Raw genomic sequence first — 521,562 nt, 5'->3', positions numbered from 1 at the left:
CTGGTTGAAGTCTATGAAAAAATGTATATAGACTCACACAAATGTGTTGAAGTACTATTTCCGCATCATTGCGAATATTCCACTTTGATACTAAATTAAATCTATACAGGTGGTATTTTATCAAAGGTTATTTGCAAAGTAAAACCTAAAACAATATCATTGAATATTTCTTATTCTGTTACATTTCCATAGTCCTTTCTTGCATATTGATGGGGTCTTGTGCTAATTTGTGATTTTTTTAAGTAACATATTGTTCCCCTAAGTTATAAAGACCTTCAGTGTTCAATACAGCAGAATCAAGTTATTAAAAAATTGATTTTATTTTTCACCACAAATCCCAAAAGTAAAAATAGTAATGGAAATTGTCAAGTTAGTGATAGGACACAATTTTCCATAATTCGGGTTTTGTCTGAGTAATTTCATTCTGTCAAGGCGAGGTTATTGTCAGTTATCAATTGTCATTTGAAGGTCAGTTTCTTAAAGGAGCACACATTCATTTTCAGGACAATGTCTGCCAATTAACTAAATCCAAATAGCCATAGTTTTTGTCATTCATCCCTTCATGTCAAGATATATTGCCTACAAAAAAAGGGAAAGAAGTCTAATTCATCTCATGCAAATATTTTCCTTGGCACATAGCATCTGGGAAGGCAGCAGAAGTGCTCTGTGTGTACTTGCGTGTCATCACATCAGGTACTGTAAAATTGGATTTGATGATGATAAAATAATGAAGCTAATTTTCAATGCTTCAACCAAGATGTTTTGAAATGAAACTGGCTTGGAGTTGTGTTTCTGAGGGAAGTAGTGGTGAAGAATAACTACTATTGCAGTTAGTAATATAACCTCCATTTTTGCTAAGTTTTACCTCAGCAAATGTCAAAATAGTGAAAAAGCCAAAGATGTCTGAGTCACATTTTGAAAACAGTTTTGACCTCATGGATCCTGTGACAGGTTCTGGGTGACTTCAAGGGCTCCACAGACCACACTTTGACAAATGCTTTTCTCAGTGAACCAGGGAGCATCTCCCAAGTGTTCTCTGCCTTTGTCTCCTCTTCACTTCCCAGCATCCCCCTCCCTAGATGGCTCCTGCCTCCCCAAGCTGCCTCCCCTGAAAACACAATGAAGAGCAGAGAGAGGGCCATGGAGATGTGGATTTTGCCCTCTCATGAGAGATGGACACTGAGCAAAGATGACAAAGACACGTGTAAACCTGACCTGAGCCCCGTGCTAGGAGGAGGGAGATTGTTTATTGTGAAAGCAGAGAAGTGTTATCAGGTCCCCTTCTATTATTTTAAATAATGTCAAAAGATGTAAAAAATACATTAAAAACGGGACCTCCCTGGTGGCATAAGGGTTAAGTCTCAGTACTATCACTGCTTAGGACTGAGTTTGATCCTCAGCCAGGGAGTAACCCACATGGCACAACAGACCTCTCCTGACTCATCAGCTGCGCCCCTCAGCAGTGAATTTCAGTAGATCTGCCAGTTCTTTTCCCCATCTGTCCCTGGTAAATCTTCTCACGATCCCCCACCTGTAGCCTATACTCCAGTTCTTTTATGCATAGTAAATAAATAAATCTTTAAAAAATACATTAAAAATAAATTAAACATAAAGGTAGAAGAGTTTATTTAATATATATAATCATAAATAAGAGCGAACTCTTGGAAATTATAAATTTGTTCATAGAAATGAATAATTCAGCAGATGAACTAGAATATTGAAGTCTCTCTCCCATTAAGTCATACAAATGGAAAAGAAATGACAAGCAGAGAGAAGACCTACAAGAAACTGAGTCTGTCGATCAAGAGTATTCCAATACTGATTGGAATACTTGATTGACGCAAGTCAATCAAGAAAATCCCTGAGCACTCACAGATAAAATGTGCACGCTGAGTGTCCTCCCCAGGTTCCTCCTACAGAGGATGAGCAGCCCCACACCATGACCTGCCTGGAACTTTCAGAAAGAGACTGGAGAAGGGCAGACCTTGGGGCCTCAAGAGACAACTCAGGCCTGGAGGCCAGAAGGCCCTGAAGCCAGGCCTGCCCAGTCCTCAGGGGAATCCAGCCCAGACCCCATGTCAGGCCCAGGTGAGGGAGGCGCTGGGGGCACAGACATTCACTTCAGCTGTGCGTGGTCTCAGGGGTTACTTTCCATGTTCCTCCTCTAGTGGGCAAAGGGGGAAACGAAGATGATGGACACAGAGAACAGGACACAGGAGAGAGGCCCGGGATGAGGTGAGGGATCCGAGCCTTCAGCCCTGCCCAGGTGAGCAGGACCCAGGCCCGGGAAGCAGGACTGAGACTGTGGGACAGGGGTCTGCCCAGGATGAAGCGGGCAGAATAGCTGGCATGTGTGATATGTCCATGGAGAAGATTCTGACCCTGGGGTGGTCTTGGGGTGATTAGGAAGTGTAACAGGGTGGTCCCCAGGAAAGGGGGAGGTTCCCTGCCCCACCCAAGGAAGGGTGGAGTTGAGCAGGAAGAGAAGCTGCAGAAGAGACTGAGGAAGGAAGCAGGATGGAGCCAGGAGACCTGGAGGAGGCGCATGGAGCCTAGAGACACGTGAAGAAACTGCGCTTGTCTTTTGGTCGTGGACTGGGTGACACAGATGTGGGTGAGACCCGTGGGAAGGTGACCATGGCAGCTTTTATCTTGATCTGGATTTTGCTCTTTTCCTTCCGGGCTTGTCCGGTTGTTTGTGACCCTTTTCTGTGGGTCCCCACTGGAAGATACTTTAGACTTGTAGCAGGCTTTGGGGCCTTGTTCTGGGCTGATCCCATATGGATGGACTTTTACCCACGAGGGGATGGGTAATTTTGGGTGCTTCATTTAGAAACTAGATTCTTTGCCTTACCTGTATTGTTTCCTAGTTTTATTAAAGGTCCTTCCCATTAAAGTCTCCTATGTTTTGTGTTGATGCGGCGGATGGCAGAACCCATTTAGAATAGGCAGGTTTGCGGGGTTTGGGCTACCCCCTCCCTGTCCTATAACAGAAGGAGCACAACAGGAACTAAGCTCATGAGGGAACAAGATAATTATAACCCCAGAGAAAAAAAGTTTCCTGGTCTACTCACTGCTCAATTATGACTGGCTCTCATGAGGTCATAAAAATGCAAACCCTGGATCCTTGTGTGTATCTCAACAACCTGCCAGAGAGGTCTTAGGGTACAAATGCCTGTACTGTGGATTCTAAGGGGCCACCTCCCAGGACTCTTGAAACTCAGAGCCAGCTCTGAAGGCCTGGGCAATGTGGGCAGGGATGTTTCCAAGGTCCTGATTGAAAATTTCAATGTGAAGTAGAACAAAGAGCCTCAGGAAGGCTGTGGGGAAGATAGTGACTGGTGACCCAGAGGAGGAAGCTGCTGCAGGGGGCCTTGCTGCCCCAGCCAGATAGGATACTGACAAGCAGCTAAGAGAGGGGGCCTCACACCGTGGGGCTGAAGATCTGGCATCCTTTGCTTTTTGTTCTTGGTCATAGAGAGAGAAAAATTTATCAGAAAATATATTAGGCAATAAATTATATGTATCAGCATACTGTAAGTAAATAGCATGGAAAATTGTTTGTTTAGAAATCAGTTGTTGTGCAGTTTGACGCACTTGGCAATGGGAGGTGGTTTGTTGTGCATGCTTGACAAGCAATCCAGCACAACAGTTGTAGTGGGTCCTTCTTTTGAAGTTTCTTGGGAAAGTTTTTATTTTTATTTATTTTTTAATAATAAATTTTATTTTTATATTCCCCATACAATTGCAACCCCCTTATTTTGACCCCAATCCCTCCCCTCCCACCCTCTACCCCCCATAGAGTGTCTCTGGTTCATAGTTTTTTGTTGATTTTGATTTTCACTTTCTTATAGTTATTCTTGGGAAAGTTTTTAAATGAAGCTATTTGAGTTAAGGAGTTTCTAGGTAGAAAAAGTTCTGATAGCTGAGTAGCAGCTGGTCCCCAGCTGAAGGCCATGAGAATAAGAGGAGTCTTTTCTTGCTTAGGCTTTGGCTGATCAGGATGTACTGGCAGCTATCTACTGTCTTAGGTTGTTGTTTAGCTGAAACAATGAGTTCTAGTGTAAGGCTTAGTTTTTTATTAACCTTGAAGGTTGCCTTCTTACTGAGAGCACATAGTGGCCAAAAGCCCATAGAAAAAGAGATGCACTGATTGTCTCTGCTTTGTTTCTATGCACATGATAATGTCATCTCACTGCTTGCTAAAAATGTATAAATAAAGACCTGCTGAGTCTCTCGGCAGAAGATACTAGCACCTCCCAAGTGTCAGTGTCTCCTCATTCTACCTCATCCCCTTCCCCTCAGCCCTTAAGTTTCAGCCCCTTACAGGTCGCTGAGGCCATCTCATCCTTTCAGGAACCCCTGACATGACATTTTGCCGGAGGCTGGTCCCCGGCAGGAAGCGACAGCTGTCATCCAAAAGAGGAAACACAAAGAGGAAGCAAGTCACCCGGTGCTTCAGAACAGGCCCCACATGCTCCGTGGTGCCCCAACCCTGAAACAAGAGGCATCTCTTCTGAAATATCACATGATTCTGGCTAAGGACATTAAAAATATTGAACAAGACACATCTCAGCTGATGCCGGTGTTGGCAGAGATGGACCAGGCCATCCCTAGCAGCGCCTACTCAGATGTTGCCATGTACTCTCTTGTTGGCCACCTTGTTCCAGGTGTTCCCAAATATCCAAACGCATAGATAGCCCCAAATTCTCACCTTTGATTCCTTCATTCAGTGAGATTTTTTTGCTTCTGGTTCTCTGAGCTTGTGTGGATTGGGGAATTCATCAGTCATAGGTGTAGACTCACAGATTACACCAGGATCAGTCTGTCACTCAAGGGTAGAGCTCCCTCTAAGTTCTTTCTGTTTTTCCACCAATTTCTCTTGAGTGTCCCACACCTGTGCAGTTTTTGGTCAACCAGGGATTTGACAGTCTGTATTCAGATTTGGGATCTCAACCCTCCCTCTCTTGTTAAAGTACATATTAATTAAACTTCCTTGGACATGCTGTATTTCAAGGATATCCTTAAAACCCACATAGAGAAGTCCATGACTTCCATATGAAGATAATTTTATTATATATCATCTTACGCATTACATAGATTAGGGGGCAGATAATGAAATTTAAGAACATTCTACAAATGTCCTGTCCAATATGGTAGCTACAAGGAACATACATGAGATATAATGGAAAGTTAAAGATCTCAGCTCATGAGCCATATCTCAAGTGTTCAATAGCCCCATGGTTACAGGTACCATATTGTTCAGTGTACATGGAGAACAATCCCTTCTCCTAGAACATTCTGTTGCACAGCACAGCTCTTCATGCTTTGGGGATATCAAGTCAAATGCATTAGAAACATACACATGTAAAGTGAAAGGGCCAATATTATCTCCCTTAAGTAATAGGTCAGGTCACTATCTGGATAGATATAAATATTAATCAGAATAAAGCATCTTTTCCTAAATTTTAAAAAGGAAGGCGGGTGTTGGTTATCTAACTCAGCGCAGAGCTGAAGGGCTGGACAACGTGTCAGCCCTTCCTCCCTCCTCAGGACACTGTTCTCTGTGGGGCCCACGGAGGGTCTTGCCCTTGTCTTCTGGGTGTGGCCATTTATTACTATATTGTCAGTTCTGATGCTTTTAAGAAAGTGGCATTTTTCGCTATTTTCAGTGGGAAGGGGTGTCTGTTCATCCAGTCCAAATTTGTCAGGTGGAAATTCTCAGGCAAAACAGTTCAGTGACAAGATGGTGGGTCCTAGAGTAGAGGGCCAGAGCCTGAGAACACTCGGCTGAGGGGATCTCTGGAGTTTTTCATAGTGTCAGGGATTGTCATCTAATTTATTTTTGATAATAAATGGTTTTGATAATAACTAATATTTGTTATTTATGACACACAGAGGCCTCATAAGGACTCAAGAACATACACAAACAAATAAGTCACATCATCCTGTAGGCAACCAAGTCCCCTTTACTCTGAACCCCATGCAGTCAGCAACTTCTCATTTTTCTTCCCAGAAAAGTCTGTGCATTAATGTTAGTGTTGGGTCAGTAAATGAGCTTGGGCCACAGACTGGGAGAAATATTTGCAAATCACAACTCTTATATAATACATGTTTTAGAATATGCATGGAACCCTTAAAATTCAACAAGGAGCAAACAACATTTTAAAATTGAGCAAAACTCTGAACCATTTCCAAGGAAGCTATATTAATGGCAAGTAGGCAAATGAAAGGACAATATAAATGCAAATGCAAGTTAAAGCAACAAGGACACGCAATACACACCTATAAATCCAAACACCTAAATCCAAACACTAGTATAGCAGCTCCCCTTTTTCCATGTGGGATGTATTCCAAGACCCCCTAGTGGATACCTGAACCACAAATAGCATGGAGTCCTGTATACACAGAGATTTCCCTGCACATACATACATATGATACGTTCACTTTATAAATTAGGCACTGTGTGATTAATGACATTTCATTTTAGTTAGTGTCTCTTTTGCCGTACAGAAACTTTTAGTTTTAGGGGTAGTCCAAGCCTTTTCTCTTCTTTGTTTTCCTTGCTTCTGGAGATGACTCCTCAAAGATGTTTCTGAAGTTTATGTCACAGAGTGTTTTGCCTATGTTTTCTTGTATGTATTTTATGGTTTCAGATCTTATATTCAGGTCTCATCCATTTTGAGTTGATTTTTATTGTATGGTGAGAGGCATAGTCTAGTTTCATTCCTTTGCATGTGGCAGTCCAGTTTTCCCAGCACCTTTTATTTATTTATTTATTTTTTTAAATAATAAATTTTATTTTTATATTCCCCATACAATTGCAACCCCCCCATTCTGACCCCAATCCCTCCCCTCCCAGCACCTTTTATTGAAGAGACTTTCCTTATTCCAGTATACATTCGTTGTCCCTTTGTCATAGATTAGTTGGCCATAAATGTGTGGGTTTTTTCCTGGGCTTTCATTTCAGTTCCATTGGTCTGTGTGTCTGCTTTTGTTTCGATACTACACTTTTTATTATAATGCTTTGTAGTATCGTTTGGAGTCTGGGAGTGTAATACCTCTATTCTTCCCACTTCTAGTCAGGAGAGCTTTCGCTATTTGGATTTATTTGGGGTTCTATATGAATTTCATCAATATTTGTTCCATTTCTTTGAATAATGTCATTGAGATTTTTATTGGAATTGCATTGAACCTGTAAATTGCTTTTGTAGAGTGGCCACTTCGATGTCATCTCCTATTTATTTTGAAAGCATTTTGTAGTTTTCCTTGTAAAGGTCTTCACCTCCTTTGTTAGGTTTATTCCCAGGTATTTAATTTTGGGGGGCACAATTGTAGATGAGATGATTTTCTTAATTTCTTCCTTTTGAGATTGATTGATTGCATATAGGAAGGCTACCGATTTTTCGGTGTTGATTCTGTAACCTGCTACTTTACTAAACTGGTTTATTGTTTTAATTATTTTTCTCTGGCATTTTTAGAATTTTATATATATATTATTATATCATTTGCATATAGTGACAGTTTCATTTCTTCTTTCACTATTTGGACTCCTTTTATTTCTTTCTCTTGCCTAATTGCTATAGCTAGGACTTCTAGTATTACACTGAAAAGCAGTGGTGAGACATCTTTGTCTTGTTCCAGATCTTAATGGGAAGGCTTTCAATTTTTCACCGTTGAGAATGATATTAGCTGTGGGTTTGTCACATATGGCTTTTATTATGTTAAGATCTGTCCCTTTTAACCTGAGTTTTTTGAGGGACTTCATCATAAATGCATGTTCAACTTTATCAAAAGCTTTCTCTGCATCTATTGCTATGATCATATGGTTTTTCTTTTTGTTGGTGTGGTGAAGTACATTAATTGATTTTTGGATGTTGAACATCCTTGTGTCCCTGGGATATATCCCACTTGGTCATGATGTATAATCCTTTTGATGAATTTTTGGTTTCAATTTGCTAAGATTTTTTTGAGGACTTTTGTGTCTATGTGCATTAGGGAGATTGGTCTGTAGTTTTCTATTTTTGTGTTGTCTTTATTTGATTTTGGTGTTAGTGTAATGTTGGCCTCGTAAAATAAATTTGGTAGTTTTCTTGCTTTCCTGATTTTTTGTTTTCTTGCTTTCCTGATTTTTTTCCTGATTTTTTGCTTTCCTGATTAATTCATCTTTGTATATTTGGTAGAACTTGTTTGTGAAATCATCTGATCCTGGGCTTTTGTGTTTTGGGAGGGCTTTCATTACTATTTCACTGCTTGTAATTGTTGTTTTTGTTTTTTAAGTTTTCAGAGTCTTCTTTGTTCAGCTTTGGATGATTGTATAGTTCTAAGAATTTGTCCAGCCCATCTACATTGCAGAACTTGTTTGTATATGAATGTTCAGGGTAAGCTCTAATTATCCTCTGGATTTCTACTGTGTCTGTTGTAATTTCTCCTCTTTCATTTACAATCCTACTTATTCAGGTTTTCTTCTTTTTTCTCTTTTGCACCTTACTAGGGGTTTGTCTGTTTTAGTAATTATTATTGAAGAACCAGCTTTTAGTTTTATTGATCTTTTGGATTATATATTTTATTTTTATTGCATTTATTTCAGTTTGAATTTTTATTATTTCATTTTTTTCTGCTGGCTTTTGGATTTGTTTGTTGTTCTTTCTCTAGTTCCCCAAGATGGAAGGTTAGGTTGTTTCTTCAGATTATTTCTTTTAATTAATTAATTTAAATTTTATTTTTATATTCAGATTTTTTTCTTGTTTCTTGATATGGGCCTATAATGCTATGTACTTTCCTTTAATACTAATTTTGCTGAAGCCAATGATTCTGGAATGTTGTGTTGTCTTTGTCATTTGTCTCAAGGTAATTTTTAATTTCTTCTTTGATTTCCTCATTAACCCAATGGTCTCTCAGTAACACATTGTTTAGTCTCCATGTAGGAGGCAATCTCCTTGTTTTCTTTCATAGTTTATTTCTATTTTGATGTTTTTATCATCTGAGAAGAGACTTGGTATGATTTCAGTCTTCATGTATTTGTTGATGTTTGTGTTGTGACCAAGTATGTGGTCGATCTTGGAGAATGATCCATAGGTACTTGAGAAAAATGTGTATTTTGGGCGGGGGGCAGTGTCTTGTAAATGTTTATTAGTTCCGTCTGGTCTATAACTTCATTTAGGGCTATTGTGTCCTCGTTTATTTTCTGTTATTGCTCTGGCCCTTGGTGAGAGTGCTGTATTCAAGTTTCCTGCTACATATGTATTTTCTCCAATGTTTGTATCCAGTAATTGTCTAATGTATTTTGGTGCTCCATCATTTGGTGAGTCTATACTGATGAATGTTATGTCTTTCTGGTATATTGTCCCCTTGATCACTATATAATGTCCTTTGCTGTTGCTTGCCACCTTTTTTAGTTTGAAGTCTGTTTTATCTGCTATAAGTATGGTCACCTCTGACTTCTTTTGGGGGCATTTGTTTGTAGAACTGTTTTCTGAACCTTTACTTTCAATCTATGTTTATCTTTAGAGCTCAGGTGTGTTTTCTGGAGACAGTAGAAGTCTGGGTTTTGTTCTTTAGTCCAGCATGCTACTGTGTCTGTCTATTGGTGAGCTTACTCCATTAACACTTAAGGTGATTAGTGATACATGGAAGTCTATTATTGCCATTTTGGTGATCATTTGTGGTTCTATTCACTACCTTGTTCAGTGCTTCCTGTTCTTGTAACATTTCTTTGAGTGGAGGCTTAATTGTACCACATTTCGAAAGATTGTGTTTGTATAAGAAGGTTCTTATTTTTCCCTCAAAAAAAGAAGAGATTTGCAGGATATTCTTGGCTAAAATCTGTTGCCTTGGAGTGTTTTTGAATATGTTGCTCCATTCTCTCTTGTCTTTAGTGTTTATTCAAAGAAGTCTGCTTGTTGGTTTTCCTTTACATAATATTATATTAAATTATGTTAGGTTAGGTTAGGTTATGTAATGTTATGTTAGGTTAGGTTATATTTTCCTTTTCCCTTATCAGTTTAATTATTTCTACTTTGTCTTGTACTCTTGGAATCTTTCCTATTATGTGTCTTGCTGTAGTTTTCTTTCCATTATGGTACTTTGGGTTCTTCTAGCTTTCTGTATGTCTATTTTTCTTTCCTTTTTCAGATTTGGGAAGTTCTTTTCCATTATTTCCTTGAATAGTTTTAGTCCCTTCATCTCTTTCTTCTCCTTCTGGGATTCCTATGATTCTTATATTTCTTTTTCTCATGGTGTCAAATAATTCATGGAGTATTTCTTCATTCTTTTTCCTTCTTAGGTCTTTTTATATCATTCAATAGTACTGATTCATTCTCCCATTTCACCTGTTCTATTTTTTGTGGATCTTCCCAGAATTTTTTTAGCTCTTCCATTGATCTTTTTACCTCCTCACTTCTTTCACTTTCCCATTTTATATTCAACCTCATTCTTCTGTTCATTGATTATGTTTTTCATAGCATTCTGTTCCTTTTCTGCTTTAGTTTAGTTTAGTTCTTTTTTTTTTTTTTAAATTAAGATGATTCTGAATTCTTCATGAGGTAGAGGAATTCTTACCTATCAGTGTTGGGTTCTGGTATCTGATTTTCTTTCTGTGGTGTATAGTTCCCAGGAAGGCTTGCTCGACCACTTGTGTATTTCTTTTTCTTCACTGTTTGCTTTCACGTTTGTTCTTGGGGTAGGGCCATGTGGCCACTGGTGCCCACTGACATGACCTCTGTGTGCTTTTACCAGGGTGCATATGCATCTGGCTGGGGCTCGGGCCTCTCTGGGTGGCAGATGGGTGCCAATGTTCCTGCTGCTCTGCCTTCAGGTCCCACCTACTGGGCCTCTTCTGATGGCCAGTGGGTGGGTCTATACGCTGCCTGCGATGCTGGTGCAGTGGGTGGATTTGGGGTGGGATTAGGTGGTATCTGTTGACCAGACTGCTGCTGCTGGAGGGTGAGATGTCCCGGACTCTCACTTGGGTGTGGGCAGATCTGCACACAGTCTGGGTCTCTGTGGCAGCTGGGCAGGGGGATCCTGTGGCTTCCTCTGACCAGACCACTTGGGGTATCCAGAGGCCCTTGCTGTAGGGCCCAGCACTGCGAGTCTCCAGCAGTGGGCCTGTCTGCTGATGGGTGCACTTCCTGGTGTAGCTGGGGAAGCTGAGAGTCCCTGGTGCAGGGCAAAACAACTGTGAGGTTCGGGTTTTGGCCTGTTCCTCTTGGAAGGGTGGGCTGGTTGAGTGGTATGACTGGTGCTTGGTCTTTCAAGATGGAGGCTCAGTGCTCAATAGGCACTGGTGCCTGGAATTTTTCCCGTTTGCTAGGTGGTGCCAGAGGGTTGATGGGATGCGCCTCCCAGCAGGTGTTTATTCCTTAGTTGAGTCGCAGGAAAAAGAAGGAAAAATTAAGTTCTGACCACTCCTGGGTTGCTCACCTGTGGGTATCTGAGGGTTCTAGCTGTAGTAGGGTGGGATATTGAGGGTTCCTTGCTGCTACCCAGTCCAGACTTTAAGATATGGGCTGGCTTGGTGGGCGGGGCTTTCCATTCGGCCAGTACCTGTGGAGAATGGGGTCCTCCATTTTTTGCCCCCTTTTTGGTTCTTGGGTATCCTGGGTAATTGCTGCTGTCATATTGCTGGTTCAATGTGTATGTTTGCTGAAGACTCACTATCAGTTCTTTTTTCAGTTATTTTTAAGAGACAGGTTAATCTCAGCCTCTCTATTCTGCCACATGGTTAACATCATTCTCCCAAACCTAATAAATTTAAAAGACATAAAGAATATAAAGTATGTTCAATCACAGGGCAGGAAATTCAATAACTAGAAGAAATATGGGAAACTCATCAATATGTTAAAAATGTACTTTACATAACCAAAAGATCAAAAAAGATATCAAAAGGGAAATTAGAAAATACTTTGAGAATAATGAAAATTAAGAAACAGCACGAGGAAATTTATTGGCTGTCACTACAATGGGGCTTAGAGGAAAGTTTATACTTGTGACTACATTAATAAAGAAAATTCTCTAATCAATTACCAAAGGTCCTCTTTAAACCAAAATAAAAAGAGGAAAAAGCTAAACCCAAACCAAGCAAAGGAAGGAAAAAAATTGATTAGGGTGCTAGGTAAGCAAATAGAGAAAAGAGAAACAAAACACTAAAATAATTAAGTCAAATGTGTTACTTTGAAAGTTCAATGAAACTGACATATTTAAGTAGACACATTAAAAAAGGAAAGAAAAAGACTCTAATTTCTCAAATCTGTATTGAAAGAGGGACTCTACGTGACCATACAAAATAGAGAATTATAAGAGAAATTTGTGAAAAATTATATGCCAAGAATTAGAGAATTTAGATAAAAAGGCAGGTTCATAGAAAATTATGAACTACTAAGAGAAGTCAAGTTAAAATAGGCAATCTGAACACACCTATAATAACTTATAGGATTGACAAGTTATTAAAAACAATCCACATATAAAGCTCTGGCCCAAATGTCCAACTGGTGACCAAATGGTTAAAAAATAAAAAGTAATTCTTTACAAATATTTCCAAAGAGTAGAGGAGGTAACACTACCCAATTCATCATATGAGGTCAATATTATTCAGATACCAGAATAGACCCAGTTATCTTAAGAAATGAAAAACTGCAGGCTGATATCTCTTTGGATATAAGCTCAAGAAATATTCAACAAAACATAGCAAATCCAAACTAGCAATGTATAAAAAGAATTATGCAGAGAGCCTCCCTGGTATCGCAAGGGGTTAAGATGCAACCTATGAAGCGACCCTCAGTCACTGCAGCACAAGTTCGATCCCCGGCCAGGGAGATACCCACATGGCACAGCCAACCTCTCCTGACTCACCCATTGCTCCCCTCAGCAGTGTATTTCAGTCAATCTGCCTGTTCTGTTCCCCACTCTGTCTCTGGTCAATTCTCTGACCCCCCACACCTCTGGCCTGTACCCCAGCTTTTGTATATATAAACAAATAAACCTTATTTTTTAAAAAAAGAATTATGCAGAATAAGTAGAATTTATTCCAGTAAATCATGCTTGAGTTAACATTCAACTCAATTACTCTAGTACACCAAACTAATATAATAAAAACAAAAACCTCAAGCTTATCTCAGAATGTATTGTAAAGGATTTGACAAGAAGAGCCTGGCAAGTTGGCAGCAGAGTGAAGATACCCGGCTCACCTCCTCCTTATATTCACACTAAATTACTGCAGAACAAAATCATATCCCCTGGAAGATAAACTGAAATCTGCAGCATCGAACAGGAGCTAAAATGTGTGTGCAGTGATACAGGGGATACAGTTCATGAGATGTGGGTGCAGCTGTTGTACAGAGACCCTCTAGAGGGACTTAACCACACTGGAGACTTTTGAGATCCAGCTCTGTGGACTTTGGAGGGGGTGCACAGAGTTGGCCTCCAGGACAGGGATGTACTGTTGGAGAACCAGAGTGATGACTGATGACACTGATGCTCCCAATAAAGAACAGCTGGATCCCAAACTGGGGGGCTCACCTGTGATGGGATCACCTGTCTCTCTTACTAGAGGCTGTTATTTCTAGTGAGAGGTTGTGATCATCTAACCAACTACCATCACTGAATCCCCTTACTCCCCCTACCCTCCCATTTTCCTCCCTTCCATGCCCCTGTTAAGGGGAAAGGATGTCCTGCACAAACTTCATACAGGCTTTGCAGATGCCACCCCCAATCCATCAAGACACTGGGAACTACAAATCCCATGATCCCCAAAGGCAGATTGCAAGGACCTAACGACGGAGTCAAGCAGCCATTTTCTCTGTTTGTAAATAAAAACCAGCCATGTTAGTGGGGTCTGGGGCACTTCGCTTGTGCTCTTGGACAGGCAGATTTGGTCTCAGTGGGTCATTTGGGATTCCAGGTCAGAGGAATGGGTAGGATGCATTTAAGAATTTATCTCCCTCTTTTCTCCCTGAGTTGTACATTTCCTCATTTCCCCTTCCCTTGTAAATAAACCTTTGATTAACTTTTTGTGTGTGCCTGCAGTGTAAGTCCCCTTTAAGCACACGGGTGAGGACCCACAGTTAGGCAACCCGTTTTATATCGGGATTGCCCTCTAACATCTTGGCGCCCAGTGTGGTTTCCACATTACACCCGTAGTAGACCAGCCCAAAGTAACTCCTTGCTTTGGTCACCTTAAGTGCACGAGGTCTGCAGGACACTGGTAAAAGTCTTTGTCCCAGGTCTTCAACGGTTTTTTTTTTTTTTCCTTGGATAAAGCTCTGTCTGGTCTTTCAACCATGAGCTTAAGCAATCTCATCCCTAGCTTAAATTCTTTGTTTTTTTCTGGCCTTGACTTTAAATAGTCTTTTTCCATTAAACATCACAACCAAACAAATAATTTGGTGAAACCAGGGCTGTGGCACATGATTTTTCTTTCATATTCTTACCTGAGTGGCTTGCAAGCCATCCTTTTCAATCTGTGCTTCTGGGTGTTTTTCTGGTAGTGGGTGTGAGCACCATTGGCTACATTGCTGCTTCTCTGAGAACTAGCTGCTCCACTCCACCTATTGATACCATAAAGCAACAAATTCAGGCTCTCAATTTAGCTGTGCAGAGTATGAGGGAGGAAAACCCTGAAGTTCTTACAAGTGTGCAGGAGGGACTCCCTGGTGCCTCAGTGGGTTGAGTGCTGCACTGTTAAGCTGTCCGTGGCCTCTGCAGTGCGGGTTTGATCCTAGCCCACCCTCGAGAATCCCATATGGTGCAGCAGGCCTCTCCTGTCACGCCCGCTGCTCCCCTCAGCAGTGTATTTCTGTAGTCTGCCTGTTCTGCTCCCTGCTCTGTCTCTGGTGAATCCTCTCACCCTTCCGTGCCTGTGGCCTATACCCCAGCTCTTGTATACAAATAAATAAATCTTAAAAAGATACAAGCTGCCCCCCAAAAATTGGATGTGGGGGAGGCTAAGCTGCAGAGAAGGAATAAAATAGGACTGCAAGAGGGCAGAATTAAAAGAGGAGGATTATCATTTGTTGCATTCCTTAAACACACCAGGATAGAATCCTCAGTGTAGCAATGTTCCCCCTGTGCAGACTCCTGAGGCTTCACAGTTCCCACTGCTCTCCCGGGAAGAAACAAAAATGGTGTCTCCTCCCCACACTAGAAGCGGCACCCACTTTGGTAAGAAGGGTCACCGTGAGGTAGGACAGTTTCCTTTCCAACAGATGCTGATGGGTGGCTTGAATGAACATGGGTGACCTGCTGGGTACTTTTGGTGGCACCATCCCTTTAGCACTGTGGACCTCCTAAATTGGAGGAGCTCTGTCCCCTCATACTGGCAGGCTCCTAAGAGGATGGCAAACTTGTTTGCCTCTATCTTCCTCTCTCACCACCCTAACTGGGCAGATATACAGTCCATGCTCCAAACTTTGCTGACTCTGGATGAGCAGAGAATGGTTTTCAGGAAAGCCAAGGAGGAGACTGACCATCTCCACCAACAGGACAGAGAATCCCCAGAGCCAGAGATGGTTGTCCCAGTGGTAGATCCCAAATGGGACCCCAACAATGGGGGAATGGTGATGTTAGAACTGTATAAAAAATGTTTATTGGTAGGACTGCAGCAGGGAATCCCCAAACAAAAAAAATTTAACAAAATATTACAACTTGAACAGTGCACTAATGAGAATCCATCAGAGTTCCTTGAAGGAATTATTCAGACGTACACCAACCACACGGATATAAACCCAGATGCTCCAGAAAATGCTCGTCTGATCACTGTGGTGTTCATTACACATAGTGCCCCAGACATAAGGAAAAAGTTAGCAAAGGTGGACAGCATCTCAGAGATGAGTCCGTCCCAGGTAGTAGATTTAGCATTTCGAGTTTACAATAATAGAGAGGACAGGAGACCGAAACCCGCAACAGTTTTCGTACAAAGAGAGCACAGGACAGGGTTTCAGGGAAACAGTCAGGACTGAGAAGTGAAGCCAGGAGAAATGAACCCCTAGGGAGAAATCGGTGTGCTCACTGCAGGGAACAGGGACATTGGAAGTGCAGTTGTCCCAGATTACAGGAGAGCAGGAGACAAAATAATGACAGAAGACAGGACAGAAGACTGAGGACACCACGACATGATGATTCATGCAGGGGTTACAGGAGGGAAGATAGATGGAGCACATGGAACCTGGAACCAAGGAGAGAGGAAAGGAGGCAAATGGTAGCCCAGAGTAGAGGCTCAGGTGATGATAGGAGGGAATACCATCCAAATATCAGGAATCAAGAGCCCAGTACAGAGGAAAGGAGACAAATGATAGTACATGGAGAAGGTTCAGATGAAGAATAGGGGGGTCCAGGGGCCCCACTAGACCTAAAATAGCCCAGAAGGAAACTGACCCAGAGATGAAATCCCATTGGTCTTGTGAACCTATCGAGGACCTGAGATACTTATTTAAGAAAAAGACAAAAACTTGAATGTTACTGACTTCTTTTCCAGTTACTGTTGCAGGATACCCAAGGACTCACTTTTCTGAAGAAACCCTGAGATGACTAACATGCTCTAACCAATCTTTTCTTTCCAAGTTGAGGAGACGTGAAATAACATCTAGAATCACGCATATGCTGGCAGTATTGTTTTCACACAGAAAGGCTTTCGATCTTGATTTTGGTATTTCCTTTTAACTTCATTTTGGCCTATGAGTGAAACTGCAGTTGTATAAGATCTCCCATACGTGATAAATGGTAACTAAAGAGCTCTTTGTGTCTATATCTTGTATGTCTGGATGTCCTTTCCTTGTGTCCTTGTCTGGGCCTCTAGTGACTGACAAATTGGTATACATGGTGCCTATAGACATTGAAAGAAAAACTAAAGGTGGTGGTTTAATTGTCAACATTGTATTATTGAACTGAGCTGATGCCTTCATAGAGATTGAATATTGTTGTTTCTGCTGTTTTGTGATATTTATGGCAAAGCTTCCCAGAAATCTAAATTCAAGTAAAAAATTTGGTAACCTGTCATTTGGGTGATAGAAGGAAATCTTGTGGAACCTCAGTAGAGCTCCTGAGACACTCCACAGTTTCTCCCTTTCCTCCTGGGAAAGGCATTAGATGAATTTGTCCTATTTGGCTTACCTAGTAAAGTAACAGTAGAAGGGAAGCATTGTCACTTGGGAAAACGGGTAACACTTTGGCATGTACAGAAATGTTCACATTTGTTTGCTAAATGTGTTTACAACCTCTCAGTATCTGATGTAAATTGTCAATGGTGATTGTTGCCTTGTAATATTGTATAGTACAGAAATTGTTTCTGGAGAAAATAGGGAGAATAGGCCTCAACAGATTCCTATTAATGGAACTGTTGAGAGTAAAATTTCTTACAAAGAACTGAATAGACCTGGAGATACACCTGATTTTTACTAGGTTTTGTTTGACATAATACTGGTAAATTTTTTTTGCATTTTGTTCTGAATCCACAAGTTTTCTTGTTTTGAGTGACCAGGACCTGCAGCAAGGTTGCATTTTTTTTTTTTCCCAGCAAAGCTAACTTGTGTTTGCATTTTCTCTTCCCTTGATACCAACACAGCATGAAAATAGTGGTAATAATCTTTTACTACTTATCTCAGAGTCTGTTTTTGCATAACTTCCATAGGGATTTTGTCTGCTTAAACTAAAAAATTGGACATGAGTGGGGGGGGGGGCTTGCTGCCCCAACCAGCCAAGAAAGGGCCAGCTGGTAAACAAAAGAAAGGGCCTCACACCGTGGGTCTGAAGATTTCCAAGAACCTCACACTGTGGGGCTGAAGATTCCTTGCACCCCACACCATGGGGCCGAAGATCAAACTGTAACCTATAAACTTTCTTTGTTTTTTTGTTCTTGGTCATATAAGAAAAAACTTCTCAGAAAGTACATTGGGCAATAAATTATACATATAGAATACTGTAAGTAAATGGCACAAAGAAATACCTGCTTAAAAATTAAACACTGTACATTTGGCCTGCCTGACAATGGGAAAGAGTTTGTTATACATGAACATGACTGACAAACAACCCAGGATAACAATTATAGTAAGTCCTTCTTTTGCCTTTTTTAGAAGTTTCTTAGGAAAGTTTTTAAATGAAGTTAATTGTGTTAAGAAGTTTCTAGCTAGAAAACCCTGTTAGCCGATAACCAGAAAGCCGCTGGTCTCCGGCTGAAGGCCATGTGAATAGAAGACTCTTTGGATGCTTAGGCTTTAGCTGATAGGAGTGTGCCGATGGCTATCAACTGTCTTAGGTAATTGTCTAGCTGAAATAATGAATTTTAGTGTAAGGTTTAGTTTTTTATCTATTAACCTTGAAGGTTGCCTTCTTGCTGAGAGCACGTAGGAGCCAAAAGTCTATGGGAAAAGAATGCACTGATTGTTTCTGCTTTGCTTCCATGCATATGATGATGTCATCTCACCACTTGCACAAATGAATAAATAAAGACCCGCTGAGACCCTCAGTAGGAGATACTTGCACAAGACATTGTGTGTGTCTGCCTTATTCCTCCACTGCGCCGATGCCATCCCACCCTTCAGGAACCCCTGACACCCAGTTTGCCGAGGCTGGCTCCCAGCACATGAGTTTCATTGTGTGGTTTTGAGTGGAATCTTCCAGGAAGTTGAAACAGAGCTGAACCAAGAAGAGGAGAACCTGTTGCTTTGTCCATAGGCTCCTGAGACCCCCAAGGGAGGTGAGGAAGCTGCCCCCATGGGCAGGACTGGACAACCCAGAAAACAAAAAAAACCCTGGTACTCTCGAGAAGAGGAAGCCCACGTGGAGTCTGATGAGAGCAACTTTGTTCCTGAAGCCTACATCGACTAGATGCCAATGGTTCGCTCTGATCCTATATGGAGTATTCCAATAAAGCCAGCTAAAATTGCTGTTTAGTCATTCTGCCCTGTGATTTTATGCAAAAATAGCTAATAAGGTTTAAAAATAGATTTAGTTTGCAAAGTTTTGCTATGCTGTTGAAACAATTTGGGATCAATGTTGAGAGAACTTGTTTTTGCATAAGTTGAATCAATTTTAATATTTTTTTCCCTGTGATTTGATATCTTTGCTGTTTTGTTTTAGCTAATGCCTCCAGATTTATTTATTTTTGGCTTGGACTGATAAACTATTTTCCAGGAATGGAGGGCTTTTGCTTTCCACAGTGGACAATATCTTGAGAGACTGGTTTACTTTCAAACTGGAACCTGAGAAAAATTTTCATCTGAGGCTGCACCCCAGCATCCATAATTGATCTTCATCACCATGGAAATGGTGGCAAAAAGTGAAAGGGGGAATTGCTAGGGGTAAAGGATGTCCTGTGCAAACTTCATACAGGCTTTGTGGATGCTACCCCCACTCCATCAAGACACTGGGAACTATAAATCCCATGATCCCCAAAGGCAGATTGCAAGGACCTAAGGGCAGAGTTAAGCAGCCATTTTCTCTGTTTGTAAATAAAAACCAGCCATGTTAGTGGGGTTTGGGGCACTCGGCTAGTGCTCTTTACCAAGCAGGTTTGGTCTCAGTGGGTCACTTGGGATTCCAGGTTGGAGGAATGGGTAGGATGCAGCTAAGAATTTATTTTCCTCTTTTCTCCCTGAGTTGTCCATTTCCTCATTTCCCCTTCCCTTGTAAATAAACCTTTGTTAACATTTTCTGTGTGCCTGCAGTGTAAGTCCCCTTTAAGCATGTGGGCGAGGACCCACAGTCAGGCAACCCATTTTATATCTGGTTGCCTTATAACACCCCCCATCTTCCCCATCCTCTCCCACCTTCCCCAGACAGGGTCAAAACACAACTAAATACACCTGCTAACTGGCATTTAACATCAACTGGATTTTTTCTTTTATTTTATATAATTCTTATATCATTTTTCATTTTTGCACAATGTATGCATTTTCATTTTGGTTATATTCCCCATACAATACCCACCCCCCTTATTTTGGCCCTAATCCCTACTCTGGATTTTTAATCCTAGGAGAAAGCTATGCACTGGAAAGCTCAGTTTTTGTCCAGGGCTGAATTAATTTCTCAAACTTAGCATTGAGGTTAAAATAAGGCTGTTTAAGATATTTAGGGCGAGGTGTTGACCTAGAGGAGGGGCTCACTGTGGACCCCTCCCCACAACTCTGGTACCTACAGCACAGGAGGAAGCTTGATCCCTGACACTCACTGAAGCTAATTCTTCAGGCCTCCTGCCATGGGGCTTTCCCCCCTATTATTCCTTGTCAGTAACATTTCCCCAGGAACAAAAACAGGCACAAAGGGGGCAGTCTGCAATTTAGCCCTGGTCCCTGCTATAAACAATATAATGAAGTGACAGAAAAACAAATCACAAACGCTGGAGCAAACAACAACCAAAACCCTGAGAGAATCCTCAATCCAGTAGACTGTGGCATCTGCCTGAATAGGAGTTCAAGTGAACAACAGTTATAACAACACCACTGAACTTAAAAAAAAATGCATGGGCCTCCCCAGTGGCGCAGCGGTTGAGCGCTGTGTTGCGAAGCTGCCCGCGGCCTCTGCAGTGCCGGTTCGATCCCCGGCTGCTCCCCGGCCACTGGAGGAGTGTCACACATGGCGCGCAGACCTCTCCTGCCGCCCGCTGCTCCCCTCAACAGTGTACTTAGGTCCTTCTGCCTGCTCTGCTCCCCGCTCTGGCTCTGGTGAATTCTCTCACACTCCCGCGCTTCTGACTGTACCCAGTGCATGTATAAACAAAACAAACAAACAAACAAATAAATAAATAAAACATGCCTCTATTAAAAAAAAATGCATGATGTAAATCAGGATCAGAATAAAGACTGCAATAACATACTAATGCAGTTTGAACAAGGATCAAAAATGTTAACAACAGAACCTCCCCCAGTGGCTCAGCGGTTGAGCACTGGGCTGCAAAGCTGCCCGCGGCCTTTGCAGCACCGGTTCGATCCCTGGCCCGCCTGCGAGAGTCCCACATGGCGCGACAGACCTCTCCTGCCACGCCCGCTGCTCCCCTCAGCAGTGTATTTCATCAGTCTGCCTGTTCTGTTCCCTGCTCTGTCTCTGGTGAATTCTCTCACCCTCCAGCGCTTCTGATTGTATCCAGTGCTTGTATAAATAAATAAATAAATAAATAAATAAATAAATAAATCTTAAAAAAAATATTAACAACACATTCAAAAATACAGGGCTTCAATAACAGACAAACACAAGTAATGGAGAAAATTAATGAACTCAAAAAGGACAAGGGGTTAAGTCACAGCACTAACACCCCCTTCCCACCATAGTCCTCCAGTGAACCAGGTCACCTGCTCAAAACCAGTTAGCAATTTATCATATCTCTTTCCTGAAAAATATATGTATGTCTGAATCTGTTGTAGAGCAACCCCTATACAAAACGGGGTGCCTGACTGTGGGTGCTCACCCGCACACTTAAAAGGACTTATCAATGCTCTACTGCAGGCACACGTGAAAGGTTAATAAAAGGTACAAAGTTGGTCTCATCAGACTCCACCTGGGCTTTCCTCTTCTCGAGGGTACCAGGGACTTTTCGTTGGCCGGGTTGTCCAGTCCTGTCAATGGAGGCAAGCTTCCTCACCTTCTTTGGAGGTTTCTGGAACCCTACAAACAAAGCAAACAGGTTCTCCTCTTCTTGGTTCAGCTCTTTTTCAACTTTCTGGAAGAACTCCACTCAAAGCCACACAGTCAAACTCACATCCAATTTTTTGTTTAAGCAGACAAAATCCCTATGGAAGTTATGCAAAAACAGACTCTGAGATACGTAGCAAAAATTACTACCGCTATTTGTATGCTGTGTTGGTATCAAGGGGAGAGAAAATGTGACAAGTTAGCTTTGCTGGAAAAAATTGCAACCTTGCTGCAGATCCTGGTTACTCAAAACAAAACAAAATAAAACAAAAACTTTGTGGATTCGGGACAGAATGCATAAAAAATTACCAGTATCATGTCAAAGAAAACTTAGTAAATGTCAGGTGTATTTCCAGGTCTATTCAGTCCTTTGTAGGAAAGTTTTTACTCCCAACAGTTCCATCAACAGGAATCTGTTGAGACCTTTTCTCCCTATATTTCCAGAAACAATTTCTGTAGATATGAAACAATTGAATTACACAATATTACAAGGTGACAATCACCAATGACAATTTACATACATACCAGATACTGAGATTTTTTTTACACACATTTTAGAAAACCACTTTTAACATTTCTGTACATACCAAAGTTTTACCATTTTCCCAAGTGACAATGCTTCCCTTCCAGTTTTACTTCATTAGGTAAAAGCCAAATAGAACAAATTCATCTAATGCCGTCCCAGGAGGAAAGGGAGAAAACTTCGTGGAGTATCTCAGGAGCTCTACTGAGGTTCCACAAAATTTCCTTGCATCAGCCAAATGACAGACAACCAAATTTGTACTTGAATTTAGATTTCTGGGAAGCTTTGCCATAAATATCAGAAAATTAACAGAAACAACAATATTAAATCTCTACGAAGGCACCAGCTTAGTTCAGTAGTGCAATGTTGACAATCAAACCATAACCTTTAGTTCTTCTCATAACTGGAGACTGTCTCTTTTTTTTTTTTTTCTTTTCCAACGTCTATGGGCACCATTTATACCAATTTGCCAACCACTGTAGGCCAAGACAAGGACACAAGGAAAGGACATACAGACATACAACATATGGACACAAAGAGCTCTTTAGTTACTATTTATCACGCGTGGGATATCTCATACAACTGCAGTTTCACTCATTGGCCAAAGTAACAAAAAAAGCAGAGAAAAAAAAAAAACACCTCAAAGTTAAAAAAAAAGCAAAAAGTTAAAAAAAGAAACAACAAAATCAAAATCAAGGTTGAAAACCTTTCTGTGTAAAAAAAAATACTGGCAGCATATGCATGATCCTAGATGTTATTTCACGTCTCCTAAACTTTGAAAGGAAGAAGATTGGTTAGAGCATGTTAGTTTTCTCAGGGTTTCTTCAGAAAAAAGTGAGTCCTTGGGTATCCTGCAACAGTAACTGGAAAAGAAGGCAGTAATATGCAAGTTTTTGTCTGTTTCTTAAACAAATATCTCAAGTCCTCAATGGGTTCACAAGACCAATGGGACTTCGTCTCTGGGTCAGTTCCTCCTGGGGCTTTCTTAACTCTGGAATGATGTACCCAGGGTTTTATGCCTGCAAGTTTCGGAGAAGTATGTGTGCTCAACAAGACATCATAGGGACCAGTCCATTTTTCTGACAGCTGGTTTTGAGCATCCCCGCTCTGCCAAGTCTTCAGTAAGACCTGATCTCCAGGTCTGAAGGGATGCAATGGCTGATCAGGAGGCATAGAGATCCTCGAGGTTGCAAAGTTATGAATTACTGCCAGAACCTCCTGGATGTGTTTCACATATTGTGTGATCCAGCAATCTTGTGCTATGCCCAGACTGGCTTTCAGAACTGAGGCCTGAAAGGGTCTTCCAAACACAATCTCAAAGGGGCTTAATTGTAGCCCAATTCTAGATGCCACTCTTATGCGGAGGAGGGCAAGGGATAGTACCTGGTCCCAACGAAGTTGTGTTTCTTGGCACAGTTTTGCCAAGGTTTTCTTCAAGGTGTGGTTCATCTTTTCTGTTTGCCCGGAAGACTGCGGTCTTCATGCAGTGTGCAATTTCCGGTTAATCTGTAACGCACTGCTTACTGCATGAGTGACGTCAGAGACAAAAGCCGGCCCATTATCACCCTGGATAGAGTCCGGCAACCCAAAGCGAGGGATTATCTCTTTCAGCAGCTGTTTTGCAACTTCGGAAGCTTTTTCCATCTTTGTGGGAAATGCACATCCTGAGAACGTGTCCACAAAAACCAAGAGGTATTTGAAGTTGCCTGTTGTTCTAGGCATTTGTGTGAAGTCCATCTGCCAGTCCTCAAAAGGACACTTGCCCCGATATTGAACCCCAATGGCTTTAGGGTGGGAGTCAGTCTTGGGGTTATTCCTGGCACATAATTCACAACCTCGGGTGATCCGTTGTGCTATTTTGTGTAAATACGGGCCCTTCACATATGGGCGCACTGTTTCTAATAAGGCATCTCTCCCATAGTGAGATCCTTCATGAAGATGTTTTAGCACCGGATATATCAGGGCCTCCGGGAGGAGTATCATCCCATGGGAGTTTACTCTCCAAGTGGAGCTGGGGTCAAACTCAGTAAATCCCCATGCATGAGCTCTCTCCTCATCCCACTCGGTGTATTCAGGAGCATACTGAGTCAGGTCCACAAGAGGGATGAGTGCACCCTGGAGGGCAGAACGGGCAGAACAGCCAGCGGCCTTAGCCACCCGATAGGCTGCCCTATTGCCCTTTGCCATGTCAGACCCACCCTTTTGGTGGCCAGAACACTGCATCACAGCAACAGCTGATGGTAAAGCTACTGCCTTTAACAGGGCCAGGATTTCTAATGGGTGTTTGACGTCCTTGTTACTGGCAGTAAGAAGTCCCCGCTCCTTCCAAATGGCCCCATGCATGTGGAGAATCATAAAAGAGTACTTAGAGTCAGTAAATATATTGATTCTTTTACCTTTCAAGAGTTCCAATGCACGGGTCAGGGCTATTAATTCAGCTTTTTGTGCTGATGTACCTGCCGGAAGGGCCTTGGCTTCCACGGTGTTCTGGAGCGTCACCACTGCGTATCCCGCACATCGATGGCCTTGGTCCATGAAGCTGCTGCCATCTGTAAATAGCTCCCACTCTGGATCTGGCAGAGGCTGGTCAGTCAGATCTGGTCGGCTGGCATACACTGTGTCTATGGTTTCTAAACAGTTGTGGATTAAAGTGTCATTCTCAGGTCCATCTGCATTGCTTGGAAGCAGTGTGGCAGGATTCAGGGAATTAGAAACCTGCAGCTTAACATGAGGATTGTCCAACAGAGCTGCTTGATATTTTCCCATTCGCCTGGCAGTCAACCAAAGTCCACCCTTCTGCTCCAGCAATGTCAAGACCTGATGTGGCACACACACAGTGATGGGCTGACCCAATGTAAACTTCTCCGCCTCGTGTAGGAGGTCACAAGTGGCAGCTACAGCACGCAAACATGGAGGCCATCCCTTAGTGGTGTGGTCCAATTGTTTGGACAGATATGCAACGGGCTGCATTTCTGGCCCCAACAATTGGATTAGTACTCCTAGGCCAACACCCTGTCTCTCATGTACATGAAGTTTGAATGGCTTCCTAAGATCTGGAAGCCCTAATGGTGGTGCTGAGATCAACTTTACTTTTATTTCATCAAAGGCCTTTTGACATTCTGGGGTCCAAGACAAAGGTTCAGAGTCTAGGCCTTTGAGAGCTTCATATAAGGGTTTTGCTATTAATCCAAAGTTAGGAATCCAAATCCTGCAAAACCCAGACATACCCAAAAAATCCGCGCAACTGTCGCCGGTTGCTGGGGACTTTAAGGGCTGAAATTACTTGTTTCCTTTCCATCATCAAGCTCTGTCTGCCTTTCTCAATTTCAAACCCCAAATACGTCACCGTTTGTTTACAGATCTGTGCCTTTTGAGGTGACACCTTATAGCCACATTCTGCCAGATGGTTCAGTACCACTATGGTATTTTCCAGACAAGATTTGTAGTCTGGACTTGCAATCAATAAATCATCTATGTATTGCAACAAGATGCCCTGGTTTAATTGAACCTTCCTGAGATCCCTGGCCAGTATTTCCCCAAAAATAGTTGGGGAGTTCTTAAACCCCTGTGGAAGCACAGTCCAGCATTACTGGAGAGTGCTCTTGGACTTAGGGTCTTGCCACTTGAAGGCAAAAAGCAGTTGATCCTGGACATCTATTGGGATACAGAAAAAGGCATCCTTCAGGTCTAATACCGAAAACCACCCAAAGTCACCAGGTATGGCAGTTAATAAGGTGTAGGGATTAGGCACGGTGGGATGTAAATCCCGAACAATGTCATTAATGGCCCTTAAATCTTGGACAAAACGGTACTCGCCTGTAAGGGGTTTCTTCACTGGCAGAATCGGAGTGTTATACGGTGAGCCACAGGGCCGAATGAGTCCAGATTGAAGGAACCTTTTCAATACTGGCTCAATTCCCCTCAAGGCCTCCTCCTTTAAGGGGTATTGCTTCCTCCTCGGGGTTCTGCTCCCCTCTATCACTTCTTTCTTTACAGGCTCTGCATTTTTCACACGTCCTGGGGTTCCATCAGCCCATACCCATTTACTTACTCTTTCAACAATTTCTGGAGGTAAAATTTCACCTTTCGGTGGAACATCTTGAATAAGTAACATCTGGAACTGCAGAGCATGCTCTGGAGGCACCTGTAGGTGAAGCCTCTGATGTTTTGGTGAGAATATAATTCATGCGTTGAGCTTACTAAAGGTTGCGACCAAGTAGAGGGATTGGACACTCTTCCATGTATAGGAAGCTATGGTGGAGCTGTGTGGTGCCCAGCCAGCACTCCAAAGGTTGTAGGAAGGCTTTTTGTTGTGGCCTTCCCGTAATCCCAGTGACTGCTACAGTCTCTTTGCTCATTTTAGTTAATTTTGAATTCAAAACTGAGTATGTCGCTCCAGTGCCCACCAAGAAATCAATGAGACGATCCCCCACAGCGAGTGTTACCCGGGGCTTTGAGGGGGTTATTCTAATGGGCTTCTCTAGATCTAGTGGAGCCCCCGGGCACCCCTATTCTGCATCTGAACCTTCTCCATGAACTATCATTTGTCTCCTTTCCTCTGCACTGGGCTCTAGATTCCTTCTACTCTGTCTCTATTCCCTCCTATCTTCACCTGAGGCTCTACCCTGTGCTGTCATTTGTCTCCTTTCCTCTGTGCTGGGCTCTCGATTCCTTCTCTGCCTGTATTCCCTGTCATCATCTGAGCCTCTACTCTGTGCTAACATTTGTCTTCTTTCCTCTCTCCTTGGTTCCTGGTTCTGTGTACTCCTCCTATATTCCCTCCTGTAACCCCTACGTGAATCATCATATCGTGGTGTTCTCTGTCTTCTATCCTGCCTTCTATAATTATTGCGTCTGCTGCTTCCCTGTAATCTGGGACAACTGTACTTCCAATGTCCCTCTTCCCTACAGAAAGCACACTGATTTCTTCCTAGGGGTTCAGTCTCTGTCCATTACTGTTTCCCTGAAACCCTGTTCTGTGCTCTCTTTGTAAGAAAACAGTCGCAGGTTTCGGTCTCCTGTCCTCTCTATTATTATAAACCCTAAATGCCAAGTCCACTACCTGGGACGGACTCATCTCTGTGACACCGTCCACCTTAGCTAACTTTTTCTTTATGTCTGGGGCACTATGGGTAATGAAAGCCATAGTGATCAGACAAGCATTTTCTGGGGCATCTGGGTTTATATCCGTGTGGTTAGTGTATGTTTGAATAATCCTCTCAAGGAACTCTGACAGATCCTCATTAGCTCCTTGCTCGAGTTGCAATATTTTGTTAAAGTTTTTTTGTTTGGGGATCCCCTGCTGCAGTCCTACCAATAAACATTTTTTATACAGATCCAACATTGCCGTTCCTCCATTGTTAGGGTCCCATCCAGGATATTTCTCTGGGACAACAACCTCTGGCTCTGGGGATTGTCTATCCTGTTGGTGGAGACGGTCAGCCTCCTCCCTGGCTTTCCTGAATACCATCCTCTGCTCATCCAGAGTTAATAAAGTATGGAGCATGGACTGTATATCTGCCCAGTTAGGGCCGTGGGAGACGAAGATAGAGGCAAACAAGTTCGCCATCCTCTTAGGAGCCTGCCGGTACGAGGGAACAGAGCTCCTCCAATTTAGGAGGTCCGCAGTACTGAAAGGATGGTGCGACCAAAAGTACCCAGCAGGTCTCCCATGTTCATTCAAGCCACCCGTTGGCATCTGGCGAAGGGGAAACTGTCCTGCCTCAGAGTGATCCTTCCTGCCAAAATGGGTGCCAAGTCTAGTGTGGGGAGGAGACGCCATTTTAGTTTCCTCCCCTGAGGACAGTGGAGGCTGTGAAGCCTCAGGAGTCTGCACGGGAGGGGCCTTGTCACATGGAAGAGGATTTTGTCCTGATGTATTTAAAGTATTTAAAATATGATGCTCTTCCTCTTCTAACTCTGCCCGCTGGCAGTCCTCATGGAAAGAGGAAGGTCTATCCTTTCTCTGTGCCATCAGCCGAGCCTCCACCATATCCAATTTATGGAGGGCGACCTCTATCTGGTCCTGCATATTTTTAAAAGCTTGATCTTGTTTGCTTTTATAAACTGACTCAAGGATGTTACGGTTCTCATCCCCCATGCACTTAATAGTTAAATCAAAGGCCTGATTTTGCTGTTGTATGGCCACATTAAAAGCCTGAATTTGTTGTTGCATGGCTAAGTTAAGAGCCTGAATGTGTTGTTGCACATTCTCAGTATGTGAAGTAGAACATCTACCTCTCACAGAAACAAGAATGTAGCAAATGGCGCTTACACATATTACCAAAAAAACACCCAGAAGCACAGACTGTAAAGGGATGGCTTGTAAACCACCCATGTATGTACACAATAGTAAAATCACGTGCCATACACCAGGCTTCATCAAATTATTTACATTAATGAAACTGGTGGTGATATTTAATGGAAGAAGGCTACTTAAATTCAAGGCCGTAAGGAAACTGAAAAAACTCAGGCTAGGGATGAAACTGTATAGGCTCATGGTTGAGGCCATATTTGAGTCAAAAATGCACCCACAAGGGCTGTACGCACAGGGTAAAAAACAGACTTTTCAGGACTTGAGACAAATATTATACTGCTAGTCCTGCAGAACTAGTGCGCTTATGGTGACCAACGCAAGGAATGTTACTTTGGGCTGGTCAACCATGGGTATAACTTGGAAACCACGCTGGGCGCCAAACTGTTGTAGAGCAACCCTTATACAAAACGGGGTGCCTGACTGTGGGTCCTCACCCATGCACTTAAAAGGACTTATCAATGCTCTACTGCAGGCACATGCGAAAGATTAATAAAAGGTTTATTTACAAGGGAAGGGGAAATGAGGAAATGTACAGCTCAGGGAGAAAAGTGGGAGACAAAAGTTTTAAATGCATCCTACCCGATCAGCCGATCAGGAATCCCAAAATGGTGCTCTGTGAGCTGGCCGCAAGCCAGGAGCCGTGAAGCAGGGAGGCGAGCGATAGCGAGCGCCCCCAAGGCCCAGGCTGCCCAACTCCACCCTCAGGTCCCAGCCACCCTCCCTTTGGTGGTGATGGGATTTGTCTTTCCCAATGTCTTGATGGCTTTAGTCTGGAGTGGGGGTGGGGTCCACAAAGCCTGTATGGGATTAACTTAGGACATCCTTTCCCTCTAACAAATCTAGCCACTAGTGTATACTATTGAATAAGTACTAGGGGGAAAGGATGTCCTGAGCAAATGCCATACAGGTTTTGTGGACTCCACCCCCACTCCAGACCAAAGCCATCAAGACATTGGGAATGACAAATCCCGTCATCACCAAAGGGAGGGTTGCTGGGAACTGAGGGTGGAGTTAAGCAGCCAGAGGGCTCTCTTGACCTCACGGCTCTTTGCCCTTTGCCAGCTCTCAGTGTGCCTTTGGGATTCCAGGTCAGCGGAACTGGTAGGATGCATTCACAAATTTATCTCCCTCTTTTCTCACTGAGTTATTCATTTCTTCATTTCCCCCTTCTTTTGTAAATAAACCTTTTATTAACCATTTGCGTGTGCCTGCTGTTGAGTATTCCTAAGTCCCTTTCAAGCGCACAGGTGAGGACCCACAGTCAGGCAAAATGTTTCGTATCAGGGTTGCCTGTAACACAAGTACAAGAGTTTATTCACAGAGTAGGGGAAAAGACTTACAAATCAAATCATGTATCTGATAAAGGAATTGTATTTATAATTTATATTATAAATGAAGACTTACAACTCAACAGTAAGAAATGATCCAATGCAAAAATGGACAAAATACTTCACCAATGAAAAGATACAGATGTCAAATAACTATGATGTTTGATATCACAAGTTATTAGGGAAAGACAGACTAAAAACAACAGTGATACTCTCACAGGGTGATGCCCAGGAAAGGGTGAGGTTCCAGGTTCCCTGCCCCACCCAAAAGAGGGTGGGGCTGAGCGGGGAGGAGAAGCTGCAGAGGAGACTGGAGAAGGAAGGAAGCAGGATGGAGCCAGAAGGAGACCCGGAGGAAGCACATGGAGCCGAGAGACACATGCGATGAAACTGCGCTTGTCTTTTGGTCGTGGACTGGGTGACACCGATGTGGGTGAGAGACCTATGGGGAGGCGACAGTGGCAGCTTTTACCTTGATTTTGATTTTGCTCTTTTCCTTCCAGATTTCTCTGGTTGTTTCTGATGCTTTTCTGTGGGTCCCGGCCAGAGGGTGCTTTGGACTTGTGGCCTTGGGGCCTTACTCTGGGCCAATCCTGCTTGAGTGGACTTTTACCCACAAGGGGACAGGTAACTTTGGGTGCGTGATTTAGAAACTATATTCTTTGACTTTCCTGTATTGTTTACTAATTGTATTAAAGTTCCTTTTCATTAAAGTCTTAAATGTTTTGTGTTGATGTAGTGGGTGGCAGAACCTATTTAGAGCAGGCAGCTTTTGGGGTTTCTGGGGTGCCCCTCTCCCTGCCCTGTAACAGGAGCATGAAAAGAACATTAGGAAAATTAATGAAATCCAAACACAGGGCAGAGTTTAGTGAAAGTGCATCAATATTGCTTTCTTAGCTACACAAATGCATTCGTTATCAATTTGGAAATGATGTGGGTTATATAGGAGTTCTGCTACCTTTGAAACTTTTCTGTAAATATAACAGTATTTTTTTAAATATTGTTTTAAATTAAAATAACATTTTAAAAACAGCCCTCAACAAAGTTATAGTTGTAGAAGGGAAGAAAGGTCTACTTTCCAGTTTTCCGAGGTATTGCTATAAAAGACTGGAGAGAAGGGTCCTGGGGAGAAAAGCTGGAAACCTCACACACAGGGCAAGCTCCGGAGTCTCCTCCCCTCTGAGCCCCGTTTCTCTGATTCCTCACAGAGCATCTCACCCCCAGGACGCCGCCCTCCAGGACCCCCAACTCTGCCCACCTCAGCCCCCGCCCCGTCCTGGCGGCTCCACCAGAATCCGGAACAGCGCGGCAGCGCCCCCGTGTGGCCACAGGGCTGAGCACAGGAGACCAGAGCTGCCCTTTCTCCTGCTCAGCCAGGCCCTCCCCAGGGCCCCCTGGGGTCCCAGCGGCAGGACAGGTCCACGGTCACGTTAGGGGTCCTCAAATTGACCCCCTAGTGGGTAACTATGGGTATAGGCTTCAGGGAAGAACCAGGTGTCCAGGTCATAACAGTTGCTGTCCCAGGTTCTGGGTCCCCAAATTATCCGGGTTCCCTCAATCTCATCAGATGGGAACTTGGACTCCAGAGTCCCTGTTATTTTTTCCTGCTTCCAGGGATGAAAGTGCTTCTTCCTGAGCATCAGCCCTAAATTCTCCATCCCTAGGGTGGGGGATGGGCTAAGTAAGAGACTCTCAGGCTCTGTTCTAGACCTTCTGAGTTTTCATGAGCGTCCAGGTCGCTCCTGTGCTCACTGAAATGGGGGCTCCCTGGTCTCCGTGTCTTCACCATGTGGGGTCAGACTGTCCAGCTCTCGGGGGCATCTGCTCTGATTGCTCACCACTGTGGAATCTGGGGTTCAATTCTGCTCCTTTTTCATGCTGAGTCATCACTTCCTGGGTGACCCTTACATGCTCAAGACTAAATATCATTGACATCACATCACCTCCCAGATCTCTTTCTAAATTTTTTTTTTTTTTTTTTTTTTTATAGAGGCATGCTTTATTTGTTTGCTGGTTTGTTTGTTTGTTTTTGTTTATACATGCACTGGGTACAGTCAGAAGCGCGGGAGGGTGAGAGAACTCACCAGAGCCAGAGCGGGGAGCAGAGCAGGCAGAAGGACCGAAGTACACTGCTGAGGGGTGCAGCGGGCGGCAGGAGAGGTCTGCACGCCATGTGGGACCCTCCTCCTGTGGCCGGAGAGCAGCCGGGGATCGAACCGGCGCCGCAGAGGCCGCGGGCAGCTTCGCAACCCAGCGCTCAACCGTTGCGCCACCGGGGAGGCCCCCAGATCTCTTTCTTACCTCAGACATTTCACCTGTGCTCAGACTTGTCTGTCCAAGTGCCAACATCACTTTCAATTCTAATTGATCTCATTCAACTTTCCTAAAGTGAATGCTTAGGATGCCCGCATATGAGTCTTCTGGGGTCTTCCCCATGTCACTGAGGCTCCACCTCTCTGCCTGCACAGTCTGAAACACTGGGTGTCATCCTTGACCCCTTACTCACAGTTCTGCAGTAGGAAACACTGTAAAGTCCATGTCTAAATATTCATAATCCTATCACTTCTTATTTTCCCTGCTCACCCCCAAAATGAGCCACCAACCTCTGTGTCCTGGGACCTGCACTGGTTTCCTCCATTTCTCTCCCAACCTCTCACTCTTCCATGCTGCATAGTAGCTAGACTGAGGCTACCAGAGAGAAGTCCCACAGCTATATATCTGTGCAGAAGGTCTTGTCACCCCACATCTTACTCAGAGAGTCAAACCCTCCCAATATCCTCAGGCTGAATGATCTGAGTGCATACAGATCCCATCTCAGTTGGCCTCTGCTCCAGCCCTTGGCCTCCTGCTCATGTCAGTCACACAGACATTCCTGCTCAGATATCTGCATTGGAGTTTCTCCTGTCTGGACTGAACTTCCCTGCACATCACATCCTTGTGGGCAACGTGTCCATCAGACTTTTTCTCAACGATCACTTCAGTGAGACCCACACTGACCAAGCTGGGAAGAAAACCATCCTGTCCCCACACACTGACTCTGGTCACCCTCCCCATCCTTTACCCACTTCTTTTTTTTTTTTTTTTTATAGAGGCATGTTTTTATTTATTTATTTTATTTGTTCGTTTTGCTTATACATGCACTGGGTACAGTCAGAAGCGCGGGAGGGTGAGAGAATTCACCAGAGCCAGAGCGGGGTGCAGAGCAGGCAGAAGGACCGAAGTACACTGCTGAGGGGAGCAGCGGGCGGCAGGAGAGGTCTGCGCGCCATGTGGGACCCTCCTCTGGTGGCCGGGGAGCAGCCGGGGATCGAACCGGCGCCGCAGAGGCCGCGGGCAGCTTCGCAAACCAGCGCTCAACCACTGCGCCACCGGGGAGGCCCCCCTTTACCCACTTCTAACCAGACACGCGTGGTTGACTGTCTGATCTGCTGTCACACAGTCCCCAGTCTCCCCTCCTCACTAGGACACACTCCCCACAGGCCACAAGTTGTGAATGTTTTTAGTTCATTGAGGCTTCCTAGATGCAAAAACAGTCAGTCACACATCTGGTTATCAGTTGTGTCGTCAGTGTAGAGCACCTCCCTGTTCTAGAGACAGTGTCTTTACTAATGTGGCACATTACACCGGTGTATTTCTTTTGAAAAGAGATTCCTAGGTTTGGGTTTTTTTTTTTAATTTATTTTTGCATAGAAGAAATGAGACGTAGGTCAGAAGTGCAGGGATGCAGTTGGTGAGAGGATTCACCAGAGACAAGAGTGGGGAGCAGAATAGGTGGATTTACTGAAATACACTGCTGAGGGGAGCAGAGGCAAAACAGGAGAGGTCTACTGTGCCATGTGTAGGTTAGCTCCCTGGCTAGGGATCAAACTCTAGGGATCAAACTCGGGGTGTAGAAGTGATGGCGCTGAGACTTAACCCCTGTGCTACCAGGGAGGACCAAGTTCCTAGGCTTATAAGTCCTATTTTTCAGCCAACTATGAATTGATAGAATCATTTCATAGGTCCTGGTTAGTACCAGCACTAGGGTTACTGCATTTAAGGACAGGGTTACAGGGAGAAGCTGGAGAGAACAATAGAAATCAGAAACTTATCTAAATCCATCAGGAAATTATCAAATCCTCCTCTCTAATAATACCAGGATTTTGTTGGAGAAGATGTAAAGAATCATCCAGAAAAGTCGTAAAATGAGGCCAAAAATCAGATGAGTCTGGAAATCCATCTCACCAGACTCCTGTGTGCAGGGGACACCCTGGTCCTTGTGAGGACAATGACAGATGCTCCTGCTGCTGTCAGAGACAAGGACCAAGAGGACATGAGGCCTGGTCTCTAAAAGAATAGGCATAAAGGCAAAAACCAACCAAACAAACAAAAACCCAAAGCAGCAAAATACATAGAAAGGCTAGACCCTGAGCTGAGCCTGAGCTGACCCGGCTACACGCAGTCTCCACCCACATCCTGGAGACAGGACAGGCCCAGGTGGGGTCTGAGTCCCTGTGATCACAGGCCCTGCTGGGACAAGTGCTCCTGAAGGATAAGGACAAAGGAGCAGAGAGATGACCCCTGAGGAGTGACCACGTCAAAGCCCACGACGCACTGAGCACCAACTGGACACAGGCCCCGTCTCCCTCGGCTCCTCACAGCCTCTCCCGCCCCCACCTGCACAGACTCAGCACAGCAAACACGTGGTTCTGGAAGGTTTCCCATTTATTTCATCTCAAATTTTAGGAATCATTTTTATTAGCCCACCAAACCCATCAGGCAAGCTTACAAAAAGTAATTTCAGGTTATTATTTCAAGGGGGAAGTAGTTACTATTCTTGAAGAAAACACAATGATGGGTAGACACAGACTAAGCTGCTTCTGCTGCAGTAGGAAAATCATTAGGGAAAGACACAGGTCAGTGTGGGGAGGGGCCTGGTGGGCAGGGCTGGGCCAGTCTCCCCACCTCCTTGCATTATCTCATAAGAACAGAGACACATTCTGATGCCCTTTTGCAGCAAAGGAAACCAGCAGATCTTGAAGCTACAAAGTGGGGGTGAGAAAATATCCGGCATCACTCAGCCCCGACCAGGCAGCTGGCTTACACTGTGAAGGAAAAGGATCATAAGAAATTTCAAAGAAACACACATAAGCGTGGACATTCTCCATAATTCACCGCATCCTCAGAATGTCCCTCTCACAGCTTCCCCATCACCTGGTCCCATCCTCTCTGCCCCAACCCCTCCCACCACAGGCCTCCAGGGTCTCACCTTTAGAGGCTGTCAGACTCCTCAGAGCACTGGGCACTGTCGCTGCCTGCAGGAGAACAAAACAGAACCTGTTCAGAGCCACAGAGATGAGGCCACAGGAGGGACTGATGAGGGTGACCCCCCTCATGGGCTCCATTTACATTGTCCCCAGGGGCTCAGGGGCCAACCCCCTGATCCACATTTACCTGCAGCCTGAGTGTAGCTTCCTCCTTGTTCTCCTGTGGGAAGAAACAGCATGTGAGACCAGGGAGGAGTCAGGCCATGAGGTTCTAAAGGAATCCCCAAGTCTGGACCACAGGGAAGTTTCCAGAACTGTGACTGGACACTTAGGGCAGCATCAGGAAATATGAAGAAAGGAGATGAGAGGGGACTGGACCAACTGCCTCCTGGGTCTGCCCTCAACAGGGACCTTTCCCTCTGCCCTTTGCTGGAATCAGGGCCCCATCACCAGAATTATCAAGGTGAACAATCTTTGATTCATTTTCAAAAATGCTTCACAAAAGAGGGTGAGCAATCAGCTCCAGACTAGGGAACACACATGTGTGGATGGTACCTCCCATTACCAAGTAGGGCAAGTTCTCCCTGTGGCCTGAAAGCCCCCACTAGACAAGATCCCCCACTCCCTTCCCTACCTGAGTGCTTCTTCCTCCACATCACAGCTGCAGCCACCGCAGCTCCAGTGAGCACAGCTCCAAGGAGAACGAGGCCAGCAATGATGCCCACGGTGGGGTTAGTGGAGTCAGTAGGGACGGTGGGCTGAGAAGGTGGCACTGGAAGTGAAGGGACAGGAAGGTGAGACCCTGAGCCCGAGGCTTCCGTCTGATGCTCTGAAGGTCTCCAGAAGGGTCTTGATGCCCCTGAGAAATTCTGTGCCCACATTCCCTTCTTACCCCAAGTCAGGACTCTGGGCTCCTGCAGGCCCTCATGCTGCACATGGCACGTGTATCTCTGCTCCTCTCCAGAAGGCACCTCCACAGCTGCCCACTTCTGGAAGGTTCCGTCCCCCCCAGGCCTGGTCTCCCCCAGCTCTGTGTCCTGGGTCAGGTCCTCCCCATCTCGCTGCCAGGTCAGGGTGATGTCCGCAGGGTAGAAGCCCAGGGCCCAGCACCTCAGGGTGACCTTCTGGTGAGAGGTGGGGTGGTGGGTCACCTGTGTCTTTGGGGGATCTGAAGAGAAGGATGAGAATTTTCACACTTTGACTTTTTCCTCATGGACCTGAAAAACCCTCCTGTGACCATTCTCAGAATGGACAAGGCAATGGTTTAGAAGAGGAAGAACAAAATCTATAAATCAGGCCTGTCTGGGGAGTCTAGAATAATCTCTTATTCCTTAGAAAGTTCTAGAATTAGGGCGGACAGCTCTAGATAGGAGATCGCAGTTTACTAAGGAGAAGAGCAGAGACTTTTGGGGACAGATCTCTGACTCCTCAGAAAAGCAGGAGTCAGATCACAAAAATGCCCTCTGATCTGTAACAAGACCCTGAGGGAAACACTGATGATTCCCAAGAGGGCTGCGGGTCAAAAGGATCCGGTGAAGGGTGATTTCAGGGCTGGTGTCCCCTCAGACTCAGGAGAGACTGGATTCCTTAACTGTTCTGAGGAGAAGTGGGGTCCTCTGGGGAGTCAGGAAACCCAGGAGGCTCCTCCCCCCTGACCAGAGAGGGGGCGCTGCTGTGACCCTGACTCCACCCTCCCCGCGGTGCTGGCCTGAGGGGGGTTGGGAGATCCGCGGCCCCTCTTACCTGAGCGCTGCAGCGTCTCCTTCCCCATGTCCAGGTAACTGCGCAGCCACTGCACGCACCTGCCCTCCAGGTAGTTCCTCAGGTGATCCGCATTTCTGAGCGCCTCCCACTCGCGCCGGGTGAGCTGAGCGGCCGTGTCCGCCGCGGTCCAGGAGCGCAGGTCCTCGTTGAGGGCCAGGTAATCGGCGCCGTCGTAGGCCCACTGACTGTACCCGCGGAGGAGGCGCCCGTCGGGCCCCACGTCACAGCCAGACATCTGCTGGAAGGTGTGAGAGCCTGTCCCCGCCCCGTCACCCCGCAGTCATCCCGCCCGCCCCACCGGGAATAAACCGAAACTGACGCGGGAACCTCGCGGGGAACGTCCCGGGGCTCGTCCCGGGTCGAGGGTCCGGCGGGTCCCCCTGCCTCGGGGGACGCTGGGGCCGGGGTCTGGGATCCCCGCCCGCCCGCGGGGGTGGGGTCGTGAGCGCCCCGGGCCCGCCCCGCTCACCGGCCGCGCTCTGGTTGTAGTAGCCGCGCAGGGCGCGCAGGTTCTCTCGGAACGTCTGTGCGGCGCCCTTTGCTCTCCGCGTCTCCTCCTCCCAGTACTCCGGCCCCTCCAGCTCCATCCAGGGCGCCCGCGGCTCCATCCTCGGACTCGCCGCGTCGCTGTCGAACCGCACGAACTGCGTGTCGTCCACGTAGCCCACCTCCACGTACCGGGGCTCCCCGAGGCCCGGCCGGGACATCGCGGAGAGGAAATACTTCATGGAGTGGGAGCCTGGGGGCGGGAGGGGAGACACGGGCTGACCCTCCTACCTGGGAGGTCCCGGGGAGATGGGATTAGAGGGGAGGGGGCGAGGGGGCTCCTGAGATTGAAATGGGGCAGCGGATGAGGAGGCTGGAGACTCAGGGGCGGCGAAAGGAGGCGGGAGGCTGGCAGGGACAGAAAGAGGGCTAGTGCAGGGTGGGGTCACGGGGGACAACAGGGTCAGCAATGGCGGGGACGCGCCTTTCCCAGGGTCCTGCGCCCCCGCCGGGGTTCCTCCAGTTCCCCCTCCTCAGTGGCCTTTTCCCTCCTGAGCTCACCTGCCCAGGTCTCCCTCAGTGCCAGGGCCCAGGAGAGCAGCTGCAGGAAGGGTGGGGGCCTCATGACAGGTGCTCTTGGGTCTGGGGAGACCCTGAGTCCAGACTGGTCAGTGGAGAATTTGTAACCGGTGCCTCGGAGCTGCTGATTGGCTGCTCTGGAGACCTCCAGGCAATGGGGAGTGAGAACTGGGGTGAGTCACCAGTATCCAGGAAGGAAGACCCCACACAGGTTGTGAGAAGTGAAACTGGGAAGATTGGGAATTCCCAGCAGTAAACTTGTGGCCTCATTTTAATACTTTTCTGTTTCTCATTGTTAACAACTGACAGTGTTTTTTTTTACTACTTCCTGGTCTGAATATGCTTTTTCCCATTTTGTATTTTGTATAGTGAACACACATTTTATACACACACACACACAGACACATCATAGCCAGAATAAACCAGGTCTTCCTAAATTTTGAAAGGAAAGGGGTGGCAGGTGGTCGTCAGGCTCAGCGCAGAGCTGAGGGGCTGGGCTCTGTGTCTGCTCTGGGCGGGGCCCTCACAGCCCTTCCTCCTCCTCAGGACGCTGCTCTCTGTGGAGCCCGCGCAGGGTCTCGCCCTTCTCTTCTGGGTGTGACCATTTATTACTATATTGTAAATTCTGATGCTTTTGGCATTTCACATTGCATTTTTAATATTTTCTGTAGGAAGGTGTGTCCACCCATCCAGCCACCTTTGCCAGGTGGAAATTCTAAGGCAAAATAGTGCAGTGACAAGATGGCCGGTCCTAGGGCAGAGGGTCAGAGCCTGAGAACACGTGACTGAGGCTGATCTGCCAACTGTTTCATAGTGTCAGGATTGCAGTGTGACTTATTTTTGATACTAAATGATTTTCATAATAACTGATATTTGCTATTCATGCACACAGAGAGGATTCATAAGTACTCTAGAACATACACAAATACATAAGTCACATCATCCTCTGGTCAACCAAGTCTCCTCTACTCTGAACCCACTGCAGTTAGCAACTCCTCATTTCTCTTCCCAGAAAAGTCTATACATTGATGTGAGTGTTAGGTCTATAAAAGAGCTTGGGCCACAGACCAGGAGAAAATATTTGCAAGACGCAACTCTGATATAATACATGTTTTAGAATATGCATGGAACCCTTAAAATTCAACAAGGAACAAATAACTTTTTAAAAGTTGAGCAAAATGCTGAGCAGTTTCCAAGGAAGCTATATGGTGGCAACTAGGCATATGAACAGATACTCAATATGTCGAAAGACATACATAAATGCAAGTGCAAGTCAAAGCAACTAGGACACGCAATCCACACCTATAATTTGGCCTAAATCCAAATACTAGTACAGCAGCCCCCCTTTATCCATGTGGGATGTATTCCAAGACCCCCAGTGGATGCCTGAACCACCTATAGTATGGAGTCCTGTAAACATGAAGCTTTCCCTGTACACACATACATCTGATACGTTTACTTTATAAATTAGACACACTGTGATTAATAACAATAACATATTAAAACAGGACAATCAAAATCACAACAGACTATACTGTACTGTAATAAATGTGTGAATGTGATCTCTCTCTAAATATCTTATTACGACTTTGAATCTAGGTTAATTGCAGGAAAATGAAGCCTTAGAAAGTGAAACCTCAGGTAAGGGGGTATGGCATACTGTGCTGAGCAGGATGAGGAGCAACAGGGACCCCCATTCAATGCCAGGAGAAATGAAAAATAGCACAGTCACTATGGAAGAGATTTGGCAATTTCAATTTCTTATTAAGTGAAACACAGATTTACCCTAAAACCTGCTGATCACCTTCCTGGTTAGTCACCCAACTCACTTGAGAACTTTTGTTTACACAAAACCTGCACACAAATGTTTACAGCCGAGCACCCCTTAAGCGTGGGCTCCACATGGTGACGCCTTCCAACAACTGCTGTGTGGAAAGGGACACAGGAAAGAAAGATCTTCCCAGGGAGGAAGTGGAGACCCGGCCTCAGCCGGGGGTGGGAGGGGGGTGTGGAGGGGTGGGGAGGTGGGGGGGGAAGTGACATCGCCAGTGAGGAGCAGGTGCAGGTGACTCTCCAGGGCGCTGTGCTGAGAAGGGCCCTTTATGTTTCTGTTTTTTTCCCCAACCCCATCACCCCAGTCAACCAAACTCAACTTGAGGGCCCTTCTACAACACACCTGAGCAGCGCTCCCCTAAATGCCAAGATCATCAAAACCAAGGAGAGTCTGAGAGACTGACTCAGCCAGAGGAGCCTCAGGAGACACGACTGGGACTTAATGTGGTATCAGGATGGGAGCCTGGAACACACTAATGACATCCAAATAAGTGTGGAGTTTAGTAATAATATCAATATCATGTCATTAGCTGTGCAAACACTGAATGAGGAAGTTAGGAAATAGGAACAAACAGGGAGTTAGGAGCAGGGCCCCAAGGCTCAAGCCCATTTCTCAATCTGAACAATCAGTGGGAACTCGGAGGGGCTCCTCCAAGCCCAGATGTCTCAAACTCATTTATCGAACTAAATGGGAAACCATCGATGGGCATCAGGGGCCACCAACCCAGTTAACAATGGAATGTGCAGGACACGACAATGACAGGACGCTCAGGCCACAGACCAAAGCCGGTTCTGGGAAGACAGGCCAGGAACGTGGACAATTCAGTGGACCTCAGTGACCTAGGAGACCCATGGACTCCAACCAATCAGCAAGACACACAACATGGAGACACCCAGTGGCCAAACACCCCCACTCCTTGCCCACTATACCCTTATAAACTCCTGCTTTTAGGCCCTCAGTAGTAACCCCCTGGGGATTACTACTGACTCCTTTCTGCTCAGAGAGCTTTCCTATCCTTAGTAACTGTCAGTAACCTTCTTGCTTTTCTGTCTAACTACAAAAGAACTGAGAGACTCCCCAGGAGTCCCCAGGCTCCCAGGCCCTATTCATCATGAAAGTGATAGTGATTAACAACAGGGGATATGTGTGTGGGAATTACAGGAATTCTGTGATAATTTTACAGGTTTTCTGTAAATTATAAATGACCCTAAAATAACAACGTTTATTTTGAAAAACAGCCCTCAGGAATGTAGACTGATCCAATCCCTGTGGAAAATAATGTTCAGGCTTCTCAAAACATTAAAAATGATAGAGCATAATATCCAGCAATGCCACCCTTTGCTATTTAGCCAAAGATACAAAAACACCAACTTGAAAAGACGCACGCATCCTGTGCTCACTGCAGCACCCTGAACAGTAGCCGAGTTATGGGAACAACCTAAGTGCCCAAAGGCAGAGGAGCAGGGTAAGAAGATGTGGCATGTATACTCAGTGGGATATTATTCATTATAAAAAGAGATGAAATCTTGCCATTTGCAACACCATGGATGGAACTGGAGGGGATTAGGCTAAGTAAAACAAGTCAGAAGGAAAAAATCATGTATCAGATGATTTAACTCATATGCAAAATATCAAGAAACCAAAAATAGGGGATCAGAAAAAAACAAACCAAAACAAACCTTAGACACTTGACTGCAGAAATGAGGCTATTAGAAGGGTAGAGGGGGTGAGAGCAGAGTGGCGGGAGGCACAGTGGACTCTTGTGAAGGACTTAGGGTGCTGTGGTGTAGGGGGTGGTGTGGTAACATAGATCCAAAGAGATGAGAAACTATTCCCCTAAATTGTACACAGTACTGTAAACCAGTTTTACTTCAATTAAAAAAATAAAATAAAATAACCCTCAGGAAAGGCACAGGGAGTGGAAGGGAAAAGCATCTGCTTTGCAGTCTCCAGGGTGTGGTCATCAAGGGGCTGCAGAGAGAGGCTGTGGGGAGAGAAGATGGCGCCTCAGACACAGGGCAGCTCCAGAGCCTCCTCTCCTCTCCCCAACTCCTCCACCCCAGCCTGATGCTAGGGCTGCTCACAGGGCATCGTCACCCCCTCCCCCCAGTGATGCTCAGCCCCAGCTCACCCTCTCAGCCAGAGTCACACACACCCAGCCTCTCCCCTGGCTGCAGAGACTAGGAAAGCACCCCAGCGCCCCCCCGTGGTCACATGGTCGAACACAAGACCTAGAACATAGAGGAACAGAATTGTGCACACAATGGGGAGCCCTGGTTAAGAGTCAGGTTCAGTATCTAAATTGTTTTCGCCAAATACACGCTGACATGATGATCCCTCCCCATTAATAACCACAGACTTTGGATCAGGCAGGAGTAGATCCCCAGGCCATAACAGCTAATACCAGCACCAGGGTGGGCCCCACAAACATACCAGGTCTCCTCAGGCTCTTGGGATGACGCCTTGACCAAGAGGCCCTGTCACATGTTCCTGCTGCTGATTTTGAAGACCAGAGCTCGGGCCAACTGTCACCACCCAATGCCAATAACACAGAGACAGGAATTGAATTTTTTAAAAAAGATTTATTTATTTATTTATTTATTTATTTATTTATTTATTTATTTATTTATATAAGAACTGGGGTACAGGCCAGATGCGCGGGAGGGTGAGAGGATTCACCAGAGACAGAGCGGGAACAGAACAGGCAGACTGATGAAATACCCTGCTGAGGGGAGCAGTGGGCGAGACAGGAAAGGTCTGCTGCGCCATGTGGGATCGTCGCTGGTCGGCCGGGATTGAACTGGCACTGCAGAGGCTGCAGACAGCTTCACAGCATGGCGCTCAACCACCTGCACCACCAGGGGAGGCCCAGGAACTGAATTTTTAAGTTGTGTTTTAATCAGACAGCGGCAATCTGATGACAGGGGTTAACACCCTAAAGAAACCGCCTTCCCATTTCATTTCCAGCTGCCTTTTTATAGTGAGATGAACACAGACAGTTGGGCAGTGAGCAGGCCTTCACTGCTGCCAGGACCCCATGATGTGCAGCCCCCGGAGCTCCTTATCACCCTCCTAGACACCTGTCCTCGGGCTCGTCCCCCTGTGCTGAGGCTGGTTCAGGTAGCGCTGCTCCCTGCAGCCTCCAGACGTGTGCTTGGGCTGGAAAATTAACTCAGAGCAGACAGACCATAAGCAATGTGTCTTGCCCAACCCCCATTCCTTTCCTAACCCTTCAGTTCCAGAGATGGAGGTATCTTCTCCAGGGAATCAACTCTAAACTCCCCATCCCTAGGTTGGGCTAGAAGAGGGGCAGGAGAGACCCCCAGGGTCATGGGCAAGGCAGGGCTGAGTCTCCTAGAGGAGGACAGAGAGGGAAGAAATAGGAGAAATAAGGGACAGTGGCCAACAGGAGTCAGGGGAAAGGACCCAGAAAGGATGGACCAGGGGAGGGTCAGCTTACTGGGCACCTGGGTGGGAGGGATAGTCTGTGTGGGACAGGCCCAGAGGCTCTGGCTGGGGCTGAGAGAGTCTATTTTCGCCTACATGGTAACTATTAGGGGTCAGCTGTTTAATTGGCTGGGAAACTATACTTAAGTTTAAAGAATTTTCCATATTTAGATGTATGGTAATATTTAAGCACACAGGGAAGAAAGGGAAAAGAAGATAAAGTGGGTTTCCCTTCTTCCAGAGCAGGCCCCCCTTATGCTGGGGTCACAGGGAGTATCAAGGAGCCCAGAAAGGGGGAACACAAGGCCTGGGCCACCTGCAGGGGGCAGCCCTGGGCCCTGACCCTTGATTCCAGAGCCCCTTCCTGTGCTGGGACCGCATAGCCCAGTCTGAGTCCATCTCAGCTCACAGACCTCAGCCCTGGGACACCAGTCTCAGGCACCAGGAGCCCATGCACCAGGCGGAGTGGCCCAGGCCTTGGACTCCATGTTCTGGAGCACAGAGGGTAGAGGTGGGAGGAGTTGGAGTCTGAGGTGGCCACAGATCAGCCAGGAGTTGAGGCCTCAGCTGCTAACTTTTCCCCAAAACAGAATGTGTCCCCCCATCTCCAGACCTCAAAGGCTAGGTGTCTACGCACCGAAGCCAAGCTGCAAAGGTGGACCTTCCTGTCTAGGGTCAACCACCCACCTATGGAGCCTGGGAGGTGGCCCTTTCCCCTCCCCTTTGACCTCAGAGCCCAGCCCTGGTGTCCTGTCTCTCCTTCCCCCTACTGGGCCAAAGGGAGAGGGGCTGCTGACCCTGAAATTAAAGGCCCTGTTGTCCTGAACCAACAGTGACATTTTGGCCCTGCATGACTGTAGTGGCAGGATAGGCACTGAGCAGGTTCTCTATGATCCGCAGACTGGTAAAGGAAGGGTCTTCGAGCCCTCAGTGGCTTTCTCAGGCTTTTATTGAGCTTTACATGCATTGTAGCAACCAGGTACTTGGCAGGCAGGGTGTCTGGGGGGCCAGGAGGCTGTCAGGCCTCCAAGCCCTGGCAAGTTTTCACTCTGGGCTTCTTTGGCTTCTTTCTCCCATTCTCTCCTGCCTCTTCTCCAGCTTCCACTTCTCTTGGTGACTATCTAAATACCCCTCCCATGGCCTACAGAAGTAAAACAAGGTAGTTTGCTACAATGTAACAACTGCAGGTGCCCCATCAGGCAGGGCAATCCTAATGGTGGGAGGGCAGAAAAGCCTGAAAAACCATTTACCCTACAATGATGACTTAGAAGTCCTGGGGGTTAAGTTTCATGCTAAGAATCTCTGGGGCCCCAATAAATTGTAACTGATTCCAGCCTTGCAGCTGGGCAGAATGAGTGGATTCTGGGCATACATCTGGGACCAGAAGGACTTCAGTGAGTAACCACCCCACCGTTTGACCAGGACTCCCCTTGCCCAAGTGCCAGACTCTCAGAGGCAGTGGATGGTCTGGCTTAGACTGACCCCGTGCACTTTTGGCTATGTGTCCATTGCTGAGGGGCACTGAGTTCTTGCTCCCTGCTTTGTTCCTGGTCCATGTGAGCTAGTGGGTTTCTCCTCCCTGTCCAAACAAAAGGACTTGCCCACCCCATCACATACCAGGGAACTCTCTACCTTTGCCATCTCAGCCTCAGCTCTAAGGAGTCCCACACTTACTCTTTCATTAACATATTTATTTGGTACCTACTGTGTGCCAGACACTAGGCTATTTGGGATATTTCAGGTGAAACCCCTGTCCTCTTGCTCCTCTGGGAGCCTGCATGCTGATGGGGCGCTGGACTGTAAAGAGCAAAGCAACTTCAGTCAGTGATCAGGGTCAGCCAGTGAAGAGTGACTTTGAGAGACAGCCAAGGTCAGGGAGATGAGGGAGTGCCATCTTCAGGGGAGACTTTCCTGTGACATCTAAGGTGACATCTGAGCTTCAGGTGAGACCTGAAGGAGGTCCTCCCTGTTACTGTGAGGAAGAGTGTTCTAGAATCACCTGCAACCTAGACAATCCCTGTGCCAGCACCACTTAGTTTTCATCACCTTAGCTTATACTAAGTCTTGAAACAGGGTGCTGTGCCTCCTACATATTTCTTCTTTTTAAAAAAGAATTTTGCTAAGTCATATTTGCATAAGGTTGTGGGGAGAAATTTGTCATTGTTTTTTAAAAATGACCAAAATTTTGACTGGCATCTAGGATTCAGTATTGAATTTACTTTAAAGATCAAGTTTAAGAATATGGAGTATTCCAGTCCTGAATGTGGCCTTTCTCTCCATTTATTTCCTTTTCCTTTACTTTGTCTCAGCAGCACTATGTAGATGTCAGTTTACAATTCTTTTTTTTCCTTAGGTTTCACAAACTATGGTTTTTTTTTTTTTTGTTGTTGGTTTTTTTTTTTTTTTTTTTAGGTAATGTTATTTATATCGCAGTGCATGTCTTACACCTCTACAAATTCATGTGATTTCACCACACCCACCACCTAAACCCCAGTAATCCTGCAATGGTCCCACCTCCCACCTTTGCTCCCAGCAGGTCACTCTCCCCTTCTGATAGCCTTCCTCACAGTCCCTGTGCTCCTCCCCTACCCTTACCCACACTCTGGAAGTCTCAATCTGTGGTCAGTTTTCAAGCTTTATCCTTGTTTGACCTTTTGTTGATTTCCTTATATTCCACATGTAAATTGAATCAGTGTACAAATCTTAAGACAATTTCTTTAACTTGATGTCAAATATTTTATTTTGATACTAAGTGGAATTTAGAATTATCTATTCTTCTAATTCTACATTACTGATGCTTTGAAATACAGTTGACCTGTGTAGGGTAAGTGATTTTCAGGCTTTTCTCCCCTCCTGCCATTAGGATTGCATGCCAGATAGGTGGGCACCTGCATTTGTTACATTAAGTTATGCTATTTACTTCTGTGGGCCATGGCTACAGTATTGAGATATTTGCCAAGAGAAGCGGAAGAGGCAGGAGGGAGAAGGGGAGAAAGAATGCCAGAGAAGCCCTGAGTGAAGACTGCTGGGGGGCTTGGAGGCCTTCCAGCCTCCTGGGCCCCCAGCACCCCTGCCTGCCATGTACCTGGTTGCTGCACTACATATAAAAGCTCAGTAAAAGCTTGAGAAAGCCACTGAGGGCTCCCGGACTCTACTTTACCCAGTCTGCCCGGATCATAAAGAACCAGTTCTGTGCCAACGGGCACTACACGTGCTACCAGTCAGTTCCGGTAAACTCACCTGTTCAGTCTAGGCTTCTTTTGCCTAAGGATTTTCTATGTATGTGATCACATCAGCTGCATGTTACACTTTACTTTTTCTTTATAATTGATAGTCCTTTTATTTATTTTTCTTGCATAATACACTATGTAAGACTCTTAGTATAATGGCCTTGTTCCTAAAATAAGAAAGTATTGCGTTTTCACCATAAAGTATGATGTCAGTTTTTTTTTGTTTGAAAAAATGGTATCCTACTTTCCTGAAAGATTTTATCATCAATAGGTATTAAATAATTAAAATCTCTTTTCTGCATGGAGACAATCCTATGTTTACTGTTCTTTATGAATATAATACGTTAGAGTGATGTCTATATAGTTATTCAAAATTGTAGGTTGAGATAAAACCTAGTAGGATGTAATGTATTGACTTAGATTTGCTAATATTTCCTAAGAAATCAGGAGATGTTGGTTTAAAATTACATTTTGATATCCTTGTCTGGTTTTGGTATAAAGTTACATAGCCACCTAAAATGATTTGGAGGGTGCTTCTTCCTCCACTGTTTTCTACAACAGTTTGGGTAGGTCTCCTGTTAATACTTAAATGTTTGATAGATGCACAGTGAAGCCATCTGTGCCTGAGTTTTCTTTGGGCAATATTTTTAAAATGAATTTCATTTCTTTAGCTTATTCAGGATTATTTAGGGTTCCTAATCTTTTTAAAAAAGGATTTATTTATTTTACACATACAAGAACTGGGGAACAGGCCAGAGGTGTGGAGGGTGAGAGTGTTATAGGGCAACCCCGATATAAAACGGGTTGCCTGACTGTGGGTCCTCACCTGTGTGCTTAAAAGGGACTTACACTGCAGGCACATGCAAAAGGTTAACAAAGGTTTATTTACAAGGGAAGGGAAATGAGGAAATGTACAACTCAGGGAGGAAAGAGGGAGACAAAGTCTTTAATGTGTCCTACCTGGAATCCCAAATGACCCACTGAGACCAAACCTGCCTGGCCAAGAGCACGAGCCAAGTGCCCCAGACCCCACTAACATGGCTGGTTTTTATTTACAAACAGAGAAAATGGCTGCTTAACTCTACCCAGAGGTCCTTGCAACTTCCCTTTGGGAATCATGAGATTTGTAGTTCCCAGTGTCTTGATGGTGGGGGTGGCATCCACACAGCCTGTATGGAGTTTGCTCAGAACATCCTTTCCCCCTAATAATTATCCCCTTTTACTTTTTGCCACCATTTCCATGGTGATGAATATCAAATATATGGATACTGGGATACAGTGTCAGGTGAAAATTTTTCTCAGGGCTCCAGTTTGAAAGAAAACCAGTCTCTCCAGGTATCGTCCATTGTGGAAAGCAAAAGTCTTCCATTCCTGGAAAATAGTTTATCAGTCCAAACCAAAAAAAAAAAAAAAAAGAAAAATATCTGGAGGCATTAGCGAAAACAAAACAGCAAAGATATTAAATCACAGGAAAAAAATATTAAAACTGATTCAACTTATGCAAAAACAAGTTCTCTCAACATTGATCCCAAATTGTTTCAACAGCATAGCAAAAGTTTGCAAACTGAATCTACTTTTAAACCATTTTACCTGTTTTTGCACAAAATCACAGGGGAGAATAACTAAACAGCAATTTTAGCTGGCTTTGTGGGAATACTCCATATAGGATCAGAGCGAACCGTTGGCATCCGGTCGATGTAGGCTTCAGGAATAAAGTTGGTCTCATCAGACTCCACCTGGGCTTTCCTCTTCTAGAGGGAACCCGGGCTTTTTTGTTGGCCGGGTTGTCCAGTCCTGCCAATGGAGGCAAGCTTCCTCACTTCCTTTGGAGGTCTCTGGAACCCTACAAAGAAAGCAACAGGTTCTCCTCTTCTTGGTTCAGCTCTGTTTCAACTTCCTGGAAGAAATCCACGCAAAGCCACACAATGAAACTCATGTCCAATTTTTTTGTTTAAGCAGACAAAATCCCTATGGAAGTTATGCAAAAACAGACTCTGAGATAAGTAGTAAAAGATTACTACCACCATTTTCATGCTGTGTTGCTATCAAGGGAAGAGAAAATGCAAACACAAGTTAGCTCTGCTGAAAAATAATATAACATTGCTGCAGATCCTGGTCACTCAAAACAAGAAAACTTTGTGGATTCAGAACAAAATGCAAAAAAAAAAAAAAATTACCAGGATTATGTCAAACAAAACCTAGTAAAAATCAGGTGTATCTCCAGGTCTATTCAGTTCTTTGTAGGAAATTTTACTCTCAACAGTTCCATTAATAGGAATCTGTTGAGGCCTATTCTCCCTATTTTCTCCAGAAACAATTTCTGTACTATACAATATTACAAGGCAACAATCACCATTGACAATTTACATCAGATACTGAGAGGTTGTAAACACATTTAGCAAACAAATGTGAACATTTCTGTACATGCCAAAGTGTTACCCGTTTTCCCAAGTGACAATGCTTCCCTTCTAGTGTTACTTTACTAGGTAAGCCAAATAGGACAAATTCATCTAATGCCTTTCCCAGGAGGAAAGGGAGAAACTTTGTGGAGTGTCTCAGGAGCTCTACTGAGGTTCCACAAGATTTCCTTCTATCACCCAAATGACAGGCTACCAAATTTTTTACTTGAACTTAGATTTCTGGGAAGCTTTGCCATAAATATCACAAAACAGCAGAAACAACAATATTCAATCTCTATGAAGGCATCAGCTCAGTTCAATAGTACAATGTTGACAATTAAACCACAACCTTTAGTTTTTCTTTCAATGTCTATAGGCACCATGTATACCAATTTGTCAATCACTAGAGGCCCAGACAAGGACACAAGGAAAGGACATCCAGACATACAAGATATAGACACAAAGAGCTCTTTAGTTACCATTTATCACGTATGGGAGATCTTATACAACTGCAGTTTCACTCATAGGCCAAAATGAAGTTAAAAGGAAATACCAAAATCAAGATCGAAAGCCTTTCTGTGTGAAAACAATACTGCCAGCATATGCGTGATTCTAGATGTTATTTCACGTCTCCTCAACTTGGAAAGAAAAGATTGGTTAGAGCATGTTAGTCATCTCAGGGTTTCTTCAGAAAAGTGAGTCCTTGGGTATCCTGCAACAGTAACTGGAAAAGAAGTCAGTAACATTCAAGTTTTTGTCTTTTTCTTAAATAAGTATCTCAGGTCCTCGATGGGTTCACAAGACCAACGGGATTTCGTCTCTGGGTCAGTTTCCTTCTGGGCTATTTTAGGTCTAGTGGGGCCCCTGGACCCCCCTATTCTTCATCTGAACCTTCTCCATGTACTATCATTTGTCTCCTTTCCTCTGTACTGGGCTCTTGATTCCTGATATTTGGATGGTATTCCCTCCTATCATCACCTGAGCCTCTACTCTGGGCTACCATTTGCCTCCTTTCCTCTCTCCTTGGTTCCAGGTTCCATGTGCTCCATCTATCTTCCCTCCTGTAACCCCTGCATGAATCATCATGTCGTGGTGTCCTCAGTCTTCTGTCCTGTCTTCTGTCATTATTTTGTCTCCTGCTCACCTGTAATCTGGGACAACTGCACTTCCAATGTCCCTCTTCCCTGCAGTGAGCACACTGATTTCTCCCTAGGGGTTCATTTCTCCTGGCTTCACTTCTCAGTCCTGACTGTTTCCCTGAAACCCTGTCCTGTGCTCTCTTTGTACGAAAACTGTTGCAGGTTTCGGTCTCCTGTCCCCTCTATTGTAAACCCAGAATGCCAAGTCCACTACCTGGAACGGACTCATCTTTGGGATGCTGTCCACCTTTGCTAACTTTCTCCTTACATCTGGGGCACTATGTGTGATGAATGCCAGTGATCAGGAGAGCATTTTCTGGGGCATCTAGGTTTATATCCATGTGGCTGGTGTACATCTGAATAATTCCTTCAAGGAACTCTGATGGATCTTCATTAGCTCCCTGTTCCAGTTGTAATACTGTGTTAATTTTTTTTTGTTTGTTTGGGGATTCCCTGCTGCAGTCCTACCAATAAACATTTTTTACTCAGTTCTAACATCGTCATTCCCCCATTGTTGGCATCCCATTCGGGATCTGCCACTGGGACAACCATCTCTGGCTCTGGGGATTCTCCATCCTGTTAGTGGCTTTCCTGAATACTCCCCATTCTCTGCTCGCCCAGAGTCAGCAAAGTTTGGAGCATGGACTACATATCTGCCCAGTTAGGGTGGTGAGAGAGGAAGATAGAGGCAAACAAGTTTGCCATCCTCTTAGGAGCCTGCCAGTATGAGGGGACAGAGCTCCTCCAATTTAGGAGGTCCCCAGTGCTAAAGGGATGGTGCAACCAAAAGTACCCAGCAGGTCAGCCATGTTCATTCAAGGCACCCATTGGCATCTGGCAAAGAGGGAAACTGTCCTGCCTCAGGGTGACCCTTCCTGCCAATGTGAGTGCCATTTCTAGTGTGGGGAGGAGACGCCATTTTTGTTTCTTACCTGGAGGGCAGTGGGGGCTGTGAAGCCTCAGGAGTCTGCACAGGGGGAACAGTGCTACACTGAGGAGAATTCTGTAAGGAATGCAACAAATGATAATCCTCCTCTTCTAACTCTGCCCTCTTGCAGTCCTCATGGGAAGGAGAAGGTTTATTCCTTCTCTGTGCCATCAGCCAAGCCTCCCATACATCCAATTTTTGGAGGGCAGCCTGTATATGGTCCTGCATATTTGGTCCTGCATATTTTTAAGAACAGCACGGTTTTCCTCCCTCATACTCTGCACAGCTAAATAAAGAGCCTGAATTTGTTGGTGCATTGTCTCAATAGGTGGAGTGGAGCATCGAGCTCTCAGAGAAGCAACAATGTAGCCAATGGTACTATCACACGCTACCAGAAAAACATCCAGAAGCATAGATTGCAAAGCAGGGATGGCTTACAAACCACTCACGTAAGTATACAAAAGCAAAATCGTGTGCTATAGACATGGTTTTACCAAATTATTTACATTTATAAAACTGGTAGTAATATTTAACAAGGCTACTCAAAGTCAAGGCTGGAAAAAAACTGAAAGAACTCAAGTTAGGGATGAAATTGCTTAAGCTCATGGTTGAAACTCACCCGTAAGAGAGGGCCGTATGCAAGGAAAAAAAAAAAGCAAACTGTTCAAGACCTGAGACAGGACTTTGCGCACTGCAGACCTAGTGTGCTTATGGTGACTAACGCAAGGAAATTACTTTGGGCTGGTCAACCATGGGTGTAACTTGGAAACCACATGGGCACCAAGCTATTACAGGGCAACCCCGATATAAAATGGGTTGCCTGGCTGTGGGTCCTCACCCGTGTGCTTAAAGGGGCCTTAAACTGCAGGCACACACAAAAGGCTAATTGTAGGGTACATGCTTTTTCAGGCTTTTCTTCCCTCCCACCATTAGGATTGCCCTGCCTGATGGGGCACCTGCAGTTGTTACATTGTTATAAGCTGCCTTATTTACTTCTGTGGGCCATGGGAGGAGTATTGAGATAGTCAGCAAGAGAGAGTCAGGAGAAAGGAGAGAGAAGCCCAGAGGGAAGACTTGGGGGGGGGGGTGCCTTAGAGGCCTACCAGCCTCCTGGCCCCCTGGCGGCCTCTGGCCCTCCCCCTGGCCTCCAACCATGTACTGGGTTGCTGCACTATATGTAAAGCTCAATAGAAGCCTGAGAAAGCCACCAAGAGCTCCAGGACTCTTCCTGTACCCAGTCTGCTCAGATCCTAGGAAACCTGCTCTGTGCCATCCTGCCCTTTGGTGTCTTGATGCTCTCCGCTTTCATCGTTGCCGCGCTCCATTGCACTCTGCCACTCTCCACTGTACTCCTCCATCCACTCCACCGCACTCCTCTGTCCTCGGCACTGAACGACACTGCACTCTGCTGTGCCACGCCACACCATGCACACCACGCCACACAGCGCCATGCCATTTGGCTGAGTGCACATGTGCAGTGGGAGAGCGGAAAGGCCTGAAGCTTTTCCCCCCTACTTACCGGTAACCACAGGGAGATAAATTCTTAAATGCTTCCTACCTGTTCCGCTGACCTGGAATCCCAAATGAGCCGCCAAGACCAAGTGCTGCCTGGCCAGGAGAGCAAGCCAAGAAAGAGAGACCCTGCTTCACATGGCCAGTTATAAACACCAGCTGAGAAAATGGCTGCTTAACTCCACCCTTAGGTCCTTGCAACCTGCCTTTGGGGATCATGGGATTTGTAGTTCCCAGTGTGTTGATGGAGTGGGGGTGGAGTCCACAAAGCCTGTATGGAGTTTATGTAGGCCATCCTTTCCCCCTAACACTCTCAGGTGTAGTTCCTGTAAAATTCCCACCACCAAGTCACCCCTGCACCATCACCATAGTCCCTTGTGCTCTTCCCTCCCCTGGAGCACCCCAATCTTTCTAGAGCCAGGGGCCTCCCACAGCCATCCTTCATGAAGGAAGAGTTCCCAGAGCCCCTGGGCCCCACCCACCCAAGGGAGACACAGGAACAGGGAGGGACACACTCACTGGGGACCCAGGGGGCAGCTGGAGGAGGAGCAGCAGAGAGGGGAGGAGGCAGAGCACCATTTCCTCAGGGCTGGGGAGAGACAGGGCAGGAGGCAGCCAGGCCCACAGAGGAGCAGGGCAGCCAGGAGCTCTGGGCTGAGGCAGGAGCAGGGTGCAAGGACCACTCCCACTCCCTACCAGCAGGAACAGGGCCCTTCCTGGTGACCTCTTAGGCCCTAAAACCAAGAAGGACAGACCTGGCTCCTCTCGGGGCTTCTGAGCCTCTGTGCTGCTAGAGACCATGAGGTTTATTGGAGAAAAAAAATCCTCTCTTCCCTTCCCACCCCGTGGAATCCACACCCCAGACCTGCTCTGCTCAGAACACCATTCCCAGCACCTGGGCCTGAGCTGCAAACTGTCCTCCCCTCCCCATCATCACACCCAGTGACTCCCCAGGACAGAGGCCCAGACCCAGGCCCCCATGAAGGACAGGCCAGCGCCTGCTTGTGGTCCTTCCCCTCAGTGTGAGCAGGTGACCCTGAGAAGCATCAGGACAAAGACACTGTCCTCAAAGAGATAGGGTCCCCTCACAGGCTCCTGTCCTGCTTTGTCTGCTTGTTCAGTTCAGCCCTGACCTGCCAGGGACAAGGACAAGGTACTGCCCCAAAGACAGCTGGAGACGGGTCAGATCCCCACTGAGGGCTTCCTCTGTTACAGGGCAGGGAGAGGGGCACCCCAGACCCTCCAAATCTGCCTGCTCTAAATAGGTTCTACTATCCGCCGCATCAACACAAAACACATGAGACTTTAAGGGACCACATGTTACACCTCCTCGTCTCTAACTCTTAGGGTGATTCCTGCCTTGGGGTGAGGGACCCAGTGGAGACAAGCAGCAGAGAAAGGAAATGAGTCCTGATCAGAGAAAACACCCTCAATCAGCAGGCAGAATGAGGGGAACCCCAGGACCCCAGGCCTGTAAGCTCTAAATGGCGTCTACCACGTGTCATATAAAGGCAGAGCACACTCTGAGTGTGAAAGAACACAGTAGAGCAGCTCCATAGAGAGGAAGAGAAGATGGGATACCAGTTTCCCAACAAAACACTGAAAGTTACCTGCCCCCTCAGTGTAGAGGACCAGCCACACTTCCTGGGGGAGGGGCTGCAGCTGCAGGATGTGCCCCAACCCCACCCCAGAGCACAGTCTAGCCCAACCCCCAGCTCCACCCACCCCAGCAGGAGGGGAGCAGGAGGAAAAACTTGAACTCAAAACTGCCCCAGGAGGACACACCCAAGAACATCATCTCCCCCCAATGTTGCCCTTGGGAAGGAAAAAGATGGGGAGGGGCTACAGAGCACAGTACAGTAGTAGGTGTCCCTGGACAACCCTGGGGGACACTGGACACCCTGCAAGAAGGACACTGACTCTCCCCCCCCCACCCAGCCAGGTAGGGATGGTTCTGCTGCTTTATCAGCGCACACTGTTCACTGTTTCCTGTTCTATCTTCTCAGATACAAATTGTCCTGATGCTGGAGGGTTAGTCATTTTCTTTCTTCTTTAATGGACATACACCTCTAACTTTTTTAATTGTTTCAAGCGCTTTTGAAATACTTTCAGGTAAATACCTAAGTTGCCAAAGCACTGGGGAGAATGTAAAATGAATTGTGAATTGAAAATACAACTACTGATGGGAGGAAGTAAACCCCTTTCTCCAGTGTGCAATCCAGGAAAGTTTACGTTGACAAGGTTAGGATGAGGGGTTCACAGGGGAAGCCTCTTCAATAAACAGTGCTGGGGACACCTGACAGCCACGTGCAAAAGAATGAAACTAGACCACTGTCTCCCACCTCACACAAAATTCAACTCAAAATGGATAATAAGCTGGGATGTAAGACCAGAAGCCATAAAATACACGGAAGAAAACAAGGACAGAACACACCATGACACACATGTCAGAGATATCTATGTGGCCCCGTCCCCTGCAGCGAGGAGAACAAAAGGGAATGTGACAGCAGGGGCTCCCGCACACTCAACAGCTTCTATAGAAGGAGGCCATAACGCATAGAGCCCTGTGGAGAAGAAGCACTTGCACACAACACACCTGACAGCGCAGACAGCAAATATCTACAACTGTTAGAGGAATAGGCCTGGGCGCTGCTGCCCGACATCACCAGAAAGCTATAAGCAGAACCAGGAATGGAATCTACAAGCACTTTCACTTTACAGATCACTGACCATTGATCTGAGAGAATGGGGGGCATCACACCCTAAAGGGCCCGTACCCCCATCTCATCTCCAGCTGGCCTTGTTGTAATCAGTCACACAGAGACAGTCACAGCAAACAGCCATCAGAACAGCCTGTCACAGTTGCTGCTCCTGGTATCCAGCACTTTCACCCCAAAACTCATTATTAGCCCCTGGCCTCACTCACTACCATAGTGAGTTTGCATGAATTCAGCAAGAACAGAAATTATTATGCAGACTTTTAATTTTTCTCTGTTGGAATTTCATATAGGAACCCTCAGAATGAGAGCTCCAAAATGCCAGGAGTCAGGGCTAAGGACCACGCCAAGTTCTCACCATCAGATGTGGCCTGCGGTACCTGTATGTTCAGGGAAATCCCTCTCGAGGCTCCCAAGACATCTGTGGTTTCTGGGCCTGTCAAGGGCCTCCTTACCCTCATGGCAGACCCTTTGTACCCCTAAAACAGGTGCCAGGATATTATTTCTTTGCAGGCTCTGAGATCAGTCTGCTTTCTGAAAATACAACATTCCAGACAAAGCCTTGGTAAAATACCTGTATTTCCAACTGTCTATTAAGGAGGGGGGTGGGGGAGGGAGAGAACATTATTGGATTTGTTGAAACATAAATTTTGAAACCAGAAATCAGAACATTTAATGAAAATTTTATATTTTGGGGGGAGAGAGAGAAAAGCAACTGTTTCAGCTTGCTCATAAAAAGATATGATGTATGAGTCAAATGTTGCAGTTTTCTTAAGTTTCATGACAAACCTTCATTTTTTTTCTTAGTGTGAAAGAACTTTAAAAGAATTAATGTGCATGGAGAGATAAGAGAAGAAAAAAAAACAATTATAAATCAGAGACATACTGCAGGGGAGGAGGAGGGAGAGGGATCAGAGGGATGGAGAGAGGAGCACAGGGGACTGTGGTGATGGTGCATGGGTGCCTTGGGGAAGGAAATTCTATGGGGACTCAATCTGAGGGGGTGGGGGGAAGCAAATATTGTCTAAAAATGTAAAAAATTATAAATGTTAAAATAAAAAAAGAAATTGAAAAAAGAAAAGAGAAGGAAGAACATTGGGAATTAAACACCCAAAGTTCCCCAAACCTCGTGGGTAAAGACCCAACCACACAGCCTTGGCCCAAAGCAGGGCCACTACGGCCTGAAAGGTCCCCCGAGTCTAATGCACCTTCAGGTGGGGACCTGGAGAGTGGATGGAAGGACCCAGCATGTCTGGGCCAAAAGGAGCAAAATTAAAGTACTAAAGTACAAGGGCAAAGTTGGTCTCCCCACGGGTCTCTTCCAGGCGTCTCCTTCCAGGTCTCTAAGTTCCTGGTTTAAGACCAAAGCCAAGAGGTAAGGCGGCTTCTCCACACGTCTCGCTCCTGTGTGTCCCCCTGCGCTCTCTGCGCTGACAAACCTTCATGTTCTGAGCAAACCGTCCATCAGAACAGCCCGTCACAGCTGACACTCCTGGTGTCCATCATGATCAGCCCCAGAACTTGCCGTCAGCCTCCCGGGTATCCTGCCCCTGGTACATCAGAGGGCGTCAGTGTCCGGCACTCTTTGGGGCATTAGTAGGGCAGGATCTCAGTTTAAAACAAGAGCTTTAGTTCAAAGAAAACAGATCATAAGTCATGTAGTGTGTACATGCAGCGTGTGTGTGTGCAGATTCCTGTACTAGGTATGGGCCCTCCCTCCCTGGCCCCCTCTCAGAAGGATAGCTAAAGCAGAGGACAGGGCACTGCCTGTGGCTCTCACCTGTGTGCTCAGTTGCAACCACTCAGGCTCAGGGAACAACAATGAGTTTTCTCTAACAAACAGGAGAGCAGGGAAATAAAGAGTCTCTAAGGGCTCAGTGGCCGGCTGTGTCACCCCAGATAGTGACTGCAGTGTCCAATAGTGCCAAATTAAGTCTGCCTGTGTAAGGTGGTACAGTCCCATCGGGGAAGGCTGGAGCTGGTGGCACAGCCGCAAGCACTGGGCCAGGGTCCAAGTCACAGTGGCAGCTGGAGATGCTCCCGGGGGTGCTCCCCTTTGAGGAGACACCCCAACAGGCACAGCCACAGTCTGAATGCCAGGCTGAATGGGAAGGAGGACACAGCACCGGAAGGTGGTGCTGGACACTCAGCAGCAATGACAGGTCTCAAAGGTGACCTTGCTGCTGTAGCCCCATCTGAATCCTGTATTTTTGTTTCCTAGTTTGGCGCTGCGCCTTAGCATTATTAAACAAAGTGAGTTTTTCTTAATGAATGTGGGGGGCTAAAGCAAATAATCTGGTCCCCGCAATAATCTACTTTCTCTCCACCTTTTTAAAAATTATGGTTCAGAAAATATAAGTTACAGGTTCACTGGCTGGAAAGACACAGTCACCTCTTAGGTCACCCCTGGTGTTTACACAGGAGGTTGGTGTCTCTTGGTCTCTCAGCATGATCATCCCTCAGCAGGGCCCTCAATGAGGAGTTTCAAATGCTACCATTGGTATGTCTCCTGGCTGGATGTAGATTATTTTCCCTCATTAAAAATATTTAATAATTGGGCAATAATTTGCTCAGTCTTTGTAAACTCTCCATGGAATAACTTTTCGTTTTTACCATGTCCAGCTGGCTGCTGTGCTTTTCTTCTGTCACCTTCTTTCACAAAACTACAGCATCAAGTACGAGATCCATCTCAGACCAGGCAAACAGCAGAGGCTGGGGACCCAGTGGTGGTGCAGGTGCAACAAGACACAACGGGCAGGATTGACACAAGTCAGCAGGAGTCAGTTTTTGTGGTCAAATGAGCCAAAAAGCACATTAGGCACTACATTATATGCATCAGTATACTGCAAATAAATGAGCCAAGCGAGAGAGGGTCAGTCCACCACTCAGCACTGCAGGGCCAGGAAGTCTGGGCTGGTCTACAGCCCTGGTCAGCCCAGCCTGGGGTGGGAGTTTCAAGGTTTAGTTTTGAAGTTTGGCTTAATCTGGCCCTTTGTTTGGTTTCTCTACATCCATACATAGGTGATATCATCAGGTGCTGTTTTTTTCCTTTTGACTTTTCCCTCTTCCATCCATGTTGCCGCAGGGGCATGAGTTATGTTTTCTGACTGTGGATGCTGTTTCATTACACAGGGACACACATCACCTGTACATGTACATATATGTATACATGTAGTCCCAGCTTCTTCTTGATTTGTCACCTGTTTGGGGCATTTAGGTTATGTCCATACTTGGTTGCCGGGGACCAGCCTCCAGCAAAATGTCATGTCAGGGATTCCTGAAAGGATGAGACAGCGTCGGCGAAAACGAAAGGACTGAGGGGAAGGGGACGAGGTAGAATGAGGAGACACTGACACTTGGTGAGGTGCTAGTATCTTCTGCCGAGAGACTCAGCAGGTCTTTTTTTATTCCTCTTTAGTAAGCAGGAAAAAGTACATTGTCATGTGTAAAGCAGAAACAATTAGTGTATTTTATTCCCATGGACTACTGGCTCCTACGGGTCCCAGCTAGACGGTAGCCTTCAAGGTTAATAGATAAAAAACCAGACCTAACACTAAGACTTATTATTTCAGCTAGACAATTACCTAAGACAGTGGATAGCCGCCAGTGCATCCCTATCAGCTAAAGCCTCAGCATCAAAAGACTCTTCTATTCACATGGCCTTCAGTCAGAGACCAGCTGCTGCTCAGCTATCAGAACTTTTTTTTACCTACAAACTTCTTAACATAGTCAACTTCATTTTAAAAACTTTCCTAAGAAACTTCTAGAGAAAGCAAAAAAGAAGGACCTACTATAATTGTTGTATTGCAATGCTTGTCAGGCATGCTCAATAAGTTGTCTCCCATTGTCAAGTGGGCCAAATTGTTTAATAATTAGTTTCTAACAGATAATTTTCCATGCCGTTTATTTGCAGTATACTGATGCATATAATGTAGTGCCTAATGTACTTTTTGGGAAATTTTTTTTCTCTTTTTATGACCAAGAACAAAAAGTGAAGGAATGTTAGATCTTCAGCCCCATGGTGTGAGGCACAAGGAAATCTTCAGCCCCATGGTGTGAGGCCCTTTACCTTTGCTGCTTGCCAGTGTCTTATCTGGCTGGGGCATCAAGGCCTCCTGCAGCACTTGGTAACTGCAAATATTGCTGAGTGGTGACGGGAGTGCAGGTCCCTTCACAGGAGAGTGTTTATCCTCTGTGAGGAGATCCTCAGTGCGGAATTGCTGGGTCCAATGGCAGAACCACATTTATTCTGTTAAGAAACCTCAATACTGTTTCCATAAGGGCTGCCTCAGTCTATATCCAAAAACAATGCAGGACTGTCGCCTTTTTTCCATGTCCTTGCCAGCACTTGTTGTTTCTGGTCTTCTGGATATGCGTCATTCTCGCAGGTCTAGAGTAGTTTAAACCAGGGGATCCATAAAATGTGGGCAAAAATACATCCTGTATCACTCAGGCCAACACAAGTCTGTCTCACACTGTGAAAGAAAGAAAGTAATCATGAAGAAATTCAGATGAATTACCTGAGTGTTAACATCATCAATAGTCCACTATTGATTCTCAAGATGCACTCCTGAAAGCATCCCCATCACCTAGTGCCAGCCCCTCTGCCTCAACCCCCACCCCCACTGCAGGCCACCAGGGTTTCACCTTTAGGGGCTCAGATACACTTCTGAGCCCTGGGACTCTGCTGCCCAGGGGAGAACACAACAAAACTTGGTCGCGATGAGACCACAGAAGGAACTGATGAGGGTGACTCCCCCATGGGCTCCATCTACACTGTCCCCAGGGGTTTAGGGATCCAACCCCTGACACACACTTACCTGCAGCCTGAGTGTAGCTTCCTCCTGTCCACCTGTGGGAAGAAACATCATGTGAGACCATGGAGCAGCCAGGTCAGAAGTCCTAAAGGAATCTTCTAATCCTGCACCACAGGGAAATTTCCAGAACTGTGACTAAAAACCCAAGTTAGGACTGGGAAAAATGAAGAAAGGAGATGAGGGGGGACTGGACCAAATACCCTCTGGGTAACACACATGTGTGGTTGGTACTTCACATTAGCAAGGTAGGGCAAGTTCTCCCTGGGACTAGAAAGCCCCCAGTAGACAAGATCCCCCCACTCTCTTGCCTACCTGAGTACTTCTTCTATCTCCTCACACATGAAACCAGCTTGTGCCCAATGCTCACACCCACAAAGAAAACCGAACCAGCCAAGAGGACCATGGTAAGGATGGAGAACTTAAAAGGTGGCACTGAAACGGAAGGGAAGGTCAGACTCTGACCCTCTGAAGGTCTCCAGAAGGGCTCCTAATGGGTCTGAGAACAGCCTCTGTGCCCACATCCCCTCCTCACCCCATCTCAGGACTTGGAGCTCCAGCAGGCCCTCACGCTGCACATGGCACTTGTATCTCTGCTCCTCTCCAGAAGGCACCTCCACAGCCGCCCACTTCTGTAAGTTTCCATCCCCCCCAGAACTGCTCTCCACTAGCTCCATGTCCTGGGTCAGGTTCTTCCCATCTCGCTGCCAGGTCAGGGTGATGTCCGCAGGGTAGAAGCCCAGGGACCAGCACCCAGGGTGACCTCATGCTCAGAGATGGGGTGGTGGGTCACATATGCCCTTTGGGGGCCTGAGTGGGAAGAATTGGAAATTTCATGCTTTGTGTTCTCCTCCATGGACACTGAAGCAGCCTCATGTGACCATCCTCCAATGGACAGAACAGTATGTTTGGAGGGAGGAAGCACAAACCCCAGAAACCAGCCTGGTCTGGGAGTCCGGGATAGCAGGTGAGAGTCCAGGGTGGGATGCAGGTCTCTGAGCATTTTGTTGCTGACTTGGGTGAAGGGTGATGACACAGACAGGCAGGAGTGAGATCTCCAAAAATGCTCTCTGACCAAAAAACAAGATCTTGAGAGAGAAACTCATTGCTCCTACGATGGCTGCTGTGAAGGGTGATTTCAGGGGTGGTCTCCCGTCTTTCTCAGAGAAACTGGATTCCTTAACTGTCCTTCAGAAAAAGTGGGAGCCTCTGGGCCAGTCTCCATCCCAGAGCTTGAAAACGTGGCAGGCAGCTCCCTCTCTGGCCAGAAGAGGGCGCTTCCTCACCATGATTCCATTTCCCTGCGGGGTGCGCGCCTCAGGGAGATCAAAGGCCCCGCAGCCCTCTCACCTCTGAGCTGCGGCGCCTCCTTCCCCAACCCCAGGAGTCTGGGGGCCCCTCCACGCACCCGCCGCCCCCGCTGCTCCCGTCCTGCTCTGCCCGACCTTCCCCCTCCCCCTCGCGCCGGGGAGCTGAGCCGCGGGCCGCCGGGTTCAGGCGCGCAGGTCCCCGCCCAGGGCGCGTCCCCGGCGCCGTCGTGGGGAGCTGGTCGTGCCCGCGGGGGAGGCGCCGTCGGGCGCCGCGTCGCAGCCCAGAGTCCTCCGGATCGTGGGAGACCCTGAGCCCGCCCTTCAGTCACCCCGTGGTCTCTGCCCGCACCCGATCTCCCTCCCTGAATAATCCCAAACTTAAATAAAACCTAAAGGGGGAAAGTCCCGCGTGCTCTTCCCTGGTCAAGGGGCCCGGCAGGGGCCACGGCCTCGGGGGTCGCGGGGCCCCGAGACTCGGGGCGGGGGGTGGGGACGGGAGCGGTGACCCGCCCCGGCCAGCGCTGCTCCCCGGCCCGGCTCTGGCTGCGGCGGCCGCGCGGGGCCTCCGGGAGCGCTTGGAGCCTCCGCGCCGAGTGTCTGCGGAGCCGCGTCTCCTCGCGCGACCCTCCAGCCCCGCCCGCCCGCCCAGGGGCCCGCGGCTCTGCGCTCTGGCCCGGGGAGTCGCTGTCGAACCCCGAACTGCGTGTCGTCCACGTAGCCCCCGCGATGCACCGGGACTCCCCGAGGCCGGGCGGGACATCACCATTTCTAAAAGCCTCAGAGAGGGGGAGCCTGGGGGCGGGGAGGGGTGAAAGCCGGGCGGACCCTCCTCCCGGGGCAGGTCCTGAGTCCCAGGGAGATGGGGCAGGGGAGAAAGTGTCCAGGAGGGAGGGAGCTCCAGAGACTGAACATGGGCAGCGGGTCCAGAAGGGGCAAGACTCAGGGGACAAAAGGAGGAGGCAGGGTGGGGGGGCAGAAAGGGACCAGGACTGAGGGGCGCCTCGGGGGTGACAGAGGGGCCTAAGGCAGCAGCTTCCTCTGCAGAAGCCTTTTCCCTCCACCCTGCACTCACCAGCCCAGGTATCTGTCTGGGCCAGAGCCCTGGAGAGAAGCAGCAGGAGGAGGTTGGGGGCCCCATGACCAGCACTGCTGGGGTCTGGGGAGCTTCTGACTCCAGGCTGGTGGGTGGAGACTTACCTGGGAGGGCTGTGATGCTGACTGGTTCTCTGGGAACCTGCAGGCACTGGGACTGAGAACTGGGGAGGAGTCACAAGTGTCCAGGGCCCAGCACAGGTGGTGGAGACAGAAGGGAGGCTAAGGGGGCAGTGGGGTATCCCCAATAGTAACCTTCCTGCCCTAGACACAGCCCTGGGGTCTGGAACTATGAGAACCAGACTGGGGACCTGGGGCTTTGCTCTCCAGCTCCTCTCCTCACCCAAAGCTTTGCTACACTGTCTCCATGATTCCAGTCATTTTCCTTCCTGGATAGTCTCACAGTCTTACAAATTAGGGAGGACACCAAGTATATAATCTTGTGTGAGGTATCTCTACCCATATTTACCACACTTGGAATAAAGCTGTGTTGAATCATGGAACTATTTCATTTAGAATAATAGTAATAATCCAATGCATGTTAATAGAAGGTGTTCTTAAGAAAAATAACTTATTTCTGAAAATAATCAGGGCAATGAAAAGCGTGGATCTTGGGGCCTCCCCGGTGGTGCAGCGGTTGAGCAATTGACTGCGAAGTTGCCTGCAGCCTCTGCAGGGCTGATTCAATCCCTGGCCGCAGAGGAGGGTCCCACATGGCGGACAGACCTCTCCTGTCTTGCCCACTGCTCCCCTCAGCAGTGTGTTTCGTCAGTCTGACTGTTCTGTTCCCTGCTCTGACTCTGGTGAATTCTCTCACTCTCCCACGCTTCTGACTGTACCCAGTGCTTGTATAAATAAATAAATAACTATTTTTTTATAAAAAAAGAAAAGCGTGGATCTTTTCAATTTTTTACTTTTGCAATTGTCTTTCTTGTCTGTCTCACTAGAAGACAGTCGGATTTTCATGTTTCCTTCTGCATTTAGTCTGTGGTTCTGGTTGAAGTCTATGAAAAAATGTATACAGTCTCACACAAATATGTTGAAGTAGTATTTTCACATAATTGTGAATATTCCACTTTGATACTAAATTAAAATTCTACAGGTGATATTTCTCAAAGGTTATTTGCAAAGTGAAACCTAAAACAATATCATTGAATATTTCTTATTCTGTTACATTTCCATACTCCTCTCTTGCCTATTGATGGGGTCTTGTGCTAATGTGTGATTTTTTTTAAAGTAATATATTGTTCACTAAGTTATGAAGACCTTTAGTGTTCATTACAGAGGAATCAAATTATTAAAAAAAATTGATTTTATTTTCACCACAAATCCCAAAAGTAAAAGTAGTAATGGAAATTGTTAAATTAGTGATAGGACACAATTTTCCATAATTCTGGTTTTGTCTGAGCGCTTTTATTTTGTCAAGTCGAGGTCACTGTCAGTTATCAATTGTCAGTTGAATGTCAGTTTCTTAAAGGAGCACACATTCATTTTCAGGACAATGTCTGCCAATTAACCAAATCCAAATAGCCATAGTTTATGTCATTCATCCCTTCATGTCAAGATATATTGCCTACAAAAAAAAAAAAAAAAAGAGAGAGAGAAAAGAAAAAGTCTAATTCATTTCATGCAAATATTTTCCTTGGCACACAGTAGTAGCTGGGAAGGCAGCAAAGTCCTCTGTGTGTACTTGCGTGTCATCACATCAGGTACTGTAAAATTGGATTTGATGATGATAAAATAATGAAACTAATTTTCATTGCTTCAACCAAGACATTTTGAAATGAAACTAGCTTGGAGTTGTGTTTCTGAGGTAAGTACTGGTGAAGAATAACTACATTGCAGTTAGTAATATAAGCTCCATTTTTACTAAGCTTTACCTCAGCAAATGTCAAAATAGTGAAAAAGCCAACAGTGTCTAAGTGACTTTTTTTTAATTAATTAATTTATCTGTTTATTTATACAAGCACTGGGTACAGTCAGAGGCGTGGGAGGGTGAGAGATTTCACCAGAGCCAGAGAGGGGAGCAGAGCAGGCAGACTGACGAAGTACACTGCTGAGGGGAGCAGCGGGCACTGTGGGAGAGGTCTGCACACCATGTGGGGCCCTCGCCAGATGGCCAGGGATCCAACCGGCGCTGCAAAGGCCGCTGGCAGCTTTGCAATCCAGCGCTCAACCACTGCAAAATGTCTAAGTGACATTTTGAAAATAGTTTTGACCTCATGGATCCTGTGACAGGTTCTGGGTGACTTCAAGGATTCCACAGACCACACTTTGACAAATGCTTTTCTCAGTGAACCAGAGAACATCTCCCAATTGTTCTCTGCCTTTGCCTCCTCTTCACTTCCCAGAATCCCTCTCCCTGGCTGGCTCCTGCCTCCCCAGACTGCCTCCCCTGCAGTTACAATGGAGAGCAGAGAGAAGACCCTGGAGACCTGGGGCTTGCACCATCATGAGAGATGGACACTGAGTAAAGGTGACAAAGACACGTGTAAACCCGACCAGAGCCCCGCGCTGGGAGGAAGGAGTGTGTATTTTGTGGAAGCAGAGAAGTAAGAGCGCTAACAGGTCCCTTTCTATTATTTTAAATAATGTCAAAGGATGTAAAAAATATATTAAAAACAGGGCCTTGCTGGTGGCATAAGGGTTAAGTTTCAGCAAAATCACTGCCTAGGACTGAGTTTGATCCTTGGCCAGGGAGTAACCCACATGGCACAACAGACCTCTCCTGACTCACCAGCTGTACCCCTCAGCAGTGTATTTCAGTAGATCCACCAGTTCTGTTCCCCCATTCTGTCCTTGGTGAATCATCTCACCACCATGCCCCACCTCTTACAGTTGTTCAATGCATAAATAAATAATACCGCAGTTCTTCAATGTATAAATAAATAAATAAATCTTTAAAAATATACGTTAAAAAGAAATTAGGCATAAAGGTAGATGAATTTCTTTAATATATATAATCATAGAATAAAAGAGAGCTCTTAGAAATTATAAATTTGTTCATAGAAATGAATAATTCAGCAGTTGAAGTGGAATATTGAAATCTCACTCCCACTAAGTCATACAAATGGAAAAGAAATGACAAGCAGAGAGAAGACCTACAAGAATATGAGTTTGTACAAGAGAAAGAAATACAAGGAATCCAAATAGGCAAGGAAGAAGTCAAACTATCACTATTTGTTGATGATATGATAATATACATAGAGACCCCTAAAAACGCCACAGAAAAACCAATTCAACTAATCAATAAGTTTAGTAAAGTGGCAGGATACAAAATCAATGCACAAAAATCAGTAGCCTTCCTATACACAAACAATAAATATGAAGAAGAAGAAATCAAGAAAACCAGATGGTCTCACTCATAACAGGAATCTAGAAAACCTAAATAAGGGACCAGGAAAAAGAATAACTATAAAAAAGAAAAAATCAAAATCAACAAACAACTATGAACCAGAGACACACTATGGGGGGGGGGCGGGGAAAGGAGGGATTGGGATCAAAATAAGGGGGTTGCAATTGTATGGGGAATATAAAAATAAAATAAAAAAATACAAAAGTATTCGATAAACTATTTAGTGGATGCCTCTGGAAGAATAATGCCATAATGATTAAGGTCATGTATGTATGAATGTTTAAATGTGTGTGTGTGTATGTGTGTGAAAAGAAAAAAAAAGAATATGAGTCTGTTGATCAAGAGTATTCCAATAAGTAAATCAAACAAGTGTCTAAAAAATGGAGAGTGGGAATGATGAAAAAATTCAAGAAAATCCCTGAACACTCACAGATAAAATGTGCACACTGAGTGTCCTGCCCGGGTTCCTCCTACAGAGGATGAGCAGCCCCACACCATGACCCGCTGCCAGGAACTTTCAGAAAGAGGCTGGAGAAGGACAGACCTTGAAACCTTCAAGAGACAACTCAGACCTAGAGGCCAGAAGACCCTGGAGCCAGGCCTGCCCTGTCCTCAGGGGAATCCAGCCCAGACCCCATGTCAGGCCCAGGTGAGTGAGGCGCTGGGAGCACAGACATTCACTTCAGCTGTGCGTGGTCTCAGAGGTTACTTTCCATGTCCCTCCTCTAGTGGGCAAAGGAAACTAGTGGGCAAAGGGGAGACAAAAATGATGGACACAGAGAACAGGACACAGGAAAATCAGCCACAGGGGAGCAGAGACAGGAGAGAGGCCAAGGGTGAAGTGAGGGATCTGGGTCTTCAGCCCTGCCCAGGTGAGCAGGACCCAGGCCCCGGGAGGCAGGATTGAAGCTGTGGGACAGGGGTCTGCCCAGGATGGAGTGGGCGGAATAGCTGGTGTGTGTGAATGTCCATGGAGATTCTGACCCTGGGATGGTCTTGGGGTGATTAGGAATGAGCACAACAGGAACTAAACTCATGAGGGATCAAGATAATTATAACTCCGGGGAAGAAAAGTACCCTGGTCTACTCACTGCTCAGCTGTGACCAGCTCTCATGAGGTCATAACAAAGCAAACCCTGGATCCTGGTGTGTATCTCAACAACCTGCCAGAGAGGTCCCAGGGTACAAATGCCCGTACTGTGGATTCCGAGGGGTCACCTCCCAGACCTTCTTTCAACTCAAAGCCAGCTTTGAAGTCCTGGGCAGTGTGGGCAGGGTCCTTCTCCAAGGTCCTGTTTGAAGATTTCAATGTGTCGTAGAGCAAGGGGAGGATAGTGACTGGTGACCCTGGGGAGGAAGCCACAGCTGTCATCCAACAGAGGAAACACACAGAGAAAGCAAGTGACGAGGTGCTTCAGAACAGGCCCCACATGCTCTGTGCTGGCCCAGCCCTGAAACAAGAGGCAGCTCTTCTGAAATAACACATGATTCTGGCTAAGGACATTAAAAATGTTGAACAGGACACGTCTCAGCTGATGCTGGTGTTGGCAGAGATGGACCAGGCCATCCCCAGCAGCGTCTACTCAGATATTACCATTCACTCTCTTGTTGGCCACCTTGTTCCAGGTGTTCCCAAATATCCAAATGCATGGCTAGCCCCAAATTCTGACCTTTGAGTCCGCTGTTCAGTGAGATTTTTTTTTGCTTCTGTTTCTCTGAGCTTGTGTGGATTGGGAAATTCAGCAGTTATAGGCGCAGACTCACAGATTTCATGAGGATCAGTCTGTCATTCAAGGGTAGAGCTCCCTCTAAGTTATTTCTGTTTTTCCACCAATTTCTCTTGAGTGTCCACACCTGTGCAGTTTTTGGTGAGCCAGGGATTTGACAGCCTGTATTCAGATTTAGGATCTTAACCCTCCCCCCCTTGTTAAAGTATATATTAATTAAACTTCCTTGGACATGCTGTATTTTAAGGATATCCTTAAAACCCACATAGAGAAATCCATGACTTCCTTACAAAGATAATGTTATTATACATCAACCTATGCATTACATAGTATTGGGGGGCAGATAATGAAATTTAAGAACATTCTACAATTGTCCTGTCCAATATGGTAGATACAAGAGACATACATGAAATGTAATGAAAAGTTAAAGGTCTCAGCCCATGAGCCATATCTCAAGTGTTCAATAGCCACACGGTTAGAGGCACCATATTGTTCAGTGAACATGGAGAACAATCCCTTCTCCTAGAACATTCTGTTGTACAGCACAGCTCTTCATGCTTTGGGGATATCAAGTCAAATGCCTTAGACACACATACATGTAAAGTGAAAGGGCCAATATTATCTCTCTTAAGAGGTAATAGGTCAGGTCATTACCTGGATAGACATACATGTTAAGCTGTTATAAAACAAAACCAAAAGAGGTTCTGGTGCCTCCAGACACAAACTGTTCCCAGTTGCAAAGGGAAACATCTGTCCCATCTCCCCTCTCAGATGGAGGACATGCTCATCCTCTCTGAAGATTGAGTTCTCTTCCAGGAGAGTCCAGGAACAAAACTCAAAGATAAGCTTTGAGAGCCTGATGCCCAAACAAGGGAAAGGGATTCTGGAAATGAAGAGGAGGTAAAGTCAGAGAACACTTGGGAGACTCTCCCAGGTTCAATGAGAAAAACGTTTTTCAAAGTGCAGTTTTTGGAGCCCTTGATGTCACCCAGAACCTTTCACAGGACCCATGAGGTCAAAACCATTTTCATAATATCACTTAGACAACACTGGACTTTCACTATTTTGACATTTCCTCTGAGGTAAAACTTAGTAAGAATGGAGACTACAGTACCAACTGCAGTAGTAGTTGTTCTTCACCACCACTTACTTGCAGGAAAAAAAAAAAATCCAAATCAGTTTCACTTCAAAATGTCCTGGTTAAGACAGATTTACAAAAGAATTCTACCAAAAATTCAGAAATGAACTAGTGCCTATCCTTCCCAAACTCTTTCAAAAAATTGAGAAGGAAGGGACAATACCAAACACGTTCTATGAAGCCAACATTACACTAATACCAAAACCAAACAAGGACCGAACAAAAAAAGAAAATTACAGGCCAATCTCTCTAATGAACACTGATGCAAAATTCCTCAATAAAATTTTAGCTATCAGAATTCAACAATGTATCCATAAGATAAATCACCATGACCAAGTCGGATTTATTCCAGGGACACAAGAATGGTTCAACATCCAAAATCAATCAATGTAATCCAAAACATCAACAAAAAGAAATATACATATGATAATATCAATAGATGCTGAGAAAGCTTTTGACAAAATACAACACCCATTTATGATAAAGGTCCTTGAAATTCTTGGGATACAAGAAACATACCTCAACATCATAAAGGTCATATATGATCAGCCCATTGCCAATATCATTCTAAATGTGAAAAGTTAAAAGCATTTCCATTAAGATCTGGAACAAGACAAGGATGACCACTATCACTACTGCTTTTCAACGTAATAGTAGAAGTCCTAGTCAGAGCAATAAGACAAAAGAAAGACATACAAGGAATCTAAATAGGGAAGGAAAAAGTCAAACTATCACTATTCACAGATGATATGATAATATACATAGAGAACCCCAAAAACTAATCAAACTAATCAATCATTTTAGTAAAGTAGCAGGATACAAAATCAACACACAAAAATCAGTAGCCTTCCTATACACAAACAATAAATCTGAAGAAGAAATCAAGAAAACCATCCCCTTTATTATTGAAGCAAAAAAATCAAATACTAGGGAATAAACCTAATACCTATGCAAAGAAAACTATAAAACATTGTTAAAAGAAATAGAAGAAGACACAAAGAAATGGAAAGACATCCTTTGCTCATGGACTGGAAGAATTAACAGTATCAAAATGGCCATCCTACCAAAAGCAATTTACAGATTCAATGCTATTCCAATAAAAATTTCAATGACAGTCTTCAAAGAAATAGAACAAATACTGATGAAATTTACATGGAGCCACCAAAAACCCCAAATAGCCAAATCTCTCCTTAAAAAAAATGAAGGGACTGGAGCTATCATACACTCAGACTTCAAACTGTAATACAAAGCCATAATAATCAAAGTTGCATGGTATTGGAAGAAGGACAGACACCCGGACCAATGGAACCAAATAGAAAATTCAGAAATACACCCACAGATTTACAGTCAACTAACCTTTCACAAAGAAGCAAAGAATATGCAATGGAACAAAGAAAGGTTGTTCAATAAATGGTGCTGGGGAAACTGGGTCACTACATGCAAAAGAATGAAGCTTGACTACTACCTCACACCATCCACAAAAAAAAAAAAAAATCAAAATGGATTAAAGAAATAGACATAAGACCTGAAACCATAAAATATATAAACGGAAATATAGGCTAAACACTACACGACATACACCTCAGTAACATCTTTAAAGACACATCACCCAAAACAGTGATAGCTAAGGCAAAGATAAACAGCTAGAACTACGTCAAATTAAAGAGTTTCTATACAGCAAAAGAGACAGCAACCTAAACAAAGAAACACCCCACCTATTGGGAGAAAATTTTTGCACACAACTGTAACGATAAAGGACCTATTACAATAATCTGATGAGACTCAACAAAAGCTGATGAGCTAATGAGACTCAGCAAAAATAAATAATCAAGTCAAAAAATAGGCAGAAGAGCTAAAAAGACTCTTCTCCAAAGAGGAAATGCAAGTGGCCAACAAGCCTCTTGAAAAAATGTTCAACATCACTTGTAATCAGGGAAATGCAAATCAAAACTACAATGAGATACCATCTTACACCAGTGAGAATGGCACATATTAAAAAACTTGCAACAACAAATGTTGACGAGGATGTGGAGAAAATGAAGACTCCTGCACTGTTGGTGGGAGTGCAAACTGATCCAACCACTATGGAAAGCTGTGTGGAGATTCCTCAACCTACTAAAGATAGAGCTTCCATATGATCCAGCAATTCCACTCCTAGGTATTTACCCAAAGGACACAGAAACATTAATTCAAAAGGGCACCTGCACCCCTATGTTTATTTCAGCACTATTTACAATAGGTAAGCTATGGAAACAGCCCAAATGGTTGACTGGATCAAGAAGATGTGGCATATATACACAATGGAATACTATTCAGCAACCAAAAAAGATAAACTCATGTAATTTGCAGCAACATGGATGTAGCTGGAAGGGGTCATGCTCAGCAAAATAGCCTAGAAAGAAAAATCGGATGGTCTCACTCATAGCAGGAATTTAGAAAACATAAATAAGGGACCAGGAAAAAGACTAGTATAATAAAGTAAAAATTAAATCAAAAACAACTATAAACCAGAGACACACTCCGGGGTGTGAGGGGAGGGAGTAGGGACAAAATAAGGAGGGTGGGAATTGTATGGGGACTATCACCAAGATAAAAATGCATACATTGTACAAAAATGAAAAATGGGGCCTCCCCGTTGGCGCAGCGCTTGAGCACTGGGTTGCGAAGCTGCTTGCAGCCTCTGCAACGCTGTTCAATCCCTGGCCTCCAGGGAGGGTCCCACGTGGTGCGCAGACCTCTTCTGCCGCCCGCTGCTCCCCTCAGCAGTGTACTTCGTCAGTCTGCCTGCTCTGCTCTCCCCTCTGGCTCTGGTGAATTCTCTCACCCTCCCAGACTTCTGACTGTACCCAGTGCTTGTATAAATAAATAAATAAATAAATAAATAAATAAATAAATAAATCTTTAAAAAAAAAAAAAAGAAAAACGATGTAAAAAATATATAAAATGAAAAAAATGTCCTGGTTAAATCATGAAAGTATCTTTTCTATTTTATCATCCTGAAATCCACGTTTTTTTTTAAAGGTCTGAAACCATAGCAAGGGAGTGCACATCAGGCCCATCTGCTACAGTCCAAAGGGCTGTGTCCCCCGGGGAAATGTATGAAGTGAATTAGCCTTTTTTTTTTAGGCTATCCCATCTTTAATTGAAGGAATGAATGACTGAAACTATGGTTACTTAGACTAGCTGAATTGGGAGACACTTTCCTGAAAATGAATGTGAGTCTGTCCCTTTTAAAAATCAACTGATGACACTTGTTGCCTTGATAAAATGTAAACTCCCAGAGAAAACCGGAATTATGGAAAATTGAGTCCTTTCACTATAAACTTGAGAACTTACAGTACAGACTAATTTTTCTTTTGGGATCTGTGGTAAAAAATAAAACATGATTTTTGATAACTTGATCCCAGTGTAATTAACACTATATAGCTATGGAACATAATGAAACAATAGGTAACTTTAAAAAAAAAAATCATACAATTGTACAAGATCCATTAATCTTTAAGAGAGGCCTATGGGGTTAATATAAAAGAATAGGAAATATTCAAAGACATTGTTTCAGGTTTCACTTTGCAAATAATCTTTGAGAAAATATTACTTATATATCGTTATAATTTAGTATGAAAGTTGTAACAAAGTTGAATATTCATAATCTGAAAAGGTTATTAAAATACTATTCCTACCTATTTCCTTGAAATTGTATATTTTTTCATAGATTTCAAACAAAACATTAAATGTAGAAGAAACTATGAAAATAAAAGATTTTCTAATGAGACAAAAATGACACTTGTAAAAATATAAAATGTGAACGTTACCCTCCTTTCATTATCCTTATATTTACAGAAAGTTGTTTTCTTAAAAATGCTTTGTTAGCACACATTGGTTGTTATTATTCTAAAGTAAAGAAGTAATAACATCTTTTAAAAAGGTTTTATTCCAGTAAAGTAAATATTTAAAGCTATAACCCACATAACAAAATTATACATGGAATCCGTAGTAATTTGTAAGACTGTGCAGACATCCTGAAAAAAATTGTCTGAGAATCGCTGACCCAATTCCTGGGCCTGGACTCAGGGAGACGGTGTGACTAAGGTCTTGGTGCAGCAGAGGAGAGGGCAGCAAAGTCCCAAGTCTCAGGGGGTGGCTCTCAAGGTCTGAGCACCCAGGGCGCTGTCTGGGGCTGGAAGGTTACTGTTGGGGATTCCCCATCTCCCCACTTTCGCGCCTTCTCACAACCTGTGTCGGGTCCTCCTTCCTGGATACTGGTGAGTCACCCCAGGTCTCACTCCCCATTGCCTGGAGGTGTCCAGAGCAGCCAATCAGCAGCCCCGCGGCCCCAGTTCCAAAGCCCCCACCCACCCGCCGGGACTCTGTCTCCCCAGCCGGGTGGAGGCGCGTCCTGGGGGATGGGGGGCGCAGCCCTCCTGCTCCTGCTCGCGGTGGCCGCGGCCCCGAGGGAGACCCGGGCGGGTGAGTGCGGGTCGGGAGGGGACAGGGCGCTACCAGAGGCGGGAGCGAGGGCGTGGGCGGGCGTGGGAAAGGCGCGACCTCGCCGCCGCCCTAGTTGTCCCCCCACCTCGGCCCCGACCCGTCCTGGCCCCTTTCCGTACCCCCGAGACCCCAGCCTCCTCCTGCCCCCCGAGTCCCGGCCATTTTCGTCCCGCAGCCGCTTTTCACTCTTACTAGTCTTTCACCCACCCGTCGGCGTCCCCCTGGGACTCGAGCCCCCGAAAGGGGAGAAGAATAGGCCGGGTCTCCCCTCCCGCCCCCAGGCCCCCACTCCATGAGGTTTTTCTACACCACGATGTCCCGGCCCGGCCTCGGGGAGCCCCGCTTCATCGCCGTGGGGTACGTAGACGACACGCAGTTCGGGCGGTTCGACAGCCACTCCTCGGGCCAGAGGGCGGAGCCGCGGGCGCCCTGGATGGAGCAGGTGGGGCAGGAGGATCGGGACGAGGAGACGCGGCACCAAAGGAGCAACGCACAGTGGTACCGAGCGCAGCTGGACTCCCTGCGCGGGCTCCACAACCACAGCCAGACCGGTGAGCTGGCGCGGGGCCGGGCCGGGTCAGCACCCCCAGCCCCACGGAAGTGGGGTTGCCCAGGGTCTCCCCCTCCAGGCTTCTTTGGAAGCTGGCCGGGAACAGCCCGCGGGACTTTCACCCTGTTTCATTTGGTTTAGTTTATTCAGGATGGGAGGGCGGGGCCGGGCGGGGTGACGCGGGGTGACGGGGCGGGGACAGGCTCTCACATCCTCCAGAGGATGCATGGCTGCGACATGGGGCCCGACGGGCGCCTCCTCCACGGGCACAGTCAGTTCGCCTACGACGGCGCCGATTACCTGGCACTCAACGAGGACCTGCGCTCCTGGACCGCGGTGGACACGGCCGCTCAGATCACCCGGCGCGAGTGGGAGGCCCTGGGTGTGGCAGAGAAATTCAGGGACTATGTGGGGAGCAGGTGCTTGAGGTGGCTGCGCAGATTCCTGGAGTACGGGAAGGAGACTCTGCAGCGCACGGGTAAGAGGGGCCTGGAGGCCTCCCGGTCCTCCCCTGCCTGGAATAACTGCGGGAAATGAATCCTCTCTCTAGTCCCGAGAGGGGGACTCCCCTGGGTTTCATGTTCTGCACTAGAGAGACTCCCAGAGACTCCTGCTTCTCCTGAAGGACAGTGAAGGGATCCCGTCTCTCCTGAGAAAGACAGACAGTCCCTGACATCACACGTCACCGGGTCCTTTTGACCAGGAGGCTTATTTGAGAACCAGGAGTTTCTCTCAGTCTTATTTCTGGTCTGAGAACATTTTCAGTTATGTGATGATTCCTGCTTTTCTGTGTCATTCGCCTTCCACCCAGGTCAGGAATAAAAAATCTGTGTTCCTCTCCATCTGCTTCATCCTACCCTGGGTTTTCCTCCTCATTCTAGAACTTTCTAAGGAATAGGAGAATCTCAGAGATTCCCCCAGACTAGCCTGTTTTTTACATTTTATGCTTCTTGCTGCCACACCAGTTGTCTTGTCCATTGTGAGGATGGTCTCATGAGGATTCTTCAGTGTCCATGGAGGAAACGCAGAGTGAATTTTTCTGATTTACCACCTCAGATCCCCCAAAGACACGCATGACCCAGCACCCCACCTCTGAGCATGAGGTCACCCTGAGGTGCTGGGCCCTGGACTTCTACCCTGCGGACATCACCCTGACCTGGCAGCGAGATGGGGAGGACCTGACCCAGGACACAGAGCTGGTGGATACCAGGCCTGGGGGCGATGGAACCTTCCAGAAATGGGCGGCTGTGGTGGTGCCTTCTGGAGAGGAGCAGAGATACACGTGCCATGTGCAGCATGAGGGGCTGCTGGAGCCCCGGGTCCTGAGATGGGGTAAGGAGGGAACGTGGGCACAGAATTTCTCAGGGGCATCAGGAGCCCTTCTGGAGAACTTCAGAGGGTCAGGATGAGGCCTGGGGCTTAGGGTCTCACCTTCCCTTCCCTTCCAGTGCCCCCTCCTCAGTCCTCCATCACCACTGCGTACTTCTTTGCTGGCCTGGTTCTCGGAGTTGTGCTCACTGGAGCTGCAGTGGCTGCAGCTGTGATGTGGAGGAAGAAGCGCTGAGGTAGGGAAGGGAGAGGGGGGTCTTGTCCACTGGGGGCTTTCATGTTCCATGGAGAACTTGCCCTACCTGGTTAATGGGAAGTACCATCCACACACATGTCTTGCCAAGGGGGCATATAGTCCAATCCCCCCCCGCCCCACACCCTTTTTCCTTTCTTCATTTTTCCCAGTCCTGACCTGGGTCTTAGTCACAGTTCTGGAAACTTCCCTGTGGTGCAGGATTAAAAGATTCCTTTAGGCTTCTGACCTGACTCCTGCCTGGTCTCACAGGATGTTTCTTCCCGCAGGGGGACAAGGAGGAAGCTACACTAAGGCTGCAGGTAAGGGTGGATCATGGGTTTGGTCCCTGAATACCTGGGGACAGTGTAGAAGGAGCCCATGGGGGAGTCACCCCCATCAGTCCCTCCTGTGGTCTCATCTCTGACCAGGTTTGTTTTGTTCTCAACCAGGCAGCGGCAGCGCGCAGGGATTTGATGTATTTCTCAGCCCCTAAGGATCTTTTACGACGAACCTGATGAGGCTCCTGTTGTGCACACCCTCGACAGCAGGGTGATGGTATCACTGTTGTTCTTAACTGTGATAATTGAGCATTTGTTCATATTTTTAATTTTCTATGTCTGCATAGTTGTTATGTCTATGGAAGTCAATTTTTTTTTAAATAATAAATTTTATTTTTATATTCCCCATACAATTGCAACCCCCTTATTTTGACCCCAATCCCTCCCCTCCCCTCCCCTACCCCCCATAGAGTGTCTCTGGTTCATAGTTGTTTGTTGATTTTGATTTTCACTTTCTTATAGTTATTCATTTTCCTGGTCCCTTATTTAAGTTTTCTAAATTCCTGCTATGAATGAGACCATCCGGTATTTTTCTTTTTTTTTCTGGCTTATTTCGCTGAGCATGATCCCTTCCAGCGCCATCCATGTTGCTGCAAATTGCATGTGTTTATCTTTTTTGAATGCTGAGTAATATTCCATGGTATATATGTACCACATCTTCTTGATCCAGTCATCTATTTTTGGGCACTTGGGTTGTTTCCAAAGCTTAGCTATTGTAAACAGTGCTGCTATAAACATAGGGGTGCAGGTGCTCTTTGGAATTGATGTTTCTGTGTCCTCTGGGTAAATACCTAGGAGTGGAATTGCTGGATCCTATGGAAGCTCTATGTTTAGTAGGTCCAGAAATCTCCACACAGCTCTCCATAGCGGTTGGACCAGTTTGCACTCCCACCAACAGTGCGGGAGAGTTCCTTTTTCTCCACACCCTCACCAACATTTGTTGTTGCTAGTTTGTTTAATATGTGCCATTCTCACTGGTGTAAGATGGTATCTCATTGTAGTTTTGATTTGCATTTCCCTGATTACAAGTGATGTTGAACATTTTTTCATATGCCTGTTGGCCATTTGCATTTCCTCTTCAGAGAAGTTTCTTTTTAGCTCTTCTGCCCATTTTTTGACGGGATTATTTTCTTTGTTGTTGTTGAGTCTCATCAGCTATTTGCAGATTTTTGTGACCAGTCCTTTATCATTAGTGTTGTGTGCAAAAATGTTCTCCCAGTTGGTGGGGTTTCTCTTTGTTTTTGTTATTGTCTCTTTTGCTGTGCAGAAGCTCTTTAATTTGATGTAGTCCCAGCTGTTTATCTTTGCCTTCACTATCACTGCCTTGGGTGATGTGTCTGTAAAGATGTCTTTGATGTGAATATCACGTATTGTTTCGCCTATATTTTCTTCTATGTATTTTATGGTTTCAGGTCTTATGTCTAGTTCTTTAATCCATTTTGAGTTGATTTTTGTGTATGGTGTGAGGTAGTGGTCAAGCTTCATTCTTTTGCATGTATGTAGCAACCCAGTTTTCCCAGCACCATTTATTGAACAAACTTTCTTTGCTCCAATGCATAGTCTTTGCTCCTTTGTCAAAGATTAGTTGACCATAAATCTGTGGGTTTATTTCTGGATTTTCTATTTGATTCCATTGGTCTGTATGTCTGTTCTTGTTCCAATACCATGCAGTTTTGATGATTATGGCTTTGTAGTAGAGTTTGAAGTCTGGGAGTGTGATGCCTCCATTCCCTTCTTTTTTTTTGAGGAGAGCTTTGGCTATTCGGGGTTTTTGGTGATTCCATATGAATTTCATCAATAATTGTTCTATTTCTTTGAAGAATGACATTGAAATTTTCATTGGAATAGCATTGAATCTGTATATTGCTTTTGGTAGGATGGCCATTTTAATAATGTTTATTCTTCCAATCCATGAGCAGGGGATGTCTTTCCATTTCTTTGTGTCTTCTTCTATTTCTTTTAACAGTGTTTTATAGTTTTCTTTGTATAGGTCCTTTACCTCTTTTGTTAGATTATTCCCAAATATTTGATTTTTTTTGTTTCGATAATAAAAGGGATGGTTTTTTTTATTTCTTCTTCTTCAGACTTATTGTTTGTGTATAGGGAGGCTACTGACTTTTGCATGTTGATTTTGTATCCTGCCACTTTACTGAACTGATTGATGAGTTGAATTAGGTTTTTTGTGGAGATTTTGGGGTTCTCTATGTATATTATCATATCATCTGCAAATAGTGATAGTTTGACTTTTTCTTTTCCTATTTGGATTCCTTGGATGTCTTTCTCTTGTCTTATTGCTCTGGCTAGGACTTCCAGTATTATATTGAAAAGCAATGGTGAGAGTGGACATCCTTGTCTTGTTCCAGATCTTAATGGAATTGCTTTCAACTTTTCACCATTGAGAATGATACTTGGCTGTTGGCTTGTCTTATATGGCCTTTATGATGTTGAGGTATGTTCCTTATATCCCAAGAATTTCAAGGGCTTTTATCATAAATGGGTGTTGCACTTTGTCAAAAGCTTTCTCAGCATCTATTGATATTATCATATGGTTTTTATATTTCTTTTTGTTGATGTGTTGGATAACGTTGATTGATTTTCGGATGTTGAACCATCCTTTTGTCCCTGTAATGAATCCTACTTGGTTGTGGTTAATTATCTAGTGGATACATTGTTGGATTCTGATAGCTAAAATTTTATTGAGGATTTTTGCATCAGTGTTCGTTAGGGAGATTGGCCTGTAGTTTTCTTTTTTGTGTGTTGTCCTTGTTCGGTTTTGGTATTAGTGTAATGTTGGCTTCATAGAACGTGTTTGGTATTGTCCCTTCCTTCTCAATTTTTTGGAAGAGTTTGTGAAGGATAGGCACTAATTCGTCTCTGAATGTTTGGTAGAATTCATTTGTAAATCCATCAGGTCCTGGGCTTTTGTTTTTGGGGAGGTTTTTGATTACCATTTCAATTTCGCTGCTTGTAATTGGTCTGTTTAGGTGTTCTATTTCTTCTTTATCTAGCTTTGGGTGATTGTAGAGTTGTAGGAATTTGTCCATCTCCTCTAGATTGTTGAACATGTTTCCATATAACTGTTCATAGTAGTTACTGATTATTCTTTTGATTTCTGCTGTGTCTGTTGTGATTTCTCCTCTTTCATTTATGATCCTGTTTATTTGTGCTTTCTCCCTTTTTTCCTTTGTGAGCCTGGCTAGGGGTTTGTCTATTTTATTGATTTTTTCAAAGAACCAGCTCTTGGTTTCATTGATCTTTTGGATTTTTTTTAGTTTCAATTTCATTTATTTCTGCTTTGGTTTTTATTATTTCTTCTCTTCTACTGGTTTTGGGTTTTTTTGTTGTTCATTTTCTAGATCTTTGAGCTTCGAGATTAGGTTGTTTCTTTGAGTTCTTTCTTGTTTCTTGATGTGAGCCTCTATTGCTATATATTTTCCTCTTATTACTGCTTTTGCTGCATTCCATACATTAAGGATATTGGTGTCCTCCTTGTCATTCAATTTTAAGAATTTTTTAATTTCTTCTTTGATCTCCTCATTAGTCCAGTGGTCTTCCAGTAGTGTGGTTTTTAATCTCCATGAGGTAGGAAAATTCCTTGCCTTCTTTTTATGGTTTATTTCTAGTTTGATGCCTTCATGGTCAGAAAAGATGGTTGGTATGATTTCAATCTTGGTGTATCTGTTGATGTTTGTCTTGTGCCCCAGTATGTGATCGATCCTGGAGAATGATCCGTGTGCGCTTGAGAAAAATGTGTACTCCGTTTTTTTGGGGGTTTAGTGTTCTATAGATGTCTGTTAAGCCCAAATGCTCTAGGTCCTTATTTAGAGCTTTAGTTTCTTTACTCATTTTTTGTCTTGTTGATCTATCCATTGTTGATAGTGGTGTGTTGAAGTCTCCCACTATGTATGTGTTTTCTCTGATGTCTGTTTTCAGAGATGACAACAGTTGTCTGATATATTTTGGTGCTCCTTAGTTTGGTGAGTATATGTTAATGAATGTTATTTCTTCTTGAAGTATTGTCCCCTTGATCATAATGTAGTGACCGTTGGGGTCTCTTTTTATTTTTTTGAGTTTGAAATCTGTTTTATCTGATATAAGTATAGCTGTACCTGCTTTCTTTTTTGGTCCATTTGCTTGTAGGATTGTTTTCCATCCTTTCACTTTGAGTCTATTTTTATCTTTTGTAGCTAAATGTGTTTCTGGAGACAGCAAAAGGTTGGGTTTTGTTTCTTAATCCAGGCTGCAACTCTGTGTCTTTTTATTGAAGAGTTTAGTCCATTTACATTTAGAGTTAATATTGATAGGTTAGCATCTGTATTTGCCATTGTGTTTGTCTTTCCTTTGATTTTATTTATTCTTTTAATAATTTTTATTTTTGGCCTTCTTTCATTGTTATTCGTCCCTCTGAGGTTCTGGCTTTAGGATTCCTTGTAGTATTTTTTGGAGTGGGGGTTTAGTCGTAATGAAATTCCAAAGTTTCTGTTTGTTTGGGAAGGTCCTTATTCTTTCTTCATAGCGGAAGGAGAGCTTTGCGGGATAGAGTATTCTTGGTTGGCATCTGTTTTCTTGGAGTCTGTTGACTATGTCCCTCCACTCTCTCCTTGCCCGTAGTGTTTCTTCGAAGAAGTCTGATGTCAGCCTGATTGGTTTTCCTTTGGATGTTATCTGTTTCTTCCCTCTTGTCAGCTTCATTATTTTTTCCTTGTCCTGGATTCTTGGGAGCTTTACTATTATGTGTCTTGCTGTATTTTTCCTTTCGTCGTGGAATTTTGGTGTTCTTCTTGCTTCTTCTATATCAATTTTCAGCTCCTTCTTCATATTTGGGAAGTTCTCTTCAATTATCTCTTTGAATATTTTCTCTGTTCCTACATCTCTCTCTTCTCCTTCTGGGATTCCTATAACTCTTATATTTCCTTTCCTCATGGAGTCAGATAGTTCCCGAAGTCTTTTTTCGGTCTTTTTCCTTTGTACTTCTCTTTCCTTTTCTGTTTTGGTTCTTTTTATCTCTGTGTCTTCAAGAGCACTTATTCATTCTTCCATTTCATCTATTCTGCTTTCATTGCTTTTCCCAGAGTTCTTTAGTTCCTCCATTAATTCTTTGATCTCCAGCGTTTCTTTTGCTTCCCCCTTTAGGGATTCAATTTCATTCTTCTGATCGTTGATTATTTTTCTCATATCATTGTTTTCCTTTATGAGTTCTGTCACTTTTTTAATCATGGCAATTTTAAATTCTCTTTCTGGAAGGCTGAGAAGTTCTTCCAAGTTACTGTTGTTGCAATCTGGGGGGTGGTTTTCTTTTTGTGGTGTGCTTTTTTCCTGAGGAGTTGTTAGGTTGTTTGTGGTTCTTCTACTCACTACCATCTGTTTTCTAATTTGCCGTATGCATTGGGACACTGTGTTGCTGGGACTGGCCGGCATCTTGGGTGAACTTCTCTGCTCCCCTCTGGCTCCTCCGGGAGCCGTCTGTCGGTTTCAAGCAGTCTTTACTGAAGAAAGGTCCCTGTTATAAAATGCCGATGTGGGGACACACTCCACTGTGCGCCTGGTCTGCCCCAGCGGTGGGTTCCCTCTCCCACTCTGGGCTTGGACTGCATGCCAGAAGAGGCCTGCCGTGGGTGAACTTCCCCGCTCACCTCTGGTTCCTGAGGGAGCTTTCTGCTGGTTTCAGGCAGTCTTTACTGAAGAAACGTCCCTGTTCTAAAATGACGATGCGGGGCGCACTCCCTGCGCATCCGGTCTCAGGCACACTCTTCTGCGCGCCCGGTCTGCCCCAGCCGTGGGTGCCCGCTCCCCTTGTGGGCTCATTCTGCTGGTCGGAAGGGGCCTGGAGTGGGCTAACTTCCCAGCTGGCCATTGGCTCCTCCAGGAGCCTTCTGCTGGTTTCAAGCAGTCTTTTCTGAAGAAAGGTCCCTGTTCTATGGGGTGGTAGTGACTTTTTTCTGGTCGCTAGGTGGCGCTAGAGATCTCTCCTAGTGTCCTTGGGGGGCTGTTTTTTTCATCCCGTGGGACAGGGAACAGAGTGGAAATGGTAGGGTAAATCTCAACGACTTTGGGGTGCTGTGTCTGCCTTGTGCCCCACCATCATGGAGACCCCACACCCTGAATTTCGTGCCCCGGGTCTCAGTTCCAAAGCCCTCAGGTCCAGGACGCAGGCTGTAGCCCAGTTCAATGTCCACATGAAATGGCGTCTTTTGCACCCCGCACCCATGCCCGGGTGCCTGGTTTCTGATTACTCAGGGAGGGGCTTTCACCTCAGTGAGGGCCCCCGCGTGTCTCCCCGCAAGCCTAGGTCACAGGTGTGGGGACCTGGGCAGCCAAGATCCACATTTGCTTTTCAAGCGCGCCGCTTTTCGGCGCAAGCTTACCGGCTGGCCCGGGGCTGTGTGCATGTCTCCAGAGTCTTTGTTGTTTTCTAATGGCACCCGGAGCCGTTTGCTCACCTCCGCAGCGAATACTGCAGGGTTCTCCACAGCTCCAGTTCATGGGGTGTGGTGGCTAAAATAGTTCCTTTCCACTTCCAGTCCCGCTTGATGCGTAGTTTGTTCTTGTTGGTCGTTTTAGTTTGTTTTTTTCCTCCTTTCTGTTGGTCGGAGAGTGCTGACTTTGTGGGTGGGGGAGGGGAGCAGGGTTCTGCGCTTTCCTCCCTTCTAGTCCTCTTTTATGGCAACTTTCTTCTTTGGGTAGTTTGCTGGAGTCGTCCATTTATCTTCCGTGTCCCAGATCTCACTGGGACCTGCCGCTTTTCCTCCCTATTAACTTTTTTTTTAATGGGAGATCTTACAGCGTCTCCTCGCCGCCATGTTGCTCCGCCCTCCTAGAAGTCAATTTTTTTAAAAGATTTATTTATTCATGCTTCCAAGAACCGGGGTATAGGCCAGATGCGCAGGAGAGTGAGAAAATTCACCAGAGACAGAGTGGGGAATAGAACAGGCAGACCGACGAAATACACTGCTCAGGGGAGCAGCGGGTGCAACAGGAGAGGTCTACCATGCCATGTGGGATTCTTGCCTGCCGGCTGGGATCAAACCTGCACTGCAGAGCGTGCAGGCAGCTTCACAGCACTGCGCTCAACCACCAGCACCACTTCTGGGAGGCCAAGAAGTCAATTTTTTTTTTGCTATGTTTATAACACTGTTTTTGTCCTTATTAAAATTTGGTTATTTCTTGTTGATCATTGAGTTTTAAGCATTATTTGTAAATTCTCAATACAGTCCTTTATCAGTCCTTTATCGTGATATGCAAATGTTTTCCCCCACTCTGTGACCTGAACTTCTGTATTGATGGGAAAACAAGTATTATTGTCCAGACAGAAGCATGGATATATTTTTTTAGAAGAGAAAAAATAAATTGCTAATTGGTTTTGAGCAGATACTGGCTGACTGGGATGTTGGGGGATGGAGGGGAATACTTACTTATGCATATCCTTGAGTGTTATTTAAATATCCTTGTATGAGCATGAAATATACTTTCAAAAGTAAATTACACTTCATTCCTCAATTTATAAAACTCTTCACACATCATGTCCATATCACGTGTTAAGACCAGACTGACACGTGGGTTACCAGTGAGGGGCCCGCATGTCATAGTCCCAAAGGCATGTTTTCTCTCAGGGGTCACTCTGGTGTTGTCCGCTCTGTGGGTGTTGGACAAACGTGTAATGACCTGTGTCCATCATGAGAATATCATGCAGAGTATTTTCACTGCCCATAATGTCTTCCGTGCTCCAAGGAAGCAAAAGCAAAAAGAAACCAATGGAATCACATGAGACTAAAAAGCTGCTACATAGTGAAGGAAACTCGTTAAAATGAAAAGACAGTATCAAGTCGGAGAAAATATTTGCACATCATCAATCCATAAAGGAGTTAATATCCAAGATCTACAAAGAACTCTAAAACAAGAAAACAACTCAGTCAATACAGGGGCAGAGGATCTAAATAGGTACTTTTCTAAAGAAGACACACAGATGGCTGATAGGTACATGAATAAAAGTTTATCATCATGTGCTGTCAGGAAAATGCCAATTAAAACCACAATGAGCTACCACCTCACACCTGTGAGAATGACCCATTGAAGGGTGTGGAGGGAAAGGAACTCTGGTACATGGTGGGTGGGGATGAAGTCTGTTCCTGTTAGTGAGCAGAATGAGGGGTTCCCCGGACCCTCAAACCTGTACACTCTACATGGGATCTGCCATCAGCTGAATAAAGACAAAACATACTAACATACTCTAAAACATAAGACCTTCAAATAGAAAAGAACTTTAATACAATTAGTGTGTAATAGAGAATTAGTGTGCAATAGAGAGAAGAGAAAGAATATAGTTAGAATAGTTCACAAGTGATGCACCCAAAGCTACCCATCCCCTCATGGGTAAATTCCCAGCCAAACAGTTTTGGCCAAAAGCAGGCCCACCAAGGCCTGAAAGCCTGCCAAAAGTCTAAAGCACCTACTGGTAGAGACACATGGGGAGGGAGCCGGAGGGGCCAGGCAAGTCTGGAAGGACAAGAGCAAAATCAAAATCCACATCAAGATAAGGGTTGCCATTGTCAGCCTCCCCATGGGCCTCTCATCCACATCTTTGTCCCTTTCACATGTCTACAGTCCAGGAAGGGAGGGAGAGATGGAGCAGGGTTTGTTGCGTCATGCAACACCACACTGATAAAGAAACAGGAGTTGTGGAGTAGGCTACATAATGCAGGATGCTACTGAAGAGCAAGATCCTGGCTGTTTTTTATTGCGTAAGTTACATGGGGTAGGAGGACAAGGAGGAAAGGATGGGTGAAATAAGGAATGTCATCTTGGGCTTCAGGGGGACAGGAGTCTGCTGACCAGATGATTCTTATCTGCTTGATGATCAAGTGTTGTAATCAAAACCAGACCCCAGACCCCGGACCATGGTCCTAATCTTGTCAATAAGGCAGTTCACTGGTCAGCTTCTGGGGTCCCATGTCATACATTGGTGTTTGGCTCCTTGGGTGTTTCTGGTCATACCTTGTGATGCACACCCTTCCCAGGGAGATCAAGCTTTCTGCTCTTGAAAGATTTGAAAGGCACCTTGTAAGGTTTGGCTCCCATGACTGAGTGACCAGGCAGTTCTGACCTTGTACAGGAATGTAGAACTGCAGGTCGCAAAAATGGTGGCTGAACAGGCTGCTTAAGTTTAGCGGACCCACCAGGGACTACCTCAGTTGCTAGTGGAAGATGTAATGTTAGAGGGGGTGAACTGATGTTTCTTTCTCATTCTGGGGCTCTCCCATGTCCCCACCGTAACCCTCCATGTGCAGTAGGGAGAGCATATCAGGTCAAACCCACTCTGCTTCTCCCACGTCTCTCCCCACTTAGTGTTCAGGATGAATCTCCTTGTATTCATGGCCACACTGGAAGAGAGCACAGAAAGCTAAGTATCATTATTGTATTTGCTACATTGGGATTAGAGGTAAGTTTTTTTTTTTAATGATAAAAGTTCTTTTATTTGGGTTGTTGCTGTAACAATAGTGTGCAATTAGAATAAAACCTGGGAGGGCCTCCCCAGTGGCGCAGTGATTGAGCCCTGGGTTGCAAAGCTGCCCACAGCCTCTGCAGCACTGGTTCCATCCCAGGCCGCTGGCGAGGGTCCCACATGGAGCGCAGACCTCTCCTGCCGCCCGCTGCTCCCTCAGCAGTGTATTTCGTCACTCTGCCTGTTCTGCTCCCCGCTCTGGCTCTGGTGAATTCTCTCACCCTCCTGCACTTCTGAGAGTACCCAGTGCTTGTATAAATAAATAAATATTTAAAAGAAAAAAACCTGGGAGAAGGAGAAAGTGTTGAATTGAGTTTTCATAATGTAAACCAAAAAAGAAAAAAGTCAACAATGAAAATAAGAGAAATATTTCCGTGAATTATTCAGTTTAACCCACAACACCCTGGAAGTTGTCAGATACCATGATCCCAGCGTAACTAATGACTGTGGGAGTGAGACTCAGAAGCACAGCCCAGGCCACACATTGGGTGACCCAGGTTTCTGACCACACAGGGTCCCCCTGCTCTGGCAGTTGTAGTGGGGAAGGGTCTGGTTGCTGAGGAGGCTGAGGAATCAGTGTGGTCAAATCCACTGGAAACATCCAGAGTGAGGGTTGGGTCCTCTTAGTGACAGGCAAACACTACCTGCCCAGGCAGCCGTTCTATTGAGAAGTCAGATTAAAAAAATTCCTCCTGATATTGCTCTGGTGATGGAGGCAGATGAGGTGGGACAGAAAGTGGAGGTGATGCCAGGCCTTGTGAGCCCTTGCTGCCGGGTGTGGGGAGCAGAGAAGGCAGGTGAGCATCCATGTTGAGAAAGGCCTGGGGCGCCATGGGGAGCAGAGATTGGAGAGGGTGAGAGGGTGCGGGGCAGGGAGGAGGTTCCTGCAGCCTGACCAGGGCAGATGTGGTCACCTCTACCCTGAGTGTCTCCTCTGCCCTCCGTTCACCTTCCTCACCCACCTTGGGGGACAGTCATGGCCTTGGGATCACTACTGGACACCCTGTGGAAGAAGTGACCTGCAGCATTTGCCTGGAGACAAGAGACCCCTGGGAGCATCTCCTGTGGCCACAGCCTCTGCCAGGCCTGCTCTCAGCTGAGTCATTCTCAGATTCCCTGAGGTCTTGTGTGCTGTCTACGCTGCCAGGAGCCACCACAGGAGAGAACCGCAGGTTCAGTTTTGTTCTGGTCAGTTTGTCCTCTGGGGGCAGCCTTGCCCAGTGGTCATTTTCCTTTTTCTACATTTAATCTGGATCCCTGCAGCCTGGTGCAAGTAGTGGGGTATGACCGGCTTTGCTGAGGCCGCTTCAGTAGCAAGCCTTGACACAAGCCACGGGAAGAGAGGCACATGGCATTCTAGGCCCAAACTCAGTGTGCAGCCTGTGGCCTCCCTGAGCTCTGGCAGCGTTGGCCTGCGCTGTGCTGTGGCAGGTGGTAGACCGGCCTGGTGGGCTGTGATAGAGGGGGTGCCTGCTCTGGATGCTCAGGTGAGTGTCTGGCCCTGCTGAAGCCCACTCCCACTGTGATCCCTGATGCTGGGGGGAGAGGGGACCTTACTATGTGCAGCCTATGGGCCCATTTGATGCCCTCTGAGTGAGAGCGGCCTGCACTCCAGGGTGAGACTATCTGACCTCAGGCGTTTGGACACATTGGCATGTCTTTCAGTTAGGAATATAGTGCCAGAATTGAAATGGACCGGTCAGATTCAAGCTCTCACAGGTGCCATTCAAGATTTTTTTTTGTTTGTTTTAAAAGAGATTTTTTTCTTTACTTATGTATGCATACAGAACTGGGGTTTAGGCCAGAGGTGTGGGGGGCAAGAGGATTCACCAGAGACAGAGTAGGGAGCAGAAAAGGTGGGTCTACTGAAATACACTGCTAAGGGGAGCAGCAGGCAAGACAGGAGAGGTCTGCTGTGCCATGTGGGTTGGCTCCCTCGCCAGGGATCTAACTGGTGGCATAGGCTGTCAATAGCTTGATTGCGCTGTGTCTTTAACCCCTGCGCCACCAGGTAGCTCCCCTCACCACATTCAAAGTTTTTGAGATCATTCAGGGCTCTAAATGAACCAATCTGATTGGAGCTCCACTGGCACCAACCAAACAGCTGGGATTATAAAGGGACCAATCAGGCTTGGAAGGCGGCGCCCTGAAGAGGATACAAGCCAGAGCAGCAGCCAGCTTGAGCCACTTGATAGACAACTACCGGTCAGATCTGTTGGTACTCCTAGAAAGACCTTTGCCAAGACCTCCACAAAATATGAGACCTTTCCAGAGACCTTTGCTGAGACCTGATTGCTACCCCTGCCTCTGGCCCTGGCTCTAACACCGCCTGCAGACAGCACTGTCAGGCTGTCCCTCGTGTTTCTAAAGGAGCTGTTTGTGGGTGGCGTATGCCCAGCCTCTCTAAGGCTGTTTGCTGATGGTACAACGGCATCTCTCTATCAGATGTAAATTGGCATCTCTGGCACCATTGCCTTCTGGACCAGTGCTGACAGCACTGCTGACCTGTATCCAGCCTCCTCTGAGAGCTGTCCACCACTTCTCATCCTTGGGCACCATCTCCTGGTGGTATTGCAGCAGGGCCTTTTCAGTCCAAGGCCTGGTGCTGTCTGCCTGGCCTTTGGACAGCTGTTCCTGGTTGCTGCAGCATCACCTGAGCAGCCCCACCTGGGATCACCTCCAGGTGCCACTGGGAGTTGGCTCTGTCCACTGCTTACCAACTGTCACCAGCTCCAGGCTGCCATAGCACAGCTTGTTTGATTAGCCCCTGTTTTGAACTGCTGGACACTGAGGACACTGTCTGAGGTAGGACAGATGGCCATTTCTCGTCTTAGACGCTCCTTTGTTGTTTGCAGTCTCCCATTTTTAATAAACCCTGTTGCTTTTACACCCTGAGCCTGAGTGTTGTCTTGCAATTGTGAGCACATGGATGAGGACCCAGAGACAGTGACTGTCCCCAACATTGCCCTGTTTTAACATAACCTGAGATTGGAACTGCACACTGCAGGGTGTGGTGTCCTGTGCCCACCTGACCCCCCTTCTCTGTTCAGGCCTGAGAAAGTGACAAGTGAAGCTGCAAAAATTCATGTGTGAGCCTCCTTGGTGGCATAAGGGGTTAAGCACAGCACTGTGAAGCTATCCTCAACCTCTGAAGCATGAGTTAGATGCCAGCCCAAGGAGCTACCCACATGGCACAGCAGAGCTCTCCTGTCTCACCCGCTGTTGCCCTCAGCAGTGTAATTCGGTAGATCTGCCTGTTCTGCTCCTCACTCTGTCTCTGGTGAATCCTTCCATCCCCCGCACCTCTGGCCTGTTCCCCAGTTCTTATAAGCATGAATAAATAAATCTTGGGCCTCCCTGGTGGCGCAAGGGGTTAAGATGCAACCTAAGAAGCTGTCCACAGCCTCTGCAGCACGAGTTTGATCCCTGGCCAGGGACATACCCACATGGCGCAGCAGACCTCTCCTGACTCACCCACTGCCCCCCTCAACAGTGTGTTTCAGTCATTCTGACTGTTCTGTTCCCCACTCTGTCTCTGATGAATCCTCTTACCCCCCCATACCTCGGATCTGTACCCCAGTTCTTGTATGCATAAATAAATAAATTTTAAAATAAATAAATAAATCTTAAAAACAAAATTCATGCCTGCCAGAGAGTGTTAGGATTTGAGCTAAAAAGAACTTCAAATTCATTCTTATTATCTAGATGAGGGTAAATAATGAAAAGACCATCAGGGCCAGTGACGGCAGAACCTGGACACAGCCGGGACCCTGACTCCCTGTCCCTGCTCGTCCCCTCATGCCTGAGGGAGGACAGAGTCTGAGGGTTCCCGGAGAACAGCTGGACACTCCCCTCCTCCTGCTCGTCTCTGATGGAAAAAGCAGGAACCAAATGGTGAGAAAAGTTCAGGCCACGGGAAGCTGTAAGTCTGTCTCCCATGACCAGTCCTTGCCCGGGGAGGGCTGTGTGTTAGGAGGTGTGACCATAAGGCCGTGAGCCCTGATGACAACATCATCTAGGAGGCGGACCATGTAGAGGAGGGTTCCTGTTTCTCCCCAAACACTTCAAACTCTCTCACAGAAAGGATATTGATATAGAGGGAAATGAGGAATCAAGGTTAAAGCAAAGCAAAAAAATGCCTGTTTTATGAGCCCTGGGTACTGAGGCGATACAACACATCATTAATGAAGCAACAGGGGAATTTCAGGGCAGATGCCCTGTGGACACGCACAGGAGCAGGAGGAAGCTCTCCAGGGTGAGGCCTGTGAGGACACGTGTGAGGACCTATGTAGCGTGCCCAGTCATTGCACACGCTCCTGTTCCCTCCTGGGGGATCTGCAGACAGTGAACAAATGTCTGTGAATGAAACCATGGAAGATGCTCATGGGTTAGTGTGGGGGGAGAAACTGGGCTTAAAATAACATCGGGGGGAGGAACATCTAAGATTCTCTAGTGAAGAAATAGCTTAGACTTTTAACAAAAATGATGACGTTCTTTTAGTGAACAGCAGTCGTGGCTGTCAGCCCAGAGAGAGGCCAAAGGACAAGCAGGATCTGTGAGCTGCAGGGTGAGTGTCCACCTCAGGCAGAAGAGGCCTCTGCAGCCACAGACAGTGAGGATGGACATCAAGGGCAGAGATACCTAGAGACCGCTCTCCCTACGTGGGCACTGCAGACACGGGGTAAGGTCGCCCCCAGGGCCCCATTAGAGCTGCTCTTCTACCCAAGGGAGCGAGTGACCCACAGACCACCCGCTCCTGAGACCCGCTTCTCTCCTGGGGAGGAGAAGCCACACTTTCCTCTTTGCCTCCAGAGTCTCCATGAGCAGTAAATGTGCTCTGTGTGCGCTGTAGTGGTAAATAATTCAAGCTGTTTCAATAACATTCACTACTAGTAATGACATTCCTCAACTTCCAGGCTTAGGCTTGTGCCGGGGAGTTGGGTACATGGAAAGAGACACTTGAAAGAGACAAAGACTGGGTGAGGGACCCATGGGGAGGCTGACAATGGCAGCTGTTATCTTGATGTGGATTTTGACTTTGCTCTTGTCCTTCCAGACTTGCCTGGCCCCTCCTGCCCCTGTCCCATGGGTCTCTACCAGTCGGTGCCTCAGACTTGTGGCAGGTTTTTGGGTCTCAGTGGGCCTGCTTTGAACCAACCCTGTTTGGCTGGGCATTTACCCGTGAGGGGACGGGTAACTTTGGGTACTTAATTGGGAACTGTTGATCTATATTCTTTCTCTTCTCTTTCCCTATTGCACACTAATTCTCTATTGCACACTCATTGTATTCAAGTTTTTTTCTAACAAAGGTGTTATACATGACAGTATGTTTTGTCTTTATGCCGTTGATGGCAGATCCCATGTAGAGTGTACAGGTTTGAGGGTCCCACTAACAGGACCAGTCTCCATTCTCACCCACCACGCACCAGAGTTCCTTTTCCTTCTCACCCTTCAATGGGTCATTCTCACAGGTGTGAGGTGGTAACTCATTGTGGTTTTAATTGGCATTTTCTTGACAGCACATGATGATGAACATGTATCCATGTACCTATTAGTCATCTGTGTGTCTTCTTTAGAAAAGTACCTATTTAGCTCCACTGCCACTGTTTTGATTGGGTTGTTTTCTAGTTTTGGAGTTCTTTGTGGATTTTGGATACAAACTCCTTGTTGGATTGATGATGTCCAAATATTTTCTCTGACTCAGTGTTATCTTTTGATTTTAATGATAGTTTCCTTCACTATATAGAAACTTTAGTTTGATGTGATTCCATTGGGGTATTTGTTAGTTTGTTTGGTTTTGTTTTCTTGGAGCACAGAAGACATTAGGGGCAGTGAAAATACTCTGCATGATGTTCAAATGATGGACACAGGTCATTATACATTTGTCCAACACCCACAAAACAGACAACACCAGAGTGACCCCAAAGGGAAACCATGACTTTGGCAACTATGACGTGCGATTCCATCACTGGTAACACACGTCCCAGTCTGGTCTTAACACGTGATTTGGATGTTATGTGTGAAGAGTGTTATAAGTTGAGCAGTGTCATGTAATTTACTTTTGAAAGCATATTTCATGCACATACCAGAACATTTACATCACACTCAAGGATACAGATGAGTAAGTCACTTCCCTCTACACCCCCAACACCCCAGTCAGCCAGGACATCTGCTCAAAGCCAGTTAGCAATTTATCATTTCTCTTCTCCAAAAAAAAAAAAATATTATATAACTACGCTTCTGTCAGGACAATAATGCTTGTTTTCCTGTCAGTACAGGAGTTTAGGACACAGAGTGGGGGAAAACATTTGCAAATCATGAATCTCATCAAGGATTGTATCTAGAATTTACAAAATAACATTTAAAACTCAATGAGCAGAAAGAAATAACCCAATTTTAAAAAGGACAAAAACAGTGTTGTAAACGAATCGTGCCTCATTTGAAAAATGGACAAAAGACTGTTACAGACACGTCACCAAGAAGAGACACAGACGACAAGGAAGAACATGAACAGATGCTCAGCGTCACAGGGCACTAGGGAAAGACAAAAAGAACAACAGTGACGCCATCACACCTAGTAGGGGCTGAAAAATGCAAACATGGCACAAGTCCAGGTGCTGCCCAGGATGTGGACAACAGGAGCCTCATCACTGCCGGCAGGAACGCAAAATGACCGGTCACTGTGGAAGATCTTTGACTGTTTCTTTGAAAACCCAAAGACCTGACATACAGCCCAGCGATCACTGCCCCAGCTAGTTACCAACTAATTCAAAAACATATGTTTGTACTAAAACCCTGCATGCATGCAAATGTTTATAGCAGAACACCTGGAAGTGTGAGCTGACAATAGTGACTTCCTTCCAAAGACAACAGCATCTAAACAGATGGAAAAAAGAGAAGATTTTCAGAAAGAAATCTGGAAAATTCTGCCTTAGCCCGGCATTGCAGGTTAACACCATCAGTGATGAGTCAGGTGGACATGAAAAGCACTGAGGTGTTGAGTGGACAATGCCCCTACACCCCTGGGGTCTGCTTCCCCAAACCCACAGTCCCAGTCAAAAAAAAAAAAAAAACCTAAATTGAGGACAATACTCCTGAGCAGTGTTCCTTGATGGAGGTTAAGAGTAGAAAATTTAGGGTGGAGGGGTCACATGACCAGAAACTGGAGGTGGGGGCAGAAGTGATTAAAATAGTTATTAAACCAGTTATAGAAATGAAAAACACTTAGGCACCAGCTGCTCTAGCAAGCATCAGATGCTCTAGAATGTATCCGGAGATGCAAACCAGAGGTGGGATATAGGGATGGAGGCTGTTGCAGAGATTTCCAGGTCCTAAAAAATGACACTTGTCACATCATAGGAGTAATTAATTTAAAGATAGATACAATTGCAAAAAGGAAGGAGCCCTCCCAACTAGAACACTAAGTCAGTGCCCTTTCTGCCCTGGGAATTCGCAGCTCTGCTCCCAAGGGTGCTGCCTGGGGCCTGCAGGCTTCTCCTAACACACCTGCCCTCTTCAGGGGCAACAATTCCTGCCAATTGTGTCTGTGCAAGCATCTTCTTCTTTCAGTGTGTGTTTGTGTGTGTGTGTGTTTGTGTGTGTGTGTGCGTGCATGCGCCCGCGCCACTGAAAGGAAGATCCTGGTGAAAATTTTCTCAGCGGCGACCCAAGAACCCCCATCTGTGACCCCAACACCTCTCCCAAACATCACTCCTCACCAATGTCAATGTTAAAAAAACAAGGAAAGTCAGAGAAACTGCCATCCAGACAAACTGGATGGGATTATGGAGCATAAAATGGACATTAGCAAAACCTGAAATGAAAGTGTGGCGTTTACTAATTATGTCAACATTCCTTCATTAGTTGTAAAAATAAACAACTGTGCTCATGTAGGATGTTCACAAAATGGAAATGGTGTGGGATAAACAAGACCTGTACTATCTTTGCAACTTTTCTGTAAATTGAACAGTAGTCGTTAAGTTTTATTTTTTTTTAATGCTGTCAATATTTAATAGGTTATAGAAGGAAAAAATTTTCTCTTTTCCAGTTTTCCCAGGTATCACCATCCAGGGACTGGAGAGAGGGGTTCTGGGAGAAAAGCTGGAAACCTCACACCCAGGGCAGGCTCCGGAGTCTCCTCTCCTCTGAGCCCTGCTGCTCTGACTCCTCACAGAGCATCTCACCCCAGGACGCCGCCTTCCAGGACCCCAACTCTGCCCAACTCAGCCCCCGCCCCGTCCTGGCGGCTCCACCAGAATCCGGACCAGCGCGGCAGCGCCCCCGTGTGGCCACAGGGCTGAGCACAGGAGCCCAGAGCTGCCCTTTCTCCTGCTCAGCCAGGCCCTCCCCAGGCTCCCTGGGCCCCCAGCGGCAGGACAGGGATCTGCACACAAGGGGGCGCCCAAGTCCTGTGTGAGGTCAGAAGTCCTCAAATTTTCTTAGTCCTATGGACAAAAGGACAAAAGCAGGTTTCCAGGTCATGCAGCTGATTCCTAGATTATGGGCAGATCCCCCAAATAGAGAGGCTCCTTCAGCCTTGGAATGGATCCTTGGACTCCAGAATCTCTGTAATTTGTTTCTGCTTCTGCTTGCAGGGGTGAAAGCACCTCCTCCTGGGAATTAACATGAAATTCTACCCAGGAGTCCAGGTTCTCACCCAGGAAAAGGACAAGATTCCAGGAAAAAGACAAGGTCTGAGAGTGATCATGCAAGTCTTGCAACAGCGGGGGAGCTCCTCATGGTATTATGCAGGGGGGAGGGGAGGGAGTTATCGGTGAGAGGGCCACATCTAAGGGGAAAAATACCTATAGAAAGGTGACCCACGATGTAAGAAAATAAATATATATTTAAAAAAAATTCTCCATCCTTTATGGGCATCCCTGGTGGTGCAAGGGGTTAAGCACAGCACTGTGAAGCTATCCACAGCCTCTGCAGCACGAATTCGATTCCCCAGCTGGCCAGGGAGCTACCCACATGGCGACATGGCCCAGCAGACCTCTCCTGTCTTGCTGGCTGCTCCCTTCAGCAGTGTGTTTCAGTAGATCTGCCTGTTCTGCTCCCCACTTTGTCTCTGGTGAATCCTCTCACACACACCCCCGATCTCTGACCTATATCCCAGTTCTTGTATGCATAAACAATTTTTTTTTAAAATTCTCCATCCTTGAATGAGGGGAGGGGCCAAAGAGCTATGGCCAGGGCATGGCTATGAAGATGGGGAGGCTCCTAGAAATGGAGCCGAGGATGAAAATGGAGGCTAGGGGATGGGGCCCCAAAGGAGTGGTGGGGGCACCAGAGAGAATGGATGGGCTGGGAAGGGACAGCATCAGGACACTGTGAGGGGGAAGGTCTGTGTGGGTGACACGGGCTCTGGCTGGGGGCTGGGAGAGTCTCTGTTCTCACCTGGTGGGATTGCAGAGGGGTTAGTGCCGTAACTGTCCAGTAAGTTACATATGTTCTGGGCCTTTCCTGTCGGTGCAGGGCTGGTGTATATCAAACACCCACACTCAGGCTGATGAAGGAGAGAGATGAGGAGAGGACAGATGGTTAGGAGGAGGGCCCCATTTCCTGAGCCAGAACATGCCCCCAATGCTGGGGTGGCAGGGAGATTCCGGGAATCAAGAGCAGGGGAGTACCAGCCCTGGGGGCTGGTTCTGGGGCTCCAGGGCCCCATCCCTGCAGACAGGTCAGAGTCAGCCCCATTCACAGCTCCAGGCCACTGACAGCCCCTCTGTGCCGTGACCCTGCAGACACTGCTCTGGGGATTGTAAAGAAAACAAAACAGCAAAATTAAATGGAATCTAAAAACAGTAGGAACAATTTTTTTAAATCACCTTTATTTTGAAGACACCTCAGGCAACATGGAATCCCTGTCTGATAACTCATTGCCATCAGGACTGTGACTGTCACGTGAGCTACTCTGGCCTCCATTGTTTCTTGCAAGAAAACAGCCACTGATCACTTTATCTCCCGAATTTTTACAGGTTTATACCAAGTCACTTCATACTTTGCACCTAAAACAAAGATCTGGCATCTCGCACTTTCTCTGAGGGGGAGGCAGCAGGAGGAGCCTCACTCAGAGGCCCCAGCTCTGGGTCCCATGAGGCTGCGATGGGGACGAGATGTTGGCGGATCTGAACGGCCGTGATCAGCGTGGAAGGACCTGCCTCAGAGCTCATGCATGTGGCTCCTGGAGAAAACCCTCAGGTCCTTGTTCTGGGGGTGTGCCCTTAGCTGAGGGTCCACCATGTGCAGGGAGTCACCCCAGAGAGCCACTGGAGTTGGGGGTAGCCCAGGCGGGAAGTCTCAGCCCCTGTGAACCTGACTCTGTGACGTGGTGTGTCCCTTCTGCTACATTCTCCTCAAGAGGAAGAGCCAGCAAGTCAGACACACGGGGGGAACTGTCTCCCCTCCTGTGTGTTACTGAATTGGTGGAAAATTGAAAACCAACACAGTCGACCTTCTTGACACTAATTATTTACATTCTGCCCATGTGAAAAACAAGTTGCCTCCCACCCAAGGCCCCTAAAAGTCTCTTCTGTCACAGAAGCAGCGTGACTTCAGCATCTCATCACGTGACTAAGGACCATGCAGAGGAGGCTCCTTGAGGGCATCTGTTCAGTGAAACCATCTGTGCTCAGCTCCTCATGGGCTGAGGCAGTTTCCTGCCCCACAAGCCCTCAATGTGGATACAGTGGAGGACAGACACAGGGCAACTTGTAAACCCATTTTTTTAATATGGTTCTAAAGACTTAATTGAGATATAACTTATGACCATTAAGTCACTTGTTGAAGGCTCACCTCTCATGCCCTTTTGGTAAGCACAGAGCAGGGCAACCATCCCATACTCTATCTTGAGAACATCTCCATCACCACAGCAACCTTGTTTCCTGGGCCTGGGCCCATGGGCACCACCCCCACCTTCTCCTCCCCAGCCCTGGGCAGCCAGAGCCCACGCTCTGCCTCTGGAGACAGGCCTGGGGACTTCTCTTTAAGCACACCCCAAGTGACTCTGCTGACACAGACCACCAGCAGGCATTTGGGGTCCCCTAACCCAACACATACTGGTGCCAGTAACATGCTCCACTGGGTGCTGGGGTCATAGAGAACCACATGACCCCACCCTGGAGGATTTACAGCCTGGGTATGTGAGGAGAGAGGGGCTGCAGTAGCTGCCTCAGAGGACACCAAGGGCAGAGCCTGGGAGGTTCCTTCCTTAGCAGGAAGGGGACATGGGAGCTGGGTCTTGAAAGCCAGATGTGGGCACAGGAACGGAAGTGGCTCAGGTTGCTGATGGAAGGCTGACTACATGACCTCAGCAGTTACTTTCTCTGTGTGACCTCGGGGATTCCTCCCCAGCACTCTGTGAATTGGGAATTGATACTGTCCTGACACCCTCCTCCATTCCCACACAAACACACACACACAATGGAATAAAAAGATGAGATATTGTCATTTTCAACAATATGGACAGAATTTGAGGGAATTATGTTAAGTCAAATTGAGAAATACAAATACCTTTCCCTTGTGGATACGAAGGGAAAAAAGTAATCAACAAACACAACAAAATGGCAGTCACCAGAGGGGAAGGAGGGTGGAGGGAATAGTTTGGTGGAGGATTGTGACTGGACTTTTGCTAGTGGGTATGTGCAATATATGGTTGCCAGGTGAGAAGCTGTACTCCTCACATCTAAGCAGTGTGTAAATTAATGTTACTTCAATTAAAAAAAAAGTTACCAGGCCATCCTGGTGGCGCAGGCAGTTAAGTGCCGCACTGTGAAGCTGTCTGCAGCCTCTGCAGTGCTGGTTAGATCCTGGACCACCGGCAAGAATCCCACATGGCGCAGCAGACCTCTCCTGTCTTACCCACTGCTCCCTGCCCCCAGCAGTGTATTTCATCAGTCTGCCTGTTCTGTTCCCCGCTCTGTCTCTGTGAATCCTCTCACCCTCCCGCACATCTGGCCTGTACCCTGGTTCTTGTATAAAAAATAAATAAATCTTAAAAAAAAAAAGAATCAGACATCACTCTCAATTGTCTCCCTTAAAATATCATTTTTGGTGCATCGCCTTAGCCTTTTTCCCCCCGCAGTGATCCGTTAAGGATCTTATTAAGGCTAGAAGCCTTGTATGGGCCAGTAATGACACTACAGCTCAGGTCATGATCTGTACTTCTAGACCCTAGATTTTTATTATGACCTCCAGACACCTAACATTACGGTGACCACTTATTCTGCTGCTAGCCAGCAAAAGGTTAAAGGTTTTAATGCCGCCTTTCATGCCAGTGCCACATGGTTAACACCTCACATCACTCACCATAACCTCACTAGCCTTAACATTACTCATGTGCTCTTTCTAAGACAAAGAGCTGAGGTCTGGCTGCCTATTAATCTTACCTGTGAGTGGACTGGAGAATCTGCTCTTGAACAAATTACAAAAACTTTAGAACATGCTTTTTTCGGGTGTCCTGTGTCCTCATAGTTGCTATTATTGCTGCTATGGCCGCAACTGCTGCTACAGCTACAGTCACCCTAACTCACTCCACACTGCACAGCAAATGAATCGATATTTTCAAAATGTTACTTCTGACTCAAACTCCTGACTCAAACCACCATTGATCAGGAAATCTTACAGCAATTAGATGCCCTTGAGGCCTCAGTGTCCTCGCTTGGAGAACATCAACAAGCCCTCAGGACACGCATCAGACTTACTGTGATGCCCAGTACCACTCAATGTGCGTTACTCCTGTTCCTTTTACCACCACCTCCTCTTGGGAAGACGTCCAATGGCGCCTTGACGGTGCCTTCCAAGATCATCTGGCATGAGATACTCTAGATCTCAGACAAACTTCAGCAACAAATGTCTCAACTCCAACAAGAGGAAAAAATGCCACCTTTAGCCATCTAAATGATCTAGCCCACTGGCTAAATCCAACAACTTGGTTTTCAGGTATCACTATCAGAATCTGGGTTATGACTGGATTGGATATATTATGTATTTCATGTTTTCATTCAGTGCTCAAGGCCCACTGTCCCTTGTTCCAGGGGACTGGATAAGTCAAGGCCAGGCTGACCCTTCTACAACCATCACAATATCAACCCCTTTCTGTGCCTCCTGCTGACTCCTCTCCTGATTCTCACCTGCCATAAAACAAAAGGAGAGGAAATATGGGAGTTTGGATTATTCTTTGTCTTGACTCATTTGTGCCTCTCAGAGTATGAACAGGGAGAGTTTGAGATAAGGAACCTCTCAGGGCAAAAGTCCTGAGAGTCCTGTTTCAGCAGGTGCTGAAAACAGCAGTAGATGTTGTGCTTAGAGTAGCAAACCCCTGACTCTCCTTGATTTCACAGCCTTGGCTGGGCCAGACAGTTACGAGTCCCCCACACACTTGTGCATTCCCCATTTGCCTGCTTGCTTCGTTGGTCATTTTTTTTTAATTTTCTGTTTGATTCTAATACAAACGAGACTGCCCCTTGAGCTGGGCTGCACTTCTGTGGTGTGGTTCCTCTAGGCTTTTCATTGTCCTGCACGTGGAATCTGAGCAATCCTTTTTCATGCCACCACCACACTTTGTAACAAGACATGCATTTCCTGCTCATTGTCAACACCCCTTGACACTGAGTGATCTCCTTAATCCAATGTTCTCCCTGTAGCGTGAGGTTCAATCTCCATGAAGTGGGAGGTTTCTCCTTTCTTTTCATGGTTTATTTCTAGTTTGATGCCTTTATGATCAGAGAAGATCATTGGAATGATTTTGATCGTAATATTTCTGTTGATGTTTATCTTGTGGACCAATATGTGATCGATTCTAGGGAATGATCCAAGCTCACTTGAGAAAAATGTGTACTCAGATTTTTTGGGGTCCAGTATCCTGTAGATGTCTGTTAAACCCATGAGGTCTAGATCTTTATTTAGGGCTCTAGTATCCTTTTTTATTTTTGGTCTCGTTGATCTGTCCATTGGTGAGAGTGGGGTGTTGAAGTCTCCTACTACATATGTATTTTCTCTAATGTCTATTTACAGAGCTGAAAATAATTGTCTTATATATGTTGGTGCTCCTTCATTTGGTGAGAATACCTGCACCTCTATGTATATTGCAGCATTATTTACAATAGGTAAGATTTGGAAAGAATCCAAATGCCCAGATATAGATGACTGGATCAAGAAGATGTTGTGTATATATACACAATGGAATATTATTCAGCAATCCAAAAAGATAAACTCATGCCATTCACAGCAACATGGAAGGCAACTAAAAAGGATCACACTCAGTGAAATAAGTCAAAAGGGAAAAGAAAAATATCAGATGGTTTCACTTATAGGAGGAAAATAGGAGAATCAAATAAGGGATTGGGAAAAAAAACAAAACAAAATAAAATAAAATAAACAGTCAACTATAAATCGGAGACATTCTGCAGGGGGAGGGGGAAGGAGAGGGATCAAAACAAGTGCGGGAAGAGCACAAGGGACTATGGTGATGGTGCACGGGAGAACTGGTGTTGGGAATTCTATGGGGACTAGACCTGAGAAAAGAAAGCAAACATTGTACAAAAATGAACAGTGATGAAAAATATATATAAATAAATAAATAATTAAAAATAAACAAACCATTAAGGTGGAGCTTCCCTGGTGGCGCAAGGGTTAAATCTCAGCACTGTCAAGCTATGGCCAGCCCTGCAGCAAGAGTTTGATCCCAGGCCTAGGAGCTACCCACATGGTGCTGCATGCCTCTACTGTCTCGCCCATCTCCTGTGTCTTCCCTCCACGTCTCTCTCCAAGTGCTCTCTCCTCCCACACGCCTGTATCTTACAGCTGATGCTCCTAAAGGGCCCTGGCATAGGTTGTCTCTGTCCAGAAATGTCGTGTGACCCCACGTCTTACTCAGAGAAAAGGCAAAATCCTTCCAACATCCTCAGTGACAACAGTCTCATCATCCTCAGGGTGCACAGACCCCCATCTCAGTGACCCCTGCTCCAGCCGCAGCCTCTGACACCAGACACCCCCATCTTGGTGTGTCTGGGCTGGAGGTCGCCCTGCCTGGACAGAGCTTCTACAGACACCCTGTGCGTATGGAGTGTCCATCAGGTCTTCTCTCAAAGGTAATGTCCAGGTGAGGCCCACCCTGTCCATGCTAGGAGAGTAGCCCTCTTCCTTGTCCCCACGCACCTTCTCTGGGTCACCTTCCCCACATTCTTACCCACACCAGGATGCGTCGGAAAATTCATCTCTAACACCAGACTCCTGTGGGCAGGGGCAGCCCTGGGCCTTGTGGGGACAATAGCAGGTGCCTAAGCCTGATGCCTGAACACGAAAAAGAACAGGTGTGCTCCAAAAAAACCCCAAAGAAGCAAAATATAAACACACTGAGGCCTGAGGGCCCAGCCCTGTCTAAGTGTAGCCTGATCCAGCCACTCTCAGCCTGCACCCACATCCTGGAGACTGGACAGGCCCAGGTGGTGTCTGGCACAGGCCCTGCTGGGACAGGTGATCCTGAACGACAAGGACAAAGGAGCAGAGACATGACCCCTGAGGAGTGACCACATCAAAGCCCATGACACACTGAACACCGACTGGACACAGGCCCCGTCCCCCTCGGCTCCTCAAAGTCTCTCCTGCCCCCACCTGCACAGACTCAGCACAGCAAGCTGCAGTTCTGGTTGGTCTTCAGGGCTCCTACTTATTTTCAGTCAAATTTTAGGAATCTTTTCAATTAACACATCATAAAAAACAACCCAGAAAAAAAACATTTTATGTCTGGGTATCTATTTTCAGTAGGGAAGTGGACATTATTCCTCAGGAAAACACAAAGTCCAGGCAGGGGTGGAGCCAGCTCCGCCTCTGCTGGAGCAGGAAAGTCATCAGGGAGAGACACAGGTCAGTGTGGGGACGGGCCTGGTGGGCAGGGCTGGGCCAGTCTCCCCACCTCCTCACTTTATGCTAATGTGACCCCAGACACAGGAGGATGCCCTTTGCAGCAAGAGAGACCAGAGGATCTTTATTGAGGGAGCGGTTACATCACTGCTTACACTGTAGAAGGTCAGGGTCACCCCTCAGGTGCTGTCACTGTAGTACACCCACACCTGAGCCCCAAGGTCCTCCAGCAGAGCCCACTGAGACCCTCCCTGCTCTGCGGTCACCCTCCCCCTGCCCCTCTGGTAGCCACTGTTCTACATGCAGACTTCAAGGGTCAGTGTCTGTGAGTGTGTGTTGTTGATAGTCATAATCAACTTTTATTGGTTTCACATAAATTGCTAATAGTTTGCAAACCATGTTTCTCCAATATATTTATGTTAAAACATATGAATTTATTTATTAGATTTTTTGGCAGAGGAGGTAGAGAAAAAAAGCAGGAAGATTATAATTTCAGCGCTAATCTTCAGTGGCAGGGTTAAATACGTGGCCATTGTTACCCTTCATAGAAAGTTATAGACTTATAACTTCAAAACAAATCAAAACTACAGCACCTGAGTTTGCTTTAAAAAATAATACGAAGGTCCTCCCTGGCGGCGCGAGGGGTTAAGACGTGGCACTATGAGGCTAACCGTAGACACTGCAGCTCGAGTTCAATGCCCTGCCATGGAGGTGACACACATGGTGCAGCAGACCTCTCCTGACTCAACCATTGCTCCTCTCAGCAGTGTATTTCAGTCAGTCCACCTGTTCTGTTCCCCACTGTTCTCTGTCTCTGGTGAATCCTCTCAACCCCCAAACCTCTGGCCTGTACCCCAGTTCTTACATGCATAAATAAATAAATCTTTAAAAAAATAGTGAAATATATTACTTGGGCATCATATTTCCCTTTCTAAATATATTTACATTTACATAATTTTACACTTATTAAGTAATGGTTTTTAAAAATAAACATCAAAATGTTAAATTAAATAATCCCACATCTGATAAATCACGGTAGTATCAATTTTTTAAATTCCAGTTTATTTATTCATCAGTAAAATGTAACATTTAACAATGTCCCAGAGAATAGGGGGACATATGAAATATAAGAAATTCATTTGCATAGTTACTACAGATTCTATCAGACCTGCTGTCACATTGGGGTTTCCCCTTGAACAAAGTACTACAAGGTCATTGCCGGGCCAGCAGGGAAGACAGAACTTACTCCTGACACCAGGCACCATCTGTCACTGTACCCATGTTCCTTGTTACGGTACAGAGCCTTGGTGCTATTAGCACAATGAGTTTTTCTTAACGAATGTGGTGGGTTAAGGCAAAAGGACATAACATGGTTTCCTCAATCATTTATTTTCTCTCCAACTTTTTAAAAATTATTGATGAGACTATGTAAGTTACAGATTCACTGGCTGGAAAGACAGCCACTGCTTAGGTCAATCCCTGGTACTTACACATGAGGTTGGTTTCTCTTGGTCTCTCAGCACGACCATCCCTCAGTAGGGCCCTCAATGCGGAGTGTCAAATGCTACCATTGCTGTCTCCTGGCTGGATGTAGATTATTTTCTATCATTAAAAATATTTAATAATTGGCCTCCCTGGTGGTGCAGGTGGTTGAGCGCAGTGCTGTGAAGCTGTCTGCAGCCTCTGCAGCATGGGTTCGATCCTGGCCAGCCAGGGAGATACCCACATGGCTCGGCAGACTTCTCCTGTCTTCCCGCTGCTCCCATCAGCAGTGTATTTCAGTCAGTCTGCCTGTTCATTCCCCACTCTGTCTCTGGTGAATCCTCTCATGCTCCCGCACATTTGGCCTATACTCCTGTTCTTGTATGCATGAATAAATAAATATTTAAAAATTTAATAATTGGGCAATAATCTGCTCAGTCTTTGTAAACTCTCCACTGAATAATTTCTTATTTTTTACAACTTTCTGCTGGCTGCTGTGCTTTTTTCTGTCACCTTCTTCCCTTCAAAGGAGGAAGGGTTATTGAATGGGCCTCCAACTCTACCCCACAATGTAAAATACTGTCCACAGTTGTAGTTAGAGAAAAGGTGATGGTCTGTCTGATGAGCTGAGTCATTAATAAATGGCCTTAAGATTTGAGGAGACAGAAATCATTGTCATGAATGGAAATTGTGCAGACATTGACCGAGATGTACAACCTAAATAAACCAGCTGATATAATGGAAAGATTAAAGGTAGAGATGATAAGGTAGACTCTGAAGAAAACCATCCACAGGGTGAAAACCATGACTTGCTGGTGAAGAAGGGATCTTCCAGAGATGAGGTTCATGGATTTGCATATCTATAAGTCTATGGCGAAGGTCTGTGTGAATCCAGTAGATCAGCATGTTGGTGAGAAAGAGGAAGGACCATACAGGTACAATGAGTTGAATCCAGTTGTTTGGAAACTCTCCCATGTTGTCATATAATTTGCTGCATCTTCTCAGCCCCACAGTATTCCCACAGATGGTGGGAATACTTACTCCATGGTAATGACCTAACAGTAAACATGATTCTCAGTAGACTTGCTTCTATAAATATTGTGGGTGGTTCATTCCGGAATGACTATAGACAAAATAACGCTCATTGTCACAAAGAGGAAAAAACGAATAAAAGCACCAAGATTTCTTATAACCAGGAGAATGACAGTTTGTTGGAAGATGTCATACTCTGGCCCTGTGGTTGGATATAGAAATAATATAAAAAAATTATCTGCAACATCGAGTATAAGATCCATCTCAGCTCTAGCAAATAGGGGAGGCTGGAGGATCCCCTGGTGGTGTAGGTGCAACAAGATACAATGGGGGACTCAGTCAGCGGGAGTCAGGCTTTGTCATCAAATGAGTCTGATGCCAAACTAGAGAGGGTTGGTCCACCATCCAGCGCTGGCAGGCCAGGAAGCCTTAGCTCCATCCATGTTGCCCCAGATGGCATGAATTTATGTTTTTCTGATAAGTAGTATTCTGTTATTTATATACCACTTCTTCTTGATTTCTCATCTGTTTTCAGGCATTTTGGTTGTTTCCATAGCTTGGATATTGTAATTAGTGCTGCAGTGATCACGGATGTGCAAGGTGTCCTTCACAGTAGTGTATTTGTGTTCTGTGGGTACATACATAGAAGTAGGACTGCTGGGCCCTATGGCAGACACACTTTTAATCGTCTATGAAATCTCAATACTGTTATATATATATATATATATATATATATATATATAATTTTGTACAATGTCTGCTTGTATGCTTTCTCCTCAGGTGTATTCCCCATAAAATTCCCAGCACCAATTCACCCATGAACCATCATCCTAGTCCCTTGTGCTCTTCTCCCCTGTTTTGCTTCTTCTACCTCCCCCTCCCTTGCAAAATGTCTCTGATTTATAGTTTTCTGCTAATTTTGTTTATTTATTTATTACTACTGCTATTTATTTTCCTGGTCCCTGTTTGATTCCCCTATATTCCTATTATAAGTGAAATCAACCAATATTTTTCTTCATCTCTCTGGTTTATCTCACTGAACATAATCCCCTCTAGTTCCATCCACATTGAGAATGGCATGTGCTGATATTTTTAGATTGCTGAACAGTATTCCATTGTATATACACCACATCCTCTGGATCCAGTCATCTATTTTAGAATATTTGAGTTGTTTCCACATCTTACCTATTATAAATACTGCTGCAATAAATATAGGAGGGGCATGTATCCTTTTGAGTTAATGCTTTTGTATCCCTCGGGTAGATTCTTAGGAGTGGAATTGCTGGGTCATATGGCAGCTCCATTTTAGTAGTTTGAGGAAACTGCACACAGTTTTCCATAATGGTTGGACCAGTTTATATTCCCACCAGCCAGTGGGAGAATTCCCTTTTCTCCACATCCTTGAGAACATTTGTTGTTGACTATTTTTTAAAATATTTTATTTATTTTATATATTTTTACATCATTTTTGCACAATAAATGCATTTTCATCTTGGTTTTATTCCCCATACAATTCCCACCCCCCTTATGTTTCCTGTCTTTTTAATATGTGCCATTCTCACTGGTTTAGGGCAGTATCTCATTGTGGTTTTGATTTGCATTTCCCTGATTTAAGTGATGTTGAACATTTTTTCATATACCTGTTGGCCATTTGCATTTCCTATTTGGAGAAATCTTTTTAGCTCTTCTTCCCATTTTTTGACTGGATTGTTTATTTTTGTTGAGTCCTGTGAGTTCTTTGTAGATCTTTGTTATCGTCTCTTACCAGTTGCATTGTGAGCAAAATTTTTCTCCCAATCAGAAGGATCTCTCTGTTTTAGTTAATATCTCTTTTGCTGTACTAAAGCTTTTTAGGTTGATGTAATCCCAGCTGTTTATCTTTTCCTTTACTTTCTTTGCTTTTTGGGTTGTGTCTTTAAAGATATTATGGATGTTTATATCATGTAGTGTTTTGCCTATATTTTCTTCTATGTATTTTAAGGTTTCAGGTCTTACGTTGAATTCTTTTATCAAATTTCAGTTGGTTTTTGTGCATGGTGTGAGGTAGTAGTCTAGCTTCATTTTTTGTTTGTAGCAGTTCATTTTCCCATCACCATTTATTGAACAAACAGTCCTTGTTCCATTGCCTATACTTTGCTCCTTTGTCAAAGAGATTAGTTGTCCATAAATATGTGGGTTTATTTCTGGGTTTTCTATTCAATACCATTGGTCTGTGTTTTTTTGTTCTAGTATCGTAGTGTTTTAATTATTATGGCTTTATAGTACAGTTTGAAGTCTGGGAGTGTGATGCCTCCATTCTCTTTCTTCTTAGTCCAGAGAGCTTTGGCTATTTGCAGAAATCTTGATACTGTTTCCATCAAAACTGAACCCATCTACATCCCCATAAACAATGTAGGACTGTTCTTTATTCGCCATGTCCTTGCCAGCACTTATTAATGTCTCGTCTTTCTGATATAGGCCATTCTCACAGACATGAAGTGGTTTTGTTACAGCAATTTCCCAGAGAAATCTGACAGCACTTAGAGAGGTGGAGAGAGATTTAATGTCACACTAGCGCACTCAATGGGAATGTTCCCCAAAGGGCTGAGCACCCAAGAACAAGAATGACAAGGTTTTATACAATTTATATAAGGAAACTTACTATCCCATCCACCATAGCATAAGAATTCTTTATAGTTTGGGAAGGGGGTTCAAGGGAGTCACGGTTACCACCACGGACATGCAGTGCAGCACACACAGCAACTTCTTCGCTTCAGCAAGCAGCAGAATCAAAGTGGTAGACTCCCCCATGCAGCAGCCTTGGGAAACTTTCTGTTTCATTCTCCCCCTTTTGATGTCCCTACTATGTGCTAGGGAGTATCAAGGTATGGACTCATAGCAAGCAGCAGGAAAGGAGCCTAAGAGCTCATATTGTCTAACTAACATGTGGAGTTTAATAGCCTCCAAACAGGACTGGATTAACCGTGTGGCCAGATTAAAAGCCACGGCCCAAGGGTGAGCATCCCAAGAATGGAGATCAGTGGACCCAGGACAGGAGGGAGCCAAGGCACAGTGTGGTGATGCTGTCCCACCAAGGGAAACAAGAGAAGCAGCCACCACTGGGTCCAATCCAGCAGCCCATAAGCATTCCCCGTGATGCACCTCGAGCTTCACCTCGTGAAGCACCGTGATGCACCTGGCTGTGCGCAGGCCAACCCGCTTCCGGGCTGTGGTTGGAGCAGGGCTGCAACAGGTCACAGTGCTGGGCAGGAGTCTCTCTGCAGGGTCAGTCTGAGCTGGTTTGCAGCGTCCGGGCAGGCCATCCACGGTTCCGATGTCTCATGTGAGCTCACATATCTGGGGAGTCGCGTTCCCTCAGAGTAACACCTGCAAATTTGACAGCAGTAGGGTAGTAAGGATGACAGCACAGGTTCCCACCCAGACAGGTTTGAGTGGCTCTTTTTCCAGTCCTTTACCCAGACTCAGTCCCCAGGTTTGTGGGGATGAACTGGGGATTCCAGAGGTACGGGGCCCTCTGGGTGACAGTTTCATTATCCTTGTGTAGGACATTACTAAGGAGCTGCAGCTGCCAATTTAGTCGCAGTTGGCCAGTGTGTCTGAGGTCTCCCCTCACCACAGACACAACAGGGGAGGCCAGCCAAGCAAAATCTCAAAGGGGGTGTAGCCACTGGCACTGGGAGTGCGCCGAATTCTGAGAAGCACTAAGGGGAGAAGGTCCACCCTGGGCTAACCTGTTTCCTGGCAAAATTTTCCCAGAGTCATTTAATGGTTCAGGAGACATGTTCTACTGTCCCAGAACTCTGTGGCCGATAGATGGGAAGATTCCATGTAATATGAAGTAAACGAGTCAGGTGAGTGGTGATTTCAGCATCAAAGTCTAGGCCAGTATCACTGCCAATAGTCACGGGGATCCCATACTAGGAATTATTTCCCCTTACAAGAGCTTTGGTGACTTCTTGGGCCTTCTCCGTTCTGGAGGGGACGCCTCTACCCACCCAGAGAAGGTGCAGACCAGAACAAGTAAATATCTGTAGCCTCTGCAAGGCTTGATTTTTGTGATCCACCTACAGGTCCTTAAAAGGGAGAAGCCTGTGTGCTGTACACAAATCTGGCACCTGAAGAAGCAAACTAAAGGGACAAAAGTTTATCCATCTGGTAGGAGCCATCACTCCTCCGGTGTTTTCACCTTATTTTTTTTTTTTTAATTTGTGATTTTATTTATTTATTTTTATTATTTTAAAATTATTTGTTTTTTGCATCATTGTTCATTTTTAAACAGTATTTGCTTCCCATCCACCCTCCCCGCCGTGTAGTCCCTATAGAATTTCCTTCCCCAATGCACCCGTGCACCATCACCACAGTCCCCTGTGCTCCTCCCTCTCTCCCTTCCCCTGCAGCATGTCTCTGGTTTATAATTGTCTGTTTTTGTTTTGTTGTGTGTTGTATTGCTATTATTTTTTTACACTGATGCCTTGTTTCGTTCCCCTATATTCCTGCTATAAGTGAAACCATCCAATATTTTTCATTTTTCCTTCTAACTTATTTCACTGAGCATAATTCCTTCCAGCTCCATCCATGTTGCTGCAAATGACATGAGTTTATCTTTTTGATGGCTGAGTAACATTAAGAATGGCACATATAAAAAAAAATAGCAACAACAAATGTTGGCAAGGATGTGGTGAAAAAGGAACTCTCCTACATTGCTGGTGGGAGTGCAAACTGGTCCAACCACTATGGAGAGCTGTCTGGAGCTTCCTCAGTCTACTAAAAATGGAGCTACCATATGACCCAGCAATTCCACTCCCAGGGATCTACCCAAAGGACACAGAAACATTGATTCAAAAGGCCACCTGTACCCCTATGTTTATTGCAGCACTATTTATAATAGGTAAAACCTGGAAACAACCAAATGCCCAAAAATAGATGACTGGGTCAAGAAGATGTGGTACATATACACAATGGAATATTCTTCTTTATTTTTGATGCAAGCTCTCTTTCATCTCAACTCGGGTGTAGTTGCCGGCGCAGGCCCTGAGCCTGAGCACTGGGGGCTCCAGACAACAGTGGCAGGAGGTGATGTCTCAGCTGAGCCACCATGGGTGCTCAGGAGCTGATGGACGAGGGAATGGCGGTACTGGGCAAGGAGGAGCTGGTGTAGCGCCTGCAGCAGGAGGCAGCGGTGCACCTGGTCACTCTGGAGCAGCGAGGCCACCTCATCTAGGTGAGTCGGTAGTTGCAGAGCCACTGAGGCCAGATCTGCGACTCACACTATTTAACTGGCACCTGCAGGCTGAGATCCCCGGGCTGCATGACCTCTGCTGCCTTTTTGCATAGGCATCATACTGTGTGCTGGTGGCTGCTCTCAGGGACCCCAGCATCCCAGGCAGTGAGGACCTAGGTAGCTGTTGGCAGAAGCTGGCTGAGCAGGAGGGTTACCAGGAGGAGGAGCTCTGCCTGGCATTGGGTGAGGAATAGGGGGCCCACAGTGGAGTGGGGGGGTGGCCTCTGGCACCAGGTTGGCATCTGAGTTTGTCTTGCCCCCATGTGGACTCCACGACCTGGACTAAGGACCCAGTTTTCTTAGTACTGCCACCTGCCTGAATTGCTCCCCAAACGCCAGGATTGTGCTAGGCCTGTAGATGTGGACGCCGCCCCAGTCCAGGAGCCACTGGCTTTGGAGGGTCCTGATCAGGGAACAAAAACCTCACAGCAATTTCCCGAGAGAAATCAGAAGGCACTCAGAGAAGTAGAAAGCAAGAGATTTAATTACCACACTGGCAGGTTCAGTGGGATCATTCTTCATTGTTTGGGAATTGGTTCAAAGGAGTCATGGCTCCACCTCAGACAAGCAGTGTAGTACACCCAGCACTTCTCCGCTCCAGCAAGGAGCAGAATCAAAGCGGTACACTCCCCAAAGCAGCAGGCTTGGGAAACATCCTGCTTCTGGTTATCATTGTTTTAAATCAGGGGGTTGTGAATGGATCAAGAAGGTGTGGTCCATACACAGAGTGGAATACTACTCAGTGATCAAAAACATAAACTCATGCCATTTGGGAAATATAGATGGGGCAGGAAGAGATACTAAGCTTGAGAAGTCATAAGGAAAAAATAAATATCAGATGGTTTCCCTTATATGTGGGATATACAGAAATCAAACAAAGTGTCAGAATAAAGACAAAACTTGCAGCCTGATCCTAGATCTGAGGCACACAGCAGGGGAAAGGGAGAGAGATGGTTCCAAACAGGGGAGGGAAGAGCACAAGGGACTGTAGTGATGGATCATGGGTGCTATGGTGGTGAGAGAACTATAAGGACTACACCTGAGAGAGAAATAAAATATTATACAAAAATTAACAATGATGTAAGAGAAAAAATAAATAGATTTAATGAAAATTTTTATATCACTCACTGACAGCTAGAAAACAAATAAGATTAAATAAAGCAGAGGATCCTGAAGTTACAAAATGGGTTGAGAGAAATTCTATAACATTCAGTCCCACACAAGGCAGAGCTCTCATTCTATGATGGAAAATAATATTGAAGAAATTCTGGTGAGTTACATTAAGTGATAATATTCTGAGTAGTCCACTGCACCCTAAGACTGTCCCACTCACAGGTCCCCACAACCTGGCCCCGTCCTCTGGTGTGTCCCAGAGGGTGAGAGACATCCCAGAGTCCTGGGGACTGTTGCTGCCTGAGGAAGCACAGAAGAGACCTGGTCAGAGCCCAGAGATGAGACCCTCAGAGGAACTGATGAGGGTGACTCTCCCTAGAGTTCCCTCTACGCTGTCCTCAGGGGCTCAGGACCCAACCCCTGATCCACACTTACCTGCAGCCTGACTGTAGCTGATTGCCTGTACCCCTGTGGGAAGAAACATCATGTGATACAAAGGAGGAGTCAGGTGACAAGTCCTAAAGGAATCCACAAGTCTAGGTGAGAGGGAAGTTTCTAGAAATGTGACTGAAGACCCAGGTTAGGGCTGGGATATATGAAGAATGGATATGAAATGGACCTGGAGTCTTTCCTCAGCAGGGTCCTTCCCCTGTGACATTTCCTGGGAAACAGATCCCCATCACCACATTTATAAGGTGAACAATTGGTGATTTGCTGCAGGGGGCCTTGGTGCCCTGGCCAGGTAAGACACTAGCAAGCAGCTAAGAAAAGGGTCTCACACCATGGGGCCAAAGATTTCCAAAGAGCCTCACACCGTGGGGCTGAAGATTCCTTGTGCCTCACACTGTGGGGCTGAATATTAATCTATAACCTATAAGCATCCCTTTGTTTTTTGTTCTTGGTCATAAAAAGAGAAAAAACTCTCAAAAAATACATTGGGCAATAAATTATATGTATAAGAATACTGTAAGTAAGTGGCACAAAGAAATACCTGCTTAAAAATCAAACACTGTAAATTTGGCCTGCCTGACAATGGGAAATAATTTGTTAAACATGAACATGCCTGACAAGGCAACCCAGGACAACGATTATAGTAAGTCCTTCTTTTGCTTTTTTTGAAAAGTTTTTTAGGAAAGTTTTAAATGAAGTTAATTGCATTAAGGAGTTTCTAGGTAGAAAAAGTTCTGATAACCAGAAAGCAGCTGGTCTCCGGCTGAAGGCCATGCGAGTAAGAATCTTTTGATGCTTAGGCTTTAGCTGACAGGAGCATACGGATAGCTGTCGGCTGTCTTAGGCAACTGTTTAACTGAAATAATGAGTTTTAGTGTAAGGCTTAGTTTTTATATATTAACCTTGAAGGTTGCCTTCTTGCTGAGAGCATGTAGTGGCCAAAAGTCTACGGGAAAAGAATGCACTGATTGTTTCTGCTTTGTTTCATTGCACATGATAACATAATCTCACTGCTTGCTAAAACATGTATAAATAAAGGCCTGCTGAGGCCCTGAGTAGAAGATACTTGCACCTCATCAAGTGTCAGTGTGTCCTCACTACCTCATCCCCTTCCCTTCAGCCCTTAAAGTTTCACCTAGACCGTCTCATCCTTTCAGGGACACCCGACATGACATTTTGCCGAGGGTGGGCTTCGGCAGTGATTCATTTTCATAAGTGCTTTACAAAGAGTGAGTGTTAGCAATAAGCTCCACACTGGGCAACACATGTGTGTGGAACATACTCCCTATTAACCAGGAAGGGCAAGTTCTCCCAGGGACATGAAAGCCCCCAGTGGACAAGACCCCCCACTCCCTTCCCTACCTGAGCGCCTATTCCTCCACCACATACATAGCTGCAGCCACCACAGCTTCAGTGAGCATAGCTCCAAGGAGAACCAGGCCAACAACGATGCACACGATGGGGACGGAGGACTGAGGAGGGGGCACTGGAAGGGAAGGGAAGCTCAATCCCTGAGCCCCAGGCCTCATCCTGACCCTCTGAAGGTCTCCAGAAGGGCTCCTGATTCCTCTGAGCAGAAGCCCAGTGTCCACCTCCCCCTACTTACCCCAAGTCAGGACAGTAGGCTCCGACAGCCCCTCATGCTGCACACGGCACGTGTATCTCTGCTCCTCTCCAGAAGGCACCACCACAGCCGCCCACTTCTGGAAGGTTCCATTTCCCCCAGGCCTGGTCTCCCCCAGCTCTGTGTCCTGAGTCAGGTTCTCCCCATCACGCTGCCAGGTCAGGGTGATGTCCGCAGGGTAGAAGCCCAGGGCCCAGCACTTCAGGGTGACCTTATGCTCAAAGGTGGGGTGGTGGGTCACTTGTGTTTTGGGGGGATCTGAAGAGAATAGTCAAAAATTCACACTTTGGGTTTCCTCTGTGGATACTGAAGCAGCCTCATCCTTAGAATGGACATGACAATTGCTTTGGAGAGAGGAAGCATAAAGCCTATAAGCCAGCCTAGTCTGGAGAATCTGGGATAATCGGGTGAGAGGCCAGGGTAGGAGGACACAGGTCTCTAAGGAGAACACAGACTTTTGCTCCTGACCTGGGTGGAGGGTGAATGACACAGAAAGGCAGGAGTCAGATCCAGAAATGTTCTCAGACCAAAAACAAGACCTTGAAGAGAAACTCAGGGTTCCCAGGATGGCTGCCGGGTCACAAGGATCTAGGGAGAGTTATTTCAGGATGGCCTCCCTCCCTCAGGAGAGACTGGATTCCTGAACCTTCCAGAAATGTAGTGTCTTCTGGGCGAGTCTCTCTCTAGCACAGAACATGAAACCCAGGGGGCTCCTCCCTCTGCCCATTATTCCATTTTCCCTGTGGGGCGCCAGGAGAGGGAAGGTCTGAGGCCTTGTGGCCCCTCTTACCTGTGCGCTGCAGCACCTCCTTCCCCCAAACCAAGAATCTGAGGAGCCACTGGAAGCACTTGCTCTGTATAATGTTCCTGACGCGCTCGGCCCTCCCCTGCGCCTCCCACTCGTGCTGGGTGATCTGAGCCCCTGAGTCCGCGGGGGTCCAGGAGCGCAGGTCCTCGCTCAGGGAGATGAAATCCGCGCCGTCGTAGGCGAACTTTTCATACCCGCCGCGGAGACGCAGGTCTGGCCCCGCTTCACAGCCACACATGCTCTGGAGGGTGTGAGACCCTGCGCCCCGCCAAGTGGTCAGCCGAGAGGTCGCCCCTCAATCACACACAACCCTCAACCTGAATAAACCTAAACTGAAAATGAAAGGGCCGGCAGGAAAGTCCCTTCCCGGGGGAGGGGCCTGGCAGACCCACCAGCCTCGAGGGGTCAGTGGACCCTGAGACTCGGGACACCCCGGCCTGATGGTGGGAATGGGGGGTGACCTGACCCTGGCCCCGCTCCGCGAAGCTCACCGTCCTCGCTCTGGTTGTAGCGGCCGCGCAGGTCCCTCAGGAGCTCTGCGAACCACTGTGCGTTGTTCCTTTGGTTCTGAGTCTCCTCGTCCAGGTCCTCCTGCCCCACCTGCCCCGCCCAGGGCGCCCGCGGCTCCGCACTCTGGCCCGGAGAGTCGCTGTCGAACCGCCCGAACTGCGTGTCGTCCACGTAGCCCACGGCGATGTAGCGGGGGACCCCGAGGCCGGGCCGGGACATCGCGGTGTAGAAAAGCCTCAGGGAGTGGGAACCTGGGGGCGGGAGGGGAGAGCCGGGCTTACCCTCCTCTCAGCGCGGGCCCAGGGCCCAGGGAGATGGGCCTGGAGGGGAGAAAGGGGCGGGGCCGTGAGAGTGAAAAGGGGGGGGGGGCAAGAAGGGCCCAGACTCAGGGGCCCAGAGCACTCAGGGGAGGCGGGAGGGACAGAAGGGGCCAGAACACAACGGGCCTGAAGGGGATCAAGAGGTTGGGGGGAGATGAGCCTTTCCTGGGGTCCTGCACCCACAGGGGGCTCCTTGCTCCTCCCTCCTGGAGCAACAGTGTCCAGCTGGACACGCACTCACCCGCCCGGGTCTCCATCAGGGCCAGGGGCCCCCAGAGCAGCAGCAGGAGGGTGAGGGGCATCACACCCCATCCAGGGGCCTGGGGAGAATGATCCAGGAGAGTCCTTGGAGACTTTGTAACTGGAGCAGGATGATGCTGATTGTCTTCCCTGGACACCCCCAGGAAATGGGGAGAGAGAATGGGGGTGAGTGTGGGGTCATCAAGGCTGCACCACCCCACAGAGCCTGTGAGAGGGAGACATGATGCTGTGACAGGGTGACATCCACAGAAAGGGGAGGCTCCAAATTCCCTTCCCCTCCTTAGGGAGGAGTGGATTTGGGCTGGGAGAAGCAGCAGCCTGGAGGAATGAAGAAACGTAGTATTTTCAAATAATTGTGAATATTGATACTAAATTAAAACTGTACAGGTGTTAGTCTTAAAGGTTATTTGCTAAGTGAAACCTGAAATAATATCAGGGAATATTTCCTATTCTGTTACATTTCCATAGGCTTCTCTTGCATATTGATTGGAATTGTGCTAATGTATGATTTTTTAAGGTGATACATTGTTTCACTAAGTTACTTAGATTTTTTTAGTGTTAATTATTACACTAGAATCAAATGATCAAAAATGTTTTATTTTTTAATCACAAATCCCAAAAGAAAAATTCATAATATAAATTGTCAAGAGTGATGCACTCAATTTTTCATAATTCTGGTTTTCTCTGAGAGTATTTTATCAGGCAAAGTTATTGTCATTTGCCATTGTTGATTTTCTTCAAGAAACAGATACTCGTTTTGAGGAAAGTGTCTGCTAATTACCCAAATTTATTTATTTATTTTTTAAATTTTTTAAAAAAGATTTATTTATTTATACAAGCACTGGGTACAGTCAGAAGCGTGGGAGGGTGAGAGGATTCACCAGAGCCAGAGGAGGGAGCAGAACAGGCAGAAAGACGGAAGTACACTGCTGAGGGGAGCAGCGGGCTGCAGGAGAGGTCTGCATGCCATGTGGGACCCTCGCCTGGCAGCCGGGGATCAAATTGGAGCTGCAGAGGCTGTGGGCAGCTTCACAGCCCAGTGCTCAACTGCTGTGCCACCAGGGGAGGCTCTAATTACCCAAATTTAAATAACCTTAGTTTGTGTCATTCATCCCTTCAGGTAAGACTGGTGTTGCCCACAAATAAAAAGATTCTAATTCATCTCGTAACAAATATTTTCCTTAGGACACAGGGCTTGGGGATGCCACAGAAGTGCTTTGTGTGTCCTTCCAGGTCAGCACACCACATATTTTAAAATGTGAAGTTGAGGATGATGCAATAATGAAGATAACTTTTAATGCTTTTCCCAGGACATTTTCAAATGAAACTGGCTTTGATTTTCGTTCTTGCAGGTAAGTGCTGATGAAGAATTACTGCTTCAGCAGTGGTACTATAAGCTCCACTCTTACAAATTTTTACCTCAGCAAACGCCAAATAGTGAAAAGACAAATGTGTCTAAGTGATGTTTTGAAATTAGTTTTCCCTCATGGATCCCATGAAAGGTTCTGGGTGACTTCAAGGGCTCCACAGACCACACTTTGAGAAATGCTTTTCTCAGGAAACTAGGGAGCATCTCCCAAGTGTTCTCTGCCTTTGCCTCCTCTTCACTTCCCAGCATCCCTCTCCCTGGCTGGCTCCTGCCTCCCCAAGCTGCCTCCCCTGCAGATACAATGGGGAGCAGAGAGAGGCCCCTGGAGACATGGAGCTTGCGCTGTCAGGAGAGATGGACACTGAGTAAGGGTGACAAAGACACATGTAAACCCCACCTTGAACATTTTCAAGCACACAGAGAAATTGAAATAGCAGTGCAGAGCACACCCTAGATCCAGCATTAGCATTCGCCACATTAGCTTTATCACTCATCTTTATCCACGGCTCCATCTCTCTATTCATCCATCTTATTTTTCTGATGCATTTCAAAGTTAGTTGCACACGTCAGTACCCATCTTTCTTTTATTTTTTTAAAAGATTTTAAAAATTTATTTATGCATACAAGAGCTGGGGCACAGGCCAGAGGTGTGTGGGTGAGAGGATTCACCAGAGACAGAGTGGGGAACAGAGCAAGTGGATCTACCAGAATACACTGCTAAGGGGAGCAGTGGACGAAACAGGAGAGGTCTGCTGTGCCATGTGGGTCAGCTCCCTGGCCGGGGTTAGAACTCTTACTGCAATGGCTGCCAATAGCTTCGCAAGTGCGGAGACTTAACCCCTCATGTCACTAGGCACTCCCCACAACACTTGAGCTAAGAATCTTTTTTTGAGATAAAACTCTATCTGGAGAGGGCCTCCCCTGGTGGTGTAGCGGTTGAGCGCTGGTTCGTTCCCTGGCTGCCAGCGAGGGTCCCACAAAACAAACAAACAAACAAACAAACAAACAAAAAAACCAACTCTGTCTGGAGAAATGCACAAATCTTAAGTACACTACTGAAGGAGCTGTGACCCTTGTCAAGAACATTATGTATATTGGTCTTTTCTTCTCTTGGAAACAATGAACATTTAAATAATTCAATGATGTGTCTCACTTAACAATACAATTTATCTGCCCTCCCTCCTTTTGAGTAACTACCACAGTCCAATCTGAAGCCTCCCTGGCCCCTCCATTCTCAGCGCATTCCTGTGACCACACTCTCCTTGGGACAGAGCCCAGGCCTGAGTCATCTTCATAGTTATTTATTTTATTATATTTATTCTGATAACTTTGATTTTTTCAACCATATGGGGGGGTGGTTTATAGGTGTAAAACTCCAAAATATGTCTTATTGTCCCATATAAATGTGATCTTTTAATATATAATAGTTATTCATCTTTGACCTTTCTACAAATAAGTTTATCTAACTCTCCCTTTTCCTTTCATCCACAAGACTATTAGTTAATCATAAGCAGCAGCTTAGCTGTTTTCATACCTCCACAGCCATATATTATCATTTATATCTATGGCAAATATTCTAATAATCAGATTAGATAAATTATATTTACAGTCAATGTCTTAAGCATAATTTCATTAGAGCAATAGATGATCATTTCTTCTAGAAAAACAAATGTCTGAAGTTAGATGAAAGACAAGAAAATAGGGCACACCTGTAGCACAGATTTAAGTTGCAGCACTATCAAGTTATTGCTAGCCACAATGGCATGAATTTGATCCCCAACCAGGGAGCTAGTCCACAAGGCACAGCAGACCTCTCCTGTCTCACCTGCTGCTCCCCTCAGCAGTATATTTCAGCATATCTGCCTGTTCTGCTCCCCCACTCTCACTCTGTATCCAGTGACTCGTGTCACCCCCACACTTCTGGCCTATACCCCAGTTCTTGTATGCATAAATAAATAAAAATAAATCTTCAATATAAAAGAAAGACAAGGAAATAATGATTTCACTTTATAATTATCCTGTATGCAGTCACCCAAATCACACCAATTCCTTTACATGAGTACTATCTTAACATTATATAACAAGTTATTAAGAGAAAATACACAAGCCAGAAACTTACAGCCTTGAACATCAAATCAACCATCAACTCTTCTTAATTTTTGAAGACATAAAAATAAAAATCATTTCATATAGTATCTCATGGTAGTTTTGATTTGCATTTCCCTGATTACAAGTGAGAATGGCACATATTAAAAAAACTAGCAACAACAAATGTTGGCGAGGGTGTGGAGAAAAAGGAACTCTCCTGCACTGTTGGTGGGAGTGCAAACTGGTCCAACCACTATGGAAAGCTGTGTGGAGATTCCTCAACCTATTAAAGATAGAGCTTCCATATGATCCAGTAATTCCACTCCTGGTATTTATCCAAAGGACACAGAAACATCAGTTCCAAAGAGCACCTGCACCCCTATGTTTATAGCAGCACTGTTTACAATAGCTAAGCTTTGGAAACAGCCCAAATGCCCAAAAATAGATGACTGGATCAAGAAGATGTGGTACATATATACCATGGAATATTACCCAGCATTCAAAAAAGGTAAACACATGCAATTTGCAGCAACATGGATGGCGCTGGAAGGGATCATGCTCAGCGAAATAAGCCAGAAAGAAAAAGAAAAATACCAGATGGTCTCACTCATAGCAGGAATTTAGAAAACCTAAATAAGGGACCAGGAAAATGAATAACTGTAAGAAAGTGAAAATCAAAATCAACAAAAAACTATGAACCAGAGACACTCTATGGGGGGTAGGGGGCGGTAGGGGAGGGATTGGGGTCAAAATAAGGGGGTTGCAATTGTATGGGGAATATAAAAATAAAATTTATTATTAAAAAAAATCATTTCATATAACAGCATGAAAATTCCATACCTTTGTAAAGTGGTGGGACAGTCAAATTATTTCCCAGGTTTTAGCGGAAATGACCATCGAAAGTGCTCAGATTGTATCCAGCTTGTTTTTGTGCAATTTGCCTCCTTGAGCCTAAACAGAGGACAATATTAAAATGCATGAATGATTCCCACCGACACTGTGGTGTAAGGGGGTGTATAGTTTTTTGTGAATCAAACAGAGAAGAAGAATTTCCCCATGGTGGGGGGTTGTATCTGCCCCTGAACACTAAGGAAACAAACTTGGCAGAAAATTTCACAGGTGCTTTGTTACTGTTACCACAGCATTGTATAAAATGTTGGTCTGAGGTCACATTTCCCCACACAAACTGAGAACATAACAGTTGAAACTGCTGTGTTGTACCAGTCCACCTCAGAGTCTATCCTCACAGATTTTCTGTCCCCCCTGGACTGGCCCCTGGATCCCCTCCTTGGTTTCCCTGCTCCTCCATTCAGTCACCACAGATATTGTCCTGGAAGCTGGGAAAGGCTCCTCCTCCGTGTCCTGGTGTCTCACCAGCCCCTGAGTCCCACCATCCAGGCAGGTGCCCTACTGGGTCTTCAGAGCTGTGGAAAGGAGTAGGGACAGGACGACAGGCTGCTGGGCATGGTAAGGGTGACTAAGCCACGGGATGTCTCCTCTCCAACTGGTGGGTGTAGGTCACCTTCCCCCCACAATTCCAAGACTCAAAGGGGTGCCTTTTGGCTACAGGTCAGAGATGACAAAAAAGGGGGTGCTTTTCCTTTCATTCTCTTCCAGGTGGGTAAAGAGCCCTCCACTGCCTGCTCATCCCTGGACTGTGTCCTCAGATCTTCTGAGCTCCTGCCTGGCCAGCTCATAAACGAGCGAACAAAAAACTCCTGGCCGAAGTTTGGAGTATAAATTTCAATTCTTACACCACAACTGAGGCAGGAGGGAGAATGCTGGGGACTACAGTGAGACTCACAGCAGCTGATGGGGAAGCTGCCTTTGTTCTCATGAGACCAAGTGAAAAACAAGGACTTTGGGAAACTAATGTAAATCTTCTGTCTCTCTAAAAGGGCCTGAAGCAACCAGGACATTTCAGCCACAAGCATCCAAAGCGACCACCCAGGGCCATGCCCTCTGTAATAGCAGGATGGGCACGTTGCAGGTTATCTATGATCCGGCAGACGGGTAAAGGAGAGTCCTGGAGCCCTCAGTGGGTTTCTCAGGCTTTTATTGAGCTTTATATGTATTGCAGCAACCAGGTACACAGCAGGCAGGGGTGCCGGGAGGCCGGTAGGCCGATAGGCTTCTAGGCCCCAGGCAAGTCTTCACTCTGGGCTTCTCTGGCCTTCTTTTCTCCCCTTCCCTCTCTCCTGCCTCTTCCCTGCTTCTTCTTCTCCTCTTGATAACTATCTATATATTCTTCCCATGGCCCACAGAAGTAAGTAAGACATTTTGCTACAATGTAACAACTGCAGGTACCCCATCAGCAGGGCAAACCTAATGGTGGGAGGGCAGAAAAGCCTGAAAAACCATTTACCCTACACCCTCTGTGCCCTCACACAGGGCCCTGGAAGAGGAACTGTCCCACTCTCTACAGAGGGAGGGGCAGCCCAACCCACAAGCCAAACTGCAGGAAAAAATGGACCATAAGCTGCCTCTGACTGGGAATACCCCAGTGCAGGAGGGAAAGACCTTCATTAAAGGAGCTCAGAGGTAAGACAGGCTCTCCCACGTACTATCTCTAAGGACAAGAGACCTGGAGGAGGCACATGGTGCCGAGAGACACGTGAAGAAACTGCACTTGCCTTTTGGTTGTGGACCGGGTGACACAGATGTGAGTGAGAGACCCGTAGGGAGGTGACAATGGCAGCTTTTACCTTGATTTTTATTTTGCTCTTTTCCGCCCAGACTTGTCTGGTTGTTTCTGATCCTTTTCTGTGGGTCCCCACTGGAAGGTGCTTTAGACTTGGGGCAGGCTTACAGGCCTTGCTCTGGGCCAATCCTGTTTGGGTGGACTTTTACCCATGAGGGGACGGGTACCTCTGGGTGCTTGATTTAGAAACTATATGCTTTGTCTTTTCTGTATTTTTCTCTAATTGTATTAAAGTTCCTTTCCATTAAAGATCTTCTACATTTTGTCTTGTGCAGTGGATGGCAGAAACTATTAGAGCAGGCAGGTTTGGGGGTCCTGGGGGGCTCCTCTCCCTGCCCTGTAACACCAGTACAAAGGAATGATAGCATAACAGCTCTTACAATGTCTTACCATCTAAAAATTAAAAACTGGGATGTCATAACTCTAAATGTAAATAAAGTGAGTTGTGTTAAAGAATGTAATTGAAATGGATATGGTGAAGGTATTGGGAAACATTGAGTGTTAAAATAAAAAGGCTAGCTTTAAAATGAAATGGTATAAAAACAGTAAGGCAAAAGAAAGTGTTGAAGGTCTGAGAGAGGTATCTGAAAAAAACGTTAGGTGCTCAAAATCTTTTCCTATCAGCATTGCTGAGCCTCGTCAAAGAAATAGCTCTGGGGCTTCCCCCGTGGCACAGCGGTTGAGCACTGGGTTGCGAAGCTGCCCACAGCCTCTGCAGCACCAGCTCGATTCCCGGCTGCTCCCCGGCCACGGAAGGAGGGTCCCACATGGAGCCCAGACCTCTCCTGCAGCCCACTGCTCCCCTCAGCAGTGTACTTCGGTCCTTCTGCCTGCTCTGCTCCCTGCTCCGGCTCTGGTGAATTCTCTCACCCTCCCGCGCTTCTGACTGTACCCAGTGCTTGTATAAATAAAAATAAATAATAATAAAAAAATAAATCTTTAAAAAAAAAAGAAATAGCTCTGTTCTTAAAAATCCTTGTCACTCTGAGTAATTAACTATTTTATAAAAATCTGTAAGTTTGTTAATCCTATGACAACTTCCTTGAGACCAAAAATTCTAACATATTAAAGTCTTTATACATTCTGCAGGGGAGGAGGAGGGAGAGGGATCATAGGGAGGGAGGGAAGAGCACAGGGGACTGAGGTGATGGTGCATGGGTGCACTGGTGAAGGAAATTCTATGGGGACTACACCAGGGGGTGGGGAAGCAAATATTGTTTAAAAATGAACAATGATATAAGAAATAAAATATATATATAAATAAAAAAGTAAATTAAATTAAAAAAATGTTAAAGTCTTTGTCCTAAAGGACTCCGAATGTTAGGGGGAAAGGATGTCTTGAGCTAATTCCATACAGGCTTTGTGGACTCCACCCCCACGCCAGACCAAAGCCATGAAGACATTGGGAAAGATGAATCCCATCATCACCAAAGGGAAGGTTGCTGGGACCTGAGGGTGGAGTTAAGTTGCCAGGTTTGGTATAAAACCAGACACATGGGCCTTGGGGGGGTCTCTCTCTTGGCTTCAGGGCTCTTTGCTCTTTGCCAGCTCTCAGCGTGCCACTGGGATTCCCCTGGGATTCCAGGTAGGATGTATTCATGAGTTTATCTTCCTCTTTTTCTCCCTGAGTTATTCATTTCTTCATTTTCCTTTCCTTTGTAAATAAACCTTTTATTAACCTTTTTGTGTGTGCCTGCAGTTGAGTATTAATAAGTCCCTTTTAAGTGCAGGTAAGGACCCACAGTCAGGCAACTGGTTTTATATTGGGGTTGCCCTGTAACACTAAGACAGCCAATAAAAGTGTTTTCCTTGTAAAAACAAATTGGGTCAATCTGGGTATATTGTTAAAAATACATAACACATTAAATTTTAGTCTTCCTGAGTATTTCCTCTATGGGGACAGGGCATCATAACCAAATTCCAAATTAACAGCCCATTGGCTCTTCTAGCCACTGCTACAAAAGGCAGAAATAATAGAGAAGCCCCAGGTCTGAAATGTAATGATATTTGACAAATAAACGTTACATTCATGTCTCTAAAGACACCTAGTCTGCATTAATTCAAGCCTCGGGCCAAACAGGGTAAACCTGTAACCGTGTCAAAAAAACATGATCCATTATCAGTTTTCATTTGTGATGGGATTCCCATCCCTGCAATGACAGATAAAAGGTGTTTTTGAAGTGATAATGGAGGGCCTCCCTGGTGGCGCGAGGGGTTAAGACACAACCTAGGAAGCTGTCTGCAGCCACTGTAGTATGAGTTCGATCCCAGGCAAGGAGCTACCCACATAGCACAGCAGAGCTCCCCTGCCTTACCTGCTGCTCCTCTCAGCAGTGTATTTCAGTCATTCTGCCTGTTCATTTCGCACTGTGTCTCTGGTGAGTCCTCTGGCCGGGACCCAGGTCTTGTATGCATAAATAAATAAATCTTAAAAAAAAACCAAAAAACTAATAATGGACCTGCTTATATCTTCAAAGCTTTTAATTCTTTCCTGCTAGTTGGAATATTCAACATGTGCCTGGCGTCCCCAAACTACAGTAAAAAGAGCCAACAGGCTCTTCAAAACACAACTTACAAAACAAAACAAAAAAAAAGGGAATCAGAGAACAAGTTGCCCCTAAGGGAACAAATACATAAAGCTCCATTTACTTTAAACTTCCTAAATCGCAACCCCTCCGCCCTAACAGCTGTGCAGGCATCTCACTCCCGCTGAGTCTGGACGAGACCTGCGGTTTGCACCGACCCCGCCGCCAGGACCAGACTGGCCTGGCCTGTCCCATCACTGACCCGGGATGGGGGCGCTGCTGTCTGTCCCCGCAGGCACAGGCTGTGCTCCCTGACCAGGAGTTGGGTCCCACAGGGGTGAACCCCGCTCCGGACACTCACCACAGCGTCGGCTCTGCGTCTCCCCACAGCCCCAGGGCGCGGGCGGGGACCTGGGCAGCCGCACCCGCCGGTGCTTCCCGCGCTCCCGGCTGCCCTTGGCTGTTGGCGGGTCTCCGCGGGGTCCCCGCCTTGCTCTGGGGGCGCCCAGTTTGGGCTTCCAGGCGCCATTGGCTCTTCCCACAGGAACGCGCACGTTTCCCCAGTTCCTGGCTGCCTGGTGAGGTGCCTCTGGTTCCCTTGTGCTCACGGTCTAGCGGGTTCTTGGTTTGCTCTTGTTTATTTCCCTTTCTGTAGGGCGGGGTGAGGAGGCTTTGTGGGTGGGGGAGGCCACAGGGATCTGCTGCTTCCCTCTCTGCTCCTCTGTTACTGCAACTTCCCTCTCCGGGCAGTTTGCCAGCGTCACCAGCTTATCCTATGTGTCCTGGTTCTCGCAGGGACCTGCCGCTTTTACTCCCTATTGATAGTTTTTATGGGAGAGCTCACTCGGAGCGTTTCTTCCCCGCCCTGTTGATCCTCTGACTGTTCAGAGATTGGAATGTTTGCAGTACACCCGCCTCCCCGGAGGGGATGGAAAAGGACAAAGATGCATCTTGTGGACTCAATGGAGCATCTGCTCCACCGCCCTGGGCTGATCTAAAAAAGTTAAGGCGTGAAGCAGAAAAGACTTGAAGGTCACTGGGAAGCCTGAGACCCCAGAAAATCTGTTGCTCTCAATGTTAGCTCACATCCACATAAAATCTAAAGGTTTTAAGGTAATGATACGGGAATTGCAGTTTCTCAGGCCCCGTCTCCCAATCTGGAATGATCCCATGCTGCAGGGGCAGCGCTGAGTCCCAGCCGCTAGACCCCTCAAGAAGCCGCAGCAGGAACTTCGCTGACGCTCAGGCAAGCAAACAAGAAGAGGCAGACTTGTTTAGAGAAAGAAAAAGCTTATTGAGAAAAGGAAGAGAAATAAAGTGGGACTCACAGGCCATGGAGCCAGGCCAGGGAGGGGCAAGGAAGCCCAAGTGGGTCTGCCTAGGGAACATAGACCTTCCTTCCCTGATTACTCTAAAGCCCCACCAGGCTCTTTGTGATTGGTTAGCTCTCCCTGGTCTCACTCACTGCCTGAATGTCTCTGTGCCCAGAAATGAGTGTCTGTGTCCCAGGCATCTCACTGTGCATCTTATCTTTTTTCTTTATCGTCCTTGTCCAGGAATGTCCTGTTGCCCTCAGTCCTGGGGTGTTTGATGATGCCCTTTGGAATCTGTTGCCTTGTTATAGAGCAACCCCGATATTAAACGGGTTCCTGGCTGTGGGTCCTCACCCGCACACTTTAAAGGGACTTATGAATACTCTACTACAGACACACGCAAAAGGGTTAATAAAAGATTTATTTACAAGAGAAAAAGAAATAAGGAAAATATACAACTCAGGGAGAAAATAGGGAAATAAAGTCTTTAATGCGTCCTACCCGATCCGACGACCTGGAAACCCAAAGTCACTCTCAGAGTTGGCCGGACACTGCGAGCTGGCGGAGAGCCAAAAATGGAGAGCCCCCCAAAGCCCACGTGTCTGCCTTTTGTATCCACCTGGCTGCTTAACCCCACCCTCAGGTCCCAGCCACCTTCCCTTTGGTGGTGATGGGATTTGGAGTTCCCAGTGTCTTTGGCTTTGACCTGGGGTGGGGGTGGAGTCCACAAAGCCTATATGGAATTTGCTTTGGGACATCCTTTTCCCCCTAACAGCCTTATCTCTGGAGGCTTTCTTAACCCTCCTGAAGTCCCTGTACTGTCCTCGAGGCTGCCTAATTATCCCTAACTTGCCCTAGGACTCATTAACATGGCTGCTTGTAACATGGCTGCATTTCCTTGTTCATGGGACCATTATGTTCCATTCCATCTATTTTAAGTAATACTGCACAGGAAAGGATGTCCTGAGCAAACTCCATACAGGCTTTGTGGACTCCACACCCACTCCATCAAGACACTGGGAACTACAAATCCCAAGATCACCGAAGGACCTAAGGGTGAAGTTAAGCAGCCATGTTCTCTTTTTGAGTATTTAACTGTCCATGTGACCAGGGGTCACTCTCTTGGCCACATGTGTTTCGCCAGCTTAGCATGTCATTGGGAGTCCACGTCAGTGAAATGGGTAGGACGCATTTACAACCTATCTCCCTCTTTTTCTCCCTGAGTTGTTCATTTCCCCTTCCCTTGTAAATAAACATTTTATCAACTTTTTGTGAGTGTCTGCAGTTTAGCATTAATAAGTCCCCTTTAAGCCCATGGGTGAGGACCCACAGTCAGGCAACCAATTTATATTGGGGTTGCTGTGTAACAATACCACCTATTGGACACATATATTAAACCCACCTGTGTTTAATTTACTCCCATGTTGAAGGTCTGAGAGAGGTAAAGGCACCTATTCTGCATTCATTTATTTACTGGAGAAAATTGGCTTTCTCCTTCGGGTCCACTAAGGAATTGCGGTACTAAATGTAACCAGGAAGATTATCAGGGTGGATGGCATTTCCTTGTTCATGATTCGTTTTTCCTCACAGAAGATCTGCCCATGTGTGCCCTTGCTACCCACAGCTCTGGTCATTATTATTATTTTTTTTTTTTAGATTTTTTTTTTTTTAATAGAGGCATGTTTTATTTATTTATTTATTTGTTTGTTTTGTTTATACATGCACTGGGTACAGTCAGTGAGAGAATTCACCAGAGCCAGAGCGGGGAGCAGAGCAGGCAGAAGGACCGAAGTACACTGCTGAGGGGAGCAGCGGGCGGCAGGAGAAGTCTGCACGCCATGTGGGACCCTCCTCTGGTGGCCGGGGAGCAGCCGGGGATTGAACCGGCGTGGCAGAGGCCGCGGGCAGCTTCGCAACCCAGCGCTCTACCGCTGTGCCACCGGGGAGGCCCTCTGTTCATTATTGCATCCCTTTTCAACCTCAATGGTATATGAATCACATTTATCTAGGTACAAATGGCAAAAATCACAGTAAAATAATGAAACATCAAATTTTCACTCAAACACCAGGAGTAGGTGGTACAACAATATTGGGGGAAAACTTGCCTAAACCTAATGTCCCCATCTGTTCTGGGTACCACTTGGAGAAGGCCTAGACCTAAATTGGGTCATATGTAGATCAATTAATCTTACAGTAAATTCTTTGTTTTCTAACTGGTCCCTAGAAATTGGGGACCTTGAAATGTATTGTCCAGGAAACTAACACAACCTGGAACTGGGCCCTTCCATTTAATTCTTATGGCTATCATGGACACTGGGATCCCGGTTTAGCTGGGACCTCATTAAGAGTCAGACTTCACTCTCAAATGTCTCCCTTAAAATATCATTTTTGGTGCATTGCCTTAAACTTTTTCCCCCCAGTGATCCATTATGGATCTTATTAAGGTTAGAACCTTGTATGGATCAGCAATGACACTACAGTTTAGGTCATAATCTATACTTCTAGACCCTATATTTTTATTATGACCTCCAGAACACTTAACGTGATGGTGACCACTTATTCTGCTGCTAGCCAGAAAAAGGTTAAAGGTTTTAATGCCACCTTTCATGCCAATGTCACATGGTTAACCCCTCGCATCACTCACCACAACATCACTAGCCTTAACATTGCTCATGTGCTCATTCTAAAACAAAGAGCCGAGGTCTGGCTGCCAGGTAATCTTACCCGTGAGTGGATTGAGAATCTTCTCTTGAACAAATTACCAATGCTTTAGAACATACTCTTTTCGGTGTCCTCATAGCTGCTGTTATTGCTGCCACTGCTATGGCCGGGGCTGCTGCTACTGCCGTAGTGGCCCTACCTCACTCCCTTCACACTGCACAGCAAATGAATCAATATTTTCAAAATGTTACTTCCGAACTCCTGACTCAAATCACCACTGATCAGGAAATCTTACAGTGACTAGATGCCCTCGAGGCTGCAGTCTCCTGGCTTGGAGAACATCAACAAGCCCTCGGGACACTCAGCAGACTGAGTTGTGATGCCGAGTACCACTCAATGAGCATTACTGCTGTTCCTTTACCACCACCTCCTCTTGGGAAGTCATCCAATGGTGCCTTCATGGTGCCTTCCACGATCATCTGGGACGCGATAGTCTAGATCTCAGAAATAAACTTCAGCAACAAATGGCAAGAGGCAAATAATGCCACCTTCCGCCATCTAAATAATCTAGCCCACTGGCTAAACCCAACAAATTGGTTTTCAGGTCTCATTATCAGAATATGGGTTATGGCCAGACTGGGTATATTATGTATTTCATGTTTTCTTTCAGCGCTAAAGGCCCACTGTCTCTTGCTCCAGGCGACCCCGGACAAGCTGAGGCCAGGCTGACCCTTCTACAACCATCACAATATCAACCCCTTTCTGTGCCTCCTGCTGACTCCTCTTCTGATTCTGAATCCCCATAAAACAAAAGGAGAGGAAATATGGGAGCTTGGATTATTCTTTGCCTTGACTCATTTGTGCCTCTCAGAGCATGAACAGGGAGAGTTTGAGATAAGGAACCTCTCAGGGCAAAAGTCCTGAGAGTCCTGTTTCAGCAAGTGCTGAAAACCTCAATAGATGTTGTGCTTAGAGTAGCAAACCACTGACTCTCTCCCTGATTTCTCAGCCTTGGATGGGCCAGACGGTTACGAGTCCCCCACACACTTGTGCATTCCCCATTTGCCTGCTGCTTCTTTGGTCTTTTTTTTAAATGTTCTGTTTGATTCTAATAAAAACAAGACTGCTCTGTGAGCTGGGCTGCACCTTCATGGTGTGGTCCCTCTAGGCTTCTCATTGTTCTGCACATGGACTCTGAGTAATCCTTTTTCATCCCGCTGCCACATGTCATAATGAGACACGCATTCCCTGCTCAGTCTGTGGTATTTGATGAACATTTTCAGCACACAGAAATATTGAAATAACAGTGCAGAGCACACCACCTAGATACCAGCATTAGTATTTGCCACATTTGTTTTATTGCTTATCTTTCTTTATCCACGGATCTGTCTCTCTGTTCATCCTTCTTATTTTTCTGATGCATTTCAAAGTTACTTGCACATGTCAGCACCTTTCATTTCTCAACACTTGAGAATTCCAATTAACAACTAGAGTTCAAATTGGGTCAAGATTTTTCTTTGAGATAAAACTTTATTTGGAGAGATGTGCAAATCTTAAGTATACTATTAGAGGAGTTTTGACCCTTGTCCAAGAACATTATGTATATTGTTCTTTTCTTCTCTTGGAAACAATGAACATCTAAATAATTCAATGATGTGTCTCACTTAGCAATACAATTTATCCACACTCCCTCCTTTTGAGTAACTACCACAGACCAATCTGAAGCCTCCCTGGCCCCTCCATTATCAGCACGTTCCTGTGACCACACTCTCCTTGGAACAGAGCCCAGGCCTGATTCACCTTTATAGTTATTTATTTTATTATATTTATTCGGATAACCTTGATTTTTTGACCATATTTTTGGGGGAGGTAATAGGTGCAAAACTCCAAAATATATGCTATAGCCCGGTGTAAATATGGTATGTCAATATACGATATGTTATTCATCTTTTTCTAACTCTCCCTTTTCCTTTCATCCACAAGACTATTAGTCAATCATAAGCAGCAGCTTATCTGTTTTCATACCTTCACAGCCATATATTACCATTCTATCTATGGTAAATATTCTAATTATCAGTTTTATTAGAAAAACTTGTATTTACAGGCCATGTCTGAAGCATAATTTCATTAGAGCAATAGATGATCATTTCTTTTAGAATAGCAAATGTCTGAAGTTAGATGAAAGACAAGGAAATAGGGCACCCCTGGTGGCCCAGGGGTTAAAGTCTCAGTGCTCTCAAGCTATCACCAGCCACTGCAGAATGAATTCCATCCCCAGTGAGGGAGCTGACCCACAAGGCTCAGCAGACCTCTCCTGTCAGGCCCACTGCTCCCCTCAGCAGTGTATTTCAGTAGATCGGCCTGTTCTACTCCCCTACTTTTTATCTGGTGAATCTTGTCACCTCCCACCCCCAACCTCTGGTTTACATCCCAGTTCTTGTATGCATAAATAAATAAAAATAAATCTTTAATAAAAAAGAAATTCAAGAAAATAATGATTTCACTTTATAATTAACCTGTATGCAGTCACCCAAATCACACCAATTCCTATATATGAGCACTACTTTAACATTATATAGCAAGTTATTAACAGAAAACACACAAGCCAGAAATATTATAGCCTTAAACTTCAAATCAACCAACAACTCTTCTTAACTTTTTGAGAACATAAAACTAAAAATCATTTCATACAACAGCATGCAAACCACATACCTTTGTAAAGAGGTGGGACAGTCAAACTATTTCCCAGATTTTACCTGAAATGACCATCAAAAGTGTTCTGACTGCCTACAGCTTGTTTTTGGGCAATTTGCTTCCTTGAGCCTAAGCAGAGGACTATATTAAAATGCATAAATGATCCCCACTGACACTGTGGTGCAAATGGGGGTCTGGATCTTTGGGCCGCAAAGGAAACAAACCCCTCCCCCCCACCCGTGAACACTGAGTGAGCCTGAGCGGTCCTTGTCATGTCATTTCCTGTGCAGGTGGTTTTCATTTCCTCCAAAGCCTGTGCTAAGTTAGGGCCTGTGGCTTGACCTTACTGCAGCTTCTAGAAAAGCAAGCGAGTTTACTTTATCTTCAAATTCATTCTCTCAGGCTTGAGGAGATGCTCCCTGCTTTCCTGAGCCTCCCCGTCCAGGACCCCACAGCTGTTCACACTGGACAGGGTAGTCTCTGTCCATGTCCCTGACTCGTGGTCATGGTTTTGCTTCAATAATCTGTGACTTGTAAATCTGTCCCAAGCCCTGAGATCCACCCACCTTTACCCACACCCCACTTGGGACATAGCCCTGGAAACTATCCTGGTCCCAGCTGGCCCCAGTCTGTCCTCACAGATTTTCTGTCCCCCTGGACTGGTCCCTTGATCCCCTCCTTGGTTTCCCTGCTCCTCCATTCAGGCACCACAGATATTGTCCCGGAAGCTGGGAAAGGCTCCTCCTCCATGTCCTGGCGTCTCACCAGCCCCTGAGACCCACACTCCAGGCAGATGCCCGACTGCGTGTTCAGACTCTTGGAAAGGAGTAGGGGCAGGATGAGAGATGCTGGGCATAGGTAAGGGTGACTGAGCCACAGGATCTCTTCCCTCCCAATTGTGGGTGCAGGTCACCCTCCCCTCACAATTCTGAGACCCAAAAGGGGTACCTTTTGGCTACTGGTCAGAGATGACAAAAAAGGGGGTGCTTTTCCTGTCATTCTCTTCCAGGTGTGTAATGAGGCCTCCACTGCCTGCTCATCCCTGGACTGTGTCCTCAGGTCTTCTTTTCAACTCCTGCCCGGCCAGCTCATAAAGTAGAGAACAGAGAAATCCTGGGGGAAGTTGGGAGTATAAATTTCAATTCTTACGCCAAAATTGAGGCAGGAGGTAAAATGCTGGAGACTAAAGAGAGAGACTCACAGCAGCTGACAGGGAAGCTGCTGTTGCTCTCAGTGAGACCAAGTGAAACACAAGGACTTTGGGAAACTAATGTAAATCTTCTGTCTCAGTTTAAAGCCAAAAAACAATTATTTCTTATAAATGCAAACTTAAAACACATGTTTTCTTATTAAATAAATTTATTAGGACCCCCAAATTACCAGGGCCCTGTGGGCCAGTTAAAATCTATTAGGTTGTCCCATACATTTTGGAAAGTTTTGTCCTTATTGTCGTTTAACTCAAAGCATTTTTTAATTTCTTCTTTGATCTCCTCTTTAATCCATGGTCTTCCCATATTATGGGTTTCAATCTCCAAGAAATGGGAGTTTCCTTGCTTTTTTTTCATGGTTTATTTCTGGTTTGATGCCTTTATGATCAGAGAAGGTAGTTGGAATGATTTTGATCTTAATGTATCTGTTGATGTTTGTCTTATGGCCCAATATGTGATCAATTCTAGAGAATGATCTGTGTGCACTTGAGAAAAATGTACTTGGATATTTTTGGGGGTGCAGTGTCCTGTTAACCCATGAGGCATAGCTCTTTATTTAGGGCTCTAGTGTCCTTGCTCATGTTTTGTCTCGCTGATGTGTCCACTGGTGAGAGTGGGGTGTTGAAGTCTCTTACTATATATGCATTTTCTCTAAAGTCTGTTTTCAGAGCTGATAGTAATTGTCTTATATATGTTGGTGCTCCTTCATTTGGTGAGTAAACCTGCACCCCTATGTTTATTGCTGCACTATTTATAATAGGTAAGATGTGGAAACAACCCAAATGCCCCCCCAAAAAAATGACTGGATCAAGAAGATGTGGTACATATACACAATGGAATTCTATTCAGCAATCAAAAAAAGATAAACTCATGCCATTCACACATCTTACCTATTATAAATAGGACCTGCTGCTTTTCCTCCCTATTAACTTTTTTTTTTTTTTTCCATGGGAGGTCTTACTTGCAGTGTTTCCTCACTGCCATGTTGATCCGGACTCTCCCTTCTTTTTTTTCAGGAGAGCATTGGCTAGTCGGGGTTTTTGGTGGCTCCAAGTGAATTTCATCAGTATTTGTTCTATTTCTTTGAAGAATGTCATTGAAATTTTTATTGGAATAGCACTGAATCTGTAAATTGCTTTTGGTAGGATGGCCAGTTTGATTATGTTAATTCTTCTAATACATGAGCAGGGGATGTCTTTTGGTTTCATTGATCTTTTGGATTTTTTTTTAGTTACTATTTCATTTATTTCTTCTTTGATTTTTATTATTTCCTTCCTTCTACTGGTTTTAGTGTTTTTTGTGGTTGTTTTTCTAGTTCTTTGAGATGTGAGATTAGGTTGTTTTATTGAGTTCTTTCTTGTTTCTTGATGTGCACCTGTATTGCTATGTATTTTCCTCTTATTACTGCTTTTGCTGCATCCTATACATTTAGGAAATTGGTGTCCTCCTTGTCATTCAACTCAAAGTATTTTTTAATTTCTTCTTTGATCTCCTCATTAATCCAGTGGTCTTCCAATAGAGTGGGTTTCAATCTCCATGAGGTAGGGGGGTTCCTTGCCGTCTTATGGTTTATTTCTAGTTTGATGCCTGCATGGTCAGAGAAGATGGTTGGTATGATTTCAATCTTGGTGTGTCTGTTGATGTTTGTCTTGTGTCCCAGTATGTGTTCTATCCTGGAGAATTATCCGTGTGTGCTTGAGAAAAATGTGTACTCAGATTTTTTTGGGTCTAGTGTTCTCTAGATGTCTGTTCAGCCCATGTGGTCTAGATCCTTATTTAGGGTTTTAGTGTCTTTACTTATTTTTTGTATCATTGATCTATTCATTGTTGATAGTGGTGTGTTGAAGTCTCCTACCACATATGTTTTTCTCTGATGTCTGTTTTCAGAGATGATAATAGTTGTCTGAGATATTTTGGTGCTCCTTCATTTGGTAAGTAGATGTTAATGAGTGTTATGTCTTCTTGATGTATTGTCCCCTTGATCATAATGTAGTGACCATCTAAACTTTCCTCATCCTATAAAAGGACATCTTCCCCCCACAATCGGTGCAACTTCTCTGACTCTGGTAGGGGTCGGTGAACCTCACCCAGGAGAGCAATAAATTTCCTGCCTGTGAGAAACTTAGCTTGGCTTTCCTTTTCTTTATGGCAGCAATCCTTTCAAATACCAAAACTTCTCTTTATGAAATTGTACTCCAAAATACAAATCCACTTCTCATTACTTAAAGTTTTATTGAGTTTAATTATAAAAATTTGTTAAATATCAGGTTCTCAAAGTGACATGAGACTAGACTGGGGTCTGGGAAGCATGGAACCCCCTCAGGAACCACTGACTGTGCACAGCCACCACGACAATGCAGGACAGTCCCTCTGGGCTCACTGTAGTTTGGAGGAAGCACCTACAGACTGAGGATGCTCCTGCATTATCTAAGTCACCAGAAATATAGTCAGATTTGAAAGGAGTCTTTGAAGTGGTTAACTTAAATCTGAAACAGTCTTTGCATTTGTCCTCATCCTTCCCAAACTATGAAATCACAGGCTTCTCATCAATCTGACTGATGCTTGTGGGCTCTGACAGTGAGAAGCCCCATTACTCATGGGTTATGTGCCTCTTAAATAGGGATCCCTCCACCTTTGGGGAGTACAGGCATTTAAGAAGTGACTGCATAATCACACGGGTCAGGATCTAATTGAATACTGTAGCTCCAGGAAGGCACCCAGTAGTTTTTTTATGACAAGGGCAGACGGGTGAGGAATGTGGAGCCCTTAGTGGCTTTCTCAGGGAGCCACTTTTTGTAGGCTTTCTTTTTGTAGGGAGGTGACCAGGTGCGGGGCAGGCAGGGGAGCCCAAGGGCCAGGAGACTGGCAGGCGTCCCAGCATCTGGTGTATCTTCACTCAGTCTGGGCTCTCTGGTGTTCTCTCATGGTCTCTCTGCTGGTCTCTGCTGCATGGTCCTCTATGACATCGTCCTTATAGGCTCAGTCTCGGCTGAGGTGCGCCCACCTGCAGATGCCCACACCACAATCCAGAGGTCTGTCATGGATGCTAATGACAGGAGGGCAGAAAAAACCTGATCACTCCCATTCACCCTACAATCCACCTCCTCAGGGTTTTTGCTGTACAATCTACACAATCGTTTCCCTCGGCGAATATGAACACTGCAGCCATGACCCACAAAAGTAAACAATGCAACTGACGTTAGCGATGCACCAAAATACAATAGAATTCAACTAAGCCCAGGGAGGGACTAACCTAGGGGTAAAAAGACAAGATTATTTTTGCAGCAGATGATCCACCAATTCTGCTGCCAAAGGCACTGCTTATGTGAGAGGGAACCACTCTTTACTCAAGGCATCTGCCGTCACACTCCAGGAGCCGACAGGCTTCCTGGCCTTCTTTGGCTGTGGTCTCAGCCACAAACCACACACCACATCCACCCCCAACTTGCACTCATTCTGAGACTGGTGACACTATACTCTTTCGGAGGTAATTGCACAATCTCCAGGGATACTCACTGCTGTCACTCCAACACTCAGCTTTCATAGCCACCAGTGTGGCATGCAGACCCCTGCAGTCAGGCCAACCCTCCGGACACGCACTTGAGTCAAGGACCCATGGATACAAGCTCCACATGTGGCCTCACTCAGGTCCCCTCCACAAGCCACATTCCCTGCCCATCCCCCAAGGATGGGTCCTCTGCTCCTCACCCTTATTCAAAACAAACAGGGCATCATCCACAGGTGATTTTAAGAGGCTCCCCTGCCTTCTTTTGTGTCCTTTCAGCTACTAAACAACCATTCAGGGCTTCACAATATTAGCACCAGCTTTTGCCTTGTCTGTGTCAGCTTTTTGATCCACCTCCTCTGCCCAGCTGTTGAGAACCTCACGCAAGGTTGCTTTGGGCCACGAAGGCCCACTGGTCATGCCTTGATTTTCATCTCCTGGGATGTACACATAATCCCATCCACCCTCGGGGCCCATAACCATGACATCCACCTGCCAGTGTACCCCAGCCTTCAGGCGGGATTGTTATTCCAGGATTTTTATTCCAGGATTTTCCTCATGTCAGCACAGGGCAAGCTCCAGATGATGAATCGTGGTCCTCTTTCTTCTCCAATGAGTCTGCTGCCTCAGGGATCGTGGGCTGGTCCTTGCGGGCCGTCTCCTTCTTCACTCAATGTCTCATCCTACAGTTCCCGGACCTTGTCCACCTCCTGTGATCCTGCAGTGTCCTTAGCTCTTCCTGCAGTTTCTGCACTTGGTCACTTCCTGTGCTGCCACTGTGCATCCAGCATTGTCACAGCCTCATGGTCTGCATCCCTCAGTCCCTCCTGAAGTCTTCAGAGGGCTGCATACCCATCTGCATCCAATCATCCTGCCGACTACACCATTGTAGTGCCAGCAAAGCATGGAGCAGGTTTTCTAGGATCTGGGCAGATGGGAAAAGGAGGAGTCCTAGAGCCCTCAGTGGCTTTTTCAGGGTTTTAATGATCTTTCTACACCATTTATAGTGAGGTGACCAAGTGCAGGGCAGGCAGGGGCATATAGGGGCCAGGAGGCTGGCAGGCTCTCAGCCCCTGGTGAATTTTTACTCTTTCTGGGATCTCTGGTGTTCTCTTGTGGTCTCTTCACTTGTCTCTACTGCATCTGCTGCCAAGGACAGGGATCCTCTGCTGCCCCCATCCTTTGCCTCTGCCCTTATGCTCCCTCTTTGGCTCAGGTGCACCCACACACACAAGCCCATATCACACTCCAGGTGCCACCATCAGGCACGTGTGTAAGACCACAGGGATGGATCATGGATGCTAATGGCGGGAGGATGGAACAACCTGATCACTCCCATTTACCCAAAAAAACCAACATCATGCCAAAGATAAAGATGTGAGTTCTCATACCATAGGGGTCCCTGTGAGTCAAAATCTGATAGAGGGAAAGTGCAAAAAAAAAAAAAAGAAACCTCCCACGTGTAGTGGAAATGGCACTTGCACTTGAGGGCCGGGCCAGGGCCTCTCAATTGCAGGAAGAGACAGTGGCCTAAGGTGTGTTTGTCTCTCTTTGCTCAAACCATATTTGCTCTCAGCCTGAAGACAAATGTGCCACCTGATAATGCCACTGAGTCATGATAAGGGAAAAATAATCAACGATCAGAAGAATGAAATTGAGTCCCTAAAGAGGGAAGTAAAAGAAATGCAGGAGATCAAAGAATTAATATCTGGAGAATTCCCTCCCTTATTTAGTGTCACTTTCAGGGCTGAGCAGAGAAGGAAGATGCCAGGTGTCAGCACACGCCCTGCAGAGACAGTCACCACTTCCAGCCTCAGGTCATGTGGCTGCAGGAAAATGCCCACTGGCCGAGTTTGCCCAGAGGGGAGACAGCCCAGTCAGGGCTGCCCCTCTGGGGGGCTGATGAGGATCATACCGCAGGCTCAGGGAGAAGCCACCATGACTCACTGCCCCTCCAGTAGCTGGATGTGGATCCAGAGTCTCACCAAGGTCATTCTATAAGCCCCTCTACCCCTCCCTTTAGGCTGTGTGCATGGAGCAGCTCTGCGTGGTATTTTCACCAGCCCTGGGAGCAGGACACAGGCCCCATCACCAGGAATTAGATCCTGGGCCCCTGGGGTGTGGGTATTGGGTTCTGCCTGGCTCCCACAAAATATTCACACAGAGGTGCCGGCAGCCCTGCCTTTTCCACTACTCTGTGACCTTGTGAAGCTCCCCCTGGGAGGGAGAGAACAGTGGGCTAAACATGGGGGTCCCCTACCTGCATGTCCCTCCTCCCCAGGCCTGGGGGAGCCAGTGCTATTCTGGGTCTGTCTGGCCCACGTGTTTCCTGGGCTCTGGGCTGTGGGGTTGGAGAGGCAGCCCTTGGGGGTGGGGGCACAGACTATGAGACCCCAGGGGGTGCCAGGGCTGGGGGGCTTCTGGCTCAGCAGACTCCAGGCAGTGGGAGGGGAACATAGGGTGTTTCCTTGAGCATCATTTTCTTTATCAAGGATAGAAGGTGCCTGATGGATTATTGTTGGGAGGATGTGAAATTATGTCTCAAGAGGCCTGACCCACAGAAGGTGATACAATGACAGTCTCTTTTCCTGCCCCTCCAGAGAAGCATCCCTGTGCCTTTTTTTTATAATTAATCCTTTTTATTAAATTTTTTTAATTTATATCTTTTATACCATTGTGTATTGCCCATAAAATTCCCACCAGCAATTCCCCTGTGAGCCATTACTATAGTCCCCTATGCCCCTCTCTCCCCTGTTTTGATCCCTTTTCCCTGCCCTCCCTGGCAGAATGTCTCTGATTTATGGTTGCCTAATTTTGTTGTTTTCTTAAATTATTATTGTTTTTTTGCCTGATCCCTTATTTGGTTCCCCTATATTCCTCCTGTAAGTGAAACCATCTGATATTTTTCTTTTTCCTTCTGACTTATTTCCTGAACATAATCCCTTCCAGCTCCATCCATGTTACTGCAATTGGCATGAGTTTATCTTTTTGATTGCTGAATAGTATTCCATTATGTATATGTACCACATCTCCTTGATCCAGTCATCTGTTTTGGAGCATTTGGGTTGTTTCCATAGCTTAACTATTGTAAATAGTGCTGCAATATACATAAGGGTGCAGGTATCCTTTTGGATTAATGTTTTAGTGTCCTTTAGGTAGATTCCTAGGAGTGGAATTGCTGGGTCATATGGTAGCTCCATTTTTAGTAGGCGGAAGAGCTCCCACACAGCTTTCCATAGTGGTTGGACCAGTTTGCATTCTCATGAGCAGTGGAGGACAGTTCCTTTTCCTCACATCCTCACCAACATTTGTTTCCCTTTTTTTTTTTTTAAAGATTTATTTATTTATACAAGAAGTGGCGTACAGTCCAGATATGCAGGAGGATGAGAGGATTCACCAGAGACAGAGTGGGGAACAGAACAGGCAGACTGACAAAATACACTGCTGAGGGGAGCAGCAGGCGAGATAGGAGAGGTCTGCTTCGCCATGTGGGATTCTCACTGGCAAGCTGGGATGGAACCTGTGCTGCAGAGGTTGTTGCGGACAGCTTCACAGCAGCACTCAACTGCCTGCGCCACCAGGGAGGCCCCTGTTTTCATTTTTTAATTATGTACCATTCTCACTAGTGTAAGATGGTATCTCATTGTGGTTTGATGTTGCATTTCTCTGATTATAAGTGATGTTGAATATTTTTTCATATACCTATCGGCTGTTTGCTTTTCCTCTTTGGAGAAATGTCTTTTAAGTTCTTCTGCCCATTTTTTGACTGGATTGTTTACTTTGTTTTTTTTGCACTCTGTGTGCTCTTTGTAGATCTTTGTAACCAGTCCCTTATCTGTTGTACTGTGTGCAAAATTTTCTCCCAATCAGTAGGAGTCTGTTTTGGTGAGTGTCTCTTTTCTCTTAACAAGTTTGTTTGTTTGTTTAACCAGTTTGTCTTCCTGTATTCTAAGGAAAAGAAAGAACATTCCTCAGATGATAATATGGAAATTAAACACCAAAGGGTTAACAAAGTAGAGTGACTTTTGCCAGTCCCCCCAGATCTCCATATGCCTGCATCAAGAGGACATGCTTACCCTTCCTGTCTCCCCTTTGCAGACCCTTGCCCACCTCCCCTGTTTTTTACTCCTTTTCATAAATACCCCTGCCCTCTGCCAAAGAGCAGGAGAGTGGTATTTCAGACATGAGTCTTCTGCCCACCTCAGTTTATAGACAAATTAAACTACTTTCCTTCTCCTCAAACTCTGTTTCCTTTTATTGGCTGAGGTTAAGAAGCCAGTTTTTGGCATCAAAGTTGTCCAGTAAATTACAACACACTTCCTTGGGCACATGAAGAAGTAGTTTGTTCAGTAGATTTATAATCTCCATAAAACTCGAATTTTCTCCTTTAAGTTTTCTTTTATTGATTCTCCTAGTTTGACGTTGATCTCACTTATTATACTTAGAAATGGCCTAGACCTAGTTGTTGTCAAGTATTTCTTTGTTCTTTTACCAGGTGGGAATTTTACATCTTATGGTTGGAGAATATCAAAGAACATTTCAAGTAGACATGGAGATCAGTGACATGACAAATTTACATTCTCTAATCTTACAAAAATTTTTTTATACATAATTAAAATCCACAGAGGTAGTCACATTGCCTTTTTCTCAAGACCTACTGGTTATCTCCCTGTAGATTCTGAGAATGACTATCAGGGACACTTCGGTCTCAGGAGACTTGTCTCCTGGGCCTGTGGGGATCACAGCACCAGAACTTCCACAGAGTGGGGAGGGAGGGGCCGACCAGCTTGCAAGGTTGCATCACTCAGGGGGAGGAGACGCCCCTCCTCAGGTTATGGCCCAGGTGTGACTCACACTCTTTAGCTCACCAGGGGCTTCACCTAGGGTCCTGGTGCTTGTTCCTGCTGCTGAAACTGCTCCCGGATTTTCCTGGTGTTGCCCCCAGTCAAAGGACGTGGTCTCTGGAAGAAGAAATGGGGGGTTGGTCACAGTGGAGGGAGATTCAATTAAAAGAGGGAGAAGGGACAGAAACCTGCCTGGAGTGACTCTGTCATTGGGTGAACCTATCAAGGGAAGTTTTTTTCAGTAGGCTCATAACCTCAACTGGATTCTGTTGTTTTTGTCAGATCACTGTGAAAAGCTATAGAACATGATGCAACAAAGAACATGATCTCAAATGAAGGAAAACTGAGTTTGAATCCTGACTCTGCTCTCAACAGTGCCACCTTATCACATTATGAGTGTTATAACTTCTCTAGTCAGTTTTATCACAAGTACCATGAAGGGTAATAAGTCATGTGAGCATCTTGAGGACACAGCTATGGGACTGAAAACTGCACCCCCTCCCACCTGAGGGAAAGAACGGCCGGTAATTTGGTGACCCCTACATACCCTCTCCCAGGGTCAGAGGGTCCCCAAACTGAGAGACCCTCCTGCTGGCACCTGTGAGCAGCCTCTGATAAACAGACCCTCCTCCCTGACAAGCTGAGGAAACAGTATGAGGGAGATGGAGGACCTGGGATCATTTCTAGAACTGACTGGCCAGAGCAGTTTGCAATCACACTGGCAGTGGAAGAGGCTCCATTCCCACAGCATCCTCACCAGCATGTGTTGCTTCTGTTTGTTTGTTTTTAATATGGGCCCTTCTCACAGGTGTGCATTGGTGTCTCATTGTGGTTTTGATTTGCACAGATGAGTAGGTCAGGAAGATACTACTCAGAGATCAAAAAAGATAAATTCATCATTTGCAGCAACATGGATGGAGCTGGAAGGATTATGCTAAGCGAAAGTAGTCAGAAGGAACAAGACAAACATCAGATGGTTTCATTTATAGGGAGAATTAGAGAAATGAATGAAGGTTAAGAAGAAGATAAACCTCACAAGCTGACGTAGATCTGATGCATACAACAGAGCAGGGGAGGGGTAGGAGTCACACAGGGGAGGGAGGAGCACAACGCACTGTGGTGACGGATCACAGGTGCCAGGGTGGGGGAGAACTGTGGGAACTACACCTGAGGGGGGAAATCAAATACTGTCTAAAAACTAACAACGACGTAAGAAAATAAATATAAAAAATAAAAATAAAATATTTCAAATGCAGAGAAAAAAATGCAGAACTTTATCTTTCTAGAATGGTATGGGTTAATCCATAATGGAGCAAGTTACCAAAGATTTGTCACAAATGCAGAATGACATTAGGTAATAGACTTTACCTTACAAGGTAATAGATTTTACCTTATAAGACCCAGAACCTTCCCCTTCTGCAGCACTGGGTGACCGTAGTGGTTAAGACTATTGTAAACCACACCCTCCTGATACTCCAGAAATAGAAAAATACGCTTTTCCCACGCAGCTCACAAAACCCCATACCTGTGCTGCATTCTCGTCCCTGGATTCCAGAGCTGGGGCCAGAGCACAAACTGACCAGGACCCAGTGGGGCTGCTATTCCCTCTGGCGTGGCTCCTGGCAGCATGGACAGCACGTGGCACCTGGGTGGGTCTGAGAGTGAGTAGGCTGTTTGGTTGGTGCTAGTTGAGCTCCAATCAGATTGGTCCATTTAAAGCCATGAATGGTCTCATAAACCTTGAATGGCACCCGTGAGAAAGAGCTTGATTCTGATTGGTCCATTTACATTTCTGGCTCTGTATTCATAAATGAAACACCTGCCAGTGTGTCCAGATGCCTGAGGTCAGGTAGTCTCACCCTGGAGTGCAGGACGCTGTCACTCAGAGCCCATGTGACAGGCCCACAGGCTGCACACAGTAAGGTCCCCTCTCCCCATGGCAGCAGGAATCACAATGGGAGTGGGGTTCTGCCGCTGACCGGCGCAGTGGCAGAGCAGCAAGGCTGACCCAGGGATGAGAGACTGAGCTAGGCGGTCAAGGATTCGGCACAGAAATGAGTGACAAACAGACACACTTCAAGAGTGAAGATCTGAATGTAATGTGCTCAAAATCATCATAGACTTTTATACCTTTTCTAACAATAGATGATTTCATACAATTCTTTCTAAGCATAAAATACTTTGTAAGGCATAAGACATCTACTTTGTTATTCATGCTCATGTGATCGATGTTCCATGGCACATCAAACAAACCCAAGGTACTGAATCTACACAATCAGTTTTGTTTACACAGAACAGCATTCTTTAAGTTAGCTTTTCTTGATTCGTATCTCAAAACCACAATTATCAGAAAGAATTGATATTTACCTACTGGCATCTTTTACTTTTAGTGATCACGAGCAATATATTCTCTACGTAAGCACTTTGATCTTTATGGTGTTGTCTCATGTGAGAAGTATTATGATTATTATAAAACTACTATTGCCACACACTATTTTCTTTATCATGCATTTCCTGAAACTGATTGCACACATATAAAGAAAAAGCAAAGTAAGTGAAAAAGTAGTATGATTATAGACAGGTTGCTAAGTTGTTACTATTTCTGAAACAATGACTATCTGGTTAATGGTTAAACTCCTTTGTGGGTAATTCCATCAGGCTTGTTTGCAGGTGACGTTCTTAGCAGCCTTGTTTCATCAAAGGAGGGGTTATTTACTGCGGGCTTATTGCCTAAATTAGGCTTATAGGCATGTAGGCCTTGTTTGATCTGAACGCCAAAGTTTATCATGATGAAGCCCCTCGGGGACTGCGCCTGTCTTAGGTCGTCAGGAGTCACAGACATGAGGCTGGCCAGTGCCTTCTTTAGTCTGCCCCCGATCTTACCCGTCATTGACTGTCCAGTCCAGCGTACAGGGGAAGGGGGTCTTACTCACTCAGATGTGTCTGAGTGAAAGCCTCCCTCTTTCCAGTAAGTTCACTGGCGTTCAGCGGCAGAGGCTGCCGCAGGGTTCAGCAGGGCCAGATGCTCACCTGAGCACCCAGAGCAGGCACCCCTCTATCACAGCCCACAAGGCCGGTCTACCACCTGCCACAGCATAGCCCAGGTCAACACTGCCAGAGCTCAGGGATGCCCACAGGCTGCACGTTGAGCTTGGGGCTTGGCACACCATGGGCCTCTCTCCCCGTGGCTTGTGTCAAACCTTGCTACTGAAGTGGCCTCAGCAGTCAGTCACACCCCACTGAGTGCACCAGGTTGCAGGGATCCTCATTTATGTAGCTACTGGAAAATGACTACTGGTCAATTCTACCCCCAGAGGACAATCTGCCCCTAGAGGACAAACCCACTGGGGCTGCTGTTCCCTCTTGGATGGCTCCTGGCAGCATGGACAGCACATGACCCCTCAGTGGGTCTGAGAGTGACTCGGCTGTGACAGGCCTGGCAGAAGCTGTGGCCACAGGAGGTGCTCCCCGGGGCCCCTCTCTCCAGGCAGATGCTGTAGGTCCCCTCGGCCAGGAGGGCCCAGTTGTGGCCCTGAGGTCATGCCTGTCCCACAAGGTAGGTGAGGAAGGGGAACAAATGAACAGAAGAGGAGAGACTCAGGGTGGAGGTGACCACACCTGCACTGGTCATGCCGTAGAAGCCTCCTCCCTGCCCCACACACTCTCACCCTCTCCAGTCTCTGCTCCCTAAGGTGCCCCACTCCTTTCTCAACATGGACCCTCACCTGCCTTCTCTGCTCCCAACATCAGGCAGGGAGGGCTCACAGGGCCTGGCATCACCTCCACTTTCTCTCCCACCTTTCCCTGCAGCCAGGAGAGCAGACAGGGGCTGAGTGTCCACGATGTGCCAGGCCCTGAGCTGAGACTCACAGGCATCAGCTCCCCACCCTCACCAGGTCCCTAACCTCACCACACACAGGTGAGGAAACTGAGGCTCTGGGGGGGAGTCCCTGTGTGGGTCCCACCCGTGTGCTGGGGGCACAGGCTGGAGTCCAGGTCCAGGGAGAGGCCCACGCCACTCAGCACCTGCTGCAGCAGCTCCAGCTCCTGCGCGTGCCAGCCCCGGACCCGCCCGCACCCAACACCCAGGACCCTTACCCTGTCTCCTCAGGGTGACTCACCTCCCTGTCACCTCCTGCTCCCCCTGGGGGTCAGGTCACCTCTCACCTTCTCAGGGAGGAGGCCCAGCTCCTCCCAGGTCAGGGTCCCCTTGCTCTTTGCTCCCCAGGTCTGTCTCCAGCTGGACCCTGAGTTACAGACACACAGAGTCCCCGGACTGCTCACTCTGTGCCCCAGTGCCTGGAGGGTGGCACCCCAAATACAGGTCATTTGAGTTAAGAAATTAATTAACAAAAAGCAGCTCAGAGGACTCTTGTTTCTGGTTATGACTGGTTAGGACATTTCCATCAAACACATACTGAAAACAATGCCTATTGGTGGCATTTACCCTCTTCAAGAACAAAGATTTCAGGTATTTCAAGGGCTATTATGTGAAGATTTGTATTTACTCTGTTTGAACCCAGAGGTCAGAACCTGGTCATGTCTGCAGCAGTCTCGGGCCCAGCCTCTGTCATCACGTCCTCTCTCCCCTCATCTCCCTCCATCACAAGAGCAACATCAGGAGGAATTTTTAAATTCAACTGAATCACATATGGCTGTCTGGGCAGGTAGTGGGAGCCCGTCACTAAGAGGACCCAACCCTCACTCTGGATGTTTTCAGGGACTGTGACCACACTGAGGCCTCAGACCCCTCAGCCCTGAGACCCTTCCCCACTGCAGCTGCCACAGCAGGGGGTGAGGGGGCTGAGGTAAAATATTAATTTTGTTTCATTTTTTGCCTTTTTGTCCTGCTTTGTTTGCTTGGATTAACATTTTCTCCCTCTCCCACAGTTCTCTATTTCACATCATCATAACCACAAAAGATAGTAGAACTATTACAGCAAAACAGAAAACACTTATCTCCAATCCTGGTGGCTCATGTGGTAACAACACTCTTATTCTGCATCCTCATCCAGTGGGGACCAGGACAGTCATCCTGAGCACAGCGGTGAGGAAGGGAGGGAGGGAGGTGGGGGAACCAGTCTGGGTTTATCTGAGATCCTCTCCCTTCCCCACATGAAGGGTTATCCTCTCCTCCCTTCTGGACTATAGACAAAGGCTCAGCTCAGGAACTGGTATGACCTGGGCTAATCCTGCCCCTGGGCCAGGCCAACAGGGCACATACTCCTCCCTCTCAGTCTGTGGGACTCCCTCCAGCTGAGAGAGAGAGAAAGTAGCTGCAGCCCATGGAGGAAGTGACCTCTGGGAAACAGAGGGGCTGCCAGGCTGGAGCTCCCTGACTCCAAAGGAGATGAGCCTGGAGTGGGCATTAGAGGAGGAGAGAGGGAGCTGTCAGGGGGAGCTGCCCCCACAGCCCAGCAGGGTCCCACCCAGGCTCCTTACATCTAACCATGGGAATAGTCTCAACCCCCTCCTGTCTCCAGATCCTCTGCTGCCTCAAGTCCTGCTCCAAACCTGCTGCTCCATGGAACTGTACTTGTTGGGATGTTGCCTGACACTCTTCACTCTGTGGGACTGGAATTAATTTATGCTCAAGCTTGATATGCAATTGTCCTCCCATTGCCTTATGTTGTGTGCCTGTGTCTCCTGTCACACACACACACACACACACATACACACACACTCCCCTCTCCTTGGGAAGGAGATCCTCACTCAGCACTGGGGTTACTCTGACCCTCTGTCTCTGGTTCCCCTCAGAGCCGCCCTCTCTGCAGCGTCTCTACTCGGCGGAGTCTGAGCAGCCCCAGGAGTCCCTGCACCTCCTCTCTTTGACCTTGTGGGAAACCAGCCCCTCACCCTGCATGACAGTGAGGAGGCGAAGGCAAAGTCCTGAGGTCAGTGATGGATGGAGGAGACAAGTTATTTTTTTCTCTTGGTTTAAAATAGTTTTTTTTTTTTTTTACTGTATTTTTTGCAGTAATACATGTTTACACACTGCACATGACTCAAAATCAGAGACTCACATCCTTAGATACAGGTTCTCTCAACCCCCACCTCCAATGCACCCAGAGTCCTCCACTATATTCCTCTGGACCTTCTTACACCTTTTGTCCCCACACTCAAGCCCCTCTGGGAGCCTCCATTCTGCAGCCAGACTCCATGGTTTTGGTTAGGATTTCTCTGTTCCTTTGCTGGTTTCTGTATATTACACATACGAGTCATGTCATCTGGTATTTGTGGCTCTCCTGATTTATGTCACTTAGCACACTTTTACCTATTTCCATCCACGTTGTTGTAAATTCAAGATTTCATGGACATGTCACAAGAGTTCTCATCATCTATTTTATGCACATAGATTGTTTCCATAATTTGGCTATTGTAAATATTGTTGCAATAAACACAAGATTGCACATAGCCCTTGAAATGAGTTTTGCATTTTTTGGATAAACCCCAAGGAGTGCATGCTGGGTCCTCTGGCAGATCTATGTTTAATATTTTGAGGAAATGCGATACCGTTTTCCATAGGGGCTAGACCAGTTCCCACAATGATGTGTGAAGGTTCCTTTCCCCCCCACACCTTGCCAAAACTTGTTGTCTCTGGTCTTGTTAATATGAGCCCCTCACACGTGGGAGTTGCTGTCTCATTGTGGTTCTGATCTGCATACCCTGATGATGTGTGATGGGAGCATTTTCCATGTGCCTGTGACCATCTGTATTTTCTTTGGAGAAGTGTCCACTTAGCTCTTCTCCCCATTTTTGATAGGGCTGTTTCTGGGTGTTGAGTTATATGTATTATTCATACATCTTGGATGTATGACATGCAAGATGTCTCCCCGCCATAGGGTCTCTTTACATGTAATGACAGTTTCCTTCGCTGGGCAGGAGTTTGCAGTTTGATGTGGCTTCACTGGTCTCTCTTTGCTTCTGTTTCCTTGGAGCACAGAAGATATTGAGGGCAGTGAGTCTACTGTGTACAGCACAATATGGCGTCCACATCATTGTACACTTGTCTAAAATCCACAGCATGGACACCACCAAGGGTGACCCAAATGTGCAGCCATGGGCCATGAAAGATGATGATGAGCAGGTTCATCATGTGACAGACGTGCTGCTCTGGGCTTAGCATGTGATTAAGACATTATCTGTGAAGTGTTATACAGTTGAAGAGATTGTAGTAGGATTTAATTTTAAAAGTATTATTTCATGAGCACAGAAGAAAATTTTATACTCAAGAATTTATGTAGCAAAATAAATAACACCCCATTCCCACTATAACCCTCCAGTGAGCCAGGTCATTTGCTCAGAACTAGTTAGAAATTTATCATTTCTGGGCCTCTTTGGTGGTGCAGTGGGTTGAAAACAGAGCTTTGAAGGTGTCTGTTGCCTCTGCAGCACAGGTTTGATTCCTGGGTGGCCAGGGAGATACCCACATGGCGTGGTAGACCTCTCCTGTCTTGCCTGCTGCTGCCCTCAGCAGTGTACTTTGACAGTCGCCTGTTCTGCTCCCCGCTCTGGCTCTGGTGAATTCTGTCACCCTCCCGCACTTCTGACTATACCCAGTGAATGTATAAATAAATAAATAAATCTTTAAAAAAAAAAGAATAAACACAAATCAAATACAAACAAACAAACAAAAAAAACAACCAAAGTAGCAAATAGGATTCCATAGAAAGGCTAGACCATGAACTAAGCCTGGGCGGACCCAGCCCCACAAGCACTGCCGGCACAGACATGACAGCACAAGGCCAGGTGGGGACTGAGTCCCTGTGATCACAGGCCCTGCTAGGACAGGTGCTACTAAAGGTCAAGGACAAAGGAGCAGAGACACGACCTCTGACGAGTGACCAGTTTAAGCCCATAACACACTGAGCCCCGATTGGACACAGGCCCCGTCCCCCTCGGCTCCTCACAGCATCTCCTGCCCCACCTGCACAGACTCAGGACGGCAAATACATAATTCTGGAAGGTTTCCCATTTATTTCATCTCAAATTTTAGGAATCAGTTTTATATCCCCCCAATCAATCAGGTAAGCTCCCAAAAACTAATTTTAGAACTCAATTATTATTTTAAGAGGGAAGTAGTTACAATTCTTGAGCAAAACACAAAGACGGGGTAGACACAGACTAAGCGGCTTCACGGAGAGACACAGGTCAGTGTGCGGAGGGGCCGGGTGGGCAGGGCTGGGCCAGTTTCCCCACCTCCTCACATTATCTCATAAGAACAGAGACCCATTCAGATGCGTTTTGCAGCAAACGAAACCAGAAGATCTTAAAGTCACAAAGTGCGGGTGAGAAGAAATCCTGCATCACTCAGCCCCCACCAGGCAGCTGGCTCACACTGTGAAGGAAAAGGATCACAAGAAACACTTAAGTGTTGACATTCTCGATAGTCCACCGCATCCTCAGAATGTCCCCCTCACAGCTTTCCCATAACCTGGTCCCGTCCTCTCTGCCCCAGTGGTGGGAGACTGTTCCTCTAAAGGGAGCTGGGGTTTTTGGAGAGCACCTGTTTACTCTGCATAGGAAGTACCAGAACATTAGAAGTGCTGCAAAGAGAACTTCCCAGAACTGACTCCTGGGTACAGGAGTTCTCTGAGGACATGCTAGCGTGTGTGCATGTTCCCCACTAACCAGGAAAGCTTGTTCCAGCAATACCTTATTCATCTGTATAAGTACAAACATAATTGCATGCTATTTTATTTTTCCTTTGTTCATATCTTCAATAAAAGCTTGGGCTGGGCGAGTGAAAGGCAGAGATGCTCTCAATGGCTCTCCCCAGCCTCCCCTGCTGCAAATTCATTTAGATTCCAAGTCTTCATCAATGGCAGAGAACTTCATCAGCTGTCCTGTTGGCAGCACCCCAGCCCCTCCCACTGCAGGCTTTCAGGGTCTCACCTTTAGGGGCTGAGAAACACATCAGAGCTCTGGGCACTGTCACCACCTGGGGGAGAACAAAATAGAACCTGGTCAGAGTCACAGAGATGAGACCACAGATGGGACTGATGGGTGACTCCCCCATCCCATAGGCTCCATCTACACTGTCCCCAGGGGCTCAGGAATCAAACCCCTGATCCACACTTACCTGCAGCCTGAGAGTATCTTCCTCCTTGTCCTCCTGTGGAAGAAGCATCACGAGACCAGGGAGGAGTCAGGCTATGATGTCATAAAGGAATCTCCAAGTCTGGACCACAGGGAAGTTTCCAGAACTGTGACTGGACACTTAGGGCAAGACCAGGAAATACGAAGAAAGGAGATAAGAGGGCACTGGACCAACTGCCTGCTGGGGTCTGCCCTCAGCAGGGATCTTCCCCTCTGCCATTTGCTGGAATCAGGTCCCTAGCAGCAGAATTATCAAGGTGAACAATGTGAATCATTTTCAAAAATGCTTTACAAAAGAGAGTTAGCAATCAGTTCCAGACTGGGCAACTCAAGTGGGTGGATGGTACTTCCCATTACCAGGTAAGGCAAGTCCTACCTGCGGCCTGAAAGCCTCCCAGCAGACAAGATCCATCCCCCCCACCACCACTCCCCTACCTGAGTGTTTTGCTCTAGGCTGCACTACCCATGCTGTCTCTTGACAAGGCCTGGGCATTGGGGGAGACTCCTGAAAGAGGGGAGTTTCTGCACTTTCCAGAAGATCTGAATAAGGGAGTTTCCAGAGCAATGCCTACTAATACTCTTCTGTTTGTTCTTGGTTAATGCAAAAGTAAGTTAGTTATAAATTGGCTTGTGAAAACCTAATTCGTACCAAAGCGTTAATTGGCCTGTTGTTCTTATGCTTGAATTATTACAAAAGAAAGTAAAAATTGCTAAAGGTATAGTTAGGAAAGAAATGTTTTGGCCCTGAGAACTATGGAGAACAAGCTGCCCTATACCAGCTGTGCTTGGAAACCATAGCTTAACCCCAGGGGTAGGTGTTTGCGGCAGCAGTACATTTACTGCTGTATGCAAAAGGTCAATAGTTCGCAGGTTGTGTGGAGGTTAGATATTTCTAGTTAAGAGTTAGACTTCTGTAGAATTAAAATAGATTCGATGAGTTACTTTAGGCCACTTTGAATTAATTGATAAATTAGCTAGATTATTTGTGTGCTAGGGAGATAGGTTGATTTAAGTAACAGAATATAGGACAGGACTTCCACGCCCACTCCGGTATAAGGAAGCTTGAAAGGATGATTAATTGTTACCGAATATTGTGCTGTCTTAGGTAATTGATCATGCTGGGAAAATGAGTTGCACCAAGAAAACTAATTGTCCTGATGATTTTCTTAAGGTGATCTAAGAAGTGCCCTTTTTGGTATGAGACCAAGAGGGTCTCCATATGCCCATGAGAAAATATGTAATGATTTTCTTTCGCTTCATTGCTTATGTTGATGTAATCTCACTGTCTGCTGTGCTGTATAAAGACCTGCTGAGACCCTCAGCAGGAGATACTTGCACCTCATCAAATGTCAGGGTCTCCTCACTACCTCATCTACTTCATTTCCTCCCTCCCCTCAGCCCTCCATTTCGAGGCCATCTCATCTTTTCAGGAACCCCTGACACCACATTTTGCCGGAGCTGGCTTTCGACAGTGTTTCTTCCTCCACATCACAGCTGCAGCCACCGCAGCTCCAGTGAGCACAGCTCCAAGAAGAACCAGGTCAGTAATGATGTCCACGGTGGGGTCGGTGGAGTCAGTAGGGGTGGTGGGTTGAGGAGGGGGCACTGGAAGGGACTGGAAGGGGAGACCCTGAGCCCCAGGCCTTATCCTGACCTTCTGAAGGTCTCCAGAAGGGCTCCTGATGCCCCTGAGAAGCTCTGTGCCCATGTTCCCTCCTTACTTCAAGTCAGGACTCGGGGCTCCAGCAGCCCCTCATGCTGCACATGGCACGTGTATCTCTGCTCCTCTCCAGAAGGTACCTCCACAGCCACCCAATGTTGGAAGTTTCTGTTCCCCCCAGGCCTGGTCTCCACCAGCTCTGTGTCCTGGGTCAGGTCCTCCCCATCTTGCTGCCAGGTCAGGGTGATGTTTGCAGGGTAGAAGCCCAGGGTCCAGCACCTCAGGGTGACCTCATGCTCAGAGGTGGGCAGCGGGTCACATGTGTCTTTGGGGGATCTGAGGAGAAGGCTGAGAATTTTCACACTTTGGGTTTTTGTGTCATACCCCTAAAAAACCCTCCTGTGACCATCCTCAGAATGGACAGGGCAGTGGGTTTGGAAAGAGGAAGTACAAAATCTAGAAACCAGCCTGGTCTGGGGAGTCTGGGATAATACCTATTCCTTAGAAAGTTCTAGAATTGGGGAGACAACTTTGTGTAGGAGGACGCGGTTCTCTAATGAGGAGAGCACAGGCTTTTGCTACTGACCTGGGGACTCAGAAAAGCAGAGTCAGATCAGAAAAATGTCCTCTGACCAGTAAAAAGACACTGAGGGAGAAACTGATGGTTCCCAAGAGGGCTGCCGGGTCAAAAGGATTGGGTGAAGGGTGATGCGAGGGCTGGTCTCCTCTCAGGCTCAGGAGAGACTGGATTCCTTAACTGTTCTGAGGAGAAGTGGGGTCCTCTGGGGAGTCAGGACACCCAGGGGGCTCCTCCTCCCCTGACCAGAGAGGGGGCGCTGCTGTGACCCTGACTCCACCCTCCCCGCGGTGCCGGCCTGAGGGGGGTTGGGAGACCTCGAGGCCCCTCTTACCTGAGCGCTGCATTGTCTCCTTCCCGATCTCCAGGTCTCTGCGCAGCCACTGCACGCACCTGCCCTCCAGGTAGTTCCTCTCCTGCTCCGCCTCTCAGGCCGCCTCTCACTTGCGCAGGGTGATGTGAGCGGCCGTGTCCGCCGTGGTCCAGGAGCGCAGGTCCCGGTTCAGGGCCAGGTAATCGGCGCCTTCGTAGGAGAACTGATGGTACCCGCGGAGGAGGCGCCCGTCGGGCCCCAAGTCGCAGCCACACATCCCCTGGAGCGTGTGAGAGCCTGTCCCCAGCCCAGGGTCACCCCGCCAGCCCGTCCTCCAGCCGGGAATAAACCTAAACTGAAATGGAAATCTCACGGGGGATCGTCCCGCGGGCTAGTCCTGGGTCGAGGGGTGACACTTGGACCCGCGGTCTGGGGTTCCCCGCCTGTCCGCGGGGACAGGGTCGTGAGTGGCCCAGCCTTGCTCTGGTTGTAGTAGCTGCGCAGGGCCCGCAGGTTCCCTCGGAACATCTGTGCATTGGACTTCGCGTTCCTGGTCTCCAGCTCTATCTTTAATGAAAATAATCAGGGTCATGAGTGGATCTTTCAGAGCTTCTATTTTTGCAATTATTTTTCCTCTCTGTCTCACTGGAGGAATGTTGGATTGTCATATTCTCTCCTGCATTTACTCTTTGTTTTGGTGGGCCAATGAAAAAAGATAGTCTATCTGAAATATGTGAAAACAGCATTTTAAGTAACTTTCAGATAATTGTGACTATTCAATTTTGTTCCACTTCTACAATAAATTGAAACTATACAAGTGGTGGCTTTTTAAATGTTATTTGCAAAGTGAGTGCTAGAACAGTATCACTGAATGTTTTCTATTCTCTTACATTAATTCCATAGGCCTCTACTGATTATTAATCTTGAATTAATACATGATTTTAAAAAGTGAAGCATTTTTTAATCGGGTTATATGATCTTTATGTTAACTATTCAAGAATCAAATTTTGAAAATCATACATGTTTTCTGTTCCAAAGATCCTCAAAGAAAAGTAAGAGGAAGTTGTCAAGTTTACAGCAATGAGACACAATTTTCACTACCTGGTTTTCACTTGGAGCTTGTCCTTTATCAAGGCAGCTAATTACTATCATTTATCAACTGTCAATTTTTCTTTTTTTAAAATTTTTTAAGGTTTATTTATTTATGCAAGAATCAGGGTACAGGCCAGATGTGCAGGAGGGTGAGAGGATTCACCAGAGACAGAGCAGGGAACAGAACAGTCAGACTGACTGAAATACACTGCTAAGGGGAGCAGCAAGCAAGACAGGAGAGGTCTGCTTCACCCTGTGGAATTCTCGCTGGCCAGGTGGGATCAACCTGCACTACAGAGGCTTCAGACAGTGAGGTGCTTAACCAACTGCACCACCAGGGAAGCCCTCAGTTGATTTTCTTAAAGGGACAGCAGCTCACATTCATTATCTAGAAAGTGTGTACAGGTTAATCAAATCTAAAGAATGATAATTTTTGTCATTCATGTTTTCTAGTAAAGATAGTAGTGCCCTCCTCCCGCACCTCTAATTCACCTCACACAAATTAGTTTCCTTGGGACACTTTGGATTGTGGCAGAAGTGACTTATATGTGCTCTGTGTCATCAGAAACTGGGTTTACTTTGTGTCCAGATTCTTTCTGTCACGCTTGAGGAGATGCTCCCTGCTTTCCTGAGCCTCCCTGGCCAGGACCCCACAGCTCTTCACACTGGACAGGGCGGACTCTGTCCACATCCCTGCTCCCTCCCTCCTGCTCCCTCCTGTGCAGCCCTTCTCCTCTGGGCTCAGGTGCTGGCCCTGCCTGGGGAAGGTTGACAATGATGAGTCATCTCCACACTTGAGGCCTCATTTCAGTGCTTTTCTGTTTCTCATTGTGAGCAACAGCTAACAGTGTTTTTTACTCCCTCCTGGTCTGAAAATGCTTTGTTTGCAACATTTTATATTTTTTATGGTGAACACAGACTATATCCTAAGGACTTTACTATATCTATGTATGTATATGCACACATGCATCATAGGCAGACTATACCAGGTCTTCCTAAATTTTGAAAGGGATGATGGTTGTTGGTCCTCAGGTTCAGCGCAGAGCTGAGAGCTGGGCTTCCTGTCTGCTCTGGGCAGGGCCCTCACACTCCCTCCTCCCCTCCTCAGGATGCTGTTCTCTGTGGGGCCCATGCAGGGTCTCACTCTTCTCTTCTGGGTGTTTATTACTATGTTGTAAGTTCTAACTCTTTTAAGAAAATTGTTTTGTATCTCACACATAGCTCACATTTTTAGCTCTTTCAGTGGGAAGGGGTGTCCATCCATCAAGCCCACCTTGGTCAGGTAGAAATTCTAAGGCAAAATCACTCAGTGACAAGATGGCATGTCCTGGAGTAGAGGGTCAGAGCCTGAGAACACGTGACTGAGGGGGATCTGCCAAGTGTTTGATAGTGTCAGGGATTGTTGTACAATTTATTTTTGATAATAAATGATTTTGATAATTACTAACATTTGTTATTTACGCACACACAGAGGATTCATAAGTACTCAAGAACATACACAAATACATAAGTCACAGCATCCTCAGCCATCCAAGTCTCCTCTACTCTGAACCCACTGCAGTCAGCAACTCCTCATTTCTCTTTCCAGGAAAGTCTATGTTTGCACTTATGTGAGTGTTAGGTCTGCAAAAGAGTTGGGGCCACAGACCAGGAGAAAATATATGCAAAATATGACTCTAATATAATATATGTTCTAGAATATGCATGGAACTTTTAAAATTCAACAAGGAACAGAAAGCTTTTTAAAATTGAGCAAAACTCTGAACAGTTTCCAAGGAAGCTATATTGATGGCAACTAGGTATAGGAACAGAAACATGACATCATATGTTGAAAGACATATATAAATGCAAGTGTAAATTAAAGCAACAAGGACACTCAATACACACGTATAATATGGCTTAAATCCAAATCTAGTACAGCAGGCCCTCCTACATCCATGTGGGATGCATTCCAAGACCCCCGGTGGATACCAGAACCACCAATAGTATGGAGCCCTCTATACCCAAAGATTTCCCTGCACATACATACATATGATACATTTACTTTCTAAATCAGGCACCATGTCAATAATAACAATAACTTTAAAACAGGACAATCAAAATCACAACAATGTACTGTAATAAAAGCTGTGTGATTGTGATCTCTCTCTAAATATCTTATTATGAAAAAACTTTGAACCTAGGATATTTCGGGAAACTGAAGCCTTGGAAATTGTAACCTCAGATAAGGGGGGACACTGTGCACCAGGTGCTGACCAAGATGGGGAGCAACAGGAACCCCCATTCACTGACAGAGGAAAAGAAAATCACACAGTCACTTTGGAAGAGATTTGGCAATTTCAAATTCTTATTACATGAAACACAGATTTACCCTAAAACCTGCTGATCACTCTCCTGGATATTCACCCAGCTCACCTGAAAACTATTGTTTTTTCACAAAACCTGCACACAAATGTTTATAGTAGAGCACCCCTTAAGTGTGGCCTCCACATGGTGACTCCTTCCAAGGACTGCTGTGTGGAAAGCCACCCAGGAAAGAAAGAACTTCCCAGGGAGGAAGTGGAGACCCCACCTCAACCAATGGGGGAAGGTGACATCATCAGTGAGAATCAAGTGCAGGTGACTCTCCAGGGCGCTGTGCTGAGAAGGGCCCATCATGTTTCTGTTTTTTCCCCAACCCCATCACCCTAGTCAGCCAAGCTCACACTGAGAGCCCTTCTACAACACACCTGAGCAGTGCTCCCCTAAATGCCAAGACCATCAAAACCAAGGAGAGTCTGAGAGACTGACTCAGCCAAGGGGCCTCAGGAGACATGACTGGGACTTAATGTGACATCAGGATGGGAGCCTGGGACAGCAAAAAGAAATACTAATGACACCCAAATCAGGTACGGGGATTATTCATAACGTGACTATTGTCCCATTAGTTGTACAGATAAGATAGAGATATCCATGTTAACAGAGAAAAGGGTGTGGGATATACAGGGATCTTGTACCAAATTTTATTTATTACCAAATACAAATTTATTATTAAATACATTATTTTAAAATAAAAACATTAGAATGTAGCCCTCAGGAAAGGGACAGGGAGTGGAAGAGAAAAATCATATGCTTTGCAGTCTCCAGGGTGTGGTCATCAAGGGGCTGCAGAGAGAGGCTGTGGGAAGAGTAGATGGCTCCTCAGACACAGGGCAGCTCCAGAGCCTCCTCTCCTCTTCCCCACTCCCCCCACCCCAGCCTGGTGCCAAGGCTGCTCGAGGGGCATCTCACCCCCTCCCCCAGTGATGCTAAACCCAGCTCACCCTCTCAGCCTTGAGTCACACACACCCAGCCTCTCCCCTGGCTGCCAGACTAGGACAGCGCCGCAGCGCCCCCGTGTGGTCACGGGGGCTGAGGGCGGAGGCGAGAACCCTGTGATCTCCCAGGTTCTCAGGGGCTCCCAGAAGGACAAGGCTGTGCACACAAGGGGGAGTCCCATACAACTTCAGGTTCTGTGTCTGACCTGTTTCCTAATACACGCTGACGTGATGGTCCCTGTCAGCTAATCACCACAGACTTTGGTTCATGCAGGTGCAGATCCCCAGGCCATAACAGCTGACTCTAAAGACCAGGGTGGGCCCCACAAACATACCAGGTACCCTCAGTCTCCTGGGATGTCACTTTGACCCAGAGTCCCTGTCACTTGTTCCAGCTGCTGACTACAGGCATGAAGGCTCCTCCTCCAGGGAATCAGCACTAATCCCTCCATCCCTAGGCTGGGCTGGAAGAGGGCCAGGAGGAGAGATCCCCAGGGTCATGGGCCAGGAAGAGGGGGAGGCTCCTTGAGCAGTGAGGAGAGAGAGGAAATAGGGGCTTTAGGGGAGGGAGGCCTACAGTAGTGGAGGGGGAGGAGACAGGGAAGGGTCAGCTTAGTGGGCACCTAGGTGAAATGGCTGGTCTGTGTGGGAAGAGCCCAGGGGCTCTGGCTGGGGCTTGGAGAGTCTCTGCTGTCAGTTGGGCTGTGACCACACAGAGGCCTCTTTGTGATCAGCTGGGAAACTTTACTTTAGTGTAAGACCTTCGCTATGCATAGACAGATGGTATATTCAAACACACAGGGAAGAAAGGGAAAAGAAGATAAAGGGGGTAATTTAGTGCTCCCTCTTGCAGAGCAAAGTGCCTTTATGCTGGGGTGACAGGGAGAATCAAGGAGCCCAGAGAGGGGGAGCCCAAGGCCTGTGTTGCCTGCTGGGGACAGCCCCTCCCTGTGCTGGGAGCTCACAGCCCAGTCTGAGTCCATCTCAGCTCACAGCCTTCAGGCCCTGGACACTGTCTCAGGCACCAGGAGCCCTTGCACCAGCAGCAGTGGCCCAGGCCTTGGTCTCCATGTTCGGGAGCACAGAGGGCAGGGGTGGAAGGAGTTGGAGTCTGAGGTGGCCACAAGGGGATCAGCCAGGAGAAGGGCCAGTGACTGCCGACTCACTTCTCCCTAAAAGGGAATGTGTCTCCCCATCCCCATGCTCCAGGGCAGGTGTCCACACCCCATACCCAAGGTGCCCAGGGTGAGACCACCCACCTTTTGGAGTCCGGAGAGTGGCCCCTTCCCCCCTCTCCATACCTGGGAGCCAGAACCTGGTGTCCTCTCTCTTCGTCCCCTTCCTGGGCCAAGAGATGCCCTCTGGGTCCCTCAGGCCTCACTCCCTGCACTCCTGACTCTTAAGTTAAAGGCCTGGTGATCCTGGACCCAAATCAACTTTTTGATCTTCAATATTGACCTAGGGGTTAAGGGTCAGGGAGGAGTTCCCAGGACCCATAGGTGGCAGCCCCAGGCCTCCCAGCTGGGCAGAATCATTGTATCTGGACATAAGCCTGGGGCCAGAGGAATTCAATGCCTAACAAACCTACTACCTGGCCAGGGTGCCCTCCCCAATGCAAGAATCTGCAGAGGCTGGTGGTCTGTCTTAGACTGACTCCTTGCACTTCTTTAAAAAAAAAAATTAAATATTTACTTATTTTCTTACACTGTTAAGTTTTGTACAGTGTTTGATTCTCCTCTCAGGCGTAGTCCCCATAGTTTTCCACCGTTGTGATCCATCATCACAGTCCCCTGTGCTCTTGTTTCCCATTTTCACCCTCTTTCCCCGTTCCCTGCTGAATGCCTTAGATTTATGGCCCGCTTCTAAGTTTTGTCTTTTTCCTGTCCCTTTGTTTGATTTCTCTGTAGTCCACAAATAAGTGAAGGCAAATGATATTTATATATTTTTCTTTCTGATTTATTTTGCTTAGCATAATCCCTTCTAGCTCCATCCATGTTGCCACAAATGGCAGTTTATCCATTTGACTGTGGAGTAGTATTCCATTGTGTAAATACACTGTAACTTTTTTTATTACTACATTTTATTTTTATATTCCCCATACAATTGCAACCCCCTTATTTTGACCACAATTCCTCCCCTCCACGCCCCTCATCCCCCACAGAGTGTCTCTGGTTCATAGTTGTATGTTGATTTTGATTTTCACTTTCTTATAGTTATTCATTTTCCTGATCCCTTATTTAAATTTTCTAGATTCCTGCTATGAGTGAGACCATCTGGTATTTTTCTTTTTCTTTGTGGCTTATTTTGCTGAGCATGATCCCTTCCAGCTCCATCCATGTTGCTGCAAATTGCATGTGTTTATCTTTTTTGAATGCTGAGTAATATTCCATGGTATATATGTACCATATCTTCTTGATCCAGTCATCTTTTCTGGGCATTTGGGTTGATTCCAAAGCTTAGCTATTGTAAACAGTGCTGCTATAAACATAGGGGTGCAGGTGCTCTTTGGAATTGATGTTTCTGTGTCCTTTGGGTAAATACCTAGGAGTGGAATTGCTGGATCATATGGAAGCTCTATGTTTAATAGGTCCAGAAATCTCCACACAGCTCTCCATAGTGGTTGGACCAGTTTGCACTCCCACCAACAGTGCAGGAGAGTTCCTTTTTCTCCACAACCTCGCCAACATTTCTTGTTGCTAGTTTTTTTAATATGTGCCATTCTCACTGGTGTAAGATGGTATCTCATGGTAGTTTTGATTTGCATTTCCCTGATTACAAGTGATGTTGAACATTTTTTCATATGGCTGTTGGCCATTTGCATTTCCTCTTCAAGTTTCTTTTTAGCTCTTCTGCCCATTTTTTGACTGGATCATTTTCTTTGTTGTTGTTGAGTCTCATCAGCTCTTTGCAGATTTTTGTGATCAGTCCTTTATCATTAGTGTTGTGTGCAAAAATGTTCTCCCAGTTGGTGGGGTTTCTCTTTGCTTTTGTTATTGTCTCTTTTGCTGTGCAGAAGCTCTTTAATTTGATGTAGTCCAGCTGTTTATCTTTGCCTTCACTATCACTGCTTTGGGTGATGTGTCTGTAAAGATGTCTTTGATGTGCATAACACGTAGTGTTTCGCCTATATTTCCTTCTATGTATTTTATGGTTTCAGGTCTTATGTCTAGTTCTTTAATCCGTTTTGAGTTGGTTTTTGTGCATGGTGTGAGGTAGTAGTCAAGCTTCATTCTTTTGTATGTAGCGACCCAGTTTTCTCAGCACCATTTATTGAACAAACTTTCTTTGGTCCAATGCATAGTCTTTGCTCCTTTGTCAAAGATTAGTTGACCATAAATCTGTGGGTTTATATCTGGATTTTCTATTCGATTCTATTGGTCTGTATGTCTGTTCTTGTTCCAATACCATGCAGTTTTGATGACTATGGCTTTGTAGTATAGTTTGAAGTCTGGGTGTGTGATGCCTCCATTCCCTTCTTTTTTTTTGAGGAGAGCTTTGGCTATTTGGGGTTTTTGGTGATTCCATATGAATTTCATCAATAATTGTTCTATTTCTTTGAAGAATGACATTGAAATTTTGATTGGAATAGCATTGAATCTGTATATTGCTTTTGGTAGGATGGCCATTTTAATAATGTTTATTCTTCCAATCCATGAGCAGGGGATGTCTTTCAATTTACTTGTGTCTTCTTCTATTTCTTTTAACAGTGTTTTATCGTTTTCTTTGTATAGGTCTTTTACCTCTTTTGTTAGGTTTTTTCCCAAGTATTTGATTTTTTTTGTTTCGATAATAAAAGGGATGGTGTTTTTGATTTCTTCTTCTTCGGATATATTGTTTGTGTATAGGAAGGCTACTGACTTTTGCGTGTTGATTTTGTATCCTGACACTTTACTGAACTGATTGATGAGTTGAATTAGTTTTTCTGTGGAGTTTTTAGGGTTCTCTATGTATATTATCATATCATCTGCAAATAGTGATAGTTTGGCTTCTTCTTTTCCTATTTGGATTCCTTGTATGTCTTTCTCTTGTCTTATTGCTCTGGCTAGGACATCCAGTATTATATTGAAAAGCAGTGGTGAGAGTGGACATCCTTGTCTTGTTCCAGATCTTAATGGAAATGCTTTCAACTTTTCACCATTGAGAATGATACTGGCTATGGGCTTGTCATATATGGCCTTTATGATGTTGAGGTATGTTCCTTATATCCCAAGAATTTCAAGGGCTTTTATCATGAATGGGTGTTGCACTTTGTCAAAAGCTTTCTCAGCATCTATTGATATTATCATATGGTTTTTATATTTCTTTTTGTTGATGTGTTGGATAACGTTGATTGATTTTCAGATGTTGAACCATCCTTGTGTCCCTGGAATGAATCCTACTTGGTCGTGGTGAATTATCTTATGGATACATTGTTGGATTCTGATAGCTAAAATTTTATTGAGGATTTTTACATCAGTGTTCATTAGGGAGATTGGCCTGTAGTTTTCTTTTTTTGTGTTGTCCTTCCTTGTTCGGTTTTGGTATTAGTGTAATGTTGGCTTCATAGAATTTGTTTGGTATTATCCCTTCCTTCTCAATTTTTTGGAAGAGTTTGTGAAGGATAGGCGCTAAGCTAATTCATCTCTGAATGTTTGGTAGAATTCATTTGTAAATCCATCAGGTCCTGGGCTTTTGTTTTTGGGGAGGTTTTTGATTACCATTTCAATTTCGTTGCTTGTAATTGGTCTGTTTAGGTGTTCAATTTTTTCTTTATCTAGCTTTGGGTGATTGTAGAGTTGTAGGAATTTGTCCATCTCCTCTAGATTGTTGAACTTTTTTCCGTATAACTGTTCATGGTAGTTACTGATTATTCTTTTGATTTCTGCTGTGTCCGTTGTGATTTCTCCTCTTTCATTTATGATCCTGTTTATTTGTGCTTTCTCCCTTTTTTTCCTTTGTGAGCCTGACTAGGGGTTTGTCTATTTTATTTATTTTTTCAAAGAACCAGCTCTTGGTTTCATTGACCTTTTGGATTGTTTTTTTTAGTTTCCATTTCATTTATTTCTGCTTTGGTTTTTATTATTTCTTTTCTCCTACTGGTTTTGGGGTTGTTTTGTTGTTGTTGTTCTTTCTAGATCTTTGAGCTTCAAGATTAGGTTGTTTCTTTGAGTTCTTTCTTGTTTCTTGATGTGAGCCTCTATTGCTATATATTTTCCTTTCATTACTGCTTTTGCTGCATCCCATACGTTTAGGAAATTGGTGTCCTCCTTGTCATTCAATTCAAAGGATTTTTTAATTTCTTCTTTGATCTCCTCATTAGTCCAGTGGTCTTCCAGTAGTGTGTGTTTCAATCTCCATGAGGTAGGAGAGATCCTTGCCTTCTTTTTATGGTTTATTTCTAGTTTGATGCCTTCATGGTCAGAAAAGATGCTTGGTATGATTTCAATCTTGGTGTATCTGTTGATATTTGTCTTGTATCCCAGTATGTGATCAATCCTGGAGAATGATCCATGTGCATTTGAGAAAAATGTGTACTCAGATTTTTTTGTGTTTAGTGTTCTATAGATGTCTGTTAAGCCCAAGAGCTCTAGATCCTTATTTAGAGCTTTAGTATCTTTACTTATTTTTTGTCTCCTTGATCTATCCATTGTTGATAGTGGTGTGTTGAAGTCTCCTACTACGTATGTGTTTTGTCTGATGTCTGTTTTCAGAGATGGCAATAGTTGTCTGATATATTTGGTGCTCCTTCGTTTGGTGAATATATGTTAATGAGTGTTATTTCTTCTTGAAGTATTGTCCCCTTGATCATAATGTAGTGACCACTGGGGTCTCTTTTTATCTTTTTGAGTTTGAAATCTGTTTTATCTGATATAAGTATAGGTGTTCCTGCTTTCTATTTTGGTCCATTTGCTTGTAGGATTGTTTTCCATCCTTTAACTTTGAGTCTATTTTTATCTTTTGTAGCTAAATGTGTTTCCTGGAGACAGCAAAAGGTTGGGTTTTGTTTCTTAATCCAGCCTGTGACTCTGTGTGTTTTTATTGATGAGTTCAGTCCATTTACATTTAGAGTTAATATTGATATGTTAGCATCTGTATTTGCCATTGTGTTTGACTTTCCTTTGATTTTATTTATTTATTCCTTTAATAACTTTTTTTTTTTTGGCCTTCTTTCGTTGTTATTTGTCCCTCTGAGGTTCTGGCTTTAGGATTCCTTATAGCATTTTTTGGAGTGGGGGTTTAGTCATAATGAAATTCCAGAATTTCTGTTTGTTTGGGAAGGTCCTTATTCTTTCTTCATAGAGGAAGGAGAGCTTTGCTGATAGAGTATTCTTGGTTGGCATCTGTTTTCTTGGCGTCTGTTGACTATGTCCCTCCACTCTCTCCTTGCCTGTAGTGTTTCCTCAGAGAAGTCTGATGTCAGACTGATTGGTTTTCCTTTGAATGTTATCTGTTTCTTCCCTCTTGTCAGCTTCATTATTTTTTCCTTGTCTTGGATTCTTGGGAGCTTTACTATTATGTGTCTTGCTGTATTTTTCCTTTTGTTGTGGATGTTTGGCATTCTTCTTGCTTCTTGTGTATCAATTTTCAGCTCCTTCTTCATATTGGGAAGTTCTCTTCAATTATCTCCTTGAATATTTTCTCTGTTCCTACATTTCTCTCCTCTCCTTCTGGGATTCCTATAACTCTTATATTTCCTTTCCTCATGGAGTCAGATAGTTCCTGAAGTATTTCTTCGTTCTTTTTCCTTTGTACTTCTCTTTCCTTTTCTGTTTTGGTTCTTTTTATTTCTGTGTCTTCAAGAGTACTTATTCATTCTTCTATTTCATCTATTCTGCTTTCATTGCTTTTCCCAGAGTTCTTTAGTGCCTCCATTAATTCTTTGATCTCCTGCATTTCTTTTACTTCCCTCTTTAGGGACTCAATTTCATTCTTCTGATTGTTGATTATTTTCCCTTATCATTGTTTTCCTTTATGACTTCTGTCATTTTTTTAGTCATGGCAATTTTAAATTCTCTTTCTGGAAGGCTCAGCAGTTCTTCCAAGTTACTGTTGTTGTAATCTGGGGGGTGGTTTTCTTTTTGTGGTGTGCTTTTTTTCCTGAGGAGTTGCTGGGTTGTGTGTGGTTTTTCCACTCCCTACTGTCTGTTTTCTAATTTGCCATATGCATTGGGACACTCTGTTGCTGGTACTGGCCGGCATCTTGGGTGAACTTCTCAGCTCCCCTCTGGCTCCTCCTGGAGCCTTCTGCAGTTTTCAAGCAGTCTTTACTGAAGAAATGTCCCTATTCTAAAATGGCAATACGGCTCGCACTCCCAGTGCGCCCGGTCTACCCCGTCGAAGGGCTCCCACTCCCCCTCTGGGCTAGGACTGCACACTATAACTTTTTGATCCATTCCTCTGTTTTGGGGAATTTGGATAATTTTCATATCTCAGCTATTGTAAATAGTGCTGCAATAAACACAGGAGTGCAGGCTTCCTTTTGATATAGTATTTTTGTGTTTTGGGTAGTTCATAGGCGTGGAATTGCTAGGTCATATGGTAGATCCATTTTTAATAATTTGAGGAAACCCACGCAGCTTTCCATAGTGGTTGCACCAGTTTGTATTCCCACCAGCAGTGTAAGAAGACAGCTTTTTCTTCACATCCTCATCACCATTTGTTGTTCCCAGCTTTGTTGTTTTTTTTTAATATGGGCCTTTCTTACAGTTATAAGGTAGTATCTCATCATGGTTTTGATTTCCATTTCCCTGATTATAAGTGACGTTGAACATTTTTTTCTTATTCCTGCTGGCCATTTGTATTTCCTCTTTGGAGAGGTATCTTTTTAGCTCTTATGCCCATTTTATAAATGGGTTGTTTGTTTGGGTATTTTTTTGAGTTGTGTTATCTCTTTGTAGCTATTTTATATCAGTCCCTTATCAGTAGTACGATGTGCAAATATTTTCTCCCATTAAATCTGGTGTCTCTTCATTTTAGTGACTGTCTCTTTGGCCGTATAGAAACTTTTTGGTTGATGTGGTCCCAGCTGTTTCTCTACTCCTTTATTTTCCATGTTTCAGGAGAGAAGTCCTCTAAGATGCTTCTGATGTTTATGTCACAGAGAGTTTTGCCAATGTTTCTTCTACCGAGTTTTATGGTTTCAGGACTTGCATTCAAGTCTCATGCTTTTGAGTTGATTTTTTCATGTGGTGTTAGGTAGTTATCTCATTTCATTCTTCTGCATGTGACAGCCCTGTTTTCCCAGCACTGTTTGCTGATGAGGCTTTCCTTACTCCGCTGTATATTTTTTGTCCCTTTGTCATAGATTAGTGTGGTTTTATTTCTGGGCTTTCATTTTGATTCTATTGGTGTGTGTGCTGTTATTGTTTCAATGCTATGCTGCTTTTTTTATAACAGTTTGTAGTATGGCTTGGAGTCTGGGAATGTAGTGCCTCTATTCTCCTCCCTGCTAGTCAGGAGAGCTTTCACTATTTGGGTTTTTTGTTATTTTGGTTTTTGTTGTTTCATATGAATTTCATCAATATTTGTTCCATTTCTTTGAAGATGGTCATTGAGATTTTTATTGGAATTGCACTGAATATAAAAATTGGTTTTGGTAGAGTGGCCATTTTGATGTCTTCTATTTCTTTTAAAAGTGTTTTGTACTCCCACCAGCAGTGCAGGAGAGTTCCTTTATCTCCACATCCTTGCCAACATTTGTTGTTGCTAGTTTGTTTTTTTTTAAGATTTATTCATTTATGCATACAAGAGCTGGGGGACAGGCCAGAGATGGAGGGGGTGAGAGGATTCACCAGAGACAGAGTGGGGAACAGAACAGAAAGACTGACTGAAGTACACTGCTGAGGGGAGCAACAGGTGAGTCAGGAGAGGCCTGCTTCACCGTGTGGGTTTCTCTCTGGCTGTCCGGGGATTGAACTCGTGCTGCAGAGGTTGCAGATTGCCTCATAGTGTGGTGCTTAACCCCTTGCACCACCGGGGAGGCCCTGTTACTAGTTTTTTTTTTTTAATTAATTAATTAATTTGTTTGTTTGTTTGTTTGTTTGTTTTGTTTATACAAGCACTGGGTACAGTCAGAAGAACGGGAGGGTGAGAGAATTCACCAGCGCCAGATCAGGGAGCAGAGCAGGCAGAAGGACTGAAGTACACTGCTGAGGGGAGCAGTGGGCGGCAGGAGAGGTCTGCGTGCCATGTGGGACCCTCCTCTGGTGGCCGGGGAGCAGCCGGGGATCGAACCCATGCCGCAGAGGCCGCGGGCAGCTTCGCAAACCAGCGCTCAACCGCTGCGCCACCAGGGAGGCCCTGTTACTAGTTTTTTAATATGTGCCATTCTCATTAGTATAAGATGGTATCCCATTGTACTTTTGTTTTGCATTTCTCTGATTACAAAAGATATTGAACATTTTTTCATATGCCTGTTAGCCATTTGCATTAACTCTTTGGAGAAATTTCTTGTCACTGTTATAAGAAATGGGCAGCTCTTCTGCCCATTTTTTGACTGGGTTATTCACTTTGCTTTTGTTGAGACTCTTCAGCTCTTTGTAGATTTTTGTGATCAGTCCTTTAGCATTAGTGTTGTGTGCAAAAACTTTCACCCAGTCAGTGGGGTGTCTCTTTGTTTTGGTTACTGTCTCTTTGACTGTACAGCAGCTCTTTAATTTGATGTAGTCCCAGCTGTTTATCTTTGCCTTCACTATCAATGCTTTTGGTGATGTGTCTGTAAAGATGTTACTGAGGTGTATGTCATGTTGTGTTTCGCCTATATTTCCTTCTATGCATTTTATGGTTTCAGGTCTTATGTCTAGTTCTTTAATCCATTTTGAGTTAGTTTTTGTGCACGGTGTGAGGTAGTAGTCAAGCTTCATTCTTTTGCATGTAGCAACCCAGTTTTCCCAGCACCAATTATTGAACAAAGTTTCTTTGCTCCAGTGCATATTTTTTGCTCCTTTGTCAAAGATTAGTTGACCATTAATCTGTGGGTTTATTTCTGGATTTTCTATTCAGTTCCATTGGTCTGTGTGTCTGTTCTTGTTCCAATACCTTGCAGTTTTGATGACTATGGCTTTGTAGTATAGTTTGAAGTCTGGGAGTGTGATACCTCCATTACCTTCTTTTTTTTTTTTTTTTCAGGAGAGCTTTGGCTATTTGGTGACTCTATATGAATTTCATCAATATTTGTTCTATTTCTTTGAAGACTGTCATTGAAATTTTGATTGTAATAGCATTGAATCTGTAAATTGCTTTTGGTAGGATGGCCATTTTGATAATGTTAATTCTTCCAATCCATGAGCAGGGGATGTCTTTCCATTTCTTTGTATATTCTTCTATTTCTTTTTAACCGTGTTTTATGTTTTTCTTTGTATAGCTCCTTTACCTCTTTTGTTAGGTTTATTCCCAAGCATTTGATTTTTTTGTTTCAATAATAAAAGTGATGGTTTTCTTGATTTCTTCTTCTTTAGATTTATTTTTTTGTGTATAGACTCCTGATTTTTGTGTGTTGATTTTGTATCCTGCTACTTTACTAAACTGATTAATTAGTTTTTCTGTGGCATTTTGGGGTTCTCTATGTATATTATTATGTCATCTGTGAATAGTGAGAGTTTAACTTCTTCCTTGCCTATCTGGATTCCTTGTATGTCTTTCTCTTGTCTTATTGCTCTGGCTAGGACTTCCAGTATTATATTGAAAAGCAGTGGTGAGAGTGGACATCCTTGTCTTGTTCCAGATCTTAATGGAAATGTTTTCAACTTTTCACCATTGAGAATGATACTGGCTATGGGCTTGTCATATATGGCCTTTATGATGTTGAGGTATGTTCCTTGTATCCCGAGAATTTCAAGGGCCTTTATCATAAATTGGTGTTGTACTTTGTCGAACGCTTTCTCAGCATCTATTGATATTATCACATAGTTTTTATGTTTCTTTTTGTTGATGTGTTGAATTACCTTGATTGATTTTCAGATGTTGAATCATCCTTGTGTCCCTGGAATAAATCCTACTTGGTCATGATGAATTGTCTTATGGAGAAATTGTTGGATTTTGTTAGCTAAAATTTTATTGAGGATTTTTGCATCTGTGTTCATTAGAGAGATTGGCCTGTGGTTTTATTTTTGTGTGTTGTTCAGGAGGAATTTTTCTTATAAGATTAACAATAAAAGGGCTGCCTGGGCAAGTAGTGGGTGCCCATCACTAAGAGGACCCAACACTCACTCTGGATGTTGTCCAGTGTATTGTGATGATGAGAAAATAAGAAAGAAACAATAATTTCACCCACTCTAACATTACACCTTCCTCCAGGAGCTGAGGTTGGCCCTGCTCCATCTTTCCTCTCCTTCCCTGGACTGTAAACAAAGGCTCAGCTCAGAAACTGGTGTGACCTGTGCTAATCCTGCCCTCTGGGCCAGGCCAGCAGGGCACACACTCCTCCTTCCTCCTGTGTGACTCCCTTCAACTCTGGCCTAGAGAGAAAGTAGCTGCAGCCCATGGAGCCAGAGACCCCTGGGAAACAGAGGGGCTGCCAAGCTGGAGCTCCCTGACTCTGAAGCCAGTGGGTTTTCTATAGTGACCCCAAAGGAGGCGAGCTTAAAGTGAATGTTGGGGACTGGGAGAGGATGTTAGAGAAGGAGGGGGGGCACCACATCCTAGCAAGGGGCCCAGAGCAGGGTCCTACCCATCTCCTTCCAGCTCAGTCCAACCAAGACATATTTCTAAACTTCCTCCTCTTCTTCATATCCATTGCTTTCTCAAGACCTGCTCAAAAATAGCTTCTTGATGGAACTTTTGCCATCGAGGTGTTGTCCTGACATTCTTTGCTCTTTGTGGGATTTGAATTCATTTATGCTGGGCTTGATGTGTAATTGTCCTCCCATTGTGTGCCCTGTCTCTCCTGTTACACATACACACACAGACACACAGACACACACACACACAGATACACACACACACACACACACACACTCCCCTCTCCTTGGGAACCAGATCTTCACTCAGCACTGGGGTTGCTCTGACCCTCTGTCTCTGGTCCCCTCAGAGCCACCCTCTCTCCAGTGTCTCTACTCAGCAGTGTCTGAGCAGCCCCAGGAGTCCCTGCACCTCCTGCCTCTGCCCTTGTGGGAAACCAGCCCCTCACCCTGCATGACAGCGAGGAGGCGAAGGCAAAGTCCTGAGGTCAGTGATAGATGGAGACAATTTCCCTTTTTTTTTTAATTTTCTTTTTTCCCTCATTACTGTATTATTTCTACTGAGGCAACATCAATTTACATACTGCATGTGTTCAGATGCACAGGGTCACCCTTCTCAGATGTTTGTTACCACATCACACCCACCTAAGGGCACCCACAGTCTTCCACCACAGTCCATGAGGCCCTCTTCCCTCTTTGTGTCCTGCTCTCACCCTCCCTCACCCATAGATTCAATTCTCCATCATAGTTGTAGAGTTTGTTTTGGTTTAGTGTCATCTGTCTCTGCTTTGGTTCTTTATATTCCACATATGAATGAAATCATCTAGTACTTGGCTTTCTCCTTCAAATGTATTTTACTTAGCATCATTCCCTCCTGATCAATCCATGTTTTGGAAATTCAAGGTTTTATCTTTTTCACAGCTGAGTAGTATTCCCCCGTGTCTATCTATCACCTCTCCTTTGTCCTCATCTGTCATTGGGCACTTAGGTTATTTCCATAGTTGGGTATTGTGCATAGTGCTATAGTGAACATAGCAGACACATTTCCTTTGGAATTAGTGTTTTGTTTTGTTTTTAAGATTTATTTATTTATACAAGCACTAGGTACAGTCAGAAGCGTGGGAGGGTGAGAGAATTCACCATAGCCAGAGCAGGGAGCAGAGCAGGCAGAAGGACCGAAGTACACTGCTGAGGGGAGCAGCGGGCTGCGGGAGAGGTCTGTGCACCATGTGGGACCCTCCTCCGGTGGCCCGGGAGCAACCAGAGATCGAACTGGTGCTGCAGAGGCTGCGGGTAGCTTCACAACCCAGCGCTCAACTGCTGCACCACCAGGGAGGCCCAGGAATTAGTGTTTTTACCTCCTTTGGATAAATACCAAGGAATGGAATGCTCAACCATGTGGAAGGTGTATTTTGAATATTTTAAGGAACCTTCATTCTGTTCTCCATAGGAGTGGGACTGTAACAGTGTGGCATCCATAGGAAAGGAAGGTTCCAGTTCTCCTGCCCTACCCCAGGAAGGGTGGAGCCCACCAGGGGTGAGAAGCTAAAGAGGAGGCAGAAGCAACAAGGTGGGGAAAGAAGACTGGAGGAGGTTCATGGAGCGGAGGGACATGTGCAGGGAAACCTCGCTCGCTTCTGAGCTTTGGGCTGGTGCCGGAGACCTGGGGGACATGGAAAGAAACACTTGAAAGAGACAAAGACATGGGTGAGAGATCCAGGGGAGGATGACAATGGCAGCCTTTATCTTGATGTGGGTTTTGATTTTGCTCTTGTCATTCCAGACTTTCCTGGTTCTTCCTGCCCCTTTCCTGGGAGTCCCCACCAGTGGGGCCTTAGACTGTAGCAGGTTTTTGGGCCTCAGCAGTCCTGCTTTGGGCCAACCCTTCTTGGCTGGGCATTACCCATGAGGGGATGGGAACTTGGGGTGTTTCATTTGGAAACTATTTTAACTATATTCTTTATCTTCTCTTTCTCTATTGCACACGAATTATGTTATCATTCTTTTCTACTAAAGGTCTTACCCACTATAGTATGTTTTGTCTTTATATAACCAATAACAGTACCTACTTAGATTAATCAGGTTTGAGGATCTGGGGAAGCCCTTGTTCTGCCAGCTAACAGGACAAGTCTCCATTGCCACCTACAATGTACCAGAACTCCTTTTTCTGCTCCCCCTATACTGGGTCATTGTCACAGGTGTGAGGGGGTATCTCCTTGTTGTTTCAATTGGCATTTTCCTGACAGCAATGATGATAAACATTTATCCATGTAGGTATTGGCCACATGTGTGTCTTCTTTAGAGAAGTGCCTGTTTAGCTCTCGTTTTGATTGCATTGTTTTCTTCTTTTGGAGTCCTTGGTGGGATCAGTAGTCCTCGGTGTCTTCGATCTCTCTGGTCTGGGATGGCAGTGAGGGCCATAAAACCTATTTGTGGGGTTTGTTCAGGACATCCTCTCCCCCTAACAGAACCTACTACCTTTGCAACTTTTCTGTAAATCTAACAGTATTCTTTAATTTTTTTCTTTAAACTACCCTCAACACTTAATAGGTTGTAGAAGGAAAAATTCTATCTACTTTCCTGTGTTCCCAGGTTTTGTTATCCAGGGACTGGAGGGAGGGGTCCTGGGGAGAAGAGCTGGAAATCTCCCACACAGGGCAGGAGTCTCCTTTCCTGTGAGCCCTGCTTCTCTGGCTCCTCACAGAGCACCTCACCCCCAGGCCTCCGCCCTCCAGGACCCCCAACTCTGCCCAACCTAGCCCCTGCCCGGTCCTGGCGGCTCCACCAGAATCCAGAACAGCGCAGCAGCGCTCCCTTGTGGCCACAGGGCTGAGCACAGGCGACCAGAGCTCCACAAGACCTGTGCCAGGCTCTCTCCCAGCAGCAGGTTAGGGATCTGCACACAAGGGGACGCCCAAGTCCTGTGTCAGTTTTGGGGTTTTTTTTGCTTTCATTTTTAAAAAGTTATTTATATATATTTTACAAGTTCATTTTTTTAATGATCTATTTATTTATGCATACAAGAACTGGGCCACTGGCCAGAGGTGTGGAGGGTGAGAGGATTCACCAGAGACACAGTGGGGAACAGAACAGGCAGACTGACTGAAATATACTGCCAAGGGGAGCAGCGGGAGAGTCAGGAGAAGTCTGCTACACCATGTGGGTAGCTCCCTGCCCGAGGATCGAACTCGTGGTGCAGAGGCTGTGGATAGCTTCGTAGGTTGCTTCTTAACCTCTTGTGCCACCAGGGAGGCCGACTTCTGCCCATTTCTTGACTGGATTGTTTACTTCATTTTTGCTGAGTCTCATCACCTCTTTGTATATCTTTGTGATCAATCCCTTATCAGTTGTACGGATGCAAAGATTTTTTTCCCAACCAGTGGGGTCTCTCTTTGTTTTGGTTAATGTCTCTTTTCCTGTACAGAGCTTTTCAGTTTGCTGTAATCCCAGGTGTTTATTTTTTCCTTCATTTTCTTTGCTTTGGGTGATGAGTCTTTAAAGATGTTACTGAGACGTATGTTTTATAGTGTTTTATCTGTATTCTATACAATTTACAGTTTCTTATGTCCAGATCTTTTATCCATTTTGAGTTGATTTTTGTGCCTGGTGAGAGGTAGTGGTCTAGTTTCATTCTTTTGCATGTGGTGGTCCAGTTTTCCCAGCACCACTTATTAAACAAATTGTCCCTGTTCACTGTGTCAGTTTAAGTGTCATATTTCCTAGCCAGTGGGTAACTTTGGACTTAGAAGATAACCAGGTCTCCAGGACATCACAACTGGTTCCTAGGTTCTGGGCAAATCCCCAAATATATAGGTCACCTCAGTGTCTTGGGATGGAAACGTAGATCCCAGGGTCCGTGTACTTTGTTTCTGCCTCTGCTTCCAAGGAGGAAAGCCCCTCCTCCTGGGAATCACCTGGCATTCTCCATCCTTTGTGGAGGAGGGGAGGGACCTAGGAGAGCCCCAGGGCACTGGCTTGGAATATAGGGAGATTCCTGGAAAAGAGAGTACAGGATGGAAATGGGGACTTTATGGGATAGGGGTGGAAAGTGGGGAGCCAGATAGGGGTACAGTGGGGAGCCAGAGAGGACCGGGCAGGGAAGGGGCAGTATAGGGGACACTGTGGAGGGAAGGTCTGTGTGGGTGACATGGGGCTCTCATTGGGGGGCTGGGAGCATCTCTCTCACCTGGGGAGATGCAGCAGTGCTGGCCTGTGACTGCCCAGGGAACTGTGCACATCCAGGGCCTTGCCTGTCCTTGCAGGGCTGGTGTCACCCACACACACACACACACACACACCCACCCAAGGGAGGGTGGAGCTGAGCAGGGAGGAGAAGCTGAGAGGAGAGTGAAGAAAGGAAAGAGCCAAGAGGAGACCTGGGGGAGGCACATGGAGCAGAGAGACACTTGAAGAAGCTGCAAGCGCTTCTTGGTCCTGGACTGGGTGACACAGACGTGGGTGAGAGACTGCAGGGTGGTGTCAATGGCAGATTTATCGTGATTTTTCTCTTTTCCTTCCAGACTTGCTTGTTTCTGATCCTTTTTTATGGGTCCCTGAGGGAAGGTGCTCTAGACTGTGACAGGCTTTCGGGCCCTGCTTTGGGCCAGCCCTGGTTGGCTGAACATTTACCCACGAGAGGATGAGTAACTTTGGGTGCTTGGTTTGGAAACTTTATTCTTTCCCTTTTCTGTGTTATACCCTAATTGTATTTAAGTTCCTTTTCATGAAAGGTTGGCTTGGGCCATGCTACTCATGCTATCTGACAAGGTCCAGGCATGGGGGAAATTCCTGAAAAGTCAGGAAGCTCTGCAGCTGGCTCCTAATACTTCCTTTCATTTGTTTATGGCAGTTTTCACAATCATGGAAATTTTCTATAAAGCTTTAAAATGACATTATGAGTATTGACGTTAATGCTAAGTTTCGGTAATGCACACTCCAGCAGTTTGAAAAATGTACATTCCAACATAATTGATAATGTGACGATTTCCAGTATTTCTCTATGTCCCCTGATTTGTAAATCATCTACCATGAGCAATGCTAAAATCTTTAACAAATCATGCTTGAAGGAACTATTGGAAACAAGCCTGGTAAAAGTCCTCACAAGAGGAGGCACTGAGGCACCCCAGGGACAAATTGGCCTGAAAAAAATGCACCACATACTGTTCCCACAGCAGGGGGACCCATTGTCCCAGGGAACAAACTAGGAAGCGGCCTTTTGATCTTACAATGCCTGCTTGACCTTTGTGTAGTTAACTAGCTTGACCACATAAGTCCTACTCTGTCTAGCTCTGGTTTCTAGTTCTGAGAAATTTACTTCACTCAAAGAAAAAATGTAATCAGGTTAATCATAGACTAGGAAATTTGAGTAAAGATTGTGCACTGTTAATAATTTAAAAATAACCTCTAGAGAATGTAAAAATAAAATCACGTGACTGCATGATGTAATGATCAAATAACAAATTTCTGATGTATAAACAAAGCTCCGCTGAGGCTATCGGTAGGAGATACTTGTCACCTGATCGAGTGTCAATGTCTCCTCATTCCCCCATTCCCTCATTCCCTCATCTCCACCAACACCATCTTGTCCTTCGGGGACCCTACCCTGGACGGAGCTGGACTCTGGCAAAAGGTCTTATAAGTTTTGTCTTGATGTGGCGGATAGCAGAAAGATGGGGAGACAGACGGTTAAGGGGAGGCCGCCATCCTGTTTCAGAATATCCCCCCACAATTCTCCAATGCTGGGGTGTCAGGGAGATTCAGGGAGCCAAGATGAGGGCAGAGCAAGGCCTGGGCTGCCCTGGAGGACCAGCTCTGGGGGCTGATTATGGGGCTCCAGGGCACCACTCCCTGCAAGTGGGTCAGAGCCAGTCCTGCTCACAGCTCCAGGCTGCGGACAGCCCCTCTGTGCCGTGACCCTGCAGACACCGCTCTGGGCATTGCGTGAAGAAAAAGAAATGAGCAGCAAAATTAAATGGAATCTATAAACAGTAAAAATAATTTTTTATCACCTTTATTTTGAAGGACACTTCCAGGGGACATAGAATTCGTGTTTGACACCTTATTTCTCTCAGGACCTTGACTGTCACTCCAGCTGCTCTGGCCTCCCCTGTTTCTTGTGAGAAAACAGCCACTTATCACTTTATTGCCTGAATTTTCTAGTGGTTTGAAGCAGGAACAGATTGGGCCACGAAGAGGCCACAGGGCAGGAGGCCGCATGGAAGGAACGGCCACCCCCTGCCCAGGCTCTGAGACCAGGGAGCCAACAAAAAGCCCCTAAAGGCCAAAAGGCCCAAAACCAAAACCAGGAGCTACAGACCAACAAAGGGCAGTGCCTGGTATGAGGACAGGCCACTGTCTGTGGGTCTCACCTGTGTGCACAATTGCAAGAGACCTCAGGCTCCAGGAACAACCACCATGGGGTTTATTTACAAATAGGGAATCAAAGATCTCACTGTACCCACAAGTGGCAGCTGCCTCACGAGGGAGCATCAGTGATGGTCGCCACCGGTCAATAGGGGTGCTGGACAGCACCGGCCAGCAGTGATGGCCACAACAGGTCAAACAGAGGTGTTGTCAGAGACGCCTAGTGTTAAAAGCTCTTTGTGAGTGGTTGGGTTACACCAGCAACACACAGCTCTTTGAGACGCCAGGCCCAGGGCCTTTGGGGCTCCTCTCAGGTGATGTCAGGGACAGGTCCAAGGCCCAGCTAGTGACAGAGTCCTTCAGCTTCTCTCCCTCCTAGGACGGGGGCTGCTGGTGTTTCTTTTTCTTTCTTCGGAGGCTAAAACCATCTTCTTTTCTGCAGGGGCTTCTGGCGTCATCTCTCCTTCAGGGTTCTCTTGTCCTCTTCTCTCAGGGCTGGGGTCCTCCTCTCCTTTCCTTCGAGGGAGGGTGGAGGGGCTCCTCAGCAACAGCCAACCCTGGCTTTTATCCTTTTACCCACAAGTCTGATGGGATCGGTTAGCACCAATCTGGTGACAGCTCACAGCTCACACCTGGTGGCCCGTTACAAATGGCAGTGACTGGGCTTTGAGGAGCAGCTGCCACATCTGCCTGTGGTGGAGCAGCAGGTGGAAAACACCACAGTCCTGCCGTTCCCACCACTGAGACCCTGGTTTCCGGTAACAGTTTGTACCAAACCACTTCAAACTTATCAGCTAAACCACAAAGATCTGGCATCTGACACAGTCTCTGGGGTGAGGCAGCAGGAGGGGCCTCACTCAGAGGCTCCAGCTCTGGGTCCCACGAGGCTGCGATGGGGATGAGATGTTGGCAGATCTGAACGGCCGTGATCAGCGTGGAAGGACCTGCCTCAGAGCTCATGCATGTGGCTCCTGGAGAAAACCCTCAGTTCCTTGTCCTGTGGGCGTCCCCTTAGCTGAGTGTCCACAATATGCAGGGAGTTACCCCAAAGAGGGACCTGGGGGGGGGGACTGGGTGGGAAGTCTCAGCCCCTGTGAGCCTGATACTTTCGTGGCAAGTCCCTTTTGCTTTATTTCCTCATGAGGAAGAGCCAGCAAGTCAGACACACTCAGGGTGGAACTGTCTCCCCTCCTGTGTATCACAGAATTGGTGGAAAATTGAAAACCAACACAGAAGACCGTGTGGATGCTAATTATTCCCATTCTGTCCACATGAAAATAAATTGCCTCCCACCCAAGGCCCCTAAAAGTCTCTTCCATCACATAAGCAGCATGACATCAGCATCTCATCATGTGACTCAGAACCATGCAGCGGAGGCTCCTTGAGAGCATCTGTGCAGTGAAGCCATCTGTGCTCAGCTCCTCATGGCCTGAAGCAGTTTCCTGCCCCACAGAAATCAATGTGGATACAGTGGAGGACAGACACAGGGCAACTTGTAGACCCATTTTTTAATATGGTTCTAAAGCAACTTAATTGAGATATAATTTACGACTATTAGTCACTTGTTGAAGGCTCAACTCTCATGTCCTTTTGGTAAGCACAGAGCAGGGCAACCATCTCATACTCTACCTTGAGAACATCTCCATCACCACAACACCCTTGTTTCCTGGGCCTGGGCCCATGGGCACCACCCCCACCTTCCCCTCCCCAGCCCTGGGCAGCCAGGAGCCCACTCTCTGCCTCTGGGGACAGGCCTGGGAACTTCTCTCTAAACAAATCCCAGGTGACTCTGTGACACAGACCTGCAGAGGGCATTTCGGGTTCCCTATCCCAATGCATGCTGTTGCCTAGAAACATATTCCACTGGGTGCTGAGGTCACAGAGAACCACCTGGAGACCTGCAGACTGGGGTATGTGAGGAGAGAGGGGCTTCAGTAGCCTGCCTTAGAGGGGGCCAAGGGCAGAGCCAGGGATGTTCCTTCCTCAGCAGGAAGGGGACATAGGAGCTGGGTCTTGAAAGCCAGATGTGGGCACAGGAACGGAAGTGGTTCAGGGAGCTGATGGAAGGCCGACTGCATGACCTCAGCAGCTACTTTCTCTGTGTGACCTCAGGGATTCCTCCCCAGCACTCTGTGAATTGGGTATTGATATTGTCCTGACACCCCTCCCCCACTTCCTTTCAGAAATAAGGACATGGAGACTGGGAGGTTATGGTAGTGCCCAGGTCTAACCCCAGCTACCTGGCTAATGTCTGGGCCTCCCGCCTGACACCATGCTGCAAACTGACCAGGGGACCTATGAGGCAGTGACTGTGGAGCCATCAGCACCCTCTCCAGATACCACACATTTCTTGGCTGGATTTGACTAAAGACAAAAGGACAGTAGTAACTCATCATGTAATCACCCTTTATGTAAATGAATGGAACTTACCAAACAAAAAGGCCCAGAGTGACTGGTTACACCAAAAAATAAAACCCAACATTATGCTGACTCCAGGAGACAGGATCAAAAAAGCTCTTGGATAAAACACAAGAAAATGGTGCACCCCAAAAATTGCAGGGGCCTGCATATGAGATAAAATAAGCTTCCAGCAAAAAAGGTAACAAGAGACCTTTTCATAATCATGAGTTCAATTCCTAATCATATGAATATCATATGATTAAGGATCCTACATCAGGAAGACATAACACTCATCAATAGACATGCACCAAACAAAGGAGCAGCAAAATATATATGGCAACTATAAACAAATCTGAAAACCGATATTGGCAACAACACAATAGTGGTAAAGAAATTCAATACCCCACTTTCATCAAGGACACATCCACCTGACAGAACTCAGGGAAACTGTAGCTTTAAGTGAGGAATTAGACCGTGTGGGCTGAACAGATATTCACAGGGCACTACACTCCAAAAAAGCTGAATACATATTCTTGTCAGGGGCACATGGAATAGTCTCCAGAATACACCACTTCTTGGTCACAAAACAAGCGTCAATAAATTCATGATGACTGAAATCATATAAGTATCTCTCTGATCACAATGGTATCAAATTAGAATCAACCATAAAAACAAACCAGAGGGGGAAAGTAATACATGGAGATTGAATAACACACACGAAATGGTTAAGGAGGAAAGCAAATGGGTTAAGGAGAATAGTAACCAAGAAATTTAAAAATATCTTGATACAAATGACAGCTTATTGGTGGGGCACAGCAAAGGCAGCACTAAGAGGGGAATACAGAGCAATACAGGCCATACCTAGAATCAAGACAGAGGTCAAGGAAAGAATCTAACTTTACACCTAAAACAGCTAGAAGAACAAATGAAACCAAAAGACAGTAGAAGGAAATAAAATTAAAGCAGAAATGACACAGAAATCAAAGACAGATCAAAAAAATTCAATGAAACCAAAAGCTGGTTCTGAAAAAATAAAATTGACAAATCTTTTTCTACACTTTCAATAAGGAAAAAGGGGGGAAAACCTCTAATAAATAGTATTATTAGTATTAGTATTATTAGTATTAGTATTAGAAACAAAAGTGGAGAAGTTACAACAGACTCTTTAGGAATACAAAGGATAATGAGACAATACTAAATATCTATATGTCGATAAATTGAATAACCTCAAATAACCTAGAAGAAACTGACAAAGTCTTAGAAGTATATAACCTTCTGAGACTGAATCAGGAAGATTCACAACAAAGCAACTACAAGCAAAGACATTAAAACACGAATCAAAAGTTTCCCAAACAACAAAGCCCAGGACCAGACATTTTCAGTGACTTCTACAAAATTTTTAAAGATGAACTAATACCTGACTTCTCAACTCTTAAAAAAAAAAAAAAAAGAGGAAGAGGGCCTCCCCTGGTGGCACAGGCAGTTAAGCACAGCTCTGTGACGCTGTCCCCAGCCTCTGCAGCACCTGTTGGATCCTGGCCGGCTGGCAGGGGTCCCACATGGCAGGGCAGACCTCTCCTGTTGCACCCACTGCTCCCCTCAGCAGTGTATTTTGTCAGTCTGCCTGTTCTGTTCCCCGCTCTGTCTCTGGTGAATCCCCTCACCCTCCTGTGAATCTGGCCTGTACCCAGCTCTTGTATAAATAAATAAATAAATCTTAAAAAAAAAAAAAAAAAAGAGGAAGAGGGAACGCTGCAAAACACATTTCATGAGGCCAACATTCCCTTGTTACCAAAAGCAGAGAAGGACATCACAAAAAAAGAAAATTACAGACCAATCCCTGATGAATATAGATGCAAACATCCTCAATAATACCTAAGAAAACCAAATTCAAATGCACATTTGGCTGAGCGGGATTTATCTCACCAATACAAGGGTGGTTCAACCTTTGAAAAAAATCAATTAGATTTCTGCTGACACCAATAAGAATGTCCATTATCAAAAGTCAAGAAATAAATTTTCTGAGGATCAGGGGATAAAGGACCCTTATGCACTATTGGTTGGATGTAACTGGTGCAGCCATTTTGGAAAAGAATATGGCGGGTTCTCAAAAAAAATAATAGAATTGGAATATGATCCAGTATTTCCACTTCTTTATATTTACCTCAAGAATATGAAAACACTTGTTTAAAATGAGACAGGGGAAGAAACAGGAAGAGAGAAAAGGGCGGAGCAACATGGCAGCGAGGAGACGCTGCGAGTAAGCTCTCCCATTAAAAAAAGTTAATAGGGAGGAAAAGCGGCAGGTCCCAGTTAGACCTGGGACACGGAAGATAAACGGGTGACTCCAGCAAACTACCCGAAGAAGAAATTTGCCATAAAAGAGGACTAGAAGGGAGGAAAGCGCAGAACCCTGCTCCCCTCCCCCACCCACAGAGTCGGCACTCTCCGACCCGCAGAGAGGAGGAAAACAACAAACTAAAACGACCAACAAGAACAAACTATGCAGCCAGCGGGACTGTGAGTGGAAAGAAACTATTTCACCCACCACACCCCGTGAACGGGAGCTGTGGAGAACCCTGCAGGATTCGCTGCAGCGGTGAGCGAAGGGCTCCGGGGGCCATTAGAGAACAAGAGAAACTCTGGAGACCTGCGCACAGCCCGGGCTGGCCGGTAAGCTTGCGCGGAAAAGCGGCGTGCTTGGCGTGCTTGAAAAGCAAACACGGATCGGGATCGCGGCTGCCCAGGTCCCCGCGCCTGCGACCTAGGCTTGCAGGGAGATGCTCCGAGGCCCTCACTGAGGTGAAAGTCCCTCACTGAGTAAGTAGGAACCAGGCGCGGGAGCGGGGTGCAAAAGGCGCCATTCCTGAGGTCACTGTACTGGGCTACAGCCCACGTCCTGGACCTGAGGGCTTTGGAACTGAGACCAGGGGCACAAAATTCAGGGCATGGGTTCTCCACGACGGTGGGGCACAAGGCAGACACAGCACCCCAAAGCCTTTGAGGTTTACCCTACCATTCCCACTCTGTTCCCTGTCCCACGGGGTGGGGGTTGTAACAGCCCCCCAAGGACAATAGGAAAGATCTCTGGCACCACCTAGCGACCAGAAAAAAAGTCACTAACACCCCATAGAAAAGGGAAAATTCTTAAGACTGCTTGAAAAGGGCAGAAGGCTCCTGGAGCAGCCAGTGGCCAGCTGGGAGTTAGCCCACGCCAGGCCCCTTCTGACCAGCAGTCTGAGCCCACAGGGGGAGCAGGCACCCACAGCCGGGGCAGACCGGGCACGCAGAAGAGTGTGCCTGAGACCGGATGCACAGGGACTGCGTCCCGCGTGGCCATTTTAGAACAGGGACATTTCTTCAGTAAAGACTGCCTGAAACCAGCAGAAAGCTCCCTCAGAAGCCAGAGATGGCTCCTGGAGGAGCCAGAGGGGAGCGGAGAAGTTCACCCAAGATGCCGGCCAGTCCCAGCAACACAGTCTCCCAATTCATATGACAAATTAGAAAACAGACAGTAGGGAGTAGAAGAACCACATGCAACCTAACAACTCCTCAGGAAAAAAGCACATCACAAAAAAAAAACCACCCCCCAGATTACAATGACAGTAACTTGGAAGAACTTCTGAGCCTTCCAGAAAGAGAATTTAAAATTGCCATGATTAAAAAAGTGACAGAAGTCATAAAGGAAAACAATGATATGAGAAAAATAATCAATGATCAGAAGAATGAAATTGAGTCCCTAAAGAGGGAAGCAAAAGAAACGCAGGAGATCAAAGAATTAATGGAGGAATTAAAGAACTCTGGGAAAAGCAATGAAAGCAGAATAGATGAAATGGAAGAACGAATAAGTACTCTTGAAGACACAGAAATAAAAAGAACCAAAACAGAAAAGGAAAGAGAAGTATGAAGGAAAAAGAACGAAGAAAGACTTTGGGAACTATCTGACTCCATGAGGAAAGGAAATATAAGAGTTATAGGAATTCCAGAAGGAGAGGAGAGAGATGTAAGAACAGAGAAATATTTCAGGAGATAATTGAAGAGAACTTCCCAAATGTGAAGAAGGAGCTGAAAATTGATATACAAGAAGCAAGAAGAACACCAAACTTCCACGACAAAAGGAAAAATACAGCAAGACACATAATAGTAAAGCTCCCAAGAATCCAGGACAAGGAGAAAATAATGAAGCTGACAAAAGGGAAGAAACAGATAACATTCAAAGGAAAGCCAATCAGGCTGACATCAGACTTCTCTGAAGAAACACTACGGGCAAGAAGAGAGTGGAGGGATATAGTCAACAGACTCCAAGAAAACAGATGCCAACCAAGAATACTCTATCCCGCAAAGCTCTCCTTCCTCTATGAAGAAAGAATAAGGACCTTCCCAGACAAACAGAAACTCTGGAATTTCATTACGACTAAAGCCCCACTCCAAAAAATACTACAAGGAATCCTAAAGCCAGAACCTCAGAGGGACGTATAACAATGAAAGAAGGCCCCCCAAAAAAAGTTATTAAAAGAATAAATAAATAAAATCAAAGGGAAGACAAATACAATGGCAAATACAGATGCTAACATATCAATATTAACTCTAAATGTAAATGGACTAAACTCTTCAATAAAAAGACACAGAGTTGCAGCCTGGATTAAGAAACAAAACCCAACCTTTTGCTTTCTCCAGGAAACACATTTAGCTACAAAAGATAAAAATAGGCTCAAAGTTAAAGGATGGAAAATAATCCTACAAGCAAATGGACCAAAAAAGAAAGCAGGAACAGCTATATTTATATCAGATAAAACAGACTTCAAACTCAAAAAAATAAAAATAGACCCCAGTGGTCACTACATTATGATCAAGGGGACAATACTTCAAGAAGAAATAACACTCATTAACATATACTCACCAAACGAAGGAGCACCAAAATACATCAGACAACAGTTGTCATCTCTGAAAACAGACATCAGAGAAAACACATACGTAGTGGGAGACTTCAACACACCACTATCAACAATGGATAGATCAACAAGACAAAAAATAAGTAAAGAAACTAAAGCTCTAAATAAGGACCTAGAGCATTTGGGCTTAACAGACATCTATAGAACATTAAACCCCCCAAAAAACGGAGTACACATTTTTCTCAAGCGCACACGGATCATTCTCCAGGATTGATCACATACTGGGGCACAAGACAAATGTCAACAGATACACCAAGATTGAAATCATACCAACCATCCTTTCTGACCATGAAGGCATCAAACTAGAAATAAACCATAAAAAGAAGGCAAGGAAGTTTCCTACCTCATGGAGATTAAAAACCACACTACTGGAAGACCACTGGACTAATGAGGAGATCAAAGAAGAAATTAAAAAATTCTTTGAATTGAATGACAAGGGGGACACCAATTTCCTAAATGTATGGGATGCAGCAAAAGCAGTAATAAGAGGAAAATATATAGCAATAGAAGCTCACATCAAGAAACACAAAAGAACTCAAAGAAACAACCTAATCTTGAAGCTCAAAGATCTAGAAAAAGAACAACAAAAACACCCCAAAACCAGTAGAAGAAAAGAAATAATAAAAACCAAAGCAGAAATAAATGAAATTGAAACTAAAAAAAAAAACAATCCAAAAGATCAATGAAACCAAGAGCTGGTTCTTTGAAAAAATCAATAAAATAGACAAACCCCTAGCCAGGCTCACAAAGGAAAAAAGGGAGAAAGCACAAATAAACAGGATCATAAATGAAAGAGGAGAAATCACAACAGACACAGCAGAAATCAAAAGCATAATCAGAAACTACTATGAACAGTTATATGGAAACAAGTTCAACAATCTAGAGGAGATGGACAAATTCCTACAACTCTACAATCACCCAAAGCTAGATAAAGAAAAAATTGAACACCTAAACTAACCAATTACAAGCAGCAAAATTGAAATGGTAATCAAAAACCTTCCCAAAAACAAAAGCCCAGGACCTGATGGATTTACACATGAATTCTACCAAACATTCAGAGACTAATTAGTGCCTGTCCTTCAACAAAATCTTCCAAAAAATTGAGAAGGAAGGGACAATACCAAACACATTCTATGACGCCAACATTACACTAATACCAAAACCGAACAAGGACAACATAAAAAAGGAAAACTACAGGCCAATCTCACTAATGAACACTGATGCAAAAATCCTCAATAAAATTTTAGCTATCAGAATCCAACAATGTATCCATAAGATAATTCACCACGACCAAGTAGGATTCATTCCAGGGACACAAGGATGGTTCAACATCTGAAAATCAATCAACGTTATCCAACACATCAACAAAAAGAAATATAAAAACCATATGATAATATCAATAGATGCTGAGAAAGCTTTCGACAAAGTGCAACACCCATTCATGATAAAAGCCCTTGAAATTCTTGGGATATAAGGAACATACCTCAACATCATAAAGGCCATATATGACAAGCCAACAGCCAGTATCATTCTCAATGTTGAAAAGCTGAAAGCAATTCCATTAAGATCTGGAACAAGACAAGGATGTCCACTCTCACCACTGCTTTTCAATATAATACTGGAAGTCCTAGCCAGAGCATAAGACAAGAGAAAGACATACAAGGAATCCAAATAGGAAAAGAAGAAGTCAAACTATCACTATTTGCAGATGATATGATAATATACATAGAGAACCCCAAAAAATCCACAGAAAAACTAATTCAACTCATCAATCAGTTCAGTAAAGTGGCAGGATACAAAATCAACACGCAAAAGTCAGTAGCCTTCCTATACACAAACAATAAATCTGAAGAAGAAGAAATCAAAAAACCCATCCCTTTTATTATCGAAACAAAAAATATCAAATATTTGGGAATAAATCTAACAAAAGAGGTAAAGAACCTATACAAAGAAAACTATAAAACACTGTTAAAAGAAATAGAAGAAGACACAAAGAAATGGAAAGACATCCCCTGCTCATGGATTGGAAGAATAAACATTATTAAAATGGCCATCCTACCAAAAGCAATCTACAGATTCAATGCTATTCCAATCAAAATTTCAATGTCATTCTTCAAAGAAATTGAACCATTATTGATGAAATTCATATGTAATTACCAAAAACCCCAAATAGCCAAAGCTCTCCTGAAAAAAAAAACAAAGGGAATGGAGGCATCATACTCCCAGACTTCAAGCTATACTACAAAGCCATAATCATCAAATGCATGGTATTGGAACAAGAACAGACATACAGACCAATGGAATCGAATAGAAAATCCAGAAATAAACCCACAGATTTATGGTCAACTAATCTTTGACAAAGGAGCAAAGACTATGCATTGGAGCAAAGAAAGTTTGTTCAATAAATGGTGCTGGGAAATCTGGGTTGCTACATGCAAAAGAATGAAGCTTGACCACTACCTCACACCATACACAAAAATCAACTCAAAATGGATTAAAGAACTAGACATAAGACCTGAAACCATAAAATATATAGAAGGAAATATAGGCGAAATGCTACGTGATTTGCACATCAAAGACATCTTTACAGACACATCACCCAAAGCAGTGATAGTGAAGGCAAAGATAAACAGCTGGGACTACATCAAATTAAAGAGCTTCTGCACAGCAAAAGAGACAATAACAAAAACAAAGAGAAACCCCACCAACTGGGATAACATTTTTCCACACAACACTAATGATAAAGGACTGATCACAAAAATCTGCAAAGAGCTGATGAGACTCAACAACAACAAAGAAAATAATCCAGTCCAAAAATGGGCAGAAGAGCTAAAAAGAAACTTCTCTGAAGAGGAAATGCAAATGGCCAACAGCCATATGAAAAAATGTTCAACATCACTTGTAATCAGGGAAATGCAAATCAAAACTACCATGAGATACCATCTTACACCAGTAAGAATGGCACATATTAAAGAAACTAGCAACAACAAATGTTGGCGAGGGTGTGGAGAAAAAGGAACTCTTCTGCACTGTTGGTGGGAGTGCAAACTGGTCCAACCACTATGGAGAGCTGTGTGGAGATTTCTGGACCTTCTAAACATAGAACTTCCATAGGATCCAGCAATTCCACTCCTAGGTATTTACCCAAAGGACACAGAAACATCAATTCCAAAGAGCACCTGCACCCCTATGTTTATAGCAGCACTATTTACAATAGCTAACCTTTGGAAACAGCCCAAGTGCCCAAAAATAGATGACTGGATCAAGAAGATGTGGTACATATATACCATGGAATATTACTCAGCATTCAAAAAAGATAAACACATGCAATTTGCAGCAACATGGATGGTGCTGGAAGGGATCATGCTCAGCAAAATAAGCCAAAAAGAAAAAGAAAAATACCGGATGGTCTCACTCATAGCAGGAATCTAGAAAACTTAAATAAGGGACCAGGAAAATGAATAACTATAAGAAAGTGAAAATCAAAATCAACAAAAAACTATGAACCAGAGACAGTTTTGGGGGGCGTGGGGGGCGGGGGGGAGGGGTTGGGGTCAGAATGTGGGGGTTTCAATTGAATGGGGAATATAAAAATAAAATTAAAAAAATAAAAAAAGAAACAGGAAAAAAATAAATAAAATGAGACAGGGCCACTATTTTCATTGCAGCACTATTTAGAATAGCCCAAATATGGCACAACCCAAGTCCTGGAGAACAGATGAGTGGGTTATCAAAATGTGACTTATATCTCACATTCATATATCATGCACAAACACACACACACACACAACTGAATAGTACTCAGATATTTAAAAATATGAAATCTTTCCATTTACAACAATATAGATAGAATTAAGGGAATTATGATAAGTCAAATTAAGAAAGACAAATACTGTGTGTTTTGTGGATACAAAGGGAAAAAAAAAACAATCAAGATACACAACAAAATGGCAGTCACCAGAGGGGAAGGAGGGTGGAAGGAATAGTTTGGTAAAGGATGATGATTGGACTTTTGGTAGTGGGTGTGTGAGAAATATACAGCTGCTGGCTGAGAAGCTGTACACGTCACTTCTATGCAGTGTGTAAATTAATGTTACCTCAATTAAAAAAAAGAAGAAGAAAAAGTTTCCCCCAGTCTGCTGCCCCATCAGAGCCCTTGGCTTGTCGAGGTCTGGGAAGGAGAGGACAGGACTGTACTGTCCTCAGGAGCTCCCTGCACCTCCAAAGAGCCACTTCTCACCTGTGCTGCCCCAGTTTGGCCTGAGCCCCTCCTCTCTCACCTGGACACACAGACTAGTCTCTCCTGCCACCTCCAGTCTGGGCCTCTTTCACCTGAACCAGGTCCTGCCCTGCTCACAGCCTGGCAGGGGCTCCGCAGCCCCACAGTCACCCCCCGACCCCACAAGGTGACCCCTTCCCAGGCCTCTGACACCCACTCCTGTGTCCCTCCTTCTCCCTCTGCTCCACTGATCCTCACCCTGCTCTGTCCTTGCACACCTGGCACCAGTCAGCCCCCCACAGGCCATTCCCTCCATGGGACCCTCATCCCCAACACCCCTCCCCAAGGCTTTGCTCCCATCCCACCATCACACTGACCCCCTTGATGGACACAGCTGCCCCCACACGCCCCTCCCTCCCCTGCTGCCTGACCTGCTCCCTGCCTGTCCCTCCTCTCAGCCCCTCTGCAGGTGGGGGTGGGTGGGTTTCTTGTCTTTATTATTCACTGTCTCCTGCATGCAAGCAGCTCTCTGAAGATGGGGCTCTGTCTGATTTATACACAGCACCGAGCATATAACTGACACCCTATATATATATTAGTGGAAAGAAATGAATTAGTGACTGACAAGTTTTTGCAATACACGTAGAGTCAAAAGCAAAAATGAGGGGAAAGGCATGTTCAGTTTTTGATAGTTGTCATCCCTCCCCCTCATGGTCTAGCTCAGTGACTGCTCTTAACTGTGTCATCACATGAGTGGTTGGGGAGCTCCCCCATCTTTTTTTTTTAACATCAGTCTTCACTTTTTTACAATGTATGTTTTCTCCACTCAGGGGCAGTCCCTATAAAATTCCCATCACCAGTTCACCTGTGCACCATCACCATAGTCCCTTGTGCTCCTCCCTCCCGTTTTGATTCCTCTCCTTCCCTGTGGAAGCAACCCCTATCTTTCTGCCAGGGCCCCCACACAGCCACCCTTCCTGAAGGAAGAGCTCCCAGAGCCCCAGAGCCACCCACCCAGGAGAGACACAGGACAGGGAGGGACACACTCACCTTGGGACCCGCCCTGGGGGGGGGTGTAGCTGGAGGAGGAGCAGTGGGGAGGGGAGGAGGCAGAACACAGAGCTGGGGCAGGAGCAGGTGCCATCTCCTCAGGGCTGGGGAGAGACAGGGCAGGAGGTACCCAGGCCCACACAGAGGAGCAGGGCAGCCAGGAGCTCTGGGCTCAGTGGGGAGCAGGGCCCAGGGGCCCCCCACCAGCAGGAGCAGGGCCTTCCTAGTGACCCCTTAGGCCCTGAGACCAAAAAGGACAGACCTGGCTCCTCTCAGGGCTTCTGGAACCCTCTTTGTTGCTAGACCATGAGGTTATTGGAGAAAAAACATCCTCTTTTCCCTTCCCACCCTATGGAACCACACTCCAGACCCACTCTGCTCAGAGCACCAGGACCCTCAGTTCCCAACACCTGGGTCGAGGGTGCAAACTGCCCTCCCTCCCCATCATCACACCCAGTAACTCCCCAGGACAGAGGCCTAGACCCAAGCCCCATGAAGGATGGACCAGCAACTGCTTGTGGTCCTGTCCCCCCTCATTGTCAGCAGGTGTCCCTGAGAAGCATCAGGACACACAACACTGTCCCCAAGGAGTCAGGATACCCCAGGGGCCCCTGTCCTGCTGTCTGCTTCTTCAGTTAACCTGAAGGTCAGTCTCTCCCCAGTCCTGACCTGCCAGGGACAAGGACAAGGTCCTGCCCCAATCACAGCAGGAGCTGGGTCAGATCCCCACTGAGGGCTTCATCCTGTCCTCTCTAACTCTGGTGGGGGAGTCCTGCCTCAGGGTGAGGGACCCAGTGGGACAGAGCAGCAGAGAAGGGAAGACGAGTCCTGGTCAGAGAAAACAGCTTCAATGTGTTATCAAGCAGAATGAGGGGCACCCCGGGGCCCCAAAAACTGCAAGTTCTGCCATCTGCCACATAAAGGCAGAGCACACTCTGAGCGTGAAAGAACACAGTAGATTTGCACGCACAGAGAGGAAGGGAAGGGAGGAGAAGAGTTTCCCAACAAAACACCCAGTTACCATCCCCACGTAGGTAAACACCCAACCACACAGGGTTGCCCCAAAGTGGGGCCACTGCAGCCTGAAATCTTCCCACAAGTCTCAGGCACCTTCTGGCGGGGTCCCACAGAAGCCGATGAAAGAGGCCAGGCCAGTGGGGGACAAAGGGAGCAAAATGAACGCACAAACCACGGTCAAGGCTGGTGTCCCCACGGGTCTCTCCCAAGTGTCTCCTTCCACGTCCTCCTGTCCCTGGGGCGAGCCCAGCGCTGAGAAGCAAGGGGGGTTTCTCCACACGCCCCTCTCCTGTGTCGTCCCTGCATCTATCTCCAGGTGCTCTCTCCCCCACACGCCTGTGTCTTACGGTGGATGCTCCTAAAGGGCCCTGACATAGGTGGTCTCTGTCCAGAGAGGTTGTGTGACCCCATGTCTTCCTCAGAGAAAAGGCAAAACCCTTCCCACATCCTCAACGTCTGCATGATGTGGGCGCACAGACCCCATCTCAGTGACCCCTGCTCCAGTCGTAGCCTCCGTCACACAGACATCCCTGTCCTGGGGCGTCTGGGCTGATGTCGCCCTGCCTGGACAGAGCTTCAGCAGACACCCTGTGGCATAGAGTGTCCATTAGGTCTTCTTTCAAAGGTCCCTTCCCAGTGAGACCCACCTGCCCATCTAGGAGAGTAGCCCTCTTCCTTGTCCCCACACACCTTCTCTGGGTCACCTTCCTCACCATTCTTACCCACACCAGGATGGGTCTGAAAATTCATCTCTAACACCAGATGCCCATGAGCAGGGGCAGACCTGGGCCTTGTGGGGACAATAGCAGTGCCTAAGCCTGATCCCTGGACATGAAAAAGAACAGGTGTGCCCCAAAAAACCCCAAATATGTAAAATATAAACACACTGAGGCCTGAGGACCCAGCCCTGTCTGAGCGTAGCCTGATTCAGTCACACGCAGCCTCCACCCACATCCTGGAGACAGGACAGGCCCAGGTGGGGTCTGAGTCTCTGTGACCACAGGCCCTGCTGGGACAGGTGCTCCTGAAGCACAAGGACAAAGGAGCAGAGAGATGACCCCTGAGGAGTGACCACGTCAAAGCCCACGACGCACTGAGCCCTGACTGGACACAGGCCCCATTCCCCTCGGCTCCTCACAGCCTCTCCTGCCCCCACCTGCACAGACTCAGCACAGCAAACCTGCAGTTCTGGCTGGTCCTCAGGGCTCCTACTTAAATCCCATCAAATTTTAAGAATCTTTTCAATTAACCCATCAAAAAAACAATGCAGAACAGTTTCATATCTGGGTGTCTATTTTCAGTAGGGAAGTGGACATTATTCCTCAGGACAACACAAAGTCCAGGCAGGGGTGGAGTCAGCCCCGCCTCTGCTGGAGCAGGAAAGTCATCGGGGAGAGACACAGGTCAGTGTGGGGAGGGGCCTGGTGGGCAGGGCTGGGGCAGTCTCCCCACCTCCTCACGTTATGCTAATGTGACCCAGACACCTGAAAAAGCCCTTAGCAGCAAGAGGAACAAGAGGATCTTTATTGAGGGGGCGCTGGTCACATCACTGCTTACACTGTAGAAGGGTAGGGTCACCCCTCATGTGCTGTCACTGTAGCACACCCACCCCTGAGCCCACGGGCCTCCAGCAGAGTCCACTGTGCCACTCCCCACTTTGTGGTCACCCTTCCCATTGCCCCTTGGGTAGCCGCTGCTCTACGTGCAGACTTCAAGGGTTAGTTTGTGTGTGTGTGTTTTCAATAGTCATAATCAATTTTTTATTGGTTTCACATAAATAGCTAATAGTTTGCAAACCATGTTTTTCCAATATATTGATGTTAACACATATGAACGTATTTATTAGATTTTTTGGCAGGAGGTGGGAAAAAGTGGGGGAAGATGACAATGTCAAAGCTAATCTTCACTGACAGGGCTGAATACTTGGCCATCATTTCCCTTCAAAGAAAGTTACAGATTTATAAATTTGAAATATATCAAAACTGCAGTGCCTCAGTTTACTTTAAAAAACATAAGTGAGGGCCCTCTCTGGTGGTGCAAGGAGTTAAGATGCAGCACTATGAAGCTAACTGCAGCCACTGCAGCATGAGTTCAATCCCCAGCCAGGGAGGTGACCCACATGGCATGGCAGACCTCGCCTGTCTCCCACGTTGCTCCCCTCAGCAGTGTATCTCAGTCAGTCTGCCTGTTCTGTTTCCCACTCTCTCTGGTGAATCCTCTCACCCCCCACACCTCTGGACTTTACCCCAGCTCTTGTATGCATAAATCTTTTAAATTTATTTACTTATTGTAGGGTAAGGAAAAAATGTCAGGCTTTTCTGCCCTCCCACCATCAGGATAGATGATGGATCCTTGTGGTCCTGAATGCATGCCCGATGGCGGGCACCTGGAGTAGGTTGTGGGCCTAGGTAGATGAGATTCACCTGGGCTAAGACTGGGCTTTTGAGGGTGGTGTCACAGGGACGCCAGCAGAAGCCAAGAATGAACAGAAGCTGAGAAGAAGCAGAGAGAAGGCCAGGGACCCCAGAAAGGGTGAAGACTTGCTGGGGACTGGGAGGACTGCCAGCCTTCCGGCCCCCCAGCATCCTTGCCTGCCATATGCCTGGTAATCTAAATAAAAAGCCTGCAAAACCCACCGAGGACTCTCTAGGACTCCTTTACCTGGTCTGCTGGATCAGAAAACCTGCACTGTGTCCATTCCTGATCTTATACTTATACATACAAGAGCTGGGGTATAGGCCAGAGATGTGGGGGAGGAGGGATTCACCAGAGGATTCACCAGAGTCAGAGTGAGGAACAGAATAGGTGGAATGATTGAAATACACTGCTGAGGGAGCAGCTGGTGAGACAGGAGAGGTCTGCTTCACCATGTGGGTTGCTCCCTGGCCAGCCGGAGATTGAACTCGTGCTGCAGAGGCTGCAGATTGCTTCCTAGTATGGTGTTTAATCTCTTACACCACCAGGGAAGCCCAAATAAATCTTTAAAAGAAAATAGTGAAATATATTACTTGGGCATCACATTTCCCTTTCTAAATGTATTTACATTCACATAATTTTGCACTTATTACATAATGGTTTTTTAAAATAAATAAAAATCAAAATGCTAAATAATCCCACATCTGATAGTATCATTTTTTTTAATTCCAGTTTATTTATTCATCAGTAAAATGTAACATTTGACAATATCCCAGAGAATAGGGGGACATATGAAATATGAAAAGGCCATGTATATAGTCACTACAGATTCTGGGGCTTCCCCTTGAACAAAATACAGGTGGTCATTGCTGGGCCAGCAGGGAAGACGGAGCTCACTCCTGACACCAGGCACCACCTGTTACTGTATTCCTGTTCCTTGTCATGGCGCTGGGCCTTGGTGCCATTAGTACAATGAGTTTTTCTTAATGAATGTGGTGAGTTAAGGCAAAAGGACATAACCTGGTCCCCTCAATCATTTATTTTCTCTCCACCTTTTTAAAAATTGTTGTTGATCACTTGTAATCAGGGAAATGCAAATCAAGACTACCAAGAGATACCATCTCACACCAGTGAGAATGGCACATATTAAAAAACTAGCAACAACAAATGTTGGTGAGGTTGTGGAGAAAAAGGAACTCTTCTGCACTGTTGGTGGGAGTGCAAACTGGTCCAACCACTATGGAGAGCTGTGTGGAGATTTCTGGACCTACTAAACATAGAGCTTCCATATGATCCAGCAATTCCACCCCTAGGTATTTACCCAAAGGACACAGAAACATCAACTCCAAAGAGCACCTGCACCCCTATGTTTATAACAGCACTATTTATAATAGCTAAGCTTTGGAAACAACCCAAATGCCCAAAAATAGATGACTGGATCCAGAAGATATTGTATATATATACACAATGGAATATTATTCAGCAATCCAAAAAGATAAACTCATGCCATTCACAGCAACGTGGATGGCAACTAGAAGGGATTACACTCAGTGAAATAAGTCAGAAGGGAAAAGGAAAATATCAGATGGTTTCACTTATAGGAGGAAAATAGGAGAGCCAAATAAGGGATTGGGAAATAAAATAACAAAAAAAAATAAAATAAAATACAGTCAACTATAAATCCAAGACATTCTGTAGGGGAAGGGGTAAGGAGAGGGATCAAAACAAGGGAGGGAAGAGCACAAGGGACTATGGTGATGGTGCACGGGAGAATTGGTGGTGGGAATTCTGTGGGGACTAGACCTGAGAAAAGAAAGCAAACATTATACAAAAATGAACAATGAAGCAAAATATATATATAAATAAAAAACTAATTAAAAAATAAACAAACCATTAAGGTGGAGCCTCCCTGGTGGCATAAGGGTTAAATCTCAGCACTGTCAAGTTATGGCCAGCCCTGCAGCAAGAGTTTGATCCAGGCCTGGGAGCTACCCACATGGTGCTGCAGGCCTCTCCTGTCTCGCCCCTCTCCTGTGTCGTCCCCCTGTCTCTCTCCAAGTGCTCTCTCCTCCCACATGCCTGTATCTTACAGCTGATGCTCCTAAAGGGCCCTGACATAGGTGGTCTCTGTCCAGAGAGGTCGTGTGACCCCACATCTTACTCAGAGAAAAGGCAAAATCCTTCCAACATCCTCAATATCTGCATGATGTGGGTGCACAGACCCTGTCTCATTGACCCCTGCTCCAGCCGCAGCCTCTGACACACAGACATCCCCGTCCTGGTGCATCTGAGCTGGATGTCACCCTGCCTGGACAGAGCTTCTGCAGACACCCTGTGGACATGAAGGGTCCATCAGGTCTTCTCTCAAAGGTAATGTCCTGGTGAGGCCCAACTGTCCATGCTAAGAGAGAAGCCCTCTTCCTTATCCCCACACACCTTCTTCTGGGTCACCTTCTCCACATTCTTACCTACACCAGGATGCGTCTGAAAATTCATCTCTAACACCAGACTCCTGTGAGCAGGGGCAGCCCTGGGCCTTGTGGGGACAAGAGCGGGTGCCTAAGCCTGATCCATGAACATGAAAAAGAACAGGTGAGCTCCAAAAAACCCAAAGAAGTAAAATATAAACACACTGAGGCCTGAAGGCCCAGCCCTGTCGAAGTGTAGCCTGATTCAGCCACATGCAGCCGCCACCCACATCCTGGAGACAGGACAGGCCCAGGTGGGGTCTGACCCCTGAGGAGTGACCACGTCAAAGCCCACGACACACTGAGCACTGACTGGACACAAGCCCTGTCCCCCTTGGCTTCTCACAGCCTCTCCCACCCCCACCTGCACAGACTAAGCACAGCAAACCTGCAGTTCTGGCTGGGCCTCAGGGCTCCTCCTTATTTCCAGTCAAACTTTAGGAATCTTTTCAATTAACACATCAATAAAACAACCCAGAAAAAAACCAGTTTATGTCTGGGTGTCTATTTTCAACAGGGACGTGGACATTATTCCTCAGGAAAACATAAAGTCCAGGCAGGGGTGGAGTCAGCCTCGCCTCTGCTGGAGCAGGAAAGTCATCAGGGAGAGACACAGGTCAGTGTGGGGAGGGCCCTGGTGGGCAGGGCTGGGCCAGTCTCCCCACCTTCTCACATTGTGCTAATGTGACCCCAGACACAGGAGAACGCCCTTTGCAGCAAGAGAGACCAGAGGATCTTTATTGAGCGAGCAGTTACATCACTGCTTACACTGTGTAGAAGGGCAGGGTCCCCCCTCAGGTGCTGTCACTGTAGCACACCCACACCTGAGCTCCACGGTCCTCCAGCAGAGTCCACTGTGCTCCCTCCCTGCTCTGTGGTCACCCTCTCCCTGCCTCTCTGGTAGCTGCTGCTCTACATGCAGACTTCAAGAGTCAGTGGGGGGCCTCCCCGGTGGCACAACGGTTGAGCGCTGGGTTGCGAAGTTGCCCGCAGCCTCTGCAGCACCGGTTCGATTCCCAGCTGCTCCCCGGCCACTGGAAGAGGGTCCCACATGGCGCGCAGACCTCTCCTGCTGCCTGCTGCTCCCCTCGGCAGTGTACTTTGGTCCTTCTGCCTGCTCTGCTCCCTGCTCTGGCTCTGGTGAATTATCTCACCCTCCCGTGCTTCTGACTGTACCCAATGCTTGTATAAATAAATAAAAATAAATCTTTAAAAAAAAATCTTAAAAAAAAAAGAGTCAGTGTGTGTGAGCGTGTGTTGTTGATCGTCATAATCAACTTTCATTGGTTTCACATAAATAGCTAATAGTTTGCAAACCATGTTTCTCCAATATATTTATGTGAAAACATATGAACCTATTTATTAGATTTTTTGGCAGAGGAGGTAGAGGAAAAAAAGTGGGAAGATGATAATTTCAACGCTCATCTTCAGTGACAAGGCTAAATACGTGGCCATCATTACCCTTCATAGAAAGTTATAGATTTATGACTTCGAAACAAATCAAAACTGCAGTGCTTCAGTTTACTTATAAAAACAATATGAAGGCCCTCCCTGGTGGCACGAGGGATTAAGACACAGCACTATGAGGCTAACCGCAGCCACTGCAGCACGAGTTCAATCCCCAGCCATGGACGTGACACACATGGCACAGCAGACTTCTCCTGACTCGACCATTGCTCCCCTCACAATTCCGAGACCCAAAAGTGGTGCCTTTTGGCTACAGGTCAGAGATGACAAAAAAAGGGGGTACTTTTCCTTTCATTCTCTTGCAGGTGGGTAAAGAGCCTCCACTGCCTGCTCATCCCTGGACTGTGTCCTCCATCTTCTGAGCTCCTGCCTGGCCAGCTCATAAACTAGAGAACAAAGAAATCCTGGAGGAGGCTGGGAGTATAAATTTTAATTCTAACACCACAACTGAGGCAGGAGGGAAAATACTGGAGACTAAAGTGAGAGGGGAAGCTGACGGGGAAGCTGCCTTTGTTCTCATGAGACCAAGTGAAACACAAGGACTCTGAGAAACTAATGTAAATCTTCTGTCTCTCTAAAAGGGCCTCAAGCAAACAGGACATTTCAGCCACCAGTATCCAAAGAGACCGCCCAGGGCCATGCCCTCTAGGAGCAGGATGGGCACGAGCAGGTTATCTATGATGCGGCAGACAGGTAAAGGAGAGTCCTGGAGCCCTCAGTGGGTTTCTCAGGCTTTTATTGAGCTTTACATGCATTGCAGCAACCAGGTACACAGCACACAGGGGCTCTGGGAGGCCAAAGGGCCAGGAAGCCGTAGGCTTCTAAGCCCCAGGCAAGTCTTCACTCTGGGCTTCTCTGGCCTTCTTTTCTCCCCTTCTCTCTCCTGCCTCTTTCCTGCTGCTTCTCCTCTTGATGACAGCAGCTGATGGGGAAGCTGCCTTTGTTCTCATGAGACCAAGTGAAACACAAGGACTTTGGGAAAAATGTAAATCTTATGTCTCTCTAAAAGGGCCTGAAACAACCGGGACATTTCAGCCACAAGTGTCCAAAGAGACCGCCCAGGGCCATGCTCTCTGTACCATCGCACGTGGTGCTGGAAGAGGGACTGTCCCACTCTCTACAGAGGGAGGCGTGGACCAAACCACAGGCCAGACTGCAGGACAAACAGACCATAAGCTGCCTCTGACAGGGAAGACCCCAGTGCAGGAGGAAAAGACCTTCTCTAAAGGAGCCCAGAGGTGAGACAGGCTCCCCCAGGTACTATCTCTAAGGACAAGCCTCGGTTACCCCATAAATAACAAAGAGAGAGACACCTTCCTGGTGAATACAGGGGCCACTTGCTCAGCCTTGCTCTGATTTTCCACCCCAACCTACTGTCAGCTGTCCTCTCACTGGCATCAATGCCAACCCAAGCCAGGCTGCTTTACAGTGCCCACCCTGCTCACTGCAACGCCAGTGGTATACACTGATGGTTGGTTTTGCCTTCCTGTACCATTCCTGGGGCAAGATCACATAACCACATTCCAAGCCAGCCTCCAATCTGTCGTCTGCACAGTCAGCACCCACATGAGGCAGACACGGCCTCTGCAGCCACAGTGAGGATGGACAATAAGGGCAGAGATGTCTACAGATCCCTCTCCCTATGTGGACACTGCAGACACGGGGGTAAGGTCATCTCAGGGTCCCATTAGGGCTGCTCTTCTACCGGGGGGAGTAAGTTACCCACAGACCACCCTGTCCTGAGACACATTTCTCTCCTGGGAAGGAGAAGCCACACTTTCCCCTTTCCTTCCAGAGTCTCCGTGAGCACTAATGGTGCTCTGTATGTGTTGTAAGATGATGATTTTAGTGGCAGGATGGCCACAGTGCTGGTACATCTGTGTTTCGAGGAGACTGGGATAAAGGAGGAGTCCTGGAGCCTTCGCCCTCGGTGGGCTTTTACATGTAGTGCAGCAACCAGGTACATGGCAGGCAAGGGGACGGGGGAGGCCAGGAGATCCGCAGGCCTCCAAGCCCCCAGAAAGTCTCTATTCTGGGCTTCTCTGGCGTTCTTTCTCCCCTTGTCTCTCCTGCCTCTCTCCTGCTTCTGCTTCCCTGGGGAAATACCTCAATACTGCAGTCAAGGGCCACAGAAGAAAATAGCACAACTATAACAATGTAACAAATGCAGGCACCACATCAGGCAGGGCAATCCTAATGGGAGGAGAGCAGAAAAGCCTGAAAACCTTCTACTCTACAGTGATAAATTGTTTCAATAATACTCAGGAATAATAATGACATGGGCCTCCCTGGTGGCATAGGGGTTCAAGTCTCAGAGCTATCAAACTATCACCAGCCACTGCAACAGCAGTCCAATCCCTGGCCAGGATGCTGACCCACATGGCACAGCATAACTCTCCTGTCTTGCCCACTACTCCCTCAGCAGTGTATTTCAGTAGATCTGCCTGTTCTACTCCCCACTCTGTCTCTGTTGAATCTGCTCATCCCCTGAACCTCTGGCCTACACACCAGTTCTTGTATGCATAAATAAATAAAAATAAATCTTAAAAAAATAATTATAACAATGGCATATCCCAGGTGCCAGAGAAGAAACTGAGGCACAGATCACTGACATGATCTGCTCAGAGTCTACCTAGGGACAGAGCCTGGGGCTCCTATTTCCATCAGTGACTCACTGACCTCAGTCTTGTCTCAAGAAGGGGGAGAGGTCCTGGAGGGACACAGCTTACTCGAAGCTCTGGGTCCCCACAGATGGGAACTATGGGAGTCTATCTACTGAGTCAGGTACTGCTCCTGAAAGACTGGACAGCAGGCCCCTGTGCTGGGGGAGAGTCTTGGACACACCATTGATGGTGACACTCTGTCATGCACCCTGAGGTGACTGGAGAGTCCTCGAGTGAAAGGGCAGAATCTCTCTCTGCAGGAGGAGCAGGGCACCTGGGCCCTGTGGGTCACCTTCCTGTGAGCCAATTCTGGGCTCTCACACTCCAGAAACCAAAATGATCTTGGAGAAAAATCCCAAATTTAGAGGTGAGCTTGGATTTTGACACAGACAGGTGACCATCACTAGTGTAGAAAAACAGGACATGATATTTTTTCTTTTAAGATACCTAAAGAGAAAAGAAACCCAATCATTGGTTTCTGAGGACACAGGCAGACCTCACCTTTTTTCCCGCCAGAGATACAGCTTTCCTGTGGTCACTTACTAGAACCTGCTCAAAATTGGGAGTCAGGGGTCCTATCATATTAGTCCAATGTTGGCATCAGTGAAGGGACAGGGGTCTGCCCAAGATGAAGTGGGCAGAAGAGTTGGTGTGTGTGATATGTCCATGGAGATTGTGACCCCGGGGTTGTCTTGGGGGTGATTAGGATTTGAGCATAACAGGAACTAAGGTAGTGAGGGAACAGGATCATTATAATCCAGGGTCAATAAAAAAATCAACCTAAAAAGGAAAAGTATCCTAGTCTACTCACTGCTCAGCTGTGACTGGTTCTCACGAGGTCATAACGTTACAAAAGATACTGTTCTGGTCTGTTCTATGGGTACAAAATTCTACTTTCCTGTGTTTTCCTAATCTTGGAATCTGACTGTTTAAGATAAAAATTGCTAAGTTTCTTTGGAATTTCTAATAAACTATACAGGACACTTAATGCCCTTAGCAGTATACTTCAGTCAATCCACCTGTTCTGTTCCCCACTCTCTCTGGTGAATCCTCTTACCACCCCCACCTCTGGCCTATACCCCACTTCTTGTATGCATAAATAAATACTTTTAAAGAATAATACAATAACATGAGAATCAAAAAATCTGTGTCTATCACTGTCTTATACCTATGGAGGGTTAATTATAAATGGCATCTATATAAATTCTAATAAAAAGTCCCCAATTTTGAGATCACAATCTAAAATTTTGGTAATCAAAAACTAGTTCCAAACTTAATGGTTGAATTTCAAGAATACATGCCTTAAGGTTCTAATATTGGGTATCAATGTTTTATGTTTAAACATCTTTATTTTATTTTATTTTTTAATGATTTTATTATTTATACAAGAACCAGGGTACAGACCAGATGTGTGGGAGGGTGAGAGGATTCACCAGAGAAAGAATGGGGAACAGAACAGGCAGACTGACAAAATACACTGCTGAGGGGGGCAGCGGGCATGACAGGAGAGGTCTGCCCCATCATGTGGGACCCTCGCCAGCTGGCCTGGTGCTGGCTCTGGTGCTGCAGAGGCTGCAGACAGCTTCACAGCATGACGCTCAACTGCCTGTGCCAACAGGGGAGGCCCTAAACGTCTTTATTTTAAAAAGGAAGCACACAGTATTCAGAAAGAAGAGTAATTGACCAAGTCTACATCAAAAAGATAAGTGTGCATTTTGATGATTATACCTAAACTTCTCTTAAGACAATTCTTTTACCGAAAAAGTCCCAATTAACTTCTTTCCCCTTGTCCTAGCAAAAATTTCAAGATGACATCTATAGCCTCTTGGACAAGTTACTTAGCAGCACTGAGTTCCTCACATGAATGTAGGAAATGTATATGATATTAAGTTTCTCTGATTTTTCTTTTTTTCATCAATCTACCTAGTGCTTGCCTAAGTAAGACACTTGGTTTATGGGATTATTACAATTATCAACTCTGGAATTAATTTAAAATTCCAGTCCTAAAAAAACTAACAGCTACAATTGGTATCTCTCTCTTAAATTTGTTCTTTTGTCATTACTTAAATGGTGGACAAATTTCATATAAAGCTAAGGTTTTGCTAAGTTTAGCAATGAGAATTTGTTAAATAATTAAAATCACTTTCTCTAAAATCATTGAGCTTTCAGGTTTACTTTTTGCTTCTTATTATAAGAAAACTAAAATTTAATGTCATCTCAACTAAAAAAATTAAACCAATTAAGATGTGTGTTTATGTATGAGTTATCCAGTGTAACAGGTGGTCCTCAGGAAAAGAGGAGGTTCCAGGTTTCCTGCCCCACCCAGGGAGACTGGAGAAGGAAGGCAGCAGGATGGAGCCAGAAGGAGACCTGGAGGAGGCACATGGAGCAGAGAGACATGTGAAGAAACTGTGCTTGCCTTTTGGTCCTGAACTGGGTGACAGAGATGTGGGTGAGACCCGTAGGGAGTGACAATAGCGGTTTTGTCTTGATTTTGATTTTGCTCTTTTCCTCCCAGACTTGTCTGGCTGTTTCTGATTCTTTTCTATGGGTCCCCGCCAGAAGGCATTTTAGACTTGGGGCAGGTTTTCGGGCCTTGCTCTCAGCCAGTCCCGTTTGGGTGGACTTTTACCCACGAGAGGACGGGTAATTGTGGGTGCATGATTTAGAAACTATATTCTTTGTCTTTTCTGTATTTTTCTCTAATTGTATTAAAGTTCCTTTCCATTAAAGGTCTTCTATATTTTGTCTTGATGCAGTGGATGGCAGAAACTATTTAGAGCAGGCAGGTTTGGGGGTTCTGGGGGGCCCGTCACCCTTCCCTGTAACACCAGCACAAAGGAATGATAGCATAACAGCTCTTACAATGTCTTACAATCTAAAAATTAGAATCTGGGATGTCATAACTCTAAATGTAAATAAAGTGAGTTGTGTTAAGGGATGTATTTGAAATGGATATGGCGAAGGTATTGAGAAATGTTGAGTATCAAAATGAAATGGCTAACCTTAAAATGAAATGGTATAAAAATAGGAAAGCAAAAGAAAGTGTTGAAGGTCTGAGAGAGGTACCTGAAAAAAAAGTTAGGTGCTCAATGACTTGCTATAGAAATATTTAAGTTTAGTATCAGTAGTGTACTTACTTAAAAAAACAAATTTTAATTTTCATCTGTAATAAGGACTCAAGTATCCTTAAACTGCTCTCACTAGTTTTGGTATTGGAACAAAAACAGACACACAGACCAATGCAAATCAAATGCAAATCAAAGCTACACCGAGATACCACCTTACACCAGTAAGAATGACACATAACAAAAAAACAAGCAACAACAAATGCTGGCAAGATTGTGGTGAAAAAGGAACTCTGCTACATTGCTGGTGGGAGTGCAAGCTGGCCCAACCACTATGGAAAGCTGTCTGGAGGTTCCTCAGTCTATTAAAAATGGAGCTACCATATGACCCGGCAATTCCACTCCTAGGGATGTACCCAAAGGACACAAAAACATTGATTCAAAAAAGAACACCTGTACCCCTATGTTTATTGCAGCATTATTTGCAATAAAAACCTAGAAACAACCTAAATCCCCAAAAATAGATGACTGGATCAAGAAGATGTGGCATATATACACAATGGAATGTTATTCAACAATCAAAAAAGATAAACTCATGCCATTCGCAGCAATGTGGATAGAGCTAGGAGGAATTATGCTCTGTGAAATAAGCCCCTTCCCTTGTAAATAAACCTTTTATCAACCTTTTGTGTATGTCTGCAGTTTAGCATTAGTAAGTCCCCTTTAAGCACCTGGGTGAGGACCCACAGTCAGGCAACCCATTTATATCAGGGATGCTCTGTAACAATATCACCTATTGGACACATATATTAAACCCACCTGTGTTTAATTTACTCCCATGTTAAAGGTCTGAGAGAGGTAAAATCACTTATTCTTCATTCATTAATTTACTGGAGGAAATTGGCTTCCTCCTTCGGGTCCACTAAGAAATTGCAGTACTAAATGTAACCAAGAAAGTTATCAGGGTGAATGGCATTTCCTTGTTCATGATTCGTTTTTCCTCACAGAAGATCTGCCCATGTGTGCCCTTGACACCCACCGCTCTGGTCATTATTGCATCCCTTTCAACCTCAATCGTATATGAAACACATTTATCTAGGTACAAATGGCAAAAATCACAGTAAAATAATGAAATATCAATTTTCATTCAAACACCAGGAATAGGTGGTACAACAATACTGGGGAAAAACTTGCCTAAACTAATGCCCCCATCTGTTCTCATCCCTGGGTACCACTTGGAGAAGGCCGAGACCTAAATTGGGTCATCTGTAGATCAACTACTCTTACAGTAAATGCTTTGTTTTCTAACTGGTCCCTAGAAATTGGGGACCTTGAAATTTATTGGTCCAGGAAACTAACACAACCTGGAACTGGGCCCTTCCATTTCATTCTTATGGTTATCCTGGACACTGGAATCCTGGTGTAGCTGGGCCTTTAATAAGAATCAGACATCGGGCCTCCCTGGTGGTGCAACCTGCTGAGCACCACACTGTCCGCAGCCTCTGCAGCAGGATTTCCATCCCAGCAGGCGGCAACAATCCCACATGGTGAAGCAGACCTCTCCTGTCTTACCTGCTGCTCCCCCACCAGCAGTGTATTTCATCAGTCTGCCTGTTCTGTTCCCCGCTCTGTCTCTGTGAATCCTCTCACCCTCCCGTGCATCTGGCCTGTACCCCATTTCTTGTATAAAAATAAATAAATCTAAAAAAAAAAGAATCAGACATCACTCTCAATTGTCTCTCTTAAAATATCATTTTTGGTGCATTGCCTTAGTCTTTTCCCCCCCGCGGTGATCCATTAAGGATCTTATTAAGGCTAGAAGCCTTGTATGGGCCAGTAATGACACTACAGCTCAGGTCATGATCTGTACTTCTAGATCCTAGATTTTTATTATGACCTCCAGACACCTAACATTACGGTGACCACTTATTCTGCTGCTAGCCAGCAAAAGGTTAAAGGTTTTAATGCCACCTTTCATGCCAATGCCACATGATTAACCCCTTGCATCACTCACCATAACATCACTAGCCTTTACATAACTCATGTCCTCTTTCTAAGACAAAGAGCTGAAGTCTGGCTGCCTGTTAATCTTACCTGTAAGTGGACTGGAGAATCTTTTCTTCAACAAATTACCAAAACTTTAGAATATGCTCTTTTTGGGTGTCCTGTGTCCTCATAGCTGCTATCATTGCTGCTATGGCCGCGACTGCTACTACTGCTACAGTCACCCTACCTCACTCCACACTGCACAGCAAATGAATTGATATTTTCAAAATGTTACTTCTGAACTCCTGACTCAAACCACCACTGATCAGGAAATCTTATAGCAATTAGATGCTCTTGAGGCCTCAGTGTCCTCGCTTGGAGAACATCAACAAGCCCTCAGGACACGCACCAGACTTATTGTGATGCCCAGTACCAGTCAATGTGCGTTACTCCTGTTCCTTTTACCACCACCTCCTCTTGGGAAGACATCCAATGGCGCCTTGACGGTGCCTTCCAAGATCATCTGGCATGAGATACTCTAGATCTCAGAAATAAACTTCAGCAACAAATGGTTCAACTCCAACAAGAGGCAAAAAATGCCACCTCCAGCCATCTAAATGATATACCCACTGGCTAAATCCAACAAATTGGTTTTCAGGTCTCAGTATCAGAATATGGGTTATGACCGGATTGGGTACATTATGTATTTCATGTTTTCATTCAGTGCTCAAGGCCCACTGTCCCTTGTTCCAGGGGACCGGACAAGCCAAGGCCAGGCTGACCCTTCTACAACCATCACAATATCAACACCTTTCTGTGCCTCCTGCTGACTCCTCTCCTGATTCTCACCCGCCATAAAACAAAAGGAGAGGAAATATGGGAGTGTGGATTATTCTTTGCCTTGAATATTTTGTGCCTCTCAGAGTATGAACAAGGGAAGTCTGAGATAAGGAACCTCTCAGGGCAAAAGTCCTGAGAGTCCTGTTTCAGCATGTGCTGAAAACAGCAATAGATGTTGTTCTTAGAGTAGCAAACCCCTGACTCTCCCTGGGCCTTGCTGGGCCAGAAGGTTACAAGTCCCCCACAGACTTGTGCATTCCCCATTTGCCTGCTTGCTTCTTTGGTCTTTTTTTTAATTTTCTGTTTGATTCTAATACAAACAAGACTGCCCCGTGAGCTGGGCTGCACCTTCGTGGTGTGGTCCCTCTAGGCTTCTCATTGTCCTGCACATGGACTCTGAGCAATCCTTTTTCATCCCACCACCACACTTTATAATGAGACATGCATTTCCTGCTTAGTTTGTGGTATTTTATGAATATTTTCAAGCACACAGAAAAATTGAATTAACAGCACACCACCCAGATCCCAGCATTAGCATTTGCCACATTTGCTTTATCACTGATCTTTATCCATGCATCTGTCTCTCTATTCAGCCATCTTATTTTTCTGATGCATTTCAAAGTTAGTTGCACATGGCAGTACCTTTCATTTCTCAATAACTGAGCATTCCAATTAACAACTAGAGTTCAATTGGTTAAGATTTTTCTTAGAGATAAACCTTTATTTGGAGAAATGCACAAATCTTAAGTATACTGTCAGAGGAGTTTTCACCTTTGTCAAGAATATTATGATATATTATTATTTTCTGCTCTTGGAAACAATGAACATCTAAATAATTTAATGATGTGTCACACTTCACAATGCAATTGATCAGCCCTCACTCCTTTTGATAACTCCCACAATCCAATCTGAAGCCTCCCTGACCCCTCCATTCTCAGCACGTTCCTGTGACCACACTCTCCTTGGAACAGAGTCCAGGCCTGAGTCATCTTCATAGTTATTTATTTTTATTATATTTTTTGGATAACCTTTATTTTTCCATCATATATACATTTTTTAGGGGTTATAGGTACAAAACTCCAAAATATATGCTATCACCCCATATAAATATGATATATCAATATATGATGTGTTATTCATCCTTGACCTTTCAACAAATAAGTTAATCTAATTCTCCTTTTTCCTGTCATCCACAAGACTATCAGTCAATCATAACAGTAGGTTAGCTTTTTTCATAACTTCACAGCCAAATATTACCATATATAGCTATGGTAAATATTTTTATTATCCGTTTCCTTAGACAAACTTGTATTTACATGCAATGCCTGAAGCATAATTTCATTAGAGAAAGAGATGGTCATTTCTTCTAGAAAAACGAATGTCTGAAGTTAGTGAAAAAGAAGGAATAGGGCCTCCCTGGTGGCCCAGGGGTTAAAGTCTCAGCACTATCAAGCTATCACCAGGCACTGTGGCATGAATTGGATCCACAGCCAGGGAGCTGACCCACAAGGCACAGCAGACCTCTCCTGTCTCGCCTGCTGCTCCCCTCAGCAGTGTATTTCAATAGATACACCTGTTCAGCTCCCCACTCTGTCTCTGGTGAATCTCGTCACACACACCCCCCCACACACACCACTCTGGCCTACACCCCAGTTCTTTTATGCATAAATAAATAAAAATAAATCTTTTTTAAAGAAGGAAATAATGATTCCACTTTGTAATTAGCCTGTATGCAGTCACCCAAATCACACCAATTCCTTTACATGAGTGCTACTTTAACATTATTTTTTTTAAAAGATTTATTTATTTATGCATAGAAGCACTGGGTACAGTCAGAAGTGTGGGAGGGTGAGAGAATTCCCCAGAGCCAGAGCAGGGAGCAGAACAGGCAGACTGACGAAGCACACTGCTGAGGGGAGCAGCGGGCGCGGCAGGAGAGGTCTGGGCGCCATGTGGGACCCTTGCCGGCAGCCAGGGATAGAACCGGCACTGCAGAGGCTGCGGATAGCTTCGCAGCCCAGCGCTCAACCTCTGTGTCACCAGGGAGGCCCTACTTTAACATATAACAAGTTACTAACAGAAAACACAAAAATCAGAAACTTATTGCCTTAAACTTCAAATATCAACTTTTAGATATTTGAAGACATAAAAACACAAATCATTTCATATAACAGCATTGGAACTACACACCTTTGTAAAGTGGTGGGACAGTGAAACTATTTCCATGGAAATGACCATCAAAAGTGCTGAGATTGTACCCACCTTGTTTTGGGGCAATTTGCTTCCTTGAGCTTACGCAGAGGACAATACTAAAGTTTATGAATGATCCTCACTGACACTGTGGTGTAAATGAGGGTCTGGCTCTTTGGGCTGCAAAGAGCCCAAAAGAAGAGGAAATGTGGGAGTGTGGATTATTCTTTGCCTTGAGTATTTTGTGCCTTTCAGAGTATGAACAGGGGAAGTTTGAGATAAGGAACCTCTCAGGGCAAAAGTCCTGAGAGTCCTGTTTCAGCAGGTGCTGAAAACAGCAATAGATGTTGTGCTTAGAGTAGCAAACCCCTGACTCTCCCTGATTTCCCAGCCTTGGCTGGGCCAGAAGGTTACAAGTCCCCCACAGACTTGTGCATTCCCCATTTGCCTGCTTGCTTCTTTGGTCTTTTTTTTTAAATTTTCTGTTTGATTCTAATACAAACAAGACTGCACCGTGAGCTGGGCTGCACCTTCGTGGTGTGGTCCCTCTAGGCTTCTCATTGTCCTGCACATGGACTCTGAGCAATCCTTTTTCATCCCACCACCACACTTTGTAAGGAGACATGCATTTCCTGCTCAGTGTCAACACCCCTTGACACTGAGTGATCTCCTCAATCCAATGTTCTCCCTGTAGCGTGAGGTTCAATCTCCATGAAGTGGAGGTTTCTCCTTTCTTTTCATGGTTTATTTCTAGTTTGATGCCTTTATGATCAGAGAAGATCATTGGAATGATTTTGATCATAATGTTTCTGTTGATGTTTATCTTGTGGACCAATATGTGATCGATTCTAGAGAATGATCCAAGCTCACTTGAGAAAAATGTGTACTCAGATTTTTTGGGGTCCAGTGTCCTATAGATGTCTGTTAAACCCATGAGGTCTAGATCTTTATTTAGGGCTCTAGTATTCTTGTTTATTTTTGGTTTCGTTGATCTGTCCATTGGTGAGAGTGGGGTGTTGCAGTCTCCTACTACATATGTATTTTCTCTAATGTCTATTTACAGAGCTGAAAATAATTGTCTTATATATGTTGGCGCTCCTTCATTTGGTGAGAATACCTTCACCTCTATGTTTATTGCAGCATTATTTACAATAGGTAAAATTTGGAAAAAAATCCAAATGCCCAGATATAGATGACTGGATCAAGAAGATATTGTATATATATACACAATGGAATATTATTCAGCAATCCAAAAAGATAAACTCATGCCATTCACAGCAACGTGGATGGCAACTAGAAAGGATCACACTCAGTGAAATAAGTAAAAAGGGAAAAGAAAAATATCTGATGGTTTCACTTATAGGAGGAAAATAGGAGAACCAAATAAGGGATTGGGAAAAAATAACAATAAAAAAATAAAATAAAATAGTCAACTATAAATCTGAGACATTCTTCAGGGGGAGGGGAAGGAGAGGGATCAAAACAAGGGAGGGAAGAGCACAAGGGACTATGGTGATGGTGCACGGGAGAATTGGTGGTGGGAATTCTATGGGGACTAGACCTGAGAAAAGAAAGCAAACATTATACAAAAATGAACAATGATGCAATATATATATAAATAAATAAATAACTAAAAATAAACAAACCATTAAGGTGGAGCCTCCCTGGTGGCATAAGGGTTAAATCTCACTGTCAAGCTATGGCCAGCCCTGCAGCAAGAGTTTGATCCCAGGCCTGGGAGCTACCCACATGGTGCTGCAGGCCTCTCCTGTCTCGCCCCTCTCCTGTGTCGTCCCCCTATCTCTCTCCAAGTGCTCTCTCCTCCCACATGCCTGTATCTTACAGCTAATGCTCCTAATGGGCCCTGACATAGGTTGTCTCTGTCCAGAAAGGTCGTGTGACCCCACGTCTTACTCAGAAAGAAGGCAAAATCCTTCCAACATCCTCCGTGACAACATTCTCATCATCCTCAGGGTGCACAGACACCATCTCAGTGACTCCTGCTCCAGCTACAGCCTCTGACACACAGACATCCCCATCTTGGTGCATCTGGGCTGGAGGTTGCCCTGCCTGGACAGAGCTTCTACAGACACCCTGTGGGTATGGAGTGTCCATCAGGTCTTCTCTCAAAGGTAACGTCCCGGTGAGGCCCACCCTGTCCATGCTAGGAGAGTAGCCCTCTTCCTTGTCCCCACACACCTTCTCTGGGTCACCTTCCCCACATTTTCACCCACACTAGGATACGTCAGAAAATTCATCTCTAACACCAGACTCCTGTGGACATGGGCAGCCCTGGGTCTTGTGGGGACAATAGCAGGTGCCTAAACCTGATCCCTGAACATGAAAAAGAATAGGTGTGCTCCAAAAAATCCCAAAGAAGCAAAATATAAACACACTGAGGCCTGAGGGCCCAGCCCTGTCTAAGTGTAGCCTGATCCAGTCACACTCAGCCTCCACCCACATCCTGGAGATGGGACAGGCCCAGGTGGTATCTGACACAGGTCCTGCTGGGACAGGTACTCCTGAATGACAAGGACAAAGGAGCAGAGACATGACCCCTGAGGAGTGACCACATCAAAGCCCATGACACACTGAGCACCAACTGGACATAGGCCCCGTTCCCCTCAGCTCCTCACAGCCTCTCCCACCCCCACCTGCACAGGCTTAATACCGCAAACTTGTAGTCCTGGCTGGTCTTCAGGCCGCCTACTTATTTATTTCCAGTCAAATTTTAGGAATCTTTTCAATTAACACATCAAAAAAACAACCCAGAAAAAAAAAAACATTTTATGTCTGGGTATCTATTTTCAGTAGGGAAGTGGACATTATTCCTCAGGAAAACACAAAGTCCAGGCAGGGGTGGAGCCAGCCCCGCCTCTGCTGGAGCAGGAAAGTCATCAGGGAGAGACACAGGTCAGTGTGGGGGAGCCCTGGTGGGCAGGGCTGGGCCAATCTCCCCACCTCCTCACGTTATGCTAATGTGACCCCAGACACAGGAGGATGCCCTTTGCAACAAGAGAGACCAGAGGATCTTTATTGAGGGAGCGGTTACATCCCTGTTTACACTGTAGAAGGTCAGGGTCACCCCCTCAGGTGCTGTCACTGTAGCACACCCACACCTGAGCCCCAAGGTCCTCCAGCAGAGCCCACTGAGCCCCTCCCTGCTCTGCGGTCACCCTCCCCCTGCCCCTCTGGTAGCCGCTGTTCTACATGCAGACTTCAAGGGTCAGTGTCTGTGAGTGTGTGTTGTTGATAGTCATAATCAACTTTTATTGGTTTTAAATAAATAGCTAATAGTTTGCAAACCATGTTTCTCCAATATATTTATGTTAAAACATATGAACTTATTTATTAGATTTTTTTGGCAGAGGAGGTAGGGAAAAAAAGCGGGAAGATTACAATTTCAACGCTGATCTTCAGTGGCAGGGCTAAATACGTGGCCATTGTTACCCTTCATAGAAAGTTATAGATTTATAACTTCAAAACAAATCAAAACTGCAGCACCTCAGTTTACTTTAAAAAACAATACAAAGGCCCTCCCTGTTGGCGCGAGGGGTTAAGACGCGGCACTATGAGGCTAACCGCAGACACCGCAGCACAAGTTCAATCCCCTGTATGGAAGTGACACACATGGTGCCGCAGACCTCTCCTGACTCAACCATTTCTCCTCTCAGCAGTGTTTTTCAGTCAGTCCACCTGTTCTGTTCCTCACTGTTCTCTGTCTCTGGTGAATCCTCTCAACCCCCAAACCTCTGGCCTGTACCCCAGTTCTTACATGCATAAATAAATAAATCTTTAAAAAAATAGTGAAATATATTATTGGGCATCACATTTCCCTTTCTAAATATATTTACATTCACATAACTTTACACTTATCACATAATGGTTTCTAAAAATAAACATCAAAATGTTAAATTAAATAATCCCACATCTGATAAATCACGGTAGTATCAATTTTTTAAATTGATACTTCCAGTTTATTTATTCATCAGTAAAATGTAACATTTAACAATGTCCCAGAGAATAGGGGGACATATGCAATATGAAAAGGTCATTTGCACTACAGATTCTATCAGACCTGCTGTCACATTGGGGCTTCCCCTTGAACAAAGTACTACAAGGTCATTGCCGGGCCAGCACTGAAGACAGAACTACTCCTGACACCAGGCACCATCTGTCACTGTACCCATGTTCATTGTTACGACGCTGAGCCTTGGTGCTATTAGCATAATGAGTTTTTCTTAACGAATGTGGTGGGTTAAGGCAAAAGGACTTAACATAGTCTCCTCAATCATTTATTTTCTCTCCAACTTTTTAAAAATTATTGATGAGACTATAAAAGTTACAGATTCACTGGCTGGAAAGACAGTCATTGCTTAGCTCAATCCCTGGTACTTACACATGAGTTTGGTTTCTCTTGTTCTCTCAGCACGACCATCCCTCAGCAGGGCCCTCAATGCGGAGTGTCAAATGCTACCATTGCTGTCTCCTGGCTGGATGTCGATTATTTTCTATGATTAAAAATATTTAATAATTGGCCTCCCTGGTGGCGCAGGCAGTTGAGCACAGTGCTGTGAAGCTGTCTGCAGCCTCTGCAGCATGGGTTCTATCCTGGCCAGCCAGGGAGATACCACATGGCATGGCAGACCTCTCCTGTCTTCCCGCTGCTCCCCTCAGCAGTGTATTTCAGTCAGTCTGCCTGTTCATTCCCTACTCTGTCTCTGGTGAATCCTCTCATGCTCCCGCACATCTGGCCTATACTCTGGTTCTTGTATGCATGAATAAATAAATATTTAAAATTTTTTAATAATTGGGCAATAATCTGCTCAGTCTTTGTAAACTCTCCACTGAGTAATTTCTTATTTTTTACAACTTTCTGCTGGCTGCTGTGCTTTTTTCTGTCACCTTCTTTCCTTCAAAGGAGGAATGGTTATTGAAGGAGCCTCAAACTCTACCCTGCAATGTAAAATACTGTCCACAGTTGTAGTTAGAGAAGAGGTGGTGGTTTGTCTGATGAGCTGAGTCATTAATAAATGGGCTTAAGATTTGAGGAGACAGAAATCATTGTCATGAATGGAAATTGTGCAGACATTGACTGAGATGTACAACCTAAATAAACCAGCTGATACAATGGAAAGATTAAAGGTAGAGATGATAAGGTAGACTCTGAAGAAAACCATCCACAGGGTGAAAACTATGACTTGCAGGTGAAGAAGGATCTTCTAGAGATGAGGTTCATGGATTCGCTTATCTATAAGTCTATGGTGAATGCCTCTGTGAATCCAGTAGATCAGCATGTTGGTGAGAAAGAGGAAGGACCATACAAGTACAATGAGTTGAATCCAGCTGTTTGGAAACTCTCCTGTGTTGTCATATAATTTGCTGCATCTTCTTAGCCCCACGGTATTCCCACCATCTGGGAATACTTACTCCACAGTAATGACCTAACAGTAAACATGATTCTCAGTAGACTTGATTCTATAAATATTGTGGGTGGTTCATTAGGGAATGACTATAGACAAAATAATGCTCATTGTCACAAAGAGGAAATAAAGAATAAAAGCACCAAGATTTCTTATAACCAGGAGAGTGACAGTTTGTTGGAAGATGTCATACTTTGGCCCTGTGGTTGGATATAGAAGTAATATAAAAAAATAATTATCTGCAGCATCGGGTACAAGATCCATCTTAGCTCTAGCAAATAGGGGAGGCTGGAGGATCCAGGGGTGGTACAGGTGCAACAAGAAACAATGGGGGACTCAGTCAGCGGGAGTCAGGCTCTGTCATCAAATGAGTCTGATGCCAAACTAGAGAGGGTCAGTCCACCATGCAGCGCTGCCAGGTCAGGAAGCCTGGGCTGGTCTACAGCCCTGGGCAGCAATAGGCGCAGCCTAGGGGGGTCAAGGGTAAGTTTTTAAGTTTGTTAGACTTCTCTATACCATATATGAGTGACATGTTTGTCTTTCTCCTTTGGACTTATTTCAATTAGCTCCATCCATGTTGCCCCAGATGGCATGAATTTATGTTTTTCTGATAAGTAGTATTCTATTATTTATATACCACTTCTTCTTGATTTCTCATCTGTTTTCAGGCATTTTGGTTGTTTCCACAGCTTGGATATTGTAACTAGTGCTGCAGTGATCATGGATATGCAAAGGTGTCGTTCACAGCAGTGTATTTGTGTTCTGTGGGTACATACATAGAAGTGGGACTGCTGGGCCCTATGGCAGATACACTTTTAATCGTCTATGAAATCTCAATACTGTTACATATATACGTATATATATGTATGTGTGTGTGTATATATATATATATATATATATATATATATATATATAGTACAATGTCTGCTTGTATGCTTTCTCCTCAGGTGTATTCCCCATAAAATTCCCAGCACCAATTCTCCCATGAACCATCACCATAGTCCCTTGTGCTCTTCTCCCTCGTTTTGCTCCTTCTACCTCCCCTTCCTTAAAAAATGTCTCTGATTTATAGTTTTCTGCTAATTTTGGTTTTTTATTTATTACTACTGCTATTTATTTTCCTGGTCTCTTATTTGATTCCCCTAGATTCCTCCTATAAGGGAAATTAACCAATATTTTTCTTCATGTCTCTGGTTTATTTCACTGAACATAATCCCCTCTAGTTCCATCCATGTTGAGAATGGCATGTGCTGATCTTTTTAGATTGCTGAATAGTCTTTCATTATATATATACCACATCCTCTGGATCCAGTCATTTATTTTAGAATATTTGAGTTGTTTCCACATCTTACCTTTTATAAATACTGCTGCAATAAATATGGGGGGGCATGTATCCTTTTGAGTTAATGCTTTTGTATCCTTTGGGTAGATTCCTAGGAGTGGAATTGCTGGGTCATGGCAGCTCCATTTCAGTAGTTTGCAGAAACTCCACACAGTTTTCCATAATGATTGGACCAGTTTATATTCCCACCAGCCAGTGGGAGAATTCCTTTTCCTCCACATCCTTGTGAACATTTGTTGTTGCCTATTTTTAAAAATATTTTATTTATTTTATGTATTTTTACATCATTTTTGCACAATGTATGCATTTTCATTTTTGCACAATATACACATTTTCATCTTGGTTTTATTCCCCACACAATTCCCACCCTCCCCTTATGTTTCTTGTTTTTTTAATATGTGCCATTTTCACTGGTTTAGGGCAGTATCTCATTGTGGTTTTGATTTGAATTTCCCTGATTTAAGTGATGTTGAACATTTTTTCATATACCTGTTGGCCATTTGCATTTCCTTTTTGGAGAAGTCTTTTTAGCTCTTTTTCCCATTTTTTGACTGGATTGTTTATTTTTGTTGAGTCCTGTGAGTTCTTTGTAGCTCTTTGTGATCCTCTCTTACCAGTTGCATTGTGTGCAAAAATTTTCTCCCAATAAGAAGGGTCTATCTGTTTTAGTTAATATCTCTTTTGCTGTACTAAAGCTTTTTTAGGTTGATGTAATCCCAGCTGTTTATCTTTTCCTTCACTTTTTTTTTTTCTGGGTTGTGTCTTTAAAGATGTTATGGATATTAAGATCATGTAGTGTTTTGCCTGTATTTTCTTCTATGTATTTTATGGTTTCAGGTCTTATGTTGAATACTTTTATCAAATTTCAGTTGGTTTTTGTGTATGGTGTGAGGTAGTAGTCTAGCTTCATTTTTTGCATGTAGCAGTTCAGTTTTCCCAGCACCATTTATTGAAAAAACTGTCCTTGTTCCATTGCCTATAATTTGCTCCTTTGTCCATAAATATGTGGGTTTATTTCTGGGTTTTCTATTCAATACCATTAGTCTGTGTTTTTTTGTTCTGGTATCGCAGTGTTTTAATTATTATGGCTTTACAGTACAGTTTGAAGTCTGGGAGTGTGATGCCTCCATTCTCTTTCTTTTTAGTCAGGAGAGCTTTGGCTAGTTGCAGAAACCTTGATAGTGTCTCCATCAAAACTGAACCCATCTACATTCCCATAAACAATGTAGGACTGTTCCCTATTCAACATGTCCTCGCCAGCACTTATTAATGTCTGGTCTTTCTGATATAGGCCATTCTCACAGACATGAAGTGGTTTTGTTACAGCAATTTCCCAGAGAAATCTGACAGCACTCAGAGAGGTGGAGAAAGATTTAATGTCACACTAGTGCGCTCAGTGGGAATTTCCCCAAAGGGCTGAGCACCCAAGAACAAGAATGGCAAGGTTTTATACAGTTATATAAGGAAACTTGCTATCCCATCCACCATAGCACAAGCATTCTTTATAGTTTGGGAAGGGGGTTCAAGGGAGTCATGGCTACCACCATGGACAAGCAGTGCAGCACACACAGCAACTTCTTTGCTTCAGCAAGCAGCAGAACCAAAGTGGTAGACTCCCCCAAGCAGCAGCCTTGGGAAACTTTCTGTTTCATTCCTCCCTTTTGATGTCCTTACTATGTGCTAGGGAGTATCAAGTTATGGACTCACAGCAAGCAGCAGGAAAGGAGCCTAAGGGCTCATATTGTCTTAACTAACATGTGGAGTTTAGTAGCCTCCAAACAGAACTGGATTAATCGTGTGGCCAGATTAAAAGCCACGACCCAAGGGTGAGCATCACAAGAATGGAGATCAGTGGACCCAGGACAGGAGGGAGCCAAGGCACAGTGTGGTGATGTTGTCCCACCAAGGGAAACAAGAGAAGCAGCCACCACTGGGTCCAACTCAGCAGCCCATAAGCATTCCCTGTGATGCACCTTGAGCTTCTGCTGTGTGCAGGCCAACCCGCTTCTGGGCTGTGGTTGGAGCAGGGCTGCAACAGGTCATGGTGTTGGGCAGGAGTCTCTCCGCAGGGTCAGTCTGAGCTGGTTTGCAGTGTCCGGGCAGGCCATCCACGGTTCTGATGTCTCATGTGAGCTCACACATCTGGGGAGTCGCGTTCCCTCAGAGTAACACCTGCAAATTTGACAGCTGTAGGGTAGTAAGGAAGACAGTACAGGTTCCCACCCAGACACGTTTGAGTGGCTCTTTTTCCAGTCCTTTACCCAGACTCGGTCCCCAGGTTTGTGGAGATGAACTGGGGATCCCAAAGTTATGGGGCCCTCTGGGTGACGGTTTCATTAACCTTGTGTAGGACATTACTAAGGAGCTGCAGCTGCCGATTTAGTCCCAGTTGGCCAGTGTGTCTGAGGTCTCCCCTCCCCATGGACACAACAGGGGAGGCCGGCCAAGCAAAATCTCAAAGGGGGTGTAGCCACTAGCACCAGGAGTGCACCGAATTCTGAGCAGCACTAAGGGGAGAAGGTCCACCCCGGGCTAACCTGTTTCCTTGCAAAATTTTCCCAGAGTCGTTTAATGGTTCGGGAGACATGTTCTGCTGTCCCAGAACTCTGTGGCCGATAGGTGGGAAGATTCCATGTAATATGAAGTAAGCGAGTCAGGTGAGTGGTGATTTTAGCAGCAAAATCTAGGCCAGTATCACTGCCAATAGTCACGGGGATCCATACTAGGAATTATTTCCCTTACAAGACCTTTGGTGACTTCTCGGGCCGTCTCTGTTCTGGAGGGGACGCCTCTACCCTCCCAGAGAAGGTGCAGATGAGAACAAGTAAATATCTGTAGCCTCTGCAAGGCTTGATTTTTTCTGAGGTCCACCTACAGGTCCTTAAAAGGGAGTAGCATATATGCTGTACACAAATCTGGTACCTGAAGAAGCAAACTAAAGGGACGAAAGTTTATCCACCGGTAGAAGCCATCACTTCTCTGGTGTTTTCACCTTTTTTTTTTAATTTGTTATTTTATTTATTTATATTATTTTTAAATTATTTATTTTTTACATCATTGTTCATTTTTAAACAATATTTGCTTCCCACCCCCCACCCTCTGCCATGTAGTCCCCATAGAATTTCCTTCCCCAATGCACCTGTGCACCATCACCACAGTCCCCTGTGCTTCTCCCTCCCTCCCTCTGATCCCTCTCCCTCTCTTCCTCTGCAGCATGTCTCTGGTTTATAATTGTCTGTTTTTGTTTTGTTGTGTTTACTACTGCTGTTATTTTTTACACTGATGTCTTATTTTGTTCCCCTATATTCCTGCTATAAGTGAAACCATCCAATATTTTTCATTTTTCCTTCTGACTTATTTCACTGAGCATAATTCCTTCTAGCTCCATCCATGTTGCTGCAAATGGCATGAGTTTATCTTTTTGATGGCTGAGTAACATTGAGAATGGCACATATAAAAAAAAATAGCAACGACAAATGTTGGCAAGGATGTGGTGAAAAAGGAACTCTCCTATATTGCTGGTGGGAGTGCAAACTGGTCCAACCACTATGGAAAGCTGTCTGGAGATTCCTCAGTCTACTAAAAATGGAGCTACCACATGACCCAGCCATTCCACTCCTAGAGATCTACCCAAAGGACACAGAAACATTGATTCAAAAGGCCACCTGTACCCCTATGTTTATTGCAGCACTATTTACAATAGGTAAAACCTGGAAACAACCAAATGCCCCAAAATAGATGACTGGGTCAAGAAGATGTGGTACATATACACAATGGAATATTCTTCTTTATTTTTGATGCAAGCTCTCTTTCATCTCAACTCGGGTGTAGTTGCTGGCACAGGCCCTGAGCCTGAGCACTGGGGGCTCCAGACCATAGTGGCAGGAGGTGATGTCTCAGCTGAGCCACCAGGCGTGCCCGAGGCAGGCATTGTGGAGGAGCTGACAGATGAGGGGATGGCGGTACTGGGCAAGGAGGAGCTGGTGTAGCACCTGCAGTAGGAAGCAGTGGCACGCCTGGCCACTCTGGAGCAGCGAGGCTACCTCATCTAGGTGAGTTGGCAGTTGCAGAGCCACCGAGGTCAGATCTGCGACTCACGCAATTTAACTGGCACCTGCAGGCTGAGATCCCTGGGCTGCGTGACCTCTGCTGCCTTTTTGCATAGGCATCATACTGTGTGCTGGGGGCTGCTCTCAGGGACCCCAGCATCCCAGGCGGTGAGGACCTAGGTAGTTGTTGGCAGAAGCTGGCTGAGCAGGAGGGCTACCAGGAGAAGGCGCTCTGCCTGGCATTGGGTGAAGGAGGACTGTGGTGTGGGGGGCGGCCTCTGGCACCAGGCTAGCATCTGAGTTTGTCTTGCCCCTGTGTGGGCTCCACGACCTGGACTAAGGACCCAGTTTTCTTTGTACTGACACCCACCTGAATTGCTCCCCAAATGCCAGGATTGTGCTAGGCCTGTAGATGTGGATACCGCCCAGTCCAGGGGCCGCTGGATTTGGAGGGTCCTGATCAGGGAACAAAAACCTCACACAGAGAAATCAGAGGGCACTCAGAGAAGTAGAAAGTGAGAGATTTAATTGCCACACTGGCAGGCTCAGTGGGATCATTCTGCATTGTTCGGGAATTGGTTCAAAGGAATCATGGCTACCACCTCAGACAAGCAATGCAGTACACCCAGCACTTCTCCGCTCCAGGAAGCAGCAGAATCAAAGCAGTACACTCCCCCAAGCAGCAGGCTTGGGAACGTTTGCTTCAGGTTATCATTGTGTTTTAAATCAGGGGGTTGTGAATAGATCAAGAAGGTGTGGTCCATATATACAGTGGAATACTACTCAGTGATCAAAAACATAAACTCATGCCATTTGGGAAATATGGATGGGGCAGGAAAAAATACTAAGCTTGATAAGTCAGAAGGAAAAAATAAATATCAGATGGTTTCCCTTATATGTGGGATATACAGAAATCAAACAAAGGGTCAGAGTAAAGACAAAACTTCAGCCTGATCCTAGATCTGAGGCACACAGCAGAGGAAAGGGAGAGAGATGGTTCCAAACAGGGGAGGGAAGAGCACAAGGGACTGTAGTGATGGATCATGGTGCTATGGTGATGAGAGAACTATAAGGACTACACCTGAGAGAGAAATCAAATATTATACAAAAATTAACAATGATGTAAGAGAATAAATAAATAGATTTAATAAAAAATTTTCTATCACTCACTGACGGCTAGAAAACAAATAAAATTAAATAAAGCAGAGGATCCTGAAGTTACAAAATGGGGGTGAGAGAAATCCTGTAACATCCAGTCTCACACAAGGCAGAGTTCTCATTCTACAATGGAAAATAATACTGAAGAAATTCTGGTGAGTTACATTAAGTGATAACATTCTCAATAGTCCACTGCATCCTAAGACTGTCCCACTCACAGCTCCCCACAACCTGGCCCCATCCTCTTGGGTGTCCCAGGGGGTGAGAGACATCCCAGAGTCCTGGGGACTGTTGCTGCCTGAGGAAGCACAGAAGAGACGTGGTCAGCGCCCAGAGATGAGACCCTCAGAGGAACTGATGAAGGTGACTCTCGCTAGAGTTCCCTCTACGCTGTCCTCAGGGGCTCAGGACCCAACCCCTGATCCATACTTACCTGCAGCCTGACTGTAGCTGACTGCGTGTCATCCTGTGGGAAGAAACATCATGTGAGACAAGGGAGGAGTCAGTCCTAAAGGTATTCCCAAGTCTAGGTGAGAGGGAAGTTTCCAGAACTGTGACTGAAGACCCAGGTCAGGACTGGGATATATGAAGAATGGATATGAAAGGGAATTGGAGTCTTTACTCAGCAGGGTCCTTCCCCTGTGACATTTCCTGGGAAACAGATCCCCATCACCACAGTTATAAGGTGAACAATTGGTGATTCATTTTCATAAGTGCTTTACAAAGAGTGAGTGTTCACAATCAGCTCCAGACTGGGCAACACGTGTGTGGATCGTACTCCCTAGTAACCAGGAAGGGCAAGTTCTCTCTGGGACATGAAAGTCCCCAGTGGACAAGATCCCCCACTCCCTTCTGTACCTGAGCGCGTATTCCTCCACCTCACAGCTGCAGCCACCGCAGCTCCAGTGAGCACAGCTCCAAAGAGAACCAGACCAGCAATGATGCCCGCAGCGGGGATGGAGGACTGAGAAGGGGGCACTGGAAGGGAAGGGAAGGTAGACCTTGAGCTTCAGGCCTCATCCTGACCCTCTGAAGGTCTCCCAAAGGGCTCATTATTTCTCTGAGCAGAAGCTCAGTGCCCACGTCCCCCTCCTTACCCCAAGTCAGGACTGTAGGCACCAATAGCCCCTTATGCTTCACATGGCACGTGTATCTCTGCTCCTCTCCAGAAGGCACCACCACAGCCGCCCACTTCTGGAAGGTTCCGTCCCCCCCAGGCCTGGTCTCCACCAGCTCTGCGTCCTGGGTCAGGTTCTCCCCATCTCGCTGCCAGGTCAGGGTGATGTCCGCAGGGTAGAAGCCCAGGGCCCAGCACTTCAGAGTGACCTTATGCTCAGAGGTGGGGTGGTGGGTCACTTGTGTTTTGGGGGGATCTGAAGAGATTGGTCAAAAATTCACACTTTGGGTTTCCTCTATGGATACTAAAGCAGCCTCACTGACCATCCTCAGAGTGGACATGACAATTGGTTTGGAGGGAGGAAGCACAAAACCTAGAAACCAGCCTAGTCTGGGGAATCTGGGATAATCAGGTGAGAGCTCAGGGCAGGAGGACGCAGGTCTCTAAGGAGAACACAGACTTTTGCTCCTGACCTGGGTGGAGGGTGAATGACACAGAAAGGCAGGAGTCAGATCCAGAAATGTTCTCAGACCAAAAACAAGACCTTGAAGAGAAACTCAGGGTTCCCAGGATGGCTGCCGGGTCACAAGGATCCAGGGAGAGTTATTTCAGGATGGCCTCCCTCCCTCAGGAGAGACTGGATTCCTTAACCGTCCAGAAAAGTGGTGTCTTCTGGGCGAGTCTCTCTCTAGCACATAACATGAAACCCAGGGGGACTCTCCCTCTCTGCCCAGAAAGCAGGTGCTATTCTGCCCATTATTCCATTTTCCCTGTGGGGCGCCAGGAAAGGAGAGGTCAGAGGCCCTGCGGCTCCTCTTACCTGTGCGCTGCAGCACCTCCTTCCCCAAAATCAGGAATCTGAGGAGCCACTGGAAGCACCTGCCCTGTATACTGTTCCTGATGTACTCGGCCCTCCCCTGCGCCTCCCACTCGCGCTGGGTGATCTGAGCCACCGAGTCCGCGGGGGTCCAGGAGCGCAGGTCCTCTCTCAGGGAGATGAAATCCGCACCGTCGTAGGCGAACTTTTCATACCCGCCGAGGAGACTCAGGTCTGGGCCCACTTCACAGCCACACATCCTCTGGAGGGTGTGAGACCCTGTACCCCGCCCAGCGGTCAGCCTGGAGGTCGCCCCCCCATCACCCCTCCAACCCTGAATAAACCTAAACTGAAATGAAAGGGCCGGCAGGACAGTTCCTTCCCGGGGGAGGGGCCTGGCAGATTCACCAGCCTCGAGGGGTCAGTGGTCCCTGAGACTCGGGACACCCCGGCCTTAGGGTGGGAATGGGGGGTGACCTGACCCTGGCCCTGCTCTGCGAAGCTCACCGTCCTCGCTCTGGTTGTAGCGGCCACGCAGGTCCATTAGGAGCGCTTGGAACCACTGAATGTTGTACCTTTGGTTCTGAGTCTCCAAGTCCAGGTCCTCCTGCCCCACCTGCCCCGCCCAGGGCGCCCGCGGCTCCGCACTCTGGCCAGGAGAGTCGCTGTCGAACCGCCCGAACTGCGTGTCGTCCACGTAGCCCACGCTGATGACACGGGGCTCCCCATTGTGGTTGTGGTTGCCATTGCCGTTGCTGTTGCCGTTGCCATTGCGGGACATGGTGGTGGAGAAACACCTCAGGGAGTGGGAGCCTGGGGGCGGGGAGGGGAGACCCGGGCTGACCCTCCTCTCAGCATTGGACCCAGGGCCCAGGGAGATGGGCCTGGAGGGGAGACAGGGGCGGGGCTGTGAGAGTGAAAAGGGGGGTGGGCCAAGAAGGGCCCAGACTCAGGGGCCCAGAGCACTCAGGGGAGGCGGGAGGGACAGAAGGGGCCAGAACACAAGGGGCCTGAAGGGTGTACAAGAGGTTGGGGGGAGATGAGCCTTTCCTGGGGTCCTGCACCCGCAGGGGGCTCCTTGCTCCTCCCTCCTGGAGCAACAGTGTCCAGCTGGACACGCACTCACCCGCCCGGGTCTCCATCAGGGCCAGGGGCCCCCAGAGCAGCAGCAGGAGGGGGAGGGGCATCACACTGCTTCCAGGGGTCTTGGGACAAGGAGTCCAGGAGAGTCCTTGGAGACTTTGTCACGGGAGCAGGATGATGCTGATTGTCTTCCCTGGACACCCCCAGGAAATGGGGAGAGAGAATGGGGGTGAGTGTGGGGTCATCAAGGCTGCACCACCCCACAGAGCCTGTGAGAGGGAGACATGATGCTGTGACAGGGTGACATCCACAGACAGGGGAGGCTCCAAATTCCCTTCCCCACCTTAGGGAGGAGTGGATTTGGGCTGGGAGAAGCAGCAGCCTGGAGGAATGAAGAAACTGGTAGCATTTTCAGGTAATTGTGAATATTCCAGGGTGAATTAAAACTGTACAGGTGGTCGTTTCTCGAAGGTTATTTGCAAAGTGAAACCTGAAATAATATCAGGGACTATTTCCTATTCTGTTACATTTCCATAGGCCTCTCTTGCATATTGGTTGGGACTTCTGCTAATGTATGATTTTTTAGGGTGATACATTGTTTCACTAAGTTACATAGATCTTTAGTGTTAATTACACTGGAATCAAATGATCAAAAAATGTTTTATTTTTTTAATCAGAAATCCCAAAAGAAAAATTCATACTATAAATTGTCAAGTAGTGAGGCACTCAATTTTTCATAATTCTAGTTTTCTCTGAGAGCTTATATTTTATCAGACAAAGTTACTGTCATTTGCCATTGTTGATTTTCTTCAAGAAACAGACACTCATTTTGAGGAAAGTGTCTGCTAATTACCCAAATTTAAATAACCTTAGTTTTTGTCATTCATCCTTTCTGGTAAGATTCGTGTTGTCCACAAATAAAAAGAGTCTAATTCATCTCATACAAATATTTTCCTCAGGACACAGGGCTTGGGATGCCTCAGAAGTGCTCTGTGTGTCCTTCCAGGTCAGCACACCAGATATTTTAAAATGTGGAGTTGAGGATGATGCAATAATGAAGATAACTTTTAATGTTTTTCCCAGGACATTTGCATGTGAAACTGGCTTTGATTTTTGTTCCTGCAGGTAAGTGCTGGTGAAGAATTACTACTTCTGCAGTGGTGCTATAAGCTCCACTCTTATGAATTTTTACCTCAGCAAATGCCAAATAGTGAAAAGACAAATGGTGTCTAGGTGATGTTTTGAAACTAGTTTTACCTCATGGACCCCATGAAAGGTTCTGGGTGACTTCAAGGGCTCCACTGACCACACTTTGAGAAATGCTTTTCTCAGTGAACCAGGGAGCATCTCCCAAGTGTTCTCGGCCTTTGCTTCCTCTTCACTTCCCAACATCCCTCTCCCTGGCTGGTTCCTGCCTCCCTAAGCTGCCTCCCCTGCAGATACAATGGGGAGCAGAGAGAGGCCCCGGGAGACGTGGAGCTTGCACTGTCAGGAGAGATGGACACTGAGTAAAGGTGACAAAGACACATGTAAACCCGACCTGAGCCCCGTGCTGGGAGGAAAGAGTGTGTTTATTGTGAATGCAGAGAAGCAGGAGCCCTAATAGGACCCTACCACTACTATCAATAGTATCAAAAGTATCAAAAAATCAGATAGTATCAATAGTATCAAAAAATATATATATTAAAAATAATTCAGCATAAGGAAAAGATTTTATCTCTTCCCATAACTGTCACTTCTATCCCTGACACACGTGCTCTGGCCCCATAGACCAGCCTGGCCCCTCTGCCCTCAGCCTCCCTTCATGTCCTGCCCCAGCACCCAACCATACTGAAGAGGCCTGTAGCCTAATCTACAGCCTAGTCCTGGCTCCGTCCTCCCCCTCATCTGCTCTTCCCTCATTTATTATGCGCTGAAGGACAGGCCTCCCCAAGATGTTCACAAAGGTGTCCCCCAGACAGGCCAATTGGCACGTGAATTATTTTCATCTGAGGATCATCAGAGGTTTATCTCAAGAAACGGTTACCACATCTATAACTACCTAGTATGAAAATGGGGGCCTTACCCAAAATTAGGGTTATTACCAGAAACAAGCTTTGTATCTGAGAAACCTACTATGTCAGGGCAAACATAGACTATCAGACCTTCTTTTTTTTTTTAATATACATATCCTTTTTTTTTTTTAAAGATTTATTTTATTTATTTATATAAGCACTGGGAAGGTGAGAGAATTCACCAGAGCCAGAGCGGGGAGCAGAGCAGGCAGAAGGACCGAAGTACACTGCTGAGGGGAGCAGCGGGCGGCAGGAGAGGTCTGCGCGCCATGCCATGTGGGACCCTCCTCCAGTGGCCGGGGAGCAGCCAGGGATCGATCCGGCGCTGCAGAGGCTGCAGGCAGCTTTGCAACTCAGCGCTCAACCGCTGCACCACTGGGGAGGCCCGAATATCAGACCTTTGTCATGAGTCACCCTGTCCTTGCCATGTGATCCCCTCCTCTCTCCAGGGGTGCCAGGCCCCCATCTCACTCCTTAGCTCACCCTGGGTTCCTGCACAGATTCACACACTCATTTAGATGTAGTTTCCCTATGCATATATAGAGAAATTTGGTTACTTTCTAGTACTTAAAAACAAAAAGGAAAAAGAAAAAAGATGTTATAAAATTTCAGGTGCTCAGAATAAGAGTTCTTGAAAATTAGAGATTTTAATTATAGAAATGAATAAATGAGTAGATGAACTGGAATATCAAAGTCTCACTCCCACTAAATAATGTGAATGGAAAAGAAATGACAGCAGAGAAAAGACCTACAAGAAACTGAGTCTATCAACCAGGAGATTCCAACTAGTTAATAATACAAGTGTTGAAAAGAATGGAGAGTGGAAATGATGAAAAAAAATCAGGAAAATCCCTGAGCACTCACAGATAAAATGTGCACACTGAGTGTCCTCCCCGGTTCCTCCTACAGAGGATGAGCAGCTCCACACCATGACCCGCCCCAGGGACTTTCAGAAAGAGGCTGGAGAAGGACAGACCTTGGGGCCCTCACGAGACAACTCAGGCCTGGAGGCCAGAAGGCCCTGGAGCCAGGCCTGCCCAGTCCTCAGGGGAATCCAGCCCAGAACCATGTCAGGCCCAGGTGAGGGAGGCGCTGGGGTCACAGACATTCACTTCAGTTGTTTGTGGTCTCAGGGGTGACATTCCACATCCCTCCTCTAGTAGGCAAAGGGCACTAGTGGGCAAAAAGGGAAACAAAGATGTTGGACACAGAGAACAGGACACAGGGAAATCAACCACAGGGGAGCAGGGACAGGAGACAGGCCAAGGGTGAGGTGAAGGATCCGGGCCCTCAGCCCTGCCCAGGTGAACAGGCCCCAGGCCCCGGGAGGCAGGACTGAGGCTGTGGGACAGGGGTCTGCCCAGGATGAAGCGGGCAGAATAGCTGGTGTATGTGATATGTCCATGGAGATTCTGACCCTGAGGTTGTCTTGGGGGTGATTAAGAATGAGCACAACAGGAAATAAGCTAGTGAGGGAACAGGATAATTACAATATCAGGGACAATAAAAAACCAATCTAAGAAGGAAAAGCATCCTGGTCTACTCACTACTCAGCTGTGACTGGCTCTCACAAGGTCATGATGCAAACCCTGGATCCTGGGGTGTATCTCAACAACCTGCCAGAGAGCCCTGGGGGGGGGTCGGGGGGGGCCGGTAAATGCCTGTGCTGTGGATTCCAAAGGGGCCACCTTCCAAGCCTCCTTGCCACTCAGAGACAGCTCTCGTGGCCTGGGCAAGAGGCCTGGGTGGTGTGGGCAGGGACTTCTCCAGGATGCTTGCTGAAAACCTCAATGTGAAGGAGCAGAGAGCAGGGCAACATCAGGGGCCCTAGAAAGGCTGCCGGGAAGGCAGTGACAAGCCTCGCTGGGGAGGAGGCTGCAGCTATTCACCCAAGAGCTAAAGCACAAAGGAGGAATCAAGTCACCAGGCCCTTCAGAACATGCCCCACATGCTTTGTGGTGCCCAAGCCCTGACACAGGAGACAGCTTTTCTGAAAGAACACATGATTCTGGTCAAGGAACACATTAAAAAATTCTAGTATCGATGCAGGTGTCGATAGAGAGGAACCAGGCCAAATCCAGAGAGCAGCTGCTGCAGAACCTCCTAGAAGCAGATGCATGAGCATGTTGGGAGCTGACACAGAGGAGACACTGAAAACTCAGAGCCGTGATTTCTGACAGGCTGAAGCCTCCTGGAGGAGCTTTGTGGTGGGCTCCACCCCCAGACAACTCAGAAAAATGGGTGCATTCAAAGGCTTTTAAGGACAGGCTGGAGGCCTTGACCTACCCACAGAGTGTGGCCACATTCACCCCTCAGTCTGTGGTATTTTATGAGCATTTTCAAACACACAGAGAAATTGAAATAACAGTGCAGATCACACCCTAGATTCAGCATTAGCATTTGCCACATTTGCTTTATCACTCATCTTTATCCACAGCTCCATGTCTATTCTTCCATCTTATTTTTCTGATGCATTTCAAAGTTAGTTGCAGATGTCAGTACCCATCTTTCTTTGATTTTTTAAAAAACATTTGTTTTATTTATGCATACAAGACCTGGGGTGCAGGCCAGAGATGTGTGGGTGAGAGGATTCACCAGAGATAGAGTAGGGAACAGAGCAAGTGGATCTACCAAAATACACTGCTGAGGGGAGCAGCGGGCGAAACAGGAGAGGTCTGCTGTGCCATGTGGGTCAGCTCCCTGGCCAGGGTTAGAACTCTAACTGCAATGGCTGCCATTAGCTTCGCAGTGCTGAGACTTAACCCTTTATGTCACTAGGGACTCCCCACTTTTCATTTCTCAACACTTGAGCTAAGAATCTTTTTATGAGATAAAACTCTATCTGGAGAAATGCACAAATCTTGAGTATACTACTGGAGGAGCTGTGACCCTTGTCAAGAACATTATGTATATTGTTCTTTTCTTCTCTTGGAAACAATGAACATTTAAATAATGATGTGTCTCACTTAACAATACAATTTATCCGCCCTCCCTCCTTTTGAGTAACTACCACAGTCCAATCTGAAGCCTCCCTGGTCTCTCCATTCTCAGCGCATTCCTGTGACCACACTCTCCTTGGGACAGAGCCCAGGCCTGAGTCATCTCCATAACTATTTATTGCTGCAGGAGGCTTTGTTGCCCCAGCCAAATAGGATACTGACAAGCAGCAAAGAGAAAGGGCCTCACACCGTGGGGCAGAAGATCTGGCATCCCTTTGCTTTTTGTTCTTGGTCATAGAGAGAGAAAAGTTTATCAGAAAGTATATTAGGCAATAAATTATATGTATCAGCATACTGTAAGTAAATAGCACGGAAAATTGTCTGTTTAGAAATTAGTTGTTGAGCAGTTTGGCCCACTTGACAATGGGAGATGGTTTGTTGAACATGCCTGACAAGCATTACAATACAATAATTATAGTGGGTCCTTCTTTTGCCTTCCCTTGAATTTTCTTGGGAAAGTTTTTAAATGAAGCTATTTGAGTTAAGGAGTTTCTAGGTAGAGGAAGTTCTGATAGCTGAGTAGCAGCCGGCCCCTGCTGTGAAGGCCATTGAGAATAAGAAAAGTCTTTTTTTTTGCTTAGGCTTTAGCTGATAGGGATGTACTGGCAGCTATCCACTGTCTTAGGTTATTGTTTAGCTGAAACAATGAATTTTAGTGAAAGACTTAGTTTTTTATTAACCTTGAAGGTTGCCTTCTTGCTGAGAGCATGGAAAAGGAGATGCACTAATTGTTTCTGCTTTGTTTTTATGCACTTGATAATGTCATCTCACTGCTTACAAAAAATGTATAAATAAAGAACCTGCTGCGCCTTTCGGCAGAAGATACTAACACCTCACCAAGTGTCGGTGTCTCCTCATTCCCTTCCCCTCAGCCCCTAAGTTTCAGATCATTCGTTTTCGCCGAGGCCGTCTCATCCTTTCAGGAACCCCTGACACGACATTTTCCCGGAGGCTGGTCCCCGGCAATTTATTTTATTATGTTTATTCTGATAACTTTGATTTTTTCAACCATATGGGGGAGTTATAGGTGCAAAACTCCAAAATATATCTTATTGTCCCATATAAATGTGATCCATCAATATATAATAGGTTATTCATCTTTGACCTTTCAGCAAGTAAGTTTATCTAACTCTTTTCCTTTCATCCACAAGACTATTAGATAATCATAAGCATCAGCTTAGCTGTTTTCATATATTCACAGCAATATATTACCATTTATATCTATGGTAAATATTCTAATTATCAGTTTTATTAGACAAATTTGTATTTACAGGCAATGTGTGACACATAATTTCATTAAAGCAATAGATGATCATTTCTTCTAGAAAAGCAAATGTCTGAAGTTAGATGAAAGACAAGGAAATAGGGCACACCTGGTAGCACAGGGGTTAAGTCTCAGCACTATCAAGCTATCACCAGACACTATGGCATGAATTTGATCCCCAGCCAGGGAGCTGGTCCACAAGGCACAGCAGACCTCTCCTGTCTCGCCTGCTGCTCCCCTCAGCAGTGCATTTCAGTAGATCTGCCTGCTCTGCTCCCCACTCTGTATCCAGTGACTCTTTTCCCCCTCACCCTTCTGGCCTATACCCCAGTTTTTGTACGCATAAATCAATAAAAATAAATCTTTCATAAAAAAAAGAAAGACAAGGAAATAATGATTTCACTTTATAATTATCCTGGATGCAGTCACCCAAATCACATCAATTCCATTACATGAGTACTGTCTTAACATTACATAACAAGTTACTAACCGAAAATACGCAAGCCAGAAACCTTATAGTCTTAAACATCACATCAACCATCAACTTTTCTTAATTTTTGAAGACATAAAAATAAAACTCATTTCATATAACAGCATGAAAATTCCATACCTTTGTAAAGTGGCGGCACAGTCAAATTATTTCCCAGGTTTTAGCGGAAATGACCACCAAAAGTGCTCAAGCTGTGTCCAGCTTGTTTTTGGGCAATTTGCCTCCTTGAGCCTAAGCAGAGGACAATATTAAAATACATGAATGATCCCCACTGACACTGTGGTGTAAGGGGGTGTGTAGTTTTTTGTGAATCGAATAGAGAATAATGTCCCCATTGTGGGGGGGGGGGGCGGGGATTATCTGCCCCTGAACACTAAGCAAATGAACTTGGCAGAAAATTTCACAGGTGCTTTGTTACTGTTACCACAGCATTGCACAAAATGTTGGTCTGTGGTCACATTTCCCCACACAAACTGAGAAGGTAACAGTTGAAACTGCTGCGTTGTACCAGTCCACCTCAGAGTCTGTCCTCACAGATTTTCTGTCCTCCCTGGACTGGCCCCTGGATCCCCTCCTTGGTTTCCCTGCTCCTCCATTCAGGCACCACAGATATTGTCCTGGAAGCTGGGAAAGGCTCCTCCTCTGTGTCCTGGTGTCTCACCAGCCCCTGAGACCTGCCCTCCAGGCAGGCGCCCGACTGGGTCTTCAGACCTGTGGAAAGGTGTAGGGACAGGACGAGGGGCTGCTGGACATGGGTAAGGGTGACCAATCAACGGGATCTCTCCCCTCCAACTTGTGGGTGCAGGTCACCTTCCCCCCACAATTCCGAGACCCAAAAGGGGTGCCTTTTGGCTACAGGTCAGAGATGACAAAAAAGGGGGTGCTTTTCCTGTCATTCTCTTCCAGGTGGGTAAAGAGCGCTCCACTGCCTGCTCATCCCTGGACTGTGTCCTCCATCTTTGAGCTCCTACCTGGCCAGCTCATAAACTAGAGAACAAAGAACTCCTGGAGGAGGCTGGGAGTATAAATTTTAATTCTAACGCCACAAATGAGGCAGGAGGGAAAATGCTGGAGACTAAAGTGAGAGACCCACAGCAGCTGATGGGGAAGCTGCCTTTGTTCTCAGTGAGACCAAGTGAAAAACAAGGGCTCTGAGAAACTAATGTAAATCTTCTGTCTCTCTAAAAGGGCCTCAAGTAAACAGGACATTTCAGCCACCAGTATCCAAAGAGACCGCCCAGGGCCATGCCCTCTAGGAGCAGGATGGGCACGAGCAGGTTATCTATGATACGGCAGACGGGTAAAGGAGAGTCCTGGAGCCCTCAGTGGGTTTCTCAGGCTTTTATAGAGCTTTACATGCATTGCAGCAACCAGGTACACAGCACACAGGGGCTCTGGGGGGCCAAAGGGCCAGGAAGCTGTAGGCTTCTAGGCCCCAGGCAAGTCTTCACTCTGGGCTTCTGCTTCTTCTCTGCTTGATGACTATCTCTATATTCTTCCCATGGCCCACAGAAGTAAATAAGACAGTTTGCTACAATGTAACAACTGCAGGTGCCCCATCAGCAGGGCAAACCTAATGGTGGGAGGACAGAAAAGCCTGAAAAACCATTTACCCTACACCCTCTGTGCCCTCACACAGGGTGCTGGAAGAGGGACTGTCCCACTCTCTACAGAGGGAGGCGCAGCCCAACCCACAAGCCAGACTGCAGGACAAACAGACCATAAGCTGCCTCTGACTGGAAAGACCACAGTGCAGGAGGAAAAGACCTTCTCTAAAGGAGCCCAGAGGTGAGACAGGCTCCCCCAGGTACTATCTCTAAGGACAAGCCTCGGTGACCCCATAAATAACAAAGAGAGAGACACCTTCCTGGTGAATACAGGGGCCACTTACTCAGCCTTGCTCTGATTTTCCACCCCAACCTACTGGTCAGCTGTCCTCTCACTGGCATCGATGCCAACCCAAGCCAGGCTGCTTACAGTGCCAGGCCCTGCTCATTACAAGGCAAATGCTATACACTGATGGTTGGTCTTGCCTTCCTGTCCCACTCATTGGGGCAAGATCACATAACCACATTCCAAGCCAGCCTCCAATCAGTCGTCTCCACAGTCAGCGTCCTCAACAGGCAGATACGGCCTCTGCAGCCACAGACAGTGAAGATGGACAATAAATAAGGGCAGAGATGCCTAGAGACCACTCTTCCCACATGGACGCTGCAGACACAGGGGTAAGGTCACCTCCAGGGCCCCATTAGAGCTGCTCTTCTATCTGAGGGAGCAAGTGACCCACAGACCCTCCTCCTGAGACCCACTTCTCTCCTGGGGAGGAGAAGCCACACTTTCCCCTTTGCCTCCACAGTTGCCCTGAGCAGTAAAGGTGTCTGTGTGAATTGTAAGATGGTGATTGCAGGGGCAGGATGGCCACAGTGCTGGTTCATCTATGATCCGAGCAGACTGGGATAAAGGAGAAGTCTTGGAGCCCTCGGTGGATTTCTCAGGCTTTTATTGAGCTTTATGTATAGTGCAGCAACCAGGTACATGGCAGGCAGGGGTGCCGGGAGGCCAGGAGGCCAATAGGCCTCCAAGCCCCCAGTGACTCTCCACTCTGGGCTTCTCTGGCCATCTTTCTCCCCTTCTCTCTCCTGCCTCTCTCCTGCTTCTGCTTCTCCTGGGGAAATACCTCAATACTGCAGTCAAGGCCCACAGAAGTAAAAAATACAATTATAACAATGTAACAAATGCAGGTGCCCCATCAGGCAGGGCAATCCTAATCCCAGGAGGGCAGAAAAGCCTGAAAACCATTTACCCTACAGTGATAAATTGTTTCAATAATACTTATGAATGATAATGACTTGGGCCTCCCTGTTGGGGCCCGGGTTCAGGTCTCAGGGCTATCAAGCTATCTCCAGCCACTGCAACACGAGTTCAATCCCCAGCCAGGGACCTGACCTATGTGGCATAGCAAACCTCTCCTGTCTCATCCGCTGCTCCCCTCAGAAGATCTGCCTGTTCTGCTCTCAACTCTGTCTTTGGTGAATCATCTCACCCCCTGCACCTCTGGCCTACACCCCACTTCTTGTATGCATAAATAAATAAAAATAAATCTTTAAAAAATAATTATAACAGAGTTGGGGCCAAGATGGCAGCAGGGAAACACTGTGACTAAGTCCTCCCATAAAAAAGAAAGTGAATAGGGAGGAAAAGCGGCAGGTCCCTGTGAGAACTGGGACACGGGAGATCAACAGGAGACTCTGGCAAACTGCCCGAAGAGGAAAGTTGCCATAAAAGAGGACAGAGAAGAGAGGAAAGCGCAGAACCCTGCTACCCTCCCCCACCCTCAACTCTGGTCCACTCCAACCCACAGAAAGAAAAAATAACAACAATGAGAACAAAGTACACATCAAGGACTGTGAGTGGAAAGGAACTATTGCAGTCACCGCACCCCATGAATAGGAACTGTGGAGAACTGTGCAGGAATCACTGTGAAGGTGAGAGAATGGCTCAGGATGCCATTAGAGAAAAACAAGGACTCTGCAGAGACCTACAAATACTCCAAGGCCAGCTGGTAAGCTTGTGTGGAAAAGTGGCGTGCTCGAAAACATACGCGGATCACAGCTGCCCAGGTCCCCGCGCCCGCGACCTAGGTTTGTGGGGAGACACGTGGGAGCCCTCACTGTGTTGAATGCCCCTCACTGAGTAATCAGAAACCAGGCGCCCGGACATGGGAGTGGGGATGCAAAAGGCGCTATTTCTGTGACACTGGGCTACAGCCCATGTCCAGTATCTCAGGGCTTCGGAACTGAGACTTGGGGCACTAAATTCCGGGCATGGGATCCCCCAACAGCAGAGCACAGGGCATACACAGCACCCCCACACCATTGAGGCACTCCACACCACCCCCACTCTGTTTCCCAGACCCATGGGGGAAAAACAGTTCTGGAAGGACACTAGGAAAGATCTCTGGTATCACCTAGTGATCAGAAAAAAATCACCAACATCCTGATAGTTGGAAACCAGGGATCCCAAAAACACCCTCAGGCTCTGAGAGAGGGTGGACCACACAAATGAGGTTAAGAAATGAAATAAGGCATGAAGCAAGAGCCCATTCTGGAACTGAGAGCCAGGCACAGGATCTGGGGCATGGGACTCGCCATAGCAATGGACACCGCACAGGGTAACAGCCAGTGTTTTGGATCTGATAGCCCTGGAACTGAGATCTAGAGTGCAGACTTCAGGGCGTGGGATCCATACAGCTGTGGGCACAGCACCAGGTGAACATGGGGCAGACACAGCACCCAGCTTGAATAAGAGCCCCTGTGTTGAGGTGTTCCCCTCCGCCCCCCAATCCTCAGTTTCTCAGAGAACCACTGGGAAAATGCACAGGTCAGCAAGTACAGGTCTCTGGCACCACCTCGTGACCAGAACAAAATCACCAACTAGTTGATTCCCTGACGGAACTGAGTAAATACAGAGGGAGGGAACTGTAAGGGACAATGCCCAGCAACACAGCATCAACACCGTCATGGAGTTTTAGTCTACCAGTGCTGGTCTCAGTCTGGCAAACATTTTCTGACACCCCTAAAGGAGCATTCCAAAGAGATGTCTGCCAACACCAGTGGCACAACGTCCCAATGCATAGAGCTAATTATAAAGCAAACAACAGGGAGAAGAAAAAATATAAATAACCAAGCAAGCCCACAGGAGAAGGACACACCACAAAAAGAAATACAGTCACCAGAGCTCAACAATGACATGGAAGAACTTCTCAGCCTATCAGATAGAGAATTAATGATCATCATGAACTCCCAATTACCACGATGAAAAGAAAACTACAGCAAGACACCTAATAGTAAAGCTTGCAAGAGTCTAAGACAAGGAAAAAATAATGAAACTGGCAAGAAGGAGAAACAGATAACTTATAAGGGAAAACCAATCAGGTTAACTTCAGAATTCTCCAAAGAAACATTACGGGCAAAGAACAGAATGGAGAAACATATTCAGCAAACTTCAAGACAGCAAATGCCAACCAAGAATACGTTACCCTGCAAAGCTATCCTTCCTCTACAAAGAAAAAATATGGACCTTCTCAGACAAACAGAAACTCTAGAAATTCATTACAACTAAACCCCCACTCCAAAAAATTCTACAAAAAGTCCTAAAGCCAAAACCAACAGAGGAATGAACAAGAAGAAAAGAATAAAGCAAGGAATAAAATCACAAAAAAGACACACAAAATGATAAACACAGATGCCAACATATCAATATTAGCTCTAAATGTAAATGGATTAAAGTCATCTATAAAAAGACACAGAGTAGCAGGCTGGATTAAAAAACAAAACCCAGGGCCTCCCCAGTAGCACAGTGGTTGACCTCTGGGTCGCGAAGCTGCCCACAGCTTCTGCAGTACCGGTTCGATCCCTGGCCACTGGGCAAGGGTCCCACATGGTACGCAGACCTCTCCTGCCATGCCGGCTTATCCCCTCAGCAGTGTACTTCATCAGTCTGCCTGTTCTGCATCCTGCTCTGGCTCTGGTGAATTCTCTCACCCTCCTGCGCTTCTGACTGTACCAGTGTTGTATAAACAAATAAATAAATCTTAAAAAAAAAAAAAAACCCTCTGCTGTCTCCAGGAAACACATTTAACCACAAAAGATAAACAGAGACTGAAAGTAAAAAGTTGGAAAACAATCCTACAAGCAAATGGACCAAAAAGAAGGCAGAAACAACCATACTTATATCAGATGAAATAGACTTCAAATTAAAAAAGGTAAAAGGAGACATAGAAGGACACTACATTATGATCAATGGGACAATACATCAGGAAGACATAACACTCATCAACATATACTCACCAAATGAAGGGGCACCAAAATACATTGGACAATTATTATCAGCTCTGAAAACAGACATTAAAAAAAAAGACATATATAGTGGAGACTTCAACACCCCATTCTCACCAATGGACAGATCAATGAGACAAAAAATAAACAAAGACACTAGAGCCCCAAATAAAGACATAGAACTCATGGACTTAACAGACATCTATAGGATACAGCACCCAAAAAAATCCAAGTAATCATTTTTCTCAAGTGTGTGTGGATCATTCTCCAGAATCAATCACATACTGGGCCACAAGACAAACATCGACAGATACATGAAGAGCAAAATCATTCCAAATATCTTCTCCAATCATAAAGGCATCAAGGTAGAAATAAATCATGAAAAGAAAACAGGAACCCTCCTACTTCATGGAGATTGAAATCCACACTACTGGAAGACAACTGGACTAATAAGGAAATTGAAGAAATTAAAAAATGCTTTGAGTTGAGTGACAAGAAGGACACCACTTTCCAGAATGTATGGGATGCAGCAAAAGCAGTAATAAGAGGAAAATATATTGCAATACAGGCTCACATCAACAAACAAGAAAGAACTCAAAGAAACAACCTAATCTCACATCTCAAACAGCTAAAAAAAAAAAAACCCTAAATCCAGCAGAAGAAAGGAAATAATAAAAATCAAAGCAGAAATAAATGAAATGGAAATAAAAAAAAAACAATCCAAGAGATCAATAAAATAAAAAGTTTGCTCTTTGAAAAAATAAACAAAATAGACAAGCCTCTAGCCAGGCTCACAAAGAAAAAATGGGAGAAAACACATATAAATAGGATTATAGATGAAAGAGGAGAAATCACAACAGACTCAGTAGAAATCAAAAGAATAATCAGAGATTACTATGATCACTTTTATGCAAACAAATTCAACAACCTAGAAGAGATGGGCAAATTCCTACAATGATACAATCATCCAAAGCTGGACGAACAAGAAATAGAACAACTAACAGACCAATTAGAAGCAGCAAAATTGAGGCAGTAATCAAAGCACTCCCCAAAAAACAAATCCAGGCCCAGACGGCTTCACAAATGAATTCTACCAAACGTTCAGAAGTGAATTATTATACCTATCCTACACAAACTCTTTCAAAAAATTGAAAAAGAAGGAATACTACCAAATAGGTTCTACGAAGCCAGCATGACACTAATACCAAAACTAAACAAAGACAGCACAAAAAAAGAAAATTACAAGCCAATCTCCCTAATGAACACTGATGCAAATATTGTCAACAAAATCCTTGCCAACAGAATCCAACACTGCATCAAAGGGATAGTACACATTTCCTTATTCATGGGGCCATTATGTTCCATTCCATCTATTTTAAGTAATACTGCACAGGAAAGGATGTCCTGAGCAAACTCGATACAGGCTTTGTGGACTCCACCCCCACGCCATCAAGTCACTGGGAACTACAAATCCCATGATCACCAAAGGACCTGAGGGCGGAGTTAAGCAACCATGTTCTCTGTTTGAGTATTTAACTGGCCATGTGGCCAGGGGTCACTCTCTTGGCCACATGATGCACTCGGTATTTCGCCAGCTTAGCACATCATTGGGAGTCCACGTCAGTGGAATGGGTAGGACGCATTTATGAACTTATCTCCCTCTTTTTCTCCCTGAGTTGTTCATTTCCCCTTCCCTTGTAAATAAACCTTTTATCAACTTTTTGTGTATGTCTGCAGTTTAGCATTAATAAGTCCCCTTTAAGCACATGGGTGAGGACCCACAATCAGGCAACCCATTTATATCAGGGTTGCTCTGTAACAGTACCACCTATTGGACACATATATTAAACCTACCTTTGTTTAATTTACTCCCATGTTGAAGGTCTGAGAAAGGTAAAGGCACCTATTCTGAATTCATTAATTTACTGGACCAAATTGGCTTCCTTCCTCCTTCGAGTCCACTAAGAAATTGCGGTACTAAATGTAACCAGGAAGATTATCAGGGTGAATGGCATTTCCTTGTTCATGATTGTTGTTTCCTCCCAGAAGATCTGCCCATTTTTGCCCTTGCTACCCACAGCTCTGGTCATTATTGCATCCCTTTTCAACCTCAATGGTATATGAATCACATTTATCTGGTACAGATGGCAAAAATCACAGTAAAATAATGAAACATCAAATTTTCACTCAAACACCAGGAGTAGGTGGCACAACAATATTGGGGAAAAACTTGCCTAAACCTAATGTCCCCATCTGTTCTCACCTCTGGATACCACTTGGAGAAGGCCTAGACCTAAATTGGGTCATCTGTAGATCAACTAATCTTACAGTAAATTCTTTGTTTTCTAACTGGTCTCTAGAAATTGGGGACCTTGAAATGTATTGTCCAGGAAACTAACACAACCTGGAACTGGGCCCTTCCATTTAATTCTATGGTTATCCTGGACACTGGAATCCTGGTTTAGCTGGGCCCTCATTAAGAATCAGACATCACTCTCAAATGTCTCCCTTAAAATATCATTTTTGATGCATCGCCTTAACCTTTCCCCCCCAGTGATCCGTTAAGAATCTTATTAAGGCTAGGAGCCTTGTATGGATCAGTAATGACACTACAGTTCAGGTCATGATCTGTGCTTCTAGGCCCTAGATTTTTATTATGACCTCCGAACACTTAACATGACGGTGACTACTTATTCTGCTTCTAGCCAGCAAAAGGTTAAAGATTTTAATGCCACCTTTCATGCCAATGCCACATGGTTAACTCCTCGCATCACTCACCACAACATCACTAGCTTTAACATTGCTCATGTGCTCATTATAAAACAAAGAGCCAAGGACTGGCTGCCAGGTAATCTTACCCGTGAGTGGAATGAGAATCTGCTCTTGACAAATTACCAATACTTTAGAACATACTCTTTTCGGTGTCCTCATAGCTGCTGTTTTGCTGCCACTGCTATGGCCAGGGCCGCTGCTACTTCTATACTAGCCCTACCTCACTCCCTTCACACTGCACAGCAAATGAATCAATATTTTCAGAACGTTACTTCCGAACTCCTGACTCAAACCACCACTGATCAGGAAATCTTACAGTGACTACATGCCCTGGAGGCCGCAGTGTCCTGGCTTGGAGAACATCAACAAGCCCTCGGGACACGCAACAGACTGAGTTGTGATGCCGAGTACAACTCAATGTGCCTTACTCCTGTTGCTTTTACCACCACCTCCTCTTGGGAAGACGTCCAATGGCGCCTTCAAGGTGCCTTCCATGACCATCTGGGACGCGATATTCTAGATATCAGAAAAAGACTTCAGCAACAAATGGCCCAACTCCAGCAAGAGGCAAATAATGCCACCTTCAGCCATCTAAATGATCTAGCCCACTGGCTAAACCCAACAAATTGGTTTTCAGGTCTCATTATCAGAATATGGGTTATGGCCAGACTGGGTATATTATGTATTTCGTGTTTTCTTTCAGCGCTAAAGGCCCACTGTCCCTTGTTCCGGGCAACCCCGGACAAGCTGAGGCCAGGCTGACCCTTCTACAGCCATCACAATATCAACCCCTTTCTGTGCCTCCTGCTAACTCCTCTCCTTACTCTGAACCCCCATATAACAAAAGGAGAGAAAATATGGGAGCTTGGATTATTCTTTGCCTTGACTCATTTGTGCCTCTCAGAGCATGAACAGGGAGAGTTTGAGATAAGGAACCTCTCAGGGCAAAAGTCCTGAGAGTCCTGTTTGAGCAAGTGCTGAAAACTTCAATAGATGTTGTGCTTAGAGTAGCAAACCACTGACTCTCTCCCTGATTTCTCAGCCTTGGCTGGGCCAGATGGTTACGAGTCCCCCACATACTTGTGCATTCCCCATTTGCCTGCTGCTTCTTTGGTCTTTTTTTTAAAATGTTCTGTTTGATTCTAATAAAATCGAGACTGCTCTGTGAGCTGGGCTGCACCTTCGTGGTGTGGTCCCTCTAGGCTTCTCATTGTTCTGCATATGGACTCTGAGTAATCCTTTTTCATCCTGCCGCCACACGTCGTCGTAAGGAGACATGCATTCCCTGCTCAGTCTGTGGTATTTGATGAATATTTTCAGCACACAGAAATATTAAAATAACAATGCAATTTTATTAGAAAAGCTTGTATTTACAGGCCATGTCTGAAGCATAATTTCATTAGAGCAATAGATGATCATTTCTTTTGGAAAAACAAATGTCTGAAGTTAGACAAAAGACAAGGAAATAGGGCACCCCTGGTGGTCCAGGGGTTAAAGTCTCAGTGCTATCAAGCATTCACCAGCCACTGCAGCATGAATTCCATCCCCATTGAGGGAGCTGACCCACAAGGCACAGCAAACCTCTCCTGTCAGGCCCACTGCTCCCCTCAGCAGTGTATTTCAATAGATTGGCCTGTTCTGCTCCCCAACTCTGTATCTGGTGAATCTTGTCACCCCCCACCCCCAACCTCTGGTTTATACCCCAGTTCTTGTATGCATAAATAAATAAAAATAAATCTTTAATAAAAAAGAAATTCAAGGAAATAATCATTTCACTTTATAATTAACCTGCATGCAGTCACCCAAATCACACCAATTCCTTTATATGAGCACTACTTTAACATTACATAACAAGTTATTAACAGAAAGCACACAAGCCAGAAACCTTATAGCTTTAAACTTCAAATCAACCAATAACTCTTCTTAACTTTTTGAAAACATATAACTAAAAATCATTTCATACAACAACATGCAAACCACATACCTTTGTAAAGAGGTGGGACAGTCAAACTATTTCCCAGATTTTAGCTGAAATGACCATCAAAAGTGTTCTGACTGCCTACAGCTTGTTTTTGGGCAATTTGCCTCCTTGAGCCTAAGCAGAGGACTATATTAAAATGCATAAATGATCCCCACTGACACTGTGGTGCAAATGGGGATCTGGGTCTTTGGGCCGCAAAGGAAACAAACCCCTCCCCCCCACCCGTGAACACTGAGTGAGCCTGAGTGGTCCTTTTCATATCATTTCCTGTGCAGGTGGTTTTCATTTCCTCGAAAGCCTGTGCTAAGTTAGGGCCTGTGGCTTGACCTTACTGCAGCTTCTAAAAAAGCAAGCAAGTTTACTTTATCTCCAAATTCATTTCTCAGGCTTGAGGAGATGCTCCCTGCTTTCTTGAGCCTCCCCGTCCAGGACCCCACAGCTGTTCACACTGGACAGAGTGGTTTCTGTCCACGTCCCTGACTTGTGGTCATGGTTTTTCTTCAATAATCTGTGACTCTTAAATCTGTCCCAAGCCTTGAGATCCACCCACCTTTCCCCACACCCCACTGGGGACATAACCCTGGAAACTACCCTGGTCCCAGCTGGCCCCAGTGTCTGTCCTCACAGATTTTCTGTCCCCGTAGGACTGGCCCCTGGATCCCCTCCTTGGTTTCCCTGCTCCTCCATTCAGGCACCACAGATATTGTCCTGGAAGCTGGGAAAGGCTCCACCTCCGTGTTCTGGCGTCTCACCAGCCCCTGAGACCCACCCTCCAGGCAGGTGCCTGACTTCGTGTCAGACTCCTGGAAAGGAGTAGGGGCAGGACGAGAGACTGCTGGGCACAGGTAAGGGTGACTGAGCCACGGGATCTTTTCCCTTCCAATTGTGGGTGCAGGTCACCCTCCCCTCACAATTCTGAGACCCAAAAGGGGTACCTTTTGGCTACTGGTCAGAGATGACAAAAAAGGGGGTTCTTTTCTTGTCATTCTCTTCCAGGTGGGTAATGAGGCCTCCACTGCCTGCTCATCCCTGGACTGTGTCCTCAGATCTTCTTTTCTACTCCTGCCCAGCCAGCTCATAAAGTAGAGAACAGAGAACTCCTGGCCGAATTTGGGAGTATAAATTTCAGTTCTGCCACAACCGAGGCAGGAGGTAAAATGCTGGAGACTAAAGAGAGACTCACAGCAGCTGATGGGGAAGTGGCCTTTGTTCTCATGAGACCAAGTGAAACACAAGGACTCTGGGAAACTAATGTAAATCTTCTGTCTCAGTTTAAAGCCAAAAAACAATTACTTCTTCTAAATGCAAACTTAAAACACATGTTTTCTTATTAAATAAATTTATCAGGACAACAAAATTACCAGGGCCTTGTGGGCCAGTTAAAACCTATTAGGGTGTCCCATACATTTTGGAAAGTTTTGTCCTCATTGTCGTTTAACTCAAAGTATTTTTTAATTTCTTCTTTGATCTCCTCTTTAATCCATGGTCTTCCCATAGTGTGGGTTTCAATCTCCATGAAATGGGAGTTTCCTTGCTTTCTTTTCATGGTTTATTTCTGGTTTGATGCCTTTATGATCAGAGAAGATAGTTGGAATGATTTTGATCTTAATGTATCTGTTGATCTTTGTCTTATGGCCCAATATGTAATCAATTCTAGAGAATGATCTGTGTGCACTTGAGAAAAATGTACTCGGATATTTTTTGGGGTGCAGTGTCCTGTTAAGCCCATGAGGTCTAGCTCTTTATTTAGGGCTCTAGTGTCCTTGCTCATGTTTTGTCTCATTGATGTGTCCACTGGTGAGAGTGGGGTGTTGAAGTCTCTTACTATATATGCATTTTCTCTAAAGTCTGTTTTCAGAGCTGATAGTAATTGTCTTATATATGTTGGTGCTCCTTCATTTGGTGAGTAAACCTGCATCTCTATGTTTATTGCTGCACTATTTATAATAGGTAAGATGTGGAAACAACCCAAATGCCCAAAACAGATGACTGGATCAAGAAGTTGTGGTACATATACACAATGGAATTCTATTCAGCAATCAAAAAAGATAAACTCATGCCATTCACACATCTTACCTATTAGAAATAGGACCTGCTGCTTTTCCTCCCTATTAACTTTTTTTTTTTTTTATGGGAGGTCTTACTTGCAGTGTTTCCTCACTGCCATGTTGATCTGGAATCTCCCTTCTTTTTTTTCAGGAGACCTTTGGCTATTCAGGGTTTTTGGTGGCTCCAAGTGAATTTCATCAATATTTGTTCTATTTCTTTGAAGAATGTCATTGAAATTTTTATTGGAATAGCATTGAATCTGTAAATTGCTTTTGGTAGGATGGCCATTTTGATAATGTTAATTTTTCTAATACATGAGCAGGGGATGTCTTTTGGTTTCATTGATCTTTTGGATTTTTTTTTAAGTTACTATTTCATTTATTTCTTCTTTGATTTTTACTATTTCCTTCCTTCTACTGGTTTTACTGTTTTTTTGTGGTGGTTTTTCTAGTTCTTTGAGATGTGAGATTAGGTTGTTTCACTGAGTTCTTTCTTGTTTCTTGATGTGAGCCTCTATTGCTATATATTTTCCTCTTATTACTGCTTTTGCTGCATCCCATACATTTAGGAAATTGGTGTCCTCCTTGTCATTCAACTCAAAGTATTTTTTAATTTCTTCTTTGATCTCCTCATTAGTCCAGTGGTCTTCCAATAGGGTGGGTTTCAATCTCCATGAGGTAGGGGGGTTCCTTGCCTTCTTCTTATGGTTTATTTCTAGGTTGATGCCTTCATGGTCAGAGAATGATTGGTTGGTATGATTTCAATCTTGGTGTATCTGTTGAGGTTTGTCTTTTGTCCCAGAATGTGCTCTATCCTAGAGAATGATCCGTGTGTGCTTCAGAAAAATGTGTACTCAGATTTTTTTAGGTCTAGTGTTCTATAGATGTCTGTTAAGCCCATGTGGTCTAGATCCTTATTTAGGGTTTTAGTGTCTTTCCTTATTTTTTGTCTCGTTGAGCTATCCTTTGTTGATAGTGTTGTGTTGAAGTCTCCTACCACATATGTTTTTCTCTGATGTCTGTTTTCAGAGATGATAATAGTTGTCTGAGATGTTTTAGTGCTCCTTCATTCGGTGAGTAGATGTTAATGAGTGTTATGTCTTCTTGATGTATTGTCCCCTTGATCATAATGTAGTGACCATCTAAACTTTCCTCACCCTATAAAAGGACATCTTCCCCCCACAATGGGTGCAACTTCTCTGACTCCCGCATGGGTCAGTGAACCTCACCCAGGAGTGCAATAAATTTCCTGCTTGTGAGAAACTAGCTTGGCTTTCCTTTTCTTTACGGCAGCAATCCTTTCAAATACCAAAACTTCTCTTTATGAAATTGTACTCCAAAATACAAATCCACTTCTCATTACTTAAAGTTTTATTGTGTTTAATTATAAAAATTTGTTAAATATCAGGTTCTCAAAGTGACATGAGACTAGACTGGGGTCTGGGAAGCACAGAACCCCCTCAGGAACCACTGACTGTGCACAGCCACCATGACAATGCAGGGCGGGCCCTCTGGCCTCACTGTAGTTTGGAGGGAGCACCTACAGACTGAGGATGCTCCTGTATTATCTAAGTCACCAGAAATATAGTCAGATTTGAAATGAGTCTTTGAAGTGGTTAACTTACATCTAAAACAGTCTCTGAATTTGTCCTCATCCTTCCCAAACTATGAAATCACAGGCGTCTCATCAATCTGACTGATGCTTGTGGGCTCTGACAGTGAGAAGCCCCATTACTCATGGGTTATGTGCCTCTTAAACAGGGATCCCTCCACCTTCGGGGAGTACAGGCATTTAAGAAGTGACTGCATAACCACACGGGTCAGGATCTAATTGAATATTGTAGCTCCAGGAAAGCACCCAGTAGTTTTTTTATGACAAGGGCAGACGGGTGAGGAATGTGGAGTCCTTAGTGGCTTTCTCAGGATTTTACTGATCTTTCTATACCATTTGTAGGGAGGTGACCAGGTGCGGGGCAGGCAGGGGAGCCCAAGGGCCAGGAGTTTGGCAGGCGTCCCAGCATCTGGTGTATCTTCACTCAGTCTGGGTTCTCTGGCATTCTCTCGTGGTCTCTCTGCTGGTCTCTGCTGCATGGTCCTCTATGACATCGTCCTTATATAGGCTCAGTCTCAGCTGAGGTGCGCCCACCTGCGGATGCCCACACCACACTCCAGAGGTCTGTCATGGATGCTAATGACAGGAGGGCAGAAAAAATCTGATCACTCCCATTCACCCTATAATCCACCTCCTCAGGGTTTTCACCGTACAATCTACACAATCGTTTCCCTTGGCGAATATGAACACTGCAGCCATGACCCACAAAAGTAAACAATGCAACTGATGATAGCAATGCACCAAAATACAACAGAATTCAACTAAGCCCAGGGAGGGACTAACCTAGGGGTAAAAAGACAAGATTATTTTTGCAGCAGATGATCCACCAATTCTGCTGCCAAAGGCACTGCTTATGCGAGAGGGAACCACTCTTTACTCAAGGCATCTGCCGTCACACTCCAGGAGCCATCAGGCTTCCTGGACTTCTTTGGCTGTGGTCTCAGCCACAAACCACACACCACATCCACCCCCAACTTGCACTCATTCTGAGACTGGTGACACTATACTCTTTCGGAGGTAATTGCACAATCTCCAGGGATACTCACTGCTGTCACTCCAACACTCGGCTTTCATAGCCAACAGTGTGACATGCAGACCCCTACAGTCAGGCCAACCCTGCGGACACGCACTTGAGTCAAGGACCCATGGATACAAGCTCCACATGTGGCCTCACTCAGGTCCCCTCCACAAGCCACATTCCCCGCCCATCCCCCAAGGACGGGTCCTCTGCTCCTCACCCTTATTCAAAACAAACAGGGCATCATCCACAGGTGATTTTAAGAGGCTCCCCTGCCTTCTTTTGTGTCCTTTCAGCTACTAAACAACCATTCAGGGCTTCACAATATTAGCACCAGCTTTTGCCTTGTCTGTGTCAGCTTTTTGATCCACCTCCTCTGCCCAGCTGTTGAGAACCTCACGCAAGGTTGCTTTGGGCCACGAAGGCCCACTGGCCATGCCTTGATTTTCATCTCCTGGGATGTACACATAATCCCATCCACCCTCAGGGCCCATAACCATGACATCCACCTGCCAGTGTACCCCAGCCTTCTGGCGGGATTGTTATTCCAGGATTTTTATTCCAGGATTTTCCTCATGTCAGCACAGGGCAAGCTCCGGAAGATGAATCGTAGTCTTCTTTCTTCTCCAATGAGTCTGCTGCCTCAGGGATCGTGGGCTGGTCCTTGCGGGCCGTCTCCTTCTCCACTCAAGGTCTCATCCTGCAGTTCCCGGACCTTGTCCACCTCCTGTGCTCCTGCAGTGTCCTTAGCTCTTCCTGCAGTTTCTGCACTTGGTCACTTCCTGTGCTGCCACTGTGCATCCAGCATTGTCACAGCCTCATGGTCTGCATCCCTCAGTCCCTCCTGAGGTCTTCAGAGGGCTGCATACCCATCTGCATCCAATCATCCTGCCGACTACACCATTGTAGTGCCAGCAAAGCATGGAGCAGGTTTTCTAGGATCTGGGCAGATGGGAAAAGGAGGAGTCCTAGAGCCCTCAGTGGCTTTTTCAGGGTTTTAATGATCTTTCTACACCATTGATAGTGAGGTGACCAAGTGCATGGCAGGCAGGGGCATATAGGGGCCGGGAGGCTGGCAGGCCTCCCAGCCCCTGGTGAATTTTTACTCTTTCTGGGATCTCTGGTGTTCTCTTTTGGTCTTTTCACTTGTCTCTACTGCATCTGCTGCCTGGACAGGGATCCTCTGCTGCCCCCATCCTCTGCTGCCCCCATCCTCTGCCTCTGCCAGTATGCTCCCTCTTTGGCTCAGGTGCACCCACTCACACATGCCCATATCACACTCCAGGTGCCACCATCAGGCACGTGTGTAAGACCACAGGGATGGATCATGGATGCTTATGGCAGGAGGATGGAACAACCTGATCACTCCCATTTACCCAAAAAAACCAACATCATGCCAAAGATAAAGATGTGAGTTCTCATACCACAGGGGTCCCTGTGAGTCAAAATCTGATAGAGGGAAAGTACAAAAAAAAAAAAAAAGAAACCTCCCACGTGCAGTGGAAATGGCACTTGCACTTGAGGGCCGGGCCAGGGCCTCTCAATTGCAGGAAGAGACAGTGGCCTAAGGTGTGTTTGTCTCTCTTAGCTCAAACCATATTTGCTCTCAGCCTGAAGACAAATGTGCCACCTGATAATGCCGCTGAGTCATGACGGGACAGCTCAGTGCTTCCATCCTGACAAATCCAAGGAGCAAGGCAGCCCCCCTGACCTGATGGGAACCTGCCCACAGCCCGTGTTGTTGAGACAGTGCAGGCAGGTGAGCAGGGTTGGTCCCAGAGCACACACTGACCCTGACAGAGCTCAGACTCAGGCCTCGTGAGGCACCTGCTGATGGACGGGCCGTTGGTCTCTCCACATTGGATTTTGAAGGACACATTATAAATTGAGCCCCTTTATAAAGAAGGTTAAATGGGGCCTCCCTGTTGGCACAAGAGGTTAAGCCTAAGTACTATGAAGCAGTCATCAGCCACTGCAGCACAAATCTTATCCCCGGCCAGGACGCTAACCCACATGGCACAGCAGACCTCTCATGACTTACCGGCTGCTCCCCTCACCAGTGTATTTCATTAGATCTGCCTGTTGTGCTCCCCACTCTGTCTCTGGTGCATCCTCTCACCCCCCACACCTCTGGCCTACACCCCAGCTCTCATATGCATAAATAAATAAATCTTTTTAAAAAAGTTTCAATGAACTAAAATAAAACTTAATCTTTATGGTAAAACTTTCATGCCATGAAAATGGATTTCATGACCAGCCCCAGAATGACAGGATCAAGTTTTACATTTAAATAAGATCCTTCTTATGTGCTTTCCTCTAGATTTTCAGAAGTTCTGCTCTAGGACCATGATTCTCTAAAGTGGGATCCCCAGACACCTGGAGCTCATCTCAGAGAGAAGATTCTCAAGCTCTGTCCAGAGGTGCTGCATCTGGTTGGGGAGGCCCAGGAATCTGCATTTTGACAATCATCGTAAATTTTCTGAAACCTCAGGTTTCAGAACCACTTTAGATGGTGGGGAATCTGGGTGAGGTCTGTGATTGGAAATGGATGATGATTAGGACCTGGAGCACCTGCCATGGATCCTACTATCATCAGTGGGCGGATCCAGTGACCCCGGATGACACAGACCTTCCATCCTCATGAACCACACAGATGTGATGCAGGGAGGATGACACACCTGTCCCTACACTGATCCAATGTGGGATGAACATGACAGGAGCCCTGAGCTGGTAGTTAATTAATTCTGAGCAAGTTCTCATGAGTGGCCATGGGAAAGCCGTGTCCTTGCCAGGATCACAGGGTCAGCTGTGCCCTGGTCCACAGAGGCCAAGGAATGGGGCTGTTTTCCCTGTGAAAGATCCTGAAAAGCAAAAATGATGGCCTGTTCTTCCTGTTATAGTGATGGTCACCTGTCCTTTTTTGAAATCCAAGGTCACCTCTGTCGTTGGGGATTTTCATACAGGATCAGTTTGGTTTCTGGGATGTGAGAGCCCAGACCTGTCCCCTGGTGACCCTCACACCAGATGCCCTCCTTCTGCAGAGGGAAAGTGGGCCCTTTATTGTCAATGACTTTGCAGCCACTGAAGCTGCAGTGTCCTCCTATGACAGTGTCACTACAGCAGTGTGTCCCTGGCAGGGCAGGGAGGGACCCTCATACCCAGCACTAGGGCTGGTGTCCTATCTCTGGGTATGAACACAGGCCCTGGCAGAGAGACTATCACAGTGACATGTCCCATCCTCAGAGAGCAGGCGCTCTAGGTGCACAGTGTCCTGGGCCAGGACCGCTTCCTGCCACAGAGAGACTGAGGGTCAGGGTCACGGATGAAAAGAAGGCCCCAGATACTGACCCAGGGTAGACGCAGGGCAGATTGAGGGAGTGACCTGTGGCTCAGTTTTATCCAGCGGAACTGGAGATGTCCTTATTATTAATTACTATTATAGAAACAGCTTGAATTTAGTATCACCTTACAGAATACAAAGAGCGCTTTCACTGTTCATGGTGACTGGAAGCAAAGGCAGATGAGCTGCTTCTTCACAGGAGAGAAATGAGTCTCAGAAGAAAGGAGTCTACACCCCATTGACGCCATAGAGGCCACGGCAGTGTGTCCAGTTCCTTCTATTCTGCTCCCTCTGGTGGAAGAACAGCACTAATGGGGCCCTGGAGGTGACCTTACCCCCGTGTCTGCAGTGCCCATGTGGGGAGAGGGGTTTCTGAGCATCTCTGACCTTAATGTCCATCCTCTGCAGAAGTCACAGGGTCCACCTGATGGTGACACTCCACCTGCAGTTCACAAATCCTGCTTGTCCTTTGGCCTTTCTCTGGGTTGACGGCCATGACTGCTGTTTACTAAAAGGAAATCTTTATTTAAAAAATTAAGTCATTTCCTTCACCAAAGATTGTGGAACTTTCCCATGATGCTTTTTAAGCCATTTGTTTCCCATCACAGGCCTTCAAGCTTCGGTCTATCATGGTTTCATTCACAAATATTTAATAACTGTCTATAGATTAGGATCATCTCCATTGATTGTGGACCCTCAATAGGTCTCTCACACGTGTGCTTCACAGGCCTCACCCTGGAGAGCTTCCTCCTGCACCTGTGCTGCATCCACAGGGCATCTGTCCTGAAATCCTCCCCACCCTATAACAACAGTGTTTATGTCACTTCACCACCCAGGACACCATCAACTCCAAAAGTTCGTGTCCTTTTGATGTTGAACCTTCCTGCCTCATTTTCCCTCTGTACTAATAATGTCAGACTGACCTGTTCATTAGTTGAAGCTATGTTGAGACAAAGCCACAATGTAGACTAAAGATCCAGGGAGTTACTGGTAAATGTTCTCAAGACCACACACCTGACTTATGCACCCTAGATAACTGCTTAGGAGTCTCCCACTTCTGTTCTCCCTGCTTGCTTCAGGTGTAAATGTGCCCCTGCTTGGGCAATAAATACTCTGTTACCTGATTGCCCGGGGCTCAGACTTTGGAGAAAGACCTCCTCTGGGGTTGCCCTTGTAAGCAAAGATCTTCCCTCCTCCTCTCTGAGTGCTGCCTGGCTCCCTACCAGAATTCTGTTATAACAATAACCTTTTAGTGAGAAGGTCTGAAATGTTTGCAGAGAAAACAGACATCTTCTGCTACTGAAATGAATATTCTTAAATGAATATTGTCATCAGTCTGTAAAACTTATAGTCAAATACCATGAATTACCTTCAACCTTGGAAAAGGAATATTCTCATTATAGATAAATGGCATCCTGTGGCCTAAATGTTTGTCTCCATTTGGGTCCTATGTTTTCTATGAGGGAAGAGCAGGGGGAGGTGAGTGTCCAGCTCCTCTCCAGGACCCTCAGCTTCTGTCCTTCCTCAGGCATCGGGTGATGAGCAGGGACGGGGAGTCAGGGTCCCGGCTGTGTCCAGGTTCTGCCATCACTGGCCTGATGGTCTTTTCATTGATCCCCTCACGGGTATAGTGAGAATAACCGTGAAGATCTTTCCAGCTCAAGTCTTCACATGTCCCGCAGCCCTGACTGTCTGGAGCGTCCCCTCCCTTATTTAGTGTCACTTCTCAGGGCTGAGCAGAGAAGGAAGGTGTCAGGTGTCAGCACACGCCCTGCAGGGACAGTCACCACTTCCAGCCTCAGGTTATGTGGCTGCAGGAAAATGCCCACTGGCCGAGTTTGCCCAGAGGGGAGACAGCCCAGTCAGGGTGCCCCTCTGGGGGGCTGATGAGGATCATACTGCAGGCTCAGGGAGAAGCCACCATGACTCACTGCCCCTCCAGTAGCTGGATGTGGATCCAGAGTCTCACCAAGGTCATTCTATAAGCCCCTCTACCCCTCCCTTTAGGCTGTGTGCATGGAGCAGCTCTGCGTGGTATTTTCACCAGCCCTGGGAGCAGGACACAGACCCCATCACCAGGAATTAGATCCTGGGCCCCTGGGGTGTGGGTATTGGGTTCTGCCTGGCCCCCACAAAATATTCACACAGAGGTGCCGGCAGCCCTGCCTTTTCCACTACTCTGTGACCTTGTGAAGGTCCCCCTGGGAGGGAGAGAACAGTGGGCTAAATATGGGGGTCCCCTACCTGCACGTCCCTCCTCCCCAGGCCTGGGGGAGCCAGTGTTGTTCTGGGTCTGTCTGGCCCACGTGTCTCCTGGGCGCTGGGCTGTGGGGTTGGAGAGGCAGCCCTTGGGGGTGGGGGCACAGACTATGAGACCCCAGGGGGTGCCAGGGCTGGGGGGCTTCTGGCTCAGCAGACTCCAGGCAGTGGGAGGGGAACATAGGGTGTATCCTTGAGCATCATTTTCTTTATCAAGGATAGAAGGTACCTGATGGATTATTGTTGGGAGGATGTGAAATTATGTCTCAACAGGCCTGACCCACAGAAGGTGATACAATGACAGTCTCTTTTCCTGCCCTTCCAGAGAAGCAAACCTTTTTTTATAATTAATCTTTTTTATTAATTTGTTTTTTTATTTATATCTTTTATACCATTGTGTATTGCCCATAAAATTCCCACCAGAAATTCCCCTGTGAGCCATTACTATAGTCCCCTGTGCTCCTCTCTCCCCTGTTTTGATCCCTTTTCCCTGCCCTCCCTGGCAGAATGTCTCTGATTTATGGTTGCCTAATTTTGTTGTTTTCTTAAATTATTATTGTTTTTTTTTTCCTGATCCCTTATTTGGTTCCCCTATATTCCTCCTGTAAGTGAAACCATCTGATATTTTTCTTTTTCCTTCTGACTTATTTCCTGAGCATAATCCCTTCCAGCTCCATCCATGTTACTGCAATTGGCATGAGTTTATCTTTTTGATTGCTGAATAGTATTCCATTATGTATATGTACCACATCTCCTTGATCCAGTCATCTGTTTTGGAGCATTTGGGTTGTTTCCATAGCTTACCTATTGTAAATAGTGCTGCAATATACATAAGGGTGCAGGTATCCTTTTGGATTAATGTTTTAGTGTCCTTTGGGTAGATTCCTAGGAGTGGAATTGCTGGGTCATATAGTAGCTCCATTTTTAGTAGGCGGAAGAACTCCCACACAGCTTTCCATTGTGGTTGGACCAGTTTGCATTCTCATGAGTAGTGGAGGACAGTTCCTTTTCCCCACATCCTCACCAACATTTGTTTCCCTTTTTTTTTTTTAAAGATTTATTTATTTATACAAGAAGTGGGGTACAGTCCAGATATGCAGGAGGGTGAGAGGAGTCACCAGAGACAGAGTGGGGAACAGAACAGACAGACTGACGAAATACACTGCTGAGGGGAGCAGCAGGCGAGACAGGAGAGGTCTGCTTCGCCATGTGGGATTCTCGCTGGCAAGCTGGGGTGGAACCTGTGCTGCAGAGGCTGCTGCGGACAGCTTCACAGCAGCACTCAACTGCCTGTGTCACCAGGGAGGCCCCTGTTTTCATTTTTTAATTATGTACCATTCTCACTAGTATAAGATGGTATCTCATTGTGGTTTGATTTTGCGTTTCCCTGATTATAAGTGATGTTGAATATTTTTTCATATACCTATTGGCTGTTTGCATTTCCTCTTTGGAGAAATGTCTTTTAAGTTCTTCTGCCCATTTTTTGACTGGATTGTTTACTTTGTTTTTGTTGCGTTCTGTGTGCTCTTTGTAGATCTTTGTAACCAGTCCCTTATCTGTTGTACTGTGTGCAAAATTTTCTCCCAGTCGGTAGGTGTCTGTTTTGGTGAGTGTCTCTTTTCTCTTAACAAGTTTGTTTGTTTGTTTAACCAGTTTGTCTTCCTGTATTCTAAAGAAAAGAAAGAACATTCCTCAGATGATAATACGGAAATTAAACACCAAAGTGTTAACAAAGTAGAGTGACTTTTGCCAGTCCCCCCAGATCTCCATATGCCTGCATCAAGAGGACATGCTTACCCTTCCTGTCTCCCCTTTGCAGACCCTTGCCCACCTCCCCTGCTTTTTACTCCTTTTCATAAATACCCCTGCCCTCTGCCAAAGAGCAGGAGAGTGGTATTTCAGACATGAGTCTTCTGCCCACCTCAGTTTATAGACAAATTAAACTACTTTCCTTCTCCTCAAACTCTGTTTCCTTTTGTTGGCTGAGGTTAAGAGGCCAGTTTTTGGCATCAAAGTTGTCCAGTAAATTACAACACACTTCCTTGGGCACATGAAGAAGTAGTTTGTTCAGTAGATTTATAATCTCCATAAAACTCGAATTTTCTCCTTTAAGTTTTCTTTTATTGATTCTCCTAGTTTGACGTTGATCTCACTTATTATACTTAGAAATGGCCTAGACCTAGTTGTTGTCAAGTATTTCTTTGTTCTTTTACCAGGTGAGAATTTTACATCTTATGGTTGGAGAATTTCAAAGAAGATTTCAAGTAGACATGGAGATCAGTGACATGACAAATTTACATTCTCTAATCTTACAAAAGTCTTTTTATACATAATTAAAATCCACAGAGGTAGTCACATCGCCTTTTTCTCAAGACCTACAGGTTATCTCCCTGTAGACTCTGAGAATGACTCTCAGGGACACTTTGGTCTCAGGAGACTCCTCTCCTGGGCCTGTGGGGATCACAGCACCAGAACTTCCACAGAGTGGGGAGGGAGGGGCTGACCAGCTCCCAAGGATGCATCACTCAGGGGGAGGAGACGCCCCTCCTCAGGTTATGGCCCAGGTGTGACTCAAGCTCTTTAGCTCACCAGGGGTTTCACCTCGGGTCCTGGTGCTTGTTCCTGCTGCTGAAACTGCTCCCGGATTTTCCTGGTGTTGCCCCCAGTCAAAGGACATTGTCTCTGGAAGAAGAAATGGGGGGTTGGTCACAGTGGAGGGAGATTTACTTAAAAGAGGGAGAAGGGACAGAAACCTGCCTGGAGTGACTCTGCCATTGGGTGAACCTATTAAGGGTAGTTTTTTTCAGCAGGCTCATAATCTCAACTGGATTCTGTTTTTTTTGTCAGATCACTGTGAAAAGCTATAGAACATGATGCAGCAAAGAACATGATCTCAGATGAAGGAAAACTGAGTTTGAATCCTGACACTGCTCTCAGCAGTGCCACCTTATCACATTATGAGTGTTATAACTTCTCTAGTCAGTTTTATCACAAGTACCATGAAGGGTAATAAGTCATGTGAGCATCTTGAGGACACAGCTATGGGACTGGAAACTGCACCCCCTTCCACCTGAGGGAAAGAAAGGTTAGTGATTTGGTGACCCCTACATACCCTCTCCCAGGGTCAGAGGGTCCCCAAACTGAGAGACCCTCCTGCTGGCACCTGTGAGCGGCCTCTGATAAACAGACCCTCCTCCCTGACAAGTTGAGGAAACAGTATGAGGGAGATGGAGGACCTGGGATCATTTCTAGAACTGACTGGCCAGAGCAGTTCGCAATCACCCTGGCAGTGGAAGAGGCTCCATTCCCACCACATCCTCACCAGCATGTGTTGCTTCTGTTTGTTTGTTTGTTTTTAATATGGGCCATTCTCACAGGTGTGCATTGGTGTCTCATTGTGGTTTTGATTTGCACAGATGAGTAGGTCAGGAAGATACTACTTAGAGATCAAAAAAGATAAACATCAGTTGCAGCAACATGGATGGAGCTGGGAGGATTATGCTAAGCGAAACTAGTCAGAAGGAAAAAGATAAACATCAGATGGTTTCATTTATAGGGAGAATTAGAGAAATGAACGAAGGTCAAGAAGAAGATAAACCTCGCAAGCTGACGTAGATCTGATGCATACAACAGAGCAGGGGAGGGGTAGGAGTCACACAGGGGAGGGAGGAGCACAACGCACTGTGGTGACAGATCACCGATGCCAGGGTGGGGGAGAAATGTGGGAACTACACCTGAGGGGAGAAATCAAATACTGTCTAAAAACTAACAACGACATAAGAAAATAAATATAAAAAATAAAAATAAAATATTTCAAATGCAGAGAAAAAAATGCAGAACTTTATCTTTCTAGAATGGTATGGGTTAATCCATAATGGAGCAAGTTACCAAAGATTTGTCACAAATGCAGAATGACATTAGGTAATAGACTTTACCTTATAAGGTAATAGGTTTTACCTTATAAGACCCAGAACCTTCCCCTTCTGCAGCACTGGGTGACCGTAGTGGTTAAGATCGTAGTAAACCACACCCTCCTGGTCCTCCAGAAATAGAAAAATACGCTTTTCCCACACGGCTCACAATACCCCATTCCTGTGCTGCATTCTTGTCCCTGGATTCCAGAGCTGGGGCCAGAGCACAAGCTGACCAGGACCCAGAGGGGCTGCTGTTCCCTCTGGCGTGGCTCCTGGCAGCACGGACAGCACGTGGCACCTGGGTGGGTCTGAGAGTGAGTTGGCTGTTTGGTTGGTGCCAGTTGAGCTCCAATCAGATTGGTCCATTTAAAGCCATGAATGGTCTCATAAACCTTGAATGGCACCTGTGAGAAAGAGCTTGATTCTGATTGGTCCATTTACAATTCTGGCTCTGTATTCATAAATGAAACACCTGCCAGTGTGTCCAGATGCCTGAGGTCAGGTAGTCTCACCCTGGAGTGCAGGACGCTGTCACTCAGAGCCCATCTGACAGGCCCACAGGCTGCCCACAGTAAGGTCCCCTCTCCCCATGGCAGTAGGAATCACAATGGGAGTGGGCTTCAGCAGGCCAGATGCTCACCTGAGCACCCAGAGCAGGCACTCCTCTATCACAGCCCACAAGGCCGTCTACTACCTGCCACAGCATAGCCCAGGTCAACGCTGCCAGAGCTCAGGGATGCCCACAGGCTGCACGTTGAGCTTGGGGCTTGGCACACCGTGGGCCTCTCTCCCTATGGCTTGTGTCAAACCTTGCTACTGAAGTGGCCTCAGCAAAGTCAGTCACACCCCACTGAGTGCACCAGGTTGCAGGGATCCTCATTTATGTAGCTACTAGAAAATGACCACTGGCCAATTCTGCCCCCAGAGGACAATCTGCCCCTACAGGACAAACCCACTGGGGCTGCTGTTCCCTCTTGGGTGGCTCCTGGCAGTGTGGACAGCACATGGCCCTTGGTGGGTCTGAGAGTGACTCGGCTGTGACAGGCCTGGCAGAAGCTGTGGCCACAGGAGGTGCTCCCCGGGGCCCTTGTCTCCAGGCAGATGCTGTAAGTCCCCTCTGCCAGGAGGGTCCAGTTGTGGCCCTGAGGTCATGCCTGTCCACAAGGTAGGTGAGGAAGGGGAACAAACGAACAGAAGAGGAGAGACTCAGGGTGGAGGTGACCACACCTGCACTGGTCATGCCGTAGAAGGTATGAGGAGTCCCTGCCCCGCACACTCTCACCCTCTCCAGTCTCTGCTCCCTAAGTTGCCCCACTCCTTTCTCAACATGAACCCTCACCTGCCTTATCTGCTCCCCACACCCGGCAGGGAGGGCTCACAGGGCCTGGCATCACCTCCACTTTCTCTCCCACCTTTCCCTGAAGCCAGGAGAGCAGATGGGCCTGAGCGTCCACGATGTGCCAGGCCCTGAGCTGAGACTCACAGGCATCAGCTCCCCACCCTCACCGTGTCCCTAACCCCACCACACACAGGTGAGGAAACTGAGGCTTTGGGGGGGAGTCCCTGTGTGGGTCCCACCCACGTGCTGGGGGGACAGGCTGGAGTCCAGGCCCAGGGTGAGGCCCACGCCCCTCAGCACCTGCTGCAGCGGCTCCAGCTCCTGTGCGTGCCAGCCCTGGACCCGCCCGCACCCAACACCCAGGACCCTCACCCTGTCTCCTCAGGGTGACTCACCTCCCTGTCACCTCCTGCTCCCCCTGGGGCTCAGGTCACCTCTCACCTTCTCAGGGAGGAGGCCCAGCTCCTCCCAGGTCAGGGTCCCCTTGCTCTTTGCTCCCCAGGTCTGTCTCCAGCTGGACCCTGAGTTACAGACACACAGAGTCCCCGGACTGCTCACTCTGCGCCCCTTTGCCTGGAAGGTGGCACCCCAAATACAGGTTATTTGAGTTAAGAAATTAATTAACAAAAAGCAGCTCAGAGAACTCTTGTTTCTGGTAATGACTGGTTAGGACATTTCCATCAAACACATACTGAAAACAATGTCTGTTGGTGGCATTTACCCTCTTCAAGAACAAAGATTTCAGGTATTTCAAGGGCTATTATGTGAAGATTTGTATTTACTCTGTTTGAACCCAGAGGTCAGAACCTGGTCACTTCTGCAACAGTCTCGGGCCCAGCCTCTCTCATCACTTCCTCTCTCCCCTCGTCTCCCTCCATCACAAGAGCAACATCAGGAGGAGTTTTTAAATTCAACTTAATCCCATATGGCTGCCTGGGCAGGTAGTGGGCGCCCTCACTAAGAGGACCCAACCCTCACTCTGGATGTTTCCAGTGGGTGTGACCACACGGAGGCCTCAGCCCCCTCAGCCCTGAGACCCTTCCTCACTGCAGCTCCACAGCAGGGGGTGAGGGTGGGGCTGAGGTAAAATATTAGTTTTGTTTCATTTTTTGCCTTTTTGTCCTGCTTTTATTGTTTGCTTGGGTTAACATTTTCTCCCTCTCCCACAGTTCTCTATTTCACATCATCATAACCACAAAAGATAATAGAACTGTTACAGTAAAACAGAAAACACTTACCTCCAATCCCGGTGGCTAATGTGGTAACAGCACTCTTTTTCTGCCTCCTTTTCCAGTGGGGACCAGGACAGTCATCCTGAGCACAGCAGTGAGGAAGGGAGGGAGGGAGGTGGGGGAACCAGTCTGGGTTTATCTGAGATCCTCTCCCTTCCCCACATGAAGGGTTATCCTCTCCTCCCTTCCTGGACTGTAGACAAAGTCTCAGTGCACGAACTGGTATGACCTGGGCTAATCCTGCCCTTGGGCCAGGCTAGCAGGGCACACACTCCTCCCTCTCAGCCTGTGGAATTCCCTCCAGCTCTGGTCTAGAGAGAAAGTAGCTGCAGCCCATGGAGGAAGTGACCGCTGGGAAACAGAGGGGCTGCCAGGCTGGAGCTCCCTGACTCCAAAGGAGATGAGCCTGGAGTGGGCATTAGAGGAGGAGAGAGGGAGCTGTCAGGGGGAGCTGCCCCCACAGCCCAGCAGGGCCCCATCCAGGATCCTTACATCTAACCATGGGAATAGTCCCAACACCATCCTGTCTCCAGATCCTCTGCTGCCTCAAGTCCTGCTCCAAACCTACTGCTCCAAGGAACTGTGTTTATTGGGGTGTTGCCTGACACTCTTCACTCTGTGGGACTGTAATTAATTTATGCTCGAGCTTGATGTGTAATTGTCCTCCCATTGCATTATGTTGTGTGCCCTGTCTCTCCTGTCACACACACACACACACACACACACCCGCACACGCACTCCCCTCTCCTTGGGAACCAGATCCTCACTCAGCACTGGGGTTACTCTGACCCTCTGTCTCTGGTCCCCTCAGAGCCGCCCTCTCTGCAGTGTCTCTACTCAGTGGTGTCTGAGCAGCCCCAGGAGTCCCTGCACCTCCTGCCTCTGCCCTTGTGGGAAACCAGGCCCTCAGCCTGAATGACAGTGAGGAGGAAAGGTAAAGTCCTGAGGTCAGTGATGGATGGAGGAGACAAGTTATTTTTTTTCTCTTGGTTTAAAATAGTTGCTTTCTTTTTTTTTTACTGTATTTTTTGCAGTAACACGCGTTTACACACTGCACATGACTCAAAATCGGAGACTCACATCTTTAGATGCAGGTTCTCTCAACCCCCACCTCCAATGCACCCAGAGTCCTCCACTATATTCCTCTGGACCTTCTTACTCCTTTTTTTTTTTTTAAAGATTTATTTATTTATTATTTATTTATACAAGCACTGGGTACAGTTAGAAGCGCGGGAGGGTGAGAGAATTCGCCAGAGCTAGAGTGGGGAGCAGAGCAGGCAGAAGGACCGAAGCACACTGCTGAGGGGAGCAGCAGGCGGCAGGAGAGGTCTGCGTGCCATGTGGGACCCTCCTCCGGTGGCCTGGGAGCAGCAGGGGATCAAACCGGCACTGCAGAGGCTGCGGGCAGCTTCGCAACCCAGCGCTCAACCGCTGCGCCACCGGGGAGGCCCTTCTTACTCCTTTTGTCCTCACCCTCAAGCCCCTCTGGGAGCCTCCATTCTGCAGCCAGACTCCATGGTCTTGGTTAGTTTTTCTCTGTTCCTTTGCTGGTTTCTGTATAATACACATATGAGTCATGTCATCTGGTATTTGTGGCTCTCCTGATTTATGTCACTTAGCACACTTTTACCCATTTCCATCCATGTTGTTGTAAATTCAAGATATCATGGACCTGCCACAAGAGTTCCCATCATCTATTTTATGCACATAGATTGTTTCCATAATTTGGCAATTGTAAATATTGTTGCAGTGAGCACAAGAGTGCACATAGCCCTTGAAATGAGTTTTGCATTTTTTGGATAAACCCAAAGGAATGGATGCTGGGTCCTCTGGCAGATCTATGTTTAATATTTTGAGGAAACACCATACTGTTTTCCATAGGGGCTGGACCATTTCCCACAATGATGTGTGAAGGTTCCTTTCCCCCCACACCTTGCCAAAACTTGTTGTCTCTGGTCTTGTTAATATGAGCCCCTCACAGGTGGGAGGTGGTGTCTCATTGTGGTTCTGATCTGCATCCCCTGATGACGTGTGATGGAAGCATTTTCCGTGTGCCTGTGGCCATCTGTATCTTCTTTGGAGAAGTGTCCACTTAGCTCCTCTCCCCATTTTTGATAGGGCTGTTTTCTGGGTGTTGAGTTATATGTATTATTCACACATCTTGGATGTATGACATGCAAGATGTCTCCCCCCCATCGGGTGTCTTTACATGTAATGACAGTTTCCTTTGCTGGGCAGGAGCTTGCAGTTTGATGTGGCTCCACTGGTCTCTCTTTGCTTCTGTTTCCTTGGAACACAGACGATATCGAGGGCAGTGAGTCTACTGTGTACAACACAATATGGCGTCTACATCATTGTACACTTGTCTAAAATCCGCAGCATGGACACCACCAAGGGTGACTCCAATTTGCAGCCATGGGCCATGAGAGATGATGATGAGCAGGTTCATCATGTGACAGACGTGCTGCTCTGGGCTTAGCATGTGATTAGGACATTATCTGTGATGTGTTATACAGTTGAAGAGACTGTAGTAGGATTTAATTTTAAAAGTATTATTTCATGAGCACAGAAGAAAATTTTATACTCAAGAATTTACGTAGCAAAATAAATAACACCCCATTCCCACCATAACCCTCCAGTGAGCCAGGTCATTTGCTCAGAACTAGTTAGAAATTTATCATTTCTGGGCCTCCCTGGTGGTGTAGCGGGTTGAACACAGAGCTTTGAAGATGTCTGCAGCCTCTGCAGCACAGGTTTGATTCCTGGCCGGCCAGGGAGATACCCACATGGCGTGGTAGACCTCTCCTGTCTCGCCCGCTGCTCCCCTCAGCAGCGTACTTCGTCAGTCTGCCTGTTTTGCTCCCCACTCTGGCTCTGGTGAATTTTCTCACCCTCCTGCACTTCTGACTGTACCCAGTGCATGTATAAATAAATAAATAAATCTTTAAAAAAAAAAACAAAACAATAGAAACAAATCAAAACAAACAAACAAAAACAGCCAAAGTAGCAAATAGGAATCCATAGAAAGGCTAGACCCTGAGCTAAGCCTGGGCTGACCCAGCCCCACAAGCACTCCCGGCCCAGACATGACAGCAGAAGGCCAGGTGGGGCCTGAGTCCCTGCGATCACAGGCCCTGCTGGGACAGGTGCTACTAAAGGACAAGGACAAAGGAGCAGAGACACGACCTCTGACGAGTGACCAGTCAAAGCCCATGACACACTGAGCCCTGATTGGACACAGGCCCCGTCCCCCTCAGCTCCTCACAGCATCTCCTGCCCCCACCTGCACAGACTCAGCACAGCAAATACGTGATTCTGGAAGGTTTCCCATTTATTTCATCTCAAATTTTAGGAATCATTTTTATTATCCCCCCAATCGATCAGGCAAGCTTCCAAAAACTAATTTCAGAACTCAATTATTATTTCCAGAAGGAAGTAGTTACTATTCTTGATCAAAACACAAAGACGGGGTAGACACAGACTAAGCTACTTCATGGAGAGACACAGGTCAGTGTGGGGAGGGCCCTGGTGGGCAGGGCTGGGCCAGTCTCCCCACCTTCTCACATTATCTCATAAGAACAGAGACACATTCAGATGCCTTTTGCAGCAAACGAAACCAGAAGATCTTAGAGTCACAAAGTACGGGTGAGAAGAAATCCTGCATCACTCAGCCCCCACCAGGCAGCTGGCTCACACTGTGAAGGAAAAGGATCACAAGAAACATGTACGTGTCGACATGCTCCATAGTCCACTGCATCCTCAGAATGTCCCCCTCACAGCTTCCCCATAACCTGGTCCCATCCTCTCTGCTCCAGTGTTGGGAGACTGCTCCTCTAAAGAGAGCTGGGGTTTTTGGAGAGCACCTGTTTACTCTGCATAGGGAGTACCAGAACATTGGAGGTGCTGCAAAAAGAACTTCCCAGAACTGACTCCTGTTCTCTGAGGACATGCTACCATGTGTGCATGTTCCCCACTAACCAGGAAAGCTTGTTCCAGCAGTAACTTATTCATCTGTATAAGCACAAACACAATTGCATGCCATATTCTTGTTCCTTTGTTTATATCTTCAATAAAAGCTTGGGCTGGGCGAGTGAAAGGCAGAGCTGCTCTCAGTGGCTCTCCCCAGGCTCCCCTGCTGCAAATTCACCTAGACTCCAAGTCTTCATTAATGGCAGAGAACTTTATCAGCTGTCCTGTCTGCAGTACCCCAGCCCCTCTCACTGCAGGTCTCCAGGGTCTCACCTTTAGGGGCTGAGAGACACATCAGAACTCTGGGCGCTGTCGCCGCCTGGGGGAGAAAAAAACAGAACTTGGCCAGAGTCACAGAGATGAGACCACAGATGGGACTGATGGGTGACCCCCCCACCCCATGGGCTCCATCTACACTGTCCCTAGGGGCTCAGGAATCAAACCCCTGATCCACACTTACCTGCAGCCTGAGAGTTGCTTCCTCCTTGTCCTCCTGTGGAAGAAGCATCACGTGAGACCAGGGAGGAGTCAGGCTATGACGTCAAAAGGAATCTCCAAGTCTGGACCACAGGGAAGTTTCCAGAACTGTGACTGGACACTTAGGGAAAGACCAGGAAATATGAAGAAAAGAGATGAGAGGGAACTGGACTAACTGCCTGCTGGGGTCTGCCCTCAGCAGGGAACTTCCCCTCTGCCATTTGCTGGAATCAGGTCCCCAGCACCAGAATTATCAAGGTGAACAATGTGATTCATATTCAAAAATGCTTTACAAAACAGAGTTAGCAATCAGTTCCAGACTGGGCAACTCAAATGTGTGGATGGTACTTCCCATTACCAGGTAAGGCAAGTCCTACCTGTGGCCTGAAAGCCCCCCAGCAGACAAGATCCATCCCCCCCACCACTCCCCTACCTGAGTGTTTTGCTCTAGGCTGCACTACCCATGCTGTCTCTTGACAAGGTCTAGGCATTGGGGTAGACTCCTGAGAAGAGGGGAGTTTCTGCATTCTCCCAGAAGATCTGAATAAGCGAGTGTCAGGGTCTCCTCACTACCTCATCTACTTCATTTCCTCCCTCCTCTCAGCCCTCCATTTCGAGGCCATCTCATCTTTTCAGGAACCCCTGACACGACATTTTGCCGGAGCTGGCTTTCGGCAGTGTTTCTTCCTCCACATCACAGCTGCAGCCACCGAAGCTCCAGTGAGCACAGCTCCAAGAAGAACCAGGCCAGTAATGATGTCCACGGTGGGGTCGGTGGAGTCAGTAGGGGTGGTGGGTTGAGGAGGGGGCACTGGAAGGGACTGGAAGGGGAGACCCTGAGCCCCAGGCCTTATCCTGACCTTCTAAAGGTCTCCAGAAGGGCTCCTGATGCCCCTGAGAAGCTCTGTGCCCATGTTCCCTCCTTACCTCAAGTCAGGACTCGGGGCTCCAGCAGCCCCTCATGCTGCACATGGCACATGTATCTCTGCTCCTCTCCAGAAGGTACCTCCACAGCCACCCAATGTTGGAAGTTTCTGTTCCCCCCAGGCCTGGTCTCCACCAGCTCTGTGTCCTGGGTCAGGTCCTCCCCATCTCGCTGCCAGGTCAGGGTGATGTTTGCAGGGTAGAAGCCCAGGGCCCAGCACCTCAGGGTGACCTCATGCTCAGAGGTGGGGTGGCGGGTCACCTGTGTCTTTGGGGGATCTGAGGAGAAGGCTGAGAATTTTCACACGTTGGGTTTTTGTGTCATACCCCTGAAAAACCCTCCTGTGACCATCCTCAGAATGGACAGGGCAGTGGGTTTGGAAAGAGGAAGCACAAAATCTAGAAACCAGCCTGGTCTGGGGAGTCTGGGATAATACTTATTCCTTAGAAAGTTCTAGAATTAGGGAGACAACTTTGTGTAGGAGGACGCAGTTCTCTAATGAGGAGAGCACAGGCTTTTGCTCCTGACCTGGGGACTCAGAAAAGCAGAGTCAGATCAGAAAAATGTCCTCTGACCAGTAAAAAGACACTGAGGGAGAAACTGATGGTTCCCAAGAGGGCTGCCGGGTCAAAAGGATTGGGTGAAGGGTGATGCGAGGGCTGGTCTCCTCTCAGGCTCAGGAGAGACTGGATTCCTTAACTGCTCTGAGGAAAAGTGGGGTCCTCTGGGGAGTCAGGAAACCCGGGGGGCTCCTCCTCCCCTGACCAGAGAGGGGGCGCTGCTGTGACCCTGACTCCACCCTCCCCGCGGTGCTGGCCTGAGGGAGGTTGGGAGACCTGGAGACCCCTCTTACCTGAGCGCTGCAGAGTCTCCTTCCCGATCTCCAGGTCTCTGCGCAGCCACTGCACGCACCTGCCCTCCAGGTAGTTCCTCTCCTGCTCGGCGTCTCAGGCCGCCTCTCACTGGCGCCTGAAGATCTGCGCGGCCATGTCCGCCGCGGTCCAGGAGCGCAGGTCCCCGTTCAGGGCCAGGTAATCGGCGCCGTTGTAGGCGAGCTGATGGTACCCGCGGAGGAGGCGCCCGTCGGGCCCCACGTCGCAGCCACACATCCCCTGGAGCGTGTGAGAGCCTGTCCCCAGCCCGGGGTCACCCTGCCAGCCCGCCCTGCAGCCGGGATTAAACCTAAACTGAAATGGAAATCTCACGGGGGAACGTCCCTCCGGCTAGTCCTGGGTGGAGAGGTGACACTTGGACCCGCGGTCTGGGGTTCCCTGCCTGTCCGCGGGGATGGGGGTCCTGAGCAGCCGGGCCTTGCTCTGGTTGTAGCAGCTGCGCAGGGCGCGCAGGTTCCCTCGGAACATCTGTGCATTGGACTTCGCGTTCCTAGTCTCCAGCTCTAATGAAAATAATCAGGGTCATGAGTGGATCTTTCAGAGCTTCTATTTTTGCAATTACTTTTCCTCTCTGTCTCACTAGAGGAATGTTGGATTGTCATATTCTCTCCTGCATTTACTCTTTGTTTTGGTGGGCCAATGAAAAAAGATAGTCTATCTGAAATATGTGAAAACAGCATTTTAAGTACCTTTCAGATAATTGTGACTATTCAGTTTTGTTCCACTTCTTCAATAAATTGAAACTATACAAGTGGTGGCTTTTTAAATGTTATTTGCAAAGTTAGTGGTAGAGCAGTATCATTGAATGTTTTCAATGATAGGCCTCTACCGATTATTAGTCTTGAATTAATACATGATTTTAAAAAGTGAAGCATTTTTTAATCAGGTTTTATGATCTTTATGTTAACTATTCAAGAATCAAATTTTGAAAATCATACATGTTTTCTGTTCCAAAGATCCTCAAAGAAAAGTAAGAGGAAGTTGTCAAGTTTACAGCAATGAGACACAATTTTCACTACCTGGTTTTCACTTGGAGCTTGTCCTTTATCATGGCAGCTAAGTACTATCATTTATCAACTGTCAGTTTTTCTTTTTTTAAATTTTGTTAAAGTTTATTTATTTATGCAAGAATCAGGGTACAGGCCAGATGTGCAGATTTATTTATGCAAGAATCAGGGTACAGGCCAGGGTGAGAGGATTCAGCAGAGACAGAGCAGGGAGCAGAACAGGCAGACTGACTGAAATACACTGCTAAGGGGAGCAGCAAGCAAGACAGGAGAGGTCTGCTTCACCCTGTGGAATTCTCACTGGCCAGGTGGGATCGACCTGCACTACAGAGGCTTCAGACAGCTTCACAGTGAGGTGCTCAACCAACTGCACCACCAGGGAAGCCCTCAGTTGATTTTCTTAAAGGGACAGCAGCTCACATTCATTATCTAGAAAGTGTGTACAGGTTAATCAAATCTAAAGAATGATAGTTTTTGTCATTCATCTTTTCTAGTAAAGATGGTACTGCCCTCCTCCCGCACCTCTAATTCACCTCACACAAATTAGTTTCCTTGGGACACAGCACTTTGGATTGTGGCAAAAGTGACTTATATGTGCTCTATGTCATCAGAAACTGGGTTTACTTTGTGTCCAGATTCTTTCTGTCACGCTTGAGGAGATGCTCCCTGCTTTCCTGAGCCTCCCTGGCCAGGACCCCACAGCTCTTCACACTGGACAGGGTGGACTCTGTCCACATCCATACTCCCTCCCTCCTGCTCCCTCCTGTGCAGCCCTTCTCCTCTGGGCTCAGGTGCTGGCCCTGCCTGGGGAAGGTTGACAATGATGAGTCATCTCCACACTTGAGGCCTCATTTCAGTACTTTTCTGTTTCTCATTGTGAGCAACAGCTAACAGTGTTTTTTACTCCCTCCTGGTCTGAAAATGCTTTGTTTGCAACATTTTATATTTTTTATAGTGAACACAGACTATATCCTAAGGACTTTACTATATTTATGTATGTATATGCACACATGCATCATAGGCAGACTATACCAGGTCTTCCTAAATTTTGAAAGGGATGATGGTTGTTGGTCCTCAGGTTCAGCGCAGAGCTGAGAGCTGGGCTTCCTGTCTGCTCTGGGCAGGGCCCTCACACTCCCTCCTCCCCTCCTCAGGATGCTGTTCTCTGTGGGGCCCATGCAGGGTCTCACTCTTCTCTTCTGGGTGTTTATTACTATGTTGTAAGTTCTAACTCTTTTAAGAAAATTGTTTTGTATCTCACACATAGCTCACATTTTTAGCTCTTTCAGTGGGAAGGGGTGTCCATCCATCAAGCCCACCTTGGTCAGGTAGAAATTCTAAGGCAAAATCACTCAGTGACAAGATGGCATGTCCTGGAGTAGAGGGTCAGAGCCTGAGAACACGTGACTGAGGGGGATCTGCCAAGTGTTTGATAGTGTCAGGGATTGTTGTACAATTTATTTTTGATAATAAATGATTTTGATAATTACTAACATTTGTTATTTACGCACACACAGAGGATTCATAAGTACTCAAGAACATACACAAATACATAAGTCACAGCATCCTCAGCCATCCAAGTCTCCTCTACTCTGAACCCACTGCAGTCAGCAACTCCTCATTTCTCTTTCCAGGAAAGTCTATGTTTGCACTTATGTGAGTGTTAGGTCTGCAAAAGAGCTGGGGCCACAGACCAGGAGAAAATATATGCAAAATATGACTCTAATATAATATATGTTCTAGAATATGCATGGAACTTTTAAAATTCAACAAGGAACAGAAAGCTTTTTAAAATTGAGCAAAACTCTGAACAGTTTCCAAGGAAGCTATATTGATGGCAACTAGGTATAGGAACAGAAACATGACATCATATGTTGAAAGACATATATAAATGCAAGTGTAAATTAAAGCAACAAGGACACTCAATACACACGTATAATATGGCTTAAATCCAAATCTAGTACAGCAGGCCCCCCTACATCCATGTGGGATGCATTCCAAGACCCCCGGTGGATACCAGAACCACCAATAGTATGGAGCCCTCTATACCCAAAGATTTCCCTGCACGTATATACATATGATACATTTACTTTCTAAATCAGGCACCATGTCAATAATAACAATAACTTTAAAACAGGACAATCAAAATCACAACAATGTACTGTAATAAAAGCTGTGTGAATGTGATCTCTCTCTAAATATCTTATTATGAAAAAACTTTGAACCTAGGATAATTTCGGGAAACTGAAGACTTGGAAATTGTAACCTCAGATAAGGGGGGACACTGTGCACCAGGTGCTGACCAAGATGGGGAGCAACAGGGACCCCCATTCACTGACAGAGGAAAAGAAAATCACACAGTCACTTTGGAAGAGATTTGGCAATTTCAAATTCTTACTACGTGAAACACAGATTTACCCTAAAACCTGCTGATCACTCTCCTGGGTATTCACCCAGCTCACCTGAAAACTTTTTTTTTTTTTTTTTCACAAAACCTGCACACAAATGTTTATAGTAGATCACCCCTTCAGTGTGGCCTCCACATGGTGACTCCTTCCAACGACTTCTGTGTGGAAAGCCACCCAGGAAAGAAAGAACTTCCCAGGGAGGAAGTGGAGACCCCACCTCAACCAATGTGGGAAGGTGACATCATCAGTGAGAATCAAGTGCAGGTGACTCTCCAGGGCGCTGTGCAGAGAAGGGCCCTTCATGTTTCTGGTTTTTCCCCAACCCCATCACCCCAGTCACCCAAGCTCACACTGAGGGCCCTTCTACAACACACCTGAGCAATGCTCCCCTAAATGCCAAGACCATCAAAACCAAGGAGAGTCTGAGAGAATGACTCAGCCAAGGGGCCTCAGGAGACATGACTGGGACTTAATGTGACATTAGGATGGGAGCCTGGGACAGCAAAAAGAAATACTAATGACACCCAAATCAGGTACAGGGATTATTTATAACATGTGACTATTGTCCCATTAGTTGTACAGATAAGATAGAGATATCCATGTTAACAGAGAAAAGGGTGTGGGATATACAGGGATCTTGTACCAAATTTTATTTATTACCAAATACAATTTATTACAAAATACATTATTTTAAAATAAAAACATTAGAATGTAGCCCTCAGGAAAGGAACAGGGAGTGGAAGAGAAAATCTTCTGCTTTGCGGTCTCCAGGGTGTTGTCATCAAGGGGCTGCAGAGAGAGGCTGTGGGGAGAGAAGATGGCGCCTCAGACACAGGGCAGCTCCAGAGCCTCCTCTCCTCTTCCCCACTCTCCCCACCCCAGCCTGGTGCCTGGGCGGCTCACAGGGCATCTCACCCCCTCCCCCCAGGGATGCTCAGCCCCAGCTCACCCTGTCAGCCTTGAGTCACACACACCCAGCCTCTCCCCTGGCTGCCAGACTAGGACAGCGCCGCAGCGCCCCCGTGTGGCCACGGGGCTGAGGACAGAGGGCGAGAACCCTCTGATCTCCCAGGTTCTCAGGGTCTCCCAGAAGGACAGGGCTGTGCACACAAGGGGGAGGCCCATACAGCTTCAGGTTCTGTGTCTGACCTGTTTCCTAATACACGCTGAGGTGATGATCCCTGTCAGCTAATCACCACAGACTTTGGTTCAGGCAGGTGCAGATCCCCAGGCCATAACAGCTGACTCTAAAGACCAGGGTGGGCCCCACAAACATACCAGGTGCCCTCAGTCTCCTGGGATGTCACCTTGACCCAGAGTCCCTGTCACTTGTTCCAGCTGCTGACTACAGGCATGAAGGCTCCTCCTCCAGGGAATCAGCACTAATCCCCCCATCCCTAGGCTGGGCTGGAAGAGGGGCAGGAGGAGAGACACCCAGGGTCATGGGCCAGGAAGAGGGGAGGCTCCTTGAGGAGTGAGGAGAGAGAGGAAATAGGGGCTTTAGGGGAGGGAGGCCTACGGTAGTGGAGAGGGAGGAGACAGGGAAGGGTCAGCTTAGTGGGCACCTGGTGGGAGGGCTGGTCTGTGTGGGGAGAGCACAGGGGCTCTGGCTGGGGCTTGGAGAGTCTCTGCTGTCAGTTGGGCTGTGACCACACAGAGGCCGCTTTGTGATCAGCTGGGAAATTTACTTTAGTGTAAGACATTCGCTATGCATAGACAGATGGTATATTCAAACACACAGGGAAGAAAGGGAAAAGAAGATAAAGGGGGTAATTTAGTGCTCCCTCTTGCAGAGCAAAGTGCCCTAATGCTGGGGTGACAGGGAGAATCAAGGAGCCCAGAGAGGGGGAGCCCAAGGCCTGTGTTGCCTGCTGGGGACAGCCCCTCCCTGTGCTGGGGGCTCACAGCCCAGTCTGAGTCCATCTCAGCTCACATCCTTCAGGCCCTGGACACTGTCTCAGGCACCAGGAGCCCCTGCACCAGCAGCAGTGGCCCAGGCCTTGGTTTCCATGTTCAGGAGCACAGAGGGCAGGGGTGGAAGGAGACGGAGTCTGAGGTGGCCACAAGGGGATCAGCCAGGAGAAGGGCCAGTGACTGCTGACTCACTTCTCCCTAAAAGGGATTGTGTTTCCCCATCCCCACGCTCCAGGGCAGGTGTCCACACCCCATACCCAAGGTGCCCAGGGTGAGACCACCCACCTTTTGGAGCCCGGAGAGTGGCCCCTTCCCCCTTCTCCATACCTTGGAGCCAGAACCTGGTGTCCTCTCTCTTCATCCTCTTCCTGGGCCAAGAGATGCCCTCTGGGTCCTGCAGGCCTCACTCCCTGCACTCCTGACTCTTAAAGGCCTGGTGATCCTGGACCCAAATCAACTTTTTGATCTTCAATATTGACCTAGAGGTTAAGGGTCAGGGGAGGAGTTCCCAGGGCCCCATAGGTGGCAGCCCCAGGCCTCCCAGCTGGGCAGAATCATCACATATGGACATAAGCCTGGGGCCAGAGGACTTCAATGACTAACAAACCTACTACCTGGCCAGGGCGCCCTCCCCAAAGCAAGAATCTGTAGAGGCTGGTGGTCTGTCTTAGACTGACTCCTTGCACTTCTTTAAAAAAAAAAATTAAATATTTACTTATTTTCTTACACTGTTAATTTTTGTACAGTGTTTGATTCTCCTCTCAGGCGTAGTCCCCATAGTTTTCCACCACTGTGATCTATCATCACAGTCCCCTGTGCTCTTGCTTCCCATTTTCACCCTCTTTCCCTGTCCCCTGCTGAATACCTTAGATTTATGGCCAGCTTGTAAGTTTTGTCTTTTTCCTGTCCCTTTGTTTGATTTCTCTGTAGTCCACATTTAAGTGAAGCCAAATGATATTTATATATTTTTCTTTCTGATTTATTTTGCTTAGCATAATCCCTTCTAGCTCCATCCATGTTGCCACAAATGGCAGGAGTTTATCCATTTGATTGTGGAGTAGTATTCCATTGTGTAAATACACTATAACTTATTTTTTATGAATACATTTTATTTTTTATTCCCCATACAATTGCAACCCCCTTATTTTGACCCCAATTCCTCCCTTCCCCGCCCCTCATCCCCCATAGAGTGTCTCTGGTTCATAGTTTTTTGTTGATTTTGATTTTCACTTTCTTATAGTTATTCATTTTCCTGATCCCTTATTTAAATTTTCTAGATTCCTGCTATGAGTGAGACCATCCTGTATTTTTCTTTTTCTTTCTGGCTTATTTTGCTGAGCATGATCCCTTCCAGCTCCATCCATGTTGCTGCTAATTGCATGTGTTTATCTTTTTTGAATGCTGAGTAATATTCCATGGTGTATATGTACCACATCTTCTTGATCCAGTCATCTATTTTTGGGCATTTGGGTTGTTTCCAAAGCTTAGCTATTATAAACAGTGCTGCTATAAACATAGGGGTGCAGGTGGTTTTCGGAATTGATGTTTCTGTGTCCTTTGAGTAAATACCTAGGAGTGGAATTGCTGGATCATATGGAAGCTCTATGTTTAGTAGGTCAAGAAATCTCCACACAGCTCTCCATAGTGGTTGGACCAGTTTGCACTCCCACCAACAGTGCAGAAGAGTTCCTTTTTCTCCACATCCTCGCCAACATTTGTTGTTGCTAGTTTTTTTAATATGTGCCATTCTCACTGGTGTAAGATGGTATTTCATGGTAGTTCTGATTTGCATTTCCCTGATGACAAGGGATGTTGAACATTTTTTCATATGCCTGTTGGCCATTTGCATTTACTCTTCAGAGAAGTTTCTTTTTAGCTCTTCTGCCCATTTTTTGACTGGATTATTTTCTTTGTTGTTGTTGAGTCTCATCAGCTCTTTGCAGATTTTTTGTGATCAGTCCGTTATCATTAGTGTTGTGTGCAAAAATGTTCTCCCAGTTGGTGGGGTTTCTCTTTGTTTTTGTTATTGTTTCTTTTGCTGTGCAGAGGCTCTTTAATTTTGATGTAGTCCCAGCTGTTTATCTTTGCCTTCACTATCACTGCTTTGGATGATGTGTCTGTAAAGATGTCTTTGATGTGCATATCACGTAGTGTTTTGCCTATATTTCCTTCTATGTATTTTATGGTTTCAGGTCTTATGTCTAGTTCTTTAATCCATTTCGAGTTGATTTTTGTGTATGGTGTGAGGTAGTAGTTAAGCTTCATTCTTTTGCATGTAGCAACACAGTTTTCCCAGCACCATTTATTGAACAAACTTTCTTTGCTCCAATGCATAGTCTTTGCTCCTTTGTCAAAGATTAGTTGACCATAAATCTGTGGGTTTATTTCTGGATTTTTCTATTCAATTCTATTGGTCTGTGTGTCTGTTCTTGTTCCAATACCACGCAGTTTTGATGATTATGGCTTTGTAGTATAGTTTGAAATCTGGGCATGTGATGCCTCCACCCCCTTGTTTTTTTTTAGGAGAGCTTTGGCTATTTGGGTTTTTGGTGATTCCATATGAATTTCATCAATAATTGTTCTATTTCTTTGAAGAATGACATTGAAATTTTGATTGGAATAGCATTGAATCTGTATATTGCTTTTGGTAGGATGGCCATTTTAATAATGTTTATTCTTCCAATCCATGAGCAGGGGATGGCTTTCCATTTCCTTGTGTCTTCTTCTATTTCTTTTAACAGTGTTTTATAGTTTACTTTGTATAGGTCTTTTACCTCTTCTGTTAGATTTATTCCCAAGTATTTGATATTTTTTTGTTTCGATAATAAAAGGGATGGTGTTTTTGATTTCTTCTTCTTCAGATTTATTGTTTGTGTATAGGAAAGCTACTGACTTTTGCATGTTGATTTTGTATCCTGACACTTCACTGAACTGATTGATGAGTTGAATTAGTTTTTCTGTGGAGTTTTTGGGGTTCTCTATGTATCTTATCATATCATCTGCAAATAGTGATAGTTTGACTTATTCTTTTCCTATTTGGATTCCTTGTATGTCTTTCTCTTGTCTTATTGCTCTGGCTAGGACTTCCAGTATTATATTGAAAAGCAGTGGTGAGAGTGGACATCCTTGTCTTGTTCCAGATCTTAATGGAAATGCTTTCAGCTTTTCACCATTGAGAATGATACTGGCTGTTGGCTTGTCATATATGGCCTTTATGATGTTGAGGTATGTTACTTGTATCCTGAGAATTTCAAGGACTTTTATCATGAATGGGTGTTGCACTTTGTCGAAAGCTTTCTCAGCATCTATTGATATTATCATATGGTTTTTATATTTCTTTTTGTTGATGTGTTGGATAACGTTGATTGATTTTCGGATGTTGAACCATCCTTGTGTCCCTGGATGAATCCTACTTGGTTGTGGTGAATTATCTTATGGATACATTGTTGGATTCTGATAGCTAAAATTTTATTGAGGATTTTTGCCTCAGTGTTCATTAGGGAAATTGGCCTGTAGTTTTCCTTTTTGTGTTGTCCTTCATGTTCGGTTTTGGTATTAGTGTAATGTTGGCTTCATAGAATGTGTTTGGTATTAACCCTTCCTTCTCAGTTTTTTGCAAGAGTTTGTGAAGGATAGTTACTAATTCGTCTCTGAATGTTTGGTAGAATTCATTTGTAAATCCATCAAGTCCTGGCTTTTGTTTTTGTAGATGTTTTTGATTACCATTTCAATTTTGCTGCTTGTAATTGGTCTGTTTAGGTGTTCTATTTCTTCTTTATCTAGCTTTGGGTGATTGTAGAGTTGTAGGAATTTGTCCATCTCCTCTAGATTGTTGAACTTGTTTCCATATAACTGTTCATAGTGGTTACTGATTATTCTTTTGATTTCTGCTGTGTCTGTTGTGATTTTTCCTCTTTCATTTATGATCCTGTTTATTTGTGCTTTCTCCCTTTTTTCCTTTGTGAGCCTGGCTAGGGGTTTGTCTATTTTATTTATTTTTTCAAAGAACCAGCTTTTGGTTTCATTGACCTTTTGGATTGATTTTTTAGTTTCAATTTCATTTATTTCTGCTTTGGTTTTTATTATTTCTTTTCTCCTACTGGTTTTTTTTTTTTTTTTGTTCTTTCTAGATCTTTGAGCTTCGAGATTAGGTTGTTTCTTTGAGTTCTTTCTTGTTTCTTGACGTGTGCCTCTATTGCTATATATTTTCCTTTCATTACTGCTTTTGCTGCATCCCATACATTTAGGAAATTGGTGTCCTCCTTGTCATTCAATTCAAAGAATTTTTTAATTTCTTCTTTGATCTCCTCATTAGTCCAGTGGTCTTCCAGTAGTGTATGTTTCAATCTTCATGAGGTAGGAGAGTTCCTTGCCTTCTTTTTATGGTTTATTTCTAGTTTGATGCCTTCATGGTCAGAAAAGATGGTTGGTATGATTTCAATCTTGGTGTATCTGTTGATGTTTGTCTTGTGTCCCAGTATGTGATCGATCCTGGAGAATGATCCGTGTGTGCTTGAGAAAAATGTGTACTCAGATTTTTTTGCATTTAGTGTTCTATAGATGTCTGTTAAGCCCAAGAGCTCTAGATCCTTATTTAGAGCTTTAGTGTCTTTACTTATTTTTTGTCTCGTTGATCTATCCATTGTTGATAGTGGTGTGTTGAAGTCTCCTACTACGTATGTGTTTTGTCTGATGTCTGTTTTCAGAGATGACAATAGTTGTCTGATATATTTTGGTGCTCCTTCGTTTGGTGAATATATGTTAATGAGTGTTATTTCTTCTTGAAGTATTGTCCCCTTGATCATAATGTAGTGACCTTTGGGGTCTCTTTTTATCTTTTTGAGTTTGAAATCTGTTTTATCTGATATAAGTATAGCTGTTCCTGCTTTCTTTTTTGGTCCATTTGCTTGTAGGATTGTTTTCCATCCTTTAACTTTGAGTCCATTTTTATCTTTTGTAGCTTAATGTGTTTCCTGGAGACAGTAAAAGGTTGGGTTTTGTTTCTTAATCCAGCCTGTGACTCTGTGTCTTTTTATTGACGAGTTCAGTCCATTTATATTTAGAGTTAATATTGATATTTTAGCATCTGTATTTGCCATTGTGTTTGTCTTTCCTTTGATTTTATTTATTTATTCTTTTAATAACTTTTTTTTTTGGCCTTCTTTCATTGTTATTCGTCCCTCTGAGCTTCTGGCTTTAGGATTCCTTGTAGTATTTTTTGGAGTGGGGGTTTATTCGTAATGAAATTCCAGAGTTTCTGTTTGTCTGGGAAGGTCCTTATTCTTTCTTCATAGAGGAAGGAGAGCTTTGCAGGATAGAGTATTCTTGGTTGGCATCTGTTTTCTTGGCGGCTGTTGACTATGTCCCTCCACTCTCTCCATGCCGGTAGTGTTTCTTCGGAGAAGTCTGATGTCAGTCTGATTGGTTTTCCATTGAATATTATCTGTTTCTTCCCTCTTGTCAGCTTCATTATTTTTTCCTTGTCCTGGATTCTTGGGAGATTTACTATTATGTGTCTTGCTGTATTTTTCATTTCGTCGTGGAAGTTTGGTGTTCTTCTTGCTTCTTATATATCAATTTTCAGCTCCTTCTTCATGTTGGGAAGTTCTCTTCAATTATCTCTTTGAATATTTTCTCTGTTCCTACATCTTTCTCCTCTCCTTCTGGGATTCCTATAACTCTTATAGTTACTTTCCTCATGGAGTCAGATAGTTCCCGAAGTCTTTCTTCGGTCTTTTTCCTTCGTACTTCTCTTTCCTTCTCTGTTTTGGTTCTTTTTATTTCTGTGTCTTCAAGAGTACTTATTCGTTCTTCCATTTCATCTATTCTGCTTTCATTGCTTTTCCCAGAGTTCTTTAGCGCCTCCATTAATTCTTTGATCGCCTGCATTTCTTTTACTTCCCTCTTTAGGGACTCAATTTCATTCTTCTGATTGTTGATTATTTTCCCTTATCATTGTTTTCCTTTATGACTTCTGTCAGTTTTTTAATCACGGCAATTTTAAATTCTCTTTCTGGAAGGCTCAGAAGTTCCTCCAAATTACTGTCGTTGCAATCTGGTGGGTGGTTTTCTTTTTGTGGTGTGCTTTTTTCCTGAGGAGTTGCTGGGTTACGTGTGGTTTTTCTGCTCCCTACTGTCTGTTTTCTAATTTGCCATATGCATTGGGACACTGTGTTGCTGGGACTGGCCGGCATCTTGGGTGAACTTCTCAGCTCCCCTCTGGCTCCTCCGGGAGCCTTCTGCAGTTTTCAAGCAGTTTTTACTGAAGAAATGTCCCTGTTCTAAAATGGTGATGTGGGACACACTCCCTGCATGCCCGATCTGCCCCGTCAGTGGGCTTCTGCTCCCCCTCTGGGCTAGGACTGCACACTATAACTTTTTGATCCATTCCTCTGTTTTGGGGAATTTGGGTTATTTTATATCTCATCTATTGTAAATAGTGCTGCAATAAAAAAAGGAGTGCAGCCCTCCATTTGATATAGTATTTTTGTGTTTTGGGTAGTTCATAGGAGTGGAATTGCTAGGTCATATGGTAGATTTGTTTTTTAATAATTTGAGGAAACCCACACAGCTTTCCATAGTGGTTGCATCAGTTTGTATTCCCACCAGCAGTGTAAGAAGACAGCTTTTTCTTCACATCCTCATCACCATTTGTTGTTCACAGCTTTGTTGTTTTTTTTAATATGGGCCTTTCTTATAGGTATAAGGTGGTATCTCATTGTGGTTTTGATTTCCATTTCCCTGATTATAAGTGATGTTGAACATTTTTTCTTATTCCTGCTGGCCATTTGTATTTCCTCTTTGGAGAAGTGTCTTTTTAGCTCTTATGCCCATTTTATAAATGGGTTGTTTGCTTGGGTATTTTTTTGAGTTGTGTTAGCTCTTTGTAGCTATTTTATATCAGTCCCTATCAGTAGTACGATGTGCAAATATTTTCTCCCATTAAATCTGGTGTCTCTTCATTTTAGTGACTGTCTCTTTGGCCGTTATAGAAACTTTTTGGTTGATGTGGTCCCAGCTGTTTCTCTTCTCCTTTATTTTCCATGTTTCAGGAGAGAAGTCCTCTAAGATGCTTCTGATGTTTATGTCACAGAGAGTTTGGCCAATGTTTCTTCTACCGAGTTTTATGGTTTCAGGACTTGCATTCAAGTCTCATGCATTGGAATTGATTTTTTTCGTGTGGTGTTAGGTAGCAAGCTCATTTCATTCTTCTGCATGTGACAGTCCTGTTTTCCCAGCACTGTTTGCTGATGAGGCTTTCCTTACTCCTCTGTATATTTTTGTCCCTTTGTCATAGATTAGTGTGGTTTTATTTCTGGGCTATCATTTTGATTCTATTGGTGTGTGTGTCTATTATTGTTTCAATGCTATGCTGGTTTTTTTTATAACAGTTCAATGCTATGCTGTTTTTTTTATAACAGTTTGTAGTATGGCTTGGAGTCTGGGAATGTAGTGCCTCTATTCTCCTCCCTGCTAGTCAGGAGAGCTTTCACTATTTGGGTTTTTTGTTTTTTTGGTTTTTGTTGTTTCATATGAATTTCATCAATATTTGTTCCATTTCTTTAAAGAAGGTCATTGAGATTTTTATTGGAATTGCACTGAATATAAAAATTGGTTTTGGTAGAGTGGCCATTTTGATGTCTTCTATTTCTTTTAAAAGTGTTTTGTACTCCCACCAGCAGTGCAGGAGAGTTCCTTTTTCTCCACATCCTCGCCAACATTTGTTGTTGCTAGTTTGTTTTTTTTTTAAGATTTATTCATTTATTCATACAAGAGCTGGGGAACAGGCCAGAGATGCAAGGGGTGAGAGGATTCACCAGAGACAGAGTGGGGAACAGAACAGAAAGATTGACTGAAGTACACTGCTGAGGGGAGCAACAGGTGGGTCAGGAGAGGCCTGCTTCACCATGTGGGTTTCTCTCTGGCTGTCCGGGGATTGAACTCGTGCTGCAGAGGTTGCAGATTGCTTCATAATTGGTGCTTAACCTCTTGCATCACTGGGGAGGCCCTTTTACTAGTTTTTTTTTTTTAATTAATTAATTAATTAATGTATTTAATTTTTTGTTTGTTTGTTTTGTTTATACATGCACTGGGTACAGTCAGAAGTGCGGGAGGGTGAGAGAATTCACCAGAGCCAGAGCGGGGAGCAGAGCAGGCAGAAGGGCCGAAGTACACTGCTGAGGGGAGCAGCGGGCGGCAGGAGAGGTCTGCGTGTCATGTGGGACCCTCCTCTGGTGGCTGGGGAGCAGCCGGGGATCAAACTGGTGCCACAGAGGCCGCGGGGAGGTTCGCAAACCAGCCCTCAACCGCTGCGCCACCAGGGAGGCCCTGTTACTAGTTTTTTAATATGTGCCATTCTCATTAATATAAGATGGTATCCCATTGTACTTTTGTTTTGCATTTCTCTGATTACAAAAGATATTGAACATTTTTTCATATGCCTGTTAGCCATTTGCATTAACTCTTTGGAGAAGTTTCTTGTCACTGTTAAAAGAAATGGGCAGCTCTTCTGCCCATTTTTTGACTGGATTATTCATTTTGCTTTTGTTGAGACTCTTCAGCTCTTTGTCGATTTTTGTGATCAGTCCTTTAGCATTAGTGTTGTGTGCAAAGATTTTCACCCAATCAGTGGGGTGTCTCTTTGTTTTGGTTACTGTCCCTTTGACTGTACAGAAGCTCTTTAATTTGATGTAGTACCAGCTGTTTATCTTTGCCTTCACTATCACTGCTTTGCGTGATGTGTCTTTAAAGATGTTACTGAGGTGTATGTCATGTAGTGTTTCACCTATATTTCCTTCTATATATTTTATGCTTTCAGGTCTCATGTCTAGTTCCTTAATCCATTTTGAGTTAGTTTTTGTGCATGGTGTGAGGTAGTAGTCAAGCTTCATTCTTTTGCATGTAGCAACGCTGTTTTCCCAGCACCAATTATTGAACAAACTTTCTTTGCTCCAGTGCATATTTTTTGCTCCTTTGTCAAAGATTAGTTGACCATAAATCTGTGGGTTTATTTCTGGATTTTCTATTCAGTTCCATTGGTCTGTATGTCTGTTCTTGTTCCAATACCATGCAGTTTTGATGATTATGGCTTTGTAGTATAGTTTGAAGTCTGGGTGTGTGATTCCTCCATTACCTTTTTTTTTTTTTTTTTTTTTCAGGAGAGCTTTGGCTATTCAGGGTTTTGGTGACTCCATATGAATTTCATCAATATTTGTTCTATTTCTTTGAAGACTGTCATTGAAATTTTGATTGGAATAGCATTGAATCTGTAAATTGCTTTTGGTAGGATGGCCATTTTGATAATGTTAATTCTTCCAATCCATGAGCAGGGGATGTCTTTCTATTTCTTTGTATATTCTTCTATTTCTTTTTAACCGTGTTTTATATTTTTCTTTGTATAGATCCTTTACCTCTTTTGTTAGGTTTCTTCCCAAGCATTTGATTTTTTTGTTTCAATAATAAAAGTGATGGTTTTCTTGATTTCTTCTTCTTTAGATTTATTTTTTTGTGTATAGGTAGGCTCCTGATTTTTGTGTGTTGATTTTGTATCCTGCTACTTTACTAAACTGATTGATTAGTTTTTCTGTGGCATTTTGGGGTTCTCTATGTATATTATTATGTCATCTGTGAATAGTGATAGTTTAACTTCTTCCTTCCCTATCTGGATTCCTTGTATGTCTTTCTCTTGTCTTATTGCTCTGGCTAGGACTTCCAGTATTATATTGAAAAGCAGTGGTGAGAGTGGACATCCTTGTCTTGTTCCAGATCTTAATGGAAATGTTTTCAACTTTTCACCATTGAGAATGATACTGGCTATGGGCTTGTCATATATGGCCTTTATGATGTTGAGGTATGTTCTTGTATCCCGAGAATTTCAAGGGCCTTTATCATAAATTGGTGTAGTTTGTCGAAAGCATTCTCAGCATCTATTGATATTATCACATGGTTTTTATGTTTCTTTTTGTTGATGTGTTGAATTACCTTGATTGATTTTCAGATGTTGAACCATCCTTGTGTCCCTGGAATAAATCCTACTTGGTCATGGTGAATTGTCTTATGGATACATTGTTGGATTCTGTTAGCTAAAATTTTATTGAGGATTTTTGCATCCGTGTTCATTAGAGAGATTGGCCTGTGGTTTTATTTTTGTGTGTTGTTCAGGAGGAATTTTTTTTATAAGATTAACAATAAAAGGGCTGCCTGGGCAGGTAGTGGGTGCCCATCACTAAGAGGACCCAACTCTCACTCTGGATGTTGTCCAGTGGATTGTGATGATGAGAAAATAAGAAAGAAACAATAATTTCACCCACTCTAACATTACACCTTCCTCCAGGAGCTGAGGTTGGCCTTGCTCCATCTTTCCCCTCCTTCCCTGGACTGTAAACAAAGGCTCAGGTCAGAAACTGGTGTGACCTGTGCTAATCCTGCCCCTGGGCCAGGCCAGCAGGGCACATACTCCTCCCTCCCCCTGTGGGACTCCCTTCAACTCTGGTCTAGAGAGAGAGTAGCTGCAGCCCACAGAGGCAGTGACCTCTGGGAAACAGAGGGGCTGCCAAGCTGGAGCTCCCTGACTCTGAAGCCAGTGGGTTTTCTATAGTGACCCCAAAGGAGGCAAGCTTAAAGTGAATGTTGGGGACTAGGGGAGGGAGATGCTAGGGAAGGGGGGGCACCACATCCTAGCAAGGGGCCCAGAGCAGGATCCTACCCAGCTCCTTCCAGCTCAGTCCAACCAAGACATATTTCTAAACTTCCTCCTCTTCTTCATATCCATTGCTTTCTCAAGACCTGCTCAAAAATAGCTTCTTGAGGGAATTTTTGCCATCGAGGTGTTGTCCTGACATTCTTTGCTCTTTGTGGGATTTGAATTCATTTATGCTGGGCTTGATGTGTAATTGTCCTCCCACTGTGTGCCCTGTCTCTCCTGTTACACATACACACACACACACACACACACACACACACACACACTCCCCTCTCCTTGGGAACCAGATCTTTACTCAGCACTGGGGTTGCTCTGACCCCCTGTCTCTGGTCCCCTCAGAGCCGCCCTCTCTGCAGTGTCTCTACTCAGCAGTGTCTGAGCAGCCCCAGGAGTCCCTGCACCTCCTGCCTCTGCCCTTGTGGGAAACCAGCCCCTCAACCTGCATGACAGTGAGGAGGCGAAGGCAAAGTCCTGAGGTCAGTGATAGATGGAGACAATTTCCCTTTTTTTTAATTTTCTTTTTTCCCTCATTACTGTATTATTTCTACTGAGGCAACATCGATTTACATACTGCATGTGTTCAGATGCACAGGGTCACCCTTCTCAGATGTTTGTTACCACATCACACCCACCTAAGGGCACCCACAGTCTTCCACCACAGTCCATGAGGCCCTCTTCCCTCTTTGTGTCCTGCTCTCACCCTCCCTTACCCATAGATTCAATTCTCCATCATAGTTCTAGAGTTTGTTTTGGTTTAGTTTCATCTGTCCCTGCTTTGGTTCTTTATATTCCACATATGAATGAAATCATCTAGTACTTGACTTTCTCCTTCAAACGTATTTTACTTAGCATCATTCCCTCCTGATCAATCCATGTTTTGGAAATTCAAGGTTTTATCTTTTTCACAGCTGAGTAGTATTCCCCTGTGTCTATCTACCACCTCTCCTTTGTCCACTCATCTGTCATTGGCACTTAGGTTATTTCCACAGTTGGTTATTGTGCACAGTGCTGTAGTGAACATAGCAGACACATTTCCTTTGGAATTAGTGTTTTTTTTTTAAGATTTATTTATTTATACAAGCACTGGGTACAGTCAGAAGCATGGGAGGGTGAGAGAATTCACCATAGCCAGAGCAGGGAGAGGAGCAGGCAGAAGGACCGAAGTACACTGCTGAGGGGAGCAGCAGGCGGCAGGAGAGGTCTGCATGCCATGCGGGACCCTCCTCCGGTGGCACAGGAGCAACCGGGGATCGAACCGGTGCTGCAGAGGCTGCGGGCAGCTTTGCAACCCAAGACTCAACTGCTGTACCACCGGGGAGCCCCAGGAATTAGTGTTTTTACCTCCTTTGGATAAATACCAAGGAATGGAATGCTCAACCATGTGGAAGGTGTATTTTGAATATTTTAAGGAACATTCATTCTGTTCTCCATAGAAGCGGGACTGTAACAGTGTGGCATCCATAGGAAAGGAAGGTTCCAGTTCTCCTGCCCTACCCCAGGAAGGGTGGAGCCCACCAGGGGTGAGAAGCTAAAGAGGAGGCAGAAGCAACAAGGTGGGGAAAGAAGACTGGAGGAGGTTCATGGAGCGGAGGGTCATGTGCAGGGAAACCTCGCTCAATTCTTAGCTTTGGGCTGGTGCTGGAGACCTGGGGGACATGGAAAGATACACTTGAAAGAGACAAAGACATGGGTGAGAGATCCAAGGGAGGATGACAATAGCAGCCTTTATCTTGATGTGGGTTTTGATTTTGCTCTTGTGATTCCAGACTTTCCTGGTTCTTCCTGCCCCTTTCCTGGGAGTCCCCACCAGAGGGGCCTTAGACTGTAGCAGGTTTTTGGGCCTCAGCAGTCCTGCTTTGGGCCAACCCTTCTTGGCTGGGCATTACCCATAAGGGGATGGGAACTTGGGGTGTTTTGTTTGGAAACTATTTTAACTATATTCTTTATCTTCTCTTTCTCCATTGCACACGAATTATATTATCATTGTTTTCTACTAAAGGTCTTACCGACTATAGTATGTTTTGTCTTTATATAACCGATGACAGTACCTACTTAGATTGATCAGGTTTGAGGATCTGGGGAAGCACTTGTTCTGCCAGCTAACAGGTCAAGTCTCCATTCCCACCCACAATGCACCAGAGCTCCTTTTCCTCCTCCCCCTACACTGGGTCATTGTCACAGGTGTGAGGGGGTATCTCCTTGTTGTTTCAATTGGCATTTTCCTGACAGCAATGATGATAAACATTTACCCATGTAGGTATTGGCCACATGTGTGTCTTCTTTAGAGAAGTGCCTGTTTAGCTCTCGTTTTGATTGCGTTGTTTTCTTCTCTTGGAGTCCTTGGTGGGATCGGTAGTCCTCAATGTCTTGGATCTCTCTGGTCTGGGATGGGGGTAGAGGCCATAAAACCTATTTGTGGGGTTTGTTCACTCTCCCCCTAACAGAACCTACTACCTTTGCAACTTTTCTGTAAATCTAATAGTATTCTTTAATTTTTTCTTTAAACAATCCTCAACACTTAATAGGTTGTAGAAGGAAAAAGTCTATCTACTTTTGTGTTTTCCCAGGTTTTGTTATCCAGGGACTGGAGAGAGGGGTCCTGGGGAGAAAAGCTGGAAACCTCACACACAGGGCAGCTAAGTGCCTCCTCTCCTCTGAGCCCTGCTTCTCTGACTCCTCACAGAGCATCTCACCCCCAGGCCGCCGCCCTCCAGGACCCCCAACTCTGCCAAACTCAGCCCCCGCCGGGTCCTGGCGGCTCCACCAGAATCCGGAGCAGCGCGGCAGCGCCCCCGTGTGGCCACAGGGCTGAGCACAGGCGACCAGAGCTCCCCAAGACCTGTGCCAGGCTCTCTCCCAGCAGCGGGTTAGGGATCTGCACACAAGGGGACGCCCAAGTCCTGTGTCAGTTTTGGGGTTTTTTTTGCTTTCATTTTTAAAAAGTTATTTATATATATTTTACATGTTCATTTTTTTAATGATCTATTTATTTATGCATACAAGAACTGGGCCACAGGCCAGAGGTGTGGAGGGTGAGAGGATTCACCAGAGACAGAGCGGGGAACAGAACAGGCAGACTGACTGAAATACACTGCCAAGGGGAGCAGCAGGCGAGTCAGGAGAAGTCTGCTGTGCCATGTGGGTAGCTCCCTGCCTGAGAATCGAACTCGTGGTGCAGAGGCTGTGGATAGCTTCGTAGGTTGCTTCTTAACCTCTTGTGCCACCAGGGAGGCCGACTTCTGCCCATTTTTTGACTGGATTGTTTACTTCATTTTTGCTGAGTCTCATCACCTCTTTGTATATCTTTGTGATCAGTCCCTTATCAGTTGTACGGATGCAAAGATTTTTTTCCCAACCAGTGGGGTCTCTCTTTGTTTTGGTTAATGTCTCTTTTCCTGTACAGAGCTTTTCAGTTTGCTGTAATCCCAGGTGTTTATCTTTTCCTTCATTTTCTTTGCTTTGGGTGATGAGTCTTTAAAGATGTTACTGAGACATATGTTTTATAGTATTTTACCTGTATTCTATACAATTTACAGTTTCTTATGTCCAGATCTTTTATCCATTTTGAGTTGATTTTTGTGCCTGGTGAGAGGTAGTGGTCTAATTTCATTCTTTTGCATGTGGTGGTCCAGTTTTCCCAGCACCACTTATTAAACAAACTGTCCTTGTTCACTGTGTCAGTTTAAGTGTCATATTTCCTAGCCAGTTGGTGACTTTGGACTTAGAAGATAACCAGGTCTCCAGGACATCACAACTGGTTCCTAGGTTCTGGGCAAATCCCCAAATATATAGGTCACCTCAGACTCTTGGGATGGAAACTTAGATCCCAGGGTCCCTGTAATTTGTTTCTGCTTCTGCTTCCAAGGAGGAAAGTCCCTCCTCCTGGGAATCACCTTACATTCTCCATCCTTTGTGCAGGAGGGGAGGAGCCTAGGAGAGCCCCAGGGCACTGGCTTGGAAGATAGGGAGATTCCTGGAAAAGAGAGCAGAGAATGGAAATGGGGACTTTAGGGGATAGGGGTGGAAAGGGGTACAGTGGAGAGCCAGAGAGGACCAGGCAGGGAAGGGGCAGCATGGGGGACACTGTGGAGGGAAGGTCTGTGTGGGTGACATGGGGCTCTCACTGGGGGGCTGGGAGCATCTCTCTCACCTGGGGGGATGCAGCAGTGCTGGCCTGTGACTGCCCAGGGAACTGTGCACATCCAGGGCCTTGCCTGTCCTTGCAGGGCTGGTGTCACACACACACACACACACACACACACACACATGCTGGTGACCCAGAGAACTGTTACAGGGGGGTCTCCAGGGGAGGATCCCGGTTCCTGCCCCACCCAGGGGTGGGTGGAGCTGAGCAGGGAGGAGAAGCTGGAGAGGAGAGTGAGGAAAGGAAAGAGCCAAGAGGAGACCTGGGGGAGGCACGTGGAGCAGAGAGACACGTGAAGAAGCTGCAAATGCTTCTTGGTCCTGGACTGGGTGACACAAACGTGGGTGAGAGACCGCAGGGAAGTGTCAATGGCAGATTTATCGTGATTTTTCTCTTTTCCTTCCAGACTTGCTTGTTTCTGATCCTTTTTTATGGGTCCCCGAGGGAAGGTGCTCTAGACTGTGACAGGCTTTCGGGCCCTGCTTTGGGCCAACCCTGTTTGGCTGAACATTTACCCACGAGGGGATGAGTAACTTTGGGTGCTTGGTTTGGAAACTTTATTCTTTCCCTTTTCTGTGTTATACCCTAATTGTATTTAAGTTCCTTTCCATGAAAGGTTGGCTTGGGCCATGCTACTCATGCTATCTGACAAGGTCCGGGCATGGGGGAAATTCCTGAAAAGTCAGGAAGCTCTGCAGCTGGCTCCTAATACTTCCTTTCATTTGTTTATGGCAGTTTTCACAATCATGGAAATTTTCTATAAAGCTTTAAAATGACATTATGAGTATTGACGTTAATGCTAAGTTTAGGTAATACACACTCCAGCAGTTTGAAAAATGTACATTCCAACATAATTGATAATGTGATGATTTCCAATATTTCTCTATGTCCCCTGATTTGTAAATCATCTACCATGAGCAATGCTAAAATCTTTAACAAATCATGCTTGAAGGAACTATTGGAACCAAACCTGGTAAAAGTCCTCACAAGAGGAGGCACTGAGGCGCCCCAGGGACAAATTGGCCTGAAAAAAATGCACCACATACTGTTCCCACAGCAGGGGGACCCATTGTCCCAGGGAACAAACTAGGAAGCGGCCTTTTGATCTTACAATGCCTGCTTGACCTTTATGTAGTTAACTAGCTTGACCATATAAGTCATACTCTGTCTAGCTCTTGTTTCTAGTTCTGAGAAATTTACTTCACTCAAAGAAAAAATGTAATCAGGTTAATCATAGACTAGGAAATTTGCACTGTTGTAAAGATTGTGCACTATTAATAATTTAAAAATAACCTCTAGAGAATGTAAAAATAAAATCACGTGACTGCATGATGTAATGATCAAATAACAAATTTCTGATGTATAAACAAAGCTCCGCTGAGGCTATCGGTAGGAGATACTTGTCACCTGATCGAGTGTCAATGTCTCCTCATTCCCCCATTCCCTCATTCCCTCATCTCCACCGACACCATCTCGTCCTTCGGGGACCCTGCCCTGGTCGGAGCTGGACTCTGTCAAAATGTCTTATATGTTTTGTCTTGATGCGGCGGATGGCAGAAAGATGGGGAGACAGACGGTTAAGGGGAGGCCGCCATCCTGTTTCAGAACATCCCCCCACAATTCCCCAATGCTGGGGTGTCAGGGAGATTCAGGGAGCCAAGATGAGGGCAGAGGAAGGCCTGGGCTGCCCTGGAGGACCAGCCCTGGGGGCTGATTCTGGGGCTCCAGGGCCCCACTCCCTGCCAGTGGGTCAGAGCCAGCCCTGCTCACAGCTCCAGGCTGCAGACAGCCCCTCTGTGCCTGACCCTGCAGACACCGCTCTGGGCATTGCGTGAAGAAAAAGAAATGAGCAGCAAAATTAAATGTAATCTAAAAACAGTAAAAATAATTTTTTATCACCTTTATTTTGAAGGACACTTCCAGGGGACATAGAATTCTTGTTTGACACCTTATTTCTCTCAGGACCTTGACTGTCACTCCAGCTGCTCTGGCCTCCCCTGTTTCTTGTGAGAAAACAGCCACTGATCACTTCATTGCCTGAATTTTCTAGTGGTTTGAAGCAGGGACAGAGAGGGCCATGAAGAGGCCACAGGGCAGGAGGCCGCATGGAAGGAACGGCCACCCCCTGCCCAGGCTCTGAGACCAGGGAGCCAACAAAAAGCCCCCAAAAGCCAAAAGGCCCAAAGCCCAAACCAAGAGCTACAGACCAACAAAGGGCAGTGCCTGGTAAGAGGACAGGCCACTGTCTGTGGGTCTTACCCGCACGCACAATTGCAAGAGACCTCAGGCTCCAGGAACAACAACCATGGGGTTTATTTACAAATAGGGAATCAAAGATCTCACTGTACCCACAAGTGGCAGCTGCCTCACGAGGGAGCATCAGTGATGGTGGCCACTGGGCAACAGGGGTGCTGGACAGCACCGGCCAGTAGTGATGGCCACAACAGGTCAAACAGAGGTGGTGTCAGAGATGCCCAGTGTTAAAGGCTCTTTGTGAGTGGTTGGGTTACACCAGCAACACACAGCTCTTTGAGATACCAGGCCCAGGGCCTTTGGGGCTCCTCTCAGGCGATGTCAGGGACAGGTCCAAGGTCCAGCTAGTGACAGAGTCCTTCAGCTTCTCTCCCTCCTCGGACGGCGGCTGCTGGTGCTTCTTTTTCTTTCTTCAGAGGCTAAAACCATCTTCTTCAGGGGCTTCTGGCATTGTCTCTCCTTCTTCAGAGCTCCCTTGTCCTCTTCTCTCAGGGCTGGGGCCCTCCTCTCCTTTCCTTCGATGGAAGGGGGGGGGGGGCTCCTCAGCAACATCTAACCCTGGCTTTTATCCTTTCACCCACAAGTCTGATGGGATCAGTTAGCACCAATCAGGTGACAGCTCACAGCTCACACCTGATGGCCCGTTACAAATGGCAGTGACTGGGCTCTGAGGAGAAGCTGCCACATCTGCCTGTGGTGGAGCAGCAGGTGGAAAACACCACTGTCCTGCAGCTCCCATCCCTGAGACAGTTGCATTCCAGTAACAGTTTGTACCAAATCACTTCAAACTTAGCAGCTAAACCACAAAGATCTGGCATCTGGCACAGTCTCTGAGGGGGAGGCAGCAGGAGGGGCCTCACTCAGAGGCTCCAGCTCTGGGTCTCACGAGGCTGCGATGGGGACAAGATGTTGGCGGATCTGAACGGCTGTGATCAGTGTGGAAGGACCTACCTCAGAGCTCATGCATGTGGCACCTGAAGAAAACCCTCAGTTCCTTGTCCTGTGGGCGTCCCCTTAGCTGAGTGTCCACCGTGTGCAGGGAGTCACCCCAAAGAGGGACCTGGAGGGAAGGCTGGGTGGGAAGTCTCAGCCCCTGTGAGCCTGATAATTTCGTGGCAAGTCCCTTTTGCTTTATTCTCCTCACGAGGAAGAGCCAGCAAGATAGACACACTTAGGGTGGAACTGTCTCCCCTCCTGTGTATCACAGAATTGGTGGAAAATTGAAAACAAACACAGAAGACCATGTGGATGCTAATTATTCCCATTCTGTCCATATGAAAATAAATTGCATCCCACCCAAGGCCCCTAAAAGTCTCTTCCATCACATAAGCAGCATGACATCAGCATCTCATCATGTGACTCAGGACCATGCAGCGGAGGCTCCTTGAGAGCATCTGTGCAGTGAAGCCATCTGTGCTCAGCTCCTCATGGGCTGAAGCAGTTTCCTGCCCCACAAACCATCAATGTGGATACAGTGGAGGACAGACACAGGGCAACTTGTAGACCCATTTTTTAATATGGTTCTAAAGCAACTTAATTGAGATATAATTTATGACTATTAGTCACTTGTTGAAGGCTCAACTCTCATGTCCTTTTGGTAAGCACAGAGCAGGGCAACCATCTCATAATCTATCTTGAGAATATCTCCATCACCACAACACCCTTGTTTTCTGGGCCTGGGCCCATGGGCACCACCCCCACATTCCCCTCCCCAGCCCTGGGCAGCCAGGAGCCCACTCTCTGCCTCTGGGGACAGGCCTGGGAACTTCTCTCTAAACACATCCCAGGTGACTCTGTGACACAGACCTGCAGCGGGCATTTCGGGTCCCCTACCCCAATGCATGCTGTTGCCTAGAAACATATTCCACTGGGTGCTGAGGTCACAGAGAACCACCTGGAGGACCTGCAGCCTGGGGTATGTGAGGAGAGAGAGGCTTCAGTAGCCTGACTTAGAGGGGGCCAAGGGCAGAGCCAGGGATGTTCCTTCCTCAGCAGGAAGGGGACATGGGAGCTGGGTCTTGAAACCCAGATGTGGGCACAGGAACGGAAGTGGCTCAGGGAGCTGATGGAAGGCCGACTGCATGACCTCAACAGCTACTTCCTCTGTGTGACCTCAGGGATTCCTCCCCAGCACTCTGTGAATAGGGTATTGATATTGTCCTGACACCCCTCCCCCACTCCCTTTCAGAAATAAGGACATGGAGACTGGGAGGTTATGGTAGTGCCCAGGTCTAACCCCAGCCACCTGGCAAATGTCTGGGCCCCCCACCTGACACCATCCTGCAAACTGACCAGGGGACCTATGAGGCAGTGACTGTCGAGCCATCACCACCCTCTCCAGATACCACACATTTCTTGGCTGGATTTGACTAAAGACAAAAGGACAGTAGTAAGTCATCATGTAATCACCCTTTATGTAAATGAATGGAACTTACCAAACAAAAAGGCCCAGAGTGACTGGTTGCACCAAAAAATAAAACCCAACATTATGCTGTCTCCAGGAGACAGGATCAAAAAAGCTCTTGGAAAAAACACAAGAAAATGGTGCACCCCAAAAATTGCAGGGGCCAGCATATGAGATAAAATAAGCTTCCAGCAAAAAATGTAACAAGAGTCCTTTTCATAATCATAATCATATGAATATCATATGATTAAGGATCCTACATCAGGAAGACATAACACTCATCAATAGACATGCACCAAACAAAGGAGCAGCAAAATATATATGGCAACTATAAACAAAATATATATGGCAAACTATAAATCTGAAAACAGATATTGGCAGCAACACAATAGTGGTAAAGAAATTCAATACCCCGCTTTCATCAAGGACACATCCACCTGACAGAACTCAGGGAAACTGTAGCTTTAAGTGAGGAATTAGACCATGTGGGCTGAACAGATATTCATAGGGCACTACACTCCAAAAAAGCTGAATACATATTCTTGTCAGGGGCACATGGAATAGTCTCCAGAATACACCACTTCTTGGTCACACAACAACCGTCAATAAATTCATGATGACTGAAATCATATAAGTATCTCTCTGATCACAATGGTATCAAATTAGAATCAACCATAAAAACAAACCAGGGGGGGAAAGTAATACATGGAGATTGAACAACACACACGAAATGGCTAAGGAAGGTTAAGGAGGAAAGCAAATGGGTTAAGGAAAATAGTAACCAAGAAATTTAAAAATACCTTGAGACAAATGACAGCTTATTGGTGGGGCACAGCAAAGGCAGCACTAAGAGGGGAATACAGAGCAATACAGGCCACACCTAGAATCAAGACAGAGGTCAAGGAAAGAATCTAACTTTACACCTAAAAAAGCTAGAAAGAACAATTGAAACCAAAAGACAGCAGAAGGAAATAAAATTAAAGCAGAAATGACACAGAAATCAAAGACAGATAAAAAAAATTCAGTGAAACCAAAAGCTGGTTCTTGAAAAAAATAAAATTGACAAATCTTTTGCTACACTTTCAATAAGGAAAAAAGGGGGGGAAAACCTCTAATAAATAGCATTATTAGTATTAGTAATATTAGTATTAGTATTAGAAACAAAAGTGGAGAAGTCACAACAGACACTTTAGGAATACAAAGGATAATGAGACAATACTAAATATCTATATGTCAATAAATTGGATAACCTCAAACAACCTAGAAGAAACTGAAAGTCTTAGAAGTATATAACCTTCTGAGACTGAATCAGGAAGATTCACAACAAAGCAACTACAAGCAAAGACATTAAAACACGGGAATCAAAAGTTTCCCAAACAACAAAGCCCAGGACCAGACATTTTCAGTGACTTCTACAAAATTTTTAAAGATGAACTAATACCTGACTTCTCAACTCTTAAAAAAAAAAAAAAAAGAGGAAGAGGGCCTCCCCTGGTGGCACAGGCAGTTAAGCACAGCTCTGTGACACTGTCCCCAGCCTCTGCAGCACCTGTTGGATCCTGGCCAGCTGGCAAGGGTCCCACATGGCAGGGCAGACCTCTCCTGTTGCACCCACTGCTCCCCTCAGCAGTGTATTTTGTCAGTCTGCCTGTTCTGTTCCCCGCTCTGTCTCTGGTGAATCCCCTCACCCTCCTGTGAATCTGGCCTGTACCCAGCTCTTGTATAAATAAATAAATAAATCTTTAAAAAAAAAAAAAGAAAGAAAAAAAAAAAGAAGAAGAGGGAACGCTGCAAAACACATTTCATGAGGCCAACATTCCCTTGTTACCAAAAGCAGAGAAGGACATCACACAAAAAAGAAAATTACAGACCAATCCCTGATGAATATAGATGCAAACATCCTCAACAATACCTAAGAAAACCAAATTCAAATGCACATTTGACTGAGCAGGATTTATCTCACCAATACAAGGGTGGTTCAACCTTTGAAAAAAATCAATTAGATTTCTGCTGACACCAATAAGAATGCCCATTATCAAAAGTCAAGAAATAAATTTTCTGAGGATCAGGGGACAAAGGACACTTGTGCACTAGGTTGGATGTATCTGGTACAGCCATTTTAGAAAATAATATGGCAGGTTCTCAAAAAAAAAAAATAGAATTGGAATATGATCCAGTATTTCCACTTCTGTATATTTACCTCAAGAATATGAAAACACTTATTTAAAACAAGACAGGGCCCCTATTTTCATTGCAGCACTATTTAGAATAGACCAAATATGGGACAACCCAAGTCCTGGAGAACAGATGAGTGGGTTATCAAAATGTGACTTATATCTCACATTCATATATCATGCACAAACACACACACACAACTGAATAGTACTCAGATATTTAAAAATATGAAATCTTTCCATTTACAACAATATAGATAAAATTAAGGGAATTATGATAAGTCAAATTAAGAAAGACAAATACTGTGTGATTTGTGGATACAAAGGGAAAAAAAACCAATCAAGATACACAACAAAATGGCAGTCACCAGAGGGGAAGGAGGGTGGAAGGAATAGTTTGGTGAAAGATGATGATTGGACTTTTGGTAGTGGGTGTGTGAGAAATATACAGCTGCTGGGTGAGAAGCTGTACACGTCGCTTCTATGCAGTGTGTAAATTAATGTTACCTCAATAAAAAAAAAGAAGAAGAAAAAGTTTCCCCCAGTCTGCTGCCCCATCAGAGTCCTTGGCTTGTCGAGGTCTGGGAAGGAGAGGACAGGACTGTGCTGTCCTCAGGAGCCCCCTGCACCTCCAAAGAGCCACTTCTCACCTGTGCTGCCCCAGTTTGGCCTGAGCCCCTCCTCTCTCACCTGGACACACAGACTAGTCTCTCCTGCCACCTCCAGTCTGGGCCTCTTTCACCTGAACCAGGTCCTGCCCTGCTCACAGCCTGGCAGGGGCGCCACAGCCCCACAGTCACCCCCGACCCCACAAGATGACCCCTTCCCAGGCCTCTGACACCCACTCCTGTGTCCCTCCCTCTCCCTCTGCTCCACTGATCCTCACCCTGCTCTGTCCTTGCACACCTGGCACCAGCCAGCCCCCCACAGGCCATTCCCTCCATGGGACCCTCATCCCCAACACCCCTCCCCAAGGCTTTGCTCCTATCCCACCATCACACTGACCCCCTTGATGGACACAGCTGCCCCCACACGCCCCTCCCTCCCTGCTGCCAACCTGCTCCCTGCCTGTCCCTCCTCTCAGCCCCTCTGCAGGTGTGGGGGGGGGTTTCTTGTCTTTATTATTCACTGTCTCCTGCATGAAAGCAGGTCTCTGATGATGGGGCTCTGTCTGATTTATACACAGCACCGAGCATATAGCTGACACCCTACATATATATATTAGTGGAAAGAAATGAATTAGTGACTGACAAGTGTTTGCAATACACGTAGAGTCAAAAGCAAAAATGAGGGGAAAGGCCTTTTTAGTTTTTGACAGTTGTCATCCCTCCCCCTCATGGTCTAGGTCAGTGACTGCTCTTAACTGTGTCATCACATGAGTGGTTGGGGAGCTCCCCCATCTTTTTTTTTTTTAACATCAGTCTTCACTTTTATACAATGTATGTTTTCTCCACTCAGGGGCAGTCCCTATAAAATTCCCATCACCAGTTCACCTGTGCACCATCACCATAGTCCCTTGTGCTCCTCCCTCCCATTTTGATTCCTCTCCCTCCACGTGGAAGCAACCCCCATCTTTCTGCCAGGGCCCCCACACAGCCATCCTTCCTGAAGGAAGAGCTCCCAGAGCCCCAGAGCCACCCACCCAGGAGAGACACAGGACAGGGAGGGGCACACTCACCTTGGGACCCCCCGGGGGGGTAGCTGGAGGAGGAGCAGTGGGGAGGGGAGGAGGCAGAACACAGAGCTGGGGCAGGAGCAGGTGCCATCTTCTCAGGGCTGGGGAGAGACAGGGCAGGAGGTAGCCAGGCCCACACAGAGGAGCAGGGCAGCCAGGAGCTCTGGGCTCAGCGGGGAGCAGGGCCCAGGGGCCACCCACCAGCAGGAGCAGGGCCTTCCTAGTGACCCCTTTAGCCCTGAGACCAAAAAAGACAGATCTGGCTCCTCTCAGGGCTTCTGGAAGCCTCCTTGTTGCTAGACCATGAGGTTATTGGAGAAAAACATCCTCTTTTCCCTTCCCACCCCATGGAACCACACCCAGACCCACTCTGCTCAGAGCACCAGGACCCTCAGTTCCCAACACCTGGGCCGAGGGTGCAAACTGCCCTCCCTCCCCATCATCACACCCAGTAACTCCCCAGGACAGAGGCCTAAACCCAGGCCCCCATGAAGAATGGACCAGCGCCTGCTTGTGGTCCTGTGCCCCCTCATTGTCAGCAGGTGTCCCTGAGAAGCATCAGGACACACAACACTGTCCCCAAGGGGTCAGGGTATCCCCAGGGGCCCCTGTCCTGCTGTCTGCTTCTTCAGTTAACCTGAAGGGCAGTCCCTCCCCAGTCCTGACCTGCCAGGGACAAGGACAAGGTCCTGCCCCAAACACAGCAGGAGCTGGGTCAGATCCCCACTGAGGGCTTCATCCTGTCCTCTCCAACTCTGGGGGGGGGGGGATTCCTGCCTCAGGGTGAGGGACCCAGTGGGACAGAGCAGCAGAGGAGGGAAGATGAGTCCTGGTCAGAGAAAACAGCTTCAATGTGTTATCAAGCAGAATGAGGGGCACCCCAGGGCCCCAAAAACTGCAAGTTCTGCCTTCTGCCACATAAAAGCAGAGCACACTCTGAGCGTGAAAGAACACAGTAGATTCGCGTGCACAGAGAGGAAGGGAAGGAAGGAGAAGAGTTTCCCAACAAAACACCCAGTTACCATCCCCTCGTAGGTAAACACCCAACCACACAGGGTTGCCCCAAAGTGGGGCCACTGCAGCCTGAAATCTTCCCACAAGTCTCAGGCACCTTCTGGCGGGATCCCACAGAAGCCGATGAAAGAGGCCAGGCCAGTGGGGGACAAAAGGAGCAAAATGAACGCACAAACCACGGTCAAGGCCGGTGTCCCCACGGGTCTCTCCCAAGTGTCTCCTTCCACGTTCTCCTGTCCCTGGGGCGAGCCCAGCGCTGAGAAGCAAGGGGGGCTTCTCCACACGCCCCTCACCTCTGTCGTCCCTGCGTCTCTCTCCAGGTGCTCTCTCCCCCACACGCCTGTGTCTCACAGCGGATGGTCCTAAAGGGCCCTGACATAGGTGGTCTCTGTCCAGAGAGGTCGTGTGACCCCACGTCTTCCTCAGAAAAAAGGCAAAACCCTTCCAACATCCTCAATGTCTGCATGATGTGGGTGCACAGACCCATCTCGTGACCCCTGCCCTAGCCGCAGCCTCCGTCACACAGACATCCCTGTCCTGGGGCGTCTGGGCTGGTCGCCCTGCCTGGACAGAGCTTCGGCAGACACCCTGTGGGCATAGAGTGTCCATTAGGTCTTCTTTCAAAGGTCCCTTCCCAGTGAGGCCCACCTGCCCATCTAGGAGAGTAGCCCTCTTCCTTGTCCCCACACACCTTCTCTGGGTCACCTTCCTCACAATTCTTACCCACACCAGGATGCGTCTGAAAATTCATCTCTAACACCAGAAGCCCATGAGCAGGGGCAGCCTTGGGCCTTGTGGGGACAATAGCAGTGCCTAAGCCTGATCCCTGGACATGAAAAAGAACAGGTGTGCCCCAAAAAACCCCAAATATGTAAAATATAAACACACTGAGGCCTGAGGACCCAGCCCTGTCTGAGCATAGCCTGATCCAGTCACACGCAGCCTCCACCCACATCCTGGAGACAGGACAGGCCCAGGTGGGGTCTGAGTCTCTGTGACCACAGGCCCTGCTGGGACAGGTGCTCCTGAAGCACAAGGACAAAGGAGCAGAGAGATGACCCCTGAGGAGTGACCACGTCAAAGCCCATGACACACTGAGCTCCGACTGACACAGGCCCCGTTCCCCTCGGCTCCTCACAGCCCCACCTGCACAGACTCAGCACAACAAACCTGCAGTTCTGGCTGGTCCTCAGGGCTCCCACTTAAATCCCATCAAATTTTAAGAATCTTTTTAATTAACCCATCAAAAAAACAATGCAGAACAGTTTCATATCTGGGTGTCTATTTTCAGTAGGGAAGTGAACATTATTCCTCAGGAAAACACAAAGCACAGGCAGGGGTGGAGTCAGCCCCACCTCTGCTGGAGCAGGAAAGTCATGGGGAGAGACACAGGTCAGTGTGGGGAGGGGCCTGGTGGGCAGGACTGGGGCAGTCTCCCCACCTCCTCACATTATGCTAATGTGACCCAGACACCTGAAAAAGCCCTTTGCAGCAAGAGGAACAAGAGGATCTTTATTGAGGGGGCGCTGGTCACATCACTGCTTACACTGTAGAAGGGTAGGGTCACCCCTCATGTGCTGTCACTGTAGCACACCCACCCCCGAGGCCACGGGCCTCCAGCAGAGTCCACTGTGCCACTCCCCACTTTGTGGTCACCCTTCCCATTGCCCCTTGGGTAGCCGCTGCTCTACATGCAGACTTCAAGGGTTAGTTTGTGTGTGTGTGTATGTTTTCAATAGTCATAATCAATTTTTTATTGGTTTCACATAAATAGCTAATAGTTTGCAAACCATGTTTTTCCAATATATTGATGTTAACACATATGAACGTATTTATTAGATTTTTTGGCAGAGGAGGTGGGAAAAAGTGGGGGAAGATGACAATGTCAAAGCTAATCTTCAGTGACAGGGCTGAATACTTGGCCATCGTTTCCCTTCAAAGAAAGTTATAGATTTATAAACTTGAAACATATCAAAACTGCAGTGCCTCAGTTTACTTTAAAAAATATAAGTGAGGGCCCTCTCTGGTGGTGCAAGGAGTTAAGATGCAGCACTATGAAGCTAACTGCCGCCACTGCAGCATGAGTTCAATCCCCAGCCAGGGAGGTGACCCACATGGCATGGCAGACCTCGCCTGCCTCCCACGTTGCTCCCCTCAGCAGTGTATCTCAGTCAGTCTGCCTGTTCTGTTTCCCACTCTCTCTGGTAAAACCTCTCACCCCCCACACCTATGGCCTACACACCAGCTCTTGAATGCATAAATCTTTTAGATTTATTTACTTATTGTAGGGTAAGGAAAAAATGTCAGGCTTTTCTGCCCTCCTGCCATCAGATGATGGATCCTTGTGGTCCTGAATGCATGCCTGATGGCGGGCACCTGGAGTAGGGTGTGGGCATAGGTAGATGGGATTCACCTGGGCTAAGACTGGGCTTTTGAGGGTGGTGTCACAGGGACGCCAGCAGAAGCCAAGAATGAACAGAAGCTAAGAAGAAGCAGAAGGCCAGGGACCCCAGATAGGGTGAAGACTTGCTGGGGGCTGGGAGGACTGCCAGCCTTCCGGCCCCCCAGCATCCTTGCCTGCCATATGCCTGGTAATCTAAATAAAAAGCCTGCAAAACCCACCGAGGACTGTCTAGGATTCCTTTACCCAGTCTGCTGGATCAGAAAACCTGCACTGTGTCCATTCCTGATCTTACACTTATGCATACAAGAGCTGGGGTATAGGCCAGAGATGTGGGGGAAGTGGGGTGAGAGGATTCACCAGAGACAGAGTGGGGAACAGAACAGATTGAAATACACTGCTGAGGGAGCAGCGGGTGAGACAGGAGAGGTCTGCTGTGCCATGTGGGTTGCTCCCTGGCCAGCCGGAGATTGAACTTGTGCTGCAGAGGCTGAAGATTGCTTCCTAGTATGGTGCTTAATCCCTTGCACCACCAGGGAAGCCCAAATAAATAAATCTTAAAAAAAAATAGTGAAATGTATTTCTTGGGCATCACATTTCTCTTTCTAAATGTATTTACATTCACATAATTTTGCACTTATTACATAATGGTTTTTTAAAATAAACATCAAAATGTTTAACTAATCCCACATCTGATAGTATCAATTTTTTTTTAATTCCAGTTTATTAATTCATCAGTAAAATGTAACATTTGACAATGTCCCAGAGAATAGGGGGACACATGAAATATGAAAAGGCCATGTACATAGTCACTACAGATTCTATCAGACCTGCTGTCACATTGGGGCTTCCCCTTGAACAAAGTACTACAAGTGGTCATTGTCGGGCCAGCAGGGAAGACAGAGCTCACTCCTGACACCAGGCACCACCTGTCACTGTATTCCTGTTCCTTGTCATGGCGCTGGGCCTTGGTGCTATTAGCACAATGAGTTTTTCTCAATGAACGTGGTGGGTTAAGGCAAAAGGACATAACCTGGTCCCCTCGATCATTTATTTTCTCTCCACCTTTTTAAAAATTATTGTTGAGACAATGTAAGTGAAGCGCAACCAACCCACGCCGGGAAGTTCCATTACCGGTTCCAGCAGCCTTGTTGGTGTCTTCATGCTCTCCGCTGTTCACCGCTGTTCACCGCCGCTCTCCGCCACACCCTCCGTCCACTCCACTGCACTCCCCCGCCCTCAGCGCCGCACCACACTGCAGGGCGTCACGCCACGCACGCCACGCCACACGATGCCAGGCCGGTTGGCTTCCCCCTGCCCCCACACCCTCCCCCCCGCCCCCGCCCTTACCCCACAATAAGGTACAGGTTCCCTGGCTGGAAAGACAGTCACCTCTTAGGTCACCGATGGTGTTTACACAGGAGGTTGGTTTCTCTTGGTCTCTCAGCATGACCATCCCTCAGCAGGGCCCTTGATGCAGACTTTCCAATGCTACCATACTATGTCTCCTGGGGGGATGTAGATTATTTTTCCTCATTAAAATATTTAATAATTGGGCAGTAATCTTTGTAACCTCTCCATTGAATAATTTCTTAGTTTTTACAACTTCCTCCTGGCTGCTGTGCTTTTTTTCTGTCACCTTCTTCCCTTCAAAGGAAGAAGGGTTTTGAATGGGCCTCCAATTCTACCCCGCAATGTAAAATATTGTCCACAGTTGTAGTTAGAGAAGAGGTAATGGTTTGTATGATGAGCTGAGTCATTAATAAGTCGCTGTAAGATTTGAGGAGAGAAGACCTCCCCAGTGGCGCAGCAGGTTGAGCACAGCATTCTGAAGCTGTCCGCAGCCTCTGCAGTGCTGGTTCGATTCCCTGCTGGCCAGGGAGATACCTACATGGTGCAGCAGACCTCTCCTATCTCACCAGCTGTTCCCTTCAGCAGTGTTTTTGGTCAGTCTGCCTGTTCTGCTCCCCACTCTGTCTCTGGTGAATCCTCTCATCCTCCGGCACCTCTGGCCTCTACCCCGGCTCTTGTATAAATAAAATAAATCTTTTAAAAAATTATAAAAAAAAAGATTTGAGGAAACAGAAATCATTCTTGCAAATGGAAATTATGCGGCTATTGACCAAGATGTACAACCTAAATAAACCAGCTGATGTAATGGAAAGATTAAAGGGTGGAGATGATGAGATAGACTCTGAAGAAAGCCATCCACACGGTGAAAACAATGACTTGCAGGTGAAGAAGGGATCTTCCAAAGATGTGGTTCATGTATTTGCTTATCTCTAAGTCTATGGTGAAGGCTTCTGTGAATCCAGTGGATCAGCATGTTGATGAGAAAGAGGAAGGACCATACAGGTACAATGGGTTGAATCCAGCTGTTTGGAAACTCTCCTATGTTGTCAGGTAAGTTGCTGCATCCTCTCAGCTCCACAGAAGCAGTGAAATGGTGGGAATACTTAATCCATGGTAATGACCTAACAGTAAACATGATTCTCAGTAGACTTGTTCTATAAATGTTGTGGGTGGTTCATTAGGGAATGCTTATAGGCAAAGTAATAGCTCATTGTCACAAAGAGGAAATAAAGGATAAAAGCACCAAGATTTATAACCAGGAGAATTACAGTTTGTTAGAAGATGTCATACTCTGGCCCTGCGGTTGGATATGGAAATGGTATAAAAATAATTATCTATAGCATCTAGTACAAGATCCATCTTAGCTCTAGCAAATAAGAGAGGCTGGGGACCCAGTGGTGGTGCAGGTGCAACAAGACACAATGGGGGACTCAGTCAGCAGGAATCAGGCTTTGTCCTCAAATGATTCTGATGCTAAACTAGAGAGGGTCAGTCCACCACCCACGGCTGCCAGGCCAGGAAGCCTGGGCTGGTTTGTAGCCCTGGTCAGCAATAGGCGCAGCCTGGGGGATTCAGAGTTAGTTTTTTAAGTTTTCCTTAATATAGCCCTTTGTTAGATTTTCTCTATCCATATATGGGTGACATATTTGCATTTCTCCTTTGGACTTATTTCAATTAGCTCCATCCATGTTGCCCCAGATGGCATGAGTTTATGTTTTTCTGATAAATAGTATTCTATTATCTATATACCACTTCTTGAATTCTCATCTGTTTTCAGGCATTTTGGTTGTTTCCATAGCTTGGGTATTGTAACTAGTGCTGCAGTGATCATGGATGTGCAAGGTGCCCTTCATAGTAGTGTATTTGTGTTCTTTGGGTACACATATAGGAGTGGAACTACTGGGCCCTATGGAAGATACATAATTTTGGAAGATACTTTAATTTTCTAAGAAATCTCAATAATGTGTTTATATATATGTATAAAATGTCAGTTTTTTTTTTTTTTTTTTTTGTACAATGTATGCTTGTATGCTTTCTCCTTTCAGGTGTATTCCCCATGAAATTCCCAGCACCAATTCACCCATGAAACATTACCATCGTTCCTTGTGTTCTTCTCTCCCCTGTTTTGCTCCTTCTACCTCTCCGTCCTTTGCAAAATGTCTCTGATTTATAGTTGCTTGCTAATTTTGGTTTTTTATTTATTATTACTGTTATTTATTTTCCTGATCCCTTATTTGATTCCTCTAGATTCCTCCTATAAGTGAAACCAACAGATATTTTTCTTCATCTCTGGCTTATTTCACTGAACATGATCCCTTCTAGCTCCATGCATGGTGAGAATGGCATGCACTGATCTTTTCTGATTGCTGAATAGTATTTTATTATGTATATACCACATCCTCTGGATCCAGTCATCTATTTTTGAGCATTTGGGTTGTTTCCACATCTTACCTATCGTAAACAGTGCTGAAATAAACATAGGGGGCAGGTATCCTTTTGGATTAATGCTTTTGTATCCTTTGGGTAGATTTCTAGGAGTGGAATTGCTGGATCATATGGAAGCTCTATCTTTAGCAGGTTTATATTTATTTATTTATTTTTCTTATTATTCATTTTAAACAATATTTGTTTCCCTACCCGCCAGGTGTAGTCCCCATACACTTCCCTTCCCCATTGCATCTGTGCACCATCACCTCAGTCCCCTGTGCTCCTCCCTCCCTCCCTATAATCTCTCTCACTCCTACTCCCCTGCAGGATGTCTCTGGTTTATAATTGTTTATTGCTTTGATGTTTTTTGTATTGCTATTATTTTTTTACACTGGTGTCTTATTTGGTTCTCCTATAGTCCTCCTATAAGTGAAACCATCCAATATTTTTCTTCTTCCTTCTGACTTATTTCACTGAGCATAACTCCTTCTGGCTCCATCCATGTTGCTGCAAATGGCATGAGTTTATCTTTTTTGATTGCTGAGTAACATTAAGAATGGCACATATCAAACAAACTAGCAACAACAAATGTTGGCAAGGATGTGGTGAAAAAGGAACTTTCCTGATCCTAGATCTGAGGCATACAGCAGGGGAAAGGGAGAAAGATGGTTCCAACCAGGGGAGGGAAGAGCACAAAGGACTGTAGTGATGGATCATGGTGCTATGGTGGTGAGAACTATAAGGACTACACCTGAGAGAGAAATCAAATAGTATACAAAAATTAACAATGATGTAAGAGAACAAATAAATAGATTTAATAAAAATTTTTATATCACTCACTGACAGCTAGAAAACAAATAAAATTAAATAAAGCAGAGGATCCTGAAGTTACAAAATGGGGGTAAGAGAAACCCTGTAACATTCAGTCCCACACAAGGCAGATCTCTCATTCTATGACAGAAAATAATACTGAGGAAATTCTGGTGAGTTACTGCCAGCGACCGGCACAGCGGTAGATTAGCAAGGCCGACCCAGGGATGAGAGACTGAGCTAGGCGGTCAAGGATTTGGTAAAAAATGACAAACAGACACACTTCAAGAGTGAAGATCTGAATGTAATGTGCTCAAATCATTATGCATTTTTATAAATTTTCAAAAAGCATTAGGTCACACAAAATCTATTTTCCCAGCAAAAATTGATTGACATAACAATGCTTCTTGTTACCTAGGCATAGAATGCAATTTTCTAGCTAATGATTACAAGTTGCTAAGCATATGTGGTTACAATACATATCCTGCCTAAACCTGTTTTACTAGTTATATGTATAACCTAGTACATTTATTGTTATTATTTAGAAGCTAACTGTATTAATTATACTATTTGTTGGTTGATATTTTAATTAAGGTGATTAGTTTTAATTAAAAGCTTGCAAGCTTAATTTTTTTATATTTTAAAGGGACTATTATTCTATGCCTATTTATGTCTGATTCTTATAAAGTATGTTTTGACGGATGGAGGAAGTTTTTGCATGTTTTTGTCACCTTGGTTGCTTACTGGATTTCAGATTGCCTAATTTATATAGTTATATTTTAATCATTGATATTTGACTCTGCACCATTATACTGTAGCTAGGAAGATTAAAGTAATGCAGGAAAGAAAAACATTTATAACTAGACAGGTCAACAAAAAGGTATGCAGAAACATAGGGAAAAGTTGTTGCTATGGCAGGAGCAGCAGATGCATTGTCTCCGTGGCAATCAATCTTCTTAGAGTTTATTTTCGTCATCTTGCAGCAATGTTTTTTGGGGAAATGTGCAGTATGTTCCCCTCGCATACTTGACCATGCTGAACGAGGGGTTTCTTAACTGCGCTTACATGCTTTTGCCTTAATGGAACGCCAAAATATTTTCATAATAATGCCCCTCGGGGACTGCGCCTGTCTTAGGTCGTCAGGAGTCACAGACATGTAGCTGGGCAATGCCATTTCTCATCTGCCCCTGATCTTACCCGTCATTGACTCTCCAGTCCAGCTCACAGGGAAGGGGGTCTTATTTACTCTGACTTACGTTTGTCTGAGTAAACACCTCCCTTTTTCCAGTAAGTTCACATGCGTTCAGCGGCAGAGGCTGCCGCAAGTACATTAAGTGATAACATTCTCAATAGCCCACTGTATCCTAAGACTGTCCCATTCACAGCTCCCCACAACCTGGCCCCATCCTCTGGGTTTTCCCAAGGGGTGAGAGACATCCCAGAGTCCTGGGGACTGTTGCTGCCTGAAGAAGCACAGAAGAGACCTGGTCAGAGCCCAGAGATGAGACCCTCAGAGGAACTGATGAGGGTGACTCTCCCTCAAGTTCCCTCTACACTGTCCTCAGGGGCTCAGGACCCAACCCCTGATCCACACTTACCTGCAGCCTGAGTGTAGCTGACTGCGTGTCCCCCTGTGGGAAGAAACATCATGTGAATCAAGGGAGGAGTCAGGTGACAAGTCCTAAAGGAATCCCCAAGTGTGGGTCACAGGGAAATTTCTAGAACTGTGACTGAAGACCCAGGTCAGGACTGAGATATATGAAGAATGGATATGAAAGGGAATTGGAGTCTTTCCACAGCAGGGTCCTGCCCCTATGACATTTCCTGGGAAACAGATCCCCATCACCATAGTTATAAGATGAACAGTTCGTGATTCATTTTCACAAATGCTTTACAAAGAGTGAGTGTTCGCAATCAGCTCCAGACTGGGCAACACACGTGTGTGGATCATACTCCCTACTAACCATGAAGGGCAAGTTCTCCCTGGGACATGAAAGCCCCCAGTGGACAGGATCCTCCACTCCCTTCCCTACCTGAGCGTGCATTCCTCCACCACACAGCTGCAGCCACCACAGCTCCAGTGAGCACAGCTCCAAGAAGAACCAGGCCAGCAATGATGCCCGCAGTGGGGATGGTAGGCTGAGGAGGGGGCACTAGAAGGGATGGGAAGGGGAGACCCTGAGGCCCAGGCCTGTACCTGATACTCTAAAGGTCTCCAGAAGGGCTCCTGATTCCTCTGAGCAGAAGCTCAGTGCCCACGTCCCACTCCTTACCCCATTTCAGTACTCGGGGCTCCAGTAGTCCCTCATGCTGCACATGGCACATGTATCTCTGCTCCTCTCCAGAAGGTACCACCACAGCCGCCCACTTCTGGAAGGTTCCGTCCCCCCAGGCCTGGTCTCCACCAGCTCTGTGTCCTGGGTCAGGTTCTCCCCATCTCGCTGCCAGATCAGGGTGATGTCCGCAGGGTAGAAGCCCAGGGCCCAGCACTTCAGGGTGACCTCATGGTCAGAGTTTGGGTGGAGGGTCATATGTGTTTTGGGGAGATCTGAAGGGAAGGGTCAAAAATTCACACTTTGGGTTTTTCCTTCCTGGACACTGAAGCAGCCTTACTAACCAGCCCCAGAATGGACATGACAATTGGTTTGGAGGGAGGAAGCACAAAGCCCAGAAAACAGCCTGGTCTGGGGAATCTGGGATAATCAGGTGAGAGCCCAGGGTAGGAGGATGCAGGTCTCTAAGGAGAACACAGACTTTTGCTCCTGACCTGGGTGGACGGTGGATGACACAGAAAGGCAGGAATTAGATCCAAAACTATTCTCAGACCAAAAACAAGACCTTGAAAGAGAAACTCATGGTTCCCAGGATGGCTGAGGGTCAAAAGGATCCAGGGAAGTAATTTCAGGATGGCCTCCCTCCCTCAGGAGAGACTGGAGTCTTTAACTGTCCAGAAAAGTGGTGTCTTCTGGGCGAGTCTCTCTCTAGCACAGAACACGAAACCCAGGGGACTCTCCCTCTCTGCCCAGAAAGCAGGTGCTGTTCTGCCCATTACTCCATTTCCCTGTGGGGCGCCAGGAGAGGGGAGGCCCGAGGCCTTGTGGCCCATCTTACCTGTGCGCTGCAGCACCTCCTTCCCCCAAACCAGGAATCTGAGGAGTCACTGGAAACACTTGCTCTGTGTAATGTTCCTGACGCGCTCGGCCCTCCCCTGCGCCTCCCACGCGAGCGCTGGGTGATCTGAGCCCCCAAGTCCGCGGGGGTCCAGGAGCGCAGGTCCTCGCTCAGGGAGATGGAATCCGCGCCGTCATAGGCGAACTTTTCATACCCGCCGAGGAGGCTCAGGTCTGGACCGACTTCACAGCCAAACATGCTCTGGAGGGTGTGAGACCCTGTGCCCCGCCCAGCGATCAGCCTGGAGGTCACCCCTCAATCACCCCCGCCCCCCGAATAAACCTAAACTGAAAATGAAAGGGCAAGCTGGACAGTCCCTTCTCTGGGGGAGGGGCCTGGCAGATCCACCAGCCTCGAGGGGTCAGTGGACCCTGAGACTCGGGACACCCCGGCCTTAGGTGGGAATGGGGGGTGACCTGACCCTGGCCCCGCTCCGCGAAGCTCACCGTCCTTGCTCTGGCTGTAGCGGCCGCGCAGGTCCCTCAGGAGCTCTGCGAACCACTGTGCGCTGTTCCTTTGGTTCTGAGTCTCCTCGTCCAGGTCCTCCTGCCCCACCTGCCCAGCCCAGGGCGCCCGCGGCTCCGCATTCTGGCCCGGAGAGTCGCTGTCGAACCGCCCGAACTGCGTGTCGTCCACGTAGCCCACCGAGATGAAGCGGGGCTCCCCGAGGCCGGGCCAGGACATCTTGGTGTAGAAACACCTCAGGGAGTGGGAGTCTGGGGGCGGGAGGGAGACCCGGGCTGACCCTCCTCTCAGCGCGGGCCCAGGGCCCAGGGAGATGGGCCTGGAGGGGAGAAAGGGGCGGGGCCGTGAGAGTGAAAAGGGGGGTGGGCCAAGAAGGGCCCAGACTCAGGGGGCCAGAGCTCTCAGGGGAGGCGGGAGGGACAGAAGGGGCCAGAACACAACGGGCCTGAAGGGGATCAAGAGTTTGGGGGGAGATGAGCCTTTCCTGGGGTCCTGCACCCGCAGGGGGCTCCTTGCTCCTCCCTCCTGGCGCAACAGTGTCCAGCTGGACACGCACTCACCCGCCCGGGTCTCCATCAGGGCCAGGGGCCCCCAGAGCAGCAGCAGGAGGGTGAGGGGCATCACACTCCCATCCAGGGGCCTGGGGAGAAGGAGTCCAGGAGAGTCCTTGGAGGCTTTGTAACTGGAGCAGGATGATGCTGATTGTCTTCCCTGGACACCCCCAGGAAATGGGGAGAGAGAATGGGGGTGAGTGTGGGGTCATCAAGGCTGCACCACCCCACAGAGCCTGTGAGAGGGAGACATGATGCTGTGACAGTGTGACATCTACAGAAAGGGGAGGCTCCAAATTCCCTTCCCCACCTTAGGGAGAAGTGAATTTGGGCTGGGAGAAGAAGCAGCCTGGAGGAATGAAGAAAGTAGTAGTGTTTTCAGATAATTGTGAATATTCCACTTTGACACTGAATTAAAACTACACAGGTGGTAGTTTCTCGAAGGTTATTTGCAAAATGAAACCTGAAATAATATCATGGACTATCTCGTATTCTGTTTACATTCCATAGGCCTCTCTTACATATTGGTTGGAACTTGTGCTAATGTGAGTTTTTTTAAGGTGAAACATTGTTTCACTAAGTTACATAGATCTTTAGTGTTAATTACACTGGATTCAAATGATCAAAAAAAGTTTTATTTTTTAATCACAAATCCCAAAAGAAAAATTTGTAAGTTGTCAAGTAGTGATGCAATTTTTCATAATTCTGGTTTTCTCTGAAAGCTTATATTTTATCAGGCAAAATTACTGTCATTTTGCCAATTGTTGCTTTCCTTCAAGAAAGTCATTCATTTTGAGGAAAGTGTCTGTTAATTAACCAACTTTAAATGACCTTATTTTGTGTCATTCATCCCTCAGGTAAGATTTGTGTTGCCCACAAATAAAAAGAGTCTATTTCATCTCATATAAATATTTCCCTTGGTACACAGGGCTTGAGGATGCCGCAGAGGTGCTCTGTGTGTCCTTCCAGGTCAGCATACCAGGTATTTTAAAATGTGGAGCTGAGGATGACACGATAATGAAGATAACTTTTAATGCCTTTTCCAGGACATTTTCACGTGAAACAGGCTTTAATGTTTGTCTTTGCAGGGAAGTGCTGGTGAAGAATCACTATTTCTGCAGTGGTACTATTGTTATAGGGCAGCCCCGATACAAAACGGGGTGCCTGGCTGTGGGTCCTCACTCGCGCGCTTAAAAGGACTTATCAATACTCTACTGCAGGCACACACGAAAGGTTAATGAAAGGTTTATTTACAAGGGAAGGGGAAATGAGGAAATGTACAGCTCAGGGAGAAAAGTGGGAGACAAAGTTGTAAATGCATCCTACCTGATCCGCCAGTTTGGAATCCCAAATGGCACTCTGAGAGCTGGCCATGAGCCAGGAGCCGTGAAGCCAGGAGGCCAACAAGAGAGCGAGCCCCCCAAGGCCCATGTGTTTGGTTTTTATACCAAACCTGGCTGCTTAACTCCACCCTCAGGTCCCCTTTGGTGGTGATGGGATTTGTCTTTCCCAATGTCCTGATGGCTTTGGTCTGGAGTGGGGGTGGAGTCCTCAAAGCCTGCATGGAATTAGCTCAGGACATCCTTTCCCCCTAACACTATAAGCTCCACTCTCACTAAATTTTACCTCAGCAAATGCCAAAATAGTGAAAAGACAATGGTGTCTAAGTGATGTTTTGAAAATAGTTTTACTTTATGGATCCCATGAAATGGTCTGGGTGACTTCAAGGGCTTCACAGACCACTCTTGGAGAAATGCTTTCTCAGTGAACCAGGGAGCGTTTCCCAAATGTTCTCTGCCTTTGCCTCCTTTCACTTCCCAGCATCCCTCTTCCTGGCTGGCTCCTGCCTCCCCAAGCTGCCTCCCCTGCAGATACAATGGGGAGCAGAGACAGGACCCTGGAGACGTGGAGCTTGCACTGTCAGGAGAGAATGGACACTGAGTAAAGGTGACAAAGACACATGTAAACCCAACCTGAGCCCCGTGCAGGGAGGAAGGAGCGTGTTTGTTGTAAAAGCAGAGAAGCAGGAGCCCTAACAGGACCTGACCACTGTTGTCAATAGTATCAAAAGATGCAAAAAAGAAAAAAAAAAAAAAACTAAAACCAAATTAAGCATAAGGAAAACAGATTTTAATCTTTTCCCCTGTCACTTCTGCCCCTGACACATGCTCTGGCCCCATAGACCAGCCTGTCCCCAATGTTCTCAGCCCCCTCCACATCCTGCCCTAGGACTCAGCCATACTGAGGAGGCCTGTAGCCTAATCTACAGCCTGGTCCTGGCCCCATCCTTACCCTCATGTGCTCTTCCCTCAATTATTATGTGCTGAAGGACAGGCCTCCCCAAGATGTTCAGAAAGGTGTCCCCAAGACAGGCCACTTTGGCATGTGAATTATTCCCATGTGAGGTTCATCAGGGGTTCATCTTAACAAACGTTTACCACTTCTAGAACTACCCAGTATGAAAATGGGTGGTCTTACCCAAAATTAGGGTTATTACCAGAAATGAGCTTTGTATCCGAGAAACCAACCTATATGTCAGGGCAAACATAATTATAGAACTTCTCATCTTTGTCATGAGTCACCCTGTCCTTGCCCCTCCACTCTCCTGGAGGCCCCAGGCCCCATCTCACTCCTTAGCTCAGGAGACACACCCTCATTTCCCACATGGATTTCAGACACTCATTTAGATGTAGATTCCCTATGCATATATAGGGAAATTTGGTTACTTTCTAGTACTAAAGAAAAAGGAAAAAGAAAAAAAAGGATGTTATAAAATGTCAGGTGCTCAGAATAAGAGTTCTTAAAACTTAGAGATCTGACCATAGAAATGAAAAAATCAGTAGATGAACTGGAATATTAAAGTCTCACTCCCACTAGTAATATAAATGGAAAAGAAATGACAAGCAGAGAGAAGACCTACAAGAAACTGAGTCAGGAGATTCCAACTAGTTAATAACACAAGTGTCTAAAAGAGTGGTCAGTGGAAATGATGAAAAAAATCAAGAAAATCCCTGAGCACTCATAGATAAAATGTGCACACTGAGTGTCCTACCTGGGTTCCTCCTACAGAGGATGAGCAGCCCCACACCATGACACACCCCAGGGACTTTCAGAAAGAGGCTGGAGAAGGACAGACCTTGGGGCCCTCAAGAGACAACTCAGGCCTGGAGGCCAGAAGGCCCTGGAGCCAGGCCTGCCCAGTCCTGAGGGGAATCCAGCCCAGAATCATGTCAGGCCCAGGTGAGGGAGGCGCTGGGGGCCCAGACATTCACTTCAGCTGTTCGTGGTCTCAGGGGTTACTGTCCATGTCCCTCCTTTAGTGGGCAAAGGACAGTAGTGGGCAAAGGGGAAACAAAGATGATGGACACAGAGAACAGGACACAGGAAAATCAACCACAGGGGAGCAGGGACAGGAGAAAGGCCAAGGGTGAGGTGAGGGATCCAGGCCCTGAGCAGGCCCCAGCCCGGGAGGCAGGACTGAGGCTGTGGGACAGGGGTCTGCCCAGGATGAAGTGGGTAGAATAGCTGGTGTGTGTGATATGTCCACGGAGATTCTGACCCTGGGGTGGTCTTGGGGGTGATTAGGAATGAGCACAACAGGAACTAAGCTAGTGAGGGAACAAGATAATTATTACTCCAGGGCCAATAAAAAAACGAATCCAAAAAGGAATTATCATCCTGGTCTACTCACTGCTAAGCTGTGACTGGCTCACAAGGTCATAATGATGCAAACCCTGGATCCTGGGGTGTATCTCAACAACCTTCCAGAGGGCCCTTGGGGAGTAAATGCCTGTACTGTGGATTCCAAAGGGGCCACCTTCTAGACCTCTTTGCCACTCAGAGCCAGCTCTTGCAGCCTGGGCAAGAGGCCTAGGCTGTGTGGGCAGGGATATCTCCAAGACACTTGCTGAACACGTCAATGTGAAGGAGCAGAGAGAAGGGAAACATCAGGGGCCCTAGAAAGGCTGCAGGGAAGGCAGTGACAAGCCTCCCTGGGGAGGAGGCTGCAGCTATTCACCCAAGAGCTAAAGCACAAAGGAGGAAGCAAGTCACCAGGCCCTTCAGAACATGCCCCCCATGCTCTGTGGTGCCCAAGCCCTGACACAGGAGACAACTTTTCTGAAAGAACACATGATTCTGGTCAAGGAGCACATTAAAAAATTCTAACAGACACAACTCAATCAATGCAGGTGTTGGAAGAGATGGACCAGGCCAAATCCAGAAAGCAGCTGCTGCAGAACCTCCTAGAAGCAGATGTGTGAGCATGTTGGCAGCTGACACTGAGGAGACATTGAAAACTCAGACAGAGCCATGATTTCTGCCAGGTTGACAGCCTTGCGGAACAGCTTTGTGGTTGTCTCCATTCTCCAACTCAGGCAACTCAGAAAAATGGGTGCAATCAAAGGCTTTGAAGGACAGGCTGGAGGCCTTGACCTGCCCCCACAGTGTGGCCACATTCACCTCTCAGTCTGTGGTATTTTATGAACATTTTCAAGCATACAGAGAAATTGAAATAATAGTAAGAGAACACCACCTAGATGCCAGTATTAGCATTAGCCACATTTGCTTTATCACTCATCTTTACCCACAGATCCATCTCTCTATTCATCTATCTTATTTTTCTGATGCATTTCAAAGTTAGTTGCAGATGTCAGTACCCATCTTTCTTTTATTTTTTTAAAAGATTTGTTTTATTTATTTATGCATACAAGAGCTGTGGTGCAGGCCAGAGGTGTGTGGGTGAAAGGATTCACCAGAGACAGTAGGGAGTAGAGCAAGTGGATCTACCAAAATACACTGCTGAGGGGAGCAGTGGACGAAACAGGAGAGGTCTGCTGTGCCATGTGGGTCAGCTCCCTGGCCGGGGTTAGAACTCTTATTGCAATGGCTGCCAATAGCTTCCCAGTGCTGAGACTTAACCCCTGTGTCACGAGGGACTTCCCACATTTCATTTCTCAATACTTGGGTTAAGAATTTTTTTTTTGAGATAAACTGTATCTGGAGAAATGCACAAATCTTTAAGTACACTACTGGAGGTGTTGTGACCCTTGTTCTTCAAGAACATTATGTATATTGTTCTTTTCTTGAACTCTTGGAAACAATGAACATTTAAATAATTTAATGATGTGTCTCACTTAACAATACAAATTTATCCACCCTTCCTCCTTTTAGTAATTACCACAGTCCAATCTGAAGCCTCCATGGCCCCTCCATTCTCAGCACATTCCTGTGACCACACTCTCCTTGGGACAGAGCCCAGACCTGATTCATCTTCATAGCTATTTATTTTATTATATTTATTCGGATAACTTTGATTTTTTTCAACCATATTTTTGGGGGGTTTATAGGTGCAAAACTCCAAAATGCATGTTACTGTACCATATGAATGTGATATATCAATATATAATAGGTTATTCATCTTTGACTTTCAACAAATAAGTTTATCTAACTCTCCCTTTTCCTTTCATCCACAAGACTATTATAAGCAGCAGCTTAACTGTTTTCATGCCTCCACAGTCATATATTACCATTTATATCTATGGTAAATATTCTAATTATCAGTTTTATTAGAAAAACTTGTATTTACAGGCAATGTCTGAATTGTAATTTTTTTAGAGCAACAGATGATCATTTCTTCTAGAAAAACAAATGTCTGAAGTTAGATGAAAGACAAGGAAACAGGGCACACCTGTAGCACAAGGTTTAAGTCGCAGCACTATCAAGCTATCACCAGCCATAATGGCATGAATTTGATCCCCAACCAGGTAACTTGTCCACAAGGCACAGCAGACCTCTCCTGTCTCGCCTGCTGCTGCTCCCTTCAGCAGTGCATTTCAGTAGATCTGCCTGTTCTGCTCCCCTGATCTGCATCCAGTGACCCTTGTCATCCTGACACTTCTGGCCTATGCCCCAGTTCTTGTATGCATAAATAAACAAAAATAAATCTTTAATAAAAAAGAAAGACAAGGAAATAATGATTTCACTTTATAATTATCCTGGATGCAGTCACCCAAATCACATCAATTCCTTTATATGAGTACCATCTTAACATTACAACAAGTTATTCACAGAAAATACACAAGCCAGAAAACTTATAGCCTTAAAACATCCAATCAACTATAAACTTTTTTTAATTTTTGAAAACATAAAAATAATAATCATTTCATATAACAGCATAAAAATTCCATACCTTTATACAGTGGTGGAACAGTCAAATTATTTCCCAGGTTTTAGCTGAAATGACCATCCAGATTGTTCAGATTGTATCCAGCTTGTTTTTGGGCAATTTGCCTCCTTGAGCCTAAGCAGAGGACAATATTAAAATCCATAAATGATCTGCACTGACACTGTGGTGTAAGTGGGTGTCTGGCTTTCTGAGATTCAAATAGAGAAGAATTTCCCCGGGGGGGTGGGGGGGTGCGGTGGTGAGCATCTGCCCATGAATATTGAGGAAATGAACTTGACAGAAAAGTTTAGCTTGTAGTTTGTTACTGTTACCACAGTTTTGCAAAAAATGTTGGTCTGTCGTCACATTTCCTCACACAAATTGAGAACAAAACCATCAAAACTACCTTGTACCAGTCTGGCCTCATAGATTTTCTGTCCCCCCTGGACTGGCCCCTGGATCCCCTCCTTGGTTTCCCTGCTCCTCCATTCAGGCACCACAGATATTGTCCTGGAAGCTGGGAAAGGCTCCTCCTCTGTGTCCTGGTGTCTCACCAGCCCCTGAGACCCGCCCTCCAGGTAGGTGCCGGACTGTGTGTTCAGACCCTTGGAAAGGAGTAGGGACAGGAGGAGAGATGCTGGGCATGGGTACTAATCCATGGGATCTCTCCCCTCCAACTGGTGGGTAGAGGGCACATTCCCCCACAATTCTGAGACAAAAGGGATGCCTTTTGGCTACAAGTCAGAGATGACAAAAAAGCGGGTGTTTTTCCTGTCATTCTCTTCCAGGTGGGTAATGAGCCCTCCACTGCCTGCTCATCCCTGGACTGTGTCCTCAGATTTTCTGAGCTCCTGCCTGGCCAGCTCATAAACTAGAGAACAAAGAAATCCTGGGGAAAGTTGGGAGTATAAATTTCAATTCTAACGCCACAACTGAGGCAGGAGGGAAAATGCTGGAGACTAAAGTGAGAGACTCACAGCAGCTGAGGGGGAAGCTGCCTTTTTTCTCAGTGAGACCAAGTGAAACATAAGGACTTTGGGAAACTAATGTCAATCTTCTGTCTCTCTAAAAGGGCTTGAAGCAACCAGGCCATTTCAGCTACAAGCATCCAAAGAGAGCGCCCAGGGCAATGCCCTCTGTGCCATCACACAGGGCGCTGGCTGAGGGACTGTCCCACTCTCTACAGAGGCAAGGGCTGCCCAACCCACAGGCCAGACTGCAGGACAAACAGACCATAAGCTGCCTCCGACAGGGAAGACCCCAGTGCAAGAGGAAAAGACCTTCTCTAAAGGAGCCCTGAGGTGAGACAGTCTCCCCCATGTACTATCTCTAAGGACAAGCCTTGGTAACCCCATAAATAATAGAGAGAGAGTCACCTTTCTGGTGGATACAGGGGCCACTTGCTCAGCCTTGCTCTGATTTTTCACCGCAATCTACTGTCAGCTGTCCTCACTGGCATTGATGCCAACCCAAGCCAGGCTGCTTTACAGTGCCCTGCCCTGCTCACTGCAAGGCCGATGGTATACACTGATGGTTGGTCTTGCCGTCCTGTCCCATTCCTGGGGCAAGATCACATAACCACATTCCAAGCCAGCCTCCAATCAGTCGTCTGCACAGCCAGCGTCCACACCAGGCAGACACGGCCTCTGCAGGCACAGACAGTGAGGATGGACAATAAGGGCAGAGATGCCTAGAGACCCCTCTCCCCACATGGACGCTGCAGACATGGGAGTAAGGTCACCCCAGGGCCCATTAGAGCTGCTCTTCTATCCAAGGGGGCAAGTGACCCACAGACCCCCCCTCCTGAGACCCACTCCTCTCCTGAGGAGGAGAAGCCACACTCTCCCCTTTGCCTCCAGAGTGGCCATGAGCAGTAGAGCTGCTCTGTGTCAGTTGTAAGGTGGTGATTGTAGTGGCAGGATGGCCACAGTGCTGGTTCATCTATGATCCGAGCAGACCAGGATAAAGGAGGCGTCCTGGAGCCCTGGGTGGCTTTCTCAGGCTTTTAGTGAGCTTTAGATGTAATGCAGCAGCCAGGTACACCTCAGGCAGAGGTGCTGGGAGGCCTGTAAGCCCCCAGCAACTCTCCACTCTGGTTTTCTCTGGTGCTCTTTCTCCCCTTCTTTCTCCTGCTTGTGCTTCTCCTAGGGAAATACCTCAATACTGCAGTCAAGGCCCACAGATGTAAATAATACAACTATAACAATGTAACAAACGCAGGTGCCCCATCAGCAGGGCAATCCTAATCTCAGCAGGGCAGAAAAGCCTGAACCATTCACCCTACAGTAATTAATCTTTTCAATAATACTTATGAATAATAATGACATGGGCCTCCCTGGTGGGGCAGGGGTTCAAGTCTCAGCGCTATCAAGCTATCGCCAGCCACTGCTCGCCAGCCACTACAACATGAGTACAATCACCGGCCACTGAGCTGACCCACAAGGCCCAGCTGATCTCTCCTGTCTCCTCCGCTGCTCCCCTCAGCGGTATATTTCATTGGATCCACCTGCTCTGCTCCCCACTGTCTCTGGTGAATCCTCACCCCCTGCACCTCTGGCCTACACCCCAGTTCTTGTATGCATAAATAAATAAAAATAACTTTTTTAATATTTTATTTTATATAATTCTTACATCATTTTTAATTTTTGCACACCATATGCATTTTCATTTTGGTTTTATTCCCCATACAATTGCAACTCCCCCCTTATTTGAACCTTAACCCTTCCTCTCCCCTCCTTTCCCCCCTGTAGTGTGTCTCTGGTTTATAGTTTCTTGTTGATTTTGATTTTCACTTTGTATTAATTAGTCTTTTTCCTGGTCCCTTATTTAGGTTTTCTAAATTCCTGCTATGAGTGAGACCATCCGGTATTTTTCTTTTTCTTTCTGGCTTATTTCACTGAGCATGATCCCTTCCAGCTCCATCCATGTTGCTGCAAACTGCATGTGTTTATCTTTTTTGATTTCTGAGTAATATTCCATGGTGTATCTGTACCACATCTTCTTGATCCAGTCATCTATTTTTGGGCATTTGGGTTGTTTCCATAGCTTAGCTATTGCAATTAGTGTTGCTGTAAACATAGGGGTGCAGGTGACCTTTGGAATTACTGTTTCTGTGTCCTTTGGGTAAATACCTAGGAATGGAATTGTTGGATCATATGGAAGCTCAATCTTTAGCTGGTGGAGGAATCTCCACACAGCTCTCCATAGTGATCGGTTTGGACCGGTTTGCACTCCCACCAACAGTGCAGAAGAGTTCCTTTTTCTCCACAACCTTGTCAACATTTGTTGTTGCTAGGTTTTTAATATGTGCCATTCTCACTGGTGTAAGATGGTATCTCATGGTAGTTTTGATTTGCATTTCCCTGATTACCAGTGATGTTGAACATTTTTTCATATGCCTGTTGGCCATTTGCATTTCTTCTTCAGAGAAGTTTCTTTTTAGCTCTTGTGCCCATTTTTTGACTGGATTATTTACTTTGCTTTTGTTGAGTCTCATCAGCTCTTTGTAGATTTTTGTGATCAGTCCTTTATCATTAGTGTTGTGTGCAAAAATGTTCTCACAGTCGGTGGGGTTTCTTATTGTTTTTGTTATTGTCTTTTGCTATGCAGAAGCTCTTTAATTTGATGTAGTACCAGCTGTTTATCTTTGCCTTCACTATCACTGCTTTGGGTGATGTGTCTGTAAAGATGTCTTTGATGTGCATGTCATGTAGTGTTTCACCTATATTTTCTTCTATGTATTTTATGGTTTCAGGTCTTATGTCTAGTTCTTTTTTTTTTTAAAGATGGGGTACAGGCCAGAGATGCGGGGGGCAAGTGAGAGGATCCACCAGAGACAGAGTGGGGAACAGAACAGGAAGACCGATGGAAATACACTGCTGAGGGGAGCAGCAGACGAGACATGCTTCGCCATGTGGGTTTCTCTCTGGCGGGCCGGTGATCAAACTCATGCTGCAGAGGCTGCGGATTGCTTCATGGTGCGGTGCTTAACCCCTTGCATGACGAGGGAGGCCCATGTCTAGTTCTTTAATCCATTTTGAGTTGGCTTTTGTGCATGGTGTGAGGTAGTGGTCAAGCTTTATTCTTTTGCATGTAGCAACCCAGTTTTCCCAGCACCATTTGTTGAACAAACTTTCTTTGCTCCAGTGCATATTCTTTGCTCCTTTGTCAAATGTTAGATGACCATAAATCTGTGGGTTTATTTCTGGATTTTCTATTTGATTCCATTGGTCTGTGTGTCTGTTCTTGTTCCAATACCATGCAGTTTTGATGATTATGGCTTTGTAGTATAGTTTGAAGTATGGAAGTGTGATGCCTCCATTTCCTTCTTTTTTTTTTCAGAAGAGCTTTGGCTATTTGGGGTGTTTTTTTTTTTAAAGATTTATTTATTTATTTATACAAATACTGGGTACAGTCAGAAGTGTGGGAGGGTGAGAGAATTCACCAGAGCCAGAGCAGGGAGCAGAACAGGCAGAAGGACCGAAGTACACTGCTGAGGGGAGCAGCGGGCGGTAGGAGAGGTCTGCGTGCCATGTGGGACTCTTGAACTGGCGCTGCAGAGGCTGCGGACAGCTTCGCAGCCCAGAGCTTAACTGCTGCGCCACCAGGGAGGCCCTACTTTAACATTATATAACAAGTTATTAACAGAAAACACACAAGTCAGAAACTAAAAGCCTTAAACTTTAAATCATCAACTTTTTTTTAGATATTTGAAGGCATAAAAACACAAGTCATTTCATATAACAGCATGCAAACTGCATACCTTTGTAAAGTGATGGGACAGTCATACTATTTCCATGGAAATGACCATCAAAAGTGCTCAGATTGTACCCACCTTGTTTTGGGGCAATTTTCTTCCTTGAGCCTGCACAAGGTCAATACTAAAATCTATGAACAATTCTCACCGACACTGTGGTGTAAATGAGGGTCTGGCTCTTTGGGCTGCAAATTGAAAAAAAAAAAAAACACCCTTTACACTGAGTGATCTCCTCCTTAATCCAATGTTCTTCCTGTAGCATGGGGTTCAATCTCCATGAAGTGGCAGGTTCCTCCTTTCTTTTCATGGTTTATTTCTAGTTTGATTCCTTTATGATCAGAGAAGATTGTTGGAATGATTTGATCTTAATGTTTCTGTTGATGTTTATCTTGTGGACCAATATGTGATCCATTCTAGAGAATAATCCAAGTGCACTTGAGAAAAATGTGTACTCAGATTTTTTTGGGTCCAGTGTCCTATAGATGTCTGTTAAACCCAGGAGGTCTAGATCTTTATTTAGGGCTCTAGTATCCTTGTTTATTTTTGGTCTCATTGATCTGTCCATTGGTGAGAGTGGGGTGTTGAAGTCTCCTACTATATTTGTATTTTCTCTAATCTATTTACAGAGCTGAAAATAGTTGTCTTATATATGTTGGTGCTCCTTCATTTGTGAGAATACCTGCACCTCTATGTTTATTGCAGTATTATTTAAAATAGATAAGATTTGGAAAGAATCCAAAAGCCCAGATATAAATGACTGGATCAAGAAGATGTGGTGTATATATATACACAATGGAATATTATTCAGCAATCCAAAAAGATAAACTCATGCCATTCACAGCAAGATGGATGGCAACTAGAAGGGATTACACTCAGTGAAATAAGTCAGAAGGGAAAAGGAAAATATCGGATGGTTTCACTTATAGGAGGAAAATAGAAGAACCAAATAAGGGATTGGGAAAAAAAATAACAAAAAAATAAAATAAAATAGTCAACTATAAATCCAAGACATTCTGCAGGGGAAGGGGGAAGGAGAGGGATCAAAACAAGGGTGGGAAGAGCACAAGGAACTATGGTAATGGTACACGGGAGAATTGGTGGTGGGATTCTATGGGGACTAGACCTGAGAAAAGAAAGCAAACATTGTACAAAAATGAAAAATGATGCAATATATATATAAATAAATAAATAATTAAAAATAAACAAACCATCAAGGTGAGCCTCCCTGGAGGTGCAAGGGTTAAATCACAGCACTATCAATCTATGGCCAGCCCTGCAGCAAGAGTTTGATCCAGGCCTGGGAGCTACCCACATGGTGCTGCAGGCCTCTAATGTCTCACCCCTCTCCTGTGTTGTCCCCACGTCTCTCTCCAAGTGCTCTCTCCTTCCACACACCTGTATCTTACAGCTGATGCTCCTAAAGGGCCCTGACATAGGTGGTCTCTGTCCAGAAAGGTCGTGTGACTCCACGTCTTACTCAGAGAAAAGGCAAAACCCTTCCAACATCCTCAACATCTGCATGATGTGGGTGCACAGATCCCGTCTCAGTGACCCCTGTTCCAGCCACAGCCTCTGACACACAGACATCCCCGTCCTGGTGCATCTGGGCTGGAGGTCACCCTGCCTGGACAGAGCTTCCGCAGACACCCTGTGGACATGGAGGGTCCATCAGATCTTCTCTCAAAGGTAATGTCCTGGTGAGGCCCAACTGTCCTTGCTAAGAGAGTAGCCCTCTTCCTTATCCCCACACACCTTCTCTGGGTCGCCTTCTCCACATTCTTACCTACACCAGGATGCGTCTGAAAATTCATCTCTAACACCAGACTCCTGTGAGCAGGGGCAGCCCTGGGCCTTGTGAGGACAAGAGCGGGTGCCTAAGCCTGATCCATGAACATGAAAATGAACAGGTGAGCTCCAAAAAACCCAAAGAAGTGAAATATAAACACACTGAGGCCTGAGGGCCCAGCCCTGTCTAAGTGTAGCCTGATCCAGCCACATGCAGCCGCCACCCACATCCTGGAGACAGGACAGGCCCAGGTGGGGTCTGACCCCTGAGGAGTGACCACGTCAAAGCCCATGACACACTGAGCACTGACTGGACACAAGCCCTGTCCCCCTCGGCTTCTCACAGCCTCTCCCACCCCCACCTGCACAGACTCAGCACAGCAAACCTGCAGTTCTGACTGGGCCTCAGGGCTCCTCCTTATTTCCAGTCAAATTTTAGGAATCTTTTCAATTAACACATCAATAAAACAACCCAGAAAAAAACCAGTTTATGTCTGGGTGTCTATTTTCAACAGGGAAGTGGACATTATTCCTCAGGAAAACACAAAGTCCAGGCAGGGGTCAAGTCAGCCCCGCCTCTGCTGGAGCAGGAAAGTCATCAGGGAGAGACACAAATCAGTGGGGGGAGGGGCCTGGTGGGCAGGGCTGGGCCAGTCTCCCCACCTCCTCACATTGTGCTAATGTGACCCCAGACACAGGAGAACGCCCTTTGCAGCAAGAGAGACCAGAGGATCTTTATTGGCCGAGCAGTTACATCACTACTTACACTGTGTAGAAGGGCAGGGTCCCCCCTCAGGTGTTGTCACTGTAGCACACCCACACCTGAGCTCCACGGTCCTCCAGCAGAGTCCACTGTGCTCCCTCCCTGCTCTGTGGTCACCCTCTCCCTGCCTCTCTGGTAGCTGCTGCTCTACATGCAGACTTCAAGAGTCAGTGTGGGGGGCCTCCCCGGTGGCACAATGCTTGAGCGCTGGGTTGCGAAGTTGCCCGCAGCCTCTGCAGCGCCAGTTCGATCCCCAGCCACCAGCAGGGTCCCACATAGCCTGTAGACCTGCCACGCCCGCTCCTCCCCTCAGCAGAGTGTTTCATCAGTCAGCCTGCTCTGTTCCCCGCTCTGGCTCTGGTGAATTCTCTCACCCTCCCGCGCTTCTGACTGTACCCAGTGCTTGTATAAATAAATAAAAATAAATCTTTAAAAAAAAAAGTCAGTGTGTGTGAGTGTGTGTTGTAGATTGTCATAATCAATTTTCATTGGTTTCACATAAATAGCTAATAGTTTGCAAACCATGTTTCTCCAATATATTTATGTTAAAACATATGAACCTATTTATTAGATTTTTTTGGCAGAGGAAGTAGAGGAAAAAAGTGGGAAGATGATAATTTCAACGCTCATCTTCAGTGACAAGGCTAAATACGTGGCCATCATTACCCTTCATAGAAAGTTATAGATTTACGACTTCGAAACAAATCAAAACTGCAGTGCCTCAGTTTACTTAAAAAAACAATATGAAAGCCCTCCCTGGTGGCGCGAGGGGTTAAGACACGGCACTATGAGGCTAACCGCAGCCACTGCAGCACGAGTTCAATCCCCAGCCATGGACGTGACACACATGGCACAGCAGACTTCTCCTGACTCGACCATTGCTCCCCTCAGCAGTGTATTTCAGTCAGTCCGCCTGTTCTGTTCCCACTGTTCTCTGTCTTTGGTGAATCCTCTCAACCCCCAAACCTCTGGCCCATACCCCAGTTTTTGCATGCATAAATAAATAAATCTTCAAAAAAATAGTGAAATATATTACTTGGGCATCACATTTTCCTTTCTAAATATATTTACATTTACATAATTTTACACTTATTAAGTAATGGTTTTTAAAAATAAATATCAAAATGTTAAATTAAATAATCCCACATCTGATAAATCACGGTAGTATCAATTTTTTAAATTCCAGTTTATTTATTCATCAGTAAAATGTAACATTTAACAATGTCCCAGAGAATAGGGAGGCATATGAAATATGGGAAGTTCATTTGCATAGTCACTACAGATTCTATCAGACCTGCTGTCACATTGACGCTTCCCCTTGAACAAAGTATTACAGGTGGTCATTGCCGGGCCAGCACGGAAGACAGAGCTCACTCCTGACACCAGGCACCATCTGTCACTGTACCCATGTTCCTTGTTATGGCGCTGAGCCTCGGTGCTATTAGCACAATGATTTTTTCTTAACAAATATGGTGGGTTAAGGCAAAAGGACATAACATGGTCTCCTCAATCATTTATTTTCTCTCCAACTTTTTCAAAATTATTGATGAGACTATATAAGTTACAGATTCACTGGCTGGAAAGACACAGTCACTGCTTAGGTCAATCCCTGGTACTTACACATGAGGTTGGTTTCTCTTGGTCTCTCAGCATGACCATCCCTCAGCAGGGCCCTCAATGCAGAGTTTCAAATGCTACATTGCTGTCTCCTGGCTGGATGTAGATTATTTTCTATCATTAATAATATTTAATAATTGGCCTCCCTGGTGGCGCAGTCGGTTGAGTGCAGTGTTGTGAAGCTGTCCGCAGCCTCTGCAGCGTGGGTTCCACCCTGGCCAGCTGGGGAGATACCCACATGGCATGGCAGACCTCTCCTGTCTTCCTGCTGCTCCCCTCAGCAGTGTATTTCAGTCAGTCTGCCTGTACGTTCCCCACTCTGTCTTTGGTGAATCCTCTCATGCTCCCAAACATCTGCCCTGTACTCCAGTTCTTGTATGCATAAATAAATAAATCTTAAAAAAATATTTAATAATCGGGCAATAATCTGCTCAGTCTTTGTAAACTCTCCACTGAGTAATTTATTTTTTACAACAAGTTTCTGCTGGCTGCTGTGCTTTTTTCTGTCACCTTCTTCCCTTCAAAGGAGGAAGGATTCTTGAAGGATCCTCCAACTCTACCTCGCAATGTAAAATACTGTCCACAGTTGTAGTTAGAGAAGAGGTGATGGTCTGTATGATGAGCTGAGTCATTAATAAATGGCCTTAAGATTCAAGGAGACAGAAATCATTGTCATGAACGGAAATTGTGCAGACATTGACCGAGATGTACAGTCTAAATAAACCAGCTGATGTAATGGAAAGATGAAAGGATAGAGATGATAAGGTAGACTCTGAAGAAAGGCATCCACAGGGTGAAAACCATGACTTGCAGGTGAAGAAGGATCTTCCAGAGATGAGGTTCATGGATTCGCATATCTGTAAGTCTATGGTGAAGGCCTCTGTGAATCCAGTAGATTAGCACATTGGTGAGAAAGAGGAAGGACCACACAGGAATAGTGAGTTGAATCCAGCTGTTTGGAAACTCTCCTAGGTTGTCATATAATTTGCTGCGTCTTCTCAGCTCCACAGAAACAGTGAAATGGTGGGAATACTTAATCCATGGTAACGATGTAACAGTAAACATGATTCTCAGTAGACTTGATTCTATAAATATTGTGGGTGGTTAGTTAAGGAATGACTACAGACAAAATAACAGCTCATTGTCGCAAAGAGGAAATAAAGGATAAAAGCACCAAGATTTCTTATAACCTGGACAATGACAGTTTGTTGGAAGATGTCACACTCTGGCCCAGTGGTTGGATACAGAAATAATATAAAAAAATAATTATCTGCAACATCGAGTACAAGATCCATTTTAGCTCTAGCAAATAGGGGTGGATGGAGGATCTCGTGGTGGTATAGGTGCAACAAGACACAATGGGGGACTCAGTCAGCGGGAGTCAGGCTTTGTCATCAAATGAGTCTGATGCCAAACTAGAGAGGGTCAGTCCACCATCCAGTGCTGCCAGGAAACCTGGGCTGGTCTGCAGCCCTGGGCAGCAATAGGTGCAGCCTAGGGAATTCAAGGGTAAGTTTTTGAGTTCGTTCGGCTTCTCTATACCATATATGAATGATATGTTAGTCTTTCTCCTTTGGATTCATTACAATTAGCACCACCCATGTTGCCCCAAATGGCATGAGTTTATGTTTTTCTGATAAGTAGTAGTATATTACCTACATACCAATTCTTCTTGATTTCTCATCTGTTTTCAGGCATTTTGGTTGTTTCCATAGCTTGGATATTGTAACTAGTGCTACAGTGATCATGGATGTGCAAGGTGTCCTTCACAGTAGTGTATTTGTGTTCTGTGGGTACATACATAGAAGTGGGACACGCTGGGCCCTATGGCAGAAAAACTTGTAATCTTCTATGAAATCTCAATACTATTATATATATATGTGTATATATATATATATGTATATCATTGTTCATTTTTGTACAATGTCTGTTTGTATGCTTTCTCCTCAGGTGTATTCCCCATAAAATTCCCAGCACCAATTCACCCATGAACCATCACCATAGTCTCTAGTACTCTTCTCCCCCCTGGCTTGCTCCTTCTACCTCTCCTCCCTTGCAAAATGTTTCTGATTTATAGTTTTCTACTAATATTGTTTTTTTATTTATTACTACTGCTATTTATTTTCCTGGTCCCTTATTTGATTCCCCTATATGCCTCCTATTAGTGAAATCAACCAATATTTTTCTTCATATCTCTGGCTTATTTCACTGAACATAATCCCCTCTAGTTCCATCCATGTTGAGAATGGCATGTGCTGATCTTTTTAGATTGCTGAATAGTATTCCATTGTATATATACAACATCCTCTGGATCCAGTCATCTATTTTAGAACATTTGAGTTGTTTCCACATCTTACCTATCATAAATACTGCTGCAATAAATATAGGAGGGGCAGGTATCCTTTTGAGTTAATGCTTTTGTATCCTTTGGGTACATTCTTAGGAGTGGAATTGCTGGGTCATGTGGCAGCTGCATTTTAGTAGTTTGAGGAAACTCCACATAGTTTTCCATAATGGTTGGACCAGTTTATATTCCCACCAGCCAGTGGGAGAATTCCTTTTTCTCCACATCCTTGTGAACATTTGTTGTTGCCTATTTTTTTAGTATTTTACTTATTTTATATATTTTACATCATTTTTGCATAATGTATGCATTTTCATTTTTGCACAGTATATGCATTTTCATCTTGGTTATATTCCCCATACAATTCCCACCCCCCTTATATTTCCTGTTTTTTTAATATGTGCCATTCTCACTGGTTTAGGGTGGTATCTCATTGTAGTTTTGATTTGCGTTTCCCTGATTTAAGTGATGTTCAACATTTTTTCATATACCTGTTGGCCATTTGCATTTCTTCTTTGGAGAAGTCTTTTTAGCTCTTCTTCCCATTTTTTGACTGGATTGTTTATTTTTGTTGAGTCCTGTGAACTCTTTGTAGATCTTTGTGATCGTCTCTTACCAGTTGCATTGTGTGCAAAAATTTTCTCCCAATCAGAAGGGTCTCTCTGTTTTAGTTAATATCCCTTTTGCTGCACTATAGCTTTTAAGTTTGGTGTAATCCCAGCTGTTTATCTTTTCCTTCACTTTCTTTGCTTTCTGAGTTGTGTCTTTAAAGATGTCATGGATGTTAATAACATGTAGTATTTTGCCTATATTTTTTTCTATGTATTTTATGGTTTCAGGTCTTATGTTGAATTCTTTTATAAAATTTCAGTTGGTTTTTGTGCATGGTGTGAGGTAGTAGTCTAGCTTCATTTTTTGCATGTAGCAGTTCAGTTTTCTCAGCACCATTTATTGAACAACTGTCCTTGTTCCATTGCCTATACTTTGCTCCTTTGTCAAAGATTAGTTGTCCATAAATATGTGGGTTTATTTCTGGGTTTTCTACTCAATACCATTGGTCTGTGTTTTTTTTTTTTTTTCTTCTAGTATCATAGTGTTTTAATTTGCATGGCTTTAGAGTACAGTTTGAAGTCTGAGAGTGTGATGCCTCCGTTCTTCTTTTTAGTCAGGAGAGCTTTGTCTATTTGCAGAAAACTTGATACTGTTTCCATCAAAACTGAACCCATCTACATTCCCATAAACAATGTAGGACTGTACCCTATTTACCATGTCCTTGCCAGCACTTATTAATGTCTTGTCTTTCTGATATAGGCCATTCTCACAGACATGAAGTGGTTTTGTTACAGCAATTTCCCAGAGAAATCTGACAGCACTCAGAGAGGTGGAGAGAGATTTAATGTCACACTAGCGCGCTCAGTGGGAATGTTCCCCAAAGGGCTGAGCAATCAAGAACAAGAAAGGCAAGGTTGTTTTTTTTTTTTTAAGACTTATTTATTTATTTATACCAGCACTGGATACAGTCAGAAGCGTGGAAGGGTGAGAGAATTCACCAGAGACAGAGCGGGGAACAGAACAGGCAGACTGACGAAATACACTGCTGAGGGGAACAGCGGGCAGCAGGAGAGGTCTGCGTGCCATGTGGGACCCTCACCCAGTGGCCGGGGATCGAACCACCGCTGCAGAGGCTGCAGGCAGCTTTGCAAGCCAGCACTCAACCGCTGCGCTACCAGGGAAGGCCCAAGAATGGCAAGGTTTTACACAGTTTATATAAGGAAACTTGCTATCCCATCCACCATAGCATAAGCATTCTTTATAGTTTGGGAAGGGGGTTCACGGGAGTCACGGCTACCACCACGGACAAGCAGTGCAGCACAAACAGCAACTTCTTCGCTTCAGCAAGCAGCAGAATCAAAGCGGTAGACTCCCCCAAGCAGCAGCCTTGGGAAACTTTCTGTTTCATTTTCCCCCTTTTGATGCCCCTACTATGTGCTAGGGAGTGTCAAGGTATGGACTGATAGCAAGCAGCAGGAAAGAAGCCTAAGGGCTCATATTGTCTAACATTTGGAGTTTAGTAGCCTCCAAACAGGACTGGATAAAACGTGTGGCCAGATTAAAAGCCACGGCCCAAGGTTGAGGATCACAAGAATGGAGACCAGTAGACCCAGGACAGGAGGGAGCCAAGGCACAGTGTGGTGATGCTGTCCCACCAAGGGAAACAAGAGAAGCAGCTACCACTGGGTCCAACCCAGCAGCCCATAAGCATTCCCCGTGATGCTTCTCGGGCTTCCGCCGTGCGCAGGCCAACCCGCTTCCGGGCTGTGGTTGGAGCAGGGCTGCAGCAGGTCATGGTGTTGGATTGGAGTCTCCTCGCAGAGTCAATCTGAGCTGGTGTGCAGGGTCCGGGTATGCCGTCCACTATTCCGACGTCTCTGGCGAGCTGGCGTATCTGGGGAGTCATGTTCCCTCTGAGTAACATCTGTAACTTTGACAGTAGTAGGGTGGTAAGGATGACAGAACAGGGCCCCACCCGACAGGTTTGAGGGGCTCTTTTTCCAGTCCTTTACCCAGACTTGGTCCCCAGGCTTGTGGGGATGAACTTGGGATTCCGGAGGAACGGGGCCTCTGGATGACAGTTTCATTAATCTTGTGTAGGACATTATTAAGGAGCTGCAGCTGCCGATTTAGTCGCAGTTGGCCAGTGTGTCTGAGTCTCCCCTCACCACAGACACAACAGGGGAGTCCGGCCAATCAAAATCTCAAAGGGGGTGTAGACACTGGCACTGGGGGTGCACCGAATTCTGAGCAGCACTAAGGGGAGAAGGCCCACCCAGGGCTAACCTGTTTCCTGGCAAAACTTTCCCAGAGTTGTTTTAATGGTTTGGGTGACATGCTCTACTGTCCCTGAACTCTGTGGCCGATAGGCGAGAAGATTCCATGTAATGTGAAGTAAGCGAGTCAGGTGAGTGGTGATTTCAGCACCAAAGTCTAGGCCAGTATCACTGCCAGTAGTCACTGGGACCCCATATCTAGGAATTATTTCTTTTACAAGAGCTTTGGTGACTTCTTTGGCCTTCTCCGTTCTGGAGGGGACGACTCTACCCACCCAGAGAAGGTGCAGATCATAACAAGTAAATATCTGTACCCTCTGCAAGGCCTGATTTTTGTTAAGTCCACCTACAGGTCCTTAAAAGGAAGGAGCCTGTATGCTGTACACAAATCTGGGACCTGAAGAAGCAAACTAAAGGGACAAAAGTTTATCCATCTGGTAGGAGCCATCACTCCTCCGGTGTTTTCACCTTTTTTTTAATTTGTTATTTTATTTATTTATTTTTATTATTTTAAAATTATTTGTTTTTTACATCATTGTTCATTTTTAAACAATATTTGCTTCCCATCCCCCCTCCCCGCCGTGAAGTCCCCATAGAATTTCCTTCCCCAATGCACCCGTGCACCATCACCACAGTCCCCTGTGCTCCTCCCTCTCTCCCTCTGATCCCTCTCCCTCTCTTCCCCTGCAGCATGTCTCTGTTTTATAATTGTCTGTTTTTGTTTTGTTGTGTTTAGTATTGCTATTTTTTTACACTGATGTCTTGTTTCGTTCCCCTATATTCCTGCTATAAGTGAAACCATCCAATATTTTTCATTTTTCCTTCTGACTTATTTCACTGAGCATAATTCCTTCTAGCTCCATCCATGTTGCTGCAAATGACATGAGTTTATCTTTTTGATGGCTGAGTAACATTAAGAATGGCACATATTAAAAAAAATAGCAACAACAAATGTTCGCAAGGATGTGGTGAAAAAGGAACTCTCCTACATTGCTGGTGGGAGTGCAAACTGGTCCAACCACTATGGAAAGCTGTCTGGAGCTTCCTCAGTCTACTAAAAATGGAGCTACCATGTGACCCAGCAATTCCACTCCTAGGGATCTACCCAAAGGACACAGAAACACTGAAACAAAAGGCCACCTGTACCCCTATGTTTATTGCAGCAGTATTTATAATAGGTAAAACCTGGAAACAACCAAATGCCCAAAAATAGATGACTGGGTCAAGAAGATGTGGTATATATACACAATGGAATATTCTTCTTTATTTATTTTTTTTAAATAATAAATTTTATTTTTATATTCCCCCATACAATTGCAAAAGCCCCATTCTGACCCCGATCCTTCCCTTCCCGCCCCCCACCCCCCAAAAAGTGTCTCTGGTTCATAGTTTTTTGTTGATTTTGATTTTCACTTTCTTATATTCATTTTCCTGGTCCGTTATTTAAGTTTTCTAGATTCCTGCTATGAGTGAGACCATCCGGTACTTTTCTTTTTCTTTTTGGCTTATTTCACTGAGCATGATCCCTTCCAGCGCCATCCATGTTGCTGCAAATTGCATGTGTTTATCTTTTTTGAATGCTGAGTAATATTCCATGGTATATATGTACCACATCTTCTTGATCCAGTCATCTATTTTTGGGCATTTGGGTTGTTTCCAAAGCTTAGCTATTGTAAACAGTGCTGCTATAAACATAGGGGTGCAGGTGCTCTTTGGAATTGATGTTTCTGTGTCCTTTGGGTAAATACCTAGGAGTGGAATTGCTGGATCATATGGAAGCTCTAAGTTTAGTAGGTCCAGAAATCTCCACACAGCTCTCCATAGTGGTTGGACCAGTTTGCACTCCCACCAACAGTGCAGAAGAGTTCCTTTTTCTCCACACCCTCGCCAACATTTGTTGTTGCTAGTTTTTTTAATATGTGCCATTCTCACTGGTGTGAGATGGTATCTCATGGTAGTTTTGATTTGCATTTCCCTGATTACAAGTGATGTTGAACATTTTTTCATATGTCTGTTGGCCATTTGCATTTCCTCTTCAGAGAAGTTTCTTTTTAGCTCTTCTTCCCATTTTTTGACTGGATTATTTTCTTTGTTGTTGCTGAGTCTCATCAGCTCTTTGCAGATTTTTGTGATCAGTCCTTTATCATTAGTGTTGGTGCAAAAATGTTCTCCCAGTTGGTGGGGTTTCTCTTTGTTTTTGTTATTGTCTCTTTTACTGTGCAGAAGCTCTTTAATTTGATGTAGTCCCAGCTGTTTATCTTTGCCTTCACTATCACTGCTTTGGGTGATGTGTCTGTAAAGATGTCTTTGAAGTCCTAGCCAGAGCAATAAGACAAGAGAAAGACATCCAAGGAATCCAAATAGGAAAAGAAGAAGTCAAACTATCACTATTTGCAGATGATATGATAATATACATAGAGAACCCCAAAATCTCCACAGAAAAACTAATTCAACTCATCAATCAATTCAGTAAAGTGGCAGGATACAAAATCAACACGCAAAAGTCAGTAGCCTTCCTATACACAAACAACAAATCTGAAGAAGAAGAAATCAAAAAAACCACCCCTTTTATTATCGAAACAAAAAAATCAAATATTTGGGAATAAATCTAACAAAAGAGGTAAAGGACCTATACAAAGAAAACTATAAAACACTGTTAAAAGAAATAGAAGAAGACACAAAGAAATGGAAAGACATCCCCTGCTCATGGATTGGAAGAATAAACATTATTAAAATGGCCATCCTACCAAAAGCAATATACAGATTCAATGCTATTCCAATCAAAATTTCAATGTCATTCTTCAAAGAAATAGAACAATTATTGATGAAATTCATATGGAATCACCAAAAACCCCGAATAGCCAAAGCTCTACTGAAAAAAAAAGAAGGAAATGGAGGCATCACACTCCCAGACTTCAAACTATACTACAAAGCCATAATCATCAAAACTGCATGGTATTGGAACAAGAACAGACATACAGACCAATGGAATCGAATAGAAAATCCAGAAATAAACCCACAGATTTATGGTCAACTAATCTTTGACAAAGGAGCAAAGACTATGCATTGGAGCAAAGAAAGTTTGTTCAATAAATGGTGCTGGGAAAACTGGGTCGCTACATGCAAAAGAATGAAGCTTGACCACTACCTCACACCATACACAAAAATCAACTCAAAATGGATTAAAGAACTAGACATAAGACCTGAAACCATAAAATACATAGAAGGAAATATAGGCGAACACTACGGGATTTGCACATCTTCTTTATTTTTGACGCAAGCTCTCTTTCATCTCAACTCGGGTGTAGTTGCCAGCGCAGGCCCTGAGCCTGAGGACTGGGGCTCCAGACAACAGTAGCAGGAGGTGATGTCTCAACTGAGCCACCATGGGTGCCCAAGGCGGGCTTTGTGGAGGAGCTGATGGAAGAGGGGATGGCAGTACTGGGTAAGGAGGAGCTGCTGTAGCGCCTGCAGCAGGAGGCAGCGGTGCGCCTGGTCACTCTGGAGCAGCGAGGCCACCTCATCTAGGTGAGTCAGCAATTGCAGAGCCACCGAGGCCAGATCTGCGACTCATGCAATTTAACTGGCACCTCCAGGCTGAGATCCCCGGGCTGCGTGACCTCTGCTGCCTTCTTGCATAGGCATCATACTGTGTGCTGGGGGCTGCTCTCAGGGACCCCAGCATCCCAGGTGGTGAGGACCTAGGTAGTTGTTGGCAGAAGCTTGCTGAGCAGGAGGGCTAACAGGAGGAGGAGCTCTGCCTGGCATTGGGCAAGGGACAACTGTGGCGTGGGGGGCGGCCTCTGGCACCAGGCTGGCATCTGAGTTTGTCTTGCCTCCATGCGGGCTTCACGACCTGGACTAAGGACCCAGTTTTCTTTGCACTGACACCCGCCTGAATTTCTCCACAAATGCCAGGATTGTGCTAGGCCTGTAGATGTGGACGCTGCCCCAGTCCAGGGGCCACTGGCTTTGGAGGGTCCTGATCAGGGAACAAAAACCTCACAGCAATTTCCTGAGAGAAATCAGAGGGCACTCAGAGAAGTAGAAAGCAAAAGATTTAATTACCACACCAGCAAGCTCAGTGGGATCATTCTTCATTGTTCGGGAACTGGTTCAAAGGAGTCATGGCTCCACCTCAGACAAGCAGTGCAGTACACCCAGCACTTCTCCGCTCCAGCAAGCAGCAGAATAAAAGCGGTAGACTCCCCCAAGCAGCAGGCTTGGGAAACATCCTGCTTCAGGTTATCATTGTGTTTTAAATCAAGGGGTTGTGAATGGATCAAGAAGGTGTGATCCATATACACAGTGGAATACTACTCTGTGATCAAAAACATAAACTCATGCCATTTGGGAAATATGGATGGGGCAGAAAGAGATACTAAGCTTGATAAGTCAGAAGGATAAAATAAATATCAGATGGTGTCTGTTATATGTAGGATATACAGAAATCAAACAAAGGTCAGAATAAAGACAAAACTTGCAGCCTGATCCTAGATCTGAGGCCTACAGCAGGGGGAAGGGAGAGAGATGGTTCCAAACAGGGGAGGGAAGAGCACAAGGGACTGTAGTGATGGATAATGGTGCTATGGTGGTGAGAGAACCATAAGGACTACACCTGAGAGAGAAATCAAATATTATACAAAAATTAACAATGATGTAAGACAACAAATAGATTTAATAAAAAATTTTATATCACTCACTGACAGCTAGAAAACAAATAAAATTAAACAAAGCAGGAGTTCCTGAAGTTACAAAATGGGGGTGAGAGAAATCCTATCACATTCAGTCCCACGAAAGGCAGAGCCTCTTTCTATGATGGAAAATAATATTGAAAAAATTCGGGCAAATTACATTAAGTGATAACATTCTCAACAGTCCACTGCATCCTAAGACTGTCCCGCTCACAGCTCCCCACAACCTGGCCCCATTCTATGGTGTGTCCCAGGGGGTGAGAGACATCCCAGAGTCCTGGGTTTTGCTGCTGCCTGAGGAAGCACAGAAGAGACCTGGAAAAGCCCAGAGATGAGACCCTCAGAGGAACTGATGATGGTGACTCTCCCTAGAGTTCCCTCTACACTGTCCTCAGGGGCTCAGGACCCAACCCCTGATCCACACTTACCTGCAGCCTGACTGTAGCTGATTGCGTGTCCCCCTGTGGGAAGAAACATCATGTGAGACAAAGGAGGAGTCAGGTGAAAAGTCCTAAAGGAATCCCCAAGTCTAGGTGAGAGGGAAGTTTCTAGAACTGTGACTAAAGACCCAGGTGAGGACTGGGATATATGAAGAATGGATATGAAAGGGAATTGGAGTCTTTCCTCAGCACGATCCTTCCCCTGTGACATTTCCAGGGAAACAGATCCCCATCACCACAGTTATAAGGTGAACAATTGGTGATTCACTTTCATAACTGCTTTACAAAAGAGTGAGTGTTCGCAATCAGCTCCAGACTGGGCAACACATGTGTGTGGATCATACTCCCTACTAACCAGGAAGGGCAAGTTCTCCCTGGGACATAAAAGCCCCAGTGGACAAGACCGCACACTCCCTTCCCTACCTGAGTACTTCTTCCTCCACCACACAGCTGCAGCCACCACAGCTCCAGTGAGCACAGCTCCAAGGAGAACCAGGCCAGGAATAATGCCCGCAGTGGGAATGGAGGACTGAGGAGGGGGCACTGGAAGGGAAGGGAAGGTGAGACACTGAGCCTTAGGCCTCATCCTGACCCTCTGAAGGCTCCCAAAGGGCTCATGATTCCTCTGAGCAGAAGCTCAGTGCCCACGTCCCCCGCCTTACCCCAAGTCAGGACTGTAGGCACCAACAGACCCTCATGCTGCACAAGGCACGTGTATCTCTGCTCCTCTCCAGAAGGTACCACCACAGCCGCCCACTTCTGGAAGGTTCCATTTCCCCCTGGCCTGGTCTCCACCAGCAATGTGTCCTGGGTCAGATTCCCCCCATCTCGCTGCCAGGTCAGGGTGATGTCCGCAGGGTAGAAGCCCAGGGCCCAGCACTTCAGGGTGACCTTATGCTCAGAGGTGGGGTGGTGGGTCACTTGTATTTTGGGGGGATCTGAAGAGAATGGTCAAAAATTCACACTTTGGGTTTCCTCTATGGATACTGAAGCAGTCTCACTGACCATACTCAGAATGGACATGACAATTGGTTTGGAGGGAGGAAGCACAAAACCTAGAAGCCAGCCGAGTCTGGAGAATCTGGGATAATCAGGTGAGGGGCCAGGTTAGGAGGATGCAGGTCTCTAAGGAGAACACAGACTTTTGCTCCTGACCTGGGTGGAGAGTACATGGCACAGAAAGGCAAGAGTCAGATCCAGAAATGTTCTCAGACCAAAAACAAGACCTTGAAAGAAAAACAAATGGTTCCCAGGATGGCTGCCGGTCACAAGGATCCAGGGAGAGTTATTTCAGGATGGCCCCCCTCCCTCAGGAGAGACTGGATTCCTTAACCGTCCAGAAAAGTGGTGTCTTCTGGGCGAGTCTCTCTCTAGCACAGAACATGAAACCCAGGGGACTCTCCCTCTCTGCCCAGAAAGCAGGTGCTGTTCTGCCCATTATTCCATTTCCCTGTGGGGCGCCAGGAGAGGGGAAGTCTGAGGCCTTGTGACCCCTCTTACCTGTGCGCTGCAGCACCTCCTTCCCCAAATTCAGGAATCTGAGGAGCCACGGGAAGCATCCCCTCTGCACATTGTTCCTCACTTGCTGGGCCCTCGCCAACCCCTCCCACTCGTGCTGGGTGATCTGAGCCCCCGAGTCCGCGGGGGTCCAGGAGCGCAGGTCCTCGCTCAGGGAGATGAAATCCGCGCCGTCGTAGGCGAACTTTTCATACCCGCCGCGGAGACGCAGGTCTGGCCCCACTTCACAGCCAAACATCCTCTGGAGGGTGTGAGACCCTGAAACCCAACCCACCCCTGTGGTCAGTCCCGAAGTCACCCATGGTCACCCTGCGCTCTCACCCTGAATAAACCTAAACTGAAAATGAAAGGGCCGGCAGGACAGTCCCTTCCCAGGGGGGGCCTGGCAGATCCACCAGCCTCGAGGGGTCAGTGGACCCTGAGACTTGGGACACCCTGGCCTTAGGGTGGGATTGGGGGGGTGACCTGACCCTGGCCCCGCTCCGCGAAGCTCACCGTCCTCACTCTGGCTGTAGCGGCCACGCAGGTCCCTCAGGAGTGCTTTGAACCACTGTGCGTTGTTCTTTTGGTTCTGAGTCTCCTCGTCCAGGTCCTCCTGCCCCACCTGCCCCGCCCAGGGCGCCCGCAGCTCTACACTCTGACCAGGGGAGTCGCTGTCGAACCGCCCGAACTGCTTGTCGTCCACGTAGCCCACGGAGATGAAGCGGGGCTCCCCGTTGCGGTTGCGATTGCCCTTGCCTTTGCCTTGGCACGATATCGCAGTGTAGAAACACCTCAGGGAGTGGGAGCCTGGGGGCGGGAGGGAGACCCAGGCTGACCCTCCTCTCAGCTCAGGCCCAGGGCCCAGGGAGATGGGCCTGGAGGGGAGAAAGGGGCGGGGCCGTGAGAGTGAAAAGGGGGGTGGGCCAAGAAGGGCCCAGACTCAGGGGACCAGAGCACTCAGGGGAGGCGGGAGGGACAGAAGGGGCCAGAACACAACGGGCCTGAAGGGGAACAAGAGGTTGCGGGGAGATGAGCCTTTCCTGGGGTCCTGCACCCGCAGGGGGCTCCTTGCTCCTCCCTCCTGGGGCAACAGTGTCCAGCTGGACACGCACTCACCCGCCCGGGTCTCCATCAGGGCCAGGGGCCCCCAGAGCAGCAGCAGGAGGGTGAGGGGCATCACACCCCTTCCAGGGGTCTGGGGAGATGGAGTCCAGGAGAGTCCTTGGAGACTGTGTAACTGGAGCAGGATGATGCTGATTGTCTTCCCTGGACACCCCCAGGAAATGGGGAGAGAGAATGGGGGTGAGTGTGGGGTCATCAAGGCTGCACTACCCCACAGAGCCTGTGAGAGGGAGACATGATGCTCTAACAGGGTGACATCCACAGAAAGGGGAGGCTCCAAATTCCCTTCCCCACCTTAGGGAGGAGTGGATTTGGGCTGGGAGAAACAGCAGCCTGGAGGAATGAAGAAACTAGTAGTGTTTTCAGATAATTGTGAATATTCCAGCGTGAATTAAAACTGTACAGGTGGCAGTTCTGGAAGATTATTTGCTAAGTGAAACCTGAAATAGTATCAGGGAATATTTCCTATTCTGTTACATTTCCATAGGCTTCTCTTGCATATTGGTTGGAACTTGTACTAATGTATGATTTTTTAAGGTGATATATTATATTGTTTCACTAAGTTACATAGATCTTCAGTGTTAATTACACTGGAATCAAATGATCAAAAATGTTTTATTTTTTAATCACAAATCCCAAAAGAAAAATTCATACTATAAATTGTCAAGTAGTGATGCACTCAATTTTTCATAATTCTGGTTTTCTCTGAGAGCTTATATTTTATCAGGCAAAGTTACTCTCATTTGCCAATTGTTGATTTTCTACAAGAAACAGACACTCATTTTGAGGAAAGTGTCTGCTAATTACCCAAATTTAAATAACCTTAGTTTGTGTCATTCATCCCTTCAGGTAAGATTGGTGTTGCCCACAAATAAAAAGAATCTAATTCATCTCGTAACAAATATTTGCCTCAGGACACAGGGCTTGGGATGCCACAAAGGTGCTCTGTGTGTCCTTCCAGGTCAGCACACCACATATTTTAAAATGTGAAGTTGAGGATGATGAAATAATGAAGATAACTTTTAATGCTTTTCCCAGGCCATTTTCAAGTAAAACTGGCTTTGATTTTTGTTCCTGCAGGTAAGTGCTGGTGAAGAATTACTACTTCTGCAGTGGTACTACAAGCTCCACTCTTAGGAATTTTTACCTCAGCAAATACCAAATAGTGAAAAGACAAATGGTGTCTAAGTGATGTTTTGAAAATGGTTTTACCTCATGGACCCCATGAAAGGTTCTGGGTGACTTCAAGGGCTCTACAGACCACACTTTGAGAAATGCTTTTCTCAGGAAACCAGGGAGCATCTCCTGAGTGTTCTCTGCCTTTGCCTCCTCTTCACTTCCCAGCATCCCTCTCCCTGGCTGGCTCCTGCCTCCCCTGCAGATATAATGGGGAGCAGAGAGAGGCCCCCGGAGACGTGGAGCTTGCACTGTCAGGAGAGATGGACACTGAGTAAAGGTGACAAAGACACGTGTAAACTCCACCTGAGCCCCGTGCTGGGAGGAAGGAGCGTGTTTATTGTGAACACAAAGAAGCAGGAGACCTAACAGGACCCGACCACTATTATCAATAGTATCAAAAGTATCAAAAAGTCAGATAGTATCAATAGTATCAAAAAATATATATATTTAAAAAATTAAGCATAAGGAAAACATTTTATCTCTTCCCATAGCTGTCACTTCTGTCCCTAACACATGTGCTTGGGCCCATAGAACCAGCCTGTCCCCTCTGCCCTCAGCCCCCTCCACGTCCTGCCCCAGCACCCAACCATACTGAAGAGGCCAGTAACCTAATCTGCCTCCTGGCCCTGGCTCCATCCTCACCCTCATCTGCTCTTCCCTCATTTATTATGCACTGAAGGACAGACCTCCCCAAGATGTTCAGAAAGGTGTCCCCAAGATAAGCCACTTGGCATGTGAATTATTTTCATCTGAGGATCATCAGAGGTTCATCTTAAGAAACGTTTACCACTTATATAACTGCCTAGTATGAAAATGGGTGGTCTTACCCAAAATTAGGCTCATTACCAGAAACAAGCTTTGTATCTGAGAAACCTACTATATGTCAGGGCAAACATAGAATATCTGATCTTTGTCATGAGTCACCCTGTCCTTGCCATGTGATCCCCTCCTCTCTCCTGGGGTGCCAGGACTCCATCTCACTCCTTAGCTCACCCTGGGTTCCTACACAGATTTCACACACTCATTTAGATGTAGATTTCCTATGCATATTTAGGGAAATTTGGTTACTTTCTAGTACTAAAAAACAAAAAAGGAAAAAGAAAAAAGATGTTATAAAATTTCAGGTGCTCAGAATAAGAGTTCTTGAAAATTAGAGATTTTAATCATAGAAATGAATAAATGAGTAGATGAACTGGAATATCAAAGTCTCACTCCCACTAAATAATGTAAATGGAAAAGAAATGACAAGCAGAGAGAAGACCTACAAGAAACTGAGTCTATCAACCAGGAGATTCCAACTAGTTAATAATACAAGTGTCGAAAAGAATGGAGAGTGGAAATGATGAAAAAAATTCAAGAAAATCCCTGAGCACTCAGATAAAATGTGCATGCTGAATGTCCTCCCCGGTTCCTCCTACAGAGGATGAGCAGCCCCACACCATGACCCACCCCAGGGACTTTCAGAAAGAGGCTGGAGAAGGACAGACCTTGGGGCCCTCAAGAGACAACTCGGTCCTCAGGGGAATCCAGCCCAGACTCCATGTCAGGCCCAGGTAAGGGGAGGCGCTGGGGGCATAGAAATTCACTTCAGCTGTTTGTGGTCTCAGGGTGACATTCCACGTCCCTCCTCTAGTAGGCAAAGGACACTAGTGGGCAAAAAGGGAAACAAAGATGTTGGACACAGAGAACAGGACACAGGAAAACCAACCACAGGGGAGCAGGGACAAGAGACAGGCCAAGGGTGAGGTGAGGGATCCGGGCCCTCAGCCCTGCCCAGGTGAACAGGCCCCAGGCCCCGGGAGGCAGGAATGAGGCTGTGGGACCGGGATCTGCCCCAGAATGAAGCGGGTAGAATACCTGGTGTATGTGATATGTCCATGCAGATTCTGACCCTGAGGTTGTCTTGGGGGTGATTAAGAATGAGCACAACAGGAAATAAGCTAGTGAGGGAACAGGATAATTACAATATCAGGGGCAATAAAAAAACCAATCCAAGGAGGAAAAGCATCCTGGTCTACTCACTGCTCAGCTGTGACTGGCTCTCACTAGGTCATAATGATGCAAACCCTGAATCCTGGGGTGTATCTCAATAACCTGCCAGAGGGCCCTCGGGGGCAGCGGGTAAATGCCCGTGCTGTGATTTCCAAAGGAGCCACCTTCCAGGCCTCCTTGCCACTCAGAGCCAGCTCTCGTGGCCTGGGCAAGAGGCCTGGGTGGTGTGGGCAGGGACTTCTCCAAGATGCTTGCTGAAAACCTCAATGTGAAGGAGAGAGAGCAGGGCAACATCAGGGGCCCTAGAAAGGCTGCTGGGAAGGTAGTGACAAGCCTCCCTAGGGAGGAGGCTGTAGCTGTTCACCCAAGAGCTAAGGCACAAAGGAGGAATCAAGTCACCAGGCCCTTCAGAACATGCCCCACATGCTCTGTGGTGCCCAAGCCCTGACACAGGAGACAGCTTTTCTGAAAGAACACATGATTCTGGTCAAGGAACACATTAAAAAATTCTAACAGGACACAACTCAATCAATGCAGGTGTTGGTAGAGAGGAACCAGGCCAAATACAGAGAGCAGCTGCTGCAGAACCTCCTAGAAGCAGATGCGTGAGCATGTTGGGAGCTGACACAGAGAAGACACTGAAAACTCAGAGCTGTGATTTTTGACAGGCTGAAGCCTTGTGGAGGAGCTTTGTGGTGGGCTCCACTCCCAGACAACTCAGAAAAATGGGTGCATTCAAAGGCTTTTAAGGACAGGCTGGAGGCCTTGACCTACCCACAGAGTGTGGCCACATTCACCCCTCAGTCTGTGGTATTTTAGGAGCATTTTCAAGCACACAGAGAAATTGAAATAATAGTGCAGAGCACACCCTAGATCCAGCATTAGCATTCGCCACATTTGCTTTATCACTCATCTTTATCCACGGCTCCATCTCTCTATTCATCCATCTTATTTTTCTGATGCATTTCAAAGTTAGTTGCAGATGTCAGTACCCATCTTTCTTTGATTTTTTTTTAAAGATTTGTTTTATTTATTTATGCATGCAAGAGCTGAGGTGCAGGCCAGAGGTGTGTGGGTGAGAGCATTCACCAGGGATAGAGTAGGGAACAGAACAAGTGGATCTACCAAAATACACTGCTGAGGGGAGCAGCGGGCGAAACAGGAGAGTCTGCTGTGCCATGTGGGTCAGCTCCCTGGCCGGGGTTAGAACTCTAACTGCAGTGGCTGCCAATAGCTTCGCAGTGCTGAGACTTAACCCCTTATGTCACTAGGGACTCCCCACTTTTCATTTCTCAACACTTGAGCTAAGAATCTTTTTATGAGATAAAACTCTATCTGGAGAAATGCTCAAATCTTGAGTACACTACTGGAGGAGCTGTGACCCTTGTCAAGAACATTATGTATATTTTTCTTTTCTTCTCTTGGAAACTGAACATTTAAATAATTTAATGATGTGTCTCACTTAACAATACAATTTATCCGCCCTCCCTCCTTTTGAGTAACTACCACAGTTCAATCTGAAGCCTCCCTGGCCCTCCATTCTCAGTGCATTCCTGTGACCACACTCTCCTTGGGACAGAGCCCAGGCCTGAGTCATCTTCATAGCTATTTATTTTATTATATTTATTCTGATAACTTTGATTTTTTCAACCATATGGGGGGGGTTATAGGTGCAAAACTCCAAAATATATCTTATTGTCCCATATAAATGTAATCCATCAATATATAACAGGTTGTTCATCTTTGACCTTTCAACAAATAAGTTTATCTAACTCTCCCTTTTCCTTTCATCCACAAGACTATTAGATAATCATAAGCAGCAGCTTAGCTGTTTTTATACCTTCACAGCTATATATTATCATTTATATTCTATGGTAAATATTCTAAATATCATTTTTATTAGACAAATTTGTATTTACAGGCAATGTGTGATGCATAATTTCATTAAAGCAATAGATGATCATTTCTTCTAGAAAAACAGATTTCTGAAGTTAGATGAAAGACAAGGAAATAGGGCACACCTGGTAGCACAGGGGTTAAGTCTCAGCACTATCAAGCTATTACCAGCCACAATGGCATGAATTTGATCCCCAACCAGGGAGCTGGTCCACAAGGCACGGCAGACCTCTCCTGTCTCACCTGCTGCTCCCCTCAGCAGTGCATTTCAGTAGATCTGCCTGTTCTGCTCCCCCACTCTGTATCCAATGACTCTTTTCCCCCTCACCCTTCTGGCCTATGCCCCAGTTCTTGTATGCATAAATAAATAAAAATAAATCTTTCATAAAAAAAGAAAGACAAGGAAATAATGATTTCACTTCATAATTATCATGGATGCAGTCACCCAAATCAAATCAGTTCCATTATATGAGTACTGTCTTAACATTATATAACAAGGTATTAACCGAAAATACACAAGCCAGAAACCTTATAGCCTTAAACATCATATCAACCATCAACTTTTCTTAATTTTCGAAGACATAAACATAAAAATCATTTCATATAACAGCATGAAAATTCCATACCTTTGTAAAGTGGCGGGACAGTCAAATTATTTTCCAGGTTTTAGCGGAAATGACCATCAAAAGTGCTCAGATTATATCCAGCTTGTTTTTGGGCAATTTGCCTCCCTGAGCTTAAGCAGAGGACAATATTAAAATACATGAATGATCTCCACTGACACTGTGGTATAAGGGGGTGTGTAGTTATTTTGTGAATCAAATAGAGAAGAAGAATTTCCCCATGGTGGGGGAGTGGGGCGGATTATCTGCCCCTGAACACTAAGAAAATGAACTTGGCAGAAAATTTCACAGGTGCTTTGTTACTATTACCACAGCATTGCACAAAATGTTGGTTTGTGGTCACATTTCCCCTCACAAACTGAGAAGGTAACAGTTGAAACTGCTGCCTTGTACCAGTCCACCTCAGAGTCTGTCCTCACAGATTTTCTGTCCTCCCTGGACTGGCCCCTGGATCCCCTCCTTGGTTTCCCTGCTCCTCCATTCAGGCATCACAAATATTGTCCTGGAAGCTGGGAAAGGCTCCTCCTCTGTGTCCTGGTGTCTCACCAGTCCCTGAGACCCGCCCTCCAGGCAGGTGCCCTACTGGGTCTTCAGACCTGTGGAAAGGTGTAGGGACAGGACGAGGGGCTGCTGGGCAAGGGTAAGGGTGACTAATCAACGGGATCTCTTCCCTCCAACTTGTGGGTGCAGGTCACCTTCCCCCCACAATTCCGAGACCCAAAAGGGGTGCCTTTTGGCTACAGGTCAGAGATGACAAAAAAAGAGGGTGCTTTTCCTGTCATTCTCTTCCAGGTGGGTAAAGAGCCCTCCACTGCCTGCTCATCCCTGGTCTGTGTCCTCCATCTTCTGAGCCTGGCCAGCTCATAAACTAGAGAACAAAGAAATCCTGGGGGAGGCTGGGAGTATAAATTTCAAATCTAACGCCACAACTGAGGCAGGAGGGAGAATGCTGGAGACTAAAGTGAGAGACCCACAACAGCTGATGGGGAAGCTGCCTTTGTTCTCATGAGACCAAGTGAAACACAAGGACTCTGAGAAACTAATATAAATCTTCTGTCTCTCTAAAAGGGCCTCAAGCAAACAGGACATTTCAGCCACAAGTATCCAAAGAGACTGCCCGGGGCCATGCCCTCTGTAGGAGGAGGATGGGCACGAGCAGGTTATCTATGATGCCACAGACGGGTAAAGGAGAGTCCTGGAGCCCTCAGTGGGTCTCTCAGGCTTTTATTGAGCTTTACATGCATTGCAGCAACCAGGTACACAGCACACAGGGGCTCCCGGGGGCCAGAGGGCCAGGAGGCCAGCAGGCTTCTAGGCCCCAGGCAAGTCTTCACTCTGGGCTTCTCTGGCCTTCTTTTCTCCCCTTCTCTCTCCTGCCTCTTTCCTGCTTCTTCTCTTCTTGATGACTATCTCTATATTCTTCCCATGGCCCACAGAAGTAAATAAGACAGTTTGCTACAATGTAACAGCTGCAGGTGCCCCATCAGCAGGGCAAACCTAATGGTGGGAGGGCAGAAAAGCCTGAAAAACCATTTACCCTACACCCTCTGTGCCCTCACACAGGGCGCTGGAAGAGGGACTGTCCCACTCTCTACAGAGGGAGGCGCAGCCCAACCCACAAGCCAGACTGCAGGACAAACAGACCATAAGCTGCCTCTGACTGGAAAGACCCCAGTGCAGGAGGAAAAGACCTTCATTAAAGGAGCCCAGAGGTAAGACAGGCTCCCCCCGGTAATAACTCTAAGGAAAAGCCTCAGTGACCCCATAAATAACAAAGAGAGAGACACCTTCCTGGTGAATACAGGGGCCACTTGCTTAGCCTTGCTCTCATTTTCCACCCCAAACTACTGGTCAGCTGTCCTCTCACTGGCATCGATGCCAACCCAAGCCAGGCTGCTTTACAGTGCCCTGCCCTGCTCACTGCAAGGCAAATGCTATACACTGATGGTTGGTCTTGCCTTCCTGTCCTACTCACTGGGGCAAGATCACATAACCACATTCCAAGCCAGCCTCCAATCAGTCATCTTCACAGTCAACGTCCACATCAGGCAGACACGGCCTCTGCAGGCACAGACAGTGAGGATGGACAATAAGGGCAGAGATGCTTAGAGACCCCTCTCCCCACGTGGACACTGCAGACACAGGGGTAAGGTCACCTCCAGGGTCCCATTAGAACTGCTGTTCTGAGGGAGCAAGTGACCCACAGACCATCCTCCTGAGACCCACTTCTCTCCTAGGGAGGAGAAGCCACACTTTCCCCTTTGCCTCCAGAGTGGCCGTGAGCAGTAAAGGTGCTCTGTGTCAGTTGTAAGATGGTGATTGTAGTGGCAGGATGGCCACAGTGCTGGTTCATCTATGATCTGAGCAGACTGGATAAAGAAGGAATCCTGGAGCCCTCGGTGGCTTTCTCAGGTTTTTACTGAGCTTTACATGTAGTGCAGCAACCAGGTACATGGCAGGCAGGGATGCCGGGAGGCCAGGAGGCCTCCAAGCCCCAGGTGTGTGTCCACTCTGGGCTTCTCTGGTGATCTTTCTCCCCTTCTCTCTCCTGCCTCTATCCTGCTTTTGCTTCTCCTGGGGAAATACCTAAATACTGCAGTCAAGGCCCACAGAAGTAAATAAGACAACTATAACAATGTAACAAATGCAGGTGCCCCATCAAGCAGGGCAATCCTAATCCCAGGAGAGCAGAAAAGCCTGAAAACCATTTACCCTACAGTGATAAATTGTTTCAATAATACTTATGAATAATAATGGCATGGGCCTCCTTGGTGGGGCAGGGGTTCAAGTCTCAAGGCTATCAAGCTATCACCAGCCACTGCAACATGAGTTCAATCCCCAGCCAGGGAGCTGACCCACATGGCGCAGAAAACCTCTCCTGTCTCATCTGCTGCTCCCCTCAGCAGATCTGCCTGTTCTGCTCCCCACTCTGTCTCTGGTGAATCATCTCACCCCTTGCACGTCTGGCCTACACCCCAGTTCTTGTATGCATAAATAAATAAAAATAAATCTTTAAAAATTAATTATAACAGAGTTGGGGCCAAGATGGCAGCAGGGAAACACTGTGACTAAGTCCTCCCATAAAAAAAAAAAAAAGAAAGTTAATAGGGAGGAAAAGCAGCAGGTCCCTATGAGAACTGGGACACAGGAGATAAACAGGTGACTCTTGAAAAATGCCCAAAGAGGAAAGTTGCCATAAAAGAGGACGGAGAAGAGAGGAAAGCTCAAAACCCTGCTACCGTCCCCCACCCACAACTCTGGTCCACTCCAACCAACAGAAAGAAAAAAAACAATGAGAATAAAGTACACATCAAGTGGGACTGTGAGTGGAAAGGAACTATTGCAGTTACCGCATCCCACGAATGAGAACTGTGGAGAACCCTGCAGGAATCACCGCGAAGGTGAGCGAACTGCTCAGGATGCCATTAGAGAAAAACAAGGACTCCACCGAGACCTACAAATACTCCAAGGACAGCTGGTAACCTTGTGTGGAAAAGTGGCGCACTCAAAAAGCATTCGCGGATCACAGCTGCCCAGGTCCCAGCGCCCGCTTCCTAGGTTTGTGGGGAGACACACAGGAGCCCTCACTGAGGTGAATGTCCCTCACTGAGTAATCAGAAACCAGGCACCCGTCATGGGAGTGGGGTGCAAAAGGTGCCATTTCTGTGACACTGGGCTATAGCCCATGTCCTGTATCTGAGGGCTTCGGAACTGAGACCTAGGGCACTAAATTTGGGGCATGGGATCCCCCCAACAGCAGAGCACAGGGCATACACAACACCCCCACACAATTGAGGTGCTCCATGCCACCCCCACTCTGTTTCCCAGACCCACGGAAAAAAAAACAGTTCTGGAAGGACACTAGGAAAGATCTCTGGCACCACCTAGCTACCAGAACAAAATCACTGACATCCTGATAGTTGGAAATCAGGGATCCCCAAAACACCCTCAGGCTCTGAGAGAGGATGGACCACGCAAATGGGGGTAAGAAGGGAAATAAGGTGTGAAGCAAGAGCCCATTCTGGAACTAAGACCCAGGCACAGAATCCGGGGCGTGGGACTCGCCATAGCAGTGGACACCACACAGGGTGACAGCCAGCGTTTTGGATCTGATAGCCCTGGAACTGAGACCTAGAGTGCAGAATTCAGGGCGCGGGATCCGTACAGCTGTGGGCACAGCACCAGGTTAACATGGGGCAGACACAGCACCCAGCTTGAATAAGAGCCCCTGTGTTGAGGTGCTCCCCTCTGCCCCCCAACCCTCAGTTTCTCAGAGAACCACTGGGAAAACGCACAGGTCAGCAAGTAGGGGTCTCTGGCGCCACCTCGTGACCAGAACAAAATCACCAACTAGCTGATTCCCTGATGGAACTGAGTAAATACAGAGGGAGGGAACTGTAAGGGACAGTGCCCAGCAATACAGCATCAGCACCCTCCTGGATTTTTAGTCTACCAGTGCTGGTCTCAATCTGGTAAACAGTTTCCGACACCACTAAAGGCGCATTCCAAAGAGATACCTGCCAACATCAGTGGCACAACATCCCAATGTGTAGAACTAATTATAAAGTCTGGAGTATAAACAACAGGGAGAAGAAAAAATATAAATAACCAAGCAAGCCCACAGGAGAAGGACACACCACAAAAAGAAACACAGTCACCAGAGCTCAACAATGACATGGAAGAACTTCTTGGCCTATCAGATAGAGAATTAATGATCATCATGATTAAAAAGCAGAAAGAAAACAAAAAGGAAAAAAATGATTTGAGACAAATAATCACTGAACTGAAGAATGAAGTTGAGACCTTAAGAAAGGAAAGAAAAGAAATGCAGATTAAAAAGATTACTAGAGGAGATAAAGAACTCTGGGAAAAGCAATGAAAACACAATTGATGAAATGGAAGAATGGATCAGTACTATCAAAGATACAGAAATAAAAAGAGCCAAAAGAGAAAAGGAGAGAGAAGGCAAATGAAGCAATACGAGGAGACTCTTAGACAATTATCAGACTCCATGAGAGAGGAAATGTAGGAGTTATAGGCATTTCAGAAGGTGAGGAGAGAGACAAAGGAACTGAGAAATTTTTCAAGGAGATAATTGAGGAAAACTTCCCAAGCATGAAAAAGGAGATGAATATAGACACACAAGAAGTGAGAAGAACTCCCAATTACCACAGTGAAAAGAAACCTACAGCAAGACACCTAAGAGTAAAGCTTGCAAGAATCCAAGAAAGGAAAAAATAATGAAACTGGCAAGGGGAAAGAAACAAGTAACTTATAAGGGAAAATCAATCAGGTAAACTTCAGACTTCTCCAAAGAAACATTACGGGCAAGAACAGAATGGAGTAACATATTCAGCAAACTTCAACACAGCAAATGCCAACCAAGAATACTTTACCTTGCAAAGCTGTCCTTCCTCTATGAAGAAAAAATATGGACCTTCTCAGACAAACAGAAACTCTAGAAATTCATTACAACTAAACCCCCACTCCAAAAAATTCTACAAGTCCTAAGCCAAACCCAACAGAGGAATGAACAAGAAGAACAGAATAAAGCAAGGAATAAAATCACAAAAAAGACAAAATGGCAAATACAGATGCCAACATATCAATATTAACTCTAAATGTAAATGGATTAAACTCATCAATAGAAAGACACAGAGTAGCAGGCAGGATTAAAAAACAAAACCCAGGGCCTCCCCAGTGGCACAGCGGTTGAGCACTGGGTCGTGAAGCTGCCCTCAGCCTCTGCAGTGCCAGTTCCATCCCTGGCCACCGGGCAAGGGTCCCACATGGCGTGCTGACTTCTCCTGCCACTCCTGCTTCTCCCCTCAGCAGTGCACTTCGTCAGTCTGCCTGTTCTGCATCCTGCTTTGGCTCTGGTGAATTCTCTCACCCTCCTATGCTTCCGACTGTACCCAGTGATTGTATAAACAAATGAATCTTAAAAAAAAAAAAACCAAACAACCTTCTGCTGTCTCCAGGAAACACATTTAATCACAAAAGATAAACACAGACTGAAAGTAAAAAGTTGGAAAACAATCCTACAAGCAAATGGACCAAAAAGAAGGCAGAAACAGCCACACTTGTATCAGATGAAATAGACCTCAAATTAAAAAATGTAAAAGGAGACATAGACGGACACTACATTATGATCAAGGGGACAATACATCAGGAAGATATAACACTCATCAACATATACTCACCAAATGAAGTGCACCAAAATACTTTGGACAATTATTATCAACTCTGAAAACAGACACTAAAGAAAATACATATATAATGGGAGACTTCAAAACCCCACTCTCACCAATGGACAGATCAACAAGACAAAAAATAAACAAAGACACTAGAGCCCCAAATAAAGACATAGAACTCATGTACTTAACAGACATCTATAGGACACTGCACCCAAAAAAATTGAAGTACACATTTTTCTCAAGTGTGTGTGGATCATTCTCCAGAATTGATCACATACTGGGCCATAAGACAAACATCAACAGATACATGAAAATCAAAATCATTCCAACTATCTTCTCCGATCATAAAGGAATCAAGCTAGAAATAAATCATGAAAAGAAAACAGGAACTCTCCCAATTCATGGACATTGAAATCCACACTACTGGAAGACAATTGGACTAATAAGGAGATCGAAGAAATTAAAAAATGCTTTGAGTTGAACGACAAGAAGGACACCACTTTCCAGAATGTATGGGATGCAGCAAATACAGTAATAAGAGGAAAATAGATGGCAGTGCAGGCTCACATCAACAAACAGGAAAGAACTCAAAGAAACAACCTAATCTCACATCTCAAAGAGCTAGGAAAAAAACCCTACAGCCAGTAGAAGAAAGGAAATAATAAAAATCAAAGCAGAAATAAATGAAATGGAAATTAAAAAACCAATCCAAGAGATCAATAAAAAGAAAAGTTGGTTCTTTGAAAAAATAAACAAAATAGACAAACCTCTAGTCAGTCTCACAAAGAAAAAACAGGAGAAAACACATATAAATAGGATTATAAATGAAAGAGGAGAAATCACAACAGACTCAGTAGAAATCAAAAGAATAATCAGAGATTACTATGAACACTTTTATGCAAACAAATTCAACAACCTAGAAGAAATGGACAAATTCCTAGAATGATACAATCATCCAAAGCTGGACAAAGAAGAAATAGAACAACTAAACAGACCAATTAGAAGCAGCGAAATTGAGGCAATAATTAAAGCACTCCCCCAAAATAAATCCAGGCCCAGACGGCTTCACAAATGAATTCTACCAAATGTTCAGAAGTGAATTATTACCTATCCTACACAAACTCTTTCAAAAAATTGAAAAAGAAGGAATACTACCAAATAGGTTCTACAAAGCCAACATTACACTAATAATAAAACCAAACAAAGACAGCACAAAAAAAGAAAATTACAAGCCAATCTCCCTAATGAACACTGATGCAAATATCGTCAACAAAATCCTTGCCAACAGAATCCAACAATGCATCAAAGGGATAGTACACCATGATCAAGTGGGATTCATCCCAGGGGCACAATCATGGTTCAACATATGAAAATTGATCCGTGTAATCCAACGTATCAACAAAAAGAAAAATAAAAAGCATATGATCAAATAAATAGATGCGGAGAAAGCATTCGACAAAGTCCAACATCCATTTATGATGAAGGACCTTGAAATTCTCGGGATAAAAGGAACATACCTTAACATGATAAAAAGCCATATATGACAAACCCACTGCTTCTCAATGGCAAAAAGCTGAAGGCATTTCCTTTAAGATCAGGAACAAGACAAGGTTGTCTTCTCTCACTACTGTTCTTCAATATAATACTGGAGGTCCTAGCCAGAGCAATAAGACAAGAGAAAGACATACAAGGAATCCAAATAGGGAAAGAAGAAGTCAAACTATCACTATTTGCAGATGATATGATAATATACATAGAGAACCCTAAAAACTCCACAGAAAAACTACTCAAAATAATCAACCAGTTCAGTAAAGTAGCAGGATACAAAATCAACACATAAAAATCAGTAGCCTTCCCATACACAATCAATCAGAAGAAGAAGAAATCAAGAACATCATCCCTTTTATAATTGAAACAAAAAAATCAAATACTTGGGAATAAACCTAACAAAAGAGGTGAAAGACCTATGGAAAGAAAATTATAAAACACTGTTCAAAGAAATTGAAGAAGACACAAAGAAATGGAAAGACATCCCCTGCTTATGGGTTGGAAGAATCAACATTATTAAAATGGCCATCCTCCCAAAAGCAATATACAGATTCAATGCTATTCCAATAAAAATCACAATGACATTCTTCAAAGAAATAGAGCATATACTGATGAAATTCCATATGGCACCACAAAAAAAAAACATGAACAGCCAAAGCCATGCTGATGAAAACAAAGGAGAAAGAAGGTATCACACTTTCAAACTTCAAGCTATACTACAAAGCCGTAATAATTAAAGCAGTTTGGTATTGGAACAAAAACAGACACACAGACCAATGGAACTGAATAGAGAGCCCAGAAATAAAGCCACACTTATATGAACAACTAATCTTTGAGAAAGGAGCAAAGAATATACAATGGAATACGGACAGTTTGTTCAATAAATGGTGCTGGGAAAACTGGACCTCCACATGCAAAAAAATGAAACTATACCACTACCTCTCACCGTGCACAAAAATCAACTCAAAATGGATAAAAGAACTGGATATAAGACCTGAGACCATGAAATATATAGAAGAAAATATAGGTAAAACACTACAAGACATACATCTCAGAAACATCTTTAAAGACTCATCACCCAAAGCAGTGTAAGTGAAGGCAAAGATAAACACCTGGGACTACATCAAACTGAAAAGCTTCTGCACAGCAAAAGAGACATGAACTAAAATAGAGAGACACCCCACTGACTGGGAAAAAATCTTGGCACTCCATTCAACTGATAAGATACTGACCACAAAGAAATACATAGAACTCACAGGACTCAACAAAAACAAAATAAACAATCCAGTCAAGAAATGGGCAGAAGAACTTAAAAGACAGTTCTCCAAAGAGGAAATGCAAATGGCCAACAGGCATACGAAAAAGTGTTCAACATCTCTTATAATCAGGAAATGCAAATCAAAACCACACTGAGATACCACCTTACACCAGTAAGAATGGCACATATCAAAAAAACAAGCAACAAGAAATGTTGGTGAGGATGTGGTGAAAAAGGAACTCTCCTACATTGCTAGTGGGAGTGCAAACTGGTCCAAACACTACGGAAAGCTGTCTGGAAGTTGCTCAGTCTACTGAAAATGGAGCTACCACATGACCCGGCAATTCCACTCCTAGGGATCTACCCAAAGGACACAAAAACATTGATTCCAAAGAACACCTGTACACCTATGTTTATTGCAGCATTATTCATAATAGGTAAAACCTGGAAACAAGCCAAAGGCACAAAAATAGATGAGTGGATCAAGAAGATGTGGCATATATACACAATGGAATGTTATTCAGCAATCATAAAAGATAAACTCATGCCATTTGCAGCAACATGGATGGAGCTAGAAGGAATTATGCTCAGTGAAATAAGCCAGAAGGAAAAAGAAAAATATCAGATGGTTTCACTTATAGCAGGAATATAAGGGAACCAAATAAGACATCAGTGTAAAAAAAAATAATAACAGTACAAAACACAACAAAGCAAAAACAGACAATTAAAAACCAGAGACATACTGCAGGGGAGGAGGAGGGAGAAGGATCAGAGAGAGGGAGGGAGGAGCACAGGGGACCATGGTGATGGTGCAGGCGTCCTTGGGGAAGGAAATTCAATGGGGACTTGACCTGAGGGGGTGGGGGAAGTAATTATTGTTTAAATTTTTTTTTAAAGAATAAAAATTAAATAAATAAATAAAAATAATTATAACAATGGCATACCCCGGGTGCCAGAGGAGAAACTGAGACACAGATTGCTGACATGATCTGCTCTGAGTCTACCCAGGTAGGCCCTGGGGCTCCTGTTTCCATTAGTGATGCTCTGACCTCAGTCTTGTCTCTAGCAGGGGGAAAGGTCTAAGAGGGACACACCTTACTCACAGCTCTGGGTCCCCACAGATGGGATCTATGGGAGTCCCTCTACTGAGTCACGTGCTGCTCCCTAGAGCCTGGACAGCAGGCCCCTGTGCTGGGGGAGAGGCTACTCCTTGGACACTGGCTAGGAAGATGGAGACACTCCTAGAAAAGAGAGCAGAGGATGGAAATGGGGACTTTAGGGGACAGAGGTGGAAAGGGGTGCAGTGGGGAGCCAAAGAGGACCAGGCAGGGAAGGGGCATCATAGGGGACACTGTGGGGGGAAGGTCTGTGTGGATGACACGGGCTCCCACTGGGGGCTGGGAGTGTCTGTCTCATCTAGGGGGATGCAGCAGTGCTCGCCTGTGACTGCCCAGGGAACTGCGCACATCCGGGGCCTTGCCTGTGCTTGCAGGGCTGGTGTCACTCACACACATGCACATGCTGGTGATGGAGAGGACTGTAACAGGGGGTACCCAGGGGAGGATCCAGGTTCCCTGTCCCACCCTTGGAAGGTGGAGCTGAGCAGGGAGGAGAAGCAGCTGGAAGGAGAAGGAAGAAAGGAAAGAGTCAAGAGGAGACCTGGAGGAGGCACGTGGAGCAGAGAGACACGTGAAGAAGCTGCACGTGCTTCTTGGTCCTGGACTGGGTGACACAGACGTGGGTGAGACACCACGGGAGGTGACAATGGCAGCTTTTATTTTAGTTTTTCTCTTTTCCTTCAAGACTTGCCTGTCTCTGACCCTTTTCTATGGGTCCCCATGGGAAGGTGCTCTAGAATGCGACAAGCCTTCGGGCCCTGCTCTGGGCCAACCCTGTTTGGCTGAACATTTACCCAGGAGGTGATGAGTAACTTTGGGTGCTTGGTTTGGAAATTTATTTTTTCCCTTTTCTTTGTTGCACACTAATTGTATTTAAGTTCCTTTCCATTACAGGTCCTGATGCGGCGGGTGGGGGCAGATGGTTAAGGGAGTCCCCCTCCTGTTACAGAACATCCCCCTCAGTTCCCCAATGCTGGGGTGTCAGGGAGATTCAGGGAGCCAAGTGGAGGGCAGAGCAAAGCCTGGGCTGCCCTGGAGGACCAGCCCTGGAGGCTGATTCTAGGGCTCCAGGGCCCCACTCCTTGCAGGTGGGTCAGAGCCAGCCCCGCTCATAGCTCCAGGCTGTGACAGCCCCTCTGTGCCATGACCCTGCAGACACTGCTCTGGAGATGGCGTGAAGAAAAATAAATGAACAGCAACATTAAATGGAATCTAAAAATCGTAAAAATAATTTTTTATCACCTTTATTTTTTTTTCTTTCTTTTTCTTTATAACCTGTATTTTGAAGGACATTTCCAGGGGACACAGAATTCTTGTTGAAACCTTATTTCTCTCAGGACTTTGACTGTCACTCCAGCTGCTCTGGCCTCCACTGTTTCTTGTGAAAAAACAGCTACTGATCACTTTATTGCCTTAATTTTCTAGTGGTTTTGAAGCAGAGGCAGAGAGGGCCATGAAAGAGGCCACCGGGCAGGAGGCCGGATGGAGGGAACGGCCACCCCCACCCAGGCTCTGAGACAAGGGAGCCACCAAAAGGCCCCCAAAGGCCAAAAGGCCAAAAACCAAACCAAAGAGCTACAGACCAACAAAGGACAGTGCCCGAGAAGAGGACAGGCCACTGTCTGTGGGTCTCACCTGTATGCACAATTGCAAGAGACCTCAGGCTCCAGGAACAACAACCATGGGGTTTATTTACAAACAGGGGAAGCAAAGCGCTCACTGTGCCCACAAGTGGCAGCTACCTCACCAGGTAGCATCAGTGACGGTCCTCACCGGTCACCAGGGGTACTGGACAGCACTGGCCAGTAGTGATGGCCACGACGGGTCCCACAGATGTGGTGTCAGAGACATCCAGTGTTAAAGGCTCTTTGTGAGTGGTTAGGTTACACCAGCACCAAACAGCTCTTTGAGACACTAGGCCCAGGGCCTTTGGGCTCCTCTCAGGCGATGTCAGGGACAGAACCGAGGCTCAGTCCGTAACAGAGACCATCAGCCTCTCTCGTCTCTTGGAGGGCGGCTGCTGGATGCTTCTTTTCTTCTTTCTTTGGAGGCTGGAACCGTCTTTTCTCCAGGGGTTGGCATTGTCTCTCCTTCTCTGTGGGCTTCAGTCAGGGCTGGAGTCATGGTCTCCTTTCTTTCGGAGGGCTCCAACCCTGGTTTTTAATCCTCTTTCACCCATAAGTCTGATGGGACCATTTAGCACCAATCAGGTGACACTTGATGGCCCATTACAAACAGCAGTGACTGAGCTCTGAGGAGCAACTGCCACAACTGCCTTGTGGTGGAGCAGCAGGTGGAAAACACCACTGTCCTGCCGCTCCCACTCCACCGCTGAGACTGCTGATTCCAGTAACTGTTTGTAACAAATCACTCCAAACTTAGCAGCTAAACCACAAAGATCTGGCATCTGGCACAGTCTCTGGGGGGAGGCATGAGGAAGGGCTTCACTCAGAGGCTCCAGCTCTGGGTCCCACGAGGCTGCGATGGGGATGAGATGTTGGCGGATCTGAACGGCCGTGATCAGCATGGAAGGACGTGCCTCAGAGCTCATGCATGTGGCTCCTGGAGAAAACCCTCAGGTCCTTGTCCTGTGGGCGTCCCCTTAGTTGAGTGACCACAGTGTGCAGGGAGTCACCCCAGAGAGTGACCAGGGGGTAGCCTGGGCAGGAAGTCTCAGCCCCTGTGAGCCTGACTCTGAGGTGGCGCCTCCCTTCTGCTTCATTCTCCTCACGAGGAAGAGCCAGCAAGTCAGACACACTCACAGAGCGGGGGGGGGGGGGGGGGACGACTGTCTCCCCTCCTGTGTATCACAGAATTGGTAGAAAATTGAAAACCAACACAGTAGACCTGTTGGACACTAATTCTCATTCCGCTCGCATGAAAAATAAGTTGCCTCCCACCCAAGACCCCTAAAAGTCTTTTCTGTCACAGAAGCAGCGTGACGTCAGCACCTCGTGGGCTGAGGCAGTTTCCTGCCCCACAAGCCCTTGATGTGGATACAGTGGAGGACAGACACAGGTCAACTTGTAGACCCATCCCATTTTTTAATATATTTTTAAAGCATATTTATTGAGATATAACTTAGGACCATTAAGTCACTTGTTGAAGGCTCACCTCTCATGTCCTTTTGGTAAGTACAGAGCAGGGCAACCATCCCATAATCTAACTTGAGAACATCTCCATCACCACAACAACCTTGTTTCCTGGGCCTGGGCCCATGGGCACCACCACCACTTTCCCTTCCCCAGCCCAGGGCAGCTGGAGTCCACTCTCTGCCTCTGGGGACAAGCCGGGGAGCTTCTCTCTAAATGGCAGGACATCCCAGGTGACTCTGTGACAACGACCTGCAGTGGTCATTTCGGATCCCCTAACCTCATGCATGCTGTTGCCCAGGAACATATTCCACAGGGTACTAAGGTCACAAAGAACCACATGAGCCCACCCTGGAGGACGTGCATCCTGGGGTGTGTGAGCAGAGAAGGGCTGCAGTAGCCTGCCTCAGAGGGGGCCAAAGCAGAGCTGGGAGGTTCCTCTGTCAGCAGGAAGAGGACATGGGAGCTGGGTCATGAAAGCCAGATTAGGGCACAGGAACAGAAGTGGCTCAGGGTGCTGATGGAAGGCCAACTATGTGACCTCAGCAGTTACTTTCTCTGTGTGACCTTGGAGATGCCTCCCCATGACTCTGAGAATTGGGTATGGATATTATCCTGATATGTCCACCCTCACGTTCCCCTTCAGAAACAAGAACATAGAGACCGGGTGGTTATAGCAGTGCTCAGCTCTGAACCCCAACCACCTGGCTAATGTCTGGGCCTCCTGCCTTACACCATCCTGCAAACTGACCAGGGGACCTATGAGGCTGTGACCCTGGAGCTCCACCACCTTCTCCAGATACCACACATTTCTTGGCTGGATTTGACTAAAGACAAAAGGACAGCAATAAATCATCACATACTCACCCTTTATGTAAATGAATTGAACTCACCAAAGAAGAAGACACAGAGTGACTGGTTATACCAAAAAACAAAACCTAACTTTATGCTGTTTCCAGGAGACAGGATCAAAAAGTTCTTCGGAAAAAAACACAAGAAAATGGGGCACTCCCAAATTCCATAAATATAACATAAACTTGCAGCTAAAAAAGTAACAACAGACAGGGATGAACATCATATGATTAAGGAAGACATAACAGGAACACATCTCTCATCAATATACACGCACCAAACAAAGGAGCATCAAAATATATAAGACAATTATTTTTATAGCAGCACTGTTTACAATAGCTAAGCTTTGGAAACAACCCAAATGCCCAAAAATAGATGACTGGATCAAGAAGATGTGGTACATATATACCATGGAATATTACTCAGCATTCAAAAAAGATAAACACATGCAATTTGCTGCAACATGGATGGCGCTGGAAGGGATCATGCTCAGCGAAATAAGCCAAAAAGAAAAAGAAAAATACCGGATGGTCTCACTCATAGCAGGAATCTAGAAAACTTAAATAAGGGACCAGGAAAATGAATAACTATAAGAAAGTGAAAATCAAAATCAACAAAAAACTATGAACCAGAGACACTTTTAGGGGGGCGGGGGCGGGAGGGGAGGGATTGGGGTCAGAATGGGGGGCTGCAATTGTATGGGGAATATAACAATAAAATTTATAAAAAAAAAAAAAAAAAAAGAAAAGAAAAAAAAAATATATAAGACAATTATTAACAAATCTGAAAACAGATATTGGCAGCAACACAGTAGTGGTAAAGGAATTCAACACCCCACTTTCATCAAGGACACATCCACCTAACAGATAATCAACAAGAAAACTGTGGCTCTAAGTGAGGCATTAGACCACAAGGGCTAAATAGACACCTACAGGGCACTGTACTCCATAGTCTTCTCAGGTGCACTTGGAAGAGTCTCCAGAATAAACCACCTTTTGAGTCACAGAACAAGTGTCAATAAATTCCTAATGACTGAACACACTACCCAATGACTAGTGGGTTAAGGAGGAAATCAAAGAAAAAAATTAAAAATACCTTGAGACAAATGACAACCTATCAGTGGGCACAGCACACGCAGCACTAAGAGGGGAATACAGAGCAACACAGGCCACACCCAGAGTCAAGACAGAGCTCGAGTAAAGAACCTAACCTTACACCTAAAACAGCTAAAAAGAACAAATGAAACCAAGAGACAGAGAAGGAATGAAATTAAAGCAGAAATAAATGACACGGAGATCAAAGACAGACTGAAACATCAATGAAACTCAAAAGTGGTTCTTGAAAAAAAATAAACTAAATAGACAAATCTCTTGCTAGGCTTTCAAGGAGGGAATAAGGAAAAAATAACTCTAATAAATACCATTAGAAATGAAGGGGAGACATCACAGCAGACATTTCAGGAATAGAGAGGATCATAAGACAATACTAAATATCTATATGTCAATAAATTGAATAACCTCAAATAAGCCAGAAGAAACTGACACATTCTTAGAAGTATATAACCTTTTGAGACTGAATCAGGAAGCTTCAGAACAAAGCAACTATAAGCAAAAACATTGAAACACAAATCAAAAGTTTCCCAAAAAACAAAGCCCAGAAACAGACATTTTCAGTGACTTCTACAAAATCTTTAAAGATGAACTAAAACCTGCCTTCTCAACACCTAAAAAAACAAAGAGGGAATGCTGCCAAACACATCTCATGAGGCCAACATTCCCTTGATACCAAAAGCAGAGAAGGACGTCACACAAAAAAAGAAAGCTACAGACCAACATCCCTGATGAACATAGATGCAAAAATCCTCAACAAGACCTTAGCAAACCAAAATCAAATATACATTAAAAAGAATCACACAAGTGCCTCCCTGGTGGATCAAGGGGTTAAAGCGCAGCACTATGAAGCAATCTGCAGCTACTGCAGCCAGAGTTTGATCCTCCGCCAGGGAGGTGACCCACATGGCCCAGCAGGCCTCTCCTGCCTTGCCTGCTGCTCCCTCCAGATGTGTGTTTCAATCCATCTGCCTGTTCTGCTCCCCATTCTGTCTCTGGTAAATCCTCTCACCCCCCACACCTCTGGCTTGTACCTCAATTCTTGTATACATAAACAAATAAATCTTAAAAAAAAAATCACACATCATGACTGAGTGGGATTTATCTCAGCAACACAAGGATGGTTCAACATTTGAAAATCAATGAGCAAGATTTCAGTTCACACCAGTAAGAATGTCTATTATCAAAAAGTCAAGAAATAATAAATTTTGGTGAGGAATAGGGAATATAGAACCCTTGTGCAGTGTATTGAATAACTGGTGTGGCCATTTTGGAAAACAATATGGTGGGTTTGCAAAAAATATCAAATAGAATTACAAAATGATCCAGTATTTCCACTTCTGGATATTTACCTGAAGAATATGAAAACACTTATTCAAAACAAGACATGGCCCCCGTTTTCACTGCAGGACTATTTACAATAGCCAATGATTGAAACAACCCAAGTCTGGAACAGATGAATTAACAAAATGTGATGTATATGATACACACAATGGAATAGTATTCAGATATTTTAAAAGATTAAATTTTGCCATTTTCAACACTGGATAGAATTTGAGGGAAATATGCTAAGTCAAATTGAGAAAGACAGATACCAAAGAATTGTACTCACTTGTGGAATATGAAGGGGGTAAAAAGCAATCAAAAAGGAACAAAATGGCAGTCACCGGAGAGAAAATGGGTAGAGAGAATAGCTTGGTGGGGGATTATGATTGGACTTTCAGTAGTGGGTGTGTGAGAAATTTACAGTTATCAGGGGAGAACCTGTACACCTAACAGCTATGCAGTGCGTAAATTGTTACTTCAATTTAAAAGAATAAAAAGTTTCCCCCAGTCTGCTCCTCAGTCAGCACCCTTGACCTGAGGAGGCCTGGGAAGTACAGGACAGGACTGTGCTGTCCTCAAGGGCCCCCTGAACCTCCAAAGAGCCACTTCTCACCTGTGCTGCCCCAGCTTGGCCTGAGCCCCTCCTCTCTCACCTGGAGACACAGACTAGTCTCTCCTGCCACCCCCAGTCTGGGCCCCGTTCACCTGAGAGCTGAACCAGGTCCTGCTCTGCTCACAGCCTGAGAGGGGCTCCCCAGCCCCACAGTCACCCCCAGCCCCAAAGGGTGACCCCTTCCCAGGCCTCTGACACCCACTCCTGTGTCCCTCCCTCTCCCTCTGCTCCAGCTGATCTTCACCCCCTCTGTTCATGCACACAGGCACCAGCCAGCCCCCCATAGGCTGTTCCCTTCATGGGGCCCTCACCCCCAACACCCCCTCCCCAGGGATTTGCTCCCATGCCACCATCTACACTGACCCCTTGATGGACGCAGCTGCCCCCACACACCTCTCCCTCCCCTGCTGCCTGACCTGCTCATGCCTGTCCCTCCTCTCAGCCCCTCTGCAGGCGGGAGTGGGTGGGTTTCTTGTCTTTATTATTCACTGTCTCCTGTATGAAAGCAGCGCTCTGAGGATGGGGAATCTCTCTTTTTTGTACACAGCTCATAGCACAGAATATATAAATATTAGTGGAGTGAAATGAATTAATAACTGACAAGTGTTTCTGATACAAATGAATCAAAAGCCAAAAATGAGGAGAAAGGTGTTTTCACATTTTAGACAGCTGACTTTTAAAATCCACAAACCCCTGACTGAGCAATTGTCATCCCTCCCCCTCACATTACAGCTCAGTGACTGCTCTTAACTGTGTCATCACATGAGTGGTTGGAGAACACCCCTATTGTTCTAGAGCCAGGGCCCCCCCCACAGCCATCCTTCCTGAAGGAAGATCTCCCAGAACCCCTGGGCCCCACTCAACAGAGGGAGACACAGGACAGGGAGGGACACACTCACTTGGGGACCCCCGGGGGGCAACCCAAGGAGGAAAAGCAGGGAGGGGAGGTGGCAGAGCACAGAGCTGGGGCAGGAGCAGGTGCCATCATCTCAGGGCTGGGGAGAGACAGGGCAGGAGGCAGCCAGGCCCACACAGAGGAGCAGGGCAGCCAGGAGCTCTGGGCTCAGGGGGGAGCAGGGCCCAGGGACCCCCCACCAGCAGGAGCAGGGCCCTTCCTGGTGACCCCTTAGACCCTGAGACCAAGGAGGGCAGATCTGGCTCCTCTCAGGGCTTCTGACTGCTAGAGACCATGAGGTTTATTGGAGGAAAACATCCTCCTTTCCCCTCCCACACCGTGGAGCCCACATCCCAGACCCACCTTGATCAGAGAACTTGGGGCCAACATCATGCAAATTGCCCTTCCCTCTCATTCATCACCCAGTGACTCCCCAGGACAGAGGCATAGACTCACTCCCCTCATGAAGGACAGGCCAGCGCCGGCTTGTGGTCCAGCCCCCCTCAGTGTGAGCAGGTGTCCCTGAGAAGCCTCGGGACACACAACACTGTCCACAAGCCCCTGTTCTGCTCTGTCTGCTTTTTTCAGCTCACCTGAAGGTCAGTCCCTCCACAGCACTGACCTGCCAGGGACAAGGACAAGGTCCTGCCCCAAACACAGCAGGAGCCGGGTCAGATCCCCACTGAGGATCCTGTCCTCAGTCTCTCTAACCTGCCTTGGGGTGAGGGACCCAGTGGGACAGAGAAGCAGAGAAGTGAAATGAGTCCTGATAAGAGAAAACATCCCCAGTCTGTTAACAGGAAGAATGAGGGGCACTCCAGGACCCCCAAAACCTGAATACTCTAAATGGCTTCTGCCACCTGCCGCACAAAGGCAGAGCACACTCTGAGTGTGAAAGGACACAGGAGAGCTGCGCGCACAGAGAGGAGGGGAAGGGAGGAGAAGAGTTTCCCAACAAAACACCCAGTTTCCTGTTCCCTCATGGGTAAATACCCAATCACACAGGGTTGCCCCAAAGTGGGGCCACTGCAGCCTGAAATTTGCCACAAGTCTCCAGCACCTTCTGGTGGGGACCCACAGAAGCCGATGAAAGGGGCCAGGCCAGTCTGGGATAACAGGACCAAATAAAAGGACAAACCACGGTCAAGGCCGGTGTCCCCACGGGTCTCCCCCAAGTCTCTCCTTCCATGTCCTCCTGTCCCTGGGGCAGCCCAGCGCTGAGAAGCAAGGGGACTTCTCCACACACCCCTCTCCTGTGTTGTCCCCGCGTCTCTCTCCAGGTGCTCTCTTCTCTGACACACCTGTATCTTATGGTGGATGCACCTAATGGGACCTGACATAAGGGGTCTCTGTCCAGAGAGGTCGTGTGACCCCACATCTTACTCAGAGAAAAGGCAAAACCCTTCCAACATCCTCAACGTCTGCATGATGTGGGCGCACAGACCCCATCTCAGTGACCCCTGCCCCAGCTGCAGCCTCTGACACACAGACATCCCCGTCCTGGGGCATCTGGGCTGGAGGTCGCCCTGCCTGGACAGAGCTTCTGCAGACACCCTGTGGGCATAGAGTGTCCATCAGATCTTCTCTCAAAGGCGCCGTCCTCGTGAGGTCCACCTGTCCATGCTGGGAGAGTAGCCCTCTTCCTGTCCCCACACACTTTCTCTGGTCACCTTCCCCCAACCAGGATGAATCTGAAAATTCATCTCTAACACCAGATGCCCGTGAGCAGGGGCAGCCGTGGACCTTGTGGGGACAATGGCGGATGCCTAAGCCTGATTCCTGAACATGTAAAAGAATAGGTGTGCTCCAAAAAACCCCAAAGAAGCAAAATATAAACACACTGAAGCCTGAGGACCCAGCCCTGTCTGAGCATAGTCTGATCCAGTCACACACAGCCTCCACCCACATCCTGGAGACAGGACAAGCCCAGGTGGGGCCTGAGTCCCTGTGAGCACAGGCCCTGCTGGCACAGGTGCTCCTGAAGGACAAGGACAAAGGAGCAGAGAGATGACCCCTGAGGAGTGACCACGTCAAAGACCACGACGCACTGAGCACTGACTGGACACAGGCCCCGTCCCCCTCGGCTCCTCACAGCCTCTCCCACCCCCACCTGCACAGACTCAGCACAGCAAACCTGCAGTTCTGACTGGGCCTCAGGGCTCCTCCTTATTTCCAGCAAATTTTAGGAATCTTTTCAACTAACACATCAAAAAAACAACCCAGAAAAAAAACAGTTTCATGTCTAAGTGTCTATTTTCAGTAGGGAAGTGGACATTATTCCTCAGGAAAACACAAAGTACAGGCAGGGATGGAGTCAGCCCAGCCTCTGCTGGAGCAGGAAAGTCATCAGGGAGAGACACAGGTCAGTGTGGGGACGGGCCTGGTGGGCAGAGCTGGGCCAGTTTCCCCACCTCCTCACGTTATGCTAATGTGACCCCAGATACGTGAGGACACGCTTTGCAGCCAGAGGAACCAGAGGGTCTTACTGAGGGGGTGCTAGTCACATCACTGCTTACACTGTAGAAGGGCAGGTCCCCGGTGTGGTCACTGTAGCACACCCACCCCTGAGCCCACGGGCCTCCAGCAGAGCCCACTGTGCCCTCGGCTGTAGGGTCACCCTCCTCCTGCCCCTCTGCCAGCCCCAGCCCTGCATAATCAATTTTCATTGGTTTCACATGAATAGCTAATAGTTTGCCATTGCAAACCATGCTTTTCCAATAAATATTTGTTAAAACATATGAATGTATCTATTAAATTTTTTGCAGAGGAGGTGGGAAAAAGTGAGGGGAAGATGACAATGTCAAAGCTAATCTGCAGTGACAGGGAAACACTTGGCCATCGTCTCCCTTCATAGACAGTTACAGATTTATAATTTTGAAACATCTCAAAACTGCAGTGCCTCAGTTTACTTTAAAAAGCAGTAGTGAGGGCCCTCCCTGGTGGCGCAAGGGGTTAAGACTCAGCACTATGAGGCTAACCACACCACTGCAGTACCAGTTCAATCCCCAGCCAGGGAGCTAACCCACATGGTGCAGCAGACCTCCCCTGTCTCGCCCACCGCTCCCCTCAGCAGTGTATTTCAGTCAGTCTGTTCTGTTCTGTTCCCCAGTCTGTCTCTGGTGAATCCTCTCACCCCCCACACCTCTGGCCTGTACCCCAGTTCTTGTATGCATAAATAAATAAAAATAAATCTTCAAAAATAAATATTATACTAATAATGGCATATCCCAGGTGCCAGAGGAGAAACTGAGGCACAGATCACTGACATGATCTGCTCTGAGTCTACCCAGGGGCAGGTCCTGGGGCTCCTGTTTCCGTCAGTGACACTCTGACCTCAGTCATGTCTCTAGCAGGGGGAGAGGTCCTGGAGGGACACACCTCACTCGAAGCTCTGGGACCCCACAGATGGGAACTATGGGAGTCTCTCTACTGAGTCACATGGTACTCCCAAAAGCCTGGACAACAGGCCCCTGTGCTGGGGGAGAGGCTACTGCTCGGACTCACCACTGATGGTGACACTGTGTTATACACCCTGGGGTGACTGGGGAGTCCTTGAGTAAAGGGAAGAATCTCTCTCTGCAGGAGGAGGGCATCTGGGCCCTGTGGGTCACCTTCCTGTGAGCCAGTTTTGGGCTCTCACTCCAGAAACCAAAATGACCCTGCAGAAAAATCCCAAATTTAGAGGTGAGCTTGGATTTCGAAACAGACAGGTGACCATCACTAGTGCAGAAAAACAGGCCATGATATTTTTTCTTTTAAGAAATTTAAAGAGAAAAGAGCCCCAATCATTGGTTTCTAAAGATACAGGCAGACCTGACCTTGTCTCCCACCAGAGACACAGCTTCCCCACGGTCACTCATTAGAACCTGCTCAGAATTTGGAGTCAGGGGTCCTATCATATTAGTCCAATGTTGGCATCAGTGAAGGGACAGGGGTCTGCCCAGGATGAAGCGCAGGCAGAATAGCTGGTCTGTATTATATATTCATGGAGACTCTGACCCTGGGGTTGTCTTGGGGGTGATTAGGAATGAGCACAACAGGAACTAAGAGAGTGAGGGAACAGGATAATTATAATCCAGAGCCAATAAAAAATCAATCCAAGAAAGAAAAGTATCCTGGTCTACTCACTACTCAGCTGTGACTGGTTCTCATGAGGTCATAATGTTACAAAAGATACTGTTCTGGTCTCTTCTATGGGTACAAAATTCTACTTTCCTATGTTTTCCGAATCCTAAAATCTGACTGTTTAAGGTAAAAATTGCTAAGTTACTTTGTAATTGCTATTAAACTATACAGGACACTTAATGCCCTCAGCAGTGTACTTCAGTCAATCCACCTGTTCTGTTCCCCACTCTCTCTGGTGAATTCTCTCACCCCCCACACCTCTGGCCTGCACCCCAGTTCTTGTATGCATAATAAATAAATCTTTTTAAAAATAATACAATAACATGAGAATCAAAAAATCTGTGTCCATCACTGTCTTATACCTCCGGAGGGTTAATTATAAATGGCACCTATATAAATTCTAATGAAAAGTCCCCAATTCTGAGATCACAATCCAAAATTTTGGCAATCAAAAGCTAGTTCAAAACTCAATGGTTGGATTTGAAGCATGCATGCCTTATGTTTATAATATTAGGTATCAGTACTTTATTTTTCAATGTCTTTATTTTAAAAAGGAAGGGAATAGTACTCAGGAAAAAAAAAGAGTAATTGACCTAGTCTACATCAAAAAAGATAAGTTTGCATTTTGATGATTATACCTAAACTTCTCTTAATACAATTCTTTTCCAGGAAAAGCCCCAATCAACTTCTCTCCCCTTGTCCTAGCAAAAATTTCAAGATGAGGTCAATAGCCTCATGGGCAAGTTACTTAGCAGTACTGAGTTCCTCGCATGTATGTAGGAAATGTATATGATATTAAGTCTCTCTGATTTTTCTTGTTTTTCATCAATCTATCTAGTGCGTGACTAAGAAAGAAAGTTTGTTTATGCGATTATTACAATTATCAACTCTGGAATTAGTTTAAAATTCCAGTCCTAAGAAAAACTAGCAGCTACAATCGGTATCTCTCTCTTAAATTTGTTCTTTTGTCATTATTTAAATGGTGGCCAAATTTATAAAACTAAGGCTTTCCTAAGTTTAACAATGAGAATTTGTTAAATAATTAAAATCACTTTCTCTAAAATCATTGAGCCTTCAGGTTTCCTTTTTGCTCTTATTATAAGAAAATAAAATTTAATGTCATCTCAGATAAAAAAATTAAACCAATTAAAACATGTGTTTATGTATGAGTTATCCAGGGTAACAGGGTGGTCCCCAGGAAAGGGGAGGTTCCAGGTTCCCTGCCCCACCCAACGGAGGGTGTTGCTAAGCAGGAGAGAAGAAGCTGCAGAGGAGACTGAGGAAGGAAGGAAGCAGGATGGAACCAGAAGGAGACCTCGAGGAGGCACATGGAGCAGAGAGACACATGAAGAAACTGAGCTTGTCTTTTGGTTGTGGACTGGGTGACACAGATGTGGGTGAGAGGCCCATGGGGTGGTGACAATGGCAGCTTTTACCTTGATTTTGGTTTTGCTCTTTTACTCCCAGACTTGTCTGGTTGTTTCTGATCCTTTTCTGTGGGTCCCCACTGGAAGTTGCTTTGGACTTGTGATAGGCTTTCAGGCCTTGCTCTGGGCCAGTCCCGTTTGGGTGGACTTTTACCCACGAGGGATGGGTAACTCTTGCTGCTTGATTTAGACTATATTCTTTGTCATTTCTGTATTTTTCTCTAATTATATTAAAGTTTCTTTCCATTAAAGGTCTTCTATGTTTTGTCCTGATGCGGTGGATGGCAGAACCTATTTAGAGCAGGCAGGTTTGGGGATTCTGGAGGGTCCCTCTCTGTGCCCTGTAACACCAGTACAAAGGAATGATAGCATAACAGCTCTTACAATGCCTTCCAATCTAGAAATTAAAAACTGGGATGTCATAACTCTAAATGTAAATCAAGTGAGTTGTGTTAAGGAATGTATTTGAAATGAATATGGTGAAGATATTGGGAAACACTGAGTGTTAAAATGGCTAGCTTTAAAATGAAATGGTATAAAAATATGAAAGCAAAAGAAAGTGTTGAAGGTCTGAGAGAGGTATCTGAAAAAAATGTTAGGTGCTCAAAATCTTTTCCCATCAGCATTGCTGAGCCTCGTCAAAGAAATAGCTCTGTTCTTAAAAATCCTTATCACTGAGTAATTAACTATTTTATAAAAATCTGCAAGTTTGTTAATCCTATGACAACTTCCTTGATACCAAAAATTCTAAAATATTAAAGTCTTTAGACATCCTGCAGGGAGGAGGAGGGAGAGGGATCAAAGGGAAGGAGGGGGGAGCACAGGGGACTGAGGTGATGGTCATGGGTGCATTGGGGAAGGAAACTCTATGGGGACTACACGGGGTGGGGGGTAAGCAAATATTGTTTTAAAATGAACAATGTAAAAAATTTTTAAAAATTAATATAAAAAATAATAAAAATAAATTCAGTTAAAAAAATATTAAACTCTTTGTCCTAGAAGGACTCCTAATGTTAGGGGGAAAGGATGTCCTGAGCAAATTCATATAGGCTTCGTGGACTCCACCCCCACTCCAGACCAAAGCCCTCAAGACATTTGGAAAGACAAATCCCATCACCACCAAAGGGAGGGTTGCTGGGCCCTGGGGGCTGAGTTAAGCTTCCAGGTTCGGTATAAAAAAGCAGACACGTGGGCCTGGAGGGGGGGGGGTGGTCTCTCTCCTGGCTTCAGGGCTCTTGGCTCTTGGCCAGCTCTCAGCGTGCCACAGAGATTCCACCGGGATCCAGGTTAGTGGAATGGGTAGGACAGATTCATGAGTTTATCTCCCTCTTTTTCCCCCTGAATTATTCATTTTTTCATTTTCCCTTTCCTTTGTAAATAAACCTTGTATTAACCTTTTGTGTGTGCCTGCAGTTAGGTTTTTTTTTTTAAGATTTATTTATTTTATAGAGGCATGTTTTATTTATTTATTTGTTTGTTTGCTTGTTTGTTTGTTTATACATGCACTGGGTACAGTCAGAAGCGCGGGAGGGTGAGAGAATTCACCAGAGCCAGAGCGGGGAGCAGAGCAGGCAGAAGGACCAAAGTACACTGCTGAAGGGAGCAGTGGGCAGCAGGAGAGGTCTGCGCGCCTTGTGGGACCCTCCTTCAGTGTCCAGGGAGCAGCTGGGGAATGAACCGGCACTGCAGAGGCCGCGGGCATCTTCGCAACCGCTGGGCCACCGGGGAGGCCCAAGATTTATTTATTTTTTTATATAAGCACTGGGTACAGTCGGAAGGGCGGGAGGGTGAGAGGATTCACCAGAGAAAGAGTGGGGAGCAGAACATGCAGCCTGACAAAATACACTGCAGGGGAGGAGCGGGAGAGGCAGGAGAGGTCTGTCCGGCCATGTGGGACCCTTGCCTGAAGCTGGGGGTTGAACGGGCGCTGCAGAGGCTGCAGGCAGCTTCACAGCCCAGTGCTCAACCTCTGCGCCACCAGGGGAGGGCCCTGCAGTTGAGTATTAATTAATCCCCTTTAATCGCATGGGTGAGGACCACAGTTCAGGCAACCCGTTTTATATTGGGGTTGCCCTGTAACACTAAGACAGCCAATAAAATGTTTTCCTTGTAAAAACAAATTGGATCAATCTGGGTATATTGATAAAAATACATAACACATTAAATTTTAGTCTTCCTGAGTATTTCCTCTATGGGGACAGGACATCATAACCAAATTCCAAACTAACAATCCATTGGCTCTTCTAGCCACTGCTACAAAAGGTAGAAATAATACAGAAGCTCCAGGTCTGAAAGGTAATGATATTTGACAAATAGATGTTACATTCATGCCTCTAAAGACACCTATTCTGCATTAATTCAAGCCTCAGCCCAAACAGGGTAAACTGGTAAACATGTCAAAAAAACATGATCCATTATCAGTTTTCATTTGTGATGGGATTCCCATCACTGCAATGGCAGATAAAAGGTGTTTTTGAAGTGATAATGGAGGGCCTCCCTGATGGCACAAGGGCTTAAGACACAACCTATGAAGCTGTCTGCAGCCACTGTAGCACGAGTTGGATCCCCAGCCAGGGAGATACCCACATGGCGCAGCAGACCTCTCCTGACTCCCCTGCTGCCCCCTCAGCAGTGTATGTCAGTGGATCTGCCTGTTCTGTTCCCCACTCTGTCTCTGGTGAGTGCTCTGGCCTGGACCTAGTTCTTGTATGCATAAATAAATAAATCTTAAAATAAAATACAAACAACTAATAACGGACCTGCTTACATCTCCAAAGCCTTATAACTCTTTCCTGCTAGTGTGGAATATTCAACATGTGCCTGGAGCCCTTGTAGCCCTACAGGACAAACTACAGTTAAAAGAGCCAACAGGCTCCTTAAAACACAACTTATAAAACAAAGAAGGGGACTCTAGAGAGCAAGTTGCCCCCACGGGAAAAAATATATATGAAGCTCCATTTACTTTAAACTTCCTAAACTGCAACCCCTCCGCCCTAACAGCTGTGCAGGCATCTCACTCCTGCTGAGTCTGGAGGAGACTTTCGGTTTGCACCGACCCGCTGCCAGGACCAGACTGGCCGGGCATGTCCCATCCCTGACCCAGGAGAGGGGGCGCTGCTGTCTGTCCCCCGCAGGCACGGGCTGTGCGCCCTGACCAGGAGTTGGGTCCAACAGGGGTGAACCCCGCTCCGGAGACTCACCTCACTGCCGGCCCCGCGTCTCCCCACAGCCCCAGGGCGCGGGCGGGGACCTGGGCAGCCGCACCCGCCGGTGCTTCCCGCGCTCCCGGCTGCCCTTGGCTGTTTGCGGGTCTCCGCGGGGTCCGTATCTTCCTGTGATGCGCTGAGTCTTTTATTACCCAGGGCCCGACCCTCACCACCTAGGCGGTTTGGGTGGGGACCCCCACGGTTCCTGGCCCCAGGGCGTGGCGCCTGCAGCAGTTCCTTTCTGCTCACCATCCTGCCCTCCCTAGTTTGTTTTTGTTTTCTTCTTCTTTCTGTAGGTGGAGGGAGCCAGTGTCATGGGTGGGGCAGGGGCGCAGGTTCTGCTGCTCCCTCTTCGCATCCCGTTACCGCAACTTCCCTCTCCGGGCAGTTTGCCGTGTCCCCAGTTTATCTCGCGTGTCCCGGTTCTCCCTATTAATTGTTTTTGTGGGAGAGCTCACTCCTAGCGATTCTTCGCCGCCCTGTAGATCCCCTGACTGTTCCCCAGGTTCATTACCTGCCATCACACCGCCTCCCGGGAAGGGACAGAAAAGGAGGAAGGTGGATCTTGTGGACTCAATGGAGCATTGGCTCCACCGACCTGGGCTGATCTAAAAAGTTAAGGAGTGAAACAGAAAAGACTTAAAGGTCACTGGGAAGCTTGAGACCCCAGAAAATCTGTTCCTCTCAATGCTAGCTCACATCCCCATAAAATCTCAAGGCCTTAAGGTAATGGTATGGGAATTGCAGGTTCTCAGTCTCCCACCAGGAAGGGACCCCAGGCTGCCGGGCCAGAGCTTAGTCCCAGCCACTAGACCCCCACAGGCTGGTGTCTCACGAAGGAAGCCGCAGCAGAACTTCACTGATGCTCAGGCAAGCAAGTGAGAAGAGGCAGGTTTGTTTAGGGAAAGTGTAGGGTAAATGGTTTTCAGGCTTTTCTGCCTTCCCACCATTAGGATTGCCCTGCCTGATGGGGTACCCTCTTTTGTTACATTGTTGTGAACTATCTTGTTTACTTCTGTGGACCAGGGGGCAGTACTGAGATAGTCACCAAGAGTAGCAGAGGCAGGAGAGAGAAGGGGCAAAAAAAGCCAGAGAAGCCCAGAGCGAAGGCTTGCCAGTGTAACAGGGTGGTCCCCAGGAAAGGGGGAGGTTCCCTGCCCCACCCAAGGGAGGGTGGAGCTGAGCAGGAAGAGAAGAAGCTGCAGAAGAGACTGAGGAAGGAGCAGGATGGAGCCAGGAGACCTGGAGGAGGCGCGTGGAGCCTAGAGACACGTGAAGAAACTGAGCTTGTCTTTTGGTCGTGGACTGGGTGACACAGATGTGGGTGAGACCCGTGGGGAGGTGACAATGGCAGCTTTTATTTTGATGTTGATTTTGCTCTTTTCCTTCTGGCCTTGTCTGGTAGTTTCTGACCCTTTTCTGTGGGTCCCCACTGGAAGATGCTTTAGACTCGTGGCAGGCTGTGGGGCCTTGCTCTGGGCCAATCCCATATGGATGGAGTTTTACCCACGAGGGGACGGGTAACTTTGGGTGCTTCATTTAGAAACTAGACTCTTTGACTTACCTGTATTGTTTCCTAGTTTTATTAAAGTTCCTTCCCATTAAAGTCTCATATGTTTTGTGTTGATGCGGCGGATGGCAGAACCCATTTAGAATAGGCAGGTTTGCGGGGTTTGGGCTGCCCGTATCCCTGTCCTATAACACCAGGAGCTTGAAGGCCTGCTGGCCTTCTGCCACCACCCCCCACCCTCCCAACTTTCTTTGAGTCAAGCAAATATTTTTTCTGTAAAATTAATTCTTAATGTGGCTTTAGATATATTTATTTCAGTACTTTCTATTGTTGCATTTAAATCTGTATTTTTGGGCCTCCCCTGGTGGCAAAGGCGGTTGAGCACCGTGCTGTGAAGCTGTCCTCAGCCTCTGCAGTGCCCATTGGATACCCGCCGGCCAGCGAAAATACCACATGGCATAGCAGACCTCTGCTGTCGTGCCTACTGCTCCCCTCAGCAGTGTATTTGGTCCGTCTGCCTGTTCTGTTCCCTGCTCTGTCTCTGGTGAATCCTCTCACCCTCCCGGACATCTGGCCTGTACCCCAGTTCTTGTATAAATAAATAAATAAATCTAAATATAAATAAATAAATCTGTATTTTTAATTTTTCAAAATCTACTTAATTGAATTACATCCCATAACATATAGGAAATTTACACGGAGGAAGTGACCCTCTGGGAATCAGAGGGGGTGCCAGGCTGGAGCTCCCTGATGCCAAGGAAATGAGCCTGGAGTGAGCATTAGAGGAGGAGAGAGGGAGCTGGGGGGTGGGGGGCTGCCCCCACAGCCAGCAGGGTCCCACCCAGGCTTCTTATACCTAACCATGAGAATAGTCCCAAACCCCCTCCTGTCTCCAGATCTTCTGATGCCTCAAGTCCTGCTCCAAACCTGCTTCTTCATGGAACTGTACTTAATTGGGGTGTTGCCTGACACTTTTCACTCTATGGGATTTGAATTCATTTATGCTGGAGCTTGATGTGCAATTGTCTTCCCATTGCCTGATGTTGGGTGCCCTGTCTCTCCTGTCTGTCTGTCTGTCTGTCTGTCTGTCTGTCTCTCTCTCTCTCTCTCTCTCTCTCTCTCTCTCTCTCACACACACACACACACACACACTCTCCTCTTCTTGGGAACCAGATCCTCACTCACCACTGGGGTTACCGTGACCCTCTGTCTCTGGTCCCCTCAGAGCCACCCTCTCTGCAGTGTCTCTACTCAGCAAAGTCTGAGCAGCCCCAGGAGTCCCTGCACCTCCTGCTTCTGACCTTGTGGGAAACCAGCCCCTCACCCTGCATGACAGTGAGGAGGCAAAGGCAAAGTCCTGAGGTCAGTGATGGATGGAGAAGACAAGTTACTTTTTTCTGTTGGTTTAGAATAGATTTTTTATTACTGTATTTTTGAGGTAACACGTGTTTACACACTGCACATGACTCAAAGTTGGAGACTCACCTCCTCAGATGCAAGTTCCCTCACCCCCACCTCCAATACTCCCAGAGTCCTCCCCTGTGTTCCTCTGGGCCTTCTTACTCCTTTTGTCCCCACCCTCAACCCCCTCTGGTGCCTCAGTTCTGCAGCCAGACTCCAATGGCAGGTTAGGATTTCTCTGTTCCTTTGCTGGGTTTCTGTATATTGCACATATGAGTCATGTCATCTGGTATTTGTGGGTCTCCTGATTTATTTCATTTAGCACACTTTTACCCATTTCCATTCATGTTGTTGTAAATTCAAGATTCCATCTTTTTTCACAGGCTGAGTAGTATTCCATTGTGTACATGCCACAATAGTTCCACTCATCTGTTTTATGCACATAGATTGTTTCCAATTTTGGCTATTGTAACTTTTTCAATAAACACAAGAGGGCACATAGCCCTTGAAATGAGCTTTTTCATTCTTTGGATAAATCCCAAGGAGTGGATGCTGGGACCTCTGGCAGGTCTATGTTTAATATTTTGAGGAAACTCCATACTGTTTCCATAGGGGCTGGACAAGTTCCCACAACAGTATATGAAGGTTCCTTTTCCCCCACACCTTGCCAACACTTGTTGTCTAGGGTCTTGTTAATATGAGTCACCTCACAGGGATCACAAAATGTCTTCAGATCAATAACAAGACCCTGAGAGAAAAACTGATGGTTCCCAAGAGGCCTCACTGGTCAAAAGGATCCAGTGAAGGGTGATTCCAGGGCTGGTCTCCTCGCTGGCTCAGGAGAGACTGGATTCCTTAACTGTTCTAAGGAAAAGTGGGGTCCTCTGGGGAGCCAGGAAAACGGGGGGAGGGGGGGGAGGCGGGGGGTTTCTCCTCCCCTGACCAGAGAGGGCGCTGCTGTGACCCTGACTCCACCCTTCCTGCAGGTGCCGGCCTGAGGGGGGTTGGGAGACCTCAAGGCCCCTCTTAACCCTTCCCTTACCTCTTACCTCTTACCCCTCCTTCCAGTTCTCCAGGTATCTGCGCAGCCCCTCCAAGCAAGTACCCTCCAGGTAGTTTCTGCATCGCTCAGCTGCTCTGGCAACCTCCCACTCGTGCCGAGTGATCTGAGCCGCAGTGTCCACCTTGGTCCAGGAGCGCAAGTGATACCCAATGCTGGCCTCAGTTTCCCTCAGCCAATAAAAGGAAGCAGAGTTTGAGGAAAAGGAAAGTGGTTTAATTTGTCACAGATGAGGAGGGCAGCAGACTCATGTCTGAAAGACAGCCGTCCTGCCCTTTGGCAGAGGGCAGGGGTATTTATACAAAGGGGAAAAAAAGGGGGAGGTGGGCTAGGGTCTGCAAAGGGGAGGGGAAGGGGTGGGCATGGAGAAAAGTGGGCGCCAGTTTGCTTTTCTTCTATAACTGATGTTTCACTCCTTCTTCCTTGAAATGCAGGAGGACTGTAATGGTCCTCTGGGAGGCCTGGCCATAAAGACAAACCTGTCAAGGGGGTGGGAGGGAATCGCAAGAAATGCAGGAAAGACAAACTTGTTAAGTCTTATCAGGGAGACGGGTCATGAAGACGGCAAACTTGTCAAATAAAGGGGAAATTGCAAGCGATGGGGGAAGCCAAACTGTTAATTCTTATCTGAGAGACCCGTCATTTGTAACTGCATCACAGGTCCTCCTTCAGGACATGTAATCTGCGCTTCGTAGGCAGACTGATGGTTCCCACAGAGGGGGCGCCGGTGGGGCCCCAAGTCGCAGCCAGACATCCGCTGAAGGGTGTGGACACTGTCCCCGCCCCGCGTCACCCCGCCCGCGCCCGCTCCACGCCAGGAATAAACCTCAACTGAAACTGGAGCCAGGCAGTTCAACGTCTTGGGGTCTGGCCCTGGGTGGAGGGAAGGGCGGGTCCACCTGCCTGAGGTGACGCCCTGACCGAAATACGGGGTTCTCCGCCCATTTGTGGGGATGGGGCGGTGAGGCGCCCCGACCCGTCCCGCTCACCGGCCGCGCTCTGGTTGTAGCAGCCGCGCAGGGCGCGCAGGTTCTCTGGGAAGGTCTGTGCGGCGCCCTTCGCCTTCCTCGTCTGCCGAGCCCAGGGCTCCGGCCCCTCCTGCTCTGCCCTGGGCGCCCGCGGCTCCATCCTCTGGCCCGGGGAGTCGCTGTCGAACCGCCCGAACTGCGTGTCGTCCACGGAGCCCACGGCCATGAAGCGGGGCTCCCCGAGCCCGGGCCGGGACATCGCGGTGTAGAAATACCTCAGGGAGTGGGAGCCTGGGGGCGGGAGGGGAGACCCGGGCTGGGGAGACGGGGCTGGAGAGGAGGGGGCAAGGGGCTCCTGAGATTCAAATGGGGCAGAGGATGAGCGGGCCTCCCTGGTGGGTTAAGAAGCAACCTATGAAGCCACCCACAGCCACTGCAGTAGGAGTTTGATCCCTGACTGGCCAGGGAGCGGCCCACATGGTGACCCAACTCTCCTGACTCGCCCACTGCTCCCCTCAGCAGTGTATTTCAGTCAGTCTGCCTGTTCTGTTCCTGGCTCTGTCTCTGGTGTATCCTCTCACCCCGATCCCCACCTCTAGCTGTACCCCACTTCTTGCATGCATTAAATAAATGAATCTTAAAAAAAAAAAGAAGGCAGGAGACTCAACGGGGAAAAAGGAGGAGGGATGCTGGAGGGACAGAAATGGGTCAGGACAGGGTGGAGTCAAGGGGCACAACAGGGTCAGCGATGGGGGAATTGAGCCTTTTTGGGGGTCCTGTACACCCCCCCCCCCCTGGCCAGGGTTCCTCTGGTTCCCCCCTCCTCAGTGGCCTTTTCTCTCCAGAGCCCGCACTCACCCGCCCAGGTCTCTGTCAGGGCCAGGGCCCCTGAGAGCAGCAGCAGGAGGATTGGGGGCCTCATGACTGGTGCTCTTGAGGTCTGGGGAGACTCTAGAGTCCAGACTGGGCGGCTGTGAAGCTGATTGGCTGCTCTGGAGACTCCCCAGGCAATAGGGAGTGAGAACTGGGGGTGAGTGGCAGTATTCTGAAGGAGAGCTTGACCCAGATTGTGAGAGGGAGGAGAGAAACTGTCCATAGAATCCCCAACAGTAACCTTACCCACCCCAGACACAGCTCAAAGGGCTGAGACCCTGAAAACCACACCAGATACCTGGGACTTTGCCGGCCCCCACCTCTCCTGCTCCAAGGCCTTTGACACACCGTTTCCCCGAGGCCAGGGACTGGGTCAGAGACATGCAAGCTTTTTCGTTTCAGGATCTCTGCACAGTTTTACAAATTAGCAAGGACCCCAGTATAATTTCAGGAGGTTATAGCTCCCAGTATTTACTGCATGAGGAATAAAAATAATTTAAAGATATTTTTATTTTATTTAGAATAATATTAATAACCCAATGTGCTCAAAGTGTCTCAAAGAAATATAAATATTTAATGAAAATATTCAGGTAATGATTATTTTTACAATTACTTTTCCTTTCTGTCTCACTAGAGGAATATTGGATTGTCATATTTTCTCCTGCATTTACTCTTTGTTTTGGTGGGCCAATGAAAATCTATACAGCCTCTCTGAAATAGGTGAAAATAGCATTTTAAGTATCTTTCAGATAATTATGAATATTCAACTTTGTTACATTTATACAATAAACTGAAACTGTGCAAGTGGTGGTTATTGCAAAGTGAATGGTAGATCAATATCATTGAATGTTTTCTATTCTGTTACATTAATTCCATAGGCCTCTCTTGATGATTAATCTTTAATTAACACATATTTTAAAAAGTGATGCATTGTTCTACTACGTTATATGATATTTATGTTAATTATTCTAGAATCAACTTTTGAAAATCATGTATGTTTTATGTTCCAAAGACCCCAAACAAAGTAAGTGGCTATTGGAAGTTGTTAAGTTTACAGCGATGGGACACAATTTTCCACTATCTGATTTTCACTTGGAGCTTGTACTTTATCAACAGTAACCTTACCCACCCTAGACACAACCCAAAGGGCTGAGACCCTGAGAACCACACCAGACACCTGAGACTTTGCCGGACCCCACCTCTCCTGCTCCAAGGCCTTTGACACCTTGTCATTTATCATCTGTCAGTTAATTTTCTTAAAGGGACAGCTCACATTCATTTTCTAGAAAGTGTGTACAGGTTAACCAAATCTAAATAATGATAGTTTTTGTCATTCATCTCTTCAAGTAAAGATGGTAGTACCCTCCAACCTGCCCCCCCCAAAAAAAAAAGGTCAAGGTCTAATTCACCTCATGCAAATTAGTTTCCTTGGCACATAGTACTTTGGATTGTGGCAGAAGTGACTTATATGTACTCTATGTCATCAGAAACTGGGTTTACTTTGTCTCCAGAATCGTTCTCTCAGGCTTGAGGAGATGCTCCCTGCTTTTCTGAGCTTGCCTGTCCAGGGCCCCACAGCTCTTCTCACTGGACAGGGTGGTCTCTGTCCACGTCCTGCTCCCTCCCTCCTGCTGAAATAGATGCTTCCTCCTGGGCAGCCCTTCTCTGGCCTCAGGTGCTGGCCCTGCCTGTAGGAGGTTGACCATGACGGTCATCTCCTCCTTTCAACGCTTTTCTGTTTCCCATTGTTAACAACAGCGAACAGTGTTTTCACTCTCTCCTGGTCTGAAAATGCTTTGTTTGTAACATTTTGAATTTTTATAGTAAACACACATGCTGTCCTAAGAAATGTAATACATACATGTGTGTATATACATACACTCCCCCAAACACACACACACATCATAACCAGAATAAGGCAGGTCTTCCTAAATTTTGAAAGGGATGGCAGGTGGTGGTCGTCAGGCTCAGCCCAGAGCTGAAGGGCTGGGCTCCATGTCTGCTCTGGGCGGGGCCCTCACAGCCCTTCCTCCCTCCTCAAGATGCTGTTCTCTGTGGGGCCCATGCAGCATCTCATCCTTCCCTTCTGGGTGTGGCTTTTTATTACTAGATTGTCAGTACTAAAGCTTTTAAGAAGATGGTTTTGTATCTCACATATCTCACGTTTTTAGCTCTTTTCAGTGGGAAGGGGTGTCCATCACCCCAGCCCATCTGTGTTAGGTGGAAATTCTAAGGCAAAATCATTCAGTGACAAGATGGTGGGTCCTAAGTAGAGGGTCAGAGCCTGAGAACACATGACTGAGGGGGATCTGCCAAATGTTTGATAGTGTCAGGGATTTTTGTGTAATTTATTTGTGATAATAAATGAATTTTTTGAAGATTTATTTATGCATACAAGAACTGGGGTACAGGCCAGAGGTGCCGGATGGTAAGAGGATTCACCAGAGACAGAGTGGGGAACAGAACAGGCAGATTGACTGAAATACACTGCTGACGGGAGCAGCAAGTGAGTCAGGAGAGGTCTGCTGGGCAATGTGGATAGCTGCCTGGCCAGAGATGGAACTCGTGCTGCAGAGGCTGCAGACAGCCTCGTAGGTTGCATCTTAACCCCTTGTGCCACCAAGGAGGCCCAATAATAAATGATTTTGATAATTATTAATATTTTTTATTCGCACACACATACGGAGGATTCATAATACTCAAGAACATACACAAATACATAAGTCACATCATCTTCAGTCAACCAAGCCTCCTCTACTCTGAACCCACTGCAGTAAGCAACTTCTCATTTCTCTTCCCAGAAAAGTCTATGAACATTGATGTGAGTGTTAGGTCTGTAAAAGAGCTTGGGCCACAGACAAGGAGAAAATATTTGCAAAATATGACTCTAATATAATACATGCTTTAGAATATGCATGTAACCCTTAAAATTCAACAAGAAACAAATAACTTGTTAAAATGTTTTTATTTTTATTTGTATATTCCCCATATAATTGCAACCCCCTTATTTTGACCCCAATCCCTCCTCTCCCCGCCGCCCCCCCCCCCATAGAGTGTCTCTGGTTCATAGTTTTTTGTTGATTCTGATTTTCACTTTCTTATAGTTATTCATTTTCCTGGTCCCTTATTTAAGTTTTCCAGATTCCTGCTATGAGTGAGACCATCCGGAATTTTTCTTTTTCTTTCTGGCTTATTTCGCTGAGCATGATCCCTTCCAGTGCCATCCATGTTGCTGCAAATTGCATGTGTTTATCTTTTTGATTGCTGAGTAATATTCCATTGTGTATATGTACCACATCTTCATGATCCAGTCATCTATTTTTGGGCATTTGGGTTGTTTACAAAGCTTAGCTATTGTAAATAGTGCTGCTATAAACATAGGGGTGCAGGTGCTCTTTGGAATTGATGTTTCTGTGTCCTTTGGGTGAATACCTAGGAGTAGAATTGCTGGATCATATGGAAGCTTTATCTTTAGTAGGTTGAGGAATCTCCACACAGCTTTCCTTAGTGGTTGGACCAGTTTGCACTCCCACCAGCAGTGCAGGAGAGTTCCTTTTTCTCCACAACCTTGCCAACATTTGTTGTTGCTAATTTTTTTTAATATGTGCCATTCTCACTGGTGTGAGAGGGTATCTCATGGTAGTTTTGATTTGCATTTCCCTGATTACAAGTGATGTTGAACATTTTTTCATATGCCTGTTGGCCATTTGCATTTCCTCTTCAGAAAAGTTTTTTTTTAGCTCTTCTGTCCATTTTTTGACTGGATTCTTTTCTTTGTTTTTGTTGAGTCTCATCAGCTCTTTGTAGATTTTTGTTATCAGTCATTTATCATTAGTGTTGGGTGCAAAAATGTTCTCCCAGTCGGTGAGGTTTCCCTTTGTTTTTGTTATTGTCTCTTTTGCTGTACAGAAGCTCTTTAATTTGATGTAGTCCCAGCTGTTGATCTTTGCCTTCACTATCACTGCTTTGGGTTATGTGTCTGTAAAGATGTCTTTGAAGTACATGTCATATAGTGTTTTGCCTATATTTCCTTCTATATATTTTATCGTTTCAGGTCTTATGTCTAGTTCTTGAATCCATTTTGAGTTGGTGTTTGTGCATGGTGTGAGGTAGTAGTCATAACTTGTTAAAATTGAGCAAAACTTGGAACAGTTTCCAAGGAAGCTATATTGATAGCAACTAGGCATATGAACAGACACTCAACATCATATGTTGAAAAACATATATAACTGCAAGTGCAAATTAAAGCAAGGACACGCTATACCTATTATATGGCCTAAATTCCAAATACTACTATAGCAGCCCACCTTTATCCCCGTGGGATGTATTGCAAGACTCCCAGTAGATACCAGAACCACCAACAGTTGGAGTCCTCAATACAGGTAGTTTTCCCTGCACATATATACATATGATACATTTACTTTATAAATTAGGCAGCATGTGATGAATAGCAATAACTTTAAAACAGGACAATATCAAAATCACAACAATGTACTGTAATAAAAGTTGTGTGAATGTCATCTCTCTCCAAATATTTATTATGAAAAAACTTTGAACCTAGGCTACTTTTGGGAAACTGAGGCCTTGGAAAGTGAAATTTCAGATAAAGGGGAAGATTGCACCAGGTACTGACCAGGATGGGGAGCAACAGAGAACCCCACTTACTGCTGGAGGAAATGCAAAATCACACAGTCACTATGGAAGAGATTTGGCAATTTCAAATTCCTATTGAATGAAACACAGATTTACCCTAAAACCTGCTGATCACTCTCCTGGGTATTCACCCAGCACACCTGAAAACTTTTGTTCACACAAAACCTGAACACAAATGTTTATAACAGAACACCCCTTAAGTGTGGGCGCCACATGGTGACGTTTTCCAACTACTGCTGTGTGGAAAGCGACACAGGAAAGAAAGATCTTCCCAGGGAGGAAGTGGAGACCCGACCTCAGCCAGAAGGGAAGGTGACATCACCAGTGAGGAGCAGGTGCAGGTGACTCTCCAGGGCGCTTTGCTGAGAAGGGCCCTTCATGTTTCTGTTCTTTCCCCAACCCTATCACCCAGTCAACCAACCTCACATTGAGGGCCCTTCTACAACACACCTGAGCAATGCTCCCCTAAATGCCAAGATCATCAAAACCAAGGAGAATCTGAGAGACTGACTCAGCCTGAGGAGCCTCAGGAGACACAACCGGGACATAATGTGACATCAGGATGGGAATGGGAGCCTAGAGAAGTCAAAACAAATACTAATGACTCCCAAATCAGGTATGGGGATTTTTAATAATGTGTGACTATTGTCCCATTAGCTGTACAGATAAGATAGAAATATCCATGTTAACAGAGAAAAGGGGAGTGGGATATACAGGAATCTTGTACCAATTTTTACATACATTATTTTAAAATAAAAATATTAAAATGTAGCCCTCAGGAAAGGAACAGGACGTGAAGGGAAAAGCATCTGCTTTGCAGTCTCCAGGGTGTGGTCATCAAGGGGCTGCAGAGAGAGGCTCTGGGGAGAAAAGATGGCACCTCAGACACAGGCAGCTCCAGAGCCTCCTCTCCTCTCCTTCACTCCCCCCACCCCAGCCTGGTGCCAGGGCTGCTCAGAGGGCAGCTCACCCCCTCCCGCAGTGATGCTCAGCCCTAGCTCACCCTCTCAGCCTGAGTCACACACAGGCAGCCTCTCCTCCCCTGGCTGCCAGACTAGGACAGCGCCGCAGCGCCCCCGTGTGGCCACCGGGTAGACAACAGAGGCGAGAACCCTGTGATCTCCCAGGTTCTCAGGGTCTCCCAGAAGGACAGGGCTGTGCACGCCAAGGGGGAGCTCCATTCAGCTTCGGGTTCTGTATCTGACCTCATTATCTCCTATGAACTGTACTCTCTATATGTATATATACATACATACACACCCACACACGCACACACACATCATAACCAGAATAAAGCAGGCCTTCCTAAATTTTGAAAGGGACGGCGGGTGGCCTTAAGGCTCAGTGCAGAGCTGAAGGGCTGGGCTCTGGGCGGGGCCCTCACAATTTTTTTTTATCGTTGAATTTTGCATCGTTGAAAATGAGAATTTTTGTATCGTTGTTCATGAAGGTTGCTCACCTGCAGGATTTTCTTGTCATGTTCTTGTCTGATTTTTTGTTATTAATTTCTTCTTGTCTGATTTTGTATCAGAATAATGCTGGCCTCATAATACTAATTGGGAAATGTTACCTCAGGCTATGTCTTGTGGGAGAGATTCTGTAGATTTGGCATATTTCTCCCTTAAATATTAGAATTCATAGAGAAGCTTTTTCCTTCTGGGAATAAATATTGGGAGGTAATCTCTCAATGGAGGGTCTGGAATGTTGTCATTTTTCATTGTTTTTGCTTCCCCACCATGCCCCTGTATAGTCTCTACTTTTTCTTTTTTTTAGAGTAATTTCTTGGCTATTTGTTATTTGTAGCCGGTGCTTCAGTGCTAGATTAATGATTACATCATATGATAACCTCTCCTGGACCCCTCCCATTCAAATGATTGTCATTTCTGACTTCTCTAAACGTGTTTTAATGGTCTTCCCCTCCATGTCCACTTTTCCTGCCGAATGTCAAGTGTTGCCTGGATTGTGGCAATGCCTCCCTACCTTTATCCCAGCACTTGGCTTGACCCCCTTTCTAGTCTTTCCTCTCAATGCAGTATTTCTAACCTAACACTGCAACTGTACCATTTCCCTACTCAATTATCATTAGCATTGTCTTCACCTCCCGGGTAAAATCTAAATCTCCTTGGAATAGGTGACAAGATTCTTTATGATTTTTGTCCAATGGGCTGGTCTAAGTTTACAGATGGGGGATTTGTGAAGAATAATAGACCAGTTAAGAGAACTAAAGTCACTGCATCTTTGAGTATGTAGATATATGGGAAATAAAGGGGTGATCCCATTACAAACGCAGGAGGAGAAAATAAGACTAGGTTTCTATGGTCTGCCTTTTGCCTGGTGAGGGATAATAATGGTCCTTCTGCTTTGTCAAAATGAAACACACCTGGGCATCCCCTGGTGGCACAGCGGTTGAGCACTGGGCTGTGAAGCTGCCCGCAGCCTCTGCAGCGCCGGTTCGATTCCAGGCCACAGGCGAGGGTCCCGCATGGCATGCAGACCTCTCCTGCTGCGCTCGCTGCTCCCCTCGGCAGTATATTTCATCAGTCTGCCTGTTCTGTTCCCCGCTCTGTCTCTAGTGAATTCTCTCACCCTCCCGTGCTTCTGACTGTATCCAGTGCTTGTATAAATAAATAAATAAATCTTTAAAAAAAAAAAATGAGACACACCTTTTAAGGGAAGCTCTAATGTTTGCAAAATGCCCTTGGAATTTGCTCTCTTCTTATTGCAATGGAGGACATTCATTAGGCACACACACCCCAAATATGAAGGCAGAATTGATCTGAACAAACTGTTGAGCATTGTTCTAGATCCCATGGATACAGGGTGAGTAACATGAAAATAACCACTTCCTTCAGGAAGTAGAGATTTAGCTGGGAAGGCACACAAATCATTCCAAAATGTTTCTCTAAAAGCTTATAACCTCACCAATTGTGGTCTTTTTTTTTTTTAAGATTTATTTATACAAGAACCAGGGTATAGGCCAGATATGCAGGAGGGTAAGAGGATTCACCAGAGACGGAGCGAGGAGCAGATCAGGCAGATTGACTGAAATACACTGCTGAGGGGAGCAGTGGGTGAGACAGGAGAGGTCTGTGCCATGTGGGTAGCTCCCCAGCTGGCCGGGATTGAACCCACACTGCAGAGTTTGCAGACAGCTTCACAGGCTGTATTCAGCTACCTGCGCCACCAAGGAGGTCCACCAATTGTGATCTTGATCAGATCTCTCGTAAATATTTTTTCATTTTTTCCCTAAAAATCCTCAGCCTCTAGTTTCCTTCTCTTTCCTTTTAAGTCAGGTTTTAAAAAAGCTGTTATTGACCCTGCTGATGTCCCTAGCAACCATCTTCTTACCTTTGATGCAGTGAGAGTGGTCTGCATTTTGTCTTAGTTTGCTCAGTTCTCATCCTTGACTTCAGCAACCCACTTCCTCCTGCTACTTACTAGACTTTCCCCTGGGGTCCTCCAAGGCCATCTGTAGTCTCTGCAGCACCCAATGCTGCAATGTCCCAGAGCACTATTGGGCTCACTCCTGTCTGCTTAATGTCTCCCTACCCCTCACCTTGTGTCTCCCATGAACTGTACAAATCTTCCTCAACCTTCACCTTACATTCAACATAAGCTGAGTCAAGCTTTGAAAGATGAAGAAAGTTTTGAGTATTATGTGCATTTCATTTGTGCATTTGGCTCATTATTTTTTTTCCCCCCTTTTTTGTGGTATAAAATGTTAGACTATATTAACTTGGAACTTAGCCCTGTATATTCTGAACACATTTGTTCATTTTGCTTTTTCCATTCAGTAAATATTTATTCATTGTTTACTTTGTCCAAAGATAGTTCTGTTGGAGATACCCTTTTTCTTTTTATTTTTTTTAAGATTTATTTATTTATTTATTTATTTATGCATACAAGAACTGGGGTAGCCAGAGGTGTGGGGAGGTTGGGTTAGAGGATTCACCAGAGACAGAGTGGGGAACAGAACAGGCAACTCTACTGAAACACACTTCTGAGGGGAGCAGCGGCATAGACAGGAGAGGTCTGCTGTGCCATGTGGGTGGCTCTCTGCAAGCTTCACAGTGTTGTGCTTAACCCCTTGCACCACCAGGGAGGCCTGATACCCTTTTTCTTTCTTAACACTTAAGCCATTTTGAATTTCCAATATCACAGTTTACCCAGGCCTGCATTTCTAGCTATGTTCTAGATCTGGTTATATCAAATTGTCTGTTCTTCCTGGTGATTCGTTCCAAATACCCAAAGGTGTGTGTAGGATGGGGAGGTGGAACACCCTCAGTTTAGGAGGCAAATTGTTGAAATCATGCCAAGTACTCTCTCTGACCATAATGCAATAAAGTTAGAAAGCAACTGTAAGAAAAAAAAATGGGAAAATTATGAATATATGGAGATTAACTAATATGCTACTCAGTGGCTACTTAATAGATAAAAGAGGGAGTTAAAATAGAAATAAAAAAGTACTTTGAAATGAACAAAAATGAGAATAGAAGCAACTAGAATCTATAGGATGCAGTAAAAGTTGCATCTTCTCCTGAGAGAAGATAGTTGCATTACAGGCCTATATTAGGAAGCAAGAAATAACTCCAAATAAACAACCTAATAGTACACCCAAAGTAACTTGCAAAAGAGGAACACACATGCTCAAATTAGTAGAAATCTTAATCCCTCTATGATCAGGAACAAGAGTGGAAATAAGTGACATGGAAATCAGTGACATGGAAATCAAAAAGACTATAAAAATCAGTGAAACTAGGGCCTTCCCTGGGGGCGCAGTGGTTGAGAGCTGGGCTGCGAAGCTGCCCGCAGCCTCTGCAGTGCCGGTTCAATCCTCACCCGCTGCTCCCCTCAGCAGTGTATTTCTTTGTCAATCTGCCTGTTCTGTTCCCCAGTCTGCCTCTGGTGAATTCTCTCACCCTCCCGCACTTCTGACTGTACCCAGTGCTTGTATAAATAAATAAATAAATAAACAAACAAATAAATAAATAAATCTTAAAAAAAAAAAATCAGTGAAACTAGAAGTTGGTTTTTTTGAGGAGATAAACAAAATAGAAAAGCCTCTAGCTAATAAAGAAGAGAGGAAATAAAAAGAATCACATGAAAGCAGAAATTCCCACAGCACAGAAATACAAGGGATCATAGCTACGAACAACTATATGCCAATAGATTCAATAACCTTGAAGAAATGGATAAATTTCAGATCAATGTGGTCCACCGGCACTAACCCAGGAGAAACAGATGAGCTGAACTAACTGCCTACATGCGTGGACACTGAATCAACAATAAAAAAAATCTCCCAAAAAGAAAGTGCAGGAGCAGATGGCTTACAAGTGATTTTTATTAAACCTTTGAAGAATAGCTAATGCCTATCTTTTTCATATCTTTCTTTAAAACTATAAGAAGGTGTTCCCTAATAATATTTTATGATATATTACCCTAGTACCAAACCCAGCTAAAAACAGCACAAGAAGAGATAATTATAAGCCAATATCCTTGATAAATGTCAACACAGAAATCTTCAACAAAATATTAGCAAATTGAATTCAACAGTGTGCCTCAACTGGGATGGTTTAATATACATACAGCAAATTATATAATATACCGTATCAACAAAAGTAAAGATAAAAATACAATAAAATCAATAGATACAGAAAAAGCAGTTGGTAAAATTCAGCACTCACTTAAGATAAAAACAATAAATAAGATGGGAATAAAGGAAACTACCATGTCATAACAAAGACTGTATATTACAAACCAACAGCCAATGTGATTGTGGCAAAAATTAAAAACTCTCCCCTTAAGATTAGGAACAACACAAGCATGCCCACTGTCACCACTTCTGTTTAACTTAGTATTGCCTTTTGTCCAGCATTATCAATAAAAATAGGAAATAAGGAGAGTACAAGTTGGAAAAGAAATGAAACTGTCACTATTTGAAAATGATATTAGATATAGCAAACTCTACAGACTCCACCACAAAGTTATCAAAACAAATGTATACAACAGAATGGCAGGTTATAAAATCAACAAACAAAAATCTAGTCTTTTATATACAAATAGTATACAAGAAACAAAAGAAATCAAGAAAGTAATTCTTTATAATTGTGCCGGGGACCAGCCTCTGGCAAAATGTCGTGTCAGGGGTTCCTGAAAGGATGAGACGGCCTCGGTGACCTGTAATGGGCTGAAACTTAAGGGCTGAGGGGAAGGGGATGAGGTAGAATGAGGAGACACTGACACTTGGTGAGGTGCTAGTATCTTCTGCCGAGAGACTCAGCAGGTCTTTATTTATTCATTATTAGTAATCAGAAAAAAAAAATACATTGTCATGTGTAAAGCAGAAACAATTAGTGTATTTTATTCCCATGCACTACTGGCTCCTACGGGTCCCAGCTAGACAGTAGCCTTCAAGATTAATAGATAAAAAAACAAACCTAACACTAAAACTTCTTATTTCAGCTAGACAATTACCTAAGACAGTGGATAGCCGCCAGTGCATCCCTATCAGCTAAAGCCTCAGCATCAAAAGACTCTTCTATTCACATGGCCTTCAGCCGGAGACCAGCTGCTACTCAGCTATCAGAACTTTTTCTACCTACAAACTTAATACAGTCAACTTCATTTAAAAACTTTCCTAAGAAACTTCTAAATAAAAAGGAACTTCTAAAAAAGCAAAAGAAGGACTTACTATAATAGTTGTGCTGGTTTGCTTGTCAGATATGTACAATAAATCATCTCCCATTGTCAAGTGGGCCAAACTGTTTAATAACTAATATCTAAACAGGTAATTTTCCATGCCAATTGCTTGTAGTCTACTGATACATATAATTTATTGCCTAATGTACTTTTCTGATAATTTTTTTCTCTTTTTATGACCAAGAACAAAAAATGAAGGAATGTTAGATCTTCAGCCCCACGGTGTGAGGCCCTTTACCTTCGCTGCTTGCCAGTGTCTTATCTGGCTGGGGCATCAAGGCCTCCTGCAGCATCGCTCCAAAAACGAGTTAAATACATCAGAATTGGCTGCACTAACGAGGGAAAGGACTTGTGCAATGAGAGCTACCAGGTGTTACTGAAGGACTTAGACAGCAACATAAGGAGATGGAAGCATGTCCCAGACTCATGAGGGGGAGAATAGATATAATCAACATGACTATTTTGTCTTAAATGACCTATAACTCTAGGGCTTCCCTGGTGGCGCAAGGGGTTAAGATGCAAACTATGGGGCCTCCCTGGTGGCGCAGCTGTTGAGCCCTGGGTTGCGAAGCTGCCCGCAGCCTCTGCAGTGCCGGTTCAATCCCCAGCTGCCTGGCTAGGGTCCCACATGGCGCGCAGACCTCTCCTGCCGCCCGCTGCTCCCCTCAGCAGTGTACTTCGCTCCTTCTGCCTGCTCTGCTACCCTCTCTGCCTCTGGTGAATTCTCTCACCTTCCTGTGCTTCTGACTGTACCCAGTGCTTGTATAAATAAATAAATAAATCTTTAAAAAAAAAAAAAAAAAACATGAAACCTATGAAGCTTCCGCAGCCTCTGCAGCATGAGTTCGATCCCCCAGCTGGCCAGGGAGGAACCCACATGGTGCAGCAGACCTCTCCTGTCTTGCCCACTGCTCCCCTCAACAGCGTATTTCAGTCAATCTGCCTGTTCTGTTCCCCACTCTGTCTCTGGTGAATTCTCTCACCCCCTACACCTCTGGCCTGTACCCCTGCTCTTGTATGCATAAATAAATAAATCTTAAAAACAAAAGACCTATAACTCTAATGCAATCCCCATCAAAAAAAAGCAATATTTTTTAAAGTTATTGAACAAAAAATATTAAAATTTATATGTAACCCAGAAGACCTTGAATTGCAGAAGCAATGCTGAGTAAAATAAAGCTGGAAACAATGTTATCATCATCTGACTTCAAACTTTACTACAAGCTACAGTATTCTGGGGAGGGAGAAAGTTATGTATTGGTGAAAAAATAGATACATGGGTCATGGGAATAGAGTTCAAAGCCCAGAATAAACCCATGTGCATGTCAGGACTTAATCTATGATAAAGCAGCTATAACCTTGATTGGGAAAAGTACAGTCTCTACAATAAATGGTGTTGAGAAAATTGGAAAGCCATACATAAAAGAATGACCTTGGGCCACTCTAACTCCATATGCAAAAACTCCAAATGGTTGAAATATCTAGATATAAGTCTGCAACAATAAAATATATAGGAGAAAACACAGGCAATACATGTTCTTTGACATCGCCATAGTTGTTTTTGGAGACTTCACCATTATGGCAAGGAAAATAAACTGTTGGGATCACCTCAAGTTAAAAAGATTTTACAGAGCAAAGGAAAATACAGGAAGATTAGAAGGACATCCTATTGAATGAGCAAAAGTGGATCAAGAAAAGGTGACATATCCAGAGTGTGGAATACTATTCAGCCATAAGCAAAGATGAAATGCAGCCATTTTCAGCAAAATGGAGGGATTCTGAGAGAATGATGTGCAGTAAAGCCCACCAGAATGATGAAACAAATACTGGACATTTATATAGTAGGCATTTTGGTAAAGCATAACACAAAAATGCTAGAGGACACCAACCAACACCAGGAGTTCCCTGCGGTTAAGGGGGAGGGAGTATGGGTTGTGGGCCCAGGGGATATAAGAGGTGGTGGTGGTTGTGGTGGGGGAAGCGTGTATGGTCCATGGGTCTGGATAGTGATGAATATCAATAAGGGAATTTATTTTCACATTGTAAACCCACTAATGTTACTAAAGAGAAGAAAATAGAAATAAATACAAGTATAAACATATGAAGTCAGCATTTGTCATTGCTATAAGCATAACATTATGGAGAAACAGACTTATGTGATGGTTAATTTTCTCATATAATTTTAATAGCTATAAATTCCATACCTTGTAAGAGTTTCTGGAGAAATTTAAAAAAGAAAGAGAAAGTGATGTGCATGGTAGCAAAGCCTAAGAGGACCTGGGCATGAGTTTTTACCCTGCCATTTCCAGTGGTGACTTGCGGCCCGGGTCTGTGGCCTTCTGTGCTGCAGCTTCTCATCTTTGACTAACAATGTTTTGGTGGGAGGGGAAATGGAGTGATATGTACAAAGACCACATAATTAGGAGGCTTTAGTGAATACTTTAGTCAAATATTTCTTTTTGAGATATTCTTGCTAGGTTTATCTTCTTTGTATCTTATTTGCATTTTAGCAACAAAAAAGGTATAATTAACTCAAAGGAGTCAATCCATAGATGTGGTGGAAGTCTGCCCGGCTGTAGCCCAGCTGGGGAGTTACTGAGACTGGAAGGACAGTCTCTGTATTAGCATAAGGAAAGATGTTGCCAGTTGTTTCTCCATCTCTATTTGCTCTGCCCATCCATTTCTCCTCCTGTTTGGGCAGGCTGGGTTCACACTGAAGTTCTGTTTTCCTCTGTATCCAATTCTACACTCTTTCTCTCATTCATTCATTCTCATTTTATTGATTTACCAGTAATTTACATAACAATATAATTTTGGGAGTACAACTTCATACCTCCAATGTGAACATTGCTCACCTTCCACCAAAACTCCTTGTCACAACCCTGTCATCTTTCCTTCCCTAAGTCCTGACCCTCCTGACCATTCCTTCTGGTAACCAGTATATTATTCATTGCCTAAAAATTATTCTCGTTTTGCCAGTTTGTTCTCTTTGGCTATTTATATTCCATAAATGAATGAGATCATCTGGTATTTGTCTTTCATTTTCTGCCTCATTTCACATGGCATCATCACCTAAAGATCCATTTTATCCCCATCTTTTTAAGTAGATGGTTAGTATCCCATTGAGTGTATAGTCCACCAATTTTTTATGCAGCTGTCTGTCATTTACATTCAGTTTGGCACAATGTCCTGGCTGTGAATAATGTTGCCATAAAACTAAGAGTACACAAATCTTAGTATTTTCATATTCTGTGGATAAATAGCTAGTAGTAGTATTGCTGGGTCATATGGGATTGCCATTTTCATTTTTTTAATCAATATTTTATTTTATAAATTTATTTTATAACTCACATCATTTTTCATTTTTGCACAATGTATGGATTATCATTTCGGTTATATTCCCCATACAATTGCAAGCCCCCTTATTTTTTAATTTATTTTTTAAAGATTTATTTATTCATTTACACAAGAACCCGGGTACAGGCCAGATGAGCAGGAGGGTGAGAGGATTCACCAGAGACAGAGCAGGGAACAGAAAAGGCAGACTGACAAAATACACTGCTGAGGGGAACAGCGGGGGAGACAGGAGAGGTCTGCCGGGTCATGTGGGACCCTCACTGTCTGGCCGAGATCGAACTGGCGCTGCAGAGGCTATGGACAGCTTCACAGCGCGTGGTGCTCAACCACCTGCGCCACCAGGGAAGGCCCCACCTCCCCCTTATTTTGACCTAGTGGTTCCTCTCCCCTTCCCACCCCGCCCACCCCACCCCTCCATGTGTCTCTGGTTTATAGTTGTTTGTTGATTTTGATTTTTACTTTGTATTAATTAACCTTTTTCCTGGTCCCTTATTTAGGTTTTCTAAATTCCTGCTATGAGTGAGACCATCGGGTATTTTTCTTTTTCTTTCTGACTTATTTCGCTGAGCATGATCCCTTCCAGTTCCATCCATGTTGCTGCAAACTGCATGTGTTTATCTTTTTTGATTGCAGTCATATTGGATTTTTAAGAGAAAATTAAGAGGATCCCAGGGATCCCAACCCTGGTGAGACACCCCTCTCACCTTAGTGCCCTGTAACACTAAGACAGCCAATAAAATATTTTATTTTATTTTATTTTTTTTTTTTTATAAATTTTATTGTTATATTCCCCATACAATTGCAGCCCCCCATTCTGACCCCAATCCCTCCCCTCCCGCCCCCGCCCCCCTAAAAGTGTCTCTGGTTCATAGTTTTTTGTTGATTTTGATTTTCACTTTCTTATAGTTATTCATTTTCCTGGTCCCTTATTTAAGTTTTCTAGATTCCTGCTATGAGTGAGACCATCCGGTATTTTTCTTTTTCTTTTTGGCTTATTTCGCTGAGCATGATCCCTTCCAGCGCCATCCATGTTGCAGCAAATTGCATGTGTTTATCTTTTTTGAATGCTGAGTAATATTCCATGGTATATATGTACCACATCTTCTTGATCCAGTCATCTATTTTTGGGCATTTGGGTTGTTTCCAAAGCTTAGCTATTGTAAACAGTGCTGCTATAAACATAGGGGTGCAGGTGCTCTTTGGAATTGATGTTTCTGTGTCCTTTGGGTAAATACCTAGGAGTGGAATTGCTGGGTCATATGGAAGCTCTATGTTTAGTAGGTCCAGAAATCTCCACACAGCTTTCCACAGTGGTTGGACCAGTTTGCACTCCCACCAACAGTGCAGAAGAGTTCCTTTTTCTCCACACCCTCGCCAACATTTGTTGTTGCTAGTTTTTTTAATATGTGCCATTCTCACTGGTGTAAGATGGTATCTCATGGTAGTTTTGATTTGCATTTCCCTGATGACAAGTGATGTTGAACATTTTTTCATATGCCTGTTGGCCATTTGCATTTCCTCTTCAGAGAAGTTTCTTTTAAGCTCTTCTGCCCATTTTTTGACTGGATTATTTTCTTTGTTGTTGTTGAGACTCATCAGCTCTTTGCAGATTTTTGTGATCAGTCCTTTATCATTAGTGTTGGGTGCAAAAATGTTCTCCCAGTTGGTGGGGTTTCTCTTTGTTTTTGTTATTGTCTCTTTTGCTGTGCAAAAGCTCTTTAATTTGATATAGTCCCAGCTGTTTATCTTTGCCTTCACTATCACTGTTTTGGGTGATGTGTCTGTAAAGATGTCTTTGATGTGCAAATCACGTAGTGTTTTGCCTATATTTCCTTCTATGTATTTTATGGTTTCAGGTCTTATGTCTAGTTCTTTAATCCATTTTGAGTTGATTTTTGTGTATGGTGTGAGGTGGTGGTCAAGCTTCATTCTTTTGCATGTAGCGACCCAGTTTTCCCAGCACCATTTATTGAACAAACTTTCTTTGCTCCAATGCATAGTCTTTGCTCCTTTGTCAAAGATTAGTTGACCATAAACCTGTGGGTTTATTTCTGGATTTTCTATTCGATTCCATTGGTCTGTATGTCTGTTCTTGTTCCAATACCATGCGGTTTTGATGATTATGGCTTTGTAGTATAGTTTGAAGTCTGGGAGTCTGATGCCTCCATTCCCTTCTTTTTTTTTCAGGAGAGCTTTGGCTATTCGGGGTTTTTTGTGATTCCATATGAATTTCATCAATAGCCAATAAAATATTTTACTTGTAAAAACAAATTGAATCAATCTGGGTATATTGATAAAAATACATAACACGTTAAATTTTAGTCTTCCTGAGTATTTCCTCTATGGGGACAGGGCATCATAACCAAATTCCAAACTAACAGTCCATTGGCTCTTCTAGCCACTGCTACAAAAGGTAGAAATAATACAGAAGCCCCAGGTCTGAGAGGTAATGATATTTGACAAATAGACATTACATTCATGTCTCTAAAGACACCTATTCTGCATTAATTCAAGCCTTCAAGCCTCAGCCCAAACAGGGCAAACTGGTAAACATAACAAAAAAACATGATCCATTATCAGTTTTCATTTGTGATGGGATTCCCATCGCTGCAATGACAGATAAAAGGTGTTTTTTAAGTGATAATAGAGGGCCTCCCTGGTGGTACAAGAGGTTAAGACACAACCTATGAAGCTGTCTGCAGCCACTGTGCACTAGTTCAAGCCCTGGCCAGGGAGATACCCACATGGCGCAGCAGACCTCTCCTGACTCCCCTGCGGGCACCTCAGAAGTGTATTTCAGTGGATGTGCCTGTTCTGTTCCCCACTCTGTCTCTGGTGAGTGCTCTGGCCTGGACCGAGTTCTTGTATGCATAAATAAATAAATCTTAAAAAAAAAAAAGAACAACTAATAATGGACGTGCTTACATCTCCAAAGCCTTATAACTCTTTTCTGCTAGTTAGGAATATTCAACATGTGCCTGAAGCCCTTGTAGCACTACAGGACAAACTATAGTTAAAAGAGCCAATAGGCTCCTTAAAACACAACTTACAAAACAAAAAAGGGGACTCTAGAGAGCAAGTTGCCCCCACGGGAACAAATATATGAAGCTCTATTTACTTTAAACTTCCTAAATCGCAACTCCTCCGCCCTAACAGCTGTGCAGGCATCTCACTCCTGCTGAGTCTGCAGGAGACCTGCGGTTTGCACCGACCCGCTGCCAGGACCAGACTGGCCGGGCCTGTCCCATCCCTGACCCGGGATGGGGGCGCTGCTGTCTGTCCCCGCAGGCACGGGCTGTGCGCCCTGACCAGGAGTTGGGTCCACCAGGGGTGAACCCCGCTCCGGAGACTCACCCCAGCGCCGGCTCCCGCGTCTCCCCACAGCCCCAGGGCGCGGGCGGGGACCTGGGCAGCCGCACCCGCCGGTGCTTCCCGCGCTCCCGGCTGCCCTTGGCTGTTGGCGGGTCTCCGCGGGGTCCATACCCGCCTCTGATGCGCTGAGTCTTTTATTACCCAGGGCCCGACCCTCACCACCTAGGCGGTTTGGGTGGGGACCCCCACGGTTCCTGGCCGCAGGGCGTGGCGCCCGCAGCAGTTGCTTTCTCCTCACCATCCTGCGCTCCCTAGTTTGTTTTTGCTTTTTTCTCCTTTCTGTAGGTGGAGGGAGCCGGTGTCATGGGTGGGGCAGGGGCGCAGGTTCTCTGCTCCTCTCTTCGCATCCTGTTACCGCAACTTCCCTCTCCGGGCAGTTTGCCGCGTCGCCAGTTTATCTCCGTGTCCCGGTTCTCGCAGGGACCTGCCGCTTTTTCTCCTTATTAATTGTTTTTGTGGGAGAACTTACTCGTACCTTTTCTTCGCCGCCATGTAGATCCCCTGACTGTTCCCGAGGTTCATTACCTGCCGTCACACCGCCTCCCGGGAGGGGGCAGAAAAGGAGGAAGGTGGATCTTGTGGCTCCATGCAGCATCTGCTCCACCGCCCTGGGCTGATCAAAAAAGTTAAGGCGTGAAGCAGAAAAGACTTAAAGGTCACGGGGACGCCTGAGACCCCAGAAAATCTGTTCCTCTCAATGTTAGCTCACATCCCCATAAAATCTAAAGGCCTTAAGGCAATGATACGGGAATTGCAGGTTCTCAGGCCCTGTCTCCCAACCAGGAACGATCCCAGGCTGCAGGGGCAGCGCTGAGGCCCGGCCACTAGACCCCCACGAGCTGGGGTCTCCTGAAGCCACAGCAGGAACATCGCAGACGCTCAGGCAAGCAAACAAGAAGACGCAGATTTGTTCAGAGAAAGAAAAAGCTTATTGAGGGGCCTCTCTGGTGCGCAGCGCAGTTGAGCGCTGGGCTGCAAAGCTGCCTGCAGCCTCTGCAGCACTAGTTTGATCCCTGGCAGCCAGCGAGGGTCCCACATGGCCACAGACCTCTCCTGCCGCCCTCTGCTCCCCTAGCAGTGTGTTTCATCAGTCTGTCTGTCCTGTTCCCCGCTCTGGCTTTGGTGAATTCTCTCACCCTCCCGCGCTTCTGACTGTACCCAGTGCTTGTATAAATAAATAGATCTTTAAAAAAAAAAGAGAGAAAAAGAAAAAGCTAATAGAGGAGAAAAGGAGCAGAAATAAAATGGAACTCCCAGGTGGTGAAACCAGGCCAGGGAGGGGCAAGGGAGCCCAGTGGGTTGAGCCTCGGGAAATATAGACCTTCTTTCCCTGATTACTCTAAAGCCCCACCAGGCTCTTTGTGATTGTTTAGTTCTCCGTGTCTCACTCCCTGCCTGAATGTCTCTGTGCCCAGAACTGAGTGTCTGTGTCCCAGCCCTTGTCTTTTTTCTTTATTGTCCTGGTCCAAGAATGTCCTGTTGCCCCTAGTCCTGGGGTGTTTGATAATGCCCTTTGGAATCTGTAGCCCTTATCTCTAGAGCCTTCCTTAACCCTCTTGAAGTCCCTGCACTGCCTTGAGGCTGCCTAGTTATCCCTAACTTGCCCTAGGACTCATCCCCCCTCTATGGATGGAGCCCCTAACTGCCTTCAACTCCAGGGTTGAAGGTTCCTTCCTCAGGGAATCAACTCTAAACTCTTCATTTCTAGGATGGGCTGGAAGAGGAGCAGGAGGAGTGACCCCCAGGGTCAGGGGCTAGCAAGAGGGGAGGCTCCTGGAGGAGTGAGGAGAGGGAGGAAATAGGGGTTTTAGGGGAGGGAGGCCAGAAGGCAGGGAGGGGGAGGAGCCAGAAAGGGTGGGGGCAGGGAAGGGTCAGCTCAGGGGACACTGGGTGGGAGGGGTGGTCTGTGTGGGGAGAGGCTCAGGGGCTCAGGCTGTAGAGTCTGTGTTATCATCAAGCAGTGACTCCCTGGGGGACATGAGTGTGGGGGTGCAGGATCTGCTGGTTCTGTGTTGACAGCTCTCTAACTGACCTGTAAACTGTACTGAAGTTAAAGGCATCTCCACCTGCAGGTGTGGGGTGACACACATTCAAGGTGATGACAGGAAAGGAAGAGGGGAGTGGTGATGAAGGGATTCCCCTCTTTCAGACCTGGGGTGACAGGGAGAATCCAGGAGCCCAGAGAGGGGGAGCACAAGACCTGTGCTGCCTGGAAGGGGCAGCTCTGGGCCCTGACCTGGATTCCAGAGCCCCTCCCTGTGCTGGGACCTCACAGCCCAGTCTGAGTCCATCTCAGCTCACAGCCCTCAGGCCCTGACACCATCTCAGACACCAGGAGCCCCTGCACCAGGAGGAGTGGCCCAGGACTTGGACTCCATGTTCTGGAGCACAGAGGGCAGAGTTGGGAGGAGCTGAAGTCTGAGGTGGCCACAAGATCAGCCAGGAGTCGGGGTCTAGATTACTGACTAACTTTTCCCCAGAAAAAAATGTGTCCCCCCTCCAGGGCCAGGTGTCCACAATCCATACCCAAGAAGCCAAGGATGGACCCTCCTGCCCAGGGTGAGACCACCCACCCCTGGAGCCTGGAGGGTGGCCCTTCCCCGCTCCCTAGCCCTGGGAGTCCAGGCCTGGGGTCCTGTCTCTTCTCCCTCCTGGACGAAGAGGCAGGGACCTGCTCTCTCTGTCCCTCAGGCCTTGCTCCTGCCATGTCCTGCAGTGACAGTAAAGGTTTGTCCTACTTTCTATTTCCTTGGCATGTTCTTTCACCCTCTCACTTTTAACTATTTTTGCTTGTTTAGAAAGTCTTTCTAGCACACAGAAACAAGTGAGCTACAAGTGTCCTTGATATTATCCAGTCTGAGAATCTCAGGCTTTTGATGGAATTTTAGTTAATTTATTTTAACATGATGTTTGATATGGTCAGATTTGAGTTTATCATTCTGATCTTTATTTTTTCATTGTCTCACATCTTTTTTATTCCATTTCATCATTTTCTACCTTTCTTTGAGTCAAGCAAATATTTTTTCTGTAAAATTAATTATTTTTTATTAAATAGGAACAAATTTTATTTATTTTTTAACATTTATCATTTTTTTACATTTTTTAAACAATATTTGCTTCTCCCCATCCCCTCAGATTGAGTCCCCATAGAATTTCCTTCCCCAAGGCACCCTTGCACCATCAGCACAGTCCCCTGTGCTCCTCCCTCCCTCCCTCTGATCCCTCTCCCTCCTCCTCCCCTGCAGGATGTCTCTGGTTTATAATTGTCTCTTTTTGTTATTTTGTGTTTTGTACTGTTATTATATATATTTTTTACACTGATGTCTTATTTGGTTACTTTATATTCCTGTTACAAGTGAAAGCCATCTGATATTTTTCTTTTTCCTTCTGGCTTATTTCACTGAGCATAATTCCTTCTAACTCCATCCATGTTGCTATGAATGGCATGAGTTTATGTTTTTTGATTGCTGAATAATATTCCATTGTGTATCTATACCACATCTTCTTGATCCAGTCATCTATGTAAAATTAATTCTTATGTGGCTTTAGATATATTTATTTCAGTACTTTCTATTATTGAAAGTATTTAAATCTGTATTTTTAATTTTTCAAAAGCTACTTAATTGAACTACATCCCATAACATATAGGAAATTTACATGGAGGAAGTGACCCACTGGGAAACAGGGGGTGCCAGGCTGGAACCCCCAGATGCCAAAGGAGATGAGCCTGGAGTGAGCATTAGAGGAGGAGAGAGGGAGCTGTCAGGGGGGGCGGCCCCCACAGCCCAGCAGGGCCCTACCCAGGCTCCTTACATCTAACCATGAGAATAGTCCCAACCCCCTCCTATCTCCAGATCCTCTGCTGCCTCAAGTCCTGCTCCAAACTAGCTTCTCCACGGAACTGTACTTATTGGGGTATTGCCTGACAGTCTTCACTCTGTGGGATTTTTTTTTTTTATATATTTCTTTTTTTTATTGTTATTATTTTTTTTATTAGATAATAAATTTTATTGTTATATTCCCCATACAATTGCAGCCCCCCCATTCTGACCCCAATCCCTCCCCTCCCGCCCCCGCCCCCCTAAAAGTGTCTCTGGTTCATAGTTTTTGAATTCATTTATGCTGGAGCTTGATGTACAATTGTCCTCCCATTGCCTTTTGTGTGTGCCCTGTCTCTCCTGTCTAACACACACACACAGCCCTCTCCTTGGGAACCAGATCCTCACTCATCACTGGGGTTACTCTGATCATCTGTCCCCTCAGAGCCCCCTTCTCTGCAGTGTCTCTACTCAGCAAAGTCTGAGCAGCCCCAGGAGTCCCTGCACCTCCTGCCTCTGACCTTGTGGGAAACCAGCCCCTCACTCTGCATGCCAGTGAGGAGGCTTAGGCAACTTCCTGAGGTCAGTGATGGACGGAAAAGACAAGTTACTTTTTTCTGTTGATTAAAATAGATTTTTTATTACTGTATTTTTGAGGTAACACGTGTTTACACACTGCAAATGACTCAAAGTTGGAGACTCACCTCCTCAAATGCAGGTTCCCTCACCCCTACCAATGCACCCAGAGTCCTCCCCTGTGTTCCTCTGGGCCTTCTTACTCCTTTTGTCTCCATCCTCAAGCCCCTCTGGTGCCTCAGTTCTGCAGCCAGACTCCAAGGGCAGGTTAGGTTTTCTCTGTTCCTTTGCTGGGTTTCTGTATATTGCATACATGAGTCATGCCATCTGGTATTTGTGATTCTCCTGATTTATTTCACTTAGCATACATTTACCCATTTCCATCCATGTTGTTGTAAATTCAAGATTCCATCTTTTTTCACAGCTGAGTCGTATTCCATTGTGAATATATTCCAATAGTTCCAGTCATCTATTTTTTTTTTTATAGAGGCATGTTTTATTTATTTATTTGTTTGTTTTGTTTGTTTGTTTGTTTTGTTTATACATGCACTGGGTACAGTCAGAAGTGCGGGAGGGTGAAAGAATTCACCAGAGCCAGAGCGGGGAGCAGAACAGGCAGAAGGACCAAAGTACACTGCTGAGGGGAGCAGCAGGCGGCAGGAGAGGTCTGCGTACCATGTGGGACCCTCCTCCGGTGGCCAGGAGCAGCCGGGGATCGAACCGGTGCCGCAGAGGCTGCGGGCAGCTTCGCAACCCAGCGCTCAACCACTGCGCCACCGGGGAGGCCCCCAGTCATCTATTTTATGCACATAGATGGTTTCCATAATTTGGCTATTGTAACTATTTTTCAATAAACACAAGAGTGCACATATCCCTTGAAAGGAGCATTTGCATTCTTTGGGTAAATCCCAAGGAGTGGATGCTGGGGCCTCTGGCAGGTCTGTGTTTAATATTTTGAGGAAACTCCATACAGTTTCCGTAGGGGCTGGACCAGTTCCCACAATAGTGTATAATGGTTCCTTTCCCCCCACACCTTGCCAACACTTGTTGTCTCTGGTCTTGTTAATATGAGTCACCTCACAGGTGCAAGGTGATATCTTATTGTGGTTCTGATCTGCATCCCCTGATGAAGTGTAATGGGAATATTTTCCATGTGCCTGTGGCTATCTGTATCTTCTTTGAAGAAGTGTCCACTCAGCTCCTCTCCACATTTTTGATTGGGTTATTTTCTGGTTGTTGATTTATATGTATTATTCGTATATCCTGGATGAATAATATGCAAATTATTTCTCCCACCCCATAGGGTGTCTTTACATGTAATGACAGTGTCCTTCCCTGGGCAGGAGCTTGTAGTTTGATGTGTCCCCACTCGTCTATCTTTGCTTCTGTTTCCTTTGAGCAGAGAAAATATCTAGGGCAGTGAGTCTGCTGTGTAGAACACAATATGGTGTCCACGTCATTGCACATTTGTCTAAAGCCCACAGCATGGACACTGCCAAGAGTGACCCCAACGTGCTGCCACGGTCCGTGAGAGATGATGATGAGTAGATTTATCATGTGGCAGACGTGCTGCTCTGGGCTTAGCATGTGATTAGGGCATATGCAGTTGAAGGGATTTTAGTAGGATTTAATTTTGAAAGTATTATTTCATGAGCACAGAAGAAAATTTTATACTCAAGAATTTACATAGCTACTCCCAGCAGTGTGCTTCAATCTGCCTGACTGTTCCCTACTCTGTTGGTGGTGAATCCTCTCAGCCCCTACACCTCTGGCCTGTACCCCAGTTCTTGTATAAATAAATAATAAATCTTTTTTAAGAAAAGAATTTACATAGCTAAATGAGTAACACCACTTCCCACCAGTGCGCCAGGTCATCTGCTCAAAATCAGTTAGTGATTTATCATTTTTCTTTCCAGAAAAATATATATATGCCTGTATCTGGTCACTAGTGTATACTATTGTATAAATACAAGAGTGTAGACACAGAATGGGAGAAATGATTGCAAATCAGATCATGTATCTGAGAAATGACTTGTATCTAGAATTGATATTATAAATGAAGTCTTACAACCCAACAATAAGAAAAGAAAGGGTCCAAAAGAAGAAATAAAACAACTGAACAGAGCAATTAGAGGCAGCAAAATTGAGGCAGTAATCAAAGCACTCCCCAAAAACAAAAGCCCAGGCTGAGAAAGCTTCACAAAAGAATTCTACCGAACATTCACAAGTGAATTAGTGCCTATCCTACAAAAACAATTTCAAAAAAATTGAAAAAGAAGGAATACTTCCAAATACATTCTACAAAGCCAGCATTACACTAATACCAAAACCCAAACAAAGACAGCACAAAAAAGGAAAATTACAGGTCGGGGCCTCCCGGGTGGCACAAGGACTTAAGCACCATACTATGAAGCAATCCACAGCTTCTGCAGCATGAGTTCAATCCCTGGCCAGCCAGGGAGCAGCTGACATGGTGCAGCAGACCTCTCCTGCCTCTCCAGAGGCTCCCCTCAGCAGTGTCTTTCAGTCAGTCTGTCTGTTCTGTCCCCCCCCTCTGTCTCTGGTGAATCCTCTCAAGCCCCACATCACTGGCCTGTACCCCATCTTTTGTATGCAGAAAAAAATAAATTAAAAAAAATTACAGGCCAATCTCCCTAATGAACACTGATGCAAAAATTCTCAACAAAATCCTTGCCAACAGAATCCAACAATGCATCAAAGGGATAGTACACCACGATCAAGTGGGATTCATCCCAGGGGCACAAGGATGGTTCAACATACAAAAGTCAATAAGTATAATCCAACAAATCAACAAAAAGAAAAATAAAAACCATATGATCATATCAATAGATGCTGAGAAAGCATTTGACAAAGTCCTACATCCATTTATGATGAAGGCCTTTGAAATTCTCGGGAGAAAAGGAACATACCTTAACATGATAAAAGCCATATAAGGCAAACCCACTGCCAACATTATTCTCAATGGTGAAAAGCTGAAAGCCTTTCCTTTAAGATCAGGAACAAGACAAGGATGTCCTCTCTCACCACTGCTCTTCAATATAATACTGGTGGTCCTAGCCAGAGCAATAAGACAAGAGAAAGATATACAAGGAATCCAAATAGGGAAAGAAGAAGTCAAACTATCACTATTTGCAGACAATATGATAATATACATAGAGAACCCTAAAAACTCCACAGAAAAACTACTCAAAATAATCAACCAGTTCAGTAAAGTAGCAGGATACAAAATCAACACACAAAAATCAGTAGCCTTCCTATACACAAACAATCAATCAGAAGATGAAGAAATCAAGAAAACCATCCCTTTTATAATTGAAACCAAAAAAATCAAATACTTGGGAATAAACCTTACAAAAGAGGTGAAAGACTATACAAAGAAAATTATAAAATACTGTTAAAAGAAATAGAAGAAGACACAAAGAAATGGAAAGACATCCCCTGCTCATGGATTGGAAGAATCAACATTATTAAAATGGCCATCCTCTCAAAAGCAATATACAGATTCAATGCTATTCCAATAAAAATCCCAATGACATTCTTCAAAGAAATAGAACAAATACTGATGAAATTCACATGGAACCACAAAAAAACATGAATAGCCAAAGTCCTACTGATGAAAACAAAGGAGAAAGGAGGTATCACACTTTCAAACTTCAAGCTATACTACAAAGCCATAATAATTAAAACAGTTAGGTATTGGAACAAAAACACACACAGACCAGTGGAACTGATAGAGAGCCCATAAATAAAGCCACACTTATATGAACAACTAATCTTTGACAAAGGAGCAAAGAATATGCAGTGGAACATGGACAGTTTGTTCAATGAATGGTGCTGGGCAAACTGGACCTCCACCTGCAAAAAAATGAACCTAGACCACGACCTCTCACCCTGCACAAAAATCAATTCAAAATGGATAAAAGAACTGCACATAAGACCTGAAACCATAAAATATATAGAAGAAAATATAGGTAAAATACTATAAGACATCCATCTCAGAAACATCTTTAAAGACTCATCACCCAAAGCAGTGATAGTGAAGGCAAAGATAAACACCTGGGATTACATCAAACTGAAAAGCTTCTGTATAGGCAAAGAGACATTAACCAAAACAGAGAGACACCCCACTGATTGGGAAAAAATCTTTGGTCTCCATTCAACTGATAAGTGACTGACCACAAAGATATACAAAGAACTCACAGGACTCAAAAAAAGCAAAATAAACAATCCAGTCAAGAAATGAGCAGAAGAATTCAAAAGACATTTCTCCAAAGAGGAAATGCAAATGGCCAACAGGCATATGAAAAAGTGTTCAACATCCCTTATAATCAGGGAAATGCAAATCAGAACCACATTGAGATACTACCTTACACCAGTGAGAATGGCACATATCAAAAAAAACAAGCAACAACAAATGTTGGCAAGGATTCGGTGAAAAATGAACTCTCCTACATTGCTGGTGAGAGTGCAAAATGGTCCAACCACTATGGAAAGCTGTGTGGAGTTTCCTCAGTCCACTAAAAACGGAACTACCATATGACCTAGCAATTCCACTCCTAGGGATCTACCCAGAGGACACAAAAACAGTGATTCAAAAGTGCACCTGTACACTTATGTTTATTGCAGCACTATTTACAATAGGTAAAACCTGGAAACAACCCAAATGCCCCAAAATAGATGACTGAATCAAGAAGATGTGGCATATATACACAATGGAATGTTATTAAGCAATCAAAAAAGATAAACTCATGCCATTTGCAGCAACATGGATGGAGCTAGAAGGAATTATGCTCAGTAAAATAAGCAAGAAGGAAAAAGAAAAATATCAGATGGTTTCACTTATAACAGGAATATAGGGGAATCAAATAAGACATCATCAAATAAGACATTATTTTTGTAAAAAAATAATAACAGTACAAAACACAACAAAGCAAAAAGAGACAATTATAAACCAGAGACATCCTGAGGGGAGGAGGAGTGAAAGGAATGGGAGGGAGGGAGGGAGGAGCACAGGGGTCTGTGGTGATGGTGCATGGGTGCCTTGGGGAAGGAAATTCTATGGGGACTTAATCTGAGGGGCCGGGGGGAAGCAAATATTGTTAAAAAAAATAAATGTTAAAATAAAAAAAAAATAACAAAAAAAAAGAAAAGAAATGGTTTAATGCAAACAACAGCAAAAGACTTCACCATTGAAGGATACAAATGCCAAATAACTGTGATGCTCAATATTACAGGATATTAGGGAAAGACATACTAAAAACAGCAGTGATACCGCTACATGCTTATTAGAAGGAAAAAGTCCCCCTAAGAAGGGCAAAAGCAAGTGTTGACTGCAGCATAGAACCCCTTGTCACTGCTGGCAGGACAGGAAGACCCGGTCACAAGGGACGATCTGACATTTCTTTTTTATTTATTTATTTATTTATTTGTTTGTTTGTTTGTTTGTTTGTTTGTTTATAATTTTATTTTTATAGTCCCCATACAATTGCAATCCCCTTATTTTGACCCCAATCCCTCCTTTCCCTGCCCCTCACCCCCCATAGAGTGTCTCTGGTTCATAGTTGTTTGTTGATTTTGATTTTTACTTTCTTATAGTTGTTCTTTTTCCTGGTCCCTTATTTAAGTTTTCTAGATTCCTGCTATGAGTGAGACCATCTGGTATTTTTCTTTTTCTTTCTGGCTTATTTCGCTGAGCATGATCCCTTCCAGCGCCATTCATGTTGCTTCAAATTGCATGTGTTTATCTTTTTTGAATGCTCAGTAATAGTCCATGGTGTATATGTACCACATCTTCTTGATCCAGTCATCTATTTTTGGGCATTTGGGTTGTTTCCAAAGCTTAGCTATTGTAAACAGTGCTGCTATAAACATAGGGGTACAGGTGCCCTTTGGAATTGATGTTTCTGTGTCCTTTGGGTGAATACCTAGGAGTGGAATTAATGGATCTTATGGAAGCTCTATGTTTAGTAGGTCAAGAAATCTCCACACAGCTCTCCCTAGTGGTTGGACCAGTTTGCACTACCACCAACAATGCAGGGGTGTTCATTTTTCTCCACAACCTCGCCAACATTTGTTGTTGCTAGTTTTTTTAATACGTGCCATTCTCACTGGTGTAAGATGGTATCTCATGGTAGTTTTGATTTGCATTTCCCTGTTTACAAGTGATGTTGAACGTTTTTTCATATGCCTGTTGGCCATTTGCATTTCCTCTTCAGAGAAGTTTCTTTTTAGCTCTTCTTCCCATTTTTGACTGGATTATTTTTCTTTGTTGTTGTTGAGTCTCATCAGCTCTTTGTAGATTTTTGTGATCAGTCCTTTATCATCAGTGTTGGGTGCAAAAATGTTCTCCCAGTTGGTGGGGTTTCTCTTTGTTTTTGTTATTGTCTCTTTTGCTGTGCAGAAGCTCTTTAATTTGATGTAGTCCCAGCTGTTGATCTTTGCCTTCACTATCACTGCTTTGGGTGATGTGTCTGTAGAGATGTCTTTGATGTGCATATCATGTAGTGTTTCACCTATATTCCCTTCTATGTATTTTATCGTTTCAGGTCTTATGTCTAGTTCTTGAATCCATTTTGAGTTGGTTTTGTGCATGGTGTGAGGTAGTAGTCAAGCTTCATTCTTTTGCATGTAGTGACCCAGTTATCCCAGCACCATTTATTGAACAAACTTTCTTTGTTCCAATGCATATTGTTTGTTCCTTTGTCAAAGATTAGTTGACCATAAATCTGTGGGTTTATTTCTGGATTTTCTATTCAATTCCATTGGTCTGTGTGTCTGTTCTTGTTCCAATACCATGCATTTTTGATGATTATGGCTTTGTAGTATATATGGTTTGAAGCCTGGGAGTGTGATGCCTCCATTCCCTTCTCTTTTTTTCAGGAGAGCTTTGGCTATTGGGTGTTTTTGGTGATTCCATATGAATTTCATCAATAATTTCTCTATTTCTTTGAAGAATGACATTGAAATTTTTATTGGAATAGCATTGAATCTGTATATTGCTTTTGGTAGGATGGCCATTTTAATAATGTTTATTTTCCAATCCATGAGCAGGGGATGTCTTTCCATTTCTTTGCATCTTCTTCTATTTCTCTTAACAGTGTTTTATAGTTTTCTTGGTACAGGTGCTTTAGCTCTTTTGTTAGATTCATTCCCAAGTATTTGATTTTTTTTTTTTGTTTCGATAATAAAAGGGATGGTTGGTTTTTTTTTTATTTCTTCTTCTTCAGACTTAATGTTTGTGTATAGGAAGGCTACTGACTTTTGTGTGTTGATTTTGTATCCTGCCACTTTACTGAACTGATTGATGAGTTGAATTAGCTTTTCTGTGGAGTTTTTGGGGTTCTCTTTGTATATTATCATATCATCTGCAAATAGTGATAGTTTGACTTCTTCTTTTCCTATTTGGATTCCTTGTATGTCTTTCTCTTGTCTTATTGCTCTGGCTAGGACTTCCAGTATTATATTGAAAAGCAGTGGTGAGAGTGGACATCCTTATCTTGTTCCCGATCTTAATGGAAATGCTTTCAGCTTTTCACCATTGAGAGTGATACTGGCTGTTGGCTTGTCATATATGGCCTTATGATGTTGAGGTATATTCCTTGTATCCCAAGAATTTCAAGGGCTTTTATCGTGAATGGGTGTTGCACTTTGTTGAAAGCTTTCTTGGCCTCTATTGATATTATCATATGGTTTTTATATTTCTTTTTGTTGATGTGTTGGATAACGATTGATTTTCAGATGTTAAACCATCCTTATGTCCCTGGAATGGAATCCTACTTGGTTGTGGTGAATTATCTTATGGATACATTGTTGGATTCTGATAGCTAAAATTTTATTGAGGATTTTTGCATCAGTGTTCATTAGAGAGATTGACCTGTAGTTTTCTTTTTTGTGTGTTGTCCTTTTCGGTGTTGATATTAGTGTAATATTGGCTTCATAAAACATGTTTGGTATTCTCCCTTCCTTCTCAATTTTTTGGAAGAGTTTATGAAGGATAGGCACTAATTCGTTTCTGAATGTTTGTAAGAATTCATTTGTAAATCCATCGGGTCCTGGGCTTTTGTTTTTGGGGAGGTCTTTGATTACCATTTCACTTTCAGTGCTTATAATTGGTCTGTTTAGGTGTTCTATTTCTCCTTTATCTAGCTTTGGGTGATTGTAGATTTGTAGGAATTTGTCCATTTCCTTTAGATTGTTGAACTTGTTTGCATATAACTGTTCATAGTAGTTTCTGATTATTCTTTTGATTTCTGCTGTGTCTGTTGTGATTTCTCCTCTTTCATTTATGATCCTGTTTATTTGTGCTTTCTCCCTTTTTTCCTTTGTGAGCCTTGCTAGAGGTTTGTCTATTTTATTTATTTTTTCGAAGAACCAGCTCTTGGTTTCATTGATCTTTTGGATTTTTTTTTTAGTTTCTATTTCATTTATTTCTGCTTTGGTTTTTATTATTTCTTTACTTCTACTGGTTGTGGGGTTCCTTTGTTCTTCTTTTTCTAGATCTTTGAGCTTCAAGATTAGGTTGTTTCTTTGAGTTCTTTCTTGTTTCTTGATGTGAGCCTCTATTGCTATATATTTTCCTCTTATTACTGCTTTTGCTGCATCTCATACATTTAGGAAATTGGTGTCCTCCTTGTCATTCAATTCAAAGAATTTTTTAATTTCTTCTTTGATCTCCTCATTAGTCCAGTGTCTTCCAGTTGTGTGGGTTTCAATCTCCATGAGGTAGGAGAGTTCCTTGCCTTGTTTTCATGGTTAATATTTCTAGTTTGATGCCTTCATGATCAGAAAAGATGGTTGGTATGATTTCAATCTTGGTGTATCTGTTGGTGTTGGTCTTGTGTCCCAGTATATGATTGATCCTGGAGAATGATGCATGTGCGCTTGAGAAAAATATGTACTCAGAGTTTTTTGGGTTTAGTGTTCTATAAATGTCTGTTAAGCCCAAGCACTCTAGATCTTATTTAGAACTTTAGTGTCTTTACTTATTTTTTGTCTCATTGATCTATCCATTGTTGATAGTGGTGTGCTGAAGTCTCCCACTACGTATGTGTTTTCTCTGATGTTTTTTTTCAGAGATGACAATAGTTGTCTGATATATTTTGGTGCTCCTTGGTTTGGTATATATGTTAATGATTGTTATTTCTTCTTGAAATATTGTCCCCTTGATCATAATGTAGTGACCGCTGGGGTCTCTTTTTACCTTTTTGAGTTTGAAATCTGTTTTATCTGCTATAAGTATAGATGTTCCTGCTTTCTTTTTTGGTTCATTTGTTTGTAGGATTGTTTTCCATTCTTTAACTTTGAGTTTATTTTTATCTTTTATAGCTAAATGTATTTCCTGGAGACAGCAAAATGTTGGGTTTTGTTTCTTAATCCAGCCTGCGACTCTGTGTCTTTTTATTGAAGAGTTTAGTCCATTTACATTTAGAGTTAATATTGATATGTTAGCATCTCTATTTGCCATTGTGTTTGTCTTTCCTTTGATTTTATTTATTTATTCTTTTAATAACTTTTTTTTTTGGCCTTCTTTCGTTGTTATTCGTCCCTCTGAGGTTCTGGCTTTAGGACTCCTTGCAGTATTTTTTTGGAGTGGGGGTTTAGTCATAATGAAATTCCAGAGTTTCTGTTTGTCTGGTAATGTCCTTATTCTTTCTTTATAAAGGAAGGAGAGCTTTGTGGGATAGAGTATTCTTGGTTGGCATTTGTTTTCTTGGAGTCTGTTAACGATGTCCCTCCACTCTCTCCTTGCCCATAGTGTTTCTTTGGAGAAGTCTGATCAGTCTGATTGGTTTTCCTTTGAATGTCATCTGTTTCTTCCCTCTTATCAGCTTCATTATTTTTTCCTTGTCTTGGATTCTTGGGAGCTTTACTATTATGTGTCTTGCTGTATTTTTCCTTTCGTCATGGAAGTTTGGTGTTCTTCTTGTTTCTTGTATATCAATTTTCAGCTCCTTCTTCATGTTTGGGAAGTTCTCTTCAATTATTTCCTTGAATATTTTCTCTGCTCCTACAGGAAAGTTTGAGAAACTGTCAGCGAGAGGAATGGAGGACACGTGGTTGGAACTCCATGTGGTGTCCCGGGTGGGATTTCAGGGCATGAAAAGAGCATTAGGAAAATTAATGAAATGCAAACAAAGAGTAGAATTTAGTGAAAGTGCATCCATATTGCTTCCTTGGCTGCTCAAATGCACTGTGGTCATGTCAGATGTTAACAATTTGGAAATGATGTGGGTTATATAAGAACTCTACTTCCTTTGCCACGTTTCTGTAAATCTGACAGTATTTTTTAAATGTTGTTTTAAATTCTAAATTATAACAACATTTAAAAAAAATAGCCCTCAACAAAGTTATCAGTTATAGAAGGAAAAATGATGAACTTCCCAGTTTTCCCAGGTATTGCTTTCAAGGGACCGGAGAGAGGAGTTCTGGAGAGAAAAGCTGGAAACCTCACACCCAGGGCAGGCTCCGGGTTCTCCTCTCCTCTGAACCCTGCTTCTCTGACTCCTCACCGAGCATCTCACCCCAGGACGCCGCCCTCCAGGACCCCCAACTCTGCTCACCTCAGCCTCTGCCCCGTCCTGGGGGCTCCACCAGAAACCGGAACAGTGCGGCAGTGCCCCCGTGTGGCCACAGGGCTGAGCACAGGAGACCAGAGCTGCCCTTTCTCCTGCTCAGCCAGGCCCTCATAGGGCCCCCTGGGCTTCCAGTAGCAAGGCAGGTCCACTGTCACATTAGGAGTCCTCAAATTGACCCCCTAGTGGGTAACTGTGGGTACAGGCCTCAGGGAAGAGCCAGGTATCTAGGTCATAACAGTTGCTCCCCCAGTTATGGATCCCCCATTTCCCTCAATCTCTTTGGATGGGAACTTGGACTCCAGAGTCCCTGTGATTTGCTCCTGCTTCCTGGAATGAAAGTGCCTCCTCCTGAGCATCAGCCCTAAATTCTCCATCACGAGGGTGATGGGAGGGCCCAAATACCAGATTCTCAGGCCCAGTTCTAGACCTTCTGAGTCTTCATGAGTGTCCAAGTGATTCCTGTGCTCACTGAAGTGGGGGCTCCCTGGTCTCCGTGTCTTCGCCATGTGGGGTCAGACTGTGCAGTCGGCTCTGGGGGGTGTCTGCTCCGATAACTCATCACTGTGGGATCTGGGGTTCAATTCTGCTCTTTTCTCTTGCTTGGTCATCACTTTCTCGGTGACCCTTACCTGCTCAAGACCTTAAATATCATTGACATCACATCACCTCCCAGATCTGTTTCTTACCTCAGACATTTCACCTGTGCCCCAGACTTGTCTGTCCAATTGCCAACATCGCTTTCAATTCCAATACATCTGATTCAACTTTCCTAAAGTGAATGCCTTAGATGCCCACATATGGCTCTTCTGGGGTCTTCCCCATGTCACTGAGGCTCCACCTCTCTGCCTGCACAGTCTGAAACACTGAGTGTCATCCTTGACCCCTTTCTCACAGTTTAGCAGTAGGAAACACTGTAAAGTCCATCTCTAACTATGCATAGTCCTATCACTTCCTATTTTCTCCCTGCACACACCCTAACAAAGCCATGAAACTTTCTGTCCTGGGACCTGCACTGTTTTCCTCCATTTCTCTTCCCACCCCTCACCCTTCCATGCTGCACAGCAGCCAGACTGAGGTTACCAGAGAGAAATCCCACAGGTGTATATCTGCTCAGAAGTTCTTGTCACTCCACATCTTACTCAGAGAGTCAAACCCTCCCAAAATCCTTAGGCCTGAATGATCCAGGTGCACACAGATCCCACTTCATTGGCCTCTGCTCAGCCCTTGGCCTCCTTGCTCATGTCAGTCACACAGACACATTCCTGCTCGGGCATCTGCCCTGGAGGTTGTCCTGCCTGGACTGAACTTCCCTGCACATCACATCCTTGTGGGTAACGTGTCCATCAGACTTTTTCTCAAAGGTCACTTCAGTGAGACCCACACTGACCATGCTGGGAAGAAAACCATCCTGTCACCTTCCCATATCCCTTACCCACTTCTAACAGACACTCGTGGTTGACTGTCTGATCTGCTGTGACACAGCCCCCAGTCTCCCCTCCCCACTAGGACAGACTCTCCACAGGCCTCAAGTTGTGCATGTTTTTAGTTCATTGAGGTTCCCTATTTGCATAAACAGTCAGTCACACATCTGGTGCAACAGTTATCAGTTGTGTCATCAGTATAGAGCGCCTCCCTGTTCCAGAGAACGTGTCTTACTATTGTGGCACATTACATAGGTGTATTTCTTTTGAAAAGGGGTTCATATTTTTTTTAAGATTTATTTTTGCATAAAGAACTGGGGTGTAGGTCAGAAGTGCAGGGTGAGTCTGGTGAGAGGATTCACCAGAGACAGAGCAGGGAGCAGAACAGGCAGACTGGCTGAAATACACTGCTAAGGGGAGCAGCGAGCAAAACAGGAGAGTTCTGCTGTGCCATATGTGTTAACTCCCTGGCTGGGGATTGAACTCAGGGTGTAGAGGTGATAGCACAGAGACTTACCCTTGGGCCACCAGGGAGGCCCAAGATCCTAGGCTTATGGGTCCTATTTTTCAGCCAACTACGACAGTAACTGACTCCATCAACCCATGGGTCGTGATTAGCACCAGCACTGGTGTTACTACATTTAAGGACAGGGTTACAGGGAGAAGCTGTAGAGAAAAATAGAAATCTATCATATCTAAATCCATAACGAAATTATCAAATCCTCCTCTCTAGTAAGAGCAGGATTTTGTTGGAAAAGACAGAAAGGATAATTCACAAAAAATTGCTAAATGAGGCCAAAACTCAGATGAGTCTGGAAATCCATCTCACCCGACCTCTGTATGCAAGGACACCCTGGGCCTTGTGGGGAAAATGACAGATGCTCCTGCTGCTGTTAGAGACAAGGACCCAGAGGGCATGAGGCCTGGTGTCTAAACATCAAGGAGAACAGGCATAAAGCAAAAAATAAAATAAAATAAGAAGCAAATAGGAATCCATAGACAGGCTAGAACCTGAGCTGAGCCCGGGCTGACCCGGCCACACAAGCACTCCCTGCCCAGACATGACAGCACAAGGCCAGGTGGGGCCTGAGTCCCTGTGATCACAGGCCCTGCTGGGACAGGTGCTCCTGAAGGACAAGGACAAAGGGGCAGAGAGATGACCCCTGAGTATTGACCATGTCAAAACCCACGATGCACTGAGCACCGACTGGACACAGGCCCCGTCCCCCTCGGCTCCTCACAACCTCTCCTGCCCCCACCTGCACAGACTCAGCACAGCAAACACGTGATTCTGAAAGGTTTCCCATTTATTTCATCTCAAATTTTGGAAATCATTTTTATTAGCCCACCAAGCCCACTGGGCAAGCTTACAAGCAGTAATTCCGAAACACAAATTATTATTATTTCAAGGGGGAAATAGTTACAATTCTTGAGGAAAACACAGAGACATGGGTAGACGTAGACCAAGCTGCCTCTGCTATAGCAGGAAAGTCATCAGGGAGAGACACAGGACAGCATGGGGAGGGGCCTAGTGGGCAGGGCTGGGCAAGTCCTCCCACCTCCTCACATTATCTACTAAGAACAGAGACGCATTTCGATGCCTTTTGCAGCAAAGGAAACCAGAGGACCTTGAAGTTACAAAGTGGGGGTGAGAAGAAATCCTGCATCACTCAGCCCCCACAAGGCAGCTGGCTCACTGAGAAGGAAAAGGATCATAAAAAATTCAAAGAAACACATAAGTGTTGACATTGTCCATAGTCCACCGCATCCTCAGAATGTCCCCCTCACAGCTTCCCCATAACCTGGCCCCATCCTCTCTGCCCCAGGCCCTCCCACCACAGGCCTCCTTGCCTCTAGCAGCTGTGAGAGACACATCCGATTCCTTGGCGCTGTCATTGCCTGGGGGAGAACAAAATAGAAACTGGTCAAAGCCATAGAGAGATGAGACCACAGAAGGGACTGATGGGGGTGACTCCCCCATGTGCTCCTTCTACACTGTCCCCAGGGGCTCAGGGACCAAAGCCCTGATCTACACTTACCTGCAGCCTGGGTGTAGCTTCCTCCTTGTCTTCCTGTGGGAAGAAGCATCACATGAGACCAAGGAGGAGTCAGGCTATAAAGTCCTAAAGGAATCCTCAAGTACAGGGGACTGGACCAACTGCCTCCTTGCATCTGCCCTCAGTAGGGACCTGCCACTCTGTCATTTGCTAGGATCAGGGCCTCATCACCAGAATTATCAAGGTGAACAATGTGATTCATTGTTTCAAAAACGCTTTACAAAATACCGTTGGCAATCAGCTCCAGACTGGGCAACACAAGTGTGTGGGTGATACTTCCCATACCAGGTAAGGCAAGTTCTCCCTGGGACATGACAGCCCAGTGGACAAGATCCCCCACTCCCTTCCTTACCTGAGCGCTTCTTCCTCCACATCACAGCTGCAGCCACCCAGCTCCAGTGAGCACAGCTCCAAGGAGAACCAGACCAGCAATGATGTCCGTGGTGGAGTCGGTGGAGTCAGTAGAGACGGTGGGCTGAGGAGGGGGCACTGGAAGGGAGGGGAAGGGGAGACTCTGAGCCTCAGGCCCCCATCTGATGCTCTGAAGGTCTCCAGAAGAGCTCCTGATCCTGAGAATCTCTGTGCTCATGTTCCCTCCTTACCTCAAGCAAGCAGTCAGGGCTCCAGCAGCTGCACATAGTACGTATATCTCTGCTCCTCTCCAGAAGACACCACCACAGCTGCCCACTTCTGGAAGGTTCCATTCCCCCCCAGGCCTGGTCTCCACCTGCTTTGAGGCCTGGGTCAGGTTCTCCCCATCTCGTTGCCAGGTCAGGGTGATGTCCGCAGGGTAGAAGCCCAGGGCCCAGCACCTCACGGTGACCTTGTGGTCAGAGGTGGGGTGATGGGTCATGTGTATCCTTGGGGCCTCTGTGAAGAAGGGTGAGAACTTTCACACTCTGGGTTTTTTCCTCATGGACCCTGAAAAACCCTCATGTGACCATTCTGAGAATGGACAGGGCAGTGGGTTTAGAAGAGGAAGCACAAAATCTAGAAACCAGCCTGGTCTGGGGATTCTGGGAAAACCTCTTATTCCTTAAAAGTTCTAGAATTAGGGTGACAGCTCTTGATAGGAGGACCAGTTCACTAAGGAGAAGAGCTTAGACTTTTGCTCCTGGAAAGGTCCATGCAGGAGGCCTGAATGCAGGAGCCAACCAGGAAGCCCACCTGGGGGGCAGGAATGCGGATACCTGCCTGGAGGACTCAGAGGATGAGCCTCCTCCCTCCCACTAGGAGTCTCTTCTCAGACAAAGAACCTCTACCTGCCCCAAGAAACTCCCCCCGGCCCAACAAACTTTTTCCCGCTGTAGGAGCCCAGTTTCCCACCTGACCTCTCCTCACCCTATAAAACCCTGCTTCCCCCTAACAACGTGCGCGGCTTCACTGACCCCCGCCTTGGGTGCGTGAGGTCCGCCCGGGGCGCAATAAACTTTCCCTCCCTTTGAGAAATGTAGCCTGGCTCTCCTTTTCTTCACCGCGCCGAACCTGTCATTTTGGTGCCGCAAACCCGGGAAGGCCGTGTCCCCTGGCGCCGGGGCCGCCTTCTCGTCCCTGGGACCTCTCCTCTCCATTGCAGACATCTCACACCCACCACCGGCCTTAATCCTTGGGTAAGTCACCTGCCTGACCCTCCTTCCTGGGAGGCCCTCACCTCTGGCTATTCGGCTCCTTTCCTAACCTCCTGTTTTGGTCGGCTGTCCTGTAAACGGTGGGCCCACGTCAGCCGACCCCCTGTTACACCTAGGCCTGGATTTGGGGACGCCCGTCCAGACTAGGTGTCCTGTCTAGGCAACAACCGAGTGGTGGAGACGTCCCCCTACCTTGTTTGCCCCCTGCCTGTTGGCCAGAACCGGACCGGGGGACGCCGCGATCAGGGCTGTGGCCCTTGTAGGCCAGGTCAGGTTCGTGGGACGCTGCGTCCTGACTCTGTGCCCCCTGTCGGTTGGGAAAAGGAGCCAACTTAGTCATGGGGTCCGCAAATTCCAAGCCAAGCCCGGTCACACCACTGGGATGCCTTCTCTCAAACCTCAGTCCGTTGGGACTTAGGCCACATAACGCCCTAAGCGTCTCGTCTTTTACTGCAACACTGCATGGCCTCAGTATCAATTGGACAATGGCTCCCACTGGCCCGAACATGACACTTTTGACTTCTCGGTCCTTACAGACCTAAACAATTCTGTCCCCGCAATGGAAAATGGTCAGAGATCCTTAGGGCCAGGCTGTCTTTCTCTTGCGCTCCGCCCCTTCCCTCCCTCCTGAAAACATGCTGCACTTTCTAAGTCTCGAGACTCCTCTCTCTCTTCACCCTCTCTGGACCCTTCTTCAAAATACTCTGATCCTCTAGATTCTCAGTCTTCACCTCCTCCAGCTCCCCAATCCAGCCCCTCCCTCCTTTCTTTTCACCTCCTAGCTGCCACACCCTCTCATGCTTATCCTCTTCTCCCTCCCCTCAGGTAAGTGGGTGGGAACTAAAGAAAAAGTTAGAGTCCATGTTCATTTCTCTGTCTGATCTCTCCCAACTTGAAAAGCATCTTGGCTCTTTCACAAACTATCCCACTACCTACACCTAAAAAAATTTCATTATCTTATCCAAGCCTATGACCATATATATCATAATTACATGTTATCTTCTCTTCCACCCTGACCTCTGACCTGTCCCCTAGCTGGTCTCCAACCGGCAGCGCCTAAAACTATAAACTTTCATAAGCTCAGAAAGATTACCCAGCCTTCCTCAAAAAACCCTCCTGACTTCCAAAGGCTGAGGATGGTCCTCAAACCCCTATCCGGGATCTGCTGAACATGGCTTTTACAGTGTTTAACACCGGGAGGAACAGGACAGGGCAGAGAGGGAACTTCGTAGTCACCAGAAGGCTGAGCTTCAAGTTCAGGCCCCAGTAGCTGCCTTGAGACCGCCAGGCCCTGCTCCTCCAAAGACCGCAGCGCCTGCTGCCCGACAGAGGACGACAATGGGCCCCATGGGCCCCAACCGACTGCCGCCAAGAGCCTGCTTCACATGTGGCTAAGAAAGCCACTGGTCCAGACAATGCCCCAACCCCCGCCCTCCAGGACCGTGCCTCATCTGCAATGTCCAGGGTCACTGAAAAAGTGACTCCACGCCTGGCTGTGGTGGGCCAGTCCTTCCAGTCCCTGCAACTCTTGCCACCGGCGGTCTTCGGTTTGGCGGCTGAGGACTGAAGAGGCCCGGACTCATCGACTCCAATAACCTTTGAGGAGCCCAGGGTAACGGTCAAGGTAGCAGGTAAGTACATCTCCTTTCTGGTTGACACGGAGGCTACCTTCTCTGTCCTCCCCTCTTATTCCAGTCAAGTTTATCCTTCTCAGGCCTCGGTCATGGGAGTTAACGGCCTTCCTTCTCGGCTCAGGACCACTGGTCCGCTCTTTCCTAGTCATGCCTTCTTGCCCCACACCACTCCTGGGTCACGATCTTCTGACCAAACTCAGGGCTACTCTCTCATGGTTCCAACACCCTAGCGCTGCTCTCATCCTCCCACGGCTCCAAACATCTCCTCATCCTTCTCAGGACTCCCCGCTGTCTCCTTCCACTGTCAACCCCGTGTTCTGGAACATCTCTATCGTGATTGTTGCCACCCATCGTACCCCAGTCCTCATTCGCCTTAAGGATCCCTCTTCTTTTCCCTCTCACCCCCAGTTTCCAATTTCCCTCACTCACCGTCAGGGTCTCAAACACATCAGCCAATGACTCCTGGGAAAGGGACTCCTTACTCCTATCAACTCCCCTGTAATACTCCCATTCTCTCCATTAAGAAGCCTGATGGTTCTTATCGCCTAGTTCAAGACCTTTGCCTCGTTAACGAAGTGGTGGTGCCTATCCATCCTGTAGTGCCAAACACTTACACCCTTCTATTTCATACACCATCTTCTACCCCACACTTTTCTGTACTTGACCGCAAAAATGCCTTTTGTAGGGCCTCCCCGGTGGCGCAGCGGTTGAGCGCTGGGTTGCGAAGCTGCCCGCAGCCTCTGCAGCGCCGGTTCGATCCCCGGCTGCTCCCAGGCCACCGGAGGAGGGTCCCACATGGCGCACAGACCTCTCCCGCCGCCCGCTGCTCCCCTCAGCAGTGTACTTCAGTCCTTCTGCCTGCTCTGCTCTCCGCTCTGGCTCTGGTGAATTCTCTCACCCTCCCGCGCTTCTGACTGTACCCAGTGCTTGTATCAATAAATAAATAAATATTAAAAAAAAATGCCTTTTGTACCATCCCTCTGGATCCTCAATGTTACTTACTATTCGCTTTTACTTGGGAAAATCCGGACACACACCTCCCAGCAACTGGACTGGACAGTCCTGCCTTAGGGTTCCCAGGACAGCTCTCATCTGTTTGGTCAGGCATTAGCCAGTGATCTCTCGACATGTCATACTCCACCCAGCACTCTCCTCCAGTGTGTTGCTGATCTCCTCCTCTGCCGTCCTTCTCTGCCACTGTCTCAGCAACACACTGCACAACTCCTCAGCTTCCTGTGCTCCAAAGGATACTGTCTCCCCATCCAAAGCTCAACTTTCAGTTCCCACAGCCATCTATCTGGGTCTTCCACTAACTCCTTCCTCCAAACAGCTGACTGTGGACCACAAGCAGACAATCCAGGACCTTCCCTCCCCTGAATCAGCAGAACAAATCCTTTCTTTCCTAGGTTTGGTTGGATTCTTCTGACACCGGATCCCTAATTTTGCTTCCTTAGCCAAGCCACTATATGATGCAGCAAGAGTCTCCCTGAAGGACGTCTCCAATCCCCCGGGGAGTCCGCAGGGCCTTCCTCTTACTCACACATATCCTTCTGAAGGCACCTGTCCTTACCCTTCCTGATCCAGAAAAGCCTTTGCTCCTGTTCACAGCCGAACGTCGGGGTATGGCGGCAGGTGTCCTTTCCCAGCCTCTGGGCCCAGCTCTGCGTCCTGTTGCTTATCTCTCCAAGCAGATGGATTCCACTGTCAGGGGCTGGCAACCCTGCCTTAGAGCCCTGGCAGCGGCAGCCCAACTCACCCGGGAATCCCTCAAACTTACTCTGGGAAGAGCTGTCCAAGTACATTCCTCGCACTGCCTTCAGGACATCCTGTCTCCCAGCTTGCTCTCCACACTTACTCCTTCCTGTTTACAATATTTCTATATGCTCTTTATTGAAAACCCTCTGGTGAGTCTCACTCAGCCTAATTCTCTCAACCCAGCCACTCTCCTGCCTGTCTCTGGCCACCTTCTGCCATTCATTCGTGTCCTAAAATCCTGGAAGAAATGCAAACCTCCAGACTGACTCTCCTTTGTCAGATGCCTCCTGTGTTTGTAGACTGACAGCTCTTGAGAAGGTGCGCGCGGTCAGTGGAGGGCTGCCTACCATCGATCAGGTAATCGACACAGAAAAACTGCCCGGAAGAACCACCTCCCAAAAGACAAAACTCATAGCACTTAACCAGGGACCTTACCCTCAGCAAACATAAGAAAGTCAACATCTATATAAATTCAAAAATATGCCTTCCTTATTGCTCAAGTCATGCTGCGATTTGGCAGGAAAGGGGGTTCCTTTCCACCAAGGGGCCCCCCATCATGAACGCTAAACTTATCCTTAAGCTTTTAATAGCCTTGCAGCTTCCAACTGAAGTCGCCATTATCCACTGAAAGGACACCAACTGACAATTCTTACGTTACCATAGGGAATAACAAGGCGGATGCAAGGGTTTTCGCTCTCACAACTGACTCTGCTGCAGACCCTTCCCCTATTCTCTATCAGTCCCCTCCATCACTCCGACTTAGGAGCCTAATGAACGCCAATTCCGGAGTCTGCTCTTCTTCCACCCCTCCTTGAGTGCAAAAGTCTGACAAATATGTTCCCGTCGTCAAACATGTGCTCGTGTGTCACCTCAAGGGGGAGTTCGCCCACCTTCTTCTTTTGCAGCTCACCAACTGCGTGGACACCTACCCAGACAGAATTGACCTCTCCCTACTCAGCCAACTGCTCCGGGAACACACAGACCGGTACTTCCCCAGTCCTGCCTCGGATCTCGACCTCCTCAACCAACCTTCCCCACCACTGCATCCAGGAGACCACGGCCTGCTCAAATCACTTCTGCCATAGCCACTGCAGCCTCAGTGGACCGGCCCACACACGATCATTCTCACCACGCCTACAGCGGTTAACACTTCTAGGACACCCCTCCTGGCACCATCTATCACGGGTCAAATGTGCCCCTGAAGACAAACAGTATGTATGTTATAACCTGGGTCCTACTAGGATGTGCATTTCTTGTCAAAATCTCCCCTAGTTCAGTGTCCTGTGTATGGAAATTCAAAGTTAGGGAGACCTTTGTCTCAGGATCCACTGAGACCACCCACTAGGTGGGTACTGCGGAGTGCCCCCAGGCCAGACGCACAGCACCTATCACTCTCACCCTAACTCTTTCATCGATTAATAACCCTATGAACACCTTGTTTTGTTTCTTTACCATCAAACCTTAGATCATTGCAAAAATACCTATAGAGAATATGGGGGGTGCCCTTACCAGTCATGCACAGTGCACCTTCCAGACCAAGGCCAAATGTTCTCTCTGGTCCGTCATAATACGGGCTTCAATATGAATCAAGTTAGCTATGCTATTTCAGATCCTTGGGACCAATGTTGGGTACAGGGAGTCCAAGCCGCAGTGTGCACTGGCTGGCATTCCTATCCAGTGGCAATACTGTCCATCTCAAGGGAATATGTCCCGACACAAAATGCTACAGTCCAAGTCTCCCAGGTCATCCTCCATTCAGAACAAATCCTATAAAATTAGCTAACATCATCAGAAAAGACCGAGACACCCTCAACCTGGATTCATATAATCCAAAATACTATAGCATTCCTAAATGACCCTCTCAGGACTAACACCTCCTCTTGTTTCCTCTGCGCTTCCCTGCAGAGACCCCTACTGGTGGCAGTTCCAATCAATCTCAATACCACTACTACCAAAATAAGGGATGCTGCTTGCCAGACTCCCCAACTCTCAGTCCCCCTATGGGACTCCAATCGCAGCTACCCTTGCTATCAAACCGATGCCCTTATCAGCTTTCATTCCTGTACTTCTAACATTTCAGTTACTTCTGTGCTCCAAACAACAGCAAAGGAAAATTTTTTTGGTGCAATGGCTCTCTTTCTCGGTGTATTAATTCTGCTACTCCAGGCCCATGTATCCAAGTCCTCATGGTCCCACAGTTAGCTCTGTACGGATGGTCTGAGCTAGGTTGGTTATTCTCACTACATCAGACTAAGCGGGCAGCCTTTCTTCCAATCATGGTTGGAATCAGCCTGGCATCATCGATAGCAGCTGCAAGTATGGCAGGTGGGGCCCTTGAACACAGCCTGATTTCTGCCCAGAAATTTTATGAAAGGATACCTCCTTAGGAAAAAACCTATGTGTCTTTAGCATCATTACAAAGACAGCTCACCTCCCTGGCACAGGTCACTCTCCAAAACCAGCGGGCTCTGGACTTGTTAACAGCTAATGTAACAGGGTGGTCCCCAGGAAAGTGGGAGGTTCCCTGCCCCACCCAAGGGAGGGTGGAGCTGAGCAGGAAGAGGAGAAGCTGGAGAGGAGACTGAGGAAGGAAGCAGGATGGAGCCAGAAGGAGACCTGGAGGAGGCGCATGGAGCCTAGAGACACGTGAAGAAACTGCGCTTGTCTTTTGGTCGTGGACTGGGTGACACAGATGTGGGTGAGACCTGTGGGGAGGTGACAATGGCAGCTTTTATCTTGATGTTGATTTTGCTCTTTTCCTTCCGGGCTTGTCCGGTTGTTTGTGACCCTTTTCTGTGGGTCCCCACTGGAAGATGCTTTAGACTTGTAGCAGGCTTTGGGGCCTTGTTCTGGGCCGATCCCATATGGATGGACTTTTACCCACGAGGGGACGGGTAACTTTGGGTGCTTCATTTAGAAACTAGACTCTTTGCCTTTCCTGTATTGTTTCCTAGTTTTATTAAAGATCCTTCCCATTACTCTCATGTGTTTTGTGTTGATGCGGCGGATGGCCGAACCCATTTAGAATAGGCAGGTTTGCGGGGTTTGGGCTGCCCCTCTCCCTGTCCTATAACACTAACAAGTTAACTGTTTCTCAGGGAAGAATGTTATTACTAGTAAAACCGGGGACTCCAATTCTCCGCTGACATGATTTCAAAATCCTATAGTGTCATGGCTTCTCCCACTCTTAGGGCCAATATTAATAATAACCTTATTTTTTTCTTTTTTCCTCCTTGCCTCCTAAAATTCACACAGGCTCGCATTCGGGAAATGTCTCCTACCACCTTTAACCAACTCCGTCTCCACCCATATTCTCACATCCCTGCAGAAGACCCTCATAACCAGGCCTGAGCCACCCCCTTGGTCTTCGCCCCATTCAGCAGGAAGTAGCCAAAGAAAGAACCATCGCCCCTTTTCCTATCAACAAAAGGCTGGTATGAAAGGTCCATGCAGGAGGCCTGAATGCAGGAGCCAACCAGGAAGCCCACCTGGGGGGCAGGAATGCGGATACCTGCCTGGAGGACTCAGAGGATGAGCCTCCTCCCTCCCACTAGGAGTCTCTTCTCAGACAAAGAACCTCTACCTGCCCCAAGAAACTCCCCCCCCACCAACAAACTTTTTCCCCGCTGTAGGAGCCCAGTTTCCCACCTGACCTCTCCCCTCTCCTCACCCTATAAAACCCTGCTTCCCCCTAACAACGTGCGCGGCTTCACTGACCCCCGCCTTGGGTGTTCCTTTTCTTCACCGCGCGGAACCTTTCACTCCTGACCTGGGGACTCAGAAAAGCAGGAGTCAGATCAGAAAAAAGTCCTCAGATCAATCACAAGACCCTGAGAGAAAAACTGATGGTTCCCAAGAGGGCTGCTGGGTTCAAAACATTCCTTGAGGGTGATTTCAGGGCTGGTCTCCCCTCAGGCTCAGGAGACACTGGATTCCTTCAATGTTGTGAGGCAAATTAGGGTGCTCTAGGCCAGTCAGGAAACCCAGGGGGGCTCCTCCTCCCCTGACAGAGAGAGGGCGCTGCTGTGACCTTCACTCCATCATCCCCTCAGGTGCAGGCCTGAGGGAGGTTGGGAGACATGTGGCCCTCTTACCTGGAGGCCCCTCTTATCTCTTACCCCTTCTTCCCATTCTCCAGGTATCTGCGCAACCCCTCCAGCCAAGTACCCTCCAGGTAGTTTGTGTATCGCTCAGCTGCTCCAGCTGCCTCCCACTTGTTCCCCAGTGATCTCAGGCGCCCTGTCCACCTTGGTTCAGGAGCGCAGGTGATGTTGAACGCTGGTCTCAGTTTTCCTCAGCCAATAAAAGGAAAGAGTTTGAGGAAAAGGAAAGCAGTTTAACTTGTGGAAAAATGAGGAGGGCAGCAGACGCATATCTGAAAGACCACCGTCCTGCTCTTTGGCAGAGGGCAGGGGCACAACAGGGTCAGTGATGGGGGAATTGAGTCTTTCTGGGGTCCTGCACCCCCCTGCCAGGGTTCCTCTGGTTCCCCCCTTCTCAGTGACCTTTTCTCTCCAGAGCCTGCACTCACCAGCCCAGGTCTCTGTCAGGGCCAGGGCTCCTGAGAGCAGCATCAGAAGAGTTGAGGGCCTCATGACTGGTGCTTTTGGGTCTGGGGGAGACTCTTGAGTCCAGACTGGGCAGCTGTGATGCTGATTGGCTGCTCTGGAGACCCTCCAGGCAATGGGGAGAGAGAACTGGGGGTGAGTTGCAGTATTCTGGAGGAGGGCTTGAGCCAGACTGTGAGAAGGAGAGGAGAGACACTGCCCATAGATGGGGATTCCCCAACAGTCACCTTACCCACCCCAGACACAGCCCAAAGGGCTGAGACTCTGACAACCACACCCTATACCTGGGACTTCGCTGGTCCCCTCCTCTCCTGATTATTAATCTTGAATTAATACGTGATTTTAAAAAGTGATGCACTGTTCTACTATGTTATATGATATTTATGTTATTTATTCTAGAATCAACTTTTGAAAATCATGTGTTTTATATTCCAAAGACCCCAGACAAAGTAAGTGGCTACTGGAAGATGTCAAGTTTACAGTGATGGGACACAATTTTCCACTATCTGGTTTTCACTTGGAGCTTGTACTTTATCAAGGCAGTTAATTACTATCATTTATCAACTGTCAGTTGATTTTCTTAAAGGGACTGCTCACATTCATTTTCTAGAATGTGTGTACAGGTTAATCAAGTCTAAATACTGATAGTTTTTGTCATTCATCCCTTCAAGTAAAGATGGTATACCCTCCTACACCTCCCCCCCCCAAAAAAAAAGGTCTAATTCACCTCCTACAAATTAGTTTCCTTGGGCCATAGTACTTTGGATTATGGCAGAAGTGACTTAAATGTGCTCTATGTCATCAGAAACTGGGTTTCCTTTGTGTCCAGATTCTTTCTCTCAGGCTTGAGAAGATGCTCCCTGCTTTCCTGAGCCTCCCTGGCCAGGACCCCACAGCTCTTCATCCTGGACAGGGTGGTCTCTGTTCACGTCCCTGCTCCCTCTCTCCTGCTCCCTCCTGGGCAGCCCTTCTCCTCTGGGCTCAGGTGCTGGCCCTGCCTGTGGGAGGTTGACAATGAAGGGGGTCATTTCCAAACTTGAGGTCATCTCCTCCTTTCAATGCCTTTCTGTTTCCCATTGTTAACAAAAGCTGATAGTGTTTTTTACTCCCTCCTGGTCTGAAAATGCTTTGTTTGTAACATTTTGTATTTTTATAGTAAACACACATGATATCTTAGGAAATGTAATACATACATGTGTGTATATACATACACTCCCCCCACACACACACACACATCATAGGCAGAATAAGGCAGGTCTTCCTAAATTTTGAAAGGGAGGGCGGGTGGTGGTTGTCAGGCTCAGCGCAGAGCTGAAGGGCTGAGCTCAGTGTCTGTTCTGGGCAGGGCCCTCTCAGCCCTTCCTCCCTCCTCAGAAAACTGTTCTCTGTGGGCCCCATGAGCCCCATGCAGACTCTTGCCCTTCCCTTAGGGTCACAAACAACTGGACAAGCCCGGAAGGAAAAGAGCAAAATCAACATCAAGATAAAAGCTGCCATTGTCACCTCCCCACGGGTCTCACCCACATCTGTGTCACCTAGTCCACGACCAAAAGACAAGTGCAGTTTCTTCACGTGTCTCTAGGCTCCATGTGCCTCCTCCAGGTCTCCTGGCTCCATCCTGCTTCCTTCCTCAGTCTCTTCTGCAGCTTCTCCTCTCTCCCTGCTCAGCTCCACCCTCCCTTGGGTGGGGCAGGGAAGCTGGAACCTCCCCCTTTCCTGGGGACCACCCTGTTACAGGCAGGGCCCTCTCAGCCCTTCCTCCCTCCTCAGAAAACTGTTCTCTGTGGGCCCCATGAGCCCCATGCAGACTCTTGCCCTTCCCTTCTGGGTGTGGCTGTTTATTACAAGAATGTCAGTACTAAGGCTTTTAAGTACATTTGTATCTTAAACATCTCACGCTTTTAGCTCTTTTCAGTGGGAAGGTGTGTCCATCCACCCAGCCCACCTTGGTCAGGTGGAAATTCTAAGGCAAAATCATTCAGTGACAAAATGGCAGGTCCTAGAGCAGAAGGTCAGAGCCTAAGAACACGTGACTGAGGGGGATCTGCCAAATGTTTGATAGTGTCAAGGATTGTCATGTAATTTATTTTTGATAATGAATGATTTTTTGAAGATTTATTTATTTATGCATACAAGAACTGGGGTACAGGCCAGAGTCACAGGGTGGTGAGAGGATTCACCACAGACAGAGTGGAGAACAGAATAGGCAGATTAACTGAAATACACTGCTGAGGGGAGCAGCGGGCAAGTCAGGAGAGGTCTGCTATGCTATGTGGGTAGCTCCCTGGCTGGGGATCAAACTCGAGCTGCAGAGGCTGCGGACACCCTCATAGATTGCGTCTTAACCCCTTGAGCCACCAGGGAGGCCAAATAATAAAAGATTTTGATAATTACTAATATTTGTTATTCATGCACACAGAGAGGATTCATAAATACTCAAGAACATACACAAATACATAAGTCACATCATCCTCAGTCAGCCAAGTCTCCTCTACTCTGAACCCACTGCAGTCAGCAACTCCTCATTTCTCTTTCCAGGAAAGTCTATGTATGCATTGATGTGAGTGTTAGGTCTGCAAAAGAGCTGGGGCCACAGACCAGGAGAAAATATTTGCAAAATATGACTCTAATATAATACATGCTTTTAGAATATGCATGCAACCCTTAAAATTCAACAAGGAACAGATAATATTTTAAAATTGAGCAAAACTCTGAACAGTTTCCAAGGAAATTATATTGATGGCAACTATGCATATGAACAGACACTCAACATCACATGTTGAAAGACATATATAAATGCAAGTGCAAATTAAAACAAGGACACGCAATACACACCTATTATATGGCCTAAATCCAAATGCTACTACAGCAGCCCCCCTTTATCCACATGGGATGTATTCTAAGACCCCCAGTGGATACAAGAAACACCAATAATATGGAGCCCTCCATACACAAAGATTTCCCTGCACATAAATACATATGATACATTTACTTTATAAATCAGGCACAGTGTGATTAATAATAATAACTTTAAAACAGGGCTATCAAAATCACAATGCACTTAATAAAAGTTGTGTGAATGTGATCGCTCTCTAAATATCTTATTATGAAAAAATTTTGAACCTAGGTTAATTTTGGGAAACTGAGGCCTTGGAAAGTGAAAACTCAGATAAGGGGGGACACTGTGTACCCGGTGCTGACCAGGATGGGGAGCAACAGGGACCCCCACTTACTGTGGAAGAAATGCAAAATCACACAGTCACTACGGAAGAGATTTGGCAATTTCAAATTATTATTAAGTGAAACACAGATTTAACCTAAAACTTGCTGATCACTCTCCTGGGTATTCATCCAGCTCTCTTTAAAACTTTTCTCACACAAAACCTGCACACAAATGTTTATAGCAGAGCACCCCTTAAGTGTGGGCTCCACATGGTGACTCCTTCCAACGACTGCTGTGTGGAAAGGGACACAGGAAAGAAATATCTTCCGAAGGAGGAAGTGGAGACCCAACCTCAGCTGGGAGGGGGAAGGTGACATTGTTAGGGGGAAAAGGATGTCCTAAAGCTAATTCCATACAGACTTTGTGGACTCCACCCCCACCCCAGGCCAAAGCCAAAGACACTGGGAACTCCAAATCCCATCAACACCAAAGGGAAGGTGGCTGGGACCTGAGGGTGGGGTTGAGCAGCCAGGTGGATACAAAAGGCAGACACGTGGGCTTTGGGGGGTCCCCCATTTTGGCTCTCCACTAGCTAGCAGCATCTGGCCAGCTCTGAGAGTGACTTTGGGTTGCCAGGTCGTCGGATCGGGTAGGACGCATTAAAGACTTTATTTCCCTGTTTTCTCCCTGAGTTGTACATTTTCCTTCTTTCCTTTTCCCTTGTAAATAAACCTTTTATTAACCTTTTGTGTGTGCCTGTAGTGGAGTATTAATAAATCCCTTTTAAGCGCGCGGGTGAGGACCCACAGCCAGGAACCCGTTCAATATCGGGGCTGCTCTATAACACCTGGGTGGGTAATGGGCGCCCACCACTAAGAGGACCCAACCCTCACTCTGGATGTTGTCCAGTGGATTGTGATAATGAGGAAATAAGAAAGAAACAATAATTTCACCCACTCTAACATTACAACTTCCTCCAGGAGCTGAGGTTGGCACTGTTCCATCTCTCCCCTTCCTCCCTGGACTGTAAACAAAGGCTCAGCTCAGCAACTGGTGTGACCTGTGCTAATTCTGTCCTTGGGTTTTGCAAGCCAGCCGCAGCAGTCTGGGTGTCAGGGGTTCCTGAAGGATGGGAAGGCATCGGCACAATTGTAGAGAAATGGTAAGGGAAGGGGAATGAGGAGACGCAGACACTTGATCAGGGTGCTGACATCATCCTGCTGAGGGTCTCAGCAGCCCTTTATACATTTCAAGCAAACTGTGAGTGCATAAGCATATGCATTAAGGCAGGAAGATAACAATCATCACATCATTCTCAAGAACAGTCAAATGTCTATTTGCCCACCTGCAGAGATCATGACATTTATTATTTTTTGATTTAAAGAAGGTACAGTTGTTCAACAAAAGTGTTCTTAGAGGAGTCATTTACCTTCAACAACCAAACAGTCATTTTATTACTAACAAAAAGCTTACTCTACTACTGCAACTAACATTTCTATGTCTGCCATAGTGAAGGATTAACTAAGGGCTAGGGGAAACAAAGGGCAGGAAGTTACCTGGGGGAAGGGAGACAAAGGGATTTTTTCTAACTAACCTACAAAGTTTAGACTAACATATAGCCAAATGATTAAAGCAAAAAACAGAAGGCTTTTATTTAGAAATCATCTATATTGTTTTAATATCGATTTGATATTAAAGAACCAAGGACTAGGAGGGCGTTAATGCCAGGCAAGCCACACTGACTCTTTCCTAGCCCCCAGCTCTCAATTAAGGGAGGAATTCTCCTAATTTAACAAAAGGGTTTTCTACCTACTACTCCCCTACTTATCTAATCAGCCTAGTTTCTGTATCTAACTTTAAGATCAAGGGAAAATTCCTTTTGTCTGTAAGATTTCTGATTGTTGTTTTAAGGAACTACAAATATTTCATCAGGTCCAGAGTTGGAGATGGTTACAGCTTTTGATTCTCAGAATGGTTAACATGTGACATAACAGTTGTTGTAACACTGACTATTTCCAAGTGCATTATTTGTGCTGCCATGGTTATTAGCTGGACCAGTCATAAAATTGCTATTGACTTATTCTTGAATGCATACTCTAACAGCTACCATACCAATTGTCACCTCCAGGGGAATCAGCCCTAAACAAACAGGAAGAATTTAGCAGGAGTCAGCTATGGCGCCTCCTGGCTCATTAGGAATTTTCTTACACTTGGAACATGTCTGCCACCCAACTGCTATCTTTAAAGTAACAGAATTTCCTTCTCCAATTAGCCCTTGCCTCAAAAGACCACATCTCCATATTAAAGACTTGGCCAAGGGATGTTTACAGCCTTTTGTTCCCAGAAGTTTTTTCACTTGTTAATGTAAGGCCAAATGTTGACTGCCTTTTGGCAGAGAAAGACTAATTTTATAAAAAATGTAATATTTGTATCACGCAGTGCTATTTGCCATCAAATTGGTTTTTCAGGGGCCTCCCCGGTGGCGCAGCGGTTGAGCGCTGGGTTGCGAAGCTGCCCACAGCCTCTGCAGCGCCGGTTCGATCCCCGGCTGCTCCCCAGCCACCGGAGGAGGGTCCCACATGGCGCGCAGACCACTCCTGCCGCCCGCTGCTCCCCTCAGCAGTGTACCTTGGTCCTTCTGCCTGCTCTGCTCCCCGCTCTGGCTCTGGTGAATTCTCTCACCCTCCCGTGCTTCGTTTGCCATCCGCCGCATCAACACAAAACATAGGAGACTTTAATGAAAAGGAACTTTAATAAAACTAGGAAACAATACAGGTAAGGCAAAGAGTCTAGTTTCTAAATCAAGCACCCAAAGTTACCCGTCCCCTCGTGGGTAAAACTCCATCCATATGGGATCGGCCCAGAACAAGGCCCCAAAGCCTGCTACAAGTCTAAAGCATCTTCCAGTGGGGACCCACAGAAAAGGGTCACAAACAACCAGACAAGCCCGGAAGGAAAAGAGCAAAATCAACATCAAGATAAAAGCTGCCATTGTCACCTCCCCACGGGTCTCACCCACATCTGTGTTACCCAGTCCACGACCAAAAGACAAGCACAGTTTCTTTACGTGTCTCTAGGGTCCATGCGCCTCCTCCAGGTCTCCTTCTGGCTCCATCCTGCTCCTTCCTCAGTCTCTTCTTCAGCTTCTCCTCTTCCTGCTCAGCTCCACCCTCCCTTGGGTGGGGCAGGGAACCTCCCCCTTTCCTGGGGACCACCCTGTTACACTTGTATAAATAAATAAATAAAATAAATAAATAAATAAATAAATCTAAAAAAAAAAAAAAAACAAATTGGTTTTTCAGTAATTGATCAGTACTTGCAGTTTTACTTTTAAATGCGTATTTTTAGCAATGGTAGAAACTAGCCATAAACAAATGAGGAGAATCTTGGAGTCAGCTAACGAGATTCCTGATTTTTCAGAAATCTGCCCCATGCCCAGACTTTTGTCAGACGACATGAGTAGTGCGGCTCCGGCTCCCAATACCTGGGACTGACCAGAAGGGCACACACTCCTCCTTCCCCCTGTGTGACTCCCTCCAGCTCTGGTCTAGAGAGAGAATAGCTGGAGCCAGTGAGGCCTGGGAAACAGAGGGGCTGCCAGGCTGGAGCTCCCTGACTCTGAGGCCAGTGGGTTTTCTATAGTGACCCCAAAAGAGGCAAGCTTAAAGTGATGTTGGGGACTGGGGGAGGGAGATGTCAGGGGAGCGGGAGCCACCACATCCTAGCAAGGGGCCCAGAGCGGGGTCCTACCCAGCTCCTTCCAGCTCAGTCCAACCACGACATATTTCTAAACTTCCTCCTCTTCTTCATATCCATTGCTTTCTCAAGACCTGCTCAAAAATAGCTTCTTGATGGAACTTTTGCCATCGAGGTGTTGTCCTGACATTCTTTGCTCTTTGTGGGTGTGATTTGAATTCATTTATGCTGGGCTTGATGTGTAATTGTCCTCCCACTGTCTATGTTGTGTGCCCCGTCTCTCCTGTTACACACACACACACACACACACACACACACACACACACACACACCCCCCTCTCCTTGTGAACCAGATCCTCACTCAGCACTGGGGTTGCTCTGACCCTCTGTCTCTGGTTCCCTCTTATAGCCGTCCTCTCTGCAGTGTCTCTACTCAGTGGTGTCTGAGCAGCCCCAGGAGTCCCTGCACCTCCTGCCTCTATCCTAGTGGGAAACCAGACCCTCACCCTGCATGACAGTGAGGAGATGAAGGCTAAGTCCTGAGATCAGTGACTGATGGAGACAACGTACCTTTTTTTTTAATTTTCTTCTTTCCCCTCATTACTGTATTATTTCTATTGAGGCAACATCAGTTTACACACTGCATGTGTCCAGAGGCACAGGGTCACCCCTCTCAGATGTTTGTTACCATATCACACCCACCTAAGGACATCCACAGTCCTCACCATAGTCCATGAGGTCCTCTTCCCTCTTTGTGTCCTGCTCTCACCATCCCTCACCCATAGGGTCAATTTTCCAGACATAGTTCTAGAGTTTGTTTCGGTTTAATGTCATCTGTCCCTGCTTTGGTTCTTTATATTCCACATATGAATGAAACCATCTAGTATTTGACTTTCTCCTTCTAATTTATTTCACTTAGCATAATTCCCTCCTGATCAATCCATGTTTTGCAAATTCAAGGCTTTATCTTTTTCACAGCTGAGTAGTATTCCATTGTGTCTATCTACCACCTCTCCTTTGTCCATTCATCTGTCCTTGGGCACTTAGGTTGTTTCCACAGTAGGTTATTGTGCACAGTGCTGCAGTGAACATAGCAGACACATCCTTTGGAATTAGTGTTTTTACCTCCTTTGGATAAATACCAAGGAATGGAATGCTTCACCGTGTGGAAGGTGTATTTTGAATATTTTGAGGAACCTCCATTCTGTTCTCCATAGGGGCGGGACTGTAACAGTGTGGCATCCATAGAAAAGGAAGGTTCCAGTTCTCCTGCCCCACCCCAGTAAGGGTGGAGCCCATCAGGGATTAGAAGCTAAAGAGGAGGCAGAAGCAACAAGGCGGGGAAAGGAGACTGGAGGAGACCCAGGGACATGGAAAGAAACACTTGAAAGAGACAAAGACAATGGTAAGAGATCCAGGGGAGGCTGACAATGGCAGCCTTTATCTTGCTGTGGATTTTGATTTTGCTCTTGTCCTTCCAGACTTTCCTGGTCCTTCCTGCCCCTTTTCTATGAGTCCCTAGCAGAGGGGCCATAGACTGTGGCAGGCTTTTGGGCCTCAGCAGTGCTGCTTTGGGCCAACCCTGTTTGGCTGGGCATTACCCATGAGGGGATGGGAACTTGGGGTGTTTCATTTGGAAGCTATTTTAACTATATTCTTTGTCTTCTCTTTCTCTATTGCACACAAATTTTATTACCATTCTTTTCTTTTTTTTTTTTTTTTTTTTTTTTTAGGTTCTGCTTCAGATTTATTTGTACAAATAGCACAGGAAGACACCAGTGCCCTGTAGACAGCAGCCTAGGGGTGACACCAGTCCTTCTGTCCTCACACAGGCAGACAGTGTTCTCTATTCTTAAGGCTTTGCGGGGACCTGGGCACCTTTGGCAGCCTGGGTACCTTTGGCGGCCTGGGTACCTTTGGCAGCCTGTGTTCCTTTGGGGACCTGTGCTGCAGCCGCATCCTTGGCCTGGGTTTGAGCCTTGCCCTTTGGCCGCGAAAGCCTGAGACCCTTGGCGATGCGGGCACGTGCATGTTTCCCAAGCTTGGGGTGAGCGATGTAGGCAAGTCGGCTGAGCTTGCGGCTGCTGCCCTTTGGGATGTTAGCCCTGACCGTCTTGGTCTTTACAAGGGCCTTGATAGCCTCAGCACGTGCACTCATGGCCTTGGCATTGTTGGCCTGCATCTTCTTCAGGCCCTTCTTGTTATGCTTCTTGGCAAAGCACATGTTCCTTAGGAACTTGGGATCTACCCCCTTAAGAGATTCGTATCTTTGGGATCGGGGTTTCTTGATGCCATTTCTGTGCCATTTTCGGGATTGGTTGTGTGTGGTGTGGTTCTTGGACTTGGCCATGTCTGCACCGAGGCCCGCGGCTCCCCAGGCGCCTTGAGCCGGAAGAGCTACCATTCTTTTCTATTAAAGGTCTTACCTACTATAGTATGTTTTGTCTTTATATAACCAATGACAGTACCTACTTAGATTTATCAGGTTTGAGGATCTGGGGAACCCCTGTTCTGCCCGCTAACAGGAGCAGTCTCCATCCCCACCCACAATGTACCAGAGTTCCTTTTCCTCCTCCCCTACACTGGGTCATTGTCACAGGTGTGAGGGGCTATCTCGTTGTTTCAATTGGCTTTTTCCTGACAGCACATGATGACAAACATTTATCCATGTGCATATTGGCCACATGTGTGTCTTCTTTAGAGATGTGCCTGTTTAGCTCTCGTTTTGATTGGGTTGTTTGTTTTCTTCTTTTGGAGCCCTTCCTGGGATTTGCAGTCCTTGGTGTCTTGGATCTCTCCGGTCTGGGGTGGGGGTGGGGCCATAAAACCTATTTGTGGCTCTGGTTCAGGATATTCTCTCCCCCTAACAGAACCTACTACCTTTGCAACTTTTCTGTAAATCTAACAGTATTCTTTAAATTTTTCTTTAAACTACTCTCAACACTTAACAGGTTGCAGAAGGAAAAAACTATCTACTCTCCTGTTTTCCCAGGTTTTGTTATCCAATGACTGGAGAGAGTGGTTCTGCGGAGAAAAACTGGAAACCTCACACACAGGGCAGGCTCCGGAGTCTCCTCTCCTCTGAGCCCTGCTTCTCTGACTCCTCATAGAGCATCTTACCCCAAGACGACGCCCTCCAGGACCCCTAACTCTGCCCACCTCAGCCCCCGCCCCATCCTGGCGGCGCCACCAGAATCCGGAGCAGCGCGGCAGCGCCCCCGTGTGGCCACAGGCTGAGCACAGGAGACCAGAGCTGCCCTTTCTCCTGCTCAGCCAGGCCCTCCCCAGGCTCCCTGGGCTCCCAGCAGCAGGTTAGGGATCTGCACACAAGGGGGCGCCCAAGTCCTGTGTCAGTTTGGGTGTTTTTTTTTTTTTTTTTTGCTTTCATTTTTAAAAATATTTATATATATTTTACATATATCTTACATGTTCATTTTTTAATGATCTATTTATTTATGCATACAAGAAGTTGGGTACAGGCCAGAGGTGCATGGGGTGAGAGGATTCACCAGAGACAAGAGTGGGGAGCAGAACAGCAGATTGACTGACATACACTGCTGAGGGGAGCAGCGGGCGAGACAGGAGAGGTCTGCTGCACCATGTGGGTAGCTCCCTGGCGGGGGATCGAACTCGTGGTGCAGAGGCTATGGCTAGCTTCACAGGTTGAGTCTTAAACCCTTGTGCCACCAGGGAGGCCGACTTCTGCCCATTTCTTGACTGGATTGTTTGTTTTTGTTGAGTCTCATCAACTCTTTGTATATCTTTGTGAGCAGTCCCTTATCAGTTGTACAGAGTGCAAAGATTTTTTCCCAACCAGTGCGGTATCTTTCTGTTTTGGTTAATGTCTCTTTTCTGGTACAGAAGCTTTTCAGTTTGCTGTAATCCCAGGTGTTTATCTTTTCCTTCACTTTCTTTGCTTTGGGTGATGAGTCTTTAAAGATGTTACTGAGACGTATGTTTTATAGTGTTTTACCTGTATTCCATATAATTTACGGTTTCTTATGTCCAGATCTTTTATCCATTTTGAGTTGATTTTTGTGCCTGGTGAGAGGTAATGGTCTAGTTTCATTCTTTGGCATGTGGTGGTCCAGTTTTCCCAGCACCACTTATTAAACAAACTGTCCTTGTTCATTGTGTCCGTTTAAGTGTCGTATTTCCTAGCCAGTGTGTGACTTTGGACTTAGGAGATAACCAGGTCTCTGGGACATCACAACTGGTTCCTAGGTTCTGAGCAAATCCCCAAATATATAGGTTGCCTCAGTCTCTTGGGATGGAAACTTAGATCCCAGGGTCCCCGTAATTTGTTTCTGCCTCTGCTTCCAAGGATGAAAGCCCCTCCTCCTGGGAATCACCTGCCATTCTCCATCCTTTGGATGAGGGGAGGCCCTAGAAGAGACCCAGGACACTGGTTATTAAGATGGGGAGACTCCTGGAAAAGAGAGCAGAGGATGGAAATGGGGACTTTAGGGGACAGAGGTGGAAAGGGGTGCAGTGGGGAACCAGAGAGGACCAGGCAAGGAAGGGTCAGCATGGGGGACACTGTGGGGGAAAGGTCTGTGTGGGGGACACGGGCTCAGGGGAGCAGTGGGTGACAGGAGAGGTCTGCGCACCATGTGGGACACTCGCTGGCGGCCGGGGATCAAACCGGCACTGCAGAGGCTGCGGGCAGCTTCATAGCCTAGTGCTCAACCGCTGCGCCACCAGGGGAGGCCCATTTTTTAATATGGTTCTAAAGCCACTTAATTGAGATATAACTTACGACCATTAAGTCACTTGTTGAAGGCTCACCTCTCATGTCCTTTTGGTAAGCACAGAGCAGGGCAACCCTCCCATACTCTATCTTGAGAACATCTCCATCACCACAATAACCTTGTTTCTTGGGCCTGGGCCCATGGGCACCACCCCCACCTTCCCCTCCCTAGTCCTGGGCAGCCAGAACCCACTATCTGCCTCTGGGGACAGGCCTGGGAAGTTCTCTCTAAACACACCCCAGGTGACTCTGCTGACACAGAGCTGCAGTCAGGCATTTGGGTCTCCTAGTCCAATGCATGCTGGTGCCCAGGAACATACTTCATTGGGTGCTGGGGTAACAGAGAACCACATGACCCCACCCTGGAGGACCTGCAGACTGGTGTGTGTGAGGAGAGAGGGCTTCAGTAGCGTGCCTCAGAGGGAGCCAGGGGCAGAGCCAGGGAGGTTCCTTCCTCAGCAGGAAGGGACATGGGAGCTGGGTCTTGAAAGCCAGATGTGGGCACAGGAACAGAAGTGGCTCAGGATGCTGATGGAAGCCCAACTGCGTGACCTCAGCAGTTACTTTCTCTGTGTCACCTCGGAGAGTCCTCACAACCACTCTGTGAATTGGGTATTGATACTGTCCTGACACCCCTCCCCTACTCCATTTCAGAAACAAGGACATGTAGAATGACGGGTTATGGTAGTGCCCAGGTCTGAATCCCAGCCACCTGGTTAATGTCTGGGCCTCCCGCCTGACACCATCCTGCAAACTGACCAGGGGACCTATGAGGCAGTGACTGTGGAGCCATCACCACCCTCTCCAGATACCACACATTTCTTGGCTGGATTTGACTAGAGACAAAAGGACAGTAGTAACTCATCCTGTAATCACCCTTTATATAAATGAATGGAACTTACCAAACAAAAAGGCCCAGAGTGACTGGTTGCACCAAAAAACAAAACCCAATATTATGCTGTCTCTAGGAGACAGAATCAAAAAAGTTCTTGTAAAAAACACAAGAAAATGGGGCACCCCCAAAATTGCAGGGGCTGCCATATGAGATAAAATAAGCTTCCAGCAAAAAAGGTAACAAGACACAAGGATGAATATCATATGATTAAGGAATCCTATGTCAGGAAGACCTAACACTCATCAATATACATGCACCAAACAAAGGAGCAGCAAAATATATGGCATATATATATGGCATATATATATATCCCACATATATGGCAATTATTAACAAATTTGAAAACAGATATTGGCAGCAACACAGTAGTGGTAAAGAAATTAAATACCCCACTTTCATCAAGGACACATCCACCTGACAGAACTCAGGGAAACTGTAGCTTTAAGTGAAGAATTAGACCATGTGGGCTGAATAGATATTCATAGGGCATTACACTCCAAAAAAACTGAATACATATTCTTGTCAGGTGCACATGGAATAGTCTCCAGAATACACCACTTGTTGGGTCACACAGCAAGTGTCAATAAATTCATGATGACTGAAATCATGTAAGTATCTGTCTGATCACAATGGTATCAAACTAGAATCAACCATAAAAAGAAACCAGGGGGGGAAAGCAATATGTGGAGATTGAACAACACACTACCAAATGGCTATTGGGTTAAGAGGAAAGCAACCAAGAAATTTAAAAATACCTTGAAACAAATGACAACCTATCAGTGGGCACAGCAAAGGCAGCACTAAGAGGGGAATACAGAGCAATACAGAGCAATACAGGCCACCCCTAGAATCAAGACAGAGTTCAAGTAAAGAATCTAACCTTACACTTAAAACAGCTAGAAAGAACAAATGAAACCAAAAGACGGTAGAAGGAAATGAAATTAAAGCAGAAATGACACAGAAATCGAAGACAGATTAAAAAAAAAAATCAATGAAAGCAAAAGCTGTTTTTTTTTTTTCTTTTTTAAGATTTATTTATTTATTTATACAAGCACTGGGTACAGTCAGAAGCACAAGAGGGTGACACACACAGACTAGTCTCTCCTGCCACCCCCAGTCTGGGCCCCTTTCACCTGTGAGCTGAACCAGGCCCTGCTCTGCTCACAGTCCGGCAGGGCCTCCGCAGCCCCGCATTCACCCTCAGCCCCACAGGGGGACCCCTTCCCAGGCCTCTGACACCCACTCCTGTGTTCCTCCCTCTCCCTCTGCTCCAGCTGATCCTCACCCCCTCTGTCCATGCACACAGGCATCAGCCAGCCCTGCACAGACTGTTCCCTCCATGGGACCCCTTACCCCCAAAACCCCTCCCCAAGGCTTAGCTCTCATCCCACCATCACACTGATCCCCACACACAACTGCCCCCACACAACCCTCCCTCCCCTGCTGCCCAACCTGCTCCCTGCCTGTCCCACTGTTATAGGGCAGCCCCGATATTGAATGGGTTGCTGGCTGTGGGTCCTCACCCGCGTGCTTAAAAGGAACTTATTAATACTCCACTACAGGCACACACAAAAGGTTAATAAAAGGTTTATTTACAAGGGAAAGGGAATTGAGGAAATGTACAACTCAGGGAGAAAACAGGGAAATAAAGTCTTTAATGCATCCTACCCGATCCGACGACCTGGAAACCCAAAGGCACTCTCAGAGCTGGCTGGACGCTGCGAGCTGGCGGAGAGTCAAAATGGGGGATCCCCTCCAAAGCCCACGTGTCTGGCTTTACACCAACCTGGCTGCTTAACCCCACCCTCAGGTCCCAGCCACCTTCCCTTTGGTGGTGATGGGATTTGGAGTTCCCAGTGTCTTTGGCTTTGGCCTGGGGTTGGGGTGGACTCCACAAAGCCTGTATGGAATTAGCTTTAGGACATCCTTTTCCCCCTAACACCTCCTCTCAGCCCCTCTGCAGGTGCGGGTGGGGTGGGTTTCTTCTCTTTATTATTCACTGTCTCCTGCATGAAAGCAGCTCTCTGAAGATGGGGCTCTGTCTGATTTATACACAGCACCAAGCATATAGCTGACACCCTACATATATTAGTGGAAAGAAATGAATTAGTGACTGACAAGTGTTTGCAATACACATAGAGTCAAAAGCAAAAATGAGGGGAAAGGCATGTTCAATTTTAACAGTTGTCATCCCTCCCCCTCATGTTCTAGCTCAGTGACTGCTCTTAACTGTGTCAACCACATTAGTGGTTGGGGAGCTTCCCCATCTATTTTTTTTTTTTTTTCATCAGTCTTCACTTTTGTACAATGTGTGCTTTCTCCACTCAGGGGAAGTTCCTGTAAAATTCGCACCACCAATTCACCTGTGCACCATCACCATAGTCCCTTGTGCTCCTCCCTCCCCAGTTTTGATCCCTCTCCCTCACCTTGGAAGCACCCCCATCTTTCTAGAGCCAGGGCCCCCCTGCACAGCCACCATTCCCGAAGGAATAGCCCCCAGAGCCCCTGGGTCCCACCCACCAGAGGGAGACACAGGACAGGGAGGGACACACCCACATGGGGACCCCCCCGGGGGGTAGCTGGAGGAGGAGCAGCAGGGAAGGGAGGAGGCAGAGCACAGAGCTAGGGCAGGAGCAGGTGCCATCTCCTCAGGGCTGGGGAGAGACAGGGCAGGAGGCAGCCAGGCCCACACAGAGGAGCAGGGCAGCCAGGAGCTCTGGGCTCAGAGGGGAGCAAGGCCCAGGGACCCCCACCAGCAGGAGCAGGGCCCTTCCTGGTGACCCCTTAGGCCCTGAGATCAAGGAGGACAGATCTGGCTCCTCTCAGGGCTTCTGAGCCTCTGTGCTGCTAGAGACCATGAGGTTTATTGGAGAAAAACATCCTCCCTTCCCTTCCCACCCGGTGGAATCCAAACCCCTGACACACTCTGCTCAGAGCACCAGGACCCTCAGTTTCCAGCACCTGGGCATGGGGTGAAAACTGCCCTCCCCTCTCCATCATCACCCAGTGACTCCCCATAACAGAGGCCCAAACTCAGGCCCCCATGAGGAAAGGCCAGCGCCTGCTTGTGGTCTTGTCCCCTCAGTGTGAGCAGGTGTCCCTGAGAAGCCTCAGGACACACGACACTGTCCCCAAGGAGTCAGGGTCCCTCCACAGGCCCCTGTCCTGCTCTGTCTGCTTGTTCAGTTCACCTGAAGGTCAGTCCCTCCCCAGACCTGAACTGCCAGGGACAATGACAAGGTCCTGACCCAAACACAGCAGGAGCCGGGTCAGATCCCCACTGAGGGCTTTGTTCTTGCCTTCTCTAATTCTGGGGGGATTCCTGCTGCGGGGTGAGGGGACCCCGTGGGACAGAGCAGCAAAGATCGGAAAGTGACTCCTGGTTAGAGAAAACATCTTCAATCTGCTATCAGGCAGAATGAGGGGCATCCCGGGACCCGGAGAACTGCAAGTTCTGCCATCTGCCGCATAAAGGCAGAGCACACTCTGAGTGTGAAAGGACACAGGAGAGCTGCATGCACAGAGAGGAAGGGAAGGGAGAAGAGTTTCCCAACAAAACATCCAGTTATCGTCCCCTTGTGGGTAAATACCCAACCACACAGGGTTGCCCCAAACTAGGGCCACTGCAGCAATTTGCCACAAGTCTCAGGAACCTTCTAGTGGGGACCCACAGAAGCCGATGACAGGGCCAGGCCAGTCTGGGACAAAAGGAGCAAAATGAAAGCACAAACCACGGTCAAGGCCGGTGTCCCCACGGGTCTCTCCCAAGTGTCTCCTTCCACGTCCTTCTGTCCCTGGGGCGAGCCCAGCGCTGAGAAGCAAGGGGGGCTTCCCCACATGCCCCTCTCCTGTGTTGTCCCCGCATCTCTCTCCAGGTGCTCTCTCCCCCACACGCCTGTGTCTCACGGCGGATGCTCCTAAAGGGCCCTGACATAGGGGGTCTCTGTCCAGAGAGGCCGTGTGACCCCACATCTTACTCAGAGAAAAGGCAAAACCCTTTCAACATCCTCAATGTCTGCATGATGTGGGCGCACAGACCCCGTCTCAGTGACCCCTGCCCCAACCGCAGCCTCCATCACACAGACATCCCCGTCCTGGGGCGTCTGGGCTGAGGTCGCCCTGCCTGGACAGAGCTTCTGCAGACACCCTGTGGGCATAGAGTGTCCATTAGGTCTTCTCTCAAAGGCGCCGTCCTCGTGAGGCCCACCTGTCCATGCTAGGAGAGTAGCCCTCTTCCTTGTCCCCACACACTTTTTCTGGGTCGCCTTCCCCACAATTCTTACCCAAACCAGGATGCATCTGAAAATTCATCTCTAACACCAGACTCCTGTGGGCAGGGGCAGCCCTGGGCTTGTGGGGACAATGGCGGTGCCTAAGCCTGATCCCTGAACACGAAAAAGAACAGGTGTGCTCCAAAAAACCCAAAGAAGCAAAATATAAACACACTGAGACCTGAGGGCCCAGCCCTGTCTGAGGGTAGCCTGATCCAGCCACACGCAGCCTCTACCCACATCCTGGAGACAAGACAGGCCCAGGTGGGGTCTGAGTCCCTGTGACCACAGGCCCTGTTGGGACAGGTGCTCCTGAAGGACAAGGACGAAGGAACAGAGAAATGACCCCTGAGGAGTGACCACCTCAAAGCCCACGACGCTGTGAGCACCGACTGGACACAGGCCCCACCCCCCTCGGCTCCTCACAGCCTCTCCCGCCCCCACCTGCACAGACTCAGCACAGCAAGCTGCAGTTCTGGCTGGTCTTCGGGGCTCCTACTTATTTCCAGTCAAATTTTAGGAAGCTTTTCAATTAACACATCAAAAAAAACAACCCAGAAAAAAAAAAAACAGTTTATGTCTGGGTGTCTATTTTCAGTAGGAAAGTGGACATTATTCCTCAGGAAACCACAAAGTCCAGGCAGGGGTGGAGCCAGCCCCACCTCTGCTGGAGCAGGAAAGTCATCAGGGGGAGACACAGGTCGGTGTGGAGAGGGGCCTGGTGGGCAGGGCTGGGCCAGTCTCCCCACCTCCTCACATTATGCTAATGTGACCCCAGATATATGAGGATGCCCTTTGCAACAAGAGAGACCAGAGGGTCTTTATTGAGGGGGCGCTGGTTACGTCCCACTGCTTACACTGTAGGAGGGCAGGGTCCCCCCTCAGGTGTTGTCACTGTAGTACATCCACCCCTGAGCCCCATGATCCTCCAGCAGAGTCCACTGTGCTCTCTCCCGCTTTGTGTTCACGCTTCCCTTGCCCCTCTGGTAGCCATTGCTTTACATGTAGACTTCAAGGGTCAGTGTGTGTGTGTGTGTGTGTGTGTTTAATAGTGCTAATCAACTTTTATTGGTTTCACATAAATAGCTAATAGTTTTCAAACCATGTTTCTCCAATATATTTATGTTAAAACATATGAATGTATTTATTAGATTTTTTGGCAGAGGAGGTAGAGAAAAAAAGCGTTAAGATGACAATTTCAACGCTAATCTTCAGTGACAGGGTAAACACTTGGCCATCGTTACCCTTCATAGAAAGTTATAGATTTATAACTTCAAATATTTACATTCACATGACTTTACACTTATTACATAATGGTTTTTAAAAATAAATATCAAAATGTTAAATTAAATAATCCCACATCTGATAAATCACAGTAGTATCAATCATTTTTTAAATTCCAGTTTATTTATTCATCAGTAAAATGTAACATTTGACAATGTCCCAGAGAATAGGGGGACATATGAAATATGAAAAGGTCATTCACAGAGTCACTACAGATTTTATCAGACCTGCTGTCACATTGGGGTTTCCCCTTGAAAAAAGAACTACAAGTGATCATCCTGGGCCAGCATGGAAGACGGAGCTCTCTCCTGACACCAGGCATGGCCTGTGACTGTATCCATGTTCCTTGTTACGGCGCTGAGCCTTGGTGCTATTAGCACAATGAGTTTTTCTTAACGAATGTGGTGGGTTAAGGCAAAAGGACATAACCTGGTCCCCTCAATCATTTATTTTTTCTCCACCTTTTAAAAAATCATTGATGAGACTATATGTTACAGATTCACTGGCTGGAAAGACACAGTCACCACTTGGGTCATAACTGGTGTTTTCGCAGGAGGTTGGTTTCTCTTGGTCTCTCAGCATGACCATCCCTCAGCAGGGCCCTCAATGCGGAGTTTCAGATGCTACCATTGCTATCTCCTGGCTGGATGTAGATTATTTTCTATCATTAAAATATTTAATAATTGGCCTCCCCGGTAATGCAGGCAGTTGAGTGCAGCACTGTGAAGCTGTCCACAGCCTCTGCAGCGTGGGTTCGATCACGATCAGCCAGGGAGATACCCACATGGTGCATCAGACCTCTCCTGTCTTCCCACTGCTCCCCTCAGCAGTGTATTTCAGTCGGTCTGCCTGTTCTATTCCCCACTCTGTCTCTGGTGAATCCTCTCATGCTCCCACACATCTGGCCTGTACCCCAGTTCTTGTGTGCATGAATAAATAAATCTTTAAAAATATTTAATAATTGGCAATAATCTGCTCAGTCTTTGTAAACTCTCCACTGAATAATTTCTTATTTTTTACAACAACTTTCTGCTGGCTGCTATGCTTTTTTATGTCAACTTCTTCCCTTCAAAGGAGGAAGGGTTTTTGAATGAGCCTCCAACACTACTCCTCAATGTAAAATATTGTCCACAGTTTTAGTTAGAGAAGAGGTGATGATCTGTCTGATGAGTTGAGTCATTAATAAATGGCCTTAAGATCTGAGGAGACAGAAATCATTTTCATGAGTGGAAATTGTGCAGACATTGACCGAGATGTACAACCTAAATAAACCAGCTGATGTAATGGAAAGATGAAAGGGTAGAGGTGATAAGGTAGACTCTGAAGAAAGTCATCTACAGGGTGAAAACCATGACTTGCAGGTGAAGAAGTATCTTCTAGAGATGAGGTTCATGGATTCGCTTATTTGTAAGTCTATGGTGAAGGCCTCTGTGAACCCAGAAGATCAGCATGTTGGTGAGAAAATGGAAGGACCAGACAGGAACAATGAGTTGAATCCAGCTGTTTGGAAACTCTCCTATTTGTCATATAATTTGCTGCATCCTCTCAGCTCCACAGAAACAGTGAGATGGTGGGAATACTTAATCCATGGAAATGACCTAACAGTAAACATGATTCTCAGGGGACTTGATTCTGTAAATATTGTGGGTGGTTCATTCAGGAATAACTATAGACAAAGTAATAACTCATTGTCACAAAGAGGAAATAAAGGATAAAAGTACCAAGATTTCTTATAACCAAGAGAATGACAGTTTGTTGGAAGATGTCATACTCTGGTCCTGCGGTTGGATATAGAAATGGTGTAAAAAAATCACCTACGGCATTGAGTACAAGATCCATCTTAGCTCTAGCAAATACGGGAGGCTGGAGGATCCAGTGGTGGTGCAGGTGCAACAAGACACAATGGGGGACTCAGTCAGCGGGAGTTAGGCTTTGTCATCAAATGAGTCTGACGCCAAAGTAGAGAGGGTCAGTCTACCATTCAGCACTGTTGGGCCAGGAAGGCTGTGCTGGTCTGCAGCCCTGGTCAGCAATAGGCACAGCCTGGGGGGTTCGAGGGTTAGTTTTTAAGTTTGTTAGACTTCTCTATACCATATATGAATGACATATATGGTATGTCTCCTTTGGACTTAATTTAATTAGCACCATCCATGTTGCCCCAGATGGCATGAGTTTATGTTTTTCTAAGTAGTAGTCTATTATCTATATACCACTTCTTCTTCACTTACCATCTGTTTTCAGGCACTTTGCTTGTTTCCATAGCTTGAATATTGTAAATAGTGCTGCAGTGATGAAAGATGTGCAAGGTATCCTTCACAGTAGCGTATTTGTGTTCTGTGGGTACATACATAGGAGTGGGACAGCTGGGCCCTATGACAGATACACTTTCAATCTTCTATGAAATCTCAATAGTAATATATATATATATAATATATATAGTAATATATATATTATATATATATAAAGTGTATTGCCCATAAAATTCCCAGCACCAATGCACCCATGAATCATAACCATAGTCCTTTGTGCTCTTCTCCCCACTGTTTTGCTCCTTCTACCTCCCAATCTCTTGCAAAATGTCTCTGATTTATAGTTTTCTGCTAATTTTGTTTTTTTTTTTTTTAAGATTTATTTATTTATTTACACAAGCACTGGGTACAGTCAGAAGCGCGGGAGGGTCAGAGAATTCACCAGAGACAGAGCGGGGAACAGAACAGGCAGACCGACGAAACACACTGCTGAGGGGAGCAGCGGGCGGCAGGAGAGGTCTGTGCACCATGTGGGACCCTTGCTGGTGACTGGGGATTGAACCGGTGCTGCAGAGGCTGCAGGCAGCTTTGTAGCCCAGTGCTCAACCGCTGAGCCACCAGGGGAGGCCCCATCTGGTCTTTCTGATATAGGCCATTCTCACAGACATGATATAGCCATTCTGATATAGGCCATTCTCACAGGTTTTGTTAAGGCAATTTCCCAGAGAAATCAGACGGCACTCAGAGAGGTGGAGAGACTTAATGTCACACCAGCGGGCTCAGTGGAATTGCCCCCCAAAGGGCTGAGCACCGAAGAACAAGAATGGCAGGTTTTTATACAGTTTGTATAATGAAACTTGCTATCCCATTCATCATAGCGTAAGCATTCTTTATTGTTCAGGAAGGGGCTTCAAGGGAGTCACGGCTACCACCACTGACAAGCAGTGCAGCACACCCAGCAACTTCTTTGCTTTAGCAAGCTGCAGGATTAAAGCGGTAGACTCCCCCAAGCAGCAGACTTGGGAAACTTTCTGTTTCATTTCCCCTCTTTTGATACCCCTACTATGTGCTAGGCAGTATCAAGGTATGGACTCATAGCAAGCAGCAGGAAAGAAGCCTAAGGGCTCATATTGTCTAACTAACATTTGGAGTTTAGTAGCCTCCAAATGGGACTGGATAAACCGTGTGGCCAGATTAAAAGCCACGGTCCGAGGGCAAGCATCACAAGAATGGAGACCAATGGACCCAAGACACACGTGAGCAAGGCACAGTGTGGTGATGCTGTCCCACCAAGAGAAACAAGAGAAGCAGCCACCACAGGGGTCCAACCCAGCAGCCCATAAGCATTCCCTGTGAAGCTCCTCAAGCTTCCGTCATGCGCAGGTCAATCAGCTTCCGGGCTGAGGTTGGAGCAGGGCTGCAGCAGGTATTTGGTCGGAGTCTCTCTGCAGGGTCAGACTGAGCTGGTGTGCAGGGTCTGGGCAGGTCGTCCACTGTTCCGACATCTCTAGTGAGCTGGCGTAACTGGAGAGTCGTGTTCCCTTGGAGTAACCTGCAACTTTGACAGCAGTAGGGTCGTAAGGATGACAGTGCAGGGCCCCACCCAGAGAGGCTTGAGGGGCTTGTTTTCCAGTCCTTTACCCAGACTCAGTCCCCAGGTTTGTGGGGATGAACTAGGGATCCCGGAGGAACGGGGCCTGCCGGGGACCAGCCTCCGGCAAAATGTCGTGTCAAGGGTTCCTGAAAGGATGAGACAGCGTCAGCGAAAACGAAAGGGCTGAGGGGAAGGGGATGAGGTAGACTGAGGAGACACTGACACTTGGTGAGGTGCTACTGTCTTCTGCTGAGAGGTTTAGCAGGTTCTTTATTTATACATTTTTTGCAAGCAGTGAGATGACATTATCATGTGCATAGAAACAAAGCAGAAACAATCAGTGCATCTCTTTTTCCATAGACTTTTGGCCACTACATGCTCTCAGCAAGAAGGTAACCTTCAAGGTTAATAAAAAAACTTATGCTAGAACTCATTGTTTCAGCTAAACAATAACCTAAGTCAGTTGATAGCTGCCAGTACATCAGCTAAAGCCTAAGCAAGAAAAGACTTTTCTTATTCTCATGGCCTTCACAGCAGGGGCCGGCTGCTACTCAGCTATCAGAACTTTTTCTACCTAGAAACTCCTTAACTCAAATAGCTTCATTTAAAAACATTCCCAAGAAACTTCAAGGGAAGGCAAAAGAAGGACCTACCAAAATTGTATTGTAATGCTTCTCAGGCATGTTCAATAACTTGTCTCCCATTGTCAAGTGGGCCAAATTGTTTAATAATTAGTTTCTAACAGATAATTTTCCATGCCGTTTATTTGCAGTATACTGATGCATATAATGTAGTGCCTAATGTACTTTTTGGGGAATTTTTCTCTTTTTATGACCAAGAACAAAAAGTGAAGGGATGTTAAATCTTCAGCCCAAGGCACAAGGAATCTTCGGCCCCACGGTGTGAGGCCCTTTGAGCTTTGCTGCTTGCCAGTGTCTTATCTGGCTGGGGCAACAAGGCCTCCTACAGCATCGGCCCTCTGGGTGACAGTTTCATGAATCTTGTGTAGGACATTACTTAGGAGCTGAAACTGCCGATTTAGTCCCAGTTGGCCAGTGTGTCTGGGGTCTCCCCTCACCACAAACACAACAGGGGAGGCCGGCCAAGCAAAATCTCAAAGGGGGTGTAGACACTGGCACCGGGAGTGCACCGAATTCTGAGAAGCACTAAGGGGAGAAGGTCCACCCAGGGTTAACCTGTTTTTTGGCAAAACTTTACCAGAGTCGTTTTAGTGGCTCAGGTGACTCTCTCTACTGTCCCTGAACTCTGTGGCCAGGAGGCAGGAAGAGTCCATGTAATGTGAAGTAAGTGAGTCAGGTGAGTGGTGATTTCAGCAGCAAAGGCTGGGCCAGTATCACTGCCAATAGTCACGGGGACCCCATATCTAGGAATTCTTTCCCTTACAAGAGCTTTGGTGACTTCTCAGGCCTTCTCGTTCTGGAGGTGACGCCTCTACCCACCCAGAGAAGGTGCAGATCAGAACAAGCAAATATTTGTAGCCTCTGCAAGGCTTGATTTTTCTGAAGTCCACCTACAGGTCCTTAAAAGGGGAGGATCCCGTGTGTTGTACACAAATCTGTCACCTGAAGAAGCAAACTGAAGGGACAAGAGTTTATTTGTCTGGTAGGAGCCATCACTCCTCTGGTGTTTTCACCTTTATTTTTATTTTTTTCCAACATTTTATTTATATTTTTATTATTTTAAAAATAATTTTTCACATTATTATGTTAAAAATAATTTTTTACATCATTGTTCATTTTTAAGCAATATTTGCTTCCTCACCCCATCAGTGTAGTACCCATAGAATATCCTTCATCATGTACCCATAACCAAAACTCACTCCCCTGTGCTGCTCCCTCCCTCCCTCCATCAGATCCCACTCCCTCCTCCTCCCCTGCAGAATGTCTCTGGTTTATTTGTCTGTTTTTGTTTTGTTGTGTTTTGTATTGTTATTAATTTTTTTACACTGATGTCTTATTTGGTTCCCGTAGGTTCCTTTTATAAGTGAAACCATCTGATATTTTTTCCTTTTCCTTCTGACTTATTTCACTGAGCACAATTCCTTCTGTTCCACCCACATTGCTACAACAGGCATGAGTTTATCTTTTTTGATTGCTGAGTAATATTAAGAATGGCACGTATCCAAAAACTAGCAACAACAAATGTTGTTGCTGAAAACAACAACATTTGGTGGTGAAAAAGGAACTCTCCTACATTGCTGGTGGGAGTGCAAACTGGTCCAACCACTATGGAAAGCTGTCTGGAGGTTCCTCAGTCTACTAAAAATGGAGCTACCATATAAGCCAGCAAGTCCAATCCTATGGATCTAAGCAAAGGACACAGAAACACTGATTCAAAAGAACACCTGTACCCTTATGCAGCACTATTTATAAAGATAAAACCTAGAAACAACACAAATACCCAAAAATACATGCCTGTATCAAGAAGAGGTTACATACATACAGTGGAGTACTACTCAGTGATCAAAAACATAAGCTCATGCCATTTGGGGAATATGGGTGGGGTAGGAAGGGATAATAACTTTGATAAGTTAGTTGGAAAAAATAAGTATCAGATGGATTCCCGTATAAATGGAATATACAGAAATCAAACAAAGGGTCAGAATAAAGACAAAACGTGCAGCCTGATCCTAGATCTGAGGCCTACAGCAGGGGAAGGGAGAGAAATGGTTCTGAACAGGGAAGGGGAGAGCACAAGGGACTGTAGTGATGGATCATGGTGCTATGGTGGTGAGAGAACTTAAGGACTACACCTGAGAGAGAAATCAAATATTACACAAAATTAACAATGATGTAAGAGAACAAATAAATAGATTTAATAAAAACTTTTTTATCAATCACTGACAGCCAGTAAACAAAGAAAATTAAATAAAGCAGAGGATCCTGAAGTTACAAAATGGGGGGGGGGGAGAGAAATCCTATAACATTCAGGCCCACACAAGGCAGAGTGCTCATTCTATGAAGGAAAATATTATTGAAGAAATTCAGGTGAATTACATTAAGTGATAACATTCTCAACAGTCCACTGCATCCTAAGACTATCCCATACACAGCTCCCCACAACCTGGCCCCATCCCCTGGGGTGTCCCAGGGGGTGAGAGACTTCCCAGAGTCCTGGGTGCTGTTGCTGCCTGAGGAAGCACAGAAGACACCTGGTCAGAGCCCAGAGATGAGACCCTCAGAGGAACTGATGAGGGTGACTCTCCCTAGAGCTCCCTCTACACTGTCCTCAGGGGCTCAGGACCCAACCCCTGATCCACACTTACCTGCAGCCTGAGTGTAGCTGATTGCTTGTCCCCCTGTGGGAAGAAACATCATGTGAGACAAGGGATGAGTCAGGTCACAAGTCCTAAAGGAATCCCCAAGTCTGGGACACAGGGAAGTTTCTAGAACTGTGACTGAAGACCCAGGTCAGGACTGGGATAGATGAAGAATGGATATGAAAGGGAATTGGAGTCTTTCCTCAGCAGGATCCTTCCCCTATGACATTTCCTGAGAAACAGATCCCCATCACCACAGTTATAAGGTGAACAATTGGTGATTTATTTTCATAAGTGCTTTACAAAGAGTGAGTGTTCGCAATCAGCTCCAGACTGGGCAACACATGTGTAGGATCATACTCCCTACTAACCAGGAAGGGCAAGTTCTCCCTGGGACATGAAAGCCCACAGTGAACAAGACCACCCCACTCCCTTCCCTACCTGAGCGCTTCTTCCTCCACCACACAGCTGCAGCCACCGCAGCTCCAGTGAGCACAGCTCCAAGGAGAACCAGGCCAGCAATGAGGCCCACAGTGGGGATGGAGGACTGAGGAGGGGGCACTGCAAGGGAAGGGAAGGTGAGACCCTGAGCCCCAGACCTCCCCCTGATGTTCTGAAGGTCTCTAAAACAGTTCCTGATTCCTCTGAGCTCAGTGCCCACATCCCCCTCCTTACCCCATCCCAGGACTCGGGGCTCGAGCAGCGCCTCATGCTGCACATGGCACGTGTATCTCTGCTCCTCTCCAGAAGGCATCACCACAGCCGCCCACCTCTGGAAGGTTCCATCCCCCCCAGGCCTGGTCTCCACCAGCTCCATGCCCTGGGTCAGGTCCTTCCCATCTCGCTGCCAGGTCAGGGTGATGTCCGCAGGGTAGAATCCCAGGGCCCAGCACCTCAGGGTGACCTCATGCTCAGAGGTGAGGTGGAGGGTTACGTGTGTCTTTGGGGGATCTGAGAAGGGACAAAAATTCACACTTTGGGTTTTTCCAGCCTGGACACTGAAGCAGCCTCACTGACCATCCTCAGAACTAACACGACAATTGGTTTGGAGGGAGGAAGCACAAAGCCCCAGAAACCAGCCTAGTCTGGAGAATCTGGGATAATGAGGTGAGAGCCCAGGGTAGGAGGACGCAGGTCTCTAAGGAGAACACAGACTTTTGCTCCTGACCTGGGTGGAGGGTGAATGACACAGAAAGGCAGGAGTCAGATCCAGAAATGTTCTCAGGCCAAAAACAAGACCTTGAAAGAGAAACTCATGGTTCCCAGGATGGCTGCCGGGTCACAAGGATCCAGGGAGAGTTATTTCAGGATGGCCTCCCTCCCTCAGGAGAGACTGGATTCCTTAACCGTCCAGAAAAGTGGTGTCTTCTGGGCGAGTCTCTCTCTAGCACAGAACATGAAACCCAGGGGGCTCCTCCCTCTCTGCCCAGAAAGCAGGTGCTGTTCTGCCCATTATTCCATGTTCCCTGTGGGGCGCCAGGAGAGGGAAGTCCAAGGCCTTGTGGCCCCTCTTACCTGTGCGCTGCAGCACCTCCTTCCCCAAAACCAGGAACCTGAGGAGCCATGGGAGGCACTTGTTCTGCACACTGATCCTGAGGATCCTGGCCCTCCCCTCCGCCTCCCACTCGCGCTGGGTGATCTGAGCCACCGAGTCCGCGGGGGTCCAGGAGCGCAGGTCCTCGCTCAGGGAGATGAAATCCGCGCCGTCGTAGGCGAACTTTTCATAACCGCCACGGAGACGCAGGTCTGGCCCCACTTCACAGCCAAACATCCTCTGGAGGGTGTGAGACCCTGCGCCCCGCCCAGAGGTCAGCCCGGAGGTCACCCCCTAATTACACCCCCTCCACCCTGAATAAACCTAAACTGAAATGAAAGGGCCGGCAGGACAGTCCCTTCCCGGGGGAGGGGCCTGGCAGATCCACCAGCCTCGAGGGGTCAGTGGACCCTGAGACTCGGGACACCCCGGCCTTAGGGTGGGAATGGGGGGTGACCCGACCCTGGCCCCGCTCCGCGAAGCTCACCGTCCTCGCTCTGGTTGTAGCGGCCACGCAGGTCCCTCAGGAGCGCTTCGAACCACTGCGCGTTGTCCCTTGGGTTCTGAGTCTCCTCCTCGAGGTCCTCCTGCCCCACCTGCCCCGCCCAGGGCGCCCTAGGCTCCGCACTCTGGCCTGGAGAGTCGCTGTCCAACCGCCCGAACTGCGTGTCGTCCACGTAGCCCACGGCGATGAAGCGGGGCTCCCCGTTGCCGTTGCCATTGCTGTTGCCTTTGCCGGGGATGATCATTGCGGTGTAGAAAAGCCTCAGGGAGTGGGAGCCTGGGGGCGGGAGGGGAGACCCGGGCTGACCCTCCCCTCAGCGCGGGCCCAGGGCCCAGGGAGATGGGCCTGGAGGGGAGAAAGGGGCGGGGCCGTGAGAGTGAAAAGGGGGGGGGGCAAGAAGGGCCCAGACTCAGGGGACCAGAGCACTCAGGGGAGGCGGGAGGGACAGAAGGGGCCAGAACACAACGGGCCTGAAGGGGATCAAGAGGTTTGGGGGAGATGAACCTTTCTTGGGGTCCTGCACCCGCAGGGGGCTCCTTGCTCCTCCCTCCTGGGGCAACAGTGTCCAGCTGGACACGCACTCACCCGCCCGGGTCTCCATCAGGGCCAGGGGCCCCCAGAGCAGCAGCAGGAGGGGGAGGGGCATCACACCCCTTCCAGGGGCCTGGGGAGAAGGAGTCCAGGAGGGTTCTTGGAGACTGTGTAACTGGAGCAGGATGATGCTGATTGTCTTCCCTGGACACCCCCAGGAAATGAGGAGAGAGAATGGAGGTGAGTTTGGGGTCATCAAGGCTGCACCACCCCACAGAGCCTGTGAGAGGGAGACATGATGCTGTGACAGTGTGACATCCACAGAAAAGGGAGGCTCCAAATTCCCTTCCCCACCTTAGGGAGGAGTGGATTTGGGCTGGGAGAAGCAGCAGCCTGGAGGAATGAAGAAGCTAGTAGTGTTTTCAGATAATTGTGAATATTGATACTAAATTGAAACTGTACAGGTGGTAGTTTCTCTAAGGTTATTTGCTAAGTGAAACCTGAAAGAATGTGATGGAATATTTCCTATTCTGTCATATTTCCATAGGCCTCTCTTGCATATTGGTTGGAACTTGTGCTAATGTATGATTTTTTTTTTTTGATTTTTTTTTTATAGAGGCATGTTTTTATTTATTTATTTATTTGTTTGTTTGTTTTTTCTTTATACAAACACTGGGTACAGTCAGAAGCACGGGAGGGTGAGAGAATTCACCAGAGCCGGAGTGGAGAGTAGAACAGGCAGACTGACGAAGTACACTGCTGAGGGGAGCAGCGGGCGGCAGGAGAGGTCTGCGCGCCATGTGGGACCCTCCTCCGGTGGCCGGGGAGCAGCCGGGGATCGAACCAGCACTGCAACGGCTGCGGGCAGCTTCGCAACCCAGCACTCAACCGCTGCGCCACCGGGGAGTCCCGCTAATGTATGATTTTTTAAGGTGAAGCATTGTTTCACTAAGTTACATAGATCTTCAGTGTTAATTACACTGGATTCAAATGATCAAAAATTTTATTTCTTAATCACAAATCCCAAAAGAAAAATTTGTATTGTAAATTGTCAAGTAGCGATGCACTCAATTTTTCATATACTCTTTTTATTTCATAGTTCTGGGAGCTTATATTTTATTAGGCAAAATTACTGTCAGTTTCCAATTGTTTTTTCTACAAGAAACAGACATTCAGCTTCTCCGGTGGCATAGCAGGTTGAGCACAGCACTGTGAAACTGTCCGCAGCCTCTGCAGCGCGGGTTCAATTTCTGGTGGGCAAGGGAGATTCCCACCAGCGTGGCAGACCTCTCCTGTCGTGCCCACTGCTCCCCTCAGCAGTGCTTTCAGTCTCTCTGTTCTGCTCCCCACTCTGTCTCTGGTGAAGCCTCTCATCAGCTATTGTATTGTACCCCAGCTATTGTATAAATAATAATAAAAAAATCTTTTTTTAAAAAAGGAAAGAAACAGACATTCATTTTGAGGAAAGTGTCTGCTAATTAACCAAATTTAAAAAACCTTAGTTTTTGTCATTCATCCCTTCAGGTAAGATTGGTGTTGCCCACAAATAAAAAGAGTCTACTGCATCTCATACAAATATTTTCCTCCGGACACATGCTTGCAAATGCCGCAAAAGTGCTCAGTGTGTCCTTCCAGGTCAGCACACCAGATATTTTAAAATGTGGAGCTGAGGATGATTCAATAGTGAAGATAACTTTCAATGCATTTCCCAGGACATTTTCAAGTGAAACTGGCTTTGATGTTTGTTCCTGCAGGTAAGTGCTGGTGAAGAATCACTCCTTCTGCAGTGGTACTATCAGCTCCACTCCTACTAATTTTACCTTAGCAAATGCCAAAATAGTGAAAAGACAAATGGTGTCTAAGTGATGTTTTGAAACTTGTTTTACTTTATGGATCCCATGAAAGGTTCTGGGTGACTTCAAGGACTCCACAGACTACATTTTGAGAAATGCTTTTCTCAGGAAACCAGGGAGCATCTCCCAAGTGTGCTCTGCCTTTGCCTCCTCTTCACCTCCCAGAATCTCTCTCCCTGGCTGGCTCCTGCCTCCCCAAGCTGCCTCCCCTGCAGATACAATGGGGAGCAGAGAGAGGCCCCTGGAGACGTGGAGCTTGCACTGTCAGGAGAGATGGACACTGAGTAAAGGAGACAAAGACACGTGTAAACCCGACCTGAGCCCCGCGCTGGGAGGAAGGAGCGTGTTTGTTGTGAAAGCAGAGAAGCAGGAGCCCTAACTCTATTATCAATTTATCAAGAGATGAAAAAAATATTAAAAACAAATGAAGTATAAGGAAAACAGATTATACTCTTCCCATAGCTGTCACTCCTGCCCCTGACACACGTGCTATGGCTTCATCGACCAGCCTGTCCCCTCTGCCCTCAGACCCCCTCCATGTCCTGCTCCAGGACCCAACCACATTGAGGAGGTCTGTGGCTTAATCTGTCTGCTGGTCCTGGTCCCGTCCTCATCCTCATCTGCTCTTCCCTCATTTATTATGCACTGAAGGACACACCTCCCCAAGATGTTCAGAAAGGTGTCCCCAAGACAGGCCACTTTGGCATGTGAATTATTTTCATCTGAGGTTCATCAGGGGTTCACCTTAAGAAACATTTACCACTTCTATAACTACCTGGTATGAAAATTTGTGGTCTTACCCAAAATTAGGGTTATTACCATAAATGAGCATTGTACCCATGAAACCTTCTTATATATTCGGGCAAACATAATTACAGAACATCAGGTCTTCATCATATGAGGCAACCTTTCCTTGCCATGTGACCCCTCCTCTCTCCTGGAGGTCCCAGGCCCCATCTCACTCCTTAGCTCAGGAGACACATCCTCATTTCCTGCACAGATTTCAGACTCTCATTGAGATGTAGATTCCCTATGCATATATAGGGAAAGTTGGTTATTTTCTAGTACTAAAAAAAAAAAAGAAAAAAGAAAAAAAAATTTTATAAATGTCATGTGCTCAGAATAAGAGTTATTAAAAATTACAGATTTGATCATAGAAATGTATAAATCAATAGATGAACTGGAATATTGAAGTCTCACTCCCACTAAATAATGTAAATGGAAAAGAAATGACCAGCAGAGAGAAGACCTACAAGAAACCGAGTCTATCTGCCAGGAGATTCCAACTTGTTAATAATACAAGTGTCTAAAAGAATAAACAGTGGAAATGATGAAAAAAATCCCTGAGCACTCACAGATAAAATGGGCATGCTGAGTGTCCTACCCAGGTTCCTCCTACAGGGGATGAACACCCCTACACCATGACCCGCCACCAGGAACTTTCAGAAAGAGGATGGAGAAGGACAGACCTTGGGCCCTCAAGAGACAACTCAGGCCTGATGGCCAGAAGGCCCTGGAGCCAGGCCTGCCTAGTCCTCAGGGGAATCCAGCCCAGACTCCATGTCAGGCCCAGGTGAGGCAGGCGCTGGGGGCACAGACATTCACTTCAGCTGTTCGTGGTCTCAGGGGTTACTGTCCACGTCCCTCCTCTAGTGGGCAAATGACACTAGTGGGCAAAGCAGAAACAAAGATGATGGACACAGAGAACAGGACACAGGAAAATCAGCCACAGGGGCGCGGGGACAGGAGAGAGGCCAAGGGTGAGGTGAGGGATCCGGGCCTTCAGCCCTGCCCAGGTGAGCAGGACCCAGGCCCAGGAGGCAGGATTGAGGCTGTGGGACAGGGGTCTGCCCAGGATGAAACGGGCAGAATAGCTGGTGTGTGTGAGATGTCCATGGAGATTCTGACCCTGGGGTGGTCTTGAGGGTGATTAGGAATGAGCACAATAGGAACTAAGCTGGTGAGGGAACAAGATAATTATAACTCCAGGACCAACAACAAAAAAAATCAATCCAAGAAGGAAAAGCATCCTGGTCTACTCACTGCTCAGCTGTGACTGGATCAGAAGGTCACGATGGTGCAAACCTTGGATCCTAGGGTGTATCTCAACAACCTGCCAGAGGGGCCTCGGGGAGCAAATGCCTGTGCTGTGGATCTGAGGGGCCACATCCAAGGCCTCCTTGCCACTCAGAAACAACTGTCAAGGCCTGGGCAAGAAGCCTGGGCGAAGTGGGCAGGGACTTCTCCAAGATCCTGGCTGAAAGATTCCATGTGAAGGAGCAGAGAGCAGGGTGATCATCAGGGACCCTAGAGAGGCTGCCTGGAAGACAGTGACAAGCCTCCCTGGGGAGGAAGCTGCAGCTGTTCACCAAAGAGGAAGCAAGTTACCAGGCCCTTCAGAACATGCCTCCATGCTCTGTGGTGCCCAAGCCCTGACATAGGAGACAACTTTTCTGAAAGTCACAATTCAAGGTAAGGAGGACATTAACAAATGTGAACAGGACGCATCTCAATCAAAGCAGTTGTTGGTAAAGATGGACCAGGCCAAGTCCAGAGAGCAGCTGCTGCGGAACCTCAAAGAAGCAGACACGTGAGCATGTTGGGAGCTGACACTGAGGAGACATTAAAAACTCCAGACAGAGCCATGATTTCTGCCAGGCTGACAGCCTCATGGAACAGCTTAGTGGTGGTCTCCATCCTCCAGGCTGCTCAGAAAAATGGGTGCGATTCAAAGCTTTGAAGGACAGGCTGGAGGCCTTGACCTGTCCCCAGAGTGTGGCCCCATTGACCCCTCAGTCTGTTGTATTTTATGAAAATTTTCAAGCACACAGGATAATTGAAATAATAGGGTAGAGCATACCACTTAGATCCCAGTATTAGCATTCGCTACATTTGCTTTATCACCCATCTTTATCCATGGATCCATCTCTCCAGTCATCCATCTTATTTTTCTGATTCATTTCAAAGTTAGTTGCAGATGTCAGAACCTTTTCAAAAATTTTTTTTTAGATTTATTTTATTTATTTATGCATACAAGAGCTGGGGTGCAGGCCAGAGGTGTGGGGGTGAGAGGATACCCAGAGACACAGTGGGGAGCAGAGCAGGTGGATCTACACTGCTGAGGGGAGCAGTGGTCAAGACAGGCCAGGTTTGTTGCACCACATATGGGTTAACTCCACGGCTAGGGTTTGAATTCTTGTTGCAGCGACTGCCAATAGCTTCCTAGTACTGAAACTTAATCCCTTGTGTCACTAGGGAGGCCCCACATTTCATTTGTCTACACTGGAGCATTCCACTTAATAACTAGAGTTCAAATTGGGTAAATAATTTTTTTGAGATAAAACTATCTGGAGAAATGCATAAATCTTAAGTATACCATTAGAGGAGTTTAGACCCTTGTCAAGAACATTATGTATATTATTCTTTTCTTCTCATGGAAACAATGAACATTTAAATAATTTAATGATGTATCACACTTAACATAATTTACAGCCCTCACTCCTTTTGGTAACTACCATAGTCCAATCAGAAGCCTACCTGGCCCCTCCATTCTCAGCACATTCCTGTGACCACACTCTCCTTGGAACAGAGCCCAGGCCTGATTCATCTTCATAGTTATTTATTTTTATTATATTTATTCAAATAACTTTGATTTTTCAACCATATTTTTGGGGGAGGTTATAGGTGCATGCAGGGTAAATGGTTTTCAGGCTTTTCTGCCCTCCCACCATTAGGATTGCCCTGGTGATGGTGCACCTGCAGCTGTTACATTGTTGTAAGCTGCCTTGTTTACTTCTGAGGGCCTTGGGAGGAGTGTTGAGATAGGGTAGATGCGCAAGCAGAAGCAGAAGAGAGAGGCAGGAGAGAGAAGGGGAGAAAGAAGCCAGAGAAGTCAGGAGTAAAGACTTGCCGGGGTGCTCGGAGACCTAATGGCCTCCTGGCCCCCTGCCACACCAGCCTGCCGTGTACCTGTTTACCACACTACATTATTATTTAAAGCTCAACAAAAGCTTGAGAAAGCCACCGAGGGCTCCAGGACTCTACTTTACCAGGTCTGCTCGAATCATAGAAACCTGCTCTGTGACCATCCTGCCCCTATAATTGGCGTACGTTGGCAGGATGATTTGAAGCAGACGGGTATGGAACCCTCTGAAGACCTCAGGAGGGACTGAGAAGGAGCAGACCATGAGCCTGTGACAACGCTGGAGGCGCCATGGCAGCACAGGTGGTGACCAGAGTCCAGGAGCTGCTGGAAGAGCTAGAGACGCTGCAGGAGCACAGGAGGTGGACAAGGTCCGGGAGCTGTGGGACGAGACCTCACCTGGAGGAGAAGAGGCCCGAGAGGACCATCCAACAACCCTGGAGGCAGCAGAATTGTTGGGGAAGAAAGGACAATTCAGAGCTCCCCAGTGCTGATGCAGGAAAAGATTGATGGACTGACAATCCTGCCAGAGGGCGGAGGGACTTTGGCAGGGTAATGTTCTGTTTTGGGGACACTGGGGGAGGATGGTATTGTTTGTACACCCCAGGAGATGGGAATCTGGGGGTGGCCAGTGGGCCTTGATAGCCAAAGGCAGTCTGTTGTACTGCCCAACAGCCAGACAGAGGAAAAAAAAACAATTTAGAAAGGCAAAAGCCAGTGCTGAGATTAGGGAGACCTGAGCGGCTGTTAAGCAGCCTAAGTATGCTAAGGAAGGCCAGTGAGTCTCTCAAAATCACCTGTGGGTGATGCCCTGCTCATTGCTGAGTGAGGGTGAGGAGCTGAGGAACTTGTCCTTGGGGGACGGGTGGGGAAGGTGGCCTGTGTGTTAGGAGTTGGCGCCTCAACTCCGTCCGGGGTTCCCAAAGACCACACGGAGCCAGAGAAGCAAAAGCAAAAGGCTTTATTGCTAGCTTAAGCTAGGGTCCGACTCTGCCTGGAGTACTGACACAGCAGTCTCATCAGGTTGAGAGAGGGACCCCCTCCAAGGATGACAAGCTGTTTTTTATACTTTGTTGACAGCAAAAGGGGACCTTTCACAACAGGGACCAAGTTCAACCTGATTGGGTACTTTTCTTTGGCAACCTTTAAGTTTTTATCCTTGCCTTGTGGTTCTTGTGGTTTTACCCTGAAACGAAACTTGGGCATATCTGTGCCCTTCAAAATGTCTGTTTTCCTTAAAATGGCTGCTGTCTTGCTATGCCTAATTCTTTAATATCTTACAGTGGTGGAGCCCAAGCCAAAGAGGGGGCCCAAGAGAGGCCTCATGTAGAGTTTGGATCCCCGACCCACGTGCATGTGCAATGGGTTGGCCTGAGTGCAGGGGTCTGTGTGTCACATTGGTGGCTATGAAAGCCGAGTGTTGGAGTGACCGCAGACAGAAACCCTGAGGATTGGGCGATTACCCTAGAGTACAGAATCACCAATCCAAGAGTGAGTGGATGTGGTGTGTGGCTAATGGCCGAGACCACAGCCGGAGAAGGCCAGGAAGCTTGATGGCTCCTGGTGTGTGAGGGCAGAGGCCTGAGTGGTTCCCCCCTTGAATAAGCAGTGCCTTCAGCAGCAGAAGTGGTGGATCATCTGCTGATGCCAATAATTAATTGTCTTGCCCCTAGGTTGGTGCCCTGGCTGGAATTATTTGTGTTCTGTCATATTTTCTTTTGTGGCCCATGGCTGCTTTGTTTATGTTTGTTAAAGGAAACTTGTATATACTTGTATATAGATTGTATGGCAGAAAAAACCCTGAAGGGGTGGCTTGTAGGGTAAATGGTTTTCAAGCTTTTCTGCCCTCCCACCATTAGTATTGCCCTGCCTGATGTAGCATCTGCAGTTGTTACATTGTTGCAAAATATCTTGTTTACTTTGGTGGGCCATGGGAGGAGTATTGAGATAGTCACCCTAAGAAGCAGCCATGAGAGAAGGGGAGAGAGAAGCCCAAAGTGAAGTCCTGTGGGGATTGGGGGGTCGCAGCTTGGAGGCCTCTGGCCTCCCAGCACCCCTGCCTACCCTGTACCTGGTTACTGCACTACATGTAAAGCTCAATAAAAGCCTGAGAAATCCACTGAGGACTCCAGGACTCTCCTTTACCCAGGTCTGCCGGATCATAGACACCTGCTCTGTGCCCATCCTGCCCCTACAGTGCAAAACTCCAAAATATATGTTATAGCCCCATGTAAATACGGTATATCAATATATATTATGTTATTCATCTTTGATCTTTCAACAAATAAGTTTATCTAACTCTCCCTTTCATCCACAAGACTATTAGTCAATCATAAGCAGCAGCTTGGCTGTTTTCATACCTTCACAGCCATATATTACCATTTATATCTATGGTAAATATTTTAATTATCAAACTTATTAGAAAAACTTGTATTTATAGGCCATAGGCAATGTCCGAAGCATAATTTCACTAGAGCAATGGATGATCATTTCTTTTGCAAAAACAAATGTCTGATGTTAGATGAAAGACAAGGAAATAGGGCACCCCTGGTGGCCCAGGGGTTAAAGTGTCAGTGCCATCAAGCTATCATCAGCCACTGCAGCATAAATTTCATCCCCAATGAGGGAGCTGATCCACAAAGCACAGCAGACCTCTCCTGTCTCACCCCACTGCTCCCCTCAGTAGTGTATTTCAGTAGATCTGCCTGTTCTGCTCCCCGCTCTTGTCTCTGGTGAATCTTGTCACCCCCCACCCCATACCTCTGGCCTACACCCCAGTCCTTGAATGCATAAATAAATAAAATAAATCTTTTAAAAAAGAGAAGGAAATAATGATTTCACTTCATATTTAATCTGTATGCAGTCACCCAAATAACATCAATTCCTTCATGAGTACTACTTAAACATTATATAACAAGTTTTAACAGAAAATACACACCAGAAACCTTGTAGCCTTAAACTTCATCACCTTTTCTATTTGAAGACATAAAAATCATTTCATATAACAGCATACAAATTACATACCTTTGTAAAATGGTGGGACAGTCAAATTGTTTCCCAGGTTTTAGCTGAAATGACCATTAAAATTGCTCAGATTATATCCAGCTTGTTTCTGGCAATTTGCATCCTTGCACCTAAGCAGAGGACAATATTAAAATCCATAAGTGATCCCCACTGACACTGTACTGTAAATGGGTGCCAGCTATTTGGGCCCCAAAGAAAAGAAAAATACTCCTTGACACTTTGTTGAGCCTGTGCGGTCCTTTTCATGTTATTTCCTGTGTAGCTGGTTTTTATTTCCTCTAAAGCCTGTGCTTAGGCCTGTGGTTTGATCTCATTGCAACATCTAGAAAAAGAAGTGAGTTTACTTTGTCTCCAGGTTCTTTCTCTCAGGTTTAGGAGATGTTTCCCTGCTTTCCTGAGCCCTCTGTCCCCCCACAGCTTGTCATATGGGACAGGAGGGTCTCTGTCCTTGTCTCTGACCTGTGGTCATGGCTTTGCATTAATAATCTATGACTTAAATCTGTCCCAAGCCTGAGATTCACCCACATTTCCCCACACACCACTAGAAACATAACCCTGGAAACTCGCTGGTCCAAGATGGCCCCAGAGTGTGTCCTCAAAGATTTTCTGTCCCCCCTGGACTGGCCCCTGGATCCCCTCCTTGGTTTCCCTGCTCCTCCATTCAGGCACCACAGATATTGTCCTGGAAGCTGGGAAAGGCTCCTCCTCCATGTCCTGGCATCTCACCAGCCCCTGATACCTGCCCTCCAGGCAGGTGCCCGACTGCATGTTCAGACTCCTGGAAGGAGTAGGGGCAGGACCAGAGGCTGCTGGGCATGGGAAAGGGTGACTAATACACAGGATCTCTCCCCTACAACTGGTGGGTGCAGGGCACCATCCCCCCACAATTCTGAGATCCAAAAGGGGTGCCTTTTGGCTGCAGTCAGAGATGACAAAAAAGGGGGTGCTTTTCCTGTCATTCTCTTCCAGGTGGGTAAAGAAGCCTCCACTGCCTGCTCATCCCTGGACTGTCCTCAGATCTTCTTTTGAGCTCCTGCCTGGCCAGCTCATAAACTAGAGAACAAAGAAATCCTGGGGGAAGTTGGGAGTATAAATTTCAATTCTTATGCCACAACTGAGGCAGGAGGGAAAATGCTGGAGACTAAAGTGAGAGACTCACAGCAGCTGATGGGGAAGCTGCCTTTGTTCTCCTGAGGCTAAGTGAAAAACTAGGACTTTGGGAAACCAATGTAAATCTTTTGTATCAATTTAAAGCCATAAAACAATTATTTCTTTTAAATGCAAACTTAAAGCAAATGTTTTCTTATTAAATAAATTTACCAGGACCCCCAAATTATCAGGGCTCTGTGGGCCAGTTAAAAACCATTAGGGTGTCCCATATATTCTGGAAAGTTGTGTCCTCATTGTCATTCAACTCAAAGTATTTTTTAATTTCTTCTTTGATTTCCTCTTTAATCCAATGGTCTTCCCATAGTGTGGGTTTCATTCTCCTTGAGGTGGGTAGATTCCTTGCTTTCTTTTCATGGTTTATTTCTGGTTTGATGCCTTCATGATCAGAGAAGATAGTTGGAATGATTTTGATATTTTTAGGGATTTTTGTATTTATTTTCAATATTTTTTACATCATTTTTCATTTCTTGCACATTGTATGCATTTTCATCTTGGTTATAGTCCCCGTAAAGTTTGCACCACCCTTGTTTTGATCCTACTCCCTTCTCCTCCCCTGTTCTGTGTCTCTGTTTTATAGTTGCTTGTTGATTTTTATATTTACTTTATTATAATTAGTCTTTTTCTTGATCTCTTATTTAGGTTTTCTATATTCCTGCTATGAGTGAGACCATCTGGTATTTTTCTTTTTCTTTCTGCCTTATTTCACTGAGCATGATCCCTTCCAGCTCTCTCTATGTTGCTGCAAATGGCATGAGTTTATCTTTTTCATTGCTGAGCAAAATTCCATCATGTATATGTACCACATCTTCTTGATCCAGTCATCTATTTTTGGGCATTTGGGTTGTTTCCATAGCTTACCTATTGTTAATAGTGCAGCAATAAACAAAGGGGTGCAGATTTCCTTTTGAATTAATGTTTTTGTGTCCTTTGGGTAAATACCTAGGAGTGGAAATGCTGGATTATATGGAAGTTCCATTTTTAGCAGATTGAGGAACCTCCACACAGCTTTCCATAGTGGTTGAACCAGTTTGCACTCCCACCAGCAATGTTCCTTTTTCTCCACATCCTCGCCAACATTTGTTTTAATATGTGCCATTCTCACTGGTGTAAGATGCTATCTCATTGTTGTTTTGATTTGTATTTCCCTGATTTTCATTTCAAGTGATGTTGAATATTTTTTCATATGCCTGCTGGCCATTTGCATTTCCTCTTTGGAGAAGTTCCTTTTTAGCTCTTCTGTCCATTTTTTGATTGGGTTATTTACATTGTTTTTGTTGAGTTTCCTCAGGTCTTTGTAGATTTTTGTGATCGATCAGTCCTTTATTATTAGGGTTGTGTACAAAAATATTCTCTCAATTGGTGGGGGTCTCTTTGTTTTGGTTACTGTCTCTTTGGCTGTACAGAAGTTCTTTAATTTGATGTAGTCCCAGCTGTTTATCGTTGCCTATGCTATCACTGCTTTGGGTGATGTGCCTTTAAAGATGTTACTGAGGTGTATGGCATATAGTGTTTTGCCCATATTTACTTCATTATATTTTATGGTTCCAGGTCTTATGTCTAGTTCTTTAATCCATTTTGACTTGATTTTTGTGCATGGTGTGAGGCAGTAGGTCAAGCTTCATTCTTTTGCATTAAGTAACCCAGTTTTCCCAGCACCATTTATTGAACAACCTTTCTTTGCTCCATTGCATAGTCTTTGCTCCTTTGTCAAAGATTAGATGACCATAGATCTGTGGATTTATTTCTGGATTTTCTATTCAGTTGCATTGGTCTGTGTGTCTGTTCTTGTTCCAATACCATGCAGTTTTGATTATTATGGCTTTGTAGTATAGTTTGAAGTCCGGGCATGGATACCTCCATTCCCTTCCTTTTTTTTCAGGAGAGCTTTGGCTATTTGGGATTTTTGGTGGCTTCATATGCATTTCATCAATATTTGTTCTATTTCTTTGAAGAATGTCATTGAAATTTTGATTGGTATAGAGTTGAATCTGTAAATTGCTTTTGGTAGGATGGCCATTTTGATAATGTTAATTCTTCCAATCCATGAACAGTGGATGTCTTTCCATTTTTTTGTATCTTCTTCTATTTCTTTTAACATTGTTTTATAATTTTCTTTCTATAGGTCCTTTACCTCTTTTGTTAGGTTTATTCCCAAGCATTTGATTTTTTGTAAGAATGATAAAAGGGATGGTTTTCTTGATTACTTCCTCTTTAGATTTATTGTTTGTGTATAGGAAGGCTACTGATTTTTGTGTGTTGATTTTGCATTGTGCTGCTTAAATAAACTGGTTGATTAGTATGATTAGTTCTTCTGTGGAGTTTTTGGGGTTCTCTATTATATTATCATATCATCTTGAATAGTGATAGTTTTACCTCTTCCTTCCCTATTTGCATTCCTTGTATGTCTTTCTCTTGTCTTATTGCTCTGGCTAGGCCTTCCAGTATTATATTGAAAATCAGTGGTGAGAGTGGACATCCTTGTCTTGTTTCAGATCTCAATGTAAATGCTTTTAACTTTTCACCATTGAGAATGATATTGGCAGTGGTTTTGTCATATACCTCATGATGTTGACGTATGTTTCTTGTATCCTGAGAATTTCAAGGGCCTTTATCATAAATGGGTGTTGTGCTTTGTTGAAAGCTTTTTCAGCATCTATTGATATTATCATATAGTTTTTATATTTCTTTTTGTTGATGTGTTGGATTACATTGATAGATTTTCGGATGTTGAACCATCCTTATGTCCCTGGAATAAATCCTACTTGGTGTGGTGAATTATCTTATGGATACATTGTTGGATTCTGTTAGGTAAAAGTCTATGGAGGATTTTTGCATCAGTGTTCATTAGAGAGATTGGCCTGTAGTTTTCCTTTTTTTGTGTTGTCCTTGTTTGGTTTTGGTATTAGTGTAATATTGGCTTCATAGAACGTGTTTGGTATTATCCCTTCTCAATTTTTTGGAAGAGTTTGTGAAGGATGGGCACTAGTTCATTTCTGAATGTTTGGTAGAATTCATTTGTAAATCCATCTGGTCCTGGGCTTTTATTTTTGGGAAGGATTTTGATTACCATTTCAATTTCACTGCTTGTAATTGGTCTGTTTGGGTGTTCTGTTTCTTCTTTATCTAGCTTTGGGTGATTGTAAAGTTGTAGGAATTTGTCCATCTCACCTAGATTGATGAATTTGTTTGCATACAGCTGTTCATAGTAGTTTCTGATTATTCTTTTGATTTCTGCTCTGTCTATTGTGGTTTCTCCTCTTTCATTTGTGATCCTATTTATTTATGTTTTCTCCTGTTTTTCCTTTGTGAGCCTGGCTATGGGTTTGTCTATTTTATTTATTTATTTTTTTTGAAGAACCAACACTGGTTTCATTCATCTTTTGGATTGTTTTTTCAATATCTATTTCATTTATTTCTGCTTTGATTTTTATTGTTTCCTTTCTTCTACTGGTTTTAGGGATTTTTTGTTGTTCTTTTTCTAGTTCTTTGAGATATGAGATTAGATTGTTTTTTGAGTTCTTTCTTGTTTCTTGATGTGAGCCTGTATTGCTATATATTTTCCTCTTATTACTGCCTTTGCTGTGTCCCATACATTTAGGAAATTGGTTTCCTGCTTGTTGTTCAAATCAAAGTAATTTTTAATTTCTTCTTTGATCACCTCATTAGTCCAGTGGTCTTCAGTAGTGTGGGTTTCAATCTCATGAGGTAGGAGAGTTCCTTGCCTTCTTTTCATGGTTTATTTCTAGTTTGATGCCTTCATGGTCAGAAATGATGGTGTTTCTGTTGATGTTTGTCTTGTGTCCCAATATGTGGTCAATCCTGGAGAATGATCCGTGTGAGCTTGAGAAAAATATGCACTCAGATTTTTTTGGCTTTAGTGTTTTATGGATGTCTGTTGAGCCCATGAGCTCTAGATCCTTATTGAGAGCTTTAGTGTCCTGACTTATTTTTTGTCTCATTGATCTATCCATTGTTGATAGCGGTGTGTTGAATTCTCCTACTACATATGTGTTTTCTCTGATGTCTGTTTTCAGAGATGATCATAGTTGTCTGATATATTTGGTGCTCCTTCATTTGGTGAGTAGCTGTTATTGAGTGTTATGTCTTCTTGCTTTTTGTCCCCTTGACCATAATGTAGTGACCATGGGGTCTCTTTTTACCTTTTTTGAGTTTGAAATCTGTTTTATCTGATATAGATATAGTTGTTCCTGCCTTCTTTTTTGGTCCATTTGCTTGTAGGATTGTTTTCCATCCTTTTACTTTCAGTCTATTTTTATCTTTTGTAGTTAGATGCTTTTCCTGGAGACAGCAAAAGGTTGGGTTTTGTTTCCTAATCCAACCTGTGATTCTGTCTTTTTATTGAAGAGTTTAATCTGTTTACATTTAGGGTTAATATTGATATGTTAGCAACTGTATTTGCCATTTTGTTTGTCTTTTCTCTGGCTTTATTTTTTGTCTCACTTCATTTTTATTCATCCCTCTATTGATTCTGTCTTTAGGACTCCTTGTAGTATTTTTTGGAGTGGGGGTTTAGTCGTAATGAAATTCCACAGTTTCTGTTTGTCTGGGAAGGTCCTTATTCTTTCTTCATGTATGAAGGAAAGATTTGCAGGATAAAGTATTCTTGGTTGGCATTCGTTTTCTTGGAGTTTGTTGACTATGTCTTTCCATTCTCTCCTTGCCCGTAGCGTTTCTTCAGAGAAGTCTCATGTCAACCTGATTGGTTTTCCTTTGTATGTTATGTCTCTTCCCTCTTATCATTATTTTTTTCCTTGTCTTGGATTCTTGGGAGCTTTCCTGTTATGTGTCTTGCTGTATTTTTCCTTTCATCATGGAAGTTTGCTGTTCTTCTTGCTTCTTGTATGTCTATTTTAAGCTCTTCCTTCATGTTTGGGAAGTTCTCCTCAATTATCTCCTTGAATATTTTCTCTGTTCCTACATCTCTCTCCTCTCCTTCTGGGATTCCTGTAACTCTTATATTTCCTTTCCTCATGGAGTCAGATAGTTCCTGAAGTCTTTCTTCAGTCTTTTTCCTTCATACTTCTCTTTCCTTTTCTGTTTTGGTTCTTTTTATTTCTGTGTCTTCGAGAGTACTTATTCATTCTTCCTTTTCATCTATTCTGCTTTCATGCTTTCCCAGGGTTCTTTAGCTCCTCCATTAATCCTTTTGATCTCCTGCATTTCCTTCACTTCCCTCTTTAGGGACTCAATTTCATTCTTATGATTGTGATTATTTTTCCCATATCATTTTTGACTTCTTTCAGTTTTTTTATCATGGTGATTTTAAATTCTCTATCGGGAAGACTCAGAAGTTTTTCCAAGTCACTGTTATTGCAGTTTGGTGGTTGATTTTCTTTTTCTGGTGTGTTTTTTCCCTGGGGACTTGCTTGGTTGCTTATAATTTTTCTTCTCTCTGCTGCTTGTTTTCTAATTTGTCCTATGCATTGGGACACTGTGTCGCTGGTACTTGCCAGCATTTTTTTGGTGTGTTTTTTCTGGGATGTCGGAAACTGGGACCCAATCGAGTTCAATGCTGTTATGCCAGAATTCCAGTAGGGTGGTGGTACTATGGATATGTTAATGGTCACTGTCCCTGCAAATGCCCTCCCTCTGTATTTGTTTAATTCCAGAGGTGGGTCTTGAGGTCCCACAGACTGCCTGCTAGTCGCTGGATCGCCCTCTGGGCTCCAAATTGTGGCCAGCTCACCACTGACTGTAAGGACAGCCCTCTCTCAATTCCACACAGTCTTGGTGGGTTCCAGATACAAAGATCCCTGTTCTAAAATGGAGAGTTAGGAGGGCACTTCCCTGCAGCTGCAATCTGCCCCATCGGTGGCTGGATCCCCCTAAGGGCTCCAACTTGACTTTGATCTTAATGTATCTGTTGATCTTTGTCTTGTGGTCCAGTATGTGATCGATTCTGGAGAATTATCTGTGCACACTTGAGAAAAAGGTGTACTCAGATATTTTGGGGGGTACAGTGTCCTGTAAATGTCTGTTAAACCCATGAGGTCTAGGTCTTTATTTAGGGCTCTAGTGTCCTTGCTCATTTTTTGTCTCATTGGTCTGTCCATTGGTGAGAGTGGGGTGTTGAAGTCTCCAACTATATATGCATTTTCTCTATTATCTGTTTTCAGAGCTGATAGTAATTGTCTTATATGTGTTGGTGCTCCTTCATTTGTTGAGTGTACCTGCACCCCTGTGTTTATTGCTGCACTATTTAATAATAGGCAAGATTTGGAAAAAACCCAAATGCCCAAAAATAGATGACTGGATCAAGAAGATGTGGTATATATACACAATAGAATACTATTCAGCAATCAAAAAAGATAAACTCATGCCATTCATAGCAACATGGATGGAACTAGAAGGGATTATGCTCAGTGAAATAAGTCAGAAGGAAAAAGAAAAATATCACAGGGTTTCACTTGTAGTAATAATATAGGGTAACCAAATAAGGGATCAGGGAAAAGATAATAACAAAATAACCAAACAAAACAAAAAACAGGCAACTATAAATCAGAAACATTCTGCAGGGGAGGAGAGGGCAAGGGATCAAAACAAGGTGGGAAGAGCACGAAGGACAATGGTGATGGTGCACAGGTGAATTGGTGATGGGAGTTCCATGGGGACCACATGTGAGAAAAGAAAGCAAACATTGTACAAAAATGAATAATGATGTAAAAATATATATATATAAATTATTTTTTAAAAAACCACTAGGGTGGGGGGCCTTCCTGGTGGTGAAAGGGTTGACGTCTCAGCACTATCAAGCTATCACCAGCCACTGCAGCATGAGTTCAATCCCCGGCCAGCATGCTGACCCACATGGCACAGCAGACCTCTGCTGTCTTCCCCACTGCTTCCATCAGCAGTATGTTTCAGTAGAACCACCTGTTCTGCTCCGTACTTTGCCATGGGTGAATCCTCTCACCCCTCACACCTCTGACCTACCCCCCAGTTCTTGCATGCATGAATAAAATTAAAAAAAAAAAAAACACTATGGTGATGGCAGACAGAAAAGTCTCAGGGTAGGCTATGTGGTCTAGATACTCCCCGGTCTCTTCTGAGGCGGGGAAGTTGTCCTCTCTTTCACCACTTTCTATTTCCACTCTGTTCGTCTTAACCATAGGCCCAGGGTTCTGCTACTCCTGACCTCACTTATCATCTTGGAGGCCCTCCCATTTTCTAGACCTAAGTAAAGTCCTCTCAAGTCAGTTCAGACAGCTTATAGTTAATAAAATTTCTCCATGTCTTCACAAAAAACAATTCACAATTTAGTAGTTTAATTTAAAACATATTTGCCTTAAAGTTATGATGTTGGGATTTAGTACTTGGTTCTGTGTTTAAATGTGAATACTCAAAAAAAAAAAAAGCTCATGGTATTCAGCCAAAAAAAAAAAAAAGTAATTAATCTGCTCTATGTCAACAAAGATAAATTTGCTTCTTGGTGTTAATATCAAAACTTCTCTGAATGAAATTATATTCCAAAAGACGAATCCACTTATCATTACTTAATGTTTTATTGAGTTTAATTACAAAATTTTGTTAAATATCTAAAATAATTTTATCCAAAATTACTTAATTTTCAGGTTTACTTTTTGCTCCTTAAGGAAGCTGAAATTTTGATGTCATGTAACTGAAAGGAAAAAATTAAAACATGTGTTTATTGTAACATTCAGCCCAAAGAGATGATAGTACAACAACTGCTTCAATATTTTAGGGTCTAGGGGAAAAAAAGTAGGTGTTATAAATCTGAAGACAGGTAAATTAAATGCATGTTTTTAAAGGGTTTAATATCAAATTAAAACTGGTTATCTTTGAAATAAAACATATAAAACAGAAAAGCAAATATTTATAGTCAAAGGCATCTTAAAAAATTTTATGTGGTCTTCTGACTCACTATAATAGCATTTAAACTAAACTTTAATATTTGTAGTGTGCTTATATGATACCAAACTGAAGTTTTTGATTTGCAAGAAGAACTAAAGTATTCTTGAACTGTCTTTACTAATTTTTAATGATCCTGTCAGCATTGCTAAGCCTTGTGAGAAAAATAGATCTGCTCTGAAAAATCTGTGTCACTTTGGGTAATTAATTTTTTTTTAAATCTGTGCATTGCTTAATCCTATGCAAACTTCCATGATATCAAATTCTAAAATAGTATGGATTTTGCTTTGAAAGTCTTGAAAGGACTTCTAAGACATCTGATAAAGTTGTTTTTCTTGTGAAAAACAAATTGAGTCAATTTGAGCATATTAAAACCAGTCAAGAAACATTTTTTGCCATTAAAAAAAAATGGTTACACCTTTTCAGCATAAAAATAAACTATTAGGAGTGTTCTCAAATTTATGGGTTCTTAAAACGTCATACATTCTGGCAGGTAGTCCCTGGAACTGGCCTTACAGCAGTGCCCATGTGATCACCTGCCTCCTTCAGGGCTCACAAAAAACAACTGTTAAGCCCTTCAACTGGAACACACTGAGGAAGGTCACTCAGGCACCCGATAAAAGTCCTTCATTATTTCAGGCTAGATTTGCTGGGGCCATAATAAATATATACTAATCTGGACCCAGGGATTGTGAAAAATGAAACCATTCTAGCAGCCCTTTCATTAGCCAGTGTTGCCCTGGACCAAGAGCCTCAAACCCCTTTCTCACACTTTTGGGTATGACCTTCAGGGTCAAAAGTGACAGGGAGACCAGCCAGACTAAAAGAAAGAGGAAGAAAGACATAGTATATGTCAGCAGCCATTGGCAGTGCTGCCACCTTAGAAACCCGAGACCCCAGGTGTGCCCAGGGCTTCCGGACCTCACCTGCTTAAAGGGTCTGAAGCAACCGGGACATTTCAACCACAAGTGTCCTCCACAAGTGGCCATGCCCTCTGTGCCATCACACAGGGCATTGGAAGAGGGACTGTCCCACTCTCTACAGAGGGAGGGGCAGCCCGAACTACAGGCCAGATTGGAGGACAAATGGACCATAAGTGCCACTGGCTGTGAAGACCCCAGTGCAAGAGGAAAAGACCTTCTCTAAAGGAACCCAGAGGTGAGACAGGCTCCCCCATGTATTATCTCTAAGGACAAGCCTCGACTTGACTCCAATGAACCCCGTGGAGAAATCAGGTTTAATTCCAAATACATGAAAGATAAAAGATTTAGCACATCTGGAATCTATGTTACTTTCCTGAGGGTACTTTCCCTACCTCCTCTCCACCCTCCACAGACCATTGCCTGAACCCCAGGGAAGTCTGCAGTGTGCACAGCTGCTGTGCTCTCTCCTCCAGTGTCCACATGCTGCACCTTTATCCTGGCTTTGAAGGATTTAACCTGCATCTGTGAGATTGAAAAGTCAACCAAGGTTTGGGCAGTTTCTACTTCAATTGTGTGGCTCACCCTCTTGGAGGTTGCCTTGCTCCTGGCTTTTACCCCAAATTTCCAAATACCTGTCCAGCCACAAAGTCCCATCCTCAATATCTCAATCCAGTAAGGTTTGTGCTTTTGACAGCCTGAGCTCTGCGTGGAATGGACAAGTCATCAGTGAAACATGGAGACTCACCAATTTCACCAGGATCAGTCTGTCTCTTTCAAGGGAAAAGTACCTCTATGTTCTTTTGGCTTTTCTGGCAGTTTTCTTGAGCGCCCCACACCTGGGCACAGTTTGTATTCAGATTTGATTGCAACCCTTCTGCTGCTCTCTCAAGTTTACATTTCTCCTGGAATGTCTGGCTGCTCCGCCAGCCGCAGGCCCAGTGTCCAGCAGTTGAGGAGGGCCAGCTGCAGGCGGGGCCTGCGAGGGCCTGGACATGCAGATGCAGCCCTGGGGGCTTTCATGGGGACCACGTCCCGGGCCACGCCAAGCGGCCCCCGGCCTGTGACTCACCCGCTCTGTCCCTGAGACACTGGGCTGCAGGGTCTGCGGGGAGGAGAGCACCCTCGGGTGAGAAGGCTGCGCATTGCAGTTTCCACTCATTACAGGATCTCTTCAAGATGAAATTTCTTCCCATATTCCTGCGGCCTTGGTTTATTTTTCTGGTTACTTCAAATGTTTATTTTTATACTTTTGTTCAATTGTGAATTATCTTTTGCCAAAGACTTGCTCAAACTATTGTTTTGTACTTTAACACATCAATTTTTTTTAATTTATTTTCATATATTGTTGTTCATTTTTGTGCAGCTTCTCCCCTCAGGTGTATTCCCCATAGCCCTCCACCACCACAGCACCTGGGAATGCTCACTATAGCTGTGTACTCTTCCTCCCCCTGCTGTATGACTCTGATCTATAGTCAGCTTCCAACTTTTGTCTTGGTCTTGATGTTTTGTTCAGTTTCTCTACATTGCCACATATAAGTGAAGCCATCCTATATGTACATCCTTTTCACTTATTTTGCCTAGCATAATCCCTTCCAGTGTCATCCATTTTGCTGCAAATGACATGAGTTTGCCATTTTTGATTGCTGAGTAGTATTCCATTATGTATATATGCCACACCTTTTTGATCCATTTGTCTGCTTGGGGCATTTCAATTGTTTCCATATCTTGGCTTTTGTACATAGTGCTGCAATAAACATAGCAGTGCAGGTTTCCTTTCAAATTAGTGTGACCCAGGTATTAGGGTAAATTCCTCTGAATGGAATTGCTGGATCATATGGCAGATCCATTTTTAGTGTTTGGAGGAAACTCTACACAGCTTTCCATAATGGCTACACCAGTTTACATTCCCATACTTGCTGAACCTCTCCATCCTGCCATCAGCAGTCCCACCTGACAGAGGATTTGGGGGAGAAGGCCACAGCCCATGATTTGATCATGGGAGACTAATGTGCATCCAGGCACCAGGATGCCTATGCGGGTTCTCAAACTGACATGAGACTAGACCAGGGACTGGGACGCACAGAACCCCCTCAGGAACCACTGACCATGCACAGCCAGCACAACAACGGAGGACAGTCCCTCTGGTCTCACTGTAGTTTGGAGGCAGCACCTACAGACTGAGGATGCTCCTGCCTTGTCTAAGTCACCAGAAATAGTCAAATTTGGAAGGAGCCCTGGAAGTCATTAGCTCACATCTGAAACAGTCTCTGAATTTGTCTCATCCTCCCAAACCGCAACATCACAGTCGTCTCATCAATCTGACAGATGCTGCTGGGCTCTTGACAGCAAGAACCCCCATTACTCATGGGCTCTGGGCCTCTTGAATAGGGATCCCTCCACCTCTTAGGAGTACAGGCATTTTCAGAAGTGACTGCATAATCACATGGGTCAGGATCCTAATGAATACTGTAGCGCCAGGAAGGTACTGAGCAGTTTTTCTATCACCCGGGCAGACAGGGAGAGGAGGAGTCTGGAGCCCTCGGTGGCTTTTTCAGGCTTTTACTGATCTTTCTACACCATTTGTAGTGAGGTGACCAGGTGCAGGGCAGGCAATGGACCCTGGGGGCCAGGAGGCTGGCAGACATCCCAGCCTCGGGTGACTCTTTACTCTTTCTGGGCTCTCTGGCATTCTCTGGTGTTCTCTCTGCTGGTCTCTGCTGCATGGTCCTCTGTGACGCTGCCCTTATATGCCCAGTCTTGGCTCAGGCACTCAAGTTAAGCCCACAAGTGTTGATCATGGATGGTAATGGCAGGATGGTGGAAAATACCTGATCACTTCCATTCACCCTACAATCCACCCCACCCCCTCAGGGTTTTCCGCTGTACAATCTACACAATAGTTAACCCTTGGCGAATATGAACCCTTCAGCCATGACCCACAAAAGTAAACAATACAACTGAATATAGCAATGCATCAAAATACAACAGGATGCAACTAAGCCCAGGGAGGGCACCAACCTAGGGGTAAAAAGACAAGATTATTGTCGCAGCAGATGATCCACTGCTGCAGGGGGCCTTGCTGCCCCAGCCAGATAGGATACTGACAAGCAGCTAAGAGAAAGGGCCTCACACCGTGGGGCTGAAGATCTGGCATCCCTTTGCTTTTTGTTCTTGGTCATAGAGAGAAAAATTTATTAGAGGGTATACTGGGCAATAGATTATACGTGTCGGCAGACTGAGGGTGGATGGTGCAGAAAATTGTCTGTTTAGAAATTAGTTGTTGGGCAGTTTGGCCCACTTGACAATGGGAGATGGTTTGTTGTGCATGCCTGACAAGCAATCCAGCACAACAGTTGTAGTGGGTCCTTCTTTTGCCTTCTCTTGGGGTTTCTTGGGAAAGTTTTTAAATGAAGCTATTTGAGTTAAGGAGTTTCTACGTAGAAAAAGTTCTGATAGCTGAGTAGCAGCCAGTCCCCGGCTGAAGGCCATGCGAATAAGAAAAGTCTTTTCTTGCTTAGGCTTCAGCTGATAGGGGTGTCCTGGCGGCTATCCACTGTCTTAGGGTATTGTTTAGCTGAAACAATGAGTTCTAGTGTAAAGCTTAGTTTTTTATTAACCTTGAAGGTCGCCTTCTTGCTGAGAGCATGTAGTGGCCAAAAGCCTATGGAAAAAGGGATGCACTGATTGTTTCTGCTTTGTTTCTATGCACATGATAATGTCATCTCACTGCTTGCTAAAAAAGTAAAAATAACCTACTGAGCCTCTCAGCAGAAGATACTTGCACCTCATCCAGTATCAGTGTCTCCTCACTACCTCATCCCCTTTCCCTCAGCCCCTTAACGTGTCGCCTAGGCCGTCTCATCCTTTCAGGAACCCCTGACAGGACATTTTGCCGGAGGCTGGTCCCTGGCAATCCACCAGTTCTGCTGCCGAAGGCACAGCTTATACGAGAGGGAACCACTCTTTTCTCACTGTCTGCCCTCACACTCCAGGAGCCGTCAGGCTTCATGGCCTCCTCCGGCTGTGGTCTTGTCTCAGGCGTGATTGATTGGCTTCATTTGGAAGTTGGCTCTCAAAGAGAATTTTATTACTGTATTAGTCACACACACACTTACATTCATGTAGGCAGCTGTTAGGACAGGAAGACCTCAGTGCAGGTTTTCTAAGATCCAGCAGACCGGGTAAAGGAGGAGTCAGAGTCCTCATTGGTTTTGCAGGTTTTTATTGGGATTACCAGGTACACAGCAGGCAGGCTGATAGGCTGGCAATCCTCCCAGCCCCCAGCAGGTCTTTACTCTGGGCTCTCCGGCCTTCTCTCGGCTTCTGCTTCTCTTGCTTCTCTCTTGGCTTCTGCTGGTGTCCCCGTGACGCTGCCCTTAAAAGCCCAGTCAAAGCCCATCTACCTATGCCCACACCCTACTCCAGATGTCTGCCATTAGGCATGCATTCAGGACCGCAGTGTTCCATGATCCATCCTAATGGCGGGAGGGCAGAAAAGCCTGATACCTTTTACCTTACCCTACAGCAGCCAACCCCAAGTTCCCAGAGGACCAGCTAGCCATGATGTGCCTTAGCCAGGCCTGCCCCGAGATGGAGTCCTCCGGCTGTGGAAGTCTCTAGACTCAAGGGCCCAACGTCCAGTTGATTAAGCAGGATGTTGAGCCAGTCTGCAGCATGTGCTGCTGTCAGAGAGCAGCTGCTGGTTCGTGGGAGGAAGAATCGGGGAGTGGGGCTCGGTTGGTGGTGTACCGCGAGGAGAGGTGCTGGCTAGAGAGCAGTCTGAGTCCAAAGGGGGCAGCAAGTCAGACTCCAGAAGAGTAGCCTCCGGCAAGTCCTTCCTCAGAGCCAGTTTGGGGACGGCTCTAAATCTGCTTCACGAACCTGCTCCTTTTATACATCCTTACCAGGCTTAGGCTCAGGCACCATCTGTTTTTATCAGCCTTTAACACTCTGGATGTGGACGCGGCCACTTTCACTCACAACGCTTGCAGGCACCTTAATATATTTTTAGTTTCACTTTTAGTCAATGTATTTATATTGCTTGTAAGCTTTATATGTTCATTGCTGGTCTCAGCCACAAGCCCACATACCGCATCCACCCCAGAACGTGCTCATTCTGAGACTGGTGACACAATCTATACTCTTTTGGGGGTAACCATGCAATTCCCAGGGTACTCACTGCTGTCACTCCAACACTTCGCCTTCACACCCACCAGTGTGACAGGCAGACCCTGCACTCAGGCCAGCCCTTTGCACATGCACATGGGTCGGGGATCCGTGTGGACACAAGCTCCACATGCGGCCCCTCCCAGGGCCACAGTTCTCGCCATGGGCTCCACCACAGCCACGTTCCCCGCCCACCCCCCAAGGTCAGTTCCTCAGCTCCTCTCCCTTATTCAAAAATGAACAGGGCATCACCCACAGGTGAATTTTAAGAGGCTCCCCTGCCTTCCTTAGTGTCCTTTCGGCTGCTTAACAACCATTCAGGGCTTCCCAATCATAGCACCAGCTTTTGCCTTGTCTGAGTTGAGTTTTTAATACATCTCCTCTGCCTGGCTGCAGAGAACCTCACACAAGGCTGTTTTGGGCCACCAAGGCCCACTGTCCATGCCTTGATTTTCATCTCCTGGGATGTACACACAATCACATCCACCCCATTGTAGCCCAGCGTTCTGGCGGGATTGTTAGTCCAAGTCCATCGGTATTTTCCTTGCTTCGGCACAGGGCGAGCTCTGGATGACGAATCGTGGTCATCTTTCTTCCCTGATGATTCTGCTACCTCAAGGGTCGTGGGCTGGTCCTCGCGGGCCGTCTCCTCCTCCACTTGAGGTCTTGTGCTGCAGCTCCCGGACCTCGTCCACCTACTGTGCTCCTGCAGCATCTTTAGCTCTTCCCACAGCCCCTGGACTTTGGTCACCTCCTGTGCTGCCATGGAGCCTCCAGCGCTGTCACAAGCTCACAGTCTGCACCCCTCAGTCCTCCAAGGTCTTCAGAGGGCCACATACCTGTCTACATCCCATCATAGCACCAGCAAGTCACGGAGCAGGATCCAGGCAGATGGGGAAAGGAAGAGTCCTGGAGCCCTTGGTGGCTTTTGTAGGATTTTAATGATCTTTCTACACCATTTGTAGTGAGGCAACCAGGTGCAGAGCAGGCAGGGAGGCCTGGGGGCCGGGGGGCCAGCTGAGGGGTCGGGGGGCCATGAGGCTGGCAGCGGGGGCTGGGGGCCGGGGGGCTGGCAGGCATCCCCAGTCTTTACTCTCTCTGGGCTCTCAGGTGTTCCCTGGTGGTCTCCTCACCAGTCTCTACTACATCCGCTGCAGGGGATCCTCTGCAGCCGCGTCCTCTGCCGTTGCCCTTACATGCTGTGTCTCTGGCTCAGGTACGCCCACTCACACACGCCCACACCACACGCCAGGTGCCGCAGTTGGGCACACGTGTAAGAACACAGGTGTGGATCATGGATGCTAATGGCGGGAGGGCAGAAATCACTCCCATTTACCCGACAAAACCAACATCATGCCAAAGAAAAAGATGTGAGTTCTCATACCATAGGGGTCCCTGTGAGTCAAAACCTGATAGAGGGAAAGTGCAAAAAATAACCTCCCACCTGAAACGGAAATAGCACTTGCACTTGAGGGCCAGGCCAGGGCCTCTCCACTACAGGAAGAGACTGTTTGTCTGCTCTTTGCTCAAACCATATTTGCTCTCAGCCTGAACTGAGATGTGCCACCTAAAAATGAAGCTGAGCCATGACGGGACAACTCACTGGTTCCACCCTGGCACATCCAAGGGGCATAACAGCCGCCCTGACATGAGGGGAACCTGCCCACAGCCCATGGTGCTGAGATGGTGCAGGCAGGGGAGCAGGGCTGGGCCCGGAGCACAAACTGACCCTGACAGAGCTCAGACTCAGGCCTCATGATGCACCTGCTGATAGACGGATCGCTGGACTCTAGAGACTGGAGTTTGAAGGACACATTGTAAAGGGAACCATGTTATAAAGAAGGTTAAATGGGGCCTCTGGTGACACAAGGGGTTCAGCTTCAGTACTACGAAGCAATCAATCCACAGCCACTGTAGCCACTGCAGCACAAGTTCAATCCCTGGCCAGGGAGCTACCAACATGGCGCAGCAGACCTCTCCTGTGTTGCCTGCTGCCCCCCTCAGCAGTGGAGAATACACTGAATTTCACTGTATGCAAATACACTGGGAAATACACTGAAAATATATAGGGAAACACACTGAAATACAGTGTATTTCAGTAGATCTACCTGTTCTGCACCCCACTCTGTCTCTGGTGAATTCTCTCACCCCCCACATCTCTGGCATGCACCCCAGCTCTTGTATGCATAAATAATAAACCTTTAAAAAAAACATTATTTTTCACAGCAAAACAAAAACACACAATTATAAATCAGAGACATCCTGCAGGGGAGGGAGAGGGATCAGAGGGAGGGAGGGAGGAGCACAGGGGACTGTGGTGATGGTGCACGGGTGCATTGGGGAAGGAAATTCTATAGGGACTACACCTGGGGGGTGGGGGAAGAAAATAGTGTTTAAAAATGAACAAAATGATGTAAAAAATAATAAATTTAAAAAAAAATTATTTTTATTCACATCTAAGCAGTGTACATTTTTTATTGAGACATTATTTTTTAATTATTATCACTATTATTTTAAACAGATTAATCTAAAGAGGCAATTAGTTTTTAAGCAGTCCCACAGACTTTTTTTTTAAGATTTATTTATTTATGCATACAAGAACTGGGGTACAGGCCAGAGGTGTGGGGGGTGAGAGGATTCACCAGAGACAGAGTGGGGAACCGAACAGGCAGATGGACTGAAGTACACTGCTGAGGGGAGCAGCAGGCGAGTCAGAGAGGTCTGCTGCGCCATGTGGGTAGATCCCTGGCTGGGGATCGAACTTGTGCTGCAGTGGCCGTGGACAGCTTCTAGTTTGTGTCTTAACCCCTTGCGCCACCAGGGAGGCCCCCTCCAGACTGTTTTAAATACCAAATGCAAAAAGTACTCTGCTATGCTATTTCTCAAAGATCTAAAAACAATATATTAAAACTGAGAATTCTTTATAATTCTTTGGTGTGCATTATACTTTTCCTCACCCCTGCTTCTCCAGTCCTTCACTGTCTCTCTCACAGCTCAGTCTTTCTCCTCTCCTTAGTCTCTACCACCCCCTCACACCTAAATTTTGGCACTAGCTATACCCCCTCCCTGCTACCCAAGGACTGTTCTCTCCCCTGGGGTCAGCAACCCTGCTAATGTGAGTCAGGATATGCTATTGCCTCCCTTAAAATGTTCCAGTGTCTGCACCTCACTCCTGGGGAGCCTCTAGATTTGTGAAGCACAGGGATCTTTGGTTACTGAGGTCAAAGTTGCATCCCCAGAATAAAAAGTCTTAAATAGTCATAAAAAGTGCATAGCAGGCATTAAATAGTTTTGAATGAATGAGTAAGCTATGATTTATTAAAAACTTTATTGTGGACTCCCTGATGGTGCAAGGGGTTAAGATGCAACCTATGTAGCAGTCCGCAGCCTCTGCAGCACAAGTTCAACCATTGGCTGGCCAGGGAGCTACCCACGTGGCAGAGCAGATCTCCCCTGAGTTGCCAGCTGCTCCCCTCAGCAGTGTGTTTTGGTCAATCTGCATGTTCTGTTTCCCACTCGACCTCTGGTGAATCCTCTCACCCCCCACAACTCTGACCTGTACCCCAGTTCTTGCATGCATAAATAAATGTTTTTTTAAAAAAATTTATTGCATTGCATAAACATCATAAAGTGAACAACATCAAAAAAGGTTAGGAAAGATTTTTATCTCATGCAACTTGTATATAAATCAGCTCATGGGCCTCCCCAGGGCACAGCGGTTGAGCACTTGTGTGCGAAGCTGTCCACAGCCTCTGCTGCACCGGTTTGATCCCCTGCAGCCGGCAAGGGTCCCACATGGCACACAGACCTCTCCTGCCGCTTCTGCTGCTCCCCTCAGCAGTGTACTTCATCAGTCTGCCTGTTCTGCTCCCTTCTCTGACTCTGGTGAATTCTCTCACCCTCCCGTGCTTCTGACTGTACCCAGTGCTTGTATAAACAAATAAAATAAAATGAATCTTTAAAAAAAAATAAATCAGCTCATAAATTCATTCCGGTGGGAAAAATACCACCTGCTTATCTGTTGTGCAGCTGTGCCTGTGTATGCGTCCATCACTGCATAACAAGTTGCCACAACTTTGTGGCTCAAAACAACCACCATTTATTTACTTGCAGTTCCTTCATCAGAAATTCAGGCCTAGTGTGGATGGGGTCTCTGCTCAGGTTTTCACAAAGTTGTGTTCTCTTCTTGAGCTCAGGATCCTCCTCCAGGCTTATACAGAGATTGTTGGGAGAATTCAGTTCTTGTGGTTGCAGGACTGAGGTCCCTGATTCCCTACCAGCTGTCAGTGTGGAGCCTGGGCAGGGCTGCTCCCAACTCCTGGTGGCCACAGCATTCTTTGATGGGTTGACCTTTCATTCTCAACGTCCACAATGGAGAAAATCCCACATTAAGTCCCTCTCACACTTTGAACCACGTTGCTCAGGAAGAACCCAGTCCTTTAAAGGGTTCACCTTGATACAGGGCAGCAAGGGGCACTAAAGCTGGCCAAGGACACTGTCCCAAAAGTTTACTGATCACTGTCTGAGTTCTTTACCACTGCACACAATTGCAAGACTACTCAGGCTCAGAGAAGAACAATAGTGGGATTTAATTAATAAATCAGGAAAAACAAAGAGTTACTGAGGCCAAAAATGGCTGTTTACCTCACCTGAAGCAGTGTCCAATGTTTTTCAGTCCTAAGCAAAAGTAGCAAAAATGGCATCTTCCCACCACTTAGGACAAGGAGTTCTCTCCTGAACAATAGGCCACTTGTCTAAGATGGCATCTTCCTGCCTTTGCCAAGCATGTGGCATGTGGCAGTGAGACTGCTGTCCAACTCACCCAGGCAGCAGAAGACACACAAGAGACTCCTTGAGCTGCTGAGATGCCCCAGCATAGCACCAGCCACGCGACACTCAAGACAGCAGCTACCGTGACTGAATGTCTGGACAAACAGTCACACTCATGCAGCTTAGGGAGGCGCCCAGCTCTGGGTCGTCACCTTCTCTGCCAGGCTGTAACAGCAGCGAAACCGGGAGCAGTTTCAGTGTCTTGGCTAATTGCAAAGCCTCTGAACTTTTTCTCTCCGAGGTTGGCTGCTGGAGGCCTCCACCTTCAGAGGCCCACAACAGCCTTCTGGAAGATTGGCAAGGTGGGGGCCAAAATCCACTGACCCCAAACGCTTAAGTACCAAAACCGGCTGAAATCCTCAAGACTGAATGACTCTGTGCCCCTTTCTGCAGTCCTTTATATGTCTTATTGGTCAATCCACCCCAAAATATAATACTTCCTAGCATTTTCCCTGGGGCTATCTATCCTCACCAGCAACCCCCTCCAAGGGGCACCACCTGTTAACAGTCTTTTGGCTTCAGCCACCGGTTACAACCTGACTAGGACAGTCCATCCCAGGTTAATCCCATGTTAATATCTATAAAATTGTGCGACAACAAAAAAATCTTTGGTAATGACTTTGTCCAGGGCCTTGCAGGTTTGTTGTCATCTTCCTACCTACGGCCTCTCCCGAAACCATGCTCCACCAGACCCTCAGTCAGGCCAGGAAGCATCCTGGCTTGACCCCTGTCTGTGTTTACTGAAGCCAGAGGTGCTAGTGTAAGGTCGGCCTGGGGGCGCCCTAGGGACTCTGGTGGCAAGGGGACCCTTGAAACCGCTGGGAAGGAAACAGACTGTGTGCCAGTTCCTGGAGCCAGATGTCTCCACCTGGCAAAACTGGACCTGATACCGATTAGCTGAAAAACCGCCAAAGACAGTGTAGGATAAGGTAAAAGGTATCAGACTTTTTCTGCCCTCCCACCTTCAGGATAGATGAGGGAACCCTGTGATCCTGAATGCATGCCTGATGGCAGGTGCCTGAAGTGGGTACACCTGCGCTAAGACTGTGCTTTTTAAGGGCGGCGTCACGGGGACACCAGTAGAAGCCAAAAGAGAAGCCGAGAAAGAAGTAGCAGAAGCCGAGAGAGAAGCAGAGAAGGCTGGAGAGCCCAGATAGAGTGAGGATTTGCTGGGGGCGGGGAGGACTGCCAGCCTCCCGGCCCCCCAGCACTGCTGCCTGCCATATGCCTGGTGAACCCCAATAAAAGACCTGCAAAACCCCTGAGGGCTCCAGAGCTCCTCCTTTACCAGGTCTGCATGGGATCCTAGAAAACCTGCACTGTGGTGCTTCCTGCCCTTTACAAACAGACTGCAGAAAAACAACTTGTTCTGCATATTTGCCTGCTTACTCAAACCCCCTTGTTCACCTTCTCGGCCCCTATAAAGGGGGACCCTCTTCCTGTAACACGCACCACTTTGCTGGCCTTGCCCAAAGACCAGTAAACCTCACCAGGAGCACAGCCAATAAACCTGCTTTCAGTTTAGTGGTTGTTTTCTCTCTTCATATTTCCATCACTTCTGAACCTTTCAGCTAGAAGAACATTGTTGTGTGTCATGCATCTGCCTTTGATCAATCTATTGCAGGGCAACCCCCATATAAAACGGGTTGCCTGACTGTGGTTCCTCACCTGCACGTTTTAAGGGGACTTAAACTGCAGGCACACACAAAAGGTTAACTAAAGGTTTATTTACAAGGGAAGGGAAATGAGGAAATGAACAACTCAGGGGGAGAAGAGGGAGATAAATTCTTAAATGTGTCCTACCTGCTCCCTTGACCTGGAATCCCAAATGATCCACCTGACCAAGTGCTGCCAGGACCCACAGCACGAGCCAAGAGAAAGACCCTGTAGGGTAAATAGTTTTCAGGCTTTTCTGCCCTCCCACCATTAGGATTGCCCTGCCTGATGGGGCACCTGCAGTTGTTACATTGTTGTGTTATTTACTTGGGCCATGAGACGGGTATTGATATAGTCGCCAGGAGAGGCAGGAAAGAAGCAGAAAAAAGAAGTAGGAGAGAAGCCAGAAGAGAGAGAGAGAAGCCCAAAGTAAGACTTGGCCTGGGGCTTGGAGGCCTCTTGGCCTCCTGGCCCGCTGGGACCCCTGCCTGCCATGTACCTGCTTGATGCAATGCATGTAAAGCTCAATAAAAGCCTGAGAAAGCCCCCAAGGGCTCCAAGACTCTCCTTTACCTGTCTGCCGGATCATAGAAAAACTGCTCTGTGCCTCTCCTGCCGCTACAGCCCCCCTCACATGGCTGGTTATATCCCCAGAGAGAACATGGCTGCTTAACTCCGCCCTTAGGTACTCACTACCTGCCTTTGGGCATCACAGGAGTTGTAGTTCCCAGTGTCTTGATGAAGTGGGGATGGAGTCCACAAAGCCTAGGTGGAGTTTGCTCAGGACATCCTTTCCCTCTAACAAATCCAGACCTCAGTGGGACAGAAAAAAATAGCAGACCTTGGAACAAATGGGGTTCCAGTGATCAAAACAAGTTCCACCCAGGAGTATAGATGACAGCAACCTGAAGAAAGAAGGCCCAGACTTCTAAATGAGTATTTCACTGTAAATCAACTTAAGAGGAAGTTTGTCCAGAAGCCATCTGCACAATTTTCCACTTAACCAGGAGATACTCCCCTCTAAGTGAACAAAACCACATCAGTGCTGTGTGTTGAGGGTGTAGGGTAAGTGATTTTCAGGTTCTTCTGCCCTCCCACCATTAGGATTGCCCTGCCTGATGGTGGGTCTACATTTGTTAATAAGTTGTGTTGTTTACTCCTGTGGGCCATGGCTGCAGTATTGATGTATTCGAAAAGAAGCAGAAGCAAGAGAGAGAAAGCCAGAGAGCCCAGAACAGAGTGAAGATTTGTCAGGGCTGGGAGGCCTCCTGACCCCCCAGCACCCATGCCTGCCCCATACCTCGTTGCTGAACTATATGTAAAAGCTCAATAAAAACCGGAGAAAGCCACTGAGGGCTCCAGGACTCTCTTTACCCAGTCTGCTATGCTCCAATCATAAAGATACCAGCTCTGTTCCTGTCCTGCTGCTACAAGGGTTATACTGATTAATAAGTATCAGAATCTTGGGGGGGGGGCAGAATCTGTTTATACTGCAAAAATCCTCTCACAGCAGCATCCACATTGGTGTTTAATTGAATTAATGGGGGTATGGGGGCAGGATGGGCACTGAGCTGGTTTTCTGTTCCAGCAGACGGGTAAAGAAAGAGTCCTGGAGCCCTCGGTGGCTTTTGCAGGCTTTTATTGAGCTGTTACATATAGAGCAGCAACCAGGTAGGCAGCAGGCAGGGGTGCTGGGGGGCCAGGAGGCCAGTAGGCCTCCCAGCCTCCAGCAAGTCGTCACTCTTAGCTTCTTTGGCTTCTTTTCTCCCCTTCTCTCTCCTGCCTCGTCCTGCTGCTTCTTCTCTGGGTGACATACTCCTCCCATGGGAACAGGAATAAATAAGATGGCTTGTAACAATGTAACAACTACAGGTACCCCATCAGACAGGGCAATCCTAATGGTGGGAGGGCAGAAAAGTTTGAAAAACCATCTATCAAACCATTTACCCTATAGCGAGGAAGGTAATAACTGGGTGGTATAGACCCTTGGTGAATCAGGCTACTATGGTCTAGTTGGTCCTTTGTGTTTGATTGAATCACAGTTGGAAACTGAAATTCAAGAAAATATTGTGAGTGTCAAGAAAGTGTGTCCCATCTATTAGCCTTGGAAATTCTTCTTATATTTTAAAACCAAATGGCATGTTTATTTTTTTTTAAGATTTACTTTATTTACTTATGCATACAAGAACTGGGGGTAGGCCAGAGGGGTGGGGGGTGAGAGGATTCACCAGAGACAGATGAGGAGTAGAACAGGTGGATCTACTGAAATGCACTGCTGAGGGGAGCAATGAGTGAGCAAGGAGAGGTCTGCTGCGCCGTGTGGGTCAGCTCCCTGGCCGGGGATTGAACTCAGGCCATAGCAGTGCTAGCACTAAGACTTAACCCCTAGTCCTCCAGGGAGGCCCTGTTTCAGGACTTTTAAATCAATGTTTCTTTTATGGAATTATTTGTCTTTCACATTTTAAATTTCACTTTTCGAAAGTAATGAATTAAAGTTTGAGACAGAGCAAGGAAATACAATAATACTTGTAAGTTTTCTTGCAGTTGCCTTCTCTAACATTCCCTATAAATAATTGCTACAAAGTTGAGAACATATATTAGCTAGATCAAATAGTTTCAAGACATGGATGTCATAACCATAATGCCTTAAAATAACATTGTTTTTCTTATGTAAGTTTCATATTTTTAAAAAGATTTATTCATTTATGCATACAAAGGCTAGAGTGCAGGCCAGAGGAGCAGTAGTGGGCTGTGAGAGGATTCACCAGAGACAGAGTGGGGAGCAGAACAGGCAGATCCACTGAAATACACTGCTGAGGGGAGCAGCAGGTGACACGAGAGGTCTGCTGTGCCGTATGGGTTAGCTCCCTGGCCAGGGATCAAACTCATGCTGTAGTGGCTGTGGATAGCTTTGTAGTGCTGAGACTTAAGCCCTGTGCCATGAGGAAATGCCCTTAAGTTTCAAATTTAAGTCAACAAGTGGATGGCAATTACCAGATAGTTTTGTTCATATGCAGCATATAAATAACCAAAGCAAACAAACTGACAAAACACAATATAATGAACTCTTAGACTCTGTGGAATATGGTGGTTGCCAAAGATTGGGAAGGGGTGGGAGCAGAGGTAGAGAGGCAGGTGAATTGATAGTGTTAAGCACTAGGACTTTGTTGGGGGTGGTGAGTGAAGAAAATACATAGATATTGAGATGTGAAACTGTGCTCCTGAAATTGTATCTAATTTTGTAAAGGAATGGTAAGTGAATAAAATGTAATTAAAAATAGATCTTTCAGGGCCTCCCTTGTGGCACAGCAAATTGAGCTCAGCACTGTGAGGCTGTTCGCAGCCTCTGCAGTGTGGATTCGATTCCCAGCCAGCCAGGGAGATATCCACATGGCTCAGCAGACCTCTCCTGTCTTGCCTGTTGCTCCCCTCCAGCGGTGTTATTGGTCTATCTGCCTGTTCTGCTCCCTGCTCTGTCTCTAGTGAATCCTCTCACCCTCCCATGCCTCTGGCCTATACCCCAGTTCTTGTATAAATAAATAAATCTTTAAAAAAAAAAATAGATGTTTCAGGGCCTTCCTGGTAGCCTGGTGATTAAGTCTCAGCACTATCACCCCTAAGGGCTGAGTTTGATCCCCTGCCAGGGAGCAAACCCACAAGGCACAGCAGACCTCTCCTCTCTTGCCCACTGCTCCCCTCAGCAGTGTATTTCAGTAAACCCACCTGTACTGTTCCCCACTCTGTCTCTAGTAAAATCCTCTCATGCCCCCTGCATCTCTGGCCTACACCACATTCTTCTACATAAAAATAAATAAATAAAATCTTTTTTTAAAAAATAGGTATTTCAATGTTAGTTTGTTAAGATTGTGAACAATATTGACTAAAATGCCAATTGTTTTACCCTTTTGATTTTACTGATATTTTTAACTCAAAAACTTTTTTTTCTTTTTCTTTTCTTTTTTTTTTCTTTTAGCTTTCTGATACTGTTTGTGCTGTCAGGTCTTTCACAGTGATTCTCTGCTCCTCATATGGGGAGCATGGGGTCCCATCCAGACACACCCAGCACAGCGGAAGTCCCAGAATAGGCCCCCTGATGTGTTCTTTCACTTTTGACATCCTTCCTCGTAAGAATGTGAGCCTCACAGGGGAACTCCTGCAGTCTGCCTGGGGACACAGCAACTGCACTTTTGGGTGCTTTCTAAACTTTTTGGGTATAAGATGAGCAATTCTTATTTCCAGGGATTTGGGACAGCCCAGTTCAGTTAGAGGGTATATTGAGAGGCCACCAAAGACAGGAGGTCACATGCTGGCCCATCTGAATAGCTGTGTAGACACTGTGTAGACATTGTGCCAAGAAAAAAAAAGCGCTATGAGTTCAAAGGGCAAATACAACCATGCAGGCCAGGAAGTTACCTCAGAATGCTGAAATGCCAATTATTTTTTTTTAAAGATTTTATTTATTTATACAAGAATTGGGCCTATACCCCAGTTCTTGTATAAATAAATAAATCTTTTTAAAAAAATAGATGTTTCAGGGCCTCCCTGGTAGCCTGGTGATTAAGTCTCAGCCAGATGTGCAGGAGGGTGAGAGGATTCACCAGAGACAGAGCAGGGAGCAGAACAGGTAGACAACAGAAATACACTGCTGAGGGGAGCAGTGGGTGAGACAGGAGAGGTCTCCCACACCTGAAATGCCAATTCTTACTCCACATCATCTTCAAAAATATTTTCCTAATGGCATTGCTTTCAGTTTCAGAATAGTGTGACCTCCTCCTGCCTAGCTCTATACACCTAGCTTACCATCAAGACAACAATTTGGTGTGATCCAGATAGAAATGGTTAACTCCAATCTAGGAACAAAGTTTTTCAAGAACTGGCTATTCAGTTAGCATTTTATTTAAAAAAATAATATCTTTCCTGTGCTTTTAAATGCCACTGTGGAGACAGTGAGGTGCACCACAAGCTGGAAATGTGGGGGAAAGAGGGGAGTGGCTAGGGGTCCAGAGAACAGCAGCAGCGAGGGCAGCGGGGCTTGATCTGAGGACACCTTAGGGGGTGTGAGGGAGAAAGGTCTGAAGATGGTGAGGAGCAAAGACCCCACCCACCTGCCAGCCCCCAGGTACAAGGTTGTTGGGGGAGGAAGCACCCCGGGGGACAGGACCTCACAGGGAGCCATGTCCTCAGGGGACCAAGCTTCTATCAGAGCTGTGAGGTGAAGGCACATCCTGAGGGAGGGCTTTGGTGATTTTACTGATTCTTGGCTGAGAACTCCAGGGACCACAGTTTGGGGGGTTTCAGGGGTTCAGGAGATATGTGAGAGGAGACAGAATAGGGTTGTGCAGACACACTTCTCTCTGGTGGAGATAAGAGTGAAGGCTACTTGTTGACAGACACAGACAGGGAAAAGGACATGGTGTGGGGTAGGCGGCGCTACCCATGCTGTCTCTTGACAAGGTCTGGGCATTGGGGGAGACTCCTGAGAAGAGGGGCGTCCTGCACTTCCCAGAAGATCTGAATAAGGGAGTCTCCATGGCAACACCTGCTAATGCTCTCCTGTTTGTTCTTGGTTAATGCATAAGCAAGTTAGTTATAAATTGGCCTGTGAAAACCAAATTTTGACCTAGGTGTTAATTAGCCTATTGTTCTTATGTTTGAATCATTACTAAAGAAAGTAAAATTGCCAAAGCTATAGCCAGGGAAGAAAGGTTTTGGCCCTGAGAACTATGGAGAAGAAGCTGCCCTGAACTAGCTGTGCTTGGAAACCACAGCCTAACCCAGGGGGTACGTGTTTGCAGCAGCAGTACATTTCCTGGTGTATGCAAAAGGTTAATAGTTTGCAGGCTGTGTGGAGGTTAGGTATTTCTAGTTAAGAGTTAGACTTCTGTAGGATTAAAATAGATTTGATGAGTTACTTTAGGCCACTTTGAAGTAATTGATAAATTAGCCAAGTTAATTGAGTGCTATGGAGATAGGTTGATTTTAGTAACAGAATATAGGATAGGACTTTCACGCCCACTCCAAAATTAGGAAAGTTTAATAGGATAATTAATTGTTACCGAATATTGTGCTGTCTTAGATAATTGATCATGATGGGAAATGCACCAAGAAAACCAATTATCGCTGATATTTTTCTTAAGGTGATCAAAGAAGTGCCCTTTTGGTATGAGACCAAGAGGGTCTCTATATGTTCATGAGAAAATATGTAATGATTTCTTTGTTTTGCTTCAGTGCTTTTGATGATGTAATCTCACCTCTCGCCTTACTGTCTAAATAAAGACCCCCTGAGACCCTCAGCAGGCGATACTTGCACCAATATAAGAGTGTCTGTGTCTGCCTCATCCCTCTTTCCCTCAGCCCTCAGTTTTCACCGACGCCGTCCTCTCTTTTCAGGAAATCCTGACATGACATTCTGCTGGAGCGGGTCTCCAGCAATGGTGAGACAGGCAGGTGGTGGAGGTGAGTCTGAGAGATGAAGACGGGAGGAGAGGGGATGGAGCCTCCTTTGGGCTTTGTCAATGGAGATGAGGAGGTTTGGGGTGGCTGGGTGTCAGGTCTAGGGTGTGGACCCTTTCTTGGCCCTGATCCTGGGCAGAGTGCCTGACAGAGGACGGGGTCCCAGAGACGGGCATGAGTCCACTCCAGGCCTGGGGGCAGGGAGACACTCACACCTGCGCTCAGGTTGGCCTGGCCCTGCTGCTGGAGGTGACATCAGGGCACCCTGATCAGTGAGCCCTGACACTGGGCCCTTCTTCCTCCCTGCTAAGGGAACTGAAAGCCTGGGGTGGGCACGGGGGACCTGTGTGCTTAGTCCCAGTAGTCCATGTGCAGATCCATACCTTAGAGTGTTGTGTAAACAGTGAGATGTTATTTCCACCTCCAGATGATTTTATTCAAAAATTGAGTTTCAGGGCCTCCCCTGGTGGTGCAGGGGTTGAGCATTGTGCTGCGAAGCTGCCCACAGCCTCTGCAGCGCCTATTCAATCCCTGGCCTCCGGTGAGTGTCCCACATGGCACAACAGACCTCTCCTGCTGTACTTGCTGCTCCCCTCAGCAGTGTATTTCATCAGTCTGCCTGTTCTGTTCCCTACTCTGGCTCTGGTGAATTCTCTCACCATCCCACACTTCTGACTATACCCAGTGCTTGTATAAATAAATAAATAAATAAATCTTAAAAAAAAAAAAAAACACCAAAAATTGAGTTTCAGGGCCTCCCTGGTGGTGCAGGGGTTAAAGTCTCAGCACTACGAAGCTATCAGCAGCCACTGCAACCTGAGTTCAATCCCCAGCCAGGGAGGTACCCACATGGCACAGCACACCTCTCCTTTCTTGCCCGCTGCTCCCCTCAGCAGTGTATTTCAGTAGATCTGCCTGTTCTGCTCCCCACTCTATCTCTGGTGAATATTCTCATCCCCCCCAACCCCTTGTACCTCTGGCCTACACCCCAATTCTTGTGTGCATAAATAAATAAAATAAATCTTTTTTTTTTAAATCCCTGAGTTTAAAAAAACTGAGAAATAGGAAGTAGAAGAAATGTTTTTAATTTTCTGGGGCGTTGCCATTAAAGAACTAGAGAGAGATGGGGCTGGGTAGAACATGGAACCCTCAGAGATGGCACAAGGGCTTCTGAATCCTCTTCTCCTTCAATCCCCTCACTCTGACACAAGCAGTCCAAGACTCCTTAGAATCCTCATATGGGGTGCCCATCCTCCAGGTCCGCCTCCTCCCATCAAGTATAGCCCAGACCCTCCCACCTGCTCAATAGAATCCCAGAGCAGCAGAGCAGCGCCCCCGTGTGGCCACAGGGCTGAGCACAGGAGCCCAGAGCTGCTCTTTCCCCTGCCAGGCCCTCCCCAGGCTCCCTGGGCTCCCAGCGGCACAAAAAGGGCTTGAACACAAGAGAAGCCCCCACTCCATGTCAGGTATGAAGTAGAAAGTGTTTCCCAAAACCCCACACTTTTATCAGTGTTTCCTCCCCGCTGAGTCACCATGGACTGCCTCGGGGCAGTAAGATCTCCTGTCATTACAGCTGGGTCCCAGGTGGGAACTCCACAAACAAACTGGGTGCCCTCAGTCACCCGGGATGGAACATGAGACACCTGAATCCCTGTTCCATGTTCCTGCCGCTGCCTTTGGTGTTGGACTCAGTCTAGTATGTCTCTAACCATGGGGTGGGGAAGGGAGGAACTGCCCCCACCCAGGGTGTTAGGTCCTGGGGCGACCTGGGGACACCCCAGGGAAAGTAAACATAGAACAGAAATCAGGATGTGAAAGGAGCAGAGGTCACAGGAGGGGAGAGGAGGAGCCAGGGAAGAGAACTGCTCAGCTTGGGAGACAGCTGTGGGCAGTCAGGAGAGGGTCTCCAGGTTCTGGGCCCTAGAGAGCAACGGGGAGATTCTGTGCCACCCCTGTAGGGACCAGCCCTGGCCCCAAATTCCAGGGGTCTCCACGTCCCATGCCCTGTGGACGACCTCCCCAGTAACTAGTTGTCATGGTCTCAGTTGTCCCATCCTCCCCTGTGACAACCAGGCCAGGGACCCGGCAACCAGGCAGCAGCCGCTGACCCCACTGAGGCTACAGGCATCAGCGACAGAAGCTGGCAGGTGCCCCACAGCCGCTTCCAGCAGCAGCTCTGACACCCTCCTCAGCTGTGGCTCAAGGGGTTCCCTCTGCTCTCTAGGGCCTTGCATGCAGACCTGCAGGCTAGGTCCTCAGGACCAACTCTTTGCCACCCCCAACCCCTGAGCTTAGGAGCTCTGCAGCCCTACCGGGGGCTTGGGTGAGGGGGTTGGTGAGGGGGGGGCAGTGCTAGAAAGTAACTGTGTTCCATCCAAATCCATATGTTTAATTTGAATCTCCATTGTGATGGTATTTGGGACTTTGGGGCATGATTAGGTGATGAGACCTCATGAATGGGGTTATGTCCCTGCGAGATACTCCAGAGAACTCCCCACCAAGTCCACCATGTGAGGGTACTGTGGGAGGGGAACCGGCTATGAATAGGGAAGAGAGCGCTGGAATTTGCTGGCACCTTGATCTTGGACTTCTCAGACTCCAGGACTGTGAGGAATATATTTCTGTTGTGCATATGTCAGTTTATGACATTCTGTTATCGTAGCCCACACGGACAAGGTGTTCAAAAGTCAGGAGATTGTTCCCCAGAGTCCCATGTGCTGTGGGGTCCCCTCAGCTGCCATCTGGGCAACAGTTTCCATGACCCCCAACCAGATGGACACACTTCCTGGCCCAAGAGTTATCAGAGGCAGTTGGTGGCCCGTACCACCTGTCTTCCCCGCTGTGTAGTGAGAGGCTAAGGAAATTGAGATGAAATGATAGTAGCAAACATACACAAATCGCAGGAAATGCCTATTTTGAACAGTTGTGTTCCCTGAAATTCACATATTGAATCCCTCAATATGATTGTACTTAGAGATACAGCCTTTGAAAAGATAATTAAGGTTAAATGAGGTCATAAGACTGGGGCCCTAACCTGACAGGACTGATAGTTATGAGAATTATCGGAAATCTCTTTCCCCCCAACTTGTGTGCATGCACACACACACACACACACACACAGGAAACACCACCATGTTGTGAAGTCCCAGCCACAAGTCAGGAAGAGAACCCTCATCAGTGACCAACTTCCTAGCACTTTGATCTTGGACTTCTGGCCTCCAACTGCTAGAAAACATATTTCTGTTCAGCCCCCTAGTGTGTGGGATTTGGTGACGGCAGCCAGAGCAGACCAAGGCAACTTCCAAAGCAAACTCCAGGCAACTCTCCCTTTCAGTCTCAGACATACCAGCTTTACGGGGCTGGTCACAGCGTATATTCTCATCCATGATGTTCAGTGACTGTTCTGTGCCAGGCATGCTTCTGGGCCTGGTGATCATGTCATGACATCAGAGAAAAAACTGCTTTCCTGATGCTTCCATCTGACAGGAAGACAGACAACCAGTGAGAACATCGCAAGAGGAGTAAAGTGTGATGTGTGTTCTTGTCTATCACTTGGTAACAAACAATCCCCCAGATAAAAGCATCTTTTATTCTCCCCCTTCTGCGGGGTGACAGGGTCAGTGGGCAGCTTCTCTCCTCCACATGCACAAGCTGGGGGTGCAGTGCCCTGGAACATCCAGGAGAGTGTCTCCCAGGACGACAGGGGGTGCAGGCTGTGGGCTGGGGCTCACTGGGGCTGCAAACTGCATGGTTTGGTTGTTCCCAGCTTGGCTCCTGGGCTCCAGAAGTGAGTGTCCCATGAAGATAAGGGGATCTGGTGTCAGAACCTCAGAATTCAAAAAGTGTCACTGTCCCAAAGCTCTTCAAAGATCAAGGGGAGGGAGGTGGTCACACCCCTAGGTAGGCGGTGGTGGCGTCACACTATGGAAGGGGATGTGGGGTGGGTGTTGTTGAACCCATCTTGGGAAAAGGCCCCTGTACAGTATGTCAGAAAGTGACAGGAGAGGGCCTCCCTGGTGGCGCAGGCAGTTGAGAACAGCACTGTGAAGCTGTCCACAGCCTCTGCATTGCAGGTTTGATCCCTGCTTGCCAGGGAGATACCCACATGTCGCAGCAGACCTCTCCTGTCTCACCGACTACTCCCCTCAGCAGTGTATTTCGGTCAATCTGCCTGTTCTGTTTCCCACTCTGTCTCTGGGGAATCCTCTCACCCTCCCGTACATCTGGCCTGTACCCCGGTTCTTGTATACATAAATAAATAAATCTTTAAAAAAAAAGTGACAGGAGATAGAGGAAAACTCCTGCAAGGTGGACACCCAAGGCAAGCAGATGGGAGGGGCACTTGCAAATAAGGTGGTCAGGGCGGGCCTCAGTGGGTGACAGTTGAGGGAAATTGAAGGAGAGACTGAGGCACAGGGACTTGCAGGGAAGCCTTCCTGGGTTGCCTCTGCGTGTACAAGGCTACACGGGCCAGGCACTAAGACTCTGGTGGGAATGGAGGGGCTCAGTTAGCCAGACTCTTGCAGGGAGCTGTGGGGACCCCCTTCCTGCTCTGGCCCTCAGCAGCCCTGGGCTGGGGAGGAGAAGGCATTGCTGTGGGGGGCAGATGAGGGGGGAGGGGAAGAGAGCTGCGGTGGGCAGCTCACTCAGTCTCTAGTCTTTCTCTTGTGGCCAGGGAGGTGTTGACTGCTGTCCTCCCTGGGGCTATCACGCTGCAGGGGGGCTGGGCATGGGATGAGGGCGCTTCACCTCTGTCTTTCTCCCCCACACCTCACAACCACTATCTAATCATGAGAAGATTTCAGACACACTCAAACGAGTGACATTGTACAAATTGTCTGTCCAGTACTCTTCACAACTTTCAAGGTCATGGAAACAGGTAAGAACTTAGAAACTCAGAAGACTGGTTTCCATAGAGACAGAGACTAGAGGGACACAACTGGAGGTGGCTGGATTGGATCCTGGAATGAAAAAGGGCATGAGTAGAAACACGGGTGAAATCCAAAACAGGTCTATAGTTCAGCTAATGGTGTTATACATGTTAGCGTCTTGGTCTCAGCATAGCTTTGTTAGATAGTTACATTAAGAGAAACTGGGTGAAAGGTGTAAGTGACCTCTGCTAGCTTCACAACAAATATCTGTAAATCTAATGTGATTCAAAAAATAACTTTAAAAAGTGCAATGAGGGCCTCCCTGGTGGTGCAATGGCTTATGTCTCAGCACCATGCAGCTATGGGCGACCACGGAAGCACGAGTTTGATCCCCAACCAGGGAGCTACCCACATGGCCCAGCAGACCTCCCCTGTCTCCCCCACTGCTCCCCTCAGCAGTGGATCTGCTTGTCTGCTCCCCACTCTGTCTCTGGTGGGTCCTCTCACCCACCCAGCCTGGCACCTTTGGCCTGTACCCCAGTTCTTCTACAAAATAAATAAAATTTTTTAAAAAGTTACAGGCCCCCTTTTTCCTCTGCAAAGTGGGAACATATCAGGTAGTGGGAGAACACAAGGTCTTGGCCTCACCTAAATAAGCTTCAAACCACAACCCCTCTGAGGTACAGAAGCACTGACTGACCTCCAGGAGGGTCACCCTCCGAGTTCCTGGATCCCCCTCCCTGCACCACCCCTCATCGCAGGCGCCATTTTCCCATTCTTTAGGACACATCCCAGGCAGCGAGCTGGTTAGCAGCTGCCCCACCCTGCAATCCCGCCTTCTGAGGCCCGCTTTCCTGATGACCCCCTTTTCCCTGACGATCAAAGCTGGAGCCCCCCCATCCCCTCTGCACCACCCCTGCCCGCAGTGGTGTGACTGTGCGCTCCAGCCCCTGCAGGACACGCTGCAGAAGCCTGCCCTGTGCACAAGGCTCACACATGCGGGTGCAGACGGGCTTTGGGTCTAGCACCGGAGCTGAAGGGAGAGCTCGCTGCTTCAACAAAGCTTGTGCAGATGCAACAGCGCCAGGAGATGGTGCCGGAGGATCAGACGTGGTACACAGCTCTCAGAGGAGGCCGCATACAGGTCAGCAGTGATGGTCAGCAGGCATTGGTGCCAGAGATGCCAGTGTCACAGCTCGTAGAGATGCCATTTGTACCAGTAGCAAACAGCCTTAGAGAGGTTGGGCATAAGCTACCAGCAAACAGCTCCTTTAGAAACACCAGGGATAGCCTGACGATGCTCTCTGCAGGCGATGTCAGAGGCTAGGCCAGAGGGAGTTGTAGGGATCACGTCTCCAGAAAGGTCTCAAAGGTATATTGAGGTCTTGGGAGTCTGCAGAGGTCTTTACAAAGATCTTTCTAGGAGGTCTTTCTGACCTGCAGTCGTCTGTTGCATGGCTCAAGCTGGCTGCTGCTCTGGCTTATAAACTCTTGAAGCTTGATCGGTCCCTTTATAATCCCAGATGTTTGGTTGGTGCTAGTTGAGTTCCAATCAGATTGGTCCATGTAGAGCGCTGAATGGTCTCATAAACCTTGAATGGCACTGTGAAAGCTTGAATCTGATTGGTCCATTTACAATTCTGGCACTGTATTCATAAATGAAACACCTGCCAGTGTGTCCAGATGCCTGAGGTCAGGTAGTCTCACCCTGGAGTGCAGGCTGCTGTCACTCAGAGCACACTATACGGGTCCACATGCCGCACACAGTAAGATCCCCTCTCTCCACCGCATCAGGGATCACAGTGGGAGTGGGCTTCAGCAGGGCCAGACACTCACCTGAGCCCCCAGGCACCCCTCTATCACAGCCCACCAGGCCAGTCTCCCACCTGCCACAGCACAGCCCAGGTCAATGCTGCCAGAGCTCAGGGATGCCCATAGGCTGCACACTGAGCTTGGGGCCTGGCACACCATAGGCCTCTCCCCTCATGGCTTGTCTCAAACCTTGCTGCCAAGCAGGCCTCAGCGAAGCCCGTCACACCCCACTGACTGTACCAGGTTGCAGGGATCCTCATTTAATGTAGCTACTAGAAAATGACCACTGGATAATTCTACCCCAGAGGAAAATCTGTTCCCCTCCACTGTTCCCCTCAGGACAAACCCACTGAGGCTGCTGTTCCCTCTTGGGTGGCTCCTGGCAGTGTGGACAGCACGTGGCCCTCAGTGGGTCAGAGAGTGACTCGGCTGTGACAGGCCTGGCAGAAGCTGTGGCCACAGGAGGTGCTCCCTGGGTCCCTGTCTCCAGGCAGACCCTGCAGGTCACCTCTGCCAGGAGGGTTCAGTCGTGGCCCCCGGTTATGACTGTGCCGCAAGGTGGGTGAGGAAGGGGAACAAACGGAGGGCAGAGGAGATACTCAGGGAGGAGGTGACCACACCTGCCCTGGTCAGACCGCAGGAGCCGCCTTCCTGCCCCGCACACTCTCACCCTCTCCAGTCTCTGCTCCCCACGGTGCCCCAGGCCTTTCTCAACATGGACCCTCACCTGCCTTCTCTGCTCCACATACCAGGCAGGGAGGGCTCACATGATGATAAACGTTTATCCATGTACCTTTTGGCCACATGTATGTCTTCTTCAGAAAAGTACTTATTTAGCTCCTCTGCCCCTGTTTTGATTTGGTTGTTTTATTGTTTTGGAATTTTTTGTGGATATTAACTCCTTGTTGGATATATAATGTGCAACTATTTTCTCCGGCTCGGTATTGTCTTTTCATTTTAATGATATTTTCCTTCACTATGTAGAAGCTTTTTAGTTTGGTGTGATTCCATTGGTTTCTTTTTGCTTTTGTTTCCTTGGAGCACAGAAGACATTATGGGCAGTGAAAATACTCTGCATGATGTTCTAATGATGACACATATCAGTATACATTTGTCCAACACCCACAGAACAGACAACACCAGAGTGAACCCAAAGGGAAACCATGACTTTGGCAACTATGACGAGCAGGTCCACCACTGGAAACACACGTGCCGGTCTGGTCTTAACACCTGATTTGGACATGATGTGTGAAGAGTGTTATAAGTTGAGCAGTGTCGTGTAATTGACTTTTGAAAGCATATTTCATGCACATACTAGGACATTTAATTCACACTCCAGGATACACATAAGTAAGTCATTCCCCTCCCCACCAATACCCCAGGCAGCCAGCATCTGCTCAAAACCAGTTAGTGATTTATCATTTCTCTTTTCCAAAAAAATGTATATCTATGCTTCTGTATGGACACTAGTGTTTGTTTTCCTGTCAGTACAGGAGTTCAGGACACAGAGTGGGGGAAACATTTGCATATCATGAATCCGATAAAGGACTGTATCTAGAATTTACAAAATAATGCTTAAAACTCAATGAGCAAAAAGAAACAACCCAGTTTTAAAAAGGACAAAAACAGTGTTGTAAATGAATGGTGCCTCATTTGAAAAATGGACAAAAGTCTTTAACAGGCACATCACCAAGAAGACACACAGACGACAAGGAAGAACATGAACAGATGCTCAGCATCACAGGGCACTAGGGAAAGAAAAAAAAGCAACAGTGAAGCCATCACACCTAGTAGGGGCTGAAAAATGCAAACCCTGCACAGGTGCTGCCAGGATGTGGACACAGGAGCCTCATCACTGCCAGCAAGAGTGCAAAATGGCCAGTCACTGTGGAAGATCTTTGACAGTTTCTTTGAAAACCAAAAAACCTGACATACCAACTAATTTGAAACATGTATTTGCACAAAACCCTGTATGCATGCAAATATTTATAGCAATGCAATGTTTATAGCAGAAAATCCGTAAGGGTGAGCTGCACATAGTGCTTCCTTCCAAAGACAACAGTATTTAAATAAATGCAACAAAAACAAGTTTGGCAGGAAGAAATCTGGGAAACACTGCCTTAGCCTGGTGTTGAAGGTTAGCACCATCAGTGATCAGTCAGGTGGACATGATGAGCACTGACGTGTTGAGTGGACAATGGCTGTGCAACCTTGTGGTCTGCTTCTCCAATCCCATAGTCCCACTCAAAAAAATAACAACAACCAAAAAAGCCTAAATTGAGGTAATATGTTCCTGAGCAGTTCTCCTTGATGGAGGCTAAGAGTGAAAAATTAGGCCTCCCTGGTGGCTCAAGGGGTTAAGGTGCCACCTAAGAAGCTAACCTCAGCCACTACAGCACGACTTCGATCCCCAGACAGGGTGGAGGGGTCAGATGACCAGAAACTGGAGGTGGGGGTAGAAGTGATTAACATAGTTATTAAACCAACTATAGAAATGAAAAATGCTTCTGGCCAGCTGCTACAGCAGGTATCAGACGCTACAGGACGCATACAGACCAGAGCTGGGACATGCGGATGGAGCCACTGCAGAGAATCGCTGGTCCTGACAAATCAGCCTAGTCACACCATAGAAGTCATTCATGTAAGGACAGATAACAATTGCACAAGGGAATGAGCCCTCCCAACTAGAACACCACTTCAGAGCCCTTTCTGCCATGGGAAGAGACAGCTCAGCTCCCAAGGCTGCCGCCTGGGGCCTGCAGGCTTCTCCTAACACACCTGCCCTCTCCAGGGCAGCTCCTCCTGCCTGCTGGTGTCTGCATAAGCATCTCCTTCTTTCCTTTTGTGTGTGGGGGTTGGGGGCAGAGTGTGGGGTGCAGACACGCACACCACTGAAAGGAGGACTTTGGTGAAATTTTTCTTCTAAGAGGTGACCCAAGAAACTCCATCTGTGAACCCACGACCTCTCCAAAACATCACTCCTCACCAAAGTCAGTGTTTCAAAAATGACAAAAGTCTGAGAAACTGTAATCCAGGCAAACTGGATGGGATTATGGAGCATAAAATGGACATTAGCAAAAACTAATGAAAGTGTGGCGTTTAGTAATTATGTCAACACTGCCTCATTAGTTGTAAAAAAAAGAAAAAACTTTACTCATGTAGGATGTTAACAAAATAGAAATGCTGTGGGATAAAGAAGACCTGTAATACCTTTGCAACTTTTCTGTAGGTCTCACAGTAGTCTTTATTTTATTTTTTTTTAATAGAGGCATGTTATTTATTTATTTATTTGTTTGTTTGTTTGTTTGTTTTGTTTATACATGCACTGGGTACAGTCAGAAGCGCGGGAGGGCAAGAGAATTCACCAGAGCCAGAGCGGGGAGCAGAGCAGGCAGAAGGACCGAAGTACACTGCTGAGGGGAGCAGCGGGCCGCAGGAGAGGTCTGCACACCACGTGGGACCCTCCTCTGGTGGCCGGGGAGCAGCCGGGGATCGAACCAGTGCCGCAGAGGCCGCGGGCAGCTTCACAACCCAGCGCTCAACCGCTGCGCCACCGGGGAGGCTCCTCACAGTAGTCTTTAAAAGTTACTTTTTAAAAAAATTATTTATTTATGCATGCAAGAACTGGGGTACAGACCAAAGGTGAGGGGGAATGAGAGGATTCACCAGAAACAGAGTGGGGAGCAGAACAGGAAGACTGACTGAAGTACTCTGCTGAGGGGAGCAGCAGGTGAGTCAGGGGAGGTCTGCTGGGCCATTGGGTAGCTCCCTGGCTGGGGATCGAACTTGTGCTGCAGTGGCTGCGGACTGCTTCATAGGTTGTGTCTTAGCCCTTGCGCCACCAGGAGGTCCCCAACTCTGAGAATTCTTTAGAATTCTTTGTGTGCATTAGGTCTTTTCCAGACTCCAGAACAGCGCGGCAGCGCCCCCGTGTGGCCACAGGGCTGAGCACAGGAGACCAGAGCTGCCCTTTCTCCTGCTCAGCCAGGCCCTCCCCAGGATCCCTGGGCTCCCAGCAGCAGAACAGGGATCTGCACACAAGGGGGCGCCCAAGTATGTGTCAGTTTATCCTTATTTTCAGTCTCCAGTGGTCTCCAGGACATAACAACTGGTTTCTAGGTTCTGGGAAAATCCCCAAATATATAGGTTGCCTCAATCTATTGGGATGGAAACTTAGACTCCAGGGTCCCTGTAATTTGTTTCTGCTTCTGCTTCCAAGGACGAAAGCCCCTCCTCCTGGGAATCACCTTACATTCTCCATCCTTTGGAAGGGGGGAGGGGCCTAGGAGAGCCCCAGGGCACTGGCTAGGAAGATGGGGAGACTCCTGGAAAAGAGAGCAGAGGATGGAAATGGGGACTTTAGGTTATGGAGGTGGAAAGGGGTGCAGTGGGGAGCCAGAGAGGACCGGGCAGGGAAGGGCAGCAATGGGGGACACAGTGAGGGGAAGGTCTGTGTGGGTGACATGGGGCTCTCATTGGGGGCTGGGAGCATCTGTCTCACCTGGGGGGATGCAGAAGTGCTGGCCTGTAACTGCCCAGGGAACCACGGACATTGGGGCCTAAAGGAGAGGACATGTAACAGGGTGGTCCCAAGGGGAGGATCCAGGTTCCCTGTCCCATCCAAGGAGGGTGGAGCTGAGCAGGGAGAAGCAGCTGGAGAGGAGACTGGAGAAGGAAGGAAGCAGGATTAGCCAGAAGGAGACCTTGGAGGAGGCCCATGGAGCAGAGAGACACGTGAGGAACTTGTACTTACTTCGTGGCCTTGAACTGGGTGGCACAGATGTGGGTGAGAGACCTGTGGGGAGGTTACAATGGCAGCTTCTATCTTGATTTTGCTCTTTTCCTTCCAGACTTGTCAGCCCCATCCACCCCTTTTCCATGGGTCCCCGCCAGGAGGTGCTTTAGGTGGCAGGCATTCAGGCCCTTGCTTGGGCCAACCCTGTTTGGTTGAACATTTACCCACAAGGGGATGGATGACTTTGAATGTTGATTTGGAAATTTTATTCTTTCCTTTTTCTTTGTTGCACACTAATTGTATTAAAATTCCTTTCATTAAAGGTCTTACATGTTTTGTCTCGATGCAGCAGATGGCAGAGTATGGGGGAGATAGATGGATAAGGGGAGTCCTTAACCCCTCCTTACCCAGAACATTCCCCTCAGTTCCCCAATGCTGGGGTGTCAGGGAGATTCAGGGGGCCAAGAGGAGGGCAGAGCAAGGCCTGAGCCGCCCTGGAGGACCAACCCCGGGGGCTGATTCTGGGGCTCCAGGGTCCCACTCCCTGCAGGCAGGTCACAGCCAGCCCCCCTCACAGCTCCAGGCCACTGACAGCCCCTCTGTGCTGTGACCCTGCAGACACTGCTCTAGGTAGCGTGAAGAAAAAGAAATGAACAGCAAAATTAAGTGGAATCTAAAAAAGGTAGAAATATGATTTTTTTAAATCATGTGGTTTTTTTTTAAGGATTTTTTAAAATTAAGATTTATTTTTATTTATTTATACAAGCACTGGGTACAGTCAGAAGCGCGGGAGGGTAAGAGAATTCACCAGAGCCAGAGCGGGGAGCAGAGCAGGCAGAAGGACCGAAGTACACTGCTGAGGGGAGCAGCGGGCAGCAGGAGAGGTCTGCGTGCCATGTGGGACCCTCCTCTGGTGGCCGGGGAGCAGCTGGGGATCGAACCGGCACTGCAGAGTTTGCGGGCAACTTCGCAACCCAGTGCTCAACCGCAGTGCCACCAGGGAGGCCCATCATGTTTATTTTGAAAGACACTTCAAGGGGCATGGAATCCTTGTCTGACAGCTCATTGTTATCACCATCTTGACTGTCACAGAGTTACTCTGGCGCACCTGTTTATTGTGAGAAAACAGCCACTGATCAATTTATTGCCTTAATTTATAATGGTTTATACAAAATTGCTTCCTACTTTGTCCCTAAAACAAAGATCTGGCATCTGGCTGTGCATTCCACCCACCAGACAACTCTGCCTGGCCTCCCCCCTTGGGATGGGTTGAACTAAAACCAGGGAACCAAAAATGTTCTGGCAGTTTCCCAGAGAAATCAGAAGGCGCTCAGAGAGGTGGAGAGAGATTTAACTGTCACACCAGAGGGCTCAGTGGGATCGCTCCCCAAAGGGCTGAGCACCCAGAACAAGAATGGCAAGGCTTTACACAGTTTGTAAGAGAAACTTGCTATCCCAACCATCATAGCATAAGCATTCTTCATTGTTCAGGAAAGGGGTTCAAGGTATTCACGGCTCACCACGGATAAGCCGTGCAGTACACCCAGCAAGTTCTTTGCTTCAGCAAGCAGCAGAATCAAAGTGGTAGACTCCACAATGCAGCAGATTTGGGAAGGCAACAGAAACTAAGCATCAGACTTCCCCAGCAGCAGGCTTGGGAAATGTCCTGCTTCAGGTTATCATTGTGTTTTAAATCAGGGGGTCGTGAATGGATCAAAAATGTGTGGTCCACATATACAGTGGAATACTACTCTGTGATCAAAAACATAAACTCATGCCATTTAGGAAATATGGATGAGGTAGGAAGGGATACTGAGCTTGATAAGTCAGAAGGAAAAAATAAATATCAGATGGTTTCCCTTATATGTGGGATATACAGAAATAAAACAGAGGGTCAGAATAAAGACAAAACTTGCAGCCTGATCCTAGATCTGAGGCACACAGCAGGGGAAAGGGAGAGAGATGGTTCCAAACAGGGGAGGGAAGAGCAAAAGGGACTGTAGTGATGGATCATGGTGCTATGGTGGTGAGAGAACTACAAGGACTACACCTGAGAGAGAAATCAAATATTGTACAAAAATTAACAATGATGTAAGAGAACGAATGAATAGATTTAATAAAAATTTTTATATCACTCACTGACAGCTAGAAAACAAACAAATTAAATAAAGCAGAGGATCCTGAAGTTACAAAATGGGGGGAGAGAAATCCTATAACATTCAGTCCCACACAAGGCACAGCGCTCATTCTATGATGGAAAATAACATTGAAGAAATTTGGGTGAGTTACATTAAGTGATAACATTCTCAACAGTCCACTGCATCCTAAGACTGTCCCACTCACAGCTTCCCACAGCCTGGCCTCATCCTCTGGGGTGTCCCAGGGGTTGAGAGACATCCCAGAGTCCTGGGTGCTGTTGCTGCCTGAGGAAGCACAGAAGAGACCTGGTCAGCACCCAGAGTGGGATCCTCAGAGGAACTGATGAGGGTGACTCTCCCTAGAGTTCCCTCTACACTGTCCTCAGGGGCTCAGGATCCAACCCCTGATCCACACTTACCTGCAGCCTGACTGTATTAGATTACATGTCCCCCTGTGGGAAGAAACCTCATGTGAGACAAGGGAGGAGTCATGTGACAAGTCTTAAAGGAATCCCCAAGTCTGGGTCACAGGGAAGTTTCTGGAATGGTGACTGAAGACCCAGGTCAGGTCTGGGATATACGAGGAATGGATATGAAAGGAATTGGAGTCTTTTCGCAGCAGGGTCCTTCCCCTATTAAACTCACTGTGAAGCAGATCCCCATCACCACAGTTATCAGGTGAACAATTGGGGATTCTTTTTCATAAGTGCTTTACAAAAGAGTGAGTGTTCCCAGTCAGCCCCAGACTGGGCAACACATGTGTGTGGATTGTGCTCCCTACTAACCAGGAAGGGCAAGTTCTCCCTGGGACATGAAAACCCCCAGTGGACAAGACCCTCTACTCCCTTCCCTACCTGAGCGCTTCTTCCTCCACATCACAGCTGCAGCCACCGCAGCTCCAGTGAGCACAGCTCCAAGGAGAACCAGGCCAGCAATGATGCCCGCAGTGGGGATGGAGGACTGAGGAGGGGGCACTGGAAGGGAAGGGAAGGTGAGATCCCGAGCCCCAGGCCTCATCCTGACCCTCTGAAGGTCTCCAGAAGGGCTCCTGATTCCTCTGAGCAGAAGCTCAGTGCCCACATCCCCTTCCTTACCCCAAGTCAGGACTGTAGGCTCCAACAGTCCCTCATGCTGCACATGGCATGTGTATCTCTGCTCCTCTCCAGAAGGCATCACCACAGCCGCCCACTTCTGGAAGGTTCCATTCCCCCCAGGCCTGTTCTCCACCAGCTCCGTGTCCTGGGTCAGGTTCTCCCCATCTCGCTGCCAGGTCAGGGTGATCTCCGCAGGGTAGAAGCCCAGGGCCCAGCACTTCAGGGTGACCTTATGCTCAGAGGTGGGGTGGTGGGTCATGTGTGTTTTGGGGGGATCTGAAGAGAATGGTCAAACATTCACACTTTGGGTTTCCTCTGTGGATAATGAAGCAGCCTCACTGACCATCCTCAGAATGGACATGACAATTGATTTGGAGAGAGGAAGTACAAAGTTCAGAAATCTGCCTAGTCTGGGTAATCTGGGATAATGAGGTAAGAGCCCAGGGTAGGAGGATGCAGGTCTCTAAGGAAAACACAGACTTTCGCTCCTGACCTGGGTAGAGGGTGAATGACACAGAAAGGCAGGAGTCAGATCCAGAAATGTTCTCAGACCAAAAACAAGACCTTGAAAGAGAAAATCATGGTTCCCAGGATGGCTGCCGGGTCACCAGGATCCAGGGAGAGTTATTTCAGGATGGCCTCCCTCCCTCAGGAGAGACTGGATTCCTTATCCGTCCAGAAAAGTGGTGTCTTCTGGGCGAGTCTCTCTCTAGCACAGAACATGAAACCCAGGGGGCTCCTCCCTCTCTGCCCAGAAAGCAGGTGCTGTTCTGCCCATTATTCCATGTTCCCTGTGGGGCGCCAGGAGAGGGGAGGTCCGAGGCCTTGCGGCCCCTCTTACCTGTGCGCTGCAGCACCTCCTTCCCCAAAACCAGGAATCTGAGAAGCCACAAGAAGCACCTGCTCTGCACACTGTGCCTGACGCGCCTGGCCCTCCCGTCCGCCTCCCACGCGCGCTGGGTGATCTGAGCCACTGGGTCCGCGGGGGTCCAGGAGCGCAGGTCCTCGCTCAGGGAGATGAAATCCGCGCCGTCGTAGGCGAACTTTTCATACCCGCCGAGGAGACTCAGGTCTGGCCCCACTTCACAGCCACACATGCTCTGGAGGGTGTGAGACCCTTCGCCCCGCCTAGCGGTCAGCCCGGAGGTCACCCCGCGGTCACCCCGCCCTCTCACCCCGAATAAATCTGAACTGAAAATGAAAGGGCCGGCAGGACAGTCCCTTCACGGGGGAGGGTCCTGGCAGATCCACTAGCCTCGAGGGGTCAGTGGACCCTGAGACTCGGGACACCCCGGCCTTAGGGTGGGAATGGGGGTGACCTGACCCTGGCCCCGCTCCGCGAAGCTCACCGCCCTCGCTCTGGCTGTAGCGGCCGCGCAGGTCCCTCAGGAGCGCTTCGAACCACTGTGCCTTGTTCCTTTGGTTCTGAGTCTCCTCGTCCAGGTCCTCCTGCCCCACCTGCCCCGCCCAGGGCGCCCGCGGCTCCGCACTCTGGCCCGGAGAGTCGCTGTCAAACGGCCCGAACTGCGTGTCGTCCACGTAGCCCACGGCGATGAAGCGGGGCTCCCCATTGCCTTTGCCATTATCCTTGCCATTGCCGTTGCCAGGGCTGGACATCGCGGTGTGGAAATACCTCAGGGAGTGGGAACCTGGGTGCTGGAGGGGAGACCTGGGCTGACCCTCCTCTCAGCGCGGGCCCAGGGCCCAGGGAGATGGGCCTGGAGGGGAGAAAGGGGCGGGGCCGTGAGAGTGAAAAGGGGGGTGGGCCAAGAAGGGCCCAGACTCAGGGGGATCAGAGCACTCAGGGGAGGCGGGAGGGACAGAAGGGGCCAGAACACAACGGGCCTGAAGGGGTACAAGAGGTTGGGAGGAGATGAGCCTTTCCTGGGGTCCTGCACCCGCAGGGGCTCCTTGCTCCTCCCTCCTGGGGCAAGTGTCCAGCTGGACACGCACTCACCCGCCCGGGTCTCCATCAGGGCCAGGGGTCCCCAGAGCAGCAGCAGGAGGGTGAGGGGCATCACACTCCCGTCCAGGGGCCTGGGAAGGAGTCCAGGAGAGTCCTTGGAGACTTTGTAACTGCAGCAGGATGATGCTGATTGTCTTCCCTGGAAACCCCACAGGAAAAGGGGGGAGAGAGTTGGGGTGCGTTTGGGGTCATCAAGGCTGCACGACCCCACAGAGCCTGTGAGAGGGAGACATGATGCTGTGACACTGTGACATCCACAGAAAGGGGAGGCTCCAAATTCCCTTCCCCACCTTAGGGAGGAGTGGATTTGGGCTGGGAGAAGCAGCAGCCTGGAGGAATGAAGAAACTAGTAGTGTTTTCAGATAATTGTGAATATTGATACTAAATTAAACCTGCACAGGTGGCAGTTTCTGGAAGGTTATTTGCTAAGTGAAATGTGAAATAATATCTGGAATATTTCCTATTCTGTTACATTTCCATAGGCCTCTCTTGCATATTGGTTGGAACTTGTGCTAATGTATGATTTTTTAAGGTGATACATTGTTTCACTAAGTTACATAGATCTTCAGTGTTAATTACACTGGAATCAAATGATCAAAAGAGTTTTATTTTTTAATCACAAATCCCACAAGAAAAATTTGTACTGTAAATTGTCAAGTAGTGATGCACTCAATTTTTCATAATTCTGTTTTTTTCTGAGAGCTTATATTTTATCAGGCAAAATTACTGTCATTTGCCAATTGTTGATTTTCTTCAAGAAACAGACAATCATTTTGAGGAAAGTGTCTCCTAATTAACCAAATTTAAATGACCTTAGTTTTTGTCATTCATCCCTCAGGTAAGATTGGTGTTGCCCACAAATAAAAAGAATCTAATTCATCTCATACAAATATTTTCCTCGGACTCAGTGTTTGGATATGCTACAGAAGGGCTTGGTGTGTCCTTCCAGGTCAGCACACCAGATATTTTAAAATGTGGAGTTGAGGATGATGCAATAATGAAAATAACTTTTAATGCTTTTTTGAGGAAATTTTCAAGTGAAACTGGCTTTGATTTCTGTTCCTGCAGGTAAGTGCTGGTGAAGAATCACTCCTTCTGCTGTGGTACTATAAGCTCCACTCTTAACTAATTTTTACCTCATCAAATGCCAAAATAGCGAAAAGACAAATGGTGTCTAAGTGCTGTTTTGAAAATAGTTTTACCTCATGGACCCCATGAAAGGTTCTGGGTGACTTCAAGGGCTCCACAGACCACACTTTGAGAAATGCTTTTCTCAGGAAACCAGGGAACATCTCCCAAGTGTTCTCTGCCTTTGCCTCCCCTTCACTTCCCAGAATCCCCCTCCCTGGCTGGCTCCTGCCTCCCCAAGCTGCTTCCCCTGCAGATACAATGGGGAGCGGAGAGAGGGCCCTGGAGACATGGGGCTTGCACTATCAGGAGAGATGGACACTGAGTAAAGGTGATAAAGACACGTGTAAACCCGACCTGAGCCCCGTGCTGGGAGGAAGGGGTGTGTTTATTGTGAAAGCAGAGAAGCAGGAGCCCTAACAGGACCCGACCACTACTATCAATATAGTATCAAAAGATGTAAAATATATATATATATATATATATTACAAACAAATTAAGCATAAGGAAAAGATTTTATCTCTTCCCATAACTGTCACTTCTGCCCCTGACACACATGCTCTGGCCCCATAGACCAGCCTGCCCCCTTTTCCTCAGCCCCCCTCCACGTCCTGCCCCAGGACCCAACCATATTGAGGAGGCCTGTAGCCTAATCTACCTCCTGGTCCTGGCCCCGTCCTCACCCTCATCTGCTCTTCCCTCATTTATTATGCACTGAAGGACACACCTCCCCAAGATGTTCAGAAAGGTGTCCCCAAGACAGGCCACTTTGGCATGTGAATTATTTCCATCTGAGGTTCATCAGGGGTTCATCTTTTTTTTTAAAGATTTTTTTTTTTTTTTATAGAGGCATGTTTTTATTTATTTATTTATTTTTGTTTGTTTGTTTATACATGCACTGGGTACAGTCAGAAGCACGGGAGGGTGAGAGAATTCACCAGAGCCAGAGCAGGGAGCAGAGCAGGCAGAAGGACCGAAGTACACTGCTGAGGGGAGCAGCGGGCGGCAGGAGAGGTCTGCGCACCATGTGGGATCCTCCTCCGGTGGCCGGGGAGCAGCCGGGGATCGAACCGGCGCCGTGGAGGCCGCGGGCAGCTTCGCAACCCAGCGCTCAACCGCTGCGCCACCGGGGAGGCCCCATCAGGGGTTCATCTTAAGAAACATTTACCACATCTATAACTACCTGGTATGAAAATGGGTGGTCTTACCCAAAATTAGGGTTATTACCAGAAATGAGCTTTGTACCCAAGAAACCTACCTATATGTCAGGGCAAACATAATTATAGAACATCTGGTCTTAATCATATGAGCCACCCTGTCCTTGCCATGTGACCCCCTCCTCTCCCCTGAATACCAGGCCCCATCTCACTCCTTAGCTCAGGAGACACACCCTCGTTTCCCGCATGTATTTCAGACATTCATTGAGATGAAGATTCCCTATGCATATATAGGGAGATTTGGTTACTTTCTAGTACTAAAAAAAAAGGAAAAAGAAAGAAAAGATGTTACAAAATTTCATGTACTCAGAATAAGAGTTCTTGAAAATTAGAGATTTAATCATAGAAATGAATAAATCACTATATGAACTGGAATATTAAAGTCTCGCTCCCACTAACTAATGTAAATGGAAAAGAAATGACAAGCAGAGAGAAGACCTACAAGAAACTGACTCTATTGAGCAGAAGATTCCAACTAGTTAATAATACAAATTATTAACAATAATGCAATATTAATGTCAATAATGCAATATTAATGTCAATAATACACTATTAACAATACAGATTATTAATTATTAATAACACAAATTATTAATTATTAGAGTTGAAATGTGAAAATTCAAGAAAATCCCTGAGCACTCACAAATAAAATGTGTATGCTGAGTGTCTTTCCCGGGTTCCTCCTACAGCGGATGAGCACCCCACACCACGACCCGCCCAGGGACTTTCAGAAAGAGGCTGGAGAAGGACAGACCTTGGGGCCCTCAGGAGACAACTCAGGCCTGGAGGCCAGAAGTCCCTGGAGCCAGGCCTGCCCAGTCCTCGGAGGAATCCAGCCCAGACCCCATGTCAGGACCAGGTGAGGGAGGTGCTAGGAGCACAGACATTCCCTTCAGCTGTGCGTGGTCTCAGCGGTGACTTTCCACGTCCCTCTTCTATTGGGCAAAGGACACTAGTGGGCAAAGGGGAAACAAAGATGATGGACACAGAGACCAGGACACAGGAAAATCAGCCACAGGGGAGCAAGGACAGGAGGGAGGCCAAGGGTGAGGTGAGGGGTCCGGGCCTTCAGTCCTGCCCAAGTGAGCAGGCCCCAGGCTCCAGGAGGCAGGACTGAGGCTGTGGAACAGGGGTCTGCCCAGGATGAAGCGGGCAGAATACCTGGTGTGTGTGATATGTCCCTGGAGATTCTGACCCTGGGGTGGTCTTGGGGGTGATTAGGAATGAGTACAACAGGAACTAAGCTAGTGAGGGAACAAGGTAAGTATAACTCCAGGGCCAATAAAAAAAACAATCCAAGAAGGAAAAGCATCCTGGTCTATTCACTGCTCAGCTGTGATTGGATTACAAGGTCATAACAATGCAGACCCTAAATCATGTGAATCTCAACAACCTGCCAGAGGGGCCTCAGGGGGAAATGCCTGTGCTGTGGATCTGAGGAACCACCTTGAGGCCTCCTTGCCACTCAGCCAGCTCTCAAGGCCTGGGCAAGAGGCCTTGGTGGTGTGGACAGGGACTTCTCCAAGGTGCTGACTGAAGGATTCCTTGTGAAGGAGCAGAGAGCAGGGTGACCATCAAGGGCCCTAGAAAAGCTGCCGGGAGGACAGTGACAAGCCTCCCTAGGGAGGAGGCAGCAATTGTTCACCCAAGAGCTGAAGCACAAGGAAGAAGCAAGTCACCAGGCCCTTCAAAACATGCCCCAGTGACCAGAACATGCTCTGTGGTGCTCCAGCCATGACACAGGAGACAACTTTCTTGATAGACACAACACAGAGTAAGGAGGACATTAACAAATGTGAACAGGATGCATCTCAATCGATGCAGGTATCAGTAGAGACAGACCAGGCCAAGTCCAGAAAGCAGCTGCTGCAGAACTTCTAAGAGGCAGATGCGTGAGCATGTTGGGAGCTGACACTGAGGAGACACTGAAAACTCAGAGATGTGATTTCTACCAGGCTGTCAGGCTTACGGAACAGCTTAGTGGTGGTTTCCATCCTACAGGCTGCTCAGAAAAATGGGTTCATTAGAAGGCTTGGAAGGACAGGCTGGAAGCCTTGACTTTCCCCCAGAGTGTGGCCACATTGTTGGGAGCTTGGATTACCATGTGCCTCAACTGTTCTGTGTCTTTGCCTTGATTATTCTTTGCTTTGACTATTCTGTGCCTCTCAGTGTGCAGAAATAGAGAAATTTTGCAGTAAGGAACCTCTCAGGGCAAAAGTCCTGGTGTGAGCGTCTATACGTGCTGGAAACAGCGTGTGCAGAAACAACAACAGGTGTGATGATGAGCAGCATAAACACTGAGACTTTCCTTGTCTTTCTCCCTGTTTCCCAACCTTGGCTTGGCCAGCTGGTGATGTGTCCCCCCCACACTTGTGCATTCCCCATTTGCCTGCTGATGCTTTGGTCTTTTTCATTTTCTGTCTGATGCTAAATAAAACCGAGACTACCCTCGGAGCTTGGCTGCCCCTTTGGGGGGGGGCCTTTCTGCCCCAGCCAGATAGGATGCTGGCAAGCAGTTAAGAAAAGGGCCTCAACTGTGGGGCCGAAGACTTTTAAAGAGCCTCACACCATGGGGCTGAAGATTAATCTATAACCTATAAACATCCCTTTGTTTTTTGTTCTTGGTCATATAAGAAAAAACTTCTCGGAAATACATTGGGCAATAAATTATATGTATAGAATATGTAATAAAATGGCACAAAGAAATACCTGCTTAAAAATTAAACACTGTAAATTTGGCCTGCCTGACAATGGGAAAGAGTATGTTATACATGAACATGCCTGACAAGCAATGCAGGACAATTATAGTAAGTCCTTCTTTTGCTTTTTTTAGAAGTTTCTTGGGAAAGTTTTTAAATGCAGTTAATTGTGTTAAGAAGTTTCTAGGTAGAAAACCCTGTTAGCTGATAACCAGAAAGTAGCTGGTCTCCGGCTGAAGGCCATGCGAATAAGAAGAATCTCTTGATGCTTAGGCTTTAGCTGATAGGAGTGTACAGACAGCTATCCACTGTCTTAGGTAATTGTCTAGCTGAAATAATGAATTTTAGTGTAAGACTTAGTTTTTTATCTATTAACCTTGAAGGCTGCCTTCTTGCTGAGAGCACGTAGCAGCCAAAAGTCTATGGGGAAAAAAAAAGAATGCACTGATTGTTTCTGCTTTGCTTCTATGCATAGGATGATGTCATCTCACTGCTTGCAAATAATGAATAAAGACCCATTGAGGCCCTCAGGAGGAGATACTAACACAAGACATCGTGTGTGTCTGCCTCATTCCTCAGTTGCCCCGACACTGTCCCATCCTTAGGAACCCCTGACACCCAGGCTGCTTCGGCTGGCTCACGGCACCCCTTCGTGGTGTGGCCCCTCTAAGCTTCTCATTTTCTGCACATGGACGCTGAGTAATCCTTTTTCATCCCGCCGCCACATGCGCTAAGGAAACAATGGGTGCCCCATGTGGGGAACACGATGTGGGAACTGGGACGACCTCTTCAAGCTGGACCTGGACAAAAGGGAAGCCCCTCACAAGGGAAGGACGTCTGACTCCATTCCTGTGAGGAGCACAGGCGGCAAAAGGGCTGGTCTTGCAAGCCTGCGGGGAGGCCAAGTTAGGTGTTTCACCTGAAGGTTTTTTTTCTTTTCTCTTCTTGTTTAATTGAATTTTGCTTTCGTTTTAAACTGTGGGGAAAGCACTTACAAGTGAAGAGAAACATTATGAATTACAGTCTTTTTTTTTTTAAGATTTTATTTATGCATACAAGAACTGGGGTATAGGCCAGAGATGTCAGGGGGTGAGAGGATTCACCAGAGACAGAGTGGGGAACAGAACAGGCAGATGTACTGAAATACACTGCTGAGAGGAGCAGCAGACGAGGCAGGAGAGGTCTGCTGCGCCATGTGGGTTTCTCCCTGGCCAGGGATCAAACTCGTGCTGCAGTGGCTGCGGATAGCTTCATAGGTTGCGTCTCAACCCCTTGAGCCACCAGGGAGACCCAATTACAGAGTCTTTTAAAAGCAGGAAGATACAAAGAAACAAGCCCCAGCTCCATAAATTACTTCTCATCCTTAGACAACACTGTCCTCAGTGCCCAAAAGGAGAGAGTTGGACCTGGAAGCCTGAGGAAGGCAGGGCAGAGGCTGAGGCAATCAGTGGGACCCGGGACAGTGTCTCCCCTTCCCACGTGGAATCTGTGATCAGCACTGAGACCCGCTCAAGGGGATAAAAGATCTGACACCCAGAGGGCCCAGGGCTTCCTGGCCCAGAGCGTCCTTTTCCTCTCCCCCTCCTCCGCCGTCTCCAGCAAATTCTGAGCCCCTCATAGAAATCTGTTTTCATGAAGGATGACAATAGAAGGGAGAAATATTACTTGAGGGAAGGCCAGTGTCCCTAAAATGAAAGTTGGCCATTTGCTGTTCTTAAAGAATTTAGAAAATATATTTCTGACAATAGTATTCAAAGTTCATTTACAAAAGAAATTTTTAAATTCATTTATTTATTAATTTTTATATATTTCTTACATCATTTTCCATTTCTGCACAATGTATGCATTTTTCATCTTGGTTATATTCCCCGTACAATTGCACCCCCCTTATTTTGACCCCAATCCCTCCTCTCCCCGCCCCTCACCTGTAGTGTGTCTCTGGTTTATAGTTGCTTGTTGATTTTGATTTTTTCTTTATTATAGCTTTCTTACAAAAGATTTTTTTGGAGCTATAGATACTGGGTATGAAATGACTGTATGGGATTGGAAAGTCCTTACCAAATAGTATTAACCACTGCCCCCCAGTGGTGCAAGGGGTTAAGTCTCAGCACTAAGAAGCTATCAGCAGCCACTGCGGTAGGAGTTTGATCCCTGGTGACGGAGCTGACCCACATGGCACAGCAGACCTCTCCTGTCTTCCCCGCTACTCCCCTCAGCAGTGTATTTCAGTAGATCTGCCTGTTCTGCTCCCCAATCTGCCTCTGATGAATCCTCTCATTACCCCCCCTTCCCCCCACCCCGCAGCTGTACGTGGTCTCATGTGTCACTTTCCACATCCCTCCTCTGGTGGGCAAAGGACACTAGTGGGCAAAGGGGGAAATAAAAATGATAGAAACGGAGAACAGGACACAGGAAAATCAGCCACTGCGGGGCAGGGTCAGGAGACAGGCCAGGGGTGAGGTGAACGTACCTGGTCTTCAGACCTGCCCAGGTAAGCAGCACCTGAGGAGGCAGGACTGAGGCTGTGGGACAGGGGTCTGCCCAGAATGAAGTGGGCAGAATAGCTGGTGTGTGTGATATGTCCATGGAGATTCTGACCCTGGTTGGTTTTGGGGGTGATTAGGAATGAGCACAACAGGAACTAAGCTAGTGAGGGAACAAGATAATTATAACTCCAGGGCCAATAAAAAAAATCAATCCAAGAAGATTGAAAAGCATCCTGGTCTACTCACTGCTCAGCTGTGACTGGCTCACGAGGTCATAACTATGCAAACCCTGGATCCTGGGGTGTATCTCAACAACCTGCCAGAGGGGCGTCAGGGGGGCAAATGCCTGTGCTGTGGACCTGAGGGGCCACCTTGAGGCCTCCTTGCCACTTAGCCAGCTCTCAAGGCCTGGGCAAGAGGCCTTGGTGGGGTGGGCAGGGACTTCTCCAAGGTGCTGACTGAAAGATTCCATGTGAGGGAGGAGCAGAGAGCAGGGCGACCATTAGGGACCCTAGAAAGGCTGCCAGGAAGACAGTGACAAGCCTCCATGGGAAGGAGGCTGCAGCTGCTCACCCAAGAGCTGAAGCACAAGGAGGAAGCAAATCACCAGGCCCTTCAGTACATGCCCCCCGTGCTCTGTGGTGCCCTAGCACTGACACAGGAGACAACTTTTCTGAAAGACACAATTCAGGGTAAGGAGGACATTAACAAATGTGAAAAGGATGCATCTCAATTGATGCAGGTGTCGGTAGAGACGGGCCAGGCCAAGTCCTGGAGCAGCTGCTGCAGAACCTCCAAGAAGCAGACACGTGAGCGTGTTGGGGGCTGACACTGAGGAGACACTGAAAACTCCAGAGGGAGCCATGATTTCTGCCAGGCTGACAGGTACATGGAACAGCTTAGTGGTGGTCTCCATCCTTCAGCAAATTCAGAAAAATGGGTGTCCTTTGAGGCTTTGAAGGACAGGCTGGAGGTCTTGACCTGCCCCTGGAGTGTGGCCACATTCACCACTCATCTGTGATATTTTATGAACATTTTCAAGCACACAGAAAAATTGAAATAACAGTGTAGAGCACACCAATTGGCAATTGGCCACATTTGCTTTATCACTTATTCCAGCATTAGCATTAGCCACATTTGCTTTATCACTTATCTGTATTCATGTATCCATCTCTCTATTTATCCTATCTTCTTTTTCTTGTTTTTTTTTTAAATATTGATTTATTTATGCATATGAGAGCTGCAGTACAGGCCAGAGGTTCGGGGGTGGGGGAATGGGAGGATTCACCAGAGACAGAGTGGGGAACAGAAGGGCAGATTGAGCAGTAGGCAAGACAGGAGAGGTCTGCTGTGCCATGTGGGAATATCCCTGGCCCACTGGGAATCAAACCCTTGCTGCAGAGGCTGTGGATTGCTTCATAGTGCTGTGCTTACCCCCTTGCACCACCAGGGAGGTCCCCATCTTATTTTTCTAATGCATTTCAAAGTTAGTTGCAGATGTCACTACCCATCTTTCTTTGATTTTTTTAAAGATTTGTTTTATTTATTTATGTATATAAGAACTGGGGTACAGGCCAGAGGTGTGTAGGTGAGAGGATTCACCAGAGACGGAGTAGGGAGCAGAGCAAGTGGATATACCCAAACACACTGCTGAGGGGAGCAGCGGTCAAAACAGTAGTCTGATGTGCCATGTGGGTCAGCTCCCTTGCCTGGGTTAGAACTCTAACTGCAATGGCTGCCAATAGCATCACAGTGCTGAGACTTAACCCCTTGTGTCACTAGGGACTCCCCACATTTCATTTCTCAACTCTTGGGTTAAGAATATTTTTTGAGGGTCTCCCCAGTGGCGAACGGTTGAGCGCTGGGTTGCGAAGCTGCCTGCAGCCTCTGCATCGCTGGTTAGATTCCCGGCTGCTCCCCGGCCACCAGAGGAGGGTCCCACATGGCGCGCAGACCACTCCTGCCACCCGCTGCTCCCCTCAGCAGTGTACTTCGGTCCTTCTGCTTGCTCTGCTCCCCGCTCTGGCTCTGGTGAATTCTCTCACCCTCCTGGGCCTCTGACCTCTACCCCAGTTCTTGTATAAATAAATAAAATCTTTAAAAGAAAAAGAATATTTTTTTGAGATAAAACTCTATCTGGAGAAATGCACAAATCTTAAGTACACTACTGCAGAAGTTGTGACCCTTGTCAAGAACATTATGTATATTGTTCTTTTCTTCCCTTGGAAACAATGAACATTTAAATAATTTAATGATGTGTCTCACTTAACAATACAATTTACCTGCCCTCCCTCCTTTTGAGTAACTCTCACAGTCTGATCTGAAGCCTCCCTGGCCCCTCCATTCTCAGCATATCCCTGTGACCACACTCTCCTTGGAACAGAGCCCAGGCCTGAGTCATCTTCATAGTTATTTATTTTATTTATTCTGATAACTTTGATTTTTTCAACCATATTTTTTTGGGGGGTTATAGGTGCAAAACTCCAAACTATATGTTATTGTCCCATATGATTGTGATCTATCAATATATAATAGGTTATTCATCTTTGACCTTTCAACAAATAAGTTTATCTAACTCTCCCTTTTCCTTTTATCCACAAGACTATTAGTCAATCATAAGCAGCAGCTTAGCTGTTTTCATACCTTAGAAGTCATATATTAAGATTTCTATCTATGGCAAATATTTTAATTATCAGTGTTATTATACAAACTTGTATTTACAGGCAATGTCTGGAGCATAATTTCATTGGCGCAATGGATGATCATTTCTTCTAGAAAAACAAATGTTTGAAGTTAGATGAAAGACAAGGAAAGAGGGCACACCTGGTAGCAGAGGGGTTAAGTCGCAGCACTATCAAGCTATCACCAGACACTGTGGCACGAATTTGATCCCCAGCCAGGGAGCTGGTCCAAGGCACAGCAGACCTCTCCTGTTTTGCTCCCCTCAGCGGTATATTTCAGTAGATCTACCTGTTCCGCTCCCCACTCTGTATCTAGTGACTCTTGTCACCCCCACACTTCTGGGCTATACCCCAGTTCTTATATGCATAAATAAATAAAAATAAAACTTCAATAAAAAAGAAAGACAAGGAAATAATGATTTCACTTTATATGTATGCAGTCACCCAAATCACATCAATTCCTTTATATGAGTACCATCTTAACATTATATAACAAGTTATTAACAGAAAATGCACAAGCCAGAAACCTTATATCCTTAAACATCACATCAACCATCAACTTTTCTTAATTTTTGAAGACATAAAAATAAAAATCTTTCATATAACAGCATGAAAATTCCATACCTTTGTAAAGTGGTGGGACAGTCAAATTATTTCCCAGATTTTAGCTGAAATGACCATCAATAGTGCTCAGATTGTATCCAGCTTGTTTTTGGGCAATTTGCAGAGGACAATATTAAAATACATGAATGATCCCCACTGACACTGTGGTGGTGTGAATGGGGGTCTGTTTTTTTGTGACTCAGATAGTGAAGTCACATAATGACTTCAAATAGTCAAATAGTGAAGGCCCCTTAGGGGGGCCGGGGAGAATCTCCCAATGAACAGTGAGGAAATGAACTTGACAGAAAATTTCAGTTTGTTACTGTTACCACAGCTTTGCACAAAATGTTGGTCTGTGGTCACATTTCCCCACACAAACCGAGAACATAACAGTTGAAACTGCTGCGTTGTACCAGTCCACCTCAGAGTCTGTCCTCACAGATTTTCTGTCCCCCCTGGACTGGCCCCTGGATTCCCTCCTTGGTTTCCCTGCTCCTCCATTCAGACACCTCAGATACTTCCTGGAAGCTGGGAAAGGCTCCTCCTCCCTGTCCTGGCATCTCACCAGCCCCTGAGACCCGCCCTCCAGGCAGGTGCCCGACTGCGTGTTCAGACCTGTGGAAAGGAGTAGGGGCAGGACGAGAGATGCTGGACATGAGTAAGGGTGACTAAGCTACGGGATCTCTCCCCTCCAACTGGTAGGTGCAGGTCACCTTTCCTCCACAATTTTGAAACCCAAAAGGGGTGCCTTTTGGCTACAAGTCAGAGACGACAAAAAAGGGGTGGCTTGGGTTACTCATTACCTGTCTCTTGCAGGTGGGTAATGAGGCCTCCACTGTTTGCTCATCCCTGCATTGTGTCCTCAGACCTTCTGAGCTCCTGCCTGGCCAGCTCATAAACTAGAGAACAAAGAAATCCTCGGGGAAGTTGGGAGTATAAATTTCAATTCTTACGCCACAACTGAGGCAGGAAGGAAAATGCTGGAGACTAAAGTGAGAGACTCACAGCAGCTGATGGGGAAGCTGCCTTTGTTCTCATGAGACCAAGTGAAATGCAAGGACTTTGGGAAATCTTCTGTCTCTCTAAAAGGGCCTGAAGCAACCAGGACATTTCAGCCACAAGTGTCCAAAGAGCGTGCCCAGGGCCATGCCCTCTGTGCCATCACACAGGGTTCTGGAAGAGGGACTGTCCCACTCTCTACAGAGGGAGGCACAGCCCAAACCACAGCCCAGACTGCAGGACAAACAGACCATAAGCTGCCTCTGTCTGGGAAGATCCCAGTATAGGAGGAAAAGACCTTCTCTAAAGGAGACCAGAGGTGAGACAGGCTCCCCCATCTATTATCTCTAAGGACAAGCCTCTGTGACCCCATAAATAACAAAGAGAGAGACCCCTTCCTGGTGAATACAGAGCCACTTGCTCAGTCTTGCTCTGATTTTCCACCCCAACCTACTGGTCAGCTGTCCTCTCCCTGGCATCGATGCCAACCCAAGCCAAGCTGCTTTACAGTGCCCACCCTGCTCACTGCAAGGCCGATGTTATACACTGATGGTTGGTCTTGCCTTCCTGTCCCATTCCTGGGGCAAGATCCAAGCCAGCCTCCAATCAGTCATCTGCACAGTGTCCACATCAGGCAGATGCGGCCTCTGTAGCCACAGACAGTGAGGGTGGACTTTAAGGGCAGAGATGCCTAGAGACTCTTCTCCCCACGTGGGCACAGCAGACACGGGGATAAGATCATCCCAGGGCCCCATTACAGCTGCTCTTCTATCCGAGGGGGCAAGTGACCCACAGACCACCCCTTCCTGAGACCCACTTCTCTCCTGGGGAGGAGAAGCCACACTTTCCCCTTTGCCCCCAGAGTTGCTGTGAGAGGTAAATGTGCTCTGTGTGCGTTGTAAGACGGTGATGAATTGTTTCAATAATACTCATGAATAATAATGGCATGGGCCTCCCTGGTGGCACAGGGGTTCAAGTCTCAGCATTATCAAGCTATCACCAGCCACTGCAGCACGAGTTCAATCCCTGGCCAGGGAGTGACCCTCATGGCGCAGCAGACCTCTCCTGACTTGCCCGCTGCTCCCCTCAGCAGTGTGTTTCAGTCAATCTGCCTGTTCTGCTCCCAACTCTGTCTCTGCTGAATCCTCTCACCCCCACACCTCTGGCCTACACCCCAGTTCTTATATGCATAAATAAATAAAAATAAATCCTTAAAAAATAATTATAACAAAAGGAGAAACTAAGCCACAGATCACTGACATGATCTGCTCTGAGTCTGCCCAGGGGTAGGCCCTGGGGCTCCTGTTTCCGTCAGTGATGCTCTGACCTCAGTCGCATCTCTAGCAGGGGGAGAGGTCCTGTCAGGGACACTCCCCACTTGAAGCTCTGGGTCCCCACAGATGGGAACTATGGGAGTCTCTCTACTCAGTCACGTGCTGCTCCCTAGAGCCTGGACAGCAGGACCCTGTGCTGGGGGAGAGGCTACTCCTCGGACACACCACTCATGGCGACACTGTGTTATGCACCCTGGGGTGACTGGAGAGTCCTTGAGTGAAAGGGAAGAGTCTCTCTCTGCAGGAGGAGGGCATTTGGGCCCTGCGAGTCACCCTCCTATGAGCCAGTTCTGGGCTGTCACACCCCAGAAATCAAACTGACCCTGAAGAAAAACCCCAGATTTAGAGGTGAGCTTGGACTTCAAAACGGACAGGTGACCATCAATAGTGCAGAAAAACAGGCCATTATATTTTTTCTTTTAAGAAATGTTAAAGAGAAAAGAACCCCAGTCTTTGGTTTCAGAGGACACAGGCACACCTGACCTTGTCTCCTGCAGAGACATGGCTTTCCCACGGTTGCTCATTAGAACCTGCTCAGAATTGGGCGTCAGGAGTCCTACCATATTAGTCCAATGTTGGCATCAGTGAAGGGACAGGTGTGTCAGACTCCCCGGATCATATCATGTGGATCATGAGGGTAGAAGGTCTCTGTTACTGCGGGTCCCCTGGATCTGCCCACTGATGCCAGTAGAAGCCGTGGCAGGTGCGCCAGGTCCTAATCACTGTCCATTGCCAGCCAAGCCCTCCCTCCCTGCCTCCCCCTCCCTTGCAGATCCTGACCGTGCAGGGTGTCCTCACATAAGGAGCCTGGGTCCCTGGGAAGGACCTATGAGCACCCTGAACCCCCAACAAAAACCTGACTGCATGATGCTGTGCTGGGAAAGGGACTTCCCTTGTCACAGACCCAAGAACAGATGAAAACCCTGAGCTCAGGGAAAGGACTAGGCCAGGGCCCCGCCAGGCTAAGGAAGCTGCCAGATGCATGTGAGCCAGCCCGTCTGAGTCTCAGCTGTCACCAGAGCTAGAACTTGGGCTCTCGGCAGAGGCAGCTCAGTGCTGCTTTTATGCTCTTCTCTGAATTCCATTTCAAGTTCCTTCCCAAAAAATGCCCTCAGGGTCAAGCACGCCCTGTGCTGGATCCCGTGCTGTCTGCACACATGCTCAGGGGCTCACTCCCCACATTCATCCCCAGGAGGGAAGATGTGACAGGGCAGGTCTCCCTCCCCCATGACGTGAGTCCTCTGCTCACTAGAGGAGGCAGCAGAGGCTCCTGAGGAGACACTCAGGGACTCTCCTTTGGCCGGACTGTAATGGAAGGGCCTGCATGGACACCACCGCCTTTCCCTGACACCCTCCAGTTTCTTAAGGAACTTTGCAGAAAGTAATCCAAATCTTTTCCCACATTCTCCAAAATAAAAACACAGGCTTTCAAAGCTTTGTGCTTTCCGGGGCTCTGGGCTGAGCTGAGCTGCTGGAGGCGCTGATGGTCCCCTCCTCAGCAGCCAGGCAGAGTCTCCTTGAGGAAGCCCCTTGACTCTTCACAGTTGCGTATGCACAGAGACCCCCTGGGAACGCTTCACAGGAAGGCAAATTCCTGGACGAGATCTTCCAAACAAGAGATCCCAATTCCCCAGGTACTTCAGTCATAGTGCTGTCTGTGGAGACACAGTCTCATCCTGACCATGGCTCCTCACCTTTGAGGACGATCCCCAGTCAGACCTCAGCATCAGGAAACCCAGTGACATAAAAGCCCGTGGTGTGAGGATGTGAAGCACTTTCATGGGCTGGCAGGTCACCCAGCCATCTCCCATCCAGCACCACTGCTGCCCTCAGATCCATCAGGAAGCCCAGGTTCGTCAAAAGGAGACCAACAAGTTCATGCTGCACCAGTCAGACTGATAGGTCAAAATCAAGGCTAACTGGAAGCAACCAGGGGCATGAATGGAACGAATAGAAAGCCCAGAAATAAAGCCACACATAAATGGACAACTAGCATTTGACAAGGGAAAAAAGAATACACAATGGAACAAGGACAGTTTGCTCGATAAATGGTGCTGGGAAAACTGGACCATCACATGCAAAAGAATGAAACTAGACCACTACCTCTCACCATGCACAAAAGTCAATTCAAAATGGATAAAAGATCTGGACATAAGACCTGAAACCACAAAATATATAGAATATAGGTAAAACACCACAAGACATACATTTCAGTAACACCTTTAAAGCCTCATCACCCAAAGCAAAGAAAGTGAAGGCAAAGATAAACACCTGGGACTACATCAAACTGAAAAGCTTCTGTACAGCAAAAGAGACATTAACCAAAACAAAGAGACACCCCACTGATTGGGAAAATATCTTTGCACTCCATACCACTGATAAGGGAGTGATCACAAAGATCCACAAAGAACTCACATGACTCAACAAAAACAACTAAACAATCCAGTCAAGAAATGGGCAGAAGAACTTAAAAGACATTTCTCCAAAGAGGAAATGCAAATGGCCAACAGGAATATGAAAAAATGTGCAACATCCCTTATCATCAGGGAAATTCAAATCAAAGCTACAATGTGATGCCACCTTACACCAGTGAGAATGTCACATATCAAAATAACTAACAACAAATGCTGGCGAGGATACGTTGAAAAAGGAACTCTCCTACATTGCTGGTGGGAGTGCAAACTGGTCCAACAACTGTGGAAAGCTGTCTGGAGATTCCTCTATCTACTAAAAATGGAGCTACCATATGACCCAGCAATTTCTCTCCTAGGGATCTACCCAAAGGGCACAAAAACATTGATTCAAAAGAACACCTGTTCCCCTATGATTATTGCAGCACTATTTACAATGTGTAAGATATGGAAACCACCCAAATGCCCAAAAATAGATGACTAAATCAAGAAGATATGGTATAGATATATAATGGAATACTATCCAGCTATCAAAAAAGATAAACTGATGCTATTCACAGCAACGTGGATGGAGCTAGAAGGAATTATGCTCAGTGAAATAAGTCAGAGGGAAAATGAAAAGTATCGGATGGTTTCACTTATAGGAAGAATATAGGGGAACCAAATAAGACATGGGGGGGATAATAACAATACAAAACACACACACAGAAAAAAGAATAACATACAGACAATGATAAACCAGAGACATCCTGCAGGGAGGGGCTGGGGGAGGGATCAGGGGGAGGGATCAGAGGGAGGGAGGGAGGAGCACAGGGGACTGCGGTGATGGTGCACGGGTGCATTGGTGCATTGGTGAAGGAAATTCTGTGGAGACTACACTGGGGAGGGAGCAAACATTGTTTAAAAATGGAAAAATGATGTAAACTATATGTAAATTAATTAATTTAAAAAAATAAAAATATCTTTACAGTAAAAAAAAAATCTTACCTCCAATCCTTGTAACAAATACAGTAATAATATTATCTGTCTGTGCTCTCCTCCAGTGTGGCCATGAATACAAGGAGATTCATCCTGAACACTATAGTGGGGAGGGAGGTGGGGAAGCAGCCTGGGTTTATCTGAGATCCTCTCCCTGCTGCACATGGAGGGTGACCCTGGGGAGATGGGATAGCACCAAAATGAGAAAGAAACAATAATTTCACCCAGTCTAACGTTACATCTTCCAGGAGCTGAGGCTTACCCTGCTCCATCTCCCCCTCCCTCCCTGGACTGTAGACAAAGGCTCAGCTCAGGTACTGGGGTGACCTGGGCTAATCCTGGCCCTGGGCCAGGCCAGCAGGGCCCATACTCCTCCCTCCCTCTGTGGGACTCCCTCCAGCTCTGGTCTAGAGAGAAAGTAGCTGCAACCCATGGAGGAAATGAAATAGAGGGGGTTCCAGGCTGGAGCTCCCTGACTCTGAGGCCTGTGTGTTTTCTACAGTGATCCCAAAGGAGAAGAGCTTGAAGTGAACATTGGGCACTGGGGAGGGGGTTATCAGGTGCAACCACATCCTAGCAGGGGACCTCGAGGGGGTCCTACCCAGCTCCTTCAGCTCAGTCCAACGATGACATATTTCTAAACTTCCTCTATTCTTGAGACCCAGTGCTTCCTCACATCCTGCTCAAAGACAGCTTCTTCATGGAACTGTAGTTATTGAGGTGCTGTACTGACATTCTCCTACTCTGTGAGGTTTGAATTTATTTATGCTGGGGCTTGATGTATAATTCTCCCCCATTTTGTTATGTTGTGTACCCCTTCTCTCCTCTCTCTCTCTCTCTCCCCCCCACACACACACACTCCCCTCTCCTTGGAAACCAGATCCTCACTCAGCATCGGGGTTATTCTGACCCTCTGTCTCTGGTACCCCTCTGAGCTGCCCTCTCTGCAGTGTCTCTACTCAGCAGTGTCTGAGCAGCCCCAGGAGTCCCTGCACCTCCTGCCTCTGCCCTTGTGGAAAACCAGCCCCTCAGCCTGCATGACAGTGAGGAGGCTAAGGCAAAGTCCTGAGGTCAGTGACGGATGGAGGCGATAAATTATCTTTCTTTTGCTGAAGATAGTTTCTTTCCCCAGCCCCCATTATTATATTATTTCCATTGAGGAAACATTGGTTTACACACTGGATGTGTGCAGAGGTCCAGGGTCACACGTCCTCAGATGTTTGTTACCACTTCTCACCTACCTAAGGGCACCCACAGTCCTTACCACTGTCACCAGGCCCTCTTCCCACTTTGTTTCCTATATCAAACCCTCACTCTCCCCTCCCAAATAGCCTCAGTTCTCCAGGCATATTTCTAGAGTATGTTTTGGTTTAGTCTCATCTGTCCCTGCTTGGTTTCTTTATATTCCACTAATGAGTGACATCACTCAGCATTTGACTTTCTCATTCTAACTTATTTCACTTAGCACAATCCCCTCTACATCTATCCATGCTGCTGCAAATTCAACTTTTTCACAGCTGAGTAGTATTCCACTATGTCTGTCTATCACCTCTTCTTAACCCACTCATCTGTCGCTGGGCACTGAGGTGTTTCCAAGCTTGGTTATTGTGCACAGGCTGCAGTGAGCACAGGAGGTGTATATACTTGGGAATTACTGTTTTTACCTTCTTTGGATAAAAACCAAGGTATGGAATGCTTGACCACATGGAAAGTGTATTTTGGATATTTTGAGAAATATATATATATATATATATATATATATATATATATATATATATATATATATTTTGCTTAGGGGCAGGACTGTGACAGTGTGATATCCATAGTAAAGGGAGGTTCCGTTACCAGGCAGGGTGAGGGAAACCAGGATGCCCAAACCTGCCCATGCTAAATGGGTTCTGCCATCAGCCGCATCAAAACGAAACATACTCTAGTGCAGAAGATATTTAATGGGAAGGGACTTTAATACAATCACTGTGCAAGAAAGAGAATGAAGGGAAAGAATACAGACTCTGGTTTCCCAGTCAAGCACCCAAAGTTACCCATCCCCTTGTGGTCACCTCAGCCAAGCAGTTTGGCCCAAAACAGGGACACTGAGGCCCCAAAACCTGCCAAAAGTCTAAGGCACCTTCTGGTGGGGACCCTTGGGAAAGGGGCAGAAAGAGCCAGACAAGTCTGGAAGGAAAAGGGCAAAATCAAAATCTAGGTAAATGTTGCCACTGTAATCTCCCCACAGGTCTCTCACCCAAGTCTGTTCCAAGTGTCTCCTTCCATGTCCTCCAAGGCTCTGGCACAAGTCCAAGGCTGAGAAGCAATCACAGCTTCTTCACCAGCTCCCAGTTTTGCTGCTGTTAGAGCCTGGGAGGGGAGGTGAAGACCTGGAACTGGGCGCCTCACTGAGCTGTGTGCGATGTGGGCAGTTTGTCAGGCCACTTGGCCACTGCAGCTGCGGTTTCAATGCTGACTGGGGCTGTGCTGGCCCCTCTCAGCAGCTCCATGAGCATCTCATGTTGCGTCTTCTGCTGGCTGAGCAAGCTGGATACTGGCCTATTGTCTGGATGCCACAGGCTCCAGGCTGCCAGTGGCAGGAAGATGTCCTTTTGAGAGCGATGTCTTTTTCGGGATAGGTTTGAACATCTCCAGCTGCAGGTGGATGGCATCTTAGAAGCTTTTTGTTTAGGACTAAAACACTGGACACTGCTTGGGGTGAGAGAAACCATTCTTGTGGCCTCAGTGATTCTTTGTTTTGCCTGTTTGTTAAATAAATCCTGTTATTGTTGTTCTCTGAACGTGAGTAGTCTTGCAATTGTGCACGCAGGTGAAGAACTCAGGGATCTGTAAACTATTTGGGCACTGTCCTTGGCCAGTTTTAGTGCCCCTTACTGCCCAGTATCATTTTTATTTTGTGCTTTTCCTTCCAGACTTGCCTGGTCCCTTCTGCCCCTTTCCTATGTGTCTCCACCAGAAGGTGCCTTAGTCTTGCTGTAAGATCTCAGGCCTCAGGGGTCCTGCTCTGGGCCAACCCTGTTGAGCTGCACATTGACACCTGCTGGAATGGTGCTTTTGGGTGTTTCATTTAGTAACTACTTTAACTACAGCCTTTCTGTTCTCTTATTCGCACACCAAGTGTATTAAAGTCCTTCTCTATTGAAGATCTTACACATTAGAGTATGTCTTTAGGCAAAGGGTGGCAGAACCCATTTAAATGTGCAGGTGTGAAGGTCTGGGGTGCCTCTCATGCAGCCTACTATCAGGACTAATACAGGCAGCAAGGGGCACTGAAGCTGGCCAAGGACACTGCCCAAATAGTTTACCAGTCTCTATGTGAGTGCTTCCCCTGTGCACAAAATTTCAAGACCACTCAGGTTCAGAGGACAACAATAATGGGGTTGATTTAAAAACCAGGGGAAAAAAAGAGTTACTGAGACCACAAATGGCCATTTACCTCACCTGAAGCAATGGCCAATGTTTTAAAGTCCTAAACACAAATATTCCCAAGACAGCATCTTCCTGCACTGAGGGCCTGGAGAGTTTGGCAACTATAGGCCAGGAGCCAACTCATGAAGACAGCAGAAGACATAACAGGAGATGCTGATGGGAGCTACCTAGATGCCCCAGCACAACACCAGACATGCAACACTCAAAACAGCAGGTACAGTGGCCAAAAGACCTGACAACTGGCCACACTCATAGCTCAGAGAGGAGCCCGGGTCCAGGCCTTCTCCACATGTCTCTTTCCTGTGTCATCGGCAGGTCTCTCTCAAGTGCTCTCTCCTCCAACAATCCTGTATCTTATGACTGATGCTCCTAAAGAGATTATTCATAGCTGAATCTGTGTTCAGAAAGGTCCTGTTACCTCACATCTTTACTCAGTAAAGAGACAAAACCCTTCCAATATTGAGACCTACATAATGTGGGTGCACAGCCTCATCTCAGACACACAGACATTCCTGTCCTGGAGGTCGCCCTGCCTGGACACAACATCCCCAGACATCTTCATGGGCATTTTATGCCCATCAATTCTCTTAAGTCACCTTCTTGGTGAGGCCCACACTGACCACATTCAGGAAAGAGCCATCTTACTTGTCCCCACACATTCACTCTGGGTCACTTTCCCCACAGTTCTTACCAAAAACTAGATGAGTCTGAAAATTTTTCTCTGACCAGATAGTTGTGTGAGCAGGGGCCACCCTACACCTTGTGGAAACAATAACAGATGCCTCCTGCTACTGTCAGAAGACATGAATCCGGCTCTTTAAACATGAAGAGAACAGGTGTGCTCCAGTAAAACACAAAGAGTAAAATATAAACAAACTATGAGGCCTGAGAATGCAACCCTAGCCTGAGGATAGGCTGACCCGGCCACACACAGCCTCTATCCACATTCCTGGAGACAGAACAGGCCCAGGTGTCTGAGTCCCTGTGATCACAGGCCCTGCTGGGACAGGTGCTACTGAAGGACAAGGAAAAGGAGCATAGAGATGACACCTGAAGAGACTGGACACAGGCCCTGTCCCCTCGGCTCCTCACAGCCTCTCCCACCGAAACCTGCACAGACTCAGCACAGGGGACATGCAGTTCTGGCTGGTCTTCATGACTCCTCTTTATTTCCTATCAAAAATTAGGAATCTTTTTAATTAACTCACCTTCCCCACAAGACAAAATAAGAAAAAAATAATTTCATCTCTGGATTACTATTTTCAAAAGGGAAACATACATTATTCCTCAGGAAAACACAAAGTACAGGCAGGGGTGGTGTCAGCCAGCCCCACTGCTGCTGGGACAGGAAAGTCATGAGTGAGGGGAGGCTGGGAGGGCCCTGGTTGGCAGGGCTGGGCCAGTCTCCCCACCTCCTCACATTATGCTAATATGATCACAGACACATGAGGATGCCCTTTGCAGCAAGAGACACCAGAGGATCTGTGTAGGATTGAACCACTATGAGCAGTTCCTTCGGATCAGTCTCCTCGTCTATCCTCCTGCCCTACCTGCTCTGCCCAGGGTGCCCACGGCTCTGCACTCTGGCCCGGATAGTCGCTGTCTAACCACCCGACATGTGTCCTCCACATAGCCCACTGCAATGTAGTGGGGCTCCCCAAGGCCTGGCCAGGACATGGCGGTGTAGAATATCCTTAGGGAGTGGGAAGCTGGGGGCGGAGAGGGGGAGACCCGGGCTGACCCTCCTCTGAGCGCGGGCCCAGGTCCCAGGGAGATAGGCCTGGAGGGGAGAAAGGGGCAGGGATGGGGGGGCTGTGAGATTGAAAAGGGGCGGTGGGCCAAGAAGGGCCCAGACTCAGGGGACCAGAGCACTCAGGGGAGGCGGGAGGGACAGAAGGGTCCAGAACACAATGGGCCTGAAGGGGAACAAGAAGTTGGGGAGATGAGCCTTTCCTGGGGTCCTGCACCCTCAGGGGGCTCCTTGCTCCTCCCTCCTGGAGCAACAGTGTCCAGCTGGACACGCACTCACCCGCCCGGGGCTCCGTCAGGGCCAGGGGCCCCCAGAGCAGCAGCAGGAGGGTGAGGGGCATCACACCCCATCCAGGGGCCTGGGGAGAAGGAGTCCAGGAGAGTCCTTGGAGACTTTGTCACTGGAGCAGGATGATGCACATTGTCTTCCCTGGAAACCCCCAGGAAATGGGGAGAGAGAATGGGGGTGAATGTGGGGTCATCAAGGCTGCACCACCCCACAGAGCCTGTGAGAGGGAGACATGATGCTGTGACAGTGTGACATCCACAGAAAGGGGAGGCCCCAAATTCCCTTTCCCACCTTAGGGAGGAGTGGATTTGGGCTGGGAGAAGCTGCAACCTGGAGGAATGAAGAAACTAGCAGTATTTTCAGATAATTATGAATATTCCACTTTGCTACTAAATTAAAACTGTACAGGTAGTAGTTTCACAAAGGTTATTTGCAAAATGAAACCTGAAATAATATCAGGCATATTTCCTATTCTGTTACATTTCCATAGGCCTCTCTTGCGTATTAGTTGGAACTTGTGCTAATGTATGATGTTTTTAAGTGACAGATTATTTCTCTAAGTTACATAGATCTTTAGTGTTCATTACACTGGAATCAAATTGTCAAAAAAATATGTTTTGTTTTTTAATCACAAATCCCCCCAAAAAAATTTGTCAAGTAGTGATGGCACTCAATTTTTAATAATTCTGGCTTTCGCTGAGAGCTTATATTTTATCAGGTAAAATTACTGTCAATGTCAATTGTCTGTTGATTTTCTTCAAGAAACAGACATTCATTTTGACGAAAGTGTCTGCTAATTAACCAAATTTAAATGACCTTAGTTTTTGTCATTCATCCCTTCAGGTAAGGATGGTGTTGCCCGCAAATAAAAAGAGTCTATTGCATCTCATACAAATATTTTCCTCGGGACACATGCTTGCGAATGCTGCAGAAGTGCTGTGTGTCCTTCCAGGTCAGCACACCAGATATTTTTAAATGTGGAGTTGAGGATGATGCAATAATGAAGATAATTTTTAATGCTTTTTCCAGGACATTTTCAAATGAAACTGACTTTGACTTTTGTTCCTGCAGTTAAGTGCTGGTGAAGAATCACTACTTCTGCAGTGGTACTACAAGCTCTACTCTTACTAAATTTTACCTCAGCAAATGCCAAATAGTGAAAAGACAATTGTGTCTATATGATGTTTTAAAGCCAGTTTTACCTCATGGATCCATGAAAGGCTCTGGGTGACTTCAAGGGCTCCACAGACCACACTTTGAGAAATGCTTTTCGCAGGAAACCAGGAAGCATCTCCCAAGTGTTCTCTGCCTTTGCCTCCTCTTCACTTCCCAGCATCCCTCTCCCTGGCTGGCTCCTGCCTCCCCAAGCTGCCTCCCCTCCAGATACAATGGGGAGCAGAGAGAGGACCCTGGAGACGTGGAGCTTGCACTGTCAGGAGAGATGGACAATGAGTAAAGGTGACAAAGACACGTGTAAACCTGACCTGAGACCCGTGCTGGGAGGAAGGAGCGGGTTTGTTGTGAAAGCAGAGAAGCAGGAGCCCTAACAGGTCACAACCACTATTATCAATAGTATCAACAGATGTAAAATTTTTTTTTAATAAAAAAATTATGTATAAACCAATTAAGTGTAAGGAAATCAGATTTTATATCTTCCCACAGCTGTCACTTCTGTCCCTGACACACACACATGCTCTGGCCCCACAGACCAGCCTGTCCCCTCTGCCCTCAGCCCTCAGCCCTCTCCACGTCCTGCTGCAGGATCCAGCCATATTGAGGAGGCCTGTAGCCTGATCTGCCTCCTGGTCCTGGCCCCGTCCTCACCCTCATCGCTCTTCCCCTCATTTATTATGTGCTGAAGGACAGGTCTCCCCAAGATGTTCAGAAAGGTGTCCACTTTGCCATGTGGGTTATTTCCATCTGAGAGTCATCAGGGGTTCATCTAAAGAAATGGTGACCCCTTCTAGAACAACCTAGTATAAAATTAGTTGTCATAGTGACGGTTATTAAAACAAACAAAATTTCAATCTGAGAAATCAACCTGTATTAAAAAAATCTGCTTTTCATTATATGAGTCACCCTGTCCTTGCCATGTCATACCCCTCCTCTCTCCTGGGTCCCAGGCCCCATCTCACTCTTAGCTCAGGAGACACACCCTCGTTTCCTGCACGGAATTCAAACACTCATTGAGATATAGATTCCCTATGCATACATAGGATAATTTGGTTATTTCCTAGTACTAAAAAAACAGAAAAAAAGATTTTATAAAATTTCATGTGCTCAGAATAAGAGTTATTAAAAATTAGAGATTTGATCATAGAAATGAATAAAGCAGTAGATGAACTGGAATATTAAAGTCTCACTCCCACTAATAATGTGAAAGGAAAAGAAATGACAAGCAGACAGAAGACCTACAAGAAACTGAGTCTGTCGGTCAGGAGATTCCATCTAGTTAATAATACAAGTGTCTAAAAGAATGGAAAGTGGAAATGATGAAAAAAATTCGAGAAAATTCCTGAGCACTCACAGATAAAATGTGCACGCTGAGTGTCCTCCCCGGGTTCCTCCTACAGAGGATGAGCAGCCCCACACCATGACCCGCCCCAGGAACTTTTAGAAAGAGGCTGGAGAAGGACAGACCTTGGGACCCTCAAGAGACAAATCAGGCCTGGAGGCCAGAAGGCCCTAGAGCCAGGCCTGCCCTGTCCTCAGGGGAATCCAGCCCAGACCCCATGTCATGCCCAGGTGAGGGAGGTGCTGGGGACACAGACATTCACTTCAGCTTGCTTGGACTCAGGGGTTACTGTCCACGTCCCTCCTCTATTGGGCAAAGGACACTAGTGGGCAAAGGGGGAACAAAGATGATGGACACAGAGACCAGGACACAGGAAAATCAGCCACAGAGGAGCGGGGACAGGAGAGATGCCAAGGGTGAGGTGGGGGATATGGGCCTTCAGCCCTTCCCAGGTGAGCAGGACCTAGGCCCGGGAGGCAGGACTGAGGCTGTGGGACAGGGGTCTGCCCAGGATGAAGCAGGCAGAATAACTGGTGTGTGTGTGATGTGTCCATGGAGATTCTGACCTTGGGGTGGTCTTTGGGGTGAATAGGAATGAGCACAACAGGAACTAAGCTAGTGAGGGAAGAGGATAATTATAACTCCAGGGCCAATAAAAAAATCAAATCAATCCAAGAAGGAAAAACATCCTGGTCTACTCACTACTCAGCTGTGACTGGCTCTCACAAGTTCATAAGGATGCAAACCCTGGATCCTGGGGTGTATCTCAATAACCTGCCAGAGGGGCGTCAGGGGGCAAATGCCTGTGCTGTGGATCTGAGGAGCCTCCTTTGAGGCCTCCTTGCCACTCAGACCCAGCTCTCAAGACCTAGGCAAGAGGCCTAGGGGGTGTGGTCAGGGACATCTCCATGATTCTTGCTAAAAACTTGAATGTAAAGGAGCAGAGAACAAGTAGACCTTCAGGGAGGCCCTAGAACGGCTGCCGGAAAGTGACAAGGCCACCCTGGGGAGGTGCCCTGGGAGGTTTTGAAGGACAGGCTGGAGGCCTTGACCTGCCCACAGAGTGTGCCCCCATTCACCGCTCAGTCTGTGTGGTGTTGTTTTTTTTAAGACTAACCCTAAACCTAATCCTAACCCTAACCCTCAGTCTGTTGTATTTTATGAACATTTTCAAGCACACAGAAAAATTGAAATAACAGTGCAGAGCACACCATTTAGATCCCAGCATTAGCATTCACCACATTTGCTTTATCACTTATCTTTTTTTTTTAAGATTTATTTATTCATGCACACAATAACCCAGGTACAGGCCAGATGAGCAGGAGGGCGGGAGGATTCACCAGAGACAGAGTGGGGAACAGAACAGGCAGACTGACAGAAATACACTGCTGAGGGAAGCAGTGCTCGAGACAGAAGAGGTGTGGGATTCTTGCCGACAGGCCAGGATCGAACCCGCACTGCGGAGGATGCAGACAGCTTCACAGTGCTGCTCTCAACTGCCTGCATCACCAAAGGAGGCCCTTTAGCACTTATCTTTATCCACGGATCCATCTCTCTGTTCTTCCATCTTATTTTTTTGATGCATTTCAAGTTAATTGCCAATAGCAACACATTTCATTTCTCAATACCTGAGCATTCCAATTAATAAGTAGAGTTCAAATTGGGTTAAGATTTTTTTTTGAGATAAAACTTCATTTGAAGAAATGCACAAATCTTAAGTATACTGCCAGAGGAGTTTTGACCTTTGTCAAGAATATTATGATATATTATTATTTTCTGCTCTTGGAAACAATGAACATTTAAATAATTTAATGATGTGTCTCACTTAACAATACAATTTATCCGCCCTCCCTCCTTTTGAGTAACTACCACAGTCCAATCTGAAATCTCCCTGGCTCCTCCATTCTCAGCGCGTTCCTGTGACCACACTCCCCTTGGGACAGAGCCCAGGCCTGAGTCATCTTCATAGTTATTTATTTAGTTATTTATTGATTCTGATACCATTGATTTTTAACCATATATACATATGGGATTATAGGTACACGTGCGCATGCACACACACACACACACACATATATGGGATTATAGGTACATATATATTATATATAAGGGATTATAGGTACAAAACTCTAAAATATATGTTATTGCCCCATATAAATATTATGTATTAATATAATGTTATTCATCTTTGATCTTTCAACAAATAAGTTTATCTAATTCTCCCTTTTTCCTGTCATCCACAAGACTGTTAGTCAATCATAAGCAGCAGTTTAGCTGTTTTCATACCGTCACAGCCATATGTTACCATTTATATCTATGGTAAATATTTTTATTGTCAGTTTTATTAGACAAAATTGTATTTACAGTGTAGGGTAAATGGTTTTCAGGCTTTGTGCCCTCCCACCATTAGGTTTTCCCTGCTTGATGGGGCATCTGCAGTTGTTACATTGTTGTAAGCTAAGTAAACTGTTTACTTCTATATACCTTGGCTCAGTATTGAGATATTGGCCATGGGAAGCAGAAGCAGGAGAGAGGCAGGAGAGAGAAGGGGAGAAGGAACAGGAAAGAAGCCAGAGCAGCCCAGATTAAAGACTTGTGGGGGGCTTGGAAGCCTGCTGGGCTCCTGGCCACCCCTCCACCCCTGCCTGCCGTGTATCTGGTTGCTGCACTACATGTAAAGGCTCAATAAAAGCCTGAGAAAGCCACTGAGAGCTCCAGGACTCTACTTTACCCATCTGCTCTAATCACAGAAAACCAGCTCTGTGCTCATCCTGCCCCTACAACAGGCAATGTCTGAAGCATCATTTCATTAGAGCAAGAGACGTACATTTCTTCAAGAAAAAGGAATGTCTGAAGTTAGATGAAGGACAAGGAAATAGGGCCTCCCAGGTGGCACAGGGTTTAAAGTCTCAGTGCTATCAAGCTATCACCAGCCACTGCAGCATGAGTTCGAACCTTGACCGGGGATCTGATCCACGTGACTCAGCAGACCTCTCCTCTCCTGCTGCTCCCTTCAGCAGTGTATTTCAGTGGATCTGTCTGTTCTGCTCCCCACTCTGTCTCTGGCAAATCCTCTACCTCTAAAGCTCTGGCCTATATCCCAGTTCTTGTATGCATATGTAAATAAAAATAAATCTTTAAAAATAAATAATAATATAAATAATAATAATATGGGCCTCCATGGTGGCACAAGGGGTTAAGATGCAACCTATGAAGCTATCCGCAGCCACTGCAGCACGAGTTTGCGCCCCTGTCAGGAAGCTACCCACATGGCGCAGCAGACCTCTGCTGACTCTCCTACTGCTCCCCTCAGCAGTGTACTTTGGTCAATCTGCCTGTTCTGTTCCCCACTCTGTCTCTGGTGAATCCTCTCACCCCCCGCACCTCTGGCATATACCCCAGTTCTTGTATGCATAAATAAATAAATCTTTTTAAAAAATTGACAGAGGTAGTCATGATGCCTTTTTCTTAAGACCTACAGGTTAGCTCCCTGTAGACTCTGAGAATGACTCTCAGGGACACTCGGGTGTCAGGAGGCTCCTCTTTCCTGGGCCTGTGGGGATCCCAGCACCAGGAACCTTCCACAGAGTGGGGAGGGAGGTGCTGACCAGCTCCCAGGGTGCATATCTCAGGGGGAGGAGAAGCCCCACCTCAGGTTATGATCTGGGTGTGACTCACACTCTTTAGCTCACA

General features: G+C 46.1%; 4 protein-coding genes and 1 pseudogene across 5 annotated transcripts; 1 reads left to right on the top strand and 4 right to left on the bottom strand.

Moving 5' to 3' along the window:
• Positions 1–35,035: 35,035 nt before the first annotated feature.
• LOC311188219 (patr class I histocompatibility antigen, A-126 alpha chain-like) lies at positions 35,036–366,003 on the bottom strand (the record flags this gene model as incomplete). Its single annotated transcript, XM_084259370.1, has 7 exons — positions 35,036–35,079; positions 35,219–35,251; positions 35,666–35,803; positions 35,924–36,199; positions 36,775–37,050; positions 37,265–37,534; positions 365,940–366,003. 7 exons carry the CDS (start codon positions 366,001–366,003, stop codon positions 35,036–35,038), a joined length of 1,101 nt encoding a protein of 366 aa, XP_084115496.1.
• LOC311167623 (HLA class I histocompatibility antigen, alpha chain G-like) lies at positions 73,304–214,140 on the top strand (the record flags this gene model as incomplete). Its single annotated transcript, XM_084228699.1, has 6 exons — positions 73,304–73,541; positions 73,743–74,018; positions 74,597–74,872; positions 75,375–75,424; positions 108,654–108,783; positions 213,995–214,140. The coding sequence occupies 6 exons, from the start codon at positions 73,304–73,306 to the stop codon at positions 214,138–214,140; spliced, it is 1,116 nt and encodes a 371-aa protein (XP_084084825.1).
• Positions 214,415–365,560, bottom strand: LOC311167621 (class I histocompatibility antigen, Gogo-C*0203 alpha chain-like; the record flags this gene model as incomplete). The annotated part of the gene is made up of 8 exons (XM_084228698.1): positions 214,415–214,436; positions 214,571–214,656; positions 215,792–215,824; positions 216,478–216,731; positions 217,296–217,571; positions 217,809–217,998; positions 365,302–365,397; positions 365,540–365,560. 8 exons carry the CDS (start codon positions 365,558–365,560, stop codon positions 214,415–214,417), a joined length of 978 nt encoding a protein of 325 aa, XP_084084824.1.
• Positions 315,227–315,823, bottom strand: LOC311167622 (lathosterol oxidase-like; annotated as a pseudogene). Its single transcript has one exon. The product of its transcript is annotated as a lathosterol oxidase-like (transcript).
• Positions 366,004–420,798: 54,795 nt separating the features above from the next.
• Positions 420,799–421,296, bottom strand: LOC311188218 (large ribosomal subunit protein eL29-like; the record flags this gene model as incomplete). The annotated part of the gene is made up of 1 exon (XM_084259369.1): positions 420,799–421,296. One exon carries the CDS (start codon positions 421,294–421,296, stop codon positions 420,799–420,801), a length of 498 nt encoding a protein of 165 aa, XP_084115495.1.
• Positions 421,297–521,562: the final 100,266 nt, after the last annotated feature.

The sequence above is a fragment of the Talpa europaea genome (genome assembly GCF_964194135.1).
Source record: "Talpa europaea genome assembly, chromosome: 2".
Taxonomy (NCBI): Eukaryota; Metazoa; Chordata; class Mammalia; order Eulipotyphla; family Talpidae; genus Talpa; species Talpa europaea.
Note: the sequence above shows the minus strand (reverse complement) of the source record. Positions and strands in the feature narration are given on the sequence as shown.